At 43.9% G+C, this 543,693-nt stretch overlaps 4 protein-coding genes and 1 pseudogene across 6 annotated transcripts; 4 read left to right on the top strand and 1 right to left on the bottom strand.

Annotated features, from left to right (window-relative positions):
* The first annotated feature begins 173,796 nt into the window (after positions 1-173,796).
* LOC115478358 lies at positions 173,797-191,865 on the top strand (annotated as a pseudogene).
* A 17,612-nt stretch (positions 191,866-209,477) lies between these two features.
* On the top strand, positions 209,478-298,914 carry PFN2 (profilin 2). Of its 2 annotated transcripts, none has more exons than XM_030216995.1 (3): positions 209,478-209,769; positions 239,733-239,925; positions 296,642-296,955. In XM_030216995.1, exons 1-3 carry the CDS (start codon positions 209,638-209,640, stop codon positions 296,737-296,739), a joined length of 423 nt encoding a protein of 140 aa, XP_030072855.1. In that variant the 5' UTR covers positions 209,478-209,637; the 3' UTR covers positions 296,740-296,955. The 2 variants fall into 2 exon arrangements, with proteins under 2 accessions (XP_030072855.1, XP_030072854.1); XM_030216994.1 differs by lacking the exon at positions 296,642-296,955 and adding an exon at positions 296,962-298,914 and having other exon boundaries at positions 209,494-209,769.
* A 374-nt stretch (positions 298,915-299,288) lies between these two features.
* Positions 299,289-473,101, bottom strand: RNF13 (ring finger protein 13). Its single transcript, XM_030216993.1, has 10 exons — positions 472,983-473,101; positions 457,104-457,231; positions 437,027-437,107; positions 398,749-398,874; positions 343,225-343,312; positions 334,729-334,819; positions 326,346-326,451; positions 316,965-317,058; positions 304,384-304,464; positions 299,289-300,100 (listed from the first exon to the last, which is right to left on the bottom strand). Exons 2-10 carry the CDS (start codon positions 457,215-457,217, stop codon positions 299,748-299,750), a joined length of 1,134 nt encoding a protein of 377 aa, XP_030072853.1. The 5' UTR covers positions 457,218-457,231; positions 472,983-473,101; the 3' UTR covers positions 299,289-299,747.
* A 5,250-nt stretch (positions 473,102-478,351) lies between these two features.
* Positions 478,352-506,486, top strand: ANKUB1 (ankyrin repeat and ubiquitin domain containing 1). 2 transcript variants are annotated; one of them, XM_030216092.1, is made up of 6 exons: positions 478,355-478,649; positions 483,278-483,421; positions 489,053-489,269; positions 500,181-500,295; positions 504,439-505,335; positions 506,138-506,486. In XM_030216092.1, exons 1-6 carry the CDS (start codon positions 478,560-478,562, stop codon positions 506,220-506,222), a joined length of 1,548 nt encoding a protein of 515 aa, XP_030071952.1. In that variant the 5' UTR covers positions 478,355-478,559; the 3' UTR covers positions 506,223-506,486. The 2 variants fall into 2 exon arrangements, with proteins under 2 accessions (XP_030071953.1, XP_030071952.1); XM_030216093.1 differs by lacking the exon at positions 483,278-483,421 and having other exon boundaries at positions 478,352-478,649.
* A 12,682-nt stretch (positions 506,487-519,168) lies between these two features.
* Positions 519,169-529,734, top strand: COMMD2 (COMM domain containing 2). The gene is made up of 5 exons (XM_030217029.1): positions 519,169-519,327; positions 520,953-521,030; positions 522,409-522,491; positions 526,907-527,080; positions 529,482-529,734. Exons 1-5 carry the CDS (start codon positions 519,261-519,263, stop codon positions 529,677-529,679), a joined length of 600 nt encoding a protein of 199 aa, XP_030072889.1. The 5' UTR covers positions 519,169-519,260; the 3' UTR covers positions 529,680-529,734.
* Positions 529,735-543,693: the final 13,959 nt, after the last annotated feature.

The raw sequence follows: 543,693 nt of genomic DNA, 5'->3' as shown, positions 1-543,693 counted from the left end.
ACAGACAACTGCCAGAAGCAGAGAAACTCTGCAGGCAAAGGGTTAACCAAGCTCAACACACACACAGCAACTAGAGGCAGGGAACACTGCAGACAATAGGTTAATTGGGAGAACAATGAAAGAGTAAACAAACAACCCTCAAGGAGAGAATCAAAGGGTCCTGAGACTGCTACAAGGGCAGGACCTGCCAAACTTGAAAACAAACACAGCAGAAGGGAACTTCAAAGGAAGGGGAAGCAAAACAAACAAACAAACTAGAACAGGACGAGGAAGGAACTCACCACACAGCACCACAGCCAAACAGGGAGTCCCAGGTGCAGTGTAGAGAGGCAATTAGACACACGCAGGCAGCAGCTGGCAGACAGAGACAGAGCAACAGAAACTACAAGCAAGGAAAGGAGTAACAACTCCACACAAGCACAGAACTAATAGCTCAGACAGAGCAAAGGTAAGGCTTCAGCAGAATTGGAGTAACTCCAAAGCAGGGGTTGTAGGGAAAGGTAAGCTTAAGTAGATCAGACTGACATTAGCTCAGCCCCTGACGGACCAATCAGTAGCGGTTCCAAGCATTCCCCTTTCTGACTAGCAGAATCATAACAACTAGGAAGGGGATATTGTGCATCTTACCCTGTCACAAAACACCTAGCCACCCACCTGGGGTTACCCTGTGGTAGGGTTACCATATGGCTCCAGAAAAAGGAGGACGGATTGAGGCAGCCGGGTTTTACTTCCATTGCTTTCAATGGAAGTAATTGAGGCAGCCGGGTTTTACTTCCATTGCTTTCAATGGAAAGCAATGGAAGTAAAACCCGGCTGGCTCAATCCGTCCTCCTTTTTCTGGAGCCATATGGTAACCCTACCCTGTGGCCACTTAGAGGGTCTAACCCCAGCACAGCTCACGTCTGCCTGCACCTGCCACTTGTGCTGTACACTAGCACCCATCTCCCACCGAGAGGGTTACAACCATCTCTGGATGAGTCTCTCGCTCTCAAATTATCCCCAGTAATTTCTAGGTTACTGGAACCACAATCCCAGTGGTCCCACAGTTCCCAGAAAGCACTCACAGACCCAACACACAAAACACCAGGATTCTTTATCAGTCCAGACAGGCATGGCGAACAAACAAATGTGTTTATTTTCAGAACTTGAACAGTGGACAGAAACAGTGCAATCAGCAAACAGTAACAAGTATCTGAAAAATAGATCAACTAGAAAACTAACTAAACATTTGTTTACTTTCTAAAAAGTACCTGGGAAGATCAGGTCGTGTAACTGTTTGTTTACTGAGCCTCAGCAAAGAGATCTTGCTCTCTTTTCTTCCTGGCTAAGACTGGAGCAAAAGCCAGTACTCTCCAAATGAAAATGAGCTCCTGGGCTAATCAGAACCCAGAACAAGAAAATTTCAAACATATACTGCTTCTTGCTTCCTGTTTGTGTGCTAAAACTAAAGAAAGAACATTCTTTCCTCTGTAACAGCTTTACAGCAAAGAAACACCACCTGCTGACCAAATAGGAGAAATATACTGCAAGACATAGTTAATGCAGGAAATAATCCAATACATTTTACAGGCTTAAAACACACTGTTTCTTCACATACCTCAAAACAAAAGTCAAACTGCATTGAGAGAAAATACTGAGCGAAAAATAGAATAGGAAAATGAGGAGGAAGAAGATATTAAGGTGAGGAGGGACCTAGCAAGAAGTGGGGGTGTTCTGAGAGAAAAGATGGTGTGAACAGCTTAGCTAGGGAAGAGGGACAATTAAGGACTAGCTGGGAGGGATGGAATATGGGTTGTACAGATGGGCCAGGGCGGAATAGAAGGCATAGCGTGAGTGTGGTGTAGATGGGCTGGGAGTAGGATGGTAAAGTTTGGTGATGAGTTGGGGTTGGGGAGGAAAAGAGACTGGTGGGACTTGCAGTGCTACCCTTGGCATTTCTTTTACCCATAATTCCTCCCTGTGTGGCCCCCACCTGCCGTGCTCTTCATTTAATGGCGGCCTGACCAGTTATGTTGACAACCCACCATCCTTTAATTTCCTTGATTGAGCACCCCCCAATCATTTTGAAAAGTTGGCTCCTATGCAGTCATCTGTTTGTAAGCTGATGCTGAAGTGCAGTTGGGTTAATCAACAAAACAATGATCCGAAACACAAATCAAATCTACATCTGAATAGCTGAGGAGAAACAACAATAAAGTTTTGGATTGGCCTAGTCACTCTCCATTGCCTGAGGTACAAACTTAGATTGTGAGCCCTCCTGGGACAGAGAAATATCCAGAGTACCTGAATGTAACTCACCTTGAGCTACTACTGAAAAAGGTGTGAGCAAAATCTAAATAAATAAATAAATAAAGTCCTGACAAACCCAACAGAGGTGCTATGGCAGGACATCGACATGAAACAAGCAGTTCATGCATGAAAACCTATGAATGTGTCTGAATTAAAGCAGTTCTGCAATGAAGAGTGGGCTAAGATTCCTCAACAGCAGTGTGGAAGACTGATATCAAATTATAGGAAGAGTTTGGTTGCAATTATTGCTGCTAAAGGTGGTGCAACCAGATATTAACTTTAAGAGGCAATTACTTTTCACATGGATGATATGGGTGTTGGACAATTTGTTCCTTAAATAAATGATGTAATAATTTAAAAGCTGTGTTATATGTTAACTTAGGTTCCCTATGTCTAACTTTATATTTTGTTTAAATATCAGAAACCATTCAGTGTAATAACATATATGCAGTAACAAAGAAAATCAGGAGAATTGGGGGTGGGGGCCTTTTTCACACCACTGTGAATCTTAATGTCCATTTTGTAGAATTGCCCAATAATGTTTAAATAAATGAACAGCATACCTAAAAACAATAACTATTCAAAACACAGCAAATTAATAGTAGTAAATAATAATAAATAAATAACATAACATACAGAAAAACAGATACAATTATTGTTTTAAAAAACTGAATAAAATTTAACTGGTCAATATTTAAAATGTTTTAACTGGCCTCTGACCAGCTAAATCGCTTTTTCTGGGCTATATACTAATTTTCAGTAGCACTTATCCGGGTTTTTGCCTCTGAAAATTAGCAGTTACTGCCAGATTATATATATTGAACCTAGCATTCTGCGCCTAAATCTAAATGTATTCCATAACAATGCTCATGTTAATTGGCTTAAAAAGCCAATCGGCATTGTTAACATCACTTAACAAGCAATAATGCGGACTTAATTGGCAATAATTATAATTTATGCACATAACTTGCTGTAATGAACTGTGCCTAAATTTTAAAGTGTGCAGTTCAAAAGGGGCATGGCTATGGGTGGGGAAATGGGTGTTTTGTGGGAATTCCCAAATTTAGGTGAGTTGTTATAGAAATGGCCCAGTCTGCTTAAATCTACACGCAGGGATTTACACCATGTTTTTGTTAGTGTAAATGGATGTGTGTAGTTTTAGGCACTGGGATATCAACTAAGCGTATTATATATACCATGCCTAAATCTTATAGAATACGCTTAGGCAAAAATGATTTCCGTGCAGATTTTCCAGGCACCATATATAGAATTCCCCTTAGTGTCTAAGTGAAAACTAGCTATTTTGGAGGCGTGATGGGGGAGAATTCAGAAGTTGGATACCGATATTCAGCACCTAACAGGCCAGGGTAACCACATAAAACACAGTCCTATCTTTATGCAGCAAATCCATGGCTGGTTAAGATCTGAATAATTGGCAACCGGCTATGTGTTAGCCAGCGCCGCATAAATCGGATATTCTGTGCTGAAGCTCGGATATGGCCTGGCATTGAACATTTAGGAATAATGCCGGTGGCGGTCAGCAATACACTCACTGCTGCTGGCTGAATATTCCCTAAGTGAGAAAAAAATATACCTGTATTCCTATTGTAAAGTGGGAAATGCATGTATAATTTCCTTTGAATCTGTGAGTTCTGGGATATCTACACATATAATTATTAGCATTTACAAATGTCATTCAAAAATGTCCTCCTTAATGTAGTACTAATAAACATGATAACCTTCTGAAATAACCCACTAGGTTCGTATGTTGTCTCTTAATTTATAAATGGTGATTTTGGTACTTTAAGGAAGTTGTTTTAGATGTATCTAGATGTGCAAACAGCAACATTTTGTTCAATTCTGGTCGCCGCATCTCAAAAAAGATATAGTGGAATTAGAAGAGGTGCAGAGAAGGGCGACGAAAATGATAAAGGGGATGGGACAACTTCCCTATGAGGAAAGGCTAAAGCAGCTAGGGCTCTTCAGCTTGGAGAAAAGGCTATAAAATAATGAGTGGAGTTGAACGGGTAGATGTGAAGCGTCTGTTTACGCTTTCCAAAAATACTAGGATTAGGGGGCATGCGATGAAGCTACAATGTAGTAAATTTAAAACGAATCAGAGAAACGTTGTCTTCACTCAACGTGTAATTAAACTCTGGAATTCATTGCCAGAGAATGTGGTAAAGACGGTTAGCTTAGCGGTGTTTAAAAAAGGTTTGGACGGCTTCCTAAAGGAAAAGTCCATAGACCATTATTAAATTGGACTTGGGGAAAAATCCACTATTTCTGGGATAAGCAGTATAAAATGTTTTGTACTTTTTTGGGCTCTTGCCAGGTATTTGTGACCTGGATTGGCCACTGTTGGAAACAGGATGCTGGGCTTGAAGGACCTTTGATCTTTCCCAGTATGGCAATACTTGTGTACTTATATAACACTAGTAAAAAAGCCCCGTTTCTGATGCAAATGAAACGGGGGCTAGCAAGGTTTTCTTCAGAGTGTGCATGTGGGAGTGTGTGTCCCTGCCCTCTCTCCCTCCCCCTCCCCCCTCCCAGTCCAGTCCTTCAGTGTTAAGTTTCCTGCTGTTCTGTGTTTTTGTTACAGAGAGAGTGAGGGCATCTCTCTCCCCCCCCCCCCCTATGAGTCCTTCACTGTGTGAGATTTCGTGCTGTGCTGTTTTCCTTCACTCATGGGGAAACCGGATATCTCTGGCGCTTCACACTTCCGGCTGGAGGCTTCAGAACGTTGGTCTTGCCTTTTATATATATAGATTTACATGTCTAGATTGCATACATATGCAAATAAAAATGTTAGAAATCCACTATATTTACATATATACCCCATGGAATACAAATATTAAAAGGGGCAAGATTTGGGTATGTGTCAAGAGTACACGTGTACCTCTCATTTTAAAACAAATAGCTGAAAAATAGTTTTTCAATTAACTCATAGATATGCTTTGGAACTTGTTGCCAAAGGATGTGGTAAAAGCAATTGGCATAGATGGGTTTAAATAAGGTTTGGGCATGTTCCTGTAGAAAAAGTAAATAGACTGTTCTTAAGGTAGACCTGGGGAAAGCACCCTGTGGGTAAGTAGCATGAAATGTAGCTACTTTTTTGGGATCCTGCCAGGCAGTTGTGACCTGGTTTGGTCATTGTTTGATACTGGGCTCGATGGAACTTCCTGTTGTTCAGCCTTTCCCTAGCAGACTCCTGTGTAGATCTCCCCCCATGCTGCATCTCTGTCTCTGTCCCTTCCACTGCCATGTCCAACATTTTCCCTCTCTTTCATCTCTCCCTATACAGCATCTCTCCTTCCCTCCTCCACTATATCCAACATTTTGCCCCAACTTCAATGGTTTGGTCTAAACCTGTTTTTCTAACGAATAAGACACAAAAAGGTGTCCTAAATGATCACTAGAGGCATTCAGGGATGACCCCCCCCCCTACTCCCCCAGTGGTCACTGACCCCCCCTCCCACCCCCAAAATGTGAATAAAAGTAGTACTCACCAGCTTATGACAGCTTCAGATGTTATAGCCAGGTCCATCAGAGCAGCATACAGATCCCTGGAGTAGTGCAGCAGTGGGTGCAGTGCACTGTAGACAGGTGGACCCACATCCATACCTCCTCCTACCTGTTATAATTGTGGTGGAAACTTTGAGTCCAAAACTGACCAGATACCCACTGCACCCAAATATAGGTGCCCTCTTCACCCGTACGGGTTATTGTAGCAGTGTACAGTTGGGGGTAGTGGGTTTTGGAGGGCTCAGCAGGCAAGATAAGGGAGCAATGGGGAGCAACGATGAGATGTGTATCTGGGAGCATTTATATGAAGTCCATAGCAGTACCCTCTAGGGTGCTCCATTGCTCTCTTGGGATGTCTGGGGGACCAGTCTGCTAAAAATGCCGACCTCTCCTACATCCCAGTGGTTTGATTTTGAGTGTTTTTAACTTGTACGTTTTTTGTTGTTGTTTTTTTGAAAATAGCCTAAAAAGATAAATGCACAAAACAAAACCTAACCCAGTATGGCTACTTTTATGTTCTTATGCACTAGAATGTATCCATGATTCCATGCAGATCAACAGGATCTCCTGTGTTTGCACATTTTGGAGCATATTTTATTAGCATACAATCTGTTTACTGCAGCGGGTGAAAACCTTTTTTTTTCTTAGCATCAACTTACACTGTTCTGAACCAGCGGGTGTTATCCCTTCCCACCAGCAGATGGAGGTAAAGAAAACTGAATTCAACCAGTGACATCACTAACTATATACTCTGTGGTGCTCTCTGGAACAATCTTTCAGCAGGTGGTAGGTTCTGCTGTGGTGCTCTGTCCATGGCCTAGCTTCTTGTTTTTCTGGCCACAGCCGCACAGCATGGTCAAGCCTAATGGATGCTCTCAGGTCACAGTCTCTGGACCGTACCTCATTCAGCTTGGAGCTTGGCACTGAGGCCCCCAGTCACACTCCTTTCTGTATCTGGGTAAGCCTTTGGCTTGGTCCCGAGGGATTTTGCCTGAGGAATGCAGGTCACTATCCCCCTCTCCATTTTTGCCCATTTACCCTGTTTGGTTCTGGCCCCCATGGGCTCCCTCTGTAGCTTCCAGGTGTTTAAATTTTCCCCAATTTGTCCTGGGCAGCTTTTTTCCCTGTTTGAGGGAATAAGGCTTTTTTTTTTGTTGCTTCTGTCACTTTAAGAAAAAAAAGAAGCAGAGCATCCCTGAACAGGGAATCCCCTACCTTGTAATTAAGGGAATTCCCTTAGTTTGCACTCCCAGGGAGCCGGGGACGGAGCAACATCTGGTTCTCCTGGTCGAGGCAGGTTAGGGCAGTGTATCAGGCATGCGCCTGCCTGTCGTGGCCAGAGATGTCCTCCGGGAAGCGCTGCTGTCTGTGCAGAAACCCGCAGCTCAGCATAGCAGCCGGTTCTGTCTGCAAACAGTGCGATGGACTGTTTCCAAGTTTGAAAACAACCTGGGGAAGGGGATCCAGAGTTGATGGGTCATCCCCCCATCCCCCTGTTGAGCCATCGTGACCCGCAGACCCATTTTTGGTGGGAACGTCAGCCATTTTGTCTCCCTCGGGGATTTCATCTCCTGCTGCTTCTCAGCAACAAAAACAATTTGCAAGCAGACTTTCACAGTTGCTCTCTTCTGGATCTGGGAGAGTGGGAGATGAGGCAACAGGCCTTTCAGCTCATAGTGGACTGCTGGGGCCCTCCTCAGTTTGACTTGATGGCCTCGCAAGCCAATGCAAAGGCGGAGCGCTTCTTCAGTTGATAGAGGCCTTGGCTGGCAGCGATACTGCTCGTGTTCCCCCCGAGCCTCTGATGGGCCAAGTGTTGTGCAGGACTTTGCATCATCCTCATTTGGTCTTGCTGGTGGAGCCAGATTGGCCCTGCAGACCTTGATACATTATAGTGTTTTTGGTCTTATTCACCATCCCTTTCGTAATAATTCCTAGCATCCTATTTGCTTTTTTGGCTACTGCCGCACACTGAGCAGAAGATTTCAACGTATTATCTACAACAACTCCCAGATTTTTTTCTTGAGCACTGACCTCCAAGGTGGACCCTAGCATCAGGTAACTATGATTCGGATTATTCTTTCCAATGTGCATCACCTTGCATTTGTCCACATTAAATTTCATCTGCCATTTGGATGCCCAGTCTTCCAGTTTCCTAAGGTCTTCATGCAATCTTTCACAGTCCGCACATGTTTTAACAATCTTGAATAGTTTTGTATCATCTGCAAATTTGATCACCTCACGTGCCATTCTGATTTCCGTATCATTTTTATGTTTAAACAATTTTTATTGCTATTTCAGTATGTTAAACCATAACGATACATTTCACTTAGCAAATTTCACAAGCAAATCATGGTGTATAAGTCCCACACATTACTGAACAGCATCCAAAACTTTTTAACATTTTCTCCTCTATCCCCTAACTTCCCCTTTGTTCCCCACAATTTTATATTTATAATATTTATTGTCAAAAGAACACAACAATACATGCTCATCAATTGTCAAGTCATACACACTGAGAAACTAATATAATGCAAATTCATACAACAATCCCAAGACAATATTTCATCGTCCAACTTTTAAGTTTCCCCCCCCCCCCGCAACCCTTCTTGATTTCAATGACTTATATCAACCAACCCCCCCCCCCATACCCTTCCCCTTCACATATGACAACTATACCGTCTTCATCTTATAAAATAAGATATGCCCATCAATACTCCACGTGACCTCTCCACAAAAATTTCAATTCCAAATTCCTCCCTCCCTCCTCCCCTCCCCTCCCTACCTTCTCTCTCACAAGCTGTCAACACCCCTCCTTCTATTCCCTAGTGCGGTTTTTGACTTTCAGCTGCTAGTCTCATATTATTAAGGATAAGACTATGCCCTCGAGGACTCAACACTTGGAGGTATGGGTTCCAGATCGCCATATAAGATTTACACCTCTTTAGCGACCCTCTAGCATCTTTTGCTTCCCAGACTGCTAGTTGATGAACCTGGTTTCTCCAGTGCCAATATCCGTATCATTTTTAAATAGTACTGGTCTCAGTACAGACCCCTGTGGTACTCCACTGTTCACCCTCCTCCATTAGGTATCAGTTAGCAGCAGAACCATATTTTGTTCTGATCTGAGATTGTATTGGGACCTAGAGAAGCATTTCATGTGCACACATTATCATGCAATTCAGTGTACATATCTAGAATGCCAAATAGTATATTCTGCACATAAATATTATTGGTTTGATGAGAGGGGCATGGGCTGTCTCCAACACATGCACACTACTTACAGAATGCTATAAGTTATGTACTTTGCACGGCACACTTAGGTGTGTCAATTTATGCCTGCCATTGACTTAGTGTAAATAGTTATTATTATTATTATTTGTTTAGATTTTGCTCACACCTTTTTCAGTAGTAGCTCAAGGTGAGTTACATTCAGGTACACTGGGTATTTCCCTGTCCCTGAGGGCTCCCAATCTAATTTTGTAGATGAGGCAATGGAGGGTTGAGTGACTTGCCAAGACCACAAGGAGCAGCAATGGGATTTGAATCGGGCACCTCTGGATATCGACTGGTGCTCTAATCACTAGGCTACTCCTCCACCCAAATTTAGGTGTGCCAATTTGGGTTTTTATGCTATTCTATAATGGCATCTTGGTGCACAGATGCTGTTATAGAACTGGGGCAACTTGAGGTGCCAAGTTTTAGAACTGTCCCCTTAAATTGTAAAACCCTCTGGGGACAGAGAAATGCATACGATACCGTAAAGTACTCACCATGAGCTACCACTGAAGAGGCATGGTCTAAATATTTAAAACTGGTGGTATGTGGCTTTAAATATGCATAGTGCACAGTTCAGATTGCAGTATTGGCTCTCTCCTAACTAAAGTCATGTATTTAGAAGACCTTGCTATATTCTGCTCTAGCCTTCCTTGGCTTTTACATTAAGACTTCACGGTTTAATCAGGAGAAGCTCAGTCTGAGCACAGGAGGTGTAACAAATCTGATCCTGATGAGACTTCAGCTGCTGTAAGAATTAACCTCTGACCCTAGAAGCAATAAATCCAAACTGAAGATTGATTTATTATTGAAGATAGATTCAAGGTCTCCATTATTGCATTTACAGCATGACTTAAAGGAATGGTAGCAGCAAAGTTTTGGATAATTTAATTGTTAAACCAAGCAGAATCATGAAGATCACATTTTATCCTAGATTCCTACAGAAAAAACAGACCTTATAAGATCATTGATCTGTCTCCCCCCTCCCCAAGCATGAGTGTTTTCCATCCCCCCCCCCCCCACACTTGTTAAACCAGACATCCAATTTCATCCAAATTTCTGCCACAGACAGTATAACACCAGTGTGCCTAGATGTCCTTGATGCTCAGAATCACTGCGATTTTTTCTTTCTTATAAGGAAACAGGCCAGTTCATTTCAATTCAGTTTTAATCTCAGGAAGGTCAGAGCACTTATTATATTATGTATTTATTTATTCCATTTTTTAGCCCGTCCTCCTGAAAGCGCCCAGAACAGGTTACAGAATTACATTTATAATAAAACAATACAACATATAACAAATACAATTAAATTAAACAATGGTTTTAGGCTGACAGTTTCTATTTCAACTCATCAAATTTCTAGATTAAAACAAGTAAGTTTTAACACAGAGCTGCTTGGACCTTGTTTTCTGGAGGTCCATGATCATATACAGGATGCTGAAGGGGTAAACTGGAATGGGTGGGGGGGGGGGGGGGGGTCATGCAAGTTCCAAAGGTGTTATAGGAATTTTTTTGGGGAGGGGGGAGAATCAAGGTGCCAGTATCTTCCTTATTTACTGTATATGTGAAGGGAGTAGCTAGGGGTGTCAGTATTTTGACTAATACATATTTTTAAATATTTTTAATCTTATAAGTTGCTTGCAACTGCTAGTTGTATATTATGGGAGTAATTTTATGAAGCATTCTCTGCATGTAAACCAAAAAGTGGCTCTGCATGTAAACCAAAAGTGGCTCTTCTGGAACTGTGCAGAAATATACACATGTAAAAAGCAGATACATTGAAAGATTGCATCTACTTTTATGTTACCTGTCCATGGGTACATAAGAACATAACAGTAGCCATGATGGGTCACACCAATGGCCCATCTAGTCAAGTATCGGATGCGTGTCAAAACTGAAATTACCACAAAAACCACGTGGTAGTCGGGCGGTAACTCCATTTTGGCGCATGTTGGGTGCATGTAGACACGCAGCTCAGTAAAAGGGCCCCTTAGATAGTATTACTCATCTGTTTTGAAATGAGAGTGCTTAGTTTGGTTCACAGCTGTTGGCCCTGTCAGAACCACAAGCATAGACAAGTGACAATTTCAAGACGTAAAGAGGGCTCCTTAGAAATAATGCCGTAAGGCAGGAACATATAAAAAATCTAAACAAGTTGTAAAGTGGAAAGCACACACTGTGGGGGCAATTCTGTAAACGGTGTTTAAAGATAGGCACCAAAAAACTAGGTGTTAAGCTAGTATTGAGTGATGGACAGCAGACTGATGACATGACCATCAGTCATGTGTGTGGGGGTGGCCCTGCTGCTGTTGCTGCCATGTGTCACTTTTGCTAACCGGAATAGGGGTGCCTTGTTGGTCCTTGGTGATTCTGCTACTGCAAATAGGAGCCACTCTTTCTGCACCCTATGGCAGAGTTGCACGTCCAATGGCTGGTGTAAATAGCGGCACCTAAATGTGACCGTTGCATGCATAAAAGCAAGTATTCTGTAAAGTGCATGCAAAGTTAGTTGGAACACTCCTGATGCGCCCATTTCCCTCCCACTTTAATGTCCCCTTTGCAGTTGCATGTGAGAGAAATTAGGTGATGAAGGCCTGATATTCAGCCAGTGGTGGGCAGCGTGTTTGCTGTCTGCTGCCAGCGTTAAACCTGGATATTCAATTCCGGGCCATATCTGGTGACCAGCACTGAATATTTGGGCTCATTTTGGCTGCTAAAAAGTTAACCGGCTATGCCGATATTCAGTGCTAACTGGTTACCTTTTTAGGGGTCAAAGATAGGTTAACCACTAACCAGGATATTCAGCAGGAGATAACTGGTTATCTCCTGCTGAATATCTGCGGTTATGCGCTTAAACACTATTTAACCGGCCAGGAGCTGTTCCTGGCCAGCTAAACAGCACTGAATATTGGCCGGTCAGTATACAGAATAGGGGCGTAAGTCAGTTATGCATGCAACTGCTAATTTGTGGCAATTATTGCTTGCTAATGCCAATTATTGGTACTTACCTCTACTTAAGTGCCAATTTAGCACCAATAAGCTAATATGTTACGTACATAATTCACCCTGTTCTATAACTGGGTGCGCAATTGTGCACCCAACTTTGAGCACCATTTATACAATTTGGGGGTGTATGACAAAATGGTGTGTTACCACTTTTTCCATTTGCAGACTTGGGGTGATTATATGTGAGATTTATTTATTTATTGCATTTGTATCCCACATTTTCCCACCTCTTTGCAGGCTCAGTGTGGCTTACAATAGTCATGAATAATGGACATATATTTGAAAATACACAATTAGTGTTACAGAAGGATCTTGGACACATGAAATAGATAAAGCACGACAGTAGAGAACAAGCAGTTATTTTGAGATAGTTCTGAATATATGTGGAGGAGTTATGTATATTGTGTTAGTGGTTGAGGGAATGTTTGTGTAGAGGATTTTTTTGTGTTTATTTGGGTGGGGTTGTAAGCAGGTTTGTTGCAGGGGTAGGACAATTGAGGGGAGCAGTTCAGGGTGCCAAGACAGGAGAGAGTGCCATTTTAACCTTTTGAGTCAATCTGTGGGTCTGTAAGGCATGTGTGCTCACAAGAAAAGAAAGCAGCACTTTCTCTGGGCACTGATTCTATGAGCATCTCAGAAGTACCAAGTAGACGAAAATATAATTCAGTCTTTATAACACACTAAAGAAATAAAAATACAACATAATGTTATGTGTGTCGCTGTGTGTGGAGGTAGCCCTGCTGCTGCCACGAGTCACCTTTACTGGCCAGAATAGGGGAGCCTTGTTGGCCCTTGGTGATTCTGCCACTGCATGTAGGAGCTACTCTTTCTGCCCCCAAGGACTGGGGACCCCCCACTGGCACCCAGGGTGATTCCGCCACTGCATGAGCCTCTTCAGCAGCCAAGGCTTTAGTTTCAGAAGTACATGCACTTCTGAGATTAAGGTTTCACGCATCCAAATGATAGAATGACAAATTGTTGACAAGCGCTATCAGTAGAGCGAAATGCACCTTAAAAACATGGCATTCAATGGAATGGAACAATTTATCACTTCAAGCAATCGCTTGATGGCACGGAAAGCCAAGTTTAATGCACACAAATGAAATATGACTGTTAGTTTCAGGTCAGTACTTAGAAAGAGGCATGAAAAATTAGTATACCTGAGTGTGTTGCTGTTTCTGGGTGTATGTCCCTACCCACCCCCCTTTGCACCTGGTGTGCAGTAGAATGTTTTAATTTTCAAACTGGGGAACGCTGTTGGTGGACACAAGAGAGGAATAGAATTGAGGATTTTGCCAGAGGAAATTATTTATTTATTGGATTTTGCTCACACCTTTTTCAGTAGTAGCTCAAGGTGAGTTACATTCAGGTACACTGGATATTTCTCTGTCCCAGGAGGGCTCACAATCTAAGTTTGTACCTGAGGCAATAGAGGGTTAAGGGACTTGCCCAAGATCACAAGCAGCAGCAGTGGGATTTGGACCAGCCACCTCTGGATTTTAAGACTGGTGCTCTAACCACTAGGCCACTCCTCCACTCAATGAAATGAATTGAGACTTTCAGACTAGATAGAATATTACTCTTTACTGAAAGAAACAGGTTGTAAAAAACATTGTTGTAAAGGAAAAACTCACTATTTTTCATGCTGTTTGTTTCCTGCCAGTGAGTTTATTTACAGTCTGCCTCTGGGAATATGAGAAAAATGTCCACCTGAGAGGTAATTTTATATCAGGATGCCCATGTGAGAAGTCCATTAAGATGCCTATTTTAAGCCTGTTTATATGGCTTCCAGAACCAACCCCAATAATATAGAAATTCTCACATGTAAATTTACATAAACATTGCTGTACTGGTACAGACTGAAGTCCATCAAGCACAGGATTCTGTTCCCAACAGTGGCCAATGCAGGTTACAAGTATCAGGCAGGATTCCAAAAGAGTAAAACAGATTTCATGCTCAGTCTAACATTGTCCATTATTTCAGGCAAAAAAAAAAATCATCACTCTACAATTAATTTACTGTTAAACTGGGTTTTCTGCAATCTAAGCCATTTAAAGAAGGAACCATTTTGTTTCACAGTGGCATCATCGATAGTGTGCATCATGTCTCAGGTTAGTGTACACCTACAGATATTGATCTATATGATTGTAACGTGTTGAGTACAGATCTTACTCGTCATATTTTTAAACTGCTTTCTTTCTGAAATGTAATTACAATATACTGCATCTTGCTCTCAATATACTGTAGGGATAAATTAAATGAATAAAATGACTGATGTTGACTTGCTACAAGATCTATTTCATACAATGTATTTTGAATATAGTTGATACTATAAAATCTAGAAAAGAGAACATTTACAGGCTTTTTTTTTTTTGTAGTATTCCCTTGCAGTTTCTTTTTGCAAGACTATAGCTTGAGAAAATGTTAGTTCTTCTTTTAAGAGGTGCTGCTGTGTTTGACCTCAAATTCTGCTGGTGCTGGTATGGCCTAAGCATTGGACTTTCCTTTTCTCCTTTTCCATTTCTTCCCCTTTTCTATTTCTATGCTTCTCAACAATAATTTTTAACTTTGTGGTTGTGAATATATTTATCAGTGTAAGCAGAAGAAAATGGAAGAGAGAATGTATATAAAACCAGGATGTGAAAATAAAAGCAGTCCTTATTTTCCAGTCTTTAATATGGCTTCAGGGTTGAGGGGTCTCAGCCTCCTCTGTTTTACTGCTTTCTGACATGTTTATCTTGTTAAAAATGGTGTTCTTTTGGTTGGCTGATACAAACATTTATAAAACCTAGGGTGCGCTGAAAACTGGCCTGCGGTAGTGTAGGCGTGTGTTTTGGGTGCGCACAGAATCATTTTCCAGCGCACCTGTAAAAAAGGCATTTTTAACATTTTTGCCGAAAATGGATGTGCGGTAAAAAGGAAATTGGCGCGCATCCATTTTGGGTCTGAGACCTTACCACCAGCTATTGACCTAGCGGTAAGGTCTCACACAGTAACTGGGCAGTAATGGTCTACGTGCATAAAATGCTGATTATCGCCCGATTACTGCCGTGCGCCAGAAAATAAAAATATTTTCTGGCACGCGCATCAAAAATGAAATTACCGCAAGGGTCACACAGAAGCCGGGTGGTAACTTGAAATTGATGCACATTGGGCACGCATAGGTGCCTACGCAGCTTAGTAAAATGGCCCTTAAGGACATCCAATAGCAATTTACCGATGGGGATGAAACGTCCAAGTCTAATAAGAAGGTCAGCATTATTTAGACCTGTTTCGGGAACATCCAGGTTGCAAAAAGGTGCTCTGATTGAGAAGCTGACCGCTGGAGGGATTAAGGCATGACACCTTAATCTTCCGGTGACTGCTGTCCCCCTCCCTTTCCCCTGAGAATGAAACTGAAAGGGGATACCAGGCTCCAAGACATTTTCAGCTATTATGGATGTTCTTAACAAAACATGAAGCAAGTCTGAGGAGTAGTTTAGTGGTTAGTGTAATAGACTACAAATAAAGGGAATCAAGTTCAAATCCCATTTTAACTCTTTTAATTTCTTTTTGTTGTGTGCCCTCCAGAAACAGAAAAATACTTACTGTACCTAAATATGTAAGCCTCTTGCAAGCCTGAAGGCTATTGAAGTGGTGTACATTCAGGTACGGTAGGTATTTTTCTGTGCCTGGAGGGCTCACAATTACAAAATAAAAGAGTTAAAATGGGAATTAAACCTGGGTCCCTTGGTTTACAATCCACTGCACTCATAGGCGGTTGGTGGCCCAACTGTTTGGGGAGGCTAAAGGGGGTAGGGTTAGGGGTGGGGTCAGGGGTGGAGCTTAAATCCATAATTGTCTGATAACACGCAGAAAAAAAAATAAATAAAAATAAAATTCACAATTAATACCTTTTATTAAATTTAGATATTAGATATGTATCATATGTCAAAGAATAAAGTGGTTGCTCAAAGCATATTCTAACCACAATCGCTCAACTGCAAAACACTATGCACAACTTTGTCCAAAAACACACTGAGAACCTTACTGTACCATAAATATTACACTGGGAAGACCTAATACACCAATATACCACCCATACGGATAATGCAGACTGTCAGCAATATGAAACAAGGGATCATATCATCACAATTCTCATGTAGAGCCACAAAACACCCTAATTCATGTTTAATGTGGGATAAAATGCCATAAATAAGTAAATAAATATAAACTTTTAATGTTGAGCACCTGATTCTCAAAGTAGACATATTCCAAACACTATAATGAAAATAAAATGATCTTTTCTACCTTTGTTGTCTGGTGACTTTTTCTGATCATGCTGGCCCAGTATCCGTTCTGCTGCTATCTGTCCTCAGTGCAGGTCAGGAAGTCATCCTCCTTAAATATCTCCCTGGCAACCCAGGACACCTCCAGCCAACCCCCCCCCCCTCTCCCAGCAGTAAGGTAAACAAAACATAAACCAATTTCTACAACTGCTAGAGGGCTTTCACTGCAGCTCCTGCTGTGAGGATGGAGGTAAATCAACAATTTAATCCCCTCAGAGCAGCTGGACTCCACAGCTGATCCATTCTGCTGCAGCAGGGGGGAGGCTTAGCCTCTCCAAGCCTCTTATACCGGGCGCCTATGACTGCACTAACCACTATGCTGCACCTCTGCTCTGCATGGACATCTGTGTGGCCATTTTCTAAAAAATGCAGCCATACAGACGTCCGTGTCCCTTGTTCCCCCCCCCCCCCCCCCCGGTTCATAGTTTGGACGTTCCATTTTGTATGATGGCTGTTCACGTTGGACACACATGGATGTCCATCTTATGTATTTTTGAACAGGAAATCTCAGCATATTTCCTGTTCGAAAATACATGTGAGATGGATGTCTGTTTGGGACAGTCTAATGTGGACGTTCCTATTCTGACGTAGAAAATCTTTTTAAAAATGCCCCTCTGAGTGTCTTTACAAACCACTAACACAAATCCTGCAGAAATCACAGGTAAAACAAACCTGCATGCATTTATACCAGTTTGAGAGCTGGTGTAAATGAATGCATGTACAATGGACTAGATTCTATATATCACGCCTAAAAATTTGGCTCCAAAATAAAATTTGCCTAAGTGCATTCTGTAAAGTACACCTTAATTTAGGTGTACTTTTGTTGAATAAGCCTAAATTTCCGTTTGGTTTATCTAATCCACTGAGCACCATTCCACGTAACTAAATTTGTTCACGGGCAGTTACACCAAGTAAAATCTAGCGTAAATGCCAACGCCTAAATTAGGTTCAGACTGGGTGTATTTTATAACAACGTGCATAGATTTTAGAAACGCCCATGATCTGCCCATTCCATGCCCATGGCCGCACCTCCTTTTCAACTATGCAACTTAGAATTTATGCACAGTACGTTATAGAATATGCTAAGACAATTCTGCGCATAAATTCTAACTAATGCCAAGTAGTATGAATAATTGCTTGTTAATTGGCAATTATCAGCACTGATTGGCTTGTTAACCAATTAGGTTATGTACACCGTTATGGAATATGCTTTGATTTTCACATGGAAATCTCGGTGCGATATATAGAATCTGGGGGAATATGTGCAACTGCACGTATGTTTTTTTTAAAGTATGTAGTATATGTGTTTGCAATAGCACTATAAAAAGTTACCTAAGGGATCGTCCGATGAGGAGACGCTATGCCACTAGGCTAAAAATCTTTATTGAATGTGCCGGAAGTGGTGTCTTCTGAGGACTCCCAAACATATTCTAGAACATATTCATGTTATTGAATCTTCACATGTTTGGGCTTATGTTACCTTAAAAGTATAGAGATCTTCTAGATCCAATAGAAAATATAGAAGAATTCCCATAGGTATACAGGGGGTGTTTATCATTAGTTCTTTGTCTTTGGTTTGGTGTTATGACTTTTTTAAAGTATGTACATAAATCACAACTCTGCCCAAACTCAACCCAGAAAACACCTACACTAAAGTCACATACAAATATGTTTATTCTTATTGCGCGCTCTTATACACCTTAGGCAATTTTAAAAGAGCATTTTCCTCCTAATTCTATAAAAGTCACCATAAATTGTGCATGCAAATTTGGGCGCACACACAATTTAATTGAATAATGAGCTTATTAGCGCCAATAATTGGATTTTTAACAAGCAATCATTGGCACTAATTAGATTTAATTGAAATATACATGCAAGTTTAAAAAAGAGGCATGGAAATGAGAGGGGCAGGGGCAGAATGGGGACATTCCTAGCATTTACACATTTTTTGTAGAATAAGGAGGATACGGGCCCAATTTAGGCCCATACATTTGAACCAAGTTTCAGTTGGTGCAAATGGCTGTGACTAAAGTTAGGTTCGATTCCTGGGTGTAAGCGCTGTTCTGTATACCAAGCCTAACTTAAGCTTGGCTTATAGAATAGCAATTTCTTTTGGAGCCGATTTTGTTGGCACCGTATATATAATTCACCCCTTTATGCACAAAAATGCCTTGATAGAGGGTAATTTTATTTGACTTGTTTCCCTTACGATATATTGTAAAGAGTATGTAGGAAAGGCCCCAAAGGAACCCTGGGATAGGCTAGAATACCCCCGGTATAGGCAGGCATCTCCCAAGAAAGAGCTAGAAATAAGGAACTACAACTCCCAACATGCCCCAAGGGAGCCTGGGGATAAGAGAAACTATGTGCATTCCCAGGAGTCTCCAGAGGAGGGCCGCAGGGGAAGGAATAAGGCTGATTCTCCAACCTGGTGGAAGAGGTGGTGGAACAGGTGGGTGGAGAAAGAAGAGGCACCAAAGAGCTTTAATGAAAGAAAGGGTGAGCAGCTGGGAGAAGGGCGGGGTGAAGAGAATATGGATTGGGCTCCTGAGGAGAGAGGGGGAGAGAGTGAGCCTTGCCCTATGGAGTTGACTGAACTGGAGAACACCCTGGAAGAGCCGATGGACTTTTCAGCTCTGGCTCAGCAAAAGCCAAGGAAGTAGCGGGGCCAAGCCGGGTCAAGCGGGAGGAGGTCAGGTAGGAGTATGACTGACCAAGAGGGTGGGACCCTAGGCTTTGAGCCCGCGCAGAGCCGCTGTGTTTTGAAAGCCTGGCTAAACTGAGCTGTGTTTTTGAAAGCTTGGCTAGAACTGAACTGTGTTTTGAAAGCCTGGCTAAACTGAGCTGTGTTTTGGAAAGCTTGGCTAGAACGGAACTGTGTTTTGAAAGCCTGGCTAAACTGAGCTGTGTTTTTGAAAGCTTGGCTAGAACTGAACTGTGTTTTGAAAGCCTGGCTAAACTGAGCTGTGTTTTGAAAGCTTGGCTAGAACTGAACTGTGTTTTGAAAGCCTGGCTAAACTGAGATGTGTTTTGAAAGCTTGGCTAGAACTGAACTGTGTTTTTTGAAAGCCTGGCTAAACTGAGCTGTGTTTTTGAAAGCTTGGCTAGAACTGAACTGTGGTTTTTTGAAAGCCTGGCTAAACTGAGCAGTGGGGGTAAAGCTTGGCTAAAAGTGAAATGTGTTTTGGGAAAACCCCGCTACACTGAACAGGGTGTTTTTCTTTTTTTATTATTATTTGCTGCTACTCTCCCCCAGGAGGGAGGGAGAGGAAGCAGCTGTGGAAGCCTGGACTGGGAAACTAACCGGCTTGAGAAAGGTGAACGATAACTGTGCTTTGTTTTGTGTTTTGGTGCCACAAATGAGGGAAGGAGGGAAGCCCCTCCTATGCAATAAAAAGCTTCATTGTTTTTTTTGGGGAGTCTGTTTTTTTGGGGGGGTTTTGGAAGAGCTGCAACCACGGAGAAAAGGGGATCCACTTTACAATTGGTGTCAGAAGTGGGATCGCTTCGCGGACCTGTCGCTCGAGGAGGCCAAGACCAGCAGGACAGAAAAGCCCGACGGAGGGGCCAACGCTGAGAAAGGCGCAGACCCGTCTGGGGTTCCGGTAAGCGGGGCCTAGATGGGGGGGAAATAAAGGGATCCGAGTAAAAGGGGAACCATAAGTAGTGAAACCGCACTTGGAGGTGTCCTCTGTTTTTTTTCCCCACCAGGAGTCGCTGTTCCGGAGCAAGGATGGACCCCAAGGAGATCTTCGCTTGGATGACGATGCAGTTCCAGAAACAGCAAGAACTGACGGGGAAGATGGTGGAAGACTCCTTGACGGCGGCACGAGAGCAGCAACAACCGGTGCTGAATATGCTCCAGGACTTTTTTCAGCGAGGGATCGAGGCTCCCAGGGGCGGTGGAGCCGGAGCAACTGGACAGGGGCCAGGAGGAAGCGGTGCGGTAGGACCTTTATCCCTGAACTTACTTACTTGGGGAAAGTTTTCTGAGCAGGATAATGTAGATGATTTCCTGACCGCCTTCGAGAGGGTGGCAAGGGCCGCAGGATGGCCACAAGAGCAGTGGGCCATGCGGTTAGTGCCTTCATTATCTGGGGAGGCTCTAGGAGCCTTTAGAGACTTGGCTCCTGGGGACGCTGCCAACTATGGGAGGTTGAGAGAGGCCATTAAAGACCGGTATGGACTGAGTACCCAGGCTTATAGGCGTAAGTTTCGGTCCACTAAATGGGAGAAGGGGGAAACCCCTAAATCGGTGGCCACTAAACTGATGGACTTGGTAAAAAAATGGTTGGAACCTGATCGCCACACCCCGGGAGAGATTCTTCAAGAATTGGTAGTGGATCAATTCCTGCAGGGCCTTCCCAGGGAGATTAGGGCAGGATTGGTCCAAAGGGGCTGTAAGACGGTGGAGGCCGTGACAGCCGGGTTGGAGTGTTATTTGGAAGCCCAACATTGGGGAGGACCCGACCTGGAGGGTGGGAAACCCCGACCTGGGGGAGGCTGGGGTTCCAAAAGTTCCTTCTTTAAGACAGATCCCCAGGGGGGGAAACCCGATTACGGCTGGGGTGGTAAAAAGCCCGTAGTGCCCTCAGGCCCTGAAAAAAAGGCCCCCTCGTATGAAGGAAAAATCTGTTATAAGTGTGGGAAGACTGGGCACTTCAGGAGGGATTGCCCAGGTCGAGAGGGATGGACCTCGCAGGTTGCCCAAGGGTTTAGGCCTCGGTATACTGCTAAGGTAGAGGTTGAGGGTTTACCGATTGTAGCCATGTTAGACTCCGGGGCAGACCAGTCCATGATCTCTAGGAGGTTATGGGAACAAATAAGAAAGAGGAGGACAGGAGGTAAGGATACCTATGAGGGAGCAGTGGCTATTCAATGTATACATGGGGCCAGTACTCGTTATACCCTCCATAGGGTTCTCGTGAAGGGGCCCACAGGGGAGATAGAGATAGCCATTGCCGTTCTGCCCAGACTGCCACAGGAAATGATTTTGGGAAGGGACTGGCCCCCCTTTACCGAGTGTATTAGTGAAAAAAGAGTGTGGGTCACTACCCGCTCTCAGGCTCGGCGAGACCCTGAGGCTGAGGAAGAGGGAATAGGAGGTATTTTTCCTTTTCAAGGGGAGGTCTTAGGGGAGCCGGGAAAAGAGAGAAAGGGGAAAGCTTTGAAAAAAAAGGAGCAGAGGGGCAGACGGGAGGCCTTGGAGCAGGCAAGAAAAGAAAGTTATCTGCCAGTAGCCCCGAAAAAATTGAGCGAGCAGTTTCCCCAGTTTCATAGGGAGCAGGCCACGGACCCTACTTTAGAATATGCCTGGGAACGGGCCCGACAGGGGGAGGGCCGGGAAGTCCCGGGGTTCATGATAGAGGGGGACATTCTATATCGCAGGGTACCCAATTGGGAGAACTCTGAAGCGGGGAGACAGCTAGTAGTCCCCCAAGCTTTCCGTCCCCTAGTAGTAAGGCTCGCACATGATCACCCTTTGGGGGGGCATAAGGGCTCCCAAGCTACCCTAACTCAGATATTGGGCCGGTTTTATTGGCCAGGAGTTTATGGGGAGGTGGAGAGGTATTGCAAGTCCTGCCCCAACTGTCAGAAGGTGGCAGACCGGCTACCCCCTAAGGCACCTTTAAAGCCCCTTTCTAGGGTGGAACAACCAGGGAGGAGAATAGCCATGGATATTATCGGCCCAGTAACAAAATCTCAGAGAGGCTTCCTCTACGTTTTAGTGGTTATGGATATGGCCACTAGGTACCCCTGGGCCATACCTTTGAGAAGCATATCAGCGAAGGTCATTGCCAGGGAGCTGATAAACATTTTTTGTGAGCTGGGATTCCCCCAAGAAGTTTTGACAGACAGGGGGTCCAACTTTATGTCAAGTACCTTAAGGCAAGTGTGGGAGGCTTTTGGGATACAACATATCCGTACAGCGGCCTACCATCCTCAAACTAATGGGATGGTGGAACGTTTTAATAGAACTTTAAAGGGTATGTTAAAAAAAGCGTTAGGCGAGGATAGGACAGGTTGGGACCAACTGTTGCCCTTCGTGCTATATGCCTACAGGGAGAAGGTGCAAGACTCATTAGGAGTTGCGCCTTATGAATTGATGTTTGAACGGAGGCCCAGGGGAATTTTAGATATTTTACAGGAACACTGGGTACCCCCGGACACCTCCGATCAGTCAGTGGTCGAATACCTACAGGATCTGAGGGCCAGATTAGATAAATTACAGGAATATTCCCAGGATAGGCTTGAACAGAGCCAAAATCGTCAAAAGGAATATTATGATAAGGGTACTCGTGAGAGGGAGTTTGTAATAGGAGATAGGGTCCTTATCCTAATCTCGGAGGATCCTCATAAGTTTGCCTCTAGGTGGAAGGGTCCCTGGGTGGTGAAGAAGAGACTAGGGCCTCTCACGTATGAGGTAGCGAACGAGAAGGGACGGGTCCAAACCTTCCATGTTAACCTGATGAAACCCTGGATAGCAAGGGTAGGCTTTCAGACCAGGGGGGAGGAAAAGGAGGGAGAGGAATTGGGACCGCAAATAAGAGATATTTTCAAACCTGGTGAACCAGGGGTTAATCCCCGGTTGACACAAGTACAAAAGAAAGAGATAGGAAGGCTCCTAAAAGGGTTTGATGATGTGTTGACGGCCTGCCTTGGAAATACTCACCTAGTGGAGCATGACATCATAACGGAAAGGGGTAAAGTAGTTCGGCAAAAGCCATATAGGCTGTCCCCCATGAAAAGGAGGGAGGTGATAAAACAGGTCCAGGAAATGTTAGACTTCGGGGTGATCGAAGAGTCAAATAGCCCCTGGTCAAGCCCAGTGGTGTTAGTACCAAAACCCGAAGGGGAGTGGAGATTCTGCATAGATTTCCGCCAGCTTAATAATATCTCTCAAGCAGATGCATATCCTAAGCCCTATATTGAGGAGCTGGTGGACAGGCTAGGATCCGCACAATATCTCACCACCCTGGACTTGACAAGAGGGTACTGGCAGATTCCCCTTACGTCAGGGGCACAAGCTAAGACCGCCTTTAGTACGCCCATAGGCCTGTACCAGTTCAAAAGATTGCCCTTTGGCCTTAATTCAGCGGCTGCAAGCTGCCAGAGGTTGCTGGACAGGGTTCTCCGACCACACCAGGCATATGCCGCCGCATATATGGATGATGTGGTAATACATAGTGGAGACTGGAACACCCATTTAAACCAGGTAGAGGCAGTGCTGCAGGCTTTTAGGGATGCAGGTCTCACCCTAAACCCAAAAAAATGTTATTTTGCGCAGTACCGGGTGAAGTATTTAGGGTATAATGTGGGAAGGGGAGAGGTCCGGCCCTTATTGAATAAGGTTAAAAGCATCCAAGAGTTTCCCAGACCAAACACCAAGAAACAATTGCGTAGATTCCTGGGGATGGTAGGGTATTACCGCAGGTTCATCCCTCATTTTTCCGCAATGGCCACTCCCTTAACTGACATGCTGAGAGGGAAGAATCCGGACCACTTGAGGTGGGGAGCGGAGGAGTTGAGGGCATTTGAACAGATGCAGAGGGCCCTGTGCCAGGAACCTGTGCTGAAGGCAGTTGATTTTGAAAAACCCTTTGTCCTTCAAACAGATGCTTCGGGGAGGGGGTTAGGCGCAGTGCTGTCCCAGAAGCATGAAGGGGAGGAACACCCGGTGCTTTATTTAAGCCGGAAGCTCCTGCCTCATGAGGAGCATTACTCCACCATAGAAAAGGAGTGTTTAGCCATACGGTGGGCAGTGCAGGAGTGTAGTGTCTATTTAGAAGGGAGAAAATTTAAACTGGTAACGGACCATGCTCCCTTGAAATGGCTGAATATGATGAAGAATAATAATGGGAGACTAATGCGATGGTACCTAGCGTTACAGCCTTTCCAATATTCCGTGGAGCATCGTCCCGGACATTGTTTAGGAAATGTGGATGCCCTGTCCCGGGTAGAGGAGGAGAAGGAGAAAGAATGGCGGGGTGGAAGTTTAAGGGGGGGGGGTATGTAAAGAGTATGTAGGAAAGGCCCCAAAGGAACCCTGGGATAGGCAAGAATACCCCCGGTATAGGCAGGCATCTCCCAAGAAAGAGCTAGAAATAAGGAACTACAACTCCCAACATGCCCCAAGGGAGCCTGGGGATAAGAGAAACTATGTGCATTCCCAGGAGTCTCCAGAGGAGGGCCGCAGGGGAAGGAATAAGGCTGATTCTCTAACCTGGTGGACGAGGTGGTGGAACAGGTGGGTGGAGAAAGAAGAGACACCAAAGAGCTTTAATGAAAGAAAGGGTGAGCAGCTGGGAGAAGGGCGGGGTGAAGAGAATATGGATTGGGCTCCTGAGGAGAGAGGGGGAGAGAGTGAGCCTTGCCCTATGGAGTTGACTGAACCGGAGAACACCCTGGAAGAGCCGATGGACTTTTCAGCTCTGGCTCAGCGAAAGCCAAGGAAGTAGCGGGGCCAAGCCGGGTCAAGCGGGAGGAGGTCAGGTAGGAGTATGACTGACCAAGAGGGTGGGACCCTAGGCTTTGAGCCCGTGCAGAGCCGCTGTGTTTTGAAAGCCTGGCTAAACTGAGCTGTGTTTTGAAAGCTTGGCTAGAACGGAACTGTGTTTTGAAAGCCTGGCTAAACTGAGCTGTGTTTTGGAAAGCTTGGCTAGAACGGAACTGTGTTTTGAAAGCCTGGCTAAACTGAGCTGTGTTTTTGAAAGCTTGGCTAGAACTGAACTGTGTTTTGAAAGCCTGGCTAAACTGAGATGTGTTTTGAAAGCTTGGCTAGAACTGAACTGTGTTTTTTGAAAGCCTGGCTAAACTGAGCTGTGTTTTTGAAAGCTTGGCTAGAACTGAACTGTGGTTGTTTGAAAGCCTGGCTAAACTGAGCAGTGGGGGTAAAGCTTGGCTAAAAGTGAAATGTGTTTTGGGAAAACCCCGCTACACTGAACAGGGTATTTTTCTTTTTTTTTATTATTTGCTGCTACTCTCCCCCAGGAGGGAGGGAGAGGAAGCAGCTGTGGAAGCCTGGACTGGGAAACTAACCGGCTTGAGAAAGGTGAACGATAACTGCTTTGTTTTGTGTTTTGGTGCCACAAATGAGGGAAGGAGGGAAGCCCCTCCTATGCAATAAAAAGCTTCATTGTTTTTTTTGGGGAGTCTGTTTTTTTTTGGGGTTTTTGGAAGAGCTGCAACCACAGAGAAAAGGGGATCCACTTTACAATATCTATGATCTTACTGCACAAATTTAATATGCCGGGTGTGTGCTATTGTACCTCATGACTGAGAGCTGGATACTAAATGGAACACAGATGTGTTCCAAACAGCTAACAATTACAACAAAGCCCCAAAGAAAAAAATATGACCAACATTCCTCATCTGATACAAATAATCTCTGCTTCCAAAACTACTGCATGTTACCTTGCAAATACTTATAGTTAGGATTGGCTCCATGCCTTAGACTGTTGCGCTCTGCTTTGTGGTAAGAGGGAGCCAGGTTCAGATCTCGGTCGATCAGGGCATGCTGCAGAGATAGTGTGATTGAGCCTGGCATGGAAAACAGCTGCTGTTACTATTGTAGCACTGAGGGCACATGTCTTCATCCCTGGGGCTGGCAAAACTTGGGCCTACTTTCTGGGGAAAAGGAAAGTGGCAGGGACCAGTAAGGGAGCAACAAGGAAAAGACAAAAAGACTTGCTCACTTTTGAAAGCAGTTGCTATTCTGCTATATATAGTGTTTGACTGATAAGTTCCTCCTGCTTCACTTAGACTTCCAGCAGAGTCAGAAACAGGTCTGAGATCTGGTACCATGAGCCTTCATGCACAACTACCCAGGTCTTCCTCCCCATTTTACAGCCCCTTCCATCTCGTACTGTAGTCCAGTCATTGTAGGATCACCTCTACAGCATCTCCAGCTTCAGTCAACCGAGGTGGTGGAAGACCTAGCCAGTGATAAAGCTGGCCCTATACCCTCAAGTAGTAGTGATTGTGCAAGAGAGGAATCGTAGAATGAAAGCTAAAAAGGGATATAAAATAGAGAAGAAAAAAAAATCCCCAGGAAGTTATAAATGAACTTTCATAGCATCAGATCTCAGCACTGGTTCTGACAGAGCTGGAAGCTCAGATGAGCAGCAAAATATTGCCAGGTGAAACATAATAAAGAAATATGAGTATAAGTTTATAGGGTGCCTCCAGGGATCAATTCAGTAATAGTGCTAGAGCAGGCTTGTCCAAATGCAGCCCTCAAGGGCTGGTTTTCAGGATATTGCTCATGAATATACATGAGAAAGATTTGCATGCCCACTACATCCATTCTTTGCAGATCTCTCCCATGCATATTTCATGAGGGATATCCTGAAGACCTGGTCTGCTTGCAGCCCTGGAGAACTGAACTTGGACAAGCCTGTGTTAGAGGGAGCCCAGGCTGTCAGAAGGAATGTGGAGTGGTAAGCTTTTTCTGGCTGTTTAGCAGGCCCTGACTACATGGTACATAGCACAGTTTTGCTTTTTAACAGAGACAGTAAATATAGATGGCCAAAACCAGGACTATGCCAGTAAATCTGGACATGTGGTAACCCTAAGACTAGCAGGATGAAAGAACATATAAATAAGCCTTCTTGCTCCCATGGGCTGCTTTTCAATTCGAAGAAATGTTTTTCTCTGAACTGGTACTGTGCTGCTTTTCTTCTCCAGTGAACTATCGCCAGTTCATGCTCTCAGGTATTTTCTGACAGCCACACTGGGGCTTTCACTATATTTTTCTAAATTGGTCCTTAAGGTTATTCACAGAACAGACCTGGTTTTGTCCTGTCAGAGAAAGCTAAAATACTTGCTTGTCTCTCCCACTTGTAGGGCAGTTTAAGATAAACATATGCAAGCATTTAACTTCCTAAAAACAGTGAAATTTAAGCATGTGGCCTACATTCTTCTAATTTTAAGGGCTGCTGGCCTTGATGAATGAAAGTCTCAGCTTACAGCATTCTCAGCATTCCAGTCTTATGATTTAATGGGGTCCAGATCAAGTTTCATCTAACCCATCTTTATAGAACAATATAAACAGTCAGAGACCTACTTGGCACACACGGTTTTCATATATGAGTATGGTATATAAATATCTTGGTCTTGATTGTTTCGTTTTGTCTTTTTTAACCAGAATTCACAGAGAAGGCATTGGTGCTAATTCTGGGCAGTAGTTCACTTTAGTTTCAGAATGACCTGGGTTCCATTCATGGTTCTCTCTAAGCTGAGCAGGAGTTCTCCAACTGCATTGTGTGTGTGTGTATGGGGGGGGGGGGGGGGGGTGTGCTTCAATACTGTGTTTTCTATCACTAGGTACAGGCAGTCCTATACATGTAAATCACAACTCCACCCACCCTTTGCCCAAACTCCTTCTTTGAGCATGCCTGTTCTACATGTCTGCGCTGGCTTGCACTGCATACACTTTTAGGCATAGCCTAATTTTATAAGACGTTAATAGTGGTTAATGTGTGAAAAAGGTATATGAACTTATCCTCATAGTTTCATATATGTGTGTTCTGGTTTAATAGAAAGAATGGGGCATGCAAGGGGTGAAAGACTGAAGGAAAGACTGTGTGTTAAAAGGTGTGAGAAGAACAGAGAGTTGGGATGAATGAAGATATGAGAGGCGGTAGGAATGGAGGGGAAAAGAGGACAGCGAGGGGAGAGTGGTCAAGCAACCAGAGAAAGGCAATGACCTACTGTAAATCTGAAAATCTTTCAGGTGGTGAAGGCACAAGTGCAGCTTCTCAGATGAGGCCATGGGTTATGAACCTACTGTGAGCAGTTCAACAGGAAGGAGAAAGGTGTTGGAGGAAAAAACCTTGGAGTTCTATGAAGTATTCTTTAGGAAGGAATACAGGAAGAAAACAAGCTCAGCAACTTGGGTGGCAGGTCTGACCAAAGGGTATCTGACACCCTTGACTAACCTTCAGCTTTTTGCCCCCCACCAAGGGGCAGCTGAAGGCCTCTTCTCCATGCCTAGCATCTCCCCTTTCCTGCCACCCCTCCAAGGTGTCCAGTTTCTCCCCTTCTCTACCACCCCTTCCAGAGGTGTCCAGCATATCACCTCGTTTCTTCCTCCCCTCACCATTCCTGATGTGTTCAGCATTTCCCCGTCCACCCCTCAGGTATTCATCAGCTCCCCTGTTCTACCTCCTCTCCCCCAAGGTGTTCAACATCTCTCTTCTTCCTTTCATCCCCCCCACTTCAATGTTCAGCATTCTCCCCTTCCCTCCCCCTTCTCAAGCTGTTTAGCAGCTTCCTTTCCCTTCCCTTCCCTTCCTCCTCCAGAGCTGCACCACTGTGGCAATCATGATTTTAAAGAAGACTCATTGTGGTTGGCATGGGGTCTTGAGCATTTTCATATGCTCGAGGCCTGCCAATTCCTGCCCCCTTTAAAACTGGGATAATGTATGTGGTAGGTGTAACCAGTTTCTGTACAGGAAGAAACTTTTTCTTTCTTTGTCAGGAAACCACCAAAGTGTCCTGTTTCAATAGGAAATTTAATCTCTTGGCTTGTAGGATCACAACTCAACTTCTTATAGAATGTCTGGCCATTCAGTTGTCTCTCTGTTTCTGCCACATACTTACCCCTATGCATGACAACAATAGCCCTCCTTTATCTGCTGATTTAATGACAATGCTATTGTCATTTCTCAATCGCTTCATTTTCTTCTCTTGTGATGTTGTAATATACTTTCCTATTCTGCTGCTCTAGCTTCTCAATATCCTTCATAACTAATTTCTCAATCATGTATATAAGGGGGTCAGTGTTGCCAGGGGGTTGCCATCTACTGTTCTTCCTAACAATGGATAGGTTGACATTACTTAATGTATGGGTGGAGAAATAATCTAGTATCTTCAATTTCCTAGTAAACTTATGAAGTTCAACCTGCATACTAAAGGCATTGTATTGAGGTGTGGATACAAAAGATAGGCCCTTTCCCAAGACCTTAGTTTCTACTGTACTCAAAGGCCTCTTGGAAATATTCATAACATTACTTATCGATTTTGATCATTTGGACAGAATTGGTAGTTCATATGGAGGGGCATAATCGAACAGGGCGCCCAAGTTTTCCTGAGGGCGTCCTCACAGGATGTCCTCAGGAAGGGGTGGGGAAACCCGTATTATGGAAACAAGATGGGCGTTCATGTTTTGTTTCGATAATACGGTTGTGGACGCCCAAATCTGGAAATTTAGGTCGACCTTAGAGATGGTCATCCTTAGAGATGGTCGTCCCTGGTTTTCAGCGATAATGGAAACCGAGGACACCCATCTCAGAAACGACCAACTCCAAGCCATTTGGTCATGGGAGGAGCCAACATTCGTAGTGCACTGGTCCCCTCACATGCCAGGACACCAACAGGGCACCCTAGGGGGCACTGCAGTGGACTTCACAAATTATTCCCAGGTGCATAGCTCCCTTACCTTGGGTGCTGAGCCACCCAACCCCCTCCAAAACTCACTACCCACAACTGTACAACACTACCATAGCCCTAAGGGGTGAAGGGGGGCACCTAGATGTGGGTACAGTGGGTTTGTGGTGGGTTTTGAAGGGCTCACATTTACCACCACGTGTAACAGGTAGGGGAGGATGGGCCTGGGTCCGCCTGCCTGAAGTGCACTGCACCTACTAAAACTGCTCCAGGGACCTGCATACTGCTGTCAGGGAGCTGGGTATGACATTTGAGGCTGGCATAGAGGCTGGCAAAAAATAAGCACATAAGTATTGCCATACTGGGAAAGACCAAAGGTCCATCGAGCCCAGCATCCTATTTCCAACAGTGGCCAATCCAGGTCACAAATACCCGGCAAGATCCCAAAAATGTAAAAAACATTTTATACTGCTTATCCCAGTCCATTTAATAACGGTCTATGGACTTTTCCTTTAGGAAGCCGTCCAAACCTTTTTAAAACTCCGCTAAGCTAACCACCCCTACCACATTCTCTGGCAACGAATTCCAGAGCCCAATTACACGTTGAGTGAAGAAAAGGGTTCTCCAATTCATTTTAAATTTACTACATTGTAGCTTCATCGCATGCCCCCTAGTCCTAGTATTTTTGGAAAGTGTAAACAGACGCTTCACATCTACCTGTTCAACTCCACTCATTATTCTATAGACTTCTATCATATCTCCCCTCAGGCACCTTTTCTCCAAGCTGAAGAGCCCTAGCCACTTTAGCCTTTCCTCATAGGGAAGTTGTCCCATCCCCTTTATCATTTTCGTTGCCCTTCTCTGCACCTTTTCTAATTCCACTATATCTTTTTTGAGATGCAGTGACCAGAATTGAACACAATATTCGAGGTGCAGTCGCACCATGGAGTGATACAAAGGCATTATAACATCCTCATTTTTGTTTTCCATTCCTTTCCTAATAATACCTAACATTCTATTTGCTTTCTTAGCCGCAGCAGCACACTGAGCAGAAGGTTTCAATGTATCATCAACGACGACACCTAGATCCCTTTCTGGGTCTGTGACTCCTAACGTGGAACCTTGCATGATGTAGCTATAATTTGGGTTCCTCTTTCCCACATGCATCACTTTGCACTTGCTCACATTAAACGTCACCTGCCATTTAGACGCCCAGTCTCCCAGTCTCGTAAGGTCCGCTTGTAATTTTTCACAATCCTCCCGCGATTTAACGACTTTGAATAACTTTGTATCATCAGCAAATTTAATTACCTCACTAATTACTCCCATCTCTAGGTCATTTATAAATATGTTAAAAAGCAGCGGTCCCAGCACAGACCCCCGGGGAACCCCACTAACTACCCTTCTCCATTGAGAATACTGACCATTTAACCCTACTCTCTGTTTTCTATCTTTTAACCAGTTTTTAATCCACAGTAGAACACTACCTCCTATCCCATGACTCTCCAATTTCCTCTGGAGTCTTTCATGAGGTTATGATGTCTTCCATGGCATCATAAACTGCCTCTAGCCTGCTGACTGGATCTAGCACCTCCCTCCTTTCCTGCCGCAGCAATTCCTGCAAGTTTTTCTTTACCGTTATGCAGGCAGCAGGCTGCGAAGACCAGCGTGAATAGCAGAGCAGGAACATAAGTACATAAGTAATGCCATACTGGGAAAAGACCAAGGGTCCATCGAGCCCAGCATCCTGTCCACAACAGCGGCCAATCCAGGCCAAGGGCACCTGGCAAGCTTCCCAAACGTACAAACATTCTATACATGTTATTCCTGGAATTGTGGATTTTTCCCAAGTCCATTTAGTAGTGGTTTATGGACTTGCATGGCTAGTCCTGCCTTGGAACCTCTTCCAGCCCTGACAGTGGTAGAAACCTTCCCACCCCCAAAGGAAGTGTATGTCAGAAGGGCGGTACATGTCAGAGGCCCCCTAACCCTCTCTAAATGTAAGCGCCATTTGTATTCTCAGATTACAGAATAACTAACAATTACATGTGTCAATGTTACACATTCGCACATAAGCGCTAGTCGTGCACTAAGCAGTATTCTGTGATCTTAGCACAGAAGTTGCATAGTGTGCAAACGCAAGGGCGCTTTCATGTGGGTGGGGCATGACACGTCTCCCAAAATTATATGCACATGTTATAGAATGATGTCATTTTCGTGCTAAAGTGCTGCATTTAGGTGTACACATTTATGCCTGCCATAGATATGGCATAAGTGGACACACCTAAACGTTGGAGCATAGATATCTACTTAAGCTAGTATTTTATAATGAAATCTGGGTGCCCAGATCCTGTTCTAGAATTCATGCTTAGCGCCCAGCATTTTGATGCCTATCTTTTGGTGCACTTTGTAGAATTGCTTCCTAACCCTATATAGTGCGAATTGAGTTGTGTGCATAAATCCGGTCAAATTCTGGATTTGCATGTGCAACGTAGTTAACAAGCTAATCACCGCTGATAATTTTTTTTTTGTTACATTTGTACCCCGCGCTTTCCCACTCATGGCAGGCTCAATGCGGCTTACATGGGACAATGGAGGGTTAAGTGACTTGCCCAGAGTCACAAGGAGCTGCCTGTGCCTGAAGTGGGAATCGAACTCAGTTCCTCAGTTCCCCAGGACCAAAGTCCACCACCCTAACCACTAGGCCACTCCCAATTAACAAACAATTATTGACAGTAATTGGCATTAATTGGAATTTCTGTGAATAACTGTCTAAGCGTATTCTATAGGGCGTGGAATGGGCGAGTCATGGGTGTTTCTAAAATCTATGCACATTGTTATACAATACACCTGGGGCCCTGTTTACTAAGGCACGCTAGCATTTATAGTGTGCACCAGAAATGATCGCATGCTAACACTAGCGAACCTATAGCGTGGCTTAGTAAACATGGCCCCTGGGCCGCACCTAATTTAGGTGTCAGCATTTACACCAAGTTTTACTTGGCATAACTGCCTGAGACTAAATTTAGTTGCACGGATGGGCGCTCAGCATATTCTATAAACCGCATGGAAATTTAGGTGTATTCTATAAAGCACGCCTAAATTTTGGCGTACATTATAGAATACAGGATCTGGTGTTGGTTATCTCTGCACCGCCGGTACTGGAGTGCTGTGTTCCAGGCCTTGAGTTGGCGCTTGCAATGCTACCATTGACTGTGGAACTGGAGGAGTCAATGGATCACTTTGGCTGAGTGACAATTCATCCTCCTTCTACAAAGTGCACCTCGAGACTCGTGGAGACGCCTAAATGATGCAAGAGTTGTGTAAAAGCAGTGATCAGAGCCTGATGCGGAGAGGAAGTTTCAAGCTTCAGGGGGTGGGGGGGGGGGGGGGGAGATCCCTTAAGGTTTCCTTTCCGTTTTAGCATTCTTGAATAGGCTATAATATATTTTAAAAAGAAAATCCCAAAGATATTTCATAGCACTTTCCTGCTCTTCCTATCATGCCACTTTCTTGGGCCTCCCCCCCCCCCCCCCCCCCCCACCACACACACTTTCCATTTCTCAGAGTTCTCTGTTTTAATCCCTGCTCTTTGAAATGCTTTGCCATCCAATATCAAACTAGGCACAAATCAGTTAACTTTCAGATAACTACTATGGCTTTGGGCCAGGACCTAAACTGACCTATTTCTCCAGTCATACTCCCTGTTCATTATGATACAGCCGGAAACTGCACCTTCTAAGAACCTGCTGGGCAAACTTGAGCAATCCTCATAATATACTAAAACTATAGTCATATGATTGCTTTTATTGTTTTACCTTACAGCTGTTTACCCCAAAGTACTTCTCTGATGTATTTTCTCAGAATTCTTTGCTTTTATATTTACTGTTTCCTTGGGTTTGTTTGTTATTTTTCTGGAGATGGCTTTTGTTTTATGGAAAATACTCTATATCTCTCTAAAGGGAAATTCCAAAACCCAAAAACAAATATTTCTATCTACCCAACCAGGTTTGGAAATACTAAATATGTATAGGAATGTAACCCACCTTAAGACTCTCAAATCCACAATCGGGATTTAAACTAATTACAAACCAAGAACCTCAAACCACCTCATGGGAACCTTAATGCTACTAGTGCTTGGTTCACCACTCTACCGAGGAGTAAGTTACTATCATTGGTTCAAGTGCGGGGGAGAAGAGAAAAACAACCAACCGTAAAAACTCAATCTACTATGAGAAAACCGGATGGTTTAAAAACTCTTAACCCCCGACACTAACATACCAAAAAAGAGCCAAAAAGTAGGTAAACCACCCCTATTCAAAAATACCAACCCCCATATAGTGCACCTTCATAACAACCTGGTCCTATAAACCCCTTATTGTGAATCTTTAATAAAGGGTAATTACAGTTACTAAATAATGAACCCGTTCTTATTTGTACTCAAAAAGTCCAGCGTCACTTATCTGGTCGTTGTCAATCCAGGGCTCAATAAAAACGACAAACCAGGCTGCAAATAGTCCACATTGGAGATGGTACTGAATTGTTCAGTTAACAATGACACCTCACGTGTCTGGCTTCGTGCCTTGCTTTGTGCCTTTCTTCCGACAAGTGCGCCTTGTTTCGCCGCTATCTGGCTGCTTCAGGAAAAATTTTTTTAACGTTCTCGGGTCCTCCCCGAGACCTCAGCATATAACCGAACTTATTCTCAGTTGTTCACAGCATAAACTGTCCAAATGGCGCAAACACAATCTTTAGCCAACCGGGAAAAACCCCGTCGCGTTTTAACTACCGAATTGGAAAGCCCCGCCCCTGCTGAAAGCTACTCCAATCAGTTCATTTGTATAACCAATGGACTTAATAGTAGGCGTTCCATTCTATATTACGGTTCAACCCCTTAGGTTCTACCGTCTGTAACAAATAGATCCAAAACTGTTCTTTTCTCCATAATATAGTTTTAATATCCCCCCTTCTCTTACCCAATATTACCTGGTCAATGACCATGCAGGTTAATTGTTCAAATTTATGTTGAAATTGCACACAATGACGTGTCATTGGTGCTTCCAATTTAGATTTCGTTACACAATGCCTGTGTTCGATAACCCTAGTTTTAAATTGCCGTGTGGTGTGGCCCACATATATCAAATCACATGGACACCAAAAGGCGTAGACTATGTTCATTGACTCACATGTGGTATTCTGTCTGAGCTGAAAATTTTTGCCCGTTGTGGAAGAAAAAGTAGAACCTTCTTTTGTTATAGAACAAATTGAACAATGTCCACATTTTTGATGACGTCCTGCTGGATTTTGTTTTTGTGTCCAAACATCCGCATAACTGAATTGGTCTTGTAAATTTCTGTTACGAGAAAAAGACATCATTAAATGATGATCAGAGAATGCTGGCTGGGTAGCCATAATATTCCAATGTCTTCTCAAAATTGTAGCAATTTGTGGAGATCGATTGGTGAATTTCAAAACACAAGACGTAACCTTAGAATCACTCTGTTGTTGTGCGTTGCCAAGGTGCCTTTCTTTCGATGATAACAAGAATTCTCTATGGTTGTTAAGAGCCCGTTTATAAGAATGTTTGATAAGTTTATTAGGGTAGCCTCTCTCTTTAAATTTGGACTGTAGTTTTTTAGAGGATTCCTGATATTGTTCTGCCGTATCACATATCCTTCGGTATCGAAGAAACTGAGAGAACGGTAAACTTTGCTTAAGATGGTAGGGATGCATGCTATCGTACCTCAATAATGAATTCCTGTCGGTACTTTTCACAAAAACATCTGTTTTTAAAGACCCACGTTCCTTTGTAATAAGAACGTCCAAAAAATTAATGAACGCCGGATGACAATTACTCTCAAATTTAATTGTTGCATGACATCCATTTAAGCCAGTAACAAACTCTTCCAGTTCTTCCTGTGAACCTTGCCAGAGAAGAAAAACATCGTCAATATATCTACCCCAATATATCACCTTTGAATACCCCTGTGCCGTATAGACATATTGTTTTTCATATTGTCCCATGAAAATGTTTGCTATTGAAGGAGCAAACGAAGCGCCCATTGCTATGCCCGAAGTTTGTAAATACAAATCATTATTAAAAATGAAATGATTATTAAATAGGGCAATCTCTACCAATTGCAATATGAATTTAGTAGGCACTGTATGTGGATGAGGGCGGTCTTCTAACGCATCCTCTACTGCCTTCACGGCTTCTTTTTGAGGTATTGCGGTGTAAAGAGAGTGTACGTCTAGCGTGACTAATAATGTCTCCTCATCAATATTGAGCCCCATGAGTATTTGCAAAAAATGGGACGTATCCCTGATGTACGCTGGTATGTTCTGCACAAGTGGCCTAAGAAAACAATCTGTGTATTTACATGTTCTTTCTAATAGGGAATTCCTAGAAGAGACAATAGGCCTTCCTGGGGGAAAGGTTAGATTCTTATGGATTTTAGGGACCGTATAAAAAATAGGTATTACTGGATGTACGGGACACAGATATTGTCTTTCTTTTTTGGTCAGGAAACCCACTCTCTCTGCTTCTTTCGTTATTTCCTGTAACTTACTCAACAGTTCATAAGTAGGATCTTGACTTAACATCCTGTACGTGTTAACATCCGACAACTGTTGTTGTATTTCATTAATATAGTAGTCCCTGTCTAACACCACCACCGCACCACCTTTGTCCGCTTTTCTTATAACTATAGTGTTTTCATTTTTAAGTGTTTGTATCGCTTTAAATTCTTCTCTAGTCATGTTGGTCTGATTGTTATATTGTATTGTTTCCATCGCTGCCACATCTCTAAGGACTAATTGTTTAAAAATCGCCAAAGCTGGATTAACAGGACCAGGGGGAACCCATGTGCTTTTAGCTGCACAATCTGAAAAACCTCGTGTAGAATCTTGAGTTTCATTAAAAAAGATCTTTAACTGAAGAATTCGTAAGAATTTTTCAAATTCTGCACGGAATTGAAAAGGTAAATGTTTAGAGGTAGGGACAAATGACAGGCCACAAGACAAAACAGACTCTTCAGCTGATGTTAATGTGTACTTAGATAGATTAATCACAGCGAGTCGTCTCGCCGTCGTGTTCTCATTCCTCCTCTGTAATTCGGTTCCCCTCGATTTCTGACTCTCCAGTTCCCTCGTCCTCGTTGATTGGTGCGTCTGGTGGTCATACCTCGATATCGTTCCCCCTCCGATTGGTCACATCTCTCTTCTTCACCACTTGAAGAGGTGTTCAAAAACACCATCCTGGAAGCCCAGGCCAAATATATTTCGCATATTAAAAAAGGAGGACGGAAGACCAAATGACAGCCGGCGTGGTTAAAAAATGAGGTGAAGGAAGCTATTAGAGCTAAAAGAAAATCCTTCAGAAAATGGAAGAAGGAACCGACTGAAAATAATAAGAAACAGCATAAGGAATGTCAAGTCAAATGCAAAGTGCTGATAAGGAAGGCTAAGAGGGACTTAAAAAAAAAGATCGCGTTGGAGGCAAAAACACATAATAACATTTTTTTTAGGTATATTAAAAGCAGGAAGCCGGCAAAGGAATCGGTTGGATTGCTAGATGACCGAGGAGTACAAGGGGTGATCAGGGAAGATAAAGCCATAGTGGAGAGATTAAATGAATTCTTTGCTTTGGTCTTCACCCAGGAAGATTTGGGTGGGATACCGGTGCCGGAAATGGTATTCGAAGCTGACGAGTTGGAGAAACTTAATGAATTCTCTGTAAACCTGGAGGATGTAATGGGGCAATTCTACAAACTGAAGAGTAGCAAATCTGTTGGACCAGATGGTATTCATCCCAGAGTACTGATAGAACTGAAAAATGAGCTTGTGGAGCTATTGTGAGTAATATGTAATTTATCCTTAAAATCGAGCGTGGTACCGGAAGATTGGAGGGTGGCCAATGTAACGCCCATTTTTAAAAAAGGTTCCAGAGGAGATCCGGGAAATTATAGACCGGTGAGTCTGACGTCGGTGCCGGGCAAAATGGTAGAGACTATTATTAAGAACAAAATTACAGAGCATATTCAAAATCATAGATTAATGAGACAAAGTCAACATGGATTTAGTGAAGGGAAATCTTGCCTCACCAATCTACTACATTTCTTTGAAGGAGTGAACAAACATGTGGATAAAGGTGAGCCAGTTGATATTGTGTACCTGGATTTTCAGAAGACGTTTGACAAAGTACCTCATGAAAGACTCCAGAGGAAATTGGAGAGTCATGGGATAGGAGGTAGAGTTCTATTGTGGATTAAAAACTGGTTAAAAGATAGAAAATAGAGAGTAGAGTTAAATGGTCAGTATTCTCAATGGAGAAGGGTAGTTAGTGGGGGTTCCCCAGGGGTCTGTGCTGGGATCGCTGCTTTTTAACATATTTATAAATGACCTAGAGATAGGAGTAACTAGTGAGGTAATTAAATTTGCTGATGACACAAAGTTATTCAAAGTCGTTAAATCGCGGGAGGATTGTGAAAAATTACAAGCGGACCTTACGTTACTAGGAGACTGGGTGTTTAAATGGCAGATGACGTTTAATGTGAGCAAGTGCAAAGTGATGCATGTGGGAAAGAGGAACCTGAATTATAGCTACATCATGCAAGATTCCATGTTAGGAGTCACAGACCCAGAAAGGGATCTAGGTGTCGTCGTTGATGATACATTGAAACCTTCTGCTCAGTGTGCTGCTGCGGCTAAGAAAGCAAATAGAATGTTAGGTATTATTAGGAATGGAAAACTGATTTGATTTGCTTACTTTATTTTTTGTCTATTAGCAGGGACTGTCTTTCTTCTATGTTTGTGCAGCGCTGCGTACACCTTGTAGCGCTATAGAAATGCTAAATAGTAGTAGTAGTAGTAGGATGTTATAATGCCTTTGTATCGCTCCATGGTGTGACCACACCTCGAATATTGTGTTCAATTCTGGTCGCCGCATCTCAAAAAAGATATAGTGGAATTAGAAAAGGTGCAGAGAAGGGTGACGAAAATGATAAAGGGGGTGGGATGACTTCCCTATGAGGAAAGGCTAAAGCGGCTAGGGCTCTTCAGCTTGGAGAAAAGGCGGCTGAGGGGAGATATGATAGAGGTCTATAAAATAATAAGTGGAGTTGAACAGGTAGATGTGAAGCGTCTGTTTACACTTTCCAAAAATACTAGGACTAGGGGGCATACAATGAAGCTATAATGTAGTAAATTTAAAATGAATCGGAGAACCTTTTTCTTCACTCAACGTGTAATTGGGCTCTGGAATTTATTGCCAGAGAATGTGGTAGGGGTGGTTAGCTTAGCGGAGTTTTAAAAAAGGTTTGGACGGATTCCTAAAGGAATGTCCATAGACCATTATTAAATGGACTTGAGAAAATCCACTATTTCTGGGATAAGCAGTATAAAATGTTTTGTACTTTTTGGGAATCTTGCCCGGTATTTGTGACCTGGATTGGCCACTTATGGAAACAGGATGCTGGACTTGATGGACCTTAGGTCTTTCCCAGTATGGCAATAATTATGTACTTATGTACCTCAGTGCTATTGCTGATACTGGCTTTGGCTCGGTGGTCTCTGACAGTGTTCCAAAATCCTGCCGAGAACAAATTTATAGGTATTTCTTTACTTTCTGTTTTGAATAAAATCATCGTACGTCTAGTAGCGCTTCAGAAATGATAAGTAGTAGTAGCACTAGTAGTGGTAGCTATCACTGTTATTCTAAAAGAGTAGCAGAAAAGGCACCATTGTGAGGTTCTGCTCAGTTCCTGCAACAGCCTTATCTAGATGAACCTCTGATCTCTAGCCAGCAGGTATCAATATAATGCACTTAGCTGACTGACCCTCTTTGTCTGCTTTTCACCTGCCATTGCACTGCAGAGACCATCTTATTTTACCGTGATCCATATATAGATCAATCTCTGGCTAGGCCTCTTTGCCAGAGCTTGGTCTGCACTTCATGGGGCTGCCTTGAGCAATGGTTGCCTGCCATGCTCAAGATCCTGATTCTTCTTGCTGGAAGCTCCTTGATACTGTACCAGTTCCTGCTGGGCCTTAATCTTGCTTCTTCCTTGTATCTTTGTAGTGAGTGCCTTATGTTTGTGCTTCCAGTCTCATTTCTGGTTCGCCTGGCTTCTGGTACTCCTCTCAGGTTCTGGTATCTGGCAGCAGTCAGCACCGGGGAGGCATCTGGAGGGAGGATAGCCATGCAAATAGAAAACCATCTTCCCCTGGACCCATGGTGCCATTTTTCCCAGAGAATGTGTCTGTGGATCTTGCCCACTCACTGTTACTGGGCCCTCCTTATTGACATGGACTATTAAAATAATCAAGAATGAAACTTTAAGGAGACTGGCTTAGTTGGAATGAGAGTTATGGGAAAGCATATTTCTTACATTACAGCAGAGGATTTTTGTCATATTAAAGAAGTTCCAAATACAGTGATAAGAATGACTGAATCTGAAGATAAGATATCTAAGACACAATGGAAGTGTGCTGCCCTAAGGAAGGACAGTGAGATGCTAAATGCAGAGTATTAAGAATATAGAAAATAGCATTAAAAAATTTCAGATCAATTTCCTTGCTCTGGACCTATATTCCTAGGGGACCTATTTCTCCATTATATGATAGGCAAGGTTCTATCCCTCCTATTAGCCTAAAATTATTATTTAAAGGTGTGTCAGCAGAAAAGAATTTAGTTTACTAAGGGGCTCATTTTCAAAGCACTTAGCCTTCCAAAGTTCCATAGGTTTCTATGGAACTTTGGAAGGCTAAGTGCTTTGAAAATATGCCTCTATAGGGTCTATTTAGTAATGGGTGGTAAAAACCTACAATTTTACATTGATAAGTCTTATTACTGTGTTATATCCGATACCACAAATTTGTAAAATCCCATGGTAACAGTTTTACTGTACTTTACTGTACTTCTTTTATTAAAATGAACCCCCCTCCCCAGCCCCAAGTATCCAAAGAAAGAAGCATCTAGTGAACTAGAACTCCCCCCAAAATTACTGTAATAGAAGCAATATGATTTTTATGTAATGAGATTGCAAAATTGTAGAGAACCCTAATTCACATAATCCTGACAATTTCAACACATCAAGTATGAGTATATTTCAGTCTGTACTGCTTACTCAGTCAAAAGTATTTGTTTCTGCAGCTGGCAACTGCTCATACATTAACATACACAGATGAGTGAAACAAAAGTGACTTGTTCAGAATATAAAGTGTGATATGACTAATTCAGCTGGTGAACAGGTTAGATGTGATTTATGACAGCAGAATTCTTGGTTGCTTTTCAGGGCTGAGTCATACTGCATGACTATGGAATGACATAATCATTTTAGAAAGATAATTGACAAAAAAAAAAAAAGCTGTTTCCTTACCTGGCACGCCTTTCAGCATTTAACCCACCCTGGGAATTATAGTTATGTTAAATCTTCAGGCTGTAAGACGCTTAGACATCTGTTTCATGGTTTATAGTGGAGGCTTCAGCCTCTCTTATCATTTGTGCACCCCATCTTTAGTTCAGCTGCTTTTGCCTCTCAATTTCATTTCAGAGCCTGATTATTTTTTAATATATCAAAAGGTAATGTAGTGATCCAAACAAAGGGGCATTTTTACAGAGCGGTGGTAAGCCCAGCGCGGACTTTACCGATTGGTCTTCCGGGACTACTGTCGGCCCAACGCAGCTGCCGGCGGTAGTCCCGCCCCAAGCGCACGCTATTTTCAGGCGAAAAAGAAAACCCTCGGAAATGACTTGTGCGGTGGTAACCCGGTGATAATCGTTCATTGCTGGGTTAGCAGGGGAGCTCTAATCACCACCTGAATGGGTGGTGGTAAGGGCTCCCAGTTGCATGACCATGCTATAAGAGTTATATTCTGCCAGAATCGATGTACTCATATCACCCCTCTCCTCAGGTCGCTTCACTGGCTTCCGATCAGATACCGTATACAGTTCAAGCTTCTCCTCCTTACCTACAAATGCATTCAGTCTGCTGCTCCTCACTACCTCTCTACCCTCATCTCCCCCTACGTTCCCGCCCGTAACCTCCGCTCGCAGGACAAATCCCTCCTCTCAATACCCTTCTCCACCACCGCCAACTCCAGGCTCCGCTCTTTCTGCCTCGCCTCACCCTATGCCTGGAACAAACTTCCTGAACCCCTACGCCAAGCCCCCTCCCTACCCATCTTCAAATCTTTGCTCAAAGCTCACCTCTTCAATGCTGCCTTCGGCACCTAACCTTTTGGAAATCTAGACTGCCCCACTTTGTCTGTACACTTGTCTTTTAGATTGTAAGCTCATTGAGCAGGGACTGTCCTTCTATGTTAAATTGTACAGCGCTGCGTAACCCTAGTAGCGCTTTAGAAATGTTAAGTAGTAGTAGTAGTAGTAGTAGTAGTAAGAGTTCTCTTACCGCATGGCCATGTGTGCCTGGGGTTTTATTACCCACTGTGGTAAAAAGGGCCATGGTGCATTTGAAAAACAGCCCCTGCCGCTTGTGCAGTGCCCTTTTTTCTGCAGCTTGGTAAAAGGATCCCAAAGTAAATAAAGTCTAGAGGAAACAAAATTACACAGACTATTTAAAAATATTAGTAAATATTATAGATCACTAACAGTAGTCCAATAGTTTGGAAGAAGAGGTGGATAAAGAGTCTAAAGGAAAATCACTGGGGTATGTTATAGAGGGGAAAAAAAGGTTATTATTCACTCTAAGTCCCAAATCTGTCTCTAGCCCAAAAAAACTTACTCCCAAACCCAATTAACTGGATCTAGTAATAACCCCGTCATGTTTATCCAGTCCACTTATTTTCAAGAAAAACCTTTAACTGATTTGGGGTCATAAAAAATATAGCAGGCCCAATATTTATACCATGGGAGTTAGCTGGGCTGACACTTCTGTGGTCGGAGGTGAGCCTGGATATTAAATACTGGGCTATTTCTGGTGACAGACATTGAATATCCGGTGTTTTTTGGCCAGTTTCAGCTTAACTGGCCAAGCCTATATTCAGCGCTGGCCGGTTAAGTGAAACCAACCAAAAATAGGCCTGCTATTTCGGTGGCTGAATTTGGTTGGCAAACTTAGCCAACGAAATGATGAATATTAGCGGATAGCCGGTTATATCGGCCAATATAATTGGTTATCCGCTAAACGCTAACCGACAATATTCAGTGGGAGAAAAACATCAGTCTCCTGCTGAATATTGCCAGATAGCCAGTTGAGGGCCCATTTTATGAAGCTGTGGCAAAAGCGCATGTTTTTGACGGGTAGTTAAATGATTTTAAATATTGGGGGGGGGGGGCTCTAACTGAATTCAACCTTTGTAAACATTTACAGGGAGCCTGATTATTTGTGTTGTGGTTCTGTTTTAATACAGCACTGTTGAATTATCTAGTTCCAGGACAGAAACATTTTGGCCCGTCATGGGTTTGAACATACATCCCACAGTCATTGGAGCCGACTCTGTGGGTGCTGTGGGTACTTGAGCACCCCCAATATTGAGAAAATTCCATGTATGTGTCCAGGGAGGGGTCATTTCCATTGGGCTTAGCACCCCCAATAATTTTGAAAAGTTGGCTCCTATGCCCACAGTAGTATGGTATTGTAGTGTTGCTTGTACCATAAAGCCACAGAATAGGATGGTCAGAAATCCAGGACTAGCCTGACATCTCCCTCCTGGAACTGGGTAATTTAGCAGCTCTAGCTCAGTTTTTTCTGTCAGACAGCAAGTACATGAACCTGTCCACCTGATCTTGTTTGCTCATCCTGGTACTCCATTTATAGAGACTTGAAGTGTACTTCTAAAAATACAGCCTGCAAGCCTTCTGCTTTGAGAGATATTTATTGTCTATACCAGTCAATTGGAAAAACTGAAGAGCGCTCCTATTTTCAGCTGATGGATAAAGGGATATTGTCCAAAGCACCCAAACTATGATAACGTTAAGTAGTGCACTTTTTCTAGCGAAAAAGGTGTCGGTACTCAAATGCCAGGCCCACCCTTCAGGGGTGGGGTGATCACTGAGGGACCCACCCCACAAATAGCCAAGCCCCCTGCAACCGGTCACAGAATCTATGACAAGGCAGAATTGGTGTGTAGAGCCTCAGCTCTTTCATTAAAACTTGGGGGCCATGGGTCAATTTTAGCAGACAATAGAAAAGGTGCCGGTACTCAGTACCCCCAAGTACCCCCTCAAAAAAAGCCCTGATGTTAAGGTATGTCAGAGCTGTGCTACAGAGAAGGAACAAGTTATAAGTCACACCAAGGGTAAGGATATACTAGTACAGAAAACACAGAGATCAATATTCAGCCATGAGGGGAACGTGTAATTTGAAAAATCTATGCTAGATGTTTACACAGTATATCCTTATTCAGTGGCACTATCCATTTAGGTGAGTAGTAAGCAACATGGGCTACCATTAAGACGGGCTATTTTACCACTAACTCATGCTGTTTTTGCATAGATTCCATTTTATGCAATGAGAACTAGTTACTAATAGCTGGGGTTAACAGTAAAATAACACACCTTAATGGTAGCCCATGATGATAACTTCCCCTCTTAGATGGCAACACTGAATATGCTTATATAACTTGAACTAAGTTAGATGTTTTAAGATACAGCTGCTATTTGTGTTGCCCATTTGGTCATATTAGTGATTTAACAGAGCAGGAGAGGTACCAAGAGGCTGTCGCTACAAGTTATGATGACAATTTTGAAGAGGCAACTGTGCCAGGCAGAAGTGAGTGGGCATCGCTCCTGCCTGCTCCCCCCTGCTATGTAGGCCTGGGGAGGCCTATGGGGGTGGGGGCTCAAGCCTAGCCTTGACTATCTTCAGGAGGGTGGGAAGGAGGATCAGAAGGGGGGGTTATGCTGGTCTGGGGATTGGGAGAAGGAATTGGGACTGGAGGGAGGGGGAATCGGAGGGGCTGAAGCATCTCTTGTTATGCAGAGTCCCAGCTGATATTCAGCCGGGCAACACTGAATATACTTATATAACTTGAACTAAGTTAGACGTTTTAAGATATATCTGCTATTTGTGTTGCCTATTTGGCCATATTAGTGATTTAACTGGGCTGTTCTGGGGATTGGGAGAGGGAATTGGGACCGGAGGGAAAGGGAATCGGAGGGACTGATGCACCTCTTGTTATACAGAGTCCCAGTTGATATTCAGCCTGGGTCCACATAATTGTCTTATGTGGGTCCTGGCTGAATATCAGGCTGGACCCACACAAGCTGTGGTTGCTTATTCTGCATGAATCAGTCCTGGATATTCAATGCTGGTGCTCGGACATAGCCCAGCATTGAATATCTGGGCCTATTATACCATGGGTGGAATATTGACTAGTATATGTTTAATGACTGAATATTACTGGTTAGATGTATAAATTGCATGTCTAAGTGGCAATGCCCCGAATCCTACCTCCTTTTTAGATGAATAATTTTGGCCACACAACAATTTATTAGGGTAATTTTATAACCAAGTGCCTAGTTAATAGAACAGAAAGGGCCTAAGGCACCTATTTTAGGAAGATACAGAGGTGCCTATGGGGTTTTTTTTATTAAGCGGCTTACCACTTGCTAAACTGGAAATACTGTTGGGCTACCGCAGAAGCCTGGCGGTAGCTCCCACCCCCAGCACACTCCATTTCCGGCGCAACAAAAATATTCTGTACACAATATTTTAAAATTACGTATACCATATTTATCAAAATAATACAATAAAACAAGTAATTAATTTAAACTTCCAACAGAAAAAGATGCTAAATTTTAGTTTTTGGTGCAGATTTCTCCCAGGCATATAGTAATAATGCAGAATTGCTAGAGCTTTAGGCTTTCAACGATATTTTATTTCAGCAATCCACGGAGTCCAAAGGGAGCTCTGAGCTGCAGGTAGTGCTGACTTCTTCTAGCTGCCCATATCTGTGGCAACCCATCTGTATTCATAACTCTGGGGTCCTTTTACTAAGGTGTACTGAAAAATGGCTTGCGGTAGTATAGGTGTGGGTTTTGGGTGCACGCCAATCCACCTTTCAGCGTGCCTGTGGAAAAGGGCTTTTTTTTGCTGATAATGGATGCGCGGCAAAATCAAAATTGCCGCGCGTCCATCTTGGGTCTGCGACCTTACCGCCAGCTATTGACCTAGCGGTAAAGAATCTGGGCGGTAATGACCTATGCGCATTAAATGCCACTTGGCGCACGTCCATTACGAGCGTCCAAAATAAAAAATATTTTTCAGACGCGTGTATCGGATGCATGCCAAAAATGATATTACCGCAAGAGCCACGCAGTAGTCGGGCGGTAAGTTCATTTTGGCACACGTTAGGCGCATGTAGACGCTTACGTGGCTTAGTAAAAGGGTCCCTCTATTTGTTACTACAGGTGTACACAGTTGAAAGGAGGGATTCTGTGCAGTCTGGGATTCCTGTTTGACTCTGCAGATTGCTAAATGAAAATCCCTGAAACAAAAGCCCTAACTCTCCCTCTACACACACACTGCTCCCTCGCCCAGCTCACTACCTCTTCAACACTTTCTCCTTCTCTCCATCTCATCCCTCCTTCATTACAGTACATTATTATATTCTACAATGCCCATTGAATTCTATGTGGATTACAGAGTCAAAGAAAACCAGGCAGTCCCTGGGAACTAACAATATGAAAACACAGAAATAAAATACAAATAATTATACAGCCAGAAATTTCTTTAAAATAAATGTTTTGAATACCTTCCTAGAAAGCGGTAATCCTGCATTTTGGGTTTCAGCATGCTAAGATTTGGAAAATGTAGCAGCATGGGATCATGAAGACATCTTTCTGTAGCTGGAATCTGAACCTCCTCAGACAAGTATGCAGGAGCCAATCCATAAAGGATTTTGTAAACCATCGTATATACTTCATATTTGTGGGCTAAAAATATTAGCCACACTGCAGTATTTTGGACCATTTGAATTTTCTTAATATTCTCAGCTCATCTCCTGCAAGCCCCCCCCCCCAACCACCACCAAACATATGTTTTCTCACTCCCTGTTTCCCCCAATTCATCCTCCACACATACATCATACTATTCCTTGTCTCCTCCAGTTCATTCTTCCCACATACATCCTCTTACCTCCTATCTCCTCTACTGCACATGGCCCTAAACCCCAGTTTGAATATCATCAGCATAACAGAAAGGGAGGCAGTGGTTAGACTGCAAGAGAGTAAGAAGTGGTGTGAAAAAGATATTAAAAAGTGTGGGGGCAAGGATTGAGCCTTGAAAAACACCAGATGTAACGGCAAAGGTGTGCGATTGAATATGACGATGAGCAACCTGGTAAGTATGGTCAGAGAAATAACTATGAAAACAACGAAGAACAGTACCAGTGACACCAAGAGATTGCCGACGGGATAGAAGATGATCAACAAGATCAAAGGCAGAGGATAAATTAGTGATACTACTACTACAAAGAGGTGTTGATCCAGGGATGTCCCGATGGAGTCGTGAAAGGCTAATAGAAGAGTTTTGGTGCTGTGACACTTACGAAAAACAGCTTGATATAGATGCAGGACTAGAGAAGCTTCGAGAAAGGTGGACCACTCTTTCAAGGATTTTTGAAAAGAATGGAAGATTAGATATTGGTTGATAATTAGTTGGGTCAGATGGATCAAGACAAGGTTTCTTTAGGAGCGGGTAATGAAGGCATGTTTCCAGAAGGAGGTTACATGACCAGTAGAAAGACTCAGTTGAATTAAAGGAAAAAGGATGGGAAGAATATGAGAAGAACCACAGAGAAATGCTGGCCAAGGGTCAGAAGCAGAGCTTGACGGGTTTGTGGCAGTAATAGCATAATGAAGAGTGACTAAGGATGGCACAGGACAGGCCGACCAGGAGGATGAAAGGTAAAGCAAGGATGAGGAGGGTGGAGAGTTGGGGAAATAAGGAGTCCGAGTCTGCTGGTGAGACAGGATAAGGAGGGGTGGAATAATAGCACGGGCAAAGTGGGAGACTGAAAAGAGAAATGTAGAACATGGACTTTATTTTCTCAAACTGTGCCTAACGCAGTGGGCACGACTATGACGGGATTATAAGATGGCGGAATTTTTCCAGATGGAGCGACTGAGTCAATCAACTGAAATAGGGCATGGGGTTTAGAGGCAGCAGCAGATATGCACTTAGAGAAAAATTCTCACTTGGTCTTACATAAAACTTTATGAAGATTATATCGAAGGCTCTGCATCTGTACTCTGCTTGTAGGGATTGATTCTCCTCCTTAGATACCAGTACTAGTGTTGACATTGTGAGTGCTGATACTTTCAATACACAGTGTGCTTTCAGCATCAAATGTTTCTGTGTAGAACTTGGTGGCTGTGTCAACAGAAGTTGCTTTGAATGATGTTCTACACTTATAAAATTATCCCCTTAAATCTCAGAGAATACATTAACTAGTTCTGTGTACTGAATAATTTATGCAACACTGTACTGTATGTAGTAGATTCAATGCAGAATTCTAACGTTTACATTAGGATGATATATAGACATCATCATTTTCCTTGTAGAATGAATGACAATTTGTAATAACTTATATCTTTCAACAGGCTAAATATATGAAGGAAGATTTTCAAAACTACTTAGCTGGGTAGATAGCAGTTTACCCAGATAAACTATTTATTTTATTTATTTATTTGTAGCATTTGTATCCCACATTTTCCCACCAATTTGCAGGCTCAATGTGGCTTACATTTGCTGTAATGGCGGATGCCATTTCGGGTTGTAGAATTGCAAAGGTTATTGTGTATGGTGCATACATACATGATAACATACATGGAACATAACATATATGGAATAGATCATGGTATATAGATGTGTGAAAAATGCCCTCCTTCCATTCAACTAAGGGGGGAAGTTATCAATGCGGGCTACTGTTAAGATGTATTATTTTACTGTTAACCCCAGTTATTAGTAACTAGATCTTGTTGCATAAAATGGGACCTGTGCTAACATAGCACGAGTTAGAGTTAAAATAACCCATCTTAACTGTAGCCCATGTTGATCATAGGCACCAACATTTCATAATGATTGGGGGTGCTAAATTATCCCTCCCTGGATACAATGAAGGAGTATACTCAATGTTGGGGGTGCTCAGCACCTTCTGGCACCCACAGAGCGGGCTCCTTTGATATTGATATCTTCTCCCCTAAGAGGGCTCTGTAGAATGCATACTCAGCCAGACTGACAGGATGTATTCCCAGGGGTATGTTTTGAGTGGGACTAAAATGTGTAGGTCCTTTGGACCCATGGACAATTCTAAAAAGGGAAGTGGCAAGTGCATGCTTACTTTTTCTTTAGGTCACGTCTGCCAGCTTCTTTAAAGATTGTCCTCTTTGAAATCCATACATCTTTGCAGCTCTAGTGCAGCTTGTTATGGCATTTGGCAAGTCTGTGCAGTGCCTGCTTATGCATATTGTAGGGTGTACATAGGACAGCTTTGGCCACCCACAGGCTTAAACTAAATCATGTATCTGTTTAATTCTACAATACTGACCTGACCCAGATATGAGTAATAATTATGAGAACTGGACAACACCTCTTAAAGAGACAATTTGAGATTAACATAGGGACTTAAGAAGAGTCCAATACTGACTGAAAGGGAAAAGTATATCACAATGTATAGAAAAGGCAGATGGGTTTGCTCATATGGCATTTGTACAGCACTGTATCTGAAGTGACAGAGGTTTATATTAACTGCTGTGCTGGACTTTCTAGATATGGCTGCAGCATTTGTTTAAACTTAGATTTGTTTCTGTTCATTCCACATTCTCAAGGTGGTTTCATCAATAAAAAAAATGTTTGGAGGGCCATATAGGTTTTCATTTTATTTTTCTTTTGTGTACTTTCCTTACATAAAAACCTGTTGCCACATTCATAGCTGCTTTCTGCTTGGACCATTGCCCTTCCACTTCTCCTATGTCTGCCTATCCAGTCAGCCCCTTCTTCAGGTTCTCCCCCATTTTACTAAAGTCAGCATGTTTGAAATCAAATACTTTGAGTTTTGAATGTCCACAGTACATTAGATCCATCATACCCTTTCTCTCATGGGTTCCGTTACCATTTGTTTGAGCAGGGCAGTTTGGCAGGCATCCACGATCTCTCTGATTCTGCAGATGGGGCATTGCATTCCACATCAGGCAAGTTGAAATCTCCTAGCAATAGCACCTCCTCTTTCATTCCCATCTTATGGATATTTTGGATCAGATCTTTGTCCAGCTTCTCTGTTTGTACCAGAGGTCTGTAGACGACACCCGTGTAGATACAAGTTCCAACTTTTCTTTCCATGACAATTCAAATCACTTCCTCCTTTCCCCAAGTTCCCTGCATTTCAGCCACTTTAGTATCGTTTTTCACATAAAGTGCTACATATTCACTCATTCGGGCTTCCCTATCCTTCCTAAAAAGATTATAGTCCAGTATTGTTGTGTCCCATTCATGGGAATCATTGAACCATGTCTCTGTGATAGCAACAATATCCAAGTCTGCCTCAAACATCAGGGCTTGCAAGTCCTGAACCTTTTTACTTAGGCTGAGCATTTGTGCTCATTGCTTTCTATTTGTTGCTAATGAATGAGTTGTCTAGATCAGTTATTATATTTTTTTTATTTTTGTTACATTTGTACCCTGCGCTTTCCCACTCATGGCAGGCTCAATGCAGCTTACATGGGGCAATGGAGGGTTAAGTGACTTGCCCAGAGTCACAAGGAGCTGCCTGTGCCTGAAGTGGGAATCGAACTCAGTTCCTCAGTTCCCCAGGACCAAAGTCCACCACCCTAACCACTAGGCCACTCCTCCACTCCATATTAACTTTCTCATCCCCTGTTTTGTCATGCTTTTGCTGGGAGTGCCTTCCTGAATGTCCCTGCTTCCTACTGTCACCCCTGCTCCCTAGTTTAAATGCCTAGAAATATACTGTCTGACTTTCTCCCCAAGGATCCTTTTTCCTGCCACGGAAAGATATATTTCATCATTACAGTGGAGCCTACAATCTGACAAGCAATAGTTCATAAAAGCAGCTTAAAAATGTTCCAATAACCATTTTGTACTTATAGTCACAGCCATTACAATGAAATCTTCAAAAACAATATCTTGTGAAAGGGACTTGATATACTGCCTTTCTGCGGCGTTTATATCTACATTCAAAGCAGTTTACATAGTATATACAGGTGCTTATTTGTACCTGGGGTAATAGAGGGTTATGTGACTTGCCCAGAGTCACATGGAGCTACAGTGGGAATCAAACCCAGCTTGTGCTGTTTGACATCGGTCTGATGATCATTCACTTATGCAGGCAGGGTTTCAGGACTTGGGCATAAAAGGAATGGCCCTGATCCAGTCCACTTCCTTCTTATTTCAACATTCTTAAATGGTAGAGAGGTGTGACTAGCAGAAGAAAAGAGGTGTTGATGCCCCTGTATAAGTCGTTGGTGAGGCCCCACCTGGAGTATTGTGTTCGGTTCTGGAGGCCGTACCTTGCTAAGGATGTAAAAAAAATGGAAGCGGTGCAAAGAAAAGCTATGAGAATGGTATGGGATTTGCGTTACAAGACGTATGAGGAGAGACTTGCAGACCTGAACATGTATACCCTGGAGGAAAGGAGAAACAGGGGTGATATGATACAGACGTTCAAATATTTGAAAGGTATTAATCCGCAAACGAACCTTTTCCGGAGATGGGAGGGCGGTAGAACGAGAGGACATGATATGAGAGTGAAGGGGGGCAGACTCAAGAAAAATGTCAGGAAGTATTTTTTCACGGAGAGAGTGGTAGATACTTGGAATGCCCTCCCGCGGGAGGTGGTGGAGATGAAAACGGTAGCAGAATTCAAGCATGCGTGGGATAAGCATAAAGGAATCCTGTGCAGAAGGAACGGATCCTCAGAAGCTTAGCCGCTGGTGTTTGGGTGGTGGGGCTAGTTCTGGGCAAGACTTCTACGGTCTGTGTCCTGAAAATGGCAGATACAAATCAAGGTAAGGTATACACAAGAAGTAGCACATATGAGTTTATCTTGTTGGGCAGACTAGATGGACCATGCAGGTCTTTTTCTGCCGTCATCTACTATGTTACTATGTTAAATGGTAGAATGGCAGATCATTCTACCACACCCATTATGTCACTTTTGGGCAAGGTTCCTCAAAGTTCAGTCCTTGCTCGCACTCTATCTTTTCTCTTGTCTCTGTAGCTACTTTAATACAGAGTTTCAGTATTAGTTGTTATTTCCATGTTGATGATATTCAGCTAGTGACCTTCACTGACATAAAACCTCTAGATCTTAATCATTTGAATGCTTGCTTGGATGCAGTTAATATTTGGCTCATGGATCATAGACTAAAATTAAACCCATTCACATTGGAGGCTATGTGGATAAGAAGGTGGAAATGTCCACATTCCATAGCTCGCTCTAGTATCAAAACTTCAGTTTCTCTGAAAGAAACCATTACAACCCTTGGGATTATTCTAGAACTGGGGTTCTGAACCCCTAGCTAGTCAGGTTTTCAGGATATCCAATGAATATGCAAGACACAAATTTGTGTGTCTTTGTATGCAAATCTATCTCATGCATATTCATTGTGAGTTTTCCGAAAACCTGACTGTCTGGGTTTGTCCCAAGGACTGGGTTGAGAACCATTGCTCTAGAGTCACAGTGAAGCTTAGATCCCCACATTTTGCTCCTAATAAAGAAATCTTTTCATTTTCTTTGATGCATTTTTCTCCTTTACCTATTTTTAGAAATTAAAAAAAAAAGATCTCCAAACATTGGTATATATGCTAGTTCTTAACTGACTGTATGATAATACACTCTGTGCTCAGAGACAGGAATAAAGATAACAAGACGACTCAAAGAAAGGCTGATTAGAAACTGACTATAATTAGATATTAAAACATTGAAAACCCTTTCTTTAGGGTTTTCAGGATGGAGAAATGTCTTTATGGACTAGAGAGTTGCACAGGAACAGAAATCTAACCTGCCTTTCTGCATGTTCCTGCTGGAATATAAGCCATCCTTACCCATTCCCACTAGAATCTTACCCAACCCTACAAGCTCTCTGTCTCTCTTTGGGTTTGAGCCGCAGCACTGCAGGCAATGAAGGAACAAAAGTTTGAACTTGGAACGCTCTGGTGCGCACATGTAAGACTTGTCTCTGATTTGCTGGCACTGTGTGCTCAGAGGTTGCCATATGAATGCGCCAGTAGGTCAGGTGACCTCTGGTGCTCATATCTGTGCCAGAGATGAGGCCTGCGCATAAACCCAGGAGCAGAGAGGATTAATGGAAGACTTTCTGCATCTGCGCTGTTAAAGCAAGGAGGAGGAGGAGGAAGCGGCACTCAAAGAACTTGGTACTTGGTAGGTGAGAGGCTGTGCAGGGGCAGCTTGCACTCCACGGGAACCCTACAGGAACTGCTTCCATCTCCACAGGAACACCGCAGAACTGCTTCCCTCCCCGTGGGGATCCCGCAGCCCTGGAGGGGATTCTTGTATGATTCCCGCAAACCCTGTTCCTATGCAGGTCTGTAGTATGGACTCGGGTAATTTTTTAAACCATATATGGCCTCTTACAAAATTAAATCTCACCTAAAAGTATACATAGTGCAAGTCAATGTGTACTTACGCAGTAGGCATACATAGGGGCAGAGTTTGAGTTGAGCATGGGCAGAGATGCAATTTATGCACATACCCCCATCCCAGTTTCTACATAGGGTGCCCAGATTTGTGGACCCAAATTTGTGCATGTGCCCAAGGTGTGCAAGCAAATGAATTGAGTAATGAGCCCTTAACTAACAATAATTGGGTGCTAACAACCAATTACTGAAGTTAATTAGCACTCATTAAAATTTGCATCTGTATCTGGCTGCGTGCACCTAACTGTACTAGTGTGTAACTCAAAAGGGGGCATGGCCATGGGCGTATCAGGGGTGTCCTGAAAAGTGGCACTTATAACTATACAATACGGCCTCAGCACGCCTAACTTAGGCAGCAGCATTTACAGCAGGCATAAGTCCGCCACCTAAACCTAGGTGCAGAAATTGGCGTTATACATGATTCTATTTATTTATTTATTATCTCATTTGTACCCCATATTTTCCCAACAGCGTCAGGTTCAATGTGGCTTACAGTGCACCGCAGAGGCAGATGCCAATGCAGTAATAATATGCTAATACAGCTGAAAACCTACATAAGTAATAATGGGGAGGATGGGGAAGGGACGAAAAGGGAAACCAGGAGAGAGGAGGGAAGGATGAATATATCCAAAATTGTCACTAGATTGATGTTTATCAAGCAGATGAGACACATGCTGAGTCCTTGGGATAAGCTTTCCCAAATAGCTTGGTCTTAAGTGATTTCCTGAAATTTAGATGGTTGTGGATGGTTTTCATAGTCTTTTTTAAAGAATTCCATAATTGCGAGCTGATGAAAGAGAAGGATGAAGCATATGTGGATTTGTACTTAAGTCCATTGCAGTTTGGGTAATGAAGGTTTAAATATGAATGGGATAATCTCAATGCATTCCTGGGAGGTAGTATGATTAGATTAAACATGTAGCCAGGGACTTCACCATATAGAATTTTGTGAACTAGGGAGCAGATTTTAAAGGTGATTCGTTCCTTGACTGGAAGCCAATGTAATTGCTCTCGGAGCTGTTTGGCACTTTCAAATTTGGATTTGCTATAAATTAATCTGGCCGCTGTGTTTTGGGCCGTCTGCAGTTTCTTAATTAGTTGCTCTTTACATACAGCGTAAACTCCGTTACAATAATCCAAGTGGCATAAAACGATGGACTGTATTAGGTGACGAAATACATCTCTCGGGAAAAAAGTTTTTATTCGTTTTAGTTTCCAAAACGAAAAGAACATTTTAAAGGGCGTGAGCACTTAGCGCTGATTTTTTAAGGTGCCAAATTTTGAGCACCATTTACTGAATGCAGCCCATAGTTTATAAAATATACATGCATTTGTGTAAAGAACATGCTAACATTTACACCTGTTCTTCAGCAGTGTAATGTCTACAGCTTGATTGCTGCAGGATTTGTCTAGTATTTTTTATATAGGTGCCTATCATGTGTCTTTTAAAATACCATCATGGGAGCCTTTCTGTTCACTTAGGGATCCTTTTACCAAGCCGTGCAAAAAAGTTGCCAGAGCTTTTGTCATTGTGTGGATTTTCCACGCACCACGCACTGTGGCCACTTTTAGCATGGTGGCAAATGGTTGCTTTGCCATTTTTTTTGTAATGGCCACACGCTAACTTCCCCATAGGTGTGTGGCCACTACTACGGCAGCCCTTACTACCATCTATTTAGGAGGTAGTAAGGGCTTCCATCCTAATTGGGTAGCACATGGTAATGTGCCCACCCTACCCAATTAGCGCAGGTATGCCTACTCTCCGCCCATGGGCACACCTCCTGCACTGGAAAATAAAAAATATTTTCCAGTACAGGATTAGAGCCTACTAAGTGGAAAACTACCACGGGATGCCTCAACACATTCCACAGTTGTGCGCTTTTAGTGCACGTTAGGCCTACAGCGCCTTAGTAAAAGGACCCCTTAAACTAGGCGCCTGTCATTTATTTATTGCATTTGTATCCCACATTTTCCCACCTATTTGCAGGCTCAATGTGGCTTACATAGTTTTATTAACATTGTCGTTCCAGGATATCAGATACAGTTAGTATTGTGCAGACTGACTAAAAGTGAGCACTGATAATATGAGAAGAGCACTTCTTCGTTTGTTACAAGCGTTATTTTTCAAGCTCACTTTTCTTCATACATCTAACAATTGGTGGTGAGGTATTTATTCTTTCCATTGCATATATTGGATGGAGAGGTGTGGTAGCCGTGTTAGTCCACTTTTAAAGGTAATCAATAGAAATCAAACAAAATAAAACATGGAAAAGAAAATAAGATGATACCTTTTTTATTGGACATAACTTAATACATTTCTTGATTAGCTTTCGAAGGTTGCCCTTCTTCGTCAGATCGGAAATAAGCAAATGTGGTAGATGACAGTATATATAAGTAATAAACCAAACAAAAAAAACAGCACCACGGGCCTTTAAAAATGGAACACAGTTACAAGCATTTCATTGACAGTCTAACACAGGACTTATCAAAGATCTGGGTTTTCTAGCCCATTATAAACCATAAAGTTGTATTGCTCTGTTTATCACCCTCCTCTCACCTATCCACCCCCATCCTGTTAGACTATCTCTGAAATGCTTTGATGTTCCCATGCATACCTCCTACCCATCCTCACCCTGTTAGACTGTCAATGAAATGTTTGGATGTTTTACTTACTGTATATATACTGTCATCTACCACATTTGCTTATTTCCAATCTGATGAAGAAGGGCAACCTTCGAAAGCTAATCAAGAAATGTATTAAGTTATGTCCAATAAAAAAGGTATCATCTTATTTTCTTTTCCATGTTTTATTTTGTTTGATTTCTATTGATTACATATATTGGATGGAAAGCGTATTTATTTATTTATTTTTGGGCAAAAAGTGTTCTACAGAATTTCAATAGATGATTATATGGTAATAATAATTAAAATTGCCAGACGAAGGAGTACAGGAGCTGCTAGTGGCCAAGGTGGGAGTTGTCAAGGAGCTGGAGTGATGAGGAAGGGCACTTTACTACTACTACTACTACTTGACATTTCTAAAGCGCTACTAGGGTTACACAGCGCTGTACAATTTAACATAGAAGGACAGACCCTGCTCAAAGGAGCTTACAATCTAAAGGACAAATGTATGCCTCATAAGTCATTATTAACATAGATAGATGGATTTAGAAGTTATTCCTCTGATGCTTACAAAAGATAGACAAATGGTTAATAGCGAGGGTTGAAGCTTTGACGACTGGTACCACTGACAAAAATTTCAGAGCTCAGCTAATTCAGCCCTTTTTCTGTACGTTTTATCATAGCCTCTGTTATTTCCACCTCCAAAATGAAAAACAAATTTTTAAAATTGTGGTCTCACTACTTAGTTGATGACACTCATTTATAGGTTTGTAAAATGGAATGACTAGATGTGGAAGCAGCACCACTTAAACATGGAAATTGCAAAATCGCCACTTCTGTATTGAAGCTGCTGGGTTTATACTATTTATTTTTTCCCACATGTACTTATAAAATGGTTGCTCTCACTATGCATGCCAGCAAATACAGGTATACTCTTGTGTCCTTATATGTATTTTATAAAAGGCTTTGTGTTTGGCAGAGTCTTTTATAAAATACTGCTGAAATTGAGCATATCCTGTCCTGGATATCTCAGTTCCAATCAATTTTCTATGCATGATGGCCCTTATTATCTATTAATTACTGGGTGAGAGAGAAAACCAGAAAATCCACTGTATAAACATATTCCTAGACATTATTATTAGCCCAATTACAGACTTTCAGATTTAGATACTGCTTATTGTCCCAACCCATAAAAATCGTATGGGTGCGGAGTTTTGATCAAGGTCCAATTTGCAGTAGTATTAGGAAGGACTCTAAATCTTCAGACTGTACACATACATTTCAGTGTTCATAAAGGTTTCCTAGTAACAGTTCAGCTGATGACATGTCACACCTGTGAGAATTATTGGTGGGAGAAATGAATCACACCTGAACAGAATAGGCAAATCAAAGTAGATGCATGAAAACCTCAGATTCTAGGATTTGGCTTACAGGTTAGAATAATACATTGGGACCTTTCTTTGAAAACTTGTTGTAACTGTGAGTAATTAGTAAGTCACCAGTGGTGTATTTATTTCAGGTGCGTGAGTTTATTTATTTGTTACATTTGTATCCCACATTTTCCCACCTATTTGCAGGCTCAATGTGGCTTACATAGTACAATAAAGGCATTCGCCAATTCCGGTATGAACAAATACAGTAATGTTGTGGTAGAATAAGGTTCGTGTGTACAGACACATTAGGGAATCATAGAGAGGAAGAGAATCGTAGAGAGGAAGAGTTATTATATGTCCATTATGAGCTTTGGTTTTGTTGTGTTGCATACACACCCCCTGTCAGACCGCCCTTCCTGCCTGCCTTCCCACCCATGCCTTAAAATCATCTTCCTCCAGTTTCTCCCGGGCAGTGGCAGCAGCACTCATGGGCTGCATGGGGCCTGCACCGGGGCTTTTTCTTTGAACTGTCCCACCCCTTCTGACACAACTTCCTGTTTTGTGAAGGGCGGAATGGTTCAGAGAGAAGGTCCCAGTGCAGGTCGCAGGCAGTCTATAAGTGCTGCTGCCACTGCCTGGGTGAAGACTGGAACAGAGCACAGGTAATTTTAAGGTACTGGGGGGGGGGGGGCAAGCAAGGGGTGTGGGGGTGTACTCCCCTTTAAAAATTCCTGGCTATGCCACTGTAAGTCACCTTATCTCAGGCACTCGTTTAGATTATAAGCTTTCTGGGGCAGGAACTCATCAAAAGTAATTCTGAAAATTGACCTCACATTTATTGCCAGCTGGTAAGAAAGCAATTCTCTAAGAATGCATTCTGGGGTCCTTTTACAAAGGCATGCTAGCATTTAACGCACACTAAATGCTAGAGACTCCCATAGGAATATATGGGCATCTCTAGCATTTAGTGAGTGCTTATTTTTAGTGCGTGATAAAAACACTAGCGCGCCTTTGTAAATGGACTCCTCTATATTGAGGCACCTAGAGAAGCCCATGGGGTGCCTCTTCTGTAAAGGTAAGTAGGAGCCTAGCTTCCTTTCTAGAATACTCCACTAACAGGTTAGATACACTTGTATAATTTAGGCACAGGCACATATGCCAGCCATGGAGCTGCTGTAAGTGCTCACACCTAAATTGCAAAACCACATGCACAAATTATAGGATTCTATAATTTATGCACATAACTGTCCACCCAAACACCGCCCATGTGTATGTCTACCTTCAAACTATGCCCTGTTGTATTTAGGCACCTTTTATAAAATACCACATAGATGGAATTATGGCATCTATCGTAATCATTTACTTGAATGTATAATGTTCTTATCCATAGATACTGTGGTCCTGATAGTCAAAGGATTTTTGCTGTGGTAAAAAGTGGCCTGCGGTAGTGTGGGCGCATCTTTTAGGCGCAAGCTGGGCCATTTGTTACCGCAGCTGGCAAAAAGGAATAGACTCCCTGAGCCATTGCGTCAAGCTCCATCCCTGGCCGCCTTCAAATCCTTGCTAAAGGCCTACCTGTTTAATGCTGCTTTTAATTCCTAACGTGTCACCTGCTTGTAACCTTTATCTTGTCTTCCTCTCTTCATTAGTCCCTTCCCTTATGTCCTATCTGTCTGTCCTACCCTTATCCTTTATTTGTCCTGTCTGTCTGTCCTGATTTAGAATGTAAGCTCTTTTGAGCAGGGACTGTCTTTTCTTCATGTTAAATTGTGAAGCGCTGTGTACGACTGGTAGCGCTATAGAAATGATTTATAGTAGTAGTAGTTTTTAGTGGGCCGGGAAATGGGCCTGTGCTAATATTAAAACTAGCGTATGCCTATTTATTGCCTGAGCCCTTACCACCACCCCCTGGCTTAGCGTGCTACCTGTGTGGTAACCATGCAGCTCATGCCAAAGTGAGCACGCTGCCAGTTACTGCTGGGAAAGCCCCCCCCCCCCCCCCCCCCGCAGTAAAAAATAGAAAATTATTTTCTACTGCAGCATTCATCATGCGCCAAAATTGGATTTACCGCCTGGCGCATGTGCTACCCCAGCGGTAGTGCTGATTGGATGCGCGCTACCCACGTATAAGCCCTCCTGCCGCTTTGTAAAAGGGCACCTAAATGCCTAAAATTTATACTCAAATTTCACTAAACTAAATTTAGAAGCATAAAAAGGTGGGAGTCTACAGAGGCAGGTTGAGAGTGGGGAAAAAAGTTAGGACTTAGTACTGATTTTCAGCACTAGGGGGTCCTTTTACTAAGCAGTGGCAAATGGGGGCCTGCGCTAGCATCAGTGTGTGTTTTTGACATGTGCTGACGCCCCTTTTTATTGCAGCGGGTAAAAGATTGTCTTTTTTATCAAAAAGAAATGGCTATGCAGTGTGACCCATTTGCCCTGCGGCCATTTTGGGAGAGAGAGCACCTGCCGCCACCCATTGAGGTGGCGGTAAGGGGTTCCGTGCTAACTCCAGGCAGCGGCACTGCCTGATTACCGCTGGGTAAGCACCAGCGCTACAAAAATAGAAAATATTTTTGTGGCACCGGAAATGACACGTGCTGGGGGTGGGAACTACTCCTGGGCTCCTGCAGTAGTTCCGGATTGGCGTATGGTAAGCCTGTTGCCTCACACCAACCCTTTAGTAAAAGAGCCCCTACATTTATAAACTAGGCTCAAAAATCTAGACAAATTTAGAAGCATAACTTTTAAGCTCTTAAAATGAATTTTTAGGTGTATACTTAGTGGTAGATATTAAGCTGGTGGTGGTTGGCGCTTTTGTGGCCACCGCTGGCTTTATCCCTGGATATCAAATACTAGGCCATGTGCAGGCCCCGGCAATGAATATCCAGGCATATGTGGCCAGTTTTAACTTATGGGGTCAATATTCAGCTGGTGAGAGGTAGCCGCATGAGTGCTGCAATTGGTGCTGACCCCAGATATTCAATGCTGGGCCATTTCTGGTGACTGGTATTCAGGGGTGTGCTGGTAAATTTTTAACAATGGGCTCTCTCTCTCTGGGCATAGCCTGCAATTTGGGGGGCCAAGGGTGGACTGGGGGGGCAACGCATGCCTCTATCCCCCCTCTTGTGTGGGCACATTAGGCATACCTTTGCTGACAGCCAATAAATGGACTGCCACCACTCCCTGCTGCTTGTTTCTGGCTCCAAGCAACATGCTAGGACTTCTCACGCATGCATGAGAAGTCTCATCCTGCTGCTCAGAGCTGGAAACAAGGAGTGGGGAGCAGCAGCAGTCTATTTACTTGGCCACCAGCAAAGTAAAAGAGAATTCAGGAGGGGGCCCAAGCCCACATTTTGGGAGCCAGTTGTTAAAGTAGCCCTACGAGGGCCTACTTTAACCACCAGCTCCCAAAATTCTTAAAAAACTTAACAAGTGGCTCTCGCAAGCCCATGAGCGCTCCCTTCAGCACATCACTGCTGGTATTGAATATCCAGGGTTGTTTTGGCTGGCACTATCTTAACAGGCTAAGTGAATATTCAGCAGTGGCTGGTTAAGTTAATAGCCGGCAAAGATAGGACTGCTATATATGCGGTCCGATTTGCCGGCTAAACTTACTTGGTTATCGCTAAATATTGCTGATTAACTTTTTTGCTCGCTATGAATATTTGTGATTAGGCACAGAAATGCTATTTATTTATTTATTAGGATTCATTTACCGCCTTTTTGAAGGAATTCATTCAACTGGGTAGTCAACTTTGGAATGCTCTCCCAAGACACATCCAAGCTATTAATAACTACGGTATTTACCTTTCAGGAAAATGTTAAAGTCCCATTTTTTCAAGCAAGTTTACCCTAATGGACCAGCTTAATTCCACCAGATCACCTACGATACTCCTGCTAAGATGTCGACGCTTACTCTGACCCCAATGTTATACTCAATCCCTCATCTTCTTCCCTCCACCCTATACTATTTCCCTCCCATTCTCCTTCCCTTTCACCTATCATATCCTTGTCTACCTTCCCTATTCTAGTTCATTACGTTCTTTTCATATGTCCTTTGTAATGCCTTTCATAATGTAAGTAGTTATGATCATCACAATTTATAATACTGTTCCTACATTTCCTTGTTTTTACTGTATTCTTTACCATGTAAGATTCTTTCTTTTACTATGTAAGCCGCACTGGACCTGCTGTATGTGGGAAAGAGCGGGGTACAAATGTAATAAATAAATAAATAAACTGGTCAGTGGCTGTTTCTGGCCAATTAAATATCTTTGAATATCGGGGAGGTATCTTGTTCAGTACAATATTCAACATTTAAATGAAATACATAAAGATAGGACTGTTTTTTGTGGTTCTATTTATGCAGTTACCTTATATGATTAAGTGCTGAATGTCATACAACTTCACAGGTGCCAATTCCTACTCTGAACTGCCTGCCAAATAGCTGGGTTTGGCTTAGGCGCTGACCGGGCTTATTTAGTGGCACTATCTGGTTAAGTGCTGCTGAATATGTTCAGTGAGCCTCTCTGAATATTGATCCCTTAGGCAGGACCAGCGTGAGGGGGAGGGGCAAACAGGGCATCTGCCCTGGGTCCCGCAGCTCCAGGAGGCCCAGCGGTCGAATCATCGCTTCCCCTTCTCCCCACTACAGTCCATCTCCTCCCTTTCCCTCACTTTCACGATTTTCTTCAAATCTGTATTTCCCTTCTCAGAGGAGCCCCAGCATGGCAGCCACCCTCACAAGCTGCCTCCGGCTGCCCCGAAGCTTTTCCTCTCTGCCACAATCCACCCCCCTCTGATGCAATTTCATGTTTCCGCCTGGGGAAGGGGAAGGAAGAGAGGGAGACAGACCATGGTGGGGAAAAGGGTAAGAGATGCCCAGACTGCAGGTGGGGAGATTGTGGGGAGGAGAGGGGATCAGAGATCAGGGGCCCCCTCTTTAATTCCTGCCCTGGGCCCCACCATTTCTAAAACTGTCCCTGCCTTTAGGCTCCTTAAGGGATCTTTTACTAAAGTGCACTGAAATTTGGGCTTAGCGCATTCTAATGCAGGACTTTCCCATGTGCTAAGCCCAGATTTCACATGGCACTTTAAAGGGCATATTTCAATATAATTTTTTGCAGGTCAAACGCTAATGTTCCCATCAGCATACGATACCTGCAAAAAATTAAAGAGGAAACCTGTATCACCTCCTATGTAGGAGGATCTAAGTGTTTGCGTGTTAAATCTGTGTTGTTCAGTTAGCACATGCTAATGGGAACATACTACTGAATTATGCATCCATGCTCATTTCCCATCCATGTTGTGCCCACTCCAAAAAATAATTATAGAAATGTAATAACGTGGGAGCAACTTAAAGCTTTTGCAGTAAGCTTTTTCTTTCATGCTAAGCCCACATTAGGGCTTAATGCATTTAGGGGCCCTTTTACTAAGCTGCATAAGCGTCTACACATGCCCAACGTGCGTCAAAATGGAGTTCACGCCCGACTACCACGTAGCTCTTGCGGTAATTTCGTTTTTGGCATGCATCTGATACTCGCGTCTGAAAAATATTTTTTATTTTTGTACACGTGTAACGGACGCACACCAAGTGGCTTTTGACGCGCGTAGGTCATTACTGCCCAGATTCTTTACTGCTAGGTCAATGGCTGGTGGTAAGGTCTCAGAGCCAAAATGGGCGCGGCAATTTTGATTTTGCCGCACGTCCATTTTCAGCAAAAAACGGCCTTTTTCACAGGCGTGCTGAAAAATGGATTGGCGCATGCCCAAAACCCGTGCCTACACTACCAAAACCATTTTTCAGCGCACCTTAGTAAAAGGACCCCTTAGTAAAAGAGCCCTATATTTGGATGAAAACGAGTCCCCTGAAACTATTATGTCAATATTCCAAGTTGGTGACAAACATTTTTTAAAAACTGGCTGGATAGGCAGCAACACTGAATATACCGCTCATAGCTCTACATATAGTGGCAATATTCAGAAACATATGCTCAAAGAAAGACCTACTATTTACCCATTACCACTTGCATAACCCAAGCGTTAAACTGCTGAGTATTGCTGCTCAATATATAATTTATATCTTGCCTTTGCACCAACTTTTCTGGATATACAGCTTTGGCTGTTCTATTCGCAAAACAGTCAGTCATAGCTACCACTGCTAGAGATTTTTCTTAAATTGCATTTATGTGTCACTAAGCACAGAAATACTCTTGAATAGTTTTTTTTTCTTGTTTCTAACTAGGTCCTAGAAGCAGCTGGAAATAGAACGACTTGCCTGAATTCATACAGAGTTAATAGCAGTACAAAGAATGTCTCCTGCATCACATTCTAATACTCTATCACTGCATCACTTCACTCTCTAGCTCAACAAAATAATAGAATTTATGGGCCATATATTGAAAAGCTCTTATTGGATAGCGGCAGTGGCTATGTGGATGTACTAAGCAGCTCTATCTCTGAATTTTCAGTCGTGTTATATGGTTAGTACCACTGAAAATTCAACAGACCCCAGGTGGTGCTGGGGCTGAGCATAAACATTCCACCTAATTCTATGGATAATCAGTGACATTCACGTTTCAAATTTATTTAAATTTACTAATCCACCAGCTGGGAATACAATCTAGGAGGCTTACAATTCATCCAATATAAGAAAACAATAAAGTGTGCATATAGACAGATACATTGAAAGGGGGGAAAGGGGGAGGAACTCCATATTTTCAAGTAAAAGAGGGTGAAGGAGAAGACGATATGAATGCGCTTGGTAGTTCAGCTGGGTACTCTGCGAATAAAAGATCTAACTGAAAGCGTCTTGAAAGAGAAACATCTTAAATTCAGGTTAAGAAGAGTGAGGTCTGATGTCGCAGAGAAGTGGGCAAAAGATTCCAAAGATGTGGGCCTTGAAATGAAAATATTGAGGTATGAATGTGCTCGTGGTAGCAAGGGGGAAGGTATAAGATGATGTTCGTGAAGGGAGCGTAATGTATGTGAAGGTTAGTATGGCCTAGTCAAAGTGGATAAATAACTTGGAATATGATCATGAAGTGCACTGAAAGTCAGTAGTAATAATTTAAATTGAAATCAATACATTATCGGCAGCCAGTGTAAACAGTATAAAAGAGGAGACACATGGTCAAGACAGTGAACTTGACAAAGAAAGCGAGCCACTGTGTTCTGTACAGTCTGTAGATATTTTCATCTATAAGCTAGAATGGCAGAGTAAACTGTATTGCAGTAGTCCAATTTAAAGAACGGAAAAGCATGGAGTAACATATGCATAGTATCAAAACTCAAATACCTCTACCCAGCACGTAACTGCTGCAAAGAAAGAAAAAAAAACCCCAAAAAACAACAAAATAGACTTAATCACATTTGAAATATAAGGCCCACAAGATAACTCTGAATCTATAGTCACTCCTAAGTATTTAGATGAATCGATGGGAACAATAGAAGAACCAAATAAAGGATCAATAAAGGACTTTCTGGACTACTAGTAAGCTGTCATTCTGTTGTCTTAGCGCAGTTAGGTTTAAGGCAATAGTCTTGAAGCCAGGTAGCAATAGATGTCAGGTTCTGTTTAAGTAAGGTAAGGTCAGGAGTTTGTGGTGCAGTATAGAAAACTAATAAAATATCATCAATGTAAAAGTAAAAATGAATGCCGTTAATCTTGAATAACCTGAGTCAGTGGTTGGGCCTGGAGAAGAAATCTCTATTTCACTTTCAATACCAGCTATAAAGGACCACACAGGAAAATAAATGCTGGATATGCCTGAAATTTCTTTGAACGAACTACCTGAACATGAGTGAAAAAATGACTTTGCTTTATGGAATGTTGAATTCCAATCCATATGTAACTACACAAATGCAGAACATGTTTAAAGTTATATTGGAAAATCAAAATACAATAATCAGGAAAAGAACAGTGCCTTCATTGCAGCTAACTATACATGGAGACAAGCTAGAGAAAATCAGAACAGAAGCAGATGACCTGTAAGCAAACTTGAAATCATGACATAACAAGCAAGAAGACCAGACGAGCCACCATATCTGAGAAACAAAGGTTGAGTGGCAGTCCATGAGATGGTAATTGTTTTTGTAAAGTTTATGATGATGACTACAATTTTTATATTTCATTATACTGCAGCTGTATTAATGTGGGAAATATGCACAGCAGGATGTGATAGAAATAGACCGAGACTTATGCAAACGTGGGTGGGTCAAGTTTAGTTTTCTCAGACAAGATGTGTGTCATTAATTGATGGGACTCTCCCATGCTTGAAGGATAGCTGCCAGTAAGCACTGGCAAGTGTCATCAAAATTCCTAATTATAGTGCTCCTAATTTTGATCCAGTCGCATGTTCTGTGCAATTTGCCGTTTGCTGAGCACGATATTGTCATAGTAGAGTCAGATTGTTAGTGCACAGGTAATCCTACTTTAGTTATCAGTGAATAAAGATGTTCCTCTTTCCTGTTTAACAAATACGGTGAACAGTTGCACTTGAACCGGATGGAATGCATGACATCACTCCTCATTTTATACATTTATGGTATATTAGTGAGAAAATGAGGTTACAGAAAAAAAAATACAGAAATTAAGTTGTGATCATGTGAACATAAGTACATAAGTATTGCCATACTGGGAAAGACCAAAGGTCCATCGAGCCCAGCATCCTGTTTCCAACAGTGGCCAATCCAGGTCACAAATACCTGGCAAGAGCCCAAAAATGTTCAAAACATTTTATACTGCTTATCCCAGAAATAGTGGATTTTCCCCAAGTCCATTAAATAACAGTCTATGGACTTTTCCTTTAGGAAGCCGTCCAAACCTTTTTAAAACTCCGCTAAGCTAACCGCCTTTACCACATTCTCTGGCAACGAATTCCAGAGTTTAATTACATGTTGAGTGAAGAAACATTTTCTCTGATTCGTTTTAAATTTACTACATTGTAGCTTCATCGCATGCCCCCTAGTCCTAGTATTTTTGGAAAGCGTGAACAGACGCTTCACATCTATCCGTTCAACTCCACTCATTATTTTATAGACCTCTATCATATCTCCCCTTTTCCCAAAGCTGAAGAGCCCTAGCCTCTTTAGCCTTTCCTCATAGGGAAGTCGTCCCATCCCCTTTACCATTTTTGTCGCCCTTCTCTGCACTTTTTCTAATTCCGCTATATCTTTTTTGAGATGCGGCGACCAGAATTGAACACAATATTCGAGGTGTGGCCACACCATGGAGCGATACAAAGGCATTATAACATCCTACTACTACTACTACTACTATTTAGCATTTCTATAGCGCTACAAGGTGAACGCAGCGCTGCACAAACATAGAAGAAAGACAGTCCCTGCTAATAGACAAAAAATAAAGTAAGCAAATCAAATCAGTTTTCCATTCCTAATAATACCTAACATTCTATTTGCTTTCTTAGCCGCAGCAGCACACTGAGCAGAAGGTTTCAACGTATCATCAACGATGACACCTAGATCTCTTTCTTGGTCCATGACTCCTAACATGGAACCTTGCATGACATAGCTATAATTCGGGTTCCTCTTTCCCACGTGTATCACTTTGCACTTGCTCACATTCAACGTCATCTGCCATTTAGATGCCCAGTCTCGTAAGGTCCGCTTGTAATTTTTCACAATCCTCCAGTGATTTAACGACTTTGAATAACTTTGTGTCATCAGCAAATTTAATTACCTCACTAGTTACTCCCAACTCTAGGTCATTTATAAATATGTTAAAAAGCAGCGGTCCCAGCACAGAGCCCTGGGGAACCCCACTAACTACCCTTCTCCATTGAGAATACTGACCATTTAACCCTACTCTCTGTTTTCTATCTTTTAACCAGTTTTTAATCCACAATAGAACACTACCTCCTATTTCATGACTCTCCAATTTCCTCTGGAGTCTTTCATGAGGTACTTTGTCAAACGCCTTCTGAAAATCCAGATACACAGTATCAATTGGCTCCCCTTTATCCGCATGTTTGTTCACCCCTTCAAAGAAATGTAGTAAATTGGTGAGGCAAGATTTCCCTTCACTAAATCCATGTTGACTTTCCAGCTTATAATCGAAAGAGAAAAACGCCTATATTTGACCCAAATCGGGAGATGGACGTTTTTCTCGCAAAGGCGCCCAAATCGGTATAATCGAAAGCCGATTTTGGGCGTTTCCAACTGCACTCCGTCGCGGAAATGAATAAAGTTGACGGGGGCATGTCGGAGGTGTGTCGGAGGCGGGACTGGGGCATGGTTATCAGCCGAGGAGAGATGGGCATCTGTAGCTGATAATCGGAAAAAAAAGGCGTTTTTACCGCGATTTTCGGTCACTTTTTTGTTACCCTTTTTTTTCACGAACAAGTCCCAAAAAAGTGCCACAACTGCCCAGATGACCACTGGAGGGAATCGGGGATGACCTCCCCGGACTCCCCCAGTGGTCACTAACCCCCTCCCACCAGTGGCGTAGCCACAGGTGGGCCTGGGTGGGCCAGGGCCCACCCATTTAGGGCTCAGGCCCACCCAACAGTACCACACATTTAGTGGTAACTGGTGGGGATACCAAGCTCGGCCAGCTGAAGACTTCCTCCTGATAGTAGCGAAAACACAACTCTCCACGATACTGGCACCTGTGCATGCTCAGTTTTCAGCACATGCCTGCTGCAGACTGCCAAGGTGGAAAGAAGCATTTTCCAGCCAGCTGAGATATTTTTTTAGTGGTGGTTGGGGGGGGGGGGGGGGGGAGAACACTTGGTGCCCACCCACTTCTTGCCTAGGCCCACCCAAAATCTGTTGTCTGGCTACGCCCCTGCCTCCCACCAAAAAAACCCCCACTTTAAAAACTTTTTTCCCAGCCTGTATGCCAGCCTCAAATGCCGTACCCACCTCCATGACAGCAGAATGTGTTCGATCCTCTCACAGCCTTTCCCTGGGTCAGATGTGGCTCTCGGGTGCACTACAGGGTCACATCAGCATTGCATTGTGGTGGGTGTAGGGTATTGGGCTCCGTGATTTCATTAGCTTGTGTTACAGTCTCACGATGTTGGTAGTGGGTAGGCTCTTCTCCCATGGTGCTTTTCCCCCTGCCTACTGGGTCAGAGTGTGCCCTGTTGTGTTTCCTGTTGTAGTCCATGCGGTAGTGGCCATTTTTGTAAGCCAGTTTTAGTTCCCTTTCCTGTGTTAGCCACGTTAGACAACTTAGTTCTTACCTTGAATGTGGCTGAAAGAGGGCATTGTACAGCATTCTGCCAGCTCTGACCTACTGCTAATCTCAGTACCAAGGAGACTCGTTGCCAGTGGGGCACAACCTCTGCAGTTAACTGTGAGTAAACGTGCTTATTCCATTAAAGGACATTTTCGGAGAGATTAGTCTTCAGGTGTCAACTGGTGTGCCAATGTTATACAGCAGCAACAAGTCCTAGAGGCCTGCGTGTATGCAGGTCCCTGGAGCACTTTTAGTGGGTACCGCAGTGCACTTCAGCCAGGTGGACCCAGGCCCATCACCCCCTACCTGTAACACTTGTGCTGGTAAATGGGAGGCCTCCAAAACCTACTGTACCCACATGTAGGTGCCCCCTTCACCCCTAAGAGCTATGGTAGTGTTGTACATTTGTGGGTAGTGGGTTTTGGGGGAGGGGGGTTGGGAGCTCAGCACCCGTGGTAAGGGAGCTATGCATGTGGGAGCTTTTTCTGAAGTCCACCGCACTGACCTAGGGTGCCCAGTTGGTGTCCTGGCATATCAGGGGGGGCCAGTGTACTACCAATCCTGGCCCCTCCCACGACCAAATGGCTCGGATTAGGACGTTTTTGAGCTGGGCGTTTTTAGTTTCCATTATCGCTAAAAAAACCAAATGCCCAGCTCAAAAACGTCCGTTTTTTCGAAAATACGGTTCGGCCCACCCCTTCACGGACCCGTTCTCAGAGATAAACGCCCATGGAGATAGGCATTTGCATTCGATTATGCCCCTCCACATCTCATTAATCCATGCGTTTGAATATGCTCTGTAATTTTGTTCTTAATAATAGTCTCTACCATTTTGCCCAGCACCAACGTCAGACTCATCAGTCTATAATTTCCCGGATCTCCTCTGGAACCTTTTTAAAAAATCTGCGTTACATTGGCCACCCTCCAATCTTCCGGTACCACGCTCAATTTTAAGGATAAATTACATATTTCTAACAATAGCTCCGCAAGCCTATTAGACTCATAAATATCTTCAAAGGGAAACAAAAGGGCCTTTATATCATCAGTGTAATTCACAGAGAAGTTCCTGCATAGATCATCAATCCTAAAATACAAACATATTTCATGCCATGGTATCATTATATTGCAATGAAGTATGAAAGTCTATCTCAGGATCATGCAATATAAAAATCAATAATCAAGCTTAAGGATCAAACAGATCTTCTATTTTACATAGTAATTACACATTCTTGTCTAATTCACTAAGTTATAGTGTTCAGGGGTCTCTATATGTGGAAAGAATGATGACCATTACATGATATCGATAAATATGGATTCTCCACCCACTATAATACTTATGTTTTCAGTTTTAGTTGCTCACTTTCTACACGCAGGTAAAGTAAGTGTAAGGTCAGAAGCGTTGTCAGGTTGATGGCGTGGGGGGAGAGGAAAGCATACTGCTGACAGCGCCAACGCTTAACTGAAACATGACAGATCGTGTCAAAAATAGGCACCAGCACCATCGGAACTCCTGCCAGCAGGGACCACTGTGGGCCTCTGGATGTAGTTGTCTGTCCACCAAGGTCTCTGGCATACACTTTCTGAGGGTGGCAATATTGCTTCCTACATAGGATATAGCAAAGCTGTTCTCTGAGAACAGCAGGCCAAGTATTCTTACAGCTGGGTGATGTCATCTGCGGTCAATGACTAGTGAAAATAACTTAGAACTTTCTAGCAGTGTGTCACCGCGCAAGCGCTTGTGCTTTCCCACACAACACATGAGAGCGGATTCCTCAGTCATTTTTAAAAAGCTAAGGAATACAACTCCAAGGGTAAGTAGGAGGGTAGGTGACAATACTTGGCCTACTGTCCTCGGAGAATACCTGCTACAAGTGAGTAACTTTGCTTTCTTCAAGGACAAGCAGGCCGCTGTATTCTCACTGAAAACAACAATGCTAAGACAATAATGACTCGAAATGTCAAGGCCTGAAAGTCAATTAACCTGAAACTATTTACATACTAGTTGTGAAGGTGCAGCCTGGAACTAAAGAAAACTGGGGTGGATTTGGATTCTAGACACCAAACAAATTCATCAGGACTGCCTGCCCGAACCGACTGTCATGTCGGGTATCCTTCTCAAGGCACTAATGAGTTGTGAATGTGTGGACAGTCTGATGACCACATCACAGCTTTGCAAATCTCCTCTATGGAGGCTGACCTCAAGTGGGCTACCAATGTAGCCATGGTTCTGTCATTATGAACCTTGACATGACCCTCCTGAGTCAGCCCAGCTTGGCATAAGAAAAGGAGATGCAATCTGCTAGCCAATTGGAAATTTTGTGTTTGCCGATGGCTACCCCCATCCAGTTTGGGTCAAAAGAAACAAAAAGCTGAGTAGACTGTCCATAGGCTTTAGTCTGCTCCAGATAGAAGGCTAAAGCTCGTTTGCAGTCTAAAGTATGCAGTACACTCTCACCAAGATGGGCATGTGGTTTGGGGAAAATTTTAGGACAATTGACTGATTAAGATGGAACTCCAACACTACCTTAGGAAGGAACGTAGGGTGTGTGTGTGGAGAACTACTCTATTGTGTTGAAACTTAGTATATAAGGTGGATCAGCTACTAGGGTATGAAGCTCACTGGCTCTGCGAGCTGAAGTAACTGCCACCAAAAACACAACTTTCCAGGTCAAATACTTTAGATGACAGGAATCAAGCTTTCATCAGCTGAGTGAGGACAATGTTAAGATCCCATGACAGAGTTGGAGGTTTAGCAGGCAAATCAGAGGAAAACAACAACACAAAGGTCATAGAGAAAGAAAAGTGTATCTGGCCACAGACAGAACGACAAGGCAGAGACAAAATGCAGAGGAAGCAGAATTTATTCCAAAAGACCTGACACAACCTGTGTTTTGGCAATTGCCTGTGTCAGAGGTCAGTAAAAAATACAGCATAGGATGTTATCCTTTGGAACTCATTTTTGAGACAGGAAGTCGCCACTATTGTTTGTAGCTGTGTGGAGGTTAAGGATAGGGTGCAATGGTACCATGACCCTTTCGATAGGAAGAGAATTGTAGTCCAGGACAGTTAACATTTCTGCCCTAGGTTCTTCCTCTGTCTCTAACTCAAATGGGATGGCAGAAGCCATCTTCCTGACAAAACTGATGAGACCCTCAGGGAGAGAGCTACATCTCCCCTGAGGTGGAGAGGAATCAGAAGGTATCTCATAAGACTCCTCCTCTGAGAAGTAATGGGAATCCTCTTCTGAGTCCCATGAGCAGTCATTTATTCAGACTTTTCACTGTACCAGACTGGACTGAGTGAGTCTGTATCTGCCTCAGCTCAGTAGAACCTTGTCCATGCCCCGAAGAGTGCCGAAGTACAGCTCTACCTCAGACTGTGAGGGAGCTTCCTCCCCTGACATTGAGAGTGGTACTGTATATGTCTAGGTCAACATTGACACCCTTCTAGGTGCCAGCATTCAGGATTTCCACACAGGCATAGATGGAGCCTCAGGAAGAATCTGGGGCTGATCTGTACCAGCTCCTCCCTGAGCGTGGGTCAGAACTGCTCATCGAAGGTAGGCATCAGCAAAGGCATGGGAGCTGGGAGACAGGCAGTCTGAAAAAGTGTTGGCACTGAACCGGTAGTGGGGACATGACTGCCCCAAGACTTGTGCACACCGATACCTCTTTCAAAGAGCGGGAGCGCTCCTCCCAGTGCCGGCAATTCTCAGGTCCTGGTGATGCTGATGCACAAGTTCTTTCAGCACCACGCGTCAATGAAGACCGATGCTTATACTTCTTGGGCTTCCCTTGATGCTCAGCATCATGGTCCTTTGGTGCCAATGAGGATAACGTCAAATCCGTATGTAAGCAATTGGAAGGCACTGCGAATGAGAGAGAAAATATACACTGTAAGGAGAATATAGTGATGTATCCTCCGTGCTCCATGGGAAAACAAAGACTGAGGAACCCAATCTCATGCAACAGGTTGGAAGGCACCAGTGAATGAATGGTGGGATGCTGGTAGAAAGTTCTAAGCTATTCTCACTAGTCAGCATCCCCACCGGACTCTGTCAGATGATGTCACCCAACTATGAGAATATAACAGCCTTCTTGTTCTTGAAGAAATATATTCCCAGCAATTCTGTCTATTTGGTGCCAGAACATGGTCATGGCCTATATATATTCAATATGGGAGTCCTACATAAGTACATAAGTAATGCCATACTGGGAAAAGACCAAGGGTCCATCGAGCCCAGCATCTTGTCCACGACAGCGGCCAATCCAGGCCAAGGGCACCTGGCAAGCTTCCCAAATGTACAAACATTCTATACATGTTATTCCTGGGATTTTGGATTTTTCCAAGTCCGTTTAGTAGCGGTTTATGGACTTGTCCTTTAGGAAACCGTCCAACCCCTTTTTAAACTCTGCTAAGCTAACCGCCTTCACCACAATTTCCGGCAATGAATTCCAGAGTTTAATTACACGTTGGGTGAAGAAAAATTTTCTCCGATTTGTTTTAAATTTACTACACTGTAGTTTAATCGCATGCCCCCTAGTCCTAGTATTTTTGGAAAGCGTGAACAGACGCTTCACATCCACCTGTTCCACTCCACTCATTATTTTATATACCTCTATCATGTCTCCCCTCAGCCGTCTCTTCTCCAAGCTGAATAGCCCTAGCCTCCTTAGTCTTTCTTCATAGGGAAGTCGTCCCATCCCCGCTATCATTTTAGTCGCCCTTCGCTGCACCTTTTCCAATTCTACTATATCTTTCTTGAGATGCGGCGACCAGAATTGAACACAGTACTCAAGGTTCTCATCAGATTATCTTCTATTCACCTGCTCTCCCTCCTTTTGAAGCAGGGGCGTAGCCACGGGTGGGCCTGGATGGGCCTAGGCCCACCCAGTTTGGGTTCAGGCCCACCCAGCAGCGGAGCGGAGCGGAGGGAGCAGGCAGCGCTGATCCTGCATCTGCCTCCTTCTTTCTGACGGCAGCGCTTCCCAGACGCTGCCTCCGCCGCCACGATCTACCTCCTCCCTCTGTCTCACAACAGCAGCGGTAGCATCGCGATTCAAACACGCTGCCTCCTGCCTCTAACCCGGAAGTGTCTCCTCTGCAGAGGAGACGCTTCCGGGTTAGAAGCAGGAGGTAGCGTGTTTGAATCGCTACCGCTGCTGTTGAGAGTGAGACAGAGGGAGGAGGTAGATCATGGCGGTGGTAGGCAGCGTCTGGGAAGCGCTGCCGTCCGAGAGAGGGCGGGCAGGTGGAATGGGAGGGAAGGATGCATGGGGGTGAAGGAGAATCGCTGGACACATGGATGGGCGCGGGAGGGGAGGGGAGAGAGGAGAGTCACGGGATGGATGGATGGATGGATGGATGGAGGTGGGGTCAGGGGAGAGAGGAGAATTGCTGGGGATGATGGATGGATGGAGGTGGGGGGTCAGGGGAGAGAGGAGAATTGCTGGGGATGATGGATGGATGGAGGTGGGGGCAGGGGAGAGGAGAATTGCTGGGGATGGATGGATGGAGGTGGGGGGCAGAGGAGAGAGGAGAATTGCTGGGAATGGATGGATGGAGGGGACAGGGGCAAGAACAGAATTGCTGGGGATGGATGGATAGGGGCAGGGGAGAGAAGAGAATTGCTGGGTAAGGATGGATGGAGGGGAGAGGAGAGTTGCTGGACATGGGTGGATGGAGGGGAGGGAAGAGGAGAGAGGAAGGTTGCTGGACATGGGTGGATGGAGGGGAGGGCAGGGGGCAGAGGAGGGTTGCTGGACATGGATGGATGAAGGGAAGGGCAGGAGAGAGGAGGCTGCTGGATATGGATGGAGGAGAGGGAAGGGAGAGAGAAGAAATGCTGGACATGGATGGAGGGGAAGAAAGAGTGAGGAAGGAGATGAGAGGAGGGAAAAGGAAGAGAGGAGAAAATTGCACATGGATGAAGAAAATAGACAGAAGCTGGATCCACTGGACAGTCAAGTCTACGGAGGACCCAGAGCAAGAAATGAAGAAGAAAGGCGGAAAGTAAAGAAATAAATGGAAAGGAAGCCCTGGAAACGGAGTAAAGAGGACAGATAGCAGCAGAATCAGATACTGGGCAAGTATGATCAGAAAAACAAAGTCACCAGACAGCAAAGGTAGAAAAAAATAATTTTATTTTCATTATAATGATTGGAACACGTCCACTTTGAGAATCAGGTGCTCAACATTAAAAGTTTATATTTATTTACTTATTTATGGCATTTTATCTCACATTAAACATGAATTAGATTGGAACCTGGGATCATTTAATGTTTTTTTTCCTGGAGAGAGTAATGCATTGCCTCCCCCACCCCCCAGGCTCTCTCCCTGGCTATGGACGGGGGGGGGGGGGGCGCAGAGGTGGACCAGGGAGAGAGCCTGTTAAACATTTACCAGCACACCACTGTCTAGTGCCCACCCATCCAACCTGTTGGCCCACCCAAAATTTGACTTCTGGCTACGCCACTGTTTTGAAGACTTCTTGCCTAGTTTTTGCTTCCTGGCTAGCTCAGGTTAGAACCTTGCTTAAGTCCTGCTGGATGGCATCATCTGAGAGGCCAACCTGATAGTAGGATCAGCATTAGGGGGTGTAAACAGGGAAACTGTTCCTTGCCATGGGGGGGGGGGGGGGGGGGTCCCATGTCATAGGGGGCCCCAAACCTGCTTAAAGCTATAGGGGATACAGCCTGTTGGATGGGTTTTGGGGGCCCAAATTTCTGCCCTGGGTTCCAGCATATTTAACATTGGCTCTACAGGAGGGGAATGCAAACTGTGCAGCAAGGAGACCTGCGGCTTCTCCGGCCTGAACCTGCCTTTGCCACTGATGGATTTTCTGAAAAAAAGGAATGAAGAGAATAGTCTTTTCCTCATTTTATTATATGGTGTAAAAACACACTGAAGACAATTGTTGCATATCAGTTTTTGCATCTGTTTCTGAGTATACTTATCATTTATCATAGGCGGTCGGTGGCCCAACTGTTTGGGGAGGCTAAAAGGGGGCGGGGTTAGGGGTGGAGCCAGGGGTGGAGCTTAGATCCATAATTGTCTGATAACACACAGAAAAAATAAATAAATAAAAATAAAAGTCACAATTAATACCTTATATTAAATTTAGATATTAGATATGTCTCATATGTCAAAGAATAAAGTGGTTGCTCAACTACAAAACACTATGCATAACTTTGTGCAAAAACACACTCAGAACCTTACTGTACCATAAATATTACACTGGGCAGAACCTAATACATCAATATACCACCCATACGGAAAATGCAGACCGTCAACAATATGAAACAAGGATCATAATATCACAATTCTCATGTAGAGCCACAAAACATCCTAATTCATGTTTAATGTGGGATAAAATGCCATACATAAGTAAATAAATATAAACATTTAATGTTGAGCACCTGATTCTCAAAGTGGACATTCCAAACACTATAATGAAAATAAAATGATCTTTTCTACCTTTGTTGTCTGGTGACTTTGTTTTTCTGATCATGCTGGCCCAGTATCCGATTCTGCTGCTATCTGTCCTCTTAACTCCGTTTCCAGGGCTTCCTTTCCATTTATTTCTTTATTTTCTGTCTTTCTTCTTCATTTCTTGTCCTCGCTCCCCTGCCCCCCCCCCTCCAGCCATCCATACCCACCCATTGATTCTCTCCTCTCCCCTGCCCCCCCTCCAGCCATCCACACCCACCTACCCATTGATTCTCTCCTCTCCTCTCTGTTCCCGGGCAGATTTTCTAACAGGAGCTGCTCATCCAATCAGAGAGCTCTATTTGAATGCAGATTAACATACAGACACTCTAATGGGAATTTTTAGTCAAAAACACTAGCTAAACCCTTTGTTTTTGGATCAAAGTTCACATTTTTGATCAGAGCCATGCCCTAACATTAAGGCTGTAAACATTTCCAACAATTTTTACCCATAAATATGCAAATGAGAACCTCCCAAAAATGGACTAATTTGCATATGGCTTGAGCAAATTTGAGTACATAGCATAACAATCCCACTTCCTAGCACCTAAATTCTGTAATTAGATTTAATGCAAATACTTTAAAAACTTATTTTTAGCACTTTTAAAATTTCAGGGGTCAGTGCAAGTCTCTTTGGTGTGAACTGCTCATGTGCAGGAATTCATGATCCTAGTTAAATATCTCCCTGGCAACCCAGGACACCTCCAGCCAACCCCCCTGCTCTGCTCTCCCAGCAGTAAGATAATCAAATTACAACTGGTTATACACAAGGCTAGAGACTGCTTTCACTGCTGCTATTTAAAGCCCCCAGAGCAGCAGGACTGGCAGGAGAACTACTACTAATACTATTTAGTATTTCTATAGAAACAGCTGATCCATCCTGCTGTGGCCTCCCCAAGCCTCTTATACCTGGCACCTATGTCATTTATCAATGCCTTTTATGTTATTCTTATGACTTTCAATAATTACAATGAAAAAAAAACAATAAATGGATTTCAATCAGTAAATTGGAAATCTAATACAAGAATAAAAAATAGGAAGAAATAAAACACATATCTAGTCACCCACTAGTATCGAGAAAAACAGATCCAAGATATAAAGAAAAAAAGAAAAGATTGTGAAAATGATTGACCAGAAGAGAAACCCACCCCACCTCTAGGTCTTAGCTCACCCCCAACAGTGGAACATATGGAATAATATTGCTACATTCACATCTTCTCTAGAAGACAGAAAATGTTCTGTTTATGGTAAAAAAACCTGAAATTGTTTATCCTCAAAGGTTATTATGCAAGAACAAGGAAATCTTAACACGAAGTTGGTTCCCGATCCCTGTACCCTGGTCTTCAGGGCCAGAAAGGCCTTGCACCTCATCTGTGTAATTTTAGCAAGATCAGGAAAACTTCTGATTTTAGACCCAAAAAAACGGCACATCTAAGTGTCTCAAGGAAAGTCTGGAAACTATTGCAGTCTGGTTCCAAAGCAAAAGTGACTACCATCATAGACCCTTGAGTAACAACTTCCAATGAGGATTCCAAAAATGAGGACAAGTTCATATCCTCCTCCCTAGGGCCTTGAATGCCCTGGTTACCAGATCAATTAAGGCTCATAAAATATTAGGCCCTAGTTATCGGTGGTAACGTGTCTGTAGGCATATTCAGTACCTCCACCAAATATTTTCTAACCATATCAATAGAGGAAATAAGAGGAGACTTAGGAAAGTTCAAAAGTCTCAGATTAAGCCATTGAATTTGATTTTCCAGGTATTGCAGCTGGCAATGGGTGATGTTCCTGTCCTTCATTGCAGCTCCTTCTTTTTCCACAGTCTGCATTCTAGCCTTTAAAGAATCAATATCTAAGGTCTGCCATGCGGTGTCCTGAGCTTGACTTAAGACAGCATTAGAAACAACAGCAATATCAGTAAATTCCTGCCTTGTTATTTCCATCAAAGAAGACTGGATGAAGTTAATTGCATCCCATAGTGACTCAAGCATCACCATGGCTGGTCTTTCACCTACCAGCTCCTGAGAACTGGATGCAGCCTGGCTCCTGACCCTGGAAAGATTGCTTACAGCTCCTTGCCCCAAAACACTAGGCTGACTTATGAAAAATATCTTTACTCGAGGCCAGAGCCCTGCTCACAGCCTGCAGCCTCCTCTGCTTGTTGAGCTCCACCTCCAACTGAGGCAGCACATTTGAGTCCTACTCCTTTGTGAGTCCGCATCCAGGTTGTGGCGGTGCCGAGTGTTCCACGGGGCTTAATGAGACCCCGCTACCACTGATACCTAAAGCTTCTGCCAAAGGCAAAGGTGAAAAAGGCACAGAATGTAGTCCCACAGAGACCCAAAAATGTTCCAGAGTCGCCTGCCTCATCACTGGGATTGAGGCGGGGGCTGGGGATGCCTATATGTCTTGGCTCATCTCTTGCCCATTTTCACAGGCTTGAGGAGGAAGGGTCCTGCTGGAACACTGGAACAACTGCAGGTAAGCCCTCAACTTACAGCGCTATCTTGGATCCCCCTATTAATCCCTCTATTTTAAAACAGTTAATATATCACTTATGAAGTGTTATTTCAGTTTTAAACAAATAAGAGTTCTATTTGTAGCATTTTCTTCCTTATTGAAATCTGGTTTCAATATTCAACTCTTTCTAGTATGCATAAACAAGCACTTTCTAGTCTCAGACTTCCCATAATTGCAGAATTGGGCCTTTCCAATTCATACTTGTGAACAACCAATAGACCTCTCTGCTTCTATGTCCCCTCCACCAGCAGCAATAGCCACCTCAACCCCAGGTATTGGAAATATGCTGGACATGGGTAAGGGAGGGATAGCTGCCCCATTGCTTAAATGTTTAATTCTTGGCCATTCTGACAGCAGATGAGAAGATGCTAGTTCCATGAGGTATTAAAATGTTCACAGGCAGATAGTCAGGGCCCTGCAGGCACCATTTCCTCAACTGACTTTACTGACACATGCAGTAAATGATCTAATGAAGACTGTAAACAGAAAGACCATTAGGAATTTGTTTGTGGTTTGGCAGCAAGTTCAGTAGCATTACAGAATGAAGCTCACACTCTTCTCGGAGTGGCCACTGGGGTTTAGCACTGGATTAGTCTCAGCTTTAAGGATTCTTTTTTATGTTCCCAGTGGGTTAGCATGCAGAATAATACAGATTCTGTCTCAGATAGTATATAATGATTTTCCACATAGTTAAAGGTACAGAAAGGATGTGAATCAGAACAAGTTTGAGCAGCAGCATTAATCACAAAGGCTTTAATCAAGGCAAATGTCTATTTACACATAATTAGAAATAATTACCACAATCACAATGGTATAGAAAATATAAAGGCATGTAGAACTGTTCTTTATCTCATGCACTGTACATCTGCCCATTAGTGTTTTCTCCTGGTTCCAATCAGTTTTAGGATTTTATCATAATGTAACCTATTTTATTTATTTTATTGATGTATTGTTGTTTTTAAAGAGTATTTAATTATTAAAAGCACTGGTTGATGTAAACCACTTTGATTTGAGAAAAGCAATATAAAAGCATAACATACCATATGTATTTTCTTTAAAACACACACGCTCGAAGGGGTCACACACACACGAGCACGAAGGGGTTTTCAACCTAGTCCTCAGGACACACCTAGTAGCCAGTCAGGATACCCACAATGAATATACATGAAATAGATTTGCATAGAAAGGAGGTAGTGCATGCAAGCTTATCTCATGCATATTCATTGTGGATATGCTAAAAACCTGACTGGCTAGGTGTATCCTGAGGACTTGGTTGAGAACCACTGATCTAAAGTGAGAACATTCACTCCCCTCAGGCTTGAGTCAGAAAGAGCTGGACATTATGGCTACAAACTCTTAGACAATCTATGTATCAATGGAAAACAAGTTTGAAGGATTTGATTACCAGGGACAAGATGAAAGGTGGGGGTGAGGAGAAATGAATATACAACAAATTAACAGGGCTAGCCTGACTTGACGGCTGGTGTTCAGTGCTCACGCCTAAGTTACAAGCACGTATTCACCTATATATAGGTGCAATGTTTATAGCGAATGCTACATACCTGTAGAAGGTATTCTCTGAGGACAGCAGGCTGATTGTTCTCACTGATGGGTGACGTCCCTCCAATCGGAAACTTCACTAGCAAAGGCCTTTGCTAGTCCTCGCGCGCCCATGCGCACCGCGCATGCGCGGCCGTCTTCCCGCCCGAACCGGCTCGTGTTCGTCAGTCCCCTATGTAGCAAGACAAAGACAAGGGAAGACACAACTCCAAAGGGGAGGCGGGCAGGTTTGTGAGAACAATCAGCCTGCTGTCCTCGGAGAATACCTTCTACAGGTATGTAGCATTCGCTTTCTCCGAGGACAAGCAGGCTGCTTGTTCTCACTGATGGGGTATCCCTAGCCCCCAGGCTCACTCAAAACAACAAACATGGTCAATTGGGCCTCGCAACGGTGAGGACATAACTGAGATTCACCTAACAACTTATCCAACTAAGTGAGAGTGTAGCCTGGAACAGAATAAACATGGGCCTAGGGGGGTGGAGTTGGATTCTAAATCCCGAACAGATTCTGAAGCACTGACTGCCCGAACCAACTGTCGCGTCGGGTATCCTGCTGCAGGCAGTAATGAGATGTGAATGTGTGGACAGATGACCACGTCGCAGCATTGCAGATCTCTTCAATAGTGGCTGACTTCAAGTGGGCCACTGACGCAGCCATGGCTCTAACATTGTGAGCCGTGACATGACCCTCAAGAACCAGCCCAGCCTGGGCGTAAGTGAAGGAAATGCAATCTGCTAGCCAATTGGATATGGTGTGTTTCCCCACAGCCACTCCCCTCCTGTTGGGATCAAAAGAAACAAACAATTGGGCGGACTGTCTGTTGGGCTGTGTCCGCTCCAGATAGAAGGCCAATGCTCTCTTGCAGTCCAATGTGTGCAGCTGACGTTCAGCAGGGCAGGAATGAGGACGGGGAAAGAATGTTGGCAAGACAATTGACTGGTTCAGATGGAACTCCGACACTACCTTCGGCAAGAACTTAGGGTGAGTGCGGAGGACTACTCTGTTATGATGAAATTTGGTGTAAGGGGCCTGGGCTACCAGGGCCTGAAGCTCACTGACTCTACGAGCTGAAGTAACTGCCACCAAGAAAATGACCTTCCGAGTCAAGTACTTCAGATGGCAGGAGTTCAGTGGCTCAAAAGGAGGTTTCATCAGCTGGGTGAGAACGACATTGAGATCCCATGACACTGTAGGAGGTTTGACGGGGGGCTTTGACAAAAGCAAACCTCTCATGAAGCGAACAACTAAAGGCTGTCCTGAGATCGGCTTACCTTCCACACGGTAATGGTATGCACTGATTGCACTAAGGTGAACCCTTACAGAGTTGGTCTTGAGACCAGACTCAGACAAGTGCAGAAGGTATTCAAGCAGGGTCTGTGTAGGAGAAGAGCGAGGATCTAGGGCCTTGCTGTCACACCAGATGGCAAACCTCCTCCATAAAAAGAAGTAACTCCTCTTAGTGGAATCTTTCCTGGAAGCAAGCAAGATACGGGAGACACCCTCTGACAGACCCAAAGAGGCAAAGTCTACGCTCTCAACATCCAGGCCGTGAGAGCCAGAGACCGGAGGTTGGGATGCAGAAGCGCCCCTTCGTCCTGTGTGATGAGGGTCGGAAAACACTCCAATCTCCACGGTTCTTCGGAGGACAACTCCAGAAGAAGAGGGAACCAGATCTGACGCGGCCAAAACGGAGCAATCAGAATCATGGTGCCTCGGTCTTGCTTGAGTTTCAACAAAGTCTTCCCCACCAGAGGTATGGGAGGATAAGCATACAGCAGACCTTCCCCCCAGTCCAGGAGGAAGGCATCCGATGCCAGTCTGCCATGGGCCTGAAGTCTGGAACAGAACTGAGGGACTTTGTGGTTGGCTCGAGATGCAAAGAGATCCACCAAGGGGGTGCCCCACACCTGGAAGATCTGGCGCACTACTCTGGAGTTGAGCGACCACTCGTGAGGTTGCATGATCCTGCTCAACCTGTCGGCCAGACTGTTGTTTACGCCTGCCAGATATGTGGCTTGGAGCAACATGCCGTGACAACGAGCCCAGAGCCACATGCTGACGGCTTCCTGACACAGGGGGCGAGATCCGGTGCCCCCCTGCTTGTTGATGTAATACAAGGCAACCTGGTTGTCTGTCTGAATTTGGATAATTTGGTGGGACAGCCGATCTCTGAAAGCCTTTAGAGCGTTCCAGACCACTCGTAATTCCAGGAGATTGATCTGCAGATCGCGTTCCTGGAGGGACCAGCTTCCCTGGGTGTGAAGCCCATCGACTTGAGCTCCCCACCCCAGGAGAGACGCATCCGTAGTCAGCACTTTTTGTGGCTGAGGAATTTGGAAAGGATGTCCCAGAGTCAAATTGGACCAAATCGTCCACCAATACAGGGATTTGAGAAAACTCGTGGACAGGTGGATCACGTCTTCTAGATCCCCAGCAGCCTGAAACCACTGGGAAGCTAGGGTCCATTGAGCAGATCGCATGTGAAGGCGGGCCATGGGAGTCACATGAACTGTGGAGGCCATGTGGCCCAACAATCTCAACATCTGCCGAGCTGTGATCTGCTGGGACGCTCGCACCCGAGAGACGAGGGACAACAAGTTGTTGGCTCTCGTCTCTGGGAGATAGGCACGAGCCGTCCGAGAATCCAGCAGAGCTCCTATGAATTCGAATCTCTGTACTGGGAGAAGATGGGACTTTGGATAATTTATCACAAACCCCAGTAGCTCCAGGAGGCGAATAGTCATCTGCATGGACTGTAGAGCTCCTGCCTCGGATGTGTTCTTCACCAGCCAATCGTCGAGATAGGGGAACACGTGTACTCCCAGCCTGCGAAGCGCCGCTGCTACTACAGCCAGGCACTTCGTGAACATTCTGGGCACAGAGGCGAGCCCAAAGGGTAGCACACAGTACTGGAAGTGACGTGTGCCAAGCTGAAATCGCAGATACTGCCTGTGAGCTGGCAGTATCGGGATGTGCTTGTAGGCGTCCTTCAAGTCCAGAGAGCATAGCCAGTCGTTTTCCTGAATCATGGGAAGAAGGGTTCCCAGGGAAAGCATCCTGAACTTTTCCTTGACTAGATATTTGTTCAGGGCCCTTAGGTCTAGGATGGGACGCATCCCCCCTGTTTTCTTTTCCACAAGGAAGTACCTGGAATAGAATCCCAGCCCTTTTTGCCCGGATGGCAAGGGCTCAACCGCATTGGCGCTGAGAAGGGCAGAGAGTTCCTCTGCAAGTACCTGCTTGTGCTGGAAGCTGTAGGATTGAGCTCCCGGTGGGCAATTTGGAGGTTTTGAGGCCAAATTGAGGCTGTATCCTTGCCGGACTATTTGGAGAACCCAATGGTCGGAGGTTATGAGAGGCCACCTTTGGTGAAAAACTTTCAACCTCCCCCCGACCGGCAGATCACCCGGCACTGATACGTTGATGTCGGCTATGCTCTGCTGGAGCCAGACAAAAGCTCGCCCCCTGCTTTTGCTGGGGAGCCGTGGGGCCTTGCTGAGGCACACGCTGCTGACGAGAGCGAGCGCGCTGGGGCTTAGCCTGGGCCGCAGGCTGTCGAGAAGGAGGTTTGTACCTACGCTTACCAGAAGAGTAGGGCACAGTCTTCCTTCCCCCATAAAAACGTCTACCTGAGGAGGTAGATGCTGAAGGCTGCCGGCGGGAGAACTTGTCGAAAGCGATATCATGCTGGTGGAGCTGCTCTACCACCTGTTCGACTTTCTCTCCAAAAATATTGTCCGCTCGGCAAGGGTCGTCCGCAATCCGCTGCTGGATCCTATTCTCCAGGTCGGAGGCACGCAGCCATGAGAGTCTGCGCATCACCACACCTTGAACAGCGGCCCTGGACGCAACATCAAAGGTATCATATACCCCTCTGGCCAGGAATTTTCTGCACGCCTTCAGCTGCCTGACCACCTCCTGAAATGGCTTGGCTTGCTCAGGAGGGAGCTTGTCCACCAAGCCCGCCAACTGCCGCACATTGTTCCGCATATGGATGCTCCTGTAGAGCTGGTAAGACTGAATTTTGGCCACGAGCATAGAAGAATGGTAGGCCTTCCTCCCAAAGGAGTCTAAGGTTCTAGAGTCCTTGCCCGGGGGCGCTGAAGCATGCTCCCTAGAACTCTTAGCCTTCTTTAATGCCAGATCCACCACATCAGAGTCGTGAGGCAACTGAGTGCGCATCAGCTCTGGGTCCCCATGGATCCGGTACTGGGACTCGATCTTCTTGGGAATGTGGGGATTAGTTAAAGGCTTGGTCCAGTTCGCCAGCAATGTCTTTTTTAGGACATGATGCAAGCACCCCCGGTACCGGAGGGGAAGGGCGCAACAGCTCTCCCAGGATCTCCGGGAGAATGGCCCGGAGACTCTCGTGCAGAGCGGCTGTGGAGAAAGACATGGAAGCCGATGCAGGCGTCGAGGTCAGAGTCTGTTCCGGGCGTGGAGGCTGTTCCGGGCTGTCCAAGGTGGAGCGCATCGACACCTCCTGAACAGAGGGTGAGCGGTCCTCTTGGTGCCGATGCCTACTGGGTGCCGACTCCCTCGGCGACCCAGAGCTCTCGGTACCGATGCGGGAAGGAGACCGGTGTCGATGCTTCTTTGATTTTTTCAAACGAAGCATGTCACCGGAGCTTCCCGGTACCGATGAGGAGGACGTAGAATCCAGCCGTCTCTTCCTCGGGGCCGAGGCCGAAGAAGGTCGGTCTCGGGGGGGCTGTACCACAGGAGCCCTCAGGGTAGGGGGAGACCCACCCGAAGGCTCACCGCCACCAGCAGGGGAATGGACAGCCCTCACCTGCACTCCAGTCGAAGCACCACCATCCGACGACATCAGCAACAGTGGAGGTCCCGGTACCACCGACGCCGACGCAGCCTTTCGATGTCTCGGTACCGACGCTGCAGAGGGTCGATACCTCGATGCAGTCGATGCAGTCGATGCCGAGGTCGAAGGTATTGATGCTGCCGACGTCGATGCACTCGATGACTCCGGTGCTGTTGTTGACGAAGACCCCGAGAACAACACGTTCCACTGGGCCAATCTCGCAACCTGAGTCATCTTCTGTAAAAGAGCGCAAAGACTACAGGCCTGCGGGCGGTGCCCAGGCCCCAGACACTGAAGACACGACGCGTGCCTATCAGTGAGCGAGATTACCCGGGCGCACTGGGTGCACTTCTTGAAGCCGCTGGGAGACTTCGATGACATGGGCGGAAAAATCACGCCGGCGAAATCAAAATTCGTAATGGCGACTAAGGGCACCAAAAATAGGGAGAGAGAAAAAACCCGTACCGAGGCCCCAAAAAAGGCCTACCCCGAAAGCGAAAGGAAACTTACGTCGGGGAAAGAAACTGGACACACGGGAAGGGACAAGACCGAGGTCTTCTCTTTTTTTTTTTTTTTTTTAGCGAAATCACGAAGACGCGTGAGGGTCAACTTTGAGGGGCACGAAACGGCGCAAAACACGACCGTCCCGAGCGCGGACAAAAGAAGACTGACGAACACGAGCCGGTTCGGGCGGGAAGACGGCTGCGCATGCGCGGTGCGCATGGGCGCGTGAGGACTAGCAAAGGCCTTTGCTAGTGAAGTTTCCAATTGGAGGGGCTGCCGTGGACGTCACCCATCAGTGAGAACAAGCAGCCTGCTTGTCCTCGGAGAATTATTATTATGATTTATTTACCACCTTTTTGAAGGAATTTACTCAAGGCGGTGTACAGTAAGAATAAATCAAACATAAGCAATAGACAATTACAGCAGTAAAAATATTCAAATTACAATAGAAAGTATGGCATAGTATACTATGCACAATGTCAACAGAATATTTAATAGAACATTTTAATTGACCTATTTATAGGAGTGGAGGAGTGGAGGAGTTGCCTAGTGGTTAGGGTGGTGGACTTTGGTCCTGGTAAACTGAAGAAATGAGTTTGATTCCCACTTCAGGCATAGGCAGCTCCTTGTGACTCTGGGCAAGTCACTTAACCCTCCATTGCCCCATGTAAGCTGCATTGAGCCTGCCATGAGTGGGAAAGCGTGGGGTACAAATGTAACAAAAAAAATAGGTGCACTGTTATGGAATTACCCTCATAATGCTGGATATATATTTTATTCTACTTCTAGTATTCTATACAGAGTGAAAAGGACATGCGGGGCATTAAGTAGGTAGTGCCAATTATACATACAGGATTAGATTCATAAGAACATAACATAAGAACATAAGAATAGTTATACTGGGTCAGACCAATGGTCCATCTATACCAGTGTTTCCCAAGTCCAGTCCTGGAGTTTGCCTTGCCAGTCATGTTTTCAGGATATCCACAATGAATATGCATGAACTTGATTTGCATAGTCTGTCTCCATTATATGCAAATCTCTTTCATGCATATTCATTATAGATATCCTGAAAACCTGACTGGCAAATTTACTCCAGGACTGGACATGGGAAACACTGAGCTAGCTTATCCTGCTTCCAACAGTGGCCAATCCAGGTCACAAGTACCTGGCAGAAACCCAAATAGTAGCAACATTCTGGAATCCCAAACAATAACAAGATTCCAGAACCCCAAATAGTAGCAACATTCCATTCAATAAATGACGCCCAAATTAAATGCGCCCTGAGCACTATTCTATAAACGCCATTCTGAGTGATGTCGTTTATTAAATAGTGGGTGTTGTTTATTAAATAATGAGTAGCACCAGGAGCTGGTGTAAATCCTTGCATGTAAATTAGGCATGGATCCCCCATATTCCACACATCTTTAGTGAATGTCCCTGACCCGCCCATGCCCTTCCTATGGCCACACCCCTTTTTAGTTATTCTCTAAAAGATTTAAGTGTGAATCTTTATAGAATAGTGCTTAGCAAGATCAGTGCACAAATCCAAATTGTTACCAATTAATGCCCATAACTTGTGATAATTGGCTCATTACTCAATTCTGGGTGTCACATATAGAATCCAGGTGATAATCTATACATTAAGCAATGATATTCAGCCACTACACATATTCAGTGTAATTCTATAAAGGGCGCCTATTTTTAGGTGCCAAGAACACGCATGGCATATATGCATGTACGTATGCTAGTATTCTGGCTGTGTACGATTCAATAAAAAGGTGCCTAAATGCAATGGCGTGTAGTTTAAAGGTTGGTGTACACATGGGTGGTAGTAGCGGTAGTAGTGCAAGACTACAGAGTCATTTTGAACCCAGAGCTGGCAAGGTGCAGGAGCTACTGGGGATCGCTCCTGCCCCGATCCCACTAGACACCAGGGATTATGCAAGGTAGTTCTAGGGGACCTTTTGGGGAAAGGAGGGGTCTTTGGGAAGGGGAGATAATTAATTAGGGGGAAATTGATGAGGGTATTGGGAAGGTGGATGTACAGAAGCTCTATCGGAGAGAAAAGTGAAGTGGAGGCAGCTTTAAGAAGTGCCCAGGAGCATTGAATTGTAGCTTAGCGTCTGATGCTCCTGGGCAATATGACTAGTAAAGCTTGTGAAATTGATTGCAAGCTGTATTATATTCAGTGAGAGTGACAAACCTGCAGCACTGAGTTAACACAGGTTACTCCTGCGGGAGTCTAAAGTGCTTTTACTGCATCTCACTAAATATTCATCTAAGTTAGTCCAGTGTAAAGGTATCATCAACAACTTCTTTGTTGACCCTTATTTCCACATATCCAAGTGGGCTAAAATGGCAACCACAATTCTCTGCTCAGAAACAATCTACAAATCCTGAGCATTTCCTGGTATTGACTCCGAAAACGGATCAAAGGAAGTAAGAAAACCTTCTGTTTGTTCCTTATCCAGTTATTCCAGCCTGTGCTCATATAATGCCATGTAACTCTTCTAACCAGGCAGTCTCCATTTCAGCTCTCTTTCAGGATCAGTGATTCAGAGTACACCAAGCTCTGAAGAGTTTTGTCTACATGAAGTAGTACAGTATGTCTGTTATATGATTGTTCTGACATAAGGGAGCGTTGTACAGTCAGCCATGGATTTATGAACCCTTTACAGATGTACACGTCACGTGCACTGCTTGCTAAATCAATCACTAGTTTATAAGTTCCTAAAACAAGAAGTTCTATATTATTAACACATAAAAAGGAAGAAAGAAAATCTGACAGAAAAAGTTAATAGTAATTGAAAAAAATAATTTAACTTGGAAATCATTGCGCTTTATCATGGTAATTTATAAGCTTTTTCCCATGGGTAAACCCTGAGAAATGCTTTTATTTAAGAACATAAGAATAGCCATACTGGGTCAGACCAATGGTCCATCTAGCCCAGTATCCTGCTTCCAACATTGGCCAATCCCGGTTACAAATACCTGGCAGAAAACCAAATAGTAGCAACATTCCATGCTACCAATTCCAGGGCAAGCAATGGCTTCCTCCATGTCCGTCTCAATAGCAGACTATGGACTTTTCTTCCAGGAACTTCTCCAAACCTTTTTTTAAACCCAGATATGCTAACCGCTGTTACTACATCCTCTGGCAACAAGTTCCAGAGCTTAACGATTCCTTGAGTGAAAACATATTTCCTCCTACTAGTTTTAAAAGTATTTCCATGTAATTTAATTGAGCATCCCCTGGTCTTTGTACTTTTTGAAAGAGTGAAAAATCGATTCACTTTTACCCCTTCTACAACACTCAGGCTTTTGTAGACCTCCATTATATCCCCCCTCAGCCATCACTTTTCCAAGCTGACTTCTTTAGTTTTTTCTCATATGAGAGGAGCTCCATCCCATTTATCACTTTGGTCACTCTTCTTTGAACCTTTTCTAATTCTGTTATATCTTTTTTGAGATATGGCAACTAGGATTGAACACAATACTCAAAGTGAGGTCGCACCATTGAGTGAGACAGAGGCATTATAATATTCTTGGTCTTATTTACACAAGGAGATTTGATACCAGGAGGCGGCATGATGTCACAAGGCTGAAACTGGTCTCCACCCACTCTACCCAAGGAGGTTTTAATTTTCCCCAATGCAGCTGCCGCCATCTTGGTACCCCCAAAACAATAAAATTGATAGTGTGACAAGTTCCACCTATTGGCCTCAGCCACATAATGGACCAGATAGCTCATGCCATCTCCTGTTATCAAATCTCCTTGTATTTACCATCCCTTTCCTAATAATTCCTAGCATCCTGTATGCTTTTTTGGTTGCCGCTGCATACTGAGCAGAAGATTTCAGTGTATTGTCTAAAATGACACCTAGATCTTTTTATTTATTTATTTTATTTATTGCATTTGTATCCCACATTTTCCCACCTTTTTGCAGGCTCAATGTGGCTTACCATGTATCGTTCTTGGTGGTAATAGATTAGAACGTAATCACTTATTGTTACATAGAGATTTTTAATAACATGGTAGAAGTTTAAAACAAGCAGATATTATAAAGATAATCACTTATTGTTACATAGAGATTTTGAGTAACGTAGTAAAAGTTTAAGACAAGCAGATATTATAAAAATAAAAATATTGGGTGCTGACTCCTAACACCTTAGCATCAGGTAATTACGATTCAGATTATTCTTCCCAATGTGCATCACTTTGCATTTGTCCACATTAAATTTCATCTGCCATTTGGATGCCTGGCCTTTCAATTTCCAAAGGTCTTCGTGAAATTTTTCACAGACCGCATATGTTTTGACAAGTTTGAGTAGTTTTGTGTCATCTGCAAATTTTAATCACCTCACTTGTCATTTCGATTTCCAGATCATTTATAAATATTTTTAATAACACCAGTCCCAGTACAGATCCCTGCGGCACTCCAATATTCACCCTCCTCCATTGAGCAAAATGGCCTTTCAACCCTACCCTCTGTTTTCTGTCCAATGACCAATTCCTAATTCACAAAAGGACATTGACTCCTATCCCATGACTTTTAATTTTTTCAGGAGATTCTCATGAGGAACTTTGTCAAAAGCTTTCTGAACATCAAGATATATTACATGAACCGGCTCACTTTTATCCACACGTTTATTCATACCTTCAAAGAAATGAAGCAAATTGGTGATGCAAGACTTCCCTTAGCTGAACTCATGCACTTTGTGCCCAGTGTACCTGAATGTAACTCACCTTGTGCTACTACTGAAAAAGGTGCAAGCTAAATCCAAATAAATAAATAAATAAATAAAATCATGTTTGTCTGTGTTCCATAATTCTATTCTTTATAATATTTTCCACTATTTTGCCCAGCACTGAAGTCAGGCTTGCCTGTCTGTGATTTTCTGGATCACCCCTGGAACCCTTTTTTATAATAAGCTTTATATTGGCCACCCTCCAATCTTCAGGTACTATGGCCAATTTTAATGACAGGGTACAGCTCACTAACAACAGATCAGCAATTTCATGTTTGAGTTCTTTCAGTACCCTAGAGTTTATACCATTTAGTCCAAGTGATTTATCACTCTTTAACTTGTTGATGTACCTCAGTATGTCTTCCAGGTTCACTGAGATTTCTTTCAGTTCCTCTGCATTGTCACCCTTGAAAAACATTTCTGGTACGTGTAGATATTTTACATCTTCTTCCATAAAGACCGAAGCAAAGGATTAATTCAAGCTCTCCGCTATGGCCTTGTACTCCCTAAGTGCCCCTTTTGCTCCTTCATGATCTAACGGTCACATAGATTCCCTCACAGGCTTTCTGCTTCGGATATAGCTGAAAAAGTTGTTATTATGAGTATTTTGCCTCTGAGGCAAATTTTTCTTCATATTCTCTTTGAGCCTTCTTTATCATTGCTTTGCATCTAGCTTGACAGTGCTTATGTTGTTTCTTATTTTATTTATTTGGATCCTTTTTCCATTCTCTGAAGGGTGTTCTTTAGACTCTAATAGCCTCTTTCACTTCACCTTTTAACCATGCTGGTTGTCATTTGACCTTCTTTCCACCTTTGTTAACATGGGAATACATTTGGTCTGGGCTTCCAAAATGGTATTTTTCAACAACATCCATTCCTGATTTAAAGTCCTAGCCTTTGTGGCTGATTCTTTTAGCTTCCTTTTAACCATTTTCCTCATTTTATTGTAGTCAGCCTTTCAAAAATTAAATGCTGCCACAGTAGATTTCCTTAGTGATTTCACTCCAGATATCGGATCAAATTTGATCATGTGGACCCAACACCATTACCTCTTGTACTATGCCCTGCATTCCACTATGGACTAGATCCAAAATAGCTCTTTCTCTTGTCGGTTCTTGGAGCAGTTGCTCCAAGAAGTTGTGCCCTTTTTTGTGTCAGTTTTAGAAGAGCCTACTTGAGAATATAAAACACTATGGGCCAAATATTCAGCAATATTTAATCAACCAGGAACAGCTCCTGGCAGGTTAAATAACACTTAGCTGGCCAAGCGTTAATATTCAGCACAAGATAGCCAGTTTTCTCTGCTGAATATTAGCGCTTAGTGTATAGCAGCTAACTGGCTATATCGTGTGATATAGCCAGCTATCCGCAAATATTCAAGAGCTGGCTGGCTAAGTTTAGCAGGCAAATCGGACCACCTAAATAGCAGTCCTATGTTTGCCCACTGTTAACAAGTCAGCACTGAATATTCACATCGCTGGTTAAGTTAAAACCAGCCAAAAAACCACTGGATATTCAATGCCAGTCACCAGAAACAACCTAGCATTGAACATCTGGGGTCAGCAGCAGCAGCTAACCACACTGCCTGCCAGTGGCTGAATATCAGGGTGTAAGTCCTTTATAAAATTATCCTCCGTATCCCTCCCACACCTACCTTCTTACCCTCCCCAACACTCCCCTCATGCAATTAGACCTTCTATCACCTACCCTACTCACACATCCATCTCCCCCCACACATGCATTCCAACACCACCACCCCCATAGCCACAGACAAACCTCCCTACATACATATACATACCCTCCACTCACATGCAGCTTCTATCTGACTGATGGAGGATCAACTACACTGTAATACATATCCCAAACATTAACTCCCAGATTTTATATAGGTTGCCCAAATGAGCTCTTAACAACCAATTATTGGCATTCATTGGCACTACTTTGGACTTAATGTGCACATCTGCCTATGCATTATTTTATAACAGTGCGTACCCAAAGTGTCTCAGTTGCAATCTAAAAAGGGGCGTGGCCATAGGAGGGGCATGAGCAAGTCAGGGGCGTTCCAAAAATTTCAGCACAGTGTTATAGAATACTAGGGTTAGGCACCCAGCTTGCATGCCAGGATTTACACCAGGTTTCAGCAAGCAGAAGTTCTCACATCCAAAGTTGGGTGTGGTAGTCCATGCTAAGTGTTATTCTATGAAGAGCACTCAGCCTGAACTGCCCTTTAAAAATAGCGCTTAGTGTGGTTTTTTCCCAGTGCTTAACTCTGAGTGCCATTTATTGAATCTGGTCCTGGGTGGCTATATATTAAATGGCTTTTTAAAAAATCTTTATTTATGATTTTAATTATAATTCACAAGGAGCACCTTGTAATAGCAATACAGGTAAAGAAATACATAAATTAAGAATTTATGGCATTCTCATTCAAATAAAATTTTACATTTCTATCATAGAGAAAATAATAAAGAGAAAATTATGATGAGTATTTTTACAAATGAATATTTAACCTTTCTTAGACCTCAGTAGTAACATGGGGAGAAAAGAGTTAGAGAAGTTATACAGGAATTAATCAAATTTAAACTGGTCCTATAAGGTACACACGTTTAAAATATAGAGAAGGCTGTCTATTCCAGATAAATGGCTTTTTTTTTTTAAAGGAATGCAGTATTGAGGTTAAACAGAATGAAAGTTTAACCTAATACCTTCTACACCTGGAGATTCTAGTTACTTGTACAAGAATTGAAAGCTAAAGAATATGGTTTCCTTGCTCAGATGCTGGCTGAAACAGATTGGAGAATGATTAAAGAAATGCATGCATTGCAGTAGAATGAATCAGTACCAGATCTAGGAGCCTTTTTATCAATAAGGCAAGAAGAGATACACAACTTAACTTAATATGTCATATTGTAGGTGCAGCCTATGTCACATTGTAGGTGCAGCCTACTGAGCAGCAGCCAAAAGAAAATGCATAGAGACATCCTGATAGTTTTCAGCATGCTTTGAGTGTACTTTTCTTTAGGTCTTCTGTTCAGGAGGACTCCCTAAGCCCTAGAGAAATTTCTACTCCTCAGTATAGCAAAGCAAAGAATTCTGCAGAACCACCATTCATCTCCTTTGAAGATTGGAAGGGCATTCAAGATTTGGGTGTTCCAAGGTCAGGAAGGAGCTGTGCTCTGTGCTCTGTGGTCTTTAGTCAAGTACTTTTATTGCATTGGCTAGAGTAAATGAGAGGAGAGAGAGAGTGTGAAAAAAATGGGAAGAACTTTGGAGAGTCACAGATGATAGCTTAGAGGACCATGTTCTTTAGCAAAAGATAAAGAGATTTCTGTTAATTTTCTTTTTTGTTTAACTGACAATGGCATTGAAGGTAATTTGTGTACATTGGAAAGATAACTCTATGGTCACTCTTTGTGAACGGTGGACTCTCATTTGTGTAACTTACAAATTTGAAAGGGTTGCTGCTGATAAAAGAGACATTTCTCTTTGAAATTGATCAAAGAAATGGGCTGTGATAAAAGAATATGTAGAAAGCCCAACTGCTAATGTATGGATACGATTATGTTACTCAAAGCTGTTTAATATTGCATTGATGTTTCTTCTTTCATGGAAAATTCAATAAAAATATTTGAACATTAAAAAAAATGCTTAGAGGACTATAACACCAGTGGAGATCAGTTCTGATTGAGCTGGAAGCTCTGGAAAATGAGGAAACTGCTAGACTGTAATAAAATACAACTTGGTGTTTGATTAGATTTAGATGATTTTTATCAAATATTTGGTAGGTGAGTCCAGGTGTTTCAAGTATAATAATAGTCTGAATTTGCAAGTGGCTTGTTCTTTGCATTGCCTAATAATGAAGCCTCAGTGCACTTTGCTCTCTCTGGAGTTTTCACAGGACTTATTGTGTATAATCAATGACTAATACTTACTATTTATGCATGTGGCTAGGAGGTGAGCAAAAGCTGGCTGTGAGTATCATGAATCTCAGAGTGTTCTGCAATTAAGATAATGGGCCCAATATTCAGTGCTATTTAACCATAACATAGTAAATGACAGAAGATAAAGACCTGTGCTGTCCATCCAGTCTGCCCAACAAGATAAACTCATTGTATATGATACTTTATATGTATACCTGACCTTGATTTGTTCTTGCCATTTTCAGGGCACAGACCATAGAAGTCTGCCCAGCACTGGCTTTGCTTCCCAATTACCAGTGTTGCCACCCAATCTTTGTTAAGCTTCCGTGGATCCGTTCCTTCTAAACAGGATTCCTTTGTGTTTATCCCATGCATTTTTAAATTCCATTACCATCCTTAGTTGTTAATTTGTACAGCGCTGCGTAACCCTAGTAGCACTCTAGAAATGTTAAGTAGTAGTAGTAGTAGTAGTAGATAGCAGACTAGAGGAAGACGAGACAGAACAAGCCGAAGAGGTCAAGGAGTCCCGTGTAGTTTCCACTTTTGAGGAAAAGTAGGTGGCTAACTTTATAGCTGACAGTGAGTCAGCATATGGCATACAACCTCCTTGAGTTGGGCGCTTGTTCAATCTGCCAAGAAAGAAACTGTTTTTCCTTCTTATAGCTATAGGATATATTCTTAAATTGATGACCGAGGTCTACTGTCTTATGTTTCCTCCATTTATGCTGTAGGTGACACAGCTGATGTCACAGGAGGCATAGATTGGCTGTGAACTGTAGGAGTATTTACCTGAGATCTCACCTTTGCTGGTCTTGGCCTATACAAGCCTGAACTATTCTTATAACAATATGGATTCTACAGCCTGTGATCTGAATACATCTGTAACCACCAGAATCCAGCTTTCTTGCAAAGGAAAATTACTGCTGAGCCTTACAAGATTACTTCATTCAAGGACATATTCTTTGTTGCAAACTAGCCCAGTTATCTCCTGGGAAGAATGGAGGAGAGAGAGACACGGCTCCAGGAGTATGGCCTCAGACAGGAACTTTGCATGCCATTGAACAAAGGCTCGCTTCTTGACCATGAAGCTTTCTGGACATTATGTTACCATCTGTGATTGGTCCACAGGTATCATCTAACCCTTGGGTACCAAAGGTTTGGACTGAAGAAAGTTCAGTTGGAGGGAGAACACCAGAGGACAGAAACACCGGAGGACTTGCAGGTGATCAGAACGCTCGAAAGAGCAAAAGACTGTTTTTCTTAAACACCAGTGAACTGCATACCTTGTAACAAACTCAAGGTTAGCTCAGCTAACACAAGGCCCTACTGAAGACTGTGTAATCTACGTTCAGATGTACAAACCTTGGACCTATTCCTGGACTGGGAGGCTCGTTGAGGTTTTCAGCTCGACACTCTAAGGAAATCCGCTTTTCTACCATTGGGAGTCTGTGACAGACGGCAAGTTGAGATAACAGGATATATTACCTATGGTCACGGGGATAATTAGTCCTTAGTTTTTGTCTGAGACAGATAGGTTTATGTCAGGACTTCTGGTCTGTGTATTCAGCTGCTAACCGTATTTTGCATAAGATGTGTGGTGTAACCTCTAATGCTAATCATTAGGATATCAGTTGTGATTGGTTGTATAATCATTCATTTAGTTAGTCCATTAAGATAATCATATTGTATTATCTATATTTGGTGAGAATCTATTTTTATAGCAAGTTATTTTGTACTTTGCTTGGCATTTTGCTGCTGAACTATTTATATATATTTTTCTTTACCTAATAAATATAATATATTCCACCTGTGGCATTGTTTCTTTTCCAACAGTTAGCTTGTCATTGGGATAAAGAGGTACGCCCCCTAGACATGAGTCCAGAGTGATTGTTATATTGTAATGTTCTGTTAGCTAAGTACCTCTTGTATATAAGCTACCCTACAGAACCACCCACCCCTCTTTGCTGACCAAAAAAACGTTGTGGTCAGTGGTGCCAGTACAGGGAAGTGTCCCACATCCTTGCTTGAGTATCAAGGGGCTGTTGCTGGAAATTCTCTGTGGCAAATGTCAAATGTGGAAACAAAATTTTCAGGGGTGATTGCAAGTAAATATCTTAAACGTTGAGTCTTGGGAGCGGCAGAAGGAACCAAAGATGGAGTATAGGACAAATGTATACGTAGGAGACAGTATAGGGTAAAAACATCAGGGGATGCAAAGTAAATGATAATTCTTGATTAGTTTTAGTGAAAATCTCATCTAGTGTATGGCCATCCCTGTGTATAGACCCAAAGACAAGATGAGAAAAATCTAAATCTTCCATAAACAAAAACTCCTTCACAAAAGGTGCTGTCAAGTCATCTAAATGAATATTAAAATATTTGAGAACCATCAAATGAGCTGTCAAGAAAACATTGAGCTATTATTTGATGAAGACTCATGAGAGACCCCACGGTGAGTGGTGGGGGATGGTAAAGTAAGAGAAGATCAACCATAAGTTTTTGGGGGGGCTTCCAAAGAGTGATATGGGAAGGTCCTGCCCTATCTATTTCACTGAGGTTACTGCAGAGCTCTGTGTTATCTTCATTACTTTTTAATCTTCAGTCCACTTATGCGGGTGATTGAACACTTTGAGATATCTTGCCACTTTTTTGAAGACAAAATATCCAGTTGATGTTTGAGGTGGGAAGCAATCTCTATTCTTAGTTACTGGATGTGTTGAGGTGGTTACAGATTGGTTCCATTTTTGCTAAATGTAAGCTAAACCCGAAAAGTCAAACTGGCTGATATTCAGCACTAATTAACCGGCTACAAACAGCTGCTGACCAGTTAAATAGTGCTTCGACACCTAACCGCTAATATTTGGTGTGAGATAGCCAGTCAATATTGCCAGTTAGTGCCAAAAAGATAACCGGCTATATCACGTGATAACTGGCAATATTCAGCGCTGACCGGCTAATTTTAGCAGCCAAATCGGACCGCCTAAATAGCAGTCCTATCTTTGGCTGCTATAAACATAACCAGCCAATGCTGAATATTGACATAGCCAGTTAAGTTTGAGCCAGCCAATATTCATTGCTGGCATTGAGTATCCGCAGTCAGCGCCAGATGAGGCACTTAGGCAGGCTGCCTTCGGTGAGCTGAATATTGGCCTCAAAGTATCTTTGAGATAGCTGGCGTAGTCCACTGTTTTTGGTACCTAGTGTGAAGTTTGTTCCCCTACAATCTTCTGGAACAGTTAAGAGCCTAGGGGCCCTATTTACAAAGGTGTGCTAGCGTTTTTCGAGTGTGCTAAAACATTAGCACGCATAACCATGTACACACCCATAGGAATGTTATAGGCATCTACATGGTTAGCATGCGCTAATAATGCTAGCACGTCTCTAGCGCAGCTTAGTAAACAGGGCCCTAGGAGTCTTGGATTTTGATTTGTCTTTTAATGACCAAATAACATCAGCAGTAAGGGCTTGTTTTGCTAGCCTCCAGTTGCTTCATAAGGTAAAACTCTTAATAGAGCCTTAAGATTTGGCAACATTGATCCAGACATAGATTATGAATACGTTAGACTACTGTAATAGTCTATATTGTGGTTTACCAAAATATCAGTTAATTGTCTCAAAATGTTATAGAATACAGCAATGAGATTGTTAATACATTTCAACTAAAACTCAACACAGAAAAAACACACTGTCTCATCCTCTCATCCCAATACAATACGAACAAACCCACAAACATAAACACTCCAGATTACACCCTCCCTATCTCAGACAGCCTGAAAATTCTTGGCGTTACAATTGACCGTAATCTTACACTAGAGAACCAAGTGAAATCTACAACAAAAAAAATGTTCTTCCTGAGGGAAACATTTCGCAACTTGATACAATCAATGGTACTAAGCCATTTAGACTACTGCAATGGAATCTATGCGGGATGCAAGGAACAAATCATAAAGAAACTTCAGACCACTCAAAACACGGCAGCCAGTCTTATATTTGGAAAAACGCGATTCGAAAGCGCCAAGCCCCTCTGAGAAAAACTGCACTGGCTCCCAATCAAAGAATGTATTGCTTTCAAAATCTGCACCCTGGTTCACAAAATTATCTACAGTGAAGCCCCTGGATACATGACAGACGTTATAGACCTACCAACCAGAAACACAACAGGATCAACATGAACATACCTAAATCTCCACTACCCAAGCTGCAAAGGACTCAAATACAAATCAACTTATGAATCCAGCTTTTCCTACATAAGCACACAACTCTGGAGCGCACTACCAAAAGGCGTGAAAACAACGTACGACCACCTAAACTTCCGTAAATCACTAAAAACTAACCTGTTCAAAAAGGCATACCCTACCGACCCAACTTAAATGCCTTACCCTGCAACACAACGAAACCAAAGCTCGTAATGTACATATAATAACGCTTCCTCTCTACGATTCCCTAATATGTTTGTTACACATTATCCTTATTCTACCACAACATCACCTTGTATTTGTTCATACCGGAACTGGCGATTGCCTATACGGTAGTATGTAAGCCACATTGAGCCTGCAAATACTGTAGGTGGGAAAATGTGGTGTACAAATGTAACAAATAAATAAATGGGTAAGAAGTCTTATGATCATATTTCACCTATATTGGAAGACCTACACTGGCTACAGATTGAGTTGTACACAAATTTTAAGATAATCTGCTTGTTATTTATGGATGGGATTTTGTATTTGCAAACTTTTTTTCAGTTATCTGCCCCAGTTTGTAGGTTGAGGTCTTTGGACCAGTTATTGAAGATCCATGATAATATTGAATTATGATGACTCAGTATGCTTTTGCAGTACAAAGGTCCTTATTTATTTATGTATTTACTTATTTGACATTAGTGTATACCTTTTTCAGTACTAAGAACATAAGAGTTGCCATACTGGGACAGGCCGAAGGTCCAAGAAGCCCAGTATCCTGTTTCCAATAGTGCCCAATCCAGTTCACGAGTACCTGGCAAGATCCTAGAAAAATAAAACAGATTTTATGCTGCATATCCTACAAATAAGCAGTGGATTTTCCCATCTTAATAATAGCTTATGGACTTTTCTTTTTGAAAATTATCTAAACCTTTTAAAAACCCTGCTAAGCTAACAGCTTTTACCACATTCTCTGGCAACGAATTCCAGAGTTTTAATTACATGTTGAGTGAAGAAATATTTTCTCCAGTTTGTGAGTTACATTTAGATACACTATGTAGTTCCCTGTCCCCAAAAGGCACACAGTCTACACCTGAGGCAATAGAGGGTTAAGTGACCTGCCCAAGATCACAACGAATGCCCTGCTGCTGGCTATTCAGATGGTGAGGCAACCATCTCTTTTTCTGTAAGGAAGTAAAAACTCGGTTATTTGGAAGAGGTTGTGCCTGTTGCTGGAGAGATGGAGATGTGGGAGAGGACTGAAATAGAAGTGCCTGAGTTGTGTTTTATGGATTACATATGGAATTCTTTTTGGAATTCTTTTAGATAGAGAGTTGGTCTATGAGCATGACAGCAATGGGGAGGGATGGTTAGGTTCCGGGGTTATAGTAACATAGAGGGGCATAATCGAACGGGGCCGGCCATCTATAAGGGCGGCCATCTCTAATGACGGCCCCGTAAAGCGGGACACCCGACCGTATTATCGAAACTAGATGGCCGGCCATCTTTTATTTCGATAATATGGTTGGGGCCGGCCAAATCTCAACATTTGGGCCAGCCTTAGGGATCGCCGGCGTTAGAGATCGCCGCCATTGGTTTTCGTCGATAATAGAAACTAATGGTGGCCATCTCAAACCCAGCCAAATCCAAGCCATTTGGTCATGGGAGGAGCCAGCATTTGTAGTGCACTGGTCCCCCTCACATGCCAGGACACCAACTGGGCACCCTAGGGGGCACTGCAGTGGACTTCACAAATTGATCCCAGGTGCATAGCTCCCTTACCTTGAATGCTGAGCCCCCCAACCCCCTCAACACCCACTCCCAACAACTGTACACCACTACCTTAGCCCATAGGGATGAAGGGGGGCACCTAGATGTGGGTACAGTGGGTTTCAGGTAGGTTTTGGAGGGCTCACACTTACCACCACAAGTGTAACAGGTAGGGGGGGATGGGCCTGGGTCCGCCTGCCTGAAGTGCACTGCAGTACCCACTAAAACTGCTCCAGGGACCTGCATACTGCTGTGATGGAGCTGGGTATAACATTTGAGGCTGGCAAAAAAATGTTAAAAAAATTTTTTTTAGGGTGGGAGGGGGTTGGTGACCATTGGGGGAATAAGGGGAGGTGATCCCCGATTCCCTCTGGTGGTCATCTGGTCAGTTGAGGCACCTTTTCAAGGCTTGGTCGTGAACAAAAAAGGACCAAGTAAAGTCGGCCAAATGCTCGTCAGAGCCGGCCTTCTTTTTTCCATTATCGGCCGAGGCCGGCCATCTCTTAACCACGCCCCCGTCCTGCCTTCAGTACACTGCTGACACGCCCCCTTGAGCTTTGGCCGGCCCTGTGACGGAAAGCAGTTGAAGCCAGCCAAAATCAGCTTTCGATTATACCGATTTGGCCGGGCTTAGGTGAAAGCCGGCCGTCTCCCGATTTGTGTCGGAAGATGGCTGCCCTTCTCTTTCGAAAATAAGCAGGATAGTAACATAATAAATGACAGCAGTTAAAGACCTGAACGGTCCATCCAGTCTGCCCAACAAGATAAACTAATTTTACATGGAATGTAATACTTTATATGTATATCCGAGTTTGATTTGTCCCTGCCTTTCTCCAAATACCGGCGTCGCCACCCAATGTCCACTAAGATTCCATAGATCCATTTTCTCTAAACAGGATTCCTTTATGTTTATCCCACGCATGTTTGAATTCCATTACCGTTTTCATCTCCACCACTAGGACGTAATGGATTGTATTTTAGATAAAGAGTTAATCCACTAGAGTGAGGCTTGTGTTGGAGGGTAGGGGTTATTTTTATCTTGTGCTATTGTTTTATTGTAATGCTTTTCACATTAATGAAATGTGGAATCAAATAGTGGAAAATAAATAAATAGCATCATGAATGATATACTATGGAAATCCCTTACACTGCTGAAAAGTGCTGAGTTGCAGATAGCACAGAATGCAGGATGCCATAGAAAAGTAAGAAACAAGAATCTTCACAAGACCTGAAATTCACTTTTATAGCTCTGTGAATGAAATAGTGTTCTCCGTTTCGGTTTACTGAAATACTGCCGTCTCCTTCCCTGTGCCCTCAGTTATTGACACGTGAGAGCACTGCTTGTCCTGTTCTGCAGTTCTCAAGCAGGAAGTTGTCCGCACTAAGCATATCCATCCAGGCCATCAGGAACAGGGTGAAAAAGCTGTACCAACCCCTGCCAGTGAGTTTATTTTTAGCTGTACATGATTAAAAAGCACAGTAAAATTGCAGAAGTCAAACACTTTCTAGCTCAGCTGAATAATTTATAGCTCAAATAGTTGTGGGGACTCTGAGCTGAGCTTGGTGCAGAGCTGCCAGTTTTTTTCTGTTTAAGAGAGAGACTCCCTCTTTTTGGCAAAAGTTTTCTACTACCTTTCTCTTATAACTTCCCCTCTTCCAGTGGTGAACCATAAGTCTCTTGTGCCAGTGGGCCAATGCTTGCATTTGTGGAAGAGAAGCAAGATCTTGCATCCCCATGTGTCTCTCACCAGGGAAGGGCAATCAGGGTGCATACCCTCCTCTCACCTACCATCAATGAAATGCTTTGATGTCCCCATGCATACCCCCACCCTCCCACTCTGTCAGACTGTCAAAGTAATGCTTTGATGTTTCTCTTATATATACTATCTGCTAACACATTTGCTTATTTCCAATCTGACGAAGAAGGGCAACCTTCGAAAGCTAATCAAGAACTGTATTAAGTTATGTCCAATAAAAAAAGTATCATCTTATTTTCTTTTCCATGTTTTATTTTGTTTGATTTCTATTGATAACCTTTAAGAGTGGACTAACACGGCTACCACACTTCTCTACTTAGGGTGCATACACAAACTGTAAAACGGGAAGTGACCTGTTAATTAAGTCCCAGCTCTCTCCGTTCCTGTAGCTTACCAAATTCTGGCAATTGTAGGGACAGGACAGTACCACTCATAAAGAGAGCTATGACACTGGAAATATTTTACAACTTTGTTGCAACGTGCTGGATGTGCAAAACGCCTTCTATGCAACCATCAAAACCCTGGCTAGTTTTAACCACCCAGTAAAACTACCATTAAAACGATTCAATAGCATTATTTTAATTAATTCTTTTTTACGGGCATGAAGTCTTCTGTGCTGCCATATCATATGCTCCTCCACAGGTACTGTACACCAGGGGGAGTTCTACACAGAAGTTGCCAAATAAACTGAGAAGGAATACCTGAATATGTGGAGAATCCATGTCTAACTGCAACCTTACAAGATCTGGAGATTTTAAAAATTCCAGGAGCATGAAGTCATCCTTGCCAATGGAATGCAATTAACCTCTTCAGTATACTAGCTGTGGGAAAAGAAAAGACAAACAAAATGCATGAGTTTCGTGTTACAGCTTTGCCACTGTACTGCAGACGCCAACCAAAAATACGCCTGAGGCAGGGTGACAACAAGCAGGCAAAACAGCATAAATATAAAAAGCAAGCCAATTATTATTACCAAAAGAGGAGAACCGAAGATAAGTTTTTAAAATATTAATATCATACCACAGATAAAACTTGTGGCCTGTGAGTCAGTCAACTCCCCCATCAATCTATTGTAACAGAGTCACTAAATTCCCTATATTTTTGGTCCAGAATTATTACTGACTTTGTTCTTAATATAATTCATGATTTCAGAGGGAAGGGTTAGTGATGTAATATGTATATATAAAAACTGTTGTGTGTCTCTCTTCCCATCCGTCCTTGCTAGGCCACCAGAGGGAGCTTCTGGGTTCTAGGAAGTGGATTCTTGCACCAGGAAGCCTTAGGCTGGGGAGTGGGATCCACTAGAGCAGAAGAGCAGCCTAATGGTTAGAACAGCAGGCTGGAAACCAAGGAAGCCAGAGTTCATATCCCACTGATGCTCCTTATGGCCTTGAGCAAGTCAACCAATGCTTCAGGTACAAACTTAGAGGTCCATTTACTAAGGTGCCCTAACAGATTTAGCGCTGACAATTAGCAGTTGGTAAATGCTAAGAAGCCCCTAGGTATAAAATGGGCTTCTTAGCATTTAGCGCACGCTAAATCCATTAGCACACCTTAGTAAAAGGATCCCTTAGATTGTATGCCCTCCAGGGACAGGGAAATATCTGCTGTACCTGATTCTAGTTGACCTTGAGCTACTACCAAAAAGGAGGAATATCCAAATCCCCTTCACTCTCTTTGTCCCCCCAGGAAGTCGTCATGCGTGAATGGAGAAGAGGCTGGTTGCAGGACATTGACCAGCAGCAAAGTGAGGAGACACAGAAGCTTATTAGGAAAAGCTGCTGGTGAATTATATGGATAAGGAAGCTTTGAAGTCCACACAGAGCAGTGAGAAAGATCCAGGAAACCAAAGGACTATCTTTATGTCTTTTTTCCTCCTCTGACTTGTTTTGATGTTGGTACTTTGCTCAATCCTTGTACCTATAGCTGTTCTGATTGCATCCTTTAGTAAAGATCCCTTTCTGCCTCAACAGGCATTCAGACTGTACAGTGAGTTTTTCCAGCAGTTATTGTGAGAAAAAAATATCCACAGTGGTATCTCTGGCCTCAGAGAAAAGGAAAATGGAGTTCCAGCTCTAATTTTCATCACAAACCACAAGGCCACATGATTTTAATTGCTCTGAATTTTTTGTGGAGGAGGAGGGATTCTTTTTGTCAGCTTGCTAGAGACCAGGTAGCAGGTGACTGATTAGAATCTGAACTCAGTCCTGACATTGATAGCAGCTGCATTCCTTAGGATTTGCTTCTCAGAAGTGCTCTGGCTGCTTATAAATCTTGCTGTCTGTGCCTATGACAGCTGACAAAAATTTTTGTATAGACTGTCCTAAGAGCAACTGCAAAATCACTGAAACTTGGAGGCCCAATACATGCCAGGAGCATTTTGTAGTGTACATTTTACTCCACTGCTTCTTAAAACACTATGGGAGTGATATTTAGAGCCACTTAAGTGCTTGGCAGTGGCACAGACCAGATACTTGGCTTCTTAAAAAAAAAATTGAGTCCTTATACACCCAGCATTTATGCATATAAGGAGTGGTGTGCTGGAGCCGGCTCGCACCGGCTCGCGAGAGCCGGTTATTTTTTTCAGAATTTTGGGAGCCGGTTGTTAAAGTAGCTACTTTAACAACTGGCTCCCAAAATTTGGGCTCTGGTCCCCACCTGGCAGTGTCGATGACTTGACAGTGTCCCCTGAGGCTTTGGGCACCTTCTTCTCTTTGTTTCTCATCCTCTCCTCTCCTCCCCCCCAACCAGCGCCGTAGCCTAGCTCTTTGAAAGAGTAATCATGATGCCAAAGAGTTCCTGCTCGTCCATTGGTTGAGCTCCCGGCAAGAGCTGGCCAACTACGCGATGGGCTGCCCAGTCTACGCCTCCTTTCTTTCCTTAATGAAGAACTTATATGCTTGCACACTGCAAATTTGATTACAACCAGGTACACCCAGGACTGAGAGCGTTTTCAGACACTAACGGAGGGGAAAATTATACTGCTCAATCAATTACAATTCGGTAGCTGGGGCAGTGGAACACCTGTTTGGTTTCTGATGCAGGTTAGGAAAATAGTGGTGGGGAGCAGTTGCCTATCCTATACTGGTAACCATGGTCATAATGAAAACAAAAGGAAGCTGAGAGCACACAACATGAAGCCTTTTATTAGTAAATCGACCAGTTTTTGTTACTGATCTCGTCTCTAGCAAAACACTGTCATTTTATATAATATCATTTAATATGAAAGTACTCTGTGCATATCACCTCTCTTCTTTTGCTTCACGCGAACCCGCGCTTAATTTTTTTTAAGCAGTGTCAACACGTCAGCAGGAATAGGCTGCTTCAGCCAATCCCAGGGGCCTTCCTTCAGCCCTAGGGGGCGGAACATGCTGAAGGAAGGCCCCTGGGATTGGCTGAAGCAGCCTGTTCCTGCTGACGTGTTAACACTGCTTTAAAAAAAAATTAACGCGGAAGAGAGAAGATGGGCAAGAGGCAAGGAAGTGCAAGGGGAGAGAGCAGAGAGGTGCTGCTTGGGGGGGGGGACGATGACAAGGAAGACAGTCAGCTAGGTACTGCATGTGGAAGGGGAGGGAAGGAGAGAGAGAGAATCTGCATGAAGAGGGGTAGGGTAGAGACTCGGGAGAGAGGTGCTGCTTGGGGGGGAGGGCAACGAGGGAGACAGATACTGCATCATGTGGGGAGGGGGGACAAGGGAGCCAGCCAGGTACTGCATGGGGGGAGGTTGGAGGGAGGGAGAGAAGTGCTGCATGAGGAGGATAAGGAAGGAGAGAGTTGCTGCATTAGGAGTAAAAGAAGGAGAGAGGTGCTGCATTGGAGGGAGCAATGAGGAAGACAGGTACTGCATGGGAGGGTGGCAAGGAGAGAGTGAAGTGCTGCATCAGGAGGGGTAGAGAGGGACAGAGTTGCTGAATAAGGGGTGGGTCAATGAGGGACAGAGGTGCTGCATCAAGATGGGTGCAAAGAAGCAGAGAAGTGCTGGATAGGGAGGTTAGGTACCAAAGAAAGAGATTCAGTGAGGTGAGGGGAATGAGGAAGAGAAGGGCCACAGAGAGGGAAAGAGGTGCTGGACTTTGGAGATGGGGATTGGAAGGACAAGAAAGAGAGAGAGGTACCAGGATATGTGGGGAAAGAAGAAAGAGGGAGAAGTGCTGACCCTGCAAAGAGGAGACACAACAGAAGTGAGGGAAGAGCGAAGAATACTTGCTGGACCCCTAGGGGGAGAGAGAGGGGGAGATGCTAGCATGTGGCTGGGGGCATAGGGACACAGAAGATATGTTAGGGCAAGAATAGGAACACAGAGATGGGAGATGCTCAACATGGTAGGAAGATAGGGGGTGATGCTGGGTCAGACAGATAGGGATGCAGAGAGAAGATGGATGGTGGACATGAAGAGAGAGGAAGTGCCAAATGAACAAGTAGACTCTGGCAAAACACTTCAGGAAGAAAGAGGAAAGCAGAAATCAGAGACTGGGACCAACACAATAAGAACAATAAAATGACCACACAATGAAGGTAGAAAATGACATTTATTTTCTATTTACTGTTTAGAATATGTCAGTTTTTGGAATGTGTGTCTGCCAGAACTGGTTTTAGACATGGCTGGGGGCCTGGGGCCCACAAGAAAAACCTTACTCATTGGTCTTCAGTGAGCAGAATAGCAGTGGTAAATCTCCAGCATTGAGATGGGCCACCTTTGCTGGCAAGGATATCAAGTCCTGCCAGCCAAATTAAATGGAGTGCCGCTGCTCCCCGCTGCTTGTTTCTGGCTCTGAGCAGCATGCCAGGACTTCTCGCACAAGTATGAATAAGAATTCCTGGCGTGCTGCTCAGAGCCAGAAATAAGCAGCAGGGAGTGGAGGTGGTCCATTGATTTGGCTGGCGGGGCTTGGCCTCCCTGCCAGCAAAGGTACGTCTAGCATGCCCGCATGGGGAGGGAGGGGGAGAGAGAGAAATGCATTGCCCCCCTAGTCTACCCAGCCCCCCCCCCCCAAATTGCAGGGCTGGCTATGCCCAGAGAGAGAGCCTGTTGTTAAAAATTTTCCAGCACACCACTGCTTCCCTATGTTGTGCCTTGGTTATCCTATCCTCTATTCTGATCTCCACCTCTTTCTACCCTCCGTTCTTCCTTCCATCTGTTGTGGCCCTGTTATCCTATCCTCCTCTATTCTGATCCCTTTCTCTTTACTACCCTCTGCTGCTCTTCCTTTCTCTGTCCTGGTCCCGTTATCCTGTTCTCCTCTTTCCTGATCTCTACCTCTTTACAACCCTTCATTCTTCCTTCCTCTCTCATGTTCCCTTCCCTTCCCTCTATTGCTTCATGATTTCTATCTCCTCCTCTCTTCCCTCCTTTCTTGAAGTAATATGTTTACCAAGAGCCAGAGTTAAAGATAGGCAGAGGGCGGAATTGAAATAGCTGCAGGAGTGGAAGGAAACTCTTCCAAGTGCTGTTGATTCTCCTGTGGCTTATCTCCTCTGAGATAATGAGCCACAGGAGGCAGGAGAAGCAGCAACAGGCTGAGATGTACCTCTTGCTTTTCATGTGGCCATTTTGGTTCTACTGGGAAGAAAGAAAGGCAGCTGTGATGGGGGTGTCAGAGAGGAGGTAAGGAGAGACGACATGTTTTTGAGGGAGATTACTCCCCTATTCTTCACGGCAATGTCTGTGACTGTGGTGGCGACTTTTGGAGCGGGATCTGATAACTTTAACTCATATAACGCAGCCCGCTAAACAACTGTTGGATAGTGAATTCTGACATTTCATCACACTGAGGTGATGCTGATGGTTATGTTGTATTTTTGGAAGTGATCCCCGATGAGAATTAATGTACACATTTTACAGTCTACACTGAGCTCAGCAAGTTTGGTGCTAAACTTGGTCTTTTAGTGCTTCTGGAATAGAAAGTTGACTAATTTGCTAATAAGTTCCTCTTTTGGTCAAGCCTTGTTTACCTGTTTTACCGTATGGCGCTCCCGTCTGTGTCTTCGATGCGTATGTACTTTTGTATGCCAATAGTTAATCCGCATTCATCAACAAACCTTACCTTATCTGAAAAGGCCAATGGGAATTTTCTGTTACACTCCATAATCCTATTAGTGACCATGATAGATTTTGTATACATGCTTATTGAAGTGGTATTGTAAGTTTCAGTATATTTAGTGTGTGATAATTTTCATTTTGGCTTTCATATACTCCTACTAATACTCCTTGTATTTTATTGAATCTTGAAGCAAAATTGAATTAGACCCCCAAGGAAAGGAAGAGAGAGAAAAGGCCAGTGGGTTATTTTCTTACATCTGAATTAGAAGCACTTGCTTTTAAGGGAAAGGGGAAGGGAAATGGGACTTGATATACCACCTTTCTGAGGTTTTTGCAACTACATTCAAAGTGGTTTACATATATTCAGGTACTTATTTTGTACCAGGGGCAATGGAGGGTTAAGTGACTTGCCAAGAGTCACAAGGAGCTGCAGTGGGAATCAAACTCAGTTCCCCAGGATCAAAGTCCACTGCACTAACCACTAGGCTACTCCTCCACTCGTTATTTTCAATCCACTGCATCCTTTCGTCTCTTCCCCCTCACAATTTTTCACTGAATAGTTATTTAGACATCTGTTTGGATACAGTGTTACAAATATACTCCCGTAAATTAAAATTATTGTGTAACATTTCAGTATTATAGAAATGATTTATAAAACGTTTGTGTTCCCATGAAATGTACATCTGGCATTTGATTAATTATTTTCAGTGGATGTAGTATCTCCTGTGTTTTATGTTTGCTTGTAAGATAATACCAGTTATTTTAAAGTTAGGAGTTATGAAGTGAATTAAGAGTTTACTTTGTGTTGATCTATTCCCTTTCGTTTATTTTTTACTTTCTTTGTTTGGTAAATGTTTTCAGGCTACAGAATACAGTTCAAATACATCAGATGGAAGAGTTAAGGCCTCAGTTCTCATTAAGGGACTTAATTGCTATAACTGGTTATCAAAAGATCTTTACTGTGTTTTAGAACTTGATAGTTTGCCCTTTTTCAAATTAAGAAAGTTGAAGAACTGGCCTGGTCTTACTAAAGGAAGTTTTTGATTTTGTATCTTTGGAGAAAAAATTAGTACATCCCATAAGTAGTAGTATCATATTTAAAAATATATGGCCTTCTACCATATATTTTTATAGTGCATGCTATCTTCAGAAAAGTGTCTTTTTTTTTCAAAATGAAAAATGTTTCCAAATTAACATGTAAATATAGGTAACAAATCCTCATAGCAATAAAAGTTTTCAAATCCGTTTTAATGAATTTCTTACAGCAGATGAAGTAGAATTTTCTCTTACACTCCATAGTCAGTGACCATGATAGACTTTGTATACATGCTTATTGAAGTGAAATTGCAATTTTCAGTATATTTAGTGTGTGATAACTGTTAGTCAGTGTGTTGTTGCACTGTTTCTTAACCTTGCTTTGGGCTCTTGCCCTTCTGCTTGTGGTGTTTGTGGACTTCCAGTCCTCCTGTAGTCTTTGTTTCTTATGAGGGAAAATCCACCAGAAGGTGGAAAACTCAAGCACCCCACGGTAAAAACAACAGTGTTCAAAAAGTGGGAGTACGACCAAGGAAACCAGACGCTGGAAGACGTTCTTAAATAAAAAAACTTTATTAGAGATTTGAAGACTCGACACGTCGTGTTTCGGCTGTCAGGCCTGCATCAGGAGTCTGCTGTGCAGAGTGCTGCAGAGTAATGTCGGTGAAAATGCTCTGGAAATCTTACAGCAGTCTCTTACATGGAGAGTTGCTATAGGATGATAAGGTTAATTCTTCAAAAAATAACGTGGTAGTCTTGAAAAAGACTGTTCTGAAAAAATTCGTCATGAGCGCTGCTCGCACTGTTAGTAGTATAAATACTAACAGTGCGAGCAGCGCTCATGACGAATTTTTTCAGAACAGTCTTTTTCAAGACTACCACGTTATTTTTTGAAGAATTAACCTTATCATCCTATAGCAACTCTCCATGTAAGAGACTGCTGTAAGATTTCCAGAGCATTTTCACCGACATTACTCTGCAGCACTCTGCACAGCAGACTCCTGATGCAGGCCTGACAGCCGAAACACGACGTGTCGAGTCTTCAAATCTCTAATAAAGTTTTTTTATTTAAGAACGTCTTCCAGCGTCTGGTTTCCTTGGTCGTACTCCCACTTTTTGAACACTGTCTTTGTTTCTTAACCTTGTTCTGGGCTGTTGCCCTTCTGCTTGTGGTGTCTGTGGACTTCCAGTCCTTCTGTAATCTACTATCTGTCTGTGTTTCTCAGTTACTGGAGCTTCAGCCTTTGCTCTGCTTTCTGCCTGTGTTTGTCAGTCACTGGAGCTTCAGCCATTACTCTGCTATCTGTCTGTGTTTCTCAGTTACTGGAGCTTCAGCCATTGCTCTGCCTGTGTGTGTTAGTCACTGAAGCTTCAGCCTTGCTGTGCTCTCTGTCTGTGTCTGTCAGCTACTAGAGCTTCAGTCCTGAACCTTGCTTCTACCTAGTCTAACCCTAATCCCAACCCCAACCTAGGGGCACAGCCAGACAGCCAATTTTGGGTGGGCCTGAGACCAAGGTGAGTGGGCACTGAATTCATGCCCCCTTCTGCTCTGCTTTGCTCCGCTTTCTGCTCTTTGTCCCTCCCTCCACCTGCAAGCCTAAAATATTAATTACCTGAGCAGGAGAGGATCTACAAACCCCGCTAGATGAAGATTTCCTCCTGCTCAGGCAGTCGGCGCTCTTCCAAACAGCAGCCAGCAGCACTTTCCTCGAACTGATGCCACAGCCAGCAGGCTGTGTATGCATGAAAACTAAGCATGTGCAGAGAGGATGATGTTGGTGTCAGCTCGAGGCAAGTGCTGCCAGCTGCCTGAGGAAGAGGAAATCTTCAGCTGGTGATGTTTGAGGATCTCTTTCAGCCATAGCAAGAGTGCCACAATTTTAGGTGGGCCTGAGTCCAAATAGGTTGGGCTCTGGTCCACCCAGGCCCACCCATGGCTACGCCACTGCCCCAACTTCAACCACAACCTCCACCCCACCCCACCCCAACCCCACCCGAACCCAACCCCCACCCCCACCCCACACCCGCCAACCCTAACCCCACCCCCACCCCCACCCCTACCCCCACCCCAAACCCCACCCCCTAACCCCTATCCCTAACCCTACCCCTAACCCCCACCCCCTAACCCCGTAATCCTTAATCCTAACCCTCTAACCCTAACCCTACCCCTCTAACCCTACCCCTCTGACCCTAACCCTATGCCTAACCCCTAACCCTAACCCTCTAACCCTAACCCCCTAACCCTAACCCAACCCCTAATCTCAAACCCAAACCCCCACACCCACCCCACCCTCACCCAAACACGAACTCACCCCACCCCACCCCACCCCTAACCCCCACCCCTAACCCTAACCCTACCCCTACCCCAACCCCCACCCCACCCCAACCCCCTAACCCCTAACCCTAACCCTCTAACCCTAACCCTCTAACCCTAACCCCCTAACCCTACCCAACCCCTAATCTCAAACCCAAACCCCCACACCCACCCCACCCTCACCCTCACACGAACCCACCCCACCCCACCCCACCCCTAACCCTACCCCTACCCCAACCCCCACCCCACCCCCCTAACCCCTAACCCTAACCCTCTAATCCTAACCCTCTAACCCTAATCCTCTAACCCTAACCCCCTAACCCTACCCAACCCCTAATCTCAAACCCAAACCCCCACACCCACCCCACCCTCACCCTCACACGAACCCACCCCACCCCACCCCACCCCTAACCCTACCCCTACCCCAACCCCCACCCCACCCCCCTAACCCCTAACCCTAACCCTAACCCTCTAACCCTAACCCTCTAACCCTAACCCTACCCCTAACCCCAACACCAACCCCTAACCCTAACCCTCTAATCCTAACCCTCTAACCCTAATCCTCTAACCCTAACCCCTAACCCCTAAACCTAAACCTCTAACCCTAACCCCCTAACCCTAACCCTAACCCCTAACCCTAAACCCTCTAACCCTAACCCCCTAACCCTCTAACCCTAACCCCTAACCCCAAACCCTTAACCCCTAACCCTCTAACCCTAACCCTCACCCTTACCCCTTAACCCTAACCCCCTAATCCCAACCCCCTAACCCTTAACCCTAACCACTAACCCTCTAACCCTAACCCTAAACCCTAACCCTAAACCAACCCCCACCCCCACCCTCACCCTCAACCTCACCCTAACCCCTAACCCTAACCCTAACCCTAATCCCCTAATCCTAACCACTAACCCTTAACCCTAACGCTTAACCCTAACCCCTAACCCTAACCCTAAACCTAACCCCCTATCCCTCTAACCCTAACCCTCTAACACTAACCCTAACTTTAAACCCTAACTCTCTAACCCTAACCCCTTAGCCCCAACCCCCAACACCACCCCTACCCTAACCCTCAACCTCACCCTCACCCTAACCCTAACCCCACCCCTAACCCTAACCCCAGTGGAGGAGTGGCCTAGTGGTTAGGGTGGTGGACTTTGGTCTTGGGGAACTGAGGAACTGAGTTCGATTCCCGGCACAGGCAGCTCCTTGTGATTCTGGGCAAGTCACTTAACCCTCCATTGCCCGCCGCATTGAGCCTGCCATGAGTGGGAAAGTGCGGGGTACAAATGTAACAAAAAAACCCCAACCCTAACCCCCTAACCCTCTAACCCTAAACACTAACCCTAACCCTAACCCTAAACCCTAACTGTAAACCCTAACCTCAACAATAACCCTCGCCCTCACCCTAACCCTAACCCCTGACCCCCTAATCCTAACCTCCTAACCCGAACCCTAAACCCTAACCCCCTATCCCTCTAACCCTAACCCTCTAACCCTAACCCTAACATTAAACCCTAACTCTCTAACCCTAACCCCTTAGCCCCAACCCCCAACCTCACCCCTACCCTAACCCTCAACCTCACCCTAACCCTAACCCCAGTGGAGGAGTGGCCTAGTGGTTAGGGTGGTGGACTTTGGTCCTGGGGAACTGAGGAACTGAGTTCGATTCCCGGCACAGGCAGCTCCTTGTGACTCTGGGCAAGTCACTTAACCCTCCATTGCCCGCAGCATTGAGCCTGCCATGAGTGGGAAAGCGCGGGGTACAAATATAACAAAAAAAAACAACCCCTAACCCTCTAACCCTAAACACTAACCCTAACCCCCTAACTCCTTAACCCTGACCCTAACCGTAAACCCTAACCCCAACAATAACCCTCACCCTCCCCCTAACCTGAACCCTAAACCCTAACCCTCTAACCCCAACCCCCACCCCACCCTCACCCTAACCCCACCCCTAACCCCCTAACCCTGACACTAACCCTAAACCCTAACCCCAACCATAACCCTCGCCCTCACCCTAAACCTAACCCGAACCCTAACCCGAACCCCTTAACCCCAACCCCAACCCCCACCCTAACCCTCAACCTCACCCTCAACCTCCCCCTCCCTCTAACCCTAACCCTAAACCTAACCCTTAACCCGAACCCTAACCCTAACCCTAACCCCCTAACCCTGACACTAACCCTAAACCCTAACCCTAACCCCAACCATAACCCTCGCCCTCACCCTAAACCTAACCCTAACCCTAAACCTAACCCTTAACCCGAACCTGAACCCTAACCCTAACCCTAACCAGAACCCCTTAACCCTAACCCTAACTCTCTAACCCTAACCCCTTAACCCCAACCCCAACCCCCACCCTAACCCTCAACCTCACCCTCAACCTCCCCCTCCCCCTAACCCTAACCCTAACCCCCTAACCCTGACCCTAACCCTAAATCCAACCCTAACCCTCGCCCTAACCCCACCCCTAACCCCAACCCTAACCTTAACCCCTAACCATAACCCTCTAACCCTAACCCCCTAACCCTGACCCTAACCCCTAACCCTAACCCCTAATCCCAACCACAACCCTTGCCCTCACCCTAACCCTCACCCTCACCCTGACCCTAACCCTCTAACCCTAAACCCTAACCCCCTAACCCTGACCCTAACCCTAACCCCAACCATAACCCTCACCATCACCCTAACCCTCACCCTAACCCCTGACCCTAACCCTGACCCTAACCCCGACCATAACCCTAACCCTCTAACCCTAACCCCTAACCCCCTAACCCCAACCCCCAACCCCCCAACCTCACCGGGGAGAGAGCCTGTTGTTAAACATTTACCAGCATACCACTGCATATAAGTTACTGTTTACACAAAGGTTATTCATATTTGAAGGGGAGTGGCTGGGGGCAAGATAGAGGCCAGGCCCAAATTTATACGCAGAGGGGTAAATCCTATAAATGGCGCCTAAAAATCAGCATGTGTCCATTATAGAATAGCACTTAGGGCATAAACCGCATCTAACTTTAGGCACTGACAATTACACCCTGCTAAAATTCCAGCACCTAAATTAGGTGGTGTGTGGCTGAGTTCTATATTTACACGCATAAAATTTTGGAACACTTTCGGAATGCCCCTAGCCATGCTCCCAAACATTTACGTGCGATAGGATTTATGTGCAGATCTTTATAGAATATGATATACGCTAAAATCCTAATTAACGCCAATTAACACAAATACCAACCAGAAACACAACAAAATCAACTCGAGCATACCTAAATCTCCACTACCCAAGCTGCAGAGGACTTAAATATAAGTCAACCTATGCATCCAGCTTCTCTTATATAAGCACACAACAATGGAACGTGCTTCCGACCGCTGTGAAAACAACATACAACCACCTAATCTTCTGGAAACTCCTAAAGACTTACTTGTTCAAAAAGGCATACTCCAACGACTCAACCTAAATGCCTAACCCCGCAATACATCGATATAAATGTTCATGTTGGACATAACCTAACCTACTCTTCCCCTTGACCCCCAATAGGTCTATCAAATCTGATCATTAGCCTGTCTTAACCTCACTTTGTATCTGTTGTTGCTGGTATTTGCAACTGCCACTACTGCACTATATAAGCCACATTGGGCCTGCAAATAGGTGGGAAAATGTGGGCTACAAATGCAACAAATAAATAAATAAATTATTGGCACTGATTGGCTTGTTAAGCAATTAAGTTGCATGCGCAAATCGGCTATGCACGCTGATTTGCGTGAGCAACATTAGTTGCCCTTTATAGAATACGGGAGAGAGGGGGTAATTCTCAAAAGGTCACCTAAAGTTAAGCGCTGGGATGATCAGTGCTAAGCATGAATTCTATATCAGCAATTATGGTCTTATCGAATACTGGCGTAAGTCCACAGTTATTTGCCTAATTTAGGTGCACGTACTTATACCAGCTCAATGTCTGGAGTAAATGCTTGCTCCTAACTGTCGGTAGTTAGAAGTGTAACCGCAATGTTCTAGAACCCGTGGGTATAAATGCTAGACACGCCCCTGACCCACCCATGCCTCTCCCAAGTCCAGATCCTCCTTGCAGTTGTGCACTATTCACATGATATTTAAAAGGAAATGAGCCTGCAAATAGGTGGGAAAATGTGGGATTCAAATGCAATAAATAAATAAAATAAATAAAGGTGGCTATCCAGTGATATTCAGTACCAGATAGCCAGCTATTCGGCACTGAATATCACCAGTTAGCAGCTTAAAGATAGCCGGCTATCCGCCGATTTTTAAAGGCAGACTGCCCAAGTTCGGCAGCCATATTTGGCCGCCACAATAAGTAGAATAACTTTGGCCAGTCTGACTGTAACTGGCTACCGTTGAATATCAGCTTGGCTGGTTAAAATTGGACTGACCAAAGTTAAACTGGATAGTCAATGCCTGTCACCAGAAATAGCCTAGTATTGAATATCTGGATTTAACGCGAACTGTGAGAGACAGCCCGGCTATCTCCCATGGTCTGATTATCGGGCAGAGTGGATTTTGTGTGCACAATTTGTAGAATACTAAGGACAGTTATGTGCGTAATTGCAAATTAGTGCAAATTAGCATCAATTATATGTTTATATTTATGTGTAACACCAGTTAAAGCCAATTATAGGTTGTTAATGACAATTAGAAGTTAATAATTAAATTATGTGCCAAACGGACACTATTCTATAACTTCCATGTGCAACTTTGTGTGCTTAGTGCAAAGTTGTGCGCACAAGCTTATAGAATTAGTGGATTTGTGGCAGAATTCAGTCACTCAGCATAGAACCCTATATGCAAACGTTAGGCCACAAAATATAGCAGGCCTAACCTGTGTGAATGCCAGCGTTTGCAACCAAGTGCTTGTGTTTATATGTATATGGAGTGGTTCTATTTAAACGAATATTACTGTGGATTTTAAGGACAATGTTACTTGCCAGCATTTAACTCAATCCATGGCCAACCCTGTTGAAAATCCAACCTTGTCAGTTCATAATCTTGAGTCCTTAATTTACTGCAAAAGTTACAGAACTGGCACTGTTAAAAGCAAAAACATAAACCAACAATTTTCTTTCCCTGTCCATTTTGTTTTCAGAATTGATATGCACTTGTGGCATACCCAGAAATAATTTGGGAGGGGAAGACCCAAGGTTAACATGGTTGGGCCACCAAAAATTAATTGTACCATAGCTGGCAGGGATCCACAAGCCCTGCCAACTGAAGAAATCTGGAAATGCAGCTGGAGCTGGAGCACTGCCATGGTCGTGAAGTGAGTGAACACAGAAGAATTGCCAGCAGTAGTTCGTCTTTATCAGGGCACAGTAAGCATGCTGAGGCTATCATAGCCAGATGCTGATCTCGCAAAATCAGCATCAGGAACTACTCCCACTAGTATCAAAGGTACTCCAGCTGCTGCTGGCGTTAGTTCCATGTTCACTTGCAGCTGTGGTGGTTTTAGTCAGCTGGTAGAGGTCCTTGCCAGTCACTGCAATAGTGTGGACAGGCTTGGGGGAGGGCAGCAGAAAGGTTCAGGTCCCTCCAGATCCCCCTGTGGCTACACCCCTGTGAGTTACCAAAGAATGTTCAATTTGTGAGAGTGCATGAGAGAAGGTGGCAAATTTTCTAAAACTGCTGCTGTACATGAATCACTGCTGGCAAGATATTAAGGAAAACTCCTGCAGTGACATTTGTAAAGGGAGGCCATGATAGAATGAGGAAATTAGAAAGAAACTAAAATGGGTAGTTACAAAGGTTAAAAGTGTGCATTTAGTGTGGACACTATTTAAAAACATCATCTTAGAAGCCCAGACCAAATGTATTCCATGCATCAGAAAAGGTGCCAGCATAGTTCAGTGGTGAAATGAGCGAGGCCAATAAAGCCAAAAGGGCATCTTAAAAAACAAATCAGAAAATAGATCCAGATAAGAATATAAGAGCATAAATACAGGCAAGTTAATGATATAAGCCGGAAGTGAATTTGAAAGGAATCTTGCTGCAGAGACAAAAACATATAATAAAAACTATTTGACTACATTCAAAATAAGAATCATGTTAAGGAGTTGGTTGGACTTCTAGATGACGAAAGGATTAAAGACACACTCAAAAAGGAAAAGGTCATAGCAGAAAAACGATGTAACTAGGGGCAAATCCATTGGTGAGCCTGGACTGTTCTAGGCCTATCTACTTTTGCCAAAGGCTCACCCATCAGCTAGATGCACCAATTATATAGTTGGCAGGGATCCCCAAAAAATCCAGAGTCAACCCAATCACTTAAAGCACAGCTGTCAGCAGCTTAAACTGCCACCACTGATGCAGGCACAACAAGTATATTCACTTCTCTCACATGCTCAGTTCATGCAGGAGAACATAGAATGGTTGTGATGTTGACTTCAGTGGTAGAACTTTGAGCTGCTGACTGCTGTGCTTTAGTTGATCAGGGCAGATCCAGATTTCATAGCTAGCAGGGCTTGGGGTTCTCCACCAGTATTGTTAGGAGAGGGATGGGGAGTAGGGGGGGGGGATGGAGGAAAGGATGCCTGTAGTGCTCACCTATGTTCATCATTAGTCAACCCCGAATTTTGGTTCTGACTGTGCCATAGTATTTTTCCTGGTGCCCATCCTTTTCACCTTGCAGCTGTTTGTTTCCCTGCAGGAGATAGACCCCATACACCGTCAAATTTCCGGAGTTTATTTCATTGTGTTTTTTTAAGGGGGTGAGCTCTGCAGTATCTGCAATCAGGGTCCTGAGACTTGAGCCTGCTAATGTGTGGATGGCTGGTAAACACACAGTTGCTCCCTGAGCTTTGTGACCAATCCCCCTTGTACCCACAGAATTTACTAAAAATATTAAAAAAAACAACAACAACAACAAACAGCTTTACTGGCATACATATTGCTTATTAACTGTACTGTACCTTGTAGCATATAATGATATTTACGGAAAAATAAACACTCATGTTAAACATTATGCAGACATTAACACAAAAGTATTCAAAGCAGTTTCAAACACCACAAAATCTTGGCCTTATAGCTCTATTATACAACTGTAAAGCAGTCCTAGGCCAAACTACCAACATAAAAACATAAGGAATTGCCATATTAGGTTAGAACATCTAGCCCAGCATCCTAATTCCAGCATAAAGACTTGGCAGCAAAAAAGTCTAATCTGAAGAAAAATACACTCTGCAGGTGTACACACAGTCCAGTCAATGAGTGAGATTATGGGGATTTTGGTTCTCCTATGCAGTTCCTCTAAGTTGCTCTAAAGGAAAAATCTTTAGCTTGAGGTGACAAATTTCTGAACCATGCAGTCTTTATGTGCTCTGTGCTAAAACAACCCTTTTTGGGCCCTGCTTGGACAGTAGTCCTTTCCTGTTCTAAAAACCAGTTCTAAGTTCATAACTCTGCCCTAAATCCACCCATGCTGCCAACCATATTTTATGCTCCTAAATTTAGGAGTTTAATGAAATTTTCAGAATACATTTAAGTGCTTAGCCCTTGTAAATTTTCAAAGAGACCAATTTGGGAACATAAATCTCAAAGAAACAGAAATTCTTTGAATCTTGGACCCTCAGTCCTTTATAAACTTAAGGGGACTGGAGCCTTAAGGCCCCCTCATAACTAAATGAATTCTTTGATTCAGTCGTTACTAAGGAGAATGTCTAGGAAATAACCACACCTGGAACATATGATGGTAAATGATTCAGAGGAACAGTGAGCCTAGAAGGTGTAATAGAGCAAATTGAGAAACTAAAGTATAATACATCAACAGAACCATATGGTATACACCCCAGAGAGCTGAAAAAACTCAAAAATAAAATTGCAGATCTATTAGTAATAATCTGTAACATATCATTAAAATCAGCTACAGCGCCAGAGAACTGGAAGGTGGCCAACATAATGCCAATTTTTAAAAGTTTCAGGAGTAATCCTGGAAACTATAGGCTAGTAAGCCTGATCTCAGTACTGGGCAAATGGTAGAAGCTATTCTGAGAAACAAAATTGCTGGCCACATAGATAACACAGGTTAATGGGGCAGAGCCAACATGGATTTAGCAAAGGGAAGTCTCACCTTTTCAACCAGTTGTTGGGGTTTTTTTTTGAAGTTGTGGACAAGAGTGAGTCAACTGATATAAGGGCCCTTTTAGAAATCGTTGGTCAGCCCAACGTGGGCTTACCACATGCTAACCCGGAACTACTGCTGGCCCAATGTGGCCGCTGGCACTAGTTCTGGCTCATGTACACCCTTTCCAGCATGCCGGAAAATATTTTAAAATTTAAAAGCGCGGCGCTAACCTGGCAGTAATTGGGCATCACTGTGCACTGTCCGGTTACCGCTGGGTTACTGCAGGAGTCCTTACTGCCACCTCAGTGGGTGGCGGTAAGTGCTCCTCCCCATATGGCCATGCGGTAAAGGTACTCTTAGTGAATGATCATTTTCTAGTGGCTTTTTACCCACTGTGGTAAAAAGGGCCCTGGTGTGCGGGAAAAATGGCCCCCACCACTACAGCAGGAACCTATTTCCCCTAGCTTAGTAAAAGGATTCCCATAGTGAATCTGGATTTTCAGAAGGCATTTGACAAAGTCTTTCATGAGAGGCTCCTGAAGTTATTAAAAAGTTATAGGATAAGAGGCAATACACTATTGTGTATTAGGAATTGGTTAAAAGATAGCAAACAGAAGATTTTTGTTGAAGAGTCATCAAATGAACCACAATACACATACATTGCAGGCACCTTATTTATAACCTCATGACCCACCATTGAAAAACAGCAGTCCAGAACCAAGACCTCTCACCTGGGGGTGATGCGGAAAGTATGTGCCCTCTATGTCGCTCTTCTTGGCTGCCACAATTAGCCACAGCGTCCACTCTCTGATCAAAAACTACCACTGTTTTATGTTTTAGATGTGACTGTTACTGAAGGACATTTTTCACTGCTGCAGGTATTGTTTTTATGTACTAGCTACCTCTCTTCTATCTGATCATTCTCACTGATGCAGGCAAACCCCCAGCTAAGGTTAAAAAAAACAACAACAAACAAAAAACAGCCCCATGCAATACACAAACACAAGCACCTCAGAGCCCAAACACACATGTATTCACTCTCAAACATCCCTAAGCCATAAGTAACCCCCAAAAATGACCAACCTAAGGGCATGGATCCTCTACTATACAATAACAATGTGGATAATGGGGATATCAGCATCAACGCCAGCCGAATGGAACAAAATACCAGCATGCATCACAGGAAAAAGACGCCCACTCCAACTGGAACAGCCCAATTGCCACCTAAACAACAGCGCAGTGGCCAAACAAACAACCAGCAACATGAAACCAAACATGACCAACACCCAACAAAATGACAATAGCAAAACAGGCAGACTACACAGACAACTACAAACTGTTAAAAACACCAACATTAAACAGAACATGTATGTCCCAATACAAATAAGTTACATAAATGCGAGATTGGCAGTAAATAAGACAGCACTACTAAGAGACTGGATAGAAACAGAACAACTCGGACTAGTGCTCATAAATGAAACATGGCTGCACCTTGAAGACGACCCTGCACTACTAGACCTATGCCCACCAAGATTCAAAATAATACATATCAACAGAACCAAAAGAAGGGGAGGAGGCGTTGCAATAATATACAAATCCTCCTTTACAGCAGAACCTGTCGCTAAACACACATCTTCAACAATCGAAATCCTGGCATGCAGAATCACCAATAAAACACTAACTGACCAACCATGCATCACATTATTCTAACAACCTCTAGGAAGCTAGACAAATGCTCAAGATGATTTCACAGACTTTGTATCAAACATCTGCACCAATCACCCAAATGTCCTTCTAATAGGTGACATAAACCTGCATCTAGAAAAACAAAATGACTCAAACACCAGAACACTAATGAACTTCATAAACTAATGGAACTTCACAACAGCACAAGGAGTCTCATCGCTAGACATACTAGCTCACAGATTCTCAAGGAGTAACAACCACATATTCATAAACCACACATTGGAAGAGGTACCATGGTCACACCATAGAAAGCTCACTTTCACACTACAATAGAAAGAAAATGGCAAGAAAAAAAAGCCAAGAACCCAACGCACATTCATAACTAGAGGAAACATAGACAACCACACATTCTGGACAACAACAACAATAAATGAACTCAATGACATACCACCCGAGGATAAACCCTTCTTGAGAAACTGGAACGAAACAAGTGAAAACATACTAAACAAAATAGCACCACTCAAAACAAAAACAAAAAACACAAAACAACCACATCCCTGGTTTAATGACAAATTACTACACATGAAGAAACTCTGTAGGAAACTTGAAAGAGCATGGGCCAAAAACAAAACAGATGCAAACAAAACCATATGGAGAAATGCCATAAGAACATACACAGCATAAAGAAAGCGAAAGCAGAACACTACAGTACATATACAAACCTCGACCAGACCAATATGAAAAAATATTCAAACTCATGAACAAACTACTGAAAACCCAGAACATATTGGCAACAACTAAAACACCACCACCTACATACGTGCTTGCACACTACTTCAAAAACAAAATAACAAACACAAGATTAAACCTTGCAAAAGTACAAATAAATGTCACGGACATCACAGGACTGCAAAACACACGACAACCACACCACAGCAGACAGAATATGGACCGCATTTAAACCACCCCAACTAGACACAGTAAAGACACTATTGATAAAATATGCACATGCATACTGCCTACTTGACAAATGCCCATGATGAAAAACGCACCAGACTGGTTCATCGAGTACTTCACCAAACACATCACATATTTGAAAGAGGTCAATTTCAAACAGATGAAGGCGACATAGTACTCACACCTATCCCCCAAAACACTACCAGCACATCAGTGATATCACACATTACAGACCAGTAGCCTCAATACCACTACTGACCACAACGATGGAAGGTCTAGTAACACAGCAACTAACAGAATACTTGACAAAATTCTCAATTCTTCATAAATCCCAATCAGGTTTCAGACCACAACACAGCACTGAAATGGTCATAACACCCTGATAACGAAATTCAGAATATACCAAGGACAAAAAATATTATTACTACAATTCAACATGTCAAATGTGTTCAACCTAGTAGACCACACCACACTAATGACACTGCTCAACAATTAGGAATCAGCAGTGCAGTGGTAGCATGGTTCAATGGCTTCCTAAAGACCAGATCCTACATTGTAAAGATGTCCAACCCAACATCAACCTCATGGATCTCTGAGTGCAGGGTACCACAGGGATCGCCAATATCACCAATACTGTTCAGTGTAATGATGGCGCCACTCGGAAAAAAACTGGAATTAATGGGTTTCAACCCATTTATATATGCAGACAATGTCACCATTTTCATGCCTTTCCAAAACAATATCACAAACATACAGGACAAAATAAAAAAAGGATTGGACTTCATGGAAGAATGGGCAATAACTTTCAAACTAAAACTGAACAGAGACAAAACTAAATTCCTAGAACTATCCAGTCCACACAACTCTACATCCTACCAAAACTTCACAATCAACCAACAAACATACCACATTGAAACACAACTTAAAATACTAGGAATCATTCTTAACAAACATTTAACACTGGACAATCAAATATCAGCACTAACACCAAAATGCTTCAGAACACTATGGAAACTGAGAAGAATAAGAAACTATTTCCCTAGACAAACTTTCCGGATACTGGTCCAATCAATGATATCATCGCAACTAGACTACTGCAATGCAGCATACGTAGGGTGCAAGGAAAACACACTAAAATCGCTGCAAACAGTCCAAAACACGGCAGCAAGACTGATTTTCAAGAAACTGAAATAAGAAAGAGCAAGCCCACTGCTTGAAACACTATTGGCTACCAATCATGGCAACAATATTTTTCAAAGCGAGCACCCTAATCTTCAAGATACTATTTGGAATGGCACCCGATTATATGCGTAACATGTTTGAACTATCCTCAAAAAATGCCAGCCCAGAAAACAGAAACTACCTACTCCTACATCTACCCAACAGCAAAAACAGAATCTACAAAACTATCTACACAGCAGGATTTAGCTACCTGGGTTCCAAATGGTGGAATCCGATATAAAAAAAAACATAAGAAGCATCACAAATCTCCTCCAATTCAGAAAAAAAATGAAAACCTACCTGTTCAAAAAATTCTACAGCTAATCACAAAGATATCGTCGCCTTCCTTTCAAATCTACCTCTTCAAAAACCATAAACTCTAGAACTGAACACAAAAGCTAACACTACCTTTTCCTCTTCAAATCTATCTCTTAAAAAACCCAATGAATAACCACATGAACTATAGATGCCCTCTCCACATTGCACAACACTATTGTAACTCCACCAAAATGTAAATTGTAAGCCACTTTGAACCGAAACTTGTTTTTGGATAATAGTGGGATACAAGAATGAATGAATAAATAAATAAATAAATAAAAATGACCAGTTTTCTCAACAGAGAAAGGTAAATAATGGAATCTGTACTAGGACCAATGATTTTTAACATATTTATAAATGGCCTAGAAAAGGTAACAAAACAACTGATTAAATGTGTGTGTGTGGGGGGGGGGGGGGAGTTATCAAAATGGGCTTCCATTAAAGGCATGTTATTTTAGCACAAATCCCATTTTATACAATGAGATCTAGTCAGTAATAACCGGGGTTAACAGTAAAATAACACTTCTTAACAATAGTCCACATTGAAAACTTTCCTCGCTAAATTTGCAGATGACACAAAATTATTCCAAGTTGTTAAATCAGAAGTGTATTGTGAGTAGCTGCAGGAGGAACTGCTGAAGTTTAATGTGAACCAGTGCAAAGTGATGCATATGGGTTAAAATAATTGAAACTCTAGGTAACCGATGCTGGGTTCCATATTAGGAGCCACAACTCAGGAAAAGAAGAGTCACTCTGAATAGTTTGTTGAAATCCTCAGCTCAGCAGGATTTCAACACAGGAGTCAAAAACACAGTTAGGAATTATTTGGAAAGGAATGGAGAATAAAATGGAACTCCATCTCCCTCCCCCTTCAGACCTTCAATTCAATATCTCTAGAGAAATGGCTTTTGTTACCTTGGGTCTAAATTGTGGAATTCCTTGCCCCCATTGGTCAAAATTCAACCTTCCACCTTCCTCTTCAAAGAGAACACTTAGGGGGTCTTTTACTAAGCTGCAGTAGCATTTTTAGCTTGCGGTACAAATCAGCTGGCGGTAAACACTGAGACACCCATTATATTCCTATGAGTGTCTCAGCATTTATCGCCAGCTAATTTCTACTGCAAGATAAAAGCGCTACCATGGCTTAGTAAAAGGACCCCTTAAAACTCTCCTGTTCACTGAAACCTTTGGCTCCTCCCTCATCTGATACTTTTCTTACTCTGTCCCCTCCCTATTTTACCCCTATTTACTTTTTTAAAATTATAAACCACTTGGAAGCTTTTCATGGACATGTGGCGGTATATCAAATGCAATAAATCAAATCAAATCATTAACATTAACAATAAAACTTTTATTGCACCTTACACTTTTCGGTTCACTGTGAATCACATTAGCAATGAAGCTGGACATTTCCAGGAAATATACTACAATAAAAATATAGAATATACCAATAAAAGTAACAATTTTGCTAACCATTATTGAACAGAACAAATTTCCTAAATACGTATTTGCTTACAAAACTGATTATAATTAGTTACAGAAAGCAACATCATGAACATATTTATCCAAACAAGCTGTTTGAAATTAAAAAAGAATATCTAATAACCTTGTTCTTTTAAAATTCTTTAGGAGTGGAATAGTAAACAAAGCCACTGATCTTGTAATTCTAAATTTTTCGAATAAAACGAACCTCCCTGTTTAGAAAGCCACGTAGCACTGCCGACACAGCCCTCCGCATTACCAGCATTACCACATTGGCAGGCTGGCAGCCGCTAGCGCAGCTTTGTAAACAGAGGGGTAAATGGTCTAACAGATAAGGTGGAGCTAAACCATGCAGTATCTTAAAAGATAAGGCAATAAAATTTAAACACCACCCTAGCATGCACAGGGAGCCAATGACGCTTTCTATAGAACACTGAAAAACTATCGAATTTATTCAACAAATAAATCAAATTGAGAATATTATAATGCTTCTGTATTGATGCATGGTGAGACCACACCTTGAGTGCTCTGTGCAGTTCTGGTTACCCCATCTTGATATTGTGGAACTAGAAAAGGTACAGAGAAGGCAACCAAAATAAAAAAAGGGGATAGAATGTCTCTCCTATGAAAAATGGTTGAATGATTTAGGGCTTTTCAACTTAGAGATGAGAAACCTGAGAGGAGAAATGATAGAAGGTAATAAAATCATGAGTGGGGTGGGATGGGTAAATAGGAAAGAGTTGTTTAGTGTTTCAAATAATCCTAAAACAAGGAGACATTCTACAAAACTAGGAGGTAGCATGTTTTGAAAAGATTGGGGAATTTTTCTTTTAAACTCATCATAAAATTAAAGCAAAAAAATTGTTGCTGAGGATCCGGTTTTTACTAAAGAGAGATTAAGTCATTATTAAGATGGACTTGGGGAAATCCACTACTTATTTCCAAGATAAGCAGCATAAAATCTGTTTTACTCTTCTTGGATCTTGCCAGGTACTTGTGACCTGGATTGGCCACTGTTGGAAATAGGATTCTGGGCTTGATGGACCTTCGGTCTGTCCCAGTATGGAACACTTATGTTCTGATGTTCTTAAGATTCTTCTTTAAGGGGATTACAGGCATGGTTATGTCAAAGCACAAAAGCATTCCTAAGGGATGCTGGAATTTGGTAGAATTTTGTAAAAGGAAGGAAGGCCAGTGGAAATTTGGGGGGGGGGGGGTGGAGGGGGGTCAGAAGCTTGCAGTTGTTGGAGGGAAGAAAACTAAGCTGGAGGGAAGCCTGCTGAATTGGGGCCATGAATCAAAATGCTCTCATGGCATTCTGAAAGACTAGATAAGAGATCAGTTGGAGCTATCTGCAATAGTGGGAACCAGTTATTCAGCTGGACCTGCAATACTGTAATCTGCATTTGGATTTAATAATTCATGGCACAGGTGGCACATCTGCCTGTTTTGATGGAGAGAAGCTAGGAATGTCGTATTTGGGCATAATGCACGCCAGGCACAATTTGTGGGTGTCCGTGATTGACACTGTTCTTGCATACTGCTCCCACTTCTTGAAGCTGCTGGGAGTCTTCTGTTTCTGGGACACTGATAAAAGAATAGCCAATATGTAATCAAATGCCTTAATGGTGCTGCATGATGCATCAATGCCAGTGCAAGTTGTGGTTATGCTGACAATCAAAAATGACAAAAATCCCTAAGGGGTTTTTAAGAGGAGAGGAATTGAAACAGGTGACCCAGTGAAAAAAAACAGAGTTTCAAAGAACTTATTCTATGGAAGACCCAAGGAGAAGAAAACTGAATGTCCAGTGGGCCCTGCAGAAAACTGGAAATAAGTTCTTTGCATGTGATAAAACTAGTAAAAGAAGACGATGGTGTCGGGGCAAGACACTCACTAAGACTGCTCTTGAGTAAGGTTGCCTTTTCCTAAATATTTTTCCCTGCTAATATGCCTAAGTGCAGAGGAAAAATCGGGAGTCAGCCCTCCATGTCCCCTGGTGTCCCTGCCCTTAGCAACCTTTGCAAAGCCAACATCGGATCTGGGTATCTTTGCTGTTCTCGGAGCTGTGAGGAGCTCCGAGATGGAGGGTGAAGTGTCGCTGAGCCCACAAAGCCCTGCTTCTCTTCCAGATCAACCTGGTGTCCTGGGTTATGTGATAGAGGGGGGGGGGGGGGGGGTTGTGAAGAAATTTCCCCCCTCCCCCTTCATTAGAGGAAGAACAGAGCTTAGGAAACACCGTGAGTGGAATATCATCTGTTGCTCCTGCACTGGAGAGGAATATTTCAGTTGGAAGTATCGATGTAATAAGATGGCACAGGGTGGCAGAGGAATTGGTTCTACTCTAGGAGTACTTCAGCCATTGGTGAGAACATCAGAAATAACACTGGACTCGATATGGTCTGCGGTGGAAACCCTCCATATAGTGTGTTTGATTTTTGTTAGTGCTTCAGTAGCTAATTCTTCCTCCATTGGGACACTGAATTCTCATGTGGAAAACCAGGAAAAGAAATTGCTAGAAGTGGAATCCTCAGTCTCTCAGATAAGGGCAGCTACATATCAGGTACAGCAGAATGTTTTGGTAATGCACTGTAAACGTGAGAACTTAGAAATTGAGGCTAAGGCTTTGAAATTAAGACTATTGAACTTTCCATCTATAAAGCTAACCCCAATTCTGATACTTTCTATAGATTTCTGAAAGTAGTTTTCAAGTACCCTGAGAATGGAATGCCACCTTCCCAAAAAATATATATTTTCTACCAGGATCGTTATCTCAGAGGGACAATCAGGAGGCACCTGTGGCTGCAGAGTTGTCATCTGATAGTTTAAATATTTCTGCTATGTTAGAGAGATCTCAAGATGAGGTTGATTTTAGGCTACTTTGTTAGTATCATTTGGTTTTGTTTGTTTTTTTACAGGATAGGAATGCATTACTTAGGCTTTATTTGAGACAAGATTCCTCTGCCAGCTTTATGGGAGACAGAGTTAGAATATTTCCAGATTTATCTAGATGGGCACAGAAGAGACATAAATAATTCTTTTGATGAGGCAGGAGGTGTTGGAACTGGGTGCCAAATATCAATTGAGATTTCCTTCTAAGTGTCACCTTCTGAATGGCAAGACTCCTAGGTCATATGTTCAGTGTTGTAGGGTAATATAGTTTAAAGATGTTCGGTATGCTTGTTTATGTTTATTCAGGCTTGATAAAATCACTCTTTTTACATAGCAAATCAGAATGATGTACAATCCAAATAAATAAAATTCTAAAAATAAGAAAGAGGTCACCATTCACATAGAACAAACATCCCTTATCCAAAAGACAGAGGAATATAACAAAGATTGAAATCCTACTTCTAATCTTGCTAATCAGAATGCACAACCACAGAAAATCTCCAGAAGAGGGATGTGTCAGTGAAACTTTAGTGAGAACAAATATGTTTTTAAAGCAATTGTAAAAATTGGTAAACGATAGTTCTGACCTTAATGACAGAGGCAGATTTTTCCACAGGGAAGGTGCCAGAAAAAAAGAAGGTGCTCTTCCTGGTGGATTCCCAATGAGTTTGGAGTGGACTGGGAAGAATAAGTCTATGGTCGTTTACTGAACAGAGTTGCCGGGCAGGGGAATAAGGAATTGTCAACCTTGCTGAATAGTCTAGAAGACCAGTACAGAGCACTTTGAAAGTCAGAATTTTGAAATGAATCCTTTGCTCTAATGGCAAACAGTGAAGTCTCCTTTTCATGCTTTGCTTATTTTTAGCCTCTCATGATTATAGTAATCATGCTCCCCCTAATTTGTGGGCTATAATTCTCTTACATATATGAATAATTTGTTACTGTAATATTTCTTTGTATTGGTTTCCTTTATATGTAAAGCAGATTTTCTGTGCAAAGCTTTGTTCTTTGTGATTATACATAAATTGCAAAATTTAAAAATAAAAAAAAACTAGCACAAGCAGATTCACACGCGTGGTATATTGATCTAGAAACCTCTTCAGTTTTGGGGTTTTTTTTTTAGAGTTCTTTGGCTAAGCTCTGTTAGATAACGTTGTCCATGTGTGAGGACTGCATATCCTGACTGTCCTTGGAAAACCTGTATAATATAGGGTTAGGATTTTCTGAAACTGGATTCCAAGTACAAATTGTCAGCAATTATGGGGGGAGTGACACCAATGTGGAAAATCAAGCAGGATCTACAGTATTATGGAAGATAGGAATATGGACACAGTAGATGAACTTTGCCTCCTAAATCTAAGCACATTTTATGCACTGAAATTTATAGAATACTACCATCCACACAGGTAAGAAGAACACATTAACATGTGCAAATGGCAGTAGCTAGTGGTGTAGCCAGGAATTTTTAACAGGGGGTGCATATCCCGTGCCCCCCTCCCCGATACCTTAAAATCACCTCCGTTCCAGTCTGCCCAGGCAGTGGCACTCATAGAATGCCTGTGGCCTGCACCGGGACTTTCTCTCAGAAACATCCCGCCCTTCACAAAACAGGAAGTTGCAGCAGAAGGGGCGGGACAGTTCCAGTGCAGGCTGCAGGCAGCCTTTGAGTGCCACTGCTGCTGCCACTGTCTGGGTGAAGACTGGAGTGGAAATGATTTTAAGGCATAGGCAGAGGGCCGGGTCTGACAGGGGGTGCATGCACAACATACACACCTTGTATAAATACGCCACTGGCAGTAGTGCTTCTAAGCACTATTTTATAATTATGTGCTAAAATGCCTTAGTACATAATTATTAGAGGGGAATTGACAGGGGAGGAGCATGAGCAGGTCATAGACATGGCCAACATATATAAGCATACCTTACAGAATACCGTAAATTATGTGAATAAATGTTGCATGAGCCATAGAGCTGTCGTAAATGTGCATGCCCACATTTAGGCACACCGATGGCGGTTTACACTAGTATTTTATAACAACACCTATGTGCATATATGTTCTTATAGAATAGATTCACTACCCATGATTTTTGACTCCTAACTGGTAGCACCCTTTTATAGAATTGCCTCTTTAAAAAGGTCAATTTATAAGGGGGTTCTTAGTTTCAGAGGACACATGTGTCTTTATAAATACTAGCATAAGTGGCACCTGCATTGCAAGTGTGGACAGTTATACCTGCCTGAGAGCAAGTGTAAATGTCTGTGCCTATATTATTTAAAAACATGCATAAATGGAGAAATTTGGACTTACCTATTAATTTGCTTTCCCTAAGTCTTGCCAGACATGTTCAAATGAGTAGGTTATGTCCGCCTGCTATCAGATAGAGCCAGAGAAAGCCAGCTCAGAGCTGATTTCTCTCCCTTTTATATGTGGCTAGTATTGTGTTCAGCTCCTTAGTATCCTATAAGAAAGCTATGACCACAGTAGTGAATCTCAAAGGCATTTGTCAAAATTAATTGATTTTGACAGATGACACGCCCACTTCTGTGTTTTCAGCCAATCATAAGTGAGCACATACCCAAGCCATGCCCCGTCCCTTTGATGATGTCACCATTCAACTCTGCCCAAGCCACACCTACTTCCCCACCCCCTTGGATGACACCACCAGATATGATGGCCCTGCCTGAGTCCTGGCTCCTCTCACATAGCCATTCCCTTCACCCTGTGAAGTGACATCACAGCCACACCCCTTTTCAAGATGGCGGCCACTACTGTATGTATCACATCTCTTCCTGTTTCCAGGGTGTCATGTGATGGGTAGTGATGTCAAAAAAACCTGGACACTGACCCTACAGCCTCAGTGGAATTTAGTTGTGTATGCACACCTTAACCTTTTTTTCTCACAGGAAAGAAAAATAGGCATTTGTTTTTTCTTTTTTTCTTTCAAAAAGGGACACAGAAAAAAATAGGCATTTGTTTTTATTTTTCTTTCAAAAAAGACACCTTTTTAAGCTGGATCGTCTGGTTTTTTTTTTTTTTTTTTAATTATTTATTTAAATTTTCCAATACATCACCACTTAAAGTGAATATGCAATCGGCATTATTTAACATTAGGAAACAAAAATAATAAATATATATCTTTATATATATAAATATATATATAAAGAAATTTGATTCCAAGATTAAGGAAATTAAAAAAAAAAAAAGAAAGAAAAGAAAAATACAAAAATTAACAATCAATAGATGCTTCCTCTGGTTCAGACCCCAGCCTGCTGTTTAGGGAAGGTTTAGGATCGTCTGCTTTTAAGAACGACAGGAAGGACTAGCCTGCTGTACAAAGCTTCCCTTTTTTTCAAGAGAGACACAGCAATGGCTCTGTTGGTTAAAAAAAAAAAATAGTTGGAATGCAACGGGGCCAAGCACTCTCATGGTCCTGCTTTTTTCCAGAGCTGTTTGCTTTTTTGTCCAGCAAAGCAAACTATTCTCTGTGTGAGATCATGATCTGTATGCTAATAAGGTGGGACAAGGGGCATGACTATGCAAAAGGGGCGAGGCTTGGGCAGGATCAAGTTGTCATATCCAGTGACATCATACAAGGGGCGGGAGGTACACTACTGACCACTGAAGGCAATTCTCATGCTTTGGATTTCTAAATCACTCCCAAAGCCAAACCTGGTGTGGTCAGAATCATCAGTTCATGATCATTAACCCAGGAATAAGAATTCCCTACACCAAGGAAATAACTACTTCAGAGTAGGCTACAATATACTCTTTATTAGCTGTTAGAATTTGTCAGACCAAGAACCTTTGACTGCCATGGCTTCCATAGGTGGGTTCTGGACTGGTCTGGTAAGACTCAAGGAAAGGAAATTAAAAGGCAAGTCCACATTTCTCCTTTCTTTTTGTCCATGCCATACCTGTCCAGACAAGTGGGATGCACCCAAACTTTACCAAGACTAGGTGGGAGGAAGCTATGATAGCTCTCATAACTCCTACAGCTAAGGTACCTCCAGAACTGCATACCCAGAGGGGGGAGCAATAGAGGCAAGGGCTCTGTCCTACCAGTATCCTCTGGAAGACAGGATCTAACTCTGCCTATAAGGTCTCTTGAGCTCTGATTAAGTGGGCCAGCCAGCTCTCTGGGTCTCGCCAACTCTTGTTGGTGTAGTCAAAGGTGATCATCTCCTTGACTCGTCCAAGAATTGATGTCATAGAGACCACTGCACTTTATTAGGACTTGAATGCTATTCTTCCTTCTAATTATGGTTTTACATAAGGACCAAACCCCTAGGTAACCAAACACTTTATTATTCTGTTCACCAGGAAGAAAATATAAAACCCTTGGCCTTGGCCACTTTAGAATTAAGCATTTAAGCCTGAGGAGATCCCATCCCCAGCTGTCAGATGTATCAGGAAACACTTGGTTGGGGGGAGGGAGGTCTTTCACCACCCAGGAATGTGAGACCCCATTGCAGCTTAACATTTCTCATGGCCCATCTGAAAGCTACCAGGAGATCAAGCTTCAGAAAATAAGGGTCACCAACTTCTTTTTCTTAAACAAGGTTCTCAATGAGAAACTATCCTTTCCGAGGAGGCAGTCTCTCTCTGTCTGCTGAATCAGCTATATACTCTTCCTCTTACCCCAACCAGTGGAATGCTTTAGCATCCCAACATTGCAAAATCAACCTGTGGTTCCTTACAAGCAGGAACATGGATTAGGTCTAGGGAGGGCTCAAACTGGAACCTAAAGTTGCTGCCAAAATAGATCACCCAGGAATTTTTTCTTCTTTTTTTTTTTTTTAGATTATTCTCAGGCTGCAGACATTTTTAATGCATCACAAAAAGGCACTCTGGGAAGCTTCTCTTTTGTAGAAGGGCAGATAGCCAGTTCTATTGCTACTATTGCTCCCCTAACTGGGAGGAAGTAGGGAGGAGAAAGGAGCTCTGATATGCATATGACACCAATATCTGAAATATTAACACAGCAGAGTTGCAAAGGCTCTGTCATACCTGAGGGTAAATATGTAGCCCTCCTGAATGTGCCCATTTCTCTATTGCAGTGAAAGAAGGAAATAAAGTTTCCAGCATGATTATGTATTTTGGCACAAGGCAGAAATAAAAACATTGGTGATCCATCAAAATAGCAGCACTGACCAGATCTTAATCCATGCACACCACACAGGTCAGAGTTCATTCTGGGGAACCAGTCCAGCTTCATTTCTGGCTGAGTGCTAATCCTCCACAGATTGTACCCACCCACCTGGCACCTGCTTGCCTGTCTGCTCCCAAGCCAAGCCAAACACACTGGTTGACACGCTGAACTACTGTGACTTACCTACAATGCGTCATGTTTCTTTTTTTTCCCAGACATCCTACAAGCAAATGGAGGGAAAGTGTATTGCCTGCTTCCCTGCCAGTTCCCAGGCCAAGGCATATGCACCATGACACCTGATGGTACACCCTCCCCTTTTCCACAGACATACTCGAAACAAGTGAAGGGAAAGAGAAGGACGGTGTGATTTCTTCAGACCTCCTGATCAAGCTTCAATCCAGCACAGCACCATAGCAGAAATGGAGGCAGGCTAGGAAGAGGCTGCACTGAAGGCTTTTTTTCCTCTTCCAACAACTTTAATCAGCCTGCACTCAGGTAATGTACCTCTGGCCCCCTCCCAAGAGTGGTGGAGGACTGTAGGCATTGCAGTCACAAATCCCCACAAGGACTGGAAAGGAAGCAGGAAGAGCACCACAGATTTAGCACCCCTGGGCTTTGTGGATTGGCCTTCACCAATCCTAGCGCTCTGATCTGTCCTCAACGGGAGGGGAGGGAAATCAACTGTTCCCTGAAGCATCCCCCAGGCTCAGTCTATGCTTCACCTGGATCTGCATCTTCAGCCTTCACAGGAGCAGTCTACTAGGTCTACTTAGAGTTGCTATACCAGGCCACATGTCTGCACCATCTGCTGTTGCCAGAGAAATACTGAGGAGCTGAAGGCAGTACTAGTTTCCTATAAAGAAAGTAAAATCAGCTTTGAGTTGTGTTTTCTCTAGCTTATTCTTTTGTTAGGGGGCATAGCCCACTTATCTGAACTGGTCTGGCATGGATGATAAGGAATAGTGTATTTTATAATCTATCTGGTCAATATTCAAAATTATTTAACTGGCCAGAAATGGCTGCTGAATGGTTCAGGACTGTCTGCTAATTTTCAGTGGCACTTAACCAATTACCGCTGCTGAAAATTAGCAGCTGCTAAGTGAAAGCCGAATGTTTTGGGGGCATTCTGAGGGTGGAGTCAGCACTTGGCCAGTTGAGTGCTGATATTCAGTCTTATGCTTACATGGCAACCCATGGATGGTTAAGTTCTGAATATCAACTTAACCGGCCATGTGTTAGCCGGATATTCAAACCGAAGCCCAGACATAGTCTGGCATTGAATATCCGAGAATTACGCCAGCAACGGTCAACAAAACGCTCACCATCGCCAACTGAATATTTACCCCTGTGTGCTTACTTGTGAATTCTGCCCTTGCTCCACTCAAACTCTGCCCCTGTACATGCCTACTGGCAAAGCATGCATTACCATGCCAATGCACGTACTTTTACACTGGTCAGAAATGTATAACAGGCCATTTACATGCATATGTGGCAAGGGAGGACTCACTGTTGGGAAACTAGGACAGTGTCCAAGGGCTCATATCAGTAGGGGGCCCACTCTCCCTTAGCCTCCATCAAATTTGATATGTTTTGATAGGTGATTAGGGGCCCATGACCCTTATTACTACTACTACTACTACTTAACATTTCTAGAGCACTACTAGGGTTACGCAGCACTGTACAGATTAACAAAAAAGGACAGTCCCTGCTTCAAGGAGCTTACAATCTAATGGGCAAAATGTCAAGTAGGGGCAGTCTAGATTTCCTGAATAGAGGTATGATGGTTAGGTGCCGAAGGCCATGCAGGTTGCCATAAGAATCGTATGAAAAAAATTCCAAACAGTTCAAAACACAGCAGCACGCATGATTTTCTCAGCTCATAAAAGCGATAACGTTTCACCTCTTCTGTGGAACTTTCACTGGTTGCCAGTAGAGGCACTTAAAGTGTGTATAATGGTTTTTATGATCCTCCATGGGACAGTCCCAGCCTATTTGTGCACCTGGGCCAAAACTAGTGTTAAAAATAGAGGCCTTCATGATAACTTCTAACTTCACTATCTCAGTTCTAGCGGGTATAAAACCATCTTTCCAGCTAGCCTCTTATATCAAGCACCTGCCACCTGTAACTCAATCCTGTTATATTTAAGAAGAATTCAAAATTATACTTACTTTAGGAAATCCTTAAAAACATTTGTTTTAAAGAAATGTTTAGCTTAATAATTGAGTTTTCGGGTCTAATGTATCGTAATAAGGGATTATTTTATATCTTGATTTTATATTTTTCGCTCACAGTGCCTGCCTGACTTTTTTCTTTTTGATCTGCACTGAACCAATTCGAGTAGCTGCAGAATACAAGAACTACTGCAATGTAATGTCATCATAAAGCCATTTAGTTGTCTAGATGAGCTTTTGAAAATTGCTCTGAAAATGACTTGTACAAAGTCATTTGGGGCTAGAGTCAGTAAATGCACTTAAGTGCCGATCTTGCACCTAACTTTGAGCGCCAGTCTTATGCCTGCTGAAACCAGGTATAAATGTTGGTGCACAAGTTAGGAATTGTGCGGGGGAGGCCAAAAAAGTAAACAGGATGCTAGGAATTATTAGGAAAGGGATGCAAAATAAGACCAAACATATTATAATGCCTCTGTAACGCTCCATGGTGCAACCTCACTTTGAGTACTAATGATATACTTTTTATTTTTGTTGGGGCTCTTTTGTCTGGGCTATTATGTCAGGGTGCCATCAATTATATATGAAGAGCAGCGTGGTGATCGTAAGTGTTTCAAACTGTTTCAACTTCTTTTGGGGCTGTATCCTTCAGTAACGAAAGATGGGCAATAACTGTTATTATTTTGGAGATAACAAAATGCCTTATGATTCTTTAAAAATTCTTTATTCATGCATCCAATGACCCAACATGTTTCGCTATCAGGCTGCATCAGGGGCTGATACAATGTACATCAATGATGCACATTTTGGACTTTTCTCTTTCTGCTCTGCATGCCATGCCCAATCATCCCCCCACAAATTTTCAGTCACGTTTTGCTTTTAGAGATTCAACTTCTCATACCCCTCTTTTCACCTTTTTCCCAGATGAATCTCTGCTGGAATGAGACTATCTCTTTGCAGTTCTCCAATTCCCCCAGCTGCATTGCCACTGGTAACCTGGCCCCACACAAGGAGCCATGTTTCTACAATGGACTCTGTTTACTCTGCCGTCAAGTGTGGAGAGTGGAACGCCATGGGTAGAAGCACAAAACCCCTGCACTGCTTTCTGCTTTTAAATTAGCTAGCAAACACGATCACTTTCAGCTTAAGACTGCAAAAAATGCCTATTAGAGTCACCTTATTTCCCATTTGAGATATCCCAGTAGGAAACTATATCAAGTTGGGATTTATTAACCGCCTTTATGAAGAGATTCACCCAGGGCGGTTTACAGCAGGTACAGTTTAACATAAAACTTACAATTTTGTTAACAGCATAACAATAGTAAAATGACCAAATATAAACATAAATACAATAAATGAGGTAAACTTGAAAACAGTAGAATGAAACCTAATAACAGAACTACTTTGAAACACTATAAAAAATATACACATTTAACAGCACACTGGAATTCAAACACCAGAGATATAATACAATGTTACCATAATACTAATGCTACACCTAATAAGCATGCATTAGAGCATTCAACTAACATAGATATTATGCTAAAGATTTTCTACAATACGGCTTTACCATATAGCTGAGGGACCAAGAGCAAATATATGACGGGAACAAGATGCATGGTACAGAGTCAGTTGGGATAATTTGATGGTTAGCTAAACTCAAGGCAAGTTCTTTGTATAGTTAAGCAAGAGATAAGAAACTAAGGGGTCCTTTTACTAAAGTGCACTGAAATGTGGCCTGCGCTGGTATAGACGCGTGCATTGGACACACGCAGGTCCATTTTTCAGCGCACCTGCAAAAAGGCCTCTTTTTATTGGCCAAAAATGGACATGCAGCAAAATAAAAATTGGCATATGTCCATTTTGGGCCTGAGACCTTACGGCCACTTAGCGGTAAGGTCTCACACGTTAACCAGGCGGTAATCGCCAGCGCATGTACAAAGCCAATTACCACCTGATTAGAACCACGCGGTAAAAAATAACAAATATTTTCTGCATATCGGCCACGTGTAAAAACCGGAGTTACCGCCCGGGGCTTGTGGTAGCCGGGCAGTAGTTCCAAATTGATGTGCGTTGGATGCACGTAGGCGCCTACTTGCCTTAGTGAAAAGGCCCCTAAGTTACAGTGTGTGTAGCAAGGTAGTTCAGGTGCAGAATGAGTGCATAGTCAGTCGCCCTATGTATTAAAGGCGTGGAAGTTTTGAAGAATGTTTGCAGAACACCAAAGTTAGTAGGGGTTAGTAGGGGTGTTGAAGAAACTGCTCTCAGCTTGCTGTTAGTGAATGTTTAACAGCTTTTAAGACTTTCAGGAGTTAGTTCCATCGTGGAAGACATCTTTGAGTTTAGGTGTCAGTTGCTATTTGTAATTTAATATTATTCTCTGGGATAATGTCTAATGATGCATATTTGTGAAGATGGAGTTTTGGGTTTCATTATTTTGTACTACTTGAATGACAATGTATGGTGATTTGTATTGGGATGTTGGATAAGATACCCAGGGGGTGAATTTGAATGTTTTTTTGTTTTTTTTTAAATCTCAACAGGAATTTATGTTTGCAGAACACCAAAGTTATTGGGGTGTTTATGAATACTGAAGAAACTGCTCTCAGTTTGGTGTTAGTGAATGTTCAACAGCTTTTAAGACTTTAAGGAGTTAGTTCCGTTGTGGAAGACTTCTTTGAGTTTAGGTGTCAGTTGCTATTTGTAATTTAATCTGTAATGTAATCTGGGATAATGTCTAATGATGTATATTTGTGAAGATGGAGTTTTGGAGTTAATTATTTTGTACTATTTGAATATGTATGATGATTTGTATTAGGATATTGGATAAGATACCCGGGGGGGGGGGGGGGGGTGATTTTGAATGTTTTCAATCTCAGCAGGGATTATGTGACGAATGTTTTAGAATTCTGATTTAGATATAATAACATTTACATATTTGAGTTTATATTATCAGATTTTTTTTCATTTTTTAAAAATAATTATAGTTTCATATTTTCAACAAAGAATATATTAATATAATTTCAGGGGACAATATTCAGCCAGTGGCAATTAACTATTCTTTAAGCACTGGCTACCATCAGCTAAATTAGCCATGGAAATTTGAGTCAGTCTGCTTTGGGGCAGCTGCCAGGAGCTACCCAATATTCAGCAGTGGAACCCAGAGAGCTATCCATTTACTGTAATTTAGGACAGTCTTAATGCTGTCCTGAGTTAACCGGATAGCTCTTTGTGTTCCACTGCTGAATATCGGTGGTACCCGGGTAACTGGACTCCACCCCAGACTGCCTTGGCACCTACTGGATAGTGCCGTGGCAATCAGACAGCTATTCTAGGTAACTGTCTGGTTATGTGCAGCTGAATATCCTGTTGGGACCTGGTCAGTTCTAGTTAACTGGGTAATAACATTTCCTACGAAATTAACTCGCTCTGAATATTGACTCCTCAGTTTTTAACTTGCATGCTTCTAGTTGTGACTTCCTACAGTCTCTTCCTTCCCTCTTATGTTTCATTGTACTCGGATGGAGGTAATATTCAGCCCATGGCCAGTATGCGGCTTGTAAGCTGCTTCCAGTCGTGGGCTGACCTAACCCCAGATATTTAATGCCAGAGCTTGTGCAGCTCCTGGCACTGAATATTCTGATATGTGCGCTGAACCTGAAGTTAACCAAGAATTGGCCAATATTCAAGCCATTGCCCAGTTAAGTCAAGGGGTCTTTTACAAAGGCACGCTAATGTTTTTAACGCATGCTAATGATCAGTGTGCGCTAAACGCTAGAGATACCCATAGGAACATATGGTCATCTCTAGCATTTAGCGCACTAGCACGCCTTTGTAAAAGGGGCCCTCAGCATATAAAGGGCCCCTTTTACTAAGCAGCGCTAAGCCCAACATGGACTTATTGCTCGCTAAACAGGAAGTACTGCTGGGCTACTGTAGCAGCCCTGCGGTACTTCCCACCCCTAGTGCGCCGTCATATTCGGTATTACAAAAAATATTTATTTTTGTAGCGCCGGACTGTACCCAGTGATAATTGGGCAGTGCCGCATGCTGCCCGGTTACCGCCGGGTTAGCATGGGAGCCCTTACCGCCATCTCAATGGGTGAAGGTAAGGGCTCCTCCCTGAAATGGCTGTGCGGCAAGTGCTTTACTTGCCACACGGCCATTTCCTGCAGGAAAGAGAGACTTCCTTTTTACCCACTGTGGTAAAAGGGGGCCTCAATGTGCATGAAAAACACAAGCCGATGCCAGCAAAGGCCCCCTTTTGCCGCAGCTTGGTAAAAGAGGCCCAAAGTTAGGACAACCTTTTTGCTGTTGTAACTTATTTGCTCACTTAGCCAGTTAGAGAACTGAATATTACTGCTAACCGGCTAAGTTGACGCTCTGCCTTAACTCTGCCCCAGGACTGCCCCTAACCTAACTGGTAAGGGAATGGCTGGTTAGTGGAGATACTCAGTAGGACTACCTTGTTAAGTGCTGCTGAATATTATTATTATTAGCATTTGTATAGCGCTACCTGACGCACGCAGCGCTGAACACCTGATACAAAGAGACAGTCCCTGCTCAAAAGAGCTTACAATCTAAATAATACAGACAGACAAGACAGTTACAGGTGAGGGAAGTAATGGGAGCTAAAAAGCAGTGGTGAAAAGGTGGGTTTTCAGCATAGATTTGAAAACAGATAGAGATGGAGCTAGACGTATAGGTCCAGGAAGTCTATTCCAGGCATAAGGTGCTGCGAGGGAAAAGGAGCGAAGCCTGGAGTTAGCAGTGGAGGAGAAGGGGGATGACAAGAGAGATTTGTCCAGTGAGCGGAGTTCACGGGGAGGAATGTAGGGAGAGATGAGAGTGGAGAGGTAATGGGGGGCTGCAGAGTGGATGCATTTAAAGGTCAGTACGAGAAGTTTAAACTGAATGCGGAAGCAGACAGGGAGCCAGTGAAGTGACTTGAGGAGTGGGCTAGTGTGGGTATAATGATTCTGGCGGAAAATAAGTCGTGCCGCAGAATTCTGGACATATTGGAGAGGAGAGAGATGGCTGAGCGGAAGACCAGTGAGAAGTAAATTGCAATAGTCCAAGCAAGAGGTGACAAGGGTGTGGATAAGGGTTCTGGCAGTGTATTCAGAAAGGAAGGGGCGAATTTTGCTAATATTGTAGTTAAAGAAATGACAGGTTTTGGCGATCTGTTGAATATGTGCAGAGAAGGAGAGAGAGGAATCACAGATGACTCCAAGGTTACGAGCCAAGGAGATAGGGAGGATGTGAGAGCCATTAACAGAATATCTGGGATTTATTTATTTTAAACACTTCTAACCTGCTTATGCCCTAAGTGGTTTCCATAAATTCTTTTTTGTTTTGTTACATTTGTACCCCGTGCTTTCCCACTCATGGCAGGCTTACTGCGGCTTACATGGGGCAATGGAGGGTTAAGTGACTTGCCCAGAGTCACAAGGAGCTGCCTGTGCCTGAAGTGGGAATCAAACTCAGTTCCTCAGTTCCCCAGTACCAAAGTCCACCACCCTAACCACTAGGCCATTCCTTCATTGGCAAGTTCAATGAAATTTAACCAGGCACAGTAAAACCCTTTTATATACTGACCTCTGAGTATCTAATGGGATAGAGGGAAAGCAGCATTCAAAGAGAGAGACTGAGCTACAAGGATGGTGCAGCACTTTATTCAGCAGTATGGACAGGAATTTGATAAGCAAAGCATGTCACATTGACATGAAAAGTGGCCAAAATGTTCTTCAAATACACATTTTTGAAGAAAAGGAAAGTGAAAAAGTTGGAAAGAACAGAATGTTTACATTCATCACGTTGTCTTCTGCAGAATTCCAGCACATCCTGAATGGAAAAAATGAGGGCTTTATTTTCACAGTATTTGATGCCAGTATCCCTCATTGCAGCCCAAAATACAAATGACAGAAATGGATTAGAGATCCTGACTTCATACGGGATGTCCACAACTCCAGATCATGTGCCAGATCATGTGTCGAACAGTTTTTCTATTTCAGCCTTTTAAATGTTTACTTTCCTTGGTTAGAATTATATGCTATCTTAATTTTGATGAATTATGACTTTTTATTGTGCAACTCTCATGCAGAAGGAGTAACCTAATGGCTGCAAGCCAGGATTCACTTCCATTTCTGCTTCTGACAGACTGTGACCTTGGGCAAGTCATATCACCCACCATTGCCTCAGGTACAAAGGTAGAGCATAAGCCCTCTGGAGCAGATAAATACTTCCTGTCCCTGACTCATAGGCGTAGTCTGCCTGATTTGTTTGGGGAAGGGGGGGGGGGCATGAAGTAGGACCTCAGATTAGAGGTGGTGGTGGCAGCACTGACCCCCTCCCCGTAGACTGGCCTCTACTTCCAGGCCTTCTCAGGGTGATAGAATGACATATTTTCAAGCCTTTTGATTTCTTAATATATTTTTATCATCCTCTTTTATGTTTATTTTTATTATTTCATTTATTTATTTTCATTTTCTAGCCTCTCCTTCTGATTTCTTTATCTTGTGTTACTCATTTTATTCTCTCAGCATTTCCTTTAGATTTTTTCATCTTGTGGTCATCTTTCTTTTGCTTACCAGTCATTTGTTTTGTTTTTCCTTTATCCTACCTATACTCTTCCATTCTTCCTCCACCTCCCCTCCTGTTCTCACATACACACATTGCTTGCTACTCGCCTCATCAGTCAGTCACCCTTCCTCAATTCTCCATAAATCCCTCCTTTTCATTTCTTTTTTGCTCCTCCTCCTCCATCTCTCTCTCCTTGCCTCTTTTCTCCACACCATCTTCTCTCTTCTCCCTTTGTTCTCTACTTCTGCCCCTTCACTCATCTCTCCACCTTCTTCCTTTAATCTCTTCCCTCACATCCCTCTCCTGCATTTCCCCATCTTCCGTCTACCTTATCTCTTTCCTTTTTCTCCCCTTTCCAAACCCTCCCCTCTTATCTTTCTCCTTTTTTCCTTCTCTCATCTTTAATTCTCTACCTCCTCCCCACATACGCTCTCATTTTTACTCCTTCCTCCTGAACACAATCTCTCTCCCGCTCTATCCCTCCCATCACTCATTCTCACCTTCCCTGGCACATTCTTTCTCCTCTCTCCCCGTCCCCCGAGCACACTGGCTTTCCTTTTGGCTCCATTTTCCAGCACTCTTCCTATCATGGTCCATTATTGCCTCCCCCCACAAATCAAGTCCAGTACCTCTCCAATAGGTCCACAATCTATCTTTCCCTAGCAGGTCCAACATCTCTCCCATTCCCTTTCCTTCCCCCAGCACATTCATTATCTTACTCTTTCAGTATCCTCCCATCCAGGTTCTGCATCTCTCTCTCTCTCCCTCCCTCCCTCCCTCCCCCACTTACTTCCACTGCTCTGTAGACTCTATGAGACGCATTTCTATTTTTAATTTTTCTGTCACTGGTTCGCTGAGAGGGAGCCCCAGCACAAGGAATGGTTCAAGAAGAGAATATTACCAGGCCATGGGGGTGAATAGGGAAGTAGGGAACAAAGTGTTGGCAACAGCAGATGGAGAGGAACTTAAAATTTTAGACAGGCTGAAGTCCATTGGCTTTCCCCTTACAGGGGCTGGCCAATAGCAGGAGGGGAGGGCAAAGCCCCCATTCGCCCCCACAGACTACTCCCATGACCTGACTAATTCATCTTGAACCCAGATTTAAAAATGTTATCAAACAGTAATCTGCAAAGTCATTTTTCTCTTAATATGAAAACATTTATTGCCATGAATTATTAAAGAATTGTGCAAAATTATCATCAAATGTTTCAAACAAATTTTGTGGAAAAACAAAACCTTTTATAAAAATTTTTAACGTCAGACTACTTTTAAGATAAAATAAGTATGAAAAAATAGAAAAGAAAAAAAAAGTTGAAGTTCTCATAAAATCCAGACTATGGTACAAAGTTAGCATATCAGCGGTTGTGTTCAGTTATTTACTGCATGATATTTTAAAACCATTTAACCAGCCAGTAACGGCTGCAAGTGTTGGACGGTAAGAGTGTGCATTGATGCTTTATTTTCACGGAGAGTGCAACTTTGTGAGTTCTCCCTCTGTCTGATACTGTTCATGCCTGTTTGGGCTAATTTGTCGGGGGCAGGCTGATTAGGCCCTTTTGAATGGAGGGGGGAGCTAATTTGTCAGGGCTTTATTATGGGCAGGCCATTTTGACAGTGGCTATTATGTCGGGAGCTATTATGTCAGGGGCTTTTTTGTTTGTGGGTTTTTTTGTCGGGGCTATTTTGTGTCCGGGCTATTTTGAGCCGGTACCGTATTTGAGGTTATCTCTGTTTCCTTATAATTCTCCTCCCTTTGAGACTAATTGATAATATCCCACTTATCTCAAAAACAGTCCAACTGCACAGGTAAATAAAACACTTGTCAGTGTTTGTAGAGTGCAGCCAGACATGCAAGCACACCACTTCAGGAAATAAACTTGACAGAGATGGTCAGGATGTAGAGACTGCTGCACCCAGAGTCCGACAGTCACAGAGAATATACTGTAGTTAAATGGCAATGACATGTTTCTTAAAGACCCCCCTCCCCCGTGAGAGAGTGGGATGCCAGAATGGAAATGGATGGAGTACTGTGACAGTGTGTGAGCAGTGAGCTGAAGATATTCCTTAGAAGGGACACAGAAGGCCAATGAAATAAGACAGAATTAAAAAATTTTAACACAGGAGCCAAAAAATCATCTTACTATGCTATGTAATAAGCTAATATTTTGCCTGGTCTTTCCCCCTTAGCGCTGAATCTTTATTACAGATTCTAGTGCAGGAATTAAAGGGTCATCTGAGGTGAACTGCAGCATCCTGGCTGAAAAACGTTCCCGGTAGGCCCCAAAGCCTGTCCCTCCCTATGAAAAAAACCATCCATGTTGGGCAAAGGGGGGCAGTGAAGCTCCCCCAATCCCACCCCAAGTCAGGAGGTAGGGGCAATGCCCACTTGCTTCTGCTTCTGGCACTACCATTTTGGAAAGTTGCAGGGTCTGTCCTCCAATGATACTACATTCCAGAGAGTAAAGGAACTCCTACAGTCATTTACTAGGAGAACCTATAGTTGGAGAAAAATAAATGGGTTCCTGAGAGTGTGCTTGTGCATGAAGAGCTATGAAGATAAAGATTCATCTACTATAATGCACCTTGGGGCAGGGGCAAGCTGACCATTCGGGCAACTGGGAGTGCCCGAGGGCCCAGAGGCTCTAAGGGGCCCAGAGGCTCTGCCCAGATGCCCAGCATGCTGCTGGTGATCTAGTGGCCTCAGCAAAGGGGAACATGTTCTTTCCTTTCCGGCCCACTGGGCTGCCGCTATTTCCCCCCGCCTGGCACCACCATATTTTAAAAATGGCGGCTGAGACTCCCTGCAGAAGTCTTGCGAGACTGTCGAGACCCATGAGACTACTGTGGGAAGTCTTGGCCACCATTCTGAAAACACGGTGGCTCCTGCAGGTGGAGGAATAACAGCAGTGCAGTGGGCAGGAAAGAACATGCCCCTCCCTGCAGAGGCCACCAGACTACCAGGAACCCTCAGGTATGACCGGGGCAGCAGGGGTGTTGGCTGCGGCGGCAGGGCAGCAAGGGGGGTTGTCGGGCAGCGGACAGGTGGGGGGCCTAGATGACCCTCAGTGCCCAGGAGCCCAGACCACCTTCAGCCTGCCCCTGACTTGGGGGCAGTTCAACAACAGGGTGTGCAGTAGGATCCTGTTCCGTAACAGAAATTAGGCACCTAAGTTAAGCCAGCCATAGAGCTGGTGTAAGTGCATGCACATAAATGCGGCAACAACCCGCATACATTATACTATTCTGTAAGTTATGGACCTAATTGGGAGCCTGTCCTATGTACTGCCCATGCTCTATTCCCATGTACACCCCTCCTGCAAATATGTGTTATCCCCTGGATTCTATATAAGGCTCAGCAAGTTGCACCCATTAAATTGGAAGTGTGCCTAATTTACACACACACCTTAATTGAGTAACAAGTCAATCACTACTACTACTACTACTACTACTTATCATTTTTATAGCGCTACCGGACGTATGCAGCACTTCACACTTGAACATGGAGAGACAGTCCCATCAGTGATGATAATTGGCTGATAACCAATTATCAGCACTAATTGGCAATAATGGGAATTTACGAGGCAGTTTGAATCTTTGTTGATTAGGGGGGGGGTCTTTTACTAAGCTGCCGTAGTGTTTTTAACTCACAGTAGAAATCAGCTGACGGTAAATGCTGAGACGTCATAGGAGTATAATGAGTGTCTTGGCATTTACCGCCAGCTGATTTCTACCATGAGCTAAAAATGCTACCGCGGCTTAGTAAAAGACCCCTTAAATAAATACTTGGTTTGACTTTTTTCATCTGGTCTGCTTGCTTTTGTCACAATACAAAAATCATAAGAAACTAGTCTTCGCAAAAAAGCAAAATTACAAACCAAAACAGCGAAGATGACTAAAATAAAAAATTGAAAAACACGACGCATCAGATAAAAATCCAGTTAAAAAATACAATTTTAATGGTCAATAAACAAGATGAAAAATACATATACAATCAAAATGTTCGGTGAGCAAGACTCAACACAGCAGTGTTTCAGCCTACAAGGCCTGCATCAGGAGTCTTTCAACATCAGATATTTTGTTTCTTGTATCTTTCACCATCAGATATGATAAAACTTGTATTCATCTTTCAATTGTAGATTTTGTTATGAAGCTGTAGCGTCTCTTGAATCGGACTCTAATAATACTCTTGAAAATGATCTAATCTCGAGTGGGAACCTGGATCGGATAGTGTCACAGCCAGCTAGTATTCTGAACATTTTTGTGTGCAAAGCATGCTTAAAGGTGAACGCCAAGGTTACTGAATTGCCCCTTTTTTGTGTTCCATACTGGAAGAAGTTGAACTTTGCTTAAAGCTTTTTTTATTCGGAGCACCATGTCCAGTGTAAAGAGTTTCTACTTTGGAGTGACTGCTTTAAGGACTCCAAACTAAAGTCTCTCCCCCACTCCCCTGGTTCCAAATGAAACCAGGATTAAGAAGAATTGTTGAGCTTTCAGTTCCCAAGCTGCAAGGACATAGGAGAGGGGCCTACATGGGGAAAACTTTGAAAAAATGTATACAAAGCCTGGTCATATTTGTTAAATGATATGCTTGATTTTTGTTCTGCCTATGGGAGATATTTGAGATGCTTGAAGAGTTTTCTCCTTCACAATTCCTCTGCTCCTGCTGAGTTCTGCAGTGTTAGAACTGTTTATGACAACACTGCCTGTTACCCTGGAGATGACTGTCACAAACTCATCAATATGTTTTTGATAGAATGCCTGTCTTAATTAATAAAACTTAATTCCAAATGTTGATGAAGGATAAATGGGTTTATGCTAATTCCTGCTGCATGTTAAAATTATTCTTTGAATGAGCTGATAAACTGATTTATTGCTGGAATTTATTTTTATATGGCAAAGTTCATATTCTACATGAAAACTCAAGAAAACATTGAGTGGACTGAGGAAATATTTTTCTAAATAAGTTAATCTGTTTTCTTTAAAAACACACACACACAGAAAAAACAAATGACTTTCAGTTCCTTTCTTAAAGATTGCTTCCCAGGTCAGTTGGGTTGGAGTACTCTGTGTGCATGTAGGTCTTGTTGGCCAATACAGCAGCATTCATTCCTGGTGAGTTCTACGTAGTATTCATTCTTCTCATTTTTGGCCTTGCTGTTTTAGCTCCAAAGCTCTTCTTTATCTTTTTGTTGTATGTCCTGTTTGTCTTGACTAAATTGCAAAGAGTAGGGACTACCCATTATGGGAGCAATTCTTAATTTGCCCAAATGTGGGTGCAAAGTGCTGATCGCTAAGTGTGAATTCTATAATGGCATCTGCCCAGATTCCATTATAGAATAGTGTAAGTTGGCATTTGCAACATGCACTATGGGATCCTTTTACTAAGCCACAGTAAAAAGTGGCCTGTGGTAGTGTAGGTGCGTGTATTGGGCGCACGCCAGGCCATTATTTACCGCATCTACAAAAGAGGGCTTTTTTTAATGGGACGGGAAAAAGGCATGTGGTAAAAGTGAAACTGGCGCACGTCCAAAACTGACCTGAGCCCTTAACACCACCCATTGATCTAACGGTAAAGGCTCATGCGCTACACATGCAGTGACTGGTCAGTGCGCATCAACTGCCGATTACCGCCAGAAACAACGCACGTGGGAGGAAATAAATAAATGAATCACCCAGGCATTATGGGCATGTGCTAAATAAAAAATTACCACCAAGGGGGGGGGGGGGGGCACAGTAGTCTGGTGGTAGTCTCATTTAGGCATGTGCTGCACGCATCTTTGTAAAAGGACCTCTTAATGCCATGTAAAGGGCAGGTATAAATTTGAGTGTGTAAATGTTGCATTTTAGTTTGTAACTTATACAATTCTATAAGTTATGCACATAAGTGTGGAACCTGCCCATGACTCACCCATGTGCCCCTCCCTGTGAATCCCCCATGCAGTTACACATTATAGATCGCATTTTATGTAAGACACAGTGAGTACTACACGTTAAATTGTGTGCACAGCCAATTTGCATGCGCTAGTAACCAGCCAAATTGGCAATAATTGAAATTTATGCATGCTTCTTTTTAGATGTATTCAAAAAGTGGTGCACATAAATTCCAACGTACATAGCTGACCAGAGGCATGGCCATGGGAGGAGTGTAGGCGTATCGAAGTGTCAATCACATTTATATACACTGTTATAGAATTCAGAGGAATGTGCATACATTTAGGTGCGGGCATTACACCAGGTTTTCAGTGGGGTAAATGGCCACACCTAAATATATGTGTGTTCCCCCAGCCTATGTGCTATTCTATAACCACATCTTACTGTAGATGTAGTTTATAGAACAGCGCTACACGTGTTATTCCAACACGCCTACATTTTGGACGCCATATACAGAATCTAGTCCTATGCTACTACTACTACTACTACTACTTATCATTTCTAGAGCGCTACTAGACGTACGCAGCACTGTACACTTGAAAAGGAGGGACAGTTCCTGCTCAACAGAGGTTACATTCTAGAATATTGCTAAGCACTTATGCACATGAATGAAACATTCACATGTGTAAGTGCTAGTATTGTGCAATCTTAGCATGCAAATGGCACTTACTTTTATGTGCTAAGATTATAAAATGAGAGAATATGAGGATTTCTACAAGGTACTTGACCATGTACAAGGGCTTTTCCTCCAGGATTCTATACAGCATGACTTAATTTGAACGTGCAAATCTGGTCATATTCTGGAGTTGCATGTGCAATTTAATTAGTTAACAAGCCGATCATTGCCAATTAACAAGCAACTGACACTAATTGACATTATATAGAATTTACACGCATAACTGTCTAAGCGTATTTTATAACATGATGCATGTAAATTCTAAGTAGCATAGTTGAAAAGGGGGTGTGGCCATGGGTGTGGAATGGGTGGGTCATGGGTGTTTCTAAAATCTATTGTGTTGCTACAGAATACACCCAGTCCGCACCTAATTTAGACGTCAGCATTTACACCAAGTTTTACGTGGCATAACTGCCTGCATCTAAATTTAGTTGCACAGACAGGTAGTCGGTGTATTCTAAAAACCACACCAAAATTTAGGCTTATTCTGTAAAGTACTCCTAAATTTAGACATACTTTATAGAATATGCCTAGGCATATTTCCTTTTGGCGCAGATTGTTTAGGCATAATATATAGAATCTAGGCCTTTATGTGATCAAGTAGGCTTTTGTTGTCTGGAAGTATACATTGTGATAGAGTCACATCCGGGATAGTTGGGTTAAGGCAGTTTCAGTCTGAAATACAAGTCCCAGAAGGCATTGCAGGCAAGGAACCAGAGGGTGATATGAAGAACCCGGACTGGACTCCTAGCTGCAATAGGGGAAGACATGGGTGTAAGCTGGCAGGACATGTAGATTGGCTGCCACTAGGGGGAAAGAGAGATAGGAAACCCTGTGTGCAGGAGCTCACCATTTGTCTAATGCTTAACTCAGCTGGTATGGGTGTGGGGGAAGCCAATGGAAGGAGAATGATTGGTTGTTGTAGCAGAAGCCAGGGATTGATTAGGCAGGTGGGAAGGAGTCCCAGGGAAGAGAGAAACAGAGAGGAGAGAAGAGGGTAGAGTGAAGCAGATGCAGGCTGAAAATCCTTGGGTAAGAGAAGTCCCTAAAGTTGTGCAGGCTGAAAACCCTTGGGTAAGAGAGGTCCCTAAAGTATTGAATCTACCAGTGAAGCAGATGCAGGGTGGAATCCCTTGGGTATGAGAAGTCCCTAAAGTATGGAACCCATTATGAAGGTTAAGAGAGTAGAAGGTAGAAACTTCTGCTTTGTGGTTTAACTGTGATGATGAATTGAATGAACTGCTTTTATTTGGAGTTGAACTACTGTTACTGTGCCCTGGATAAAGAGCCCAGACTGGAGCTGACTGTGAGCCTGTATTGAATCCTGATATGTGCTGATAGCCTACTGCTTAAAGGGGACTATTTGCTACACACTTTCAGGTGGCTTACATGTGCTTAAGATTGAAGGTGAATGCTGCTGTTGGAACTGCGTATCAGGTCTACTAGAAACCTTCATGGAATAAAGTCCTTAAGATTGAAGTTGCTGGTGGACATTTATTTCTTGACTGTACCAGGAGCCTGTGGCTGGAGGAGATTGTTCTATCCTTGGCTGCACCTAGAGGACCTTGGTTACAACATGCATGCAAAGCAGACACACAGAAACATAGGGCAGAATTCAGTAAATGGCACCCGAAGTTAGATGGAAGGATGATCTGCATGGAGCGCCCTTTAGAGAAAACTAGCTGGTGCCTATAAAAAGATGACACCAAAGTTTCTGGAGGCCCTCAGTCATCCAGGAAAATAATAGCCTCCACCATATCACAATTATTCCACCAACCTCAGTGGTACCCCTTAGTGGATTTCAACTTTGTACCAGCAAGACTTACGTACCTACCTCCTCATCAGTCACATGGTGTATGTTTTATTTCTTTTCACTAGCTTTCTTTTTTTCTATTTTCTTTTAGTTATTATCATCAATTTCAACAAAACTTTATCTTATGTTTAATCTCTTAAATTTTAAAACATCCATAAATATTCATCTTAAAGATGCATTCTTAATCAGTCGGAAGTTGAAATCCAGCATTTATGCCTGCCAAAACCTGATGTAAGTATTTGTTGGGTACGCAATTGATAGTTTCTATAACATTACATCTATGTTCTGGGAATGCCTTTTGATCTGCCCATGCCTCTCCCATAACCACACCCCTTTAGAGTTGCATTCTATAAAATGTAGGCATGCATGTTATAAAAGAAGGCACAGGGCAGACCTCACATAATTCCTAATTAGTGCCAATCATTAAAGAAACCATGGTGTTAGCCCATGTATTGCTTTACTTGCTGTTTGGGTTTAAGAAGGAGGGTGTGGGGGGAAGGAGTATAGGTGAGGGGCATATATTGTTACCTTCTTCTGGGGATTGCCTTTTGGTGGTTATTGTGGCTTTATATGTGATATATTCCTAATGTTTGGGGTGTGTTAATTGGAAAATTTTTCAAATAAAAATCTATTGATAAAAAAAGGAGGTGCAGGTGACTGTAGGTGCTTTTTCCATTGGCAATTTTCTAAATGAAAATTCATACCTACTTTCATTTTGAAAATTGGTGCAAATCTGCAGATAAAAAGTACTCACAGACTTTACAACTCTGCGAGCACTCTTAAAATTGTCCCCTATGCATCACTATACAGCAGTGTGTATATTTCATATACTCTATGCAAATTATGACAATAATAAAAATAATAATGATAATTAGGGGTCCGTGTACTGAACTGCATTTTTTTTTTGTTACATTTGTACCCCGTGCTTTCCCACTCATGGCAGGCTCAATGCGGCTTACATGGGGCAATGGAGGGTTAAGTGACTTGCCCAGAGTCACAAGGAGCTGCCTGTGCCTGAAGTGGGAATCAAACTCAGTTCCTCAGTTCCCCAGGACCAAAGTCCACCAACCTAACCACTAGGCCACTCCAAATGTCAAACCTAAAATCATCCATGAAGTCAAAAAGAATGCCCAGCCCAATTAACAACTAAAAATTTAGGTCTTATATACCGCTAATATCCGCTGTATAGGGTTCAGTGCAGTTTACAGTATTAGTATAACAGCAGTTACAGATTTATAGGTAAGACATTGTGTGAATAAATTCTTAATGATTAAAAATGGTGTTATAAAGCGTTAGTACGGTTATAGGTTGTGTTAAATTAGATGATTCGAAAGTTCATTGGGGATCATTGATCAGTGTATATTATATTCCAGTCTTTGGGAAGAATTAGGTTTTTTACTTCTTCCGGAAACTGAGGTAGTTGTTCTCTGCTCTGATAGTTAGAGGGAGTGAGTTCCATAATGGGATCCCTGCCACTGAGAAGAGGGGATCCCTGCCACTGAGAAGAGTGAGTTAAAGATCTTCTGAGAACTGACTCCCTTATGAAATGGTGGGGCTAGGATCAATTGTTCTTTTAGTCTTTTGGAGTGTACAAGACAAATAGATGAGATGTTGATCAGGAATGCAGAGGTAGCACCTTGAAGGATCTGGAAGAATAGGCAGGCAGCTTTGAACTTAGTTCTTGCAACTATTGGTAGCTAGTGTAATATTGTTAGGTAAGGTGAGACACTGGTATATCTGTTCAGTTTGAAGATCAATCTTGCCACTGTGTTTGTAAGATCTGTAGGTTTTTTTAGATGTTTGTTCTTAATACCAAGAAAAAGGGCATTGCAGTAATCCAGGTGTGGTAGGATCAGCATTTATACCAGGTTTTTTGATCAAAGAGTGACCTGATTAGACAAAGTTGTCTCATTTTAAATACTGTTTTCTTCCGTAGCTGGTTGATATGGGGTGTGAGTAATTGCGAGGAGTCAAGGAAGACTACCAGCACTCTGGCTTCTGATTAAATTGGGAAAATGGTGTTGTTGGGTAATGTTACTGAAGTTGGGACCTCAGCTCCTTGATTCCAGAACCAGAGAATTGTTGTCTTTTGGGTATTCAGTTTCAGTTTGCTTGCCTGGGCCCAGGTCTGAATGGTTTCCATCCCGATTGTTACCAATCGGGTTGGATCTTGGTGTGAGGATATCAGAGGTAGAAGGAGCATGATGTTTTATGCGTATGATAGTGTAAAGGGTTGGAAAAAAATAAAAAAAATAAGAGTGTGTCCCCTTTAAAAGGGGTTTTACCTGGGTGTGTGTGCTGAGGGTTAGAGCTAGGGAGAGGGTTCTAAAGTGACATCACTGGGAGAACAGCTGAGCAAGCTGGCCTGATTGCCTTGGCAACGGCTTGCTGGGCAGTTGGGAGATAGATTTGATGCTGAATAGATCTGTGTTGATGGTCTCTGGTCAGCTGTGAGGAAAAGTCTGTTTTAAAATGGATTAAGTGATTTTTAAGAGCTGTTGGTGTGTTGAGAGTGTGACTTTAATTAATTAATTAATTTTAAAAGCCTCCCGCGTCTTTTAAGGCTTTTAGAGTTGTGGTTGAGAGCTGTATGGTAAAGGTGCTGTTTTAATAATAAAATAATTTAATTTATCAAACAATATTATTCAGTTTGATAAGCTGGGGTGGCTTGTTCAGCTAATAATTTGTCACACTAAAGTGGGTTCTGTGAGACACTATTAATTGGAAAACTTTTGCAGAACCTCAGAATAAATTACTTTGAAAAGAAAAAGTAATCAAATTGACTTTAAAATACAGTGGATTTAGAATAGCTGTGAGCTGTTCTGATTTGGGAGATTTTAAAAATTTCTGAATTTGTTTAACTATCTCAGTAGTTCTGTTAATGTAAAAAATCTGAGAGCATTGTTGATGGGAGGGAGTAGAACAGGGATAATTAATTATATTTTTATTTACTTGGGAAGTTAGTTAGGGAAATAAGTTGAACAATCATATAGGGAAATGAGTTGGAAATTATAGCAAAAGAGGAATTGATTTGATGAATTAGACAGGGATAGGGTTTTGCCTTTTTGATTTTCTTCAAAGCATAGAGTAGTAGGTACTCAAGTTCCGGGTTCCTGCTCCCTGGCAGCGTTGAACCAAGGTACTGGCAACATCAAAACAACAAGTGCACCAACGTTAAAGAAAGACCAAAGTTAACCCCATACAAGAAAGGTCTACAAAACAGCTAAGTACAAACACCTACAGTGGTTCAGAGACTAAAAATACTTACCTGAAGGTAGAGAAGTGTTTGCATATCCACGTGGAGGAGGTTTGATCTTTAAAGAGAAAAAATTGAGAAAAAGAATCAATTTCTTCATTAAGACTTTCTGTTTAAAGTAAATTTGAAGAATAGAGAACATAAATAACTGTAGTACTTATCTGATTTATTTGGTGAAAGATGTCAGTAGATGTGAGTCAATTTATTGAAGATGTACACATCTTCTGAAAGTGGAAAAACATGTTGCAGGTTATAAATGTTTTACTGTTTGTTCTGAAGTGAAAACAAACCTTTTACATTTGTTATTTTAATATAATTGGACAGCTGTTTTATTAATGAAATTCTTACCATTATATATTGAATTTTTAAAGAAACACTTTGCACAATAAATTATTTTTAATTTCAAGTCCAGTGTGCAATATTGTCATCGCTTTGTAAAATTTGAACCATCACCAAGGGAAATTCATTTATTACCATCTTGAATTGCACACTATACCAAATATAGAATTTCCTTATTTTTCTCTGTATTTCCTCGATTGGTGAGTGTTGAGTGTGGGGCCTGTACACCGTGATTACATACTCTTACCATCTGCTCTAAACCTCACCCATAGGGGATCTACAATAGTAATAGTTCTCCTGAATCCAGATGTATGGAGCTAAGGGAGGACATGAAGAAGTTGAACAGGATGGGGGAGAGTGGGGACATTTGAGGAACCCCACATGTTGGAACCCAGTATTTGGATAGGTTTTTGTTTTATTTCACTGAGTAGCTTCAGTTTGAGAGGAATTTGTTGAACCAATTGAGGACTGGTACAGTTATACCAATCTGATTCAGATGCTCCAGTAGCATTATGTGATCTACTGCTTTGAACGCCGCTGATATATCAAACTGGAGTAGCAGAACCTGATCCCCTTTGCATAGGTGTTGTTTAATGTACATTGTTAGTACTAAGAGCAGTGTTTCAATGCTGTGTATGACTCTTAATCTAAATTGGGACTGGTGTAATGTGGAGAACGTGTCAAGACATTTGGAGAATTGTTTGCTAACATATTATCCGCAAAGGAGTAAATTTGAATTCCAAACTCAATCACAATGTCAATAACAGCTCTCAAATAAAGATTAAAAAGTAATAGTAACAGAAGAGCACCCTGAGGATCCCCAGAGAGCAAGGGCCTTGGTTTGGAAAGTTCACATGATACCCTTACTTTCTGAACAGGGTTGGATCATCTGTAGTCTCAAGAATTAAGTTTTAAGATCCTTATATTGGCCCACATGGGTGCAATATCTTCTCCTCCCCTATCAACCAGTGCGATGCTTGTGATCTATGCAGGCAAATTATTTATTTATTATTTTATTTATTAGGATTTATTTACTGCCTTTTTGAAGGAATTCACTCAAGGCGGTGTACAGTAAGAATAGATCAAACATGAGCACTAGGCAATTAGAGCAGTAAAAATATTCGAACAACAATACAAAGTATGGCATGGTATATTACTTGCAATGACAACACAATGACAACACAATATGTACTAGAACATTATAATTGGTGGTGAAGGGTAAGGCAAAGTTGTAACATATAGATGAGTAAGAAAGTAGGAAGAATTAGAAAGTAAGGTGATTGATTTGAAGAAAGTTGCACATGAGGTCAGAGAGAGGGTTAAATATTATTTCAGCTAGGGTAGGAGTGGATAAACATGTCCCGCTGCAGTATGTGCAGCCCGAATCAATCCTTGCATGTGTGAGTGAGACTAACAAGTTAGTTACTTCTTCCATTAAAGGCTTGGTTGAAGAGCCAAGCTTTCACCTGCTTCCTGAAGTAGAGGTAGTCTTGTGTTAAGTGCAGCCTTTCAGGCAATACATTCCAGAGTGTGGGGGCTACTCCGGAGAAGGCTCGCTTGCGGGTATCACATCGTGTAATGTCTTTTGGAGAGGGTGTAGTTAGTGAAAGTCCTTGGGAGGACCTTAGTGTCCTTGGCGGTGTGTGGAGGATCATCCTATTCTTCAGATACTCGGGGGCCATTTCCTTTCAGGTCCTTGAAGATCAGACATAGAGTTTTAAATTTAGCTCTGTATTGTACTGGTAGCCAATGAAGTTTTTGCAAAAATGGTGTGATGTGGTCACGTCACTTGCAACCTTCTATGAGTCTTGCTGCTACATTCTGAATCAACTGGAGTTCTACATCTATGCGGATGATGTGCAGCTACTCATACCCATTGAACCTGACTTACCTACAGCCTTGAATAAACTGATCACTTGTCTAACATCAATTCAAGAATGGGCTAAAACAACAAACTTTGCCTGAACCCAAGTAAAACTGAGCTTCTCTGGGTCCCTAACACAAGTGGATACATACCTGACATCAAAATCCCTTTTGGGAAGTATGAATTCCCCCTCAAATCACAAGTCAGTAACCTTGGAATACAGTTAGATTCAACACTTACTCTGATTCCCCAAATCCAAGCAATCTTCAAGAGCTGCTTATATTATTTGCGACAGCTACGCTGCCTCTCTCCTTACATCGAGAAGGTAAATCTTATCCCAGTTGTGCATGCCATGGTAACATCAAGACTGGATTACTGCAATGCAGTATACAATGGTCTGACTACAAAGGGCCTGCACCAAGGGAAGTATTCCGCAGCCTAGTGCAATCAATGGTGTTAAGTAATCTAGACTACTGTAATGCCATCTATGCCGGATGCAAAGAGCAAATCATTAAGAAGCTTCAAACAGCTCAAAACACAGCAGCCAGACTCATATTTGGGAAAACGAAATACGAAAGCGCCAAACCCCTAAGAGAAAAACTGCACTGGCTTCCATTAAAAGAACGAATTGCGTTCAAGGTTTGCACCATGGTCCACAAAATCATTTACGGAGAAGCCCCGAACTATATGTCAGACCTCATAGACTTGCCTAGGAGAAACGCAAAGAGATCATCACACACATACCTCAATCTCCACTATCCTAGCTGCAAAGGACTGAAATATAAATCCACATACGCGACCAGCTTCTCATACATCAGCACACAGCTATGAAACGCACTACTGAAGGCTATAAAAACAACGCAAGACCTAACCATCTTCCGAAGACTAATGAAAACAGAGCTTTTCAAGAAGGCATATCATAAACATCCATCTTAAATACTAAATAATAACACTACACACGAACCATACAAAACCGAACTCTTATCACATGACAGACACCACCACCCTAAACCTTATGCAAAACAAGATCTCTCTACAGTCGATGACCTAATATAGATTATAATGCAATGTATCACCCTGAAACCTTCAGGCAATACTATATTTACTCTCCTCTACCATGTATGTACGCACATGGTATATATATATACACCATGATCTGTTCCATATAAGTTATGTTCCATGTATGTTATCATGTATGTAGGCACCATACGCAATAACCTTTGCAATTCTACTACCCGAAATGGCATCCGCCATTATGGCAAATGTAAGCCACATTGAGCCTGCAAATTGGTGGGAAAATGTGGGATACAAATGCTACAAATAATAATAATAATAATATTGGGCTCATTTTCAAAGCACTTAGCCTCCCAAAGTTCCAAAGAAACCTATGGAACTTAGCCTCCCAAAGTGCTTTGAAAATATGCCTCATATATGTGTCTTCCCCTATGACCAATTTAGAGATTTTCTTTGAGTCTTATGGTTCTCTGTTTAGGTATTAGAGATCCAGAGAGCATAGCCACTCTCCTTCCTTTAGAAGGAAAATTATGCTGCTTTGAGAAATCATCTTGACCCTCTATTTTAGAAGATATTTATTCAAATCCCTCGAATCTAGGAGGGACAGAATCCTCTATTCTGCTATGTATGAATGATAGCTCCATAAACATTATTTTCTGGTGAGAAAGGAGAGAAAATGATCCCCTTGGAAGGTGGTTTGGCAGAGTGCTCAATGAATGTATTTCCATCCATCTCTTATGATCCAGCTGTCTGAGGTTATATTGACCTAGGTTTATATAAAACCTTAACTTCCCTTCTACAGGGAATTTGGACCTAGAACATTTTCCCTTAATTACCTTTCCAAACCCAAGCTCAAATGAGTTACATTTCTGATATAGTAGGTACTACCCTGCTTCAGAAGAGCTTTAAGTGTCTACTTATTAAACTACATTATAGCTATAACATATAATGTTTGTTAATTGATAACAATATGCATTGTTTCTCAATAGCACTATTTAACATAATAATGTGGACCATAAAGAATGCTAAATAATCATGAACTGTGATGGCTGGGGATGAGAGAGGGGAGAGAGAGAAAGGGGGAGGGAGAAAGAGGAGATACTGCATGGCAATGGAGAGAGTTAATCTTTCACGTGGTTAGGATTACTATAGAAGTATACTGGAAAATAAAATTGTCTGTGGGCTGGTTTATGCGATTAATCATGTGATTATAAATTTTTAATCGACTTGCAACCCTAATGCAGAAATAGGGCTAGATTCTATATATGGTGCCTGAAAAATCCATGTGGTAAAAAAATATGCCTAGGTGTATTCTCTACATTATGCCTAAATTTTATAGAATAAGCTTAAAAATTCCACATCATGCACAGAAAACACGGAGCGCCTCTCAATGCAACCAAATTTAGTCACTTCTATTTAGGCCATGTTTTACTTGGCGCAAATCCCAACTCCTAAATTAGGTGCAAAGCGGGTATATTCTATAATGATATACATAAATTTTAGAAATGCCCATGACCCACCCATTCCACGCCCATAACCATGTCCCCTATTCAACTATGCAACTTGGAATTTACATGCACCATGTTACAGAATACACTTAGTTGTCCTTTTACAAAGGCGTGCTGAAAAGTGGCTTGTGATAATGCAGGTGCGGGTTTGGGGTACGCGCAGAATAATTTTTCAGCGCGCTTGTAAGAAAGGCCTCTTTTATTTTCCCAAAAATGGATGTGCGGCAAAATCAAAATTCTCATGTGTCCATTTTGGGTCTCTGACCTTACCTCCAGCCATAGACCTAGCAGTAAAGAATTTGGGCGGTAAGGACCTACGCACATCAGATGGCACTTGGCGCACGTCCATTACGTGCGCCAGAAAATAAAAAATATTTTTCTGATGCGTGCAGCGGACATGCACCAAAAATGAAATTACCACAATAGCCACGTGGTAGTCAGGCGGTAAGTCCATTTTGGCGCATGTAGGTGTCTACACGGCATAGTAAAAGGGGCCCAGTATGAATTGTGTGCATACATCTTAGTTAATGCCAATTAGTGCTAATAATTGCTTGTTAACATCCAATTGACAGTGCTGATTAGCTACTTAACCAATTACGTTACATGCATGTCGAATACACTTCAATTTCCATAGAGAAATTAAGGCATGATATATATATAGAATTTGGGGGATATTGTGTAAAATAATAATTCAGCTTGTAGTAAATTTCACAAGCTGCATTATTCATTAAAAGCTATCAGCATTTAAGAGGTGTTGTTAAATTTCCTCTAGGACAGAGGTTCTTAACCCAGTCCTCAGGACACACCAAGTCAATCAGGTTTTCAGGATACCCCAGGCCAAATATATTCCATGTATTAAAAAAAGGAAGAAGGAAGACCAAATGACAGCTAGCATGGTTGAAAAATAAGGTGAAGGAAGTTATTAGAACTAAAAGAAAATCCTTCAGAAAACGGAAGAAGGATCTGACTGAAAATAATAAGAAACAACATAAGGAATGGCAATTCAAATGCAAAGTGATGATAAGGAAGGTAAAGAGGGACTTTGCAAAAAAGATTGCGTGAGAGGCAAAAACAACATAGTAAAATTTTTTTTTAGGTATATTAAAAGGAAGAAGTCAGCAAAAGAGTCAGTTGGACCGCTAGATGACTGAGGGGTAAAAGGGGCACTCAGGGAAGACAAAGCCAAAGCGGAGAGATTAAATGAATTCTTTGCTTCGGTTTTCACCGAGGAAGATTTGGGAGAGGTATCAGTGCCAGAAAAGATATTCAAAGCTGATGAGTCAGAGAAACTGAATGAAATTTCTATAAAACTGGAAGATGTAATGGTGCAATTTGACAAATTGAACAGTAGCAAATCACCTGGACCGGATGATATTCATCCCAGAGTACTGATAGAATTGAAAAATGAACTTATAGAACTATTGTTAGTAATATGTAATTCATGTTTAAAATCAAGCATGGTACTGGAAGATTGGAGGGTGTCCAATGTAACACCAATTTTTTTAAAAAGGTTCCAGAGCTGATTCGGGAAATTATAGACTGGTGAGCCTGACTTTGGTGCCAGGCAAAATGGTAGGGACTATTATAAAGAACAAAATTACAGAGCATATTCAAAAGCATGGATTAATGAGACAAAGCCAACTTAGATTTAGTGAAGGGAAATCTTGCCTCACCGATTCATTATATTTCTTCGAAGGGGTGAACAAACATGTGGATAAAGGTGAGCCAGTCAATATTGTGTATCTGGATTTTCAAAAGGCGTTTGACAAAGTACCTCATGAAAGACTCCAGAGGAAATTGGAGAGTCATGGGATAGGAAGTAGTGTCCTATAGTGGATTAAAAACTGGATAAAAGACAGAAAACAGAGAGTAGGGTTAAATGGTCAGTATTCTCAATGAAGAAGGGAGATAGTGGGGTTGCCCAGGGGTCTGTTGCTTTTAAAGATATTTATAAATGATCTAGAGATGGGAGTAACTAGTGAGGTAATTAAATTTGCTGATGACACAAATTTATTCAAAGTTGTTAAATCTCAAGAGGATTGTGAAAAATTACAAGAGGACCTTACGAAACTGGGAGATTGGGCATCCAAATGGCAGATGACATTTAATGTAAGTAAGTGCAAAGTGATGCATGTGGGAGAGAGGAACCCGAACTATAACTACATAATGCAAGGTTCCACGTTAGAAGTCACTGACCAGGAAAGGGATCTAGGTGTTATTGTTGATGATATGTTGAAACCAGGGGCGTAGCCAGCCTTCCGTGGGAGAGGGGTCCGAGCCCGGGGGGAGGGGGCACATTTTAGCCCTCCCCCCGGCGCCGCCCCCCCCACCGCCGACATTGCCGCCCCCCCTCCCGCCGCGAACCCGCCGCCGCTGCAGCCTACCTTTACTTTTGCTGGCGGGGGATCCCACTCCCCGCCAGCCGACGTCTTCTTCTTAGTCGCTTCCCGCTCTTCAATTTGTTTGCTGACGTCAGACTCAGAGAACAGAACTGTTCTCTGAGTCTGACGTCCTGCTCGTATAATTACGTGCAGGACGTCAGCAAACAAATTGAAGTGCAGGAAGGACTGAGAAGACGTCGGCTGGCGGGGAGTGGGATCCCCCACCAGCAAAAGTAAAGGTAGGCGGGGGCGGGTTCGCCGGGAGGGGGGTCCTGGGGTGAATCTGCGGGGGCCCCGGCCCCCTCAGGCCCCACGTAGCTACGCCACTGGTTGAAACCCTCTGCTCAGTGTGCATTGGTGGCTAAGAAAGCAAATAGAATGATAACTATTATTAGGAAAGGAATGGAAAACAAAAACGAGGACATTATAATGCCTTTGTATCGCACATGGTGCAACCACACCTCGAATATTGTGTGCAGTTCTGGTCACCGCATCTAAAAAAAATATGGTGGAATTAGAAAAGGTACAGAGAAGGGCGACAAAAATGAGGAAAGACTAAAGCAACTAAAGGCTCTTCAGCTTGGAGAAGAGACGACTGAGGGGAGATATCATAGAGGTCTATAAAATAATGAGTGGAATGGTAGACATGAATCGATTGTTTACTCTTTCCAAAAATACTACAACTAGGGGGCATGCATTAAAGCTACAAAGTAGTAAATTTAAAGCGAATTGGAGAAAATATTTTCTTCACTCAATGTGTAAATAAACTCTGGAATTCGTTTCTAGACAATGTAGTAAAAGCAGTTAGCTTAGCAGGGTTTTAAAAAAGGTTTGGCTAGCTTCCTAAAAGAAAACTCCACAAGCCATTATTAAAATGGACTTCGGGAAAATCCACTGCTTACTTCTAGGATATAACAACAAAGAATAAATAATGGCTAAACTTAGTCCAACAAAAATTTGTAAAAAACACACAACAAAAACTGGACAAAGTTCACGTATTGCAATATGACCATAAACGGCTAGGGAGGTTATCTCATAACGTCAGAAGTATCCGTGTGTGCCAACTGTTGTTCTGGCTCACCGGTCTGTATGTATTTGTAATCATTGAACACCTCCAGCCAACCAATGGTACCCGCTAGTACTCATATGTGAAAAAAATTGCCTATATATTGTTCATTAATTTCAGGAAAAAGGCACAACAATGTCCGTGGGTACCATTGTTCAAAAAATTCAAAAATTAAACATTATTGCAATTAATAGGCAAGTAATGCACAAAATCAACTTAAGTAAATGAGCAAGTAATGCACAAAATCAACTTAGCTTGTAAGCTCCCAGCACTGTCTAATAACTTCAACGGCTGGAGCTCATCGGGTTTCAGTTTAGGTTAGTGAAACCTCTTTAGGCAACTCCGGTAATCAGATTACCGGAGTTGCCTAAAGAGGTTTCACTAACCTAAACTGAAACCCGATGAGCTCCAGCCGTTGAAGTTATTAGACAGCGCTGGGAGCTTACAAGCTAAGTTGATTTTGTGCATTACTTGCTCATTTACTTAAGTTGATTTTGTGCATTACTTGCCTATTAATTGCAATAATGTTTAATTTTTGAATTTTTTGAACAATGGTACCCACGGACATTGTTGTGCCTTTTTCCTGAAATTAATGAACAATATATAGGCAATTTTTTTCACATATGAGTACTAGCGGGTACCATTGGTTGGCTGGAGGTGTTCAATGATTACAAATACATACAGACCGGTGAGCCAGAACAACAGTTGGCACACACGGATACTTCTGACGTTATGAGATAACCTCCCTAGCCGTTTATGGTCATATTGCAATACGTGAACTTTGTCCAGTTTTTGTTGTGTACTTCTAGGATAAGCAGCATAAAATGTATTGTATTGTTTTGGAATCTTGCCAGGTACTTGTGACCTGAATTTGCCACTGTTAGAAACAGGATGCTGGGCTTGACAACCTTCTGTCTGTTCCATTATGGCAATACTTATGTACTTAATATGCATGAGATAGATTTGCATATAATAGAGGCAGTGCATGTAAATTTATTTTGGATATCTTGAAAAGCAGACTGGCTTGGTGTGTCCTGAGGACTGGGTTGAGAACCCCTGCTCTAGCAGCACTAGCCAGCTAATGGGAAAGTGGAAAAGAAAAAGAGGCAGGTGCACCACAAGAAGAGCACCCAAAAAGAATGCACACAAAATATTTAAAAAAACAGCAAAACTATAAAACAAAATGCAGAGCTCTGTGTCTGGATAAATAAATCGTTAACATCATAAGGTAGTCACATCAAAACCTGATGTTTTGCCAGCAGGCTGCATCAGGAATTAATGTTGCATAACAAACTATTACAGCCACTATTCCTTGCTGAAAAAATTCAAGAATATTCAACCTTATCAGTATATTGATTATTGCCCGCAGGATTCGTTCCTCGTGTTTTTTGTTTTCTGATATTTTGTAAGTCAGTGCTCCTGGGGATGGTTTTAAAGGAGCAGAGAAAGTACAAAAATTTGTAAGTGTGTTTCCTCCAGATAGACCTCCATCCTCTATCTTTTAAAAAACATGTGTACGCCCCAGTAGTGTAGCCAGAACTTAATTTTTTGGGTGAGCCTGGAAGTGGACTGAGTGGGCATGACCCATACATTTCCTCCCTGCCCACTACTCCCCCCTCCTCCCTAAAGCAGTAAAAATGAATACTTTGGCTGGTGTGGAACCCCGGGTCCTGCTAGCTGAAGAGTCCTATCTGTTGGAAGCCTTCTTTTCAATAAGTTTTGCTTTAGATTGGGTGGTTGTTGGCAGGGGCCCTCCCAGTTTCGCTTTAGGCCCACCCAGTGGTGGCACACATCGTTAGTGTAGCTTGCAGGGATCTCCGGGCTCCACCAGCTGAAGAGTCCTCTCTGGAATTCCCCAGAGCAGTTACATTCCTATGGCAGTCAGCAGTGTGTTTCCAGCCACTGACCCTGGCACCGTCGTTCCCCCCCCCCCCCCCATGTATGCTCAGTTTAACCAGCATCCCCCCAACCCGTACATGCAAGTATGGGGTGCATAGGAAGGGGGAATGCTGGTGTCAGCAGCTTGAAACATGCTGCTGACTGCCCTGGGGATGGGACAGCTCATGGAAACTCCAGAGAGGACTCTTCAGCTGACGGTACCCAGGGATCTCTGCCAGCTCCAATAACAATGTGCACCACCATTGGGTGGGCCTGAAGCGAAACTAGTTGGGTCCCTGCCCACCCAGGCCCACCTGTGGCTATGCCACTGGTATGTATTTGTTTATTCCTCCAACTCCCAATCCCTTTACACATTGAAGGATCCCCTCAATCTTTGATTCTCACTCCTTTTATGTAACTCGAAGTCCTACCATTACCCCTGATTCTCTGATCCTCAATCCTTTAATTTACATAAAAGTCCCAGCAACTCTCAGCACCCACTTCCCTGGTACTTAACCGAAGTATCCCTGTTGGATAATGGGTACAGGAATAATTTCCAGTCTCTCTTGCCCTGGCCACTCCCTCTTTAAATATAGTGTCCATATGCTCCTAGTGGTAGTCTCACAGTATTACATCTAGGGGTTCCCTTATTTGGAAGCCTGATCCCTAGCAGTAGTGCCATGCTGTTTTACAATAGGTTAGTAAATAGGGGCCTAAATTCATACCTAAGGTAACTGAAGGGAATGACTTGCCCAAGTTTAAAAGGAAAGTAAAAGTAGGATTTGAACCCTGGTTTCCCTATTCTCTGTACACGCTGGGCCCTACTTTTCCTTTGGAGAAAAAAGCTGTCCCCTTAACATCAATCCTGTTACCTCTTTGTAGTGGAAGGTGGGTCAAAGGTGACTCCAGAGAGAATCTGAAACACGGTACAGGGGTGTTTTATGAGATCCATTTCTTTGATCATACCTTCAAAAAAGATTTTGTTCCATGTGGGGCGTGTCAGCAAGCTTGTTGTACATATCTTCCCTGAGGCCTTGTCAGATTATCACCTTTTAAATACTTATGAGGCTCAGAGCAGACCCGAGGCCCAGATATAGGTTCTCAGGCTGTGCTCAGTCCTCTGCAAGAGATGGAGAGCACCCAGATGTCAAGAACTACACTCAGGTAGGCAGAGGACTGGTGGTGGAAATTAAAATTAGTAAGAGCTGGAGTGGGAATTTGAGTCAGAGGTTGCAGGGCCCACAGCTGGAACAGGAACTAGAAGCAAACAGTGTAGGCCTATAATGAAAATCAGCAAGTTTGTCTCTGTTTAACCCAGCCCTGCTAATTGTCCTAAAGGTTAGGACTCTTCTCTTAAATATAAGATGAGCCATACTGGGTCAGAGGAAAGGTCCATCAAGCACAACTTCCTGCCTCTGACAAAAGCTAATCCCAGTGTCTTTCCAGCTGAGAATAAAGATTGAAGCAGAGAAGCTTGTTTTCTGTAGATGAATTCATGCATGCATGAATGGTGTCAATGAGAACATTTTGGCTTCCTGGATCATGGGATCATATTTAGGGGCTGCAGGACAATGATGGCTTTTACCTGTTAATGAAGGGGTGAAGCATCTTCCAGAACAGACTGGCTAACCTACTGAGGGCTTTAAAGTAGGATTTTTGGGGGATGATTAGACAAAGCCTTTAGATAAGTAAACATTAAACACCTGTAGAAAACCTGTGAAAGAATTCTTCATATCAAGCACCTAAAATTTGGAGTGATTATGCTTCATATTTTATAAATTGTCCTAGCTATTCTTGTTTTAGGAAGATGGTAAAAACCTCGCTTTTTAAGTTTTTTGTTAATAATTAGTGATGTTCTGGATATGTCTTCTTAACTGTACTTCTCAAGAAACTGTCTTGATATTCTTTTCTTATTGTAAACCGCTTTGAACCTGTGGTATTAGCAGTATATAAATATAAATAAATTGTAAAGATAGAAAACCATAGACTTAATACTTGTTGGAAGCACATTCCAAATCTTTGCAGCTTGATAATAAACCAGACGTTCTTGGTGTAATTTCAATCTCAACACTGTAACTGAAGAAAAAGACAGAACAGATTCTTTTACATTAAAACGAGAATTAGTAGACCCTAAAACTTTGGTAGATGCACAAGATTCTTCAGAATAATAACCTTCCAAACCTTTATAAACCAAAACAGTATGTTTTGAACAACACATAAACATTAAATTGGCGAGCAATGAAGATGTATTAATAATGGAGTCACATGAACAAATCTTGACTTCTTAAAAATTAGCCGAGCATCAGAATTCTGAATCAACTGGATTCTGTGTACCAGTTTTGCTGAAATACTGACATTAAAAGCATTGCAATAGTCAAACTGAGAGAGGATCTGTGATTGTACAACGATAGGAAAATGTTCTTTCAAAAACTAGGAATGAATGAATCGTAACTGCTTAAGTCTAAACATGATTTTTTTTTTTTTGTTTTGTTACATTTGTACCCCGCACTTTCCCACTCATGGCAGACTCAATGCGGCAGGCAATGGAGGGTTAAGTGACTTGCCCAGAGTCACAAGGAGCTGCCTGTGCCGGAAATCGAACTCACGTCCTCAGTTCCCCAGGACCAAAGTCCACCACCCTAACCACTAGGCCACTCCTCCACTCATCAGAGTGCTTATTTGGGGGTTCCATACTCAACAAAGAGTCTAAAAACAGTTCCAAAACCCTGAAGATAATTTCTACTGTCAGCAGAGTTCCCTTATTAAAAATACAATTAGGGATATCCTTCAAATTTACCCCCCACTTTGAATGGGCTGTGTCAGCGTGGCTCAGTCAACAGGGAGGTTAGTTGAAACATTTACTAAGGGGTAAATTCTGAAAAGGACATCAAACTTTAGGCGCCTGAATTCTATAATGGCAGCTTTGCACACAACTGCTATTATAGAATACTACCGAATGTCACCATTTACGTGCCTAAGTTTAGGCGTGAGCACTTATGCCAGCTCAATGGACGTAAATGAGAGTATTCTAACCCACATGCATAACTGCCTGACATGCCCTCAACCTGCTCATGCCCCTCCCAGGTCCCTGCCCCCTTGGAGTTGCGTACTCTGGAATTTGAGTGCAACTTATAGGATAGCGACTAAAGGCAGGGATGTGCATAACTGCAAATTAGTGCCAATTAGCACCAATTAAGCTCAATTTAGCCACTAATTGGCTGATAACTCCAGTTAGCAGACAATTATTGAATTAAGCTATGCACACAACTGACCATATTCTATCATTTGCATGTGCAAATCTGCACGCTTGTCAGAAATTTAGGTGCACAAGTTTAGGGGCCCTTTTACTAAAGGGTTGCCGCATGGCAACCTGGAACTACTACCAACCCAGCATTCGCCATTTCCGCTGCTAGCAGAAATATTGAAAAAATATTTCCACAGGGGGTTATTCAGCGGTAATTGGGCAGCGGCACATGCTGCCCAGTTACCGCCAGGTTAGCAAGGGAGCTCTTACCATCACCTCAATGGGTGGTAAATGCCCCTCCCCCAAAATGGGCAAGCAGCAAGTGCGAACTTACTGCACGGCCATTTCATTTTTAGTTATTTTCACCCACTGCGGTAAAAGTGGCCCTGGCGTGTGGCAAAAATGGCCATCGCCGCTAGCACAGGGCCCCTTTTACCGCAACTTAGTAAAAGGGCCCCTTATAGAATTAGGTGGATAAAGTCATCTAATTTCCTGCCTGCTGAATACTGCCCCTTATGGATATTTGCGAGATTACAAGTCACATGAGTTTTTATGCAGGGAAATACATGTTTTTCATATCAGTGCTTGAATTGCAATAAACTGCAGATAAACTGAGATGTGTATTCTAATACTATTGTTAGGGTCATTTCCTTTTCCATGCATGAGGTGCTGCCTGAGTATAGACAGGCTTCCGCCCTCTTCATGACCACTTTCTCACAGCTGTCAAGTTTATAGTGTGTATGAATCATTTTATTCTTATTCAGTTCATGATTTATAGCCAAATGCCTTGTACACAGTATCTTGGAACTTATACGGTCAATTTTCAAACTACCTGATTTCTTGAAAAGTCTGCGGGGACTTTTTACCTGTGGATTTTGAATCACATTTTAAAAGGAATGTACAAAAGCACATCAAATTGCCTTTGAAAATCACCATGGGTAGTTTGATTTTTCTGTGGGCAAAATATCACTGGGAAATAATGAGGGCAATTCTGTGAAGGGGCGCTTAGATATAGGTACCCTGATGCAGTACGGGAACGACCACTCTATAACAGCATCTACTGTAGGAGCCCAGATTCCATTATATCAATGTCAGTGTATCACTTTTATTGTGTGGTATCCCCTCACAGGTTCACTGTGTTTACAAAGAGAAGAAAATAGACATTGTTATAGAATTAATATAAAATGCATAAAATAAATAAAAACTAATAAGAAATCAATTGTCAAACAAAAATGTTTTCAGCTTCTTTAAAAATCTCAGGTAGGTATTCTCCAATCTAAAAGAAGAGGGTAATGAGTTCCACAAAAATATTACTGCAATCGAAAACCATGTAAACCTGCATTGGTGTACCTAAATGTAGGTGTGCCACTAGGTCTATGGCAGGCATAAATGGGCACACCTAAGCATGTCAAGCAGTGTGTACAACTTACATTATTCTATAAATTGTGTATGTAAGTGGGAGACCTGCCAATTCTGTGCCCATGTGTACACCCCCCTTACAAGTATGCTCAATGCCACTTATGCACCCCCTTATAGGATAGTGCTTAGGGCATGTGCCCCTGTAAGTGGCACTTTTTGCAGCATTTATGTGTGCATGATGTGTGTAACTGCAGGTGTGCATATATTTTATGCTTTAGTTTGCTTTCATAATTTTTGGAACCTGCCCCCAGGAATTCCTCTCCCCAGTCTGGCTAAATGTAGGCAGACTGTGGAAGCCTGCACATTCTTTTAGCCAGATCGAGGAAAGGCAATTTTCAGATTACCAATTTACTTATTTAAAAGCAAATTTATCTGGGTAAAGAGCTCTAAAAATCACCCTCTTAAAATCAAACAAAATCTTGTTTCAGAGTACCAAAACCAATGAGGGTAAATGGTCAGTAGCCATTTGCAAACCTGTCAGTGAAGGAGCTGCAAGAGAAGACAAGAACCACCTTACACTGCCTCCATTAGTTTTGTTTTCTCCAGTTTAAGCTTTCCAAATCATGAAAGAAATATAGCAAAATTATACTTGATTATTGTAAATGTGAAATGTGACAATTATCCAGTTTTACTGCTCTGAAGTTGTGTAATATTCTGTTACATAGTGCTTTCATCTGCGCTGGTTCAAAGCTAGACTGAGCAATTATTATAATTAATTACAATTACGTTTTATGCCTTGGAAGAATAAGAGAGTGAATCAATATGGCAGAATTTGAACTTAGGAACTCATTTAATTAACTGTTACAGGCTGACACCTTTGACTATTGGATATATCCTTTCAGTAGTAATTCTACAGCAGTATTTTACAAGAACTTCATTACTGCCATATAAGCAGTAAACCACCAGTGGACCTATATTCAGTGGCAGTAGCTACTGCATTCATTTTAACACCAGTGTTGGCATTAATATTTATATTCAGCGCTGCTACACGTACAGCCAGCAGTGCCGAATATACATACCTGTATAGGAGGCAGGTCTATAAGTGGGTACCTCCATTTAGGTGCCCCGATTCCTTGTGGTGAAAGTCTATTCTATAGTAGCATCTGGGCACCCAGATTCCATTATAGAATTCTAGAATAATCCTTATATTCACATGCCCATAGCTATTTCAGACATAGATGATATATGTAGAGCTAGTTTTGACCTAAAATGTGATAATGAGGTCTCACATCTGAAGGTAGTGGGCAGGGCATTCCAAACAAATTGGAACCTAGTAGCAGAAGGCAGAGTGCCAAATATATTTGTGTCATATAAATGAAGGGGAGGGGAGGACCAATTGATTAAGATACTTTGATTGGAGCAGATGAGTGGAATATTGAGAAATCATACTGGTCTACAACTTTTTAGAAGTCGTCTGCTTTAGAGATATAATGTGCTATTTATCATAGATTTTGATGGGCTGAATTAAAATATGACAGTTAAAACAACTGATTTGCTACTGTTTCTATGGTATTTAAGTTTTTACATTTTGCATATACCTATACTGTTTAGATAGTATACTTTTAATAAAAAAAATTGTAAACCTAGGTCTTTTCATACATGAAAATATTTCGCCTGTCCTCTTTATGTACAACTTTAAAAACCAGCAAAAGGTTTATATAAATAAAACTTAGTATGAATGAAAAGACAAAAATCTCTTATGTACATATGTACATTATAATTTAGTCCTTGTTCAGTGTCTACCCGGTGCATCTTGGCTTCTCTTGTACTCATGAATAGCGAAGTTACTCACCTGTAGCAGATGTTCTCCAAGGACAGCAGGCCCAATATTTTCACATGTAGGTAACATCATCCAACAGAGCCCGGTGTGGATGCTGCCTAGCACGCATAGCTTTAGAAAGATTCTGGCAGTGCAGATGCCTTCCCGCCCGATGTGCAAGCATGAGTTCCTCAGTCTGATGGTATAGCTGAAAAAAGACAACTCCAAAGGGAGGAGGGAGAGTATGTGAGAATACTGGGCCTGCTGTCCTCAGAGAACACCTGCTACAACTTCTCTTTCTCTGAGGACAAGCAGGCCCAATGTTTTCTCACATGTGGGAGTCCCTAGCTACCAGGGTCACTGAAAACAACAATGCTAGGACAATAAGGACTCGAAATGTCAAGACCTTGAAGTCAATTAACCTGAAACTATATACAAACAGGTTGTGAAGATGCAGCCTGGAACAGAACAAACCCAGGCCTAGGAAGGTGGAGTTGGATTCTAGACACCAAATAAATTCTGCAGGACTGTCTGACTGAACCAGCTGTCACATTGGGTGGCCTTTTCAAGGCTGTAGCGTGATGTGAATGTGTGGACTGGTTTTAAGTTTATTAAAAATTTTCTATCCTGCCCATCCCACATTGCAGCTTTGAAAATCTCAACGGAGGCTGATCTCAAGTAGGCTACCGATGTAGCCATGGCTCTGACATTATCAGCATTGACATGATCCTCAAGAGCCAGCCCAACCTGGGCCTAAGTGAAGAAGATGTAATCTGCTAGTCAATTGGAAGGCGTGTGTTTGCCAATGACTACTCTCATTCTGATTGGGTCAAAAGATACAAAAAGCTGGGTGGACTGTCTATGGCCTTTTATTCTGCTCCAAATAGAAGGCTAAGGTTTGCTTGCTGTCCAAAGTGTGCAGTTCGCTTTCGCCAGATGGGCATGAGGTTTTGGGAAAGATGTTGGCAGAACAACTGACTGGTTAAGATGGAAATCAACACCACCTTAGGAAGGAACTTAGGGTGTGTGCGAAGAACTACTCTGTTGTGATGGGTCCTAGGCTGACGTGGATGGGACTGTTGGGGCCAATTTTTGTACCCCCTCAAAGAACCCCTAATTACCTGAAAAATAAACACCTAGAAATAGGGTTTTCAGCTTTCTGGTTCTCAGCACTGGTTATCACAGTATTAGAACGAGTGGCGTCAATATCAGGAAACAATTTGAATTTATAATTTGTAGTTTATTTTTTTTCTCTCCATTTCCATCAATATGGGAGTTGCACATGAATTATGCATGAGCATATGTTAATAGGCACTTTTTAGCACACAGGATTTGTTCACACTCATTTTTGTAAAGTATGCATTTGGTAAGACTTACATGATTGATTAAATCTGATTTTACACATACTTCGAAGTTTGATACACAATAGCTTTAAAAACGCTTATTTTGCATGTTCATTGGGCAGTATATTATCACTTATAACACTCTGGTCACTATTGTTGGTCACTGTCAGCAGCTTGTTATCACTTTGCATTTGTCCACTTTTGTATACTTCAGTATTCATTAGTTGTAGTCCGTTCATCTATGTTGTTACTTGTGATATTGTATTCTGAAATCCTCCTTACTTGCAGAGTCAGGCATGCAGCTCCTTGTGACTCTGGGCAAGTCACTTAACCCTCCATTGCCCCTGGTACAAAATAAGTACCTGAATATATGTAAACCGCTTTGAATGTAGTTGCAAAAAACCTCAGAAAGGCGGTATATCAAGTCCCATTTCCCATATTGGCAATCTTTTCTGTTTATTGCATTTAAGAGCATCTGCACTTGCAGAGTTATATTTAAATCGCTTTGCTAAGAGTATAAGTATTAAGAACCAGCTATTGATTCATTCTACTGTCATCTATAAACAAGGTATGCAATTTGTCTTTATGTATATAGTGTTTCTTTTATAACACTTACCTGTATAAATATAAGGAGAAATTTGGTCTGTCTGTTATTTTGAGTTGTTTCCTATATAACATGTTTGTATTATTGAGGCAGTGTATGTATAGAGTTATGAATATTCATATTTTACTACTAATTTGTACATATTCATTGTTTATTGCCTACCACATTTATGGTTTCCTACATAGAACTATTGCATTATAGAAAGCCATAATCCCTTGGATTCTAAATAGCCCGCCTAGCATATAGCGCCAAAATCCAAGCACATTCTATAACAATGCATGTAACTTATTGGCTTAACAAACTAATCAGCATTGATAATAGCACTTAACAAGCAATAATGAGCATTAATTGGCAATAATTAAAATTTACATGCACAACTCGGTAAGCATACTCTGTAATGAACTGCGCGTAAATTCTAATGCACACAGTTCAAAGGGGGTGTGACTATAGATGGGGAAATGGGCATTTTGTGGGCATTCCAAAATTTATACACATAGTTATAGAACATGGCCCAGTGCGTGTAAGTCTACGCATAGATTTGCTCCATGTTTTCATTGGTATAAATAGAGATTCATAGTTTTAGGTCCTGGGATATCAACTAAGTGTATTCTATATACTGCACCTAAATCTAGGTGCCACTTATAGAATACACTAGTCAGAAATGTTTACCGCATGGATTTTATAGGCGCCTTATACAGAATCTGGACCTATATGCACACAATATTTGAATACTAGAAAAGAGGCCCGTTTCAGAGCAAATGAAACGGGCGCTAGCAAGGTTTTCGTCGCCAACACCCCCCCCCCCCTCCCTGGCCAACCCCTTCATTGTTCTGCCATTGCTCCGCCCCCAACGTCATGATGTTTGACGCAAGGGCGGGGCCCGGAGCGATTTCCCACCCCCCCGCCTCCCTGCCTCCCTCCCTGCCAACCCCTTCATTGTTCTGCCATTGCTCCACCCTCGAGGGCGGGGCCCGGAGCGATTTTGGTGGCTTCACCACCACGAACCTTCAAACCTTTTTGAAGGAAATCAGGGCTTGGCTTCACTGACGTCAGTGTCCTCAGAACGTTGAGGGTGAGTTTTATTATAGTAGATGTATATTTACATTTGTATGCTGTTATATTTATCATATTTTTGTATAACTGTTTGAGTATCACTGGTATTTTTCATGTAATTTTATGATTTGTATTTTGAGATTTTCTTTTGACCCCTGACGCAGGCATATGTATGTGCCAAAACACAGCTGTATTGGGTTCTTCAAATACTTTTGATGCTGGCAATTAAAGAATTATCTTGTTCCCATATTTGACTGATTGACTCCACTTCTTGTCTTATCTGTGGTTTGTTCCATCCATGGAGGTTTCTTTTTCCCTTCTTTGTTTTGTATTTTTTTACAGCAACATTTTGACAGTATAGGAGGACATTCCCCACTCCCTGACTTTAGCCTTGTTTATTTTAAGGATGTTTACTAATATAAGTCCATTTTCTGAAGTCTTTTCATTGTGTTTTGACTAGGTTGTAAGCAGTGGTGTGCTGGTAAATTTTTAACAACAGGCTCTCTCCCCGGTCCACCTCGTTGCCCCCCCCCCTGTCCACCTCGGCGCCCCCCATCCACCTCTGTGCCCCCCCCCGTCCACCACTGCGCCCCCCCAAAAATTGCAGAGCTGGCTATAGCCAAGGGGGAGGGGGGCAATGCATTACTCTCTCCAGGAAAAAAAAAATTAAATGATCCCCGGTTCCAATCTATTTCATGTTTAATATGGGATAAAATGCCATAAATAAGTAAATAAATATAAATTCCTCCTCCTCATCCCTCTCTCTCGGCCAAATTTCTACTCACTGCGTTCTGAAGATGGCGGCCTGTGCGCTCCTCCGCTCGTTAAACTGACGCATCCCCTTAACAAGTGTTAATTGGGCCCGCAATGTCGCTGTCAGTTCCGTGTTACAAGCTCGGAGCAAGCGTTGTGGCTACTATTTTTCTACCAGCAGCCATCAACCTTCCAAATTTTATTCTGACCCTGTGGAAGCTGTTAAAGACATATCAAATGGAGCAACTCTACTTGTTGGTGGATTTGGCTTATGTGGAATTCCCGAAAACTTAATATCTGCAGTATTGAAAACTGGTGTACATGGAGTCACTGCAGTCAGTAACAATGCTGGTGTTGGCAATTTTGGCCTTGGTCTCTTGCTTCAAACTAAACAGATAAAACGAATGATATCATCATACATTGGAGAGAATGTAGAGTTGGAACGACAGTATCTAATTGGGGAGCTAGAAGTTGAGCTTGTTCATCAGGGAACCCTTGCAGAACGAATTTGTGCTGGTGGAGCTGGGATTCCGGCATTCTTCACACCCACTGGTTATGGAACATTAATACAGGAGGGAGGAGCACCTATTAAGTACAACAAAGATGGTAGTATTGCGATTGGCAGCCAGCCAAAAGAGGTGAGGGAATTTGGTGGTCGTCATTTTGTTATGGAGCAGGCAATTACAGGTGATTTTGCACTTGTGAAAGCATGGAAGCAGACCGTGCTGGGAATATTGTATTTAGGAAGACTGCAAGAAATTTTAATCAAACAATGTGCAAGGCAGCAAAAGTAACAATTATAGAGGTTGAAGAAATTGTTGATATAGGAACATTTGCCCCTGAGGATGTTCACATTCCCAACCGGCTCGCAAGAGCTGTCAAAATTTAACAAGCAGCTCTTGCGAGCCGGAGCGAGCCGGCTCCAGCACACCACTGGTTGTAAGCTGCCTGGAGCAAGGGTTGTCTCTTATGCTACATTTATGATTACTTATTTGTACTGTATGCATTATTAGTATTAGTTTTACTTGAGTGCTTTGACCTTGGATGAGTGAGAGATTCTAGTGAAACAAATACATTGGTACAGCACTGTACATGTTTCAAGCACCACAGAAATCACAGGTGCCAGCTCTGTGGGTTCCCAAGCACTTCCAATATTGAGCAAAATCCTCCACTGTGTCTAGGTTATTTGTGTTGTGTTTAGCATCCCAATTGTTTTGATAAGCTTGCTTCTATGACAGAAATAAACACTACTAATGATACAGCAGAATTACTGTAAGCAGAACTGTAGCGAGCTGTAGGTGCTCCCTATGTGCCTCGCCCACTAGTGCCCTCCACCCTGCCCATTTCACCATCAGCAATGAGAGGAAACCTTTGTGCCCCCCGCCATACTTGAGCTCTGTGTGATCTCACTGCTGCACAGCTTTGTGAGCACACACAGGGGGCAGAGACAGACACCTTAAAAGCCTGACTGCATCCTTCAAAGAGAAAGGCTACAACCCCAAAATAATCTCCAAAACTTTTTGCCTCCTCCCTCAAAACACCCAGGGAGAATCTGCTACAGTACAAGGAGAAAAAAGCCACAGACAGAATCCCCCTTGTAGTGACATACAATCCAGAGCTGGAAAAACTGAGGAAAATCATAAGAGATCTACAACCTATACTCCAGGAGGATAAATTACTGAAAGAGATATTCCCATCCCCACCAGTACTGGCCTTCCGACAGCCACCCAACTTAAAACACAAGCTAATCAGAAGTAAACTTCCATCACAGACTGAAAAGGAACAGAAGGGCACACTTCCCTGTAATTTATCCAGTTGCAAACTATGCCAAAACATTTCACAGGACCCCACAGTCATCCACAAAGGAAAGATATTCAACATAAAGGAATCTTTCACTTGCTCATCTTCCAATGTGGTATATATCATTCAGTGTAAAAAATGTAACAAAGGATGCTATATTGGAGAAACAGGCCAGATGCTTAAGACAAGATTCAATTTACATAGACATCACATGAACAATACTGGTGCCAGTAGGGCTCCCACCCCTGTTGGTCAGCATTTTACAGGACCAGGACACTGTACCAGTGACTTCACAGTGAGAATCCTGAAAGGTAACTTTAAAACCATACAAGAACGTAAGACCTTTGAAGTCAGAATGATTGAATATTTTAACACCCAACAGAAAGGACTTAACAAGGATCTGGGGTTCCTAGCCCATTATAAACCATAAAGCTGTATTTCTCTGTTGATCACCCCACCCCTCACCTATCCACACCCATCCTGTTAGAATATCAATGATATGCTTTGATGTCCCCATGCATACCTCCTACCCACCCCCATCCTCCCACCCTGTCAGACTGTCATAGTAATGCTTGAATGTTTTCACTTATATACACTGTCAGCTAGCACATTTGCTTATTTCCGATCTGACGAAGAAGGGCAACCTTCAAAAGCTAATCAAGAAATGTATTATGTCCAATAAAAAAGGTATCATCTTATTTTCTTTTCCATGTTTTATTTTGTTTGATTTCTATTGATAACCTTAAGAGTGGACTAACATGGCTACCACACTCCTCTACTTGAGCACACACAATAATCCAGTTTCTACAGCACTTTGACCCAGTAACAAAGGACAGATACAGTGAACAGGAGCTGAATGGGGAGGAAAAAGCATTGATCATGGGTCCACCAGCCATTCTTTCAGTTCCTGCTTACTTTAGAGCTAAGCACAGTTATTTTAAGAATGTGATTACTACAGATAACATGGCCCTGGCAGTTTCGATGCTTTACTGCTGTAAGACTTGTCCTACCTGCTGCTAGTTTCACATTGAATGTGAGCAGTGACAGTTTTGCTTTTAGACTGAACAATATGAAAAATGAACATAAAAATGAATGCTTTTAAGTGCAAGATTTAATGTCTAACTGTATTATAACTCTGCTGCTCTTAGCTTTTAAAATTCATCAATGCAGCACTAGATGGCGATCTTTTTTTGTTGTTCGTTTGCTTGTCAGCGTCCCTTAACAACATCAGCATGGGAGCCTAAAGTGTACAAAATTTTATACACTTTAACTCCAGATGCAGTAAACTAACGGTATGCAAATGCACCAGGAGTTTTAAAAAGTGCACTAAAATCAAGGATGCGCTAAGAATGAGAGTAAATTGAAAAGAGGAACTATAAATGGCTGTTTCATTAAAAAAGCACAATACTTCCATTTTTAACTTCAGTGGTTAGACTGAAAGTTAGCTTTGCTCCTCTATCCACTGATGTTAAAAAATATTTTGTGCAAGCACATAGGATCTCTAAGGGATATACTGCTGTCTGGTGGTTACCTGATGAAAGAAGTGCTATATCACCAGACAGCAGTATATCTGACTGCTTAAGAGAGTGGGTAAATCTGAGGGTACTCTGTAAAAAAGTGAAAAAGTAAAGATATAAAAATGAATGGCTATAATACATGATACATTGAAGTATTTTTTTTGTATAGGTAGCAGTGATCCTGGTTTTAGTAGTGGACATAGACAGGGCCATGCCTAGGGTCTCTGGCACCCCCCTGCAGACTATCAGTTGGCGCACCCCCCTGCAGACTATCAATTGGTGGCGCCCCTCCCCTCCCCCTCCCCCCCCCCCCCCCCCCCCCCCCCCGTGAAAATGATCGCTCACCACTTGCCACACTGACAGGAATTGTCAGCAATATTCTTAGAAACAAATTGCTATACATTGCAAAATAAGATAGCAGATGTAAATTCTCAAAGTGGACATATTCCAAACACTAAAATGAAAATAAAATGATTTTTTTTCTACCTTTGTTGTCTGGTGACTTTCTTTTTCTGATCATGCTGGCCCAGTATCTGATTCTGCTGCTATCTGTCCTCTTAACTCCGTTTCCAGGGCTTCCTTTCCATTTATTTCTTTCCTTTCCTCCTTTCTTCTTCATTTCTGGTCCTCAGCTTCTGCCTATTTTCTTCATCCATGTGCAGTTTTTCTCCTCTCTTCCTTTTCCCTCATTTCATCTCCTTCATCTCTCTTCCCTCCCCTCTATGTCCAGCAATTTCTCCTCTCTCCCTGAGCCCTGCCCTCCCATCCATGCTCCTCTGTCCCCTCCATTCATTCCTATCCAGCAATTTCTCCTCTCTCCCTGAGCCCTGCCCTCCCATCCATGCTCCTCTGTCCCCCTCCATTAATCCCTATCCAGCAATTCCCCTCTCTCCCTGAGCCCTGCCCTCCCATCCATGCTCCTCTGTCCCCCTCCATTAATCCCTAACCAGCAATTCCCCTCTCTCCCTGAGCCCTGCCCTCCCATCCATGCTCCTCTGTCCCCTCCATTCATCCCTATTCAGCAATTCCCCTCTCTCCCTGAGCCCTGCCCTCCCATCCATGCTCCTCTGTCCCCTCCATTCATCCCTAATTCCCTATCCAGCAATTCCCCTCTCATCCATGCTCCTCTGTCCCCCTCCATTAATCCCTATCCAGCAATTCCCCTCTCTCCCTTTCATGACCCCCCCTCGCATCCATGCTCCTCTCTCCCCTGCCCTCCCGCTCCTATTGTTCAACTGCCCACCCTCTTCTCCCCCCCCCCAACATCCCTTTTCTTTTTTTTTCTTTTTAAATTTACCTCCGTGGCGGTCCAGCAGCGCAGCGTCATGAAGGAGGCGGCACTCCCGACGTCTCTAGCCTTCCCTTCGCTGTGTTCCGCCTTCTTCTGACGTCAAGGAAATGACATCAGAAGAAGGCGGAACACAGCCATCATTTTAAAGTCAATTACTTTGTTTTTTTACAACATAGTTGCTGGATCTAAGTACTACTAGAACTGGAAATATGACTGTTATACTTATGTTATACTTATGTCACAATCCATTTTATTACTCATCAGCTTATCTTCCTTTCCTCATGCCTTAGTCTCCCCTCCTTCCTCCTTGATTCTAGCTTGTTCTCTCCCCCCCCAACACACAGAAATTTCCTTGCCTTCTTTTTCCTATCTTCCTCTTTGCCTTTGTGTTCCATCAGCTCTTATTTTCCTTTCCTGCCCTTACTCTCCCCTCCTCCTTCGTTCCTCCCTGATTCTAGCTTGTTCCCCCCCCCCCCCCAGAAATTTTCTGCCTTATCTTTCTTTTCTTCCCCAGCTGGCTACTACTACTACTACTACTATTTAGCATTTCTATAGCGCTACAAGGCATACGCAGCGCTGTACAAACATAGAAGAAAGACAGTCCCTGCTCAAAGAGCTTACAATCTAATAGACAAAAAATAAATAAAGTAAGCAAATCAAATCAATTAATGTGAACGGGAAGGAAGAGAGGAGGGGGTAGGTGGAGGCGAGTGGTTACAAGTGGTTACGAGTCAAAAGCAATGTCAAAGAGGTGGGTTTTCAGTCTAGATTTAAAGGTGGCCAAGGATGGGGCAAGACGTAGGGGCTCAGGAAGTTTATTCCAGGCGTAGGGTGCAGCGAGACAGAAGGCGCGAAGTCTGGAGTTGGCAGTAGTGGAGAAGGGAACAGATAAGAAGGATTTATCCATGGAGCGGAGTGCACGGGAAGGGGTGTAGGGAAGGACGAGTGTGGAGAGATACTGGGGAGCAGCAGAGTGAGTACATTTATAGGTTAGTAGAAGAAGTTTGAACAGGATGCGAAAACGGATAGGGAGCCAGTGAAGGGTCTTGAGGAGAGGGGTAGTATGAGTAAAGCGACCCTGGCGGAAGATGAGACGGGCAGCAGAGTTTTGAACTGACTGGAGAGGGGAGAGGTGACTAAGTGGGAGGCCAGCAAGAAGCAGATTGCAGTAGTCTAAACGAGAGGTGACAAGGGTGTGGCCTGATTGGTTCCAGTTCCCGCCCCAATCTGCAGCCTCAAATGTAACTTCACTTTCTTTATCGATAAGTGTAGGCCAGCGCCAGCCTGCCAGCCATTACAATAATGAAAAGTTAACAAGGCGTTGAAGGCGAAACCGTCCTTACCGATGAATGTTGTCCACAGTTCACCAGTCTCTGTCTGACTCAAAAACGAAAAACAAAATTAATGCGGGAGCGGGCAGCAGGCGCAGCAGCTGATCATCCAATGATCCAAGGGCGCCGGCTCTCCTCTCTCCCAGAGGAGAGCACTACTCCAGTCTCCAACGTGGCGTCGGCGTCAGCAAACACTCATCCTTCGGAGTCGGACTGCCTGCGAGGCTCCAGGCACAATGACGTCACGCCGTGCATCACGCTGGGGCAGTGCTAAGCCTAAACTAAACAGACAAACGAGCGCAGGCTGCAGCGCACGGGAAGGCAGCAGCCAGAGCCAGCAAGCGCATGCGCATATAGGCGCCAACGCGACTCGAGAGGTTTGTGTTTTTTAATTTTATTAAATACGGCGGCGGCGGTGCCCTTGAAGGTGAGGCGCCCCCCTGCCATGCTTACCCCGCTTACCGGGTTAGCACGGCCCTGGACATAGAGTTAATACCAGCATGAAAAAGGTGGAGGTTAAAGTTCAGGAGTTAAGTCAACTGTCCCAAATGTTTGTCAGAGATAATTTGTATTTTGAGAGGAAGATGGAATATATTTGTGCTTTCTGAATTTTCCTAGATCGCCTTTGATTGCTCCTGATCAACCGGGTGCTGGCAAGAGAATGACTTGATATGTGATTCACATTGCTATTACAGTGTTTTTTGTATTGTGGCAGCTGCAGCTTCCAATTGTCAATTGATATTGTTTTAGAAGGTTGACCACCTGGTTGATCAGAGACCTTTCTGATCTGAAACCTATATTCTCCTCGTAAGAGTAACCAGGGCCGTGCCAACACGGTAAGCGCGGTAAGCGCCGCAGGGGGGCGCCTGCCTTCAAGGGTGCCGTGCCGTCGAGTTGTATTTTTAAAAAAAAACCTTACTCTTCCGCTCCATCCCTGATACCCCGGCGCTTAAATTTACCTCGCTCCGCCTCTGACGTCTGCGCAGTGTCAGTGAAAGCGCTGCCTGTCTGATGTCTCTCCACCAGCCTTCCCTTCACTCGCTCGTTCCCTCTGTGTCCCACCCTCAAGGAAATGATGTCAGAAGAAGGCGGGACATAGAGGGAACGAACGAGCGAAGGAAAGGTTGGTGGAGAGACGTCAGACAGGCAGCGCTTTCACTGATGCTGCGCAGACGCCAGAGGCGGAGAGAGGTAAATTTAAAGCGCCGGGAAATCAGGATGGAGCGGAGGAGGCTCAGGCTGAATGAGAAGTATTCTCAGAGCCTCCTCTGCAGGCCAAACCCAGCCATTTCCTCCATCGCGCCCCAGACGGCAGTTTGGGGGAGCAGCGCTCAGCTCTTTGGCACCGCCCAGCTCTTCCACGCGCCTTGGAGCCAGGCAGGTCCGGGGGGGGGGGGGGTGCGCGCCAACTGATGGTCTGCAGGGGGGCGCCAGAGACCCTAGGCACGGCCCTGAGAGTAGCAGACTCCTGATGCAGGCAAGGCCCTATCGCCGAAACACGGCCATGTCAAGTCAGATTGATGAATTGTCATTAAAGATCTCCAGTTACCTTCATCACCTTTGCTGTAGTTTTTTTGCCTACTCACTGAGTGCAAAGTGTGGACTCATGTCTGCTTGTTTTTTTCAGGGGCACAAGCTAATCTAATGAACTTTTTAGCAAAGGCTAGCATCAACTTTTTAAATTTAGGACCTGACTTAGTAAGCTCTTCCTCCTAGACATAGACCCCCAAATTTTATAAATGGTGCCCAAAGTTAGGTGTACAATTGGGCGCACATTTATAGAATAGGATCAGTTACGTGCATAAACTAATTTGCTTTATTGGCAATAATTATCAATAATTGGCCTTAACAAACACTATTTGCACAAATTAGCAGTTACACGCATAACTGATCTACGCCCTATTCTATAAACAGTAAGCCCAATTTTTAAAGTGCATTGATGATTTACTAATTATTAATAGCAGTTGCTCACAGTACTGGTGCTAAGTAGTGAGATTTCTAGGAAACACAAGAAATTCCACAGACAAATACGGAAGTATTTCACAAGCACTTAATTCTTTCCAAACATAATGGATGGTTAACCACATCAAATGATTGCAGAAAACTCTGCCCCACAGAATATGTTTGATGTGGCTGGTAACCATTCTAAAAGGAAGGCTAACTTTCTTGTGATACAAACAGGAAATTGTCTCTCAGCATTACATACCTGTAACCTTTCCGTCTCCAGAGCACTGATGTACACATGTAAAACTCATCCCTGAGAACAAAGCCTGAAGGTAAGTTTATCACATCAGATGCCAGATGCTGCAAACAAAAGAGAGTCCAGTAAAAAAAAAAAAAGATTTAATCAACATAAGTGAAATGTGCCATTAAAATGCTTTATACAACAAAAATCCTTCTGTACTGTTCATTTCTTTGTTGTGTTTCTAAAAACAATAAAAATGATTTGAAATTTAAAAGAAATAGACAGTGCATTTCAACAAAGGACTTTCCCCGGCACTAAGCCCATTTAGCTTTTTTTCTTTTTGCTAGCTGCGTGCTATTTTTTCCAGAAGCAACATCTATAAGAATATTAGGAGGTGCTAGGGGTGAATTCTATAAATTGCGCCTAAAAAATTGGTGCCGAAAAATGCTTAAGTGCTATTCTATAAGCAGCACCTAAAGTTAGGCACAGTTTATAGAATAGCCCTTAACCGCTGGGGTTGTGCAGAAATTCAGGTGCATCCATTTGCACCAATAAAAATGTGTTGCAAATTCCCCTGCCTAAATTTACACACGAAATGCCCTTATTCTATAATTGCACACATACCTGGAATCCATACCAACAGTCTGCCCCAAAATGCTCATGACCCTCCCATTTCTGCGTCCTGTTTTCCAGGACATGCATAAAGTTTAGGCACAGATCACATGCCTTAATTTACATGCGTAAATATTGATTCATTTCAATTAGCGCCATTGTTTGTTAAAAATCCACTTATTGGCACTAATTGGCTTGTTATTCAATTAAATTGTATGTGCAAACTAGGTACACGCCCAAATGTCTGAATGCAATTTTTAATGACTTTTACAGAATTAGGGGGTAAGTGCTCCAGTGTTAAGTCTGCATTATCTAGTTATCACACTCTAGTGTGAACACACTCGCTGAATAACGCTTGCATGCCTATTCTCCACCCATGACCTGCTCCCTCCCAAAAAAATAACAAAAGTGTGTGATTAGCACACTCTGGGGGTCTTGCACAAAGTATTGGTAAGCCTAACAAGGGCTTACTGTATGCTAAATTGGGACTACCTCCGGTCCAACGCGGCCACCGGCGATAGTTCCGCCCCGAGAGCATGCCATTTCCAGGAGATAAAGAAAACCCCTGGAAATGGCTTGTGTGGCAATAACCCAGTGGTAATCGGGCATCACCACAAGCTGCCCAGTTACCACCAGGGTACTACAGGAGCCCTTATCGCTTGGTGGTAAGGGCTCCCTGCCGCATGGCCATGCAATAAGAGTTCTCTTACCGCTGGGCCATGTTTGTCTGAAGTTTTTTTTTACCTGCTGTGGTAAAAAGGGACCTGGTGCGCAGGAAAAACGGTCCCTGCTGCTAGCGCAGGGCCCTTTTTCCCGCAACTTGGTAAAAGGACCCCTCTAATAGGTAAATTACCACAAAACGTTTTGACATGTTTTGCAGTAAGTGTTTTTTTCCAGCATTAAGCTTGCATTAGTGCTTAATATGGTTTAGTAAAAGGGCCCTTTAAGTAGCAAAATACAATGAAATAGATGTTCAGCTGGTCATATAACCTCTAGCTGATTAATATTACTACTACTACAAATCATTTCTATAGCGCTACCAGTCATACGCAGCGCTTCACAATTGAACATGAAGAAAAGACAGGCCCTGCTCAAAAGAGCTTAGAATCTAAATCAGGACAGAGAGACCAGACAAATAAGGGATAAGGGTAGGACAGACAGATAGGATACATAGGGAAAAGGGACTATTGAGAGAGGAAGACAAGATAAAGGTTACGAGCAGACCTGGAGGTATTTTTTCAAAAATTGCCAGCCATGATTTTAAAAACATACATATTCAGTACTAGTACACGAATAGTTGGTGCTGCTGAATATTATGTAGAAAGCATTTGCCAGCAGTGACTATACACATAGCAGGGATAGTCAATCACTACAAATACAGTTAAGCTTTTTTACTGACCTAAATTAAACTGAATAGCTATATGTATAGTAGGGGTGTAGCCAAATCTGAAATTACTGCTAGGGGGTGCAGCATGCGCCAAAATGAGACTAGTGCCAGGCTAGTGCACCCCCGGGCAGTAATTTCAGATTTGGCGCACTCATACTGCTGGGACAAATTATTTTTTTATTTCCTACCATGTGCAATGTTTCCGATGTTAATCAGCAGTTAGCACGCGCTGACCGGTCACCATGCATGTAGTGCATGAGCCCTTATTGCTAGATCAATGGGTGATGTTAAGGGCTCAGGCTGTAAATAGGCACGCACTGGTTTCAATTTTACCGCAGGCCCTTTTCCTGGCCTACGGAAAAAAAGCTCTTTTTCCCCAAACGTGATAAAAACTGGCTCAATGTGCACTAAAAACTACCAGTGCACGTCCACACAACCACAGGCCACTTTTTGCTGTGGCTTAGTAAAAGGACCCCTAAGTTACCAACATAAGTGGAAGCCACAGCCATGCTGCACCCGTGTATGTCCTCCTTGCAAATACCCACTATATGTAAATGAAGCAGGAATTTGCAGAATAGTACTTAGGTGCCCTGCTAACATTTACACAGATAAATGCACACATACCTGTGTAAGTGCCAGTATGCAATGGGTGTGTAAATGCAGGTGCCTACATTCATGTATTTTAAATCCTTGCGTTTTAGCCTTTTTTTGCAGTTTTTAAAGACTTTTGGGTTATGTTTCAATTTTAGGCTTTTCTGGATTGTATTCAGCTTTTAGGGGACAGCTTGTTTTATTCCCCTTTCCCTTTTATTTTTAAGCCCAGCAAAGCAGGGCCACTCAAAAATTGAGAAAGCGTTTTATCCTCTTTTAGGTATGTGTCCTTTTCTGTGGTGTTTATGGCTGTGTTGACTGGCTCACTGGTATGAACACATGATTGCTGCTTTGCTCTAGCGCTTGCCTGCTATAATGATAAATACAATTATTAAATCACTACTATGTATCCACATGTCACACAGTGCTTGTACACCTTTTGATGTTCATTTTTATGCTTGTTTTTAAGTATATTATTTTAAAATTTTCTATTTTGAAATTAGAACCAATAGTTGTTATACATTTGTTTATAATGTATGTAATTAGTGCAATTTGGAGGTTTTATGATTGTTTTTTAATTATCTATATGATGTACATTTTCTGAAATTTATATTATTGCTTATACCATAGCTCTAACTCCTGAGGCAGCCTTAAGGCAAAACATGGCTATGTCAGGTGCTTGTATCAATAAATTACATACTCCTACACCTGCTTTGTGCTGTGCTGCTTCACATGGACAGTGCCAGGGGTTTAGAAGAAACTTTGGTGGTACTTATAGTGCTGTTGAAAATCCAGAGAGAATCTACCTTTTAGAGATAGACTGGCTGCAGACAACAACTCTGTCCCTGAGTTTAGGCTTTTGCCTCCCTTCCCCCCACAATTTCAAACTTAGTGGGTGTGACCAGTTTCTCTACTGTGGAGAGCAAACTTCAGCCTCAAAGCTGAACAGATTTTTAGAGATAGACTGGCTGCAGACATGTAAATTTTGAAACACCAATGAAACACCCATTTTCCTGTCCATAGCTATGCCCCTTTTTGACTGCGTGCATTAGAATTTAGGCGCAGTATGTTACAGAATACACTTAGCGAGTTGTGCATATAAATTCTAATTATTGCCAATTAGTGCTCATTATTGCTGATTAAGACCTGTTATCAACGCTGATTAGCTTGATAAGCCAATTAGGTTATGCGTGTTGTTATAGAATATGCCTGGATTTCAGCGTGGAACACTAGGCACGATATGTGGAATCCAGGGGTAAATGTGCATTAGAGCTTAACACCCTTTAGTAAAAAGGCCACCAGGCAAAACTTCACAAGCAGACTGCATTTTTTAGAAGAAGCGGCCGACGTATTTTAACTTGTAATTTATGAGACACTGTTCTGGAGATAAGTGTGTTTGTGTGGAAGTCATTCTTCCCTTGTTGATGTAGTATCTTTGGGTCTTTTCTCAGTAGGGTTGCAGAAATTCCTGAGGGGCCCTTTTACTAAGCTGCGTAGGCACCTACGCACGCCCAACATGTGCCAATTCAGAACTACCGGCCAGCTACCCCCGTGGCCCGGGCAGTAATTTCATTTCTTGCGCGTGTCCACTATTAGGCATATTTTCAAAGCACTTTGGGAGGCTAAGTTCCATAGGTTTCTATGGAACTTTGGGAGGCTAAGTGCTTTGAAAATGAGCTTGTATGTGCGCCGAAAAATATATTTTATTTTCCTGCGCGTGGTGCTAACTGGGCGGTAATCAGCATTGTACATGTGTTGACGAGTACCACCCGGTTAATGCGTGAGACCTTACCGCTAAGTGAATGGGTAAGGTCTCAGGCCCAAAATGGGTGTGCACCAATTTTCATTTTGCCACACGTCCATTTTCGGCCCCCAAAAAAGGCATTTTTTTACACGCGCGCTGAAAAATAGATCTACATCCAAAACATGCGCCTACACTAGCGCAGGCCATTTTTCAGCACACCTTAGTAAAAGGATCCCTGTATCTTTTGTTCCTTCTTCATGGCTGTTTCTCCTAGTACTGAATGATGAGATAGCTGCAGTTACAAATGATGTCAAAGTTTAAGTGGTATTCCTCCAAACAACATTTAACTCTTTTTTTTTTAAATTTCTGGTTGTTATCAGTCAACATAATGCACAACCTTAACTCTTTAAATTAAAATTATGTTTGCCAAGTTTCTATCTCAATTATTTTTTTAAAGAATATCCAAAATATCTAAAAATGAAAAGGCATACATTCCTCAAAATTCTATAAATGGCAATTAAAATTGTGTGCACAAATTTGGGCATGTACCCAATTTCTTGTGCAATTTAATTGAACAAGCCAATTACCACCAAACATTGGGTGCTAATAATCAATTATTGGCACTAATTGGCATTAATTAAAATGTACATGTGTATTTTTAGTCACGAGGATCTATCCGTAAAACTTCAAAAAGTGAGCAAAGCCATGGGAGAGTATGGGCAGATCAGGGGCGCTCTTAAAATTTATGCACGCTGTTATAGAATAAGGAGGGGGGGTCGACGTCTAATTTAGAAGAGAGGATTTACACTAAGATTTACTTGGTGTAAATCCTCATATCTAAAGTTAGGCGCTAACCCTGGATTGTATATATTGTGTCGAGATTTCCACACAGAAATCAAAGCGTATTGTATAACAATGCACTTAATTAACATGCTAATCAGCACTGATAATTGGATGTTAACAAGCAATTATCAGCATTAATTTTCATTAATTAGAATTTTCGTGCACTACCTGCTAGGTGTATTCTGCAAAACAGTGCACATAAATTCTAATGCATGCTGCTGAAAAGGGGGCATGGCTATGGGTGTCTAATGGGCAGGTCGTGGGTGTTCTGGAAAACTACACACATACACCTGCTCTGCATCTAACTTAGGCACTGATATTTACACCAAGTTTTACATAGCGAAATGACCACGCCTAGAGTTAGGCGCTCTCATGGCTGCTCGGCGTATTCTATATACCGTATGGAAATTTAGGTTTATTTTATAAAGTACACCTAAATTAAGGTGTACTTTATAGAATGTGCTTAGGTAAATTTCATTTTGGCACCGAATTTTTAGGTGTGATATATAGAATCTAGTTCTAAGTGTATTCTATAAATGGCACCTATCTTTCAGTGCAATAGAATAGTGCATAGTGTGTTATTTCTTCAGCACCAATTTTTTGGCTCTATTTATAGAATGTGGTACATTATATTTAGGTGATGGCACTGTATAATTGTCACTTATGTTAATATCTAAGGTTCACCTTATCTCTTCCTACATGGTCATCTAAGTCAATCGTGTATGTTTGATTGTCACCAGAATGTCATAGATCATTAGACTCTTACCAGGATTGTGTTATTTTAAAGGATTAACAATTGACCACAGCTGGAACACATCCACCGGTGGATGACTGCAATTATTTTTGTCAATAAATGATTAGACTACATAAAGAAATAGATGTAAAAGTTCTAAGTAACAGCTTGAAAAGTTTTAATTAAATTACATCTTGTTACGTGTGATATACAGCAGCCACAATCAGACACTAGTCTTTTTTCACCATATTGCATTTAAAAAATCCCAACAAACTCCATGCAGAACTATTGGAGCCTATTTTCTGGAACACATCTATATGTGGATGCAAAATAAATAAGGGGTCCTTTTACTAAGGTGTGCTATCAAATCTACCACTCAATAAATGATAAGATGCCCATAGGAATGCAATGGATGTCTTATCATTTAGGGCACGGTAATCATTGGCATGTGCTAAATTCATGAGTGCACCTTAGTAAAAGGACCCCTAAGTAGATAAAAACTCTATCAGAGACCCCTTGCATGTACTGAAAATACAGTGTGAATTTAACATTAAACACAAAAGTTAATAGAGTAGACACACACATATACACACATACCCCCATGGACAATCTCATAAGCTTTATTTCCTTTGCAAAGCAAGCTAAAAAAAAAAAGACTAGTCTTCTTGTTTAACATCGCTGGCAGTTTTTATTTATTTAAAAATAAAATTAAAGCAATAGACCATACACACATGTTCTGCTGTAAATTATTAAGTGCAATAGGTGTGTTCAGGCACACAATTTATAAGTGATGTAAAAGCACCATACATTATTGATTTGCAGAGAAGGCAATTAGCAAAATAAGGCCTTTACTCACAGCTTGCAGTAAATTCTGACTTGATCAATGAGACTTGAGATGTTCATTCTTTATTATTTTTATTGTTTTTCAGTATTTTAATTTCCAATTAGATGAAGTTCCTGTAGTTGCGTACTCATGTTTGCCTTAAAATCAAGTAACTAGCTCAGGAAATTCAGACAGAAAAGAACTTTCATTGGTTCTTGAAGTGCCACAAATTCTTCCTTTGAACAAATTGTACTGATCTAACTAGTGTAGCACCAGCCTTTAATTAGGGGTGAGGGAGCCCCAGGGCTGCATACAAAATAATTTATACTGTGGTGTATGTCACTTTAAACAGAGAAAATGTACAATAAAACACAGCAGAATAGGGGGACACTGAACTTAAGGCCTAAACAATGAGCAAAAAGACAAAAAGGTCAAAAAAGAGCAAAAAGGATGAAAAAAATATTACAATAGGACGCCGATTATCTGGACTAACTTCTGCAGAGAGCAATCCGGATGATTGGGCATTCCTTTTAGAAAAGAGCACACACTTTGAGCGTTACATGTTGAACATTATTTTTTGTTTTCAATAATGAGAAAAAATGCCAAACTATTTGTGATGTTATAAATTTTTTTTTACTGTATAGCAGGTATAATGTGATAACTATAATACAGAGATTACGATTAAAATTTTTATATTTTTTTAAATTTTTATAAACATAGTAGAACAGTGTAAATAAAGAATGTCATCAGTCAGGATAATTGGAATTCGGATAATCGGTATCTTACTGTATTTTAATACCAACCTCACCCCCACGAAGAAAAATAAAAATATACAGTTCATTCGTCAGGCAACAATCAAGACAAAAATACAACTGGTAAATCCTTAAGCTTACTCCTCTGTTTACAAAGCTGTGCTAGCGGCTGCCAGTGCGGTAATACAGCCCACTCACTTTGACTCCCCCATCCAAATAAAGGGAAATGGATCCTCCCAATTAATGCATATGTCTGGAACTGAAAGAACAGCCTGGGACTTGGACATATTCTGTTTGAAACCAGACAGGCTGCCATAATGAGAAGTAAACTCTAGGAGCCTGGGGGGAAAAGTTAATAGTAAATCATCTGCAAAAGTCATTACTTTTAGGGTTTGCTGTCTGATAGTCACTCCCCGAATCTCCTCAGCCCCTCGTAGATGGCATAGGAAAGGTTCCAAGGTGAGAATAAAAAGAAGTGGAGACAAAGGGCTCTCCTGACGCATACCTCTGGAGATTGGCAATGAATCAGTGTGGATCCTGTTCACCAAGAGCGGTCTTTGGATTCTCATAAAGGGCCATAATTGCCTTAGCATGCCAACCTCGGATACCAACGTAGGTTAAAGTCTCAAATAAAAAAGACCAATTTACTCTGTCGAAGGTTTGCTCTGCATCTACACTAGCTACCAAAAGTGGGATATCTTGTTGCTGACAACAGGAAAATGCCATCAAGAGCTTCCACACATTTAATTCTGATTGATGTTGCATCACAAATCCGACCTGGTCAGAGTGAATAAGGCCAGAAAGACAGTCTGCTAGCCTCATGATCAGGACTCAAGACAAATAGGTGTGTTCACACGGATTAGTGAAATTGGACGGAAACCACCAGGTATCTCAGTGTGGTGTCCCGGTTTCGGCAGCAGAGTTATCAGGGCTATATTTTTGTGATGGGGAAATCTACCTGTCTGTACTGCTACCTTGAAGTATGACACCAGGGGACCTAGCAATTGTGTTTGCATCATCATATAATATTCTCCCATGAACCCATCGGAGTCTGGAGCGGAGTGCGATTTAATGTTTTGAATTGCCTGTTGCAACCCTTTGCCCATTATGGGTCACTCTAGGTCAGCTTGCTTTTCCAGTGAGAGTGTAGGCATCCCTGATTGGGTAAAATAATGTCTAATTCTAGTTAATACATCCAACGGCTCCTCTGGTGCAGCATTAAAGTCCCTAAAATGAAAGAACATTACATCCGATATCTCTTCCAATTTAGATGTTAATTGCCCCACAGAGGTGTGAATTACTGGTATGTAACGAGACACCGCCCTCCCCCCCACACGTGGGCCACTTGTGCCAACAAGGCCCCTGCCCTATTACCAAAATGAAAAACTTTATGCTGCCTATATGACTGGGAGCGTAGGTTGCGTTGAGGAATATGGGAGTTTATCGAGATTTTCATGGCCTGCAATGTGTCAAAATTGGCAGGAGTGGGGGCTGTCACATAGCTTCGCTTAGCTGCCCTAAGCTGGCATTCTAATGCAATGATTCACTGAGCCAAATGTTATTTGTAGGTGCTGACATAAGCAATAATGGCCCCTCGCATGACTATCTTGCAAAGTGTGCCAGAAGAGGTCCGGATCATCAATATGCTGAGCATTGTGGAAGACAAATTATTCCCATTGCTTATGCAAATAAGCTAGGAAATCTGGAAATGAGTATAGTGAGGTTGGAAACCTCCAATTCTGATGCTATTGGAATTGGGAATCCATCTCTAAATCAATCCAAATTAGAGCATGAGCCAAGATCTCCTCCGGCCTAATTATGGCCGCCAACACCCGAGGGAAGACCCCTCTTTGAACAAATATGTAATCTAATCAGGAAAGTATACAATGGGCCTGCGAGGTACGAGTCTAGTCTCGCTCGTTGGGGTGTAAGGGGTGCCAAGGATCTACAAGATCCAGCATCTTACAAAAAGCCTTCAGTTCTGTCGTTCCCCCCCCCCCCCCACCAACTGTTTCAATATGCGCAACCCCAAAGAGCAATCCATCTGGAGATCATAAATTAAATTCATGTCTTTTGCCACTATCAATGGAAGACCAGCATGATACTGGCAATCCCTCAGCAACTTACTGTAAAAGGAGCTCTCCCTTGGGACTGGGCCATATACCCACACCATCAAAAACTCTTTGCCCTGCATATTTAATAACAGGCCAATATAATGCCCAGCATCATCCTGAAAAAGCAGACATGATGTACCTAGTAAGGATTTGCTTAGGAGTATTGCTACCCCTCTCTTTCTCCCTGTTGCTGGTGAGTCGAACACCTCCCCCACCCATTGTTGCCTAAGCTTTAAGTGTTCCTCATACGATAATCTTGTTTCCTAGAGGCAGGCAATGTTGGCCAAGTGGTGCTTAAGGGCCCCCAAGACTTTCTTCCACTTTATTGGGGAACCTATTCCACACAGCCATGAGAAGATCCACATCTTTGTTTCCTACTATAAAATGTAGCATATGCATGCAACCGTCTTTGTACATACAGCTTCCAGGTGCCCAGCCTCACCTGGAAAGGACTCTCTTTCCCCTTGCAATGCCCACCTTGCATCTACACAACACAGCCACTATATCCACACCACATCTCATCTGTAACCCCTCCCATCCCCTTTGTCCCCTCTCCCTCCTCACCCCCTTTTTAAGTAACCCACAATGTCTCACTACCTCACTGTGTAGCTGAGACCTCAAAGGATCACTTATGATGTTTGGGGTTCTGTGCCCCATTAAAAAAAAATATAACATATCTGCTATCTTAGGCATTTCAACTCCTCTATCTAAAGAGAGCTAATATTCACATAGTATAAGAGCAGGACATTCATATTAGATAACATTTTGCATTCAGGTTCCTGACTGTGGTTCTATTGAAGTAGAGATGGATTGGAGAAAGTCCTGGGCCCATGTTGGAGTGTCAAAGCTATGTCACTTCCCTTCATATAAAATCTTGAGCAGGGCTGGGCAGAGAAATATGAAGTACACCTGCTTATTGCAAAGTGATGTGCAGATCAGATAAAATTTGTGCCTACAGTCCTGCAGGGTCTGAGAATAATCCTGAAATATTTCTACCGGGGCGCCCTCTTACTTCAAAAAATCTCCAATTTGTGAATGTAATATGAATCTTAATCATAACTATTCGTGGATGACTTGCTCCGTTTTTGGCTTGTCCCACCTGGTGTGCGCGCTCAAGGCACAAAGGGACGATACTATCAGATAACGCAAATTCCTTGCTCAACCATTTTTCCAGCAGCACACCCAAGGAAGTTTCCGATAAGGATTCAGGGAGACCTACTATTCTGAGATTCCTAGAACAATTTTCCAGATAGTCTACTTGTGCATTGACAGCTGTTTCGCATATCCTCTATCTCCAATACTCGCTCTTCTAGGGTGGTGGTCTGGTTCGTTTCAGCCAACAGCAATTCTAAGTTAGCCAGCTGGCTGGTTAACTGTCTCTGGCACGGTTCCAAAGACTGTCCCACTGCTGTTGTTATCTGCTACAACTGCATAAGGGTGAAAGATGGGGGCGCGGATATGCTTTCAGCTGCCATCTTGTCATCTCCACCCCGAAATCTTTCTCTATTTTCATTCCCTTGCCCAGCATTAATCGCATCTTTGGTGATAAGAATTTGTCCATGAAACTTGCCTGTGTAGGGTCCTTTGGATCTCGTTTTTCAATTCAAACAGCGCTTTTAGACGCAGAATGGGGTGCGGGAACCCTGGAGAGCAGTCGGCATGAGACCACTCCATTCAACACATCACATGATCCTCCAATTGTAGTTTTTACTACAAAAGTTCATTTTACTGGCAGTATTTTGAAGTAGCTGCAGTCTATCCAATTGTTTCTTTGTTAACCCAATGTAACCCGAGTTACAGTAATCTAAATGTGACAATATAAATAATTGCACTAAAATAGCCACACAGCTGTCCATATGAAAGAGTAACCTAATGGTTAAAGCAGCCTGCTGAGAACCAGGACAGAGGTTCAAAGGTTGCTGCTGGTTTAAGTCCCACTGTTGCATTTACTAATTTAAAAAAAATGTTGTTTTTTTTAATTGTGAGCCCTCCAGGGACAGGAAAATATCCACTGTGACTTTCTTTACTCCAGTCAGTGAAAACCTGTTCAATCACAGCATCTTTCTGTAATCTGGATGTGCCAAGCACAAGGTCTAATATGTCCATCTTTTTGAACATGGATGAGCCTTCCCCTTCTGCAATTGGAGCTGGACATCCATCTTTTGGCCCCTACCTAGTCCTAGTCTATTCTATATTCAGAATTTATATCCCACTTGTATCAATGAGGAATCTAAGTGGGTTACAATAAGAAATTAAGGGGTCCTTTTACAAAGCCACGGTAAAAAGTGGCCTGCTGTAGTGTGGGTGGGTGTTTTTGGCGCACACTGGGCCATTTCTTTTACCATGGCTGGGAAAAAGGGCATTTTTAAATAGCCGTGCACTAAAAATAAAAGTAGCAAGTAGCTGTTTATGGCCTGAACCCTTACTGCCACTTATTGACCTAGCGGTAAAGGTTCACACACCACATGGGCGGTAATCATGCAGCGCATGTCAATGTGGATGTGCTGCAAATTACCTCCAGGAACACCCCCCGCAGTAGAAAATAGAAAATTACTTTCTACCATGGGAATCAGTGCATGCCAACCTCAGAATTACCTGCTCATAATTACTATCGGGCACCCACGCTACCCCAGCAGTAGTGCCAATTTGGCACGCGCTACCTGTGCATTAGCCCTACCGTAGCTTTGTAAAAGGGCCCCTAAATATACAAAGATCCCACTGTAGAGCCATTACACCACATATTAAAGTATTTGTTAAAAAAATACATTTTTAAAGCTTTTCATAAGGGAATCCCAGTAGCACTATATAATGAAAACAAGAAGATTTTCTTGCAACCGGAAAAGTTATAATTTGAACATGAGAGAATGGACAAAAGCTATGTAAAATTGTAAACACCAAGCAGGCAACTTTGAACTCAACTCACCCAAAACACGCTCAGACCACTTCCCCTTGCCATATGGATGTACAGCAGTTTTAGTCATCCATATTCACAATTTATAAAATCTGTATTTGGATGTCCTTGCGATATGAATGTCTAAATACTGGATGCTGGTTTTCAGATGTCCAAAACATGACTAGAGCTTCTAAAATAAGCACCATAGGGGCCCTTTTACTAAGCTGTAGTAAAAGGGGGCCTGTACTAGTGTCAGCGCATGTTTTTGATGTGACCTGAGGCCCCCTTTTACCTCAGCGGGTAAGAGGCTGTCTTTTTTTGAGGAAAAGAAATGGCCGTGCGGTAAGTGAAACAATTACTGCATGGCCATTTTTTGTGTGTGTGTGGGGAGGGGCCCTTACAGCCACCTATTGAGATGGTGGTAAGGGCTACCGCGCTAACTCCGTGGTAACATGCTGCCCAATTACCACCAGTTAAGTTCCATGGCGGTAGTTCTGGAATGGCGCACAGTAAACCCGCAGTGGGTTTACAGCTGCTTAGCAAGAGGGCCCCATAGTAAGCCAACATGAGGAGAGAGGTCTGAATCACCACAGGACTATGTTGGCATATGGAAAGCATTTCTATCCATAGAAAACAAAATAGTAAATGAAAAAGTCACCACTGTATTTGACTACCTTCTTCAAGAATCTTTAGTTACTTTATCAATAATATTAGCAAACATCACAGTAGAATTATGTTGATTGCAGTTTTATTTGCAACTCCTAAATCTTTAGACTACACAGGTTAGTCCACAGAGAATTTTGCTGAAAATTCAATTTCAGTTGATAAATAATAGATTGAATTTTAAAAGGCACAGATCACTCAAACTCTTTAAAAAACACACACACAAAAAGATTTTGACCTCTGCTTCTGATCCATGATCTTTTGGCTTTCCTTTTAAGGGAAACAAATACATTAATATCTCAGGACTTTAATAAATTATTGTAATGCAGGGGGTAATGAAAACATGGCATAACATTTCTTGATTTGTTGTTGTCTAGTCAGCTAAATTTGCATTGGCATTATGTTATCATTCCTTTATACTTGGATGCTATTATAACAAAGTGAAGCAAAAAGCATGGTTTATGTAAAAGGACTTTTTGATGTTAAAAGTCATTTTACATATATACAGTGGGGGAAATAAGTATTTGATCCCTTGCTGATTTTGTAAGTGTGCCCACTGACAAAGACATGAGCAGCCCATAATTGAAGGGTAGGTTATTGGTAACAGTGAGAGATAGCACATCACAAATTAAATCCGGAAAATCACATTGTGGAAAGTATATGAATTTATTTGCATTCTGCAGAGGGAAATAAGTATTTGATCCCCCACCAACCAGTAAGAGATCTGGCCCCTACAGACCAGGTAGATGCTCCAAATCAACTCGTTACCTGCATGACAGACAGCTGTCGGCAATGGTCACCTGTATGAAAGACACCTGTCCACAGACTCAGTGAATCAGTTAGACTCTAACCTCTACAAAATGGCCAAGAGCAAGGAGCTGTCTAAGGATGTCAGGGACAAGATCATACACCTGCACAAGGCTGGAATGGGCTACAAAACCATCAGTAAGACGCTGGGCGAGAAGGAGACAACTGTTGGTGCCATAGTAAGAAAATGGAAGAAGTACAAAATGACTGTCAATCGACAAAGATCTGGGGCTCCACGCAAAATCTCACCTCGTGGGGTATCCTTGATCATGAGGAAGGTTAGAAATCAGCCTACAACTACAAGGGGGGAACTTGTCAATGATCTCAAGGCAGCTGGGACCACTGTCACCACGAAAACCATTGGTAACACATTACGACATAACGGATTGCAATCCTGCAGTGCCCGCAAGGTCCCCCTGCTCCGGAAGGCACATGTGACGGCCCGTCTGAAGTTTGCCAGTGAACACCTGGATGATGCCGAGAGTGATTGGGAGAAGGTGCTGTGGTCAGATGAGACAAAAATTGAGCTCTTTGGCATGAACTCAACTCGCCGTGTTTGGAGGAAGAGAAATGCTGCCTATGACCCAAAGAACACCGTCCCCACTGTCAAGCATGGAGGTGGAAATGTTATGTTTTGGGGGTGTTTCTCTGCTAAGGGCACAGGACTACTTCACCGCATCAATGGGAGAATGGATGGGGCCATGTACCGTACAATTCTGAGTGACAACCTCCTTCCCTCCGCCAGGGCCTTAAAAATGGGTCGTGGCTGGGTCTTCCAGCACGACAATGACCCAAAACATACAGCCAAGGCAACAAAGGAGTGGCTCAGGAAGAAGCACATTAGGGTCATGGAGTGGCCTAGCCAGTCACCAGACCTTAATCCCATTGAAAACTTATGGAGGGAGCTGAAGCTGCGAGTTGCCAAGCGACAGCCCAGAACTCTTAATGATTTAGAGATGATCTGCAAAGAGGAGTGGACCAAAATTCCTCCTGACATGTGTGCAAACCTCATCATCAACTACAGAAGACGTCTGACCGCTGTGCTTGCCAACAAGGGTTTTGCCACCAAGTATTAGGTCTTGTTTGCCAGAGGGATCAAATACTTATTTCCCTCTGCAGAATGCAAATAAATTCATATACTTTCCACAATGTGATTTTCCGGATTTAATTTGTGATGTGCTATCTCTCACTGTTACCAATAACCTACCCTTCAATTATGGGCTGCTCATGTCTTTGTCAGTGGGCACACTTACAAAATCAGCAAGGGATCAAATACTTATTTCCCCCACTGTAAAAGAGTCTTGGGTTACTTAGATCTGGCTGCTCTGTAGTTTTAATATTTGCTAAATTTTATTACAATTACTTTTTACAGGCACTCTGGTTGATTCACCCATTTGAAAGGAAACAAAGAGTAACTGAAATAGGATGACCAAAAAAAAAAAAAAAAACGTTTTCAATTTACTCCTAGAAAGGAATTTAGGGGAGAAGTTATCAAAGTGGACTACTGTAAAGTCATGTTATTTCAACACAGGTTCTTATTGCATAAAATGGGACCCTGTGCTAAAATAACCAAGACTTGTGGTAAAATAACCTGACTTGTGTCCATCTAGTCTGCCCAACAAGGATGCCACTATTGAATCTTGCACACAGCAAAGGTTCCACTTCTTTCTGATTAAATACTGGTATACTTAATCTCTGCCTCTCCCTGCCAATTTTGGGGCACAAACCATAGAAGTCTGCCTGGCACTGGTTTTACTTCCCAAATACCAGTAATACTTCACCAGTGCCTTATTATACAATAAAGGTTTTGAATATTGTCAGCCTAGATACAGTAGGATATCAAGAATGCAAAAACCCTGGCAGACTGGCAGCAGATACAAATCGAACAATATTCTTATGGCTGATAGAGTAGACCCTTGTGGGGCTCCTGCTTTCAATGACAATTGGGTTGAAAAACAGTCAGATACACTAATTTGCTGATGCCGGCCAGTCAGGTAAAACCAGGCCAGTACATACCTGACTATCAACATAACTTGGTGATCGATAGTATTAAAAACAGTATCAAGCAATATAGTAAGTAGTGATCCAAATCTTGTAGCACTGCATCTATAGTTGAGAGTAAGATTGTCTCAGTACTGTGTGCCTTGCATAAATTCCCCCATCATATGACCTGACTCCTCCCAGGCTTAAAATCCCTTCTTTTTCCTCTTCAGATCTCTCTCTAGAACCAACCGCAGTTTTCTCTACTCAACCCCTCTCTATCCCTCTAATTCCCAGCAACGCCCCTAATTTTCTCTGTCCCCAAGGGGTGCCCTTCTGCACACAAACCCACCTCTCCATCTTCCTTCCCTAGCACATACTCCCACCCTGCCTTCTCTCTCCCTGTGCCAGATAAACAAACCCCACCTCTCCTTCTTCCTTCCCAGTTACATACCCCACCTCACCTTCTTTCTGTTCCCCTTCCCAATGTATACCCTCAAGCTTGCTCTGCCCCACCCCCTCCTGCACAGTGCACTCCTACTAAATCTCCTACCTCCAAGCTTGTTTTGTTCCCATCCCTATGGTACAAACCTAACCATTCCCTCATCTCCTATGGCATCCACCCCATTCCTGGCACTTAATGCAGCCTGGTCTGTCTTCTCTCCCTGTCCTAATTGCACAGTAAGGGGAGGAGGTACACAGTGCACATTGGACCTCATCATCCTCCTCTGCTATCCTAAGTCTCCTGCTCATTTGAACCACACTACTGTATGGTGGCTCACATGCTTCAAATAAGCAGTCGGGCCTAAAATGCACAGGAGGAGGATGTGGCCTAATGTGCACTATTTGTTGACTCCTCTTGCCTCAGGGAAGGGGAAGAAAAATGTAAAAAAGCCACCAGTGCCAGTACTTCTGCATAATTCTGTGTAGGTGGGAGAAGACTGTACATATTCTGCACTGCACAATTGTGAAGAATTCACCTAGGAATAACCACTGGGACGCAGGAAGGAGTTGTGTTTTTGGCGCAGCTGAGGGGCTCCGAGACAGAGTTTAGGAAGCTTCCTTAGGGAGGGGAAGCAAACCTCATGTTTTCTGACACTGATGGGAGGTACCTAAATTGATAAATTTTGTGAAGAGATGGATAGCTATTTTGGAATAGACCCTGCTATGGTAGTGTATGTGATCTGCTGCTGGGAAGGTTCTGCATCAGAAAAAAAGTATATTTCAAGGTTGTCTGAAAGGAGAAGTCACAGGAATAAGTAAAGTAATAAACATAAATAATACAAAAGAAAGAAAAGGAAAATAAGGTTCTCACGAAACACCTAGCCACCCACCTGGGGTTACCCCACAGCCACTTAGAGGGTCTATCCCCAGCACAGCTCAGGTCTGTCTGCACCTGCTCCTTGTGCTCCTCCCACCGACTGGGTCGCAACTGCCTCTGGGCGAGTCTCCCACTCTCCAATTATCCCCAGTGATTTCTAGTTTACTGGAGCCACACTCCCAGTGGTCCCACAATTCCCAAAAAGCACTCACAGACCCAACACACAAACCACCAGGATTCTTTATCAGTCCAGAGCGCCAGAGTCAACAAACTAAACAGGTTTATTGTCACACCGGAACAATGAAGAAAAAGAAATGTGCAATCAATGGATCAATTATAAAGCTAACTAAACAACTATATACTGTCTAAACAGTACCTGGGAAGGTCAGAATATTTAACTGTTCACAGAATCTCAGCAAACAGATCTGTCAAGTCCTGTCTGGTGGGTACCAAAATATTTCATCATTTTAACTTCAAAGATTTAGAAGGACACTGCGAGAGCAAAGGAGCAAAGTTACAAGCAAAGGAGTAGTGTGTTCAGCAAGGCTCTCACATAACAAACTGACCATTCTTTTTTTGGATCGAGTCTTTTTCAAGACTGTTATCCAGAGATTCCTATATCCTTCAGTGATCTTATGTACAAGACCCCTGATGTAGGCTTTATGCTATGTCGGGTACTGAAAAATAAAAGGTTTTATTTATTATATTCCTCGTCCTGCTGAACACACTACTCCTTTGCTGGTAACTTTGAAGGTTTTACATTCCTGGATGGTTTTGAAAGTTCCTTTTAGTATTCTCACCATAAAGATATTAGTACAGTGCTGTGGTCTGGCAAAATGCTGTCCTACAGAAGTGTCACCCTGGTTAGCACTATAGTTTCTGATGTGGTGTCTGTGTAGATTCTATCTTGTGTTAAGCATTTGGCCTGTCTTGAAAGCTTGTCAAAAATGCATTGAACTAGTTAGGTGTTATAGAACATAGTTGCTACATTATAGACCACCACCTGGTGCACATAGGTCCCTCACTGTCAATTAATGTTGCGTTTGATGCACATAAATGGCACCTACCTCTAGGTGCCAGTCTACAGAATTGACTTCAAAGTATTTTTCTGACATAGAAATAGAAGCAGTTCCTGGACTGTGCCAGCACTGAAATGTTAAGGAAATCTCTTCTTGATATGTTTAATGTTTTTAATTTTTTTAAATGTGTTTGCATATATATGTATTTAACATCCAAGCAAACACTCATACTTTACACCTTAACTCTGCAATATTAGAGGGAGGCCACAGGAAAAACAAAACAAATTATACATTAGGAAAACAAATGTTTAACAGGAGTACTAGCACACCACTTAATCCCCAAAACCAGAGCACACACAGTTTATGACAGGCCTAGAACTATTCCAATCCCTTCCTTTACCACGATAAAGTCTAATAGTTGATTAGGCATAAGCAAAATATAATTTCTAGCAGAATACGTGTTTAATGTTTTAATCGCTGAAGTATCTTTCATCGTAGTGACTAAACTTTCAAAGATGGCTGTGCTTTGCTGAAATGGTATCTTCAGTGATTTGTCTGACTTTTTAAATTTTGAACCCAAGGCATCTTTGTCTATCTACAGTCCTTTCTAACATCATTAGAAAATGACCGGATTCTGAACTTAACATTTAATTGCTCTTCAGAGCTTTGTTGAGATTGTAAACCAAAAGAGAGAAGCAGATGCACAAAGTGAAAACAGTAACTTAATCTTATACAAAATAACAAATGTTTCAAGGTTCGACTGAGAATTCAAGCCATAGGTTTACAGTTAGTGATTCAGGGACAACCTTGCCTAAAGAATACAAAAGAGATTTTATACTCAGGAGGAATAGATGCTAATAAACTACTACTACTTATCATTTCTATAGCGCTACAAGGCATACGCAGCGCTGTACACCATACACAAAAAGACAGTCCCTGCTCAAAGAGCTTACAATCTAGATAGATTGTGGTACTTAAATGCCTTTGTGCTGGTGCTTCCACAATTTATATTTAACTGTGACATATACTATAAAGGTTATTTTAGAAATCTTGCACAGTATTTGCAAGTATAAATGCCCTATGCATCTTAGAGGGAAAATTATTAACATGGGCTAGCTACTGTTAAGATGTGTTATTTTACAGTTAACCCCAGTTAATAGTAACTAGATCTCACTGCATACAATAGGAGCTGTGGTAAAATAACATGTCTTAATGGTAGCCCATTTTAATGACTACGTCCTTTAGTAGTGATTTTAGAAAAGACACTATTTACATATGTAGATCGACAGCATACAAAGATTTGAAGGGGGTATGTTGTCAGCATGTTTTGAGTGGGACCATAGAGCATGTATGTATTTCCAATTTTATAATGGCAAAACATGCATACTTTAACTAGACATCAGCATTTATACCACCTCTGAGGCAGGTATAAGTGTTAGCTAACTGCTTATTTGGAACTCGTGTTTACATTGGTAATTGAAAGGGCAGTTGTGCTTACCTCTCTGGTGTTTAAAACCCCCTCAAAAATCAAAAATAGAGGGCTTCTTTTAGTTTGGCTTCTTAATTGGCTCTTCCTAGGCATCCAGTTCTGTAAAATCTGGCAGTTATGCATGTAAGCGCTGGTATAGGTCATAAAATCTACACTTCCATGTTCAAAACCCAGATTGATATTGCTCGTCTTTAAAACATTTCCTTGTAAGATAACTGTTCTTGTACTATGTGCTGCAAACCACAAGTGTAGTTCCTTGTGTTTTTATACATTCAGTGAGTCTTTTGTAAACTACTCTGGAAATTGTGCCTGTCCTGACTTGGACATCCCTTTTCCTACCAACACTACCTTTGCAAAATTAGTTTTCATGTATGACAGAGTCATTTGTTAATACCACATTCATGGGCAGATGATCGAAAGCCCCACACTGTTCCAAACAGCGCTCTACAAATAGTGCTGGAACAGCACGGGGCTTTACTGCCCCTATGATCAGAGATAATAGCATGCAAAATTATGCGCACTATTATCTCTGATCATGTCCCTGGTAGGCTGCGGGTCAAACCTCCCCACCTGGTGCTCTAGCGGCCCTTCCCCACCCCCTACCTTCAGTTGGAAGAGGGAAGTGGCCTCCCTCCTCTTCCATTAGCGCCGCCTCAAAAATGACGGTGCCCAGCCCTGTCCAGTGCATCCTGGGATGCACTGGGCGGGGCTTCACACCAGACATAAAGCAACACCAAAGCAGACACTGTGAAATTCAAAAGAGTCTTTATTCAAACAAGTGGCCATGTTTTGCCAAATTGGCTATATCAGGGGTAAACATAAACAACTAACCGGGGTCACACAAGATTTGCCCTGGCAGTGAGACTGAGCATCCAAGATGACTTGAATGCAGCATGTTATCCACAGAGGGCAGAGCAACAGCTTCACATGTCTATTAAAAAAGGAGGAAGGAAGACCAAACAACAGCTGGCATAGTTAACAAGTGAGGTGAAGGAAACTATTAGAGCTAAAAGAAAATCCTTCAGAAAATGGAAGAAGGAACTGACTGAAAATAATAAGAAACAGCATAAGGAATGTCAAGTCAAATGCAAAGCACTGATAAGGAAGGCAAAGAGGGACTTTGAAAAAAAGATTGTGTTGGAGGCAAAAACACATAGTAAATGTTCTTTCAGGTATATTAACAGCAAGAAGCTGGCAAAAGAATCAGTTGGACCGCTAGATGACCAAGGGGTAAAAGGGGAAGACAAAGCCATAGTGGAGAGATTAAATGAATTCTTTGCTTCAGTCTTCACCTCTTGCTAAGCATGTTCATTTCTGTCTGATATTTCCATGGATAGGGATGGGGGTTGGGGTCATAATTTGATTGATGTACCTGTGAACTGTTTATATAACCGATTTGCTACTAGAATTAATAAACAGATTGAAATATAAGATGAATTTTCAGATGAAAAGCTAAGTTCCTAAGTCTGGCTGAAGCTAGGGCACAAATTTAGGAGGCTAACTTAGGAGCAAAAATGTAGGAGCTCAAGCTTTTTATATTTATATCACATCAATTACTATTCATGGGAACATAATGGAGTTTTGAAATACACTACATTAAAAATAGAATTTTTATAAAAGTACACTAGTATCATACTATGGTTTTATTATTCAGTATATCCCCAAATTTTGACTTAAGGATACTTTCTCTGAAGACAGCACCAATGCCATCTTGTGGAAGCCTTCAGGACACCAGACTTCAGGGACATAATACTATACAAGCAATACTGTATAATTTTAATAAAACTGTAAATTGATGACAGCTTGTATACAAAAACATTTCTTAATGCACTGGCCTATTTTAATGGGGTGGGGGCACATTTTCATATTCCAAGTAGAGTTTGTCAGTTCCCTGTGGGACTGGAAGCTCATAGTCAGAGAAACCTCTTGCAAACAGATTCCCACTGAAAATGAAACTAGTACACACAATACAGGGTTTGAGTATTTTGCACCTGCATTGAAATGTATATAAAGGGTTTGCATGAAAGTAAGCATAAAGATGTGAAAATGAAATCTCCATGTTTAACTTTCATTCTTCTGGTTTTAACTTCACAAGGGGGAGTAGCCTAATGGTTACTGCAGTGATCTGAGAAACAGGGGAACCAGGTTTGTTTCCTACTGCAGCTCCTTGTGACTCTGGACAAGCCACTTAGGGCGTCTTTTACTAAGGTGCGCTCACGTTTTTAGCGCGCGCTAAAATTGTGAGCACGCTAAACATTAGAGACACCCATAGGAATGCACTGGCGGCTCTAACATTTAGTGCGCTAAAAACGTGAGCGCGCCTTAGTAAAAGACGCCCGAAACCCTCCATTGCCCAAGTTACAAAAATAAGTACCTGTATATAATATGTAAACTATTTTGACATACAAAAAGTGGTATATCCAGTCCCATCCTCTTTCCCTTTTTTCTTGCAAGTAAAAGCATGTATGCTGTTTTATTATTATCAGCATAGATGAGGGAGATTTTTGCAAAGTGTTTTTGCATGGGTACTCACACATTTACCTGTATGTAAATTGTGACTATTGTTCCCTAATTTCTTTGTACACAAAGAAACATATTTGACTATTTAGGAGACAGTATGCAGTTGCTGGTTTTATTAATACTGAACTAAAATACTGTACTGTAAATAGGGAGATTAAAATAATAATTAAAGAAAACTAACAATCATGTGTGAGGGGTAATTATGCTGAGGTTACATAACTATATAAGTATTGCCATACTAAGACAGACTGAAGGTCCATCAAACCCAGCATCCTGTTTCCAACAGTGGCCAATCCAGGTAACAAGTACCTGGCAAGATCCAAAAAAAGTACAATACATTTTTGCTGCTTATCCTAGAAATAAGCAGTGGATTTTCCCCAAGTCCATTTTAATAATGGTCTATGGACTTTTCCTTCAGGAAGCCTTTCAAACCTTTTTTAAATCCCACTAAGCTAAATGCTTTTACTACATTCTCCTGCAATGAGTTCCAGTGTTTAATTACATGTTGAGTTAAGAAACCTTTTCTACGATTTGTTTTAAATTTACTACTTTGTAGCTACATTGCGTGCCCCCTAATCCTAGTGTTTTTGGAAAGAGTGTGAAGGGAAGGAGTATTCTTGTAGGGCTGTACTACTGTCTGCCGAGACAGAACAAACAGAAGGATGAAAAATGTTTACAGAGATTAGGAAAGCTGGCAAATGGGGCAAGGCTATAATAATCGGTGATTTCAATTACCCTGATATTGACTGGATGTTACATCAGGGAGTGCAAGGGATATACAATTTCTAGATATAATAAATGACTGCTTCTTGGAGCAGCTGGTCCAGTAACCGACAAGAGGGGGGGCCATTTTGGTCCTTGGTGGAATGCAGGGCATAATGCGAGAGGCAGTGGTGTTGGTTCCCCTGGGAAACAGTGATCATAATATGATCAAGTCTGAGTTACTATCTGGGATGAACGCAAAGGAAATCTACTGTAGCTACATTTAATTTTCAAAAGGGCGACTATAATAAAATAAGGAAAATGGTTAAAAAGAAACTAAAAGGATCAGCTGCAAAGGTCAGTACACTAAATCAGGCATGGATGTTATTCAAAAATACCATCTTGGAAGCCCAGTCCAGATGCATTCTACCTATTTGCAAAGGTGGAAAGAAGAGAATACGTAAGCCAGCATGGTTAAAAGGTGAAGTAAAAGAGGCCTTTACAGCCAAAAGATTGTCCTTCAAAGAATGGAAAAAGGACCCAAATGAACAAGCAACATAAGCACTGGCAAGTTAGATGCAAACCATTAATAAAGAAGGCTAAAAAAAGAATATGAAGAGAAACTTGCTGTAGGCTAAAACTCACAGTAACAACTTTTTCAGGTACATCAGAAGTAGAAAGCCTGCGAGGGAATCTGTGGGACCATTAGATCACGAAGGAGCAAAAGGGGCACTCAGGGAGGACAAGGCCATAGTGGAGAAACTGAATAAATTCTTTGCTTCTGTCTTTACGGATGAAGATGTAAGAGATCTGAATGTACCGGAAATAGTTTTCAAGGGTGATAATGCGGAGGAACTGAACGAAATCTCGGTGAACCTGGAAGATGTACTGAGTCAAATTGACAAATTAAAGAGTAGTAAATCACCAGGACCGCTTGTCCTGGGATTGGTAGCATGGAATGTTGCTACTATTTGGGATTCTGCCAGGTACTTGTGACCTGGATTGGCCACTTTTGGAAACGGGAAAATGTCTGATTTTGATTTATTAAAAGGAATATTTTGTCATTGTGGAAGATCTCATAGCACATATATTCATATTATACTGTATGAAATGAAAATTGTTTATCAAACAAATTTTACAAGTATTTAGATTATTATTATTATTTTTACTGTTTGTAAATGAAGAGAAAGCTGACAAAAAATAAACCTCTTTTAAAGGGTATAATATTTCACTAAGGCAACAGATCACAGGGTAGCTTGCTATGCCAATAGACAATTTGCTAATTATACAAGATGTCCTGAGCCAAAGGCCAGGACATTTAATAGTGGTGCACAGCAATCTGCAATTATCATTAATATGATGACAATATCATGCCATTTAGCAACTTTTAGCCATTTTATTCAAAACCGTTATAAATGACTGTAAGATGCCTTTTCCTTTTAGTGATATTGCTCAAGTATTGATTCCTCTGCCGCAGACTTCATCAGCTCTATGAAAAATAAAGTATGGCTTTTATAATTTAAAAGTTGGGAGGGGGCAGGGGTCATTGAATCAGTGCTTGATTGGCTGACACACACTATTTCTCTAATTCGTACAGTTCACTTTTGAACCTTTCCAGATATACACAGTTTGACTGTTTAATCTGGAGGGAAGGGTGGGGGCATGGGGTAAGGGAGTTAGATTGCCAGAAGGTGGGAGAATGCAAACTTTCTTTCCATAGCACTCAACTCCAACTAGCCTGGATTAGCCAGGGAAGGATGCACTTTTGCTCCCCTCATTCACATTCTATCTTTAACCCTCTCTCTTCCCCTTTCCCAAGCTAAGCACAGCACTCTCCTCAGCCCCCCACCCCAGTCAAATCTTACTAGGCTTTACCCTGCTTCCCACCTGTTACTGTTAATCTACTGCTGCCTTCCTCCTCCTCTGAGCTGAGTGATGAATGAGACAGTATCCTCCTTTTGACCAACAAGAGCTGACACTAACTCTTCTTTCTACAAGCCCATGAGACCCTACACAAATATGGTCTGCCTTCTGACCAGTAAACATAAAAACAGTAAATGATGGCAGAAAAAGGGTTATATGGCCCATCCAGTCTGTTCATTCAAACCAACAATCCAGTTTCTATATCTCTTTCTTCTTCATCAGAGATTCTCGTCTCTCGTCTCATTCTTTCATGAACTTTGATCACTTCAAGGCTACTCCACTAGCCTTTCTGTAAAGAAATACTTAAATTTTTCTTTTCTGACCTCATCCTGTTTCAGAGTCTTATTTCCATTGAAAAAGCCCAAATCCCAAGTATTTATACCTTGGGGACATTTAAATGTCTTTATTGTATCTCCCCTTTCCTGCATTTCCTCCAGGGTATACATGTTTAGATTTTTAAGTCTATCCCATTATGCTTTATGATAAAGACCATCAACCATTTTAGTAGTTGCCCTCTAGTATCAACTATGGAGGTCATATTCAGGCCGCAGTGGTCAGCGTTTTTTAAGCCACTGACAGCTATGGGTAGAATTAAGCCTGAATATTCAATGATGGGCCATGTCTGGGCACTGGACTAAATGTCTGGGTCGGCTACCAACCCAGAAGTTATGCGGGTGTTGGCTGATATTCAGTACCGGTGAACCACAGCTAAGCAAAGATAGGACTAAACAAAAGGCAATAATATCTGCCCGCTTAGCTAAGTGGGGCACATGGCACTGAAAATGGCTGGTGCCCGTATAACTGCAAGGCTAGCTCTTCCCTGATTCCATCCAAGGATAACCCAGACACTAACTGCACAGTGTCAAGGCAGTCAGAGGAGATTTTCAGTGGTACTGTGCAATTAGGTAATGCCGAATATCCAGGGAGCCTCTCCTGTCCACTTAAACCCAATATCTACCACTACATTTATACCCTTAGTCACTCCAAAATTAGTCCCACTCCCAACAGGGCTGAATTAAAGCTGCAATTGTTTTCAAGCCCCTGCACTACTCAAATCTCATTGTTTATGGCTCTGTTCATCTGCAGCTGTTTTCTAGGACAACAAAGCAAAGATTGAAAATAGCTATAAAACAGATGCCAACCAAACATTTCTGTAAGCCTTTTTAAAAAAAACCTTTTCACTGTTGTACTTGTTATTCTAATTTTCTTTTTTTGTTTACCCTGCTTTCGTTGGTTTTCTCCTCCTCTCCCTGCTTCTTTTACTTCTTCCAGGTACTCTCCTCCCCTCCCTTCAGGTACTCTCTGGCAATGGTACAGGGCTGTTTCTCAAGCAACCCAGGCCCCATTTCTTGGCAGCTAGGACCCCTAGATTTGTCCCTGATATTAGCAATGTCATTTCAGCCTGGGCTAAATGTGGCCATCCCTGAGATTATGTCCCCCTTGTGCCAATGAAAACTAAAAGGTGCAGCAGGCTGCCCCTTATATCTGGTGAAAGCCGGGGAGGGGGAAGGTGCTGCTGTCCCCATTCTTTTCCATTGTGGCCAGCCATCCTGCCATTTCCTACCATCGTTTTACTTAAAATTCTATCCAATTATGAAACAGACAATAGATCTATAGACATATTGGTGCTTTACAGACACTCTACAATGTGATTGCCCAGTCTTCTGTGCAAGACTTTACTTGCAAGTTCACAGAGACCTGCAAAATTCTGGTATTGTCTGAGGAAAAGAAATGCATTCTCTAGAACAGTCGGAGTTTATCTCATCGGCCTTCTCGTCTCCTCTTTTTGAACTCTCTTCGGAATTAATCTATATTTCTAATACGAACCGGTGGCATCTGGGACCGAAGTGACAGCTCAGCTGGAGCCTCACCGTTATCCCTGCTCTGCGTTCAATTCTAGGAAGGACTTCCGTTGCCATAACAACATGATGCGCCTCTCACAGGCCCGGCGGCCACAGCCGTCACCGCCGCAGCATCTCCTGTCCTCCGTTTCCCCAAGGGAGCTCTGGTCCCCCAGTCTTCAAACTAATCCTCCTTCACTCATAAAACGTAGAAAAACGCACCAAACAAGGCAGTGGAAATTGTACGTCGGAGAGGAAAGTCCGAAACGCATCCTCATTCCCTTGCTTACGTCCCAGAAACGTCAACAGTAAAAATGTTTTTTTTTTCTGTGTGTTTATTTTTCCTAATTAGTTTGCCTTCCTTTTATCTCCCCCAGACTTACGCTACGTGACGGCTACATCGAGATTTCGCGGGCTCCTGCTGAGAGCCCCTCTGCTTGCTGTACTCTTTTTACTTCTTTCCGTTTGCGGCTTGGAATTTGGATGCGCGTGCCGTAAATGTCTTAAAAAGGAAAAGAAGAAAATGTTCTTAAGGGAACAGTAAAAAAAAAAAAAACTACTATACGCAATGATTTTTTTTCAAAAAAAAAAAAAATGTGAATAGATTTGGAAAGTGCTGAACCCGTCAGACAGAATACAAGAAACCTTACAAGTGACAGCGGATAGCGAAACAGCTATTGTAATCCGTAAATGTTGTGGACGGCTGCTGGGATATAGAGCTCAGTGGACGCACGTGCATAGAGGTGAAGGTGATTGGTATTCTTCCGCTGCAGACCTCATCACTGGGAGCGGAGGGATTCGAGGAGGGTGGTACACCCGGTATTTTTCGGCTTCTAGGTTGCCAGAGCTTAGATTATCCCTGGACGTGACGGAGGCGACCTGTGCTGCTGCGGTGCCATCCGGAAACATCAAACCAGGGGTGGCTTTTTTTTTTTTTTTGGTAATTCTTTCCCCACCCCTCCAAAAGGACTAACTAAGCAAAAGGAAACCAAACCCAAAAGAAAATGTCAGGTTGGCAGAGTTACGTGGATAGCTTGATGGCTGACGGCAGCTGCCAGGAGGCCGCCATTGTCGGTTACGTTGATGCCAAATACGTCTGGGCAACAACACCCGGGGGGATCTTTCAGAGTATTACGGTAAGCGCAGCAAAATTAGGTAAAATAACTGTGTCTTCAATGAAAGAAAAAGGGAGGGTAGAGTAATAGTGTGTGTTTAACAAATTGGCCCTGTGGTGAAATATCAATGATTTAAGAGGAGAGGTGGTAGAGAAAAGTAAGATGTACTGTAGAGTGCATGTTTTAATTTTACCTCTTCCAGTTTTTTCATATGTTCCCTTAATGTAAAGGGAGTAGTAGAAATGTAAATGAAAAATTCAGGGTGTGTGTGTATATATATATATATATATATATATATATATATATATATATACACACACACACACACACACACACCCTGAATTTTGCTGGTTGGGGGTTGAGGGGTTTACATATCTTTGAGAAAGGCAAACATTGCTGGACTGCAACGATCCTAAAGGATGAGTAAAAGGGCCTGTTAACTTCCCGTTAGTCTGAGAATACTGGAGACTGTTTTGTTGAGAATATTTAGGGCACAAATCCTAGGGCACAAATTTAATATACTTATTGTACTGGTGCTCTAGTCCTCCTCCTCCTCGAAACCGTTTAGGGCCCATATGCTGATATGGACCGAATCCGCTATCCTACGGGCAGCTGCCGGCAATGCGGGTGTGTGGGATAAGGGATAAAAGCGAAGCCGGGAACGGCGGCCTGTCGAACAGATCTTGCGTAGGGTATGTTCTGCTGAGCAGGACGTATGGGAGGAGACTTGCGTAATTCACGTAGTTAGCTTCTGTGGATTGTATGCTCGCGCTTTCTCCATATTCTTCGCCAAGATGGCGTGCTCCCATAGAATTTTTCTCTCTCGCTTTCTAGCTACAGTTCTTAGTGTGGGTTTTGGTTCTTATGCACCCAGAAGTGGGAAGTGGCTGTGCAGCCCTTTGGCTGTATATTATATTGCTATATAATTTTCACTTGACGCGTTCTTTTGCTTGCTTCTTGAGAAGTAGAAAGACAAACATCTATAAGGTATCGCTATAGTAAGAGACGTGCTTGTGGCAGGTTTGTTTTTTGTGCAGCTTACAAAGTGTCCTGTCTCACATGTCTTAAGCAGGTTGTAGTCACGTAGCGTGTACTTTGGTATGTTCAGAGGTCAACGCAATCCCTTTTCTTTCCCATTAAACTAGCTGTATCTGCACTGATTTGTCTGTTAGCAGAGATAACACAATAGATTACGTTATTACGAAACTTTCATTTAATATAATGCCTTAAATCACAGGTGCTGCTCAGTTGTTGGTCCTTGGTTGATTAAACTTTCGTTGTGGTGTGTGTATTTAACTTTATTGTGGAGCTGTGGTAGACAATCCTGGTTTTAAGGAATGGCAGGGGCCTGCCATGACTGTGCAGTTCTGAGAGGGAGGGCGACGCCTGCCAGCAGTACTTCTTCCCGATGAATCGCACACATCTGTTTAGGCCAGCCGCTCTCATTGGAACATAGGTAATGTGGCCAAGGCAGGAAAATAGGTTTTTCACACATTGTGTTCGATGCAACACAATCGCATAACTTGATCCTCGAAGCTTTTGCATGTAAGGATGTAGAGTGCTGACCCATCAAAGGAGGCGTTTTCCTAAGCTGTTGCTAAGTAGTAAAAATTAAGATAATTTAAAAAGGCCTAGTAGGTTAACGCATGCTGCCTATAGCAGATGCCGGCTTCACTTAATTGCTGAGAATGTAATCGCACGTTGTTTGAAAAATAAGGATTAGGGTCTCGGTAGCAGTGATTTTTTTTTTTTATTTTAAATCTGTTACACACTACAGCGCAATCAGTATTCTCTTAGTACCTTTCCTTATAGGGGTGGATAATCTAAAAATGTTAAAGATTAATGTTGAGTACTTTGAACATGCTCTTCTACATCCAGGACCAGCTCAGGAACAGGTTTATAGAAAGCTGGTGTAATTAGGTCTCATGGCCAAAATTATGGCATAAAATGAGAACCTGTTCATAAGTAGGACAAAAATTTGGGAATGAGTTAAAGGATGTGAGATGTACTGCAGTGTTTCTTTGAACATTGATGTGAATCTTTCACTAAGTGATGTTTAATATCTAGTAGAAATTCACTCAGTTTTGATTAAACTTGTTTGGATCCTTAACACAAGCAGCCACCTACAGACCAAAATTTCTTTTGGGAGCTACAAACTATCCCCTTGTGTTCCATACTTAACTAGGCTCAACACAAGCTGATCCCTGCCTCAATCTGTGATAAGTACAGTGCGATGTTCTGTATTAGCTGTGTGCACGTGGCTCAGTGAGTACACATACCTAGCAAAAGGGCTTTTTTGGGGGGGAGGGGGTTTGTGAACACAGGCTATACCACCGCACACATTTGAGTTGGCGGAACTTGCACACATAGGCCAACAAAAATTAGAATATTGCTTCTCTATGTTGAGAAGGCAAGTCGTCTTAACCATTGCATGAACTTAACGACATGAAGGTTGGATTACTGTAATGCTCTTCACATTGATTCAGAATACTACAGCATGAGCAATAGGTTGAAAGCAATGTGATGATATCACATTATTTCTGCAAGAACTTCACTGGCTACCAGTATAATACAGGACTAAACATTCAACTATCTTCTCAACATTCTCCATTCATCCCAACTATTCTTAGCACCCCAGAGGTTAAACTTTCCATATCAGACAACTTGAAAATCCTTGGAGTCACGATTGATAGTCATGTATCTTTTGAAAACCATGCTAAAGTCATCAACAAGAGGATGTTTAATATAATGTGGATTTTGAAAAGAGTGAACTCGTATCTTCCATTAGACACCTTCCGGAACCTAGTACATTCCACGGTTCTTACACACATAGATTACTGCTATAGTGTTTTTCTAGGTTGTAAGTCCCTAATATTGAAAAAGCTCCAGACTTCCCAAAACATGGCAGCCAGACTTATTTTTGGTAAGTCAAGATTCGGCAGCGTAACACCTTTTCGAGAGAAACTTCACTGGCTCCCCATCAGAGAGAGAATGAACTTTAAAGTTCACACAATGATTTACAGGATATTACACGGAGAAGCCCCCACCTACATGAATCACCTTATTGATCTCCCAACCAGGAACAGTTTGACGTCTTCCCGTACCTACCTCAATCTACACCTCCCCAACTGCAAAGGTATTAAGTACAAATCCTTCCACGCATCCAATTTTTCATTTTTAGGTAGCCAGCTTTGGAATGCTCTACCAAGATCTATCTGTACCATTAACGGCCTTCTGCCCTTCAGAAAAGCACTGAAGACCCATTTCTTCAAGATAGGTTGGATGGTTAGGGTAGGCTAACCAAATCTTGCCCATACGATTCTTATTGACAATAGTTATATTCTGACCATGTGCTCCATTATCCTTTTTGCTACTCCATATCCATTCCTTTCCATATTTCTACGCCTACCTCCTAACGCTCTTTTCCTTCTGAACCCAATTTCTCCTATGTTTAACTTACTTTCTGTTAACCCCATTAGTTTTGCGTTTACCACAAACTGTATATTCTTCTTATGACTTTGTAATTATTTATATTGTTACTATGTAAGCCGCATTGAGGCTGCCATGTGTGGGAAAGCGCGGGGTACAAATGTAATAAACTGTGTACCTCATCTTCAAGTACTTTGGCCCATTATCTTTAAGAGCCTTGAACAGGATCTACCTCCTAAGCACCTTCAAGATAACTAAAGGTCCTCCAAAGGAATCTCTCTAACCACACACCCATCAATGAGCCTTCTCCAGAAGTAGCCTCACCTCTTTTTCTTTCTTTCTCTTTCTCGTATCTATATGTCTGTATTCCCAGAAAGTCTTCAGACAAGACTCTACTTGGGAGCAGGTGAAAGTTTGACTTTACCAAGACTTTTTATTGGAGGAGGCAACTTGCTAGTCACATACATGACTGACAAGCTGTACATTCTGTACCAGGACTCATAACACTCTTCCTCTTCATAATTGTAGGCACCAAGAAAAGCCATAAGATGAGAGGAGGTAGAAGATGACAAGCTGCAGCCACTGAAGAAAAGAGATGGAGTGCAAGGGGGAGGGAAACTTAACTTTCCTTGAGCTGCTCTCGCGCACTCATTGATAAATAGCCAAACTTGCTCCCTTTTAGAAAAATGTATAATTTACATAGTAACATAGTAAATGACGACAGGTAAAGACCTGAACTGTCCAGTCTGTGTACACAGTTGTGTACACAGGTGCAATTCTCTTGTATCCCCTGGTATGCTGCCATCTTTACCATGGATGTTGACACTGAGTCTTCATGCCTGAGTCAGAATGGAGGAAAAGGGAAGCTTCAGCTTTTTTGATATACCACTAAAGGACTAGCGCTGTCAAAGTGGTTCACAATAACAATGTATAGCACTGAGAGATTATGGAAAAACTGCAATAATCATGAGAGAATTAAAGAGAGCAGTGGTATGGGGAAGGAGAAAGACATCCAAACAGTCAGCAGGAGGAATGGGAAGTGCTTTGTCACTTGAAAGGCTTTATGTTTATAGACTGTACAGACTTGCTCTTTTAGTGACTTGATTTAAAGATCTTTAATGCAGTTTTCAGGTTCTGAAAATGTTTTGTTAGGTGTTGCTTGTTTTGACATCCCTATCTTTCCTGTGTTACATAACCACCTGTATCAAGGGAAGAATGGGGTCCCTTTCAATTACATGATATGCTATCATAATTCAGTATGGTGGTATTAACAGTATTTTTCAGTGTTTAAAGCTTGAGATTAGGTGGTTGCTTGTAGCTATCAGACCAGGGAATGAATCTTCCAGCGGTGACCTAAATACAAGATGAATCCATTAGTGCCCAATGTTCCCATAATAAAATCCCATATGGGAACGTTGGGCACTAATGGGTTAAGACATGAACAAACTTTTATTAGGGTTGCATTTTGATTACAAATTTTTTAATTGTGCAGTTAATAGCACTTCTCTCCCTTCCCTCTATCCCCCCTCCCATGGGTCTGCAGCCCTTCCTTCCAGCTCCACCCCTGCTCCCGTGAGTTCAGCACTTCACCTTACACTATCAATTCACACAAACCTACTCCATGGCCTTTCCTCGCATAAACAGTGAGGAATATGCAGAGATCCCAGACATGGGATGGTGGGAGGGAAGGGAGAGATGTTGGACCTGCAGGATAGAGGGGAGGGAAGAGAAGAGCAAGGGCAGCTGAATTGTGGGTGGCCAGGGTGCACCATTCTGGGTGGGCCTTGGGTGAAAGTGGGGTGGGGCTGGACCTGCTCATTGCTGCACAGTGGTGGTAGCACATGCTCCTCGGCAGTAGGCAAGGGCACAGTAGCATAGGTGGTAGCACAAACTGCTAAACAGTAGCAGGAGGGAGGCAGCTGCTTCAGTGGCAGCACATGCTCCTCAGCAGCAGGCACAGTGGCATCACGGTCCCAGCAGCATCCACAGTAGCAGCCCATTGGCTCCCTGGCGATGACCTGGGCAAACAGCCAATCCCAGAGGCACCTGTGGATGATGGGCTTGGAACACTGAGGCCTGAATCACAGCAAGTAAGTGTTTTTAGGGAGGAGGGGAAGGAACAATATGCCTTTAGTGTGGGCAGGGGGATGCTGTGATTCACAAATCATGATTTTAAAAAATTGTGGCTTTAAATGTGATGTGCACCTTATTATACATAATCGCAAATCAGATTAGCATTGTAATAATTGGGAGCTCTTTTGGAACATGACCACTGCATCAATGATCACTGAAAGGGCAAATCTGTATGATCTGAAATGCACAGGATGTTTTCCTTTGGAGAGACAGGATGTAGCAGCACTGAAAAAAATGTTATTTATGGAACATCTGGTGGCTTGAATTTTCTCTTGGGCAGCACTGCATTGGTTTGTAAGGGTTAATTCAAGACTTGATTGATTTGTAATTTTATGGAGGACTTCATAAATACAGAATATGGCTGAGGGATCACTGGTATGAAATTGTGTGAGCATAGTAGAGTGTCAATAACACAGAATTAATTTCAAATTAAGATTTTTTTCAATGGGGTAGCTTCACCAGATTTGACTTTCATATCGGGTGTTTACAAGCCAGGAAGAACATTAGTTCTTCCAATGCCAGCGGATCTTCAGTTGGCTGATCATACTTTTGTATATGTGGGCCCAGCTTTATGGCATGACCTATCGCTTATGAGCTTAATGCTTGCTGATCACTTTTGTGTGGCTGTTAAAAGCAGCATTGCCCTGATACATGGAAGCAAAAGTGGGCGCTGAAGGCCATTAGCGCCAGAATAGTGCTTGCATTTACTAGTTCACAGTGCTCGGAGGCCCTTAATGTGGGGAAGTACAAGCTCGCCCCAGATCAGTGCAAGTAGCATGCTAATGTAGTCAAAAGGATTTACATGAGGTTTTTCCTTATTCCCTCCAATTCTAGAACAGTGCCCTGAACAATGGCACCCTTACTGCTGGAAACCTTACACCAGCTTGGAGCTGGCGTTGGGGTGTCTAAACAAGCATAAAATAGAGCACCTTCAGCTGCTGCAGTGGTCCATCCCTCCCCCCCCTCATTTAATTGCACACAGGTCTTTCTTTCCTATCATCCTTCTAGGACACTTCAAGGAACAAAACAGTAGCTCGGGGAGTGCTAGAGCATTGGTTGAAGACAGGTGACTCATCATTGCACGGTCCATGCAGAAAATAAACTGGCACTAGGCAGCCAAGGCTGAGCAGATATAGTAATTCATAAGAGTGCAGTCCCTGGAGAATTTTTTCTTTTTTTTTTTTTTTGGCCCCCTCTGCTCTACACTTCACACCAATAACACAGTTACTAGGGGAGTCTCTTGTTGATGCTTTCACGGGGGAGGGAATGGCAGAAGAGCTCTCGTGTGCACATGTGCCAGGCACCGTCCTCCCCCTTAACTTCTAATGCTCAATGCTAACAGTGTGCAGATAACTTACATACTATTAGCGTTGAGCATTAGGAAGTGTGTGGGGTTTTTTTTTTTTTTGTGGCACTATTTTTCCAGCGCTGGAATTTTGAGCATTGCGGCCCATATGAGGTCTGAGTGGCTGGAATAGATAGGCTGTGCAAACATTGACTTTTATTGTAAACCATTTTGAGACTTATGGAACAGGATAAAAGGTGGTAGGTTCCCCTGTTTGCAAGTACCAAGACATGAATGCCTTATGGGTGTTGCCACCTGCATGACAGACACAAGAATAGATCACATACACAGTCCAGCTTAATGAATTCAGTAGTAGTCGTTCAAAACTTGGGTGCTACCATATATAACAGTCTTCTAGACAATGGCAACTAATCATCTGCGATTTGTCTGCTCCCTCATTGGTCACTATTACCATTTATAATCTCTTCATAGCAACTCTTGCTGAGCAAATTTAGCTCTTAAATATGCTTTCTTTACTGTTTTTGAGGGATAATCCCTCATCACAAAATGTGGCTCTGTGATTCATAGACTGTGCTTGTATCTTAAACTCATCCTTGGATGAGGTGATATAAATGGAGGGCTTGTGAAACCATTTTAAATGATGCATCACAGAACAGCCCAAACTAGAAGTTGAGGTACATAAGAACATGAGTAGCCGTACTGGGTCAGACCAATGGTCCAGTATCCTGTTTCCAACAGTGGCCAAACCAGGTTACAAGTACCTGGCAGAAACCCAAATTGTCTACCAAAAAATAAAATACAACTCTCATAAACAAAATAGAACAGCAAAAGGGCGTGTTATTACTGAACATCAATGGTGATAAAACAAATAGGACTACTCGAATAGTAAACAATTATGTATGGTGTGTCAGGTCAATAAAAATGAGTGCAGCATTGAGGCATCATACACCAAAGTAGACCGGCTATGTGATCTCCAGTAGCTTCCAGCTATTTTGGATCTGCAGAACTAAGTGTAGATTAATCATTTTGCCTCTCAAGCTGTCAAAACTGTGTTTTTTTTTTTTTAAATTTAATTTTTAATTTTTGCACCATCTTTAAAGAACACATTTTAAAGATGGTGCAAAAATTAAAAATAGTTTTGACAGTTTGAGAGGCAGATGATCTACACTTAGTTCTGCAGATCCAATAGCTGGAGGCTATTGGAGATCACATAGCCAGTCTACTTTGGTGTATGATGCCTCAATGCTGCACTCATTTTATTGACTTGACACACCATACATAATTGTTTACTATTCGAGTAGTCCTATTTGTTTTTTCACCATTGCTCATTTAATAATACTCCCTTTTTGCTGTTCTAGAAACCCAAATTGTGGCAACATTCCATGCTACGAATCCCAGGTCAAACAGTTGCCTCCCCATGTCTGTCTCAATAGCAGACTATGGACTTTCCTCCAGGAACTTATCCAAACTTTTTTTTTTTTTTTAAACCCAGATAGCTAACTGCTGTTACCACATCCTCCGGCAAAGAGTTCCAGAGCGTTGAGTGAAAAAATATTGTAGTTCCATGTAACTTGTGTCCCCTAGTCTTTGTACTTTTGGAACGAGGTAAGAGATTAGTTATCATGATTTGATATAGCTTTGTGATAAGTTAAGGTTTTAAGTTTGGTTTGTATGATTCTTAATTTTCTGATGACCAATGTTGGCAGCAGGTCCATCAGAAAAGTGGCATTGAGCACGTATATAATTTGAGAGATTTAAAAAAAAAACAACAAAAAAACAACTTTTGATAGTTACTATTTTATAACCCCTTCATAGTACTAAGTGCTGATGAGGAGGCAGGCAAATCGCAGATTGAGTGATAGCGTGAAAACGTTTCCACTGAGGTCTAGAAGACTGTTAACAAGGTATGGGGGATAGGGCTGGTGCTTGGGTCTCTGGCTGCTCCCTACAAACTATCAGCTGATGCCCCCTGGTCCAGTATCTCCTTTCATTCTCTCTCCCACCCTGTACCCTTTTTCAGTCCAGTGCCTTAAAACGTGAAAAAGTGTGTTTTTTTTTAATTTGAAAGCTTCCCATGTGTAGATGTAAATATCATGAAATAAAATTGAATATTGCTAAAACTGTTTAAACATTATTGTAGCAGGTGGAAACGGCACTAAAAGACTATATTTTCTGCTCCTTTTTCAATTTCTATAAATACAATAATATATGGTCAGACTTCAGTGAGGATATCCTGTTTACTGATGGGTTCATCTTATCTGTTGTAATCTGCATTCAGAAGCCTGGTGTTATAAAGATTGGAAGTAAAATTAAACTTCTTTCCGTAGTGTCCCACAGATCAAGCCACTGACTTGTGGGTTATGTCCCTCTACCAGCAGGTGGAGATAGAACTTCAGAGGTTTACTATATGTGGTCATGTGCAGCCACCTTAACTTCAGTATTCACTCTATCTAGCAGGTGGATGGGCATATCTGTGCAGCTCTGGATTGACTGACTCCTGGCCTGGCCCCCTGGGTCTAGTTGAGCTTCTGGGGTCTGAAGTGTCCTGGGACTTGGGTGCACACCTGGTGGTGCCAGGTCCCTCCCTCTCTGCCTGACTTGGGTTTGTGGTTCTCACTCTTCTGACTTTAAACAGTTTGAGGTTTCTTTTGCTCCGGTGTCCTGTCCTGCCTTAACCCCCCCCCCCCCCCCCCCCCCCCCCAAAAAAAAACCCCTCCTCAGTCTGATTTGTCCAGCACAGTGAGCTCATGCTGGTTTGCAATACTGACCGAGGGGTGTGAGGACTGACTTGGCATGTGACAGCGATTCCCAAGGGGGTAAGTATTCATTACCCTATCTGCGCTGGTGGGGAAGAGCAAAAGCGGTTTCCAAGGTGGGAGCCACTACGCTGCTGCCGTTTCCCGTGCCGGAGATCCACTGTACAGCCCAACTCCGTGGAGTGGTGTTCTCCTTCCCGGCTTGTTTTGGCAGCCACAGGGCAGCTATTTTCTTGGTGTGCATGCACACCTGAGGGTGCCATCTTTCTTGCCGTGCCACATGGCAATGCTGACATGCCAGCGCTCCCCTGGGGCCCAAGCTTGGTTGAGATTTGTGCAGTTTTATATGTAGGCCTTTCAAAAGATCTGACTGGGGAACTGGGGTGGATCACCTCCAGTTTCTTCATATTTGATATTTAAGGGCTTCTGAGAAAGGAGACCTGGGGCGGTTTGCAGACTCCTCCTGTGGGAGTCCTCTGGTCTCTCACAGCTTTGGGGCGGTTTGTGAACGCCTGTGGGAGTCTTTGGGTCTCGCACAACTGAGTCTCCTGCTGCTGCCCAAGGATAAGGTTTGAGGCCCAGTAGACCCCTGCGGCTGTTCTGTTTCAGCGAGAGCCTTAAGCTTTCAGTTCCTTGTCATCAAGCAGATGAATCCATTACGAATGGGTTGTCCATCAACCAGCAGGGGGAGATAGCACTGAAAAACCATAGTGCCTCATGGCCAGCTAGCTCCATCTGCCTCTTCAGTATTCTCTATCTCCCCAGCAGGGTGGACGCAGCATATTCAGCTCCTTCAAAAAATCTGCTTGGGGTGGCTCCTGTGCTTTGGCCAGTGGTAGCAGGGGTGTTGGGGGCTATTGCAGCTCCACTTTGAAGGCACATAGGTTCGCCCTTTTCCTGCCTTACCCAGCCCCCGATGTGGATGTAGACACATAGGTTTGCCCTGTCCCTGTCTTTTCCCACGCTCTCCTTTGTGGATGCAGGCACATTGGTTAGTCCTTTCCCACTCTACTGATCCTCCGGAGTTGGAAATTTGCCTCTATTGCTGTTACCTCTAACTTTCCTCACAGTGTTTAAAAAAAAAAAAAAAGTCGCGTCGCGCTGTGGCGCTGAGATTCCAGAAAAGAGGCTTTCTTCTGATTGTGCAGCGTGACCGGAGCTCTGTGGACTCGGTCTGGTGAGGTAAGAGCGTTTTGTAGCTCCTCCGGGGAGGGCCCGCGATCGGGACGTTTTTGGCGCAAATCCACCATTTTGAATCTTCCGCCGTTTTCGGCGATGGCTGCAGAGGTTGTTAAGCGCTGTTCCCGTTGTGGCAAGCGCAGATCCGCAGCAGGGCCCTTTAAATCATGCTCTTCAGACGTCAGGGCCGGCACGAGCATGGTGAATGATGTTTCTTCCCGCTCAGTGGAGCTGGCAGCGGACGCCATTTTGGATGTGCCGCATGGCGCGACCCCCGCAGAAGCGGAGGGGTTTGAAACTGGAAGGGAGCCTCGTGTGGAGGCTAACGGGAGCTTCTATCCCCGGACTGGAACCGGGAGGCCAGGGTGAGTCCTTCTCCCCTGAGTTTGTGTTGCTGCTGCATAAAGCATTCATGTTAAACCGAGCGCTCCCGCAGGGGTCTCATTCTGCCCTGCTAACTGTTCCCCCTCCAGTGGACCCCAGCCTCGGATTGCAGTCAGGCACGTTTTCTCCTGACAGCTGGCCGCAAGACGAGCGCAGAAGGGTTTATTCCCCTTCAGAGAGTGGTGCACCCCCCCCCCACCCCCCCGTGGTCGGGATGTGAGGATTCTGAGGGGTCTGGCAGGCCCTCGTCTGAAGAGCCAGAGGAAGGTGCAGGATTGCCACCGGATCCAGGTGATCTTTCCGCGGTGAGGATTTTCCACTGTGACGAGCTGCCAACGCTTATTTCTGATGCCTTGCAGGTCCTCACTATTGAAGATCCTGGGAGTGGCGAAGCCTCCTCTGGTAATCCAAGGATGGCAAGTACTAAGAAGCCTGCTCGAGCCTTTCCTTTGCATGACTCCATCCAAGAGCTTATTTCGCTCAATGGGCTGACCCCGAGGGGCCTTTGAAAGTTGTCAGGGCAATGGGGCAATTATACCCTCTGAGGAGCATTTGGCGTGCCTAGCAGTGCCTAAAGTGGATGCCCTAGTCACTGCTGTGACAAACAGGACTACCCTCCCAGTTGAAGGAGGAGTCGCCCTGAAGGACATGTAGGACAGACGCCTGGAATCAGCTCTGAAACGGTCCTTTGAAATTTCAGGCCTATCCTTACGGGTGTCTGCATGCAGCTGCTATGCTGCCCGAGCCTGCCTCGCTTGGTTGCAACAGGCAGTGGAACAGCCCGGGGATGGAGCGGAGCCCGAGGAACTCCTTTCGTTCGGACAAGTGTTCCGCAGCGACCGGCTCAAAGCCTGGAGTTCAAGGGCGACCCTCTTATGATGGTGCGCCGGCCCTCTCCTCGATTCCTGCAATAGGGGGACGGCTTTCCCTCTTTCTCGAGGAGTGGGTCAAGATTTCCTCAGATCAGTGGGTTTTGGACCTGATCAGAGATGGCTACAGAATAGAATTCAATGCCCCTGTGAGAGACGCATTTATGGAGTCCCGATGCGGTTCTGCCGTCAAACGGGCGGCGGTAGAGGAGTCCTTTCAAGGCTTGATTCACCTAGGGACAGTGTCCCCGGTGCCTCCCGCCGAACACTGCTCCGGCCGTTACTCCATTTACTTTGCAGTGCCGCGAAAAGGAGGGTCTTTTCGGCCCTAAAGATGTCAACAAGTTAAGAGTGCGGCATTTTCACATGGAAACCCTGCGCTCTGTCATTGCGGTGGTTCAGCCAGGAGAGTTTCTCATGTCTCTGGACCTGAAAGAAGCTTACTTGCACATTCCTATTTGGCCCCCGCACCAATGGTTTCTTCGGTTTGCGGTGATGGGAAAACATTTCCAGTTTCAGGCCTTGCCTTTTGGCCTCGCCACAGATCCCCGAACCTTTTCCAAGGTAATGGTGGTAGTAGCTTCTTTTCTCAGGCGAGAGGGTATTCGGGTTCACCCGTACCTAGATGACTGGCTCATCAGAGTAGACTCGACAGAGGAGAGGTAACAGCCAGAGTGGTCTCAGTACTTCAATCTTTGGGCTGGGTTGTCAATATGGCCAAAAATCACCTGACCCCCTCTTATTCTCTAGAATATTTGGGGGTCCGGTTCGACACAGCTTTGGGGTTTGTTTTTCTTCCCGAGCAAAGGCAGTGCAAGCTTCAGAACCAGGTCCATCTGCTCCTGAGGATGCCTCGCCCCCGTGCTTGGGACATTGTCCAGCTGTTAGGGTCGATGTCAGCCACCTTGGAAGTGGTGCCCTGGGCGAGAGCGCACCTGAGACCTCTGCAGTGCTCCCTGCTTCAACGATGGTCTCCAATTTCTCAAGATTATCAGTGCAGACTTACGTGGCTCCCTGTGGCCCGGCTCAGTATGGAGTGGTGGCTCTCAGACAGCATGCTGCGACGAGGAATGCTGCTAGTGCTCCATGATTGGTGCCTAGTGGTAACAGATGCCAGCCTGAAGGGCTGGGGTGCATGTTGCCGGGGAAGGCATGCCCAGGGTCTCTGGACACCCAAGGAGTCGGAGTGGTCCATCAATTGCTTGGAGTTGAAAGCGATTTTCCAGGCTCTTCTGGCTTTTCACTCGACCCTGGAAGGATTGGCTCAGAGTTCTGTTGGACAACACGACAGCAGTGGCCTACATAAATGACCAGGCGGCACTCAGTGCAGAGCACTGGCTGCGCAGGCCACGCAAATTTGCCACTGTGCCGAGCTACATCTGCAGTTTCTGTCAGCAGCTCACATTGCAGGTCAGAGCAACGTGCAAGCCGATTAAGCAGGCATCAAATCTACCCAGCGGAGTGGGAACTGGCAGACGAAGTGTTTGTTCAGATCTGTGCCAAGTGGGGGATGCCCGTAGCGGATCTTATGGCCTCAAGCGCAAATGCCAAAGTCCCGTGCTTTTACAGCAGACGGAGAGATCCTTGCTCGGCGGGGTTGGACGCCTTGGCTCAACCCTGGCCTCAGGGCCTCCTGTATGTGTTCCCTCCTTGGCCCTTGATAGGGCGAGTACTCCTGCGGATTCTGCTACATCAAGGAGAGGTGGTTCTCATTGCCCAGGAGGCCGTGGTATGCGGACCTCCGGCGGATGCTGGTAGAGGCTCCCCTTTCTTTGCCTCTGGTACCGAATCTGTTGTCACAGGGACTGGTGACCATGGAGGACGCCTGCCGCTTTGGTCTTGCGGCATGGCTATTGAGAGGGCGCAATTGAGAGACAAGGTTTATTCCAGTAAAGTAATTTCCACTCTTCTACAGGCCCGCAAGCGTTCCACTTCTGTGGCTTATGCCAGGATTTGGCGCCAATTTGAGGCTTGGTGTGCTGCTAAAGCGATTACACCTATGCGGGCTTCTGTTTCGCCGATACTTGACTTTTTGCAGGATGGTTTACAAAAAGGCCTTGCCTATAATTCCCTGCGTGTTCAAGTGGCAGCCTTAGCATGTTTTCGAGGGAAGGTCGCTGGCCTCTCCCTGGCTGCTTAGCCAGATGTGGTACGGTTTCTTAGATGTGCTTCGGCTCCGTCCTCCCATGCGGACTCCGTGTCCGGCCTGGAACCTGGGGTTAGTTTTAAAGGCCCTTCACTGTTCGCCCTTCGAGCCGCTAAGGCGAGCTTCAGAGAAGGATGTGACCCTAAAGACGGGTCTTTTTGGTGGCCATTACTTCGGCGAGACGGGTGTATGAGCTCCAGGCGCTGTCCTGTCGAGACCCTTTTCTGCAATTCTCAGAGTCCGGAGTTATGGTACGTACGGTGCCTTCCTGCCTGCCTAAGGTGGTTTCAGCGTTTCACCTAAACCAGCCTATGTTCCTGCCTTCCTTTTCCAGAGAGGAGTTTCCAGAAGCATTTGGGCAATTGCACCTCCTAGATGTGCGAAGGGCTCTGTTGCAGTATCTGTGCATGTCCAATGCTTTTAGGACCTCTGATCTTTTTGTCCTGTTATCAGGTCCGCGCAGAGGGTCTCCAGCGTCTAAAGCCACTATAGACCATTGGCTCAAGGAAGCTATTTTTTCAGCCTATCTGCTGTCTGGCCGGCCTCCGCCTGAAGCCTTCAAGGCACATTCCACAAGAGCGATTTCCTCTTCTTGGGCTGAAACTGGAGCACTATCTCTTCGAGAGATGCAGTGCAGCGACATGGGCTTCTAAGCTTTCCTTTGCCCGACATTACAGGCTGGATGTGGCTTCCAGGAGAGACGCGCATTTTGGCGCGTGGTGTGGCTTGTTCCCACCCTATCTAGGGATTGCTTTGATACATCCCATTCATAATGGATTCATCTGCTATGACTAAAGGAAAGAAAATTACCAAGGTAAGAACATAATTTTCCCATCAAGTGTTTTTCAGTACGATTTAGCACAGTATAGCCCCGAATTTGTATTCAAATTTGAATTGGCGTTCAGCCAAGTTCAAATGTATTTGGGGCTCTGTTTGAGACTGAATGCAAATGTTTGGTAAAGCCCTAATATAAACCCTGAAGTTCAGTTCTGTTGTTATAAACTCCATATTCCCCCAGCAATGGAGCTTCCCCCTTACAAATTGCCACACAAACTAATCAAACTATGATTATCACTTCAGGAACAGCAAATGCTTCTTCCACTGCTAGACACTGTTTAAAGCGGATTGGGGGGAGGGGGGGGTTGTTTTGTGTGTTTACCGGATGTAGACCACTAGTCCTGAGCATTCTTAATTTTCAAGCAGGCCAGGCATGGTCTTGAGAGATGCTCAAAACCTATGTAGGAAACTTACTAAAACCATAATGGCCCTAACCCACCTATGAAAAGACAGTGCTGTGTATACTAGACTGGGCCCTAGAGAACCAGTATTCCTGCTACTGGGAAACTGGAACAAGCTGGACTGTTAGATTCCTAGACACTACATGCTAACAGACTCCTTCACCTCTGTTACAGATGCAGAACGTGACTTTCACCCGATACAAAATAGGGGCTACAAAAACATGCAAACTGAAATGGAGACAAACTGCAGCCAGATATGCCAGACTCTGTATGTTGCGCAACACCACAGAAATAGAAAAATGCATGTCCTGTACAGGGCAAAATAAAGCTGACAGATGTAAAATACTAAACTGGAAATACATTTTTTCCTATCTATTTTTTTTCTTAATCATCTTATTCAGTCTCTAGTTTTTCTTTCTGTTTCCAGGGCCGCCTTTCATCACTTCCTGCCCTATGTCTGTTCAGCACTGATCTTGTGTTATTTTTGTTCCATTTTTCCGCCACCTCAAATCTATGTAGTATTATAGCTCTTCATGTGAAGCAATCTCCTTCTCCCATCTTTTAGGTGCAGCAGCATTTTGTCCTCTTGCCCTCTCTGGATTCTGTTTCAGTTTCTTCCCTGGGCTCTAATCAATTTTCTACCTTCCTTTGCCCCTATCCCTTAGGTCCAGTTTTTCTCCCCTCAGCTGTGAGTTTAAAAACTTGTATCATCTGCTGGCAGAGGTTAAATTGGACCTCCCTCTACCGCATCCCGCTCATGCAGCAAAAGGAAATTGTGACAAGAGGGAAGGATCCTGGGGTTGGCCAGAGAAAGGTCTGATCTAATAACTGCTGGTAACCACCACAAGCTTTTAAATTTGTGGCTGAGAGAGAGAGACTGGACCTTAGGGATGGGGTAGGAGGAAGGTAGGGAAGTGCACTGATTTTGGTTAGTTGGGGTGGCACTTGCCACCCTGTAGTGACACCTATGTTGATGAGGCGAGTGCATTCTGAGACTTGCTACTGTTTTTAAGAGGCATATTGGAGCCTCCCCTGAGCACCACCATCCTTATACCAGTGGTGTCACTAGAAAATATCAGTTTCTTTACCTCATCTGCTATTAGATGGGGACAACCAGACCAAAGGAAAGGAAATTTAACAGGTATTACTGAATTCACTGTCTCGTCCATGCTTGATTTCCGTTCTCTAATTTTTCATTTTGTACTGCAGAATGTTCTTGGTTTGTGTGATTGTCATGTGTCCAGACCCTTAATGATTTGATTAGTTTTCCCTGATGAAGTTCATAATCAAAATATGTTTAAAGTTACTGTAACATTAGTTTTGTACTGGACTGATGAGAATTGTACCAGTGGGTATTTAGGGAAAACAAAAACAACAAAAAAAATACTGTTTTGCTAGGGTCTTTTTTTTTTTTTTCTGCTTTAATATATAGTGTGGTTGTATGGGAGCAAGAGGCATTGACTGCAAATATTCCTTTTTAATATCTGCATAACCTTGTATAACAGAGTTCAAAAGGGCATCTAGTTGCCTCCTTATATTCTGTCTAAATGGTCTTCTCTAGGCTAATCTTAACAGTCTGGAGGGAAGAGTTTAAGGTTGTGTCCCAGCTTACAGAATATTGTGATAATAAGCCTTTAAACTAAAAAAACTTGTGTTGCAGCCAATCTCAGCTTGTCTAAGCAACACTGGTTTGCATTTGGTTAGATGGATGGAAGTCTGAGTTGGGCCTTGATAGTCTAAATCTGTTGTAGATACACAATTTAGGTTTAAGAAAGCTACAGTGGGTGGCTAATCCTGTTTGCAACCCCTGGTTACTGATGTCACTGGTTAAGCAACCTCATTAGATACTAGTTCAAATTTTTACCTTTTAAAAATTTTGACTGAGGTTTACACCAGAATCATGTACTTAAATTTCAGCTTGTTCGAATTAGTCTTCGGCATGGTGGTTTGATTTATTCTACCAGGCATAATTGATCTCTCTAAGCTAATGTACTTATTGGGGAATCTTCCTTTCTCTGGAAGTTTTACAATTGCCACTCCAGACTCCAAGCAGGCTGTCTACCCCTCCTTCGAAGAGGCTTTGTTTCCAGTAAAAAAATAAAATTTGGAGGTGGGTCCATGGTGCTGAAGGTGTTCCTCAGCCTCTGGACCTGCAGTCCCAGTGTCTTTCAGCAGGACAGCAGCTATATTTTTCCTGCAGCAGGAGCTTAGTTCAGTCTCCATCTTTTGGGGTGGGGCTGGAGTGGTTGCTTCCTCACCACCCTCAAGACTGGGTCCCTAAGCCCAGAATGGCAACAGCACATAGTCCTGCTCATCTCCTAGCTGCTGAGGCTAGTTATAAGGACATGGTTAACCTTTCAGAGCTCCAGTCATTGCCTTACTCAGGAGGAGAAGCATTCCCCAGCCATTGAGCTTCTCAGCAGGATGAGTTCTCCTGCCTTATTTATTCTGTTTCAGAGGCCCTAGGTTTTGTTTAGTTTCTTAGGTGGTATATCAATGACAACTAAGCAATGGTACATATTTAAAAAATCATACACAACCAAGGGGGACAAGCAAAAGGAAACAAAGGTGGGTCCTACAATTACAATATGTAAACATATTCCGCAGATGAATCCAGGAACTGGTGGGTTGTGTCCATCTATTCAGCAGGTGGAGATAGAGATTACAAAGCTGAAGGTAGTGATACCAGATGGTCAGCTCCTCCTTCACTTCAGTATATCTCTAGCAGGTGGTAGACAGTGTCTCTGCAGCTCCTGGATGTCTCTCTTGGGCCTGCTCCTGGGCCTTTTGGCCATTTGAGCTTAGGGGGTGTTTGGGCTGTGTGCCAACTTTAGGGGCATACCTGGTGGCTTAGGTCCCTGCCTCAATCCATGGTCTCTTTCCTCCCAGAGTTTGGACTGTAGCCTTCCTCACTTAAAAAAAAACAAACCAAAAAAATACCTCTAGTCCACAACAGACCTGTTATCGTATGTTTAAAAAAAAAAAAAGACACATGCTCTGCAGCTGCAACAGGGCAGCAGGTTGATAAGAGGAGCCTTGGGGGCAGCATCTCTGGAGATGCTGTGTGTGTGAAGCCTGTTGAGCTGGTTTGGTGGCAGTCTTGCCTTGGAGGTCCCACTGTGGGCGGGAAGTCTGGCTGCGCATTTCCGGTGAGTGCATTTTTTTCTGCCATTGGGGGATGTGCGATATTGGCACGGAGGCCACCATAGGAGGCTCGTGTTCTGAGCAAGCATTGGCGGCAGCAGGGGATGTGTTGCTGGGTGCACAGAGGCACAGGCAGGCACCAGTGATTTCTTTCTCTCAAATGGGATTCCCACTCATTTTCTTTTGGCGCCTCCCGTTTTCTGGTTGTTGGCGGCTTCGCCTCTGCTGTGGGGACCCCTTCAGACTTTGTACCGACCTCTCCTGATTCAGGGGAATTGTTTTGTGCCCAGATTTCTTCTTCCTGGTTGAAGTGGCTTTTGCCCCCTCAGCATTTGTCTGTAGCCCACCCCTTTTGAAGGTTTCTTCGGGTACAGTTATGGCTTTGCTACCTTCTGCGGTAGATCCAGTGTTCCAGGAGAGGTGGCTTGGTGCAGTGTTGGAGGTGGGGTCTTTGGATCTCCTCTCTGGTTCCCTCTCAATAGCTTCGGGCTCGGGGGATTCTTACGCCCATCTCGGGTGGATGGGTTCTAGATGGCAAGTTTTTCCAGAAGGAATCTGATGGTCCTTCTGTGGTGTACCTTGTTTTTCGGGATATACGTCAGCCAGCCAGTCTGGGGGCTTCTCTGGGGCCTGGGGGCTTCTGACCTTCCCCTGAGTTCATTCTGATGTCTCATTCTCCACTGATGGACGCTTCCCCGAAGAGGGGATGTTTACTGTCCAGCTCAGCAGTAGGTTCAATTGCTCTCTTGTCTTCCTCTATTTGGAGGGAGTCTTCTCAGGGCAGACCCTTTCTGCACAGAGGCAGCAACAATCACCTGAGCTGGAAAGCCATGTTTGCCTAAGTGGTGCATTGATGGCAGCAGTCTCCAGTAGGCCTCACTGTCTATGGCGAGTTAAGATTTTCTTATAGTTCCTGCGTTGACTAAAGGCTGTTCTTGATGTTGGAAACAGTGAACAGCATCAGAGCAGGGGGCTCCTTGTGTATTGGCCCGCTGAAAGGGCCTATTTTGTATTTTTATTTACAGACTTTTCGGTCCCCTCCAGTTTTTTTTTTTTTTTCTCTGAGGGCAGTTTCTTAAACACCCTGAAAGTTACATAAGTATATAAGTATTTCCATACTGGGAAAGACCAAAGGTCCATAAAACCCAGCATCCTGTTTCTAACAGTGGCCAATCCAGGTCACAAATACCTGGCAAGATCCCAAAAAAGTACAAAACATTTTATACTGCTTGTTCTAGAAATAGTGGATTTTCCTCAAGTCCATTTAATAATGGTCTATGAACTTTTCCTTTAGGAAGCCGTCCAAACCTTTTTTTAAACTCCGCTAAGCTTCCAGTGCTTCTTCAGTTTGGCCTCAGGTAGAGAGCTTCGGAGGTAGATCAGATGTCCCGGCTGGACGCTGAGGTGCCTTCTTTCTTTTGTCTTTGGAGAGAAGGCGATTTGGCAGGGCTGGTCGTTCAGCTGCTTCTTTAGCTTGAGGATGTTCTTGGATAATGTTTCCTCCGTGGCCGAGTTCTTTTCGGATCACTCTCCACCGGGGTAGAGTCATTCATTCTGTTAGCTCCAGATTGGCCACAGCGCCCTTTTGGTATGTGGATCTGGTACAGCTCCTGGTGGCAACTCTATTTCAAATTCCGCTCGACTCTGGGCTCGTCCTTCAGAGTCCGTTACAAAGTGGAGGATCCCTCTTGCTTTGGTCTTACGGCCTGAGTTTTTTGAGAGGTTGACTGAGGAATGGAGTTCTTCGGACACAGTGATTACTTCTCTATTGCGAGCTTTTATGTGGTCCACTTCATCCACATATTCTCGGGTGTAGAGGATTTTTTGAGGCATGCTTATGGCCCACACTTGGTTTCCATTGCGGGCGTCCGTTTCTCAGCAATTGATTTCTTTCTGCAGGACAGGTTGCAGAAGAGTCTGGCCTCTAATTTGCTTCGGGTGCAGGTGGTGGTCGCCTGCTTCTGGGAGAGTGTCTGGCTCTTCTCTGGCTTCGCACCCAGATGTGGTGCATTTCTTGCAGAGTGCTTTGCTTCTTGTCTGCTACGACCTTGTTTACCCTGAAACCTCGTTCTTGTTCTCGGAGCCTAGCTTAGGGCTCCTTGTTTACCGAGCATTGCATTGGACTCATTTTGATCCTTTGCAGAAGGCTTCGCTTAAGAGCTTACTCGCAAGCGGTGTTCTTGGTTGCCAATTCTTCGGCACGCAAAGTTGTCTAAAATTTTAGCGCTGTCGAGCTCCTTTTGTGCAATTTGCTAACTCTGGAGTGACCTTGCATTTGGTTCCTCCTGTTCTCTACTGGCTGTGGTTTGACCTTTCTTCATCAATCTCTTTCTTTCTTCCTTTTGGGAGGGGGATATTCATGTGGACTACTTGGAGCTTTGGCTTCTGGATGTTCGGAATGTTATCCTCACGGCATTTGCAGGTGTTGCATGCTTTTTTCAGTGTTCTGAACTTTTGTCCTTCTCGCTGGTTCTTGCCGTGGGACAGCGGCCTCTGATCCAGCTATTTCTCGTTGGAGTGCAGATACTTTGTTTCCATGGATTTTTTGGAAGGTTGTGTCCCGACGGTGGTGTTGCAGGCTCGTTCCATGAGGTTGCTATCTACCTCTTGGGCAGAACAGGTGTGCTTTCGCTATTCGGATGCCACCTTTGCAGCGGTTGTTCTGTCTCGGGGAGTGGCGACTTCCCACCCTAATTAGGGATTGCTTTGGTACATTTCACCAGTTTCTGGATTCATCTGCTGCATATGCTAAGGAAAGTAAAATTATGCCTTACCTGCTGATAATTTTCTTTCCTTTAGTAGCAACAAATCCAGGATCCCGCCCTCTGTCAGCTGTGTTTGTTTTGCCTGCCTGTTCTTGTCCTGGTCTGTTTAAAAAAAAAAAATAAAAAAAACAACAACCCAGAAACCACTGAAGAGGTTAAGTTGGACTGATGAGTTTCTGTTGTGTTTGGTTGGGGAGGAAGGCTTCCTGGTTTCTTGGCTGATTCTGCTTGGTGATGACGACCTATACTGAAGTGAAAGAGGAGCTGACTGTCTGGTATGTCTGCCTTTAGCTTTGTAATCTCTATTTCCACCTGCTGATAGATGAACACAACCCACCAGTTCCTAGATTCATCTGCTGCTACTAAAGGAAAGAATTAATCAGCAGGTATGGCATAATTTTACCTTTCTTAGAGTCTGCGCCACTGTTCATAACAAATGGTTTTCCTTAGTGTCCTTCTGGACCAGCCCAGCTGAACTGATGGGTTGTGCATGCCTTCCAGCAGGTGGAGACTGAAAAATGTTTGTTGAGAGAGCCAACAGGAGCCCAGCTGAGCCCCCTCAAGACTCGGTATTCTTGGTCTCCAGCAGATGGAAGATGTGCCCTTCAGTCTCCTTTTCTTTGATTTACTCTGTATATAAAATCTTTACCTCTTTCATTTTATTGATTTTGTTCATTTTTGTCTTCTCTGCACACCAGTGATGGTGTTTGCTGTCTGAGGCTGAGACCATGAGGGTTTTCCTCTGCCTCTAGAGTGCACCCTCAGGTGGCCGGGTCCCTCCTCTCACCCTGAGCCTTCCTTGGGTGCTTGCTCTGGCAAACTTACTATTTGAAGGCAGGTCTACACCCCTTCAAGGGAAGGGTCCTGTAGCACCGCGGGGAACATCCATGTTGCCTTGATGATAGTGGTTAAAGGGAGAGTTTTGAATTTGCAGCACTGCAGCAGTTTAAAAAAAAAAAAAAAAAAAAAACCAGTGTGATGTCACTTGCCTTTCTCTCCCTGTAAAGAGGCTGTTTCCCCTAGAGTTTTGAGCACTGGGTGCTTGGGGATGTTGCACAAGCTTCAGCAGTGTTCTGTCAACACCGAGGAGTTTCAGCGGACGGCATTTGTAGAATTTGTACCGCGTTGGAATTGGAACTTCAGTTGAGTTTGTTGGCACTGGGTGCGAGCAGCCCTAGTGCTTCCTCCGATTTGACGGGTTCTGTTTTGGCAGGAACTCCACTAACTTGGACGTGCCATCTGCATCTGGTCTGGCACGCAGTGCTAAGCAGGCCCAGCTGACGGCTGAATTGGCAGAGGTACAAGGAGTGCTCCCTGAGTGTAGTTTCCCTCCAGACTTTTGTTTTGGCTGTGTAGAAGGCTTATTTACTGCTCAGTGCCTCTCCTCAGCCCTCTCTAACTGGGACCATTACTTAGCGCTAAAAGACCTCTGGTCTCTTGGGAAGATCAGGAGGTAGCAGCAGCTCTTGATTCTGAGTCCCTGGGGGAAGGAGATACTTTTAGTCTACACAGCGGACTATGAGGGAGAGGAAGACTCCTTGCTACCGGGGGAGGATCCGTCCGTGGATCAAGTCTTCCACAAAGAGGACTTTAAATAATTAATTGCTCTGGTGGCTACTGTTTTAAATTTTGAGGAGGAGCAGGAACCTGTGGTTCGCTGCAAAGTGGATCCTCCAATTAAAGGGGTCCGTAAGTTGGGTAGATATTTCCCTATGCATTAGGATATAAGGGGACATAGTTCAGATGCAGTAGGATGTCCCTGTCGTTCCCTTTAAGCTGGCTCACTCCATGGTTTCTCTATCTGGTTCCAGAACAGGACAGGGATTGGCTCAAGTCTCCGGTGGTTGATGCAGTATTGTCGGCAGTGACCAAGAAGAAAACTGTTCCGGTGGATGGGAGCACTGCCTTAAAGAATCTGCAGGACCGTTGTCTGGAGACGTTCTTGAAGCATGCCTTTGTTTCTGCCTTGGCGGTTCAGACAGCTATCTCTAGAGCACTGGTGGCCTGGGCCTGTTTCTGGTGGTCAAAACAGGTGTTTAGGATAGAGAGGTGGATGATCTTTACCCTCATTGATCAAAAGTTCGCCAAGATTAAGATGGGCTCAGCTTTTCTGTCCAGTGCCCTTTATTCTCTGCTTAGGGCATCGCCTAAATCCATGGCGTTAGGAGTGTTGGCTTGCAGGACTCTTTGGCTTTGAGGTTGGTTGGCAGATTCGGCTTCAGTCAAAGCTGAGGCTTCCCTTTCAGGGGTCTCTCGTGTTTGGAGATGATTTAGATAAGCTGGTCAAGAGTTTAGATACCACTGTGCCTCGACTTCCGGAGGACCGTCGGAGGGCGGTTGTCCAGGGGTATTCTGTAAGAGGTCAAGGGCGTGATACTAGGCATTTCCGGCAGGGCAGAGGTACCCCTTTTCAAAGGTCCTGGTATTTTTAGCATACAGCAGGAAGGCACCTCGCCTAAGGCAAGCTCCCCGCACGCACCTACCATGTCTGCCAGTAGGCACTGCACAGCTCTTGCAGGATCCAGCAGCTGAGTACAGCTGCTGGCTTTGTCCCCAGTATGATGGGCTATTTCTAACTTCAGAAACACCTTTAGGGGGGAGGGAGGGGGCTGGCAGGTCTGACACTACCTCTCCTTCAGCTGAGGCATTGGAACTTGCAGGCACTTTAACTCGAGCTGCTTTTTTCTACTACTTGTTTTTGGTAGCAGTAGGGATCTCCATCCCCCTCAGGAATTGGGAGTGGGTGGTGGGTTCTTCTCTCAACCCCCTTTAGACCCAACTGTAGGGAGGGGTGTCCCTACACAGTTTTTGGTTCCAGAGCTTGGCCCAGGTGGACAGTGAGTCTCTCCTTCCTCCCTCTTTAGCAGTGGCCAGCAAGGGCCCTGCTTTAGGAGCTAAGTGGTGCAAAGCTGAGAGGCCAGTGACCTTTGGGGAGGTGGGGAGGACTTGGTGGTTGCTCCATTCCTTAGCGAAGCATTACAGATCAGATATGTTGGCTGGAGTCCACTTGGACTTGAGCAGAGCCATCATTTGTGGGGGGGGGGGGGGGGGGGAAGAGGCTCTATATTTTCCCCTGCCCAATAGATCTGCTTGGGTATATCCCATTTGTGCAGAACAGTGGAGTTGATGCTAAGAAGAAATTGTCTTAACAGATAATTTTGTTTTTCTTTAGATACTGTTCTGAAATCACACCCTTGGACGACCTTGGCTCAGGGTTCTGTGATTGAGCTGTGCTTCCTTCAGTCCTTCAAAAAAACAAAATTCTGATTGGCTGTTATACAGAGTTCCCATGTTGTGGTGGTTTGCTAGCTTGGCTACCATTGCAGCTACAGTGGTTGGGGCATGGATCCCTTACAAAAGGGACTACCTGCTGCTTGGACAGATACATACTGCGTTGTCAGCACCGTAGCTTATACTGGTGATGTAGAGGAGTAAACTAATGGTTAGCGCAGCGGGCCTTGATCTTGGCAACCTGGGCTCAATTCCCACTGCAGCTCCTTGTGACATTGGGCAAGTCACTTAACCCTCCATTGCCCCAGGTATAAAAAAAAACAGATTGTGAGCCCTCTAGGGACAGAAAGTACCTGCATATAATGTGTACAGCACTGCATACATCTAGTAGTGCTATAGAAATGATTAGTAGTAGTAAGTGATGTTACTGGTAGAATTCATTTTTCTCTGTGGCAGGAAGGGATAACCCCCCTCCCACCCCCATTTGTGCAGAACGGTGTTGCTGTCTAAAGAACATTATCTGGTAAGATGACATTTCTCCTAAAGCAACATTTTAAATAATGTGTAACATTTTTAAAGTTATAAGGGCATTACAGGAAGGCAGGAATTACAACAAAACAGATTAGTAACTTCAATGGAGGCACTTTTTGTGTCCCTAGTGGGCTCGCAATCTGTTCTTGTACCTGGGCAATGGAGGGTTTAGTAACTTGTCCAGGGTCACAAGGAACTGCAATGGGAATTGAACTGGGTCCCCCAGCTCACTGCACTAACCATTTGGCTACTCCTTTACTTCTATTATAATGGTGATAGTTCACTTGTACTGCCAGGTCATTTGAGTTTGTCCTTGGACATTTAGCTGATCTGAGTAGTGTCTGTGGATGCCTCTGCAGTGGCCACCTCTTGGTTCATCCTACACTTGTCTAGACTGTGTGGTGAACTGGGCAAAGAGTTGCCTATCTCCCTGTCTGGTATTAAAATGCTCCCTGAGCTGTAAAGAAGCAGATTCAGGTAGTCCTTCTCACAGAACAGCTTGTGGACAAGTTTGAAGGCTCAGAAGTTGTCTGTGCAGCTTGGTGTCTGGCCTAGGGCTATCTCCTGCATCTATGGCAGCAACCCCTGGTAGTGGTGGTGCCTCTTGTCTCATTGGGCTCTGGTCTCCCAGGATTTCGACTGCATCTTGCCGCTTCTCATGCACAGCACATCTAGACTGGGATAGTCTAGGCACCTCCTTCAGTGAGTTCTGCTGTATCCACCTGACTGGCATCAGTGGTCACAGTTACCCAGTCTCTTAAGTTAGCTTACTGCCTAGGCAGGGTGATACAGGGGTGTGGACCACAAGGCTTCATAGAGACTAATGGTATGGAAACCTAGTCAGTGAGGTGGGCACTGGAGTTGTCTCCCAATGATACAGGGGAGAGCAGCCCAAGTGATGGGACAATGCAATAGCAGTGGCTGACTTCAACAAGCCGGGGAGGCACCAGGAGTCAGGCAAGCACTTTGGAGGTGGCAGCCCTTCACTGGGCAGAAGTGTACCTTTATATTTTCAGCAGTACACATAGCCAGCAAGGACTGCCAGCCTCTGATCTCATAGCCTTGAGCAGCAGTGCTTAGGCACAGTGCTTCATTTGCAGAATTGGAACCAGCCTTGATGGGTGTACCCAGGTCCAGCAGTGACCCAGAGAGGAACCTCCTTTGCATCTTTCCATTGTGGCCTCTGGCCGGGTTTTGCCCAGAATAGCACAGCATCCTTTCTGATTCTTCTGGTAGTTCCAGATTGGCCTTGAAAACCTTGGTACATGGATCTTGTGTGCACAATCCTCTTCTTGTGCATCACTTTGCATTTTCCACATTAAACTTCATCTACCATTTGGATGCCCAGTCTTCCAGTTTTTCTAAGATCTTCCTGCAATTTTTCACAATCTGCATGTGTTGACGACGACTAATAGTCCTGTCATCTGTAAACTTAATCTCACTTGCTGTTCCATTTTCCAGATAATGTATAAATGTTAATAGCGCTGATCCCAGTGGAACTCAAATGTAGCTCAATCTGGTTCTTAACCAGATTGAGCTGTATGTATTCTGGAGGAACTGAGGAAGAAGCTGGAGTTTGTGGCTTGGTTTTGAGGGATGGGTATTTGGGCTGAGTTGGGGTCTAGGAGATAGCATAAGAAGCCTGGTGGGCTATAAGAAAATAGGCCCCATGTTGGACAGAGTAAATGGGGGAGGAGGATATAGAAAATTGGAAGACCTTGTTTGGATACAAAATGGATTTCTTTTTTAGTTCCAATATTTTTATTGTGTTTTATAAATAATAACAAATGGCTAAACTAAAGCAATTAGCCAGCTTAACAGGTCAAAATGGATTTCTGATTGCTGTTGGTTACTGCTTACTACTACTACTACTACTATTTAGCATTTCTATAGCGCTACAAGGCATACGCAGCAGCGCTGCACAAACATAGAAGAAAGACAGTCCCTGCTCAAAGAGCTTACAATCTAATAGACAAAAAATAAATTAATCAAATCAATTAGTGTGAACGGGAAGGAAGAGAGGAGGGTAGGTGGAGGCGAGTGGTACAAGTGGTTAGGAGTCAAAAGCAATGTTAAAGAGGTGGGCTTTCAGTCTAGATTTAAAGGTGGCCAAGGATGGGGCAAGACGTAGGGGCTCAGGAAGTTTATTCCAGGCGTAGGGTGCAGCGAGACAGAAGGCGTGAAGTCTGGAGTTGGCAATAGTGGAGAAGGGAACAGATAAGAAGGATTTATCCAGGGAGCGGAGTGCACGGGAAGGGGTTTAGGGAAGGACGAGTGTGGAGAGATACTGGGGAGCAGCAGAGTGAGTACATTTACAGGTTAGTAGAAGAAGTTTGAACAGGATGCGAAAACGGATAGGGAGCCAGTGAAGGGTCTTGAGGAGAGGGGGGTAGTATGAGTAAAGCGACCCTGGCAGAAGACGAGACGGGCAGCAGAGTTTTGAACCGACTGGAGAGGGGAGAGGTGACTAAGTGGGAGGCCAGCAAGAAGCAGATTGCAGTAGTCTAAACGAGAGGTGACAAGGGTGTGGATGAGGGTTTTGGTAGAGTGCTCGGAAAGAAAGGAGTGGAGTTTACGGATGTTGTAAATAAAGAAACGACAGGTCTTGGCAATCTGCTGGATATGAGCAGAGAAGGAGAGAGAAGTCAAAGATGACCCCAAGGTTTCGAGCTGAGGAGACAGGGAGAATGAGAGAGCCATCAACAAATAAAAAACGGGGGGAGCGGGGGAGGTGGCTTTGGGGGGGGGGGGGGGGAAATGAGAAGCTCGGTTTTGGTCATATTTAATTTCAGGTGGCGTTGAGACATCCAGACAGCAATGTCAGACAAGCATGCTGAAACTTTGGTTTGGATGCAAGGTGAGATATCAGGGGTAGAAAGGTAGATTTGGGAGTCATCAGCATAGAGATGGTAGGAAAAGCCATGGGATGAGATTAATGAACCAAGGGAAGAAGTGTAGGTAGAAAAGAGGAGGGGACCAAGAACAGAACCCTGAGGTACGCCGACAGGCAGAGGGATAGAAGTAGAAGAGGATCCACCAGAGTGAACACTAAAGGTGCGGAGGGAGAGGTAGGAAGAGAACCAGGAAAGGACAGAGCCCTGGAATCAAAGTGAGGACAGGGTATCGAGAAGTATGCTGTGATCGACAGTGTCAAAAGCAGTGGAAAGATCAAGAAGAATGAGGATGGAATATTGACCTCTGGATTTAGCCAGTAATAGGTCATTGGAGACTTTAGTAAGCGCAGTTTCGGTTGAGTGGACAGGGCGAAAACCAGATTGTAGTGGGTCAAGAATAGCATGTGTTAATATATGGCCTGGCTTTAAGGCTACCACTGGAATAGTGATGGCCAAAGCTATGCAGCCTACAACAACTGAAAAAGTACTGACTAGGCCAAACAACAAGTAAATGATTTAATATTTGAGAATCTGCAAAAAGCAGGTCTGAACAATGAGTCCTGACACAAACTGGTACAACTTTTAATTTAAATCAGCATCTGTAATGAAAGAATGATGGATCAGATGAATAAAATGGAGCTTAGTAGTTTTGTATAAAATGATACAGAGGTCATACAGAGTTCATAAGATGGTGTGAAAAGTATTGCAATAGGGAGATGTGAAACTGTTATCTCAACGCTTCCCAAAACATGCTGATAAGACCGCGTGGGAAAGTATCATCTCAGAAATTGAGAGCTAGGTATCTCACCATTCACTTCTATGGAGAGGTTTGTGTATAAAAGAGGGGAGATTTTGCTTTAGTTTCGGAGTCCTCCCCAACGCTTCTCTCAGACGGCAGGGCGCTGTGCAGATAAACCCAGAATCTGATGTCTGTATTTTATCAACTTAAAGACTTGTCTTTGGGTAAGGAATAAAATGTACCTATCTATTTAAACCTATCTCTGTCTCTATTTTTATTGATTCTATCTTCTCTTTACCTAACATTTAGCCTAAGGTAGATCACATACAAGTGATACTCAGTTTTGGACAGAAAGCAGTAGTTATGGGAATTAGTTTTCAATTACGGCTCCTAATGCCACCCCCTTATGATTGGGTGACAATGGAGGTTAGAGAAACTATACAGAACCTGATATATGAACTAAGTACCTTTAGTCCCCCGTGTGACGGAGTCAGAAAGAGGTCTAACAGAGGGGGGATAAAAACACATGTGAGGAGAGACAATCAAGGCAGCACGCTCAAGTAATTTGGAGAGAAAAGGAAGGAGGGAGATGGGTCGGTAATTAGAGGGACAAGTAGGGTCAAGTGAAGGCTTCTTAAGGAGAGGTGTGACCACAGCATATTTAAAGGCAGCAGGGACAGTCGCAGTGGAAAGTGAGAGGTTGAGAATGCTTCTGCATTTTGTCAGGTTTTGAACAAAGATTTTGAAATCTTATCTGTTTAAAAACAAAAAAATTACTGAACATATATAATAGTTTCTACCACTTTTGCCCAGCACTGATGTTACTCTCCAGTCTGTAGTTTCCCAGATCACTTGAGATATTGGACTGCTCTTGTGTCCCTCATGAGAACTGATCCTGAGATTATACTGAAAGAATAGATTTAACATGAGCTGCTAATTTAAGTATTAGCTGTTTGTGGACAAGGAGAGAACGGCAAAAAAAAAAAAATACTCATATCTACTAACTAAACCAGCACTATCCTTATAGCTATATACCAGTATAAAACACCCATGCCCTCCATGTATTCTGGAAGTGCTATAAAGTGGTGGCCCTTCCATAAGGATATCACTTAAACCATTTAAACAAAAATAAAAAAGTGGAGACTGATTAAAGCACGTGTGAAGTGTTCAAATACTTGATATCTTAACTTAGTCTGCCTATGTGAATTGCTAAACCTTTTTTTTTTTTTTTTTAATACAGCCTTCAGAAATAGATGTACTGGTAGGAAAGGATCGGGAAGGTTTCTTCACTGGTGGTTTGACTATTGGTGGAAAGAAGTGCTCTGTGATCCGAGATAGCCTGTTTGTTGAAAATGACTTCACAATGGACATCCGAACAAAAAGTCAAGGTGGTGAGCCAACATACAATATTGCTGTAGGCAGAGCTGGAAGAGGTGAGTCTGAAAGATCTTGTGCTTCTGTATCTGCGAATTTAAATTATAGTATTTTTATTAGTAAGTCAGTGATGCACAGAACTTTTGTATTGAAGTACTTAAATTCATCTACACAAGAAAATTGAAGTTTTTTAATGTGACTGTGTATTACTGAAAATGGCAGAAGGTTCACTTCTTCCCAGTGACAAAGGGCTGGTGCCTTCCTGCTTGTTGAAGTCTGCCACTGTTGTTGCATTGTTAATGCCTAATACACAATTTTATTTTATTTCTTTAAAGGTTTAGAAACCCAGTAATCTTTCAGATGTTTTTTGTTTGTTTTTCCCTTGGGCAGGACTGCAGCTGCTCTCTTCCCAGTGAGGGTATGCCAAGCTCCCCGTTTCTGGTGGGAGGCAGGCTCACTCCTCCGTAACAAGCGGGTCCACATCACCTCAGATCAGGGGGTTCTGGAGGGAACTGCATGGGAGTTTGCCTATCCGGTTCAGGAAGCTTTCATGACATCTCCCTGTGGCTCAGCTCTAAAGTGCCAGGCTGTCGCTCTTACTCTTCAGCATTTCTGTGCTATAGGAGAAGTGGAACCTTCCTGGACCTTGGATGCCTACCTCCTTTCACCCATTGCAGATGATAAGATGTGTTCTTCTGTATGTTGAGGCAGCACTTAAGTTTTAGGCCTTGCATTTTGGCCTGGCTACAGTGTCCCACATGTTTTCCAAGGTGATGGGGGTGATGGCTGTGCACCTCTGGCATCAGGGTATTCAGTTTTATCACTGCATGGATGAATGTCTTATTCAGACCAACCCAGCTTCATAGGCCAGTTTGGCTATGTCATGGTCACTTCCCTCCTGGAATCCCTTAGCTGGGTAGTGATCTGTCCTTATCTCAGTCTCTGGAGTATCCTTGGGGTGTGCCTCAACACAGAGTGATGGTTTTACTTCCAGAGGCACTGGCAGAGAGTTCCAGGCTCAGCTGCACCATTTGTGTGATCTTCCAGAGCCCACGGTTTTGAAATACTTGTAGCTCTTGAGGCTGCATGGCTGCTATGCTGGTGGTGGTGCCTTGGTCAAGGGCTCATATACACCCTCTGCAGCAGGCCCTGTTTCGAAGGGCATTGGCCTCAGAGGATTCCATTCTTCTCTGCCGCCCAAGGTAAGGCTCAGTCAAGCCTGGTGGGACAATCTGGATACCCTGCAGTATGTTCTGGTCAGAACAGTTGCAAGTATCTTCTGTTGGGAGCTCTCAGTGGCAGGAGGTTCAGGGCGTCTGGTCCATCAATCGCTTGGAGTCCTGGGCAGGCTGTCACTCTCTGGGGGTGTGCCAACCTTTCCTCAAGGGGAAAGCTGTTGGTGGTGTCACACTACCACAGCAGTGGCATACATGAACCAGCAGGGTTGTGCCAGGAATCAGGTTTCTGTCCACTGACAGGTAGTGACCCTGGAGGCAGCATGTCTATCTGCAGGCCATTTCAGCGGTCCACATTGTGGACAAGGTGCAGGCAGTCACCATTTCCTCCTGAATCCAGGAGGGTGGGAGCTGGGGTAACAGACATTTTAGCTAATTTCTGGATCACTGGGGCCGTCGACAGTTAACTTTTAGTATCCAGTATCCACGCAAAGGTGGAGCGCTGCTTCAGTTGGCACCCCACGCAAAGGTGGAGCGCTGCTTCAGTTGGCAGAGGGAACCAGCCTCCCAGGGCTAAGACACTGTGGTTCAACCATGGCCATTGGAGGAGCGCCTCTACATCTTCCCTCTGTGGCCTCCCGATGTGCAATCCTGTGCTAGAGAGAGCCTATCATCCTCATCTGGTCCTGTTGGTGGCGCCAGACTGGCCTTGCAGGCTGTGGAATGTGGTTTTATCTGGTACCTCCTGTTGGAGGATCCTTTTCCACTGCCCAGAGGTTTGCCTGCTCCAACAAGGACTGCTAGCCATGGAAGATCAGGATTCCTTTTGGCTTAGTTTGGCCATTTAGATGGAGAAGGGTGGGTTCTCCGCCACGTTGGTCTCTATGGTTTACCACTCCAGGAAGATCTCTAGGTTCTTGACTTTTATATCGGGGTTTGGCAAGTTCTTGAATCCTGGTGTTGGGAGCAGTCCCCCATCTCCCTGGAAGGCTCAGATTCTTGATATTTTAGGGTTTCTACAGCTAGACCTGGATTGGGAGCTGGCTCTGAGTGCCCTTGGGGTCCAGGTGGCTGCTCTGGTCAACTTTTATGGAAAGGTGAAGGATATCTTTCTGGCTTTTCATAGAGAGATGGCTCATCTGCACCCTCTGCTATGCTTTTCCTCCCTTCATTGGACCTCAGTCTGGAGCTCTGGGTGCTGTCAGGCTCCATTGTCTTCTCTGTTTCTGCTAAGGACATTACTATTGGGACAATGTTTTGTTAGCTATCATCTCTGCTTATAGAATCTCTGAACTGGAGGCACTGTTTTGCCAGGACCTGTATTTGTCCTTTATGGAGGACTCTGGGTTCCTGTAAATAGTCCCCTTCTTTCTTCTGAAGATGTCTCCTGGCTCATGTTAATCAGGAGAGCTGCTTGCCCTTTTTTGGCAGAAGGTTCTGCTCCTGTAATCAGAAGCTCCATGAGTTAGATATCCAGAGGATGCTGCTCTGGTACCTGAGGGAGATTTAATTTTGTCTGTCCACCCCTTTGTGCTTTCCATGGCCTTCTGAAGGGCTAGGCAGCCTCTAGGTCTCCATTGCAAGGGGTTCAAGGTGGCTATTGTCTTGCTTGCATTGGCTAGAATTGTCTGGTGCCTCAAGGGCTGAAGGCCCGCTGCCACCTGGATGGAGGCCCAGGTCATATCCCCTTAGGACATTTGCAGGACAGAAACTTGGTCATCGCTGGCTTCATTTGCTAAGCACTACAGGTTGGTTGTGTCGGCCAGAGTCCACTTGGACTTTGGCAGAGCAGTCATTCAGGGGGCCTTGTCTGCTTTGTTTGGGTACATCCCATTTGTGCAGTACAATGGAGCTGACGCAAAAAGGATAAATTTTTGTCTTACCAGATAACTTTTAGTCGGTGATAGTTTAGCAGTCCTGCCCTTGGAAGACTTTGGCCCAGGGTTCTAGGTGTGCTCTATGCTTTCAGTGTTTACTTGATTTATCATTGCAGCTGCAGTGATTGGTGGGGCAAGGGTGTGTTACAAAAGGACCTCCTGCTGCATGGGCAGATGCATACTAGATTGTTCCAGGGAGCAACTCAACTCATGCTGGTGATGCAACTGGCAGCATTCAGTTTCCTCTACCTCCACCTGCTGGTAGGAAGGGATAACACTCATTTTTGCAGAACGGTGTCGCTGACTGACTAAAAAAGTTATGCAATAAGAGATTATTTCTCTTCTTTGTTCTAAAATCAGTCAGATTTGGACTGGGGGTTCCAGAGAAGCTCACCCAAGAAATGTGGGAATCTGCTCCAGCTTTTGTAGCATAGAAACTTTATACATATAGTGAAACATAAGTTTGTGCAGAGGTAAACTGATCAAATTGCTGTTTTCCAACTGCCTCTCCCCTGACATACACCCTCTATACACTTAGTGGGGATTGGGAAGAATTCATGCTTTCTGTACTTGTTTTAATCAATCTGGTCTTTATACATCCTTTCTTTTTCTGCATTGTGACCACTACCTCTTTCAAAAACAAGTTTGTTCCTGAATCAATAGCTAGCACATTCTGTGTTCATTTTCAAGTGGCTGAATAGAAACTTGTAATAGAGGTGTGGGGGGAAGAATATTTATTTTTATCTAGACTGCCCAGTGCCCCTGTCTGTACTGTGTGTACCCCAGCTCATATGAATGTTGATGACCACCTGTAAAATTTCTGGACGGTTCCAAGATGGCGCTCTGACTGGTCGCACCCGAGTTAGCTGCTGAGGTGACTCTGTAGTTTTTTTTGCTGATTTCGCCGCTTCTGCAACCTCTTTGATGGGGAAACGGAGGGGGAAAGTTAAGGAGCGTTCCTCGGCTCCTGAAACGTCCTTGGCGCTACGGCAATCGACTCTTCAGTTCCCGAAGCAACTACCGGGACCTCGGGGAACTTCGACCCCCTCTGCTGCTCTCGACGCATCGGCGTCGATCGAAAGCGCCGACGGGGCTTCTCTGAGCCCTGTAGAACGCATTGCCCCGCCTCAACCCGGAAGGGAATCGCCGGCAGCCCAAGCAGGGAAGGAGAACGTAAACGCTCAGCCAAGCCTGCTCGAGGGAAGGTCTGCGACGATAGAAAATGAAATCCAACTGAAAGAAACACTTCTTCAATCAGCCTCTCAGGTACTTCCTTTGGAAATTGTTTCTAAACTTTCGCAAGTTGGTATTCAGACTCAACCCTTTCCTGGAAATTTAGGCGTGATTAAACCTGCAATTGTGACACTTGAGTCACTATGGGACATGGTGCATAATATTCAGGTCTCTATGCAACCTTCAATAAAAGAAAATACTGAACATATTAAAATTATTTCTCAAGCTGCGCTACTCCAAGCACAGGCATCAGCACAACAGGCCTTGAAACTGGAAAATTTACATATTAAATTACAAGAGAGGGGAACTTTGGAGTCAGCTTTGATTAAGGATAACATTTTTCTTCATAAACGGACAGAATACCTGGAGAATCAGATTCGGAGACTTAATCTTAGGTTTCTCAACTTCCCTAAGTCGCCTTTAATTTCACCGATTGATATGGTTAAGAAATATATCGTGGACATTCTAGGAATGGACAAGGATTCATTGCCCCCCATAACACGGGCCTATTATATCTGGAACCCACAAGGGGGTGATGGACATCTCCCAGGGAAAGGGGATGGAATGAATTTAACTTCATTCCTAGAGAGCTCACTGGAGATTGTTACACAGAGGTCTACTTTGCTTGTTACTTTTGCTTTGGAGCCAGATCGTAATGCAATATTAAGACTTTCCCTAAGACACTTAGAAAATCTGTTTATGGGATCAAAGGTCCGTGTTTTTCCTGACCTCTCAAGACCCACTCAAGTTAGACGCAGGGCCTTTTTGGAAATGCGTCCGAGAGTGTTGGCCATGGGAATAAATTTCACTTTACGATTTCCTTGTATTTGTAATTTAATGCTTGAGGGTAAACAATTTCAATTTGTTGACCCTAAACAGTTAAAAGAATTTCTTGATGCTAGAGTAGATATGAATGTTATATGCCCACCATAATATAGCAGGCTGGGATCAGTAACCCCTAGGTAGCAACTGGTGGGACTTACTTAATTGCTTTTGACATGTATTTCTTTATTCTTGGAACCAATGTTTCTTTATTTTTAGTGGACGAAATGGCTATAAATTTTATTTTTCCTTTTTTTTTCTTTTCCTGATGTTAATGCCTATTACATGATCATAATTTGTTGTGAAATAATGATTTAAACTAATAAATAAATAAAATAAAATAAAAAAAAAAAAAATTTCTTATCCAAGATGGCCCATAACTCTGCGTAAGAGGTCCTTGTATCACATCCAGCTCTCTTACCCCTCTACATACAAGGTCCTAGAATAATTCAAGTTGCTGATACTAAAACAGCTGTTTTGCAACTTGGGTCCTCATGGCTTTGCTAAGTAGCATGCTGAGGCATGTGACTTCAGAACCAAACAATTCTATTGATATATCCTGCCACACAGATCAACGACTTCAGGAGCACCTTTCTTTCCACTAGGACTCCTAGTTATTGGATACTAGTAAAAAAAGGCCCGTTTCTGTTAGAAATGAAACGGGCGCTAGCAAGGTTTTCCTTGGAGTGTATGTTTCAGAAAGAGCGTGTGTGAGAGATGGAGCGTGTGTGTCAGAGAGAGAATGTGAGAGAGAGACAGAGTGTATGTGTTTGTGCGAGAGAGAGAGTGTGTGAGAGAGAGTGTTTGTGTTTCTGTGTGACACTGTGTGAGAGAGAGGGACAAAGACAGTGAGTGTGTGAGTGAGAGTGTATGTGGCAGACAGAGAATGAGTGACTGCGTGTGTGGTGTGAGGAACCCCCTTACCCCCCTCCCTCTCCCCTGCCCCCTTGCAACCAGGCATGTGCAGCGACCCTCCTCTCCCCGTGTTCCTCCTGCAGCCACCCATGTCCAGCATCCCTCCTGTCCCCCTGCAGGCACGCATGTGCAGCGACCCTCCTCTCTCCCCTGTCCCCCCTGTAGCCAGCCATGTCCAGCGACCCTTCTGTCCCCCTGCCCCCCCTGCAGCTACCCATGTCCAGCGACCCTCCTCTCCTGTGCAGCCACCCATGTCTAAGGACACTCCTCTCCTTTTTCCCTGTTCCTCCCCTGTGGCCAGCCATGTCCATCAACCCTCCCCTCCCCTCCCCCTGCTTCCTTCCAGCCACCCATGTCCAGCGAGACCCCCCTTCCCCCCCCCAGCCGGCGCAGCACCCAAAGAAAGCTCCTTGTCCCCCCCCCTTCGCGCATCACCTGACCCCCCCCACCGTGGCACATCACCAAGCCCCTCCCCCCTCATCAACCCCCTCGCCACCCGCAACCGCTAATACAAACTGTGTCCGGTGGCTGCTGCTTCTGCTATTCAGCAGCAGCAGCCCGTACATAAAACAAAACAAAACAAAAAAAAATCCTCCTAAAACACACCTCCGTTGAGAAGCATCTCACATTGGCTGAAGTCTCAGCATGCGCTCCTCCTCTCCCCTCTGACGTCTCAGCGTTTCTCCGGGGTCTTCCGGCAGGGGCACTGACGTTGAGGGGAGAGGAGGAGCGGCTGCAGAGACGTCAGCTAATGTGAGATGGTTCTCTACGGAAGTGCGTTTTAGGAGGTTGTTTTTTTGTTTGTTTTCTTTATGTACGGGCTGCTGCTGCTGAATAGAAGCAGCAGCAGCCGCCGGACAGAGTTTGTATTAGCGGTCGCGGGTGGCGAGGCGGTCTGTGGGGGGGGGAGGGGCTTTGTGAAGCGGAGGGGGAGGGGTTGGGTGATGCGGTGAGGAGGGAAGGGGGGTAGGAGCTTTCTGATGCCCCGTTGCACGGGTTGTTGTGGCGATGCGGCGGGGGGGCACTTAGAGGTGCACCGTCGAGGCTGTGTGTGTGTGTGTGCTTATTTGCGTGGGGGGGGGGTGGGGGTTGCCAGCAGTCTGTCGCGATTCCTAGGCAGGGGGAGGAGTACGGAAACACTCCCCCTGCCTGGGTCGTTGTTTGTTGGAGGGGGTTGCCAGTTGGTAGGGGTGCCTTTATGGATCCCTTTACTCTCTGTGTTCCGCCCTCGAGGGCGGGGCAGAGAGACATGGTGAGTTGGATGGCTTCACCACCATGAACTTACGAACTGTTTAGGGATTTTGCAGATGGCTTCAGCAGGTTGTCTTCAGAATGTTGAGGTAGCGTTTTATGTACAGATGGGGCGTGGCTGAGGGCGGGTCTGTGAGTGAGGGTGACTGGTCCTAGCCTATGAAGACTACAGCATTTTTGTGCTTCTCTGCCTTGGAGTGAGCTTCAGAACGTTCAAGGTGGGATTTATTAATATAGATGCTGCCTGCCAGACACAGCCAGTTGCTTGCATGTCTTGTACCATTTGTGAATAAGGATGCCTGCTTATTCATGACTTCAAAAAGAAGTCAGCTCCCATTTCCTTATCCACCAGACAGCCCAGAACTAATGGGTTATGTCTGTCAGCCAGCAGATGTTTACAGAACAACTTGTGAGCTCTGTCCTTTAAAGAGCACTAGTTATGTTATAGAAGACTTATCACCTGCTAGTACACGCAACTGAGATTCAAGTTGAGCAGCCTCTCACCATAATTGTTTCCATCAGATGGTGATGGACATTCTCTGAGGACAAGCAGGCTGCTTGTTCTCATGACTGGGTTGACGTCCACGGCAGCCCCCACCAACCGTAACAAAATGTTGCGGGCGGTCCCACACGCAGGGCACGCCCACCACGCATGCGCGGCCGTCTTCCCGCCCGTGCGCGACCGTTCCCGCTCAGTTTTTTTCTATTCCGCGCTGGAGAGAGACGTGTTACCGTCTCTCTCTCTCTCTCTGTCAGCCCCGGAAACCGGATTTTTCTCTTTACGAACGCGTTCGCATAATTCTTCTTTCTTCTGTTAAAAAAAAAAAAAAAGTTTGTCCCCTTGTCGTCCTTAAGCGCGGGGGCGCCTCGTTGCGGCCTTGTGGCCGTGCGGTCGTTTTCTTTTTTTCGGGTGTGCTTTTCACCGCCACCATCGACGACTTTGACTTCGCCGACACGATTTTTCCGTCGATGTCCTCGAAGGTCCCGAGCGGATTCAAGAAGTGTGGTCGCTGCGGCCGGCAGATCTTGCAAACCGATACTCACGCTTGGTGCCTCCAGTGCCTTGGGCCGGAGCATAATACCAAGACGTGCATCTTGTGTCTCGGCTTGCGGAAGCGGACACAGGTGGCGAGGCAAGTTCTTCGGGACCGTCTTTTTGGAACTTGCGCCGGCCCCTCGACGGCATCGGTGTCGACGGCCGGATCTTCGGTACCGATGTCGACAATCGGCACCGACGATGGCACCGACCCCAGGAGTACAGGTACTGTTGGCCTGCCGGCGACGGCGGGGGTGAGCGGCCGCGCGGGCAATCGGCCCCGGCCACTCTCTCTACCCAGGGCCATCGGGACTGAACCCTGTCAGACCCGATCCCTCGAGGCCGGGGGGGTTCTACCTCCTCTTCATCTCTGCCGCCGAGCGCCGATGACGGGCACTGAAAGAAAACCAAAAAGCACCGTCGGTCGCCCACGGCGCACGGGACTACCAGCTCCGGCACATCCAGAGATGATTCGACGCCGAGGAAGCGGCAGTACCAAGAGGAGCGTTCCCCCTCGGTTGAAGAGATGTCGCTGCGTCAGTCCATGGGTGCTTCGGTACCGTCTCCTGGACCTGAGCAGCTTCCGGCACCGACACCCACACCAGCCCCCCTGCCTTTCCCGATAGCGGGCCTTGACGAGTGCCTCCGAGCCATCCTTCCAGGGATTCTGGAAGGGCTGATGCGCCAGGCTTTGCCGGCACCGGGGGTGCTTGCGCCCCCGGCGCCGTTGATGGCGGCGCCGGTGTGCTCTAGCCTGATGCCGAGGCCTCTGACACCGACGCCGCTTGCGGCACCGGTGTCGACCGCCACGCAGGTGGAATCCCCGTCGATGTCAATGGAGGGAGCTTCATCCCCGCCGGCGCGGGAGTCCACCGCTCGAAGCCATCATCGAGGACATGGTTCCTCGCAGTTGAGACGGGCCCGGTTCCGGTCTGAGCTGCAAGAGCTCATGTCCGACACCGAGGAAGAGGCCTCGTGGGGGGAGGAGGAGGACCCCAGATATTTCTCCTCAGAGGAGTCTGAGGGCCTTCCCTCCGACCCCACTCCTTCACCGGAGAAGATGCTCTCGCCCCCTGAGAGCCTCTCCTTTGCCTCCTTCGTCAGGGTCATGTCTATTTGCATTCCCTTCCCCATGGTCTCTGTGGATGGGCTGAGATGCTCGAGGTCCTCGACTATCCATCACCACCTAGAGAGTCTTCCACGGTGCCGTTGCACAATGTCCTCAAAGAAACACTGCTTCGGAACTGGCTGAAGCCATTATCTAACCCCACCATCCCCAAGAAAGCGGAGTCCCAATACAGGATCCACTCTGACCCAGAGTTGATGCAGCCCCAATTGCCTCATGACTCGGCGGTTGTGAACTCTGCTCTCGGAGTTCGAGGGATACCGCCTTGGTGCCCCCGGGGCGGGAGTCTCGCACTCTGGACTCGTTTGGGAGGAAGGCCTACCAATCTTCCATGCTCGTGACCCGCATCCAGTCATACCAGCTCTACATGAGCATTCACATGCGGAACAATGTGAAGCAACTGGCGGACCTTGTCGACAAGCTCCCTCTGGAGCAGTCCAGGCCTTTTCAGGAGGTGGTCAGGCAGCTGAAGGCGTGCAGAAAGTTCCTGTCCAGGGGTATCTATGACACCTGTGATGTGGCATCGCGAGCTGCGGCCCAAGGTATAGTGATGCGCAGACTCTCCTGGCTGCGTGCCTCTGACCTGGACAACCACACCCAGCAACGACTGGTGGATGTCCCTTGCCGGGGGGATAACATCTTTGGCGAGAAGGTCGAGCAGTTGGTGGACCCAACTACACCAGCGGGAAACCGCCCTCGACAAGCTCTCCCGGGCGCCTTCAGCATCCACCTCAGCAGGTGGACATTTTTCCCGGGCCAGGCAGGCTGCGCCCTAGCCCTACAACAAGCGTAGGTACACCCAGCCGGCCTGAAGGCCTCCTCAGGCACAGGGACAGTCCCAGCGCGCTTGTTCCCATCAACAGCGTGCGCCCAAGCAGACCCCTGCGCCTCCAGCAGAATACCTGACGCGACAGTCGGTTCGGGCAGTCGGTGCTGCAGAATCTGTTTGGGGTTTGAATCCAACTCCACCCTCCAGGACCCGATTTATTCTGTTCATGCTGCACTCTGTTGTTCTTCGTAGGTCAATTTCTGTTATGCCCTCGCCGTTGCAAGGTTCAATTGACCTGGGTTCTTGTTTTGAGTGAGCCTGAGAGCTAGGGATACCCCAGTCGTGAGAACAAGCAGCTTGCTTGTCCTCGGAGAAAGCGAATGATACATACCTGTAGCAGGTGTTCTCCGAGGACAGCAGGCTGATTGTTCTCACCTACCCTCCCTCCTTCCCTTTGGAGTTGCGTTTTACTCATTCCTTTGCTTGTCATTCAACTGAGCGGGAAAGATCGCGCACGGGCGGGAAGACGGCCGCGCATGCACGGTGGGCGCGCCCTGTGTGCGGGACCGCCCGCGAAGTTTTGTTCCGGTTGGTGGGGGCTGCCGTGGACATCAACCCAGTCGTGAGAACAATCAGCCTGCTGTCCTCGGAGAACACCTCCTACAGGTATGTATCATTCGTTTTCTGTGTAGCTGGCTTTAAACTGGTATGGTTGGTGCTGCTCCTGGGCCCAGCTTGAGAGGTGTTACATCCAATTTCCTATTGGGGCGGACTACAGGCTTGGATACCTGAAGGCAGCCAGGTCTTCCTCTGCTGATTCAACTTAAGGAATTGGGGGATCAGAAGAGGTATGATTTCCTTAGCGTAGCACAAATCAATCCAGGACTTGTGGGTTGACACTGCCAGCAGCTGAAGATGGGGGCAGTGAAATTCAGTGCCCTCTAAGAGCCAGTGCTCAGTGAAAGCCTCTCAGTAGCCTCTATCTCCAGCAGGTGGAAGATGTTTGGAGTTTTTTTTTTCCCCCCACATCTCCTATGTTGGGGGTGTCTTAGCTGACTTTGGGTGCTGCTTCTCCTGCACTAGAGCTCTGGTGCAGTTGAGTGGGGTTGGTAGGAGTACCTGGTGGTACTGCCCTCCCTCTCCCCTCCTGCTGCGCCTATTTTGGATAGTCTCCTTCTGAGTGCTTGAAGGGAACTTTCTGCTGTCAGCATCGCAGGAGGGATCTTTACGTTGTCTGAGTATGGGGCTGGTGAGTACCGTGGTTCCTCTGGTTTGAGGGATGGTGGCGCCGGTCAGAGGCGGTGAAGGGCTGCTTGCTAGATGTGAGTCTCCCTCGAGACAGTGTCCCGCTTGTACTCCTTTATTGCGGTGGCAGGCTGGTACAGAGAGGGGCAGAACGTGTTTGCCAAGGCTGAGTGGAAATCACAGGGTTGACGTGGATGGAGAGTTGGATTTCCCACCCAATTGTGCAGTTTGTTCTGGCACGACAGGGTCGGCCTTCTTGGATTCCTGTGCTAATACCTCACTGCTCTGAATCTCAAGACGACGTATTTTCACATCCCCCTTTGGCCTCATCAGCGTTCGTTCCTTGTCGTCAGCAGCAGATGAATCCATTAACTGATGGGTTGTATCTGTCTACCAGCAAGTGGAGATAGAGAACACTGAAAGACCATAGTGCCTCTAGGACAGCTAGCCCCAACTGCCTTCAGTATTTCTCTATCTCCCAGCAGGTGTGGATGTAGCTTGATCAGCTCCTGGATTTCAGACTGCCTGGGGTGGCTCCTGTGCTTTGCCAGTTGGGCAGGGGTGTTGTGGCTGGTGGTGCCCACTTTAAAGGCATACAGGCTCACCTTTTCCCTGCCTTACCTGTTCCTTCCCGCCTCCCGGAGTCCCTCTGTTGCTGCCTGCCTCCAACTTTCCTCACAGCGTAAAAAAAAAAAAAGCACGCTTTTTTTTTCCAGTGATTCTGGTTCTGTGCAGCTTGACCGGAGCTCGTTGACTTGGTCTGAGGTGAGAGTGGTGCCCAGCTCCTCCGGGGAGGTCCCGCGGACGCCGTTCCGATCGGGGTAAGTTTTGGCACAAAGCCACCATTTTATTGCTATATTCCCGTCCTGTGAAAAAAAAACGGACGATGGCTGCTGAAGGAGTTAAGCGCTACTCCCGTTGTGGTAAACACAGATCAGCAGCGGGGCTGTGTAAAACTTGCTCCTTAGACGCTCACGCTAGTTTGAGCATGCCGAGCGATGTTTCTTGCTGCTCGATGGAGCTGGCAGCGGGCGCCATTTTGGAAGCGCCGCATGCCTCGATCCTCACAGTTGCAGAGGAGTCTGAGTGAAGGGGGACGCCTCGTTTAGAGGCTACCAGAGGAGCTCCTACATCCGTTTCTCCTAATTCGGAGGCGGAGGGTCAGGGTGAGGTCCCCCTCCCCCCCCCCCCCCCCCCCCGAGTTTGTGCTTTTAATGCATAAGGCTTTTATGCTGAAAAGAGCTCTGCCGCAGGTGTATGACACTGCGTTGCCTCCTGGCTTCTCTTCGGGTGTTGATGCCCTGGGGATGACTTCAGAGGTTATTTCCTCCCCCGAGCGTTGGAAACACGCTAAACATAGACTGGTAAATTCCCCGTCTGAAAGTGGCGCATATCCTCTCCCCCCCCCCCCCCCCCCCCCGTGGTCGGGCTGTGGAGAGTCTGAGGGATCTGGCAGACCGTCAGGGACGGATGATCCAGAGGAGGGTGCCTGTTTGCCACTGGAGTTGGATGATCCCAATGCGGTCCGAATTTTTCACTGCGACAAGCTGCCAGCTCTCATTACTGACGCCTTGCAGGCCCTCTCGATTGATCCTGCTGAAGGCGACTCCTCCTCTGTTAATCTTAGAATGGCGAGTACTAAGAAGCCTACACGGGCCTTTCCTGTGCATGTTTCCATCCAAGAGCTTATTTCTGCTCAATGGTCTGACCCCGATTGGCCTTTGAAAGTGGCTAGGGCTATGAGTCAGCTTTACCCTCTGCCTGAGGAGCACTTGGCCCCCTTGGAGATGCCTAAAGTGGATGCATTGGTCATGGCGGTGACAAAAAAGACCACTCTCCCAGTAGAGGGAGGAGTTGCTTTGAGAGACATGTAGGACCGGTGGCTGGAGTCCGTGCTGAAGCGGTCCTTTGAAATTGCGGGCCTTGCCTTGAGGGTGTCTTATTTGCAGTTCCTATGCAGCCCGGGCATGTCTTTCCTGGCTACAGCAGGCGGTGGAACAGCCCGCCGATGGTGTGGGCCCCCTTTCGGAGGTTGCTCCGCGGATGGAGTCGACCCTGTCATTTTTGGCTGACGCCCTGTATGCTCTGGTCAGAGCTTCGGCTAAACAGCTGTCTGTGGTGGTGTCCACCCGCCGCCTTCTTTGGCTGCGGCTGACATGGCTTCTAAGCAAGGCTGGTGAGGCTACCATTTCGGGGCCTCCTGTTATTTGGAGAGGAATTGGAGAAGATTGTGAAAGACCTGGGTGAATCTAAACCCCAGAGGTTACCTGAGGATAGGCCGAGGCCTTCTTTCAAGGGTTCTGTGTTTCCCTCCTCTTCCAGACCTAGCTTCCGTGAAGCTCGCAGGTGTCGCCCGGGGCGCTCTGCTGGGTTTTCTCAATGTGCCCGTTTTCAGCAGAGGAACTCCTTTCGCTCGGACAAACATTCCGCAGGGACCGGTTCAAGGCCAGGAGTTCATGGGCGTCCTCCACAATGATGAGACGCCGGTTCACTCCTTCTTGCCTGCAATAGGAGGACGTCTTTCCCTCTTTCTAGAGGAGTGGACCAAGATTACCTCAGATCAGTAGGTCCTGGACCTGATCAGAGAAGGTTACCGACTGGAATTCGGTGCCCCGATGAGAGACGTGTTTGTGGAGTCCCGATGTGGCACTGCCGTAAAACGGGCGGCGGTAGAGTAGACCTTACAAGTCTTGCTGCACCTCGGAGCAGTGATCCCGGTGCCTGCTGCCGAACGCGGCTGCGGCCGCTATTCCATTAATTTTGTCGTGCCTCAAAGGCGGGTCTTTCAGGCCGATCCTCGACTTACGAAGAGTAAGCGAGGCTTTCAGAGTACGACATTTTCGCATGGAAACCCTGTGCTCCGTCATTGCGGCAGTACAGCCAGGAGAGTTTCTCACATCTCTGGACCTAAAAGAAGCTTATTTGCACATTCCTATCTGGCCTCCACACCAGCGGTTCCTCCGCTTTGCAGTGTTGGGAAAGCATTTCCAGTTTCAGGCCTTGCCTTTCGGCCTAGCCACAGCTCCCCATACCTTTTCCAAGGTAATGGTGGTAGTAGCTGCTTGTCTCAGGCAAGAGGGTATCAGAGTTCACCCTTATCTCGACGACTGGCTCATCAGAGCGGACTCGGCAACAGAGAGTCGTCTTGCCACAGCCAGAGTGGTGGCAGTCTTGCAGGCGCTAGGCTGGGTGGTCCATATACCCAAAAGTCACCTGACCCCCCCCCCCTTCTCAGTCCCTCGAGTATTGGGGTCCAGTTCGACATGGCATCGGGGTTGGTCTTTCTCCATTTTAACCATGCAAGCTTCAGAATCGGGTCCGTCTGCTCCTGCTGATGCCTCACCCGCGAGCTTGGGACTTTTGTCTAGCTGCTGGGGTCGATGACGGCCACCTTGGAGGTGGTGCCTTGGGCGAGAGCACATATGAGGCCTCTGCAGATTGCCCTGCTTCAACAATGGTCTCCGATGTCCCAGGAATATCAATGCAGACTAACATTGCTCCCCGCGCCCTGGCTCAGTTTGGAGTGGTGGCTCTCTGAAAGGATTCTGTGCCAAGGACTGCCTCTGGCGCTTCCTTCCTGGTGCCTGGTGATAACAGATGCCAGCCTTCTAGGCTGGGGAGCGCATTGCCAAGGAAGCTATGCTCAGGGTCTGTGGACACCTGTGGAAGCGGAGTGGTCCATCAGTCGTTTGGAACTGAGAGCGATATTCCAGGCTCTTATGGCCTTTCAAAAGACTCTGAAGAGGCTTGCTGTCTGGGTTATGTCAGAAAACACGACAGCGGTGGCATACATAAATCGTCAGGGCGGCACTCAGTGCAGGGCCCTGGCCGCGAAGGCCGCTCAGATTTGCCACTGGGCCGAGCTCCACCTGCAGCTTCTGTCAGCAGCTCACTCACATAGCAGGTCAGAACAATGTGCAAGCCGATTTTCTCAGTAGGCATCAAATCGACCCGGCGGAATGGGAACTGGCATAGTTTTTCTTCAGATTTGTGCCAAATGGGGGACTCCCGGAATGGATCTAATGGCTTCATGTGCAAACGCCAAAGTACCTCGCTTTTTCAGCAGGAGGAGAGATCCTCACTCAGCGGGGTTGGATGCTCTGGCTCAACCCTGACCCTCGGAGCTCCTGTATGTGTTCCCTTCTTGGCCCTTGATAGGACGAATCCTACTGCGGATTCGACAGCACCAAGGTCTGGTGATTCTCATCGCTCCAGATTAGCCAAGGCGTCCGTGGTATGCGGATCTCCGCCGGATGTTGTTGGATGCTCCGGTGCATTTGTCCCTGGTGCCGAACCTGTTGGTTCAGGGTCCGGTGTCTATGGAGGATCCCTGCCGATTTGGTCTTACGGCCTGGCTATTGAGAGGGCGCAATTGAGAGACAAGGGCTACTCTAACAAGGTCATCTCCACTCTCTTGCAGGCCTGCAAGCGGTCCACCTCTGCAGCTTATGCTCGGATCTGGCACAAATTTGAGGCGTGGGGTGTTTCAAAGGTGATCACACCCACGCGGGTTACAGTCTCAACAGTGCTGGATTTTTTGCAGGAGGGCTTACAAAAAGGCCTGGCTTACAATTCCCTGTGGGTGCAAGTGGCAGCATTATCATGCTGTTGAGGGAAAGTCGCTGGCTTGTCCCTTGCTGCTCATCCGGACAATCCCGATTTCTCAGAGGGGTGCTTAGGCTCCGTCCTCCTCTCCGGTTGCCCTGTCCGGCCTGGGGCTGGTGTTGAAGGCTCTTCAGTGTTCACCCTTCGAGCCGCTTAAGCGAGCTTCGGAGAAGGATATGACTCAAGACAGTCTTTTTGGTGGCCATTACATCGGCTAGACGAGTGTCTGAGCTGCAGGCGCTGTCCTGTTGGGACCCTTTTCTGCAATTCTCGGAGTCCGGAGTAAAGGTACGTACAGTGCCTTCCTTCCTGCCTAAGGTGGTTTCAGCGTTTCACCTGAACCAGCCCATTTTTCTTCCTTCCTTTTCTAGGGAAGAGTTCCCGGACTCCTTTGGGCAGTTACATTTTCTGGATGTCCGCAGGGCGCTGTTGCAGTATCTACAGATGTCAAATGACTTCGGGACTTCTGATCGCCTTTTTTGTCGTCTTGTCAGGTCCTCGGCGTGGAGGCCCGGCGTCTAAGGCCACTATAACCCGTTGGCTCAAGGAAGTCATTGTTTCTGCGTATCTGCTTTCAGCTCGGTCTCCGCATGAAGTGTTTAAAGGTGCATTCCACGAGAGCGATTTCCTCCTCGTGGGCTGAAACGGGTGCACTCTCTCTTCAAAAGATCTGTAGTGCTGCTACTTGGGCTTCTCAGCTCTCATTTGTCCGGCATTATAGGCTGGATGTTGCATCGAAGCAGGATGCTATTTTTGGAGCACAAGTGCTTGCTCGCGGTGTGGCCTGTTCCCACCCTAAGTAGGGATTGCTTTTGTACATCCCATCAGTTAATGGATTCATCTGCTGCTGATGACAAGGAAGGGAAAATTAGGTTCTTACCTTGGTAATTTTCTTTCCTTTAGTCACAGCAGATGAATCCATGATCCCTCCCTGTCTGACTTGTTTTTTGTTCAGATCTTTCATGCAGATATAGATCTCATTGGGAGAAATTGGATACCAGTTCTCAATTTCTACATGATGTTCTACTACAGGAGGTTTTCATCCCTCCTTTGTGTATGGTTATTGCTCCTGTTCTGGGGCGTTTGTTCGTTGTGAGGAAAGTTTTGTTATTCTACCTTTATGGTTCACTGTGCTTTGGAAATCTCAAATACTGAAGGCAGTTGGGGCTAGCCGTGGCACTATGGTTTTTCAGTGTTCTCTATCTCCACCTGCTGGTAGGCGGATACAACCCATCAGTTAATGGATTCATCTGCTGTGACTAAAGGAAAGAAAATTACCAAGGTAAGAACCTAATTTTCCCTTTTCTCAGGAGTCTCTCTTGAGCTTTTGCAAAAAGCTTTCTGAAAATCTAGATACACTCTACATCAACAGCTCACCTTTAGCCACATGTTTGTTCACACCTTCAAAGAAATGATGGAAATTGGTGAGGCAAGATTTCTTTCGGCTGAACCCATGCTGACTGTCCCATTAAACCATGTTTGTGTTCTGTAATTTTATTTTTCTTGATTACTTTCACTGTTTTGCCTTGCACTGATGTCAGGCTTACCAGTCTGTAATTTCCCGGATCATCCCATGAACCGTAAAAAAATCATCTTGTCAATTTGGTTCAGTACATCTTCCAGGTTCGCAGAGATTTTTCAGTACCTCCGCATCATCACCCTTGAAAACCATTTCCGGTACAGGCAGATGATATCTGTTACGTCTTCAAGAATTCATTCAGTTTCTCAGCTATGGCCTTGTCCGCCCTGAGTGCCCCTTTTGCTCCTTTGTGATCTAATGGTCTTGCCGATTCCCTTGCATGCTCTCTGCTTCTGATGTACCTGAAAAAGTTGATACTGTGAGTTTTAGCCTATGGCAAGTTTCTCTTCATATTCTGTCTTGGCCTTCTTTGTTAATACTTTGCATCTGACTTACCAGGGCTTATGTTGTTGCGTTTCTTCATTTGGGGCCTTTTTCTGTTCTTTGAAGGACAATCTTTTGGTATAGCCTCTTTTTTTACTTCACCTTTTAACCATGCCAGCTGTCATTTTCTCTTCTTTCCATCACCTTCTGCAGATGCATAGAATGCATCTGGTTTATGCTTCCAAGATGGTATTTTTGAATAGCCTCCGCGCCTGATTTTAGTGTCCTAATCTTAGGAACCGATCCTTTTAGTTTTTTAACCAGTTTCTTCATTTTATTATAGTTGCCCTTTCAAAAACTAAATGCAGCTACAGTAGATTACGTTTGTGGGTTCATCCCAGATAGTAGCTCAAACTTGATTGTTGTTATCACCGTTTCCCAGGGAACCCAACACCAACCCTCGCACTAAGCCATGCATGCCACCAAGGACGAGATCCAAAATAGCTCCCCCTCTTGTTGGTTCCTGGACCAGTTGCTCCAAGAAGCAGTCGTTTATTACATCTAGAAATGTTTGTCCCTGGCAGTCCCTGATGTTACATTTATCCAGTCAATATTGGGGTAATTGAAATCAAACTTAATGTTAGAATCTGTAGAATTCAGTACCAAAAATTATAACTAATAATTCTATACAAATATGCCTGGTATTCGAAGGGGTGTCTTGTAAGTTTCAATGAAGAGCTGGTGGAGGAAAAAAAAAAAAAAAAATGACGACTTCAGAATTCACGGAGATGCCTCAATTTGAAGGAAACACACTTCTTGAATAGAGAGGACTCATTAATCATGTCTCCAAAAAAAAAAAAAAAACCTCCACATCCAATTTTATATTCATGAAACAGCTACATAACCACCTTTCAACAATACCTGAAGGGATGAGACTGTTTTATAGTGAAAGTATATGTGAAAATGTTACTTATCTTGGATGACAAAATAATATTCTTCTCCAGTGTACTATTCGCATTATTGAGAGCATTATTAATGTGAATAGTACACTGGAGAAGAAGAATATTCCGTCATCCAAGATAAGTAACATTTTCACATATACTTTCACTATAAAATTGAGTCTTGTCCCTTCAGGTATTGTTGAAAGGTGGTTATGTAGCTGTTTCATGAATATAAAATTGGATGTGGAGTTTTTTGGGAGACTTATGATAGTGATGAGTCCTCTCTGTTCAAGAAGTGTGTTTCCTTCAAATTGAGGCATCTACGTGAATTCTGAAGTCGTCGTCTATTTTTTTTTTTTTTTCCTCCACCAGCTCTTCATTGAAACTTACAAGACACACCTTCGAATACCAGGCATATATTTTGTAGAATTAGATATAATTTTTGGTAATTGAAATCACCCACTATTATAGCGTCTTAATTTGCCAGCTTTCCTAATCTCTGTAAACATTACTTCATTTGTCTGACCCGGCAGACGGTAGTACAGGCCTATAAGAATACTCGTTCCCTTAATCCATAATGATTCCACACTATCTGTTTCATGTGGAATGTTTTTTTATTTGACTCAATTCATTCTTTAACATATAGCGTGTTCCCCCCCCCCCCCCCCCCCCAGTTTGATCCTCCTATCATTGCGATAACCCTGTTAACTGTGTCCATTGACTTGTCCTTTTCCCACAAAGTCTCTGAGATGCTTATTATATGTAAGTCATCATTTAGTGCTATGTACTCTTAATTCTCCCATCTTATTTTTTAGGCTGCTTCTACCATTTGTATACAGGCACTTCAAATTGTGTTTTCCTTGGCTCTACAAGCTGCTTAGAAGTTGAAGGGGATAATGTACATCCTTTATTCTCCGAGGACAAGCAGGCTGCTTGTTCTGACTGATGGGTGACGTCCACGGCAGCCCCTCCAATCGGAAACTTCACTAGCAAAGGCCTTTGCTAGACCTCGCGCGCCGATGCGCATGCGTGGCAGTCTTCCCGCCGAACCGGCTCGTGTTCGTCAGTCTTCTTTTGTCCGCGCTCGGTACGGTCGTGTTTGCGCTGTTCGCGCCCCTAAAGTTGACCCTCGCGTGTCTTTTGACTTTCGTTTAACAAAAAAAAAAAAGGGATTTCGGAGAAGGGCCTTTCGGTCTTTTTCCCCTTCCCGTATTTCCAGCTTTTGACCCTGTTGTAAGTTTTCTTTCGTGTTCGGGGTAGGCCCTTTTGAGGCCTCGGGTCGAGTTTTTTCTCCCCCCTCTTTTTGGTGCCTTACCGCAATAACGAGTTTTGATTTCGCCGGTGTGATTTTTCCGCCCATGTCATCGAAGTCTCCCAGCGGCTTCAAGAAGTGCACCCAGTGCGCTCGGGTAATCTCGCTCACTAATAGGCACGCGTCGTGTCTTCAGTGTCTGGGGGCTGGGCACCGCCTGCAGGCCTGTAGTCTTAGCGCCGTTTTACAGAAAAGGACTCAGGTAGCGAGATTGGTCCAGTGGAACATTTTGTTCTCGGGCTCTTCGTCGGCATCGGCACCGGTAGTATCGAGTGCGTCTACGTTGACAGCGTCAAGACCTCCGCCCTCGGCTGCAACTGTATCGATTGCATCGAGGCATCGACCCTCTGCATTGTCGGGGCCGAGACATTGGAAGGCTGCGTCTGCGTCGGTGGTACCGGGACCTCCACTAGTGCTGATGTCGTCGGACGGTGGTGCTTCGACTGGAGTGCAGGTGAGGGCTGTCCATTCCCCTGCTGGTGGCGGTGAGCCTTCGGGTGGGTCTCCCCCTACCCTGAGGGCTCCTGTGGTACAGCCCCCCCGAGACCGACCTTCTTCGGCCTCGGCCCCAAGGAAGCAACGGCTGGATTCTACGTCCTCCTCGTTGGTACCGGGAAACTCCGGTGACGTGCTTCATTTGAAAAAGTCAAAGAAGCATCGACAGCGGTCTCCTTCCCGCGTCGGTACCGAGAGCTCCGGGTCGCCGAGGGAGTCGGCACCCAGTAGGCATCGGCACCGGGAGGACCGCTCACCCTCTGTTCAGGAGGTGTCGATGCGCTCCACCTTGGACAGCCCGGAACAGCCTCCACGCCCGGAACAGACTCTGACTTTGACACCTGCATCGGCTTCCATGTCTTTTTCCACAGCCGCCCTGCACGAGAGTCTCCGGGCCGTTCTCCCAGAGATCCTGGGAGAGCTGTTGCGCCCTTCCCCTCTGGTACCGGGAGTGCTTGCGCCACCGGTACCGTCGAGTGAGGCGCCGGCTGGCCCCTTACCCGGGGTGAGGTCTCAGACATCGGTGCCGCTTGCGGTACCGACTGCGGTCGCCTCCCAGGAAGGCTCCCCGACGACGTCGGCGGAGGGAGCTTCGCCGGTGAGGGAGTCTACCTCTCGACACTCACACCCTGGCCGTGTTTCCACGGAGTCGAGCCGGGCACGGCTTCAGACACAGGTTCATGAACTTGTGTCTGATACCGATGGTGAGGCCTCGTGGGAGGAGGAGGAGGACATCGGATATTTCTCTGACGAGGAGTCTGATGGCCTTCCTTCTGATCCCACTCCCTCCCCTGAAAGGCAGCTTTCTCCTCCCGAGAGTCTCTTTTGCGGCCTTTGTACGGGAGATGTCTACGGCCATCCCCTTCCCGGTGGTTGTGGAGGATGAGCCCAGGGCTGAAATGTTTGAGCTCCTGGACTATCCTTCTCCACCTAAGGAAGCGTCCACAGTACCCATGCATCATGTCCTCAAAAAGACATTGCTGGCGAACTGGACCAAGCCTCTAAGTAATCCCCACATTCCCAAGAAGATCGAGTCCCAGTACCGGATCCATGGGGACCCAGAGCTGATGCGCACTCAGTTGCCTCATGACTCTGGAGTTGTGGATTTGGCCCTAAAGAAGGCTAAGAGTTCTAGGGAGCATGCTTCGGCGCCCCCGGGCAAGGACTCTAGAACCTTAGACTCCTTTGGGAGGAAGGCCTACCATTCTTCTATGCTCGTGGCCAAAATCCAGTCTTACCAGCTCTACACGAGCATACACGTGAGGAATAATGTGCGGCAGTTGGCGGGCTTGGTGGACAAGCTCCCTCCTGAGCAAGCCAAGCCATTTCAGGAGGTGGTCAGGCAGCTGAAGGCGTGCAGAAAATTCCTGGCCAGAGGGGTGTATGACACCTTTGATGTTGCGTCCAGGGCCGCTGTTCAAGGTGTGGTGATGCGCAGACTCTCATGGCTGCGTGCCTCCGACCTGGAGAATAGGATCCAGCAGCGGATTGCGGACTCGCCTTGCCGTGCGGACAATATTTTTGGAGAGAAGGTCGAACAGGTGGTAGAGCAGCTCCACCAGTGGGATACCGCTTTCGACAAGTTCTCCCGCCGGCAGCCTTCAGCTTCTACCTCCACAGGTAGATGTTTTTATGGGGGAAGGAAGACTGTTCCCTACTCTTCTGGTAAGCGTAGGTACAATCCTCCTCCTCGACAGCCTGCGGCCCAGGCTAAGCCCCAGCGCGCTCGCTCTCGTCAGCAGCGTGCGCCTCAGCAAGGCCCCTCGGCTCCCCAGCAAAAGCAAGGGACGAGCTTTTGACTGGCTCCAGCAGAGCATAGCCGACATCAATGTGTCAGTGCCGGGCGATCTGCCGGTCGGGGGGAGGTTGAAAGTTTTTCACCAAAGGTGGCCTCTCATAACCTCCGACCAGTGGGTTCTCCAAATAGTCTGGCAAGGATACACCCTCAATTTGGTTTCCAAACCTCCAAATTGCCCACCGGGAGCTCAATCTTACAGCTTCCAGCACAAGCAGGTACTTGCAGAGGAACTCTCTGCCCTTCTCAGCGCCAATGCGGTCGAGCCCGTGCCATCCGGGCAAGAAGGGCTGGGATTCTATTCCAGGTACTTCCTTGTGGAAAAGAAAACAGGGGGGATGCGTCCCATCCTAGACCTAAGGGCCCTGAACAAATATCTGGTCAAAGAAAAGTTCAGGATGCTTTCCCTGGGCACCCTTCTTCCCATGATTCAGGAAAACGACTGGCTATGCTCTCTGGACTTGAAGGACGCCTACACGCACATCCCGATACTGCCAGCTCACAGACAGTATCTGCGATTTCAGCTGGGCACACGTCACTTCCAGTACTGTATGCTACCCTTTGGGCTCGCCTCTGTGCCCAGAGTGTTCACGAAGTGCCTGGCTGTAGTAGCAGCGGCGCTTCGCAGGCTGGGAGTACACGTGTTCCCCTATCTCGACGATTGGCTGGTGAAGAACACATCCGAGGCAGGAGCTCTACAGTCCATGCAGATGACTATTCGCCTCCTTGGAGCTACTGGGGTTTGTGATAAATTATCCAAAGTCCCATCTTCTCCCAGTACAGAGACTCGAATTAATAGGAGCTCTGCTGGATTCTCGGACGGCTCGTGCCTATCTCCCAGAGACGAGCCAACAACTTGTTGTCCCTCGTCTCGCGGGTGCGAGCGTCCCAGCAGATCACAGCTCGGCAGATGTTGAGATTGCTGGGCCACATGGCCTCCACAGTTCATGTGACTCCCATGGCCCGCCTTCACATGCGATCTGCTCAATGAACCCTAGCTTCCCAGTGGTTTCAGGCTGCTGGGGATCTAGAAGATCCACCTGTCCACGAGTTTTCTCAAATCCCTGTATTGGTGGACGATTTGGTCCAATTTGACTCTGGGACGCCCTTTCCAAATTCCTCAGCCACAAAAAGTGCTGACTACGGATGCGTCTCTTCTGGGGTGGGGGGCTCATGTCAATGGGCTTCACACCCAGGGAAGCTGGTCCCTCCAGGAACGCGATCTGCAGATCAATCTCCTGGAGTTACGAGCGGTCTGGAACGCTCTGAAGGCTTTCAGAGATCGGCTGTCCCACCAAATTATCCAAATTCAGACAGACAACCAGGTTGCCATGTATTACATCAACAAGCAGGGGGGCACCGGATCTCGCCCCCTGTGTCAGGAAGCCGTCAGCATGTGGCTCTGGGCTCGTTGTCACGGCATGTTGCTCCAAGCCACATATCTGGCAGGCGTAAACAACAGTCTGGCCGACAGGTTGAGCAGGATTATGCAACCTCACGAGTGGTCGCTCAATTCCCGAGTAGTGCGCCAGATCTTCCAGGTGTGGGGCACCCCCTTGGTAGATCTCTTTGCATCTCGAGCCAACCACAAGGTCCCTCAGTTCTGTTCCAGACTTCAGGCCCCCGGCAGACTGGCATTGGATGCCTTCCTACTGGACTGGGGGGAAGGTCTGCTGTATGCTTATCCTCCCATACCTCTGGTGGGGAAGACTTTGTTGAAACTCAAGCAAGACCGAGGCACCATGATTCTGATTTGCTCCCTTTTGGCCGCGTCAGATCTGGTTCCCTCTCCTTCTGGAGTTGTCCTCCGAAGAACCGTGGAGATTGGAGTGTTTTCCGACCCTCATCACACAGGACGAAGGGGCGCTTCTGCATCCCAACCTCCAGTCTCTGGCTCTCATGGCCTGGATGTTGAGAGCGTAGACTTTGCCTCTTTGGGTCTGTCAGAGGGTGTCTCCCGCATCTTGCTTGCTTCCAGGAAAGATTCCACTAAGAGGAGTTAATTCTTTCTATGGAGGAGGTTTGCCGTCTGGTGTGACAGCAAGGCCCTAGATCCTCGCTCTTGTCCTACAGACCCTGCTTGAATACCTTCTGCACTTGTCTGAGTCTGGTCTCAAGACCAACTCTGTAAGGGTTCACCTTAGCGCAATTAGTGCATACCATTACTGTGTGGAAGGTAAGCCGATCTCAGGACAGCCTTTAGTTGTTCGCTTCATGAGAGGTTTGCTTTTGTCAAAGCCCCCCGTCAAACCTCCTACAGTGTCATGGGATCTCAATGTCGTTCTCACCCAGCTGATGAAACCTCCTTTTGAGCCACTGAACTCCTGCCATCTGAAGTACTTGACCTGGAAGGTCATTTTCTTGGTGGCAGTTACTTCAGCTCGTAGAGTCAGTGAGCTTCAGGCCCTGGTAGCCCAGGCCCCTTACACCAAATTTCATCATAACAGAGTAGTTCTCCGCACTCACCCTAAGTTCTTGCCAAAGGTTGTGTCGGAGTTCCATCTGAACCAGTCAATTGTCTTGCCAACATTCTTTCCCCGTCCTCATTCCTGCCCTGCTGAACACATTGTACACATTGGACTGCAAAAGAGCATTGGCCTTCTATCTGGAGCGGACACAGCCCAACAGTCCGCCCAATTGTTTGTTTCTTTTGATCCCAACAGGAGGGGAGTGGCTGTAGGGAAACGCACCATATCCAATTGGCTAGCAGATTGCATTTCCTTCACTTACGCCCAGGCTGGGCTGGCTTTTGAGGGTCATGTCACGGCTCATAATGTTAGAGCCATGGCTGCGTCAGTGGCCCACTTGAAGTCAGCCACTATTGAAGAGATTTGCAAAGCTGCGACGTGGTCATCTGTCCACACATTCACATCTCATTACTGCCTGCAGCAGGATACCCGACACGACAGTCGGTTCGGGCAGTCAGTGCTTCAGAATCTGTTCGGGGTTTAGAATCCAGTGAGAACAAGCAGCCTGCTTGTCCTCGGAGAAAGCGAATGCTACATACCTGTAGAAGGTATTCTCCGAGGACAGCAGGCTGATTGTTCTCACAAACCCGCCCGCCTCCCCTTTGGAGTTGTCTCCCCTTGTCTTTGTCTTGCTACATATGGGACTGACGAACACGAGCCGGTTCGGGCGGGAAGACGGCCGCGCATGCGCGGTGCGCATGGGCGCGCGAGGACTAGCAAAGGCCTTTGCTAGTGAAGTTTCCGATTGGAGGGGCTGCCGTGGACGTCACCCATCAGTGAGAACAATCAGCCTGCTGTCCTCGGAGAATACCTTCTACAGGTATGTAGCATTCGCTTTCTGCTCTCTCTTTAAACACATCTGGCTTACTTTTAACATTGTTGAAACCTCTCTACTGGGATTCCCTAAATGTATCCGAACCATGCACTCATAGGTGATGGTCTGCTTTAAACCCCCCCCCCCCCCCCCAAAAAAAAAAAAAGAAGAAATTCTACTTTTAGCATTGTTGAAACCTGTCTACTGGGATTTCCTAAGTGTCCTGCTTCAATAGTATTCTTCAAGAATACTCCTGGGCGACTGTCCGCTACCGCCCCCCCCTCCCCCCCCCCCCCCCCCCCCCCCCACCAAAAAAAAAAAAATTCTAATTTGAAAGCTGCTCTATTTTTCCTTTTTGAAAGTTAATGCCAACAGCCTAGTTTCATCCCAGTTAAGGGTGCAGTCCATCCTTTCGGAATAGTCTCCCCCTTTCCCAGAATGTTGCCCAGTTCCTAACACATCTAAATCCCTCATCCCTGCACCATCGTCTCAACCATGCATTGAGACTTTGGAGCTCTACCTGCCTTTTGGTTCCTGCACATGGAACAGGGGGCATCTCTGAAAATGCTACCATGGAAGATCTGGACTTCAGCTTTCTACCTAAGAGCCTAAATTTGGCTTTTAGAACCTCCCTCCTACATTTTCCTATGTTGTTGGTAGCAGAGGTGGCCAGTTCAAATCCCACTGCTGCTGTTTGTGATTTGGGCAAGTTACAACGCTCCATTGTTTCAGGTACAAACTTAGATTGTGAGCTGTCCAGGGACCCCTGTTGAAGTCTAGTATGCTGAAACATGGCCTGTGTCAGGTTCTGCCTGTATTGACTATTGGAAAATAATCAGTTTGGAACATTTTTACTGTTTGTCTTTGGGACTTGTGGCTTTGGTGCCTTCCACCTCTTTTGATTTGTAAGACTTACTACTATTCAGCTTTCTATAAAAGCAATTGGAGTGGCATAGGCTTATAAACAAATATTCCTTAAATGAGAAACTGTACATAATCTACCTGCCTTCTGGATTGGATATAGATCTGTACCTCCAGGGACCAATCACTTATGTACATATACCTCTTCTCCCCTTCTTCCCCCAGCCTTTTAGTTATAAGTATATACTTTAATCCACTACTTGCATAGTTTGTTCAGACTTTGAAAGATGTTTCCTGTAGGGGTACCAGGTGAGCCTTATGCTTTTTTTTGTGCCAGTTGTAAAGCACTTATGTTCATAACACTTTTCTTAATCAGTACCATCGCTGTGCCTTGTACTTGATCTTGCACACATTATGCGTTTAACCACATGTGGGGCACATCCTTAAGGTAAACACCTTACTCATGGCCTAATCAAATCCTAGTTAACATCCTGGATACAGCAAACCTTCAAGGGCAACTAACCCCCCCCCCCCCCAACCAACTGAACCCTATGCTTGAGGAAAATAAACTAAGAATACGGGTGGGGGGAGGACAACTCAAAACCCTCAACCCTCTTGTCAGACCCCACAATATTTAGCCCAAAACATCCAGTCCAACCTCAATGATTTTAGTAAATGATTGTGCAAAATGCCCAGCAGTCAGAGTGTTCTGGATAACTGTCTGGGACAACACAAGTGGCTGACTTTCAGGTTTCATGCACCAGTCTCTCTCTGATGATCAGAACGTAGGATACTGCCTGGTCTCGTATTCATTGTGGATATCCTGAAAACATTACTGGCTGGGGGGGGGGGGGGGGGGGGTTACCTGCGGGACCAGGTTGGGAACCACTGGCTATGACACAGCACACACCATGGTGCTGCAGCTGACTTTTCTCTCCGCAGCCTACTGCTTTATGCCATTACAGCTCAGTAGTCTTGGAAGAAAGATCTGGCTGGTACTGAGTTGCTGCAGTATTTTATCTGCAGCTCCCAGATTACAATGCATGGCGTCCTATAAGTATACACACAGCCCAACATCCTATGAGGCCAAGCCACCATTCTTAACACCTTTCGCCACACCATTCTTAACACAAACTGCAGAATTGATCCCCCCCCTCCCTCAGGAATACCAAGCGGCCTGAGACTGTTCCTGCACACGTTTTCAATATTTAACTAGTTTACACCAAACTTGTGGTCTGTTCTAGCAAATTTTCTGTCTAGTAGCCATAAGCAAACCTTGTGTCAATACAGTTCTCATGCACATCATTAGCTGTGTGACCTTAAGCCCCAAACAAGTATCTAATTTCTTTGTAATTCTGATGTGACCACCTTCCTTTAGTTCTATACTGTACACGCTACATTCTGCTATACCACTGTTATCCTCATTCTCTTCCTCAGTGTATTTTAGGAGTCTGAGTTCCTAGTCACCTAAGTGACCACTGGGCCTTACATCCTGCAGGGGTACCCACAAATAACTCCTAAAATGCTTCATTTGGGCGGACCCCAATGCCTAAAAGAGAAATGCAGAAGTTCTCCACCTCATAAAAGTTTATTTTTTTGTTGATGCATTGTGAGCCCTTGGTAAACTTTGAGGAGAGAAAAAAATAAGGTATATACATAAAAGGAGGGCTGAATTGGAAATTAAGGGGTGGGGGAAGCCATGACTCTGGCGAGGGAGGCTTTTTTGGACTTATTTGCAGAAGTCAGGCTTATCTTTATGTGCAGCCTTCCCCCTCGTAGGTCTTTCCTTACACCACCACAAAACTAAAGCAGTAGACATTGCAGGCCCTGCTTATTTGTAGTATACCAGAATGCTAATGAACTTGTTAAAATTTTAAAACAAAATTGTAGGGCTTGTATGCCTCTCTTTGAGGCAGTTGGAAATGGATTCAGAACACAGGCGTGAAAGTGATTTGGGATGCGAGTATTCACACAGTGTTGGCTGAAGTGTGGGAGCAGGTTCAGTTTACACTTTTGGTAATGCATTTTTTACGGTGCTTCATACAGGGAAAATATCCCTACCTATTTTAGTATATTTTGCCATATGCAGAAATCAATTACAAAATTATCAAATTATATTATCCATTAAATGCATAAATCTGAAAAACAGTCCTGCTTTGAGTATGTCTCTAAAGCTATATCATATGGCTCTTGCTATCAATCCATTTGTTCAGTTATATAAGGAGATACTTGTAATGTGGGGTACAAATGCAATTAATAATAATAATAAACATGAACTACTACATGTAAAAGCACAATATATTGAGAGCATTTTATAAATGATTTTTGCCAACATATGTTCCGATAGTCGCTGTTAACTATACATTCATTATTGTCCATGCTGTGATAGTTAAACCAAAATATGTTGGAGATTCTTGTTTGTGGATTTGATAGCTCCATCCTAGCCAACCATAAAGAACAACTCAGCCTCTAATAGCAAAGGACAAAAATTTTCAATCCAGCCACTCCAGTTTTCAATTAGATGGTTACTTGATTTATAGTCTTGCGACGTGCTGCATGTTTCGCCGTGAGGTGTCCTTCTGAGACTATACTGAAACAATTACATAAACACATCAATTATATGTATTAACCTTTTATAACAAAACATCTATTTCCATATCATCAAGCTGATCAATCCATAGACTGGTGGGTTGTGTCCATCTACCAGCAGGTGGAGATAGAGAGCAAACTTTTGCCTCCCTATATGTGGTCATGTGCTGCCGGAAACTCCTCAGTATGTTCTCTATCTCAGCAGGTGGTGGTCACACACAGCAGCAGCAGCTCTGGCTAGGCCTCCAAGCCTAATTTTTAGGTTTTGTTGAGTGCCTGGGGTTGAGGGCTCTTTTGAGCAAGTGCAAACCTGGTGGTGCCAGGTCCCTCCTTTTCTCCCCCCTCCCGCTGGCTCCGTTAAAAAAAAAAAAAAAAAAAAAAATTTTAAACGTCTTTAAAGGCGTTTATTTCGACGTTTATTTAAGCGTCTATTGCAGCTACTCACTGAGACACCAGGTCGTTACAACTCGGAGCGGACAGCAGGTAATTTTACCTTTTTATAGCGGGCGGGGGTTCCCCGATTCTTCTCCTCGTGGCACATGGCGTCGGAGGGCGAGGGCGCAAAGGGTCGCTCCCCGGGTCGCTTGAGCGCTTCTAGAGGGGATGCGGGGGTCTTAAAGCCTGATTCGCCCTTGTTGGGTGGCAGTTTCGTGACCGATGAATGTCCCGGTCCTTCCTCCGGCGTGGCGGTTTTTCCCGCCATAAACGCCCATCCCCCGCTCCTCGCCTCCGCCATTTTGGCCGGCCACGCGGCTCGGACGGCTTCTTCTTGGGCCGCCCTTGAGGTTGGAGACATTAATGCCATGAACGCCCTTAATTTGGGCGACGGCACAGAAGCGGCTAAAGTTAAGAGCCGTTCTTCCCGCGCGGCTCCTTCGCGGAGTTTCGCGCCGGACGCCATTTTGGATGCGCAGCAGGCCTCTCCCCCGCTGTTGCGAGCGCCGGTTGAGAGTGCGCCTAGGGCTGTTGCCCAGGCTGCGGAAGTGCACAGTCTGGGGGGTTTCTCCCCCGAGTTTGTTTTGCTGCTGCATCAGGCCTTCCTCATGCACAACGCTGCCCCCGCTCCCTCGTCTGGTAAAGAGGTTGAGGTTCCCAGAGGTAAACGCCCTCGGGTTGATTCCCAGGCCTTGGAGGAATTTGTCTCCTCCGATGTAGATGAGGGCAGCGTGTCTGAGGTCTCCCAACGGTCCTTTGCGGATTCCTTGGAGGGGACGGATCCCCGCTCGGATGGAGCGGATGACCCCTCTGCAGCGCGGCTTTTTCGCCCAGAGGATTTGCCCAACCTGTTGTTACAGGCCATGGACACTTTGAAGATTTCCTCTCCGGAGGACGTCTCTCCCTCAGCCCCTGTTGGCTCTGCCATTATGCTGGGGACGAAGCGCCCGCCTAGAACCTTCCACGTGCATGATGCCATGCACACCTTAATTTCGGCTCAATGGGATGTCCCAGAAGCGAGCCTTAAAGTGGCTAGGGCTATGTCCCGCCTCTATCCTTTGGCTGTGAGTGAACGTGAGGCCTATCTGTGGCCTACCGTGGATTCTTTAATCACTGCGGTGACTAAGAAAACGGCATTGCCGGTGGAAGGTGGCACGGCCCTAAAGGACGCCCAAGACAGGAGATTGGAGGCGGCCTTAAGGTCGTCCTTTGAGGCGGCTGCTTTAAGTTTGCAGGCCTCAGTTTGCGGCTCCTATGTGGCCAGGGCGTGCCTGACTATGGTGCAGCGGGCTTCCCCCTCGGATCATTCCTTGAGGGATGATTGGCCAGCCCTGGAATCGGGCTTAGCCTATTTGGCAGACTTGCTGTATGATGTCTTGAGAGCCTCAGCTAAAGGCATGGCTCAGACAGTCTCTGCGCGGCGGTGGCTTTGGCTGAAACATTGGTCTGCTGACCACGCCTCTAAATCCCGCCTGGCTAGGTTGCCTTTTAAAGGCAAGCTGCTCTTTGGGGTCGAGCTGGACAAAATCGTGACCGATCTCGGCACGTCTAAGGGCAAGAAGTTACCAGAGGTCAGGGCTCGGGCTAGTGCTCGTCCCGGTACCTCCAGAGGACGGTTTCAGGAAGCCCGTCGGTACCGCCCGGGCAGGTCGGGTTCTTCTGCCCCCTCTTCCTTTAAGAGGCATTTCTCCCCCAAGCAGCGTTCCTTTCGCAGAGACCGCCGTCCCGGAGGTGCTCCCTCCGGTCCTCCCCCAGGGTCTCGTACCCAATGACGGGGTCTTGGTCCACGCCCCAGTGCAGATTGGAGGACGGCTGTCCTCGTTTCTGGGCGAATGGACCACAATAACTTCAGACGCTTGGGTGCTGGAAGTCATCAGAGACGGCTACAAGCTAGAGTTCTGCCGACCCTTAAGAGACGGGTTTGTACTCTCTCCCTGCAAGTCTCCGGTCAAAGCTGTGGCAGTGCAGCAGACTTTGGACAATCTGATCCGCCTGGGTGCGGTCGTTCCGGTGCCAGAAAGTCAGCTTGGCAAGGGGCGTTACTCCATTTACTTTGTGGTACCAAAGAAAGGAGGTTCTGTCCGGCCTATCCTCGACCTCAAAGGGGTCAATCGGGCCTTGAAAGTGCGGCACTTTCGCATGGAGACTCTCCGCTCTGTTATAGCGGCAGTGAAGGCAGGGGAGTACCTGGCTTCCTTGGACATCAAGGAAGCGTACCTGCATATTCCCATCTGGCCTCCTCATCAACGCTTTCTGCGTTTTGCAGTCCTGGGCCGACACTTCCAGTTCAGAGCCCTCCCGTTCGGGTTGGCTACTGCTCCGCGGACCTTTTCCAAAGTAATGGTGGTCATAGCGGCCTTCCTGCGAAAGGAAGGAGTACAAGTCCATCCTTATCTGGACGACTGGTTGATCCGAGCCCCCTCTTATGCAGAGTGCGGCAAAGCTGTGGACCGGGTAGTTGCTCTTTTGAGCTCCCTGGGATGGATCATCAACTGGGAGAAGAGCCAGCTGCGCCCGACTCAGTCCCTGGAGTATCTGGGAGTTCGATTCGACACCCAAGTGGGCAGAGTGTTCCTGCCAGACAATCGGATTGTCAAGCTTCAGGCTCAGGTGGACCAGTTCCTGGTAGCCTCTCCTCTTCGGGCTTGGGACTATGTGCAGCTGTTGGGCTCTATGACGGCCACGATGGAAGTAGTGCCCTGGGCCAGGGCTCATATGAGACCACTACAACACTCTCTGCTGCAGCGCTGGACTCCGATGTCGGAGGATTATGCGGTGCGTCTTCCCTTGGATCCAGCAGTGCGCAAGGCGCTGAGCTGGTGGATGCAGACAGACAAGTTGTCTGCAGGAATGCCTCTGGTGACCCCAGAGTGGATTGTCGTCACGACGGACGCCTCATTGTCGGGCTGGGGAGCCCACTGCTTGGGAAGGACAGCGCAGGGGCTCTGGTCTCCTGCAGAGGCGAAGTGGTCTATCAACCTCCTGGAACTCAGAGCCATTCGGTTGGCGCTTTTGGAGTTCATCCCGGTACTGGTGCTGAAGCCTGTACGGGTACTGTCGGACAATGCCACGGCTGTGGCCTATGTCAACCGCCAGGGAGGTACCAAGAGCGCCCCTCTAGCCAAGGAGGCTATGAGTCTATGCCAGTGGGCGGAAGCGAACCTGGAACAGCTGTCAGCGGCCCACATTGCCGGAGTCATGAATGTCAAGGCGGACTTTCTCAGTCGCCATACCTTGGAGCCCGGAGAGTGGCAGCTATCTGCTCAGGCGTTCTTGGACATCACGAAGCGCTGGGGCCAGCCGAGCCTAGATCTGATGGCGTCATCGGCCAATTGCCAAGTGCCGCGCTTCTTCAGCAGAGGACGGGACCCTCGATCCCTGGGAGTAGATGCTCTTCTCCAACAATGGCCGACACAAGAGCTTCTCTATGTGTTCCCACCCTGGCCCATGTTGGGCAGGGTCCTAGACCGGGTGGCAAGACATCCCGGCAGGATAATCCTGGTGGGTCCGGATTGGCCCAGACGTCCCTGGTATGCGGACTTGATCAGGCTCTCAATCGACGATCCTCTGCGGCTGCCAGTGGAGCAGGGCCTGTTACATCAGGGTCCCGTGGTGATGGAGGATCCCTCCCCCTTTGGTCTTACGGCCTGGCTATTGAGCGGCAGCGTCTGAGGAAGAAGGGCTTCTCAGACAAGGTCATCGCCACTATGCTGAGAGCGAGGAAACGCTCTACTTCTACTGCTTACGCCAGGGTTTGGCGTATCTTTGCAGCGTGGTGTGAAGCAGGCTCACTTTCTCCCTTCACTGCTCCAATTTCTTCAGTGTTGGCGTTCCTGCAAGAAGGTCTGGACAAAGGCCTGTCGCTCAGTTCCCTTAAGGTCCAGGTAGCGGCTCTGGCTTGCTTCAGGGGCCGCCTGAAGGGTGCTTCCCTGGCTTCCCAGCCAGATGTGGTGCGCTTTCTCAAGGGAGTTAATCACCTGCGCCCTCCTCTGCACTCAGTGGTGCCTGCGTGGAATCTCAACCTGGTGCTAAGAGCATTGCAGAAGCCGCCGTTTGAACCCTTGTCGAGGGCATCTCTGAAAGACCTGACGTTGAAAGCAGTCTTTTTGGTGGCTATCACTTCAGCCAGAAGAGTTTCCGAGCTCCAGGCGCTCTCATGTCGAGAGCCTTTTCTGCAGTTCACTGAGGCAGGAGTGACTATTCGCACAGTGCCTTCCTTTCTGCCCAAGATTGTTTCTCGCTTCCATGTGAATCAGCAGCTCTGTCTCCCTTCCTTTCGTAGGGAGGACTACCCAGAGGAGTACTCTGCTCTTAAATATCTGGATGTGAGACGAGTCATCATCAGATACTTGGAAGTGACCAATGATTTCCGGAAATCGGATCATCTGTTTGTCCTGTTTGCAGGTCCTCGTAGGGGTCTGCAGGCTGCTAAGCCTACAGTGGCAAGATGGGTCAAGGAAGCCATTGCAGCGGCTTACGTGGCCGCAGGGAAGGTGCCGCCTATCCAGCTGAAGGCTCACTCCACAAGAGCTCAGGCGGCCTCGATGGCAGAGGCCGGTTCCGTCTCCTTGGAAGAGATATGCAAGGCGGCAACTTGGGCTTCGGCCCATACATTCTCCAAGCATTACCGCTTGACTGTGGCTGCTCGGGCGGAGGCCCGGTTTGGAGCTTCAGTGTTGCGGTCAGGGATTTCTATGTCCCGCCCTGGGTGAGTACTGCTTCGGTACATCCCACCAGTCTATGGATTGATCAGCTTGATGATATGGAAGGTAAAATTATGTATAATCATACCTGATAATTTTCTTTCCATTAATCATAGCTGATCAATCCATAGCCCCTCCCAGATATCTGTATTGTTTTATTCTGGTTGCATTTCAGGTTCAAGTTTACTCTTCAGTTACTTCAGAAAGACTTCGTGTTCAAGTTTTTTCACTTGGATTCTTCAAGAGTTAAGACGAGTTTGTGTTACAGTGAGCTGCTGCATTCCTCTCCCCTCCGTTTTACGGGGCTGGATTGAGACTTATAATTCTGCCGGCACTCCCTCCCGCTTCGTGCGGCTGTAGGGCAGTTTTGTACCCCTCCCGCTTCGGCGGTGTTCGGGTCAGTCAGCTCCTCCCGCGGTTGCAGGATAAGCCAGATCCCCCCGCATCGGCGGGTGTGGTGTCCCTCCCCCGCTCCGCGGGGATGAGCTGGACGGATTCCCCTCCCCCACTTGTGTGGGGATGAGCTGGGTTAATTCCCCTCCCCCGTTTCGGCGGTGGTGAGCTGGGCAGAGTGTCCCTTCGTGGGTGTAATTCTCTAAGTGCTGAGTCCTGCGGATGGAGCTTTGATATCGACATACTGAGGAGTTTCCGGCAGCACATGACCACATATAGGGAGGCAAAAGTTTGCTCTCTATCTCCACCTGCTGGTAGATGGACACAACCCACCAGTCTATGGATTGATCAGCTATGATTAATGGAAAGAAAATTATCAGGTATGATTATACATAATTTTACCTTCTTCCATCTATAATTTCTAAATAAAAATGACCTTATCTAATCAAAGATTTTTGTAAAACTTTACCTGGATAAGGCAGTACTCCAGCAGGTCAAACACTGAAGACCTGCTTGTGTTGAATACTGATGCCAGCCTCAGGCTGATAGGCTAGTTTTTGTTGGCTAGGCAGCTAATATTCTCATGCCTCACAGCAAACAAGGCCTCTGGTAGTAATGTGGCTTAATCTATAATCTTTCACAAGAACCTAAGTATACTTACAGTGCAGGAAGTGGTGATCTAGAGCTTATATTTCAACTGGTCTCATTACAGGGATAGTTATGTTGAACTCTGTGTATTGTCTGGTTTTATATTTTAACAATTAATTCCTTATCTTGCCAGACCAGTCTAGAGGGAGTGTCAATGTCCTGCCAGGAGATGGAGCCAGAGGAAAAAAACGCTCTGTGCCAACTTCATTCCACTTCCCTTTATAGGGGACTGGTGTTGCCTTCAGCTCACAAGTATTTATCTGGCTCTAGCAGATAGAGTTGAAGCCTGGTAAAGTAGGCTGTTTCCAGGAAGGCTGTAGGTCCAGATTATTGGTGGAGCACAGATGATCTGGGGCACTGGTGTGCTGGTAAATGTTTAACAGGCTCTCTCCACCGTCCCCCTCTGCGCCCCCCCCCCCCCATATTGCAGAGCTGGCTATAGCCGGGGAGAGAGCCTGGGGGGGGGGGGGGGGGTGGCGGCAATGCATTACTCCAGGAAAAAAAATTAAATGATCCCAGGTTTCAATCTAATTCATATTTAATGGGTGATAAAATGCCATAAATATAAACTTTTAATGTTGAGCACCTGATTCTCAAAGTGAACATATTCCAAACACTATAATGAAAATAAAATGATTTTTTTCTACCTTTGTTGTCTGGTGGTGACTGTTTTTCTGATCATGCTGGCCCAGTATCCGATTCTGCTGCTATCTGTCCTCTTAACTCTGTTTCCAGGGCTTTCTTTCCATTTATTTCTTTCCTTTCCTCCTGTCTTCATTTCTGGTCCTCAGCTTCTGCCTATTTTCTTCATCCACCAAGTGCAGTTTTTCTCCTCTCTTCCTTTCCCCTCAACTCATCTCCTTCCTCCTCTCCCCTGCCCTGCATGCACCCATGCCCAGCGACTCCCTTCTCTCCCCTGCCACCCCCTCCCGAGTTGTCAGCGAATTCTCCTCCCTGCCTCCTCCCTCACCGACTCCTTGTTCTTCTTATTCTTTGGGGCAGGCAGTCTTGCCTGCCCGCTGACTCTCCCCCGCTGCCGATTCGCGTTTCAAAATGGCCACCGAGACTTCAGCAGAAGTCTCGGCGGCCATTTTTAAAGCGCGAATCGGCAGCAGGGGAGAGTCAGCGGGCAGGCAAGACTGCCTGCCCCGAAGAATTAGAAGAACAAGGAATCAGTGAGCGGGACCAGATCCGGAGGGAGGGAGGAGAGCCAGAGCCGTCTCGCGATATTTAACAACCGGCTCGCAAGTCCGGTAGAAAGATTAACAACCGGCTGCTGCGAGCCGGCTCAGCACACCACTGATCTGGGGGATGCTGCCGGCAACAGTCCTTGGGGCTGTTTTGTTCTCTCCCTCCCCTATCCCACCTGGAAATGGAGGGCTAGGGATGCTAACCCAATGGTGCAGGGTCCCTCCCCTTGTTCCCATACTTGTTGGGGGTTTGACTGCAGTGTCTCTCTTTGCCCTACTCTTACAAGAGACCAGAGGTATGTTGAGTGCCAAACAACTTACCAAATTTTAGGAAGAGGAAAGTAAGCCTTCAATGCAGTCTCTTCTGAGCCTGTCTCACCACTTGGTCTGCAGGGTGGGACTCTGCCAGGTCCAAAGTGATCACCTTCTCCCATCTTCCCTCCCCTTATTTCCATTATGGTGGTGCGGGGTGCCAGGGAGGTGACAACTATATGTAAGCCAAGGCAGTTGTTTTTTGGTGCAGTTGGCCAGGTTTGGGAGGAGGCAGGCACTAGCTTGGTGAATACAATCTGCTTTCCCTCTACTTGCTTCCCATGTCTGGAAATAAAGGGAGGTGGCATGCTACAGGTTATAGTTATGTGAAAAAAAAAAAAAACCTCCCCGTTCCTGAACCTCTCATTACATATGTCAACACTGGTTTCTGTGTGTTGGGGGGGGGGGGGGGGGGGGGGGGGGGTTTGTCTAAATAAAAAAAAAAAATCTAATATTGGACAAAGGGAATCTGAGAAGTAAACTTTAAACTTGTGTTCATTTATTTAAGGAGCATAATTATCCAACACCCACATCACACATGTGAAAAAATAACTGCCTCTTATCCAATAAACCGAATTTAATTATTCGTTTTCAAGCTTGATGTTGCAATAGCATTGCCTTCATGGTGGTTTATAATGGTAATATCAGTAGTGGTATACGGGGAAAATTAACTTCAATTATAACAGAGTAAGAGAAAAAAAGAATGAGTATGCCTTCCAGTCTGACGTCAACCACATTGTTCACTGTTTTAAGGGATTGTGTAATTTTCCAAATGCATCGGTAAATGTTCTGAGCCCCTCTTTAAATTGATATAACTCTAATTATAGATAAGAGGGTAGTAAGTTCAAGAGCTAGGCCAGTGATACTACAAATAGAATTTCCGATAATAAGCAAATATAATGGGAGGAATATATGACCAAACACTCTTGTTTAGAAGAGCATGGGGAGCAGAATAAGTTATCAAAAGTAGGATCAGGTAAGCTGGAATAGTACATTAAACAATGTAATCTTAAAGGTGATACAATATGTGACAAGGATCCAGTGTTCTTTCTGCAGTAGTGGTGTTTCATGATCACAATTCAGCTGATTAAACACAGCCTGGTTGAATCTAAATCTCGCTAACATATCGAACTTTATCATGAGAGTTAAGTAACCACAAACCTTTTACAGTATTATCCAGAAAAGATGAAAGGTAAAATGTTCTCCATGGATAGAGGATAATGCAGCCACACTTGGTTTTTGCTGGCTGCTGAATCTGGCCCTTTCAAGTTTGCTGAACAAGTTGTTGACCAATTAAATTCAAGTAGGCTTCCCACCCATGTGACATCAGCCTTGAATCTCCGTCTTTTTCCCCCCCCCCCCCCCCCTTCTCCTTGCTACAAAAACAGATGCTTGCCCTCAACTCCTTACAGAAGTTGCACTTATTTTTTTTTCTTGTCAACTGGCATGCAAAGTGCCAATCCAAAGAGCTTGTCTCAGGTACTGGTGGGCATCAAGGACACTAGCGCTAAACTTACTATGGACCCTATGGGCTCAGGCAGATAGATACCTGTGGGTCTGGGCACTACTGTCTCCAAAAATGTTATCTTCGGCAGATAGACTCAGTAAAAAAAACAAAACTAAAAAAGCAATCTCAAAAGCATGCTGCAGAAATGCGAATTTGCAGTACATATCTAAAGTGCCTAAACTTTCATGATTCCACTGCCATAAGACCACCCTCTGACTTCCTCTCAGGGGTCAGTTTACCAAATAGCTAGCTTGTGCAAAAGAGAGTTTGGATGCAGAGGTTGCAATTTCTAGAGTAAGCACACCACCATCTATTGCTATACAGAATTTATTAATTCCTGAGTTCCCAGCTTAAGAAAAGAACTTCCAAGGAAAACTTTAAGGGAGACGTATCTCAAACGGCAGGCTTACTAGTAATGTTGCTGTCCTGAGTCTCCTGTTTTCTCCTTCGCTTCTGCACCACAGTCCACTTCTGTTCCCAATGCTATCCTTTTTTGCCAAACTTCTGAAGCCATACAGGACACTGCTATATTTTTGGTGCAGTGTTTTCTTGTTGTCAAGTTTCTACAGCAACATATACCTCAAACTGCACGTATGTATCTGCAAGCGTACACTACACCTGACTTACCTCGGTCTAAAAAATTTACCTCTACCCCATAGCCCATCTTCAGTTCCTCCTCCGGCATCTCTATAAAGTCCTCCTTTCCATTCACATTGTCAAGATGTTTCTCCACCACAAAACAGGTTTTTCCTTTTTCTATCGTGAAAGCCATAGATGCCCCAAAAAGACCCACTGCAGTACCTGTTTGTTCCTGTATTTCAGGGCTTACAGGCAAAGATTTGGAAAAATCCTCAATCTATTCAGTGTATTTCTAAAAGATGCAAAATACAACTAGCACCAGGTCTATGATAAAACTGCAGTTGCCACATCAATTTGTAGTCCTCAAATCTGCTTTAAAGAAAGCAAGCCCTACAAAAAGAGGTTTTGGCCATATCTTCAACATACCAAACTAATCAGGGTTCCAGGCCCAGGGAAAGGAAACCTTAACCTTCCACTTCTTAGCCCCTGCAAAATCAGCACCTAGCTTTTGACAGTTTACCTATGGGAGGCTGCCTTTCTGCTTTTATTTTTTTTTTTCAGGAGACATGGCAGTGAATTACTTCAGATTCGTGGGTTCTCAAAAATACAGCATGATTTACAAAATTTCTTTTGATGTCCTGATCCAGCATCCCCGTTCCCAATCCAAACTATTGGAAGAGGAAGTTCATGCACTATTACAAGCCCATGCCATAGAAAAGGTCAATCCTCAACATTATGGTCAAGAGTTTATTCCAATTACTTTCTGATTCCCAAGAAGGCGGGAGGATTATGCTCTATACATCAAGAATATTAAAATGCTCTTGCAGCTAATTCTACAACTTATAGCTTGGAACAGCTGGCTGGTCTCCTTAGACCTGAAGGATGCATACTCTCTCATCCTTATTCACCAGAGTCTTGTCAGATGTCCTCTGGTATGCTGCTACTACTGCAAGACATCCTGTATCTCTTTCGATATTTAGACTGGCTTATCTCTGCTCCATTAAAAGAAGTTGTGCTGCAGTCCCTAGCAACTATAATCACACTAAAGTCCCTGGGATTGAAATCTCATCTCCATACCAACTCAAACTATTCAATTAATTGGTGCTCTCCTGGACACAGTACAAAGCAGAGCATTCTTACCTTCCCCCCCTAGAGCTGCAGTTGTACAAAACCTTGCCATTCACCTATCAAAACACAAATGCATCAAAATTCATTCTAAAAATCCTCGGTCACATGGCAGCTTCATCTTCAGTTCTTTCTACAGTCAAGCTGCGAATGAAACCAATTCAGTGTCAGCTAAGTTTCAATGGTATCAGTTCAAACAACCTTTTTCCATGAAAGTTCATATTTACACCACCAATAAAGCTTTGCTTTGGACAGATCCAAACTATCTCCTAGTCAGCGCCCCTTTCAGGCCTCCCAACCCCGACATCACTCACAACAGATACTCCAATTCCTTGTCATCAAGCAGATGAATCCATTACGAGTGGATTGTGTCCATCAACCAGCAGGGGGAGATAGCACTGAAAAACCATAGTGCCTCATGGCCAGCTAGCTCCATCTGCCTCTTCAGTATTCTCCATCTCCCCAGCAGGGTAGTTGCAGCTTGTTCAAGCTCCTTCAGAAAATCTGCCTGGGGTGGCTCCTGTGCTTTTGCCAGTTGTAGCAGGGGTGTTGTGGCTGATGGTGCCCACTTTAAAAGCAAATAGATTAGCCCTTTCCCTGCCTTACCCGGCCCCCCGATGTGAAAGTAGACAAATAGGCAAGCCCTGTCCCTGTCTTTGCCCACGCTGTGGATGCAGGCACATAGATTCACCCTTTCCCTTCCGTTCCCACGCTACTGATCCTCCGGAGTTGGAAATTTGCCTCTTTCACTGTTGCCTCAAACTTTCCTCACAGCGTTTAAAAAAAAAAAGTTGCGTCGCGCTTTGGCGCTGCGATCCCAGAAAAGAGGCTTTCTTCTGATTGTGCAGCGTGACCGGAGCTCGGAGACTTGGTCCGGTGAGGTAAGAGCATTTTGTAGCTCCTCCGGGGAGGGCCCGCGTTTGGGACGATTTTGGCGCGAATCCGCCATTTTGAATTTCCGCCATTTTCGGCGATGGTTGCTGAGAAAGTTAAGCGCTGCTCCGTTTGTGGCAAGCACACATCTGCAGCGGGGCTCTGTAAGGCGTGCTTTTCAGACGGTAGAGCCGGCCTGAGCATGGCGAGCGATGAGCTGGCAGCGGGCGCCATTTTTGAACACCATGGCGCGACCCCCGCTGAGGCGGAGGGGTTTGAGCCTGGAGGGGCGCCTCCTGTAGAGGCTAATAAAAGAGCTGTTTCCCCCGGACTGGAACCGGGAGGCCAGGGTGAGCCATTTTTCCCTGAATTTGTTTTATTGCTGCATAATGCATACATGTTAAAAAGAGCTCTTCCGCAGGGGTCCTCTGTGGCCCTGCTTTCTGTATCACCTCCAGTGGAGTCTGGCCTTGGATTACCGTCAGGCGCGTTTTCCCCTGAGAGATGGCCACAAGACAAGCGCAGAAGGGTGGATTCCCCTTCAAAGAGTGGCGCACCCCCTTCCCCTCCCCCCCCCCCGGGTGGTCAGGATGTGAGGGGTCTGACAGGCCTTCGTGGTCTGGAGAGCCAGAAGAAGGTGCAGGATTGCCACAGGATCCAGATGATCCTTCCGCGGTGAGGATTTTCCACCGCGATGAGCTGCCAGCGCTTATTACTGATGCCTTGCAGGTCCTCTCTATAGAAGACCCTGGGAGTACTGAGACCACCTCCGGTATCCGAGGATGGCAAGTATTAAGAAGCCTGCTCGAGCTTTTCCTTTTCATGACTCCATCCAAGAGCTTATCACGGCTCAATGGGCTGACCCCGAGGGGCCTTTGAAAGTCGCCAGGGCTATGGGGCAATTATACCCTTTAAGTGAGTAGCATGTGGCGCGCCTAGCAGTGCCTAAAGTGGATACCCTAGTCATGGCTGTGACAAAGAAAACTACCCTCCCAGTGGAAGGTGGAGTTGCCCTGAAGGACATGCAGGACTGTCGCTTGGAGGCAGCTATGAAACGGTCCTTTGAAATTTCAGGCCTATCCTTACGGGCGTCTGCATACAGCTGCTACGCTGCCCGAGCCTGCCTCGCTTGGTTACAACAGGCAGTGGAACAGCCTGGAGATAGAGCGGAGCCCCTTCCGGAGGTGGCACCGTGGATGGAGTCGGCCTTGTCATTTTTGGATCTGGTCAGAGCTTCGGCTAAACAGATGGCCGTAGCAGTGGCGGCTCGCCGTCTTTTGTGGCTACGGCATTGGGCAGCTGACATGGAGGCATATTTTCAAAGCACTTTGGGAGGCTAAGTTCCATATGTTTCTATGGAACTTTGGGAGGCTAAGTGCTTTGAAAATAAGCCTCATGGCCTCTAAGCAAAGGTTGGTGAAGTTGCCCTTTCAAGGCCTTCTGTTTGGTGAGGAGTTGGAGAAAATTGTGAAAGGCCTAGGGGATGCCAAACCCCAGTGCTTACCCGAGGATAGGCCGCGGCCTTCTTCCAAGGGCCAGGCGGTCCCCTCCTCTTACAGACCTTGCTTCCTGTGACAGGAGGACGACTTTCCCTCTTTCTCGAGGAGTGGGCCAAGATTACCTCAGATCAGTGGGTCTTGGACCTGATCAGAGAAGGCTACAGAATAGAATTCAATGTCCCGATAAGAGACGTGTTTGTGGAGTCCCGATGTGGTTCTGCCGCCAAAAAGGCAGTGGTACAGGAGACCTTGCAAGGCTTGGTTTACATAGGGGCGGTTTCCCCCGTGCCTCCCGCCGAATGTGGCTCTGGCCGTTACTCCATTTACTTCATGGTGCCGCGAAAAGGAGGGTCTTTTCGGCCTATTCTAGACTTAAAAGAAGTCAAGAAGTCTCTACACTTGCGGCATTTTCACATGGAAACCCTGCGCTCCGTCATGGCGGTACACCCAGGATAGTTTCTCACATCTCTGGACCTGAAAGAAGCTTGCTTGCACATACCAATTTGGCCCCCGCACCAGAGGTTTCTGTGTTTTGCGGTGATGGGAAAACATTTCCAGTTTCGGGCCTTGCCTTTTGGTCTCGCCACAGCTCCCCGAACCTTTTCCAAGGTAATGGTGGTATTAGCTGCTTTTCTCAGGCGAGAGGGTATCTGGGTTCACCCGTACTTAGACGACTGGCTCATCAGAGTAGACTCTGCAGAAGAGTCATCATACATAGTAACATAGTAGATGACGGCAGAAAAAGACCTGCATGGTCCATCCAGTCTGCCCAACAAGATAAATTCATATGTGTATACCTTACCTTGATTTGTACCTGTCATTTTCAGGGCACAGACCGTATAAGTCTGCCCAGCAGGATTCCCCGCCTCCCAACCACCAGTCCCGCCTCCCATCACCAGCTCTGGCACAGACCATATAAGTCTGCCCTCCACTATCCTCTCCTCCCAACCCCTCTTCCCCCCACCTGCTCCGCCACCCAATTTCGGCTAAGCTTCTGAGGATCCATTCCTTCCGCACAGTTGTAAGTGTCCATGTTAGACACTGTCCTTGCTACCCACACATCTTGAAGATGAGGTGCCTCCATTTATGGAACACTGAGGAAAAATAGCTACAGTGAAATCAAATGACTGATAGAAAGTCAACTCATGTTGCTTGATGCACCAGGATTACTGTAGATTGCAGGAGTACCAAAAACCTATCTGGGATTTTCAAAAGGGGAAAATTGAGGTGATAACTATAAATCTATATTAGGAAGGCAACTCTACCTTGTCATCAGTATCATCAAGCAGTACAGAGGGGCTTCTCCTTTGGTGAGCAGTGTTATGTCATCACAAGGCACTGTATTGGTGTGGATAATAAATAAATAAAAGCTGCAGGAAGGGCATGCCAAAAGAGCAATGCCCCTTGGAAGTCCTGCAGGAGCTGCGAGGTGTTTTGGAGAGCCAACAGGGGATAGGAGAAATGATTGTGTTAAATTGAGTTGATACTTTTAATTTGGAAAAGTCATTATAGGGTAAGGGAAGGCCAAGTCTAAACTTAAAATTTAATCTCCTAATGATGTAAAACTGTTCAGTCTGGGATTATTGGGCTTCCAGGGCCTGTGGAATCTAATTCTCTTTCCCCAGAGCTGGGTTTTTCTTTTGAGTCCTAGTGGTGGGATCCCTCTGCCACAACCTATGGCCTCCTTAGGAAGTCAGGGTTTAGGGTCATCTGTGTGTGTGTGTGTGTGGGGGGGGGGGGGGGGGGGGGGTGGAGGTTTTGTTAATATCACAGACAGTCCTATTTCAAATTCTGAGCTTTTGACTATTATTGTGGATTTTCCCCAAGACAATTTTTTCCCACTCTGAGCTCACATCAGCTGACATTTTCACTTCTGGAACATTGTCAGGTTACAGCCAGAGTGGTCTCAGTACTGCAATCTCTGGGCTGGGTCGTCAATATAGCCAAAAGTCGCCCTCTCAATCTCTAGAATATTTGGGGGCCCGGTTCGACACAGCCTTAGGGATGGTCTTCCTACCCGAGCAAAAGCGGTGCAAGCTTCAGAACCAGGTCCGTCTGCTCCTGAGGATGCCTCGCCCGCAAGCTTGGGACATAGTCCAGCGGTTGGGGTCGATGACGGCCACTTTGGAAGTGGTGCCTTGGGCGAGAGCGCACCTGAGACCTCTGCAGTTTTCCCTGCTTCAGTGGTGGTCTCCTATATCTCAGGATTATCAGTGCAGACTCACGTGGCTCCCTGTGGCCCGGCTCAGTATGGAGTGGTGGCTCTGACAGCATGCTGCGGCGAGGAATGCCGCTAGTGCTCCCCGATTGGTGCCTGGTGGTAACAGATGCCAGCCTGAAGGGCTGGGGTGCACGTTGCCAGGGAAGGCATGCCCAGGGTCTTCGGACACCCGAGGAGTCTGAGTGGTCTATCAATCGCTTGGAGTTGAAAGCGATTTTCCAGGCGCTTCTGGCCTTTCAATTGACCCTGGAAGGATTCGCTGTCCGAGTTCTGTCGGACAGCAGTGGCCTACATAAATCGCCAAGGAGGCACTCAGTGCATTGCACTAGCAGCGCAGGCCACGCAGATTTGTCACTGGGCCGAGCTTCATTTGCAGTTTCTGTCAGCAGCTCATTGCAGGTCAGAGCAACGTGCAAGCCGATTATCTGAGCAGGAATCAAATTGACCCAGCGGAGTGGGAACTTGCAGACGAAGTATTCCTGCAGATATGTGCCACATGGGGAAAGCCCGTAATTTATGGCGTCAAGCACAAATGCCAAAGTCCCGTGCTTCTACAGCAGACTGAGATCCTCGCTCGGCAGGGTTGGATGCCTTGGCTCAACCCTGGCCTCAGGGCCTCCTGTATGTGTTCCCTCCGTGGCCCTTGATAGGGCGAGTACTCCTGCGGATTCGGCTACATCAAGGAGAGGTGCTTCTCATTGCCCCGGATTGGCCCAGGAGGCCGTGGTATGCGGACCTCTGGCGGATGCTGGTGGAGGCTCCCCTGCCGTTACCTCTGGTACCGAACCTGTTGTCACAGGGCCCGGTGACCATGGAGGATGCCTGCCACTTTGGTCTTACGGCATGGCTATTGAGAGGGAGCAATTGAGAGACAAGGGATATTCCAGTAAAGTCATTTCCACTCTCCTTCAGGCCCGCAAGCGTTCCACTTCTGTGGCTTATGCCAGGATTTGGCGCCAATTTGAGGCTTGATGTGCTTCTAAAGCGATCACACCCATGTGGGCTACTGTTTCGCAGATACTTGACTTTTTGCAGGATGGTGTACAAAAAGGCTTGGCCTATAATTCCCTGCGTGTTCAAGTGGCAGCCTTAGCATGTTTTCGAGGGAAGGTCTCTGGCTGCTTGCCCGGATGTGACAGGTTTCTCAGAGGGTGCTTCGGCTCTGTCCTCCCGTGCGGGCTCCGTGTCCAGCCTGGAACCAGGGGTTATTTTTAAAGGCCCTTCAGTGTTCGCCCTTCGAGCCGCTTAGGCGAGCTTCGGAGAAGGATGTGACCTTAGACTGTCTTTTTGGTGGCCATGACATCGGCGAGACAGGTATCTGAGCTCCAGGCGCTGTCCTGTCGAGACCCATTTCTGCAATTCTCAGAGTCCGGCGTAATGGTACGTATGGTGCCTTCCTTCATGCCTGAGGTGGTTTCAGCGTCTCACCTAAACCAGCCTATTTTCCTGCCCTCCTTTTCTAAAGAGGAGTTTCCAGAAGCCTATGGGCAGTTGCACCTTCTGGATGTACGAAGGGCTCTGTTGCAATATCTGCGCATGTCAAATGCCTTCAGGACCTCTGACCATCTTTTTGTTCTTTTGTCATTTCCGCGCAGGGGGTCTCCAGCGTCTAAGGCCACTATAGCCCATGGCTCAAGCTATCTTTTCAGCATATCTGCTATCTGGCCGGCCTCCGCCTGAAGCCTTTAAGGCACATTCCACAAGAGCGATTTCCTCTTCTTGGGCTGAAACTGGAGCACTCTCTCTTCAAGAGATATGTAGTGCAGCTACTTGGTCTTAGAAGCTCTCTTTTGCCCGACAGTACAGGCTGGATGTGGCTGCCAGGAGAGACGCGCATTTTGGCGCGTGGTGTGGCTTTTCCCCACCCTATCTAGGGATTGTTTTGATACATCCCACTCATAATGGATTCATCTGCTTGATGACAAGGAAGGGAAAATTAAGTTCTTACCTTGGTAATTTTCTTTCCTTTAGTCATAGCAGATGAATCCATGAGCCCTCCCTCAGTGGTTCATTGTGTGATTCATGTTACTTTTATGTTCAGTTTTTCCTGTAGATATGTTCCCTCATTGGGAGAAGTTGGAAAACAGTCTTCAGGATTTCTGTTCAGTTACAGGAGGATGAGTTCATTCCCTCCTTTGAATTATAGCTCCAGTTTTGGGGCGTTCATCCGCTGTGAGGAAAGTTCATGTTATTATGCTGTGCGGTGTTACACTGCTTTGGAAGTCTTCAAATACTGAAGAGGCAGATGGAGCTAGCTGGCCATGAGGCACTATGGTTTTTCAGTGCTCACTATCTCCCCCTGCTGCTTGATGGACACAACCCACTTGTAATGGATTCATCTGCTATGACTAAAGGAAAGAAAATTACCAAGGTAAGAACCTAAGTTTCCCATGTGGGTTGTGACATTACTTCTATCCTTCTAGATCCAAGGACATTGGTCCTTCAAGGAGAACCTCCATATAAACATTTTAGAGCTTTGAGCAGTACTATATGCCATCCTCATTTTTCAGAAATGGTTAAAATACAACCTTAAATACACACAAGTAGCAATGTTTTATTTTTAAACAGGAAAGCATGGATCTTTACTCCTCTGGAAAGAAGCTTGCTGAATTTGGAACCTAGGGATGTTCCTGAGAGCCACATACCTTCCAGGTCCAGCAAACAAGTTAACGGACTCGGTCACATTCTTCAACTTTACAAATGGTCCCTTTCTTTCTTTCTTTCAAGCAGCAGCTCAAGCCATTTATTTACCTATGGGGTACTCCAGTTATAGATCTGTTTGCAACAAAGTGCCTATTTTGCTCCAGAATTTTATCTCCTCACAATATTTAAGATGCTTTCACTATTTCATGGACATCAGGCCTCCTCTATGCTTTCCTCCCATTCTGTTAATTTCTGAAGTGCTACAGGACATTGCAAGACTGGCAGATCTAATTCTAGTGGTCCCATACTGGCCTAGTCAGCCATAGTTCCTGTGGATCACAGGTCTCTCCATAGACATGCTTCTAATATTGAGATCTCGGCCGACACTTCTTATTTAGCAAACCGGTTCTGTCCTCTATCCCAGGATCAAGAACCTGGCACTCATGGTTTGGAGACTCAAGAGCTCAAAATAGACCTTCCAGTTTGTTTGTGATGTTATAATTGTAGCAAGGAAACCATCTATTCTTTCTCATTCGAGTGGGAACCATTGTCTTTATGGTATAATTCACAACTTGGTCCCTTTCACATGCTGTTTCTGATCTCCTAAAAGCTCATACGTCTTTCTGATCTGGGCTTCAAGACCACATTGGTAAGGGTCCATTTGGCAGCTATTGTCACATCCCTGTTCGGTTGCAAGGGAAACCAGTTTCCTGTCATCTTGCTGTGACAGTTCATGAAAAGTTTAATGAATGTATAACCCCCTGCCTGCCAAAACTACTCCAAGGGCATGCACCAACTCATCCAGGAAGTTAAAGTTCCAGAAGAACGCCCAAAAAACTGTAGGTCTCTCCAGCCTCAGCTAAGTTCTGTGTTCCAGACTCCACAATAAGAGACTGGGCCAAATGGGATTCATAGGAGTGTAGCAAGGTAGAAACTGCTGCTATCCAAGAGTGACATCAATGGTGGTCTCACATTTGCCAAAACACCTGATTGTTTCCCAAGCCTTTGGAATAATGTTCTTGGACAGGCAAGGCTAAAGTGGAACTCTTTGGCCAACAGGCCCCATTTTGTCTAGTATAAAGCAAATTCAGCATTCCACAATAAGAACATAACAATGGTCAAACATTGGTGATAAGGTAATGGAGATGCTTTGTTATCTCAGGTCTTGGGGAAAACTTGCCATTGTTGAAGAAACAATGAATTCTGTGTTGACCAAATATTCTTAAAGAATTTTCTAGTACCTCTTCATAAGTTGAAGCAGATTTAAATTATGCAACAGGACAATGATCCAAAACACACAAAGTGTACATCTGAATGGCTTCAGAAATCCAATTTTGGATTGGTCTAGTAAAGTTCTGACTTGAACCCAATCCAGATGCCGTGGCAGGACCTAAAATAAGTAGTCCATGCACGAAAACCTACAGGTGTCTGCATTAATGCAGCACTGTAATGAGTGGGCTAAAATTCAACAGTGATGTGAGTCACCAAATTAAAGCAAGTTTAGTTACAAATTATTGCTACTAAACGTGGTGCAACTAGTTAAGTTTTAGGAGGTAGTTACTTTTTAAATTGACATGGGTGTTGAATAACTTTTGAAAATATACTTTGTTTAAGGAACAAATTGTGCTGACTCAAATTCCCTTTAATTACATTTTGTTTAAAGGTCAGAAACTATTCAGTGTGATAAATGTAATAGGAGAAATCAGGAATGTGGGGGGTGGGTAGAGAACTGTCACATAGCTGCATGTCAAGCTGGTGTGTGTGTGTTGTTTTTTATTTTTATTTATTTTGGTAACTTTTCACTTGGTACCTGCCTGCTCCCAAGCCAGGCCAGTTCTTGGAGGTTTAGCAACACAGTTGAAAACAAAGCTGGGGAATTTTCCCTAGGTTGAGCTGTAGCCTGTGTGGTGCATGGAATAAAACCTGGTCAGTGCTCGCTAAGCTAATGATCCTTTCCAAATCACTTTACACGAAAATACATAGTACAGCATGCCAGGGCCTCTTGTTTATTTAAAACTTGCTATACTGCTAATTCTGACTTACAGGTTTGAGTGGTTTACAATCTAAAAGTACAAATATAAGAAAAGGAACTCGTTGATCTTCCTCTTCCCCCCCCCCCCCCCCCCCAATAGAGAAATAGGAAAGGTCATGAAGGCTACATATCAATCCTCAAGTGTGACAGAGCCTGCACAGCTCCAGTTGTGTGTTAATATTTCAGCATGTGACATTACATGCATAGCAGAGCCAGGGGAGCAGTAGTGGGGGAAAAGCCTACAGATCCAGCTCTTTCCCTCTAAGTGAAGCTTCCCAGAATGCATCTAAGGCCAGATTTAGGCTTGATGCATGAAAACTTTGCAACCTGAGGAGAGAAAATCCTGGGTGACCTGGTAGTACCTTCAGGTTCATCTTTGAGCCCTTCCTGATAGTAATCTGTCACTGAAGTAAAGGATAGTGTCTCAGTAGGGAGGTTGTTTACAAGAGAGAAGCCAATGACCAATTTCCTTATCGTCCCTCCAGACCGGCCCAGAATGTGACTGATAGGTTGTGTACGCTTTCCAGCAGGTGGAGACTGAGAAAAAAAAAACTGTAACCAGCTAGCCAATAAGAACCCTTGTAAGCTAGGGAAAGATCCAGTAATCTCAGTCTCCAGCAGGTGGAAGGTGGTGAGCCTTGTTGTCTTATTCCTTTCTTTGATTATTTAATTCTTTATGCTTTAATTCTGGTTATCTTTCTGTTTTGTCTGTGGTTTGTAGCATTTCTTGTGGTTTCCTCTGCCTTAAAAAAAACAAAAAAAAAACCTGCTGTCAGGCAGAGGTCCGTGGGGGCTTCTCTGTGCCTCGGGGGGTGCTACACTCGGGAGGCCGGGTCCCTCCCCCCATTTCCTCCTTGATATCTCTTAGTGCCTGGCTCTTTTAATCTGTAATATACTCCTGGCACTTAAGAGCAAAGCTTTTAAAAGTAAAGCTTTAAGTGAAGTTTTTCCTCAAGCTCCTCGAGGGAAGAGCTTTAGAGGTAGGGAGAGGCAGCTGCTTGTCTAAAAAGAAAAAAGAATTTGACCCTCCCGGTCTGCTTTTTAAGGCAGAGCCTTTTTTGGGGCTATTTATTTGAGAAAATCGAGCAGGGCAGCTCCGTCACCTCTGTTTTGTGATCAGCTGTTTTCTTCTGCGATGTCAGAGAAGCTCCGCCGCTGCTCCATCTGTCAGCGGCGGGGTCTTGGTTCTTCCGGGGTTTGTAAGTACTGCACCGCTATGGAGGATCAAGGTGCAGTTCCGGCGAAATCATCGGTATCTTCTTTGGGGGGGGGGGGGGGTCCGATGTCGGTTTTGGGTCGATGGTTGCTTCCCCCTTCCCCCCCCCCCAAGCGGCGATTTCGGCGGGGAAATGTTGCCATCTTGGCTGCATCGCCATTTGCTGCTCCTTTACGTGCTGGGCCTGTTTTGGTTGCCCAGACACCCGTTTTGTCAGCGGGGGAAGGAGGTTTTCCTCCCGAATTTGTTTTACAGATGTACCAGGCCTTTCTTCTTCATAAAGCAGCACCTGCAGGTCCTTCTGAGGGTACTGTTAGAGAAGGTAATGCTGTGTCTTTAAAACGTTTGAGGTTTGCTGCAGAGGAGCCAGATTTTTCTTTTGCTCCAGATCAGGAGATGCCTGCCTTTGATGAGGAGGTTTGTTCTCAGGAAGAGCAATTTGCTGAGGGGCTAGAGCACACGGCTGATGGTGAGGAGTTGCTCCCTATAGGAGAGGATCTTTCAGTGGTACGGATTTTCCATAAAGATGATCTTCAAGAGCTTATCTCGCAGGTTTCCTGTACTTTGCGCTTCGATGATCCGGATCTCCAGGTATCTGAGCCCAGAAAGGTGGATTTGCTGGTCAAAGGGATTCGCAGAGCTGGTAAGTCCTTTCCTATGCATCAGGATATTAGGGACATTATTCAGGCGCAGTGGGAGAGTCCGGATTCTGCTTTTAGCTTGCTCGTTCTATGGTCAGACTTTATCTGGTTCCTGACTCAGATACTAAGACATGTTGCGCCCTCCGGTTGTGGATGCTGTAGTTTCTGCGGTTATTAAGCGAAACACTGTTCCAGTAGATGGGGGTACGGCGTTGAGAGATCCCTAGGACCGTCGTATTGAGATTTTGCTGAAGAATTCTTTTGATGTTTTTGCCCTGGCAGTGCAGGCGGCAATTTGTGGGTCCCTGGTAGTGAGAGCTTGTTTTCGCTGGTCAGAGTGAGTGTGAGTGTTGGACCGTTCTTCTGATGATCTTTCAGCTATTGATAATGAGGTGGCTAAGTTAAAAATGGGGTCAGCTTTTTTGGCCGATACTCTGTATGATTTGCTTAGGGCTTCTTCTAAGTCTATGGCTCTTTCTGTTGCAGCCCGCCGTACGCTTTGGCAACGTGGGTGGTCGGCAGATGCAACCTCTAAGTCCAAGCTTAGTAAATTTCCCTTTCAGGGTTCTTGTCTGTTTGGAGAAGAATTGGACAAGTTGGTGGATATAGCCTAGGTGAAGCTAAGGTTCCCAGGTTGCCGGAGGATCGTCCGAGGGGATCCGGTCATGGTTCTTTCTCTGGTCGTGCTAGAGGCCGTGATTTTCGTTGTTTTCGACCAGGCAGAGTTTTTTCCAGGGGCAGCGCTCCAGAATTCTTCAAAGAACTCAGTCCTTTCGAGCAGGTCGTAGGGGAGGGCTGTTCCTTTTCTTCCCATCCTCAACAATGAAGGTTTGCGGGTCCAGCCTCTAGTTCCTGTGGGTGCTCGGTTGGTGCACTTTCAGGAGAGCTGGGCCCAGATTACTTTGGATCAATGGGTCTTAGAGGTTATTTGGGAAGGTTACGCATTAGAATTTGTTCATCCTTTGTCGGATGCTTTCATAGAGTCCCCTTGCCGGTCTCATTCCAAGGCCAGTGCCGTCAGATACTGTCGACAGACTCCTCAAGCTTCGGGCCATTTGTCCAGTTCCTCGGGTGGAGCAGTGTCAAGGCCGTTATTCCATTTACTTTCTTGTGCCCAAAAAGGAGGGTTCCTTCAGACCAATTTTAGATCTCGGTGGTGAATTAAGCTCTCAAACTTTCCTCTTCGCATGGAAACATTGCAGTCCGTCATTGTGGCGGTGCGGTCTGGGGAGTTTCTGACTTCGCTAGATCTTACGGAAGCCTATTTCCACATTCCTATTCGTCCGGCGCATCAGCGTTTCCTTCGTTTTGCCGTGCTGGGTCACCATTTTCAGTTCAGAGCTCTTCCTTTCGGTCTAGCGACTGCTCCATGTACATTCACCAAGGTCATGGTAATTGTGGCGGCGGCTCTCAGAAAGGAGGGCATTTTGCGACCAGTTCCTTCCTTTCTTCCCAAGGTTGTGACTCTGTTTCATGTTTCTCAGCCAGTAGTTTTGCCTGTTCTTGGTTCCTTTTCCAGTTCTACGGAGCAGCGTCTTTTGAAGTATTTGGATGTGAAGCGGGTGTTGAAACACTATATTAAATTTACTGTTGACCTGCAGCGATCTGACTGTTTGTTTATTCTGATTGGCGGCTCGCGCAAAGGGTTCATGGCCTCTAAGCCCACTATTTCTCGTTGGCTTAATGTTTGCATCAGCTTATCTTCTTTCTGGGAAATCCGTTCCAGAACATGTGAAGGCTCTCTCTACAAGAGGTCAGGCTGCCTCTTGGGCAGAGCATTGTCTGGTGCCTCCAGAAGTCATTTGTAGGGCGGCGACCTGGTTGTCTTTGCATTCTTTTTCTAAGCACTATCGTTTGGATGTTCTCAGTCATCGGCAGGTTGCGTTCGGGGAGTGTGTCTTGTCGGCGGGGCTGTTTAGGGTCCCTCCCATAATTTTACTGCTTTGATACTTCCCATCCCTTATGTACTTATGTACATCAGTCACATTCTGGGCCGGTCTGGAGGGATGATAAAGGGTAAATTAGGCCTTACCTGCTCATTGGCATTCCTTTAGTCCCTCCGGACCGGCCCAGATACCTCCCTTCAGATATATGTATGTTTAGATGTTCGGAGAGTTGTTTCTTTGTTTGGAGCTGTGTTGCTCGTTAGTAGTTTGAATAAAGAAATATATACACTAACTGTCCTGTTGGCAGGAGCAAGTTGTGTTGAGGCACTCACCCTATGTTGGCAAGGTGCCAGTGGCTGCTCAGGTTTTTGGGGGCACAGGTTATATGTTTCTTCTATGCTTTGGTACTTTTATTACTGGATCTTTCTCTAGCTGGCAAGGGCTCTTATTGGCTAGCTGGAGTTGCAGGTTTTTTTTTTTCTCAGTCTCAACCAGCTGGAAGGCGTACACAACCCATCAGTCACATTCTGGGCCGGTCCGGAGGGACTAAAGGAAAGCAAATTAGTAGGTAAGGCCTAATTTACCCTTTTCTAAGGCTTGATCTGAGTAGCGCTAATGTAGGTCTGTCCCCCCTCCCCCACACCTAGTGTATGATGGTAGATCCTTGGGCTGTGATTACTTTATTCTAGTCTTAGTGGTCAAGGGTTTTTATGTTCTCCTCCTGGAGAAGAGGAGAATAAGAAGTTGGATTTACCTGAGGGATTGTCCTTAATCATCATTAAAGGGAAGCATTCAAGGACCTTCATGGTGGAATGATTCAGATCATACTTTTTTTTTTCTCTTTCTATAGTCATTCTTGTTCCAGGCAGCTAATATACAGTGGCTCCAGATTGTCATCCCCATATTGGGTCCAGCATTCCCTGGGAGGGGCCAAGATGACCGCCTACAGGTAACAGTATGCAGAGAAGAGGTCTTGAACATTCCTATGCGAGACTAATAGCTCCTGGGCATGTTAATGGAGAATCAAACCAAAAGAGCTAGCATCACTTACCTCTATCATGCAAGATTAACCAGCTATGTTGCTTGGTCAGGGCTAGTTCAAGATGGGGCCACAATGTAGAATGGCAGACAGACAATGATCTCAAGCAGTTGTGCAGTTAACTGGGTCTTCTGGAGAAGTCCTAGAACTTTAGGGATCATACTTCAGAGGATGACTAGAAGTACTTATAGTAGTTCTTCCTCACCTCAGGCCTCTCCCAAAACTGTTGGTCCAAATTCAGAAGCCAAGAGCAGTACTGTTCTGGGAGTTTTCTCCTTTCCTCAGTGTTGTTGTAGACAAGGTTTGACTGAGGGTAGACCCTCCCTATTATAAGTAGTTCTGGCTGTGCTCCTTCACAACTGTGGAATAGTCTTGCTGAGTAGCTAACCATGGCCCAGTTACCCGTTAATCAAGAGGTAGTAAATTCAAATGTCTGGCTATTTAGGATTGAGTTGTCACAGGAGAGTGACACAACCAAGATTCTGCAGTGTGCAATCCTTGTCCTGTTAATGGGGGAAAAAAAACAAAACCATTTTTGTCCTTGCTAATCCTAAAGCATAAGGAATCCCTCTTCTCTTAAAACATGGTCTTGTATCCTTGGCTAGTGCCCAGATCTGTTTCCATGCCTTCCCTGAGAATGATCCTTTCTGCAGGCCAGGATAATGGACCTGTATGTATGTAATCTTGATTAGACCCATATATGTTTCTCATGGAAGTCATCCTAAAAAGTATGAACAGTTAGCCCAGTGTCACAAGGCCACTTTGTATGGGGAGACTAGAAGGAGTCTCCAGCAGGGAATGGATTTGGAGTCCCCTTCATAGTTTGCATTATAGAGATGAACCCTGATGGGGAGGGGAACTGTGGTCTGGGACAGATCAAATGCTAGAGTCTGATTATCTAGCACTCCAGTAATCCTGCTTAGGAGAAGTCTTGCCTGCAACCACCTAGACTGCCAACACTGTGCTGATGGGAATAAGGCTGAGAAGAACATAGTAGACCTTGGGTGCCCAGGTATAAGTCATATTTGGTCTAGGATGGAGTTCTCATTCAGGACCTGACGACAACACTTATGACTGACAGTTGTCAGAAGAACTTTCTGAGCCAACTGTGTTTGGGACCCTGAAGTGTAAGGACTGGAAATGGCTGCAGCTGTATCACAGGTTAAGTAGGGAACCTATGTGAGTAGATCTGATGATGGCAAAAATGTTAAGACAAGTTCTTCAGCCAAAGAAAAGCAGGAGTGGGGCAAGGGGAGACTGGTGGCTGGATATCCACATGTTCCTACTGGGAGCCTGGATACCTAGATATGCACTGATTATTTTTTTTTAAGATGGGTATTTCACCTTTTTCCCCAATTAGATTATTCCTTTCTAGAAGATCCTTTCCATTCTTTGATTGGCTTTTGGGTGGATAGGGCAACATAGCAAGGATATTTATTATCTGCTGATCTACCTTTTGGTGAAAAAAAGTACTGCCTAGACTGTTTAAAGCTTTGAAGTCTCTGCAAGTTCAGTTTCTGGGGGACTATTCTCCTTGAAGGATTTTTCTTCAGCTGCCTCATCTGAGTGCAGAAACTGGCTCAGGGACACGAGGAGTATAGCATGCTTAATAATTTGGAGCATGGTTTAGTTTTTGGTGGCTCAAGTTACAGCGTTGAGGATATGGTCAACACTTGTTGATATGAACCATGGTGATCAAGGTCCAGAGGGTCAGCAAGGGAAAGGGGATGTTGATATACTACCTTTCTGTACTTGAGTTACACTGTCTTTTAAAGGATACTACTAGTATGGTGCCCTCGCCTCTGTTGTACTCCTCTGAGTGCTTGAGCACTGGTATGCAGGTCTGGTGGTTCAGCACATTAGGTGTAGGGGCTCTGAACTGTCATGGAATCCTCCTACCCTGTCTTGGTAAAACATGGGTGCATTCCAGTTGTTTGGCCTGGTCTGGCATGGACAGTAAGGGGACATATGGATGGACTTAAGCCATGGTGGTCAAGGGTACTTAGGCTACAACAGTCAGATTCTGACTTTTTCAGGCAATTTTGCAAGTAGTTTCCTTGGTGTATGGAATTAATTCCTGAGTTAGGGACATGAACTGACTTTTGACTGCAGCAGGTATGGCTTTGGGAGTGAATTGGAAATCCAGAACATAAGAATTGCCTAAGGTCCTCAGCTTTGATTTATGGAATACAGAGGAGCTGAAGGCAGCATTACAGGTAGGGGGACATAACCTACTGGTCTGGCAGGATTGAAGGAAAAAAAATTAACAGGTAAGTCCAAAATATTCCTATATTCTGAGGAATGACTTTATAATTTATGATCTGCTCTGCCCAGTTACTTCCTGTTTAAAATGCTATAGGCCCAAGTTTCTCAGCTTGCTTTTCACCTTGCAGCTAGATGGTTTTTTTTTTTTTTTTGGGGGGGTGGGGTGGGGGGTTAAGAATTTGGAACCATGGCAAACCTGAACAAGTATCTGAGATTTTTATTTTTCAAATATATTGAACCTGTAAGTTTGCCTGTCACTTTTCTATCTTTTAAGCTATGTGTTTTATAATTTTCTCCAAGTTTACCATGCTCAAAGTAACTAATGCTGCTTCTGTAACTTACACCATTTGTCTTCTTGCATGTTTAAATCCTTTTTTTTTTCCCTTTTTCTTTCAGTCTTGGTCTTTGCAATGGGCAAAGAAGGGGTCCATGGAGGTGGATTGAATAAGAAGTCATTCTCGATGGCAAAGTACTTGAGAGACTCTGGGTTCTAGTTAGGCAGAATTAAGTATTAGGGAAAAATTGCTACTAAACTTTCCTGGTGGTGAACATAATGCCTGTATCTTGGAAACTTTATTAGCAATGCAGGACAATGGGCTATAAACCGGTGTCTCCTTTGTATCCCTTGGTTGGTGGGGAAAGGTATGTTTTTGTTCATCATTGTTCATCTTTATTCATCTTTTTTTATTTTTATTTTTTTCCTTTGTGTACTCCAGCATTGATTTTTATCATGGCAAAAGAAGGTATCCATGGAGGGCAGCTCAACAAGAAAGCATATGAAATGTCTGCATACCTGGGCAAACTTGGATGCTAAGCAGCCTTTCCCCATCTTGCTGTCAACTGTTATCACATCCAGTTTTGTTCACAAGGCTACCAGACCGTGGATGGTAGTTACATTTTTTTTATTTACCCATTTTTCTGATGTCATGATCCTGATACCCTTTTGTTAATTTGTTAACCACTATATATTATATAATTCCATGTTTTCACACTATCGCAGTACACAAAGATGATATGCATGAGATGTTGGGTAGGGGATATGCCAAGTTTGAGAAATGCTTTTCTTAGCAATTAATGTTATACTGACAACTAAGACTTCAAATTTTAAATAACAAAGTGCCGATTGTACAATCTAATTTGATCAATGCCTTTTCAGCACTTTGAGCAAATACATAGCTCATTTAGTCTTCCTTTTTTTGTAGAGCATGGTTAGGAGGAAAGTGCATGCATATCTATCTTTCTCTCCCTGCCTTTTTTCATGTCATAATTTGTTCACATCTCCTGACGTTTTCATATCCTTTAAGTACCATAATTTAATTTTGAGCTGCAGTGTCTTGAATTAGTTTTAGTATTGCACTTAGGTATGATCTTAACTTGCAGGTGAAATGCTTGCTGCTTAATAGTGCAATTGTAAAACTGCTTCAGAAGGTGCAAATGTATTTCTTCCTGTGATCTTAGCACAATCATCCAGGCTTAAGGATCAAGTACCAAACCATTCCAAAGTGCAAGATTGCAACAGAATAACTTCAGTTATTACTCCTTGGAGTTTCAGAAAACACCAAAGCAGCCTTTCTAGGTATCAGCATTCATAATAAATTATTCTTCAGTTGAAGAGGTGGTTCATAATACTTCAGTCATTACCTGATGCAAACAGATTTCAAACCTTTAAGGTTTTAATTTCCAAAGGCTAAAAATATAGCAATCAAGTGGTACTGGGTTTTTTTTTTGTTTTTTGTCTCAGATAATTCTGACTGAATTTGTACACACAGATCCACTGAATTTAATCCAAAAAAACTCAAGGCTAAAATCTGGTACCTTTTTTCTGAAACTAAAAGGTATGGGCAAATTCACATGTAACAAGCACTTCAGAACACACAGGCTTGGTATGTTTGATCTTTAAGGGGAAGAGATATTCTGTCAGTAGCTAGGCTGCTTTTTTCCCCCAACTCTTGTTCTGTAGTTGAATTGTACAAGGCTGTCATAGACATAATCCCAATGTAATCATGCTAAGTATGTCCAGTTCAGGTTTTCATAGGACCAATTGTATTTGCAGCTTGGGATTTCCAATTTTCCTCATAGAAAAGATAACTTACCACTTTGTTAGTGGTAATCAAGACATCTGACCAAATGTTGGATCACTAGTTGGTAACATGCTTTAATACCCATATTGGATAAATGTGGTTTTCATAATCTTGCAAAACTATCTAAAATGTTTGACCTGAGCCCCACGCTGCAAAAACTGGAGTAAAATTTCCATGTGCTCTTGTCACCTGATGTGTATTAACTGTCCGTTTTTAAGCACGGACTAATGTCCATTTTAAAGAAATTGCATTCTGTATACAAAAGAACAAATGAGATGGTATTGTTTAGAATAACTGACTTGGCTGTGTTGTGGTAATTTGTACTCTGTGCCATATTCAACAAATGAACTGTTAACGGCTTGGAGTTGGATTTGAGGGCATCTTGAATGACACTGCTATGGGGACATTATTGCTTCTATTGTCTGGGCCTTGTGGATTATGTACAAATTAAAACATCTTTTGTTAATTTCTTTTCCCTGCACTTTTTGTTACATCTGGGATACAGTAACTCATTTTTTAAATATGCATTTCAAAAAATGCCATAACACTTCGTTTACAGACAGATAAAATAAATTTATTCCAACCAAATATACAGTTTATTATTGTGTGGTTCTTCTGTGTGATACGACTGCTTTTGAAATAGATTTAATGGGACATTAAGAGGTAGGAGGCTTAAGCAGTCCATTACGCTAGAAATGATTTGTTAATAGCATTAACCGTGAACTAGATAGCGTCAACACATTATGCCATATTTATCAGTGGAACTCAAGCCATTTAGGACTGACTATATGCCAGTTTTAACTATATATGAAATGTCCTATATTCTATACATACCTGTAGATTTTATTTATTTGAATTTTGCTCATACCTTTTTCAGTAGTAGCTCAAGGTGAGTTACATTCAGGTACACTGGATATTTTCTCTGTCCCCCAGGAGGGCTCACAATCTAAGTTTGTACCTGAGGCAATGGAGGGTTAAGTGACTTGCCCAAGATCACAAGGAGCAAATTACAACATGTACATAAAATTATTCATTTTACTGACTTCTGTACAAATATACAGGAAAATGACTATTCTGTGGTCCTGCCTGCTGTCACTTATTGCTATATAATTCAGCTGGTGTTGAGCAAATCCCAGGGGTTTTCTGGCTAAGTTAAGACCAATCAAAGAATGAGACCAAATATTCCATTATCAACTGTTTTCACTTCAGTGTCCATTTGAGAATGTACTAAGGAGTCCACTTTAGGAGAAATGAACAAAACAGTTTTTAACGGATGTTTAACCATTATACCGTTGATGCCCACGCCAGCTGGCAAACTTGCTGCAGACAATCTGCCTAACTTTCATTTGTTGGTGGTCTACATTTGTTGTATTAGAAGAACAATAACTGCAACATACAAGACAGCATTTCCTTGTAAAACTTCAAACTACATCGTTGTTCAGATCCATTTCAGCAGTGTACTGTAGCTGAACCACAATGCTATCTTCCTGTTCTTCTGCATCACTACTGTCAGTAGGTCCAGTGTCATCCTCATATTCTGAAGATTCTGCCGTATTGTGCTGGGAGTGAGAATCGGACAAAGCTCCAAAGGACTGAGTGGCAACAGATGCTAAAGACCTAAGTAAAGGGGTGTGTTCTGACACTTCATTTTCTTCTTGACCACTGTCTGAATCAGAATCGGAATCCTCTTGTGATAGAACAACCTTCTGTTTACACACTGGACAGGTCTTTTTGTTTTTTGTTAGCCATGGGTCCACACACTTAGAGTGATAAGCTGTATGTTGGGGGTGGGGGAGTGGAGGGGAATAAAAAAAAAAATGCTCTATTACTACTAGGTCAGTTAAAGCCAGACTAAATATACAATCAGTTTTGATGTGCTCCAGAGGTAAATTCCAAAGCCACCTGATTACAATAGTTCCCTGTGGAACTATAAGCAGTAGGCCTGGTAGACTTTCTTTACCTACTTCCTTTGGTGTAAAATGTGATTCACCATTTTGTTCTGAAACCGTATCTGAAGCCTATAAACAGATTAGCTTCACTTTGCATATTCATTTTATTTCAATTGAATAAGGAACACTAGCTTTAAATGCACATAATTGAGGCTTCTATTTATTCAGTGGTCAAGACTCCATAAAATAGACCAGCAGTTAACCGCACTGGGAGGGGACAAGTCCTCTAGCTGTTTTTTTTTTGGCTAGGGCTGATATGTCAATTTCCTTAGCGTCAGCAGCAGCTGAATCTAGAGATGTGGGTTGTGATGTCTACCAGCAGGAGGAGATAAGAGCACTGATTTGCATTGTGCATATAGGATGTGATGCTGCCTGGCCACTCAAGTATTCTTGATTTCCAGCAGGCGGCCAGATGTTTCACAGGCTCCTGGCTTCCATGTTGGCTCCTGTTCTGGCTTGGCTAGTTCAGTAGAGCTGGGGATGTTCTGGCTGAATGGCAACAGCTTTTTTTTTTTGGGGGGGGGGGGGGGTGCACCTGGTCACCCTAGGTCCCTCCCCCACCCCATACTCCTCTCCCTGAATTACTTTCTGCCAACTCTCCCTTCCTCATAGTTCTGCCTCTACTTAAAAAGACAAACAACCCCCCACCCCCGGGCTGTTTGGGGAGAGTAAGCTTGCTGCAGCCTTGTTCCTGTCTCTGAGAGATCCCTTTTACTTCTATGCTACTGGGGTTAGTTGCTCTTACTTTGCCTCTCTGTATTTATATATATAAAAAAAAAAGCAGGGAAACGAAGGCAGTCTGGCATTTGTTTATGGCTGCAGAATTAGTCAAGCGCTGCTGCAAATGGCGTCAGGTCTGTGCTCTGTGGGGTGTTCGTGCCCAGAGGCCTTGGATGGGTCCGGCAGTGAAGTTGAGGCTGGGTTTCCTGCGTGTGGGAGATGCGCTCTTCCCCTCGCTCTGACATGGTGGCCATTTTGTTCCCCCAGAGTACAATTTACTGCGGACCTGCAGTGTTCAGTGTCTGCTGTTCTTCCTACTTTACTCCAGTGGGGTGGGGGGGGGCTCCTCCATGGGAGGGACACACCTTCCTTTCCCTCTGGAGTTTGTTTTACTTATGCACCGTGCTTTCTTACTAAAGTAGGCTGCTTCTGGGACTGACAGCCAGGTACCACTCACGGACCCTGTTGATCCAGTCTCTAAGGATTTAGTGGCCCCTGTGTCAAAGTGAGGGGTATTGGAGATCTGAGTCTGAAGGGGATTTGGATGCCTGTGGTTTTTTCCCCTTCTGATAGGGGAGGGGTTTTGGTGTCTTTTGTAGCAGCTGACCTAGAAGGCCTGGAGGATTCAGACCTTCAGGTGTTACAGGCAAATGACCCCTTGGCTGTATGGGTATTTCATAGAGAGGAGTTGCCCTCCTTATTTCCAGAGCTTCAGCTAAACAGATTCTTTGGCAATTTCAGGCTGTCTGTTGTGGTTATGTCACTGGGCCGCAGATGTAGCGTTGGCTTAAGTTAGCTTTTAAGTGTAAGCTCCTCTTTGGTGAGGACTTGGAGAAACTGGTCAATGATCTAGGAGATTATAAGACACAGTGCCTGCCTGATGACAAAACACATCCTTGGTTCTGTAGGGGCAGTTCCGATTTTATTCGGAATGGGCCAAGTTGACTACGTTACAAGCTCAAGTTTTCCTGTCCTGTCAAGATTTTTTTTTTTCTTGGCATACCTGTGAACTGCTCCTCTGAAAAGACACGCCATTTCTTCTACTCTAGTGCAACTTCTGCATCTGGGGCAGCGACCCGTTCCTCTGCAAGAATCTGGGGGGGGGGGGCATTACTCCATCGATTTGTGGTCCCCAGGAAGGGCAGAGATCCTTTTGTTCAACCTTAGACCTCCGTTGTGTGAATCGGTCTTTTCGGGTGCATCATTTTCGCATGGAGACGGTGCGCTCAATCATTGCAGTGGTTCAGCCTTGGGAATTTCTGACCACTTTGGACTCAAGGTGGCCTACTTGCGCATCCCCATTTGGCTGCCTCATAAGTGATTTCTCCACTTTGCTGGATCAGCACTTCCAGTTTCAGGCCCTCCCTTTTGGCCTGGCCTCTGCTCCACACACCTTTTCAGAGGTAATGGTAGTAGTGGCAGCTGTGTTGTGGCAAAGGCATTTGAGTTCATCCCTATTTTGACTGGTTCATTTGTGCAACCTCATTCTAAGATAGTTTGCGAGCCATGTCTCAAGTAGTGTCCCTGGCCTGGTTCATGTCTCCAGTGGTATCCTTCGCTGACTGGCTGATTTGTGCAACCTCATTTGTGAGGTTTGCGAAACATGTCTCAAGTGCTGTCCCTGGGCTGGTTGATGTCTCGAGTGGTATCCCAACAGTCATTGAGTTGTTGGTCTCTGGTGTCAGAGCACTATGAGAGGTGGCTGACTTGGAAACTGTTAGCTTGTCACAGCCTGCAGTAGTGGCTGCAATCCAGCAATTTGGTTCCCGATGGGTTGGTGCTAATCACCGCTGCCAGCATCTCGGCATGGGAAGCGCATCCTCTCTCATTATAGACAAGGTCTTTAGACGAGGTGGTATGGTCCATTAATCGATTGGAGCCTCAAGTGATTCGCAAGGCACTCCTAGTCTTTCAGGACCTCCTTTGGGGAGAAACCAGTACGGGTTCTCTCAGACATAAAGGTATCAACCAACAGGGAGGCTCTTGCAGCTCTCTGGAGGTGTGGTACATATCGCTAGAGTGGACAACGTACAGGCTTTCTCAGTCACACAACTCTGGAGCCAGGCAAAGGGGAACTTTCCCTGATGGCTTTTCAGTTGAACATTTAATGTTAGAGGATCCTGGCCTTGGATTTAATGGCATTGAGTGCCAATGCCAAGGCTCCTTGGTTCTTCAGCAGAAGATAGGAATGCAGCTTGCAAGGGCTGGATGCTCTCCTTCAGCCCTGGCCAGATGATGATGTACTACATCTTTGCCCCTTGGCCACTGATTGGCAGGGTCCTCTAAGTTCAGGCTCATCACTGCTGAGTGGTCCTAATGGCTTGTGATTAGCAGAACTGGTCTGTTCATGGACAAGCTGTTCTAATGCCCCCTAATGCCCAATCTGCTGTGGCAGAGTCCGGTCCACATCGAGAATACCTCCTGCTTTGGTTTTATGGCCTGGCTGTTGAGTGGGCAAAGCTGAAGGAAGAGAGGTTATTCTGAGATGGTTTTCACTATTCTTTAAGCCAAGAAATGGTCTGCCTTGGCAGCTTATGCACGGGTCTGGTGTGACGAGCAGGCCATCTCACCCTTTCAGGCTTTGTTACTGCATGTCAGTCTGCAGAAAGGTTTGGCTGTCAGCTCATTGAGAGTCCAGGTTACTGCTCTAGCCTGCTATTGGGGTTGCATTTCTCATCTTCTCCTGGCTTCACATCCTTATATGGTGCGCTTCCTTAAGGGGGCAACTTATCTTAGTCCTCTGCTTATCTGGCCTTGTCACAATTGAAGGTGCTTCAGGCGCCTCCCTTTGAGCTGCTACATTCAGCCACAGTGAAGGATATCGCACTTCTGCTGATGCTAAGGAATGAAAAATTCTCTTACCTGATAACTTCTTTCCTTTAGTTATGGCAGATGAATCAAAGTCCTGCCCTATCTGCTTTATTTTGGTAAAAGGTTTTGCTGCATGGGAGGTGGAAGGGTTTTGGTCTTTTGTTTCTTCTTTCTCTTTTGTTTTAGCTGTTCAAAGCTGATGTGTGAGAGGCATGGCTGTGAGGAAGGAGCATGTTGCCTCTGTCCTTGCTTTCTTACGTGATATACTGAGTGGCCCAGCAGCATCATGTCCTATATGCACAATGCAAATTAGTGCTCTCTATGTCCACCTGCTGGTAGGTAGACACAACCATCTGCTGCAACTAAAGGAAAGAAAATTATCAGGTAAGACACTTTGTTACTAGACTTATTGGAGCTAGTTTAGAACACACCTATGACTGAACAACAGTGCCATATCTGCAACAGGCCTTTCTCTAATTAAGCCTTTCCTTTAGGGATTAATAGAATTTGAATCATGTAAGTTACAAATTTCTATAGTTAAATATTTATGCATTAAAAATTCAGAACCACAGCATACCATGAGAGCAAGGAAGTAGTCTGAGTTTATCACCCTCTTCATATTCATCCAGGCAAATAGGACAGACATCATACTCATCACCTGCAATAAAAAAAGCAATACAAAATTACTACATTTATAGGCACGCCAACCTCCCACTTTCAGCATATCCACACAACATATGTATGTATGGGTAAATATCCTGAGAACCTGGCTGACCGGGGGTGCCCTCAGCAGATTGGAAAGCACAAGTATTAAAATGCCTGATTTAGGCTCTCTGGCACTTAAACTGGGAAAGAGAATCGTCAAAGCAGCAGCTAAGTTGATTAAAGTATTAAACTTTATCTCCACAGATGCCCCTAAGATGCTGACATTTCAAGGGAGTTCTTGGGTGGGATGAAATTTTGTAGGTGGTCCAGTTTACATTGAGAATACACAACCTGTAAACAAGTACCAGTTACTTGCTTCTTTGAGGTGAGCTAGATATGGCAGAACCCAAGGTCCAAAATTTCATTTTTTTTTTTATTCCATAACTAGTCTTAGACAGTATGTCTAAGCTTCAGTATATAGTACATGCATCAGTGATTGCCCAACTTTTACTAGGGTGGAACTCCTAAAATACTTCCCTCCCCCCCCCCCCCCCCCCCCCCCCCCCCCATAACCAAGGAACTATGGGTTTGTATCAACATTCTACAATCACAATTTTTTTCTTCAGGAACCCTAAGCCTCAGCAGAACAAGTTTGGGAATCACGGGTGTATACTGTCTAAAAGCATAAAGCCATGTGTGATGCTGCTTCCCTGTTTGTATATTTGAGACTTTTTTGTAAAATACATGAGCATACCAGTGGTCAGGTAAGCCTGGTAAAATATTGGGGCAAGTGTGAATGTTACTATATTTTAAATTTGATATACAGCCCATGGGAATAACCTGAGCAGGGGATATGGGATTTGTAATGCATAAACATAATCTAGCTCATTAATCCTGTATGGTGTTAAAGCAGTCTTACTTTTCCAATTTGGATGGTCTTAAGGACAAGTGTGCTAAACCTCAATTTTGCCATTTGTGGCTCTGGATTCTAGTGCATCAACATATGGACTAAACTAAAAGCCAGTGAATTTTGAAGATTTTTGCATGTGATTGAATGGGATATCCCCACTTGCCTGATGGATTACTAGGCCAACGATCTTGGGTATGAAAAATGAGTTAGCCCACAGGTCTGTAAGACCATCCAGATTTCTTCTAGAACCATCTTACTCTGGTCTTGTATACGTGTGCCTATTCCTACTTTTGGATTACAATATGGGGTTTTAAAGTAGTGCAGTGAATGTCTTTTGAAGATTGTCAATTATCATGTGGTGATATCGATAACAATTTGAACATTTCCAGAAGTCAGACTTCTTGCAAGAACTTCTAAGTTTAAACTTTGTTTTTATTATTCTATACTCATACTTTGTCTTTATAAACAGATTTTTTTTGCGGGCATTATTTTTTAATTAATGGTTGCAATGCTTTAAAACTTTTTTTTTTTTTTTTAATTATGAAGCTTAACCATGTGGCTTTTCTTCATTATCCAGGTGTGTGAGGATAGTATTTTGATATTTCATTATTTTCTGAGAGTTTAGAAAGGTATAATTTAGGTACAAGAGATGGGGCCCTGGTTCAGTAAGGACTTAGCACCAGGTACCAGTTTAGATTTTAACAGTGGGCAAGTGCTGCATACAATACTACCTACCCCAAACAAGTATTTATGCATTTGCAGATTTTAGTTGGAGGGTGTGAAAAATAATACTCTAAGGAGAAGCAGGCCATAATTCTCACAATTAGGTAATGCAATTCCACATTGCCCAGTCGGGAGCTTCTAACAAGCTTAAACAGAGCTTTGTGGCGCATGAGTCACTCTACGGCGCATGCGCAAGTGCCTTCCCACCCACCCAAGAGCATAGTTACCGCAGTTATTTTTCTACTGTGGTACAAGGAGAAGCTACTTTGCTGGTCTCTTCACTTCGGGTCCAAAAAAGAGCTTTTTTGGGGCTGTTTAGCTTATTTTTTGGCCTTATTTCAGTGTACCCATGCTCAGGTCTCTTTCCCCCCCCCCCCCCCGTATATTTTTAGTTTTAATTTTTTCCAAGAGGTTTCCTTTATTTTCCAAGTCTTTAGGCCACAGTTAGGCCTTGACTTCAGCTGGGGGGGGGGGGGGGGTTTCTTTTTGTTGATGCCTTGCCTCTTTTTTTCAGGCACCATCAGTGGGATTTGACTGAAAAGGTTTTTCCATCCATGCCAACTCAAGTTCCCAGTGGCTTAAAGGGCTGTACCCACGGCAATCGGACCATCTCTAGCAAGGACACTCTTGGTGCCTTCGTTGTTTAGGGCCTGACCATAGCCTTGCTAACTCTGTCTTCGGATAAAGAAGCGGAGCCAGGTTGCCAGAGAGGCTCAACAGCAGAGGAGTTTTGGAGCCTGGTCCAATTCTGCAATGTCTGCATCGGTCCACATGGCTGCTACTGAGTCTCTTGCCACTGAGAGCAGTAGTGCATCGAGTGGGTCTCCCACCTGTCTCAACGCCGACTGCTTTGCAGAGCTCCCAGAACTGTCCAGCGGCGGACCCAACCCCAAGGCAAAATGAGGATTTGACGTCATCCGCATCGGCATAGAGCAGCCTCTATGCTGAGCTTCAGCTGAAGGAAAATAAGCATTGGCATCGGTCATCCTCGACACATGGGGCTAGGAGCTCAGACGTCAAGGGATTCAGACCTGAGAAGCAGCGCCTAGAGGACCACTCCCCCCCCCCTCCCCCCTCCAGAAGCTGCCGATGCATCAGTCCCCTAGCAGTCAGGACCCAGCTCCCGTCTCGGCCCCATCAGTTCTGAGGTCTTTGTCAGAGCTGGCGCACCAGCCTTTCCTGGTGTTGGCCCTCATTGAGCGTATCCAGGCATTGATTCCTGAGCTGCTGGCTGGCTTCAATGGTGTGCATTAGTGGTGACTGCGCCTACCCTGCCACCCGTTGCGGCCCCTCTTGGCCCTCAGCCTGCCATACAACCGCCAACGCCCGTGTCGCATGTGGCTCTGGTGTCTACTGCCACCCAGTGGCACTAGGCTTGCTGACATGGCATGTTCCTTCAAGCCACTTATCTGGTGGGCAAAAACAATCTGGTCGACAGGCTAAGCAGGGTTATGCATGAGATTTTCCAAGCATGGGGCACCCACTCAATAGATCTCTTTGCCACTCATGTGACTCACAAGGTCCCTGGGTTCTGTTCCAGGCTTCAGGCCCACAACAGACTAGCATGAAATGCCTTCTTCCTTCATTGGGGACATGTGTTCTGTATGTGTATCCTCCCATTCTTCTTATGGAGAAGAATTTGTTGAAGGTCAGGCAAGAACCACCAGATCATGAGCTTGATCATGCTGTACTGGCCTCTGCAGATCTGGTTCCCTCTTCTTCTGGAGTTATCCTCTAAAAGCCATAGAGATTGGAGAGTTTTCCGACCCTCATCATGTGGAATGAGGGATCTCTTCTGCATCCCAGCCTTCAGTCTCTGGCCCTTACAGCCTGGATGGTGAGAGCCTAGAATTTACTTTCTTGGGTCTTTCAAAGGGGGTCTTCACAGGTCCTGATGGCTTCCAGGACAGATTCCACCAAGAGCTGTTACTTTTATTTAAATGGAAGTTTGCCATCTGGTATGAGGCCCTAGATCCCTCTTATCCTACACAGACTCTGCTCATATACCTTCTACATGTTTCCGAGTCTGATTTTAAGACCAATCCATAAGGGTTCACCTTAAGCACTAATTGCACTACCTTCAACATGTAGAGGGTAAGCCCATCTCTGGACAGCCTTTAGTTTGCTTCATGAGAGATTTGCTTTTCTCAAAGACCCCTACCAAACCTGCGCCTGTGTCACGGGACCTCAACGGCATTCTTACCTAGGTGATGAAAGCTCCTTTTGAGCCACTGAATTCCTGCCAGCTGAAGTACTTCAGCTATAAGGTCATTTTCTTGGTGGCTGTTACTTCAGTTTGTAGGGTCATTGAGCTTCAGGCTCTAATAGTAGTCCATGTACCCTAAGTTCTTGCCAAAAATGGTGTCAGAGTTCCATCTGAACCAGTCTATTATCTTGCCAACATTCTTCCGCTGACCTCATGCCCATCCTGGTGAGGCACTTTGCACACCTTGGACTGCAAGCAAGCACTGGTCTACTAAAAGGGGCGGAGTAGGCCCTACAGAAAGTCCGCCCATCGCTTTGTTTCTTTTGATCCCAACAGGATGGAGGTTGTGGTCGGGAAATGCACCATCTCTGATTGGCTGTCAGATTGCATTTCCTTCACTTATGCCCAGGCTGGGCTGACTCTGGAGGGTCACGTCAAGGCTCACAATGTCAGAGCCATAGCTGTGTCAGTAGCCCACTTATAGTCAGCCTCTATTGAAGAAATTTGCAAGGCTGCGATGTGGGCTTCAGTACACACAGCAGTCTGTTTGGGCAGTGTTGCAGAATCGATTTGGGGTCTAGAATCCAACTCCACGCCCTAGGCCTGTTTTATTCTGTTCTAGGCTGCACTCACTCAGTTTGTGTACATAATTTCAAGTTAATCTGAATTATGTCCTTGCCATTGTGAGGCCCAACTGACCAATGTTTGTTGTTTTCAGTGAGCCTGGATTCTAGAGATACCCCACTTGTGAGAATTATGGCTTGCTTGTCATCAGAGAAAGCAAAGATACTTACCTGTAGTATGTATTCTCCGATGACAGCCGGTCTTATGTTATTACAAACCCACCTGCCTTCCCCTTGGAGTTGTCTCGTATTTTTCCTTTTTTTTTTAATGCTGTATCTAAGGAGCCCTTTTACTAAGCTGTGTACAAGTGTCCTGTGCACATCAATTTTGAACTACCGCAAGGCCTGGGCTGTAATTTCATTTTTTACACGCATCCACTAAGAGGTGCTAACCGGGCAGTAATAGTCTGCGCTCATACAATGCCGATTAATGCCTCGTTAACCCGTGAGCCCTTACTGGTAAGTCAATGGGTGGCAGTAAAGTCTTGGGCCCAAAATGGTCACACGTCAAATTTTATTTTGCCGCACATCCATTTTCAGCCCACTGAAAAACAGACCTGCGCGCATCCAATACGTGCATCTACACCAGCACCATTTTTCGGTGCACCTTACTGCAGGGTGGAGTGACTCTTGTTCTCCACAACTGTTTACGCTTGTTAGAAGCTCCAGACCGGGCAACGCAGGATCATTTTACCCAATTGTGAGAATGTAAGGCCTGTTGTCCTCAAAGAATACCTGCTACAGCTAAGTATCTTTGCTTGATCATAATCTATATATTTGTGTTTGACAAGTTGTCACTTTTATTGCTCCCCCACAGGTCTTATGTCCCATGAACAATTTCCTATATAATAAAATGCACCTCCAACATTCTGAAGCTGACTGCATGGCTGAGGCATTCCTGCTCTCTGTATCCATCTCCTGAATTGACATCACATACTTCCGGGTTCGTCACAAGCAGAAGTGACCAACCACACGAGGTTTCTCGGCTTCAGAATGTTGGAGGTGCATTCTACTAAATAGGATTGGTCAGTTCCTTGAAGCACAGCCAAAGCTCAGCGTCCTGCACAGTAACGCTCAGACACCAGCGAGAGAGAGGGGGGCCTGATACCAGAGAGAGGGAGGGTAGGTGCTGACACAAGAGAGAGGGGGGGGGGGGGGGGGGAGGTATCTCTGTCACACACACACACTCTCACAGTCAATGTCTTTCTCTCACACACTGTCTCACATTCTTGGTCTCATACACTCAGTCTCACAGAGAGTCTGTGTCTCACACACACACTCTCTCTCTCACACTGTGCCTCACATACGCACTTGCACACACTCGCACCCAGACTCACTCTCTCTCACACACACTCGCACCCAGACTCACTCTCTTTCTCTCACACACACTCGCACAGTCACTCTCACATACACTCTCTCAAACATACACACTCCAAGGAAAACCTTGCTAGCGCACATTTCATTTGTGTCAGAAACGGGTCTTTTTTACTAGTATGTTTAAGACATATTATGGTGGGCTGTAACTTGTATTGAGGGTATGTTAAGAGGGACTGTATATCAACTATGTTAAATCTTTCTCTGATGCTGTCACCAAGTTCCCAGAGTTAGACTTGCAGGGGCCAATGCAGAAATTTACTCACCCAGTAGACAGCACACAGCATAATAAAATGTAAGCTAAGGATGTCATTAGTTTAAACTGCTGCACTGCAGAAACATTTGTGAGGGTACACAATGAAGAATTACTACCAGGTCTGAGGTACCATAGAAGGGTTAGCTGCCCTAATAAATCTAGCAGCCCCCTGACTGATACCCCCACCCCAACATTAAAAACAAATCCTTGTAGTTTTGTGTACCCTCAAACCCTCCCCACCCACAGCACTGCGTACGTCTAGTAGCGCTATAGAAATGATAAGTAGTAGTATTTCCAAAGAGGAAATAGAATACGCTATGCCTATTCCTGCCACCAGCATCACCTGACCTCTCTCATGCATGAGCAAACAAAATGTTGCTTTCTAGAAAATATAAATATTAAATCTGGAAACAAAGACTGACAAACTTTACTAGGCTGTAGTCTGGATCTAGATGTATACCAATTTTGAGAAATAAGGCAGAAGCCCTTGCCAATACTTCTGGAGAGAAATGCCAGGGGTCTTACATTTTATTGCAGATGTATGTTTCAGAAGCAACATTCCAGCTGCATTTGAGGTGGATATATCTCAATAGTGCAGATACACCAAAATCATTAGTGGTGATTAAGTTAAATGCTCCTAGTTAATGGCAGGAAATTCAAAATGTCCTGAATTTTATAAAATCCTTCAGCATAACCAATGGGGCCCATTATGCCACAGCTGTGAAACAGGGCTCCAACACTTTAACCCTTTAGTGGCCAATGTTCCCATCTGGCTTATTACAGGAACATTAAACACTAAAGGTTAATAACCTTAAATCAAAAACTTAGCAAGGATCCCTAGAAGCCAGCATACTATCATCCAATTTCTCTAATTAATGTTGACATTGATTTTGTCAAAAATCTTGGTGGAGAGATTGGTGACCTCTTACAAAACCAACCTGTTCTCCCAGTTCAGCTAATCAGTTTTGAATGTCCAGAAAGTTTTAGCTCATCATCACAGATAGCATTCCAGCTTTGTTGGTGGGGCTCAACACATAGAAGGCATTTGATAAGATAAATTAGTCTTTTCTATTGTATTGCATCATGGCTTGGGTAGTTGGCTTCTGCCAGCCAGACATGCATTATATTTGAATCCCTGTTCAAAAATACCAGTTAATCGTACCATGATACTCCACTTTTTTTTTTTTACCAAATCAGAGGGGGCATCACACAGGGCTGTCCACTCTCCCTCCTAATTCTGGAGCGATTAATGTAAACATTTAACTGGACAAAGAGATGACAATTTGGTCATTTGCAGATCAAACCTTTGGCTGTGGCAGCTATCACTACATTGGTTTTGTCCTACACCGTATGTTTATGTAGTGCCTTCACTGTTTTAAACAAAATTTAACCAAATTGCTGGTGCGTCCAGTATAGCAGATAGTGCAGGATAAGTGGGAGGGTGATTTTTCCTTTAAATTTGGACTGAAGGTTCACTAAACTATTTGAGAGTACATATACCTAGAAACTCATTTTCAAAATAGAAAGCATTTAAAAAGCAGCAGATGGGCATTTTTCTCACCAAAATATCCAAATGTGTATTTTCAAAACCTATTATCCAGATTTGTTTCTATGGTGTTTGTTTGCAGTGTTCAAATCTCAAGGGCATGTGTTTAAGGCGGGATTTGGACATTTATCAGCCATAATGGAACAAAACAAAAAATGTCTAGGCCTAAAACTAAGACATTTTGAGCCACACCTGTTTTTAGAACAAATAAGTCACAAAAAGTACCCTAAATGACCATATGACAACTAGACAAATAAAGACACCTCCTTACTACTTAGTGGTCACAGACCCCCTTCCCACCCCCAAAGCTGTGAAAGAAACGGTACATGCCAGCCTCAGCTGTTATAGCCAGTCCTATTACAGTAGCAAGCATGTCCCTGGAGTAGCCCAGTGGTCAGTGTAGTGCACTTTGGAGAAGGGGATGCAGGACAATAATCCACTCTACTACACTTAATTGTGAGCCCTCCAGAACCTACTATACCCCATTCTAAGTGACACTGACCCCCCCCCCCCCCCCAAAAAAAAAAAAAAAAGTCAAAATAAATATACTGAGTATAGTAATGTGTAGAAAAGGCCATTTTCAATAGAAAAATATTAATGTTTTGCTGGTTTGAAAATGGTGAAGTTTGCCATTTGATTTTTGGACATTTTGAGCAAAACATCCAAAGTTGGATTTAAATGTCATTAAAAAAATGCCCCCCCCCCCCCCCCCCCCCACTGACTTGAACTTTATGTTCTTTAAAATATTCACACTTTTACATCAGTAGTGGACTACAATGAATATGCTAAGATCTATTTGCCTACTATAGAAGCAGTACATGCAGATCAATCTGCCACAGTGACTATAGAAGAATCTTGAAAACCCAACTGGTTTGTAGCCCTTGGACTGTGGCTATCTACCCCTGCTCTACAGGGAGATACACAACTACCTATTAATTTGGGGAACATATTCTATTTCCTTACTGGGTAGGATTCATTTTAATAGCATGAGTGGAGGAGTGGCCTAGTGGTTAGGGTGGTGGACTTTGGTCCTGGGGAACTGAGGAACTGAGTTCGATTCCCGGCACAGGCAGCTCCTTGTGAACTCTGGGCAAGTCAGTCACTTAACCCTCCATTGCCTGCCGCATACAGCCTGCCATGAGTGGGGAAAGCGCGGGGTACAAATGTAACAAAAATAAAAATGATGAGGTGCCAAAGTGGCGTTATGCTTTTTCCAAATGCTTCCACATTTTCTTGAAAAGATGAAAAGGCTACTTAAAATGAGACAAGGGGAAAAAAAGCTACACTGCCAATTTTAATATACAACTCCTCAGACCTAAAGGAGGTTTAGGCCTTAAATTTTAGATGTCACAAGACAATCTATGAAATGCACCATCTCAATGGCTGGTATAGGAGACCATCTTGTTTTCTAGAAATTAACCTAGCCTCTCCAATTCATTTTAGTTATAGTCTACAAGAAACTTCCTGTATGGCTTGAAAACCACATATTGTTTCAGCCAGAATGTGTTGCCTGGAACTGGATAACTAAGCAACGAGGGGTCTTTTTACTAAGGTGCACTAACAGATTTAGTGTGTGCTAAATGATAAGATGCCCACAGGAATATAATGGGTGTCTTATCATTTAGTACACTTTAGTAAAAGGACCCCTGAATATTTCTGCCCAGATTGACAATATCAAATACCAAACTTGATCTCTGAGAAAGTTTCAGGATGTATTATCATAATGGTTCAACCTACTTTAATGCAGAAGTCCTACAGCTAATGTTCCTATATTTAATTTTTCTATTACTGAAAAAAAAATCACTTCAACTCATGCCATGGCTCATTTCCCTTTAAGCTAGTTATTGAGCCGCCTCCTTAGACAATACAGATGAACAAAAAGTAATTACTTTTCAATGAAATAGCAGCAATCACCAGTTTGTTGCCAAAATTACCCAATTACTTACCATAGATCAAAGGAAGCAGTATTAGTGGAAAGTATAGCCCACTGTTTAAGAAAGTTCTTTCAGGATAAACAAAATAAGGATCAAACAGATACTACAGAAGACAGTAAAGTTTAGTTGCCTTTTTAGGATAACACTTCCCATAGAAAAATGTAGAATTACTGTAAATTAGCTTAACAAGTATATCTTTTCACTAATAACTTGGGATACAGCCTTGGCCAAACAGCAGAAACAAACCTTAAGATGTAGCAGGGGGACTCTGGTATAAGATCAAATGATCTTCAGGGGGTGATTTCCATCTACTATCCTACCAAAAACAATCCTATCAAGAATATAAAAACATAATAGAATACAGCAGTACAAACTAAAGATGACAGAGAAATAATTCTCTTGAAAGGATTTTAGGGAAGAGTCTTATTCGTTGATGTAGATGACTGAAATGAGACCCGTGGCTTCAAAAGATTACAAAAACATTATTTAGGATCTGAGGCCAGTGATCAAAACCTTTTCTGAAGCTAGTAGTAATGCATACAAAAATCTCCAAAGGAAGGGAAGTTCTGGGATCCGGGACTAGAGAAAGAAGGAAGGAAGGGTTCCTTTCCCAGTTCCAACTCTCTCCCATCCTAGTCTCATTTCTTGCCCTTCCTCTCTCCACTTCCACACAATCATCTACCCTCCTTGTTTATACAGTGCCTGGAGTCTGTCTATTTACATTCCCCCAAGCTCTCTGTCAACCTCCCAAATTGCTCTATTCAAACAATCCTCCCCAACCCCCCAGGTTTTCTATCACAACTCTTATCAGCCCTTTTGGGGGAGCAGGTTGAGAGGAATACATCTGCTATACTATAGTGGGCCAAGGTCCTTTTCCTCTGCTATTTGGTGTCCAACTGTTGCTTTTGAACAGCTGTGTAGCTCAAAACAGTCACTGGGCCCCAGGCAACCCATCATAACCATACAGCCCTCTCTGTTTCTCACCTAACCCACCCCTCCCTCATCCCTTCAGACTGTCACTGAAATACTTTGATGTTTCACTTATATATGCTGTTACTTATCAAAATTTGCTTATTTCTGATGTGACAAAGAAGGGTCATCTTTGAAAGCTAAAAAAAAAAATGTATTGTTAGTCCAATAAAAAAGGTATCATCTTATTTTCTTTTCTCTGTTTTATTTTATTCTAGTTCTATTGAGTACCTAAAAACAGTAGAAATCTGAGGTTCTAATAATAATTCATCATCTATTTCTATCTCTAAGCTACACCCTTGACCCTTTAGCCACCATCACAGAATGGTGAATAAAGAATTTGCTTTCCAGATCCATGAAATCTAATTGCAATTTCAACTTGTTAATGTGCATCCACTTTATTACTTCACTAAACAAATGCTTGCTTTTCAATCACTTCATTATTATGGTTGAAAGCAAGTGAAGTATAAAGATATATATCATGAGCAAAAACATACAGGAAGAGATTTCAAATTTAGCAATGATTCTTATAGCCTGAAAACTAGAGAGTTGCACGGGGACAGAAATCTTGCGTATCCCTGCTGGAATCTTAATGATCCCTACTGGAATCTTACCCATCCCTGCAAGAATATAATGGTACATTTTAAAAAATTACGGTCGGCTCTCAGTCTCTGTCTAGGTTTGAGTTGCAGAACTGCAGGCAAGAAGGAATGGAAGCTGGAACTTGGAACACTCTAGTGCACACATGTAAGACTTGTCTCTGATTCACTGGCACTGTGTGCTGAGAGGTCGCCACATGTACACATCAGTAGGTCAGGTGACATCTGATGCTCTTGCCTGTGTCAGAGCTGAGGTCTGCGAATCAGACCGGGAGCAGAAAGGATCAATAGTAACATAGTAAATGACAGCAGATAAAGACCTGAACAGTCCATCCAGTCTGCCCAATAGTCACACTCATCAATTCATGATTAAATCAACAATGAACATTATATTATATACTTGATTATGCTCTTTCTTTGGTGTTTCTGGGACATAGACCACAGAAGTCCGCCTCGTCCTATCCTTAATTTCCAACTGCTGGAGTTGCAAAAACCACTCCAGCCTGTTTGTCTTCTCATTTGCAGGACCCAGACCTTAAAAGTCTGTCCAGCACTGTCCTCATGTTCCAGCCACTGAAGTTGCTGTCTAAGCCCTTTCCAGCCCATCCTAAACCAGACTTCCATATATGAGACACAGACCATACAAGTCTGCCCAGTATTGGCCCCAGTTCATCACAGCCAGAGTTGACATTTAAGCGTCACTCGATACATTCACACACATGCAGCCATTTAAGTTTAGGTTTTTTTTTTTATAACTTCCACTGTGTAGAGATCCTCTGTGTTCATCCTACACCTTTTTGAATTCCATCACCATTTGTGTCTTTACCGCCTCCTTAATTGAAGACTTTCTGCTTCTGTGCTGTTAAAGTAAGGAGGAGGAGGAGACAGCACTCAAAGAACTTGGTATTCGGTAGGTGAGAGGCTGGCACAGGTGCAGCTTACACTTCCAAAGGAACCCCACAGGAATTGCTTCCATCCCCATGGGAACCCTGCAGAACTGCTTCCAAACCCGGGGGACCACACAGATTCTGTGGGATTCCCATGCAGATCTCTACTGAAAACCCGACTGGCTGGGTGTACCTGAGGACTGGGTTGAGAAACACTGCTTTAACCTGTAGCTGATCAGTGGTATTCACTTCCAGAACATGAGGGCCACCAACAAGTCAGGTTTTCAGGAAGTCCCTAATGAATATGCCTGGAATGTATTTACATATATACTACCGCCACTGAATGCAAATATCTCATGCATATTCATTAGAAATATCCTGAAAACCTAACCCATTTGTAGCCCTCAAAGACTGGGAATGACCACCGCTGATCTATGGTATCAAAAGTCACACTCAAATCTAGTTTCATTCCAAACATTGACTTGCCTTTTTTATACTTATGTATGGGAAGCTTTTTAAGCTGATCTTTGCAGAGCCGATTTCTTCTTGCTCTGTGTCTGTCCTGAACAAATTTTGTGATCTGTAAAGCAGAGAGAGACAAAGAAGGTAATGGTATACACACAGTGACAGTGCAGGAAAATATTTGTTTTGTCTACCAAAATCATTGTTTTCCCCCCCCCCCCCCCCTTATCATTCTGATTTTGATTTCTGGAGATATCAGTACTCAGTTTTTGAAAGCGCTTCCCAAACAACCTGAGGCTCAATGAACCAGCAACCTCAGGATCCCATGTAGGTATCACACCAATGATTGAAATCATAAAATGCAACCAATAAGGGAAGATATGCTAGAACATATGATTACAATGAAAGGTGCATAGCTTTTACTCCCAAGGAGGGAAGGGAAGCCTTAATATAGAACAGCTGGAGCTCAGCTAGGCTAGTAAAATCCAGAAGAACATGAAGGTGGCATCATTATTTCCCAATTTCATCATTTTAAGAAGCTAAAACCAATTTTTCTCACATGAAATTTCAAAACTTAAATCCAGTATGTGTGAGAGTGAAAAATATCTATGCTCAGACTATAGACAGTTTTCCTGGACAAAAAGGCCTTTTAACTGCTACCAGCAATAATGAGGCTGGATCATCCTGAGGTTCTGGAGTCTTCACATCCCATAATCCCAAAATACAGAAAACATATTCTCTGCAGCTTCCTATGAACTCCCAAAATGAGTCAAACACACTGTACAGAAATACACTTTGAAAACATTTCTGTTTATCACAATGATCCTTGGATAAGGGATTCATTTTATGGGGAAAAGTACTTGCATACTTTTTTTTTTTGTTACATTTGTACCCCGCACTTTCCCACTCATAGCAGGTTCAATGCGGCTTACATATTATATATACAGGTACTTATTTGTACCTGGGGCAATGAAGGGTTAAGTGACTTGCCTGCAGTGGGAATCGAACCCAGTTCCCCAGGACCAAAGTCCACCACACTAACCACTAGGCCACTCCTCCACTCCACTCTGTGGGCTTTCAGACTAAAAATATGTACGCATTTAAGCTTGAAAATTAGCCCAGGATAATTAAAGCACACATTTACAACTTCTAAAGTGTGCTGATGCATTTTCTACCTTAAAAACAAAACAAAACACAAAAAAACACATACAAAGTTCTCTGAGAGGCCAATATAATAAGATGTGCTAAGCTTTTTTTTCACCTTATTAATACTACTTTAGCACACTTTTTGTACATAATAATAACTTCTAATGTAGGAAAGACTTTAACACAACAAAAAGGTATCCTAAAAATGTACTATTTTAATGTAATTTTCAAGTTAATGTATGGACATGATCTGTAGGTGCACTAAAATGAACACTTAAAAATTTCACCTTTAGTACAGCAGCCCTGGAGGTGAAACAGTTTTAACATCCATTTACTGCTAATGGAACTTAAAAATTGGGGAAACCTTAGATACAAAAGTTACCAAATTAAGACCTTCCACAACTGGGAGATCTGAGTCCAGGACCCTAATACTCAGAAGACCCAAATACATGGTCAGCATGTAAGTAGGTGGACTGGTGGGGGGGGGGGGGGGGGGGAGGAGGTTGGATGGGTACAGTAGGCAAATAGGTGGGTTACTAAATGGATGGATATTAGGCAAGTGGGTGGGGAGTAGTAAAGTGTGTGGTCAATGAGTGGATGGGGCGGGGGAAGAGGATCTCTAGTCCCAGGGGATTCTGGACTACACCACAAAGCCTTCAATATTTTTCTAAGTATCAGTTACAGTTAACTCCTACCTTTAACCACTTACATTATAAACAGTAATAAAGTAGCTTTTTTTTTAACATTGCTACTTATTAGCACTTTTTTTAATACTTTTTTTTGCATATAATTAGCTTATTACATCAGTAAAATGCTTAATGGCTTGATGTGCCCCCTTATATCATAATATCAAAACAGCTTACAATAAAGTAAAAATACATAAAAGTAAAAAAATAAAAAAAGAAGAAGAGGGACAGTAAAGAGCTTAAGGAAAAAAAAAACAAAAACAAGTGGTAAAGAAAATGTGTGCTAAATTTTAGTGCAATTCTTACTGTATTGGCCTCATTGCCGACAGAATGCAACCAGAAGGAAGGGCTGGGGTAGAAGACAACCCCAAACCAGTTCCTGTTTCAGGAATGACTATAGCGGGCAAGTTAGAAAGCTCTTGCACCTTGTTAACATTAACAATCACAGCCATATTTCCCATTAGAGATGCCTTTTTTTTTTTCTCCTGTAGAGCACTGTATGCTTTAAGGAATGGTGTAGCCTAGTTGCCTCAGGTACTAACTTAATTGTAAACTCTCTGGTGCAGTGGCCTACCTAGCTAGAGTGCCTAAAATATAAGACACCTTGAGCTCAGTTTGGAAAATGCAAGTAACTAAATCCATCAGGCAGATCTGGGGTGGGGGTGGAGAGAGAGCGAGCACATTGCCTAGAGGAAGCAACAACCCATTTTTATACTGTATAATCAGAGGGATTCCCCTCCTACACTCAGTGGTACATAAGAGATAAATCTGGCCTGGTGGTATAAAGGCTCTCAAGGTCTTATAGACAGCCAATCTAGTGAAAAATGAGTATTTCATCCAGTAATGCTACCAAAGTCTCTTGAGAAGTTTTAGAGCAGCAATAAATCACAATTCACAGGATATTCAAGCTATCCTTCTTTACATTTCTCTCTTGCTCTTTCAGTAAACGTCAAATAAAAAGAGAATCTCTGTGATGCTGCCTTTTGTTACACATCCTGTTCCCTTCTTTTTAAATCAGCTTCTCCTATCTTTTCCTTATTACAGTGAATTGGGGAGGGAGAGAAGGTGGGGCAACAGCAGGGAACACTAAAAATGTGTGGGGGCTGATAATAAAGTTATGATTGTGGTTCTGGAATCAGAGATGAGAAATCTAACTGGAAGAAGTATATCTATATCTATGTATTACTTGGCTGTAAGATCTTCTGGGTTTTATTTGGCATTCTGTATGTTGTATACATGTTCCAACCTGAAGATATCATACGTTTCTTTGAACAGTACGACAATTCAGTAAATTATAGGGCTCATAAAAGGAAAAACAATGTGCAAAAAATGGCATACGGGGCAGATGGGCATGTTTCTCACATGAAAATGTTTAAACCGTATAATCAAACAAAAATAAAACATACAAGTCCAATATTCACCTTACAAAAATGTTTTCAGAGTGGGCGTGTCATGGGCGTCAGATGGGCAGTGTTACTGACGTTGAGCTTCCTGCTCGGCCTTCATTTGGGACGCATTGCAAGTATGGGAAGCGGAGGTTTGATAATCCCGAATGCACATTTTTATAGAGCACTTTTAATACTTATGAAGTGCGGGCATTTAGACATTTTGGAAATAAACAGGGGGTTGGTTTTTTTGGATTATGGCTCATACATGAAAACATTTTGGGGAGCAATGTAGATACCATTTTCAAACCTCACCATTGCCTTAATGTTGCCAAGGGGGAGGTGGCTTATCAGCCTGGAATCCTCAACACCTGGAAAACTAACTCCATTCTGTCCCCACAGCAGGGGTGGGCAGACTGACAGTGGTCAGGGGCCCCCAGGCAGTAAAGGACATTGGGCCCCACCCCTAGCCAGCCGCCACCCTCCTCCCACTCTACCTTCCCCAGTCCTACCTTGAAGGGCCCTGGTGCTCTAGTGGCTTCTTCGGGGGCAGGAAAGAATCCCACTCTTTCCTGCCCGCTATTGCTACTCATCGTGTTTTTAAAAATGGCTGCTGAGACTTACTACAGTAGTCTCACGGGTCTCGGCTCCATGAAGAGTAGCAGCAGCCGGCAGGAAAGAGAGAGATTCTTTTCTGTTCCCACACAGGCCACTAGACAACCAGGGCCCTTCAAGGTAGGACACAGGAGGGCTGTAATGTGCAGCCTCTGGGCCCTCGGGCACTGCCCAGTTGCCTAAATGGTCAGTCCTCCCCTGCCCCACAGATCAGGCAGCTGGAGTCCCCAGTTGCCACTGTCTCCAGGTAGGCAGAGACCTCAGAACCTGCCCTTCTGGTAGGGAGAAGAGCTGAGATCTAGTCTTGTCTCATGTTTCTGCTAACAAAGGACTCCTTGCCTTTTTGCAGGACCTGGATGCATTCCTTGGGAATGGGTCTCTGCAGCATGTGAAGTTCACACAGTCCACATCTGGCGGGATCTCTCCAGCTTTGCACTTCACATTCCTCTTCAGCTGGCTCCTTTTTTGGGGCACTCCTCCACATCTCCATTTGTGTGGTAGACAGCATTTAGCTTGGGGCATATGGCCACTCATTCCCAGCGTAGGGGTTTAACATGTCCAGCGTCCTGTACCTGAATCCCTGTCCTGGCCCTCATGTTCAGTTGGCCCTGAGGCCAAGGCCCCTGTCCTAGCTGGATTCTGTGGTGGCAGTTGCCTCTGGGGGCCTCAACAGTTCCAATAGGAGGGTAGTAGGCTGCACAAGGCTCGAATGTGCACAGCCTGCATAGACTATTCCCCTGCCCTCTGGCCAGCTAAACACAGATTAAACTGTGCAATGGCAAAGGACACCTGCTGGTTTGTACCTGACTGGTCACTATTGCAAGACAACAGATGTGTATAATAGTTCCTTTCCCTCCTCATGCATACATCCCCTATTTTTGTATTCAGAATTTCTCCCTTTCCTCACCTCTAATTTTAGAAGTTGGTTGAAATATATAAATATGTACACAGGAAGTAGTTGTTTGCTCATCATCCTAAGCCCTCAGTCATGCTGGTTGTTGGCAAGGCAGCAAACTGAACACAGAGTAGACTGGGCACCGCCTAGGAACACCTTTTTTCAATTACTTTTCAATATACGGCAGCACATGTTTGGAATTCTCTTCCAGCTGAGATTCGGATTATCTGGCTTTTAGGAAAAAGTTAAAAGCGTAATTTAAGAATATACCTTTTATCTGCTTAGAACTTGTTTTAGAAATTAATTATTAATTCTTCAGGTTTGTCTCAACTCTTGATTATGTGTAATCCGCACTGCAGGGTTTTAGAGTAATGTAAGAATGTATCAGTATCAATACCATGCCTATGTGGTCTATAGCTGGCTGGGAGATGGCAGGGGACCCTGATGGATGCTTAGGGTTACCATTCGTCCGGATTTCCCCGGACATGTCCTCTTTTTGAGGGCGCCGTGGGGAGTCTGGGCGGATTTCAGCTTTTCGTTGATTTGTCCGGGTTTCTCGGGTCAACATCACATGACTGCTCCGAGTCCGACCTATCACCTGACTCCTCTGATGCACAACGCAGGCAGGCTACAGGCAGCGTATGTGCGTGTGCGTGCCAGCCAGCGCCTGCATCAGCTGATTTGTGATGTCGATCCTGCTCTGCTGCCGCCTGCCGCCTTTTTCACCACCTATAAAACGAGTTGACGACGAGGCTCAGCTGCAGCGTCTGGAGTGGACGGTGGTCTGTCTGTATGTGCCCTTGCTGGCCTGCTTAGCCGGCGCCATAACCGAAGTAGTGAGGTCCGGAGGACAAGGTAAGAAGAAGATTAAGAATAAGATCGAGTCACAGGGAAGATGATTAAAATAATTTATGTGTGCGTCCGGGGACTGGGGGGAGCCTAAGATTAAAAGGCTACTTCTGTTCTGTTCTTCTGTTTGAACTTTGAAGCAGGGGAAGGAAGGGTCGAAGGGAGGGTACTATTTGATAATATAGAGGCACTCAGGGACAAGGTCAGGAGGTGTGCGTGTGCAAAATTCCTTTTCAATCAAAAACCATGTGCGAGTTGTGAGCGGAATGGAAAGATTTATTTACTGGGAGGATTTATTAATGCCTTAATGAAGAGATTATTAACCCAATTTGAAGTAAACAACCGACCTTTGCTTTGTTTAAGATAAAGGCTGGCTGAGTGATAATGTAGTACTAGTAGGTCATTTGGGAAATTAACACCTCCACAAGTTTAAGGTAATTTAAGAATTCTTTAAGCAATACTAGGTGGTTTAAAGATTATGCCCCTGGCCCCCGCATTAAGGAGTTTGCAAAAAAAAAAAAAAAGTGGAGGGTGCTGCTGCTGCAGCCTGCATCAACAGAACGGGGAGGGGGAGGGGAGGAACTGAAAACACATGGTGAATTTCTGCAAAACCAAAAACCAGCTAACATTTTAAAAATATCCTAAACCAAAATGAAAACCACTCCAAAACTGAATTTGGGCCACTTTCAGTGCCAAACCTGAACCTGAAACCAAATTTTGGTTGTCTCTAGCAGTGATTTTTGTATTACATATGCTGATTTTTAAAAAAGGTTCCAGGGTGATCTGGGAAATTATGCCACTGTCTTCAAGACAGTCTAATCCAAGTTCTTTCCTACGTATGTTTAAATTCATTGCCTGCCAGAGCTGGCAGTTCAAGCGGCAGCTTTGCGAGACTTCCATTGAAGTCTTGCATAGGGGGCGGGGCAAGGGGTGGGGCATGGGCGGGGAAGATGTATGCCATGGGGCGGGGCATGTGTCCTCTTTTTTCTTAGGGCAAATATGGTAACCCTATGGATGCTCCCATCCTTCTAGCCACCTCTGCTGGGACCCCTTGAGAAAAGCAATTTACATACTGCAAAGGTGGGAAACCTAGGGCTGGGGGCATCTATCTGTGATGTAATCAAAGAAACTGGCTTTGGGCCTTCACACCGACTCCTGGGCATGCTCTTGGGGGAAGTGTTACGCTTAGGTGGTGGTTTCCCTAAGGAGGGAGTTGTGTATCTTGTACAGGTTTGAAGGTCCCCCAGATTGGGCCTTGAGGGATGTTTCAAAGGGCTGCATACCTAACTTTGCACCTCACAATGCTATATTCAATCAATGTGGGATCTGGCCCATGCGAGGCCATCCATTTGAGTGGCAACTTGTGCTCTCGCTGTCCTCTTTGTTCAGTGTACTGTCCTCCTTGCACACTCCTTTGTCAGGTATGTGTGTTGTGAAGGGATTAGAGCTGTGGCCCCTCAACACAGGGGATGTGTGTGGGGGGGGGGAGGGTGCTGAGGGGGTGGGTATGCAGTATACAGGCACTGTGTGAGCGGAGGTGGTCATGGGGACAGAGGGTGGAATCTGTGGAGCATGTGCACTGTTGCTGGGAGGTGGGGATGGGCAGTGGGGTAAACCAGGTGTGCCTTGGGGTGGTTCAATGTACTTTAGTGAGCTGCTGCCAACATTCCCATCAGTATGTAGGCATGAGACAGCATGCTGGCATCTGGGAGGGGGTCCAGATATGTGTAGCCCCTCAACATTATAGGGTTAGTGGACAGCACCCCGTAATTACTTGTCATTGTATATTCTGATGTCACCTGTGCTTTGTTATTCATTCTTATGAAAATTTAATAACATGTATTGCAACAAAGGGAACTCACTGTATGGGACCCTGCCTACATATGGTGCTTGCACTTGAGTGGTGCTGTGATCCTGGGGGCAGGGGCATAGCCATGGGTGGGCCTGGGCCCACCCAGAGGCTCTGCACTCTTGCAAGCGCCAGAATAGGAGGAGGAGGCTGGGCTACGGAGGCTCCTGCAGTCCTGCATCTCCCCCCCTCCCTTCACAAACATTTCTGTCAAAGGGTTACCACCGGCAGTGGCAGTGATTCCTACACATTGCCTGCGACTAACCTGGAAGCCTCCCCTTTGCTGCATACCGCCCCAACTTGACACAACTTCCTGGATTTTTGCCTGGGCAGAACACAACAGAGGGGAGGCTTCTGGATTGGCCAAACATTTGTGAAGGTAGATGGGTGCAGGGGAGAGATTCACACTGGCATAGAAATACACGGGGGTGCAGGGGAGAAAAAGAAAGGAAAGAGGTGCTACAGAGAAATGCATGGGGATGGAGGGCAGGGAAGGAAAGAGGTGCTGCATATGGGGGAAGGGTTTATTGTTGGATATGAAGGGAGGGATACTGCATGAGTTAGGGGAGGGAGGACTGTTGGATATTTTTAATTTTTATTTTTGTTACATTTGTACCCCGCGCTTTCCCACTCATGGCAGGCTCAATGCAGCTTACATGGGGCAATGGAGGGTTAAGTGACTTGCCCAGAGTCACAAAGAGCTGCCTGTGCCGGGAATCGAACTCAGTTCCTCAGTTCCCCAGGACCAAAGTCCACCACCCTAACCACTAGGCCACTCCTCCACTCCAGGGAGAGGGAGATCCTGCATGGGTTAGGGGAGGGAGGATTGTTGGAGATGGGATGGGTTGGGGTGGGAGGGAGAGAGGGGAGAAATGCTGGACATGAGGATGATGGGGAGGGAGAAGTGTTAGCCATGGAGATGAAAGGGAGGGAGAGATGCTGCATGGGGAGAGGGGAGGAAGAAAGATGTTGGACCTGGGACACAAGAAAGAGAGAGGTAGACAGTGGAAGAAAGAGAAGAGGGAAAAGAGGTGGGTATGGGGGTGGAGGAGAGGAAGGGAGAGATATGCACAGGAGATATTTTGGGGTGGTGGTGGTGCTTGAAAATCAACCAGGAGCTCTGCCTCTGAAACAGAAAGTTAGGCTCTCTGGAGCAGAGACATGACTGGGCACACTGAGGAACGTTCTTCCGTGTGCAGGATGTGTATATGCACGTTTTGCATGTGAAGGGAACATGCTGCCATTGCCACATTTTCTTGACACAGGAAACAGTGCTGCCATTGCACGTTTTGCCTAGTATATTTCTGATTGGCGGTGACATTATCTCAAAATATCTATGATGTTTGTAGTGCATCCTCTTTCTAAACTTTTTTTGGTGTGTTTTCAAATACAACAGAAAAGAAGCTGGTACACAATGTTGTACACAAACTGATGTAGCACCTTAATACCTGCTCCCTTCATCCCAGATACACAGCGGTGATAGATGTGATCAGAAATCCTGTTCTGCCTAACCATATTGTTTGATTTAGCTGTGAGATTGCTTTTTATCAAGGAGCATAGATGAGGCGCATTTTCAAAGCACTTAGACTTACAAAGTTGCATAGTAACCTATGGAACTTTGTAAGTCTAAGTGCTTTGAAAATGAGCCCCCTTATCGCACTGTTAATGCTGATATGCTATCTCAGGGGCAATATCTCCAAATACACAAAAGTTATGAATCTCACTCCTAATCCATGGAAAGGTACTGATGTAATGACATAAACAAATAATTCACAATGTTCCTTTCCAAATATATAAAATGCCCGCATACATCAAAGACTATATATATCAGGAAGGAAGGAGCTCAAGAGAAAAAAGAAAGAGGTAAAAGGTGGGTCCAACAATGGAGAAAATGTTCAATAAAAGCATTGTTGAAAAATTTAGTCCTGTTTAACCAGAAAAAGAGAAGAAAAGGAAATATTATAATTTAAAGATACCTACCATAAAGATGACAATTAGTACAAGACAGATTCCCACTATAATTAGGAAAGGGATTAAGTAGTATTCCAATGGCAGACTGACCTCGGGAAGTAACACAATATGGCCACTGTGAAAAATCAGTATGAGAGAGACCAGTTGGAATGGATTACAATTTACAAAGCAGAGATGTTCACGAAACACAACCCAAACATGAAAACATCACCAAAACAAAAATTGTGTTTAAGCATATAAAAATGAGCAAATGGTACCCAATAAAATTACGAATGGAATACAATACTTAAAAAAAAAAAAAAAAAAAAAGAGTCATCAACAATGTCTGATGAGGTACAAACACAATGCACTACACTACAATGCCACTAGTCTAATTTACTGGCCTTTTCATACACTTTAATAAAAAAAAAAATAATATGAAAAGGTATTAAATCAGCACACTAGTTTACAAATTAATGGTAGTCCTGGTTTGCTAATCAATAAATAAAACAGGTATTGGTACACAATTTCATCTGAAGACCGATATGAAATTGGAGAAAAATCATTTTAAACAAAGCCAGTTCTGGAGCTTTTGCTAAAGATGAAAATATATTCAATGTGAGATGGTCTTTCTACATGAAATACTGAAGTGACAGAATGTGTAATATAAGAGGTTCCAAGGATAAACAAAATGTCAGCTGCAGATTCCTCTCTCATGCTTCTGCCTGTCAAAGGATATTAGAGATTTATAACCACATGATAAAACATTGAGGCAAGCAAACCACAAAACTAGAACCAAAAGACATCATATATTATAAAGCCACAAAACTAGGCAGTCACTTAGGGGGTCTTTTACTAAAGGTTAGCTCGAGTTATCTGCAGCAGGGCCCATTTTATTCCTATGGGCCCTGCTGCAGATAACTCACGCTAACCTTTAGTAAAAGACCCCCGGGGCCTAAGGCGGAAAAGGGCAGTTGCAATCAAAGAAAAACAACAGGTCCTGAGAACCATCAGTGCATGCTTGTATATGAGAGAAGAGTAGGCAATTTTCAAATATTCCATTTACCTGGTACAAAATTTGTGGAAATTTACTTCAATATATATATTTTAAAATATAGTGTTCAATTAAGCATTTCTACCAGATTGCTCTGGGAGGAAAAGGGTTGGAATAGTCCATATTGCTGAGTTTAATTTTCAGAATCTCAGGGGAGAGGATCAAGGGTGTTTGGGCCTAAAAATCAATGGAGAGAGTCCAAAGTTGAAGGTTCGCCTGGGGTGCCTAATCCCCTTGCATTGGTTCTACTGGTGCACAGTTGGAAGACGAAACCATTTTTTAAATTGCCTATATACACTAGACAGGACTGCGGCCCTGCAATACCAATCTTTTGGTGACATCACCAAGAGATATAATATTAGTGCCATCCAATATCTCATAATGGTGTGCTTTTCTACATTACTGCATGCATTGACCTCTAAATGCAAGCCCTCAAGGAACTCCACTTCATAGCAGTGATCAACATTTAGTATACAGAAGCCCAGAACTAGCTATGGACCCTTTCCTTTCAAAAAGGGATGTTCATTTGTTAGTGCATATTCAGGGGCCCTTTTACAAAGGCACGCTGAAAAATGGCCTGCGGTAGTGTAGACGCGTGTTTTGGGTGCGTGCAGAATCATTTTTCAGCGCACCTGTAAAAAGTGCCTTTAAAAAATTTTTATCAAAAATGGATGTACGGCAAAATGAAAATTGCCGCGTGTCCATTCTGGGTCTGAGACCTTACCACCAGTCATTGACCTAGCAGTAAGGTCTCACGACGTAACCATGCGGTAATGGTCCACATGCGTAAAATATCAATTACCACCCAATGTATCGGACGCATGTCAAAAATGAAATTACCGCAAGGGCCACGCGGTAGCCGAGCGAAAACTCAAAACTGACGCGCGTTGGGCACACATAGGCAGGCTTAGTAAAAGGCCCCCCCCCCCCCCCGTTCTTTAGGATCCCTTATTTAGAAGGCCTTAAATCAATTTATTATTATTTGTTACATTAGCGTGCATTAAGTCAATTAGTGCGCATTAAAAAAAATTTCTTAAATCAAAACACATGAAGTGAACCAAAAAAGTCTTAAGGGGTGGGGGGAACAAACTACAATTTTTGCACTGTGCATTTCCCTAGTGACAGAGTTGATATTGAGTAATAACGACCATGTAACCTACCCAGTCTGCCCGGAGTCCCTACCTAAGAGTAATCTTGTTGCAGCTCACCTTGCCTGTTTCTTGGAAAGTTGACCCAGCCATATCAAAGTTCTCTGCCTGTTGGCCTGGACCGCTTTTTTTTTTGGCACTCTAATTTCCATGTGACTAAGCAAGTAAGATCTAACACTATTCCCCAACACTCAGGCCTCTGCTCCTCTTCTTTTACCATTACCCCCCCCCCCCCCCCCTCATCTGTCCTTACAACTAATCCTCTAATGATGAGAATGCTAGAAGATTTTATTTATATATATATATATATATATATATATATATATATATATATATATATATATAGATAGAGAGAGAGAGAGAGAGAGAGAGAGAGAGAGAGAGAAAGAAATATATAGATATATATGTATGAGAGAGAGCGAGCACAACCATGAAAGCAAGCAGTGTGAAGAACTGCTAGCATCTGGTATGAACTGCTGCCCTGCTGTGGTGTGCCGTGCGTAGGATGAAGTGGGGGGAATGCAGGTAAAAGGGTGGTAATGTCAAATATGAATCCTTACACAATGGTAACACAAAACACTGCCACACAAAAGAATAAAAGCAGCATGTTGGGGCGTTGGCAGGCCGTTCCAATAAAAACAAAGCCTTCACAAAAGCAGAGTGTGGTGAAACAAAGGACTGCAACAATGTTCTTTTCAGGCTGTTTCAAAACTATAAGAGGGAAAATTGAGTTTTCTGAATATCCTCTTCAGTTCTAGTGGAAGACTATTCTGATACCTTATAGATTTTGTCTTAAATAAACTCTTTTGCCTTTCCGTCCCCACCCCTTCTGTAGTTCTTCTGCTCTATTTTTTTTTTGTTTCATTTTGGCCTTCTAATGTCATCGCCAGCTCTGATCTCCAATACCTCCTCCTCATCTTTCTTAGTCAGTTTTTCTGAAATCTAGGCTGTAGCTACACAGAACAGAAACTCTCTTCCAGCAACATTTGCAAGAACCGATGTCATACAGAAATGTGCTCGCGTTTGAGTATTAAAACCACGCTTTCGTTCTGCTCAAATGTGGATAAGATTCCCTCCCTCACCAAGCCTAGATACCCTTCAGAACAAAGAGTACTGAAAAATAAATTTCAATTCATACCGTAGTTTTCACAAAGAAATATGAGGTTTGAATATAAGAACATAATAGTAGCCATACTGGGTCAGACCAATGGTCAGTGCGTTTTTTCTAGCAAAAAAAGGTGCTGGTACTCAAATGCTAGGCCACCCTTCAGGGGTGGGGTGATCACTTAGGGATCCACCCCAGAATAGCCAGGCCCCCTGCAACCAGTCATAGAATCTATGGCAAGACAGAATTGGTGTGTAGAGCCTGAGCTTTTTCATTAGAACTTGGGGTCCATGGGTCAGTTTTAACAGACAATGGAAAAGGTGCCAGTACTCAGTACCCTCAAGTACCCCCTCAAAAAAAGCCCTGCCAATGGTCCATTTAACCCAGTATCCTGTTTTCCAAACAGTGGCCAAGCCAGGTCACAAGTACCTGGCAGAAACACAAATCATGGCAAAGCTCCATACTACAAATTTCAGGGCAAGCAGTTGCTTCCCATGTCTGTTTGTCCACACCTTTTTTAAACCCAGATACACTAACCGCTGTTACCACATCCTCAAGCAAAGAGTTCCAGAGCTTAACTATTCGTTGAATGAAAAAATATTTCCGCCTATTTATTTTAAAAGTATTTCCATGTAACTTCCTCAAGTGTCCCCTAGTCTTTGTACTTTTGGAACGAGTAAAAAATAGATTTACTTCTACTACACCACTCAGGATTTTGTAGACCTCATCCATCTCTTTCCCAAGCTATAGGGCCCTAACCTCTTTAGCCTTTCCTCATATGAAAGGAGTTCCATCTCCTTTATCATTTTGGTTGCTCTTCTTTAAACCTTTTCTAATTCCGCTATATCTTTTTTTGAGATACGGCGACCAGAACTGAACACAATATTCAAGGTGCGGACGCACCATGGAGCGATACAAAAGCATTATAGTATTTCACCATCCCTTTCCTAATAATTCCTAGCATCCTGTTTGCTTTTTGGTCTCCGCCACACACTCAGCAGAAGATTTCAGTGTATTATCTACGACGACACCCAGATCTTTTTCTTGAGCACTGACCCCCAAGGTGGACCATAGCATCAGGTAACTATGATTTGGATTATTCTTTCCAATGTGCATCACCTTGCATTTGTCCACATTAAATTTCATCTGCCATTTGGATGCCCAGTCTTCCAATTTCCTAAGGTCTTCCTGCAATATTTCACAGTCCACACGTATTTTAACAACTTTGAATAGTTTTGTATCATCTGCAAATTTGATCACCTCACCCATCGTTCCGATTTCCATATCATTTATAAATATGTTAAATAGTACCGGTCCCAGTACAGATCTCTTTGGCACTCCATTGTTCACCCTCCTCCATTGAGAGAAATGACCATTTAACCCTACCCTCTGTTTTCTGTCCAATAATCAATTCCTAATCCACACCAAAACCTTGCCTCCTATCTCATCACTCTTTAGTCTTCTCAGGAGTCTCTCATGAGGAACTTTATCAAAAGCTTTCAGAAAATCTAGATACACTACATCAACCAGCTCACCTTTATCCAAGTTTATTTACGCCTTCAAAGAAATGAAACAAATTGGTGAGGCAAAGACTTCCCTCGGCTAAACCCATGCTGACTCTGTCCCATTAAACCATGTTTGTCTATGTGTTCTGTAATTTTTTTCTTTATAATAGTTTCCACTATTTTGACCAGCACTGACGTCAGTCTTACCGGTCTATAATTTGCCAGATCACCCCTAGAACCCTTTTTTAAAAATCAGTGTCACATTGGCCACCCTCCAATCTTCAGGTACTACGGACGATTTTAACGACAGGTTACATATTACTAATGGGAGATCAGCAATATCATGCTTGAGTGCCCCTGGATGTATGCCAGCCAGGTGATTTACTACTCTTTAGTTTGTCAATTTGGATCAGTACATCCTCTAGGTTCACCGCGATTTCTTTCAGTTCCTCCGCATCATCACCCTTGAAAACCAATTCCGGTACAGGCAGATCTCTTACATCTTCTTCTGTAAAGACAGAAGCAAAGAATTCATTCAATTTCTCCGATATGGCCTTGTCCTCCCTAAGTGCCCCTTTTGCTCCTCTGTGATCTGTCCCACGGATTCCCTCACAGGCTTTCTGCTTCTGAAGTGTTTGAAAAAGTTGTTACTGTGAGTTTTAGTCTCTACGGCAAGTTTCTCTTCATATTCTCTTTTAGACTTCTTTATTAATGCTTTGCATCTGACTTTCTAGTGCTTATGTTGTGTCTTATCCTCTTCATTGGGGTCCTTTTTCCATTCTTTGAATGCAATGGTCTGTTTCACTTCACCTTTTAACCATGCTGGCTGACGTCTTTTCTTCTTTCCACCTTTGTAGAATGCATCTGGACTGGGCTTCCAAGATGGCATTTCTGAATAATATCCATGCCTGATTTAGGGGCTCAATTTCAAAGCACTTAGACTTACAAAGTTCCATAGGTTACTATGAAATTTTGTAAGGCTAAGTGCTTTGAAAATATGCCTCTTAGTGTTCTAACCTTTGCAGGCGATCCTTTTAGTTTCTTTTTAACCATTTTCCTCATTTTATTATAGTCGCCCTTTCGAAAATTAAATGCAGCTAAAGTAGATTTCTTTTGCGGGTTCATCCCAGATAGTAGCTCAAACTTGTTCTAGTTATGATCACTGTTTCTCAGGGGACCCAACACTGCCACCTCTCGCACTATGCCCTGCACACCACCAAGAAACAGATCAAAAATGGCTCCCCCTCTTGTCGGTTCCTGGACCAAATGCTCCAAGAAGCAGTCATTTATTACATCTAGAAATTTTATCTCCCTGGCACTCCCTGATGTAACATTTATCCAGTCAATATCGGGGTAATTGAAATCACCCATTAGCGTTGCCCAATTTGCCAGCTTTCCTAATCTCTGTAAACATTTCTTCATCCATCTGTTCGTTCTGTCCAAGAAGACGGTAGTACAGCCCTACAAGAATACTTCCTCCCTTCACACACGGAATTTCTATCCATAATGATTCCACGCTGCTATCTGTGTCAATTTGATCCTTCCTATCATTGCGATACAATTTGTACCCTGTTAACACAGTATCCCATTGATTGTCTTCTTTCCACCAAGTCTCTGAGATGCCTATTATATCTACCTCATCATTTAGTGCTATATATTCTATCTCTCCCATCTTATTTTTTAGGCTTCTAGCATTTGTAAACAGGCACTTCAAGTTGTGTTTTTTTCCTTTGATCTAAGTTGAAGGGGATGATGTGCATCCTTTATCCTGTTCTCTCATTAAGCATACCTGGCTTTTTTTCAGCATTTTTTTCAGGCTTCTAGAATTTGTAAACAGGCACTTCAAATTGTGTTTTTTCCATTGATCTACAAGCTGCTTAGAAGCTGAAGGGGATAATGTACAGCCTTTATCCTGTTCTCTCATTAAGCATACCTCACTTACTTTCAGCATTGTTGAAACCTCTCTACTCGAATTCCTTAAAAGTCCTGTTTCAATAGTATCCTTCAAGGATACTCCAGAGTGAACCATGTGCTCCTGGGTGACTGTCGGCTTCCCCCCCTCCCCATTCTAGTTTAAAAGCTGCTCTATCTTCTTTTTAAAAGTTAGCACCTGCAGTCTGGTTCCATCTCAGTTAAGGTGGAGCCCATCCTTTCAGAACAGTCTCCCCCTTTCCCAGAAGGTTGCCCAGTAATTCCTTTATCTCTTATTTGTCCTGTTTGTCTGCCCTAATTAGATTGTAAGCTCTGTCGAGCAGGGACTGTCTCTTCATGTTCAAGTGTACAGCGCTGCGTACATCTAGTGGCGCTATAGAAATTTTAAGTAGTAGTAATAAATTTAAATCCCTCATCCCTGCACCATCATCTCAACCACACATTGAGACTTCAGAGCTCTGCCTGCCTTTTGGGTCCTGCGCATGGAAAGGGGAGCATCTCTGAAAATGAGACCATGGAGGATCTGGACTTCAGCTTTCTACCTAAGAGCATCAATTTGGCTTCCAGAACCTCCCTCCCACATTTTCCTATGTCATTGGTACCCACATGTACCAAGACAGCCAGCTCCTCCCCAGCACTATCTAAGATCCTGTCTAGGTGACGCGTGAGGTCTGCCAGCTTTGCACCAGACAGGCAAGTCACTAGGCGATCCTCATGTCCACCAGCCACCCAGATATCTATATGCCTAATGATCGAATCACCAACCAAAACAGCTGTCCTAACCCTTCCCTCCTAGGCAGAAGTTCTTGGAGACTTATCCTCGGTATCCTACATCCCCTGGTGGGCAGGTCCTGGCTACAGGAGTACTTTCTACTTCACCAGGGTGATGCTCTCCTTCTAGGACACCTCCCTCGTCCAAGGCAGCACAGGGACTGCCAGACTGGAGGTGGAACGTTTCTACAACGTCCCTGTAGGTCTCCTCAATATACCTCGCCATCTCCCTCAGCTACACCAAGTCTGCTACTCTAGCCTCAACAGGACGGACCTGTTCTCCGAGAGCTATGAGCTCTTTGCATCAGGCAAACACATATAACCGTTCACCAACTGGGAGATAATCATATGTGTGACACTCAATGCAAAAGACTGGATAGCACCCCTCTCGCTGCTGGACTGCTGACTCCATCTTAGTATTTTTGACTTTTTCAATAATTTAAAACTTGCAAAGGTATTAAGGATATTAGCCAAATATAAAAATGCCACCAGACACATTGGAACAATTCATGTGTCACAACAGCATTTCCATTATACAAGTGTTGTATCAGAATATACAATTCTAATATATTTATTTTTTAATTACAATACCGTTAAACTACTTAAAAGAAAACCAGTTGGTTAGGATCAATATCTTTATAAGCTAACAAGTTTTAAAGACACAAAATTTTAGAAGTGATAACATCTAACGATTTAGCCAACAGGAATAAAATTAAAGATTAACTAGCAAACACTGCTGAGCTGAAGCTTCAATGCTAATTCCAAACATATGCCTTTATATACTTGACATCCCTATCACTCAGCCTTTAGCCTTAAACCTACACAAGTTGAACAAGGTATACTAATGAATCTGAGCAGTTAAAATACTACATCTTGAATGAAAAAGCAAAAAACTTACCCTTTTTCAAAGGTAAACTCATTTTTTAGGGAATTAGCTGAAGTCTCACCAATAAAAACCGATGGGATGTCTATCTTCTTCAGAAGTTCAGCTACAAAGCATAAGAAAATGAGTTCAAAAGCAAGTCACCCATATTCAGAGCCCCAATATCCCACTACTGACATATCTATGAAAGTGTTCAATATACTTTTCCACCAGACAGATAAACAATTGCCAAAAAGAAGCTGCTTACGGGTTTATACTTCAAGTCTTCTAATGTGAAGAACCGGAGGGGTGCACACCAGGCTCAGGGTTATAATTTAGAAAGATGAGAAGTCTACAATAGGTTTATCATGTGCCCTTTGGGTGGGCCTGGGTCCAAGATGGATGGCCAGAAGAGCCCCACCCAGTCCCACAGGTGATTTGGTCTCTCCTTCTCTCACCTGCATGCCATATGGTCTCTCAAACATCCCCCCTCTCCCGCATACCTTTTCAATAGCAGATTTCCACCAGCAGCGAGCAGAAACTTATACACACTGCTCATGTTGGCCGCATAGGCTTCCCATGATGCAACGTCTTGTTTTTGCATAGGCAGGAACACGTCAGAGGGAAGGCTGTGGGGTTGGTGCGAGAAGTATGTATCGGTCACTGCTTGCTGCAGGCGAAGATCTGCTATTTACAAGGTATGCAGGAGGGACAGTTGTTGGGAGATTTTGGCTGGTGGGGCTTGGGGATCCCTGCCACCCACATCACAGGTGTGCTGCTATTGGATGGGCCTGGGCCCACCCTTGGCTACGCCACTGCTACTGCCAGTGTGTAAGAATCTTTACAGTATTTTTGCCCATATGAATCAACTACAGACAATATATGCCATATTATTGTGACTCTTTCCAATTTGAAGGCCAGCACATACAGGGGGAACAGTTATTTTATAAGGAGACACATTTTAAAAAAAAGAAGGGGGGGGGGGGGGGGGGGGAAGCAGGCAGAACATGGCTCATAACATTCCTACCAGTGTGTGTGTTTCACATATCTGGTCTGTACAAGAACTTCCTTTCTTATGATAAGAATAGTCTTTCAGTGCTGGAGTCAACCCTCAGTCTGCTGCCAGTTACACTGGAAGCTGGCAGTGCAGGCTCACTCACACAGGAGGGAAGATTAGAAAACTGCAGATAGAGGTCTAAACTCCGAAAAATGTCCAGAAATATTAACCATCCTTCAACCTTCTGGACATCAATACAAAATTCTGAGTCCTGCACACATTTCACAAGGGCCCCCCTAACAAAAGCGTAGCCAGGTTTTGATGTCAGGGGGAGCAGACCTTATTGTAAAATAGATTTCAGTGTGAAGCCGAAGAGCTGATCTGCACAGGTGACATTTTATTCAAAATCGAATAGTTGCTCCCCACCTAGCTACACCTCTGCCCCCTAAACATGTAAATGCAAAATATGTGCAGAGTTTGCCAATGCCTTAATCTGGCTCTGCCCACTGCAACAGATACACATAACAGCCAATAAGAAAACTGTTTTCACAATAGAATTAACAACAAAAATTAAATATAGGGCTAAATTATTTATAATTTCTGTGAGCATATCTATGTTTGTGCTGGACATGTATTATGTCTATGAGGGAGGAAGCAGGGTTGGGAATTTGCAGAGGGTAGATTTGGGGATTAAGGTAGATTGTGGGGTAGTGGGCAGTTGCAGTGGGTAGTTTTTGGGATGGTAGGGCAGTTACTCAGAAGCAGTTTTTGATGGTGGGGACACTTTGCAGCTTAGGTGCACAAAGGGGGATAGTTTTGGGGAGGTCTGGACAGTACAGAATGAGGAGAAGCAGTTTGAAAGCAGGCATTCCTTAATTGTTCTGTTTCGCTGTATGCAAGTTTCCATGCTACAGAAGCTGGAATTTCATCTCCACAGAAATACATTGAGCCCATTTTCATCTTCTTTTCTTACCCATTTTTCCGATTTGCCAAGTTTCATCCCATTCTGTTAAACCTTTTGAGAGTTATTTTACTCCCAGACAGATGGCGGACATTTGATCTCTTCTATATATTTTTAAACTTCCATTGGATTGGACAGAATAAGAATTAAAAAAAAAAGTGGCTAACTGCTGGATTTTACAAAAGTCTCTATATAAAACAGTCACCAATTAAGAAGCCAAGCTCTTAAAGTTCAATTTTTACATTTCTTGTGTTATTTGAAAAACCAGATGGTTAAATACAGGTTCCCCCTCAATCACTCCTATAAAGCCCTGTGTCAGGCCTCTTAATATCTGTAAAGACTTAATATCTTGAAGTATAACCGCAGTACACCAACACACACCTGAAGCCTCTTTATTTTCTGAAATTTCCTTTATTGGATAAATATAGATAATTTACTCACAGTCAGATGTTCAGAAGTATTGCTCCAAGGCAAAAAGAGACTCCATACTTCTGAGAGGTTGGAGATAGAAATCTAAAGAAAGGCAGCTTTATTGCAACGGTAGGAAAATAGTTAAACGGATGAAGGTAGTTCAGAGCTGGGTGGCTGGAATGTGCAATATCTTATTAGAGAGATATTAATGAGTTCATTACAAGGGGTTTAGCAGGGCAAGTGCTGTCTGAAGCAACATGGAGAATGCCTCATGGAGCAGAAGAGGCCAAGAAGGGGCTCACACAGGCCCAGTCAGGAGGACGTAAAGGGATCAATAGGAACAAAGCCTGCCATCAGATAGCAGGGGTGATCCCGGAGGGCAGCCCTCGATTGGAGGGAAAGGTCATACCTGGCTGACATCTCAGGAGACAGTAAGAATGACCAGGAATTGATAGCAGGTAGACAAAAGAGCCAAGCTTGGCTGAGAAAGAGAAGAGGTCTTTGCAGCAGAATAGACCAATAGTAACAGTCCTTATATAGACAGGCAGGGGTGACTGCATTACATGTGAGACTACATTACATACAATGCATTGCTCATCTCTCCGCCATCCTGCCTTATGTCTTCTTCAAGGGCCTTTACTTGGGCCTCTTAAGATAGCTGCTTCTTTCTCTTGCTAGGGCAGCTTCAAGGCAATGTCTAGCCGAGCCCAGTTCCTGGGTGGCACCAGAGTCTGCAGTTGAAATGAAGCGTTTCCACTGGCGCGTTTTTCTGGAGCAAGTGCCAGTAGTAGAGCATCCATATACGTACATACGTGTAGATCACTGTGATGGCAACCTGCCTCCATAACACGCTTTGCCTTGGGCTTCCTTCTTTCAGGTAGATTAGACTCTGATGAAAACAGATTTGGTTCCTCAGGATCTGAGGGCTCTTCTGATTCAAATTGCTTCAATGCGCTAGCAAGTGGTTGAGTGTGTGCTTCGTTTATCGTTTATTCATTTTACTATACCGTTTCAAATTGTGGTTACAAAACAAAAACGGTTTACATGATGATATAAAATCAAATAAAAACTAACATAAAAGAACTCCATCGAATTTATAGGAAAGCAAGCTTTTGTTTGTAGAGTCTTCAGAGGCAAAGTGATTAAGTCAATTCTTTCCGTCATTCCGACCCACAGCAGTTTTGAAGACCTCGGCTTTTGCCTTAAGTGCAGCTATTTCTTTCTGTTGCTGGAGCACCTCTATCAATGTTCAGCTCAGCTTTTTCATGTGCAGCCTCAGCCTCCATCTCAGCCCGTTTTAGCTTCTGGGTGGTTTCTTGTTCAATGTGGCAACGGCAAGATTTGGCCACCTCTGCCATAGCCCACGCGTGACCTGGAGGATCTTGAGGTTTTGGACGTATGCCTAGAAGTGTGAGAGCACAGGGAGATGCTTGTGGATGGCACATAAGGGCCAGATGGCCCATCCAGTCTGCCCTTCCTCAGTAATGTTCTAGGCTGCAGTAACCACTAACTCCTCTTTTTCCTAAGGGATACCAGATGCCTGTCCCATGCTTCCTTAAAATTTTGACACAGCCTTGGTCTCCACTACCTCCACTGGGAGGCCATTCCACGCATCCACCACCCTTTCTGTGAAGGAGTATTTTCTTAGATTCTTCCTAAGCGTATTTTCATCTCAACTTCTTCCTATGCCCTCTCATTCCAGAGTTTTTCTTCATTTGATAAAGGCTCACCTCCTGTACATTGATGCCACTGAGGTATTTAAACGTCTCTATTATATCTCCTCCCTCCCTCCTCTTTTCCAGTGTATACATGTTGAGGTTCATAAGCCTGTCCCTATATGTTTTATGATGGAGACAACTTATCAGTTTTGTAGCCGTCCCCTGGACCGACTCCATCCTGTTTATATCTTTCCATAGGTGCATGTCAGGGATGGTCTTTATTTGCCTTCATTTTTCTCTATTTCTCCCATCTTCACAGCAAGTTTTTTCCTCCTTGTCCTTTAACTTCAATATCTCCATTTGCAGAGTTCTTTGTTGAGCTTAAGAGCCAGTAATTTACCAACTTTACTATGCTGTTTCAAAATATAGCTGTTTCACCTTTTTTAAGCAAAATCAGCTGTATCCAGACCCTCAGCTCCACCCTCTCCGCCTCTAGTACTATGTAGGACGTTTGTGATAGAGAATGTTTGTGCTCCTGTTCGAGGGATTTTATCCTCTATAGTAACTCTTGCTCCCTTTTAACTATCTCCTTTTAAATGACACCAGAACCTCTCTTCTAACTACCCTTCATCCCATCCCATAAGTTGCTTTCAACACTGGCCCATTATTTTTCAAGTCAAATACTCCACTAATATACTCTCAACCTTCTAGCCAGTCTCCTTAAATCTAGAAAGCTATCATTAAGCTTCCAAAATTAGAGCCCACTCTGATTTCCATCCTTCACTGGATCCACACTGGAGAATGGTCAAAGTAATAGGTTCTATTTGAGCTCCTTCAACCCTTGCACTACTTGTTGGTACACAAAAAGGGAGGGGAACTCTAGATATGGAAACTAAAGCTGCATGTGCAAATTTAGCAGTGTGGCCAAATTGCACATGCAACTTGATTAACAAGCCAATCAGCGCTGACAATAGGGCGATAACAAGCAACTATCAGCACTATTTATTGGTTCTTATATTCTACATTATCCAAAAACAATTCTGTAAAGTAGTGCACATAAATGCTAAAGCATGGATCTAAAAGGGGGCGTGGCCATGGGAGGGGCATAGCCAGACCATGGGCGTTTCTAAAAATTACACACTGTGTTACAGAATATGCCCGATCCACGCCTAAGTTAGGCATGGGCATTTATACCAGGTTTTACTTGGTGTAAATAGTAGTAGTAGTAGTAGTGTAAATGGCCACACCTAGATTTTAGTCACTGGGACGGCCATACGCTTATTCTATAAATGCGCCTAACTAGGCAAGGTTTATAGAATAGTGCTGAGCGTGGCTTTTTCGGTACCATATATAGAATTCCCACTAATATGTCTATCCTACAATATAAATTGTCCGGGTGTGAGTAAAGTATAGTCATACTTCTTAGAATATCTAAATCTCCATGCATGAGTAAGTTATAGCCTTCCCAACAATTTTCTCAATTGTACTCTATAATTTCTCTTGGATGTGTCACTTGCACCTGTATTAACTGTCTGTGCATCCAAATTTAAATTGAAATCCTCCCCATAACAACGGCATCCTCCTAGCCCAGTCTCGCTTCCAAATTTTCCTAGAAATGCCCTTGGCTACTACTGGGTACAGAGAGACAAACTAAGGTCATCTTAATCCCATCTAGTAATATTTTTACTATCAAATATCTCCCCTTCCACCTCATATGGCTCAATTTTGTGTTGTTTTGCAATAAAGATATCCCCCTTTTTTCAACACCAACAAATTTTACTTTTAGTGTGGATATCAAAAATGGGAAAGAAAGGGAGATGTATAGTGTTGTGCTGAATTATTGATTACACTGGATTCAAAGATATAAAAATTGCTACTGGATGTAATTGGCCAGTGAAAACTTTCCAAGTTCTGAGAAGCAATATTGCACTCCTCCTACATTTAATGATCAAGCCAGCTTGGACAAAAGATATGTTAATTTATCAATCACCTCCTAGCAGAAATGCAGAGCTGATACAAAGGAAGGTCATTACGAACTGATAAAGGCTGGCACTGTGATACAAAAGAGTACAACCAAGAAAAAGGCATAACAATTACAACAATTCTGCAAGTACAGAATGCCTCTTCAATAGTCCTCAATAGAGTGATTTGGGTGTTCAGCTCTCTGCATGTTGTCAGTTTAAAAAAAAAAAAAAAAAATCATGGCCAGTCCTTAAAATAGATCTTTCATTCTGAAATTCCCGGACTCAAGCATTGGATAGATTCTTATCTAAGAGTAATACATAATTCTGAACATTCCTGAATGTGTATCTGAGCACCTGGCCAACCCAGAAACATGTGTCCAGCTTCCTAACATCTCCAGAACCGAAAAGAACCAGTTTCAACTTTTCCTGCACTATGATTAGATTACTGCCCCAACATAACCTCAGTTCCTGCAGGCTAAGAATTATAAGGGAAACCTCAACTTCACTCTCTGACTCTTCACTAGCATAGAGGGCAAGAAAACGGAGAGGGTCTCCGCTCTCACACCAATCCACTCTACAAGCAAAAAAAAAAAAAAACCAACCTTCTTAACAGCCACTATTTACTTCCCATCTAGAAGCAAGAAAGCAGAACTGCAGAATCATCTTCAGAAATTCTAGAGAAATCAAGCACACTGACCAGCAACAGACAAAATGAGAATATCTGGACCCAGCGCCTGCCACAACTGCCATTCACAGTGACTTCACACTGCACTAGTATAATTAATGATTCAGGATTTCAAGCAATATTTATATCTTGATATACATTCTCCTTGCATAAGATCTCAAAGCTGAGTGTTGTAATGAATGCCTAGTCTGTAAAGATCTGTAAACAAACTGCACTGCATTTACAGAAAAAGAAACTAATCCTTCCTTACCTTTGAGTGTATTTACTTAAATATTTTGCAGTGCAATGATGGTTAGTGCTGTTCCCCAACACATATAATTAAATTCCTCTTGCATAAACAAAAAAAACCCTCTTAATATCTGGGTGGATTTATTTTTATTTTAAAAATGGGAGGTGCAAATAATGAATGTAATTTTGCACTCATACAGCAGGAACTGCATTTTGTAAAAGTTGTAGCAGAAATGCAGGTATCTCCACCCTACACAGCATACAAGTAAAGGCAAAAATGTGTGCATGCTCTGCACAGGCACAGATTTTATGCGTGAATGTATTCCATTTTAACTGAACAGAGACATCAATGACATGATTCTGTGGATGAGAAAGGCCAATTTCTCTACCTGAGATGTGGTCCTCCTTGTGGAACTGACCCACGTAAGAGGTCCATCTCCTTCTTATTCCTGGCACCTGAAAGAGGTAGGGCAGAATGTGTTGAACTTGGCAGGCCCTCACCTGCAAGTTCAACTGCTGCAACTCATATCCATATGAGATAAGAACCTGGAAGGTGGCTGACTGAAGAGATACTGAGTAAGCTTTGAGGATGGATGAGAGAGGATGCAGTATAGTGAATGAGCAGAGAAACTCAAGATGCTGCAGTACTAAGCTGGAAGCCAAACAGCTGTTTTGAATAAGGATTTATCTGGCAGACAGCCACACAGACTGGAAAAGAAGTTCCAGGAACGAGAGGTATGTGCATATATAGAAATCTCAAGGGACGCTCAAAAGGCAGAAGTGGTCAGAGTGACTCACAGAAGGCATTAGCAAAGTTCAGAGGAGTATACCTGCAAAGAAGGGAAAGGGAGCCAGAAAGCAATAGGGGTTTTATGGCTGCCACAATAAGAGAACAGGGCAAACACAAACCATTAATCTAACCACTAGATCCCAAACAACATACTTAGGCAGCTTTAGAAAAAATAGAAACCACTTCAATGTATATTGTATGGGAAGCAGTACACTCAGATTTTATTAAAAATCAAAAAATTCTAGCAGCTGCAAGAGTGTGTAAGCATGTTTGATCAATGTATGCACATAATGGTGTTATAATTAGGGCTTACCCTTTGTTAGATTTTAATAAGCAACCTGATGAAAAAAGTCAAAATAGGTTTTCACTGGATAAACATTGGGGAAAACATCACTTTCCTAGTTCTTCCTCACCCCTCCCCCTGGTTTGTCTTGTGTTTTGCACTCAGTTTGATGCCTTTTCTGCACAGATGACACAAATATAGATATTCTATTGCACTACATGTCGCATGAAAATGACCACACACAGATTTTTTGTACGTTTATTAGTTATACCGTGCTTCTGTACATAACCCTCAAAGAAACCTTATTTTGTACTTGGAAATCAACACCTAAAGTTGCAATTCATAAACAAACAATCAAGAACCAAGTCTCTAATTATAATGTAAGTAGTATACACATACTTTGGAATCATGCTCTTAAATGCAACAGTTACGCAGAAACCTTTACATGTGCATATTGTTTTTTTCCTTTTAAAAATGAATCATGCATGTAACCTCTCGTCTGTACCTATACCTGTAATAGGTCTTTTAAAATTACTCCCGAGATGAGATACTCACCGTCAGTGGATCCCATGCTAAGTAAGTCATCTGACGCAACATTGTGAATGATAGCTGCTTTGTATCCAGCGTTCTGTGCGTTTAAAACCTAAAATAGCAAAAGCATGAATAAATATAACATAAAAGCAAAAAGTACACTAAATGAATAAGCAATGATGCATAATAGGATAACAATGTTAACATTTTCTGTAGTTTAGTATTAGACCTCCTCTACACTTTCCTGGGGCATATTCTACTTTTTCCAGACCCTCTCATGTTCCTTTTGCCCTTTGAAGCTCTGTCCTCTGAAGTATACAATGTGAGCTCATTTACAAAGAGCCTGGGGCTAGTGGATACATTTTCTGTGGCAAATACTACCATGCTGTTAGTTTATTTCAGGGCCATAACTAATGAGGTCATTAACATGCCATTTGCATGTTTACCAGATGTGGATGTCTTTAATTTTAATATGCATGCAAATGTGTAAAATACCACCCATTTTGCCCCACATCTGGTACATAATAAACGCTGCCTTACTCGAGACATGTAATATGGTTATCACTCGCACTAAAACCTCTTAGTGAGCTGATATGACTTAAGATGAGATCCCATAACAAGGAACTGTCTAAATAAATTTACACTATATTCTATTTGCTATAGAAACTGTAATCGCTGTATGTTACCACATTAATAGCTGAAAGAAAAAGCATGAAATATGATTTATATTATAAACAATTATTACATATTAAGCTAGAAATGCTGAGACTCAAAGGGTTTTGTTTAGGCATACAGTTTCATAAACTTTCATGTTCTCGCATGAACAAGTTGGAGAAGTGTTTCAAAACAGAAGTTAGAGAAAAATGGGACACTGGAAACCTGCGTCTTTGCTTTTTACAAAGAAGCAAAAATGCTATGAACAGCTTCTTCATGCATGTCAACAAATTGCAAATATTGTTAAAGGGGTACCTTCTGTTCGGAAGGGTAAGTTCTACAAAAGTTTAAGCCTGGGAAATCTTAACTTTTACATACAATTGGAGGACATATACTAGGATTTCAAGCATCAGAACCAGAGATATAGCCAGGTACTTAAAAGATTTGGGACAGTGGCCCATCTGGAAGCCTGATGCCTGCAACCTGCTCCTCCTGCCACCTATGGACACTGGGATCACTAAGAGGCAGGCTCTCTCTCCAATCTGGAGCTGAATCCAGTTCATAGGAGCCAACTTTTCAAAATGATTGGGGTGCTGAAAAAGTTTTTTTTTTTTTTACAGGTGATGCATTCCCGCTCCATCTCTCCCCAACCCCCTCCCTCCGAATTTTAAAAGTCATCTTACCTTGTCTGGGTTACGCCAATAGCAGCAGTGAAAAGCGTGCAGACTCGGCACTTCAGCCCTTCCCTTCGCTCAGCTCTGGTCCTGTTTTTGCGGAAACAGGAAATGAGGGCAGGACCAGAGCTGAGAGAGGGGAAGGGGTGAAGTGCCAAGCCTGCACGCTTTTCACTGCTGCTGCCAGTGTAACCCCGACAAGGTAAGATGACTTTTAAAATTCAGATGGGGGGGGGGGGGGGGGGCCCTGGAACTCGGAGGGAGGGAGGGGGGAGGGACCTGGAACTCGGAGGGAGGGAGGGACTTTTAAAATTCTGGCCTGGTGAAGGGAACTTCCGGTGGATGAAATATTGGCGGTGCTCGAGCACTCACAGCACCCACGGAGTCGGCACCTATGATCCAGTTCACAGGAGTAACGCAGAGAGAGGCATGGCAGATTACCTAAATAAGACTTAGCGCAGATCCCGTCCCTTATTCACTATTCCCCCTCATCACTAAATTACTTTTCCCCCAAGGGGCCAAATATACTGGGCACAGAAGAAATAATGGGGGTCTTTTATTAAAACTTAGCTCAAGTTATCTACAGCAGGGCCCATTTTATTCCTATGGGCCCTGCTGCAGATAACTCAAGCTAAGCTTTAGTAAAAGCCCCCCTCAAACAATATTTGTACATACAAATATATATATTTTGTTCAATACAAAAACATATGAAAACATGCCACAAAATTGCCACAGAATCTTGAAAAATCTGTCATAGGAAACCACAGCCAATGACAGTATCTAGAAAGGGTGCAGCATAGTAACATAGTAGATGACGGCAGAAAAAGACCTGCATGATCCATCCAGTCTGCCCAACAAGATAAACTCATATGTGCTACTTCTTGTGTATACCTTACCTTGATTTGTATCTGCCATTTTCAGGACACAGACCGTAGAAGTCTTGCCCAGAACTAGCCCCATTTTCAGGACACAGACCGTAGAAGTCTTGCCCAGAACTAGCCCCACCACCCAAACACCAGTCCCGTCTCCCAATCTCGGCTAAGCTTCTGAGGATCCATTCATTCTGCACAGGATTCCTTTTACGTTTATCCCACGCATGCTTGAATTCCGCTACCGTTTTCATCTCCACCACCTCAGTAAGCAATATTTTAAACTGAAGCTCATATTTCCATATTCTCACCCTTACCACCGACTGATCATGTCTCCTCCATGCTGGACATAGTTTGGTCAAGCTGAGTAAAGCAGTGAGAAAACTACACAGAACGTGGAACATGGCACCGAGGAATAACATAGTAACATAGTAGATGACGGCAGAAAAAGACCTGCACGGTCCATCCAGTCTGCCCAACAAGATAACTCATATTTGCTGCTTTTTGTGTATACCCTACTTTGATTTGTACCTGTGCTCTTCAGGGCACAGACCGTATAAGTTTGCCCAGCACTATCCCCGCCTCCCAACCACCCGCCCCTCCTCCCAACCACCGGCTCCGGCACAGACCGCACAAGTCTGCCCAGCACCATCCCCACCTCCCAACCACCAGCCCCGCCTCTGGCACAGACCGTACAAGTCTGTCCAGCACTATCCCCGCCTCTCAACCACCAGTCCCGCTGCCCACCACCGGCCCTGGCACAGACCGTACAAGTCTGTCCAGCACTATCCCCGCCTCCCAACCACCAGCCCCGCCTCCCGATCCTGACTAAGCTCCTGAGGATCCATTCCTTCGGCACAGGATTCCTTTATGCTTATCCCACGCATGTTTGAATTCCGTTACCGTTTTCATTTCCACCACCTCCCGCGGGAGGGCATTCCAAGCATCCACTACTCTCTCTGTGAAAAAATACTTCCTGACATTTTTCTTGAGTCTGCCCCCCTTCAATCTCATTTCATGTCCTCTCGTTCTACCAGAGGACATGAAATGAGATCTGATGTATTAAAGGGTTTTTCCTATTTGTGTCTGGGGAATAATGCTTAGTACATAAGCTCCTTTGGTGGCAGAAGCCCATGTAAGTATAAGTCTTATCAATGGGATTTCTAAAATAACTCACATTATAGAGGCTCCTTCAGGCTGACATTGGTGGTGTTCAAAGTGCCTTCCCCACTTGCTCCCTAGTACTGAAGGGTCTGTTTCCTTTACATATTGTTCTCATGAGAAAATATTTCTGCCTGCATGATAAATGTATCTTACACGTTCTGCCTTCTAATTAGCAACATGGCTCAGTCAAGAGTTTTCAAACGTGTCCTTGAAAATGGAGCCTGTACCAGAAAATTTCTGCAGCTCCAACAAAGCTGATACTTTCCAGAGTGAAATTGGAATGATATTCAGGGCCTATGCCAACAACAACATGAACTAACCAACAAACAGAACCCACTCTAGTTTTACAAGTGCCCGGAGCTTGAGCAACACAAATAAGAGGTGATCAGTTTGGTGCGTCAGCTGCTCATTGTAACCGGTACGTAATTAATCCTAAATTACAGCCTCATAATATATTCTGTTGTACATTTAGCTCCTATGCAGTCCTTCTGCACTGTTCATCTCAGTATCAAATAGAAATTCCTTATGAAGAAGATTATATATATATATATATATATATATATATATATATATATATATATATATATATATATATATATATATATATATAAGCCATATATATATATAAGCCAGGAGTCAAGATATGTAAGAAAAGAAAGTCTTAGAGAAGCATTAATTTTCCCATGCACTACTGGCTTCTGGCCTAGCTCTGTCTAGCAGTTTGGCCTGAGGAACAAGAGTCACACAAGAAAACCAACAGAGTACTCCTGAAAGAGGTAAATAAACCTCAGTGAGAAAGATGCCAAGTAATTTATAAACTGCCTTTATCTGAAACATAAGCTTGACCTTGAACTTATGAGAGACAATGTGTTAAATCAACTCAACAGCTGGATAACCCCCCTTTTATTAATATATTCTACGATCTACCCCCCCCCCCCAATCTCACTTGCAGGACACTAGTTCCCCCAAGGTGAAATAGCATACACAGATGGTTCAGTCAGCACCCGATTTAATCCATTAATTAAGAACGGGGGGGGGGGGGGGGGGGGAGATGCATAAACAAAACGTAAAAGAACCGAAAACGTCTGTTTTACAGGTCTGTTTATTTATTTTATTACACCCACCAATGTCAATTCCTACTTTTATCCTGATATTAAATACAATTTCTACTTCTGTGTACAATGAAAACAAATAGCACATTTACTTTTCTTTTAACACAAGCAGATGGAAGGTGAATAGGTATTCGGGATCAAAAGGTACTAAAAAGTCCATTGATTACCATCTGAGGCCAAATGACAGCAAATAGGGTGATAACAGCATATCAAGTGCAGTGTTGCAGGCCTTCAGGGCTCAGAACCACAGAACGCATTATCAGCTTCATTACAATATTCATGGACTATAAAAAGTCTAGGCTCCAAGTATGGTATTTTATTTCCTTTGTGTTTTCTTTAGAATTAATAGTTGTACTTGAGCGCTTTGTCCAACGTTTCTGTTTGGAAATGTAAAAATTTATAATTAAAAAATCTGTGCTTACCTTTTGCTGCCCTAAAGCCTAGAAATAAAATGCATTAAAACAGAATTTGTTCTATGTATCCACACATCTAAGTCTACAATATATATATTTCAGAAAGACACAAAAGTAGGAAAAACACTTGGACCACCTTGGTTGAATGTATGTCCAAGTCCTTATATTTCTGTAGCAAGCTTAAGTACTTGAAGCTATGGTGTAAACTAATAGGCTTCAGAAATTTCACATTTGTGAATTGGCCCCACCTGTGTTAAATTGTACCAATTCAGATGGTAGGATAAGCTCAGCAGGTCCTGCTTAGTCCCTCTGCTGCCTAGTGCATTTCAAAGCAAATACCCAGACATCTGCACCCAAGGAGATGGTAAAAGAATTCCAGGAAAAGAATTCACCCGTGTAATTAAACTCTGGAATTCATTGCCGGAAAATGTGGTGAAGGCGGTTAGCTTGGCAGAGTTTAAAAAGGGGTTAGACGGTTTCCTAAAGGTCAAGTCCATAAACCGCTACTAAACGGACTTGGAAAAATCCAAAATCCCAGGAATAACATGTATAGAATGTTTGTACGTTTGGGAAGCTTGCCAGGTGCCCTTGGCCTGGATTGGCCGCTGTCGTGGACAAGATGCTGGGCTCGATGGACCCTTGGTCTTTTCCCAGTATGGCATTACTTATGTACTTATGCACAGATCAGGGGATGGGTATACTTGAATATCCCTTGGCACACACAGTCAGGATGATTATTATGAAGCAGAAAGCATACATTTCCAAAACCCTACACAGCAGGGAGACTAATCAGGGAGGTAACCAAGAGGCCAGTGCAAAGGTAACTTTGAAAGAGCTACAGGTTTCTGTGTCCTGGACCGGTCTGAGTATGTGATCATAATATCCTAAGAACTCTATAAATATGGCCTTTATGGTAGGCTGACATTGACTCAGAGAAGAGGGATAGAGACTCATGTAACTGTTGCGTTTCAGTTTGTTTTTCATTTTTGGATATATGCTTTATCTCTAAATAAAGCAGTATGGTATGTGGACAAGTGGAAAAATCCTCATCGCTAAATGCATGCAAGCCTGATGCACTGACAGAACAAAATATGACAAAACATTCAAGCAATGGCCCACCATTTTGGGTTCAGGCCCATCCAGCAGTAGCACACCTAGTTAGTGTTGCTGTTGGGGATCCCCAAGCCCTGCTAGCTCAAAATGTCCATGTTGTTTTAATCATTCCCATATCTCAAAAAAGATATAGTGAAATTAGAAAAGATTCAAAGAAGAGCGACCAAAATGATAAAGGGGATGGAACATCTCTCATATGAGGAAAGGCTAGGGCTCTTCAGCTTGGAAAAGAGATGGCTGAGGGGAGATATGATTGAGGTCTACAAAATCCTAAGTGGTGTAGAACAGATAAAAGTGTTTTTTTTTTTACTCTTTCAAAAAGTGACAAGGGGACACTCAATGAAGTCACATGGCAAATAGGAGGAAATATTTTTATACTCGATGAATAGTTATGCTCTGGAACTCTTTGTCGGATGAATTAGTAACAGTGGTTTGTGTATCTGGGTTTAAAAAAAAGGTTTGGACAAGTTTTTGGAGGAAACGTTCATAGTCTGCTATTGAGACGGACATGGGGAAGCCACTGCTTGCCCTGGGATTGGTAGCATAGAACGGTGCTACTATCTGTGTTTCTGCCAGGTACCTGGATTGGCCACTGTTGGAAACAGGATACTGGGCTAGATGGACCATTGGTCTGATCCAGTACGGATATTCATATGTTTTATTTTCCAATTTAAAGTTTTATTCAACACTTCAAGAGTAATACAATACATAGAATCTCGTAGCTTACAAGCTACCAGTTCTCATCTGGTTCAATAACCCTCAACAACAACAAATAACCCAAAATTATATTGTTTCCCACCCCCTTCCCCCCTCCCCATTCTTTTTACCTTGGCTAACCCTCCTGTTTATCAGTATCAGTGGTTTACAGTTTTTCTAGATGTGTCCATTCTGTAGCATCAGATCGGAATCTCCCATTTCTCCAATCTGTCAGCTTTTCCAGTTCTGCAACAGTCCGGATCCTAATTTTCCAATCCTGAAGAGAAGGACCCACTTGTCGTTTTCCAGTGTGCTGCAATCTCCAGTTTAGCTGACGCCAAACATATTCTTTTCAATCTCCTCTGCCACTTTTGGCCTCTTTTGTTTCCCCAGCCTAAAAGGCACCATTTCGCGTCTTTCGGAAACTGGGAGTCTAAGAGGAGTGTCAGTTGTGTAACTACTGCCTCCCAGAAGGGCTGCAGAGTTGGACAAGACCACCATACATGTATAAAGCTACCCAGCTCAGTTGCACATCTCCAACAACGGTCAGACGCGCCTGGGAACATACGTTTATATTCATATGTTTTTATGTAATAAATGAAACCTCCTAATTTCTTATTTGTCCTGTTTGTCTGTCTTGAATAGATTGCAAGCACTGCATATGTCTAATAGTGCTATAGAAATGATAAGTACAGGCAGTAGTAGTAAAGGACATCTGTGACTCCCATTTTAGTAGTTAATGGCACATTCATATTTTTCGTGTATATTACAGAAACAAAAAAATATTAAACATAGTATACAGGGAAAATGGGTAAGTCCCGATTCTTTTTAGCTAACCAAGGCAAAAATGGTCACCGTAAAATAGAATTACTGCAGAAGATATCTGAGAGGAATCCAGCACATATCATCAGGTTACTGCAAACAAACCTCCTTTCCCAGAACAATTTTAAAATTATGTCACTGTTTGCAATCTATAAAGATCTTTACGCGCGCTAGTTATGCAAAAATGCCCCGGTCTAAACTGATCAAATTTGCTGTATTGGTGTTTATAGACTAATTTAACTTATAGCTAAAGCTGTTTTGCAAACAGGATACTGAAAGCACAAAGTTTGTCAGTCAATAAAAGCTCATTGTGAGTCAGGGCACATCTTCTAGTCTGTGCCTTTTATGTGAATGTACGACAACAATATCACAATACAAATCCAAGCAATTCCACTCTCCTGCAGAGCACATCCAACTCAATTAAGCTTCGATTGTAGCTCTAATCATGTGAAATTGACTGTAGTTATATCTTTGAAATACCAGCATCTTCACTCACCAGGCAACTGGTTTGTGCTCATAGCTTCTGAGTGCATTAAGTGATTTAGTGCAGGGTCAGAAATAATTTATGTTTCTGTAAACAGACTCTGGTCTACATGGCTTAACAATTAACAGACTGCCAAGGAATGCAGTCACAGGACCGCAAAACTTCACTTAAAGTGCTTTAGGCACAGAAACCAAGGCTGGACTTTTGATAAAAAGGGCAGGCTTAGAAGAATCCATAAAGCATTGCTTCACGTGTACTGATAGAAGTACAGAATAAAAAAGGTAGGGGAATTAGCTTCCTTGATCTTAAAACATTTATGGCTTCATTTATCAGGACAGCTATGCCATGATGGTCCTGGAATGCAGAATCCTCCCAAACTCCAACACCCATTTCATGTTAACACAGCTAATGAGCACTAACTTGCCTTAGCAGTGGGCTGCTGGGAGCTTTATGTAGGAGGCTCCTTGTCCAAGGGAAAAAAAATGATGAAATAAAGAATTTAGATAAAGATTAGAGCAGGTGTAATCTTGTTATAAGTACAAATACATGGGCAATATTCAAAAGCTTACATGCAGGTAAATGCGTATCTACTCGAACAATGCCAAAGGTTTGAAAACTGCCTCCCATTAGTGAGGGGTGAGAAACTTAAGTGGAATAAGGCTGGGGGAGGGGAAGCAAGAATAAGGATTGCATTTTGAATCCCTGTATCCACTTTAACATGTGTACGTTGCAGAAAAGCGAATGCTACATACCTGTAGAAGGTATTCTCCGAGGACAGCAGGCTGATTGTTCTCACTGATGGGTGACGTCCACGGCAGCCCCTCCAATCGGAATCTTCACTAGCAAAGTCCTTTGCTAGCCCTCGCGCGCCCGCGCGCACAGCGCAAGCGCAGCCGTCTTCCCGCCCGAAACCGGCTCGAGCCGGCCAGTCTCATATGTAGCAAGACAAAGACAAGGGAAGACACAACTCCAAAGGGGAGGCGGGCGGGTTTGTGAGAACAATCAGCCTGCTGTCCTCGGAGAATACCTTCTACAGGTATGTAGCATTCGCTTTCTCCGAGGACAAGCAGGCTGCTTGTTCTCACTGATGGGGTATCCCTAGCCCCCAGGCTCACTCAAAACAACAACCATGGTCAATTGGGCCTCGCAACGGCGAGGACATAACTGAGATTGACCTAAAAAATTTACCAACTAACTGAGAGTGCAGCCTGGAACAGAACAAACAGGGCCCTCGGGGGGTGGAGTTGGATCCTAAAGCCCAAACAGGTTCTGAAGAACTGACTGCCCGAACCGACTGTCGCGTCGGGTATCCTGCTGCAGGCAGTAATGAGATGTGAATGTGTGGACAGATGACCACGTCGCAGCTTTGCAAATTTCTTCAATGGAGGCTGACTTCAAGTGGGCTACCGACGCAGCCATGGCTCTAACATTATGAGCCGTGACATGACCCTCAAGAGCCAGCCCCGCCTGGGTGTAAGTGAAGGAAATGCAATCTGCTAGCCAATTGGATATGGTGCGTTTCCCCACAGCCACTCCCCTCCTATTGGGATCAAAAGAAACAAACAATTGGGCGGACTGTCTGTTGGGCTGTGTCCGCTCCAGATAGAAGGCCAATGCTCTCTTGCAGTCCAATGTGTGCAGCTGATGTTCAGCAGGGCAGGAATGAGGACGGGGAAAGAATGTTGGCAAGACAATTGACTGGTTCAGATGGAACTCCGACACGACCTTTGGCAAGAACTTAGGGTGAGTGCGGAGGACTACTCTGTTATGATGAAATTTGGTGTAAGGGGCCTGGGCTACCAGGGCATGAAGCTCACTGACTCTACGAGCTGAAGTAACTGCCACCAAGAAAATGACCTTCCAGGTCAAGTACTTCAGATGGCAGGAGTTCAGTGGCTCAAAAGGAGGTTTCATCAGCTGGGTGAGAACGACATTGAGATCCCATGACACTGTAGGAGGCTTGACAGGGGGCTTTGACAAAAGCAAACCTCTCATGAAGCGAACAACTAAAGGCTGTCCCGAGATCGGCTTACCTTCCACATGGTAATGGTATGCACTGATTGCACTAAGGTGAACCCTTACAGAGTTGGTCTTGAGGCCAGACTCAGCCAAGTGCAGAAGGTATTCAAGCAGGGTCTGTGTAGGACAAGAGCGAGGATCTAGGGCCTTGCTGTCACACCAGACGGCAAACCTCCTCCATAGAAAGAAGTAACTCCTCTTGGTGGAATCTTTCCTGGAAGCAAGCAAGATGCGGGAGACACCCTCTGACAGACCCAAAGAGGCAAAGTCTACGCTCTCAACATCCAGGCCGTGAGAGCCAGGGACCGGAGGCTGGGATGCAGAAGAGCCCCTTCGTCCTGCGTGATGAGGGTCGGAAAACACTCCAATCTCCACGGTTCTTCGGAGGATAACTCCAGAAGAAGAGGGAACCAGATCTGACGCGGCCAAAAGGGAGCAATCAGAATCATGGTGCCTCGGTCTTGCTTGAGTTTCAACAAAGTCTTCCCCACCAGAGGAATGGTAGGATAAGCATACAGCAGGCCCTCCCCCCAATGCAGGAGGAAGGCATCCGATGCCAGTCTGCCGTGGGCCTGAAGCCTGGAACAGAACTGAGGGACTTTGTGGTTTGCTCGAGATGCGAAGAGATCCACCAAGGGGGTGCCCCACGCTTGGAAGATCTGGCGCACCACTCAGGAATTGAGCGACCACTCGTGAGGTTGCATAATCCTGCTCAACCTGTCGGCCAGACTGTTTACGCCTGCCAGATATGTGGCTTGGAGCACCATGCCGTGACGGCGAGCCCAGAGCCACATGCTGACGGCTTCCTGACACAGGGGGGGAGATCCGGTGCCCCCCTGCTTGTTGACGTAGTACATGGCAACCTGGTTGTCTGTCTGAATTTGGATAATTTGGTGGGACAGCCGATCTCTGAAAGCCTTCAGAGCGTTCCAGATCGCTCGCAACTCCAGGAGATTGATCTGTAGATCGCGTTCCTGGAGGGACCAGCTTCCTTGGGTGTGAAGCCCATCGACATGAGCTCCCCATCCCAGGAGAGATGCATCCGTGGTCAGCACTTTTTGTGGCTGAGGAATTTGGAAAGGACGTCCCAGAGTCAAATTGGAGCAAATCGTCCACCAATACAGGGATTTGAGAAAACTCGTGGACAGGTGGATCACGTCTTCTAGATCCCCAGCAGCCTGAAACCACTGGGAAGCTAGGGTCCATTGAGCAGATCTCATGTGAAGGCGGGCCATGGGAGTCACATGAACTGTGGAGGCCATGTGGCCCAGCAATCTCAACATCTGCCGAGCTGTGATCTGCTGGGACGCTTGCACCCGCGAGACGAGGGACAACAAGTTGTTGGCCCTCGCCTCTGGGAGATAGGCGCGAGCCGTCCGAGAATCCAGCAGAGCTCCTATGAATTCGAGTCTCTGCGCCGGGAGAAGATGGGACTTTGGGTAATTTATCACAAACCCCAGTAGCTCCAGGAGGCGAATAGTCATCTGCATGGACTGCAGGGCTCCTGCCTCAGACGTGTTCTTCACCAGCCAATCGTTGAGATATGGGAACACGTGCACCCCCAGCCTGCGAAGTGCTGCTGCTACTACAGCCAAGCACTTTGTGAACACCCTGGGCGCAGAGGCGAGCCCAAAGGGTAGCACACAGTACTGGAAGTGACGTGTGCCCAGCTGAAATCGCAGATACTGTCTGTGAGCTGGCAGTATCGGGATGTGTGTGTAGGCATCCTTCAAGTCCAGAGAGCATAGCCAATCGTTTTCCTGAATCATGGGAAGTAGGGTGCCCAGGGAAAGCATCCTGAACTTTTCTTTGACCAGATATTTGTTCAGGGCCCTTAGGTCTAGGATGGGACGCATCCCCCCTGTTTTCTTTTCCACAAGGAAGTACCTGGAATAGAATCCCAGCCCTTCTTGCCCGGATGGCACGGGCTCGACCGCATTGGCGCTGAGAAGGGCGGAGAGTTCCTCTGCAAGTACCTGCTTGTGCTGGAAGCTGTAAGACTGAGCTCCCGGTGGACAATTTGGAGGTTTTCAGGCCAAATTGAGGGTGTATCCTTGCCGGACTATTTGGAGAACCCACTGATCGGAGGTTATGAGAGGCCACCTTTGGTGAAAAGCTTTCAACCTCCCTCCGACTGGCAGGTCACCCGGCACTGACACTTGGATGGCGGCTATGCTCTGCTGGAGCCAGTCAAAAGCTCGCCCCTTGCTTTTGCTGGGGAGCCGAGGGGCCTTGCTGAGTCGCACGCTGCTGACGAGAGCGAGCGCGCTGGGGCTTAGCCTGGGCCGCAGGCTGTCGAGAAGGAGGATTGTACCTACGCTTGCCAGAAGAGTAGGGAACAGTCTTCCTTCCCCCGAAAAATCGTCTACCTGTAGAGGTAGAAGCTGAAGGCTGCCGGCGGGAGAACTTGTCGAATGCGGTGTCCCGCTGGTGGAGCTGCTCTACCACCTGTTCGACTTTCTCTCCAAAAATATTATCCGCACGGCAAGGCAAGTCCGCAATCCGCTGCTGGATTCTATTCTCCAGGTCGGAGGCACGCAGCCATGAGAGCCTGCGCATCACCACACCTTGAACAGCGGCCCTGGACGCAACATCAAAGGTGTCATACACCCCTCTGGCCAGGAATTTTCTGCACGCCTTCAGCTGCCTGACCACCTCCTGAAAAGGCTTGGCTTGCTCAGGGGGGAGAGCATCAACCAAGCCCGCCAACTGCCGCACATTGTTCCGCATGTGTATGCTCGTGTAGAGCTGGTAAGACTGAATTTTGGCCACGAGCATAGAAGAATGGTAGGCCTTCCTCCCAAAGGAGTCTAAGGTTCTAGAGTCCTTGCCCGGGGGCGCCGAAGCATGCTCCCTAGAACTCTTAGCCTTCTTTAGGGCCAGATCCACAACTCCAGAATCATGAGGCAACTGGTTGCGCATCAGATCTGGGTCCCCATGGATCCGGTACTGGGACTCGATCTTCTTGGGGATGTGGGGATTAGTTAAAGGCTTGGTCCAGTTTGCCAGCAATGTCTTTTTGAGGACATGGTGCAGGGGAACAGTGGACGCTTCCTTAGGTGGAGAAGGATAGTCCAGGAGCTCAAACATTTCAGCCCTCCACAACCACCGGGAAGGGGATGGCCGTAGACATCTCCCGGACAAAGGAAGCGAAAGACAGACTCTCAGGAGGGGAAAGCTGTCTTTCAGGAGAGGGAGTGGGATCGGAAGGAAGACACTCAGACTCCTCGTCAGAGAAATATCTGGGGTCTTCTTCCTCTTCCCACGAGGCCTCACCCTCGGTGTCAGACACAAGTTCACGGACCTGTGTCTGCAACCGTGCCCGACTCGACTCTGTGGAGCCACGTCCACGATGGGGGCGTCGAGAGGTAGACTCCCTCGCCCGCATCGGCGAAGCTCCCTCCGCCGACGTAGTCGGGGAGCCTTCCTGGGAGGCGACGGCAGCCGGTACCGCACGCGGCACCGACGCCGGAGACCTCACCTCGGGCGATGGACCTGCCGGCGCCACGCTCGACGGTACCGGTGGCGCAAGCACCACCGGTACCGGAGGGGTAGGGCGCAACAGCTCTCCCAGAATCTCTGGGAGAACGGCCCGGAGGCTCTCGTTCAGAGCGGCTGCAGAGAAAGGCATGGAAGTCGATGCAGGCGTCGACGTCAGAACCTGTTCCGGGCGTGGAGGCTGTTCCGGGCTGTCCAGAGTGGAGCGCATCGACACCTCCTGAACAGAGGGTGAGCGGTCCTCTCGGTGCCGATGCCTGCTGGGTGCCGACTCCCTCGGCGACCCAGAACTCTCGGTACAGACACGGGAAGGGGACCGGTGACGATGCTTCTTCGACTTCTTGGAATGAAGCATGTCACCGGAGCTTCCCGGTACCGACGAGGAGGACGTAGAATCCAGCCGTCGCTTCCTCGGGGCCGAGGCCGAAGGAGGTCGGTCTCGGGGGGGCTGTACCGCAGGAGCCCTCAGGGTAGGGGGAGACCCACCCGAAGGCTCACTGCCACCAGCAGGGGAATGGACAGCCCTCACCTGCACTCCAGACGATGCACCACCGTCCGACAACATCAGCAGACGAGGTCCCGGTACCACCGACGTCGATGCAGCTATCCGATGTCTCGGCGCCGATGCAGAGGTCCGATGCCTCGATGCACTCGATGCACTGGCGGCCGAGGATGAAGCTCTGGACGCTGAAGACGCCGATGCACACGATACCCCCGGTGCCGATGCCGACGAAGAGCCCGAGAACAAAACGTTCCACTGGGCCAATCTCGCTACCTGAGTCCGCCTTTGCAAAAGGGAACACAGACTACAGGCCTGAGGGCGGTGCTCGGCCCCCAGACACTGAAGACACGACGCGTGCCTGTCAGTGAGCGAGATTACCCGGGCGCACTGGGTGCACTTCTTGAAGCCGCTGGAAGGCTTCGATGTCATGGGCGGAAAAATCACGCCGGCGAAATCAAAATCCGAAATGACGAAAGTGAGCACCAAAACTTTGAGGGAGAAAAATCTCGACCGAGGCCGAAAAGAGGCCTACCCCGACGACGAAAGAAAACTTACCGGGGCAAAGTCTGAAAATACGGGAATATACCCAAAGCTGGGTATATAAATGAACCCCACTGGTGACTGTTGTAATCATTGACAACCCCCCCCCCCCCCCTCCTCCTACCTATAACTGTGTTTGCATATTTTTAATCATTTTTCAAAATTTTCTAAACTCAATAGTGACACTAAAAAATCCTATAAAGAGTGACTGGCAATTGGCACGAAGCTCACAGTATATAGTAGCACTTATCTTAAAGCTCGTTGGACCCCGACAGGCACCCGTTTGCTTTTGTGCTTAACGCTTATGCTGATAGATGATTACAAGTGTCACCAGTGGAGTTAATTTATATACCCGGCTTTGAAGACCAGGGAAATATGAGACTTTTCCTCCTACACATTTATATTCAAGTGAACATTATGTCTATTTGTTGAGTTAGTCTTACTGAGGAAGTAGACTGAGAGCCACCATATTTATTAAGTGCTCTTAGCTAGATTAGGTGGTTGACGGAAATCTAGAACTAGTGAAACAGGGTATATTTCATTCAGCAATTCATCTTCCAGCAGCCTTGGGTGTAGGTCTTTCAGGATTTTTCTTACGTTTGTGTGTTACCATGAGGAGTACCATTCCATGTTCATCTATAATTTGCTTGTTGACCAAATGGTAACTGCTGCGCTTTGTTCATATTAGACCACAACATTCTTGTGTATGTATTTTGTTTCCTCATTTATATACATAAGAATTCTTAAATCCCACCAAATCACCAAGGTTCAAGGAAAGGTACAAGAAACAATAAGAACAAACCAAATCTTAAAATACAAAATGCACCATCCAAAATTGATAATACATCTCAAAATCAAAAGCTTGAGTAAACAACGTTTTTCAATATCTTCCTAAAAGTATTCAAATCCAAAAGACCCTGCAACTCATTTGGTAATTGATTCCAAAACAAAGGAGCTCTATATTAGTACTGTGTGAAGTTTTGATTCATTTAATCTATATAAAAGCTTTTATTGCGTCTACTCATTCCCTCAGACTGTTGGGGGTTGGGGGAGGGGCAAATTCTATGTCCCTTCTCCCCTAAGCTCATGGCACTTATTGGTTAATTTTCTTGTTGCTTCAGTTTATCTTTATGGCTCATCTCATTATCATAGGTCAGAGATCAAGTTTTAAACAAGGTATTGTAAATAACAGCCTTGTCCCCAAGGCTGTATGTTCATGGTACTTGCAATTCTTCCACAGCAAATATTTTGATTGTAAAGTGATTTTTGCTTCACAGCTTCCACTTCTCTTACATATACAAAGTTTTGTGCAATTTCACACAGTTTTAGAGTCCTTCTGTGTTGATGCTGTCAACCCTATCTGCTGCCTGTTTCTGATATACTTCAGGGTTCCCTCTGCTTATTCATTTTATCCACTTCAGGAGCATAATATGTACTCAATACTTCATTTAAATTCTCCTATTGGGTACATTCATTTAAAAACATACCAAGCTGCATATATGAGTTTATCTTGTTGGGCATACTGAATGGACCATACAGGTCTTTCTCTGCTGTCATCTACTATGTTACTAGGTAAGACTACCCTGTAACTCTGCAGATTTAGCCATGGTAGAATTAAGACAACAGCTCCTCACTGGCTACTTCTCCTGAGTTGTAGCTTTTTGCTCCATCTTGTTTCAATATCACTAACTTGGAGACTTAACATTCCATATCGCAAAATCAATTTAGTTCAAAATTTCTATGCACACATTTGTTTATACACAATCTGTGCCAACTGTGCATATAAAATATCATGTAAAACCATGCATATAAAATATCTCCCCCTCCACACTTACGTGCCACCAGTCCCTCGACATACCAGTTAAATTTTGTGGTTGACAATCCCACACCCCTTACAAAATTCCTTCAACTGAAAGATACATTACTGTCAAGCTACGGTAGACTCTCTCTTGCTGCTTATACTATAACTTATTCCTTCACGATTCAATTTTCCCTTCTATTCATTCACTCAATGTTCACACATCTTCTTTAGGAGAGTGAATTTGGTGTGAGCTATGAATTTCTCACTTCCTGCTGCTTCCCCTCTCATATCACACAGCTTGTCATTATTACCCTGCTGCCCCCTGCATGTGATATCAGTGATATTCTCTAACTAGTTTTTGCACACAAAACTATGTTAAAGTCTTCAGCATGTAAATTCAGGTCTATCACCTATTACAAATCAGGTAGTTAACACTGAAGAAGACTTCCTGAATGACAACTTGTAGCCCAGTGTGCTATATATAGTTTTGGGAGTTGACGTTATCATGTACTAAACCCATTCATTCCTAACTCAAGTTATCTAAAAACCTTTTAAAAGTTCTTGTATGTTGTACATACCCCATGTCTGCTTTTAAAAGTTACCTTTAATTTGGATGAAACTGAAGCACAAATCTAATAGCACATTTGAAGAGTTCTCCATAGTCAGGAATCATGGCTCTCTTGTTCTCTGAGATTTTTTGAGAGACGTTGACACATTCATTTTCACCTTGTTCTCTAGATATTCATGATCCCCATGTGATATTTTGGCTTGGCTGGCAAAATTCATGATCCTTGCAGTCATCATGGTTTACTGTGGCTCTCTCTCAGGGCACCCAATCAATGAGTTCTTCCAATCTTCACAGGGGGCTAAGTTTATTTTATTTCAATTAATAAAATCTCCAACAGAATTACATACAAATCAAAAATATGCACTCATTAAAATCCAGCAAATTTACATGAACCAGTCCTAAAGTTAGACTGCCAAAATATCACTTACAGATCATTCACAAATAATCACGTCTTCTAATCTTTTCCTAAAACCTCTACAATTCAGTTGTAAAACAAGAACAGTCAGCAATTTATTACAAAAACAGACACCTTGAAACACGAGTGCTGAGTGCCATGTAGAAAACGTAGGTAAGACCAAACATCCTTGCTAAAAAGAATGCTTTTGCTCTGCAGGAACACAGTCAGATAGGGCACTAAGGCAAAAAGGACCAGTCTTTGACTTGCATACTTTACGGACCATTTGAAAGTTACACATAAAAGTTTATCAAGGCCTTATTTTTATGCCTGCCTTTTAGGGAAGCCATTTTTCAAAAATATGCAGCAAGTCTTTGTCCTTGACTGTCTCCAGCAGCCAACTGACCTTGTGTAATTTCTTCTCCTGTGATTCTTCTGGTCTTTGATTCTTTCCACTTAATTTGTATATTGTATTTACACTGCAGTGACCTTTTATTTATTTATTTGCTTGCTTGCTTGCTTGCAGAGACTGAAATATCTTTCTGGCATTAGATTAGGGTTCTTTGCCTCAGCACATTTGGTTGCATGGAAAAAAAGGACATCTTTTTAGGGGCCCTTTTACTAAGCTGCGGTAAGCACTAACATGTGCTTACTGCAGTGTTAAATGTTGTACTGCGAGCAGGCACCCCATGGTAATTTTTCCATGTGCACGCACACACCATGTGTTACAAAATAGGTTTTATTTTTTAGCGCTGGGGGCGTCGGGGCACAGAGTAGGCATGTTCTGCGCTTATCAATTAGTGAAACTACATTGCCATGCACTACTACTACTATTTATCATTTCTATAGCGCTACAAGGCATATGCAGCGCTGTACACCAGCCACAAAAAGACAGTCCCTGCTCAAAGAGCTTACAATCTAGATAAGATAGGCAAACAGACAGAACAATTAAGGGTAAGGGAAAAAATAGGTGAGGATAAAGGATAGGGCAAGTGAGTAATGTTTAGGAGGCAAAAGCATTGTTAAAGAGGTTTGGACTTGAAAATGGCCAAAGACAGGGCTAGACGCACAGGCTCGGGAAGTCTATTCCAGGCGTGAGGTGCAGCAAGACAAAAGGAACGGAGTCTAGAATTAGCAGTAGAAGAGAAGGGGACGGATAAGAGAGATTTATCTACAGAATGGAGTACCCAAGGGGGAGGCGTAGGGAGAGACAAGAGTGGAGAGGTACTGGGGAGCAGCAGAGTGAATGCACTTATAGGTCAATAAGAGAAGCTTGAACTGAATACGGAAATGGATAGGGAGCCAGTGAAGTGACTTAAGTAGGGGGCTAATGTGAGCATAGCAACTTTGGCGGAAAATGAGTCGTGCTAATTGGCACTAGCCAATTAGCACGTGGTTAGTGCATAAACCCTTACCACCTACAAACAGGTGTAGTTAAGGGCTCACATGCTAATGGGAAAATGAGTGTCTGGCCACTAATGCTGGAAATAGGAAAATCAGCCATTTTACCTACGCAATAAAAATGGCCTTAGCACATGGGGAATGACCCACATAAGCATATGTTAAGGTCACTTTTTACCACATCTTATAAAAAGGGCCCCTTAGTTTCATCAATTGAAGATAAAGGCTGAGCAAGTTTGCTTTCCAGGACCACTGGAGAGGTGTGTGGCCTCATGGTTAGGGTGGTGGACTTTGGTCCTGGGGAACTGAGTTCGATTCCCACTTCAGGCACAGGCAGCTCCTTGTGACTCTGGGCAAGTCACTTAACCCTCCATTGCCCCATGTAAGCCGCATTGAGCCTGCCATGAGTGGGAAAGCGCAGGGTACAAATGTAACAAAACAAACAAAAAAAAAATCCATGAAAGCTCTTTAACCAGTTCCTCTGGTATCATTTAAATGTTCTGCTCCGATTCTGTTGCCATTTTAGCTACCATAATTTTTATTTTTTTTTTTTAGTTCTTTGAGGTTTTACTGGCACATCACTGTTGCTTTTCTATAGAAACTCATCCATACACATTCTAAAGTTATTTGCAAAACTGAATGCAGTAACTCTGACCATGCTTAAAACAAACTACAGAAATTTTTAACATGAAAAAGGGACGTTTACTCAGAAGATCTCTTCCAGGCATCCATTCATCTGGAGGTCACCACATAACAGCAGTCTCACCTACTTTAAACATCAGAGACTACCACTAAGTATAGCAACAAAAAAAAACAAAAAAAAAAGAGGATAAAAATGCAGTGATAAATTAGGTTAATACTGATTTACTGCAAGTAACGTAAAAAGAATTCTTGGTGCCTTCTGCTCTTCCTCATTAGATAAATCAGCAGTCAAGATTTTAAGTCAATAGATATGGCCACTGCTTGGTGGAATTACTTCATGTACAGCATCAGCCCACAATTCATTTCTGATCTCCTTTGTATCTCTATTTTTATAATCAAGTATATATATCTATATGAATCTAGAATCTTGGCTGCCTTTCAGACTCTCCGCTCTCTGCCAAGCTGTCAGCTGTAAGCTTCTGAACACAATGTGTTATATTTAAAAGAAAAATGTACAACCTGCTGGAAACAAAAATCAGAGGCCAATGTTTAGAAAACCTTTCATGTATCCAGCAGTAGATAATGCAACAACCCGATCTTAAAATAAACCCTCATGAATGCCACCCTGTTCAGTAACACATAAAAACATCCTCCAGGCTGCAATTCCAAATACAGTGCAAAAGCTGAATAGAAACATAGAAAGGAAATATACTGGGGAAAAAAAAAAACAAAGGTGATAAAATTAAACTATGGAGTTGCCATCAAGGAATTGGCACACAACGAACTAGCAGCCCGGGAAAGACAATTTTCAAAGTTACTTACACGGTTAAAAAGCATTTCATCCACATAAACTTGGAGTGGAAGGACTAGCCTAGTGGTTAGAGCGGTGGGTTGGGAAACCAGGAAGGCCTGGTTCAAATCCCACTGCTGCTCCTTGTGACCTTACGCAAGTCAATTTACACTGCATTTCCTCAGGTATAAACCTAAATTTGCACAAGTCAATTAACACTCCATTTCCTTGGGTACAAACCTAGACTATTAGCCCTCCAGGGACAGAGAAATACCTGAATGTAGCACACCTTGAACTACTACTACTGGAAAGTCATGAGCTAAGTAGAAACAATTTAACTGCCCTCCTACAGCACAGCAAAAGGATCATGAATTGTTCCACAAGTGGACGTTTAGCCACGCTAATCCCCCTGTTTACAAAGCCGTGCAGCAATGCCAACACAGCCCATTCAAAGTGAATAGGCTGCGTTGGCATTAGTACACTGGCAGCCGCTAGCGAGGCTTTGTAAACGGGGGGAGGGGGGGGGGGGCAAGAGAATCAGGAGGGTGGAAAAGATGCAGTTAAGTGGCACTTTCAACCCCTTATGCGTATCTTTACAGTAAAAATATATTTCCAGAAATTACAGGTGCCACATACTTTATACCAGGGTGGATAATCTGCAGCCCATCATTTAATTTTATGTGGCTCCCAAGACCATGGGAAGTATACACAGAAAATGTCATTAACTAGCGTTTTGGCAATTTTAAATACTGTATTTTGCAAATATTTTCAGAATAGACATACTAGCAGTTTTTTTCCATTGTTTTTTTTTAAATAAAATTTTACTTAACACAGGTGGGCTATGGAGCTCTGTGCATTTCCAGCTCTGACATTATGTAATGTGCGGCCTGCTAGGGTAGCACTAACATTCATGCAGCCCTCTGTGTATAAAGGTTGCCCTCCCCTGCTTTATATTAAGATCAACCTTTGAACTCTGGAGAAAAGCCCATGGGTAAACCGTATATATCTTTCTCCCAGTATGGAGAGCTTGAATACTATCCCCATAAAAGGTAGAAGTAAATAAGAGGAACATTTACCTGCGATACTCATTAACTGTCACATTCATCACCGTAATCATCATTAGAATATGAAAAGCGGGGAAAAAAAAGAGGATTTCCAAAACAAGGAAAAAAGAAAATTCTTTATGGATATCATCATATCTACAAAGCTTAACATTCAAACAGGTGCATGGTTTTTGTTCTATTCTGGTTTCTTGAAAATGTTAATTACTTGAACTTTACTAAACAACAAAACATTTCAGCAAAACAATTAATCAATGCTTCAAATTATATGATGTCTGTCTCCTTACTGTCATGTCCCCTACCTCAACGCAAGCGACGTCCTCAGGCTGTGCGGGGTCCCGTTGACACAACTGCCTGATCCATGTGTGTGTAGTTCTTCTCTGGCTGCAGGCTCCTTGATTGCTTTGCTTCCACCCACCTGGGTCTGCTCTTCCTCTGCCTGGCTTCCCTTGCTTCTCTCTCCTATTGGTCTTCCGGTTCCTCCTTCCCCTGCTCTTGTCCTATGGCTGTGCCCCTTCTCCCTGCTGATGTCAGACACCAGCACTTTATCAGCTGAGCTCTCCCTGGACTCCATGCTTCAGCTTCTACTTTGGTAGGTGTTTCTAACTCTGTAGTCTGCTTCTTATCTACTGGTCCCTTGTTGCTGACTTTGCCTGTACCTGGATTACCCTTCTGCCTGCTGCCTGCCTACTGACTTTTGCCTGTACCTGGATTACTCTCTTGCCTGCTGCCTGCCTACTGACTTGCCTGTACCTGGATTACTCTCTTGCCTGCTGCCTGCCTACTGACTTGCCTGTACCTGGATTACTCTCTTGCCTACTGACTGCCGCTTGTACCTGGATTACTCTCTTGACCTTATGCCTGCCTGGTCGATACATTCATCACCCCGCTTCCAGCTCCGTCCCGTAAGTCCTGCAGGCCGCCCGCACCTAGGGGCTCAACCTCTGGGGAACAGCAGTCAGCGCAGGTGAAACCCGGGGTTGTCCAGCCGCCAAGCAGAACCTGATCCGAGTACCGGGCTCAGCAGCGCTCTACTTGGTACAAGAACTCTCAAGTCTGATACCTACATCCTCTCACAAGTTGGAAAGAAGTTCATAATAAATAATACAATTAAAGTTTTTAAAAATGATTTTAAAAAATCTCCATATTAAATTCATTCAGAAAATTTTGATCTAGAGGATTGTTGTAGGAGGCGGAAGGCCTCCAATTATTTAATATACAGAATTAATTCCTCATATTTTGGACAGAGAGGAATGAAGATTTCTCTCTTTCTAATCATGGGAAAAGCTTGCTGGAATAACAATTACTCTCTACCCCTCCTCTTGCCTAAGCCAGGTGATTGAACCTGATTGCTCACGATCTCTCCCATTGAATATGGTCAGACCTCAGGGAGCTCAGGAGACAGAATTCTTTCCCATGCCCTTTGAAGTAAGGCTACTTCAATCCAGGAGAGAATTATTCTTTTTGTTGTAACTATAAGAGGACATAATACAACACTTGCAGAAGACATCTTTCTGTCTAAAACAAAAGATCAATACTGTATCTCACAAAGGAGAGGCAACTGAACTTCTCTGAGAAGCAGACTACAGGGGTCAGGCAACTGTAGCCCTTTTGTAGCTTTCTTTATTATGCATTTTCTTGAAAAACATGAGAAACTATGTTCTGACATGTTATGACATAAACACAGAGGCTGGCTATCACATCTGAAGGGAAGCAGTTTTAACTCTTGTCTTTAGAATAAGAATGACCTGGGCTGTCAGAAGGAAAGTAATTAACTCTTGCCTCTTCTTAGAATTAGAATAAAGATGAGACAATGAATCAAAGGTTCTGAGAAATATATTCTTGTGTGAGAAAAGCTGTAAAGATTAATAGAAGAAATATAATATCCAAAACATTTGGACAAGATAAAGGAAATGTAAACAGATGCTATGTATTTCTTTATTGACAGGAGATCCTGACTGACTGTAAGATGCTAATTAAGGGGGTGAGAGAAACCCTCCTCCTTCTTGTGCTCCTTTTGTATTGAAAGGGAAAAGAAACCCTATATAATATTTCTCTGCCAGATAGGAGGCTGGTCAGTGTGCAGCACTCTTGGCCTCACGCCAGAGAACTGAGAGACTGCCCTGACCACTTCCATTGTAATTTAATTTCTATATATGTTCTTCTCTCTGTACCATACCTATAACTATTTCTTATTATTTATCCTAAATCTCTGGATAAAGAAATAAACCAGTGTTATCCCGAGAAGCGCTTCTCTTGGTTTTCTTTCCTTTTTGTTTTTATTTGTTGTAAATAGTCCTTAATCCAGCTGTCCGGTTTCTAAAGATAACAGTTGAGAGGATTTGTCTGCGTAGTACTGCTGGCCTGATTGGACTCCGCTGGCCGCAGGAACAGGCGCAAACAGGATCCATACTCCATTATGATATTTTATCATCTGAGTGAGCTGTTCCAATGCATGTGTATTCCGCCCACTGTATCCAACACTGAAATGGATACAGTTATAAGCCAATCATCAGAATTAAATGTGTAGCATGATGTTGTGTTGGATCAGATACATATATATACACCAATATATTTGTGCAGCTTTTAAAAATATATATATATTTGACACTGCAGCAGAACTGGCTTTCATTCCAAAAGCCATCTTCCCTCTCCCTTTGGGGAATATTTAAAAGACATTTAAAAGACAAAGGTACTACTGACCTCACCTTCCCCTTTAACAAAAGACTCCTCAAGTAAGAGACTGCCTCAAGGCTAAATTGACTCTCTTCCTCTGATCAAAAAAGCCTGGCTGATCAATACAACAAATATAAAAGGTATCCAGTAGAGGCAAGGAGACAAGCAGGTGGGAAAGGTATGAAATACAGCTATTAAAAACAAAGGACACCTGCTGGCCGCCCCAGACAAATCTTATCAGAATATCTATCACAGAGATTCAAGCAGGGGGAAACCCTGCACTACAATAAACCATTTGTCAGTAAAATCCAGACAGCAAGTCTTGTGATGTCATAAGACATAAATGTAAGATAAATCTATACCAATAAAAAAGAATTGGAAAAAAAAAATAAGACATGAGACCAAGATACCACAATGCTTTGCAAATGCCCAAGGGTCATGTGGAAACCAGGAAACCAGGACAAAGATCCACATGGCATGTCTTCCTGCAGCTTGCAAGAGTATAAAAGATAGAAGCTGTTCCAGACAAGCAGATGCTTCCCTTCAACTGCAACACAGATTCTTCTCTTCCTGGGACCTGTAGCCCACCTGCCTGCTATGAGGACCTCTTCTGAAAACATGTGCTTACCTAATGCTGTTCATACTATGTAATAAGGACTTGTAAGTAACATAACTTTTGATCTAGACCTGCTACCTTGCCTTACTTAAGCACAGATTATCTGTAAAGATCTCTTTAAAAAACCTACCTCTCGTGTGCAATTGTATATTAAATCAACCTTTTTGAAGCTAAAAATACGGTCTCTTTGTGTTCTGAGTATATTGTACCTTTTATATATACTTAATTTATTTAATTTATTGCAATTATCATCTTTGGTGATTGGTGGAGAAATTAATATCCTAAAACTTATAAATATAGCGCCTGCGCTTAAATTATAAACAGTAGCGAGTGCTCTAGAGCTCTTTCCCCCAAGATAAATCATTTCTTGTAACAAGACCTCTACACAAACTTGATGCTGACGACCAATCAGATTTGTTTTTCCAGCTATCAACAACAAATATGTATGAGAGATTTAATTTTTCTTTTTTTATTTAGCTAATTCCTTTTCAATGGTAGTTCAAGAATAGTTAGATGCAGGTACAATAGGTATGTCCCTGTCCCCAGAGGTCTTGTAATCTAGTTTTTAACCAAAGCAACGAAGAATGGCATAACTTGCCTAACAAGGCCAGTCCGTGGGATATTGAATCATATCAAGATGACTGGCTTAGATCATGATTTCAGTTGTCTTGTATACATTACAACTAATTCAAATTAAACTAAAATTTGGTTATTTGGCTTTCATTTAACCCAAAACAGTTCAATGCATATCAGGGGCATAGGCAGACCTGATGGTGGGAGGGGGGCCAGAGCCCGAGGTGGGGGAACGGGGGACACTTTGGTCTGCCACCCTGCCGCTCCCAACCTACTGCCGCAGCAAATACCTTGGCTGGTGGGGATCCCCAACCCCTGCCAGCTGAAGCCTTGTCCAGTGCCGATCTCTGGCGCCACTGCGTTGCCTGCCCTGCTCTGTCTTCCCCTCACGTCCTGCACGCTCCTTTTAGTGAGAGGAAGACAGAGCAGAGCATGCAATGCAGTGGCGCCAGAGACCGGCGCTGGACAAGGCTTCAGCTGGTGGGGGTTGTGGACCCCCGCCAGCAAAACCAGGGGCCCAGGCCCCCGTAGCTATGCCACTGATGCATATTTCAATCATAAAAACAGAAGGCACATAAGGAATGTAAGGACCACTTAAGTCTTCCTGCTCTACATCACAGTCCTCAGCTCATCTTTGGCTTTGGTTTTCCCTTTATTTCAGAGTGTGTCAGACAATAACATGACACCAGCTTCAAGCCATCCTGATAAAGAGAAGCAGTGGGTCAGGAGTGAAAGGGGATTACTCCCTATTAACTGTACAGACACAAAGACAGGTGAATTCTAACTTACTGTCCTTAAAACAGAGGGTACTTAAGCCAATCATGGTTTTAAATCATTTAGGGGCTCTTTTACTAATGTGCAGTAGAATCTGGGCTTAGCATACTAATGCATTACTTTCCTGCACTTTAAGCCCAGATTTAACATGGACATTTTTTGAAGAACTTTTTTTTTTTTTTTTGCAGGTCATACGCTAATATTCCCATTAGTGTGCAGTACCTACAAAGAATTAACGCAGGAGCACTTACCACCTCCCAAGTTAACCCTGCATTATCCAGTTAGTGTGTGCTACTCCTAAGGTGCTAGCTGGATAATGCGAGAATACCCAATTTCCGCCCATGACATGCCATCTCCTAAAAATATATAAAAAAAAAAAAATAGATAACGCACGGGTTATCATGAACAAATAGGCAAAAGATCACAAAACACTAACACATTCAACGGTAGCCTGTTAACATGCGCTAACCATGCATAAAGGGCCCCTTAATAAGCTACACTAAACCACACAAAAATAAAAATATATATACATAAAATTATTTCTTTCTTAAGCAGCTCCCTCTCCCAACCTATCAACATACAGAAACATGTTGGACAGTTTCTAAAGCATCGAGCTGAAATTGTATGAGCTATTTTATAGTATTCTAGCTTACAATGTATGAATTACTGAGATACAGCTGGTGCTGAGGAGTGAAGGAAGACTACAGTAATGAACCCTGCCATCTGAAACACTTCACTATTCAGGGAATCTCAGAAGAGCCATCCCTGCCTGGGAAGGCATTTTAAACAGGTCATCTAAGTTGGGATATACAAAAAATAAGGGGTAAAATGAGGGACATAAATAAACAAAATTACTTCATAATTTAAAAGAATCAAACATTTATAATATTCTGCCCTGAGAACCTGGAACAGCCAGATGTGGATCTCAGGTCTCATACTGAGAACAAGAATGGCAAATTATGTAGGTAACGAATTTCACACAATACACTAACACAAATTGGTATGCACAGCTTGAAACTACAATAGAAATACCAGACTGTTTCTCTATCCACTACTGATCTTAAATATAGAAAATATTGAGCAACAAAGTATTTTTGTCATGGAAAACATATTGTGCTATGCATGCTTTTGTCTCTTGGCAGCCTGCTCAATCTGAATGCTGAGGGGTTGATTTTCAAAAACCCACAGAGTGATTTAAGTAACTGTATAAAGTTGCCCAGTTATCCATGAAGGCACATTATCTAGCTGCACTTACCCAGCTATCTACACACACACACACACACACACAAAATTCAGGGGCAGATTTAGGCCTACAATTTGTACAACCACCATGTAGCCATTTAGCATTGAACAGTGAGATAACTGTATAAATATGAGATCCTGTGAACATCTCCAGCTGAGCCCCTTTCTTTATCTGGCTAAATTGGTGCAACTTGTAATTAGCCAGTTTTGTGGGGTTAAAATCACAATGGCCATATTTTTAACCAGTTGGATTTGCCCAGCAAAAACACAATTTTAACTACATAAATCTTTTGAACCAACCCCTCAACCTCCTACAAATGTGACCGTCTCTGAGAAAACGTGACGAAAATAGTAGATCCAAAACGTTGAGAATGGCTGACTGTAAGGTTTGCTGGCTCATCAAGCAAACATTTTTTTTTAAATAAATGGTTTCAGCAAAATAATCTGTTCAACATTATCTTTCAAGTAAAATCCACTCACTGGTAGCAGATTGGAGATAACATGCAAGTAAAATGGGTATTTCAAAGAAAACGTCTTTGAAAAAGAAATGAGACTCTTGCAATTTTATTGTCCATATATGTGAATCAGGCACTCATATACTTCACCATTACGTCTGATGAGGCTCAAGCGGGCAACAATGGGTATGGAAGTTCAGCAATCCAGTTGAAGTCATCTGGGAAGTTGCTGGACCTACTCTATCCGTTAGTTAATCTAGCATTTAATATAGAATGCCAGAGTAGAACAAAAAATAAACATTACCCAAAATGTATTAATTATAGAATGATCCAGTCCGTAATAGAATTGGCACTTATCTTTAGGCAACTTTTCTTGAAGTTACCCCATAAGGTGTAGCCAAATCACTAAACTACCATTATCCTTATCCCAGTCCAATCTAAGATCACTGGACAGTCTCACAGCCCTGTCTGAATCTAGAGTGGAATAAGCGAAACCTATCTTACCTCAAGAGAAAACCATTCAGCTGAGTATTTTGGGGTTGATATTCAGCTCACAGTGGTCAGCAATCTGAAAGTTCTTGACTGCCACAGTCAGAATATGGACTGGATATTCACTGCCCAGACCCAATCTGGTCACCAGTATTGAAAATGACTACTACTACTACTTATTTCTAAAGCGCTACTAGACGTACGCAGCGCTGTACACTTGAACATGAAGAGACAGTCTCTGCTTGACAGAGCTTACAATCTAATTAGGACAGACAAACACCACAAACAAGAGATAAGGGAATATTAAAGTAAGGATGATAAAATAAGGGTTCTGAACCTGGGTCTTTGCCAGCTGTTGGAAGTTCTTCTGGTGCTGGTCAGTGTTCAGATCAGTGCCTGGACAACTGGCCAGATAAGTTAAAAGAGCCTTTCTGCCGCCCTAACTTTATCCAGGCCCTTAATCCCAGCTCTGCCCACACTCCACCCCCAGACTGCCCTGGCAATAACCTGATAGTGTTGCAGTGGTCTCCCCAGATTTTCACCAGCACTGACAGGTTACATGCCATTGAAAAATCCAGCAATCACCTAACCAACATGATTTAGCCATTCAGGAGCACTTCCTTCTCAGTTAAATCATTGTCAAGATCAATCTATAGCTTTTTTTTTTTAATCAGCTTGCTCAGAAAAGGAACACATATATTGAACTAATTCAGCAAAAGGAGTAAAAAGCCTTTCAACCAAGGACCTGTTAATCAGGGTGAGAGGCTTGGCTTAAGTTTAATCATGGTGTTCTTCATTTCAATTTCTATAAAAAAAAAAAGGAAATATTACAACTAGGTTGTGTTAAATCAGAGACTAGACAAGAGTTTGGCTCAACTTTATAAACAGAACTATTAGCCTGTCTACCTAGTTCCAATCTAACAGAAAGGATGTTTTCACCCAAAAAAAAAAAACCTGAGCAAATTTATGACAAGTAAACATTTAGCAGGAACTTAACCACAGTACCTCACCCCCTTCGGGTTATTCAAAGTATTTTTTTTTGTTACATTTGTACCCCGCGCTTTCCCACTCATGGCAGGCTCAATGCGGCTTACATGGGGCAATGGAGGGTTAAGTGACTTGCCCAGAGTCACAAGGAGCTGCCTGTGCCTGAAGTGGGAACTGAACTCAGTTCCCCAGGACCAAAGTCCACCACCCTAACCACTAGGCCACTCCATTACTTCAATCTGTGAAGAATAATCCTTTTCCAAATCTTTCACTTCCCTTTCATATATGAGAGCTAAAGATCTCATGGCGCTTTAGTTAGTGTACATCAAACCATTTCCTCAATAATCCCTACAACCTCCTATTTTCTCTTAGCCTCTTAATTTTATAGAATACCAAAGGGAGTTATTAGTTTGTAACAAAGGCTGAACTCATTCATCACTTTCTGCAGTTCATGATTCCAAACAGCATCTCTCTCTCTGTAATAAAGAAATCATCAACCAGCTGGTATAAGGAAACTGCCTCATCTATTTTTTTTTAAAGGGGGAAGGTGGATAATGAGAAATCACATAATACTAAGATTGGTCTGTCCACGGTAAAGGCTATGTAGAAATATGTTCGAAAGAATACTGCACTCTAAAACCCTCTGAAACAAAGATTAAACCAGAAGTATGACCTGCCTGGCAGGCTGGATCAGTCATTAATTGACCATCACCCAGTGATTTTATTTTATTTATTTATTGCACTTGTATCCCACATTTTCCCACCTATTTGCAGGCTCAATGTGGCTTACAGAGTTTCGTTATGACATAGTCATTCCAGGTTATCAGATACAATTTCATCAGAAACAATTGGTAATGTATAAGGTTTAAGTAAAGGCAGAAAGGAGGATGTTATGCAGGATAGTATAGAAGGTGGACTATAATACTGACTGGGTTGGTGAGGTAGCTTTGTAAGGCTATGGGTTACCTTTGTAGGCCTTGTTGAAGAGATATGTCTTCAGAGATTTGCGAAAGTTAGTTATTTCATCAATAGTTTTTAGGGTTGTAGGTAGTGCATTCCACAACTGCGTGCTCATGTAAGAGAAGGTGGTGGCGTGTATCAGCTTGTATTTCAGTCCTTTACAGCTGGGGTAGTGCAGATTGTGAAATTTGCGGGCGGATCTTATGGTGTTTCTGGGAGGCAGGTCCACAAGGTTTAGCATGTAGATTGGGGTGTCTGCGTGAATGATTTTGTTTACAATCGTGCAGATCTTGAACGCATCCATAAATCTTGACAATAGGTACTCACCCGACAGTCCACATGAAAATTAAAATTTCTTAATATCATAGGGTTAGAATAATCAAGACGCCTCAGTAATCAAATTTAACAGTTCTAACAGATAATTTTCTACAGTCTGAGGTGCACTATAACAGACCCAAGTTTATGCCTTTCCTTTTACTTGCACAAACAGACATTCAGCACCAGGTACCCCAGTGTCAGTGGTGTAGCCACAGGTGGGCCCGGGCAGGCAGGTTCCCACCCACTTTGGGCTCAGACCCATCCAGCGATGGCACATCCCTGACATAGGTGACAGAAATTCTCAAGCCCTGCCAGCTGGAGACTTCTTCCAAAAGAACTCCCCGCTGCCCAGCTTGGCAGCTGGCAGAGAAATTCCTAACCCAACACCACCAGCACTTGATGCATACGAAAACGGAGCACGCACAGGGTGCTGGCACTGGCGGCTGCTCAGGAACACTGCTGCCAACTTCAGATACTAATCATTCTCCTTCCCACTATATCCAATGATAACTGCTGCTAGCAGTCTCAACTGGAAATGTTGCAAGTTTTCTGTGTCTGTTTGCTACATAGTTTCTAAGTTGCAGGTTTGCAGGGTTTAGTGTTGCTTCAACGGTGTCTGGCAGTGGAGGGATTTTGTGTTACTGAGATGACACTAGAATTTGAATATATATTCGTTTTGCATGACAAATTAGAAATTTGGGACTGATGTGTTGCATCCAGATTTTTGATATGGGATTGAACGGTAGATAAACTCAACCTAAACTCAGTGTCAACAATAAAATAATTAAAATCCACAGCTCAATGAAAAAAACTAGAGTTCATTGTGTCACATACATGAATATTGTCTGTCAGGTGTGTCACAACAGAATCTTGGTTGAGAACCACCGCTCTAGAACTACAAGACATGCACAGAACCATACACAATGCGTAAGCTTAAGGAGGATAGTATGATGAAACCTTCTGCTCAGTGTGCAGCGATAGCTAAGAAAGCAAATAGAATGTTAGGAATTATTAGGAAAGAAATGCAGAACAAAACTGAGATTGTTATAATGCCTCTGTATCGCTCCACAGTGTGACTGCTCCTCAAATATTGTGTGCAATTCTGGTCACTGCATCTCAAAAAAGATATAGCAAAAGGGTGACAAAAATAATAAATGGGATGGGATGGGATGACTTCCCTATGAGGAAAGGATAAATCGGATAGGGTTTTTCAGCATGGAGAAGAGATGACTGAAGGGAGACTTATTATTTATTTCAACATTTGCTATACTGCTATAGCTGAGAACAGACCTAAGCGAATTACTAATAAAAAAGTCAGAAAAGAACTGCAATACAAAATAGGAAAGCAAACAGCTACAGTAAGCAAAATTACAAACAAAATTAGGTATAGGAGTGGAGGGTCAAAAAACAGGGAAGGGACGATAGAGAAGGAAAGAATAAAGGATCACTGGTGGTCTGATAAGCTAGTCAATAAAGGCTTTTTGAAAAAGCCAGGTCTTTATTATTGCTGTTTTAAATTTTGATAAGGAAGATTCTACATGGATGTCAGAGGGGAGACTGTTCTATAACACTGGTGCCAAGAAAATAGAAGCCACTATTTCTGGTTCTTTCGTGTTTGGCTAACTGTGGGCCAGGCACAACCATACGGTGGAAAGAGTAAACAAGCGATTCACATCTACCCGTTCCACTCCACTCATCATTTTGTACATCTCTATCATATCTCCCCTCAGCCACCTTTTCTCCAAGCTGAAGAGCCCTAGCCGCTTTAGTCTTTCCTCATAGGGAAGTCGTCCCATCCCCTTTATCATTTTCGTCGCCCTTCTCTGTACCTTTTCTAATTCCACTATATATTTTTTGAGATACAGTGACCAGAATTGCACACAATATTCGAGGTGCGGGCGGCACCATGGAGCAATACAAAAGCATTATAACATCCTCATTTTTGTTTTCCATTCCTTTCCTAACAATACCTAACATTTTATTTGCTTTCTTAGTCGCCACCGCACACTGAGCAGAAGGTTTCAACATATCATCAACAAGTTTCTCAAAGAAAAGTCTATAATCCATTATGAAGATTGACTTTGGAAAATCCACTGCTTATATCTAGGATATGCAGCATAAAATCTATTTTACTCTTTTGGGATCCTGCCAGGAACTTCTGGCCTGGATCGACCACTGTTAGAAACAAGATATTGGGCTTGATGGATCTTTGGTCTGTCCCAGTATAAGGATGCTTTGTAGATCTTCAGCTAGCGATGCCTGGGAATCCCCACCAGCTCAGGTATTTATATTTTAGGTTGAGTTGGGTGGAGGCAGAACAGAGGGTAGAGACAGGGCTGGCTTAACCACTGGACCAGGTGAGGCACTGGCGCCAAAATCCCCAGCCTCTGATATCACAGCTAGTGCCTCACCTGGTCTAAAAGTTAAGCCTTTTCTTCCCTTCATCCCAGTGAGTTCAGCATCTCCCTCACTTGCTCAGTCCGGCATCTCTCCCACCCCTCTGGTCCAGTCTTTTGTCTCCTGCCCTCTTCCACTGCGGTCCTGTATACTTTACCTTCATTGTTGGCGGCAGCAGCAGCATGACCAACAGGAAGCTTTCAGCATGCCCCCCCCCCCCCCCAAATAGACATCTGAAATACTACAGCTACTATTCTGTATATTTATATACACAAAAGGGACATAAAAATGTAGGTGCCTAGCAATGTTGCCAGGTGGGCGGTTTTACCGCCCAATTGGACAAGTTTTCGCCAGCGGTGGGGGGAAATTTTCGCCCGGCCGCGGGATGCAGTTTTTTGGGCAGTTTTCCCGTTGCCGCTGTGCGAGTTCGGCGGTTTTTTCCGGGGCTTCTATTGGTCCAATTCGGTCCAATAGAAGCTTTTCCGGGGCTTCTATTGGTCCAATTTGGTCCAATAGAAGCTTTCCCGGGGCTTCTATTGGTCCAAATTGGACCAATAGAAGCCTTTCAGGGGCAGGGTTGACGTCAGGGATAACGTAGGGGGCCGGGCTAATGACGTGGGAGGCGGGGTTAGGTGACGCGGGAGACGGGGATTGGCTATGGGCGGTTTTTGGGCGGGTTTACGGCTTGTTTGGGGCTGGGAAACTTTTTCCCAGCTGGCAACCCTGGTGCCTAGAATGGCCCTTAACACATTTACAACTCGTAAACTTTACACTGTGCTGAAAAATTATCCTTGAATATTTTCATCTTTCACACTTACTATGTAGGAAAAAGGCATACATTCCAACCATCTTGTCTTTCCTGAGCACAACAAGGGTTTCTTGATCAGGTTATCATCAGTGAGACAACAAGCATTTTTTCTGACTCCTGTCTACAATCCCCACCACAGTGGTGGTGCTGACAAGGCCGTCACCACATACTTGAGCAGCATACAATTTAATTACCTCTGGGATCTCCATGCAGGGCCCTGCTGACAAGTTTTCAGCACTTGGGATTTCTCTGCCTTAGAAAGTGAAGAACATGATACATGAGCTCCAATCTTTCACTTTTCACACACAACTGTCTCTTCTGATTATCTGAAAACAATTTTGTACTGCCTCATTTAACAGCACCATACATTATGGATCTTAAAGTTTGTAATATTTCAACTATTCTTTAGGTGCTACAGTGGTCAATCCAGGTCACAAGTACCTGGCAAGATCCCAAAACAGTACAATACATTTTATGCTGCTTATCCTAGAAATTAGCAGTGGATTTTCCCCAGGTCCATCTTAATAATGGCTTATGGACTTTTCTTTTAGACAGCTATCCAAATCTTTTTTAAACCCCGCTAAGCTAGCTGCTTTTACCACATTCTCTAGCAACGAATTCCAGAGTTTAATTACACATTGCGCAAAAAAAATATTTTCTACAATTCGTTTTAAATTTACTACTTTGTAGCTTCATCGCGTGCCCCCTAGTCCTAGTATTCTTGATTTGCATTTACTATACCGCTTTCACTGAAGCACAGGACCAAGCAGTTTACAAAAATAAAACCAAAAACAGAAAAATCAGAAAAGAACTATAATTTGGATAGGATAGAGGGGAAGCAGGCAAAATGTATCAATCAAATGAAAAGGAAATATAGGGAACACAAGAAGAAAGGGGAAGACTTGGGAAAAATCCACAATTCCAGGAATAACACGTCTAGAATGTTTGTACGTTTGGGAAGCTTGCCAGATGCCCTTGGCCTGGATTGGCCGCTGTCGTGGACAGGATGCTGGGCTCGATGGACCCTTGGTCTTTTCCCAGGGTGGCATTACTTATGTACTTATGAAGGAAAAAAGGGAAAGAAATAAACACACAGGGAAAGAAAGTAGGTTCTCAATCACTAGGCATCGAAAGCCTGCTTGAAAAGTCAAGTCTTGATAGCCGTTTTACATTTATGAAGGGGCAATTTGCCAAGGATTTCTCAGGAGAGATAATTCCAAGTTGCAGTGTCAGAAAATAAAAGCGTGCTCATGTCTAGCCAATCTGTGGTGGGGAAGTACCATACATTGGTCATTAATGGAGCAAAGCAGCCGTGAAGGAGAGTAATGTATAATAAGGGAAGAGAGGTATGATGGAAGACCAAGTCGAAAAGCCTTAAGTACTTTATACTGAATGCAGAACTGTATAGGCAGCCAATGGTGGTTTTTAAACAGAGGGGAAACAGAGTCATATTTCCCGGCATGACAGAAAATATGGACAATTTGTCTTTTACTTTTCATTGTTCTTCTACTGTACATGCACGTTAAATACTGGAGTGCTCATTAAAGGGACTTTTTATTTAAAGCAACAACCAGTTCTCACTTTACCTATGCCATTCTATTGTGTCTATATCTTTTTCTGCCCAATACATGCCCGATGATCAAAAGTAAATGTGGGAGCTAGAGGCAACTAGCGCCAGCCTGGTACCCGCATTTACCAGTGTGGACTGATCAGAGGGGTTTAGTGCGGCAAACAAGCACACCAGGGAATACCACAGAGCTCATTTAAATGATATTTAAATGAGATCCTCAACATTCAGCCATATAATCAGAGCACTGCGCTCTGATCGTACGGGTGGAATACTGCCTTACCCCTACGCCTGGCATTAGGGTTAAGGCTCTTCTCTTTCTCCCCCCCTTCCCAAGCCAGACAGTCCTGGGGGTTCAGTGGACCCCCCCACCCCTCCCAATGACTAAGGCCCCCCCCCCACCCTAGTGCCCCTCCAGGCTCCCAGACACCAACACAGGGGGCTGGAGATCCAGTGGACCTCCAGACCCTCAATTCAAAACACATATCCAGACCCCCCCAAGCCAACCCCAACTCCCCCCTCCCATACTTTAAGGCAGGAGGGAGTAACACTCCCTCCTCCTGCGAGTGCTATACTCAAAATGGTGGTGCCCTGCCCTTTGCATTGTGGAGTGCACTGGGAGGGGATTCCCTACCATATAAGGGAAAAACTCCTTTACATGGTAGTGAAGCCTCACCCAGCATATCCCAGGATGCAACAGGAAGGGCACTGCCATTTTGAAGGCGGCACTGGCAGGAGGAGAGTGCTACTCCCTCCTCCTCCTGCCTTACGGGGAGTGGGGAGGTGCTACAACTATAGTCTCGCTGGACCACCAGGTATGTTTATTGTATTGTGGGGGGGGGGGGGGGGGGCTGGAGGTCCACTGGACTTCCAGCCCGCATGTCGGGTTAAGTTTGACAAGTCTGGGCTTTTATTTTTTTTTTGACAGCCCAGACCTGTCAAATGACTTCTGCAGGAGGACTGTGCCTTGGCCATGCTCCCAGGCACGATCCTCCCACAGAAGTACCCTTATCATCAAAACGAATAGCGCTCATAAATTTGCATGCTATTAGTTTTGATCGCTTCTGGCACTAATTTTACAATTCTGTTTGGAACAGAATGGGGAACCTGATCAACGGGGCCACAGTAAACTCATTTATAGGAGGAGAAAACTTAAAGCCTGTGTGCTGTAAGAGAGTGTTAAACACCACATTTTGATTACGTACCCACCCCTGGGGTGACCTTCAGACCCAACCAGAGTGGGCCACTACAGCTGATTTAAGGGAAACCTTCCTGTGGGTGTTTTGGGTGGTATTGGAAAACATCATGTGTAAACTGGCTTTTCAAATCTATGAACTATAGAGAAATTTTCCCTTCACAAAAAGCAGTCCAAGGATTACATGTACATGTGACCATTTTGAAAATGGAAAGAATGCACACATATTCCCCTCTGAAAATTAGGTACAATGTCCGTGGCTGCCTAATGAAGAGTTTTGGAAATCAGCAAACTGAACTGCACAGATGAAGATGCAAAACTGAATAAATCGAAGATGTAAATCCTTCATCCATATGCTCTTCCCCTTTACAAGGTTCCCTGACATTTTCTATTTTCATCTTGGCTTGACTATTTCCCATGTGCTATCTTTTATACAGTGTGGTTGCTTTTATTTTATTTTTTTGTATTGTTTTCTGACAGAAGATCTTTTTTCCTTTTTCACTGCCACCCATGGGAATACAATGCCAAGAGTTAACAGTTCACTGGAGAAGTTATTCATGTTTAAATTCCTTCTTCTCTTCTAATCCATTTCAGTCATTGCAGCCACAGTCCACTGACTGAGAAGCACTGTCCTCAGTTCCCTCTCATCCGGTGTTGCTGTCAAGAGGCAACAAAAACACCTTCCCAAGTAGGAATGAGGTCCAGGAACTGAACCTGGGTCTCCCTCATGGCAATCCTGTTACTGGGACCTGGGCCTGCCAAGAGATAGCCTTTTACCATGAGGGGTGTGATTTAAAAGAATGAATCACCCACATATCCTCTGTTGGGCCAGAGGTACAGAATGAAAAGGGGAAAAAGTTTGTCCCCGCTCCCACGGGCTCCATCCCCACCCGCGTAGGCCCCGTCTCCACCCCCGCAGGCTCTGTCCTAATCGAGACTATCTTCTCCATTTTCTGTGTTGTACAAATATTTTCATAATGCAAGTTTCACATACCAAACTAAACTAAAATGGAATTCCTACCAAAGTCACTCAGATATGTTACTCACTTCCAGTGGCGTAGCCAGAAGTCAATTTTTGGGTGGGCCAACAGGTTGGATGGGTGGGCACTAGACAGTGGTGTGCTGGTAAATGTTTAACAACAGACTCCCTCCCCGGTCCACCTCTGCACCCCCCCCCCCCCCCCCCCCCCGTGCTCCTCCCCTCAAAATTGCAGAGCTGGCTATAGCCGGGGAGAGAGCCTGGGGGGGCAATGCATTACTCTCTCCAGGAAAAAAAAATTAAATGATCCCAGGTTCCAATTTAATGTGGGATAAAATGCCATAAATAAGTAAATAAATATAAACTTTTAATGTTGAGCACCTGATTCTCAAAGTGGACATATTCCAAACACTATAATGAAAATAAAATGATTTTTTTTTCTACCTTTGTTGTCTGGTGACTGTTTTTCTGATCATGCTGGCCCAGTATCCGATTCTGCTGCTATCTGTCCTCTTAACTCCATTTCCAGGGCTTCCTTTCCATTTATTTCTTTACTTTCCTCCTTTCTTCTTCATTTCTTGCTCTATATCCATAAGTAAAAGCTGGGTCCTCCGCAGACTTGACTGTCCAGTGGATCCAGCTTCTGCCTATTTTCTTCATCCATGTGCAGTTTTTCTCCTCTCTTCCTTTTCCCTCATCTCCTTCCTCACTCTTCCATCCCCTCCATCCATGTCCAGCATTTCTTCTCTCTCCCTTCCCTCTCTTCCATCCATGTCCAGCAACCCTCCTCTCCCCTGTCCTTCCCTCCATCCATGTCCAGCAACCCTCCTCTCCCCTGTCCTTCCCTCCATCCATGTCCAGCAACCCTCCTCTCCCCTGCCCTCCCCTTCATACACCCATGTCCAGCAACCTTCCTCTCTCCTCTTTCCTCCCCTCCATCCACGCATGTCCAGCATCTCTCCTCTCCCCTCCAGCCATCCATACCTAGCAATTCTTTTCTCTCCCCTGCCCCCTCTATCCATCCATCCCCAGCAATTCTCCTCTCTGCCCTGCCCCTATCCAGCCATACCCAGCAATTCTGTTCTTGCCCCTGCCCCCCTCTATCCATCTATACCAGCAATTCTCTTTTCTCCCCTGTCCCCTCCCTCCAGCCATCAGCGATTCTCCTCTTGCCCCTCCCGCTCCCATCCATGTCCTGCAATGCCACCTGCCCGCCCAGAGCCCTCTTCTCCCCCCCCCAAAAAAAATTTACAGTGCAGGCTGAGCTCCGTTCCCGCATCTGCCTCCCTCACTCTCACAGCAGCGCTTCCCAAACGCTGCCCACCGCCGCCACGATCGCGGGATTTACCTCCCTCCATCTCAGCACTCAGCAGCAGCGGTAGCGAATCATACACGCTGCCTCCTTCTAACCCGGAAGCGTCTCCTCTGCCGTGAGAGTGAGGGAGGCAGATGCGGGAACGGAGCTCAGCCTGCTCCCTCCACTCCGCTGCCTCCACTGCTGGGTGGGCCTGAACCACCCGTGGCTACGCCCCTGCTCACTACTTGAAATTTCAGAATTTGTTGAAAGCATTCTTGAATTCCTCACCACTGATGGAGATTGTTATTCTTTTAGTTAATTTGTTATTTCAAAATGAGTTACCTTACTGCTTGAATGTTATTATTGTTTTGTATTTTCGTCATAGTTCTCTTATTGTAATCTGCTTTAAAATTTTTTGATGTAAGCCACATTGAACCCAGACTTGTTTGGGATAATGTGGGGAACAAATGCCACAAATAAACAAGTAAATAAATAAATAAATAAAATAAATCTGTCAGTTATCACTGCAGTCAGGAGCACTGCCATCTGCAGTGGATTACCCAGGCACAACCCCATATCCAAAAGCACCTCCCTCAATTTGACCAAAATACAAGTCACATTCTCTGTAGGCCAGGATTGGTCAAATAAAATTCTAAGATACATTAGTACAACACTATCAGACTTTTTCAAAACAAAGTGAAAAGGGTAAAAATAGCAGAACTTGTGTATGTAATAACCACAATCACCGTACCCAATCCGGCACCATCTAGTTCCCAAGCCAACCTCTAACCTGTTAAGTTTTGGCAAACTAGAAAACATGTAATTGGGGAGGGGGGGTAGCAAAGCTAAGAATACAGCTCTTCTGTAGACAGAAATTAACAATTCAGTTCATATGCCAAGGTTTGCAAAATTCCTAAAAACAAAACTTAAAACCCCAGGATTCCCTGTGCAAAACTTGCCAGTTGTAGCCAGCACTTTTGCTTGTTTATCCAAAAAAAGAAAACATTGTTGTCTGCATCACTCGAACATAAATAACTATCCAATTAATGAACAGCCTTCAACATAGAGAATGATACAGGGACAAAGTATTGTCACTGACCCCACAGGCTCTGTCCCCATCCCCCCCCCCCCCCCCCCCTCCCGTTACCGCAGGTCCCTGTGTCATTCTATAGCCAGAGGCACTACACAGTTTTTCCAATTTTAATCCACTGGTTTTCCAGAGCAAGTTACTTTTCTTTCACACTTATAATCCTTTTTCTGCCTTGGGCAAAGTTACATTAGGTTGAACCTACTCAGGATACATGATTTGTTCAGTTAAAAAACAAACAAAAAAAAAACATATACAAAAATGCTGCGGTGCCCTAAACTGGGTGATTCTGCCCAGACTGGCTTTGAAAGAAATTTATGCAAAATTCACTGTTTCGTATGTGGGGATTTTTGTACTTGCCTTTCTGCCCAACTCTCAAACTTTTCCTTTTGTTTAAAAAAAATAGTACATGTAGCTTGTGTGATCAGTCGGATTTTTAAAAAAAATAAATGTATCTATAAACCATTTTTCTTGGCTAGAGCTCCATTTTCTCCTCTTTAAACAGAACCAACACAAGGGGCTATGGCACTCGGACATCTTTTGCTCTTGTGCCCCATTTTAAGGGCCAGGCTTGCAGTATGAGCTGTGCAAATATTCAAGGCTCATACCTTGAGAATGGCCCTGCACTGGAAGAAAGTGGACATAAATGGGCAGTTACCAGCACTGAAACCTTGAAGGCTTCCACTATTGCTAACAATCTGCAAAACTGTGCTAATTTACCTGCATTTTTCTCTCTGATTTCTCAGTCCTTTTACAGCCTCACAATTGTGGCACTTCAAGAGATCATAAATACTTTAGTCCTGTCCCTTTAAACCCCAAAGCTATTAAGCCTGTAAAGCACAAGCAAGTATTCCAAAGAGGAAGAGATTCTGGATTTAGCTCACACCTTTTTCAGTAGTACCTCAAGCCAAGTTACATTCAGGTACAGTAGATATCTGCCTGTAACCGAGGGCTACAATCTAATTTTGTACCCAAGGTAAGGAAAGTTAAGTGACTTGCATAAGACCAAAAGGAGCAGAAGGGATTTGAATCCTGGTATCACTGGTTCTCATTCCAGTGCTCTAACCCATTAGGCTTCTACAGCCACTCAATGGGCTTATATTTGACCACAGAGCTGCTCTTTTTCCATGTGGCACCGGGAGCCATCTTCTCTCCTCCCTGTCTCTATTGAAAATGCTGCTGTTTGGTTCTCTATCACTTCTGTGGCCTTGGGGAACACAGAAAACTAGCTGTGCACTTTACAAAGGAAGCACTATAAAAAGCCTGAGGCAGCAGTGTCAGAAGGATTAGGGAAGGAATCCTCCCCTTTCCCAGAATGTTGCTACGTAATACCAATGTTATTTCTTCTGTCCGGATAGTACAGCAGGTATTTTCTCCTCCTCATCTTCCCATGCTATTGCTGCTGCACTCTCCAGGTGTCTAGAGCAATAGCAGATCTTTTCTTCTCCCCTTTTCCTTCCCCTCTCAGTTGACACTGGCATTTAACTTAAGTCAGTGACTGCAGGAACTGAAAATTTACTCCAATTCTTTCAGATCATACTGCAAGATTAGTCCCAAGATTGGGGGGGGGGGGGGGAAATGGAACAGAAAGGTTGTGTCAAGACGCCAAAATCCCTTCAGCCAGCCCTGGCCATACTAGACTGGTACAGCAGTGAAAATGGGGCCAGGAATAGCTTATCAGAAGGGGTTAGCAGTGGGGGGCATCAGACAGGTGATGTAGAATGTCCAGGTGCATCTGGATATATTGAGTGGGGAGCTTGTCAGGCCAGGGAGACCCCTGTACTTTTGTGTTGGGGAACAGGAGAATGTAACTAGCTTTCAGGAGTGGTTCAAGAGGGAGAAAAGAGGACCTCAATTCAGTGCTAACATTCAATGGAAATATTAAACTTTAACCATTGGTAAGTGTATGCTAAATTGCATGTGGAGGGGAGCATTCCAACGTGTTTAACATGCCCCTACTAAATCCTAGTTTGCATCTAACATTTCTTCACTTGCATGCACATATGTGTTAATTTCATACCTACTAATGTTTTTGGAAGCCCATTTAGCATGCACATTACAGCCTTAACACACAGTATGTTAACTTAGCATATGAAACTAAGACCTTCCTGCATAGAGTTACCATACGTCCGGATTTACCCGGACATGTCCTCTTTTTGAGGACATGTCCGGGCATCCGGACGGATTTGGCCAGCCTGCCCCTTTGTCCGGATTTCTGGACAAACGGGCTGGCTGGCGGGGGCGGGACTCCCCTCCCCTTACTCTACTATCCCTGGTGGTCTAGAGGTACCTCTTCGTCTTCGGGGCAGGAAAGAGCATATATATATATATATATATATATACTCAGATACTCAATGTTACTGAGCAGATATGTTGGTTTTGAAGCTGTGTCAAAACATTTTCCACATTCAACAATGTCAGTTCAAGAATCTGGCATTCTTAATACATTCCATATTGGTTTTGACACTTTGCGAATTATTTTTACCCTTTTGCTGAGGACTGTTCTAATGCAGCTCCTTCCTCTCTCTGAGCTTACTATTTTTACTCCCTTATATCAATATTTTAAAAATAAATTAAATGAACATGAATAAAACAAAAATGTAGAACTGGAGGATGAGATGACATTCATCACCTAGACAGATGAGATCAGTATTAGGAATGTGCATTCATTTGAAACACAGGAAAAGTCAACAACATATCCCATGTCATTTCATATCGTTGGTAAATGAAAAAGGGTAGGAAAAAAAACCAAAATTTTGTGTGTGTGTGTGTGGGGGGGGGGGGGGGGGGGGGGGGGATTGTTTGACATCAATGGTGCTATGTAATTCACTGCTAACAACACTCAATACGATTACTGAATGAGCATAAATTATTACCAGAATGATCTGTTACCCCATACTTCTCTCTTCCCAAATAGTTGCTAACACTGTCAAACAAGTCTTGTCCCATTGTATTGTACAAAAGTTTCACAGACAACAAACTCTGGTTAATGATGTTTGTGCAGGACATTTTCTGTATATACTTTCTATGGTTTCATGGGTCGCAGGTTGCCCACTCTGATTTTAAGGGTAATTGCACGAACAGGGAACCTGATTTCAAGTAGGTGTCACTTTACAACGATACAGTGGTGCCTAGGTGACTTTATAAAATATTAGCTTAAACAGCTAACTCCAGACTTTGTTCCTTTTCTCTCACGAGACTTCCTGAACCTATACATCTAGCTCCATCTCTACCCGTTTTCAAATCCATGCTGATACCCCACCTTTTCACTGCTGCTTTTGGCTCCTAGCCCTCATTTGCCCTCCCTTGTTCCTTCCTTCCTTCTCACCCAGTACTTCCCTCATCCGTAACTGTCTTGTCTGTCTGTGTTATTTAGATTGTAAGCTCGTTTGAGCAGGGACTGTCTCTTTGTGTCAGGTGTTCAGCGCTGCGTACGTCTGGTAGCGCTATACAAATGCTAATAATAATAATAAATTGAACCTACCCTGAAGGTACAGACACTTACACCTGCTTGCAAAAGTTAGCATATTTTAAAATCGACATACTTGCAAACTGTGCCCAAACTCTGCCCCTGTACACACTATCATATCACAGGGTGTACTTTCACACTGGTCTGTATAAGAGGCCATTTATGTATATACGTGGCCACATATGCGCAAAAATTATTTTACAAAATTCCCTCCACAGTAATGGGTATTAAACAGTGGCAAATTATGAACAAGGCCTATTACAGTATATTCTTCACACCAAAGTTTTGGACAGTCAGACTGTACAAGTGATTCTTACCCAGAGAGTGAACAAAGACTATGACAAAAAGAGAACATTAAACTTTGTGAGTGACGCTATAGTTCAGTGGTTGTGCTAAGCACTGCCATGAGGGATACACCTGAGTTCAGTGTCCAGTTTCTACTCCCCAGTATGGCTGGGGATACTGGAGGTCACATGCACAGACCTTAGGGATGGAGATGGGGGGTAGAGGCAGGAGAGAGGGAGACCCAGCCCTGTAATGGAAGTGACACCTAGTGGACAGACTTAGTGGTGCAGCATGCATACCAGGTTCAACAGGCTTCTGCTTTCTGTGGCCTCCACCTAAGAATGGTTACTGCAAGGGCAAGACTAGGCAGGAAGAGCAGAAGGGGATTAAAAATTAGGAAGGAACTCCAGCATAATTGCGAATTAAGCAGGATGGCACCACAGCCCTACTGAGGCCAGTTTCATCTGAGCTGGAATCCTAAAAGGAGCAAGAGGAGACTACTGTAGTTTTTACATACTTTGTTAGCAATTCACAAATCAATCTACATTTTCCTAGACGTCTATAGCCAAGCACGACCTCAATAAATCATGCATGCGCATTTCCTTAATACTTAGCAGCATTTCTCTACTGTCACTGCCACATCCCACGGGAATGGAAATGTACAGTACAGCATTCTGCTACTGTACTGTTTGCTGACAAGAGTTGATCTTCAGCAGGATTCCATACCTTATAAGGCACATAAGCTACCAAGACTGAAAATGGTTTGTGTCTGTGTAAAGCCTGCCTCGTCCTAGTCTTCGACAGCCATTCCATCTTACAGGGGGTAAAAACAGCAGCATGGGGTGTGCTGAGATCTGTTAAATATACTCAAGGGCTTGAAGGAATTATTTGTTAACTACTGCCACGGTGAGGAGGAACCGAGGCATTTTGAAAACAAATACCAGGTTGGCCCTTGGCTCATCTTAGGGCATGCTGCAGCACTGCAGACTCAGAACCAAGCCCTGGGTCATATGCCTACCTGAAGCTGGAAATGACACAATCTACTGGCAGGCTCTGAAGTACCCTTCTAAATTTTTGCCCTGGGCTCCATCATGTCTAACACTGGTCCCGTTCAGGCCGGCTGAAACTGGAAAAAACAAAACAAAAAAAACTCATGCTGGATCCAAGGGAAGGGACACAGATGCTGCCACTTTTATGACGGTCCCTTGCAATCCATAAACAAAAGCAGTGAGGGATCACCTCCAAGCTTGCAAAAGTTCCTGATGCTTCACAAATGGGCTGTTTGTTTCTTTGTTTGTTTGTTTTTTGGGGGGAACAACATAAAAAAGGAGAAAAGTAACGGAGGAAGGTAATCACTTGCAAAATGGGATCACAGTGAATGAAGCACAGCAAAGGTTTGGCATTCTGGTACATTCAATCTTATTTTTTTTAGCATGGGAAAATGAGTTTGGATTTTAGATTTAATTGCACACCCTTCCAAATTCAAGCACAAGACAAGTTATTTGCCTGCCACAAAAGGTTTACAGTGGGGGGGAGGGGGGGGGGAGCTATTTACTAAATGTTTTCTTCCAGTTTGTGCTTATGGGAAAATTGCTTTTAAAATAGGGCCCTAGGTTTATGCTGAAAGCAATGGAGAGTGAAGTGGCTTGCTCAATGTCAGTGAGATTTCAATGCGGCCTTCTATAGCTCACTGCTCCTATAACCAGTATGCGACTGATATTTCCTCCACTCTGATGGAGTAGAGGAGTGGCCTAGTGGTTAGGGTGGTGGACTTTGGTCCTGGGGAACTGAGGCACAGGCAGCTCCTTGTGACTCTGGGCAAGTCACTTAACCCTCCATTGCCCCATGTAAGCTGCATTGAGCCTGCCATGAGAGCGCGGTGTACAAATGTAACAAAAAAAAAAATGTTCTCCAGTCCCTGCACCGAGTTCTTATTGAGGTTTTGCAGAACACTACCACCAAATATGGAGAAGACAACAATGGTATTTTTACTGCATAAAAGTTCCGACGGTACTTTTCCTTTATAAACTATTAAAATTCTAAATGAGGGACAAGTAAATTAACATTTTAAGGGTCAGCAAAAGCTCTATTTGTTTTTGCTGTGCCCATCCATACGCAAAGATTTGTGCACAGGTATTCTTCAAATTATTTAAGCAAAAGCCATAGGCTTTCCAACATGTTTGCCAAATGTGGAGCAGATCCATGCAAGAGAAGGGCTACAGAGCAGGACCAAGGAAACTATGAAATGTGTCTCCTTTCTATTCCGGAAGAGGGTAATTTCAAAGGACACCTAGGCCTGAAGGGCACACAGGTGCCCATGAGGTGACTTTATAAAAGACAACAAAGGTGCATTTATCAAAGAGCCTCCCCAAAACTAAAGCTCTGGCACAATGATACACCTGCTCCAAAGTGCCGATAGTAATCAGTGCATATGTATGTACTTTTATCAAATAAATGCATAAGTGCTAATCCCACACCAGCTCCACCTATTCTCTGCCCCATGAATGTCTTCTGATCTGGTTTGCACTCTCTCTCATTATTTAATCCATTATTCCTCCACAATGATGTTGCGTTCCTCTCAGTAGAATGTCTTGATGATTCATCTTTTTGTCATATGCACCGACACCATTTGTACTTTGCGGAACAATTTGGCACACTCTCCACAGATGGGACAGTCCTATTTGAAATTTAGGAAAAATCTTAATACTTTTTGTTGTTTTTTAAATTTAGAGATGTCTTTGAAGCTTCATAAAGTAAAGCAGAAGGGGGATCTGTGGGCAGCGATCAAAGAGATGTTAAACATGGACACACTGAGGCTCATTTTCAAAGCATATATGTAACTTTGTAAGTCTATGTGCTTTGAAAATGAGCACTATTACTTTTTAGTTTCTCTTATTTTCCTCATTTGAGTTTCCACATGGTGTGGAACATCTTCTTTGTGGTAATTGCTACCTGTTTGTTGAAGGATAATTCTCTATCTATGATTATTCCTAGGATCTTCAGGTCTTCTGCTATAGAGAGGTTAGTTCCCAAGGCATTGATAGTGGTGAAACGTTCGGTCTTATATGGTGATATACAAGGAAGTGTTTTTTCCCTGTTCAGTTTCAGATTGAAGGCTGATGCCCAGGATTCCATGATTTGTAAGCTATCTGTGATTTTGTTAGTAATTTCAGAAGGGCCACTTTTGAAGGGGATAAAGAGCGTTACATCGTTGATGTAAATGAAGAAGTTGAGACTCTTCTTGGATAGGGACTGTGTTAGTGGGGCCATCATTAGGTTGAAGAGTATTGGTGAAAGAGGGGAGCCTTGGGGAACTCCGCATTCCGCTTTCCATGGGGGGGGGGGGGGGGAATCATGGAGTTCATCTTTACTTGGTATGACCTGGAGGTCAGAAATCACCTGAACCATTCAAGCTCCTTTCCTCTGATTCCTGTTTTATCTAGTATTTTTTATAGGATAATGTGATCGACCATGTGGAATGCACCAACACATGTCAAACTGTAGTAAAAGGATGTTTTTACCAGTTGAGATTTGCTGTTTGAATTTTGCTAAGAGTGTAGTCCATACTGTTTTCATGCTGTAATGGATCTGAACCTTGATTGGGAGTCATGTAGTATAGAAAATTTGTTTATGAAGTCGGTTAGCTAATTCACTACAATGCCTTCCGTTATTTTGGTCATAAAGAGGTATGGTGGTCTGTAATTCGAGGTATCTTTAATGTTTTTCTTGTTATCTTTTGGGATTGGCATGAGTATTATTATGTTGCCTTTTTCTGTTGGGAACAGTCCTTCTCGGAACATGAAGTTAAGGTGTGTGGTGAGTTGGTCAATGAAGCAGGTAGAGGATGTCTTCATAATGTAGTTGGGACATGTAGCATGCAATATGCGGTTGAAACGTTTCTTACTGCTTGTGGGTTGATCGAAAGTAGTTCATGTCCTGTCTACTGGAGATTTTTCTGGGGTTAACCTGGAGGGCACAGGTCTAGGATTATAGGGTCTTCTTTTTTATGGATCCAAGTTTCATTGAGGAAGACTAGTCCGATTGGATTTTTGGTGATGTATCCACTGTTGTTTGTCTATGCATTGATTAATAAAGAGATTTAAAACAAAAAGTAAGCACTACAGACCCGATTTTATAATATGATGTCTATAACAGAAGGCCAAAAAAGCACCTATTACATTTATCATTTATTTAGAAACTTTTCTTAAGATGTTTGTAAAGCCATGGAGATGTGGCTCAATAGTGTGGAAGCATGAAGAGAAGGAAACAAACACCCCATGGAGTCTTCTAGGAACCAGAGTAATGAGGAGATACACCAAAAGAGACCAGGAACACAAGAGCCTTATACTCTTATATAAAGAAGAGCCTTTATTGAACAAAGTTCCAATGAGATACACAAGTGGATGGCACAGGGATCAGACTTGGCACAGCTGTGTTTTGGCAACAATGCCCGTGTCAACTTTGAATCAAAGTTGTCAGCACAAAAGCCAAAACATTGTTTCTTCATTTGCTGCTTGCAACATTGGCCATATAGCCAATTACAAGTTTGAAGGTTATCATTCTCGGATCTTTTGACTTTTGACAAAGGAATTGTTACCAAAACACAGCTGTGTCGATCCCTGTGCCATCCACTTGTGTATCTCACTGGAACTTTATAAGGCAAACAAAATAACATAAAATCCTGGAACAAATAGGCACACTCTACTTAAATGGTGCTCTAAGGAGAACCTTTATTAAACAGAGTCTATTTAAGTTAGCTCTTGACACAGGCTTATATGCTGAAGCTGGGCCAAGTCGGGTGGTTTTTTTTTTTTTTTTAGACTACACTAATAAATGCTGTGGTGTTTGCACACACCTGAAAGATTTCTTCTCTGCTACTGTAGCTACTAAACGGACTGAGCCAAGGAGGAGAGAGAGTGTTTCGCCTACCCATACATATATTGGCAACATTCAACCGATATCTGCTTAACTATGTGATTTGATCTAGGACAGACAAAGAAACAGCACTAACAAACCACATAATCATATGTACAGCAAATGAATGTCACCACTATATGTACGGCTGCTCATGGTCTACATATATAGCAGCAGTAGTGAATGAGTGTGAGAGTGTGTGTGTGTGTGTGTGTATTATTATTTTTTTTTTTTACATGGCAGACTGTGTTTATACAACCCCGTTGACTGCTGTGGCTGAATACTGGCCTGATCATTTTGAAGGACATCTCCACCCCTCCTCTAATGTGACCCACAATTATTCAGATAGAATCTTGCCATTTTAGTTATTTAAATGGCCTGAAACAAACCCAATTTTTGAAAATATACAGATAAGCAAATTATGCATTCACCAGCCAAGACAGAACACAGATTTGAAAGCTTTCTTTCTCTTCTATGGTCCAATAAAAGCTGTAACAAAACCTATTTTTGATGTTATCTAGCAAGCCTCCTGGCTTACCTCTCTGAGAAGTACCAGTCATTGCTGTCTAAATGCAAATCCTCTAGGGCCCAGGCAAAACACTTATTAAAAACAGATCACAACATGACAGGTCTCACCAGACCCTCTGCAACTAAATAAAGACACTTCCCCCACAACACTTATCTATTCTGTGCTGATTTGTTTCAGGGCCCTTTCACACTTTTCCTTTAATCCACTTCAGCTCTCATTACACCAACTGCAGCGAAACCTGCAAAGCTTAGGACTGCAACCTGAAAACACTAACATACCTACAGCTTCTAGATGCAAGTGAAGAGACACTACTCCTCTTTAATGTGTATCAGGCAGATTCTACAGACAGGTAGGAATAGTAAATTCAAGAGCACCTTTGAACTTCGGCACTGCACTAAACCGGCAGATCTGGCAGCAGGTATGTCAATGATAAAGACAGGGCCAGCTTAAGGCACAGTGCCAAAGCTCAAGGGTGCAAAAAGCCTGCCTCACTTCTCTGCATGGCTGCTGACACCACCACAGGTGTTAATGCAAGAATAGGTACTTCCTGTTTTCACATTTAAACCTGCGATACTGCCAGCCATCGTGCAGAAAGGCTCGAGTACAGCAGCAAGGGCAAAACATGTTCTTGCTGGTATTTAAAGGGCTGATGCGGGCAAATAGGGGGAGGGTTCCACAATGCAAAAAGTTGGCTCAGGACACCACTATCCCTTGAGCCTGCAAGGCATAAAGGTATAACCCCCATGGGCTAGCAATGACAGGGAGTTTTCCTTTAAGAAATGATGAAGATGGTATGGAGCATGCTCAGTTTGATGCTGCTGCTTTACAGCAGCAAACATCACATGATCCACAAAAAAAAAAAAAAATCCCACATAAGCAAAAAAGTGGAGATGAAGGAGAAATGGTTGCTTCAATGTCTTTAATATCTTCACTTGACTCAACACAAGCTGTGTTTCATCTGTAGGGCCTTAATCAGGAGTTTCAACAAGCTGTGCTTTGTTAAGCCCTAGACTGGCTCGTAATTTGAAGTGTTATTTACTTGTAACTAGAATAAGTCAACCAAGAAAAAAAAAGGCAGCAGGCTAGAGAACAGCATGGCTTCAAGCCTGGTTTTGAATCATGAGCTCTCAAGCTATTTAATCAGCTCTGGGATGCAGATGTTAACCATTTAATGCCCATGGTCACAAAGATAATCAGTGGGAGAAGCTAGATTTGAACTCTGATTGCCCTGATTCATAACACCTCTCCCAGGGCCCCTTTTACAAAGGCAAGATAGCATTTTTAGCATGAGCTAAAAATAAGCATGTGCTAAACGTTAGAGAAGCCCAAATATTCCTATGGGTGTCTAGCGTTTAGTGCACAATAATGATTAGCACACACTTAAAACACTAGCACGCCTTTGTAAAAGACCCCCTAAGTGCTAAGCTACTCCTTCACCTCTAGGTAGCTAAAGAAACGGCACATGGGATAGAAGAGTACATCCAGAGGGGGCAGCAGACTTGCATTACTGGCGAATCTGTTATTGTGCCTTAAAATGTTGTGTATATTAACTTGATTTAATGTGCACTGACCTTAACACGCATTAAGTTGTTAGTATGGGTTAAAATACAATAGCACAGTTACTATTAAAACAAATGTGTGACACACAAAAAAAAACCCCATCATCCAAAAATCAGGAAAGAAAATGAAAACAAACCAAAAAAATGTTTTTTGCCTGCATGCATCCCGAGTAGCTATAGGCCAGTGAAAAGCTAAGTGGGTTGCAGGACAAAAGTTGTGTACATTTTGTATGGTCTGCTAGAACAGCACAGTGGGAAGAATACTCCTATGGAAGATTAGTTTAGGAACTGGACCCCTACTATGGATTAAAGTTACAATTAACAAAAAAGTTCAGAGCACAGACAAAAGGAATTGGGAAACTGGAAATTTCCACTGCCCTTTACTCTCACATAATCAGAAAGAGAACTGCAGAAAGACATTTTGGCTTCCTGTTCTTAATTACTTTTGAATATTTTTCTTATTGTGCATTTGCTTATTAGGATTTATTAACCACCTTTATGAAGACATTCATTCAAGGCGGTGTACAGCAGTTTAACATAAAACTTTTAATTTTTGTAAACATAACAGTAAAATGACCCAATGGCAAATTGAAACCTAGTAATAGGACTAACACGATACAGTATCAGAAATATAAACACTGAACAGCACTGTAGAACAATCATATAATATGATAAATGACAGGAAAGTATGAGTGATACCATAAAAGGCAGCATGGAAGAACATTCACATAACATAGCTATGATATGATGTCAGCACAATACAAATGCATTACCTGGAGTTATCAGATTGTGTAATAGTAGTTGAAGACATTTGTGTGTGCAGACATGGAGCTAATATGTTACATTCTGCATATTGTAGCAGCACAACATTTGTGTGTATAAGCATGGGGTTAATATGTTAAATTTTGTTATTTTAATTTTAGTATTATTTGTGTGATTTGTAATTTGAGTTTTATTTGTTTAAACTTGATTATGTATGTGCTATTGTAACCCGCTTAGTTGTAGGTGGAATATACATTTTAAATAAATAAACAAACACCTAATAGACACAAAGAACTGAACTTAGTACTTACTAATAAGGAGAGCGTTTCTGATGTTATAGCAGTTGATCATCCAATGATCACCAGATGGTGTGGTTTAATATTAAGATAGGCATGGAGAGGGTTCATTCAAAAGTGAAGATTCTAAACTTCAAAAAAACCTAACTTTTTAACCTAAGTTTTGTGGATTTGATAGTCCTGGATTAAGAGCCTCTTTTACCAAACCACAATAGCAATTCCCGCACGGCAATGGGCTTTCTCGGCATTGCCACACCAAGATCACTAGCGCAGTTTGGTAAGAGAGGCCCCAAGATATCTGGTTGATTTTCTTTAACTTTTATTAGTTTCTTCTTTTATTTCTCCTTTTGCTCCTCATTGATGTGGACTGTTTTGTCCTTGTTTATTCTATGTATGAGGTATAGATGCAAATAAAGATAGAAAAGAAAAAAAAACTAACTTTATTCAGACAGGTGATTACATCAAGGAATCGCTGTCTGGATGGGAACATCTGGAAGACGTTGGAAAGCAGTAGGCAGAACTGAAAGGATTCTAGGGGCAACAAACCTTTTTGTAAGGAAAGTAAAAAGTAAGAGGAAAAGAAAGCTGCTCTGGTTCTCAAAAGGAGTAGCTGAAAAGGTAAGGAAAAAAAGAGGTTAACTTCATAAACTACAAGAGATCGCAGAAAAGAGGAAGACAGGCGACAATATCTGGAAAAGCTAAGAGAAGCTAATAGAGTAGTCAGGAAAGCAAAGATGCAAATTGTAGAAACAATAGCCAATCTACTAAAGGGGGGGGGGGGGGGCAGACATTTTTTTTAGATGCGTTAGTGATAGGAAGAAGTGCAAAAGTGGCATTGTGAGACTCATAGGTGAAGAGGAGGAATATATAGAAGCTGATAAAGATAAGGCAAAATTGCTTAACAAATATTTCTGTTCTGTGTTCACAGCTGAAGGGCCGGGAGTAGGACTGCAGAAGACAAACACAGATCAGAGGGGTGGTAGTCCCTGAATGATTTTCAGAGGACTGTGTTCATGAGGAGCTGGCTAAACTATAACTAAAGGTGGACAAAGCGATGGGGCCAGATGGCATAGATCAAAAGGTACTGAAGGAACTTAGGGAAGTTCTAGTGGATCAGCTGGCTGACTTTTTCAATGCTTCTCTAGAGTTCGGACTCGTTCCAGAGGACTGGAGCAGAGCAGATGTGGTCCCCCTCTACAACAGCAAAAGTAAGGAAGAGGTTAGGAACTACAGGCCGCTAAGTCTGATTTCTAAGTAAATTAATGGAAACACTTTTTAAGCAGAGAATAGTAAAGTTTTTGGAATCCAATGGATTACAGGACCCAAGGCAACATGGTTTCACTAGAGGCAGGTCTTGTCAGACAAATCTGATATATTTCTCTGACTGGGTGACCTGAGAGTTGGACCAAGGGAGACCACTAAATGTGGTGTATTTAGATTTTAGCAAAGCCTTTGATACGGTTCCGCATAGATGACTAATAAATAAACTGAGTGCCCTAGGTATGGGCCCTAAAGTGATTGACTGGGTTAGGAAGTGATTTAGTGGAAGGTGACAGAGGGTAGTAGTAAACAGAGCTCATTCTGAGGAAAAGGATATTATCAGTGGTGTGCCGCAAGGTCCGGTTCTTGGGCTGGTTCTTTTTAACTTTTTCGTAAGCGATATTGCTGAAGGGCTATCTGGTAAAGTTTGCTTTTTTGCAGATTATACCAAAATCTGTAATAGGGTAGACACCCATGATGGAGTGGAAAACATGAGGAAGGACTTAGCAAAGCTATAGGAATGGTCTGGAATTTGGCAGATAAGATTTATGCTAAAAAAAAATGCAGGGTCATGCATTTGGGCTGCAAAAAACCCGAGGAACTGTACAGTTTTGGGAGTGAAGAGCTTTTGTGGATGAAAGAGGAGCAGGACTTAGGTGTGATCATGTGTGTTGATCTTAAGATGGCCAAACAGGTCGAAAAGGCGAAGGCTAGTAGGATGCTTGGGTGCATAGGGAGAGGAATGGCTAGCAGGAATAAAGAGGTGATGATGCCCCTGTATAAGATTCTGGTGAGACTTCATTTAGAATACTGGGAGCAATTCTGGCGACCGCACCTTCAAAAAGATTTAAACAGGAAGTAGTCTGTCCAGAGGGCGGCTACTAAAATGGTCAGTGGTCGTCATAAAAGCATATGGGAAAGATAAAGATCTCAATATTGGAAGAAAAGCGGGAGAGGGACGATATGATAGAGACATTTAAATACCTACACAACATACAAGCACAGGAGGCAAGTCTCGTTCAACTGAAAGGCGGCTCTGGAGCGGGGGAGCATAGAATGAAGGTGAAAGGGATAGAGGTGGTGAATTCGTTGAATGACCTCCCAGTGGAAGTGGAGAAGACGAAAACAGTATCTGAATTGAAGAGAGTTTGGGACAAGTACATAACATCTCTAAAGGAGTGATAGGGAGAGTAGATAGCATGGATGGGCAGACTGGATAGGCCATATACTCTTTATCTCCTGCATTTTTCTACGTTTCTATCCAAACAACACAGATATGATGTCAACGCTGTTCGTACAATACAATGGATCATCTTTAGTAGCCAAACGGACAACCGTAATTGATATAGAAGGGAGGATAAATAGATAGGTGGCTTCACTGAAGGCTGGAAAAAAATATACGTCAAAACTCAGTCAATTTGTATATTTTTGTGTAGACAGGAGGAAAAGATCTCAGAAATCACAAAGATGCTTTCTGAGGTATTTTCCTCCTGTCTACACAAAAATATAAAAATTGACTGAGATTTTTGAAGCGTTTTGGACATGTATTTTCCCCCAGACCTTCTGTTATCAATTTGAGTAGATTTTTTTTGGAGAAGACTATTTTTTGTCATTGTATGTTGTACATGGCTTCACTGAAGGCAAATTATATGTACAGTTGAATAAGATATGAGGAACTGATCTAAGTTGCAAGGTGTGCAGCAAGTTAGTCCAGGTGCTGAGTGAGTGGATAGTCAGTCACCACATGTATTAAAAGGCCTGGGAGAAGAGCCAAGCTTTCACCTGCTTTCCAAAGTGGAGGTAGTCTCGAGTTAGACATAACCCCTCTGGGAGCGAGCTCCAGAATGTTGAGGCTACTCCTGAGAAGGCTCACTGGGTACATATAGACAGTACGAGAATACATACAGTGATTATTCTTGAGATGACCTTAGAGGCCTCAAAGGTGTGTAGAGGACTAACTTATTCTTTAGGTACTCTAGTCAATTTTATCAAAGATAGCATTTTAAATCTGGCTCTGTAAGATACTGATAAGCCAGTGCAGTTTTTTCAGGCAGGGTGTAATGCGATCGTGCCACTTGCAGCTCTCTATCACTACTGCTGCAGCATTCTGAATTAGTTGGCGCTGGTGCAAACTCAATCTACAGTAGTCTACTCATGCCATTACCACGATACAGACCACTGTGATCAGGCTTCTCTTTTCAATATACAGAGAAAGACTTTGTAACTGCTGTGGATGACTGAAACAATTGTTCCTTCCATATTGAAAGTGTACAGTATGTTGTGTAGATTAGTGAAACAACCCACTATTTCAATGCTTATATAGCAGAATGTCTAAAATGTATAATGATGGGAAAACTCTGTTTAACCAATAGAAAAATCACATGATATAATCCACAACAACAAGAATTCTGGAAAAAAAAACATTTAAGTATTTTGTCTACTAAGCCTTAAAAAGGGAGAATGAAGGATCAGGTGGATTTTCTAGCTGGAAAGAGCAGCTCATTATAGATCAGGAGTTCTCAGCCCAGTACTCGGGACAAACCCAGCCATTCAGGTTTTCAGCATATCCACAACGAATATGCATGAGAGAGATTTGCATGCACTTACTCCATTGCATGCAAATCTCTCTCATGCATATTCACTCTGGATGTCCTGAAAACCAGACAGGCCGGGTGTGTCCGAAAGGCTGGGTTGAGAACTCCTGCTGTAGACCAGTCAGACCAAAACTCAGCAGATATGTAACCACTAACTTGGATCCAAAGGAGGGCACATCATGTTAATCCCATAGCAGCATTCATAACTATCTTACGCATTAAAGCTGAATGGAAAATTCCTACCTTGACATCAAAGTTGCATTCAAGTCTTCGGATTAACACAATGTAAGTGCTGGTTGAGTTGTCTTTCAGTGGTGGAGGAGCTATGGGCTCACAGGCATTCTCTGGCTTTGAACCAATCAGAAATCCCTTAAAAAAATAAAAGCATAATTTATACTTTACATATGATATACAGGACCTATCATTATACATACTTTATAAGATAAGAAATGATTCCTAGGAGATCATTTACTAACAGCCCTTAACACTGCTAATGTATGTAGTGACCTCAAGTTCTGCTTTAGGAGGATGGCAGAGACCTCTAGTGGATTTACTAAAGTATTAAACTTTCATCTATTTATATCCCCGTAGTTTCCAGAACAAGGGAAGGCTCTCTTGACCTTTGAGGAGACTCCTTTTGGAAGGAAACTGGAACCAGTATAAAATGTGATAACATCAAATACAGAGCGATCAAAAATCAGCACACAAATTTTGGAATATGCTCAGTTCTATGATTGGCATTGAGGACAGTTGTTTATGCTAAAACATTCCACTACCTGCACTTCCATGAATATCGTTTATATTTTGTCTTGCTCCTGTACCCTCCTTTAAGTTTCTTAAGTTATTGAAATCATGGCTATTTAAGAAATATCTAATTTTTCTATTTTATTTCTTTATTCTGTTGTACAATTGATGCAATTGTCTTGTAAATTAGTTCCTTATTCTATTATATAATTAACTGTCTCATAAACCATCTACAACTCATTGTTTTGACAGTATATAAGAACGTTTTAAAAATTATTATATGGGGGGGTGGGGGATGGAAGATTTGACTTTATATGCATGTTTTCGAAACTCTACCCATATGTGCATAAGTTAACCCAGAAAATGGGGCGAGGTAAAAGCATGTGTGTAGGCTTTGGATGTGTATTCAGTTTTGAGATCCCTCCTTAAGTAGAGAGCAGCATCAAAATAAAAACTTACATTATATGATTCATTTTATACTTATTTATATTTTTGTCCTGGATCTAAAATACTGATAAATATAACTTATAATTTACCAGTATTTTAGATCCAGGACAAAAAATGTAAAGCCTAATATAAGTAAAAGTCAGAGCTGAAATTGGATAGTAGAAAAATAGAGGAATCGAGTCAGAGGTTGGTGATAATTACATTACACTGATCACGTATACACATTAAAACTGCACAGTAGAACAATTATATTTCTAATAATGTATCAAGTTCTATTATTAGATTTCAATTTGCTATCTCCAAGATGACCTCACTGATTGTATTTATACTTATATTTGAACATTTTACTATTGTTATACTCTTAACAGAATTGTAAGCTGTATGTCAAGCTCTACCTGCTGTACACCGTCTTTGGTTAATCTCTTCATACAGGTGGTTAATAAATCCCAATAAATAAATAAAAAGTGAGAAGACTAAGTGGCCTTTTTTGCCAAAGAAGTGTTAAAAGGAGACACTGCATGTATTGCAAATGATTCCGACTAGAACGCTTGCAAGGAAAGAAGTTGAGTTAATGCTTCTGTATCTGACCAGAATCTGGTTTGGCGTTTCAACGAACATGTTGATGGCTTATAGTTTAAATTCACAGCCATTACGTTCACCAGCTCTGCTTCCAAAGTTTAAAGTGAGCAGATAGTCTAAAACTACAGTGGAACATTAGTGCACGGTCCGATACTGCACAAATTCAGTTAACACACACACTGAAGGCCTGGCTCCCAAACACCGGTAATTAGCGCGTTGCAATCATTAACACACAGTAGTGCCAACCAGAAACCAGCAGGCTCAGGAAACGTCGTAGAAACTGTATGTAAAAATCTGAATCAACGGTCAAGAATTTGAAAATGGAGCTGTTATTCAATACCTGTTTAACAAAGCATACTAGATATCAGCATATTTTATTAATATCTGTCTACAAATCATCTACAGGTTTTCCTAATGTGTGATCATGTGTTTACTGTGTATTCCTTTACACACACTTCATTTAACACACAATCCAAGACTAATGGCTCCCGACCACCATGACCTAATGAAGCTCCACTCCCTAACAAGACTTAAGATCTGGAGTTTCTAACACATTATAAACTATCAAATTCTGCTGCCCGTCACATGTCAGACCAGCCATCTCTCTCTCCCTCCTCTCCCCCTCCCTTCCTCCCTTGAGACCATCACTGGAATGCTTTTAAGATTCGTTTTAAATATTCAACCATTGCCATCTTTTGCTCATTCTGTCTTGACCTAAGGAAAGGGGTTTTAGCTAGTCAAAAATGTATTCAGGTCAAAAAAAGGAATCACTTTGAATTTTTTTTTTTTTATTCATCTTTATTACTATAGTTATCAGCATCCCATGGCAGAGACAAACAAAGATAACCATTGCAATACATCCTTTCTATACCTGTGTTAGATTATCAGTATCCAGACACACAGACTCTGCTGAAATACAGAAGAGCACTGGGACAGGGTAGGGGAAGGCCGAGATCAGCATTGTAATCCATTTCATTCCACCATCCTACAGATCAGTTTATAGCACTAAACCAACAAAAAGGAATTTCATGATATCCCACCTACTTCCAAGAGGCAGTTTTCAAATTAAAATCAATAAAAATACAATTATAAAACATATCTAAAAACAATCCTATAAACACATTCTAATTGTCTGCATACTGTTTTACTTATAAAGGGTATTATATTCCCAAATTATATCGAAGGCTCTCAGTTCATTATAGAACTGCCTGCACTGGTGAAAAAGCATAAGCACTCTTCCCATTCCGTAGGCCTGGCCAGTTTCTAAGTAAAAGCGTGCATTCACTAAGCCCAGGACTTGTGCATTATACTTGTAATTTAGGACTGGATATTGAATTGACAAAACTATTCAAGGAATAAAAAATAATATTTTATTGGTCGATAACTGGTCCAATAATAATTTTCTTAAATTAAATAGACAAAACACAAGAATAATTTGATTTGGAAATTTTGAATCTATTAATGGGAAAGAGACAGTCATATCTTCCAGAGAAACTCTATGAATTGAAAATAAATTGAGGGTATTACCCTGTTTCCCCGAAAATAGGACATCCTCCGAAAATAAGACCTAGTAGAGGTCTTGCTGCAATTTGAAAATATAAGGCCTCCCCCGAAAATAAGACCTAGCAGGGGAGGCCTTATTTTTCGGGGAAACATCGGGGTCACCCCCCCCCCCCACCCGAGATCGGCGGCTCCCCCCGCCCTCAGTCACTCCCAGAACTAACCTCTTAAACGCTTCCTTTCACCTTCGCACTCGCCACAAGCAGCAGGGCAGGCCACTCCTTCCTTCCGTGTCCCACCCTCGCCTGACGTTACGTTACGTCAGGCGAGGGCGGGACACGGAAGGAAGGAGTGGCCTGCCCTGCTGCGAGTGCGAAGATGAATGGTGAAAGGAAGCGTTTAAAAGGTTAGTTCCGGAAGCGACTGAGGGCGGGGGGAGCCGGCGATCGAGGGGGGGCGGCGATCGAGGGTGGGGGGGCGACCTCAGGTGGGGAGGCGACCTGATGTTTCCCCAAAAAATAAGGCCTCCCCTGAAAATAAGACCTAGCGGGTCTTGGGGAGCAAAAATTAATATAAGACAGTGTCTTATTTTCGGGGAAACACGGTAGGTATTATTTTGGACTTGAAGCTTGCATCTGATGGTCAAATAAATGATCTGATCAAAAAAACTTTCAGATTACGACAGCTTCGAGTCATACACTTAATTCTACAGCCTGAAAACTTCAGACATGTAGCTCAATCAATCCTACTACTTCAATTTGATTATTGTAACTCCTAATACTGTGGTATTTCACTAAGATTGCTACAAAGATTGCAGCTATTACAAATTACATCTGCTAGATTAATTTTTGGAGTGGGAAAATTTGAGAAAGCTTCTCCTTTATTGAGAAGCTTACATTGGCTACCTATCAATTTGAGAATTAAATTCAAGATGGCATTTAGGGGTCCTTTTATAAATACGCGATAAACACTAGAGATGCCTGTAGGAATATATGGGCATCTCTACCTTCTAGCACATGTTTATTTGTAAAGCAAGCTTAAAAACGCTAGCGTGCCTTTGTAAAAGGACCCCTCAAATCTTTATATGGTCTGAGCTCAACTGGATTAACACAGGCTTTAAATTTGTTTAGAAGTCATTCAAACTCGCATTCCATAACATCAACTTTAAAGCTAGGTTAACCTTCTGTAAAAAACAACAACAACAAAAAAAATATATATAAGAATATTCATTCTCTTATCGATGTGTAAAAATCTAGAACATGTTCCACCTCAGATCAGACAAATTCCATTTTACTTTCCTTTTCAAAAAGCTTTAAAGACCTATTTTTTCTACTTTAAAAAAAGACAGCAGCTTTTAATTTATACAGTTTTGTTGAATTATAAATTGCATCAATTCTTCATTTTGTTGAAAATTTCTTATGCTATAATCTGCCTTGAATGCAATAGGAAATAAGGTGGAATATAAACCATAGTACAGAATAGAATAGGTTATTGTTCTTGTGTCACATACAGTTGAAACAACGTTTATATATATCTCTCCAAACTTTTGAAAATTCAGAACTGTGTGTGTAGTTCCAAACTATTTACTGGCCTACAGAGTGGACAGTTTAATAAAAGCCCATTTCAAAGGATAATGCACTAATACAATATAATATACATTTTTTTTATTTGTCACATTTGTATCCCACATTTTCCCACCTATTTGCAGGCTCAATGTGGCTTACATAGTACCGGAGGTGCGTTTGCAGACTCCGGTGTGAACAAATACAAAGTGGTATTGTGGTAATAAGAAGTTCATTTGGAACAGTCAGCGGAAGAGTTGTGTTATGGTCATTACGTGCTTTACTTGTGTTGTGTTGCCGGGATCACACAATTACAAAAAATCATTTCTATGTGCAACACAGTAAGAGGAACTAGTCACTTCTAGGAATTGCACACAATGTAAAAGCTAACTAGATTACCTGTTACCGAGACATCTCACCTATTGTGATACTTGCCCTCCGACATCCCACAAACGTTCGGAACAGATATGTCTTCAACTGCTTTCAGAAGGCCATAAATCTTCTGTTGGTACATTATTCCATTCTTTGGCTGCTTGATATGGGAAAACAAAGGGGCCCTTTTACTAAGCTGCGGCAAAAAGTGGCTTTAGCGCACCCTTACGCAAGTTTTTCCTGTGCGCTAAAGCTATTTTTGCAGCAGCCATAAAAAATGGCCTTTGTATATTTTGTATTAATGTCCATGTGCTAATGTTGCCATTACGAAAATTATATTGTGCGAGAACTTACCACTACCATTTTTGTAGGTAGGAAGAGCTCACTCAGTATTCCTGCGCTAACCAGTTAGCGCATGGTAATTAATGTAGCTACACTGATTAGCACAGCAGTGCCCACTCTATGCCCCATCAAATTTTTAAAATATTTTTAGCTCACGGCTACTGCACGCTTATTTGGCCTGAGCACATCCCGTGGTTCATGATTTTAGGCTGCATTAGGCACAAGTTAGTATATTTATTTTATATTTCAAACCTCTAGGGCTCAGAAAATGAAGAGATCAGCAGTTTCTGAAATGCAACTTAATATTTCCCCCTGCTAGTAACAAGAGACCCATATACAATGATGTGATTCCTGAGTTCCCTTATTACTGCATATATATCACACTGAATGGTTTCTGATCTTTAAACATAATGTACAGTTAGACAAAGGGAACATGAGTTTTTAAATTACAGCTTCGGCCATTTGGGCATGCACAAAGACTCATCTGGAAGAACTCCTGGGTTCTGAACAACTGGATCGGGGATTGGTTTCCTTCTACCACAAGGCTTTGTATCAAGTCGTTCCTCCCAAAAGATTTTGATCAACTCCTAAGCAGGTAGCAGATCCAAGGAGTCCATGCTCTTAATGTTAGGTACTTTCTTAGACAAATCTTTAGGACTGTGTATAATACATAGAGCCTACTGTTCCCAAACACAGGCAGTTAAGACAGAGATTACCCAGTCCTCAATACGTCTAAAGTATCAACAGGGCGCCAATGCCTATTTTCATGCTCTTTGGAACTGCCTGGAGATACGTTTGTTTTGGGCAGACACATTTCATTATCTAAGGTCAATACTGGGTCAGCAACTCCATGAGGACTCCATGGGGTTAATATTCAGGAAAATTGATTTAATGGGGGATTCAGGGGACAGATCCTCGGTTTCTGCCATACAAAGCTGTGTCACTGGATAGGTACTGACCCACTGTCGCATTGGTTCTAAAGAAATAGGCTTCATCAGCTCATGCTGCTAGAGCCGCACTCCAAGCAAAGGAGGTGTTTCTTGCAAGCCTGGGAGCCACACACATAAGTGTTTCCATTGAGAACTTGGAGTCTCAATTTAAATGATATTGGCAGAAACTGACATCCTGGATACTATGATTAGGAATAAATACTTCTGTGCATGGGGCAGGAGGGTTCAGGTGGGTACTGGGGTGGTGGGGTAGGATGTACATGGACGGATTTAAAATTTTGATGCCCTATTGTTGCCAAGACATTTGTATTGTTGTGTGTGTCTTTGCCGAGACATTTGTATTTCTGTGCATTTCTTTGCTTTAATAAAATTAAAAACTATAGCTTCACCATGGCGACTGAGTGGAGGCACCATTACCTGCACTCTCATCCTGCTAATTTTTCTTATGGGGAAGCATAAAAGAACAATGCAAGTTTATCCCTTCAAACCTTCAACGAGTGCCTCAGCTGGCCCTACGGACCAATATGTTGAATGAAGGCGGCTTGTGAATCTCACTGGACTGGAGCACTTGAGAGCTGAAGCGTAAACAAAAGGACTGCCAGATTCCCTTTGTTCGGATGCTTTACTTCTGGAACAGCAGCTTTGCCCATTGCAGCCAGTGTTATCTAGTCCCACAGACGCTGTGAAGACACTCATGGAAGGCATCAGGGTTACTCCAGATCAATATGTGATGATCACAGTGGCCCATGTTGTATCAAAGTCACAGCCAATGGTTGGGAATGCTGTACTGTTGGGAGTATGAGGGGAAAGTGGGAAATGGACCAATGACTTCAGAGACTGGGACAGCTGGATCATATACAGAAATATTTTATTTCAGACTCAACACAGATCTGTGTTTCGGACACAGGCCTGCCTCAGGAGTCCCGATGGTGTGTAAAACAAAGTAAGTCAACTTCCACAATGGAAAACCGAAATGGTCTTTAAAAAAGACCTTTGAAAAGTCTTGCGATAGAAACATGCAACTGTACGTCACGCAGTACTGTCAGCAGTGGCAATTGGGAGAGCATGAGGGGGCTGTACTAGCCCTGACAATCAGTGAAGCAGTGGCTTTGACTAGGTCAGAGCGGATGAATCTTCCTGCAAGGTCCTCAGACCAGTTATCTTTAGTTTTTTTTTCTCCATGCTGATCTGAATCTTTCACAGTAGAGGGAACCTGGCAAGCTGTTCATGACTTGTGACAGGTCTTAGTACCTCATGTGAATGGATGAAGATAGAACAGTATCAACTTAAACTTAACTCTATGGCATCAGAACTTACAAATGTAAAATCTTCTTGGTATATCTGTTCAAAGTTTACTCTTTGTAAAAATTAAAATTCAATAAAGATAAAATTAAAAAAACCAAATGTAAAATCTTCTATTGCCAAGACTGAAGGAAAGATTTCATCTAGGCAAACCTCAACAGTACTGCGAATAAAAGTTGAAGCCTTGGGTGATTGAAGCTAGGGCAACAAATTCATGTTTAATCAATTTTCCAGGAGTTCCTTTTAGATCATCTAAACAGTTGTTTTGCAACATAGTAACATAGTAGATGTCAGCAGATAAAGACTTGTACAGTCCATCCAGTCTACTCAACAAGATAAACTCATTACATATTGCCATTTTTAGGGCACAGACCATAGAAGTCTGCTCGGCACTGGCCTTGTTCTTAAATTTCTGAAGTTGTTGCCAAAACCCCCGAAAAGCTTCAATCTGGCCCATCCAAATCTAATTCTGCCTCCATCAGGGAACAGACCATAGAAGTTAGACCAGCACTGGCTTTCCTACTTAATCTCCCCTAAGCTTCTTTGCAAAAACCTGATTGAAGTTTTAAAACTGAGGAACAAGTTTTGCCACCTATATTAAGCGCCTTTTACCTTTGAACTATTAACAGAGCACAGACTGATCCTTCTGGAAGGATCTGCTGAATATTTCTGATATATTGGATACTTCCGATACCATCATTGTGAAAAATTACAAGAGGACCTTACGAGACTGGGAGACTGGGCGGCTAAATGGCAGATGATGTTTAATGTGAGCAAGTGCAAGGTGATGCATGTGGGAAAAAAGAACCCGAATTATAGCTACGTCATGCAAGGTTCCACGTTAGGAGTTACGGACCAAGAAAGGAATCTGGGTGTCGTCGTCGATAACACACTGAAACCTTCTGCTCAGTGTGCTGCTGCGGCTAAGAAAGCGAATAGAATGTTGGGTATTATCAGGAAAAGTATGGAAAACAGGTGTGAGGATGTTATAATGCCGTTGTATCGCTCCATGGTGCGACCGCACCTTGAGTATTGTGTTCAATTCTGGTCGCCGCATCTCAAGAAAGATATAGTAGAATTGGAAAAGGTGCAGTGAAGGGCGACTAAAATGATAGCGGGGATGGGACGACTTCCCTATGAAGAAAGACTAAGGAGGCTAGGGCTATACAGCTTGGAGAAGAGACGGCTGAGGGGAGACATGATAGAGGTATATAAAATAATGAGTGGAGTGGAACAGGTGGATGTGAAGCGTCTGTTCACGCTTTCCAAAAATACTAGGACTAGGGGGCATGCGATGAAACTACAGTGTAGTAAATTTAAAACAAATCGGAGAAAATTTTTCTTCACCCAACGTGTAATTAAACTCTGGAATTCGTTGCCGGAGAAAGTGGTGAAGGCGGTTAGCTTAGCAGAGTTTAAAAAGGGGTTGGACGGTTTCCTAAAGGACAAGTCCATAAACCGCTACTAAACGGACTTGGCAAAATCCACAATTCCAGGAATAACATGTATGGAATGTTTGTACGTTTGGGAAGCTTGCCAGGTGCCCTTGGCCTGGATTGGCCGCTGTCGTGGACAGGATGCTGGGCTCGATGGACCCTTGGTCTTTTCCCAGTATGGCATTACTTATGTACTTATCATGGCCTCCCCAACCTCTCTGATAGTGTCCTTGATAGGCAGGCTTGGAGCCCCCTTCCAAATTTATGCCTGGGTCCCAGCAAGTCCAACAGCAGCCCTGAATGTAGGTTTGCCAAGTCTCTGTTTACATTTATTATACTTGTTATACTGCCATTTCTGGCTTGCAGATAACAGCAGTTTACATAAAATAGACTAATTTACATAAATAAATAAAGAAAAAAGAAAAGAAAAGAATGCCAACTAGAATAGGAAAAACCACAATCATACTAGTAATTCAATCACTTTAGTCTTAAGATGTTTTTAAAAATTCTACTTCAGGGTGCGCAGACTATGGGATCTCTCTCTGCCAGCTCCACTTACTGTGGAGGGATGGAGGCCTGGGTTTTGCCAGACCTCTGGTGCTTATCACTTGCACTATGCCAGAGATTGGGTGTACTATACGTCCGAATTTTGTGATGTGGCCTATGAGGCTGAACTAGTAGCCCCACATAATTTGTACTATATTTTACATATAAAATCTGCTAAATTGGCTCCTGTTATTAAGCAGCATCCCTTAGATAAGGCTGGGCTTGGACTCTATTCTGCAAAAAATATGGCTTAAATTCCCATTGCTCTTGGTTTTTACCCCTTCGGGGCAATGCGGAATTTCCTCCGGGTATGCAGTCTTGCTATCTGAGTATCGGCAGACCCGAAGTATATTCTTGTTAGAACATGTGGTACAGGAGGATAACCCTAAAATGTTGTCATGCGATGTTTTAAAGAACAAACATGATTTGCACCCTACAGATTGGTTACAACGTTATCTTCGTACTAGCCTGGTTGACTTTACAGAATCAGATTTTGATGATGCTTGGCCCATCCCTACTGTGCATAAGAGTTTAGTGCGCAGATACTATGAAATTTTTTTAACTGATTGGGGCCACTCCCCTTAATAGAGTGCTCGCTAACTGGACTTGGGACTTTGGGGGGTATACACTTGACCGCTTGCTCCTGAGTTTAAAAAACAGCCCCCATTTAGCGGATAGTGTTCAGCTACAGGAATTGCATTACAAGTTTTTGCTGCGCACATATATCCTTCCTTCACTTGCTAAAATGATGGGTTTTCCCACATCAGGGGCATGCAATAAATGCGGACAACAAAATGCCTCATATCAACATTGTGTTTAGGATTGCCCCTCCTAAACATGCATTTTGCACCGCCATTGGGACTAACTTAGGCAGTTATACTGTTGGCACTGGACGGCAACACCACAGATGTACATTCTGGATGATACTACCAGTATCGTAGAGGTCACACTTGCCCTCACAGCAAAACGTTGTGTATTGCTCCAGTGGATCCACACTTCCCCACTAACATTAACACAATGGAAAAACCAAACGGATGAACTCCTATGAAGTGCCTCGCAGAGGAGGATGGTGGTGCGCATGCCCAGAAATGCTTTGCCAAGTTGTTGACTCGGAATCTACATGCCCTTCCGCAGCAAGTTCGCTCAGCTTTTCTAAACACTCTAGACCTATAATTGAAGGAGCTGGTTTTGGGATGTGTTGAAGGGTAGTGATCTTGTCAAGGACAAGGGATCTGGGGGCATAACGGAGGGGGGGGGGGTGTTCTGCTTATGGTGTTGTCCTGTTCATTGTGGGGGGGGGGGGGGGAAGGGGGATTTGCTAAAAACTGTTTGTCACTGCCCAGTTGCTCTAAATTGACAGCTGTGTTTTTGATATGCGTATTGTGTGTCAGATTGAATCCTTAGTGACAATAAAATATATTGAACATAAAAAGTCTACTTCAGGTATCTGGACTAAAAGTGAAATGAATCATTCCTAAAGAAAAGCCTATAAATAATTTGTAACATCTTCAATAAAATTATGTTCCTTTCATTATGGGCAGCAAAAACCTGTGTAATGGAAGCCAGCACTTGAGTAGTAACTGGCCATTTTCATTTTAATCGCTTTTCAAACCATCAAACCTGTAAACATTCTCAACTGCTAGTGGATCTTCACACTATGGTAATTTGAAAAATTATAGAAGGGCAACACATGGCTCAAGCTCAAGCAGCCCAAGGGGCTGTGAAGACCTCTTTCAATTAATCTGTATAATTATTCACTTTAAACATATTTACTGGGCTGCAGAAATATTTTGATTCTAACAGAGGCACAGAAAAGTTGTGAGAACACAGGGAGATCTGAATGAGTGGAAATCAAAAAGTTTTACAGTTCTGTATTTGCAAGCTATTAGCAAAATAAATAGCTTCCAGTATATTTTTCTAAAAAGTAAAATTGCACAGTTTAAAATTAACATGACTGACTTGGTATAGAGAAATAGAAGCTGTCTTGCTGCCCTCTAGTGGGCAACAATTCCATGCTCAATTAATCAGAAAAAAAAGGGGCCAATGCCATCATTTAAGATTCCCAAACCTGTCCTGGGGCAACCCCAACCAGCCAAGGTTTTCAGGAAATCCACAATGCATATTGATTAGATTTGCATATCAAGGAGGCAGTGTATGCAAATCCATCTCATATATATTCATTATGGAAAACCTCACTGGCTGGGGTTTCCCAGGTCAGGTTTGGGAACCACTGATCTAAGTACTTCAAGACTGCCCATTGGTGCCTAAGGCAGGGCTGCCCAAACTTCTACTGGAATCCCACAGCCAGTCAATTTTTCACTATATCTGCAATGAATATGCATGAAAATTTGCAAGTATTGGGTTTCCAATGTATATAAATTTAGTTCTTGTGTTTTCATTGTGGATAAACTGAAAATCTGACTGGCTGTGGAATCCCTAGGTAGAGACTGACCACATTTCAGCTTTACACTGAAACCAGCCCAAAATTTGCATTCAGCTGGTGCATCTTTGGCTAAAGTTGTACTGAGCAGCACCCACTCCCTCTCCCTCCAACCAGAAAATGACCCTCCTGGACCCATTCATCAGCCTACCGTGTTACTGGTGGCTAGTGGAGGCAGGAGTGATCCTCACTTGCTCCTGCATCAAAATGGCTTCCAGGATCTCCAGCAACTCACGAGGCTGACACTGGAGGTCACAGAAGTCATTTTGAGATAGGATTCTGTATTGCTCCTGCCCCCCACTAGCCATTGGCACAGTTGGCACAGATGACCTAAAGACCAAGTTATAGTTTTCTAATGCTGGGGCTTTAACATGTGGTCTAAAGAAGAGAAAAATGTTAGCATTTTCTTCTGTGGCTAACATTAGTGAAAATCTCATGCTTTTTTTCTATTTTGTGAAAGCATGAAGAACCTGCAGCGTTTTCCTAGCTTTGCAGAGGGGGGATGGGTTATAAATTGTAGGGGAGCTGAGGGTGATCATATTGCCAAATGCAGAGTTAAGGGGAAGGTGCCGTGGCTAGACTGCAGTAATTTAAATACCATCCCATTAGGGACAGTGCAAAGTACCTGTAATAGAAATTGTAAACCGCATAGTCGCCTCAGGAATCACTTGCGGTATATCAAGTGCTGAAAAAAAAATCAATCATACAACAGGGCTGGAAAAATCCTAAGTGCCTGACTAGAATTTTTCTTCTGGCACCTGGGATTCCTATAGCCCTTTAAAAATTTTAAAAAGTATCCTTCTCTTGCAGCCGCTGCTGCATCTGCTGCTGGAGTATGAGTTTCTTCTGTGTTGCACCATGTATGGTAGATCGCTTGGCTGGGGCTCTGCCGGATATAATACATTCAGATCAGGTGAGATTTGTGAGAGGCCGCCAATCAGTAATCTATGTATGCAGACTATTGCTGGCAATGGCGTATGGGGGGTTGGAAGAGGGTGCCTCTACTTTTGACGTTTGGATGCAGAGCGTGCCTCTGACAGAGTGGAGTGGCCCTTTTTATGGGAGACTTTAAAATATGTGGAAATTTCCCACTGGTTTTACCAAGCCATAACAACCCTCTACTCCGATCTGGGTGCATCTCTGCTGGTCAATGGAGTGAGCACAGAGGCCTTTTCCATCTGCCGGAGAGCCCAGTAGGGCTGCCCCATGTCACCACTGCTCTTTTTACTATCTTTGGAATCCCTGTTATGTACATTGCAGAGCAAGAACGCAATAAGGGGAAAAGAGATCCAGGGTGCAATTTTTAAAGCACTAGCTTTTGCAGATGATCTGCTGGTTACTGTTTCAGAACCTCAGACTTCGCTTCCAGCTTTACTATGAACTCTTGAAGGTTATGGAGCCCTATCTGGGTTCTGTTTAAATTTATCTAAGTCCCAGGCTCTCCCCATGCACCTCAATATACGCTTACATTAGAAGGGAGTTTTTCCTCTGTCTTGGGCAGTAGACCACATTAAATACTTTGGAGTGATGATTCCAACAGATCTGTCTAAGCTCTATGCATTGAATGTACACCCATTGCTTTCCCTACTGTGTGGCACACTGGATCTCTAGCGCTCCTATCCCCTCTCGTTGTTAGGCCATATTAATCTGTTTAACATGATAATAGTTCCACAGTGACTCTTTGTGTTTCAATCATTACCTCTGTATTTAAAAACTAAAGATGAGTGACTGCTGCATAGAGAGCTGCAGACTTACTTGTGGCTAGGACAGACAGCTCGGCTTCCAATATCTGTACTGCAGAAGCCACGAGATCATGGGGGATTGGATTTGGTTTACCTGCATTATCTTACAAGTGGCCTGTTCAATGAGACACTTAAACAATTGGTATTGGAGAATCTCAGATTTTCAGTTACCCCACGGGAAACTACTGTATTTTGGGCAAATCATTCTAGTTGGGACATTCTTACCGTTCAAGGACAGGCACCATGCAACCTGTCTCACAATATATTTCTGCGACCTGTTTGGCGTTGGCTGTGTTGGAGGCATCATTTCTCACCTGCAGTGACACCATTGCTCTCCCTCAAAAACAACCCTGATTTCCCACCAGGGACAGACTCTACAGCTTTTGCTCGCTGGCAGACAGTGGGAATCAAGTTTCTTTATCATGTGTTCTCAGAAGAAGGGAAAGTCAAACCATTCTTGGATTAACAGGCAACTTTCAATCTACCTAAAACAGACTACTTTGCGTACTTCCAGCTTTGTCATTATGTGCACAGTCTCCTCTAGCAAGACTTGTGAGGATGTTCAGGACACTCATTCAGAGGCGCTGACGTTGGGTTCGCAGAACAGAGTGTCACTGTCCTATCATCACAAATATCTACAGTATATGACGGGCGATTTAGACTTTGAGGTAGTGGCACATGTATGGTCGGCAGGCTTATCTATTGAGCTAACTGGATCCCAGCTTCGCACCTCTGTAGCAAGTACACAGTGTCACTTCAGTAGCACTATTCTATGGGAATTACAATATAAATTTGTGTTATGCTTATATATTTCACCTGCAAGAGCAAGACACTGGAACAGCATGGAGACGGGAGTCTGCCCCAAATGCAGTCGACCCATGACCACATTTTTTGGAGCTGTTCAACGGTGCATATTTTAAGACAAACAGCAGCACAGTGGGGCTGACGGTTTTCTATACATCCCTTGTGGTGGTTTGCAAAATATGGACTGTCCAAGCCGACCCCACAGGGGTTACAGGGATTCCTAGCCTGTTTGGTGCTGATGGGACAGCAGGTGATATTGATATACTGGAGAACACCCACCACGCCGACCTTGGAGACGTGTGAAGATCACAAATTATTTTTTTTACTTTCAGTTGAGAGATTAGATATTTCAGATATTGCCTCTATTCAGGGGGAGCACTTCCAGAGAGTTTGGTTCTGGGTGACACTCCAGCCAGCAGCAGAATTCTGAACTGATACACCAAGCAACCTGTTCTGGGGAATGAAGGTGGGGAGAGGATTTAGGGCTGGGGGGAGTTTAAAGGTTACTGTTATTGGTTTGTTTATTACTGATAAAAGATTGATGTTATGGAGATTTTGACTGTTACAATTTCAACTGCATTTTTCAATAAAAAAAAAAAGATTTAAATATAAAACGTGTGTGTAAAGAAACCATGTGCTGGCAAGGCTTATTACATTAGCCCCCAAATGATCTAATTAACAAAGCTGTGCATTTCTGGTTTAGCATGGAAGTCCATGTGGTCTCATTGCACAGACCCAGAATTAAGGAAATTGGAGAGGACTACAGCCAAAATGATTAAATCCGTTTTGACTAAAAGTGATTTATTTTAAAATTAGGTAAAAGTTTCTAAATGCCACCAAAGTCAGTCTTCTTCCTTGTGTTAGAAAAAAATGTATAGAATGGGAAAGCAAGGACAGCAAAAGCTCAACTCATCTGCTTTGGTTACTATTAAAAGAGTTAAAAATCCAAGGTGCGCCAAGAAGTCTGGCAAAAGAAAGCCTACAACACAAACACAGGAAAAAAATCCTGATAATTCTCACAACTTACAGAAATACTGCAGAACTACTATTTGATGTATCAGATTGTGAATGATGAGTTGTAATCCGCTTAGAATCCCAAAGATAGTGCGGAATAGAAATTTTGAAAATAAATAAACTTGGCCAGTGAGGTTGACTTCCAACCCATAGCGCCATCTGTATCACCAGGTGAACCAGACGATCACCTACAGCAGCGTTATTTGGTTTGTTTTTTTAAGAGGTGGGGTGGAGTGCCTCATTACCGCGGTTGCTTTGGCTTCCTTCTGGGTCTTAGTCCTGCTCACAAAAAGCCCTGCCTATGAGGATGAAGATGTTTCTGATACCTGCAGTCTGCCCTCTGGATCCTGTTTACAAGGCGCACTAGTGTTTATTGCGCACGCTAGCCATGTAGATGTTCATAATATTCCTCTGGGTGTCTACGTGGTTTGTGCACACTAAAAATGCTAGCACGCCTTTGTAAACAGGGCCCTTTATTTTTGAAGTCTCAACTTTTAAATGTAATGCAATCCACAATACATAAAGAAAATACTATAAGAAAATTAACATAAAATCACAATTTAGTAGTATCAAATCCACATCATGGAGGAACCATTTCCTACTGAATTTTTTTTTTTTTTAAAGCTAACAGCAACAACAGGAACTGGACACAATCGCATTATATCAGAACCCATTTTTCTATTCCAAAGCCACTATAACTAAGGGGGGGGGGGAGGGAAACAGAAAGCAGAACTAAGTGTTATCAACATGTTATGCAACAGGTTTATCTTTTAAGAAATTCTCAAGCTGAACAGAATCTAAAAACAACATACCAGTTGTTCCCATAAGTGACCTACATTTACATGGATACTTAAGCAAAAAGGAAGCCCTCACAGCCAATGTCTTAGGCTTTAACTGAAGGAAACCTTTCCTTCTTAATTGAGTTGCTCTGGCTACATCATGGAACATTGTAACTACCTAGAAAGGAATCCTGCTTCTTAGGAAAATAAGACTTTAGTACAACCATTTTTAACTCTTCAGTCTACAATACTACAATCAAAGTTGATCTCTTAGCCTCTTAGCAGTGGTGTAGCTACATGGGGCCACAGGGGCCTGCCCCCCCCCCCCAATTTCCTCTGGGCCCCTGGTTTCGCTGGCAGGAGTTCCCAACCCCTGCCAGCTGAAGCCTTCTCCAGCACCACTGAGTTTACTGACCTGCTCTCTCTTCCCCATCACGTCCTGCATGCTCCTTTTAGTGAAATTGAACATGCTCAGTTTCACTACAGGTAGTGTGCAGGACATGAGGAGGAAGAGAAAGCAGGGCAGTAAACACTGCAGCGCCAGAGACCAGCGCTGGAGAAGGCTTCAGCCGGCGGGGGTTGGGGACCCCCGCCAGCCAAGGTATTTGCTGCAGCTTTTTTTTGTTTGTTTTTTTTTGTTGTTGTTACATTTGTACCCCGCGCTTTCCCACTCATGGCAGGCTCAATGCGGCTTACATGGGGCAATGGAGGGTTAAGTGACTTGCCCAGAGTCACAAGGAGCTGCCTGTGCCTGAAGTGGGAATTGAAATCAGTTCCCCAGGACCAGAGTCCACCACCCTAACCACTAGGCCACTCCTCCCAGTTGCTTTAGTTAGCAACTGGGGAAGCAGCAGGGCAGCAGACCAAAATGTGTCCCCCCCCCCCCCTCACCTCGGGCTGTGGCCCCCTCCCACCAAAAGGTCTGGCTACACCCCTGTCTCTTAGTAATCAAATTCTGAGATAAATCCAAAATCTTAGAGACATCTAAATTATCAGTGAAGAGTGGTACATCAAAATCATACATACGGTGTCCGGAAAAAACTGGATCCCCAACATTTTTCCAAATAACCCAAAAACAAATGTACTATTTAAAAAAATTATTACTATTATTGACCGATGATACTGCAAGATGCTGTAAAAACTGGATGATCCCTGCTTTCAAAATGACATCATTCAGAAAGTGATCATTAAGATCCATTTTAGCAAAACAGCGTTATCGAAGATAAAGTTGCAATTAAATTTTTCCGACAAAAAAAGACATAAGGCACAAAGCGTTTACTAAGGGAGTTTCCTAATAAAGATAGGACTAATGTATTTCCAAAGGTCATACTAAATGCGTAACAATTGCAAAGTATTTTGAAACAATGTAAGGGGTCCCATTTTTTTCAGGACACAGTGTAGTAAAGTATTATTAAGACCCCCCCCCCCCCCCCAAAAAAAAAAAATTCAAACCAATTAACCAAACACACAAGAAATGCCAGAAACGAGCTTTATTTCCAGAAAGTAAAACACATTAACAGTATTAGAGGATCCATTTAAATGTATTCAAATGAGACACATAGATGCTACAGATTTTGAAAAATCTGCTGCAGAAGTCGTTGGCTACGATCTCAATACTTACACTGTGCCAATGAGGGCTTCCTTCTGGAGCTCAAGATGTAACATTCATGGCCAACATATCAAGATCCGTTTTAAAATAAAGATAACCTCTCAATCCGGCTGGTGGCATTTAATACAATTAAGACTAGTGAATATAGAGCTGGATTTAAAACGGGGACACTCACGAGGGACAGGAGCTAAGATGATGCCGAGAGCAGACACAGAACTCGAGTGCAATCCTTGCCTGCAAGGAAATCCAATGGTGAAGCGCAAGGGAAAGATCTGGCTATGCCCACCTGTAATCAAAGTGATTCCACTCTTGGCGCAGCAGACCTTGGAGGGCTATATGGTTCTGGTGACGAGCAGATTCTGAGGAAGCTCAAGAAGGCATTGTGCCAGTTCAGCCATTCTACCTGTATAACATTAAAATGTATCTTTCTAGATTCCAACTAAGCCTTTGAAAATGTACCCCTAAAACACCATAGCTGCTGACACACTTTACCTCATGAAACACATGACTTTCATCTGATGAAAAGCTGTATTAGTCACTCAAATTACACACTCCTAGTTTCGCTTCCTATTGTACTGAAGAGTCATATGAAACAGCAACATTTAAGAAATCTTACCACATGGCTAGAGTCACTGTGCCAGAACTAGAGAGAGAGGTCAAAACGCAAACAGAAAACAAAACACAACATTTACAGCCTCTGAATAACAGCATGCAGACCCTGCACACACCACCATTAGGCGAAATTGGTTAGTAGGACTCAGTACTGGCCCAAATTTTAAAGAAAAAAAATCTTCCTTTCAGACAAATAAGGACACAGCTGGCACAAAAGAACTAAGTCACACCATCCAGGTCCCATTTGAATAAGGACCACAGGTCACAATACCTTTTGTAACTGCATTCTGGTATTCAACCCAGTCCTCAGTAACCATCTGGCCAATTGGGTTTTCAGGATATTCACAATGAATACACATGAGATGTATTAGCACTCACGTCCTCCACTGCATGCAAATATCTCTCATGAATATTCATTGTGGGTATCCTGAAAACCCGACTGGCCAGGTGGTCCCTGAGGGACTGGGTTGAAATCCACCAACGGACATCACCTCTTGCCCTATGGCAAAAATCTGTTAATAAATAACCCTCCCGCCCCCCCCCCCCCCCCCCAAGATATCTTAAAAGCTTTATAAATAGGATTCAGTGTTCTTGCACATGTGGAGGGTAATTTTATAATAGGGATTGGAAGGCCAAGTAGGTACCTATTTTGAGGCCATTTTTTTAAGACACATAGAGGGGCATAATTGAACGAAAACGCCTATCTCCATGGGCGTTTATCTCCAAGAACGGGTCCGTGAAGGGGCGGACCGAACCGTATTTTGGGAAAAAATAGACGCCCATGTTTTATTCAACAATGTGTGAGCTGGGCGTTTTTGTTTTTCAGCGATAATGGAAAATGAAAGCGCCCAGCTCAAAAACGAATAAATCCAAGGCATTTGTTCGTGGGAGGGGCCAGGATTCGTAGTGCACTGGTCCCCCTCACATGCCAGGACACCAACCGGGCACCCTAGGGGGCACTTTTACAAAAACAAAAAAAAAGGTAAAAGAGCTCCCAGGTGCATAGCACCCGTCCCTTGTGTGTTGAGCCCCCCAAATCCCCTTCAAAACCCACTGCCCACAAGTCTACACCATTACTATAGCCCTAAGGGGTGAAGGGGGGCACCTACATGTGGGTACAGTGGGTTTGGGGGGGTTGGACGACTAATAAGCATTAAGCAGCACAATTGTAACAGGTAGGGGGGATGGGCCTGGGTCCACCTGCCTGAAGTCCACTGCACCCCCTAACAACTCCTCCAGTGACCTGCATACTGCTGTCAGGGAGCTGGGTATGACATTTGAGGGTGAAAATAAAAAGTTGAGAAACTTCATTTTTTGTGGTGGGAGGGGGTTAGTGACCACTGGGGGAGTCAGGGGAGGTCATCCCCGATTCCCTCCAGTGGTCATCTGGTCATTTAGGGCACTTTTTGGGGCCTTATTCGTGAAAAAACAGGGTCCAGGAAAAGTGTCCTAAATTCTAGCTAAAAACGTATACTTTTTTCCCATTATCGGTGAAATGTGCCCATCTCTGTTCGGCAGATAACCACGCCCCAGTTCCGCCTTCGCCACACCTCTGACACGCCCCCATCAACTTTGTCCGCATCCGCGACGGATTGCAGTTGAAAACGTCCAAAAATCGGCTTTCGATTATACCGCTTTATTCGTTTTTGTGAGATAAACGTCCATCTCCCGATTTAGGTCGGAACTTGGGCGTTTTTCTCATTCGATTATAAGCAGGACAGGTGCCTATGTTTCTTTGTTAGCCTCACAAAACCAGTTGAAATTGTAGCTGCAATGCTGCCATGTATATTTACACCAGCTCAGGAGCTGGCATAAAGGTACTCTGTTGAAATATCTGCGTAATTTATTTTAACCTACATATGTAACTCCTTTACTGCATCCAATCTATACCCTCAAACATGTTTTCCATCAGGTCACTAAAGTATATATCTTTTCAAATAAGCCACTTTATGGGAAGAAAATCTTACCAGCAGATCCTCATAAAGGTGACGATTACCAATGCTGATGTCTTTTACATATAAAGCCCTGAGAAGGCACATCATTTATATTACACTTTCCTGATCTGTGGATCATCTGTAAGCATGAAAATTTTCCTTCTACCATATTTTTTTAAAATCAGAATTCAGAATCAATTTCTTCTCTGTTACGCCAAATGAAGTACATGACTGCAAAGACTGAAGATCACTATGTAATTCTATTTGACAGACAGAATGTGTTAAAGCCCATGATTTTGACACACTTAGTAGCTGGTATTCACTCAATTGTGGTACTTGAGTTACCATTCATATAATCTTTATTCATTAAGGCTTTATTTCCATAAGCAACGGTATCTATCATAATTTATAAGTTATAGGTATAAGGAGAACTTCCTCATTTTGACCTCTCTTCCCCCATTCAAATTCTGTAGGTCCCACAAGAAAGAGGTAGCTGATATTACACCAACATGTTTGCCATTCAAGCTTCTCGGTTAGGGCAGCCATCACTAATACTTCCTCTTCCCTCTCCTCCAACCACCACAAACCAGGGCTGACATTAGAACACAAAAAGTCTTACTAACATCTCTTCTGCAGGGATGCCCGGGGGGGGGGGCGGGGGGGGGGACACACGAGGGGGAAAATTTCCTTTCCCCAACCTCCAAGGGGGGACTCAGGCCTACTTCCGGGTCTGTCCTCCCCTGTGTGCCGCCCAAGACTTGGATGATTGCATTAGTGTGATATCTTGTTAATGCAATTATCAGGGTCCTGACTCCCGGCACAGACAGGAGAGAACAGACCGTGGGAGCAGGTATACAGGAAGCGGCTTGCCGGCGCCGCGCCCAGACCCCCCCCCCCCCCCCCCCCCCCGGAAGCAAACACAGAAGGGTAAGGGGACGGGCAGGAGCAGCGGTGCGAGGGGGGGTGGCTTGCAGCAGTCCAGTTCTGCCCCGGGCCTGGCCATGTCTCTCAGCAGCCCTGTATAAGACTGATATAATTGAAATATAAGCACATTGGCTCATGATGTGTTTCTTGGTGATGTCATATAACACTATGCAGGAAGAAACAATCAGGTTCAAGGTGTAAGAAATAGTTTGTGACACTGGTCTTCAACTTCTGCCAGCCAATGAGGCACACTACCAATAGGGCAAGTTTCAATTCTGTGAACTCTGTAAACAAACCTCAAAAAGATTTACAAGAAAAAATAAGCACTTGCATTAAAAAAAAAAAAAAGACAACTTGGGCCTACCATCAGCAAAAACAAAAAACACAGGACAGCCCCCAGGAGAAGAGGTGATCCATCTCAAACATATTATAAAAAGTAGGGAATAGACAATTCAGACCAGACATACATCACTTTAAAGCAAGTATTGGTTAGATATATTTAAACCTCTCACAACAAACCTTCCACTTAGCTGTAATTCTGTGCAGTAGAAGAAGGAAGAATCAGATTAACATTACTCCTTAAGACAAACATAACATTATTACAATGATATCTGGTAAAATTTCACTGTAAATGCTTTGACACAAAGTCATCTCCTAAGGAGAAAATATTTTCTCTTAAACTGGATGTCCTGACAAATACTTACAGCTTAGACTCCCCAAAACAAATCATTTTTATATTTGGGGGGTGGGGAGAGGGAAGAGACCTTAAAATGCAATCTTTGACTCTAACACATCAGAAGAGCACAAAGACAAGTTTTTTTTTCTGTGTTATCTCAAGAAATTAAGTAAGATCTAAACTGTCAAAAGACCTTCCACCCTGGTTCTCTTTAGCATACAAGGCAAATCATATACTTTTCTTTAAAACCAAGGCATAGCTTTTAACACTTCCACAAAAAAAACTCGCCATGGGTGCAATGCTAAATGCATTGCTGAAATTAAAAAATCTCTAACTATATTCACTACATTTTCAGCCCTCAATAACAGAAACTGTTTTGACTTCCGTGTACTCCTCAATACATCCTGAAACACCTGCATTTCTGATTCGGTATACTGAAGGGTCACATATTAGCTGTGTTTTCAGAAATGAGAATTGGTGGAATCCTGATTTCCCACTGAAGGCTAATAAAGCAGGAAACCATTTCAAAATGTGTAATGGTTCCACTGATGGCACACTAAAAAAAAAAAATGTTTGTTTCTTGTGATATATCAATAGAATAAATATTCTATTGATTAAAAACTTACAGCAGCTTTTTATAGAAATAAAATGATTAGAAAGCAGAGTAGCTAGACATAATTATTAGCCATGCCTAGAGTTTTCAAGAAAGTACAGTACATAACAGAACAGCATTACAGAGCATCTCTCTGTGCCAAATATGTAATGTGGGAAACAAATGCAGGCTTCCTCAATATCCTTGTAAATGTCATCATCACCACCACCATTAGAGTAGCACAAACACAGTGAAAGGGGATGTGAAAAACATGGAAGACATTAGATTCACTCTACTCTACTCAAATGTCTGCTATCGCGATTCTCTCATGGGCTGGCTCTTCCCTTTTCAAGAAGGTGGTGCTTTCGTTAAGTCAACTGGGGGCCCTTTTACTAAACTGCGAAAAGCGCTACTATGCACTTATCACTGCTTAAAACGGCTTAAAGTGGGACATGCACAGGGATCCTGTGGTGAGTTCTAAATCAGTGTGTACTAACCACACACTAAAAAAATATTTTTTTAAATTTTATTGGAGGGGGCATCGTGGGGGGGGGGGGGCGGAGAGAGGGCGTTCCTACACTAATCAGTTAGTGCATCCACAATAGAGTGCGCCAACTGGTTAGCACAGGATAACTGCATGAGCCCTTTTCGCCTACATAATAAGTATTGGTAAGTTCGCATACAGTCATTTTTTTTAATGGCCTATTTGGCCATTAATTCAAATAATGAAAACTGAGCCATTTTACTGCCGTGGTAAAAATGGTTTTAGCGCATGGGCAAAACCTATGTAGGGGCATGCTAAGGCCACTTTTTAACCACAACTTAGTAAAAGGACCCCTTAGATGCACGAAAATAAATACTGATGCGTGATTTTCTCTCTTATTATACAGACCCAGTACTCCTGTGGCTGCAAACTCTGCTGTTTATGTTTGTGTTTCACCCCCATCCCCACCTCTCTTATTTCTTACTGCACCTGAATGTAGAAATGCTGTCCACTGCCTTTTGAAAAGTAGGGCTTAAAGAAAAGAAAAAAAAAAAACCCACAACAAAAATTTTAAAAAAAGTTACTCCTAGTCAAAAATGATGGGCAATAAATGAAATATCACATGGAAGAAAACAGGGGGAAGACCAATCCAAATCCAACTTTTAAAATTTTTGAGTCGAGCTACAGACTTTTAAAAATATTATACATCCTTATTTTTATGATAAACTGTATGAGTCTGGAACTATCAACATGCTATTTTAATTATTGTTGATGATTTTATATTGCATTGAGGGGTATGTTTACTAAGGTGCGTTAGCATTTTTATTACGCACCTTTAAATTTAAGGCACGTTAAATGCTAACATGCCTATACATTTCTATAGGAGCGTAAACCATTTACATGCATTAAAAATGCTAACGCGCCCATAGTGCACCTTAGTAAACATAGGCATAAATTTTTAAGTTGTAATCAGATTGGTCTTCCTCTACTTTCTTCTGTTTGATTTATCCTTACTCATAGAGGAGTGTTTGCTCCTTTTTTGGGCAATAAATGAAGCATGCACACATGCCATTAGAGGGTAATTCTATAGGGGAGTGCTTATATTTAGGCACTAGGAAAGCACCTATTTGAACCTATTTACAAAGAAAAGTAGGCATTTACTTTTTTTTTTTTTTTTTTTTAATAGAACACTAGCCTAAGTAGCCAAAAGCATGCTTATATTCAAGGTGCAAACACAGCAGCCAAAGAGTTAGTGTAAATGCTTGCACCTAGATTGCAAAAGATCATCAATAGATAAAATATTATAATCTCTATGATTGTAGATATGCACTCTACCCACATCACAGCCAAATACCACATCATAAAAGCTTGGGAAACGAACACAGGATCTTTAAGGGAGAGGAAGGGATAGTAAACGGCATAGATGGGCAGATTGGATAGGCCAATATGGTCTTTATCTGCCATCATTCTTCTAGGTTTCTCTGATTACTTGCAGAATACTGCTTAGCTGGAAACTGCTCATTTATGCACAACTGTATTCGCATATGCCAGTAAGCAATTAGAATATCAGAATTTGTGTGTGCTCTTGCTACCTAAACCTAGGTGGCTCCTTAGAGGATTCCACCACAATTCCCAAGAAGGCACTGTCTCACATTCAGACATCAGAGAGCCATTCACTTTTGCAGAAAGAGAAAGTGAACAAGCTGTGTAACAGTGAATGGATTTTCAACTACAGAGGTGCTGGACTGTATTCAGAAATACTTTACCTGTGTATACTAATGTTTGTACCTGTAGAAATTCTTCTATGTAGCTTCCTTTGCATTCAATAATACAGATACTAAAAACTTTTTGGTGATATGTGTCCACAATAGTTTTTCCACTCAGTGAAATATTCAGAGCTTGACCAAATTCAGATGGTATAGCAAGGCTCCAGAATAAGCAGTGACAGCTGCCAGCCACAGTTTTCATTATGTTTCCATTTTTTAATATATCGCTTCTGACCTGTCTATTCAGAGAACTAAACCTATGGCTGCTATTGTTAAGAAGCCACTCCAATCCTTAAACCATTTAATCCAGATGATGACAAGATAAAACAAATCACAAGTTACGCTGAGCCAGATTAGGGATTCTGTACATACAGAGTGAACCTGTGCCTGTGATTAGCCCCTCTCCCAGAAAGGAACTGTCAGTGGTTGGAAAATATGAAATGCTGAAACATAGCACCAGTGGCGTAGCAAAGGGGGGGGGGGGGGGGGGGGGGGGGGGGCGAACCATCCCTGGTGTCAGCTCAGGGGGGGTGTTCCCTGCCAGCTCCCCCCCTCCCAGTGCCCACCCTCCTCCATCCAACCAGCTCCCCCTACCTTTAAAAAAATATTGGAATCCGAAGCGAGGCGCAGCGCCTCGCGCCTGCACATAAAAGAAATTTGCAGCGTCTCATCGGGCCTTCTCTCGCTCTGTCTGTCCCGCCCTTGCGGAAATAGGAAGTTGCGTCAGCAGAGGGCGGGACAGACAGAGCGAGGGAAGGCCCGATGAGACGGTGCACATTTCTTTTACGTGCAGGCGCGAGGATTCCTATATTATTTTTAAGGTAGGGAGCTGGTTGGATGGAAGAGGGTGGGCACTGGGTCGGGGGGTGTCGATGCGCCGAGGGGGGGGTATGTCATCGTGCTGCACCCGGGGGGGGGGTGCAACGGCAAACCGCCCCTCCCCGGGTGGCAGCCCCCTCGCTACGCCATTGCATAGCACTAACAGTGATCGCAGTAAGAGTTGCAACAGCAACTGCAGCGGCTGCAATTGGTGAAAAATCACTACGGATTACTACCCCAAGAGGAAAAAAAACAAGCACCAGTTTACTGCCTCAACATGAAGCGTTCAAACCCTCTACAGATCTCTGACCTAGGTACAGCTATCATCTCACTCAATTTTCCTCAAGACAGCAGCTGGAGGGAGGGGGAGAATTCTTCTCTTCCCAGCATGCCCAGAGGCATGCGGTAACAACAAAGCTCCAAAAGACACTAAGCAGAACACAGGTGTTCAGAGGTTAATCACAGGGGACCACATAAATACAGGGACCTGGTCCATTATACACAGCTTAATATACAAACACAATCTGTTATATACAGACAGCACAAGCTACCCCATATAACGGGGACAGAACAATATCTTATATTCTTATTTTCCTGTAAGGGACATCAGTCTTTTCAGGGCTGTGTAGTATGGCTCTGCCCATGAGAGGGGGGGGGGGGGGTCTTGTTTTTTTGTCATAGGCACATGCTTTGCAAAAAGCACACATGTCAATGTGCTCTCTGCAAGCCCAAAGACTGTAGGATCATAAGCAAGCAGTGGGACACCCAGAATTATGGGAACAGAGACATTAATGTACCCATGCACCAATGGTTAACAGGAAAAAGAAAAAAAAAAAAAAAAAAAAAAAAGAGAACGTGCACATAGAGCTGGAAGAAGAGCTAAGACTACTTAGGCCATAGAGGGGACAAAGGATGAAAGCGAGTAAAAGTAGGGAGGCCAGGACTGTTTGGGTTAGGTAAGGACAGGGGATATTGGCATCACTGTCCTGCAAATACTTTGAAAGTATCAGCGTCTACTATAAAATAATATTACATCTGTCTGAAAGAGGCACAGTACCAGCAGTGGCCTCAAGGTGACAGTAATGTCTATTTAGAATAATAGGATGAACAAACAAACACTTTAAATCATTTATTTATTTTGGATTTGCTCATACCTTTTCAGTAGCAGCTCAGGTACACTGGGTATTTTTCTCTGTCCCTGGAGGGCTCACAATCTAAATTTGTACCTGGGGCAATGGAGGGTTAAGGGCTTCTTTTCCCACATGGCAAATGAGAGGAAAGCCCATAGGAATTGAATGGACTTCCTCTCATTTGCCACACCGAGAATCGGTAGCGCAACTTTGTAAGAGAGACCCTAAGCATATTTTCAAAGCACTTAGCCTTCCAAAGTTCCATAGGTTTCTATGGAACTTTGGAAGGCTAAGTGGTTTGAAAATGAGCCCCTAAGTGACTTGCCCAAGATCACAAGGAGCAACAGTGGGATTTCAACTGGCCACCTCTGGATGTCAAGACTGCCTCTTCCTCCTATTTACTGGGATTTAGCGCATATCTTTTTACTAGTAGTTTGAGGGGAATTAAATACTGTATCTGAATGTACTTCCCCATTTCCAGAAAGAGCCAGATTTACAAACGTGTGCTGTTTTTAATGCAAGTTATCAGTAAATAGAAACTGCTGAATAAAATGGGACCTGTAGTAAACAATATGTGTTAATGCGTGTTAGTATACAGTAATACCTTTTAGTAAATCTAGCCCTAAGACTAAAAACTAGAGAGTGATGATTTGTCCAAAGTCATAAATATATTATTATTCCCTTAATACAGACAGACTTATGTTTAGGGACCCTTCTACTAAACCTTCATGCATGCTAAATGCCAAGCATCCTATTTTATACCTATGGGCTAGGTGGCATTTGCTAATGCACACATTAACCTTTAGTCAAAGGGTCCCTTCATGACTGGAAAGATTCAAGTGCTTTGGCTCTCTCTTAGCTTTTAAAAGAAAAGCTGAAGTTGTAATGCAGTCATGTCTTCAGATACATCAGGTTTACCTAGATCTCTAAAGCTTGCCACAAATACATTTTCAGAGGACAAGCAATGCATCACCTACAACTTTGTTGATTGAACAACGTTCTTCTGAATCCAGTGCACTGAAACACTTACAGGAATTTAGATGTACTCAGAAAAATATACTCTTATTGTATACACATATCCATCACTCAGCAGCAAGAGTTTCATCAAAATCTTCAATAACTGACCATATTAAAATCATCACACTGGCACCTAGTAAAAGTACAAATCAAATTTAAGGTCCTACTTTTAATTTTTGAATGCAACTAAGCATTTTTTTGTCCTTTCCTTGGAACAAGTATACTCCTTTCAGGTCTTTACAACTCCTGCCCAGCCCTTGCCGTGCCATGATACAGTAACCTTGACCACCTCCACCCCAGAAAGCCAGATTCTATAAGCAGTAAAAATACTAGTACAAGTAACTTAAATCATTTTCTTCCGTACTCTGCTAAATACAAAATTCAGTAAGATACACATATCCAAAAAAACCAAACATCCATGAGCAACATGTCCCCCTTTCCATCTCATCCATGAGCAGAATATTCCCCTCTCCTCTCCATCCCCTTCTATCCATGTGCTCTATTTCCCCTTTTCCCTTCCCCACTCCTCCATGTATGAACCCCTTACCACTCTTTTTTCCCTCTTCCCCGCACCTACACTCCCTCCACCCTTTGTACCAAGGAGGTCAGATGAAACAGGAGACAAGGTGAGCCTATCTAGCTCATTATTTGGGCTGAAGCCAGTAGGCGGAGATTGCCGCCACACTGGTTCACCCAAAACAATATGAAACGTTTTTGAAAACAATAGCAAAAAGATTATTAGAAATAAGGAACTTTTTTTTTTTACATTTATAATCACACATTATCCCAAGCAAACTCAGGTTCAATGTAGCTTACATTTGAAAATAAGTTAAACAGAATAATAGAATTCATTTATATCATGGAGCAAGTTTTAACAAAGTTGAGATTAACATATATACCCAACTGGGCACTTTAAAAAGGCAAATGCATATTTATAATATACCACTGCAATCCACAAAAGGAGCAAGTTCCCACATGCCATCTTTTTCTTCTGATTTAGGCACAGAAAAAAGTTTTTAAATTCTCCCAGGTTTCAACCTAATTCATGTTTAATGTGGGATATAAATGTCATAAATAAGTAAATAAATATATTGATAGAAACTCTGAATTCTCATAACATAATGTCTGTTTTAGTGGTCCTTTACCAGGGGAAAGAAATCTCTGCACGAATATAACAGTGCTAGAGTATCCTTATAACCAGCCCCTCCAAATGACACACTGATTACAATTTATAACAAATTACTACTCTACCTATGTAGAGGATTGTGGTAGCCGTGTTAGTCCACTCTTAAGGTTATCAATAGAAATCAAACAAAATAAAACATGGAAAAGAAAATAAGATGATACCTTTTTTATTGGACATAACTTAATACATTTCTTGATTAGCTTTCGAAGGTTGCCCTTCTTCGTCAGATCGGAAATAAGCAAATGTGCTAGCTGACAGTGTATATAAGGACTTAACAAGGATCTGGGGTTCCTAGCCCATTATAAACCATAAAGCTGTATGTCTCTGTTGATCACCCTCCCCTCACCTATCCACACCCACCCTGTTAGAATATCAATGATATGCTTTGATGTCCCCATGCATACCTCCTACCCACCCCCATCCTCCCACCCTGTCAGACTGTCATAGTAATGCTTGAATGTTTTCACTTATATACACTGTCAGCTAGCACATTTGCTTATTTCCGATCTGAGGAAGAAGGGCAACCTTCGAAAGCTAATCAAGAAATGTATTAAGTTATGTCCAATAAAAAAGGTGTCATCTTATTTTCTTTTCCATGTTTTATTTTGTTTGATTTCTATTGATACTCTACCTATGAAAAGTTATTCCGTTATTATACTTCCTCTATGTACATCCGTATGCTGCACAAGCTGGCATGTTTGAAAATATAAGTGAGAATGAATAAAAATGCCACCAACAATAAAGAACAACAACGTGGATACAGCAGCTCATAAATTTGCTTGATTTGTTTTGAGTGTACGCTGATAACGGCTGTGCCAGGAAGGGGAAACAGAACCTCCTTGATTTTTACAGTTCCCTCCCTCCCACACGACTCCAACCCTGGGTGCCCTCTCGGCAAATACCTCAAGGCACCCTGGTGGTCTAATGGCTTATTCAGGGCAGGAAAGATCCCCACTCTTTCCTGCTTGCTGCTGCTGCTGACCCTCTTGCTGCCACACTGTTTCTTTAAAATGGCTGCCAAGACTTCAAGCGGTGGCCTCAAGACATCTGCAGAAGTCTCCCGAGGCTGCCGTTGGAAGTCTCGGCAGCCATTTTTAAAAAGTGGTGCAGTAGCAAGAGGGTCAGCGGCAGTGAGCAGGAAAGAATGAGGATCTTTCCTGTCCTGAAGAAGCCACTAGACCAGGGGCGTATCTGCGTGGGGCCACAGGGGCCTGGGCCCCCGCAGATTTCGCCTGGCCCCCCTCCCCGCCGTCAACCCTCCCCCGCTGCTTACTTTTGCTGGCGGGGGGCCCCAACCCCCGCCAGCCGAGGTCCGACCCGAAGTCTTCATATTTCGTCTTCCTCCGTGGCCATGCTGCAAGGAAGTAACGCTGCAGTGCTAATTCGCTGAATCCAGTTCGGAGTCTGACGCCCCCCCTCTCTGGCTCTGGCCCCCCCTACCGCCGGATTCCAGATACGCCCCTGCACTAGACCACCAGGTTGCCTTGAGGTAAGTGCCGGGAGGGCACCCTGCAGCTCAAGGGAGGGAAGGCAAAGCTCAGACTGCTATGGGTCCATTCCCATGGGACCCCTGCAGACCTGGAGGGGATCCACGCGATAATCCCGCTATCCCCACTCCCTTGCAGCTCTCTAATAAGAATTATTTTAAACATTAATGGCCAAAGCTTAACACACAGTAACCACAAGCCTCTGTGTTAACTGTTGGAGACATACCTAGCACCTTATAGTTTATTAAGATTTGCTATACCGCTAATGCTAACTAGTGAATCTAAGTTCCCATATGGTTAACATATAGAGACAATATGGGGCTCATTTCTGAAACAGAAAAATATCCAAAAAAAAAAGGCAAAAAGCTGCAAATGGACTTTTTTTTCTCAAAAAGTCCAAATTGCTATTTTCAACACTCATTTTTAAGATGTTTTTCTAGGGGAGCGTTGGAGGCATGTTTCGGGTGGGACTAGGGCGGGCTTATAGTTTGGACGTTTATAGAACATTGTAAAACATCCAGAGCAAAAAAAAAAAAAAAAAGGAGTCATTATTGAAACAGGTCTATCCAAAAACGTACTAAGTGCCAAAAAAGGTTTCCAAACTGACCAGATGACCACTGGACGGATAAAAGCATGAACCCTTCTTAATCTCACAGTGGTCACTGACCCCCCTCCCACCCCCCACCCCCACTCCTAAAAGGTGAAAGTGACAGTATGTACCAGGCTGTATGACAGGTGCAGATACAATGGCCAGTCCTCTTAGAGCAGCAAATAGGTCCCTGGAGTAGCCTAGTGGTTGGTACAATGGAATGCAGAGAACAGGATCTAGGGCCATATCCCACTCTAACTGGTACACTTACGGTGGAAAGTGTGAGCACCCCAAAAAACATAAAATACCAACTGAACTCTCATATAGGTGACACATGCAGACACAAGGAATATTGTAGTGGTGTAGAGCTGGGTACAGTAAATTATTTTGCTATTCCCTGAGGGCTTACCATACAATATAAGGGGGTTATGACGCGATATGTACTTGGGACCTTTTACATGAAGTTCACTGCAGTACCTCCTCAGCTGCCCCAGTGCTCTGCAGCCAGTCTAATAAGACTACTGGACCCCAGACATCCCAATGGCTTCTTTTGTGCATTTTCCTTTGGACGTTTTTTTGTTTGAAAATGGTCCTTAGAAAGATGCAATAAGCATAAAAATGTTTAAAAACAAGGTGACTTTCAAACCAAAAAAAAAAAAAACGTTACTCTGGTTCAAAAATGATTTTTGGACATCTTTTTTTACAAAACGTCCGAAATAGAATTTGGACCTCATATTGGAAATGCCCCTCTACACTTACCACGTTAAATGCTTTGCAAATAACGTGCAGAGGAAACAGAAGAGGTGGGAGAGGGAACCTAGAAGTTATAATCAATGTCTAAAAACTCCCCTCAAAGCCCTCTTTTTGACATTGCTTTTAACAGAAATATGCATCTTCCCTCTAAAGAGCCCCAATGTCAATGATTTACCTCTGGTTATACAGTAAATGAAACAGAAAGGATTAAAAGCCAAGTTTCCAGTTTCATGGTTCTGTGGTCTAACCACATGGCCACACTGACTGCCTGAAGTAAGAAGCTCCAAAAGCCTGGTATTTTAAGAACTGAGACTGACTGTGCCAAAATACATTTCTCTCATAGACAGACACCTTTCAATATAATAAAGCATTTTCTTAACACAAAAGTAGCTCTCTTAAATTACATCTTCTCCAAGCACCAGCAACAAGTTAATGTGGTTTTCCCACCCTGCTTTTTTTTTTTAATTGCTGGCTTCAGTCTAAATTTGAAGACATGATGACTGATTTGCTACAATTAGGGAAATGGGACTTGATATACCGCCTTTCTGAGGTTTTTGCAACTACATTCAAAGTGGTTTACATATATTCAGGTACTTATTTTTGTACCAGGGGCAATGAAGGGTTAAGTGACTTGCTCAGAGTCACAAGAAGCTGCAGTGGGAATCGAATTCAGTTCCCCAGGATCAAAGTCCACTGCACTAACCACTAGGCTACTCCTCCACTAGCAACATTCTATGTAGAAGCCTGCCCTTGCAGATCAGCAATGCGACCGTGCAGGCTTCTGTTTCTGTGAGTCTGTGACGTATGTGCAGGACGTCAGACTCACAGACACAGAAGCCTGCGCGGCCGCGTTGCTGATCTGCAAGGGCAGGCTTCTACATGGAATGTTGCTAGTGGAATAGCAACATTCCATGTAGAATCTCAAATAGTAGCAACATTCCATCTAAAATCTCCAATAGTAGCAACATTCCACGTAGAATCTCAAATAGGGAAAGGGAAATGGGACTTAATATACTGCCTTTCTGAGGTTTTTGCAACTACATTCAAAGTGGTTTACATATATTCAGGTACTTATTTTGTACCAGGGCCAATGGAGGGTTAAGTGACTTGCCCAGAGTCACAAGGAGCTGCAGTGGGAATTGAACTCAGTTCCCCAGGATCAAAGTCCACTGCACTAACCACGAGGCTACTCCTCCACTCCAAGGCAATCCCTCTGCGTGGTCAGCTCTCCAAATATCTTCAAAGACCAGGGATGCTCAAACCTGTCCAGGTGATACCAAACCAGTCAAATTATTAGGGTACCCACAATGAATCTGCATGAGATAAATCTGCATGGTGTCTTGTGTAGTGTTGTAAAGTAACTAAGTAAATGTAACTAGTTACTGTACTTAAGTAAATGTTTTGTCACTTTTACTTGTAAAGAAGTACAGGGATAACGTTTATTACTTTTATTGGCAAGGTATAACAGTGAGCCCAGTCTGAGGCATCTGATCTGTCTGCCCATCTACAGAGTGTGTTTGCTGCCTGCAGCCAATGTTTGTGTCTCCCTGCACTTCAGTGTGTGTCTGCTGGCTGCAGAAGGACATTGTGGTCATCAGTACTGCAGCTCCTTCGACTGTTTGGCAGTGTGGTGTGAGGCTCCGCTCTCCGGCGACATCATCAACGTTCTGACACCTTCTGTTAGTGAGGTATAACAGCGAGCCCAGTCTGAGCGTGCCCCTTTGTGGGCAATTTTGTGGGCTAGCCTTATCTGACTTGTTAAGCAAAGGTGGCTAGCTTACATCACTGGCAAGCTGCCATATCAACATGACTGCCTCTCAGGTGTTGCACCTTAGACGTCACACTGAAGGAGCATGCCAAAGAAACACCTTTGTGCGGCACTTGGATTGTTTCAATGTTTTACTGAAAAAAATAAGCTATTTAGTTGATTGTATTCTTTCTTCAATTGTAGCAATTCTCAATCTTCTCATGTGAAAGGTCATCAATTAGATATATTAGCAACCAAATTTGGAGACTCATTTAATTTTTCCATGTTTAATCCACAATGGTTACCGATTCCTTGGTTAAGATCATAGCTGCCTCACATTTACATTAAATTGGATGGAAGCTACATTTAATCTTAAAACAAGAAAAGATGCAGACATCTTTCAAACCACAGGTAAAATTGACCCTATAAACATTTGGTCAAATGAGCAATTTAGTCAACTATTTTCCTCTCCTCCATCCATTGACTTTGTTCAAAAATAGAATGACACCTGTAGCATAGTTCTAGATAAGACAGCACCGATCAAAACCAAATCCAGACCTAATCCAAGGTTCTCGCACTGGTACAATGTAGATCTCCAACTCTGTGAAAGCCTTCTTTGTAACTGGACAGCATCATGATGATAACGAACAAAAAGATGAAGATGCAAGTGATGAATCAGACAGCACTACTTCTAATTCAGATGATAAAGTATTCTTTGCTATACGGAAGTCAAGGGTTTCAGCAAAGATTCCCTTGATCAAAACCTGCAGACCCAGCCAGAAGACATCACTAATATTGCAACCTGGCCTGATTTAAAGGAACTTTTTTTTATCAGCCTAAACAATCCACTTTCTGCTACTGCAGCTGTTCAATGACTTTTTAGATATACTGGATTAATGACTCACAAGTGCACTTGCATGAGCGACAGTCATTTTCAAAAATGTTGTTTTATTTAAAGCAAAGTAGATTGAATTGTAGAGCAATAAAGCTGGAATAAAAATGTTAATAGTTGCATTCACTGTAGTTGTAGTACTCAGGGCCAGTGTTAAGAGAGTGGCAAGCAGGGCAATTGCCCTAGGTCCCCATACCATAGGGGGCCGCAGACATCCCTCAAGCTAATGGAGGCATAGGCTGAAGGCCAGCTTTTGGGCCCCCTCCCCGGTTTCTGCCCTGGACCTCTGAATGTCTAACACCAGCCCTGATAGTACTTTTACTTTTACTCAAAAAGTATATTAGGCAATAACTTTGAAAAGTTTTCTAAATATTTAATGTTTAATAATTGATTTGCTGTACTATTTGTACATTTTTTAATTATTTATAACTTGAGTAGGTTTAGTTTTGAGTTTTACTGTGACTTCCTGCATTGCTGTTTTCTTTTATTACTGTTATTCGCAGTGAACCAATAATTGGTATTTGTGGAATATAAGATCCATGTAACATAACTTTCACTTAAATACATTTTTAAATGCGTTCTTCACTGTACTTTTACTTTAGTATCAAAATATACATTTATTTTTATTCTGACTTAGCACTTTGAACAACACTGGCCATGTGAATGTCCTGAAGCCACAAATGGCTATGGAAATTTGGGAAACCCTATAAAACAATAGGATTCATAATGCAAACACTTTCAGTATACACCACCAAATCAGCTGTCTGAACCCCCTCACACATACCACATCCAAAGCACTACGAACACCACTTTTCAAAAGTAATCACACAGCTTCTCTATGTCCTGATCTGTATATCCTATATCAGAATTTTTGTGTTTCATTTCAAAAACCACACTCCAACAATCTGCATACGAAGTTGCATTCTAAATGTCCTTTTACACCAGAATTTCCCTGCAAGAAGTTCAGGGCCACCCATGTAATTAAGGACGCCACAATTTCGTGTTGCAATAGCTGCTTACAACGCAAAAACCAGAGTTATCACAGTCCCCAATTACGGTATCATTTCAACATCAGGCAGAAGCAGAGATTTTCATCTCCTGTCATCTGCCGAGCCCAGAGCCTCCTCGCTGCTGCGTCCCACCCCCTTTTGATGTCACTTCCTGCTTCCACAAGGACAGGATGCAGCAGCAAGGAGGCTCTGGGCTCAGCAGTTAACAGGATATGAAAATTGCTGCCACTGTCTGTCGCTCTCTACTGAAACGTGGTGGATGCATATCAAGGTACGGGGTGAGGTGGGGTTCCGAGAGCTCTAAACCTCCTTTTAAACTGATAAATTATGGCTTATGGTGGAGGGGGGGACGAGTGAGGGCAGGCACGAGCAGAGGTGGGAACGGGCATGGTCAGGGGGGCCCACTGAACTGGTCTGCACAGGGCCCCACAATTGCTAAGACCGGCCCTGGCCAAATTCTTAACTGACATATGGACAAGTTTTTCTAGCCAGAGGTTTTGAATAACTAGGGAGGGGATGATTGTTCTTTCAATATCCATAGCAGTAACAGAATTCTAATGTATGAAAAAGTGATGTGCTATGATTTATTGTTGGAAATGTTTGGATTTGAATAAAAATTATATATATATATATATATATATATATATATACACACACATGTATATATATACACACACACACATACTAAAACTCCAAGATGGAAGTAGCTCGCTATCAAAGACTCGTTCATTTCTTTAATATCTTTCTTCCAAAATCATACAAGTATTTCCAGATTTAAAACATGGAATGGCTGTACACTCCCTAAAGATGGGCCTAGGCATACTTTGTTTCAGTGCCAAATTTTTAGGCGTGATATATAGAATCTAGTCCTACATGCATATGTGATGGTCTTCCATACATTAACATGTACAAGTGGTATAACTGCACCTGTAAGTACGCGATTATACAACTGCCCTTTAAGCTTATATACCATAGACACAAAGAGAAGGAAAAAAAACATAAGTGAATCAAGTCCTATATTCCCATTCATTCCTTGTTCGTCCCCATATCCAAAGCAGGTCCAAACTTGCTTCTTGAGTGCCCCCTCCCAATCTTGACTCTCCCAGCATTCCCGTTTACCTTCCCTTTGGTCCTGTAAGCCCTCATGCTCTCAACAGGCCCTATGGGGTTTCATGCCTTCTTGTCACCTGAGACAACAGAGCATCATCAAACCTGCTCAGAGCACAAGGGGTGCAGGACCCACACTGAACCTCTGAACTGCATTTGCTGCTGGTACTGCTTTGAAGGAGGTGGTGGCGTCAGTCCAGACTGAGGCATGGCAGTGAAGACAATGCTCTGGAGCCTGTCAGAAGCTGGTCCCAGAGGCTGCTGCCTATACCCAAATCCTGGCCTGTATACAATAGCAGACGGAAACAAACCAGACGGACTACAAAAAGAGTAACAGAAAAAGGCTAAGCAAATATTAGAGTGATTACTCACATTTTCAGTCTATAGAACAAACACTGGCAGAGGATCAGGCCAAATAAAAAGAAAGAGCACCTTGCAAATAATGAGTCTCACATTTTACAAACACTTTTGCAGCCTTTGGTGCAGGTCATACAAACAAGGTCGGTATTGAAACCTACAGCTGCCATAAAAAAACGTAAATCAATCTGTTCGTCTTTATGCCCTATATTGAGTGGCCCGCTCCATTTAATTACAACCACTGGATATGCAATCCTAAAAAACTTAAGGACAATTCTGTGATAGCCAAAATTTACCTACATAAGAGGCTGGGGTGTTCTGGAGGGCAAGATGAAAAAGTTAGCAGTGACTTTCAGCTGTTTCCCAAATAACTTTATTCATTTTAATGGGAATGCATAAATAGTATTATTATTATTATTATTTATTTAGATTTTGCTCACACCTTTTTCAGTAGTAGCTCAAGGTGAGTTACATTCAGGTACTCTGGATATTTCTCTCCCAGGAGGGCTCACAATCTAAGTTTGTACCTGAGGCAATGGAGGGTTAAGTGACTTGCCCAAGATCACAAGCAGCAGCAGTGGGAATTTGAACCGGACACCTCTGGATTGCAAGACCGGTGCTCTAACCACTAGGCCCACTCCTCCACAAATAGTAGTTTTACCATTAAATCAGTGGTCTCAACCTACGCCTTGGGACACACCCAGCAACTATAAGAAAGAAGGCTGCACAGAGTAGAGAGGTTTCATGTGCTTGAAAAAAATCACAGAGACTGTATAAATTACTATGATGGTCCAGCAATGTACTTATACTAAGTCTTACCATTTTTTTGAAGGGCACAGTTTGGCACCAGTAATGGTTAGGCTCCTGAGGAAGCTTTACATGAAACAATGGTACTCTGTTGAGTGTACCAATGAGAAACTTCAAACTTCAGATAAGTGTCCTGACTTCAATGTTTTATAGTTGGAAATATTGATTTAATCTATGTCAGATATTGTATTTTTTTAATATATAAAAAATTGAATAAAACTATGAAGATAAATACTTTGTAATTACAAGGAGATTTTTTAAGACTAATGAGGAAGCCTGCTCAGCTGAAAAGTTCATCTTTGAAATAAGGCAATTTGCTCTTTTTCTTTCTTCCTTTTTTTGAACAAGAGATGTTTAAAGATACAGAGAAAAACTTGCGTTTAGTGAATATTGGAAAATTCTCCTTATAGCAAGTTTATTGCCAGTATATAGTATTACCTTTAGATCAAAATATCCTGTCTTACCTTTAAGCCATCGTTTTGAAGCCTGTAACCAAACCTTGCTGGCAGGTCTTCAAAGGTTTGGGATACATTTTCCTTTGAATACTAAAAACAAACAAAAAACAAACATTTTAAATCCTACTGTGGGCATGCAGGACACAGCAGTATTATTGCTCCCCCAATAGAAAAGTACTGTACCAATCAACTGTGGGTGTAGAGCATTAAATTGTTTATTAAAATAAACACCTTACAAGTTACATCAAACACATAAAACAAAATGCAAAAATTTTACATTTACATAATAAACATGCACACAAAAATAAAACTATTCAATTTGTTAAAAGTCACATAAATAGGAGTTTTTAAAAAAATTTGAATACATCATCTTAGTCCACCAATAGCACCCCCACATCCTGAACCCGATCTGCTGACTACAATATCAACCAAACTGCAAACCAAAATAATAAAATTTTCAATCCAATTTTATGTTTCTTAAATTTAACTAATTTCTAAGATACTGCAGTAAAGTGCTCCAGAGTGCTGGAACTAAGTAGAAAAAGAAGCAGATTCTCTCGTTAACATCTAACCTGGCTCGATTAAGAGATGGAAGAACATTACGATTGTAGGATAAAGAACGCAATGTCCTCTGTGGGGTATAAGTAATCAGTAAGTCAACCAAATAACCAGAAAGGCCACTGTAAAATATTTTGTGTGCAAGAATACCTTGAAATTGATCTGATAACTGGCAGTCAATGACGCTCTTTTAAAAGTGGTGTAACATGATCAAATTGACCCAAACCATAAGTTAATTCAGAACACAGCAATTAAGTTAGCTGCAGACTGTGGAAGGTTCTTTTCTTAAGACCATTATACAATAAATTACTTGCACCACCACATTGACAACACCTCCGATTCAATAAAAAGCACAGGTTAAGATGAAGAGTACAATCAGTGGGCAGGGGAAGGGCCAAGGTCAATTTTTCACAGCCCCCACATGCTGGGGTTTAAAAGCATAGCCCAGCACAGACAGATTTTGAAATGGCTGCAATCAGAAAGAAATTCACTGCAGGTCCTATGAGTTGAATAAACTCATAGGCTCTTTCCTGCCCTCTTCTTCCTGTATGGGCTTCTATCACCAAGGAAACCCATATGAGCGACTGAGCTGCAGACAGTATCACCTGTGAGACACCATGAGAGCTATTTACAATAAAAGTAGCAAATTCACATAGTAAACATGTCATATCCTAGATATCCTATATAATAAAAAGCACCTCCAACGTTCTGAAGCTGGCAGCCTGGACAAAAACATTGAAGCGTTCGTGCTCCTGTTCCCCGAAGCGTCATCAACGACTGTGCCCAATCACAGCACAGCAGCGCGAGTCAACGTGAACTCCTACGTATTACGCCACGTCACAATCACAAACCTCAGAAGACGAATCATCACAGCCATAGGAACGGCATAGCGAAGTGAGCCGCCAGCACGAGTGACGAAACAACTGCCTCACACAATCACCCAGTTCGAGGTACGGAGAAGCAAGGGACATCTCTCACATCACCGAACATAATTGACGACGGTCAGCTCAGGCACCTGCCGCCGCTGCGACATACCACCCAGCCGCCTCCTGGAGTACTTTGTGCATGCCGCCACTCCTCCCCCTCCCACAGCGGCACCACACTCTGCTTCCACCCCCGCAAAACCACAACTCCCCTCCCCCTTGGAGTCACAGCCACTGCCTCTGTATGCTGAACGAAGCAAGGGCGTCCCAGCCTCAACTCCCGAAGCAAGGCGCCATCTCCCACCACGCTCTCTGCCATACAGCTCCACCCCCAACCCCCCGCCCCCTGACCGCCACTGCAACACACCTCCCACCCCGCCCCCTCCGCGTCCTCCCGAGTCGCTGCATCCATCCTCAGACCACAGCCACACTCAAAAAAACTCCCCGATGGACACTGCCAGCATCTTTGCCGCCCCAACGCCCTCCCTCTCATCTCACCCCACCCCGAGGCAACGCTGACCCCCCCTCCAAACCCACAGCCACTCCCTCATAGGTCAACCCCTGCAAACATTCACACACACACTCTCTAGCACACACACAAAAAAAAACAAATGACAGCCACCAAAACCAGGACCTGAAGGATTCCTCACTTTCAACCCATCACCACAGGAACACAGACCCCCCCCCCCTTCCAACCCCCCCTCCACTCTCTCACAGTTCACCATCCGCCCCGCCCCCCCCCACACATTCACACACACACTCTCTAGCACAACAACAAAAAAACAACAAATTACAGCCAGTACAAACATGGCATGAAGGATACCTCACTTTCACAACATCCACCCATCTACTCAGACCCCCATCCAACCACCCCGCCCCCCTCAAACATTCATACACACACACACAATCTATACCAAACCAAACAGCTACACTGACAGCCAGCACAAACACGACCTGAACGAACCCTCAATTGTAACCCATCACCACAGGAACACAGACCCCCCCCCCCCCCAAACATTCACACACACACACACACTCTCTCTAGCACAACAACAACAACAAAAAAAATCAAACTTATGACAGCCAGCACAAACACAGCATGAAGGATCCCTGACTTTCACCACATCCACCCAACAGAATGCAGACCCTCCCTTCCAAGCCCCCCGCCACTCTCTCACCGTTCGCCATCCGCCCTGCCCCACCCTCAGGCATTAACACACACACACTCTCTAGCACAAACAAAAACAACAACAACAAAAAAACTGACAGCCGTGGAGAACACCTGGAAACCTATGCACAAACTGGTGAGTTGCAGGGGAGTGGGAGAGGGGAGGGAGGACGGAACTGTGAATCGGAAGAAGGAAAGGAGGGCGTGGAACTCGAAGGGGAGAGAGGTTGGCGTCGGACTCGGAGGGGACAGCAGAAGACAGCGAAGGAGGGGGGGATAACCTTGCTAGCACCCGTTTCATTTCATACAGAAACGGGCCTTTTTACTAGTAATAAAATAATTGCCATAACCTGAAAATCTACACAGGACCCAGAACCAGCAAAACAAAAATGAGGCTAGAAATGAGGAATCAGAAGAGGTACAGGAGATGATGGGAGACAAAGGATCTGGAAAAGGGCTGTTGGGAAGTAGAAAGGAAAGGAGCAAGAAGGAGGCCATGGGAGGGGAGGTTTGCAGGGGCAGGCAAGGGTATTAGGATACTTATGGTGGTAATTGACAAACCTTTCCTGGGGGGATCCCAAGCCAATTAAGTTTTCAGGATATCCATGAACACAGAAAATTTGCATGCAATTAAGACAGAACATACAAATCTATCATAAATATGCAATCAGTATATCCTGAAAACCTGACTGGCTAAGGATCCATCCACTCTGGTTTAGAAACCACTATCCTAGACAAGCCTTCAATTTTGCACCTCAAATTATTATTCAGTCCTGTAAATTTATCCTTCCATTGGCATGCAAATGTTACAAAGTTATAAAATGTTGCTCCCAAAGTTAACTGGATAACACATTATGGATAAAATTGATATTTTTTTTAATCACTTAAACAGATCAGGTACAACATATCAATACACTGTTTTACAGCCCACTGAGATATGCATCTCAACGTTGACAAATCAAGCATCTTTGAAAGAACAATTTTGTTTCATATACATTATGCCCACTCTGTAAAGCTCTTCTTTGATGCCAGACATTTTTAAGGTTCTTCTTAGGTTCATAAAGATCTAGAATATGTTAATAGGATTTACCATACTAAGCAGTTTACAGACTAAAACATAAAAGACAAAAGAACTCTAGAGTTTAACTAGGAAAGGATGTTCACTTAAGTCCAACAGAAGAATAAAACTTAGGAAAACAAAAATAGAGTAAGCTGCACTATGTTGAATTGCCCTTCACATTGTCTAAATTTAGGCACCCAAAAAGGGAGCAGGGACAGGTTAGGGTAGTGCTTCTCAACCTGGAGGCACACCTAGCCAGTTGGGCTTTTAGGATTCCCACAAGGAATAAGCATACAATAGATCTAAAAGCATTGCACCCACTGTATGCAAATCTCTCTCATGTACATTCCTTGACATAATCCTGAAAACCTATCTCCAGGAGAGGGTTGAGAAGTACTGGCTTAGGGGAATGAAGCTGGTTGCTCAATAGTAAGCCTATTTTTAGGTGATCTAATTTACAAGCATATCAGGGTACTAAAACTAAGAAAAGTGAAGATACATACCTGTAGCATGTATTCTCCAAGGACAGCAGACTGATTGTTCTCATGATTGGGTCGTCATCCGCAACGGCCCAGGAGACCGGCAAAATTTTTCATAGCAAAAACAAAGAACTCTCCAGAACACTCTGTTGCACGGGCCGAACACACCGCGCATACGCGAACAGCTTCCCGCCCGCAACGCGAGCATGCCCTCCTTAGTTTAATAAAAAGCAAAACAGAAAACTGGAACTCCAAAGGGGAGGAGGATGGGTTTGTGAGAGCAATCAGCCTGCTGTCCTCGGAGAATACCTGCTACAGGTATGTATCTTCACTTTCTCCGAGGACAAGCAGGCTGCTTGTTCTCACAATTGGGGTATCCCTAGCACCCAGGCTCACTCAAAACAATGAACATTGGTCAATTGGGCCTCGCAATGGTGAGGACATAACTGATATTGACCTGAAAAGAAACAGAACTAAGTGAGAGTGCAGCCTTGAACAGAATAGAAATAGGCCTAGGAGGGTGGAGTTGGATTGTAAACCCCGAACAGATTCTGCAGCACCGACTGCCCAAACCGACTGTCGCGTTGGGTGTCCTGCTGAAGGCAGTAGTGAGACGTGAATGTGTGGACAGATGACCACGTTGCAGCCTTGCAAATCTCTTCAATGGAGGCTGAGTTCAAGTGAGCCACCGACGCCGCCATAGCTGAGCCGTGACATGGCCCTCCAGAGTCAGCCCAGCCTGGACGTAAGTGAAAGAAATGCAATCTGCTAGCCAATTAGAGATGGTGCGTTTTCCGATGGCGACTCCCCTCCTGTTGGGATCGAAAGAAACAAACAACTGGGCGGACTGTCTATAGAGCTTTGTTCGCTCCACGTAAACGGCCAATGCTCTCTTACAGTCCAAGGTGTGCAACTTGTCCTCACCAGGGCGGGTATGTGGACAGGGAAAAAATGTTGGCAAGACAATTGACTGGTTCAGATGGAACTCTGACACCACCTTCGGCAAGAACTTAGGATGAGTGCGAAGGACTACTCTGTTATGATGAAACTTAATATAAGTTGCATGCACTACCAATCTGTGGAGCTCACTGACTCTACGAGCTGAAGTAACAGCCACCAAGAAAATTACCTTCCAGGTCAAGTACTTCAGATGGCAGGAATTCAGTGGCTCAAAAGGAGCTTTCATCAGCTGGGTGAGAACGACGTTGAGATCCAATGACACTGGTGGAGGTCTGACAGGGGGCTTTGACAAAAGCAAACCTCTCGTGAAGCGAACAACTAAAGGCTGTCCAGAGATAAGCTTACCCTCTACACGTTGGTGATAAGCACTAATTGCACTAAGGTGAACTCTTACGCAGTTGGTCTTGAGACCAGACTCTGACAAGTGTAGAAGGTATTCAAGCAGGGTCCGTGTAGGACAAGAAAAAGGATCTAGGGCCTTGCTGTCACACCAGATGGCAAACCTCCTCCATTTGAAAGACTAACACCTTTTCGTGGAATCTTTCCTGGAAGCAAGCAAGACTCGGGAGACACCTTCTGAAAGACCTAACTTCTAACCTCTCAACATCCAGGCCGTGAGAGCCAGAGACTGCAGGTTGGGACGTAGAAGTGACCCCTCATTCTGGGTTGTTCGGAGGACAACTCCAGAAGAAGAGGGAACCAGATCTGACGGGGCCAAAAGGGCACAATCAGAATCATGGTTCCACGGTCTTGCTTGAGTTTCAGCAAAGTCTTCCCTACCAGGGGTATGGGAGGATACGCATACAGAAGGCCTGACCTCCAATGTAGGAGAAAGGTATCTGACGCTAGTCTGTCGTGGGCCTGAAGTCTGGAACAGAATTGAGGGACTTTGTGATTGATCTGAGTGGCAAAAAGATCCACCAAGGGGGTGCCCCACTCTTGGAAGATCTTGCGAGCAACAGTCAAGTTTAGCGACCACTCGTGAGGTTGCATGATCCTGCTCAACCTGTCGGCCAGACTGTTGTTTATGCCTGCCAGATATGTGACCTGGAGAAACATGCTGTGATGGTGCACCCAAAGCCACATCCGGACAGCTTCCTGACACAGAGGGCGAGATCCGGTGCCCCCCTGCTTGTTGGTGTAATACATAGCAACCTGATTGTCTGTCTGAATTAGAATGATTTGGTTGGACAGCCGATCTCTGAAAGCCTTGAGAGCGTTCCAGATCGCTCGTAATTCAGGAGGTTGATCTGAAGATCTTTTTCCTGAAAGGACCAAGCTCCTTGAACGTGAAGTCCATCTATATGAGCTCCCCGCCCTAGGAGGGATGCATCTGTCATCAGCACTTTTTGTGGCTGAGGAATTTGGAATGGACGTCCCAAGGTCAAGTTGGATCGAATGGTCTACCACTTGAAGGGAACTTCAAAAGTCAGTGGAGAGATGGATCACATCTTCTAGATCCCCTGTGGCCTGGCACCACTGGGAAGCTAGGGTCCATTGAGCTGATCTCATATGTAGGCGTGCCATGGGAGTTACATGAACTGTGGAAGCCATGTGTCCTAAAAGTCTCAACATCTGCCGAGTTGTGATCTGTTGACACGCTCGAGCCAAGGATACTAGGGTCAGGAGATTGTCTGCCCTTGCCTGGGGAAGATAAGCTCGAGACGTCCGTGTGTCCAACAGAGCTCCAATGAACTCCAATTTCTGAACCGGGACAAGGTGGGACTTGGGATAATTGATTACGAACCCCAATAGCTCTAGCACTCATAGTCATCTGCCTGCCTCCGAGGTGCTCTTCACCAGCCAATCGTCGGAATAAGGGAAAACATGCACTCCCAGTCTGCGTAGCGATGCTGCGACAACTGCCAGGCACTTTGTGAAGACTCTGGGCACAGACGCGAGGCCAAAGGGCAGTACACAGTACTGAAAGTGCCGATTTCCCAACCGAAATTGAAGATACTTCCTGTGAGCTGGAAGTATCGAGATGTGTGTAAAGGCATCCTTCAAGTCCAGAGAGCATAGCCAATTATTTTCCGGAATCATGGGAAGAAGGGTGCCGAGGGAAACCATCCTGAACTTTTCTCGGACTAGGAATTTGTTCAGGGCCCTTAGGTCTAGGATGGGACACATTCCCCCTGTTTACTTTTGCACACGGAAGTACCTGGAATAGAATCCCAGCCCTTCTTCCCCTGGTGGAACGGGTTCGAATGCATTGGCCTTTAGAAGGGCGGAGAGTTCCTCTGCAAGTACCTGCTTGTGCTGGAAGCTGAAGGACTGAGCTCCCGGAGGACAATTTGGAGGAATGGATTCCAGATTGAGAGTGTATCCTAACCGGACTATTTGAAGAACCCACCTGGCGGAGGTTATAACAGGCCACCTTTGGTGAAAAAATATCAACCTCCCTCCGACTAGCAAGTCGTCCGGCACGGACACTTTTTCTGAGGCTATGCTGCACTGGAGCCAGTCAAAAGCCTGTCCCTTGCTTTTGCTGGGGAGCCGAAGGGCCTTAGTTGCACGTCGTTGACGGGAACAAGCGTGCTGGTATTGAGCCTGGATAGGCTGCCGAGAAGCAGGAGTATACCTACGCCTATGGTAGGAATAGGGAGCACTCCTCTTCCCTACAAAAAAACCCCCTAGATGAGGAGGTGGTAGAAGAAGACACCCGGCGGGAGAGAGAATCCATAGAATCATGGTGCTTCTTGATCTGATCGACCATGTCCTCTACTTTTTCTCCAAAATGATTATCCCCCCGGCAAGGGACATCCGCCATTCACTGCTGGGTCTTATGATCCAGGTCGGAGACACGCAGCCATGAGAGTCTATGCATCACTATACCTTGAGCAGCTACTCAGGATGCCACATCAAAAGTGTCGTAAGTACCCCTGGCCAGGAATTTGCAACACGCCTTCTGCTGTCTGACCACCTGGTGAAAAGGTTCGGCGAGCTCCGGAGGAAGTGCTTCGACCAAACTAGACAGTTGCCTCACCGAGTTCCGCAAGTGAATGCTCACGTAAAGCTGGTATGTTTGGATCTTGGCTGCAAGCATAGCGGCCTGATACGTCTTTCTCCCAAAAGAATCCAAGGTCCTAGATTCTCTGCCTGGGGGTGCCGAGGCAAAGTCTCTAGTACTCTTGGCTCTTCTGAGAACAGCCCACCACCATGGAATCGTGAGGTAGTTGGGCCTTCACCATTACTGGCTCTCCATGGACTCTGTACTGGGACTCAGCTTTTTTGGGGACCACTGGATTAGATAGAGGGAACGACCAGTTTCGCATAAGAAATTCCCTGAGTGTGTTATGCAAGGGGGCCGTTGCAACCTCTGTGGGTGGAGAAGGATAGTCCAAGACCTCGAGCATCTCGGCCCTGGGCTCATCCACAACCTCCATAGGGAAGAGAATATCCTTAAACATTTCCCAAACAAAGGAGGAAAAAGAAAGACTCTCATGAGGAGACATCCTTCTTTCAACTGGCGGAGTAGGATCAGAGGGGACCCCATAGGACTCTTCTTCAGAAAAGTATCTGGGATCTTCCTCTTCCTCCCACGAGCACTCATCATCAGTATTGGACAAAAGCTCTCTAAGAGCAGCCCGAACCCGAGCCTGTCTTGACGTCAAGGAACGACGACCTCGAGGGGGATGTCGAGAAGTTGACTCCTGCCTGGACTGCGGCGAAGCTTCCTCTGCCGACGTCAAAGGAGAGTTGACCCGGGTGACGACTGACGCCGATGCCACAAGCGGCACCGAGGATGGGGACCTCACCACAGGCGAAGGACCAGATGCCGCTTCCACAGTCGATGCAGAAGGCGCAAGCACCCCTGGCACCGAAGCAGACTGGTGCAGCAACCCCTCCAGAAGCTCTGGAAGAAGGGCCCTGATGCGCTCGTTGACAGCCTCCATCGGAAAAGGCTGCGGGGCCAGTGCAGGAGCCGGTGGCAGAATCTGAGGGGGCTCGAAAGATGGTACCAGGCTGCCAGAAGACCAGCGCATCGGCACCTCCTGAATAGAGGGTGAGTGGTCCTCTTGGCGCCGACGCTTCTCGAGTGCCGAATCCCTCAGCTCCCCAGAGCTCTCGGTACCGTGGATGGAAGGAGAACAATGACGGTGCTTCTTAGCCTTCGCTTGATGCCCATCATCGAGACTCCTCGGTACCGAAGAGGAAGATGTGGAATCCTCACTCCTCCTCGGGGCTGGGTCCGACGAAGGTCTGTCCTGGGGGCCCTGCATAGCAGTAGGCCTCAAGTCAGGTGGAGACCTTCTCGATGCCTCGCTGCTCCCAGCGCGATGTGGTCATTCGGCAGCCATTACCTGCGCTCTCGAAGTCGATGCTTCCCTCGACATCGATGCCGCTGACCTCGGTACCGATGTCTATGCCGAGGTCGAAGGACCGGACTGATCAGCAAAAATTCACGTTGAGCCTCCCGAGACACTTGGGTCCGCTTTTTCATGAAAGAGCACAGCTTACAAGCAGCTGGCAAGTGTTCCGGTCCAAGGCACTGGAGACACCACGCATAGGGGTCAGTACCCAAGATGGTCCGGTTGCAGCGAGTACAACGCTTGAAGTCGCTGGGAGTCCTTGATGATATGGATGGAAAAACAGCAGCTGTGAAATTAAAAGATTCGATTGTGCCGAATAAAAGGCACAAAAAAGGAAAAAAAGACCCAGCCAAGCAGCCTAAAAAGCGGCCGCGACTAAAAAAAGAAGGAAACTTAAAGAGGTGAAGAAAAACTAATAAAGTAAGGGAAGAAACTATATATATATTTTTTTAATATTTGTGAAAAAACTACTACAACGAAGAAGGAAAAAGGGGATCGGTAAACGCTGAATCCAAGTCTCCTGAGCCGAAATTGAGCGCAGTCGAAAAATAAATGTGTCACTCAAGATGTGGATCAAAAGAAACTAAAAAGGGCATGCTCGCGTCACGGGCGGGAAGGTAAAATTATGTATCATACCTGATAATTTTCTTTCCATTAATCATAGCTGATCAATCCATAGACTGGTGGGTTGTGTCCATCTACCAGCAGGTGGAGATAGAGAGCAAACTTTTGCCTCCCTATATGTGGTCATGTACTGCCGGAAACTCCTCAGTATGTCGATATCAAAGCTCCATCCGCAGGACTCAGCACTTAGAGAATTACACCAACGAAGGGACACTCTGCCCAGCTCACCACCGCCGAAACGGGGGAGGGGAATTAACCCAGCTCATCCCCACACAAGTGGGGGAGGGGAATCCGTCCAGCTCATCCCCGCGGAGCGGGGGAGGGACACCACCCCGCCGATGCAAGGCGATCTGGCTTATCCTGCAACCGCAACCGCGGGAGGAGCTGACTGACCCGAACACCGCCGAAGCGGGAGGGGTACAAAGCTGCCCTACAGCCGCACGAAGCGGGAGGGAGTGCCGGCAGAATTTTAAGTCTCAATTCAGCCCCGTAAAACGGAGGGGAGAGGAATGCAGCAGCTCACTGTAACACAAACTCGTCTCAACTCTTGAAGAATCCAAGTGAAAAAACTTGAACACGAAGTCCTCCTGAACAGGAACTGAAGACTAAACTTGAACCTGAAATGCAACCAGAATATAACCAATACAGATATCTGGGAGGGACTATGGATTGATCAGCTATGATTAATGGAAAGAAAATTATCAGGTATGATACATAATTTTACCTTCCATATCATCATGCTGATCAATCCATAGACTGGTGGGATGTACCGAAGCAGTACTCACCCAGGGCGGGACATTGAAATCCCTGACCGCAACACTGAAGCTCCAAACCGGGCCTCCGCCCGTGTAGCCACAGTCAAGCGGTAATGCTTGGAGAATGTATGGGCCGATGCCCAAGTTGCCGCCTTGCATATCTCTTCCAAGGAGACGGACCCGGCCTCTGCCATCGAGGCCGCCTGAGCTCTAGTGGAGTGAGCCTTCAGCTGGATAGGCGGCACCTTCCCCGCGGCCACATAAGCCGCTGCAATGGCTTCCTTGACCCATCTTGCCACTGTAGGCTTAGCAGTCTGCAGACCCTTACGAGGACCTGCAAACAGGACAAACAGATGATCCGATTTCCGGAAATCATTGGTCACTTCCAAGTATCTGATGATGACTCGTCTCACATCCAGATATTTAAGAGCAGAGTATTCCTCTGGGTAGTCCTCCCTACGAAAGGAAGGGAGACAGAGCTGCTGATTCACATGGAAGCGAGAAACAATCTTGGGCAGGAAGGAAGGCACTGTGCGAATAGACACTCCTGCCTCAGTGAACTGCAGAAAAGGCTCTCGACATGAGAGTGCCTGGAGCTCGGAAACTCTTCTGGCTGAAGTGATAGCCACCAAAAAGACTGCTTTCAACGTCAGGTCTTTCAGAGATGCCCTCGACAAGGGTTCAAAAGGCGGCTTCTGTAGTGCTCTTAGCACCAGGTTGAGATTCCACGCAGGCACCACTGAGTGCAGAGGAGGGCGCAGGTGATTAACTCCCTTGAGAAAACGCACCACATCTGGCTGCGAAGCCAGGGAAGCACCCTTCAGACGGCCCCTGAAGCAAGCCAGGGCCGCTACCTGGACTTTAAGGGAACTGAGCGACAGGCCTTTCTCCAGACCTTCTTGCAGGAATGCCAACACTGAAGAAATTGGAGCAGTGAATGGAGAAACTGAGCCTGCTTCACACCACGCTGCAAAGGTACGCCAAACCCTGGCGTAAGCAGTAGAAGTAGAGCGCTTCCTCGCTCTCAGCATAGTGGCGATGACCTTGTCTGAGAAGCCCTTCTTCCTCAGACGCTGCCGCTCAATAGCCAGGCCGTAAGACCAAAGGGGGAGGGATCCTCCATCACCACGGGACCCTGATGCAACAGGCCCTGCTCCACTGGCAGCCGCAGAGGATGGTCCACTGAGAGCCTTATGAAGTCCGCATACCAGGGACGTCTGGGCCAGTCTGGACCCACCAGGATTATCCGGCCTGGATGCTTTGCCACCCGGTCTAGCACCCTGCCCAACATGGGCCAGGGCGGGAACACATAGAGAAGCTCTTGTGTCGGCCACTGTTGGAGAAGAGCATCTACTCCCAGGGATCGAGGGTCCCGTCCTCTGCTGAAAAAGCGCGGCACTTGGCCGATGACGCCATCAGATCTAGGCTCGGCTGGCCCCAGCGCTTCGTGATGCCCAAGAACGCCTGAGCAGATAGCTGCCACTCTCCGGGCTCCAAGGTATGGCGACTGAGAAAGTCCGCCTTGACATTCATGACTCCGGCAATGTGGGCCGCTGACAGCTGTTCCAGGTTCGCTTCCGCCCACTGGCATAGATTCATGGCCTCCTTGGCTAGAGGGGCGCTCTTGGTACCTCCCTGGCGGTTGACATAGGCCACAGCCGTGGCATTGTCCGACAGGACCCGTACTGGCTTCAACGCCAGTACCGGGATGAACTCCAACAGCGCCAACCGAATGGCTCCGAGTTCCAGGAGGTTGATAGACCACTTTGCCTCTGCAGGAGACCAGAGCCCCTGCGCTGTCCTTCCCAAGCAGTGGGCTCCCCAGCCCGTCAAAGAGGCGTCTGTCGTGACGACAATCCACTCCGGGGTCACCAGAGGCATTCCTGCAGACAACTTGTCTGTCTGCGTCCACCAGCTCAGCGCCTTGCGCACTGCTGGGTCCAAGGGAAGGCGCACAGCATAATCCTCCGACATCGGAGTCCAGCGCTGCAGTAGAGAGTGTTGCAGTGGTCTCATATGAGCCCTGGCCCAGGGCACTACTTCCATCGTGGCTGTCATAGAGCCCAACAGCTGCACATAGTCCCAAGCCCGAAGAGGAGAGGCTACTAGGAACTGGTCCACCTGAGCCTGAAGCTTGACAATCCGATTGTCTGGCAGGAACACTCTGCCCACTTGGGTGTCGAATCGAACTCCCAGATACTCCAGGGACTGAGTCGGGCGCAGCTGGCTTTTCTCCCAGTTGATGATCCACCCCAGGGAGCTCAAAAGAGCAACCACCCGGTTCACAGCTTTGCCGCACTCTGCAGAAGAGGGGGCTCAGATCAACCAGTCGTCCAGATAAGGATGGACTTGTACTCCTTCCTTCCTCAGGAAGGCCGCGATGACCACCATTACTTTGGAGAAGGTCCGCGGAGCAGTAGCCAACCCGAACGGGAGGGCTCTGAACTGGAAGTGTCGGCCCAGTACTGCAAAACGCAGAAAGCGTTGATGAGGAGGCCAGATGGGAATATGCAAGTACGCTTCCTTTGTAGCATGATATAAGTTTAATTGTGAGAGTTATGCATCAGATCTAAATCATATAAAATATACAGCTTCAAAGACACTACCCCCCCCCCCACCTTTCCTCTAGAAAACTACTAGCTGGGTGGTTACCTAAGACCATCAACACCTATCCAAAGAATCAATCACAGAACAAAAGACAGTGAAACTCCACCTATTACTCAGACTCAGAAAAGCCCATCAGACAAAAGAAGCTCAATCACCCTCAGACAATAGACCAGCAGATGTTCCTTTCAAAGACAGCTATCTCAGAGACTGCAGTACCAAAAGACTACACCTCCACCTATTTTCAGACAAAGACTAAGCCCATCTAAACTCAATCACTCTCAGACCATGGACTAGCAGATGTCCAGGCAGGAAGTCTTGTGATGTCATTGAGCATGTGACCTGTTGCCATGCTCCATCTCAAAGCCAGATGCCCAGGATTCAGCTATCCAGGAGCTTTCCAATTGGACCAAGGGCAACCACCTGACATGAGTCTAATGCCCAGTTCAGACACTTTAAAAAGCAGGGATTCTTTCTTTAGAGAGAGAGTTCTTCCTGGCTGTTCCTGAGTTCCTGATGCTGCTGTCCTGAATTGATTAAATCTAAAAGCAAGCTAGAATCCTGACTTCTCAAGCTGGACATCACATCCACCTTAAAAGAAACTGCTTCAAGCTCCATCAGACAGCAAATCTACAAAGAAACCTTTTGTTCTAGCAAGATTCTCATGCATGACTCTCCATAGCAGCCTCCATCAATGTGAGTTATCCAGCTTAATTTACAATCAAACCTGTTATTTTGTAGCATACTTCCATTGGTAAAAGATCCTTTCTAAAACTACCTCTCTATTGTAAACTTATTACCTTGCCTGTACTAGAAATAAACATTTTCTTTTAAAGTTAACTATCTGGCCTTTATATTGGGAAAAGCACATGTTCTCACATGTGCAAGCTCCAAATGCTCTGAGCACATGTTACCTTTTAAAGTTACATTGATACCACATGTTCACTTTTTAAACTTAGTGCCATGCTTTGAGCACATGTTCCAAAAGAGGCAGAACTCTAGCTTGTAGCCGTCTCTGATGACTTCCAGCACCCAAGCGTCTGAAGTTATTGTGGTCCACTCGCCCAGAAACGAGGACAGCCGTCCTCCAATCTGCACTGGGGCGTGGACCAAGGCCCCGTCATTGGGTACGAGACCCTGGGGGAGGACCGGAGGGAGCACCTTCGGGACGGCGGTCTCTGCGAAAGGAATGCTGCTTGGGGGATAAGTTCCTCTTGAAGGAAGAGGGGGCAGAGGAGCCCGACCTGCCCGGGCGGTACCGACGGGCTTCCTGAAACCGTCCTCTGGAGGTACCAGGGCGAGTACTAGCCCGAGCCCTGACCTCTGGTAACTTCTTGCCCTTAGACGTGCCGAGATTGGTCACGATTTTGTCCAGCTCGACCCCAAAGAGCAGCTTGCCTTTAAAAGGCAATCTAGCCAGGCGGGATTTAGAGGCGTGGTCAGCAGACCAATGCTTCAGCCAAAGCCACCGCCGCGCAGAGATTGTCTGAGCCATGCCTTTAGCTGAGGCTCTCAAGACATCATACAGCAAGTCTGCCAAATAGGCTAAGCCCGATTCCAGGGCCGGCCAATCAGCCCTCAAGGAATGATCCGAGGGGGAAGCCCGCTGCACCATAGTCAGGCACGCCCTGGCCACATAGGAGCCGCAAACTGAGGCCTGCAAACTTAAAGCAGCCGCCTCAAAGGACGACCTTAAGGCCGCCTCCAATCTTCTGTTTTGGGCGTCCTTTAGGGCCGTGCCACCTTCCACCGGCAACGCCGTTTTCTTAGTCACCGCAGTGATTAAAGAATCCACGGTAGGCCACAGATAGGCCTCACATTCACTTTCAGGCAAAGGATAGAGGCGGGACATAGCCCTAGCCACTTTAAGGCTCGCTTCCGGGACATCCCATTGAGCCGAAATTAAGGTGTGCATGGCATCATGCACGTGGAAGGTTCTAGGCGGGCGTTTCGTCCCCAGCATAATGGCAGAGCCAACAGGGGCTGAGGGAGAGACGTCCTCCGGAGAGGAAATCTTCAAAATGCCCATGGCCTGCACTAACAGGTTGGGCAAATCCTCTGAGCTAAAGAGCCGCGCTGCAGAGGGGTCATCCGTTCCATCCGAGCGGGGATCCGTCTCCTCCAAGGAATCCGCAAAGGACCGTTGGGAGAACTCAGATACGCTGCCCTCATCTACATCGGAGGAGACAAAGTCCTCCAAGGCCTGGGAATCAACCCGAGGGCGTTTACCTCCGGGGGCCTCAACCTCTTTATCAGACGAGGGAGCAGGGGCAGCGTTGTGCATAAGGAAGGCCTGATGCAGCAGCAAAATAAACTCAGGGGAGAAACCCCCCAGACTGTGCACTTCCGCAGCCTGGGCTACAGCCCTAGACGCACCCTCAACCGGCGCTCGCAAGAGCGGGGGAGAGACATGCTGCGCATCCAAGATGGCGTCCGGCGCGACACTCCGCAAAGGAGCCGCGCGGGTAGAACGGCGCTTAACTTTAGCCGCCTTTGTGCCGTCGCCCAAATTAAGGGCGTTCATGGCATTAATGTCTCCTACCTCAAGGGCGGCCCAAGAAGAAGCCGTCCGAGCCGCGTGGCCGGCCAAGATGGCGGAGGCGAGCAGCGGGGGATGGGCGTTTATGGCGGGAAAAACCGCCACACCGGAGGAAGGACCGGGACACTCATCGGTCACGAAACTGTCACCCAACAAGGGCGAATCAGACTTTAAGACCCCCGCATCCCCTCTAGAAGCGCCCAAGCGATCCGGGGAGCGACTCTTTGCGCCCTCGCCCTCCGACGCCATATGCCACGTGGAGATCAATCGTGGAATCCCCTGCCCGCTATAAAAAGGTAAAAATTACCTGCTTTCCGCTCCGAGCTGTAACGACCTGGTGTCCCAGTGAGTAGCTGCAATAAACGTTTAAATAAACGTCGAAATAAACGCCTTTAAAGACGTTCAAATTTTTTTTTTTTTTTTTAACGGAGCCAGCGGGAGGGGGGAGAAAAGGAGGGACCTGGCGCCACCAGGTTTGCACTTGCTCAAGAAGAGCCCTCAACCCCAGGCACTCAACAAAACCTAAAAATTAGGCTTGGAGGCCTAGCCAGAGCTGCTGCTGTGTGTGACCACCACCTGCTGAGATAGAGAACATACTGAGGAGTTTCCGGCAGCACATGACCACATATAGGGAGGCAAAAGTTTGCTCTCTATCTCCACCTGCTGGTAGATGGACACAACCCACCAGTCTATGGATTGATCAGCATGATGATATGGAAGCTGTTTGTGCATGCGCGGTGTGTTCAGCCCGTGCAACGGAGCGTTCTGGAGAGTTTTTTGTTTTTGCTATGAAAAATTTTGCCAGTCTCCTGGGCCGTCGCGGACGACGACCCAATCATGAGAACAAGCAGCCTGCTTGTTCTTGGAGAAATAATAATACACAGCACATACAATTGTGACAGGTAATCAGATATAAACTGCATGCCCCAATGATTTTACAGGCTAATTGCGTACCTGAGCAGATGGAAGATAGCATGTGTCATCCAAGGTCACAAGGAGTGTCACTGGGAGAAATGGGATTTGAACCCTGGTCCTGAGCTCATTGCTATAATTAAAGGCTACTCCTCCATCCAAAATCAAAGATCTAATGTATTAAAGGTTTTCTCCTATTTTTTTACCTACACTTAAAAGAAAAAAAAAAAAATCCTATACCGAGATCCAGGTTGAGTAAGCAAACCTGGGAGCAATTATCAATAGTTTGTGCTTTGCAAAGTATCAATTCTCAGAAAGAACTACACTGCTTTTCTTTGAAGATGAGGTGGTGCAAAAAAACACACTTTAAAGAGTGTCCATATGCTCAACACCTTCGGTCTGTATGGAGAGCCAAGCAGAGGCTAGGGAACATCCAATGTTCTACAAAGGCCAGGTACATCCACTACTTTCCTTTTCCAGTTTTAGCAAACTCGGGCCCCAATGCACTAAAATTTAGCGAATCGTAAACAGTAACCAATGAACAAAGGGGATCACCTGCAAACAATCTGCACAGACCCCCTCTTTCTGCATCGGTTGCTGTTTGCAATTCCAAGCTATCGAATGTATTTTGACAGCTCCTGATGCAGACCCAACCCCAACAGTCCCCTGCTGACCCCCAAAAGTCACTGGTGGCCAAGTGGACTATGACCCTGCTGATCCCCCACAATCCCTCCCAAGCCCCCCACCAAGAATCACAAACCCCAAACCCCCTCCAGGTCCCCTCCCAGTAAGAATGGCCCTGGTGGTCTAATAACTCCCGAGCCCCCCCAAGTCCCTTCCCAACACCCTCACCACCACCAAAAGCAACAATGGCCCTGGTGGTCTAGTGACGCCTTCCCTTCCTCCCAACTGCCTCCCCGTACCTGGAAAAAGATGGAAGCAGGAGGGCAGGAGCAACACCTCCCATCCTCCTGCCTTGGGCCCACCCTGCACAAAATGGAGACTACCAGGGATATTTTGTGTGTGTGGGGGGGGGGGGGGGGGGGGAATGGGGTCCACTAGACCACCAGGGGATCTTTGCACTGAGTGTTGGGAAGTAGTCCACTGGACTACCAGGGATGCCAAAATGTTCTGGGGATCCATGCACTTAAGCACCTACCTTATGGGGGGCATTCTGCCTGTACTACTATACAGTGCAAGCAGACTGCTGCCTATAACGACAGGTCCAGACCTGCCATAAAATTTTGCATGTTAAAGGCAGGCTCTCTGTGCATTACTCAGAATGCTCATTTTAATACTAATGAGCTCCTTGTAATACATTTGCATAGGGTTTTTGGTAACTGCTAACGGCACACATTAGAGCCACAGAAAACCCCTTTGTGAATTACTGGCTAAACAACATTTGCTTTAGAATGGCTATAACCAGTCTAAAGCAAATGTTACCAGAATGGTAAGCATTGTGCATCGGGCCCTCAGAGCTTCTATTTAACGTGGTTAGCCACAGATGCTATATGCAAGCCGCATGTACCAACAGCTACATTTGAGAAGGGAAACTTTATCCAGGAAAATATCTCGTATTTACCCGAGTAAATGCCTTCAAACTTTGCCCTTCTCATGAGCCATTAGTCTTCCTACTATGGAGCTGGGGGGGGGGGGGGGGGAGTTTCTGCTACGCATAATAAAGATCCAATTATAGTGGAGTAAGGGTATGAGGATGGCCCCTCCAACACAAAAGTCTTTATCATCATAACTACATCTAGGAAACTCGACATGGAGCCGTATTTTGCTTTTGTGAGACAACCCTGTTTGCGATTAGCTAAGAATTGTTGAGAATTTAGGGGTCCCAAGCCCGCCCAAGAAGGCTAGAGTGACCTCAATCTGACTCCATCTCTAAATAACACTAGTACTGGGGTAATGAGGGGGTTGTGAAGTTCTAAGAGAAATTGCCACTGAGAGAGACATTAGGTCTCAAATCCCCGCATTAGTCCGCCTCTCAGCACTGGCAAGGAATAGATACCAGCCTTATGACAAACTGGATTTAGGCTACAGGTTATATAATGCAGCGAATGATAGCCAGATGTAGCAAAAGCATTTGTACTTACAGCCTTTCATCATTAAGTGAAGCCCACAAACCATCATTTAGAATGGAGAGTTTATTTGCATATCAGATTTTAATCAGGTACATTCATCAGACAAATTCTGGATTCAGCTGACCGGAGTTCTGCTGCTTCCGAGGCGTTGGAGAAAAGTTCTCCCGAGGGCTTGCATGCACCCTGCTTTTATACAATTTGGTCACTATACAAGTCTATGGAGAGGGATTTTTTTCTCTAATATTGCTTAATCTATGAGTCATGACCTCCGGCCAGGTGCTCTTCCGTTTTAGTATTGCAACTTGTTGTGCAACTTCCCTTTTTGTAATCACTTCCTTAGATACGGACATCCAAGCATCAAAACATGAACATCTCCCTAGATACGGACATCCAAACATCAAAACATGAACAAAACAACTTTTTTATGAAGATATCTAAATTTGGATATATTAGGTTCAAATCATTTTGTGATCTGGGTTAGGATTTTAGCCATCAATTCCTTGATCTTGGCTTTTGCACTGCTTTTGAATGTCACACCAAATTCTAATGAGGCCTAGTCAGTGCCTTTTAGCAGTTTAGGCTGTTTAAGGTATGTAAATTGACCCATCACTATTCCAGTGGATGGATCCCAAGCGGGGACACATATTAACTTACAGGAAAAGCAAGTCCTTGCTCAGCCAGTCATAGATTTTTAAACCAAGCTGGTATTTTTACAGCCTGAGTCCTAAAATCTGGCCTTCCACCCTTCCGGTGGGCATCCAGTGAGGGCCTCTTGCTGTAGTATAATTATACAGAATGTACTGCAACACTTAGAGATTGCCATTTGTGTTTTCACATCATCTAACACAGCCAAAACACAGCTCCATGTCAAGTCTCCTAGATGTATTTATGAGAATAAAGACTGTGTGACAAGATTTCCGACTCCCTGGTTTGTGTTGGAAGAGCCATCCTCACATCCCTACTACACTATAACTGGTTCTTCACGTTCACAGTGGTTCCGGTTCCTCCACTTCAGTGGTTTTTTGTGTGGTTAATAGAGATCCATGCCAAACTATGTAACATACAGTCTACAGTGCAAAAAATAAACATCCCTCTACTTACCGCTACTATGTCAGCTTCCACAAAGACCGGGTTTAAAACAGCAAACAGCTGGACTGTCACAATAAAATAGATTGTGCTGGCCGACAACTCCAGCACTCCCACCAACAGCTGCATCTCTGACTGAACACCTAATTTAGAAAAAAAAAGCCATAAAAACAGGGTTCAAGGCAAGTTGTAATAAGATAAGCTTATGTGATGTGTGTAAGATGGCTGAGATTTCATGATTTCCCTAAGGCTCAAAGTGAAAAAACTGGAAAAAGCAAAGGTTTCCAAGTTTTCCACTTCCAGACTGTGAGGAAACATGGAAAATCACTTTTCATTTGAAATTTTATGGGACTTCATATCTTTAGTATAAACTAACAAAAAATAAGTAATCCTACAATTTAACATTGTTCTGCCACCATTGAAAAGTGAACAGACGTATAGTAAGCATTGTTGTGCTGTGGACTATAAGTCCCTGTAGTTTTGTAGTTTTCTATGATTGGCCCTTTCTGAGCACATGTTCCCAGTGATTTGTGAGAAAAATCTGCATGTTCAGTCACAGAAACAGAATGTGCTCCTGCTGTACTTGTGTTCTTGCTTTTTGTGCCTTCAAGCCCAATGTAATTCACTGGAGTTTTTACCAGATATATTATTTTCAACTTTGCCAGCCAGCTGAAGTAAGCTGAATACATTAGCTCGTCTTGCCTGGGAGAGCTGATTATAGAAACGACTCCGATTCTGAGAGGCAATTAACTTTTTGTTTCAGTACATCTCAATAGTAAGGTTTTTTTTTTTCTTTTCTTTGACTGCATTAAAGAACAATTGGATCAAACGTTCTGACTAATATACCTGGTGATGTAAAATACTGGTTTAACTGCACTTCAAGATACTTTGCCTGGACAGAACAAAAACATACCTGAAATGTTGCTGTACAGAAAAGTGCAAAATCCAAAACCCAGAAGAAATCAACACATTCACAATAGCCTCCTGATGTACAATATTACCACTCTTGGCCAATTAGAAGTTGATCTGGCCATCCCCACCCGGTGTGCTCGCTCCACACAAAAGTGTTTCAGCTGTTCGTTAAACTGGAGGGCCTGAGGTAGCCATGTTTCCAGAAAGTTCGAAAGATCTTAATCAGCCAATGATTCTGGTAATCCCATCAAGCTTAGATTCTAAATCTGTCACTTTCTGCTCCAACTTCGCCTGTGCTGCCTCCAGTGTCATAGTGTGGTCTTCCAATTGCGATGTATGTTGCAGGCCCGAATCCAACTCCAAACTCATGCTATCTTAACATTCATTGGCTTCTTCCGCCCGATCATAAATCTGCTGTAGCTTCTTATCTAGGGCAACCTCAACTGCCACAGTGACTTCAGCAATGATTTCAGGTACCCAAGTTGCTAACCGTTCCCTCCTTCAGACTGTGCTAGTCAGCCATTTTGCTGTCCAATAATCACGGCTTTTCTTGATCTTTCCGAGTGGATTTCATTGTCATTTCAGCTCCAGCTTCCCTACCTCACAGCCTTCCGGTATAATATGATTAGTAGGAGAACAGTCTTACTGAGTTTAACGGTAAGTTTTCACTGTTTTAGCTGCCAAGCCTCAGATTATTGAGGGGAGAGCACAGAGCTCCGCTTTTCAGCGTCTTCGCTGCGTGGGGTCACATGACCTCCTCCTGAGATAGTAATTTATAAGTTTACAGGTTCTGAACAAAAAAGCAGATTATTTCCCACCCCATCTCCTGTCATAGTGCAGTAGCTTTTTCTTTAAGTCAAATAGTATTTTGGAAATATGAACCTACAGATATTTAGGCACACAAGTTGCTATAGATGACCATCAGATAAGCCAGGCTGAGTAAGATCAAGGTCCACCAAGCACATCATAAAAAGCGGATTTATTTCTCATAGCTCACTTTCAAGGATAAGTGATGACTTTCCTCCAAGTCTACCTAGTTAATACTGTTCTACCCCCATTGCATAGGACAGCTTGCACTGTCTGTTTGTGACAGATTACATTTGTATATTTATTAAGCTATGTAGATGGACCAGGTCCCTGTATTTCAGCAGTCCTCTGTGATTAGCCTTATGAACACTTCTGTTCTGCTCTCAGTGCCTTTTGGAGATTCATTACTGCCTGCCTCAGAGCACGCAGGGATGAGCAGAATTCCCCCCTCCCTCCAACTGCTCTCTTGAGGAAAATAGAGAGAGATGGTAGCTATACCTAGGTCACAGATTCAATGTGTAGAGGGCTTGAACTCTTCCTGTTTGTTCCTCTCAGGGTAGAGAACCACACTGATTATTTTACCTCTGCAGCTACCAGTGCTGCTACTGCAATAATTGCAGTGCAATTTATGTTAGTCCTGTGTTTCAGTATTCAAATTACCAGATACTGATAGTTCCTCTTCTCAGGGAGAGGAGATAATCACAGACACAGACTCACTCTGTATGTATATAAAGAATCCCTACTCCATCACAATACAACTGTAAGTGATGTTTTATCTCATCATCGACTGATTAAGGAATTAGATTAAGGATTGGAGTCAATTCTTGATAACTAGCAGCCCCAGGTTTAAGTCTCTGAATAGACAAGCCCTGAAGCTCAGAACTCTGGCACTGTATCAGCGTCCAAAAAAATCCTAATGCTCAATGCTAATAGTATGCAAATCATCTGTGCGTATTAGTGTTCAGCAATAGAAAGTTGAAGGGGAAGGTTGGAGCCAGGGCATCCGCATAAGAGCTGTGCGCTAAGTAAAGCTCTTGTGCTCATGCCCAGCCAAACTGGGGGGCAGGGAGCACATTACCAGGGGGAAGAAGCACCAATGCGGATGTAGACCATTTCTTGTCATTGTTGCAGGGAGCATAATTTTTTTTATGTTTAATTTATTTTATTGCTTTTTAATAGAACAGGAAAATAAGAGCTCATGACTTGACAACAAGTAACAAATTACAACACAAGGCAAATTATGAGCTCACAATCACAAAAGAGAACAGTATCAGAATTAAAATTAAGAAGGAGGAAGGGGAGAGTGGGAGAGAAAAAAAAAGTTTACAACAGAACATGAAGCATGCATAAGCCACAAGATACACCAAGTTTGATAATCATCATTTTACATCATTAGTAAGATACAAGAGGAAGCCATTTTTTCCTATACAGGGTAAAACGAAAAGATTTTTTTGCAAGGTATGTTTCATACTTGTAAGTTTGTAACAACAAGTTCCACCATTCTTGATAAGTGACTTGATGTAAGGACTTCCAGTGCGTAAAGATTACTTTCAAAGTTAAATATACCATGGTGTTAACAAGGATGCATTCATTGATAGTCAATAAGCTTTTAAGGTATTGATCTTTAAGCATTACAAACCGAAAAATTATTGAGCCAGGGAGATGGAAAATGTCTACCAGCTGTGCCCAAATTTCTTTCCAATAATTTTGGATACACACACAGTCAAATATAAGGTGCTTAATATTACCTATAAGAGATTGAGAAAGTTAGAAAATTGGAGGACGAAATAGTATGTAGCCTATGCGGCGTCCACAAAGTTCTATGCATGAAGAAATATAAGGACTAGATCGTTGAGGAAGAGTTAGAGCATCTAAAGAGGGAGTTCCATAACTGCTCCCATAGTTTATCTGTAATAGGCTGTTGTATGTCTTCCTCCCAACATTTTCGCAATCCTGTACACTTAGCAGGGGACGTACTTAAGAGATGCTTATATATGTAAAAAGCAGCATGACCCGAATGCTGGAGTCTCAAATTGAAATTAATAAGCCTAGGAGTTGGAGATAGTAGCTGAATTTGCAACTTACTTTTTATTAATACAGAACTAATCTGTAGTCAATGGTAAAACTGAGCATCTGGCAGCGAGAATTCCGCTTTCAGATCTGAGAAAGACTTCCATGACTGGTTATTCAAATGAATCAGATCTTTCAGGGCCCAGATTCCTATGCGTTGCCACTGAGACCAAGAGATTTGTTTTTTATCAATTCTAAAGTTGGGATTATTCTACATGGGCATATAAGACGTAACAGACCAAGGAATACTCAAAGATTTGTCCAAGAGCAAAAATAACTTATGGGTAGTGTTGACGACCGGGTTAGAGGTAATACTTTTAGGAAGGCACATGCCAATTAAATACGAATGCACTAGCGGATCAATAATGGATTGTTCGAAGATTAACCATCTGAGCTGAGGATCAGCATTTAACGGAGCAACCCATTCCACGCCTTGGCACATAATGAAAGCTTTGTGATACAGTAGAAGGTTGGGAAATTTAACTCCACCACGTCTTTTCGGTAGTTTTAGCTTACTTAGGGAAATTCTGGGTACCTTATGGTTCCACAAAAAATGTGATAACAGTTTTTCCAGTCGCCTGTAAAAGGAAAAAGGGAAAAGAAGGGGAATCATACTCATAGTATATATAATTTTAGGGACTATCATCATCTTGATGGTATCCAGCCTTCCCCACCAAGTGAGGTTTAAAGGAGACCATGCAGCCAGTGATGATTCAACTTGCGCAAGTATTTTGTCAGAGTTAATTTTAATAGTGGTAACAAGATCCCTGTCAAAAAGAACACCAAAGTATTTAAGAGAGGAGGACACCCATTTGAGAGGCAATCCTTGAATGGAAAAAAGGAGTGCAGACGTCATTCAGAGGCATCAATTCTGTTTTATCCCAATTTATTTTATAACCTGAAATCTTTGAAAATCTAGAAATTAGGCCAATGAGGGCTTCCAAAGATGATTGGTGAGGTATAGCAGAATATCATCTGCATATGCAGAGTTTAAACTCCTCCTTACCCAAAGAAATGCCAGCAATGTCCTTTGAGCTACGGATTGCCACTAGAAGAGGCTCGAGGGCCAGATTGAATAACAATGGTGAAATAGGACTGCCGTCTGGTACTTCTGTGCAGAGTAAATGGATTGGAAAATTCACCATTGGCTATTATACACACCAAGGGTAGAGAGTATAGCAGCTGCAGCATATGTATAAAGGATGCAGGGAAACCAAACTGCTCGAGAACGCCAAACAAATATTTCCAAACTACCCAATCAATCAAAGACCTTCTCCACGTTGAGGGAGACTGATAATACGGGATATTCCTTTGATTGGGCAAAGTGGATAATATGGCATTGCAACCTGGTATTATCAGCACCACATCTAAACTTAATAAAGCCAGCCTGATCTCTGTGTATAAATGAATGAACAACTTTTTCAAATTCTGCAACACAAAATCTTTGCATAAATTTTATAGTCCGTGTTTAGAAGTGAGATCGGTCTGTAATTTTGTGAAGTCTCTGTTAGGTTTAGGCAGCCCTATAATGTTAGCATCCAAGAAGCAACATGAAGAAGAAGACTCCAGCAGTGCTTGAAAGTAGGACTGTAGATGGAACTGCTACGGAAGATAAAAAGGACTTATAAAACTCAGCTGGTAGCCCGTCTGGACCTGGTGCTTTGCCCAATGGTAACTTGTTGATTGCAGAAACCTCATCGTGCGAAATAGGCTTGTTAAGCTGGCTGATATGGCGGTCCGAGACGCGTGGCAGTTGCAGCTCCGAGAGAAAGCTGGAAATTTCAGTGTCCTGAGATGAGAATTCTGAAGAATATAGTGACATATAAAAGGATTCAAAAGTCTCAAGAATTTGTGAAGGGGAGGTTAATAAGGAACCTGCAGATGACTTAATTGACGCAATCTTCTGTCTTGTTCTTTTGCCCTTGAGATAAGTTGCAAGCATTTTACCAGCTTTGTTTGCTTCTGAGTAGTACATAGCACTGTTTGAAAGTAATCACATTAGAGATGCTGGACAGTAAAGAATTATATTGCATTTTAAGAGACCTAAGCTGTTGAAGGGTAGACTTGGACGAAGAAGTATAAAGAGTTGTTTCCAGCTGATGAATTTCCTTTTCCAGTTTAGCAATTTTAGCACTATTATCCTTGCGAAGATGAGATGAGTAGCTAAATATTTCACCTCTTACCCAGGACTTAAATGCCTCCCAAACTGAAATATAAGAAAGTACAGAGTTCTTGTTGTTGTTGAAGAATTCAGCAGACTTTTGAGATATGTGTTGTATAAACACCGCATCTGATAGTAGAGTAATACTGAGTCTCCAGAGAGAAGAATTAATCTTATTGGGCAACCAGTTGAAGTCATATGTTATAGCTGCATGGTCAGAGATGGAGATTTCATGAATTTTTGCATCAGACAGCATGGGGATCAAATCCTTAGTTCCCAACACTTGGTCTATTCTGGAATAAAAGTATATCCTATATAATAAAACGTACCTCCAGTGTTCTGAAGCTGACTCCGTGGCTGAAGCATTAGAGTTTTGGGTCTGCCCTATGAGCCTCATTATTACTTTTGAACTCATTCCAGCATTTGATCAAGTGAGGTAAGAACTGGCCATCCCGATAGAGCCAGATTGGGAATCTCCACATATAATCCTCCCTTCGTCCCCCATCCAACTGCAGTTGTACCGCTACCCAGGCATGATCCGAGACTACTATAGGGCCAAGTTTGGCAAATTCCACTTGTGTAAATAGTTCTCGGGTCATAAAAATATAGTCGATACGAGACAGAGTGGAGTGTGCTCTTGATAGATGAGTGTAATCCCTCTCGAGGGGGTTAAGGGTTCTCCACACGCCTACCACATCTAATGCCTCCTCCAGTGCCGCTATTCCCCTCCGTTTCCTGGCCAGCTCTCTCCCCGTTGGTTTAGACCTGTCCAATGTGGGGTCCGCAGCCTCATTAAAATCACCCCCTATTATGAGGGGTATCTCTCCCAAGCCTTGTATGGTACGTATAAGCTGCGTAAAAAATTTCTTTTCAAACGTGTTTGGTGCATAGATATTGCAGAGCAGTACCAACTGTCTATCCAGCACTACTGATGCTACAACATATCTCCCCTTAACATCTCCCACTACCTTAACAACTTCCACCTGTATGCCCTTTCGTACCAGTGTGATCACTCCTCCCTTCCCTCCCATCGCCGGGGATTCAAACATTTCTCCTACCCACCAGCGCTTTAATTTAGTATGTTCTGCTTTTGTGAGGTGTGTCTCCTGTAGGAGATGCTATTGATGTATTTTGATCATTAAGTATCTTTAATATTTTCTGTCTCTTGACTGGAGAGTGTATGCCCCCTACGTTCCAGGTTACAACTTGTAAGGGAGCCATCATCTATACTTATTTGTTAGTGTTTCCATGCAGTTTCCCAGCATTCTCATCGGAGAGGTGTCCCCGCCACCACCTCCCCGATGCATCCTTCCATTCATCCTGCATTTTTCCCTTCCACAATCTGCCACAGTCAGGTCCTCAGTACTTACATGTATCTGCCCCTTAATCTTCCTAATCCTTACCCATCCTTCCCCTGTCTGTCCCCAACATTCCCCCTTCCCTCCCCCCTCCCCCATCCCCCTCCCCCCTGTACATTACCCTACTCATGCCACTTGGCATTAGACTCCCTCTTTCCAGAGATTGGAGCACCCTGGATCAAAGTGTTAGGAGGGTCAGGCCCTCCTCCTGTTCGTCCGACGCAAAGCCCAAACCTATAGTGTTGTTACCCCCTTCCAGCTCGCTCCTGTCTCTCATGCCAGTCCAATGCTTCAAAAACAGCATCATGCTGTCCAATCAAATCACCTTTTCAAACTGCTGGAGTATCACAATATCAAAATCTCTTTTTTTCCCCCTCTAATGTTACTGTATTCTCTCAGGATCATAGTAGCAGCCAATTCGTCCCAAAGATATATTGTCTTTTTCAGTCTCCATTTGATGCCCGCATTAGCTGATCCACATAGGCTTTGGCCTCCTGCTTTTTTTCAAAGAATAGGGTTCGGCCATTATCAGTCACCTTTAGTTTTGCAGGGTACAGCAGACTAAATTTCTTCTTCAATCCAAACAACGCGGAGCATATGGGCGCAATTTCTTTTCTCGCTGTTGAGACTTTTAAGGAGTAGTCCTGGAAACATAATATTTTTCCCCTTGATATTCCAATGTCTTTCCTGCTCTCAGCAAGTGCAGGATCTCCATTTTGTGTGCATAATTTAACACCTTTAGAATTGTTACTCTGGGTCTTGTTGCTTGCTCCCTTCTTGGCCCCAGCCTGTGCGCTCTTTCGATTTTCAGTCTCTCTGCTAGGTCTGGGGCAGAGAGCGCCTCCGGCAGCCAATGCTCCAGGAAGTTACAGAGATTTCGGTCTGGGAGATGCTCAGGGAGTCCCACTAGCCTGAGGTTCTTCCTTCTGGAGCGGTTCTCCAGATCTTCTACCTTGGCTTTGAGCTCTTCTAATCTGGCCGCCAGTCTGGGTTGTTCGTCCACCACTCTCCGTATGTCCTCTTCTGCCTGCCCCAGCCTCTGCTGCGCCTCGTGGAGATCCGCTACCAAGGTTGCCTGACGTTCCTCCATGCCGTCAAGCTTATCCAAAATGAGCTGCAGCTTCCTCCCCACTGCCTGCTCTACTGCAGCTTTCACTTCTTCCGTTATTTCTGCAGCCCACAGTGAGCTAGGCGTCGGGGATGCGGGCGCCGTTTTGTCCGCCATCTTGGATTCTCCGGTTCTTGCCTTATCTTTTGGATCTCTTCGGGTGGATTTCGACACCATCAATCGGGTTTGTTTCACTTTGTTGCGCACCGGGAGGTAGGCAGCCTCTTCACGTTTTTTATCTTCCGCTTTTCGGTCGGACTTTGAGCTGTTAGCGGGTGCAGAGGTTTCGGGTGCTCCGGAGCAGCGTCAGCACGCGTCCTCGCTACTCCATTCCCCAACCGGAAGTCCCCAGCTTCAGAACTTTTTATACTACTTTTGCGTATAAAAGCACACAGATCTGGAACGCACTACCCATGACCCTGAAAAATATGGACAATCTAACCAGCTTTCGCAAATCTTTGAAGACAGACCTCTTCAACAAAGCCTACGAAAGACATCCTTAATAATTTATTCCTCAAATCACTCAGATGCATCAAAAATGCCTCGCACAACACCTTTCTAGCATCTTGTATCTAATTCATCTACTTCCAGCTTATGTATTTAAAATCATATAATGACCTTGCATCTAAATCATTTACTTTCAGCTTATGTATTTAAGATCATGTAATGACTACAACATAACAACACTCTGTAAGCCACATTGAGCCTGCAAAAAGGTGGGACAATGTGGGGTACAAATGCAATAAATAATAATAAATAATAACAACTTAGTACAAGAACAGTGCTGGGCAGACTTTTACAGTCTGTGCCCTAAGAATGGCAAGGACAAATCAAACTCGGGTATAAAGTATCACATACCATGTAAAATGAGTTTATCTTGTTGGGCAGACTGGATGGACCATACAGGTATCTGTGGTCATTTACTATGTTACTATCATCTCTCTTCAGGAAACCCATTTGTCTACTGAGAAGCATCTCAAGTTACAGCATATCTGGGTGGGGGAGGTTTTCTGCTCCCCTGCTGCAGGGTGGTGTGGCAGTGCTGATTAGAAAATCTCTGGCCTGCCAGGCCAAGTTGCTCATTAAGGATTCAGAGGGCCATTATATTTGTATTCAGGTTAATATGCAAAGGCCAGGGTTTGTCTTGGTTTCTATGGTTCAGTCGTACCAAACCGTGTGTTTTTTTAGCAGCTTGCTTCAGGCGTGTCAACCTTATGCCCATCTCCCTGTAGTCTTGGCGGGCGATATGAATGTGGTATATGACCCCTGCTTGGATCATTCCAGTTCTGCCGCTGGTAGACCTGGTGGAGGCGATCACTGACTTTAAACTTTTTGCAGAGCATTTAAAAAAAAAAAAAAAAAAAAAAAAGAGAGCTGCCATGAGATTTGAACCCAAGTCCTTTGGTTTAGAGTCCATTGCACTAACCACTAGGCTATTCCTCAGACCTGCTTCCTGCTCTGTTAAGGACGTTTCTTCCACTTAGGTAATCGCTGTTGGACATCCAGATTTCAGGCGCAAGATGCACCCATTTGCTATTTGGACATACTGCAGTGTTGGGCATCTCTATTTTGCCTTTTCAAAATTGGGATTTGGGCGTTTGAAGCACACAGACGTCCATTTTGGCCTTTTGAGACATCTATATACTTCAAAAACGAGCGTCTTTATTTTTGTGAATTCAAGTGGACTATGGCAACCACACTGTTGTACGTTACCTGCTGTAATAGTGTAACACCCGTTAAAAAACACAAGTCCCATTACTCTCAATAAGATCTATTTACTAAATGTGTGCTTAACTCAAATTAGCATGGGTTAATGTGAATCAAGCCCATGGATAAAAAATTTGATCATGTTACTCCTTTGCTAAAAGAAGCCCATTGGTTACCTGTTCACTATCAAACTGACAGCAAATTATTTTTGCTTGTATTCAAACTTCGCACTACCCAAGAACCTTCTTTTTTCTTTGATCTTTTGGAACAATATCACCCTCCTTGACTGCTGCACTCATCTCAGTGGGACCTTTTATCCCATCCCTTCATGATGTTCCTCCAGGCTCAGCACGCCGTTTCCTTTTCTCAATACAGGCCCCTGTATTGTGGAACTCCCTGCCTGCACGCCTGAAGACATCACCGTCAATCAGTTTAAAATGGACTTAAAGACTTACCTCTTTTTAGAAGCATTTAGGCCACAGCCAGAAGAGTTTGCATGGAAACTCAGGCCCAGATGCACTAAACATTAACAACCCTTTAATGACCCTTTAACGATGAAAATTTCCATCGTTGCATGCATTATAGGCATTTTTCGGAAACAGCTAGCAGATAACGAAAACGTAATGCAAACTAGTCACTTCCAATTCAAATGTGAACAATTAGTAATGCACTAACCATACCGACGATTACAACGAATCACTTACCGTCGGAAATTTTACGTGAGCTCAGAACTGTCCTTAAGGCCTGAGCTGTCATCTCCCCGCTCTCCCCGCACCTTAAATTCTATGCTGGCATGTACAAAAACAAAATAAAAAACACAAAACGTGGCTCCCCCCCCTTCCTGCTTAAAAAAGAAACGGAAAGAAAATAAAATCAAAAGTAACCTATGTCAGACGGGAGCGGGCCCAGCAGCAAAGGAGACGCGAAGACAGTGAAGATGCAACAACTCGGCGTTCTTCTTGCCCGTGCAGCGCCTTAGAGAGTTGAAAGGCGCTGCGCGGGCCCGGTAGGAAGGAGGGGGCCCGGTGGAGGGGGGGAGCGGCGGCGGCCACGATCTCTGGGGGGGGCGGAGAATGGTGGGAGGCGGAGCTGGGAAACAGGAAGGGAGGGGTGCCGGGGCAACCTGAAAGTTTCTAAAATCCCACAAAGTTTGTGCTTTTTATTTTGAATTGATGATTGGTTTGGATGCAGGGGGGAAGCGGAGAGCACTGGCATACTCGGGTGGGGATGGGCGGGGGCAAGCACATCCGTGAAGGACGCTCTTGACGAGCGCCTTTGCCCCCTCCCAAAACACACGTGTTTGTGTTTTGGTTTTTTTTTTTTTTTTTTGTAGTTTTGACATTTGTGGCATGCGCAGAGCAGCCAGCATAACGCTTGGCTGCTCTGCGCATGCTTTAGGGGCCGATCACGGACGGGGATTACACAGGTTTGGTGCATTGTACTTTACAGTACCGCACCGAACCTGTGCGACTTGTTTTTTTGGTGCATTCTTCGTTTTTTTAAAATCGTTAGGGACTTTAACATTTTAGAGTTTTTAACGTTTATTTGATGCATCTGGGCCTGTCTTTCCCCTCCCTCCTCCTATTTTACCCAAGACCTGTCTCCTGCTTTTCTATTAACTATTGTATTTCCACCCTGGCTCCTATTGTTTCTATCCTGTTGCCCATTCAATGCCTGTCTATATGATTTCACTATTACTAGATTGTACAAAGCTCAGATGTGTGTTTGATGGACGGAATAGAAAAACCTTTAATAAACTTGAAACTTGAGCTCTCTGGGGCAGGAAAATATCTTCTGTACCTGAAGCTCACTTTGAGCTCAAATTTAAAAAAGCAAAATCTAAATCCAATCCAAAAAGAGCTTGGGAACACTTGTAATTGCAGACTGAATAAATTAGCTGCTTTTATGTAGAAACTTGACAAGAAGTTGGGGCTCTGCTGTCAAAATGGCTGCCACAACTGGTGTATCACTGCTTCCTGACTACACCACTAGACCACCAGGGATTGTAAGGTAGTTCTGGGGGGGGGGGGGGGCTACTCTATATTTATTTTTTGTACTGCGATTGCAAGTAATGCAGTTATGATCTTGCACAATAGTTTACATAGTAATAGAGAGGTCATTTACTAAGTTGCGCTGATGTAGACGCATGTATTGGAAACGTGCAGGTCCATATTTCAGTGCACCTGCAAAAAAAAAGGCTTTTTGACAAAAATGGATGTGCAGCAAAATAAAAATTGGTGCATGTTCATTTTGGGCCTGGGACCTTACCGCCACCCATTGATCTAGTGGTAAAGTCTCACACATTAACCAGTTGGTAATGGTCTATGCGAATACAATGCTGCCAGAAAATTTCTGGCACGCTTGGTGGACGAGTGTAAAAAATGAAATTACCACCCGGACCAAGCGGTAGCCAGGCAGTAGTTTAAAATTGACGAGCGTAGGTGCCTATGCAGCTTAGTTGTAAGCTCTGTCGAGCAGGGACTGTCTCTTCATGTTCAAGTGTACAGTGCTGCGTACGTCTAGTAGCGCTATAGAAATGATAAGTAGTAGTAGTAAAAGGGTCCCAGAGTGCTCCAAATAAATACCTTTGGTATAAAATTTTAGCAGGAATTTAAGTCTATAAATTTGAAATAAGCTTTTTAGGAATTAGCCTCTCTGTGAAGTTATGATGTCGCACTCCAAGTGTAGTGCAAAGTCAGCCACTGTTTTCATTAGCGGTGGTCCATGTGTGTGGAAGCTATTTTTCTCAGAGGTAAAATATTGTCTTTTTATTATTTAAAATTATATTCTAGCTTGGATACTGCAGATTTAGCAGAGGAAAACAGACTGCAGGCCCTTACAATCCGCAGCAACCCTCACTGGTTCCACGTGCACACAATCAAACAAGTTTTCTGTTTCGGTTTTGGGCAAAACCAAGTGATGAGTTTTGGCTGCAGTTTCAGCCAAACGTTTTCAGACAGTTTCGGTTGGTCTCTAGTTTTAAGGAACAGGATATCTTCTTAAGCTAGGGCCTCAGCAGAGAGGCTTTAAGTTCTAAGGCAGGGAGGGCATCAATAACTCCAGTTGAAGCCCTGGTGGAGATTCTATTTTACATCAAGCCTTTCCCTCCATCCTCAATGAACATCACATGGCTGAGAAGAGGGTGGAAGGCTTCAACTAAGACTGGATTCATTCTTGCTACTTTGTGACTAAGGAGGAGGCATCGTTGCTACCCAGGATTGTCCTTTTCCCTTGCCAAAGCTTTTCACCAGGAACCATGTCAAAAAAAGTACTGCTGCAAACCCTGGCACTACTTCTGCTTTCCTTTCCTTCAGATATCAGGTGCCACCATTACCACTCCCAGTAATGGCTGGCAGTACTGAAACAGATTCAGCTTGTCTCTGCTTCTTAATACCATAATTCACTGAATAAGCTGGCACAGCAAACAATGCATCACCATTTGCCAATCCAGTTTCAAGCAATACTGCTCTAAAATGCATATGACTGAGCCTAAGTCAGGATGGAATGGAAAGATGTGCACCAGACAACATAGTAACATAGTAGATGACGGCAGAAAAAGACCTGCACGGTCCACCCAGTCTGCCCAACAAGACAACTCGTGTGCTACTTTTTGTGTATACCCTACTTTAATTTGTACCTATGCTCTTCAGGGCACAGACCGTATAAGTCTGCCCAGCACTATCCCCGCCTCCCAACCACCAGCCCCGCTTCCCAACCACCGGCTCTGGCACAGACCGTATAAGTCTGCCCAGCACTATCCCCGCCTCCCACCACCAGCTCTGGCACAGACCGTATAAGTCTGCCCAACACTATCCCTGCCTCCCAACCTCCAGTCCCGCCTCCCACCACTGGCTCTGGCACAGACCGTATAAGTCTGCCCCGCACTATCCCCGCCTCCCAACCTCCAGCCCCGCCTCCCACTACCGGCTCAACGGCATCCAGGACTAGATCATTAAACAAGGCAATAGGCAATGAGTATTTTAAGACTTTCACTGCAGAGCACCAAGATCTTGACTAGTTTTCACCTGAATTTAATCAGGCAGATTTGACATGATATAGTCACAATGCAACTTTTCAAGATGTCCCTGCCACAAGATGTTTCTCAATCTACTTGTGTATCCAAATATTACAGAATTAGTGTAACACTCAATACTATGGGGGCAATTTAACAAGTGGGCACCTCCATTTAGGTGCCCCCAGGATGCACAGTGAGAACCTATTCTATAATGGCATCTAGGCACCTAAAATTCCCATATAAGAAGGGTTCTCAGCCCAGTCCTCGGGACACACCTAGACAGTCAGGTTTTCAAGATATCCGCAACGAAAACGCATGTCGTAAATTTGCACGGATTACATCCATTGCATGCAAATCTATTTCATGCATATTTATTGTGGGCATTCTGAAAACCTAACTGGCTGGATGTGTTGAGGACTGGTTTGAGAATCCCCACCTTATAGAATATATTTACATACCCACAGTTACACCAGCCATAAAACTGGCATTAACTGCAGTCACTTAAATGCAGCAGGGACACACATAACTGACAGTATTCTGTAAGTTAAGTGCATTAAGTGGAAGTCCCACCCACACTACACTTTCATGTACATCCTCTTGCATTTGCACACTATGCCACTTACACAAGCCCTTACAGAATAACTCTTAGGTGCCTTGCTAGCACTTATGCACATTAAGGGGCTCATTTTCAAAATGGGCACGCTTTTAGTGAAACAGAGCATGCTCAATTTCACTAAAAGGAGCGTGTAGGACGTAAGGGGAAGACAGCGCAGAGCAATGTGGTGGCACCGGAGACCGGCACTGGGCAAGGCTTCAGCTGGCAGGGGTTGGGGACCCCCACCAGCCAAGGTATTTCTTGCAACAGTGGGTGGGGAGCAGCAGGGCAGCGAGGGGGGTTAGCGGCAGCTGGTCGCCTCCCACTGCGGTCTGGCTACGCCCCTGATGCCAGCACCCAGTTAACAGAAACTTACCCTTTATTTCTATCCTAATATAGTACAGTTAATAATGCACCCTATCAATCCTGTCTTTATTCTCTTTGTAAACCCTGTACATTCACATTAGGGTCTCAAAATACATCCTTCAGCCTGCTGTGCTGCTTAACAGCATTATATTTGGGATGCTTCATCATTACAATTATATTTATTGGCTGATGTTGTCTTACTCATTTAATTCTGCAGATTTCGTTGACAACTGCTTTCCCATCAACATGCTAACCTTACAACTGGGAAGAGTAGGGGGGGGGGCAACTGGAGTGAGGAAAAGAACCCCAGCTTTACTACATTGTCGAGTGAATAGAGGGGAACAGTATTAACTTTAGGTGAGATGGGAGTAGAAAAAGTGTTACATTTTGTATTTTAACATATAATTCCATTTTGCAGCTTTGCTTTAAGTCACCCTGGATCTTTTTTAGTGGAGGCAACCTAAAACCAAAAATGCAATATTCTGACACCACCAAAAAAAAAAAAACCACGAGACTGGCCAATCCCCGACTGACGCAATAGTAAACATCACCCTCTTCAGACGAGAAGCAATATTTTGTGCTAGTCCCCTCTTCCATTTTTGTCACACTCAAAAGCACAGTTCTTCAGAAAGCGACAAAAACGAAAGCCCGAGCTGAACTTTAATGCCCGTGCTAGGACAACTGATCTTCCTGCGGGGTCCCCAAGCCAGTAAGGGTGCACCCATGGTTCCTGACCCCCCCCCCCCCCCCTCCAGAAGCAACAGAAAGGAGGAACAATCAAAACAAGCCACCTACCGGACCACAAGGCGAATATCCTGGGTACCGGACCACCGGCCACTACCCCACTGCTCTACCAGTGCTCACCAGCAGCATTTCCCTGCACACCGCACACCACACACCGAGCAGGGCGGCAGCCACACGGAAATCCCGCCTCCAAGCCCTGCAGCCACCGGGATTGGCTATCTGCAACACGTCAATCACACGGAGAGCTGCCATTCTCTTCCCGGTCTGGCTCCTCCAGTCTCGTGTGGTTGGGTCTTTTTTTTTTTTTTTTTTTTTGCAAGTGATGTGGGTGTTGCTCTCTTGTTTTAGTTGGTCTCGTATGTTTGTTGGATCAATTGGATTCGGTCCCTAAAGTAGAAGTCGGGGAAATTGTGTGCCGCTGTCTCCTGTGCCCATCCCCTCCCCTCCCCTCAATTGTCCTGGGCTTTTCCCTATCACTTCAAGCTGTCTACTTAATTTTCATTTGGGTCAATTCCAAATTGCATTGGTTCAGATTTATTTATTTGTTACATTTGTATCCCACATTCCCCCACCTATTTGTAGATTCAATGTGACTTACATAGTACCGGAGGGCGTTTGCAGACTCCAGTGAGAACAAATACAAAGTGATATTGTGGTAAGATAGAGATCATGTGTGGCATAGGCGCATTAGGGAATCGTGCATCGTTAGGGTTGAGTTTTGTCCATTACGTACTTTGGTTTTGTTGTGTTGCAGGGATCAGGCATTTAAGCACTCACAGACCCAATTTAAGATTAGCTTGAAGTTCCCATTTTGATGCTTGCTAGGTGGGCTGCTTGTACTTAAGGGGAGGAAGGGTATTTGTCCTGGCCCGGGTCTTGCATAACTGGGTTGAGTGGGGTCAATGGAAAAAGGGTCAGAGTGCAAACCTGCAATACTGCTGCTGCTGCCACCTGCTCCGCCCGTATTAATAAAGTAGCATTTCTCCACTGGCGTGGGCTACAGTAATCGCTACATTGCTCCAGACCTCCTTCCTGTGAATGCAGTGTGGCAGCCACAGCAATTCACCTTTCCCTCATCCAAGCGAATTCCATTAACCACCACCCTCTGGCGTCTGTCCGTCAACCAGTTCCTAATCCAGTTTACCACATCAGGTCCTATCTTCAGCCTGTCCAGTTTATTTAAGAGCCTCACGGTTCCCCACAGGAGGCTCTTAAATAAACTGGACAGGCTGAAAATAGGACCTGACGTGGTAAACTGGATTAGGAACTGGTTGACGGACAGACATCAAAGGGTGGTGGTTAATGGAATTCGCTCGGATGAGGGAAAGGTGAGTAGTGGAGTGCCTCAGGGATCGGTGCTGGGGCCGATTCTGTTCAATATATTTGCCGAAGGGTTAGAAGGTAAAGTTTGCCTTTTTGCGAACAATACTAAGATTTGTAACAGAGTGGACACCCGGGAGGGAGTGGAAAACATGAAAAAGGATCTGCGGAAGCTAGAAGAATGGTCTAAGGTTTGGCAATTAAAATTCAATGCGAAGAAATGCAAAGTGATGCACTTAGGGAGTAGAAATCCACGGGAGACGTATGTGTTAGGCGGTGAGAGTCTGATATGTATGGATGGGGAGAGGGATCTTGGGGTGATAGTATCTGAGGTTCTGAACTGTGACAAGGCGGTGGCCGTAGCTAGAAGGTTGCTAGGCTGTATAGACAGAGGTGTGACCAGCAGAAGAAAGGAGGTGTTGATGCCCCTGTTAAGTCGTTGGTGAGGCCCCACCTGGAGTATTGTGTTCAGTTTTGGAGGCTATATTTTGCTAAGGATGTAAAAAGAATTGAAGCAGTGCAAAGATCGCTCCGGGCCCCGCCCTTGAGGGCGGAGCAATGGCAGAACAACGAAGGGGTTGGCAGGGAGGGAGGCAGGGGTGGGTGGGAAATCGCTACGGGCCTCGCCCTCGCGTCAAACGTCATGACGTTGAGGGCGGAGCAATGCCACAACAACGAAGGGGTTGGCGGGGGGGGGTGTTGCCGACGAAAACCTTGCTAGCGCCCGTTTCATTTGCTCAGAAACGGGCCTCTTTTACTAGTAAATAAATAAATAAAATTAGAAAAATATAAATAATGGGCGATTAGCATACGCAAATAGGCAAATTACTGTACAAAAACTTAGTTTAAAGCCTGTGAAGCACCCCACACACACACACACCCCGGTGAGATGGGTTTTCATTAAGAATAAGGGGAAAGAAGAAATCCTGCTAAAGTGTTTCTAAAAACACAGGTTTATTCTTTCTAAGGTGGGCCAGCATTTTACAAGACCAGGACACTGCACCAGTGATTTCATAGTTAGAATCCTGAAAGGTAAATACTTAACAAGGATCTGGGTTTTCTAGCTCATTATAAACCATAAAATTGTATTTCTCTGTTTATCACCCTCCTCTCACCTACCCACACCCATCCTGTTAGAATATCAATGAAATGCTTTGATGTCCCCATGCATACCTCCTACCCACCCCCACCCTCCCACCCTGTCAGACTGTCAAAGTAATGCTTGGATGTCTCACTTATATATACTATCTGCTACCACATTTGCTTATTTCCGATCTGACGAAGAAGGGCAACCTTCGAAAGCTAATCAAGAAATGTATTAAGTTATGTCCAATAAAAAAGGTATCAACTTATTTTCTTTTCCATGTTTTATTTTGTTTGATTTCTATTGATAACCTGAAGAGTGGACTAACACGGCTACCACACCTCTCTTCTTTCTAAGGTGAACTGTCACTTTGCTTGCCTTAGTACAGCTACACAGGAAGGTAGTTGATTGAAATTTGTTACATTTTGCAGGAGGGATATGGGTCCTTCATCTTTTCCTGCATGCAAATGAGAGCAGGCAGACAGATTGATGGGAGCATTTGTACACACTTTGAGGGGATTAATTCACTGAAATGAATAAAGCTTGTGGGACCGACTATCCCTATGTACTGTATGGAAACAGCCGAGTCAAAATGAGGGACTTAAAATCCTGCTCCCCATGAATTTAGGAGAGAGGTCGATTGATGGCACATTGGGAATTCAATGCGCAAGATTATTATTTGTTGAGGATGTTTGTTTCTTGCTGATCTGTCTCTGATGATTCTGGCTAGAAGGAGAGTCCTCTAATAGTGAAATTGGTGGTTACAGAGTGTTATTTAGAGTTGGAAACTCTGAAGCCATGCAGAGGGAACACCAAGGCAAAAGGAGCATGATCAAAGCAAAGGAGCTTTTGGGAACAACTCATGGTAGAAAAACAGGGCCTGTGAGAGCACTATTAGTGCCTAGGGGTGGGAGGAGTAGAGGTAGCCATCTAGTGAGGAACCCTTGAACTAGCAGTTGCAGAGCCCTGTTAAGGGCTGGTAATCCTGAACCCCAGCAGGGAGAAACCCCAGAGGCTTCTCTTGAAGAGCTCTGGGGTGTGTGCGATCAGTACTAGGGGCCCAGTGAGGGAGAAGGCTCCCTAGGAGCCCAGCAGGCATCTAGGAACCTGCAGCCACCAGCCAAAGGAGTCCCCTGCAGGAGGGGTAAGATTCGCGGAGACTGGGAGACTTGCAAGGAGAGGAGAGATCTAGGCACACAGTCATTCCCATACACTGATTTGACTAAGCCTACAGCTACTACCTTGGCAAGTAAGACTGACAGGGTCTGAACAGAATGTGAAAGACTGAATACCTGAGTCAAAAGACTAACTGTTAATCACAGAGTGCATATGGTTTAAGAGGTTAAGTGCCAATACTATTGGTGTTTTGTTTATATTTGCTTTAAGAGGTTAAGTGCAAAGACTATTGGTATTTGTGTATAATAGCTGAATATATAAAGATCTGTATAAATAGTTTTAAAAAACCTGTTTGATTTATTATCCAACCCTGTTCACAGCAGTTCTCTTTCTTTTATTTTTCTTGGATGGAGAGGGTAATCCTACCCGCTAACACTTTTCTTCCCCAGGTGGAGGCACCGAATGCCAAGTGAGTAAGGGACTGACGGAAACTGCCTTCAGGAGGCTCCAGCCAGTTCAAACCCCGAATCCAGGTGTGCCCAGTAAGAAGGCATTACACCTGTTTTGGCATACTAACCATACGTTAGTGCTTAATCCTTTAGTAAAAGGATTAATTTGCCATAGAAAATACTGGGGACAACACTGGATTTGAACTCGGATCATTTCGACAAATATTTATCAAATATATAGGCTACTGTTAGTGCATCCATTTGTAATCAATATATAAACACAGACTGCAGGAGCCAGCTCTGTGGGTGCTAAGCACCCCCCAGTATTAAGCTATGGCCTTCCTTGTGTCCAGAAAGAGACAATTTTTATTGTGTTTGGCTCCCACAATAACTTTAGAAATAAAACAAAATAAAACATGGAAAAGAAAATAAGATGATACCTTTTTTATTGGACATAATACATTTCTTGATTAGCTTTCGAAGGTTGCCCTTCTTCGTCAGATCGGAAATAAGCAAATGTTGGTAGATGACAGTATATATAAGTGAAACATCAAAGCATTTTCGTGACAGTCTAACAGGATGGGGGTGGATAGGTGAGAGACAGGAATAGTCGGGTGGATGAGGGATAGGAAGATATGCATGGAAATAGGACGGTGACAAAATAGTACAATCTTATGGTTTATAATGGGCTAGAAAACCCAGATCTTTGTTAAGTCCTGTCTGGTGGGTGTCAAAATATTTAATCATTCTGACTTCAAAGGTTTTAGGTTCCTGTATTGTTTTAAAGTTCCCTTTCAGGATTCTTACCATGAAATCACTGGTACAGTGTTCTGGTTTTGTAAAGTGCTGTCCCACAGGCGTGACATCTTTATTGGTACTAGCATTTTTCATATGGTGTCTATGTAAATGAAATCTCTTCTTTAGCATCTGACTTGTTTCTCCAATGTAGCAGCCTTCGTTGCGTTTTTTACACTGAATGATATATATCACATTGGAAGATGAGCACGTGAAAGATTTCTTAATGTTGAATATTTGTCCTTTGTGAATGACCCTGGGGTCCTGTGAAATGTTTTGGTATAGTTTGCAGCCGGATAGTTGCAAGGATGTGTGCCATTCTTTTCTTTTTAAGTCTGTCATCTACCAACATTTGCTTATTTCCGATCTGACAAAGAAGGGCAACCTTCGAAAGCTAATCAAGAAATGTATTAAGTTATGTCCAATAAAAAAGGAATCATCTTATTTTCTTTTCCATGTTTTATTTTATTTCTATTGATTACCTTTAAAAGTGGACTTACACGGCTACCACACCTCTCTACACAATAACTTTGAAATGTTGGCACCTATGGCACAGACCATGACGTAAATGTTGTTTTTACTAGAACTCAGAGCATTGTTGGTTTTGACTTTGCAGGTTTGGAACTTGTTCACTCTTGCCTTGATAGAAAGAGCAGCTTTGTTTAGTGATGGGGGTGGAGAATATGTGGCTGAAAAGTCTGGCCAGAGAAAGCCTTTTGTGCCCTTTATTTCAGCAGTGGTGAAATCCTTCCCTGCAGAACAGTTCTTGGCAGACGTTACACACACTCTCTCTCTCTCTCGACCTGGAAGATGTAGTCCGACATTTTCAGAACGGGGCAAACTGCCACTGGCATCCTTTGCAGAATGAAGGTTTTTATCGCTTTTGAAGGCCTCTGTGAATCCTTTGATGTTCTCCCCAGCCAGACAGTGCAGTCTGTGAAGCAGATGATCAAGGTAGGTGCTCAACCCTGGGGCAAATTCTCTGGCCTTCGGAGGCTGCTTTAGGCTATTTTTTAATTTAGCACCAAATAGTAAGATGTTAGTCTATTAAATTAATATGACCAGGTTCTCTGTCTTCTTTCAGATTTTGTTCTAAAATCATGAGGGGAAAAAAGACTTTACATGTAAAAATTTGTTTTGTTTTGTTTGTTTACAATCTTACTTCCTTTCTCCTTTTGTTTCATTTTTTAAATGAAGGGAAGTTCTTCCACACTGCTTCAGTTTTATATCTGTTCCTCTGTATGGAAAGCTCTGTGGTTTTCATTCTCATAGGAAAGTTGTTTTTGGGGGGGTTTTGTTTTCCATTTTTGACATATGCAAAAACCCTATTTTCCTGTTCTTTCTAAAGATATAACTAAAAATGTGAGTTAGCAAATGAGAGGCATTAAAATAAATGTTTTGAAAATCACACAAGTAAAACTGTCTTCCACAATCCACCTGCACATGGAAATTACAAATTAGATAGGTTTGTGCAAACATTAGAGTGGCTTTTACAGCACCTTGCAGAGCTCAGGACTGGCTCCTGAACCCTGGTAGTTCTTATGCAAGATGTGCATGTATGATTTCTAAACTTGTCAGCTGATTGGTAAAAGAAAAAGAAAAAAAAAGCATGACAGTTGTTTCTTACAAATAGGGCAACCTAGGGTCTGGGAGGCAAACATTTGGGGAAAGTAGAAAAAAAGAGCGGATTAGCATAGTCATCAGCCACACTTTGAGTCAGACCTGATAGACTTACCACCCAGGAATGCTAAAAAATCAACCCGCACATTCCTCAATCTTCATTACCCCAACTGCAAAGGTCTAAAATACAAACTAATGTATGCGTCAACCTTCTCCTACTTGAGTACACAATTCTGCAACGCGCTACTGCGCAACTTAAAAACGATCTACAAACTAACTAACTTCCGCAAACTTCTGAAGACACATCTCTTTAACAAGGCATACCACAAAGAGTAACAAATGTGAACCCTCCAAAAAAAGTCTCATAACATTTGCTTGCTATACTAATTTCATGCTATTTCACTATCATGTTACTCAAGATCCTTCTGTAATACTAAATGTTTATTTCTTATACTTCTCCACTATTCATGATGTATTGTAAGCCACATTGAGCCTGAAAAGAGGTGGGAAAATGTGGGATACAAATGCAATAAATAAATAAAATAAACTAGAAGCTGAAGCTGATTTGTTTTGTCCTGATCTCGGCAGAGATTAGATTTAAGTCTCCTTTCTAAGCACTCAAATCGCTAGCTCATGATTACACAGTCCTGGGACAGCAGCGTTTCCCAAGTCCAGTCCTGGAGTACCCCTTGCCAGTCAGGTTTTCAGGATATCTACAATGAATATGCCTCCATTATATGCAAATCTCTTTCATACATATTAATTGTGGATATCTTCAAATGGCAAGGGGTACTCCAGGAACAGACTTCGAAAACACTGCACTAAATTACAACTTAGTTCAAAATAACTGTGTAGGGAGCTTTTGAATCATTCCAACCCAAAGCAACTTGGAAAGAATTATATGAAAGGGTGTTGAGAATGTCTGTCTGGAGGCAAAATAATTGTGAAAATTGAAAGAATGGGATGCGTAAAACAGGTAAAGGGCACATAGCCCCCATATTCTATTACAGGTTGCTTAAATGTATGGAATACTAGCATTTATGCACGCAAGTGTACATTGCGCGTGTAAATGGCAATGGTGAGTTCAACTGCTATTGTATAATTATGTGCTAAAATGACTTAGTGTATAATTGTAAGGGGATGTTCATAGAGGAGTGGCAGGGGCAGATGCAGGGCTGATATTTATGTACTTAACTTAGCGAATACTATAAATTACTTGTATACATTTTGCATTTAGGTGCTAACATTGATGTCAGCCATAGACCTGGCATAAATATTCACACCTAAATGTAGGCTCATTGATGCTGACTTGTGCTAATATTCTGTAATGCCAATTACATGCATACATACACCATCATAGAATAGGCTCACAGCCCGCGTAAAGTGGGCACCTAAATTGTGGTGAAACACAACAGTTAGGAAATTGCTCCTTTCAAACTGATTCTCCCTGTTCCAGTGGTGTACCAAGGGGGGGGGGGGCGGTCTGCCCTGCCCCGGGTGCACGCCGCTGGGGGGTGCTGCGGCGCGTGCCTGTGGGCTTCCTGTTCCGGGGCAGAGGGAGGGAGCTGCAGCGAACCAGCGAAGTTAGCGTAGCGAACTCGGAGCCCACAGGTGCGCGCAGCAGCACCCCCCAGCGGCGTGCACCCAGGGGGGTGCCATTTCGCCGGGGGGGGAGGTGTCATTTCACGGGGGGGCGCTGCACCCGGGGGGGGGGGGGTGCATCGGCGATCTGCCCCGGATGTCATCGAGAGTAGGAACACCACTGCCCTGTTCTAAACTTTCCCCACCCCCAGTATGCCCTACAAATGCCCTCCCAGCTTCCAAAGCTACTCCCATACCTTCCACAGCTCTCCCCCCTCTCCCTCATGCTTAACACACTCACTCGACAGAAACACACAACACACTACAGAGATATACACACACACTGTAAATAATTATGCATCCCTGTTGGGTTGCATTTTAATCATTCTGCTGTTTATTTAATTTTCTTTGTTAATACTGCTGTGAAAACTATTGACTAAATCATACAGTTTTCTTATTGGTTGCTATGTGAACTGCCAGTTAATATCTGTTGCTGTGGGCAGGACCAGATTAAATGCATTGGCACGCTATACAAGTCTTTTGGTGCAATTATTTAGTAAGATGTACTCAGGAGGCAAAGACTGGCAAGTGTCTGTCTTATTTCAGGATTCAACAGATTTTTGCAATAATGCCTAGAAGCTAGAAGGATGACTAATGTGTCTGGATATTTTTCAGATTTTAAAACCTCTATCTGCAGTTTCCAATACTCTCCCCTCTACAAGTGAGCCTGCCCTGTCTGCTTCCAGTTTAACTAGCAGCAAAGACTGTGTATTGATCAATTAGCCAATGTCAAAGCACTGGGGGGGGGGGGGGGGCAATCAGAGAAGACAGCTCTACTTACAGAGACTGTGGCTATGATCAGCCAGTGGGAAGGGTCAGCTCTATAGGATTGGGAGAGGTGAGCTGGGGGGGGGGGGAAGGGAGGGGACAAAAATGAAACAGAGCAGGAAAGACATTTTCCTTGATTTCTGATAACTTCATCCCGTAGCATTTAAGATCTTGACCCCTATATATCAATGGGTGGTATTGGGGACTACAAATGACACATTGCCTTTGGGATGTATTCATTTATTTTCAACAAACAACAACATGAAACAAAAACAGGAAAAAGTCTGGGCTACAAGACGGCTCTCAATCTGCTATAAAACAAGCTTTTATACATCAAGAGAAGGCCTGCAAAAAAGATAGGTCTTCACCATTTTCCTAAATTGTTGAACTGAAGAACAAAATCTAACATGTCTTGGAAGTCCATTCCAGGGCAATAGTCCTGTTACAGAAAAGGCACATGCTATCATTTCTGCATAAGGTATCAAATTCAAAGCTAGAACCACAAGGGAAGTTTAAAACCAGGTCTAGCCAAAAAAGGTATACTGGAACTGGATACCTGGATCATTGGGAGCCCCACCACCACCTTACCAATGCCAGAATCCATTTTTGTGGAAAAAGAGGCTCCAGCAGGTGCATCGTACATACACTAATTTACAATGTGGCAATTAAGAAATTGCACCTTTCAAACTCTTCCCCCCATATCTCCCAATCACAGAAAAAAAACCCAGAAACTAGGTACACGGACAAACATACTCATGCAAGCATTTAAAACACACCACGCACCAGGGGCGTAGCCAGACAGCAGATTTTGGGTGGGCCTAGGCAAGAAGTGGGTGGGCACCAAATTTCTCTCCCCCACCCCCACATCAAAAAAATATCTCAGCTGGTGGGAAAATGCTTCTCTCCAGTAGTCTGCAGAAGGCATGCGCTGAAAACTGAGCATGCGAAGGTGCCAGTATTGTGGAAAGCAGCATCTTCATTACCATGTGCTACTGTTGGATGGGCCTGAGCCCTAACTGGGTGGGCCCTGGCCCACCCAGGCCCACGTTTGGCTATGCCACTGCCACGCATTCAGAACAGAGGCAAAAGTTAAACAGACACACACAGACAATGGCAGATACAAACAAAGACACACTCCCATATAGAGTTGGAAATAATTCTATGAGCCATGTTCTGCATGTTTTCCCATTTATTTGAAATAAATTACTATGAAATAAATATATACAGTAATAATAATGAAGCCCCAAGCTGAAGCTTTTCTAGTATGTACATACAGTAAATCTGGCCCTGCACAGGGGAAAGAAAGGATAGACTGACTTTCTCAGGTCATGGAAGCATTGGTCTGCCCCTGATTTTCTGTTTCTGTGCAGTAGCTTACTTCCTGGGTGAAAACCTGCCAGCATACTTTAAAATATACCACAGGGGAACCACTGAACTAACAATGACAGGCCTCCCTAATATTTGGGACCTAGGTGCATTCCTACTTTGCCTGAGTTTTAGTCTGGCCCTGTTTTTCCACATATTTAAGCTTCTCATACATTTTTCACTTTTAGGACTATTTTCATATTCAGCTGTCAAATGATAAACAGGGGCGGAGATATCTGGAGCTGCTACACGCAGGAGCAGTGCTGAAAGATGACTGGATCCTTGTTGATGTAGGAATCACGCTTTGCTCAACCATTAAATGCATCATTAAGGTACGACAAAGATGGATTGACCTTCATTGCTGGTAATACCATAAATACAGTATTTGCAACTTTTCAAAACCAGACATTCAGCTAAATGTAACGTTACAATAAGCAAATAACCTTAATGTCCAGCTTGTACATTAGAGGAGTGATGGGGAGGAGGGGGGGCCCTGACAGGTTCGCTCTGTTCTTTTGGTCTTCCTGTTAAGTTAGAACTGGGATTGGGATCCAGTACCATGAGCCCTCATTGAACTCGGGTTCAATGTGGCTTATATTTCAAAACAGAGTAAGACAATAATAGAATTCAGTAACATTATGGGAACAAGTCGATGGATATGTCTGAAACATTTAACAAAGATGAGATTACCATATACACCCAGCTGGGCATTTAAAAGTCTGTCCTTTAATGATGCCGCATGTTCAGAAATCATACCTATAAGTATAGACAGTTATTCGAACATTATCACATGCACACACCAGAACAGGCATCCATACACACATTGCAAAAGTAAACCACTTCTACAGTACAACATAGTTTATTCCAAATTGTTTAACCAATAACAACTTCTACAGTACAACACAGTTTATTCCAAATTGTTTAACCACCCTTAGTTAGGTTTCACCTTTGGGTTTAACAACCAATACCATGTGCATATAAGGTCTGGATAAATGAATTAAAGTTTAAAGCAAATGAGCATAATATGTAATACATAGTAGCAATAATGAAACAGTGATGGAATATTCACATAGCTGGCAGCCAACAGATTTATTTTCCACTGAACATAATCAACTTTGTATGAATTTGGCGGCTAACAGTGTGCTGCTGGCTACTGTATTTTGGTGGTGTATTGTTTGCCTTCATAATAAAATCACACTTACCTATATTCAAAGACACAGCTAGGAGACAAAGATTTTTTTTTTTTTTTTAATGCCTTTTTACAGCCGTACAGACTTGAAGAAGAAATAAATATATACAACAGAATTGGATAATGTTGGCACATTTAGACCGACTGGACAGAACTTATGCATGAAGGAAGTTCTTCCCTCATTATTCAATACCTGTCTTTGAAATAGTAGTAATAAAAAAATTAATCCCCTATTTACTAAGCCGCGCTTGTGGCTGCCATGCACTAATGCCGACAGAGCCCATTCAAACTGAATGGGCTGTGTCGGCATAGCCGCGTAGCAGCCACTAGAGCAGTTTAGTAAACAAGGGGGTTAATCACTTCACTTGTTCCAATTTCCAGATCATTTATAAATATGTTAAATAGCACCAGTCCCAGTACAGATCCATGCGGCACTCCACTACTCACCCTCCTCCTTTGAGAAAAATGGCCATTTAACCCTATCTTCTGTTTTTTTTTTGTCCAAAAACCAATTGTGAATCCACAACAGAACATTGCCTCCTATTGTATGACTCATTAATTTTATCAGGAGTCTCTCATGTGGAACTTTGTCAAAAGGTTTCTGAAAATCTAGATATACTACATCTGCTTACATTTATTGGCACGTTTATTCAAGTCTTCAAAGAACTAAAGCAAATTGCTGAGACAAGACTTCCCTTGGCTGAATTCATGCTGACTCTGTCCCATTAAACCATGTTTATCTATGTGTTCCGAAATTTTATTCTTTATAATAGTTTCCACTATTTTGCCCGGCACTGACGTTAGGCTTACCAGTCTGTAACTTCCCGGATCGCCCCTGGACCCCTTTTAAAAAATCTGCATTACATTGGCCACCCTCCAATCTTCATATGATTTTAACAACAGGTTACAGATCACTAACAGCAGATCAGCAATTTCATGCTGTACAGTCCAGGTGATTTGCTACGCTTTAATTTGTTGATTTGTCTCAGTATGGTTTCCAGGTTCACCGAGATTTCTTTCAGTTCCTCCACATCTTCACCCTTGAAAACCATTTCTGGTACTGGTAGATCTCTTATATCGTCTTTCGTAAAGACTGAAGCAAAGAATTAATTCAGTCTCTCCGCTCTGGCCTTGTCCTCCCTGAGTGCTCCTTTTGCTTCTTCATGACCTAACCCATGGAGTCCCTCCCAGGCTTTCTGCTTCTGATGTACCTGAAAAAGTTGTTACTGTGAGTTTTTGTTTCTGCAGCAAGATTCTCTTCATATTATTTTTTAGCCTTCTTTATCAGTGCTTTGCATCTAATTTGCCAGTGCGTATGTTGCTTCTTATTTTCTTCATTCGGGTCCTTTTTCCATTCTTTTAAGGATGTTCTTTTGGCTCTAATAGCCTCTTTAGCTTCACCTTTTAACCAAGCTGACTGTTGTTTGCTCTTCTTTCCACTTTATAAATACATGGAATACATCTGGTCTGGGCTTCCAAGATGGTATTTTGAAATAACGTCCATGCCTGATTTAAATTCCTAACCTTTGCAGCCAATCCTTTTAGTTTCTTTTTAACAGTTTCCTCATTTTATCAGTCGCCTTTTCAAAAATTAAATGCTACATTAGATTTCCTTTGCGACTTCACTCCAGATATTAGCTCAAATTTGATAATTCCTTCCCCTTCCTCTTATTTCCCCCGTCTTTCACTAACTCTATCCTCTCCCCCTTCCCACTTCCATCCACTGTGTTCCCCCTCTCTCTCTCTCCCATGCAGTGCCCCCATTTCTCTCTCCCCCAACTTTCATCCAGTGTGTCGCCCCTTTCTCTCACTTGCATCCAGCATCTCCTCTCTTTCTCCTCACACCCTTCCATCCAGCATTTTCTCTCTACCCCTTTTCTATCTAGCATGTCCCATTTTTCTCTTATCTTTCAATTTAGCATGTCCCCCTCTACCCCCTTTCCATTGTGTCCCCTCTTTCTCTCCTCATCCTTCTATCCAGCATCGTCTCTCTATCCCTTTTTCATCTAGTGTGTCCACTTTTTCTCTCCTTGTCCTTCCATTTAGTGTCATTTTCTCTCCCCATCCTTCCATCTAGTGTCTCCCCTCTCTCTCCATCCTTCCTTTCAGTTTGTCCCCTCTCTTCCCCATCCTTCTATCCAGTGTCTACCCTTTTCCATCCAGTGTCCCCTTTCTCTCTCCTTATTGTTCCATTTAGCGTGTCCCTCCTCTCTTCTCCCCATCCTGCCACTTAGCGTGTCCCCTCTCTCTCCCCTATCCTGCCAGTGTCTCCCCTATCAATTTCCTCATCCTCCCATCTACTGTCTCCTCTCTACCCCTTTTCCATCCAGTGCCCCCTTTTTCTCTCCCCATTCTTCCATCCGGTGTCCCCTTTTTCTCTCCTTATCCTTCCATTTAGCATGTCCCTCCTCTCTCCTCTCCATCCATCTCCCTTCTACTCCTTTTCCATCCAGTGTCCCTTTTTTCTTTCATCCTTTCATTTTAGAGTGTCCCCCTCTTTCTACCCTGTCCTTCCATCCAGCATCTCCCCTCTATCTTTACCTTTCCATCCAGGGTGTTCCCCCCCCCCCCCCCCAAGGCTGCTGAGAGACTGAGTCAGGCTGCCGCCGGGCCTGGGGCAAAATCGTCATCACTGCCACCCCCCCCCCCAAAAAAAAATCATCATCACCGCTGCCGCCACCCCTCCCTCCCACTCGCCTGAAGTACCCGCAGGCAATGTGGCTCCTTCCTCTGCCCGAAGCAAACACCCACAGAAGGTGAGCTCTCCACAGGAAAACCAACGAAAGTCAAAACACACAGTGGATCCAAAAAAGTCCTCTCACAATGAGTGTCTTCCTGAACAAGGTCTTTATTGACAGTAGCAGAATTGACCTCATATGCACTAGCTCCCCTGCCAGCATGTTAGGTGGTTCATCTTCCGACTGTACTTTTGCAAGGGTATATGCATCTGCCACATAGGCGTTTTCTCCTATGTTATGGTTTGTTTTTCTCCGTAGTTTAATGTGTTCCTTTTCAATATATGCTATAGACTTTTCCATTTTTATTTTAGCTTCTACATTTTCATTTTGATCATGTTTGTCCTCCTTATATTTTATTATTACTCAAAGTGCTATTTTTCACAGCAATATCAGGCATTTTTCCTGAGTTTCTCCTGTGTTTTATCATTTTCCGGTTTTTTATTCATGATTCGTTTCTTGAGATATCTATATATCCTTTTGACATTGGCTGATTCATTTGGCAGCCGTTTCTTCTTTTTTCATAGTTTTTTCCATTTTTGTTTTCATTTTTATTCTCATACCCATGTGGTCTTCTTCATTATTCTCCATTACCATATACAAATTTTTTTTTGGGATCCCTGTCCATATTTCTGTGTTCCACTTTTCTTTTAGTTTAAATTTCATTCTGTTATATATGAATGTATGGATAGTATGTATTGATTTATTTCTTCGTTTTACATATTTATTATAGATATCGTTGTTAGCAGCTTTAGTGCTATTTTTTTCATCTGATCTACAAGGTACTTTTTTCTACAGATAATACTAGGTATGTTCTCTACATTTATACTATATTTCGTTGTGTATTTTATTTTAAGCCTTGTCCTCATTATCTCCATGTGGTATAATTTTATACCTTTATATAATTTAAATTCTTTATTGATTTAAAGTTATATATTCATATTTTTATTATACATTTTTATCCTATACACTTGGCATCTTTTATTCTGATGTTTGAATGGTTTAAATCTGTATAAGAAATTTTATATGTATGTTCATTTTTTTATGTTTTCATTTATGTTTTTAATTATATTTGTATTTTTATGCATGTTTTTGTATATTATATTATTTTATAGACCCCTGACGCAGGCCTCACGGCCGAAACACGTCACGTGTCAAAAGGGTCAATTCTGCTACTGTCAATAAAGACCTTGTTCAGGAAGACACTCATTGTGAGAGGACTTTTTTGGATCCACTGTGTGTTTTGTCCTTCCTCTGCCCAGCATTGCCTACCCCTGCAGCTGCTTTCCTCAGGTCGCACATGCTCAGTCTCAAAACTGAGCATGCACGGCCTAAGGGCTCACAGCTGCTAGGCAGGGAATGCAATGGGGGCCAGGCACTGGAGTTTTCTCTCTCCTGCTCCTGTTGGGACACGATCACCCAGGTCCCATCAGGAGCAGGAGAGACCCCCTGCGCCGGCCCCCCCCCCCCCCCCGAGGCTTGGGGAATTTTGCCCCCCCTCTCAGCACCTATGCTCCCCCTATACCTTGAGCTTCAATCTGTTCCCTCCTGCTGCTGCTTCCAACATGCAGCACCAGTGGCAAAATGAGAAGAAACACATGTGGGGCCACAATGCTTAGGTGTGCACTGTCAGCACTGCCGGTCCTCTGCCCTGGAACAGGGATTGACATCAGAGGAAGCAGTTTTGGAGCAGATTTATATTTGAACGGGATAGTTTTCTTCTGGGTGATAATCTAGAGGATTCTTTAAAATATAGGGGCACGTATTTTTCAAGTACTATATTTTCTGCTAAATGTATTTTTGGTTTCTCTGTTTTCTCCCCATAGTGGAGGTACAAATTGACTGGCTCTGTGTGTATTTTGTTTGCTTTATCTCTTGCTGGAGATGAAGTTGATCTATAACTTCGTTTTCCTCTGAATATTTTTGAAGATATAGACCTGTGAATTCCTATGAATATTAATTGAGAAATGTTAATAAATAATAACATGAAAAAAACGAAACCCGCTACTCTAACAAATATATTTATATTTATCTTTTAGGAGGAAGATAAGCCAGCTCTCTTTGTTTATAATGCTGTCACCAGAGAAACTATTCCTATTTCAGGGAATATATATCTTCTTGCTACAACAATATCAAAACTGAAAACTCTGATAACTCTGAAGTGTGGGTTTCCCATTGGTGTATATTGTCTCAGGACATCACAAGGAAAAGAGATGTACAACTGCAACACACTGAATGACTACAAAATTGAGCTAGGTATAAATTACAGAGTAATTCCTGTCCTTTATAATCAGAAGCATTTTCACTGACATTACACTATTAAAGGGAGTTTTACATGCAGAAAAGGCCTTTTTTTATTAAATTGCACAGTGGAATATGCATGCCACATATAAGTATTCCCCAAGGCACAGTTTGCTTGAGGCTGGCATAGATGCTGGTAAGTAATGTTTTTAATCACATTTTTGGGGCATGGGAGGGGGGTCAGTGACCATTGGGGTGCAAGGGGAGCTCATTCCCTGATTCCCTCCAGTGGTCATCTGGGACATTTTCTTGTGGCTCATTCATTAATAAAACAGGTCTAGACTAAAACATCCAACTTATAGCTCTGGATGTTTTGTTCCATTATGGCAGAAAAACGTCCGAGTGTTAGGAAGAGCAGGGGTGAATTTGTGATATACACATTTATTTTATAAAATACGTGATGAGTACATGCACATGTGTACACCAAGTTCAGATCAGGTTTAAATGTGTGCAACAGCATTTATCAACTGCTGGATCTAACTCTTGGTGCCAGCAACATAGCTAGGACTAAAGGGGCCCCGGTGGAAAAATTGAGGTGCCCCCCCCCCCCCCATTAATGCCATCGCTCCTGAGATACTGGGAACCTGGAGGGGAGGGAGGATACATATTCCCAAAGCTGGCATTTTACAATTAATAAATTCAGAAAAAAATACCTTTTTTCTACATTTGTTGTCTGAGAGTTTCTTTCATCTGCTCTTGTTTGTTTGTTTTTTCTTAACTCTCTCCAGGATCTCCTGTCCTTTTGACATTCCTTCTATATGTCCACCATCCATCTTTCTTATGTGCCTCTATTCATCGTTACCAGTGTCTCTGCTCTATGTCTCTGTCCCCTCTAGAGCCAGCATTTCTTATGTCCCTGCCCCTCCTCATGACCGGCTTCTCTCTTCCCTTCCTCCTGTGCTCCCCTGACCCATCTTCTGTAGTCTGGCATCTCTCCCTCCCTTCTCTCTCTATTGGGCCAGCATCTCTGACCCCCACATCCAGCATCTACCCCCTCTTCCCCCTTCCCTTATGCTCCAGGTCTCTCCCCCATCTCCAGGTCCAGCATCTCTCTTCCCTTTCTCCTTTGCTCCAGGCCTCTCTTGTTCTCTGTCTATTCCCTCTGCTCTTCCCCCCAGGTCTGGCATCTCTCCACATGGCAAAGGCAGCACTGAAACCTATTCTCTGTCCAACTGAGCCTTTCCTCTGCCACATCCCGCCTCTCTGATGCAATTTCCTGTGGGTGGGATGTGGCAGAGGAAAGGCCCCACTAGACAGAGGGCAGCTTTCAGCACTGCCTCTGCCACAACCCACTGCATTTGGAGGACCGGGGAGGGGGCCAGTAGACAGATGCCAGACCTGGGCAGTGGCAGGGAGGGAGGAGACAAACTGGACCTGGGTGTGGGAGGGGAAGAGGGTGAAATTTCAGATGGCCCTGGGCATTTTGCCAGGTTCACTCAATGGTAGCTATGCCCCTGCTTGGTGCCTATTTTATAAAAACATATAGGCATCTAAACAGACACCTTTTTGAATTTCTCACATAAGCCCCTGGAAGCTTTGAGGGTAAAATAATCCATAGGACCAAAGCAAAGCCTTTGACACAGTTTTGCATAGATAACTTGTTATATAACTAAAGTGAGTGCCCTTAGTATGGGCCCTAAAGTGACTAACTGGGTTATGAACTGGTTGAGTGAAAGATGGCAAATGGTAGTAGTAATTGTTTGGATAACATGAGGAAGGACGTGGAGGGGCATAATCGAACAACAACGTCTATCTCCATGGGCGTTTATCTCCGAGAACGGGTCCGTGAAGGGGCGGACCGAACCGTAGTTTCGGAAAAAATAGACGTCCATGTTTTATTCGACAATTTGTGAGCTGGGCGTTTTTGTTTTTCAGCGATAATGGAAAATGAAAGCGCCCAGCTCAAAAACGAATAAATCCAAGGCATTTGTTCGTGGGAGGGGCCAGGAGTCGTAGTGCACTGGTCCCCCTCACATGTCAGGACACCAACTTGGCACCCTAGGGGGCACTTTTACAAAAAAGAAAAAAGGTAAAAGAGCTCCCAGGTGCATAGCACCCTTCCCTTGGGTGTTGAGCCCCCCAAATCCCCCTCAAAACCCACCGCCCACAAGTCTACACCATTACTATAGCCCTAAGGGGTGAAGGGGGGCACCTACATGTGGGTACAGTGGGTTTGGGGGGCGGTGTGGAGGGCTCCCATTTACCAGCACAAGTGTAACAGGGGGGGGGGATGGGCCTGGGTCTACCTGCCTGACGTCCACTGCACCCCCTAATAACTGCTCCAGTGACCTGCATACTGCTGCCAGGGAGGTGGGTATGACATTTGAGGGTGAACATAACAAGTTGTGAAACGGCATATGTTTGTGGTGGGAGGGGGTTTGTGACCACTGGGGGAGTCAGGGGAGGTCATCCCTGACTCCCTCCAGTGGTCATCTTGTCATTTAGGGCACTTTTTGGGGCCCTATTCGTGGAAAAACAGGGTCCAGGAAAAGTGCCCTAAATTCTCGCTAAAAACGCATATTTTTTTTCCATTATCGGCGAAAGGCGCCTATCTCTGATCGGCCGATAACCACGCCCCAGTTCCGCCTTCACCACGCCTTTGACACGCCCCCATCAACTTTGTCCGCATCCGCGACGGAGTGCAGTTGAAAACGTCCAAATTCGGCTTTCGATTATACCGCTTTATTCGTTTTTGTGAGATAAACGTCTATCTCCCGATTTGGGTCGCAATATAGGCGTTTTTCTTTTTCAATTATAAGCTGGTTAGTGAAGCTAGAGGAATGATAAAGAATTTGGCAGTTTAAATTTAATACTAAAAAAATTCAGGGTCATGCATTTCACCTTCAAAAACCAAAAGGAATGGTACAGTTTAGGGGGTGAAGATCTTATGTACATGAAAGAGGAGCAGGACTTGGGGGTGATTGTATGTAAGAGGCCAAACTGGTAGAAAAGGCAACAACAAATGCCAGAAAGATTGCATAGGGAGAGGAATGGAGGTGATATAAGTCAGTAAAAGTCTGTAGTGAGACCTCATTTAAAATATTGTGTACAATTCTGGAGAATACACCTTCAAAAAGATATAAACAGGATGAAGTTGGACCAGAGGGCGGCTCTACTAAAATGGTCAGTGGTCTTCATCATAAAGTGTGTATGAGGATAGACTTAAAGATCTCAATATGTATAACTTTGGAAGAAAAGCAGGAGGGGGCGATATGATAGAGACATTTAAATACCTTCGTGGCATAAATGCACAGGAGGCGAGTCTCTTTCAACTGAAAGAAAGCTCTGGAATGAAAGGGAATAGGATGAAGATGAAAGGGGACAGAGTCAGAAGCAACCTGAGGAAATACTTCTTCATGGAGAGGTTGGTGAATTTTTGGAACAGCCTCCTTGAGAGGTGGTGGAGACAAAGACTGTATCTGAATTCAAACAATCTTGGGACAAGTATATAGCAGGGGCATAGCCACGGGCGGGCCCGGGTGGGCCTGGGCCCACCCAATTTCGGGTCAGGCCCGCCCAGCAGCAAAGTTCCTGACGGCGATTCCAGTCGCAGGCTCTGCTCGCAGTCGCAGCGATTCCCACACGTGCCAGTGCCAGCTGCCGCTCAATCTCCTTGCGCTACTAAGCGCTAACCCGGAAGTCTCGACTTCCGGGTTAGCGCTTAGTAGCGCAAGGAGATTCTTGAGCGGCAGCCGGCAGGCAGCGTGTGGGAATCGCTGCGACTGCGAGCGGAGTCTGCGAGTAGAATCGCCGTCAGGAACACTGCTGCTGGGTGGGCCTGCAAGGAGGGTGAGATGCTGCAGCTGCACGGGGGGGGGGGGGGGGAGGGATGATGGGGGAAAGATGTCGCATGGGGGAGGGAAGAGGGGGGACACAGCAGCTGCACAGGGGGAAGGGAAGATGGAAAGAAAGATGCTGCACTGGGGGGGAGGGAAGATGGAAAGATGAGGCTTGGTTGGTGGGTGAGGGAGATGCACGGGGAAAAAGGGAGAGATGCAGCAAAGGGGTGAGGAAGGGAGAAGTCTTGGCTGTGTACAAGGTGGAGGGGAGGGACACATGCTGCATACAGAGGGGATAGGTGGGGAGGGGGAGAAATGGTAGGCATAGGGGTGGAGAGGAGGGAGAAATGGTGGGTATAGTGGTGGAGGGAGGGCGGAGCAGAGAAAATTTTGTGCCCACCCACTTTGGGCTCAGGCCCACCCAAAACTGGCTGTCTGGCTACGCCACTGGTATATAGGATCTCTAAGGAAGAGGAGGGGATAGTAGATGGTATCAATGGGCAGGCTGGATAAGCGGTATGGTTTTTATCTGTCTTCATTTTCCACGTTTGTATGTTTCTACTTTACCACAAGACAAGTGACACAAGTCTAATATTTCCATCGACCCCAGTTTATTGCTTAAGAGATCTCAAGCAGGATCTACTGGTTTACTGAAAAGACCAACAATTTTTATATTCCAAATAGAGTGGGATTTTATAAGCATCTGTTATTTTGTTTTATTTTTAAAGACTGGAAACAATTTATGTTCTTTTCACCTATTGGGACATCTGAACTGCCCTTATCTTTCATGCAGTGAAACTGACTGATAAGATAAGAAATAGAGGGCGTGCAGCCAGTGGATTAATCTGTCTGCCACTCCTGGATGTATCATTATATGTGTACACTGCCTCGTTGTGGTTATGGATCCAGAATGAGTGATAATGTACTAGTGTTTATAGAATGAATGAAAACAATGTCTCAGACCCTGGCTTACTATCACTTTATATATGCAAAAACTCAGTCTTTCCAGTCTGTCACATGATCACTGGCAGAGACCTCATCAAGTAGTTGGCATTTTTTGATGTGTGCACTTTATGGTTAATTGGCTTCATTGCCACTGGAGCCATGGTGAAACCTTAGTTCCTTGCATCCTCAGATTGACTAATTGCAGTGCAAAGTTGCTTCAGGTAGTGTTATGGCAGGTGGAATTTGAAACATCAAACATGGTCAATTTTACCTCAAAGGAGTCTCAAAATCAAAACTCATCTATATAAATAATTCTCACCTCCAATTCTGAAGCTCACTGTGTGGCAGGGAAACATTGAAGCCCTGTACTGTTGTAGCCTGTCAGCACCACTCTCTCTCACTCTCACTCATACACCCGCCCTCAGCCATGCCCCATCCGGACATAATTCGCAACCCCAACGTTCTAATGAAGCCCCAAGCTCTACCCACTTCCGTGAAGGGTTCGTTAGTTTGTGGTGGTGAAGCCTCTCCACTGACCATGTCTCTCTGTCACGCCCTCGCGTCGAACGTGATGACGTTGAGGGCGAAACAATTTCGGTGAATGAAAGGAATGCAACGGAAAGGGAGGAGTAGCGAAACACGTGGAGCGTGTTTCCCTACTTCTCCCCCTGCCTCACAATCAGCTGCCAGTGCGCCGACAAAACCAAAATGGCGCCGAAAACGAGCATACAAAAATGGGACAAAACTGCTTCGGGGGGGGGGGGGGGGGGGGAGGCAGGCAGGCAGCCAGCCAGAGACACTCAAAGTCAGACGGTGCGAGGGAGGGACTTACACTCATGCCGTCCCCTCAACACCTCAACGTGGATGCAGCACCTCACAGGTTTGCTTTCTTTTGAGTGTATGGCGATGACGGCTGCACGGGGCAGGGGAAACAGAGATTAACCAAATTGCCTTCCTTGCTTACACTGCACTACATAGCCTTACGTCCACTCCTGTCTACAAACAGAGGGGAGGGAGGGCCGCATGCAACTCGGAGAGGACACAGGGAGAGACCGGGAGAGGGGGGAACCTTGCTAGCGCCCGTTTCATTTCATACAGAAACAGGCCTTTTTTTACTAGTACCTATATGTAAAGGATACCACTACAAAAAAACCTTTTTTTAGGACTATCAGAAGGTGGGCTCTCTTTCCAATTTTTCATGTATATAAACAAACATACATAGGCTGCCACACCATTTATTCTCATTGGTCCATATTTGTTCTGTCCAATTCTTACAATTTTTGTTTTTTTTTAGATATATATCAACTACAATGTGAGTTACACACATGTAAGTGGGCCCTTTTTACACACTATGGGGCTCATTTTCAAAAGAGAGAAACATTCAAAAAGTGGCATAAATCTGCATTTGGACGTTTTTTCTTCCAAAACATCCAAATTGAAATTTTTAAAACCAGTTTTTAGACGTTTTTCTATGAAAGACCATCAGAAGTGCATTCAGATCACAAGGGGGGGGGGGGGGGGGGGGGGGGCGTGTCAGGAGTATGGTAAGGGCAGAATCTAGGTGTTCCTAACACTTGGATGTTTTTCTGCCATAATAGAACAAATCAATAATACTATTGCTTTCGTGCTCTCTATAATTAATAATAATAAATGTATTCTCTGCACGTAAATCGTGTTCACACAGTCTTTTTCCTCTTTTAGTTATTTAATCTTTTAGACTTCAGATTTCACCGGTGTGTCTATTACATATCATAAACTACACCTCACCGCTATGTTTAAAAATAAACTGCGGGAATCCTCATTAGTCTTAAATGTTCTTAATTTTTTTACTTCTTTTTTACATGTTTTATAACCCTTAAACGTAGCACTTATCTTGTTTTCCGGTTTTTTCTACTGGTTACTAAGGCGCTCTACAGTGCGCTTCTGTTTCGTCAATCCTTCATCTGGAGCGATAACTTTAGTGTGCCAGTTCTTATGCCCTATGATAAAACATTTTATAATTGTTACTTCTTCTGCTGTGTTAACATTATTGTCTTATCTTTATAAATGCTCAAGTACTCACAGTTAGGTCTTCAAGCTACTTAGTTTTTCGGTCTTTTTTTATATATATATATTGCTCACAATGGCGCTGATCACATGCTTATATAGCGTCAGACGCCTAGCTGGCCTCTGCTTCCTGTAGCCTTTCCGAATGTTCGGGAAGCTATATCAATATCCGATCTTGTTTATAGAAGTCCGATCTTGTTTATAAAAAGACTTTCCATTCAATTTTATTATTTAACCCGATTGGTGTTAAAGATTCGAGTCTATAAATCCAACGTTGTTCTTTCTGCATCAATTTTCTGTTACGATCGCCTCCTCGTATATCTGCTGGGACGTGATCTATTACCAGACATTGATATTCCTTAAATTCGTGGTTCCTTTCTGTGAACTGTGAGTACTTGAGCATTTATAAAGATAAGACAATAATGTTAACACAGCAGAAGAAGTAACAATTATAAAATGTTTTATCATAGGGCATAAGAACTGGCACACTAAAGTTATCGCTCCAGATGAAGGATTGACGAAACAGAAGCGCACTGTAGAGCGCCTTAGTAACCAGTAGAAAAAACCGGAAAACAAGATAAGTGCTACGTTTAAGGGTTATAAAACATGTAAAAAAGAAGTAAAAAAATTAAGAACATTTAAGACTAATGAGGATTCCCGCAGTTTATTTTTAAACATAGCGGTGAGGTGTAGTTTATGATATGTAATAGACACACCGGTGAAATCTGAAGTCTAAAAGATTAAATAACTAAAAGAGGAAAAAGACTGTGTGAACACGATTTACGTACATAATAGAACAAAACAAAAATATCCAGGGCTATAAGTTGGATGTTTTAGTCTAGACCTGTTTTATTAATGAATGAGCCACAAAAAAGTGCCCCAAATGACCGGATGACCACTGGAAGGAATCAGGGATGACATCCCCTTACTCCCCCAATGGTCACTGACCCCCCTCCCACCCCCCAAAAATGTGATTAAAAACATTACTTACCAGCCTCTATGCCAGCCTCAGATGCAATACTCAGGTCCATTAGAGCAGCATGCAGGTCCCTGGAGTAGTGTAGTGATGGGTGCACTGCAGACAGGTGGACCCAGGCCCATACCTCCCCCTACCTGTTACACTTGTGGTGGAAACTGTGAGCCTTCCAAAACACACTAAAAACCCATTGTACCCACACACAGATGCCCCCTTCACCTATAAGGCTATTGTAGTGGTGTACAGTTGGGGGTGGTGGATTTCGAAGGGCTCAGCAGACAAGATAAGGAAGCAACGGTAAATATGTACCTGGCAGCATTTATATGAAGTCCACACCAGAGCCCCATTGCTCTCCTGGGATGTTTAGGGTACCATTCTGTTAAAAATGCTGGCCCCGCTTACATCCCAATAGCTTGATTTTCTACATGTTTAAACTTGTACATTTTTCTTCAAAAACGGCCTGAAAAGATAGACACATAAAACACAAAACCTTGTAACAAACGATACTTTTGTAAAAAACAAAAAAACAAAAGATGTTTTGCAGTTTTGAAAATGATCATGTTTCGGATTTTGAATGCTTAGCAAAAAAACTTACGCATCATATTGAAAATGGGAGTGGTGGGTTTTGGGGGGCTCAGCAGACAGGAGAGCAATGGTGAGATGTGTACCTGGGAGCATCTATTTGAAGTCCTCTGCAGTGCCCCTTAGGGTGCCCCATTGCTCTCCTGGGATGTCTGTGTGGCTAGTCTACTAAGAATGCTGGCTCCTCCTACATCCCATTGGCTTGAGTTTGTGCGTTTTGCATTTCGATTTTTTTTTAATGGACCAAAAAGATAAACGCACAGAGCACAATAACATCTAGCAAATAGCCATTTTTGAAGAAAAAAAGATAGACTTTTTTTTTGGTTTTGAAAATGGCTATATTCCTCACTTGAATTCTGGACATTTTGTTGGACTTAGACGTCATATCAAAAATGCTCCCCATACCACTTACATGCGCCATTACAGAATAGTGCTAGGTGCCCTGCTGTGACTTACACGGGTAAGTGTATATTTAAGCACACAAGTGCTAGCATTTTGTATATTTATGTGCATAAGATGCTCTTAAATACAGGCATCCAGTTATAGAATTAGAGGGACAGCCTATGTCAGGGGCCCTCAAATATAGTCCTCGAAATCCACAACCCAGCCTGATTTTCAGGATTTCTACAGTGAATATCTAATATAATAATTCGCACCTCCAGCGTTCTGAAGCTGACTCCGTGGCAGTATGGCAGTGAAGCCGTGTAGTGTTCGTAGGGTTCATAATCTCCCCGCCCTCGAGGGAACTCTGTATTAGAGAGTTGCACGGGAACGGGGTTCGCAGGAATCCCGTGGAACCCGCGGGATTCCTGCGGGGACGGAGGCAGTTCCTGCGGGGTTCCCGCGGGGATGGAAGCAGCTCTGCGGGGTTCCCGTGGGGACGGAGGCAGTTCCTGCGGGGGTTGTTCCCTCCCTCCGAGTTCCAGGGTCATCATCCGTCCCCCCAACCTCCTAGTTCCAGCGTCCCCCCTCCCTCCCTCCCAATTCCAGGGTCTCCCCTCCCTCCCAGTTCCAGGGTCATTGTCCCTCCCTCCCTTCCAGTTCCAGGCCCCCTTCCTCCGAATTTTAAAAGTCATCCTGACTTACCTCGCGCGGTACAAAGCGTGCAGGCTTGTCACTTACTTCAGTTTTCCCTTCTCTGTCTCTCAGCTCTGGTCCCGCCCTTGCGGAAACAGGAAATGAGGGCGGGACCAGAGCTGAGAGACAGAGAAGGGAAAACTGAAGTAAGTGCCGAGCCTGCACACGTTTTACCGCGCAAGGTAAATCCAGATGACTTTTAAAATTCAGAGGGAGGGGGCCTGGAACTGGAAGAGAGGGAGGGAAGGACAACGACTCTGGAACTGGGAAGAAGGGAGGACGGACCCTGGAACTGGGAGGGAGGAGGGAGGGAGGACAGACCCTGGAACCAGTGGCGTTCCTAGGGGCGCTGACACCCGGGGCGGATCGCCGATGTGCCCCGCCCCCCCGGGTGCAGCCCCCCTGGAACAGCGCGACCCCCCCGGCGAAATAACCCCCCCCCCCCCCCCGGGTGCAGCATGACCCCCCGGCAAAAGAACCCCCCCGGGTGCGCGCCGCTGGGGGGGGTGCCACGCGCCTGTTGGCTCTTCGTTTGCATGCTCCCTCTGCCCCGGAACAGGAAGTAACCTGTTCCGGGGCAGAGGGAGCATGAAAACGAAGAGCCGACAGGCGCGTGGCACCCCCCCCAGCGGCGTGCACCTGGGGCGGAACGCCCCCCTGCCCCCCCTTGGTATGCCACTGCCTGGAACTGGGAGGGAGGGAGGGGGGACCCTGGAACTGGGAGGGAGGGAGAGAGGGGGGACCATGGAATTGGGTGGGAGGGAGGGGGGATGCTGGAACTTCCCTTAAAAACATTAATGTGATTACCTTGCTAGCATCCATTTCATTTCAATGAGAAACAGGCTTTTTTTTACTAGTATATATATAAAATCTATCTGCATTCATTGCATACAAATAGATCTCATACCTATGGTGTAGTCTAAGTCAACCAGTAATATACAGCTAATGGTCAGTGCTGTATCAAGCTTCCTTGCTCATGGAGTTCATTCCATATATTAAAAGCATATTCACCTGAAGAGTACTGCCAATATAAATCACTGCAGAACAATCAGATGTATTGCACCTTGGCAGGAGTAACTAGCTGAGGATATTAACCTTGGCTTTAGTCTTAAAATTAAGTCAAGAAAGGGTAAGAGTAAGATCAACATCATCATTGTATTCACTCATTGGAATTTGTTCCACACCAGCTAGTGTTTTTCATACACATTCTGATTACTGATAGTAGCAAGAGAACATATTATTTATAGCCCTTGGTAAATTTAATTTCTCTGCTCCTTCACCCCTACATTCATGTTGTTTCTTAAATAACTTTGATGCTATGGTTTGTGTTTCCTGTGAGTGAGAATGCAGGTGTTTTTCACACCTATCTTCCCAAGAATGCAGAATGTTAAAGAGTGCAATATGCTCATTTAAACTTGAATCTCCAGAATTACAATGCAACTGGTTCCATCTCTTTGGCAGGCACAATGCTTCGCTTGGATGCATGGGATGGGTGGAAAGAATTCCTCAGTGGGTGTATATCTGGACACATATGCAATGTTCAAAAATATTTATCAGCAGAGAAACCAGTACTCAGGTACAGTAAATAAAATCTATAACAAATATTCACTTTTCAGCTTACATTGCTATGCATCATTAATTTTAAACAAGCTTGGACAATGCAAGAGTTTGGTTTCCACTTACAGTGCTATCTTGGTTACTTTCTGTCAGAGGGTGGTAGGATACTGCATTGATTGAGTAGGGCATGGGAATTGATATACTGCCTTTCTGAGGTTACAATCCAAGTGGTTTACATATTATGTTCAGGTATTTATTTTGTACCTGGGTAGGGTTTACCACATTTGAGGAGACAAAAGAGGACACAAAAAAATGAAATGCCACCCCTGCTGCAAGCCGAAACCCACCCCATTCTGCCCCGCCCTTCCGCATTGCCACCTTGAGCCCCCAAGAAAGCCATAGTCTATAAGCAGTGAAAATACTGGTAAAAGTAACAGAAATGCATTTTCTCCTGTACTCTGCTAAATATAAAATTAGAAAAGATGTACATTTCCAAAAAAAGCAAGCATCCATGAGCAGCATGTCCCTCTCTCCTCTCCATCCCCTTGTATCCATGTGCTGCATTTCTCCCTTTTCCCTTCCCCACCCTCCATATACATGTCCCCCTCACCAATCTTTTTTCCAGCTCCCCTCTCTGCACCCACACTCCATTCACCTTCTTTACAGACTCCCTCCCTCCCTCTATTCATCCACCTACCATTTTATTTTATTTTTGTTACATTTGTACCCCACACTTTTTCCCACTCATGGCAGACTCAATGCAGCAGGCAATGGAGGGTTAAGTGACTTGCCCAGAGTCACAAGGAGGTGCCTGTGCTGGGAATTGAACTCAGTTCCCCAGGACCAAGGTCCACCACCCTAACCACTAGGCCACTCCTCCACTCCCCTCCTGAGTCAGGCTGCTCTCCCCGAACCTACCTTAACGTGCCCTGGTTGTCTAGTGGCCTTTTCAGGGCAGGAAAGAACCCCACTCGTTCCTGCCCACTGCCGCTGATTTACTCACTGCCACTGCTGCTGCTTCAAAATGGCTGCTGAAAGAGTGGACAGATTCAACCAGCAACTTGTTTCTCTCCTTTGTCCATTGGCTCTGCATTAAGGAAAAAAACTCGTTTGGTGTTAGCATTATGTTAGCTTAGCAGGGTTTAAAAAAAGTTTTGGATAATTTCCTAAAAGAGAAGTTCATTAGACAACTGCATTTGCCTCCACCTGTGAACTGCAACTTCTACAGTCAGGTAGGCCAAGCTCAGCTTAGAACCCTGTAACTTTAGATTTTGATCCCAGTAACTGCTAGAGAATATATTGATAAATGGGGAACCAGGCCAGAGACAAGTGTACTGCCATGCTTAGAGATAGTAATGTACGCCATGGGCCACTGGAGAACCTTTTACATTTAAAGAACATTTTTGTATTTATTTTCTCTCCCCTACCTGTGAATGCAGCAGTACCTCTACCTGATAACAGTATTTTTTTTTTTTTTACTGGCACCCGTTGTGTGGCTCAGTTTGTCTTGGCTCCAGGCCCACCCTGACTCACATTTCCACATCTTCCTATTCATACCCGGGAGGAACTGTCTTTAAGAAAACATAAATCCAGATTAAAACACCTGTCTTTAAACAGGCCTATGGAGAAGAGCTGACTGAGTGATTGGGAGTTCTCCTGCTGTGGATTAGCTATTTTGGCAAATTTGTATATAATCTGCTTCTATCTGTCGTGGTGTGAGTGTTACTATCCTATTTGACTATGCAGTTCTTTTTTTATTCTGTTTTTAGCTTGTACACTGTCTTGGCCTGTTTTTTTTTTTTTTCCAGTAACGGTAGTATAGAAAGTTCCAATAAACATAAATGTATTTTTTGCACTGGGCTCATTTGCATACTATTTGGTTACATTGGGCAGCAAATTTTTGCCATTGCTCTTGCATGCATTATTTATTTATTTATTCCTCACACATATTGTCTCAAATAGGATTCAAGTTCAATGAGGCTCACAATATAACAAAAGTAGAACTGATAAGGCTTTCTGATTACATAGAACAAAGTGTATGTATGTATGTATGTATATATATATATATATATATATATATATATATATATATATATATATATAATATACAAAATTACTAATAACAGCATAACATGAAATCCTGATCATATAACATGTTTGCAATACATAGGACAGAATGTGAATATGAACAGAGTTGTTGTTATTGCAAGTTTAGTTAGAGGGTTAGTTATTTCAATTGTTAGAGGTTGATCTTATCAAGTGAGTTTTCAATAGTTTAGGAAATATGAGATAGACTTCAGTTTGGCGGAGTTGTTTGGGAAAAGAGTTCCATCTGGTTGTACTTTGGTATGAAAATCCAGCATTGTGGATAGTTTTATAATTTATTTTATTACATTGAGGGAAGCATAATACAAGAAAGTCTCTGGATGATTTTTTTAGCATTGCGTGTTGCTAGCTCTATAAGATTCTGCATGTAAGATGGGGATGAACCATAAATTATTTGGTGGGTGAATGCACATAATGTGAAAGTAATGCATAAATTTATAGGTAGCCAGTGTAGATAGGTCTAGGCCTGATTTTATATTGGTTAAGATTTATTCGTTATGTTTGTCAAAAGTGACATATCGGCATACATGAAAGAGTTGAAACCATTTAATTCAAGTAGATAACCTAGAGGTGCCATCATTATATTAAACAGGATGGGAGAGAGAGGAGAGCCTTGGAATACTCCGCAGTTGGGAGACCAGGGAGCTGAGATGAGGTCTGATTGTTTTAGTTGGTAGAATCTAGAGGTGAGAAAGCCCTTGAACCACTGAAGAACATTGTCGGATATACCAATATAATCTAACAGATTGAGTAGAATGTCATGATCCACAGTATCAAAAGTGCTGGATGTATCAAATTGTAAGATGATGATCTTTCTACCTTTACTTAGCTCTTTAAGTGTTGTTAGGACTGTTTCCGTGCACTAAGAGGGTCTGAAACCTAATTGGCAGGCATGTAATATTGAGAAAGAGTTAAGATAGTCCATGAGTTGTTGGGTAACCAGGCCTTTAATAACTTTAACGAACAGTGGGATACAGACCTGTAGTTTGAAACTTCATTCAATCTGGATTGTGGGTTTTCGGAAATGGGGGTTAGGATTATTTTTCCATTTTTTGAAGGAAAAATTCCACGAGATAGCATAAATGTTATATTTGATTGCAAGCATTGTAGGAACTGTTCAGGAGCTGATTTTAAGAGGTAGCTGGGACATGGGTCAAGTATACATTGAGAGGATGCATATTTTAGTAAGTAGTGCTTGACTGAGTTTAATGTTGGCTTGGAGAAGGAAATCCATATTCTGTCTGCAGGAAGGCAATTGTGGCATTAGGAAACCATGTGCTAAGCTTAAGTGCACAGCTCTAATGAAAGACTTCTACATTGGCCCCTTAGTCAGGCGAGATCTTGTAGACCAGTGGGAACCTACTTCAACCCTGTTTTCTGCCATTCTGACAGGGTTGCAGCAAGGGGTGGTCCAGAAGCTAGAGGGGGAAACCGTCGTTAAGAACATCACCTTACTATGGGCCCCTTTTAGAAAGCGGTGGTACCTGTACCGCTGCTTTGCCGCACACCATTTCGGCACTAGCACCAGCCTACCGTGGGAGCTGGCAGTAGTGCCGCCCCCACCGTGCACCATTTCCGGCACAACAGATTTTTTGTTTGGTGCCAGGGGCTTACCCGGTGGTAATCAGGCGGTGCTGCGCGCTGCCCGGTTAGCACGGGAACACTTACCGCCTTCTAAATAGGTGGCAGTAAGGGCTCCCCCTGGAAATGGCCACACGGCAAGTGTGCACTTACCACACAGCCCTTTCCTTTTTTTGCCTTTTACCCAAATGTGGTAAAAGGGGCCTCGGAGCCCAGCAAATCCACGTGCCGACACTACCGCGGGGCTCCACTTCCCGCAGTTTGGTAAAAGGGACCCTATGTTCTTCTTGTGGTCCTTTTATCAAATATATACCTGGTGACATTTGTAAAGGGCACCAGTCCCATCAGACTTAAATTGCATTAGCAGATTCATTCCATTAAAAATAAAAATCTGAAGACATGTACTATCAATTTTAGCATCATCTTATTTATCACATTGCTGAATACGGTTTGTACCATTATTTGATTGATTCAGGTATCAGCAGAAAGTGGTTCTTTACATGGCAGCATGTTTTGGCCACCTTGAACTTGCCAAGTGGGTCCTGAAGCTGGGAGCAAGAGCAGATGAAGCCGTTGGTGTTCACCCTTACCGAGAATGGTGTTGTGAAACAGATCACCCAGATATCGCCAAATGCCCAATCCATGCCGCTGCGGAAGCAGGTCAGCTCCTGATACTAAAGACGTTCATTAATTTCAATATCCTGTGCTTAGAATGTCCAAACCCACTGGGGCAAACGCCACTGAAAATATGCATCAAACACAAACATAAAGATTGTGTTCGATATTTGGTCATGAAAATTTGGTCCATGGTTTCTTATCCTAAGCTCTCTCTTCCAATGAAGATCTACATTAAAATGAAACGATGGCTCTACGTGGCACAAAAACATGTTCTTGCCAAAAAATGGTTTTCTCGAGCTACAACATTCAAAACTCGGGTTGGGGATACTGTTCTTGTTGATGGTTTCTCAGAGCCTAAAATGAGCTCAACAGGACTTTACAAAGCCACAAGAAAGAGCAAAGAGACCAAGTCTTACAAGCTGCCAGTCCTAAGAAATGCCAAACATTCTGGGGTAAAATCTGATCATGGAGCAACAACTCTGCAAAGCCAAAATATACAGAATTTCAAGCTACCAGTAATAGAGCACACCAATCCTGAGCCACAAGAGATGAGAATGGTTTCCAGGACTGAGAATAACAATATGCTGATGCCGCAAATCCCTCTTCCCCCAATTTCAAGCATCTCTGCTCTGCGACCTCAGTATTATTCTGCACCTAAAGCCACGTTACTTATCAGCTCTTCCCTGCAGACTTTCTCAGAGCATAGTGGAAGAACACCAAGGGAGAATGCGATATATTGCTTGGCGCTTGCCAGGTACAGTTTTATGTTTTATTTATGGATAAATGTTCAAACGCAGTGTTCATTTTAAATGTCAGCTGTGGCATTTAAATTTATGTATATTTAGCACCACTAACTCTATAGAAGTGGCAGCATTCAGCTGCCATATATATAGCTATATGGTTTAAGTTAGGACAGCTTTTTTGCTGGCCTAAATTTATCCACATAGCTATGCAGATAGCTTCAGGATTTAACTGACTAGCCACAGAGTTAAGCAGAAAGCCCAACCTCCACCCCAATGCTATCTGGATAGTGCTGAGACAGGTCTGTAAGAAAATTCAGCACTATACTGGTTAATGCTTTTGAATACCTGGCCCAAGTGGCCAAGCCAGGTCACTAGTACCTGGCAGAAACCCAAATCGTGGCAACACTGCATACTACAAATCCCAGGGCAAGCAGTTACTTCCCATGTCTGTCTCAATAGTAACCTTTCTCCCGGTACACATTTTTTTTTAATAAGGATCAAATCCTCCTGATGGAAAACTATTGTAACTGTTTATATTTAAAGCAAAATGGCATCTGCACGCATCATGACGATATTCGCTAGGTGGTGGTGGCATTGTTTAAGTGAGGTGGCCGGGGTAAGTATAGGCTTAAGTGTGCCATACGTTGCTGCAGTTCAATAATTTGTGATCTCATGATCAATTCAGTGCTTCAAACTAGCCACAAACCCTAGGTCCGCTATTTTTAATTGGTACTTTATCAAAAACAAATGACACCATTCCAAATAAATATGTTGCAATTTAATGAAAAAAGTAATGATATTATCTTCTTTTAGTGAATTTAAAGAAAAGCCATGGCTTCAGCAATTAGAAATGGCAAAGGCTCTGGCCAAGAAGACAATCTGCAGACCTGCGCGTTGAAGATGGCACTGAAGATATGATTAAAATCAAAAGGAAATGGTATGCTAGAAAGACCTAGGCAGTCTTTATAAATCTTGTATTAAAATATACCCATGTCACCTAGCATAGCGTTCATAGATTGCACTGAATAAAGGCCTTAAACAAGTCTTAAAAAGGCACTTCAACCTGGGAGACTCCTAGTCTAATTCCTTTTAAAGATTGACAGAAGTTTGGACTGTCCACCTATTTATGTATTTTGCATATTAAATCAAGCTGATATTTCTACATCTTCTGGACTCTCTGTTTTGTTTTTCGTTGTTTGTTTGACCGCACTGCACTTACCTTTGAGGATCTCGTTCTCTTTTTGTGTCTTTTGAACTCCTAGTTGTGGCTGAACTGATATAAGATCCACAAGTGCATAGTCTAAAAAACCTGTGCTACAGAGTTGCAGAAAGAGAAAATAAAATTTAAAGAATTAATGTTCCTAGTGAACATGTTTTCCCCCTTCAGCTATTCAGCCTCTTGCAGAGCCCTCTGGTAAAATGCCCAAGCCAATCTTTAAAGATAATGCATGAGAGAGATTTACATACAAGGGAGGTAGTGGGCATGCAAATTTCTCTAATGCATATTCATTAAAGATATCCTGAAAATCTAATCTGCTGGTGGCCCTTGAGGAGTGGCAGTGAAGACCAGTGGACTACATTGTTTGCTCACCTTCATATTAAGCTTTTGGTAGCGAATAATTGTCTGTTGATTAATTTTTGTTTTGTTACATTTTGTACCCTGTGCTTTCCCACTCATGGCAGGCTCAATGCGGCTTACATGGGGCAATGGAGGGTTAAGTGACTTGCCCAGAGTCACAAGGAGCTGCCTGTGCCTGAAGTGGGAATCGAACTCACTTCCTCAATTCCCCAGGTCCAAAGTCCACCACCCTAACCACTAGGCCACTCCTCCACTGTTGCTACTATTTGAGATTCCACTAGCAACATTCCATGTAGAAGTCGGCCCTTGCAGATCACCAATGTGGCCGCGCAGGCTTCTGCTTCTGTGAGTCTGACGTCCTGCACGACTCACAGAAACAGAAGCCTGCGCAGCCTTCTACATGGAATGTTGCTAGTGGAATAGAAACATTCCATGTAGAATCTCCAATAGTAGCAACAGAAGCAACAGAATCTCCAATAGTATCTATTTTATTCTTGTTACATTTGTACCCTGCGCTTTCCCACTCATGGCAGGCTCAATGTGGCTTACATGGGGCAATGGAGGGTTAAGTGACTTGCCAGAGTCACAAGGAGCTGCCTGTGCCTGGCCCTTGCAGATCACCAATGTGGCCGCGCAGGCTTCTGCTTCTGTGAGTCTGACGTCCTGCACATATGTGCAGGACGTCAGACTCACAGAAACAGAAGCCTGCGCAGCCTTCTACATGGAATGTTGCTAGTGGAATAGAAACATTCCATGTAGAATCTCCAATAGTAGCAACAGAAGCAACAGAATCTCCAATAGTATCTATTTTATTCTTGTTACATTTGTACCCTGCGCTTTCCCACTCATGGCAGGCTCAATGCGGCTTACATGGGGCAATGGAGGGTTAAGTGACTTGCCCAGAGTCACAAGGAGCTGCCTGTGCCTGGCCCTTGCAGATCACCAATGTGGCCGCGCAGGCTTCTGCTTCTGGACGTCAGACTCACAGAAACAGAAGCCTGCGGCCTTCTACATGGAATGTTGCTAGTGGAATAGCAACATTCCATGTAGAATCTCCAATAGTAGCAACATTCCATGTAGAATCTCCAATAGTATCTATTTTATTTTTGTTACATTTGTACCCCGCGCTTTCCCACTCATGGCAGGCTCAATGCGGCTTACATGGGGCAATGGAGGGTTAAGTGACTTGCCCAGAGTCACAAGGAGCTGCCTGTGCCTGAACAGCTCCTGACAGGTTAAATAACTGTATAACTGTTCATTTTATGTTTTTTTATATACATACCTGAACTGACTTATTTATGCCATTTTACTTTATACGAGATCCCTTTTAAATAAAAGCTGTATATTGCTCATTGTTAAAATGTTTTCTGCTTTAACTATTAAGCTGTTTAAATTGATGTGACATTTACTTCTTTAGTTTTTTATGATATGTGTGACATCTGAAAGCTTTTCATTATTTCCTTGTCTAAGAAAGAAGACATATTTACTAACCATTATCCGTTATATGGAAAAAACGCGAGAAATACTCCCTTGAACTGGCCATTTGGGGGAGCATTTTGCGCTGATCATACAATTTGTAGTATTCTTGAACAGAGAATTGGTGAAGCTTTCGGACATGAATAAGGAAAATTATGCACTCCACTTTTTAATTCCTTTCTATTTACAACAGGTAATCACAATAACCCCAACTATTGCTTTTTTTATCTGTCTGTCTTTCACTGCGAGTGATTGTGAGACAAACTGGTGTAGATTATTTGGGTGCAACGGTCCTGGAATTCATGCTTTGTGTATTTAACTAACACCTTGCTTCAACTAACTCTTGCCGCGTGGTGGATTTGTCTTGAAGCGATATGCTTCTTCCTACTTCTTTGTCTGATTGAAAAGGGTTACTTAAACTCTATGTGAAGGTCAATCACTAATCAAGTAGCTGCACTTTTTAATGTTTTTTCTTCCATTTGTCTTTTTTGAGGAACCTTTTTCTTGCATTGCCATTTGAATATGCCTTGTTGCAATTCAGATGTATCATATTTTGTTTTATTTTTTTTTAAGCCTATTTTTGTCTTACACCCTTCAAGGTGCTTTTTTTTTAAATATTTTAATTTTTTTTAATTTTTTCACTCTCGATGCTTTGTTTCTTACAATCCCTCCTTCCTGGCCCCTATTTTATACCCACGACCCGCCTCCTAGCATTATGACTTCATTCAATAACTTAACCACATAAATTGCACTACTGGTCTGTTTAAAGTTTTGCCTTTCCCCAGATGGATACAGGAATCCCGTTGACGTCCCTCACCGAGGAGACGACTGCTAGCAAAGAACAGCTACCCGATAATGTATCCGATCTGAAGGTTATGTTACAGCAAAGAATCGCTAAATTAAAAGACAGATGCACAGACCCCAACATTACCTGGTGTGAGAAACGAGACATTATTCAGCGTGAGTTTCGACAGATGCATCAATTGGTCCATGAGCAAAAGAGATAGGCTCTCCACTTGCTGGAGTTACACAAAGCTTTGGCCTCTACCCTTCTTTCTGAATCATCTAACTCGTAAGTCCTGCTGGCCTCCTGCAGCTGAGGGCTCAACCCTTGGTGAATGGTAGTCATCGTAGGTGAAGATTCCATATCTATTGGCGATAAATGGCGACGCATTGCCCTCCATACATCAATAATTGAACATTTACCATCATCTCTAAATTTTAATTGTTTTTCTCTTTTGTTCCATATACTTTACCATTGTTATTTGATCATGTCTTTCTAAAAATTACCAATCTGTCTCGCACATTATGCAAGCCAGAAGTGGGGATATATTATGCAAATCCCAATTCCAAATCCCAATTCCAAATCCCAATTCCAATTTTTTTTTATTTAATTTTAAGTTGATGGTAGAATAAAGACATGGAAAGATCCCAATTTGTACACCATAAGTACGTCTTTAAGGTCCAAATGATGTTAGATCCCCCAAGGTTGTGGCAATGACCTTTACACCTTGCAAACTACTGGACCACAAGTCTTGGGTCCATGTGAAAGATATACGTGTTTACTCAGCCATAGAACCAGATGTTACCAGTCTAACCATCTCAAGACCGGCCACTTCCTTCAGCAAGCCAGCCTGAAAACCCAGCCCTGTTGGATCTTCCAGAACTCCGTCCAGATTCTTCAACGCTTCCACCGTCTCGACCATGTTCGATGAAAGAAACTTTTGAACTGATACTTAATTTGAGAACTACTGTTGCTGTTTATGGACATTATAGATTCATATTATGTTTTATTTTCAGTTTAGCAGCAATCCTGTCTAGATAGTGAAAAGGTTTTATTTCCTTTATTGTTCTAAATGTTTTTCCACGAGTTTCCCCGTCATTTCTGTTTATGTAATTTAAATTGAAGTTGATATTGCTCAGATACAAGGGTAACATCAAACCCTAATACTGGCTCTGATATCATAATGTAGATGTAAACTCTGTTAGTATCAACCTGTTATGCAATTGTTTAACTTTGGTGTAGGCTTACTTGAGCTGCATGTCTTTCTGTAGGTCTCACTAAGCTCCAAGAGGGGTAACGGATATATACAATGCTTCCCATACTTCCAGGTCATTATGCATATGTCAAGATCCATGCATAACCTTGGTTAATATAAATTTTCCTAGGATTGACCATTTTTGCTGTATGAGGCAACCTCATACTTGCTATCCACTTATTAGTGCTCATGATTGGATGCCAATGATGAGTACTAGTAAGGTCCAGGAATCCCGACCTGTTTAAGGATTCTGAATACCTACAACAGCCTGCAATCTGAATACTAATCACATATTTGTTGAGCCCATAACAATGCTTAATCAAAACCACTGTTCCTTCCGAGGACCACTGAGATAGATACATTAGATTATCTCCCCATGTACTATGCAACAGATACAATAGAAGTCATAGCAAGACCTGAAAGTGTTTATTAGTATGATCCACCTGAAATTGCTATTACCCGCATACCTATACTTCATGGGATTTTGTAGATGAACTCATGGTTTTGTTCCAATCATAAAACCTCTCTCACTACAGGTTTGAGTACGCCTCAAGAGGGGTAACATCAAGATTAAGCCCAAGGGTTTGGGTAATATAAAGGAAATTCCATATGCCCAAAAATATACCACCTACGAATGAAGTTTTCTGTCTGGCATAATATCTGCTAGCAATGCATAAGAGCAAAACTCCCCCTCTCGTTTGATAGCTTGCCACCTTCTGGAATGGATGATGACGAGCTTGACGAGCTTTGTGTCACCCCTCTCCAGAGGGGGTGACAAGTGGGGAATGTATAATTATACTACAGCAAGAGGCCCTCACTGGATGCCCACCGGAAGGGTGGAAGGCCAGATTTTAGGACTCAGGCTGTAAAAATACCAGCTAGGTTTAAAAATCTATGACTGGCTGAGCAAGGACTTGCATTTCCTGTAAGTTAATATGTGTCCCCGCTTGGGATCCATCCACTGGAATAGTGGTGGGTCAATTTACATACCTTAAACAGCCTAAACTGCTAAAAAGTACTGAAATGATTTAATATTTGAGAATCTGCAAAAAGCAGGTCTGAACAATGAGTCCTGCCACAAATTGGTACAATTTTTAATTCAAATATAGCACCTGTAATGAAAGATCAGATGAATAAAATGGAGCTTATTAGTTTTGGTATACAATGATACAGAGGTAATACAGAGTTCATGAGAAGGTATGAAAAGTATGAAAAGTATTGCAGCCGGAAGATGTGAAACTGTTATCTCAACGCTTCCCAAAACATGTTGATAAATAGCAGTAGCTGAGAACGGAAGGAGGTGGGCACATCAGACAGCAGATCGCATGGGAAAGTATGATCTCAGAAAGTGAGAAAGATTAGGAGCAAGGTTTCTCACCATTCACTTCTATGGAGAGGTTTGTGTATAAAAGAGGGGAGATTTTGGCTTAGTTTGAGAGTCTTCTCCAAAGCTTCTGTCAGACGGCGAAGCCCTGTGCGGATGAAACCAGAATCTGATGTCTGTATTTGTATCAACTTGAAGACCTGTGTTTGGGTAAGAAATAAAATGTACCTATCTATCTAAACCTATCTCTGTCTCTATTTTTATTGATTCTATCTTCTCTTTACCTAACATTTAGCCTACAAGGTAGATCACATACAAGTGACACTCAGTTTTGGACAGAAAGCAGTAGTTATGGGAATTAGTTTTCAATTACGGCTCCTAATGCCACCCCCTTGTGATTGGGTGACAATGGAGGTCAGAGAAACTATACAGAACCTGATATATGAAATAAGTACCTTTAGTCCCCCGTGTGACGGAGTCAGAAAGAGGTCTATAAGAAGAGGTAATTAAAAACATAACATTTTAGTGCCTAACCATGGATATTCAGTGGGAGATATTGCTAGTTAGGCATGGATATTTGGCGCCAAACCGGCGTGTAGTTAGACTCTGGAACTCGTTGCCGGAGAATGTAGTGACAGCAGCTGGCCGTACGGAATTTAAAGGGGGTTTGGACAGATTCCTATGGGAAAAGTCCATTGAACATTATTAATTTTTTTTTTTTTTTGGGGGGGGGGGGGGGTTGCCGGGTTCTTGAAGCCTGGATTGGCCGCTGTCGGAGACAGGATGCTGGGCTGGATGGACCCTTGGTCTTTTCCCAGTATGGCGGTGCTTATGTACTTATGAGCATATCCTGACTTGGATGTCTCAATCCCAAAATCAACATTTTATGTAAAATGGTTCTCCCTGTGTCTCTGTCCTTTGCTGATGATGCTACCAGCTGCAGACTAACTTTTGTTTTCTTCTTTTCTCCTCATGTGTTCACATAAATCAGAAGTGTAGGTACTATGTAAGCCCAGAAAGAGCCAGGTGCTGCCTGCTGGTAGATGCTGCCAGCTGCTATACCAATTCCAGGTGAAAAAAAAAAGAGGCAGGGGTGGCTGTCCTGGAAGGACACTAGAGTGGCACACACTGAATACATCTCTATTGTGCTACTATGAGGGGCATTTTCGAAAGGTCCTTCAAGTATGAATTAGGACGCCCTCACGAAGTCATCCAAAATCAGGTAGGTATAATCGAAAAATAGTATGGACGTCCTTAGACATTCCATTATCACAGTGCAAAACGCCCAAATCAGGGACGCCCAAAGTATAGTAAAAAGGACGCCCATCTTCCAGAACCACGAAAGGATGTCCCTAAAACATTCACTGTACTTGTCAATTTGTCATATCAACGTCCTTCGCCGGTTCTACGAGAAAGACATCCTTATTACTATACTTCTTTGATGTACCTGGTTGTTCCGCAAGTACAGTGCATGTAGTTATGGAACAACCAGGTACATCAGAGAAGTCCAAAGTATTCATAAGTGCAAAGTACAATAACAAGGACGTATTTCTCACAGAACTGCCGAAGGACGTCCATCTTACTAGGCCTGCCGAAGGAGAAACACGTCCTTGTTACTGTATTTATCACTATGAATTTTCCTTATATTTTCCGTACCTGTATGTCCGCAACTACATGCATTGTACTTGCCGAACATGCAGTTATGGGAAATATAAGGAACATTTTAGTGTGTATATATGAAGAGGTTTGCACACTTGATAATGATCCATATAAGGAAGGCTCCGCACGTGTGAACACGTACTCATCCAAATAAGGCCCCGCATGCGTGATGACGGTCCATGCATGTCATGGACGTCCATGCGTCATGGTCATCCACGTGCAGACCCATCATATATGGGGCTAGGACATCCATGTGCTGACCTGTCCATACAGTGGGGGAAATAAGTATTTGATCCCTTGCTGATTTTGTAAGTTTGCCCACTGACAAAGACATGAGCAGCCCATAATTGAAGGGTAGGTTATTGGTAACAGTGAGAGATAGCACATCACAAATTAAATCCGGAAAATCACATTGTGGAAAGTATATGAATTTATTTGCATTCTGCAGAGGGAAATAAGTATTTGATCCCCCACCAACCAGTAAGAGATCTGGCCCCTACAGACCAGGTAGATGCTCCAAATCAACTCGTTACCTGCATGACAGACAGCTGTCGGCAATGGTCACCTGTATGAAAGACACCTGTCCACAGACTCAGTGAATCAGTCAGACTCTAACCTCTACAAAATGGCCAAGAGCAAGGAGCTGTCTAAGGATGTCAGGGACAAGATCATACACCTGCACAAGGCTGGAATTGGTCAGATGCAGAAAATGCAGAGTATATGCTAAGCTGCCAGCTAACACCCAGTCAGAAACTTTTTTAAAGGTAAAACGCTTAGAAATACCACCCCATAATCTAAAGAAAAACCTCTAAAGTGCAAGCACAGAGAAAGCCGTTTAAAGAGGTGCCAATAAAGGGAATGGAAGAGCAGCTGGGGACGTTTATCATTGTCACACATAATCGAAATTAGGGCATCCAAAACACAGAGCTGCTGGGGACGTCCATACTTCCATAATGGAAATGAGAATGACCAAATCGGAGGAAGCAGCTGGGGACGTTTAGAGATTTTGCCCATAATCGAAATTAGGACGACCATCTTGGGGACGCCCATGCCGCTCTTACATGGGCGTCCTTGGGACGTCCTTCTCAGTATTTTTGAAGTTTTGCATCCCATTGTCAGAATGGCACAAAAACATGCATCCACCCACAAAGGTAATTTCACTGTGTCCTCTGCACTCCTTCCACGGTTCTATGTGTACCCACCTGCCTGTGTGGCTCTCTTGCACACCACTCTCTAAAATGCACTGTACTCCTCTTCTCCAGCTCTGTACCATCTACAATCAGATCTGTGATTACCTACTAATGCCATTCTTCACCATCTGTTTCCTGGGTCTTCACATGTGGGTCTATGTATATGAATGCTGCAAAACAAAACTGGGTTATTTTGACCAACACACTTCCGCCCCTTTTGCTATGCGGGTGATGACACCAGTCAGACACAGAAGCTGGTCTTAGTGGGCACCAGCCCCAGCATACTGAAGGGCAGATAGAGCAGCAAACCAGGGACACAGACAAAGGTAACAGGGCACTGAACAACTCTCAACTTTCTCTCCCAACAACGATCTCGCCACTCTCCAACTCCACAAAATCGCTAATGGGTCTAAAGGCGACTTCCCCCTTAGCCTGGTCGCTTTTTTTTCAGGTCTAACTAAGGACGCCCATGTTTCCCGCCCATGCAAAACCATTTCGCTAGCCGTTATACGTTGGAGGCGCCCATCTCCTAACACCACCCAGAACACACCTCTAACACGCCCCCTCTGGGGACGATCATAGATGGCCCTGTTTCGATTATCAGATTTGGACGACCTTCTTTCACAAGGACGCCCATGTACTTTTTGTGTTGCTTTTTGGACGCCCTTCTCTTTCGAAAATGAGCCTGAGAGTCACCTCTCAATCTATTATTAAATTCTTCCCCCATGTGGCCCAGCAGCAAGCAAAGCTCTAAATTTTCAGCTGTCAAAGGGTCGAAGTCTTGCAATAAGAGCCATGCAATCTCACAACTTAGATTTGGCCCCATGGCAGCCTGAGATGAAGGGCTTAAGTACTTACTTTCTGCTGGAATGCATGGGGAGAGTTTGATCACGAGACCGAGAGGTGGCTTGACAAATGCTGCAAGCTAGAGGTAAGTCATATATATGCTGGGCTCACCTTCTTCCAGGCCACAGGGGCCAATGCAGAAAGCTTTCATTAGAGCCATGCACTGATGGCATATTGCATGGCTTCTAAAACAATCTGAATGCTCAATGTTTGCTCCTTAATGCACTAAACTAATGGCACACCAAGGAACAGTGTGGTGAAAGGTAGGGGATTATAATAGCAACATTGGTGGCTAGAAGCAGGAGGGCCTATAGGAGTGGTATCAGAAGATGTAGGATGCCAGAGACTGGTGGCAGTTGGAAGTGCAGGGGTGCCAAGAAGTAAAAGAATTGGAGGTTGGAAGAGCATCAGCTGGAGGGAAAGGGTATCAAAGGTACAGCAGCTGGAAATGTGGGACAGATGGAGGTGGAAATGGGGCCAGAGGACCAATAAATAAAGGAAATTATTAACATTAGCAAATCTTTCTGGTGTGAACTACAGAACAAACTAGCACTGCAATAAAAACTTCTAGAGAGGTAATCATGTTAGTCTGTAACGCCAAAAATGACAAACAGGTTGTGGCCCCTTATAAGTTAACCATTTATTGAGGAATGTGGTGTCGAGAACCACAGCCTGACTCAGCAGAAGACAGCTTGGACTTCTCCACCAAAGACAGGCTACTTCATCAGGCCCAGTGAAGCCACTGAAAAAGATCTCTTTTAGGATAAATCTTGCTACTAATAAAGAAAATTCAAAATAGATACAAACCTGGTAATCCTGCGGCTTAGAAATAATATAGTAACTTTATTTATTTATTTATTACATTTGTATCCCACATTTTCCTGCATAGCAAAAATCAACAATAATAAAACTGCCATTTGCAGCTGTTACTAAGTTAGGAACATTATATGTAAATTGTTTTTCTTTAGTACAGCATGATATGTGATCATCTAGAAGCACCTAGCATATGAATGTTGGATCCAGGAGCTAAGGGAGTCATCATTGAGCATCTACTCAGGACCGCCGGGGGGGGGGGGGGGGGGGCAGGGGGGCAAAATTCCCCAGGCCTGGTCTCCAAGGGGGGTCCTGGGGTCAGGATCTGTCTCTCTCCTGCTCCTGTCAAGACCTGGGTGAACGCAATAACCAGGTGCCAGCACACAGAAGCAGAAGAGAGACCCCAGCGCTGGGCACCCCTTGGAGGTCAGGGAGGAGCAGATGCATAGGTAGGGGGCAGCAGCTGCATCCCAAGTGGAGGGGGGGGGGGGCGATGGCTGTGGCAGCCCTGCCCCAGGCCCGGTTCAGTCTCTCAGCGACTCTGCATCTACTGTAGCTATTCATATTTCATTTTAACAGAAAATGTAATCCTAGTTTGTTCAGGATTCAACATTTTGTGTCTTTTAACAGAGTCAGGTGATAGATCATTAACTGCCTCCCCCCCCCATTCTAGGTTCTCGATCTCAGTCAAAAAGGGGGCATCCTCAGATCCTGATTCAGATGTTAATGTGGCCTTAGACATATGTCCCCAGTTCTAGAAAGTTGTGCACCCAAATTTGCATGTGCAAGTTATAGAATAAGGTCAATTGCGCAGATAATTTAATTTAATAATGAGACAATAATTGGTGCTAGCAAGCAATAATAGGCTATAATTAGCCATAATTGGCACCAATTAGGAGTTACATGTGTAACTGTCCTTAGTTGGAATTCTATAAGTTGTGCACTCAAATTCCATAGCAAGCAACTTCAAAAGGGGCATGGACTTGGGAGGGGCATAGGCGGGTCAGGGGTGTGTCAGGCAGTTACATATACAGGTTATAGAATACTAGTATTTGCTCATCTAACTGCCTAGGTGTGAGCATTGATGCCAGCCACTGAACTAGTGTAAGTGCTTGCACCTAAAGTTAGGTGTGTAAATGCAAACTTACACTAGTATTCTATAACAGCAGTGTTGTGCACAACTGCCATTATAGAATTCACAACGAGTAGCATCCTAGCACTTAACTTTAGGCAATCTGTAGAGAATTACCCCCATAAAGACAGTTCTATAACAGGGTGTCCACATTTACGCACCATTTGAGCATGTAAGTGTACAGCAGGGGCAGACAGACCATTTGGGCAACTGGGCAGTGTCCGAGGGTCCAGAAGGGGCCCAGTACCTCATGTTCACATGATCAACATCTCTCTCCCCTCTGTCCCAGGTCTAGCACTTCCCCCTCTCTCTCATCCCCTCTCGTGTTCCAGCATCTCCCCAGTCTCTGACACCCCACCCCCACCCCCACATTTACCTCAAAAGTTCCTTTCTCCATACAGGTTCCTGGCATAGGCTGTCTGCCGCTGACCAGAAGAACCTTCTTTCTGCCATGGCCTGCCCCTTTCTGATGTAACTTCCTGTTTCTGCAAAGGGAAGGAGGAGGCGAGGAGAAGGTTAGATGTTGCCCTTGGGAGGCAGAGATGTTGGACCCAGTTGTGGGGGAGGGAGCAGATGGTGGAGCTGTAGAAGGAGGGGGCAGAGATGGTGCACCCAGGGGAGGGAGAAGGAACGAGATGCTGGAGCTGGAGAGGAGGAGGGAGAAAAAGATTTTGGATCTGGAGAGGGGAGAGAGATGTTGGATGGGGGGAGGGGAGAGAGATGTTGGGTTGGGGGGAGTGAGAGGAGAGATGTGGGACCCCATGACCCTTATTGCTCAGGGGCCCAGATCTCTGTCAGTTCCCCCATGGTGTATAGAATTCTGTCACTATCACAGGTAATTGTATGCCTGTGGGTGTAAGTAGCAGTAAAACACCTAAGCTCTATCCTGTAATAAAACATTGTCCATGCTTTGCTTTTCTATGTCTCAGACTCAGACCTTCTTTTTCTGTTCCAGGACCAGCAACCTACTCCTCACTGGCCTCCCACTTAACCATCTATCCCCCCTTCAATCCGTTCAGAACTCGGCCGTTCTGCCAAGACCGATATGCTCATAACACCCCTCTCCTCAAGTCACTTCACTGGACCGATCAGGTACCGCATACAATTCAAGCTTCTCCTACTAACTTACAAATGCACTCAATTTGCAGCCCCTCACTACCTCTCTACCCTCATCTCCCCTTACGCCCCTACCCGTAACCTCCGATCACAGGACAAATCCCTCCTCTCAGTACCCTTCTCCACCACCGCCAACTCCAGGCTCCGCCCTTGCTGCCTCGCCTCACCCTAAGCCTGGAATAAACTCCCTGTGCCCATACGCCAAGCCCCCTCCCTATCCATCTTCAAATCCTTACTCAAAGCCCACCTCTTCAATGTCGCTTTCGGCACCTAACCATTGTACCTCTACCCATGAAATCTAGACTGTCCCAATTTTTGATTGACTGCACTTTTTGTCCTTCTTGTCCTCTAGATTGTAAGCTCCGTTTTTTGTACAGCGCTGCGTAACCCTGGTAGCGCTCTTAGAAATGTTAAATAGTAGTAGTAGTAGCAAACAGTATCAGTTTCTTGCGCAGGGTCGCTCGCCTTGAATGGTCCTTTGCCAGCGTTGCTATGGAGCTATTAGCAAGGAATGGTTCTCCTGCAGAACCAGTTTGAGTCGCTGCCTGTAGAGGGCGTTCAACCAGTGTGCGACTGTGCGGAACACTAGTGCAGGGGTTGTTTTTCTCTGGGCGGACGTCTGACAGTGACACTGCTACGCCGAGCGCAGCCAGTCATGTGACTAGGGGGGACGTACGGGCGGCGCTTGTGCGCTGTACTGAACGGCGGGACTCGGCGGTGGGGTAGGGTGTGCGCCGTCCTGGAGCGACCAGCGGCGGGAAGATGTTGTTAATTTTCTCGGACGAGCAGAAGGAGCACTTAGGATTCCTCACTCAGGTGGACAGCGCTGGTGAGTAGGCAGTGAACGGAGCCAATCCCCTTCCAACAGGCAGGAAAGGCAAGTTCCTCTTTTTTAGAACTAGAAGAAGAGAACGAAACTTGCTCGCTCACCTTGCAGAGAGCCCCTTAGTCATGGACACGAGGGTCGACAGCTCCAGACCCCCCCCCCTCCCGAGACATCAGCAACCCTTCTCTTACCCCCACCCTCCTGAGATGAGTTATCCAGCAACCCCTCCCCCCCCTTCAAAATGGGATGCATGGGTAGCAGCTACTTCCTAGCTCCTTAGACGGGGTACGCCAACTGCAGCAGTCTCTACCCTTTTCCCTTTGAGATGGGCTACACAGAGAGCCCCACTCCTCCCTCCTAGATGGGCTACCTGGGCAACAGCAACTCCCAGCTCTTTAGACGGGATACCTAGACAACAGCAGTTCTTGAGGTGGGATATCCGGGCAGCAACAGCAGCTCCCCAGCTCCTGACGTTAGCTTAGCAGAGTTTAAAAAGGAGTTGGACGGTTTCCTAAAGGACAAGTCAATAAACCGCTACTAAACGGACTTGGAAAAATCCAAAATCCCAGGAATAACATGTATGGAATATTTGTGCGTTTGGGAAGCTTGCCAGGTGCCCTTGGCCTGGATTGGCCGCTGTCGTGGACAAGATGCTGGGCTCGATGGACCCTTGGTCTTTTCCCAGTGTGGCATTACTTATGTACTTATGTACCTGGACAGCAACAGCAGCTCCTCAGTGGGATACCCAGACAGCAACAGCAGCTCCTGAGGTGGGGTACCCAGACAGCAGCAGTAGCAGCAGCTCCTGAGATGGAATACACCGGCTGCAGCAGTTGCAGCTCCCTAGCTCCTGAGGCGGGATACACTGTCGGCAGCAATAGCAGCAACCCAGCTCCTGAGGTGGGATTCACTGTCGGCAGCAGTTTATTTCACTGCCCTGAAATGTGTTACCATGACAGAAGCAGACCTTCAACCCCATCCCCCTGAGATGGGATACACCAACAGCAGCTCCTAAGCTCCAGAGACAGGAAATACCCACAGCAGGAACCCTACCTCCCTCTCCTGAAATAAGGGGACTAGGGCTGTCACAAGATGGGATACACCCACTGTGGCTCCTTCTCCTCTGACATGGGCTATTCTGATAGTTTGAGCCCCCTACCTCATCAAATGGTATACACTGAGAGAACCCCCCCCCCCCCCCCCCCACCAAATAGAATGGACGCTGAGAGTAGACAAATTGAATCAAAAGAGCACATCAGATCTGTTCCTTTGATCCACACTGAAATCCAGATCTTCTGGTTTCTTGGCCTTTATCAGATAGTATGCTTTACTAATAGAGCCTTGTCATGGGGATGCAAGGACATCAGGTTCTTTGGTCAGTTAGATAGAGAAGATCAGAGGTAGGATACCAAGATCATGGTGATTTGGGGAGATAGTTGTAGTGGCTAGAGTGATATAGTTATAAAGGGGAGCAGGTAGATGAGGAGTGGTGAATGGTGAAGTAAAGAATTCAAAATAAAACTAGAGATTTGGAAAAAGTTGATTTTTTGGTTGTATTTCTATTATTTAGGTAGAAAATAGTTTGCTGAAGGTGTTGAAAAATATAGGGGATTATGTTTCTTTTTCAGTGGTCAGTGAATTTGGCCGAATTGCTGTGGAGTTTCTAAGAAAAGGGTCCAATCCCAAAATATATGAAGGAGCAGCAAGTAAGATAAGTTTTATCCCTAATTTTTACAGTGTATGAATTATTTACTCGTCATTGATTCTTCTGGAAACAGGATACTGGGCTAGATGAACTCAGTATGGCTGTTTTTATGTTCTGCAGAAAGTAGTGGGTGTTTTTATCATCTGCCTTACAAATTGTATTTTGTTTAAAACATTTTGACTATACTGCTTACAGCAGAGCTAGAAAAATGCAAGTGGTAAGAAAGTTTAAACCTTATGATTTTTCAGGTCTTTATGTTCAAGTGGACTAACACAACATTCTGTAATATTCAGGTTTCCTGTAAACTTCTGACCTTTGTACATTCTTCTGCATGTTTTCCTTTGATGGTCTCTAGGGTAACGATGGTTTCTTTTCAAGTGATTTCTGGATGGAAGTTTCATGCTGGTCAGATTCTTGGAGACAGAGAACCTGCCCAGTTCAGAAAGGTTCCTTCTTCCGTTGTATCTATTAATAGATGAAGGATTTTTCTCTTCATACCAATTGACTAGTCGGAATACAGCCAGGCTTAGTCTTTTTGAATAAATGATTAAGCATTTGTGTGTGTGTTTTTTTAAGCATTTATTTTGTTTCATAAGTTAGGACCTATTATTAATGTATACATATGCTGGATATGTTTTATAGGAGCCCTTTTACTAAGCTAAGCTAGGTGCTAATGTGCACCTAATGCAACTTAAAATGGCGTACTGCAGGACGCGCGCAAGTGTCCTGCATTAACTGCCAAATATGCATGCACTAACTAACCACTAAAAAATTATTATTATTTTTTTTTTTTTGAAGGGACACGTCAGGGGGTGGAGAGTGGGTATTCCTGTTCTAATCGGCGCAGCTACATTACTGCATAATAACTGGTTAGTGCACGGGTAGTGCGTGAGCCTTTACCGCCTACAAAATGGGTGCCGCATGGCCCTTAATACAAAGAGGCCATTTTTTTTTTTTACAGCTGTGGTAAAATTGGCCTTAGGTCATGGGAAAAACTCACATAAGGGCATATTATGGCCACTTTTTACTGCAGCTTAGTAAGAGTCTCCATAGTCTCAAGTAGGTGACAAGGTTTGGCTAGCCATGCTGCTGCCACTCACACCCTTGAAATACTTGAGTGGTATGAATCTCCATATATAAATAGCAACTTTTAAAAATTATTTACATGTACATGCAATATTCATGTGTACATGTTACTGTTTACTCATGGATTTGTTTGTAAAATAAAAGCCTTTGTGATATTTCTGTGGATTGGAATACTGGATGGGTCCTGCAGTCTTAACCTTCTGTCAAGGCCTGGCTTTTGATTTGTATGTAACTAGAGAAACTTACTGTATGTGCTGATTAATGAGAAGAGGCTGTCTATTGATTCTTTTTAGGAAAACTTAATGTCACTAGTGACACTGTGCAGCATGGAGTGGAGGGTCTGAGTTATCTCCTTATTGAGAGTTCCAAGCTCATGGTAAGTTGCTTTCTAAGTTATGCAATCTATATAGTTTCTTGAGTAAAAAAATGTTCCAGGATACTCATTACTGTTTCAATAAATAATGCAAAGAAAACTCTTATTTCTTAGTGTCTCCAAAGGATTAGTCCATACTAATGGGTTGTGCCTATCTACCATCAGGTGGAAATATGTGGCAAAGTTCTAATTTGCTCACTAAGGCTGCTGTGTACTAGGTTACATTCAGTATCTCGCTGTGCAGCTCTATCTTAGGTTCCTGTGGCGAGCTTCTGTTTCTTTTGAGGTTTTAGTTGAGCTTCTGGGGCAGGCTTTATATATTGGCCTTTTGGGTGTAAACCTGGTGGTGCCAGGTCCCCCCCCACCTCCGCAGCTTCTCCTGCCTGTTAAAAAATAAAATAAAAAAGGTCTGAGCCTGCAGTGTCTCTTTTTAGAGACTTTGGGCCCCTTTTACAAAGCGGCAGTACCTGTACCACCACTTTGCTGTGCACCAATCCAGCACTACTGCCGAGCTCCTGTCCCCAATGCATGCCATTTCCAGTGCTTCAGATTTTTTTAAAAACATTTTTTGCACCACCCTATGTTCCACTCTATGCCCATCATCTCCCCTCTGTTTCAGTGTACCTCCCTATGTGCAGATTCTCTTCTCTTCCTTCCTCATGTCAATGTGTCTCCTTCCCTCCCTTCACTGTGTGTTCAGTATTTAACTCCCTCTTCCTTTATCCCTTTGATTCAGCATCTCTTTCCTTTCCTTTTCTTTGTGTCCCTTTCCTCCAGCAGCCCCCCCCCCCAAGGGTCCAGCACCTCTCTACCTTCCGTCCAGCAGGCCTCCCACGGGTCCAGTACGTCTTTTTCTTCCCTCCAGCCCCCCTCCATGGGTACAGTGCCTCTCTCCATGCCCCCCCTCTATGGGTCCAGCGCCTCTCTTCCCTCCAGCCCCCATGGATTCAGTGCCTCCATTCCCTCCAGCCCCCTCTTGGGTCCAGCACCTCTCTCTCTTCCCTCCAGCCCCCCTCCCCGTGGGTCCAGCTCTTCTATTCTTCCCTACTTCTTGCCAGCTAACCAGCCCTCCTCCTATCCTCTCCCCCCACCCCTCGTGGTCCAGCACCTCTCTGTTCCCTCCAGCCTACCCTCATGGGTCCAGCGCCTTCTCCCTTCTTCTGTTCTGCTAATCCTCCTCACCTCTCTCCCCCCATGGTCCAGCACCTCTTTCCCTTCCCTCAAGCCCCCCCATGGGTTTAATGCTGTCTCCCCTTCCCTCCAGCCCCCCTGTAGGTCCATCAGCCCCTCTCCATCCCCCCTTCTGCATTTCCAGCATCCCCTCTCACCCCTTCAGCACCTCCTCCCCACTGATCTAGCACTTTGTCTCCTCCCCCCCCCCACACCGCAGTAGCGCTCTTATGCAGCAGACAGCAATCTCCACAGGTCTCCTCTGGGGCTTTCTCTCTGCCGGGTAAGGCAGGCAGACAAGACAGATAGAGACAGGGATATGTAACCCATGGGAGTGGTAACTCCTGAGTTTGTTTTATTTTTTTACCGTGGGAGCAAAGCTTTTTACCGTGGGGTGGTAAAAAACTTTTGCTCCTGCACCTGCAGTAAATGCGCTAATTTATTTTCTGTTACTGTGGATTACTGTGAGTCCCCATGTCATTTTCTAGTGTGCAGCCACGCCAGCCAGTTCTTGAAACTCTCAGCTAGATGATGGCTCTGGCTTAGGCACTGGACAGCTGATACAGTTTGTAAGTCACATTTAGCAAGATACCTTTTAGAGGTAAACTTCTGTTTGGAGAAGATCTAGAGAAGCTGATTAAAGACCTAGGGGACTCCAAGTCTCAAAGTTTTATGGCCATGCCATTCAGCCTTTCTACATCACCAAGGACATATTTCCAAGGTCATGGTAGTAGTAGCAGCAGCCCTCCTTCACAAGGATGGAGTTCAGGTTCGTCCACACCTCAACGATTGTCTGATTTGTGTCTCTTCCTATCAGGAGCGTCTCCAAGTTTCATCCAAGGTAGCTGTTCTTCCTTAGGATTGGTAATCAATTTCACCAAAAATCTGTTGCCAACACAAATCTTGGAGTATCTGGGAGTGATATTCGACACAGGCTTAGGGAAGAAATTTCTTCCGGTTGCTCATCAGCAAAAGATTCACACCCAAGTCAGGATCTACTTTCCCTTCCATTTCCCAGATTCTGCGGCTATGTTCAAGTTCTGGACACAAAGGCCTCTACCTTGGACATTCTTCCATGGGCTAGATTCCACATCAGACCACTTCAGTGGCCTCTTCTCAGCTGTTCATCTGTATTACCCTTGGAACCTCCAAGCCAAACTCAGCCTCAACTGGTGGATTTAGCGCAGTCTTCCTCTGACAATTCTGAATTGGTTTGTAGTCACAACAGATGCCAGTTTATTGGGCTGCGGAGCTCTTTGCTTCAGTCAGTCCAAGGCTGATGAACTAGTGCCCCCCCACAGCCCCCCCCCCCCCCCCCGAAGATGAGGGTGGGGGAGTAGGAGGTTCGGCAGACCTCCAGCCCCAGACCCCCTCCTCAGCACAAGGGCATGGGGGCTGGAGGTCCGGTGGATCGCCAAACCCTAACCCCCCTGACACACAAAAAAAATTCCCAGTGGGCTACATAACCAACTTCCCTCACCCGCCCTGTGGAATAGCGGCCCCCTCCCTACTGTACCTCGGGGTGATGGAGGAGGGAGTAGTACTCTCTCTTCCAGCGCCACCTCCAAAATGTGCATCCTGGGATGCGCAGAGTGGGGGCTTTCCTACCATATAAGGGAGAAATTCCCTTATATTGTAGGGAAACTCCACCCAGCACATCCCAGGATGCACTGGGCAGTGCGCCGCCATTTTGGAGGCAGCGCCGGAAGGAGGAGGGAGTGCTACTCCCTTCTCTGGCATCTGAAGGTACCTGGGTGGGGGCGCTAGACCACCAAGTGTGGGCTGGAGGTCCAGTGATCTGCATCCCTCTTCTATTGGGGTGGGATTAGGGGGGCTAGAGGTCCACTGGATCTCCAGCTTCCTGTGCCCTTGGGGGTGTGGATTGGAGGGCTGGAGGTCCATCTGACCTCCAGCCCCCCCCTCCCGTATCAGTATTTGGGGGGGTGTGAGGGCTTGGGGGGGCAGTAGGCAACCAGGGCTTTGACTTTCTGGGGGTCCGTGGGTCCACTGGACCCCCCAGGACTGATGATGGCAGCCCGGGCTGCCTGACATGGACGAGAGAGGAAGAGAGCCTTAACCCTAATGCCAGCTCCGAGCTGGCATTAGGGTTAAGGCGCTATTCCGCCCATATGATTAGACCGTAGTGCTCTGATCATACAGGTGGAATACCGCAGAGCTCATTTACACCCCTATGATCATGCCCTGCTGGTAAATGTGGGTGCTAGTGGCCTCTAGCGCCCGCATTTAGCTTTGATCATCAGGGGGAGGGTTAGTGTTGGTGGTTCTTCAAAGGTTATAAAAATTTGTTAGTGGCAGGAGTTCTACTTTCCATTAACTTCTTGCTGCTTAGCTATCCAATACTGAATGGAATCTAGTACACAGCAGTCTTGTGTGGGAAAGTTAATTTGCTCTCATCTCCATCTGCTGGTAGATGGGCACAACCCACAAGTATGGACTAATCCTTTGAGATTAAAGGAAAAAAAAAATTTTCAGGTAAGAATAAATTTTTCCATAGTTAAGTTGCCTTGGTCCTTTAACACAAGAGGATGAATGCTCTGCCTGTAGCAACTTTTGCTATTTTAACTTGAAACGTATTTTTATTTTTAAAATAACAGGATGAACCAACTTGCAAAATAGTGCACTGCTGGGAAATAAATATGCTCCAGCTAATTAGATTACTTGCAAAGGAATTAAGATTCTGCTTTAGGTCATAATTATTTTTAGAATACCTATGTTGGACTGGGTTTTACCTCATGTTATGTTGAGCTGTACTCAGTGGCGTAGGAAGGGGGGGGGGGGGGCGGTGGGGTGGCCCGCGCCCGGGTGCACGCGCTGGGGGGGGGGGGGGTGTTGGCGCCGCTGGTTACCTGCTGTCTTTGCCCCGGAACAGGTTACTTCCTGTTCCGGGGCAGAGAAAGCAGGGAACCAACGGAGCCGACGCAGCTCCCAGAGACGACGTGCACTCGGCGGAGTGGAGCACCAGCGGTAAAGATGCACTCCGGGGGGATTGCGCGTGCCGAGGGGGGGTGCGCCGTGCTGCACCCGGGGGAGGGGGTGCGCAGTGGCGAGCCGCCCCGGGTGTCAGCCGGCCTCGCTACGCCGCTGGCTGTACTGGAAATCAACTTCTATTAGTTCTGTATGCAGTGGCCTTGAGATGATGCTGGTCTCAGTCCTGTTTCTTGAAATAGATGAAAATAGAATGAGGCAGTGGTGCTGTTCTATGAATTGTGTGTATTGTTTATCCCCAGATTTCTGATGTGGACTTTCAAGACTCTGTGCTTGTTTTGGGATTCTCAGAGGAACTGAATAAATTGTTGCTCCAGCTTTACCTTGATCATAGAAAGGAAATCAGAGGCATCCTGAGTGAACTGACCCCAGACCTTCCCCATTATCATAGCATGGAGTGGAGATTAGATGTACAGGTATTGTCTGTTTTTCACCAGGGCAAGAACTCTGCATTTTTCTCTTTGGGTTTTGACTAGGGTTTGGTCTTATAAGGATTCAAACCTTGGTATCGATCAGATGTGTGATTCGCTGGTAGTGCTGAATGAAGCTGGGTGTTGATGTGGTTAAATAATTCATAATAGTTTTCTCTTCAGTTGTAATATTTCATAGTAGGGAATGTTATTACTGTACCTCACTTTGGGTGTGCTTTTATGGAACAGTGAATCAAAAATAGATTTGATTTGATTCCGCCAAACAGGCTACAGCTCTGAGCAGCTTCATGTAAGAGCATCTTTGATCACATAGAACCATTTCCATTTGTGTGCTATACAAAATCAGCCTCACAGAGCCTGTCTCCAGTACACGGATCTGGCACTGGGAGTGACCTGCCCACACCAGGAGACTCCTTATGTGGCCTCACAGCTTTCAGGGCATTCTGGCTGTAAAATACACCTTAGTGTATGGTTTTGGTATTTACTTTTTGTTTTTCCTTTGACATGTTTCTATAATGCATAACCACAGGCAAATGCCATATACCAATGGTTCCCAAACCTGGTCCTGGAGGCATCCCAGCCAGTCAAGTTTCTAGGATATCCACAATGAATATTTATGAGAGATACTTGCATGCAGATCACCCTCATTAATATTCATTGTGGATATCCTGAAAACCTGACTGGCTAGGGTGCCACCAGGACCAGGTTTGGGAACAACTACCATATATACTTCTGAGGCAACACTAACCTTGTCACTGCCCTTTCCCCCCCCAAAATGGACTCCTTCCAATGATCCCTGGCATATAGTAGATGACGGCAGAAAAAGACCTGCATGGTCCATCCAGTCTGCCCAACAAGATAAACTCATATGTGCTACTTTTTTGTATACCCTACTTTGATTTGTACCTGTCCTCTTCAGGGCACAGACCCTATAAGTCTGCCCAGCACTATCCCCGCCTCCCAGCCACCAGCCTCGCCTCCCACCACCGGCTCTGGTACAGACCGTATAAGTTTGTCCAGCACTATCCCCGCCTCCCAGCCACCAGCCTCGCCTCCCACTACCGGCTCTGGTACAGACCGTATAAGTCTGCCCAGCACTATCCCCGCCTCCCAACCACTAGTCCCGCCTCCCACCACCGGCTCTGGCACAGACCGTATAAGTCTGCCCCGCCTCCCACCACCGGTTCTGGCACAGATTGTATAAGTCTATATTGAGTCATGTTAGGCTGCTGCTGTGTGAGTTGGCCTCTGGTAAAGTATGGTGGTGGAAAAAGAAAAACTCTTTAAGAATGGAAGATTATAAAATATATATATATTTAGTATACTGCCCATTGGGCTAAAAAAGTGTTGCAAGGCGGTTCACAATTAAACATAAGAAAGGAAATATGTTACAATTAACCAAGATCAGAAAAGAGAATTGAAAATGGCATAGAGTGAAAAATGTTTAAAAATATTTTAACTTGGAAGGCATAAATAGCTTGTAAAAATCATGCATACTAAACACTTTTTTGAAGGCTGAAATGCCAGAAGTAGGTAATTTTTATATAGAGATTTAAAGAAGGCAGTGTTAAAGAGAGAACACAGGAGTAGAAAATTATAGCACTGACAAGGGAGACAGGCTAGTGCTCAGGGATGGGGGTCTATAAGAGGAAGTTGGAATTAGTAAGTATGGAGATGAGAGAAAAGGATAGTCAGGAATTGGAAAACAAAATGGAATGTTTTGGGAGATACAGATGAGAGAGAGAGGAACCCCCCCCCCCCTCCAGAAAAGTGATGAATGTTGAGATGGAGAAAGAAAAGAATTACATATCTATATATATAAAAGGCAACCCCAACGTTCTGAAGCCTCCACGGAAGTTGAGGCGCCCGAGATATCCGGTGTGCCCTGGAGTGTCTGCACCGCCCTCGCGTCAAAACGTCATGACGTCGAGGGCGGAGCTATAACACTCGAGGCCCAAAACGCCACAGGCACGGCCACGGAGGCGCAGCAAACAAACAAACAAAAAAAACCCCTACCCACACACAGCGACGCCAACACCGAACAAGGCAAGTAGCTCTGAGGGAGGGGCCCCCTTGCTAGCGTCCGTTTCATTGCCCTCAGAAACGGGCATTTATTCCTAGTAAGAAATAATTCAGATGTACAGAGCAAAGGTTCGCATCTTTGAAAAGTAGAATTTTTAATAAGTAGGCTTTTGTAAAAATATTTTTTGAGGAATTATGAAAGATATATGTAATAATGCTTAGCTAAACCCTGACTATGGGTTTGCATACTGTGCCTTGATACTGGAAATCGCTCAACTCCAGCTGAATATCTGTCATTGCAAAATAATTTAGAATTGATACTGTTATCAAAGCTGCAACTCTGATTTGTTTATTCCTCCTCTAGCTTGCCAGTAGAAGCTTAAGACAGCAAATAAAACCAACTGTGACTCTTAAATTGCATCTAAAGCAGAATGGAGATAAGAGCAGCAAAGTATTACAGACAGACCCTGCCACACTGCTCCACTTGATTCAGCAGCTAGAACAAGCTCTAGGAGAAATGAAAACAAGCCACTGTCGAAGGATAGTTCGGAACATCAAATAGAACATAATTCTCCTCTTCACAGTTCTTCAAACCAAGTCTGCAGCAGTGTGAAAAGCTTTTTGGGGTTGTCCAGTGAAGTGTTACGGATCAGATCACTTTTACTGTGCCAAGATGTCAAGACAACGGCTTCGGACTGGAATTCGTTTGGTGCTAACGCAGCTGCACAGCAATTTCATGCTCATAACCTGCTGCTCTCCCCGTGATGCGCAAATTCAAATATAACTAAAAGATAACTTTTTGGTATTCTGTAACATACAGTCTGTATTTATGTCTGTACATAAATAGATTTTTTTTTAGTAGTGGAACTTAATGAATAAACACTTCGTTTTCCTTATCCTTTACTTCTCATAAGCATTAAACAAACAAATGTGTCATAACTGAGGAGAAAGTGAGATCAGACAGACCAAGGGTTGATTCAAACTAAGGGCATGATGCACAAAGCTTACTGTACTTGCAATGTTTGCTTTAGACCAGTTGTGGCCGGTCTAAAATAAATGTAATTAGCGTCTAATGAACAAAGGGGTTCTATGTCCCTTTTACTGTTCGCTGTAGCTGCTACTGATAACCCTATGCAAATATATTACAAACAGCTCATCAGTATTAAAATTAGCATTCTGTTCACAGACGTTTTTGTGCACCGCTTGGAAAGAAGCATTGACATTAAATATCCCAAATGGCAGGTCTTGAGCTGTTCAAGCAGACTGGACCCTCTGCCCTCAAAACTTCAAGGTGGTCCAGCAGAGACTCCTTCCTGACCCCCCACCTCCAAAAAAAACCAAAAACCTTGCTAAACTCCCTGGTAGTTCAGTTGGATGCCTTCCTAATCCCCTCCTGCTTCTAACATCAAAGGTATTGCAGATGTCTGTGAGGGTGGAGGGGAATCCCACTACACCACCATGGCTTTGTGGTGACTGGGGGGGGGGAGGTCTAGCCTGGCAGGACCCCACCATAGAGATTTCTTTGGGGGGGGGGGCATCAGGAGGTCCACTGGACCACCAGAGATGTCCTTAGGTGGGGGGGGGGAGGGGGTCGACTGGGCCACTGGAGATTGTTTTGGGATTGTAGGGGTTAGGAGGGATCTGAGCAATCCTGCCTACTGCATAGCTCTTGTTGGCGTGCGTCAGGAACGCTCAGACCCCTTTACCAACCAATGCACTACACTTAACAACGAGCACATAATTTGCATTGTGCATTGATCAGTAATTTCGACTTAGGGCCCCTTTTACAAAGGTGTGCTAGTGCTAAAATAAGCTCGCAGTAAATGCTAGAGATGCCCATATACTCCTGTGGGCGTCTAGAGTTTAGCACCTTCATTCATTCATTTGAGTATTTACCGCTTAGACTTAAGTGGTTTACAGCTTCACTTTACAGGTACTGGGTCCGTCCCTATTGGGCTCACAGTCTAGGGGGTAGTACATTGTACTACTGTTGTACCTGGGGCAACGGAAGGTTAAGTGACTTGCCCAGGGTTACATAGAGTTGCAGAGGAAAAGACCTTGAGCCACACTATTGGGGCTTGTTGTTTGCTGTGTGTGTGATTAGTCAAGCAGGTCACCATTGGTCTAAAAAAAAAAAGCCTCATATCCACCATTGTTGAATGGACAAAGAAGACATTTGTATACACTTCGATTCACAGTGGCTTTCGTTCGATAACTGTATGTAATACAAGGCTTCCTAAAGCTAACGTTTTGTTACATGCAGTTGTTGAGTGAAGGTTGTTGTGAATTGAAGTGTATATAAAAAAATTGGGGGGGGGGGGGGGGGGGGAAGCTGCAGAGGGTCCCCAGGATCTCAACCCAGTGCTGACCATCGGGCAGCAGCGGGAATCAAACCCAGTTTCCCCCAGTCCGCAACCCTCTACACTAACCATTAGGCCACTCCTCCCCTCCTTTGTTAAAAGACCCCCTTAATGAGCTGGTGTTTTTCCGGCGCTGTTTCTGCACCAGAGTTCTTTGCATCAGGGCCTAAATGACTACATTTTTATATTTTAATCTGTTTATTGAATTTAATAGAGAACAATCCAGACGGTGTAGAACAAACACTCTAAATAAATTAATAAGTGAAACCATCGTATATTAAGCGTTTGTTTTTCCTCAAAGAATTGGAACCAAACAAATGTAAGTAAGCTATAATATGTTCTACCGAGAGAGCTGGACTCATACCCTCAACTAGTTAAATGACTACATTTTTATGCACACTCTACCATCAGCTGGAGATGCCATGATTGTAACTTATCTTAAGATAATGATGTCTATTTCCTTTAACTATGTTAATATCACTGAACTTGTTTGATCAAGCTTTTTTGTTTGTCCTATAGAGTAAAATGTGGGAGAGAGTCCTGGATAGCTGTGATCTTTTGTACCTTCCTCTACAGCTGATTTCATTCAAGCCTTTAGTCTCTGAAGTTGATAAGCGTGAAGAATCATTTTGCGAAGATACCTCTGAACTGCCTTTAGTACATTTTTAAAAAATAGTATTAGAAGCAAAATGCTATTGGCTAAATATTACTAAATGCTTGATGCGGGAATTTTCTAGCTTGTAGGGCTCTCTAGTCTTTTCAAACTTTCAGTTGTACCTCTGGCTGTTCAGAAAGTTAACCTAAGCCTTGCACAGCAGTGCATAACAAGTAACCTTGGTCAGCTTTCCTGCGAGTTCCTAAGAGTGACATGTCAATTTTACCAGTCTTATAATTTTGGTAAACAAGAACAAAAATCAATATCGTGAAGAAACTTGAGCATCAATGGGTGGGTTTTTCCTGCAGTTTTTCCATTTATTCACTAAATAGGTATGACACAGTTAAAGGCAGTGCCAGCAGGCCTACACTGCCCTGCCAATGTATCTGAATCCTGTTCTGCAGGTGGCCACTTCTATTGGTGAGAAAGTAAGTTCCTCTTTGGCTACTCTTCTGAGACTGCTATAAGTGGTTCCAGTTAGCACCAGGTTGTGATGTGGCAGTAGGAATATGGACAACTCTGCAAAGCCATAAAATAGCTTTCAGCAGTAATTATGGGATCCTTTTTTTTTCTCTAGTTTTGGTGTCTAATTGGGGGGTTTCAATCCAGTCCTTGGGACACACCCTACCAGTCAGGTTTTCAGGGTACCCAGTATAACTATGCATGAGATAGATTTGCATACAATGGAGGTAATGCATGCACACTTGTCTCATGCATATTCATTGTTCACACTTTGTATATACTTGGGTTAGAAGATTATAATAACTGTACTCAATATTTTCATATTCTAATACAAACAGTTATAGTAAATATGATCCTTTATTTTATCAAACATCTAACATATTAACAATCTTATAATACCTCGGATCAACCAACCATACTCACGCATACCCATACACATATACTTTAACTGACTAACATCAAATCCTATCTACCAACTGACTCTTATGAACAAACTGCCCACTTCAACAGTTCTTTAACATTTTAGTCCATCAGTAGCAGCCTCCACTTCAAGTCTAAAAAAGTTCCACCGTGTAATCACCACTTCTTCTTATAATTCATAGTCCTGAAGTTTAAACTGCTCCAGTCAAAACCCCATGCAATTCCGTTGTTCAAAAGGTTCAAGGTAGTTGAATTTCAACTGATTTCAAGGGATTTTGTAGATTTGAGTCCAAAGTATACAGAATGATAAAACTGTGTATGGCGCTGTTTGATGTTTGGGTCCATCTTGGGGGTCAGCACTCAAGAAAAAGATCTGGGTGTCATTGTAGATAATACGCTGAAATCTTCTCAGTGTGCGTGACAGCCAAAAAAGCAAATAGGATGCTAGGAATTATTAGAAAAGGGATTGTGAATAAGACCGAAAACACTATAATGCCTTTGTATCGCTCCATGGTGCATCTGCACCTCGAGTATTGCGTTCCGTTCTTGTTGCCGTATTTCAAAAACGATATAGCAGAATTAGAAAAGGTTCAAAGAAGAGCGACCAACTTGATAAAGGAGATGGAACTCCTCTCGTATGAGGAAAGGCTAAAGAGTTTAGGGCTCTACAGCTTGGAAAAGAGATGGATGAGGGGAGATATGATTGAGGTCTACAAAATCCTGAGTGGTGTAGAATGAGTAGAAGTAAATCGATTTTTTACTTGTTCCAAAAGTACAAAGACTAGTGAACGCTCGAGAAAGTTACATGGAAACATTTTTTCACTCAATGAATAGTTAAGTTCTGAACCTCTTTGCTGGAGGATGTGGTTGCAGCGGTTAGCTTATCTGGGTTTAAAAAAGGTTTGGACAAATTCCTGGAGGAAAAATCCATAGTTTGCTATTGAGGCAGACATGAGAAACAACTGCTTGCCCTGGGATTTGTAGTATGGAGTGTTGCCACAATTTGGGTTTCTGCCAGGTACTTGTGACCTGGCTTGGCCACTGTTTGGAAAACAGGATACTTGGCTAGATGGACCATTGGTCTGACCCAGTATGGCTACACTTATGTTCTTATGTCTTTAGTGCTATAGAAATGATTACTGGTAGTAGTAATTACCATAGATTACCTCACGGAGTAGTACTGCTTAAATAACCACGTTTTTAATGGGCAGCAAAACTGCAAGTAATTTGTTTCTTTATGTAGAATTAAAGGTAATGTATTCCAAAGTTCTGGCATTACACTTTTGATGGATCTTATTTTTATTTTTTGTTTCATTTGTACCCCGCGCTTTCCCACTCATGGCAGGCTCAATGCGGCTTACATGGGGCAATGGAGGGTTAAGTGACTTGCCCAGAGTCACAAGGAGCTGCCTGTGCCTGAAGTGGGAATCAAACTCAGTTCCCCAGGACCAAAGTCCACCACCCTAACCACTAGGCCACTTCTCCAACTTACTAATCTAAAATAATTTACTGCAGGAAGCTAAACCTTAAATTGTTCCCTTGATCACAGATGACATGTTGGAATGTACCAAACTGCCCAGTTGCCCATATGGTTGGGCACTGTGCCATGTAGAATCTGAAGTAAAAATATAAGGGGCCCAATATTCAAAACAATTTAAACAGCAAGGCGAGGATCTTGGCCATTTAAATTGCCTGTCCAGGGGTAACTGGGCATTTCAGTGGCACTTAATAGTGCCGCTGAAAATGCCCAATTCGTGCCCGAGCTGAAACTGGCTATTTTGAGGTGTGTTCTGGGGGCAGAGTTAGCACTTAACCAGCAAATTTATTTATCTAACATATTTATAGTCTGCCCATCCAAACATCTGGGCAGAATACAATAAAATATGTATTAAAAAATCATTACAAACAATAAAACATTCCCCCACAATACACAACAGGAATTCAAAACCACCCCAAAAGTCCTCAAGAAAAAGGCCTTACAAAACAGAAAAGTTTGCAACTGCTTTTTAAACAAAGATAGTGATGAGATCTGACGCAAAGCAAAAGGAAGAGCATTCCATAAACAAGGTCCAACATCAAAGAATGCATGACAGCAAACGTCCTTTAAGTTGGCCTGATGAAGTGAAGGAACAGCTAACAACCCCTGACCCTGAGATCTCAAAACCCTGTTAGGACAAGACACCTGCAAACCCTGAACCAAAGCAAAAGGGAGCATCATCGTGCAGTGCTTTAAAGACCAACAAAAGAATCAAACTCAATACATTGCACAATGAGCAACCAATGTAACATCTGCAACTGAGATGTAATGTGCTCCATCATGCTAACACCTGTGAGCATCCATGCTGCAGAGTTTTGTGCAACTTGTAAAGCCCACTAAGAGAACTACATAAATAGAACTGCATAAAACACAGTCCTATATGTGGTTCTTCATAGCTGGTTAAGTGCCGAATGTCGCACTTAAGAACAGTAACCCTTGTAGACAGGTAAGCAAGTCAAACACAGTGAGGGTGACGAAAGAGCAGCAGACCCTTATGTGTCTGCAAGGGCTACTGTCTGTTTTTTGCCATGTCCCACTTGAGTCTCAGATGTTGCAATAAAGCCACAATTTTTTTGGGTATTGTCTGCAGCTCCTTCTTTTGTCACCCTCGCTATGTTTGACTTGCTTGAATGTCACAATTAACCAGCTATATTTTTGCAGGCTCTGTATCCCCAGAAATTCAATGCCAGAGCCCAGATGTGGCCTGGCATTGAATTTCCAGATATAACAGTGGTGCTGGTCAGCAAAATGCTGATTGCCACTGGTGGAATTTTGGGCCCAAGAATTCTGTGACTTTCCCAGCACCATCCTCATAATGTTGACTATCTAACTTTATATTTCACTCTGTCATTCAGGAACTTCAATGTAATACCACTCTGTACTCTACTTTACCAGTTATGCATCTTAAAGCAATACCACTTGTAATTCTCTATCCGGAAATGCGAATCGCCATTACGGCATAATGTAAGCCACATTGAGCCTGCAAATTGGTGGGAAAATGTGGGATACAAATGCAACAAATAAATAAAATAATGCAGAGGGGTGGTCTAAGGATATTGAGAAGCACTATCTGGATATCCCAGTCAACAACTGTTAGCTGGGTAAGTGCTTTTGAATACTGATCACATTATATCTGAATATAACTTTACTGTGCCTGTATTTTACTTCTCAACATGCTGTCACTCCATTGTCCTCAGAATCCAACAGCCAGCACTGAAGTGAAAATTCATTTAGCTGCATATTTTCCCTAGAAGACGGCTACCTGCCAAGCAAGTTTTGGAAGAATTTCTGCAGCTGCGCCCATCTTATTCAATAATCTATGTATCATTATCATTAGGAAAATGTTTTAGGAAAAGGAGACCCGTTCATATTCTAATGACTTCCAATTTGTGGTCCCAGTGGATCATTTTTTTGTCGCATTCTTATGGAATCCCTGCTGCTTCTGTGGATGAAATTAAGCAACTGATGTAGTAGCATCAATTAAACATAATCTAGGGAAACGCAGTGACTTTATAGATAGGAGGATGGCAAAAAAAACCAAAACAGATACCAACAGATGGCCTAACAATTAAGGAGACAACTTGTTTCAACCACATATACTGAGTCTGGGGTTCATAACAGATTTTATTATCCATAGAAACAAATCTAAGTTACAGTTCAAAAATCTTTTGGGGGTTTTCAGATGATACGACAGATGCGCTTCAATCAGAGAAATATCTAAAGCAGTCTGGGTTGCTTTGGGGCTTATAAAAAGTAATTTTGTCTGCAGCTATTACAATTTTAACTGTAGTGTTCTGTATTAGGAGGGAAGAAAATTAGGGTTACTCTCCCGCTACAGTCACACTGGTTATCAATATGAAGGGTGTATTCAATATAAAGTGAAGACTGTGATATTTTGGTGGTAATGTATCTACTAGCCAGGCTGACCTTTGTGATTAGGAGGGATTAGAAATGTTGCTGTCCAACAAACAGTGAATGAGTTTTAAGAAGCACAGAAGAACCACTGAAGGTAAAGGGCCTAAACTTTGAAATTCAATGTTGTTATCTTTAAAACTGGAGAAAGATGGGCTAGTTTTTTGGAAGAAATTGAAGATGCTTTTTTGAATATTTATATAAAAATCTGTAATATACCTGTACTGAGCTAGAAAAGAGATTTTAGCTGCTTTTAACTATTTTTTTTTATTATTGTACAGAGAATTCTATGATGTATGAAATTAGAGAGAGGGAGAAGGGAGATTTATCAAGAATATGATGTTACTATTAGGGGATGTCAGGAATTTGGGTAGATGGGAAGAAAGGATTTTCAAAATTGTGAATGTATTCTTATTGTACCGTACCTTAAACCTCATGAGGGATTATAAATGCTTATCTATTATTGCTACATTACAGAGGTTGGATCAGATGGTACTTGCTTATTGAGAAATATAAACAGCTCAAAAATCCACAAAAGAGTATTATTATAGTTTGATTTAAAAAATTATTTTATTTCCTTCTGTTCAAAGCATTAGTGAAATAGGCAAAAAAAACTTGCTGCCCTGTATTATTCCTAATATTCATTTATAAGTATAATGCCACGCCAATACTTCTAATTCTACTGGCTTATATAAAACAAAGCACTCTGTTGATTTTTTATAAAATAAAAGAGGAAAAGCTGATTTCCAAAAGCAGGGTTTATAGAACAATTAAAGGTCCTGTTTAGTAAGGTGCATTAGTGTTTTTAGCGCGTCTACTCTTAGCTCGTGTGCTAACCATGTACACGCCTATAGGGATATTATAGGCATGCAACTATAGTAACATAGTAGATGACGGCAGAAAAAGACCTGCACGGTCCATCCAGTCTGTCCAACAAGATAAACTCATATGTGCTACTTTTTGTGTATACCTTACCTTGATATGTTCATTAACAGGCTCATTTTCAAAGCACTTATTTACAAAGTTCCATAGGTGGTTATAAGACATATTTTCAAAACACTTAGACTTGTTACGTGAAGGGACATTTTCAATACAACATCTTAAGTCTTTGGAGTTTTGCACCGAATGTGGGATTCTATATATTGTGCCTTAATTTCTGCATGGAAATTGAAGGTTATTCTATGACAATGCACATAACTTAATCAATGTTGTTAAAAAGCAATTATCGGCACTAAATTGGCATTAAGATTTACGTGCACAACTCACAAAGCGTATTCTGTGATGTGGTGCATGTAAATTCTAAGTTGTATAGTTGTACATTGTTATACAATATACCTACTCTGCGCCTAATTAAAGCATTGGGATTTACACCAAGTAAAACGTGGCGTAAATGGCCATAACTAAATTTGGTCACGTGGTCACGGTATAAATTCTATATACCGTGCAGAAAATTTAAGCCTATTCTATAAAGTTTAGGCATACTTTAGAAAATACGCCTAGGCATATTTTTTTTTTCCACATGGAATTTTCAGGCACCATACATAGAATCTAGCCCTAAACGTCCAAAATCTGAACAGAAAACATGACCATTTTCAACACTGCAAAATGTCTTTTTAAAAAATATCATTTGTAAAAAGGTTTTCTGCTCGGTGCATTTATATTTTCAGACCATTTTGGGGGGGGGGGGAAATGTACAAGTTAAAAAGCAAGCCACTGGAATGTAGGAAGGGCCAGCATTTTTAGCAGACTGGTCTCCCAGACATCCCAGGAGAGAATGGGGCACCCTAGGGGGCACTGCTGTGGACTTCATATAAACGCTCCCAGGTACACAGCTCACCATTCCTCCTTTATCTTGTCTGCTGAGCCCTCCAAAACCCACTACCCCCAACTGTAAATCACTACAATAGCCCTATGGGTGAAGGGGGCACCTATATGTGGGCACAGTGGGTTTTTAGTGAGTTTTGTAAGGCTCACAGTTTCCACCACAAGTGTAACAGGTAGGGGGAGGTATGGGCCTGGGTCCACCTGTCTACAGTGCACTGTACCCATCACTACACTACTCCAGAGACCTTCAGGCTGCTCTAGTGGACCTGGCTATAACATCCGAGGCTGTCAGAGGCTGGTGAGTACTATTTTTATTCACATTCTTTGGGGGGGGGGGCAGTGATCATTGGGTGAGAGGAGTCATCCCAGTTTCCCTCCAGTGGTCATCTGGTCATTTAGGGCACCTTTTTGTGCTTTATTCATTCTGAAAACGGGTCTACACCAAAATGTTGAAGTTTTTGCCCTAGATGCCTTCAATATGTTCCATTATGGCTGTAAAATGTCCAAGTATTAGGCACACCCTAAGCCCGCCATCAAAACGCATGTACATGGTTAACGTGCCTATAATTCTGCTTAGTAAACAGGGCCCTAAATGGTCATTCTTGATGGGCAAATTCTCAAAATTATGGTTTGTTTTATTACTAAAATATAGGGCTTCTATTACAAAGCCACGCTAACGATTCCTGCATGGCAAATGAGAGGAAGCCTATTCAATTCCTATGGGCTTCTTCATTCGCAGTGCAGGAATTGCTAGAAAGGCTTTGTAAAAGAAGCTCTTAATGTGCTCTCTGTTATTTACATTGTAAACACTAGAGGGCAGAGCACCTTCACAGTTCTTTACCTAATAAATCCTAACCTATAAATTTTGCCTGTTTCGGTTAGCCAAAGGAGCTATTTTATTGGCAAAAGTACATTGTTGTGTTTAGTTTGTGGTCTGAATGTGCTTTATGCCAAGTGACTGAACATGATTCATTTGAGACTTGCATTTCCTTTCTGGCATAGAGGAAAAAAATAAAGCAGCATACACTGTTTAATCACAGTGAGCCTGATATTCAAGGCGATTTAAGGGGGCAGGAGAGGGTTGTGCCTCCTTAAATAGCGCTCGGCAGGCCAGCTTCCAATATGTAGCTGCATTTAACTAGGTAGCACTGCTGAATTGGCAACTGAAAAACTGAGCAGGAGAGGGGTGTTCCGGAGACAGAGTTAGGGTTACCGTACGTCCGGATTTCTCCAGACAAGTTCTCCTTTTCAGAGGACTGTCAGGGGTCTGGGTGGTTTTATGCAGCCTGCCTGTTTGTCTGTGTTTCTGGGTGGGCGGGCAGGCCTCAGGGTGCCCTCCCCAAATGTACCTTAACACACCCTAGTGGTCTAGTGCTGGCTTCTTCAGGGCAGGAAACAACCCCACTCTTTCCTGCCCTCTTCCCTCGACCTACTCACTGCCACTGGTTCAAAATGGCTGCTGAGACTTCAAGCAGTGGTCTTGCAAAACTTCCACAGAAGTCTTGCAAGGCCACCGCTTGAAGTCTCAGCAGCCATTTTGAAGCGGCGGCATCGAGCAGGTCAGTGGCAGCGGGCAGGAAAGAGTGGGGTTGTTTCCTGCCTCGAAGAGGCCAGCACTAGAACCCCAAGGCATATTAAGGTACGTTCAGGGAGGGCACCCTGACAGGGCAAGAGGGGAGGTGAATGGATTGATGAGAGTCGTGTGGGTGGGTGGAGGGAGTGTGGGTACAGCGAGGGAGGGAGGGGTTTGGAAAAAAGATTGGTGAGGGGGATGTACATGGGGGGGGAAGGGAAAAGGGGGAAATATATGGATAGGAAGGGATAGAGAGGAGAGGGGGAGATGCTGCTCATGGATGCTTGCTTTTTTGGAAATGTGCATCTTTTCTAATTTTGTATTTAGCAGAGTACAGAAGAAAATGCACTTCTGTTACTTTTACCAGTATTTTCACTGCTTATAGAATCTGTCTTTCTTGAGGGGTGGGGGTGGGGTCAAGGTCAGTGGCGTTGCTAGGTGGGGTGCCAGGGGAGCCCCCACATGGATTTCTGCCGGCACCTATTTTTTTCTCGTCGTGTTGCATACAAAATGTGCGCCAGTGCCGGCGGAAGTCCGCTCTCGCGCTGCTGTTGCTCCCCCTGCGCTGTCAACCTGGCTCCACTTCTGGTCAAGGTGGCCAGTCTAGGTTACAAGAGCCTGGCAGAGTCCCAAAAAGTGGCAAGATTCCATGGTACTTAACCCAGGGATAAGCAGTGGCTTTCCCCAGGCCTACCTTAATAATGGTTTATGAACTTTTCCTCCAGGAATTTGTGCAAACCTTTTTTCAAGCCCAGCTACATTAACTGCTTTTACCACTTGCCTCTAGCAAAGCATTCCAGAGCTTAGCTACACACTGAGCGAAAAAAAAAAAATCTTCTCCTGTTTGTTTTAAATGTGCTATTATATCATTTCATGAAGGGCTCCCTAGTCTTCATAGCAGTGGTACACCTTGGTCGGCTGCCACCCGGGATGGATCGCCGCTGCGCACCCCCCTCCCCTGGGTGCAGCACGACACCCCCTCAAAATTACCACGGGATGCATGAGCCCGCTCTATGGTATGACTTTTTAAGCTGCAGTAAGCTTGCGTTAGTGCTTACCACAACTTAGTAAAAGGACCCCTTAATGTGGGAATCAGCATGTGCTATTTAACACACTATCCTGACACTTTAGCACTTACTCATTTGTACATTAACTGCACTGCATGAAAAGGGGTGGGAAATGGGGGTGGGCTGCACAGTAATTTACTGTGTTAACTGTTACTGCAGCAGGTAACAAAAGATCACTTAATATCACCATTGACTGAGGGACTGTCAGTCAATCTGACTGACTGACCAACCCACTGTTAGTCACTCCTAGCTGACCCACTGGATGGCTTCCTAAAGGAAAAGTCCATAGACCATTATTAAAATGGACTTGGGGAAAATCCACTGCTTATTGCTGGGATAAGCAACATAAAATGTATTGTACTTTTTTGGGATCTTGCCAGGTACTTGTGACCTGGATTGGCCATTATTGGAAATAGGATGCTGGGTTTGAAGGACCTTCAGTCTGTCCCAGTATGGCCATACTTATGTACTTATGATTGACCAACTGCTCCACTCAGTCCTGATGGCCCGATGCTCAGAAGCAAATGTGAGCGCTAGAGACCATTAGCACCAATTAGCGTAAGCCTTAGTGAGCGCAGAATGCTCAGATGCTCTGGCGTGGAAAACAACAAGCATAAACTATGTTAATGAGGTAATTTTCTGTTCCCCCACCAATGCTCCGAGAACAGCGCACAAAACAAAGTTGCCTTACCGCTGTAAAAAAATAACGCCAGCTCAGAGGAGGCATTATGGTGTTTGAAGAGAGAATTTCTCATGATTCTTTCTTTAAAATCTGCCAGTTTTTATACAATTTGGATGCAGAAGGAAGCCTGTGTAAGCCCCTAAGTGCCAGAAGTGAGAAACAAATGCACACGAGTCGGTGGTGGACTTTGGTCCTGGGGAATTGGGTTCGATTCCCACTGCAGGCACAGGCAGCTCCTTGTGACTCTGGGCAAGTCACTTAACCCTCCATTGCCCCAGGTACAAATAAGTACCTAAGCCGCATTGAGCCTGCCATGAGTGGGAAAGCGCGGGGTACAAATAAAAAAAAGTAAAAGCACACATTGGTGCTTATTTTCTGCGTTTAAATATAAGCCTTCCCATTGAAAAAAAATGGGAAAGCTTATATTTAAAGGCACAGAAAACTAATACCAATGTGTTCTTCCATGTTCAATTTTTGCCTGGCACATGCACACAGGAGCTGGGCTTATCACGAAAGCATGTGCATGCGTCAAGCATGTCTCCCCCCCTTGCTTTCGCTTTAACAACATGCATATAATTTGCATACCATTTCCTTTGAGCATTGGCAAGCTCATTTTTTGTGCTGTTCTGGCAGTTCTGAGCATCAGGCTGTAACTGTCAGTCAGTCCTGATTGATTGAAGAACAGCTAAAGTTGATTAAAATATAGATCTGTTCCTTGAGGATGCGAGAAAGAATTGCTGGACTGGCTAAAATATTACAGTAATCCAAAATTTAGAGAAAATAAAAGCATGAACTATCTTTTGTAAATCATCAATACAGAAGAGCGTATCTGACAAATAAAATGCAATTTAGTGAAAGTGGAGCAGCAACTCGACAAACTCATGATTCGCCACTTGAATCTAAATTTAGCAGGGACTGTCTTCTTCATGTTCAATTGTAAAGCGCTGCGTACGTCTGGTAGCACTATAGAAGTGATTTATAGTAGTAGTAAATCTAACCCCATATCCAGACTATGGACAGATGTAGAAAAAGAAATAGATTTGTTAGTCATAGTCAAAGGTCAGAATTGAAATTCTCCTTTCCCACCCATAATAAAAGTTGTTTTCAGCATTCAGTTTTAATACATGTGCAGACAGTAATTGGTGCTGATTGGCATTAATTAGCAGTTATGCATATAACTGCTCTTAGTAGGTATTCTACAAAACGTGCACACAATTTCCATAGTGTGCATGTGCAAGGGGGCATAGAAGTATAGGTGGGTCGGGGGAGCATTTACACCAGCCATTTAACTAGCACAAGTGCTCGTGCCTAAAGTTAGGTGCATAACTGCAGTCTTACACCAATATAGAATTCACGCTCAGAATGCATTATCCTGGCACCCAACTTTAGGTGAGCTAGAGAGTTACCCTCACTGTGTACTAGTGCTATAGAAATGATAAGTAGTATTAGTAGTAGCGATGTAACTTTTTCTGAACTACCTGTTAGTAAAGAAAATACAGGAGTGGAAGGACACTAAGTACCAGAATTATGTAAATCAGAGAGAATTTATTCGTCTTCCAATATATTGTATTAGTTGGCACTTGG

The sequence above is a fragment of the Microcaecilia unicolor genome, chromosome 10 (assembly GCF_901765095.1).
Source record: "Microcaecilia unicolor chromosome 10, aMicUni1.1, whole genome shotgun sequence".
NCBI lineage: Eukaryota > Metazoa > Chordata > Amphibia > Gymnophiona > Siphonopidae > Microcaecilia > Microcaecilia unicolor.
This window is presented reverse-complemented; position numbering and strand designations above follow the sequence as displayed.

Excerpts from the sequence above, each read along its gene's own strand:
- RNF13 (XM_030216993.1), bottom strand. The coding sequence starts at position 457,217 with ATGCAGCTGTTGGTGGGAGTGCTGGAGTTGTCGGCCAGCACAATCTAT. Across the intron at positions 398,875-437,026 it reads TTCAAAACGATGGCTTAAAG|GGATTTCTGATTGGTTCAAA; the intron begins GTAAGACAGGAT and ends TATTTTTTTAAG. Across the intron at positions 326,452-334,728 it reads GAGTTTACCTTTGAAAAAGG|TGGCCATATTGTGTTACTTC; the intron begins GTAAGTTTTTTG and ends GATTTTTCACAG.
- COMMD2 (XM_030217029.1), top strand. The coding sequence starts at position 519,261 with ATGTTGTTAATTTTCTCGGACGAGCAGAAGGAGCACTTAGGATTCCTC. Across the intron at positions 521,031-522,408 it reads AATATATGAAGGAGCAGCAA|GAAAACTTAATGTCACTAGT; the intron begins GTAAGATAAGTT and ends GATTCTTTTTAG. Across the intron at positions 522,492-526,906 it reads TTGAGAGTTCCAAGCTCATG|ATTTCTGATGTGGACTTTCA; the intron begins GTAAGTTGCTTT and ends GTTTATCCCCAG.
- PFN2 (XM_030216994.1), top strand. The coding sequence starts at position 209,638 with ATGTCAGGTTGGCAGAGTTACGTGGATAGCTTGATGGCTGACGGCAGC. Across the intron at positions 209,770-239,732 it reads GGATCTTTCAGAGTATTACG|CCTTCAGAAATAGATGTACT; the intron begins GTAAGCGCAGCA and ends TTTTTAATACAG. Across the intron at positions 239,926-296,961 it reads TGTAGGCAGAGCTGGAAGAG|CATTGATTTTTATCATGGCA; the intron begins GTGAGTCTGAAA and ends TGTGTACTCCAG.
- ANKUB1 (XM_030216092.1), top strand. The coding sequence starts at position 478,560 with ATGAAGGTTTTTATCGCTTTTGAAGGCCTCTGTGAATCCTTTGATGTT. Across the intron at positions 500,296-504,438 it reads GCAGAGAAACCAGTACTCAG|GTATCAGCAGAAAGTGGTTC; the intron begins GTACAGTAAATA and ends TGATTGATTCAG. Across the intron at positions 505,336-506,137 it reads TATTGCTTGGCGCTTGCCAG|TGAATTTAAAGAAAAGCCAT; the intron begins GTACAGTTTTAT and ends ATCTTCTTTTAG.